The sequence below is a fragment of the Oryctolagus cuniculus genome, chromosome 14 (genome assembly GCF_051225735.1).
Source record: "Oryctolagus cuniculus isolate XC-2025 breed Fujian yellow rabbit chromosome 14, ASM5122573v1, whole genome shotgun sequence".
Classification (NCBI taxonomy): Eukaryota; Metazoa; Chordata; class Mammalia; order Lagomorpha; family Leporidae; genus Oryctolagus; species Oryctolagus cuniculus.
The window spans coordinates 78880248-79456963 of record NC_142880.1 but is presented as its reverse complement, the minus strand read 5'-3'; the positions used below and the strand labels follow the sequence as shown (position 1 = coordinate 79456963).

The following is a 576716-nucleotide window of genomic DNA, read 5'->3' as shown; positions in this document are numbered from 1 at the left end:
TCTTGAAAAGTAACACCATGATTAAAAATAACTATCTTTACTCCAAAAAAACAAAACAAAACAAAAAGAACCAAATGTTTGCCCCATGTGTACAATATTTATTCGAAAATTTTTAATTATTTTTAAAAAATAAAAGATTATCCATTTCGGTCAAATGGAATTTATCCCAGGAAGGCAAGGATGGTTCATTATTTCACAAATCAGTAAACATAATACATTATCAACAAAATGAAGGATAAAAATCTTATGGTCATATCTATAGACACAGAAAAATCATTTGATAGACTCCAATATCCAGGGGCCCTGCTGTGCCTGAGATGCTGGCATCCCATGTGAGTTCCAGTTTAAGTCCTGTCTGCTCCACTTACAACCTAGTTCCCAGCTAAAGCTGGCAGCCAAAGCTGTTGCAGCCATTTGGAGAGTGAACCAGTAATTGAAGACCTCTTTGTCTCTTCCTCTAACTCTTTCAGTTACATAATCTTTAAAAAAAAAAAAAGAATCCAATACCCATTCATGAAAAAAAAAAAAAACTCAAATTAGGTATACAAGGAACATACTTCAATATAATAAAGGCTATATATAACAAACTCACAGCCAACATCTTATTGAATGGGAAAATCTTAAAACAGTGTCTGTGAGATCTAGAACCAGACAAGGACATTTACTGTCACTACTGTTATGCAAAACAATACTGAAAGTTCTAGCCCAGTTAAGCAAGTTAAAGAAAAAGGCATATAAGTGGGCAATGTCAAAGTCTCCCTGTTTGCAGATGACATGATTCTGAAGAGGGAAATCTAACCTAAATCCTCCACCAAGAGACTATGAGAACTAAGGAATGAATTCAGTATAGTTGCAGGATACAAAATGAACACACTGCAACTCCTAGCATTTTATACACTAACTATCACTTTAAATTATAAAACCTATTCCATTTAAATAGCCACCAAAAATATCCTCTCAAATTCTTCCTATGAAACCAGCATCACTTTAATCCCAAAACCAGAAAAAGATACAACAGACCACTTTCCTTGAACAGACACAAAAATCCTCAACAAAATACTAGCCAATCAAATTCAACAACATATCAGAAAGATCATTAACCCAGACCGAATAGGATTTATTCCTGGTATTCAACATTCACAAATCAATGTGATATATCACATTAACAAACTGAAGGAAAAAAAATAACTTCATGATATCAATAGATGCAGAGAAAGCATTTTATAAAAATACAACACCTTTTCACGATGAAAACTCTAAACAAATTGGGTATAGAAGGAACATTCCTCAACACAATCAAGGCAATTTAATACAAACACATGGCCAGCATCCTATTCAATGGGGAAAAGTTGAAAACATTCCCACTGTGATTTGGAACCAGACAAGGATGCTCACTCTCACCATTGCTATTCAATATAGTCCTGGAAATTTTAGCCAGAGCCATTAGGCAAGAAAAAGAAATCAAAGCAATACAAATTGGGAAGGAGGAAGTCAAACAATACCTATTTGCAGATGATATGATCCTATATATAGGGGATCCAAAAGACTCCAGTAAGAAACTATTGAAATTCATGGAAGAGATTGGTAAAGTGACAGGACAGAAAATCAACACACAAAAGTCAATAGCCTTTGTATACACAGAAAATTCCATGGCTGTGAAAGAACTTCTAAGGTCGATCCCATTCACAATAGCTACAAAAAAATAATCAAATCTTGGAATAAATTTAACTAAGGATGCCAATGATTTCTACAATGAGCATTATAAAACTTAGAGAGAAAAAGATAAAAAAATGGAAAAATCTTCCATGTTCATGGATTGGAAGAATCAATATCATAAAATGTCCAAATAATCAGAAGCAGTTTATACATTCAATGCCATACCAATCAAAATTCAAATATTCTCCTCAAATATAGAAAAAATGATTCTGAAACTCATATGGAAACACAGGATACCCTGAATAGCTGAAACACTCTTGTTTTAAAGGTTTTATTTGAATGACAGAATTACAGAGAGAGGTAGAGACAGAGAGAAAGAGAGGTCTTCCATCTGCTGGTTCACTCCCCAGATGGCCACAATGGCTGGAGCTGCACTGATCCGAAGCCAGGAGCTTCTTCTGGGTCTCTCACATGGGTGCAGGGGCCCAAGGACTTGGGCCATCTTCTACTGCTATCCCAGGCCACAGCAGAGAGCTTTATTGGAAGAGGAGCAGCCAGGACTAGAACCAGTACCCATATGGGAAGTTGGTGCTTCAGGCCAGGGCTTTAGCCTGTAGCACCACAGCAATTTTTTTTTTTTTTTGACAGGCAGAGTGGACAGTGAGAGAGAGAGAGACAGAGAGAAAGGTCTTCCTTTGCCGTTGGTTCACCCTCCAATGGCCGCCACGGCCAGCGTGCTGTGGCCGGCGCATCATGCTGATCCGAAGGCAGGAGCCAGGTGCTTCTCCTGGTCTCCCATGTGGGTGCAGGGCCCAAGCACTTGGGCCATCCTCCACTGCACTCCCGGGCCACAGCAGAGAGCTGGCCTGGAAGAGGAGCAACCGGGACAGAATCCAGTGCCCCGACTCGGACTAGAACCCGGTGTGCTGGCGCCACAAGGTGGAGGATTAGCCTATTGAGCTCCGGCACCAGCCACCACAGCAATTTTATACAACAAAAACAAATCTGCAGGCATCACAATACCAGATTTCAAGGGATAATACAGGGCAGTTATAATCAAAACAGCCTGGTACTGCTACAAAAACAGATGGATAGAACAATTGAACAGAATAGAAATGCCAGAAATCAACTCAAGCATCTACAATCAATTTATATTTGACAAAGGAGCTAAGATCAATCCATGGATCAAGGACAGCCTCTTTAACAAATGTTGCTGGATAAAACTCGGGATCTCCACATGCCAAAGTCACACCTTACACCTCGCACAAAAATCCACTCAAAATGTTTAAAGACCTAAATCTATTTCATAATAACATCAAATTACTAGAGAACATTAGGGAAACCCTGCGAGACACTGGAATAGGCAAAAAGTTCTTGGAAAAGACCACAGAGGCACAGGCAATCAAAGCCAAAATTGACAAATGAAGTTACATCAAACTGAGAAGCTTCTGTACTGCAAAAGAAATGCAAAGAGGCAACTGACAGAATGGGAGAAATTATTTGCAAACTATGCAACTGATAAAGGGTTAATAACCAGAATATGTAAAGAAATAAAAAAAACTCAACAATGAAACAAACAACCCAGTTAAGAAAGGAGCACAGGATTTTCAAAAGAGGAAATCCAAATGGGCAGCAGACACATGAAAAAATGTTCAAGATCACTGGCTATCTGGGAAATGCCAATCAAAACCACAATGAGATTTCACCTCACCCATGTTAGAACAGCTGTCATACAGAAATCAACAAACTAATGCTGGCAAGGATGTGGGGAAAAAGGTACCCTAATCCACTGTTGGTGTGAATGTAACCTGGTAAAGCCAGTATGAAGACAGTATGGAGATACCTCAGAAATCTGAATATAAGCCTGCCATAGGACCCAACCATTCCACTCCTGGTAATTTACCCAACCAAAAGAAATCAGCTTATAAAAGAGTTATCTGTACCCCTGTGTTTATTTAGTTCAATTCATAATAGCTTAGATATGGAATCAACCCAAATGCCCATCAACTAAAGACTATATAGAGTACTTATGGGATATATACACCATTGAATACTACACAGCAGTAAAAAAAAAAAATTCAGTCATTTGCAACAAATTGGATGAAACTGGAAAACATACTTAGTGAAATAAGCCAGTCCTCAAAGAAAAAAATGCCATATGTTCTCCCTGACTTGTGATAAATATAGCACCTAAAAATTAATTCATGGAAGTGAAATTTACAGTTTGAGAAGCAATGACTTTGAACAGCCCTTGTCTTGACTTTTGAGGAATACTTTTTTAAAATCATACTGATTGTTGAACTTTTTTTAAAGAGTTATTTTAAAGTAAGTTACACAGAAAAGGAGAGGCAGAGAGAGAGAAGTCCTCCATCCACTGCAACAGCCAGAGCTGCGCTGATACAAAGCCAGGAGCCTGGAACCCCCTCTGGGTCTTCCTAGATGGGTGCAGGGGCCCAAGGACTTGGGCCATCTTCCACTGCTTTCCCAGGCTATAGCAGAGAGCTGGATTGGAAATGGAACAGCTGGAATCTGAACCGGCACTATGGGATGCTGACACCGCAGGCGACAGCTTTACATGCTATGCCACAGCACCAGCCCCTGTTGAACTCTTATCATAGAGTTAGTTGTATATATATAAAGTTAATTGAAAATATATTTTAGTAAAAAAAATAGAGTGGGAATAGGAGAGGGAGGAGGAATAGGGGTGGGAAGAATCACCATGATCCTGAAGTAGTAATTATGAATGTATAAAGCATATATTCCTTAGATGAAAGGTTTCTGGGGAAAATAAGTGAATGAAAAAATTTATTGGTTAGACACCCACACACTATTTAGGAGAGCCTGGTTTGAGTCCTGGCTACTCTGCTTCTAGATAATGCACACCCTGGCAGGGAGCAGAATAGAGTTCAGATACTTGGGTCCCTGACATTCACATGGGAGCCTTGGTACATTGAATCCCAGGCTCCTAGCTTTGCCTTGGTCCAACCTTCCTGTTGCAGAGGTTTGAGGAAGATAGAAGACCCTTCCACCTTTCTCTCTACCTTTAAACTGAAATGAAAATTTAAAGTAAGGAAATTAGGCAAGCATCTGAATAGACTTTTCTCAAAAAAAAAAAAAAAATAGAAATGGGGCCGATGCTATGGTGTAGCAGGTAAAGCCACTGCCTTCAGTGCCAGCATCCCATATGGACACCAATTCGAGTCCCAGCAGCTCCACTTCCAATCCAGCTCTCCGCTGTGGCCTGGGAAAGCAGAAGATGGCTTAAGTCCTTGTGCTCCTGCACCCATGTGGGGGTCCTGGAAGAAGCTCCTGGCTCGTAGCTTCAGACTGGCCCAGGTCCGGCCATTGCAGCCATTTGGGGAGTGAACCAGTGGATGGAAGACACCTCTCTCTCTCCCTCCCTTTCTCTCTGCCTTGGCCTCTCTAACTGTGCTTTTCGAATCAATAAATCTTAAAAGAAAATGGATCTGGGCCATTTACAAAAAACAAAAATACAAATGGGCCCAACAAATACATGAAAAGAATGTTCAAAATTACTAATCATGGGGGAAATGTGTATCAAAACCATAATGAGATAGCTCACCCTAGAAAGGATGGTTATTATCAAGAAGCCGAAACTAAAAAATGCTGGTGAAAAACTAGAGAAAGGGAGGCCTTGTATATTGCTGGTAGGAATGCGAATCAGTACAGCCACTATGGCAAATATGGAATTTCCTCCAAAAACTGAAGATATCTATCGGAGGACCCAGCTACCTCAGATCTGGGTAAATGTCTGAAGGAAGTAGAAGCACATGTGAAAGAGATGCTTGCACTGCCATGATGGCAGAACTACCCAAGTTCATGTCTCTGATCTTCAGACGGCTTTGGACTCAATAGCAAACATTCTACCAAATTAAAAAAGAAACTCCTCTTTCCCGATTCCAGAGAGCACCAACTTCAGGGAGATGTCCCTCCCATATAACGTGGTCTCAGGGCAGTTGGACTGTGCCCTCCTGCCCTTCTGATGCTGCTGTTTTCCCCCACAGCTACTCTCATCTCCAAATGCCCAGTGTCAGTTCTCAGAGGTAAAAAACCTTGGTCCATGAATATGGGAGCACAGGAAATACTTTATTTCCTTTAAATCAGTTAATGGGGATCCAGCATCCCCACTCTATCCCACTCTTGAGAATTTCCATGTGTCATTATTGGCACATCCTGTTTATTTTCCAGTATAAAAGTTCTCTTATCTCTAGTCAAACATGAGCCCAAGATCCGTATTCCAGCTCAGAAGTTCCTTCTAGTCCCATGGCTCTTTGCTTCCATATCACACACATGCTATATCAGGATTATTTGAAAGGTCCTGTTTCCCAAGGTCCAGTACAGAGTGTGTATTAAAAGAACTTGCCCTTCCAGTGTTGGGTTACTACCTGGCTTTGGTAGAAATGTTTGTCCAAAGTTTGTACGTCATCTGAGAGCTTTTTCTTTATGCCACACTTTGACCCAAAATGTGGACTAACTAAACAGTGACACAATCACTCTATGGCCAGTCTTTACAAGTGCTTGCTTTTACCACCAGAAGGCATCAATTCGAGAACCAAGCAGTCTCTCACCTTACAGCTGCTTAGCACTGTGCTCATTTTCTCCCCAGCACTATTTCCTGTTTGTTCTTTTGCAGCATCTGGAAAGAGCACAGGCCACTCTACCTGACCCACAGCGGGTCAGAGCACGGCTGGGTGCAGACACCTTTCTCAGCCCCAGCAGAAGTCAGTTGTCCCAGGGGTGGGAGGAAGCTGAGCATGGCTGATGTCCAGGCAACTGTCCATGACAGGAGACCACTTAGGAAGCCACTGCCTATGTTTCTTAAAGCCATGTTTGGTGTCCCATGGAGTTATATGCTAGCCAAAGACTATCTCTGGAAACTTGCATGCTAAAAACAATTTCTGGGATCAGTGATTGAAACAGCTAATGAGTGGAGTGGCAATGTTTAAAACCAACAGGGATGAGGGGGAAAGGGGAGAAAATGAAGGAAGGTGAACTTTGCTGCCACAGCATCCGAGAACAGTGATGAGGTCTCCTGTTATCTCACAGCTTCAACCTGTGCCTCCGAATGCACAAGGCCTTAATCCAGCTGTCACTCATCTCACCGCAGGGAGCAGATACCGCCCCACCCTGTGACTCAGCTCATGACGCTTTCACATTCTGCCTAGGATCGCTGGAAAACTGCTTACCCTGGACATTGGGTTAAATGCAAGCGTACTTCAAAGAGTTAAAGGAAAATTGGAATTAAAATATTTTTGGTGCTAAAAGTTTTGAAATCCATAGTTTTCCTTATAACATACATTTTCAATGAAGGTTTTAAAGACCCGTCACCTAGCTCTGGAAAGCCTTTCCTGCGCTAGCCCCTAGAATGGCTTGTTTCACTAATGTGTTCTAGTTCTGTCTCTTCTACCATATTCCCAGATTGAAGGCAACATACGTTTTTTGCCTGGCTAGCAAACAATTAAATCAAGATATTGATCTATTCTTTTTCTAATACTGAGACTTCTCACAATGTGATCCTTGAGTTGATACCAGCATCAAATAAGGTTGTGTTAGAAGAAAAAGTTATGTTCTTATCCCAGACCTCTTAAGAATCTCTAGGGAGGGCCTAGAATCTGTGGAATTTAAGGTTTTATTTATTTTAAATGCAGAGTTACAGAGGCAGAGAGGGGTCTTCCATTCACTGGTTCATTCCCCAGATGGCCCCAACAGCGGAAGGTGAGCCAATCTGAAGACAGAAGCCTCTTCTAGGTCTCCCACATGGGTGCAGGGGCCAAGTACTTGGGCCATCTTCCATTGCTTTCCCAGGTCATAGCAGAGAGCTGGATCAAAAAAGGAGCAACCAGGACACAAACTGGTACCCATATGGGATTCTGATACTACAGGCAGAGGCTTAGCATTCTATGCCACAGCACCGGCCCAGAATCTGCATTTTCACAGATACCCTGGTTGACTATTTTGTGCCATGAAATTCCAAACACACTACAAGGTGTTACGGAATTGTTTTTCCTGTCTTGGTTTTGCAAAGAAGTAAAAATAGGACTGCAATGATTCTTTAATGTGTTGCATTTAACCAAATGGGTAACATTACTACACAGGTGACCTGGTGAGGACCAATGGCAATCTGAGGGTCACATGACTGGCCATTTCCAAGAAGCTAGAAATAAACGATGCAGCCAACTATCTGCTCTCTTCAGCAGCAGAGAGCGCACAGGCCAATTAACTGCTTCTTTTTTCTTGCCAGACTACTCTGGGGCAAGATGTTCCTTTGAAACCCATCAGGATGATTTCCATATCTCCTCACCAGCTAAATCATCTATGAAAACACCTGCAGCGTCTCTTGGCCATTACTATCAGGCAATAATTGGCATCACAAGCTGGCATCGACAAAGGGCATACAGATTAAAAAGGAGGAGACTAACAGTATTCTGTGTTCTCCTGCAAGACCATTAGTAGAGCAGAACTAAGCACCTTCCAGTCCTTAGCTGCCCCATTCATGTTCTTTTTTTTTTTTCATCACACAGCCAGGTGCCTCTTTCATAATTGGGTGGAACCATGCAGCACAGGGCTTGGGATAAGGAATGCTGTGTCATCAAGGGGCTGCCAAAATGGCCAAATGACAGAACTCAGTAGCTTTGGGGAGGCAACTCCCCATGGGGTTAGCTTTGGCCACTTGGAATCCAGAAATTGGTCGGAGTCCAGCCAATGAACGGTTTCTTTCCTGAAGGACCACTTTGGGGGCGGGATGTCCCTTGAATCCCTTAGGATGATCTCTGCACTCCTCAGCTAGCCAAAGCGTCTACCAGGTCAACTGTTGCTCATTGAGAGGCAGCAGCCAGTGTGGAACACAGGTTGTACCACCCTTCCTCACAGCCTTCCTGCTGCCCTGCCTTTCCTTGCCCTTACTTCTTGTTGCCTTAATCCTTTTACTCCTCACCCCCACTGCTTGCTCCTCCCAAAACAAATCACTTTGCTCTTTCCCTCAAGCTGTTTCCTATGTAAGGGACCTACCCACCATCCTCTGGTTTCTGAACAGCAGACGCCAAATCTTTTGCAATTTATGTACATGAATGCTAAGTACTTAAAATATGGCCATTGGATTCTACTGGCAGGGACAGAACCTCATTCACACATTTCCCCAGGGATTGGTTCAGCATCTGCCATTCATCAGGTATTCAGTAAGCAGGTGAGAGTGACAAGCGGGCTACTGCCTCAATGTGATTGATGGTGAAAAATGGGAGAGAAGGCTATGAAGTAACCTAGAATGGGTAAAGGCTGACTTAGCAAGAGCTTCACAGATAAGGGCCAAAGGCAGCTGGAGATTGTGACAATATGGAATAGAAGTTGGCAGAACCTGGCATTCTAACTGGAAGCAGAATATGAGAAAAGGAGAGATTTCATCTGGCAAGTTTTATCCATATCCACTCTAAGATATTCTTGGATGCCTACTCCTTTTCCACGTTCTTCCAGGCTTAAGGAAAATGGATTTTATTCCTTCCCTTGGGAAATCAGGTACTTCCAGGAAATTCAGCTTCTCCTTGGTGCCCCAGGCTGACTTTGAGCCTTTAATGAGATCTTTTACCCATGCCAATCATCAGGTAGATAAAGCATATAAAAAATGGACATAAGTAACTCCATTTTGCTTTTGGCATTTTTAAGTTAATTCATTTGAAAGGCAGAGTCAAAGAAAAGGGACACATGCACACACAAACTTCTATCAGCAGGTTCATCCCTAGATGCCAGGCAGAGCCAGGAGCTCCATCAGGATCTTTCACGAGGGTGGCAGGTGCCCAAGTACTAGGAACCTCATCTGTCTCCTCCCATGCCCATTAGCAGGAAGCTAGATCCAAAGCAGGGAGTAGCTGGAACTTGAAACAGCATTCCGACATGGGTGGGACGCTGGCATCACAAGTAGAAGCTTAGTTTTTTCACCCTCTGCACCACCATGCTCAACTATGGTATTTTAGTAAGGTATTTGGAATTGTTCAATGACTTAACGTAATAGAAACAGTTTATAGACCACATCTGCAAGTACAGCTAAAACTATAAAAAACTTATACAATCTCATGTCTTCATATCCTAGTAAGACTGAAAGAGGGGGGGCCAGTGCTGTGGCGGTAGGGGTTAAGGCACATCGTTTACAGTGCCGACTTCCCATATGGGCTCTGGTTCAAGTCCTGGCTGCTCCACTTCTGATCCAGCTCCCTGCCAATGTGCTTGAGAAAGCAGCAACAGATGGCCCAATTGTTTGGGCCCCTGCACCCACAAGGGGGATCTGGATGAGGCTCCTGGCTTCAGTCTGGCCCAGCCTTGGCAATTTCAGCCCTCTGGGGATTCAATCAGTAGATGGAAGATCTCTCTCCTCTGTCTCACTGTAACTCTTTCAAATAAGTAAATATCTGAAAAGAAAAAATGAAGACTAAAATAACAATACATAACTTAAATTTTTCTCAAGAAATGCGTACATAAAGGGAACCAGTCTCAGACAATAATGTGAATGCCTTTGCCATTCCTCTTGCAAAGCTGAGCATGGTCCAAGAACCAGGCAACTCCCCCCGAAGCTCTGATGTTCAAATAGAGGCCAGACCAGAGTGCTGTGGATACTTGAACAAGTTAAGGGAGAACTCTGCCTAAAAGGAAGCCCGGCCTGCTGTGGGAGACCCACTTGCCCAGACCATTCCTCAGGTCTCTCCCCAGTTGCCACTTTGAACTGATTCACTCTATGCTTCCAGCTCCTTTATAAGATGCATTTACTTGAAAGGCTGAGTTATAGGAAGGTAGAGGCAGAGAGAGAGACAGTCTTCCATCAGTTGGTTCACTTCTCAAATGGCCACAACAGCCAGGGCTGGGCCAGACCGAAGCCAGGAGCCTGTTTCATATCTCCTATGTAGGAGCAGAGGCCCAAGTACTTGGGCTATCCTCTGCTACTTTCCCAGGCACATTAGCAGGGTGCTGGATGGGAAGTGGAGCCAGAACTCCAACTGGCGCCCATTTGGGATGCTGGAGCTGCAGGCATCTGCTACTTCACAGTGCTAACCCCACTTCTAACTCTTTAATCTATTGCCTATTCTTGATATTACTACAACTTAAATTGTTTTACTTACGGTTCATAAGAGACTGAGGTGGGGCTGGTGCTGCGGCACAGTGGGTTAACGCCCTGGCATGAAGCACAAGCATCCCATATTGGTGCCAGTTCTAATTCCAGCTTCTCCTCTTCTGATCCAGTGCTCTGCTGTGGCCTGGGAAAGCAGTAGAAGATGGCCCAAGTCCTTGGGGCCCTGCACCTGCGTGGGAGACCCTGAAGAAGCTCCTGGCTCCGGATCGGCACAGCTTCCAGCTGTTGCAGCCATCTGGGGAGTGAACCAGTGGGTCGAAGACCTCTCTCTTGTCTTTACCTCTCTCTGTAACTGTCTTTCAAATAAAATAAATCTTAAGAAGAATAAAGTGTTAAAAGCTTAAAAGACTGAGGTGTGGGAGCATGGGGTAGATATTATGGTGCAGTTGGCTAAGCCACCCTGGGGATGTCTATATCTATATGGAGTTCAGGTTGTGCCCTGACCACTTGCTGCCAATATACCTCTCTGATAATGCTTCTGGAAAGCCATAGACCATGGCTCAAGTGCTTGATCCCCTGTCATCCACCTGGGAGACTCAAATGGAGTTCCTGGATCCTGGCTTAGGCCTGGGGCAGCCTGGGCAGTCATGGCCATTTGGGGAGTAAACCATAGAAGGGACAATCTTTCTCTCTCTCCCTTTATCTCTCCTCATCTGTCACATTCTTCACAACTCTTTCAAATAAATCTTTAAAAAAAGTTCTGGCTATTGTTTGCTTGATCCAATTATAAAATTCAGTCTCTTGGATTAAGACTTTCCTTTCCTCTCCCTAAATTTGCCCTTACTTCTGATGAGGCGGCACAGTCACCTCCAAGTGCCTTGGGAGCCATGGTCCTGTGACTCCTCTTGTTGGTTTGACTGGATTAATCACTGAAGCCTAACTTTGTAGAAAGACAAATGTGAATTAGATGATACACAACCATGGTCTCTGCATGGCTCAAGAGCTTAGGACCATGAGACTCAGGTGACTTTCAGGGAAAATATCCTATATTCTTAGGAAGTGAAGAGAGAAGGGTATCATTTTCTCTTCTGGGCTTTGAAAGTTATTTCCAAGGATTCCAAGATGGTTGAGTAGGGAAAAGATGTGCCGATTTTGACCAGGGGAAAATAGAAAAAAAAAGTGTATTTCCAGGGGGAGAGTTGCAGACCAGTGTGGAGAGTGTTGAAAGGCAGCAGCAAGCGAGGACATCATCCAAGATGCCCACAGCCAGAGGTGAGGGCAGACTATGGTGATACTGCCTGAGGGAGAGCATTGCAGACAGCACCGACTGAGTCCAGCCTAGAGACCCAGCGGGGCAGGGGGAGTGCTTCCCTAATCCAGTGAAGGAAAAGTAAGTTTCTTTCTCTGCATCCACAAAGAGCAAGCACAACCAGAAGGGAGAAGGGGCTGTCTTGAAACAAGCAGAGGCTACAGTGGCTCTGCATACATGAGCAGGAGGTTTGAGCAGAGGGAGGAGTCTTCTTTTCCCACTGCTTTTGAGTCCGATTGGCAGAGCTTACAGGGGGCTGGGCACCCACTAAGGATTTTGAGGTGGCCCCATCTTCACAATCTGTCACAGTCACCAGGGCTAAAACTGCCAAGGCATGACACCCACAGGCAGGTGGCTCTGGAAATGACTTTGCTCTCTCCATGGATGGGTCAAGTTCACAGGGTAGAGTGGATCCTCCACACCCTGTAACTGTGAGAGCCTTGTGTGCTATGACTGTGGGAACCCTGTGACTGCATGATAGGGTGTGGGGTGTAGCTGGGTCTCCGAGCAGCCACTGTGTCTGGAGTCAGAGGCTCAGAGCTTCCTGACAGCCTGGGGCAAGTCATTGCACAGTGTTCCGTGCTCACACTGAGAACTGCACAGATCCTTTGTATGGTGCATGTGCCAGTGTGGCTGAGGGTTGTAGCCACCGTGGCTAACCTCGGTCATTGATCACCTTGGAAGAGAGGGGATGAAGTTGTGATTACACCATCAGGCATGATAGTGCCCTCACCCTCTGCTGACAACAGAGATCTACCATGCCCAACTTGGGCATTCTTACCTCCCCACCCTTGAGCACTGACAGGAGCTCCCTGGCCACACCTAGCACATGCTTATAAATATTCAAAGGAGCAGGCACTCTACAAAGCCACAGAGGCATAGTCAAATAGAAAACCTATTAGTGGAGAAAACCAACAAATGTTTCTACAAATGCTTAAAAATAAGTGAAGAAATGTAAGAAGGAAGACCACATGACTCCTCCAAAAGAACACAACATCACTTCAATATTAGAATGTTCATTGATGAACTATCTGAAAAGAAATCCAAAAGAATTGGCCGGCACCGCGGCTCACTTGGCTAATCCTCCGCCTGCAGCACGGGCACCCCGGGTTCTAGTCCTGGTTGGGGCGCCGGATTCTGTCCCAGTTGCTCCTCTTCCAGTCTAGCTCTCTGCTGTGGTCCGGGGGGGAGGGGATGGAGGATGGCCCAAGTCCTTGGGCCCTGCACCCGCATGGGAGACCAGGGGGAAGCACCTGGCTCCTGGCTTCAGATCAGTGCAACGCGCCGGCCACAGTGGCCATTGTGGGGGGGGAACCAATGGAAAAAGGAAGACCTTTCTCTCACTGTCTAACTCTGCCTGTCAAAAAATAAAAATAAAAAAAAAGAATGATCATAGGATTACTCAGAAGCAATGAGAAGCACATTCATGAGTTAGAGAAATCCATGCATGACACAGATGTAAAGTTTCCCCATGAGACTGAGATTTTGGAGAAGTAAAACTGAAATATCAGAAATGAAGAATTCAATACATCAAATAAAAAATACAGTGGAAAACCTTAACAATGGACTTAGTGAGGCAGAAGCAAGAATATCCAAGCTAGAAGTCAAATCTTTGGAAATAGAACAAAGGAGTGAACCATTGGTTGGAAGACCCCTCTTTCTCTCTCTCTCCCTCTCTCTACCTATGCCTCTCTATAACTCTGCCTTTCAAATAGATAAATCTTTAAAAATAATAAAGTATGTACAACTCCTAAGAGACAAGACCAGAGAAGATCTTCAAATTTTCGTCAAGCTTTCATAACACAAGTAAGAGTTTCTAAAATGTGCCTGAGAGAAACCCCATATTACTTTCAGAGGAGTTCCAGTTAGACTTACAGCTGACATCTCATCAGGAGGAGGACTAGAGAGACATAGTCCTAGTCTTAAGAGAAAAAAACTGTCTTCCCAGAATACTGTACCCTGCAAAGTTCTCATTTATGAATGAAGGTGAAATAAAACAGAAATTGAAATAATTTGTTAGTACTTGTACAGCTTTACAAATGATGCTTCATGTGCTACACAGAGAAACACAGATAGTCATAATTATGAAAGAATGAGGAAGTAGAAAATCTCCCAGTTAAAGTACAAAGGAAATAGAAAGCAATCAATTAGAATATTTCTGGAAAAATGGCAGGGCAGTTTTTACTTATCAGTAGTAACCTTTGATGTAAATGGTCTAAGTTCTCCAATTAAAAATACAGACTGGATGAATGTATTAAAAAATGTATTAAAAAACAAGACGCATCTATTTGCTGCCTACAAGCACACACCTCAAAGATACATGCAGTCTTAAAGCACAAAGATGGAAAAAGATATTCTATAAGAGAAAAAAGCATGTGTAGCCATCTTAACATCAGAAGAAATAGACTAAAATACTGATGAGACAAGGACATTATGTAATGATTAAGGTATCAATTCAACAGGATGATGTGACCTTAATAAATGTGTATGGACCCAATGATAAGAGCCTGACTATTTAAAGCAAATGTTAATGGAACTAAAAAGAACTACAGACTCCAAAACAATAGTATCAGGTGACTTCAACACTCCACTTTTATCAATGAACAGATCAACTAGACAGAACAAAATCAACGTTATTCTACCCTATGGACCTAACGAGTATCTACAGACCATCTCACTCTACAGTTGAAAATACACATTGTTGCCAGCAGTGCATGGAAATTTCTCTAAGATAGCCTAGCTTTATTCCTAGCATATGGTCTAACTAAATTTTTAAAAGTTGAAATCCTACCATGTAACTTTTCTGACCATAATGAAATGAAGCTGGAAATCAACTCTATGATCTCTACAAAATGTGCAAACACATGGAGATTGAACATATCTTGAATGAACAGTGGGACATAGAGGAAATCAAAAGGGAACTAAAAAATCCTTGGAAATGAATGAAGATGAGAATACAACATATCAAACCTTGTGGGAAACAGCAAAAGCAGTGTTAAGAGTGAACTATATAGCAATTAGTGCCTACATCAAGAAATTGGAAGATCAAATAAACGAGCTATAAATGCATCTCAAGTACCTAGAAAAACAAGCAAACCCAAAATTAGGAGGAAAAAATATTTAAAATTAGAGAACAAAATTGAAACAAAAAAATACAAAGGATTGATGAAATGAAGAGGTTTTTTAAAAAAAAAACAGAACTGATACACCATTGGCTTAACAAAAAGAGAGAGAAGGTTGAAATCAATAAAATAAGATGAAAAGGGTTATGTAGCAACAGGTAGCACAGAAATAAAAAGAATCATCAGGAATTAATACAAACAGCCATATGCCAACATATTGGAAAATCTAGAAGAAATGGATAGATTCCTGGACATATACAATATATCAAAACTGAGCTAAGAAGACATTGAAAACCTAAACAGAAAAATAACCAAGATGGAGATTGACACAGTAATAAAGACCCTCCCAAAGAAAACCAAGATTGGATGGCTTCACTGAATTCTACCACATATTTAAAAAAGAACTAATTCTGATTCTTCTCTAGCCATTCAATACAATTGAAAGGGAGGGAATCCTTCCAAACTTCTTCTGTAAGGACAGGGTCACATTAATTCCAAAACCAGAAAAAGATACAAAGAAAAAGAACTATAGACCCATATCCCTAAAGAACATAGGTGCAAAATCCTCAAAATACTAGTTAATCAAATCCAACAACACATCAGAAAGATCATTCACCCAGAAAAAGTGGGATTTATCCCTGGTATGCAGGGTTATCAGTAAATGTGATACATTAATAAAAACCATATGGTTATCCCAATAAATGCAGAGAAATCATTTGATAAAATATAATATCCTTTCATGATAAAAACCTTAGGCAAATTGGGTATAGAAGGAACATTCCTCAAATACTCCAGGCAATATATGTCAAACCCACAGCCAGTGTCTTATTGACTAGGGAAAGGTTGGCAATACTTCCAAATTCCAGAACCAGACAAGGATGCCCACTTTCACCATTATTATTCAATATTGTCCTGGAAGTTTTAGCCAGAGCCATTAGGCAAGAAAAAGAAATCAAAGGGATACAATTTGGAAAGTAGGAAGTCAAATTGTTTACAGATGACATAATTCTATATATACAGGAACCAAGAGACTCCACTAAGAGACTGTTGAAACTGAGACTTTGGTAAAGTTGCAGGATATAAAATTAACATGCAAGAATCAACAGCCTTTGCATACACAGACAATGTCATGACTGATAAAGAACTTCTAAGATCAACCCCATTCACAATAGCTACAAAAAATTTAAATACCTTGGAATAAATTTGACCAAGGAGGTGAAAGATCACTATCTTTAATGTTTTGTAATTTTTCATGAAAGTAATAAAGACAAACACAAAAAAGAATCTTCCATGTTCATGGATTGGAAGAACTAATATCATCAAAATATCCATACTGCTGAAAGAAATTTATAGATTCAATGTGATCCCAAAACACCAACATTCTTGTCAGATCTAGAAAAAAATGCTAAAATTCATATGAGAACAGAAAAGACCCCAAAACACTAAAGCAAACTTAAAAACGAAGCCATAGGCATCATAATACCAGATTTTAAGTCACACAGGGCAGTTATAGTTCAAACAGCCCGGTACTGGCTCAAGAATAGACATGTGGACCAATGGAATATAATGGAATCCCCAGAAATCAATCCACTTTTCTACAACCAACTAATCTTTGACAAAGGATCCAAAATCAGTCCCTGGAGAAAGGACAGTTTCTTCAACAAATGGTGCTGGGAAAATCAGATATCCGAATGAAGTATGAAATATGACCCCTACTTTACACATTATACAAAAATCTACTCAAAAATGATCAAGGGTCTAAATCTGACCTGACACAATCACATTACTCGAAGAAAACATTGGGGAAACTCTGTAAAACATTGGCATAGGCAAAGACTTCTTGAAAAAGACTCCAGAAGCATAAGCAAACAAAGCAAAAATAGACAAATCGGATCTCAAGCTAAGAAGCTTCTGTACTTCAAAGGAAACAAGAAAGTCAAGACGCGACTTACAAAATGGGAAAGAATATTTGCAAATTATACAACTAAATAAAGGATGATCCCCAGAATCTGTAACGAGCTCAAACTCAACAACGAAAGTTAAGAAATAGGCAAAGGACTTAAACAAGCATTTTTCAATAGATGAAATTCCAATGACCAATAGACACATGAAAAAAATTCTGAGGATCACTAGCCAGAGAAATGCAAATAAAAACCAAAACAAGGTTTCACCTCACCCCAGTTAGCATGGCTCACATACAGAAATTAAAAAAAAAAAAAATACCGAGAAGGATGTGGAGGAAAAGGTACCCTAATCCACTGTTGTTGGAATGAAAGCTGGAATAGTCTTTGTGGAAGACAGTACGGAGATTCCTCAGAAAGCTGAAAATAGATCTAACATATGACCCAGCAGCCCCACTCCTGGAAATTTACCCAAATGAAATGAAATTGGCATATGAATGAGTTCTCTGTATCCACCTGTTTGTTGCAGCTCAATTCACAACAGCTAAGATATGCAATCGACCCAGATGCCCATCAACTGATGACTCAATTAAGAAAACATGGTATAAAAATGCTATTGAAGTAGGCAGGCATACAGGTTAAAATTGTTAGATTTGTGAACTGAAGACCATGCCTTTGCCATGCCCTTGGGTGACCTCATGCCCCTGAGTGGCCTCATTCCCCTACCTGGCCACACCTGGGTGCCCACAGCCAATCATGTTAATTAACCACTTCCCTTTGGAAGTGGGTTAAAAGCCTTGGACACGGTGTGGCCCGGCCCGCTCTTCTTCCATGGCCTCTTGTCAGGAGGGGGCTTGCTGTAGCCCCGCGCATCCAGGGTGCAAGGCCTTTGGGCCATGTGCTCTAGGCTTCCTGGCCTAGATGCTCTTCCACATGGCTGGTTCCTGGTGATGGGTATGAGCCCCTATTCACCTCTCTTAAATAAAGCTCACTCTCCTATGCATCTTTCTCACTAAATAAAAGCTTAAAACGTAGCATGCTGCCTTGTTTATCTGTGGTGGTATTTAGAATTACTCTCTAAATAGTAGGCAAGAACCCTCCTGGGCTTATTAATATTGGGGATTTAGTAATAAGCCCTTGGTGAAACTGTATGGCACCCCAAATTCTGGTAGCATATGTGGCACCCCAGATAGCATTTCTAGGGAACTTTAAGGGGCCACATTTTAGTGTAAAATTTAGGGGGTCTTCTTCAATTTCATGATGAACTACTACTCAGTTGTAGAAACAAATGAAATCCTGTCTTTCCCAACAAAACGGATACAACTGGAAACCATTATACTTTATGAAATAAGCCAGTCTCAGACAAGTATCATATGCTTTCCCTGATCTGTGGTAACAATACAAAAAATATAATGTAGGATCATTGGCATTGCAGTCTGCATTAAATTGTCCCTGTGCATCAACTGCTGAGGGGAAATGGCTTGAAGTCTAAATGAACTTACCTATTGTAACCACACAGGAAACATTTAGATGTTACGTTGTGTTTGGTTGTATTGTGAGGAGTTGAACTGGTTAGTAGGCAGTTAAGTTCGGTCCAGGTGGAAATGAGGAAAGGAGAAATCTGAGGTGTTGCAAAACACTCGTTTCTTCAAAAGTTATCTTCAGCAAGACCAAGGAAGCAAATCCCACTGCATGTTTCTACCCCCAAAACTGCCTTTAGCAAGACAAGAGTGCCTATCCCATTCTTCGGGAGCTTCCAGTTTTATCATGATACTAGCAAAGGAGTGGTGACTCCACCTTTCTGAGTTCCCAGTTTATTGTGAAAACAGAAGTCATCAGTCCCACTTTCTGATGGTTTTTGTCTTATGAGCAAGCTAGACAGGACAGGACAGGCAAGATTACAAATCCTGCCTCTTGATGGGTTTTGTCCCTGCCTTCTAACTGATTGTTACCCACTGTTCTGGTCCCTCCCACCCCCACCTGGACCCTCAGAGTTCAGGAGGTCTGCCTCTCTTGGAACCTCCCTCCTGATCACTATGACAGGAGGTTTCTAGTATACATAAATCTTGCTTTTCTGTCTTTTCTGCATGGAAATTCTTGAGACTAACAACCGAAGTCATCTTTCTCTGCTGTTGTTACACCATAACAGTAATTCATGGAAAGAAATTATGCGCCATTGACCAAAAAATCTGTTATATGGGGGAAACAGTTCTTTATACATTCAATTGTTTGTAGCCATTGTCTATATCCCCACTAGAGTCTTTTTGCTTTTTACTTGTTAAACTTATTTGGTGAAGTGTTAAAATTTTAAATTTACATTACAGTAAATAGACTTATCTTAAAAACTAAAAAAAGTGAGGCTAATGCTGTGGTGTAGTAGGTAAAGCTGCCACCTGCAATGCCAACATCCCATATGGGTGCCAGTTCGAGTCCCAGCTTCTCCACTTCCAATTCAGCTCTCTGCTGTGGCCTGGGAAAGCAGTAGAAGATGGCCCAAGTCCTTGGTCCCCTGCACCCACGTGGGAGATCCGGAAGCAGCTCCTGGTTCGGCTCAGTGCAGCTCCGGCCATTGCGGCCATCTGGAGAGTAAACCAGTGGAAGATACCTCTCTGCCAGCGGATGGAAGACCTCTTTCTGCCTCCCTTCTGTGTCACTCTGACTTTCAAATAGATTTAAAAATAGGTAAAAGGAAGAAGGGTGGGATGGAAAGAAAATAGGAAATAGCTTTTGTTCTTAGACATGTATCTACAAATCATATTGAATCTGTTAAAATATTTTAAAGATTTGAGAGGCAGAGTTACAGGCAGAGAAAGGTGTTCCCTCACTGGTTCACTCCCCAGATGGCCACAGTGGCTGCAGCTGGGCCAGACTAAAGCCAGGAACTTCCGCAGGGTCTTCCACATGGGTGCAGAGACCCAAGAACTTAGGCTGAAGTGAGCTATGCAGGCCATAGGCACCCGAGTCACTCTATTTTGTCTCTGAATGACCTCTAGCCACTGTTTGTCCTGTTTTTCTAACCAGTTGCACAACTACTATGTTCTCAAAAACCAGACTTCTAAGGTTATCTGTGAAGATTGTATACAGTAAGTGCTGGGAGAATGATTTCAATGCCCTCCAAGATAAGGCAAGTGTAACCTTGCTAGTTTTGGCTTTTGTAAGGAATGGTTGGCGTTGTAATTAACTCCCAACAGGATGTGGTCTTTGCCTTTATAAGCTTACCCCTGAGCTCAACTGGGGCTGCATGATTTGGAGAGCACATGCCCCCGGGCAGCTGCTGGCTTTCAGAAATAAAGATTCCGTAATTTGGCCATGAGACTTCAGCGCCTTCTGTAACTCACTGCTCAGAACGTAATATGGCCGTATTCCAGCTGCTTTCCCAGGCCATTAGCAGGGAACTGGATCAGAGGTCCAACAGCCGGGACTTGAACCGGCACCCATATGGGATGCAGGCATGGCAGGTGGAGGCTTACCCTACTACACCACAGCGCCAGCCCCTAAAAATTTAAAATTAAAATAAAATGAAGAACTTAACTTAAAAATAAATCCCTTAAGATGTCATGTTTGGAATGTTATCTTGTGACCATGAGAAGAACCATCTGAAAACACAGTGTTGTAATGAGGAGGCAAAGACAGAAAGAAGCTGAATTTAAGATTTTTATTTATTTGAAATGCAGGAAGAGAGAGACTGCTGGTTCACTCCCCACCCAAATGCCCACAGCCTCCAGGGTTGAGCTAAGCCAGAAGGGGAGCAGCACAGCTTGAATGAACTTGAACTAGCACTCCGCTATGGGATTGCCGGCTGTGGTTAACCTGCTCTGCCACATTTCCTGCCCCAGAAGCTGAGCCTTTGAAAATGAATTTATGCTGCTGTAATAATCAGCCCTACTTCTAACCTAAGGTAATGACCAGTCTTCTTTCAGCCACTTTAGTTGGAATTTGTATACCTTGCCCCTGAAACAGTCCTAACCAATGCACCCAATCCCCTATTCCAACAATGAACCTGAGAGTCTGGCCAGGGTTTGGGGATGAAGTATCTGGCACAGCAGAAAATTGGGACTTCAGCCTCAGATTAGCCAAGTCATTTTACACATTCATCCATCTCTTAATTTTGCTTTTTAAAGACATTTGAAGTCTGAATTATGACATTAGAGCCTTCTCTCCATTCTTCAGTGTTCCAAACAAATTTATCAATGTTAAGTTCATTGGAACCTTTAGACACAATTTCTCAAACTATAGCTTTTGATTAGTGGATTGTGAATCCAAAAGATAATTTCAATGACCACAAAAAATTAAAGAGCACAAAATAGAAAATATCATTGTGTACTCAAAACAAGATAGGTTTTGGAATTATTGTCTCATTTACATGTGAGAATGAATTGCTTCTAAAAAGCTTGCAAGGAATTCAAGAGCATTACTGAGACTTATCTGAGGAGTGGGCAGACAGAGCTATTATTCTTATCAAGTCAATTTGACCTGGGTCATGTGCACAAAGGGCCTGCTTCATTTTAGCCACTTGGAACAACCTTGAACCATCATTTGCATCTTCCTATCCATTCCCAGAAGTTCCCTCCCTAAGTTAATCAGTAGCCTTCCTTTGCAGACCCTCCCTATTTCTAAAGGTGTGTTCAAATTACCCAAAGCCAGGTCACCAAGCCAGTGTAGGCTCACCGTGTGAGCCATGACTTCTAAGTAGAATTTTACCACTTTGGAACCCTTCCCACGACTCACTCAGTGGGATCATATCTCCAGGGCCTATGTCATCGAGTAAGCCTTCTATTAACTATATTACAAGTCCTATTTCTTTCCATCAACACAGGCATGCATGAGAGCATTTGTGCTCTTGCCTGCATATATATGTGTGTTCCTTGTTACCAGGTAAGATAATTTCCTACTTAGGTCATGCACAAAAAAAAAAAAAAAATGTAAGCAACATTTATTTAAAAGAATCACCACCAGAGACTGCTACAGGGACCCAGGTCTCTCCCCTTTCTGGGTCTCCATCGCAGCTCCGTTCTCATGCTTCACCAGTCCATCGGGGCTCCTTGCAGGTGTAAGCCTGCCTGGCCTCCCAGGCTTTCCCCCGAAGCTTCAGTAGAGGCTACCAAGACCCTGTAACTCTTGAAGTATGCACACCTGCAAAGCCAGCCCTATGCAGACACCACAGCCAAGGTCTGCAGCTAGCAAAGCCACACCTGGGCCCACTGCAACCACGGCTGCATCAGGGGGAAGCTTTGCCGGCTGAATGTGGGCAAATGAATCCCAGTGGGGCTTGGGAGAGCTCTTGGAAAGTACCCTCTGGGCCTGGAAGATGGGGGGCGGGGAACAACCTCAAAGATCTCAGAAATGCCTTCTGTATCTTTCTCCCATTCTCTTGCCTCGGTGGATGTGGCTCCTTTTTTGCTGGTCTCTTTAGCAAGTGGTTTCTCCACCTCACTTTCCTGTCTGGAACAAACAGCTTCTTCCTTACGTCTCCGGCGAGGCTGCACTTTTCCAAGTCTTCCCATTGCATTCCCTTTTACTCCTGATTCCCAACATCAATCTTCCTAAAAGCAACCAATGATGCCCAAATGCCTTTTTGCCTTGAAATCTCCAAGGAAAAGTTTTAAGTTCAGCCTCCCAGAGAGTTCCAGGGCAGGAACGCACCTAGTTCTTTGCTCCAGTGTAACAAGGGTAGCCTTCAGTCCAGTTCCCAGTGGAATTCTCATCTTCATCTGAAGCGTCACCAGCATGGCATGCACCCTCCATATATTTTTTTTTTGACAGGCAGAGTTAGACAGTGAGAGAGACAAAGGTCTTCCTTCCGTTGGTTCACCCCGAAAAAGGCCGCTATGGCTGGTGCGCTGCGCCAATCCGAAGCCAGGAGCCAGGTGCTTCCGCCTGGTCTCCCATGTGGGTGCAGGGCCCAAGCACTTGGGCCATCCCCCACTGCACTCCCAGGCCACAGCAGAGAGATGGACTGGAAGAGGAGCAACTGGGAGAGGACCGGCACCCCAACCGGGACTAGAACCCAGAGTACCAGCACCACAGGTGGAGGATTAGCCTAGTGAGCCACGGCGCCGGCCAACACTCTCCATATTTCCACCAGCACTGTGATCATGACTGTTAGCTAACTTCTACAATGTCCCACCCCTTTCTTATTTCCTCATCTTCTGAGCCTTCATCAGTCACCCAGGTAATGCTCTTAACAGTTTTCTCTGGGCTGCTCCTACAAACTTTTCCAATCTTTTCTGGCAAATCCATTCCAAAGGGTCTGTAACATCTTCAGATATACTTAACAGTCAGGAACTCACTCTCTAAGTACCAATTTCCAGTATTAGCTTTTCATCACCATAGCAAACACCGAGAAGACCTGGGCAAGTAAGGTTTATCTTGACTCATCACTTTGGAGGTTTACAGTTCAAGATGTGGTTGGCCTCCTTGGTTCAGCCATCTGGTAAGGGCAGAGACCGACACAGAAGAATACATGGCAGAGGAGAAAATCACACTGCAGCAGGGAACAGGAGTGGAGGGGAACAACTCAAGCTTATATAACCAACACTTTCAGGCATACTACCTTCTGAGGGCACGCCCCCAATGAGCTAAGGACCTCCTACTAGGCAAACCCACATCTTACACACTATAATTGGATTAGATTTCCAACCTTAATCCAGTAACCATTAACATTAGTCCGTTAGCCATTAATATAAGACTTTGGGACCCAGACACCCAAATTAATATCCAAACCCCAGCACTAACCCGTGTCCACCCCTTCCAACTTTCCTCCCTCTGCATCTCAAACTGTTTTCAAAAAAGAAGCAAAAATTGATTCTGAAGGGAGGCCTGATAAGGACTATAATAAAGAACAGCTGATCACTCAGTTTAGCATGCTGGGGCAGGGTTTAAGTGAATAGCTTAACATTGATGTTTCACATGGCCTAGAGAGTGATTCCAGGTCTCTTTAGAACCTGTGGGTTCTAGAGCCTTCTTCTAAAAGTAGCTTGAAAGTGTAGCATGCCTGCTGATCTAGGTTAGTAGACAAGCAATACCAGCACTTGGGAATGCTACTTGGAAAACTTGGCTGAAAATTAACTGGGTTAGAAACACTTCGGGGATTAGAAATCTATTTTAGACTTGCTTGTGTCTTGAACTGTGCCTTGTCCTGTGCTGGATAGAAACTGGAGCCATCCATTTTTGTGCAATCACCCATTGCAAACTTTTCGGACTGATATACAATTGTATTTCCTTTCTTGAGTTTTGATCCTTTGCCAGACCATTATTACAACAGTTCCCAGGTGAATTGTGGTGATGTGTTGTGTCTCGTGGGAAGAAAGTGAGACCAGGTTACACCAAAGAACCCCTCGGCTACATGAGCCTCTTTCCCTTCTACATCCCACCCTGCTGGAAAGTCGGCTTCTCCAAGGGACAGGTAGCTCTGTTTGGTGGGCACAAGTTCCTGCCTTGTTTGCATACTTCTCTGATACCAACTTATATCCTAGAAGGATGTAAGAGAAGAAGAAAATGAATTTTGCAATGGTACGTACTGCTTCAAGACGGGGAGGAGACATCTGAGTACAAGTGGGGCTGGTTCAGCATCACTTGTTATCATCAAGGGGCCCACGTGTGTCTAGAAGGCGAGGAAAACAAGAATTCCTCTGGTGGGGCAGAGAACCTTTTTTCTGCCAAGGGCCATTTGGATATTTATAACATTATTTGTGGGCCATACAAAATGATCAACTTAAAAATTAGACTGCTCTGGATTTATTGAAACTCACAAATTGACAAACAACTCAGTCCCGTCTGCAGCTGCCTTGGCAGGACGAGGCCGAATGATTTCTACAGACTGGATGTTCTCCACACCCCTGACTTAACCACCTTTATCAAGAGGAACCCACCTGCAATGTTTTCACCACCTACTTCTCCTCTCTGTATCCTCCATCCAAACGACTAAACCCATTGGCATTTCCCTCCTGCTCACGGAAAAGAATACAATGGAATGCTTTTAAACATGCAGATCCTTCTCTAGATTTTTTTGTCCTTTTAATTGATAAAGTTATTTTTCAAAACTTATTCAGATAACTCATACCCTTTCTGTAGGGGTTAAGGACTTGAAGCATGTAGAGCCAATGGTAAACTCAAAACTCAATCAAACCGTAACTCTACCCTCCTGAGCACTGTGCAAGATGTCTCAAGACATAGGACTTGATTCTTTTTTGGGAGGAGCTTTCAATTAGGTTGGAAGAGGAATGGGGCTGGAGGTAGGAAAAACCTGGAAGTAGTATAGGGATCATTAAGATTACATCACAGATCCTGTTTTCTGATTGTAACTTTATGCCAACACAATATTCCCTTCATTTGACAGAGAAGTCAAATGAGTTTGAAAAGGACTAGGTCACTTGCTAAATGTGTCAGAGTGGATTTTGAATCTAAGCCAGTCTTTCTTTAGAGTGCCCTGCATCCCTGGGCGAGACGAATGTGCCACCAGGTTGGGTCTTCAGCTCTTTATTTCACGCCAGCTATCAGTATCCTAGATATTACTTAAGGAATTTTTTATTTTCTTTTTAAAATCTCAAATCTCTCTCTCCTTTATTAGTTACCAGTTGAGTGCCCAACATGTTGGACAAAATATTTACCACATATTATTAGCAGATCTCACTCACTAGGTAGGATGTCATTTTGTCCCCTAACAGGTTAGAAACACAAGTACAGAGAAATTAAAAAACAAAACCAGCCAGCCTATGGGCTCACTGGGGACAATGCTGAGATTGTGGTTTATGTTGACTGACTTCTGAATGAAATTTTAACATGCCCACATATATGTACCTGTGCATGTGTCTGTGTTTGGAATATTTTATTTCCATGTTTGAGGTAAGTCAAAAAAGGTTGAACACAGAAAATCCTAGCAATTCACTTTTGTTACTCCTAACCATTCTCTAACGCTTTGCAGATGTCTTTCTGTTACAGCCAGTCTGACTGCTTTTCTTGAGACTGATGAAGATCACATGTGTTCAGCACTCATGAAATGATTCTCACAATGGTATTTTTCTTTTTACCAAAAATTAAAGTGTATATTATTAAAGTATATCCCAGCCCTAGAATATATCAGCCCTAGAAGATATAATGAGTAAAAGAAAGACAGAACAAGTTTAGATTCCTGTGAACATTTTCCATTTTCTATCATTGAGACATAAGCTAACCACTAGCAATATTCATAACAAAGCCTCACCTTGCCCCTGTTGAGTGTGTAGTCTATTCTCTTCCTCCAGATAGCCTTGGGCTTACTCAGCCTGAGAGAGGGGGAAATGTCACCCAAGAGCTCTTAGTAATTCTATGCCTCCCTCTTGTTTTGCTAAGGTTACTAGCACCATGACCTATGTGAACTCTTTTTCTTTAATAAGAGAAATGAAAGTGTTCTTTCCATCAATGCAGACCCCAGGAGAACTTCTGGGTTCAGGTCTCGTGGTGTAATGGGTGAGTGTTTCTGCCAAGATCATTTACAGACCTGCCTTTGACCTGGGCAGAGCCATTCAAAGGAATGCTGATGACACTGTCGCTACAGTTGACATTCTTTACACACAGCTGTAGCCTGAATGCTTCTGAAGGGAGATTCGTAGTAGGAATAGGTGAAAGGTGGCATTAACTGTAAGGGTAAGAGGACAGAGCGCTTTTTCCCCAGAGCAATCCATGTTGTCCTAAGTGCCTGGGATCCACTGTGGTGCCCACTTGGACCCCAGGAGAAACCCAGAAATCTCTGAGCTTGCAGTGACACATGCCTGACTTCAGATGTGCCACTCTGGGCATATTCTTCAACCGAACTCAGCTCCAGTTTTCTTTCTCTAAGAGCTACTACCACTTTATTGATCACTTCTCTTTTTTAAAAATTTTATGGCAGTAGCACGTTATTTAAAAAGTGAAATTCTTACAACAGTCACAAAATAGATGGCAAAGTTCTGTGTATCTCCTGATTGTCATTATAGGCGGCTTTCAGTTTTCTTTTGCTCATTTTATGTTCATGTTTCATTTTGGTTTCCTGTTGGTTTGCCTTTCATGCCGGAGATTTTTTTCACATTGTCTGATGAGCCTCACAGTCAGTTATTGTTGAAGAGCTCAACTCTAGAAAGCCAACAGGGTTTGTCCAGTAGAGAACTTCATGGAATATTCTTGTTTAACCATTTTGCTGGGGGACGTCCAAAACCCATTGATCTCTTCTTGTGTTTTTCTCTTGGGTTGTTGGTTTTTCCAGGGGTCATCTCTAGTCTCTTTGTTGCTGTCATTCTACAGTTGAGTGGGGGAATGTGCTGGGCCTTCTTGGTTCAGAGCTTTGTATTTGCACATCGGTTCCCTGGTTCTAACATGGGAGCTCATTTCTCAGCAGTGGCTGCCACTGCTGACTCTAGACTTCCTCTGGAATCAAACTTACTAGTGAGGAACTTTGGAGAATCAATGTGAGAAAAAGGGAGTCATCCAATTAGGTGAGATGGATGAGGAGGTTTTAATGGCTTTGTTTGCAGATTTTCAACTGATCCTCCCATTTGAAACCAGCCAGTGCCTCCATTTTCGGGCATCCCTGGATCCTTTCTGGGACTCTGCAGATGAACTCCCTTTACCCTGGGGCTAGGTTCTTCCCTAAGGTCAGTCCTAGCTGTCAGCATCCGGCTTCTACAGTGTGGTTGCATTGCCTCATTTCCTATCACCTACGCCTTGGGAGATTTATACCTTTGAAGAAAATTATTTTGCTATCATTTTTATGGAATAATATAAATATGTTTTCCACACACATATTTAAATGGAAGCACCTCAGAAAATTATCACAAGATTAAAGATATTTTTATGTACACAATTTATTCGCACACTGTTATATTCACTTAGCACACACAGTGCCTCTTATACAGCAGGTACTCAAAATATAGTATGACAAATATTTATCTAGCAGACCGATAACAGGAATTTAAACACACTCAGGAATACGTGACGCCTTGGAAGAGTGAGTTTACAAACAACTGTTGCGTGAGGATTTATGATTCAGTAATTAAGCCTGGGTCAGAAAAGAAGGACTGCTGGATCTAACATGGTATCTTCTGTTGCTAGGCTGCTCTGCCCAGGCCATGTATTATTGATAAAGAAAAGTCTATGATTAAAAATGTACCAGACCATGGCTGGTGCCATGGCTCACTAGGCTAATCCTCCGCCTGTGGTGCCGGCACCCTGGGTTCTAGTCCCAGTTGGGGCACCGGATTCTGTCCCGGTTGCCCCTCTTCCAGTCCAGCTCTCTGCTGTGGCCCGGGAGGGCAGTGGATGATGGCCCGCCCAAGTGCTTGGGCCCTGCACCCACATGGGAGACCAGGAGGAAGCACCTGGCTCCTGGCTTCAGATCGGCGCAGCACGCCAGCCGTAGTGGCCATTTGGGGGGTGAATCAGAGGAAGGAAGACCTTTCTCTCTGTCTCTCTCTCTCTAACTCTGCCTGTCAAAAAAAAAAAAAATGTACCAGACCTGGATTCTGATTAGTATTTGGTCATTGTCTGTTACTCTGCTTTAGACTTTATATTATATTTGTGTGTGTGTGTGTGTGTGTGAATAATTTATTTGAAAGGCAGAGTGACAGAGAGGGAAAAATAAAGAGATCTTCCATCCACTGAGTCTCTCCCCAGATGGCCACAACAGCCTGGGGGCTGGTCCAGGACAAAGCCAGGAGCCTGGAACTACATCCAGGTGCAAGTCCTTGGGCCTTTCCCAGGCGCATTAGCAGGGAGCTGGATTGGAATTGCAGCAGCCAGGATTCAAGCATGAAAGGATTATCCTAGAGAGAAAAAACACTTGGGGCTGGTGCTGTGGGTTTAGCTACCGCCTGCAATGCTGGCATCTCATATGGGTGTGGGTTAGCATTCCTGCTGCTCCACTTCCAAACCAGATCCTCGCCAACAGCCTGAGAAAAGCCGTGTAATATGGCCCAAGTGTTTGGGCCCCAGCCACCCACTTAGGAGACCCAGAAGATCCTGGCTCCTGGTTTTGGCCTGCCCTGGCCCCAGCCATTGCAGCCATCTAGGAAGTGAACCAGAAGATGGAAGATCCCTCTCTGTAAATCTGACTTTCAAATCCATCAATCAGTCATTTAAAAATAAAAATTTTCAAATCTGTTAAACAACTAAAGTTATTATAAAAAGTTTAACTACCCGCAGTAAGTTAAAGAGAGGAAAAAGTAAAGATCAGGGTGGAGATCAACCAAATAGAAGTAAAATGTAACAGAAAAAAAGAAATGAAACAAAATTTTTAATATTTAGGTGGTTTTTTTTTTTTTTTTTTTGAGAAGATCAGCAAAATTGATAGTCCTTTAAACAGACTAAGCAGGAAGAAAGAAGACACAAGTTACCACTACCACAAATGAGAGAGGTGACCCATGATAGATCAGGGTTAGGGTTTCGCAGACTTTTTCCCTAAAGGGAAGATAATAAAATTTTAGACTTTGTGGACCATTTGACATCCCAATTGCATATTTTTGTTGTCTTTTTTTACAGCCCTTCAAAAATATCAACACCATTGTAAACTTGCACAAATAAAAATGGGCCACGTTTATCCACGCCTCCCACCCCACCCAGCTGTAGTTTGTAGATTCTTTTTCTCTTTTTAAAGATTTATTTATTTATTTGAAAGGCAGAGTTACAGAGAGCAGAAGCAGAGAGAGAAAGAGATCTTCCATCCACTGGTTCACTCTCCAGATGTCCAAAATGGTCGGAGCTGTGCCAATCCGAACCAGGAGCTTCTTCCAGGTCTCCCACGTGTGTGCAGGGGCCCAAGGACTTGGGCCATCTTCTACTGCTTCCTCAGGCCATAGCAGAGAGCTGCTGGCTCAGCAGTGGAGCAGCCAGGACTCAAATTGGTGTCTATATGGGATGCTGGCACAGCAGACCAAAGTTTTACCAGCTATCCCACAGCGCCGGTCCCAGTTTGTAGATTCTTGATGCAGATGACTGTGTGAAGTAGACAACTTCCATCCAAGACACACAGAATAAGATCTGATTGAACTCTGTATTGTCACACTTTAATCTACAAGTTTTGGTTCTCTGTTTTCCTAGCTATCTTCTTTCATTTTTTGCTGGTCTAGGGCTCTGGGTCATCAAACACCAATTATAATATTTCAAAAATTACCATTGCTTTTTGTATTGCCATGACAAAATTACAGCAATTTAAAGATCTCAATTGCCTTTATTATTAATTCTGAAATGTGTATCATTTCACTCAATAAATAGATTGTGTGTTCTAATGAGCTGAGCAGAAGAGGTTGGCTTTATAGACAGAAAAGAGTGAAAGAATGTTGTCATTACTCCTCAATTAAAATGTGATTGCTGGGCCTGGAGTAGTAGCATAGCAGATAAAGCTGCCACCTGCAACACCTCCATCCCATATGAGCACTGGTTCCACTCCTGGCTGCTCCACTTCCTATCCAGCTTCCTATTAATGTGCCTGAGAAAGCAGCAGAAGATGGTCCAAGTGTTTGGGCTCCTGCCACCAACGTGGGTGACCTGGATGAAGCTCCTGGTCCTTGGCCCAGCCCTGGCTGTTGAGGCCATGTGGAAAGTGAGTATGTGGAAGATTCTGTCTCTCTCTCTCTTCTCTCCTTTCTCTCTCTGTAACTGAGTTTCTAATAAATAAACATCTTTAAAAATGTAATTCCTTTATATTAAACCTGTAAATATATGTTGAGTCCAATGTCTTGCCCCTCTAAAGTAACACGTGTACATTCATATGAGGCCAGTTCTTTCTGTGAGAAGCCAGGTAGTAAGCATTTTAGGCCCTTTGGAAGAGGCTGGATGCTTAAAACGGGGTGGACTGATAACCACTGGGGTCAAAGGGTGTGAATAGCAGGGGCCCAGTGCGGAGCAGAATTGTCAAGATTTGAGCAGGTACGGTCTTATAACTTCTTCCGTGGTATCTTGCTTAAAATATATGTCCACTGAAAGAACAGGATTAAGGAGGACTACAGAGAGCTTTTACTTATGAGCTCAGTTTATAGAAAGTATGTTCAGGCTGGCGCCGCGGCTCACTAGGCTAATCCTCCGCCTTGCGGCGCAGGCACACCGGCTTCTAGTCCCGGTCAGGGTGCCGGATTCTGTCCCGGTTGCCCCTCTTCCAGGCCAGCTCTCTGCTGTGGCCAGGGAGTGCAGTGGAGGATGGCCCAAAGTGCTTGGGCCCTGCACCCCATGGGAGACCAGGAGAAGCACCTGGCTCCTGCCTTCAGATCAGCGCGGTGCGCCGGCCGCAGCATGCCAGCCGCGACGGCCATTGGAGGGTGAATCAATGGTAAAGGAAGACCTTTCTCTCTGTCTCTCTCTCTCTCACTGTCCACTCTGCCTGTCAAAAAAAGAAAAAAAAAAAAAGAAAGTATGTTCAAGGAATGTGCCATTGGAGCTCGGAGGGACTGCATGAAGATCAAAATTCAAGGCTTAGGTCAACCAATTAACCAATTTGCTGTCTGTATCCATAAGAATTGATAATTAAAACAGAGTTCTATAATATTTAGGACTTGTTGTACTGAGTAAAAGTAAGGAATTAAGGAAAAGATGCCAAAAGTTATTGGGAAAAGAATTAACTAAATGGCACTTTTCAATTAATCAGCCCATAGTATTTCCTCAGTATCTTTTATGGGAAAGCCCTAAAAAACTGACCCAAGAATAGTAGCAAAAACAAGGAAGGAAACATATTCTAGATCCCATGTTGGTTGGGTAATGAGATAGTTTTATGGACGACAAATCTAGGCAGAAACAGAAATGAGCAACATTGGGGAAATGGGGTATGGATTTGGTCATTGTCAAGAATGCGGGTAAACTCAATGGCTCTGGAATGGAATCAGATGTCTCCAAAATCTGTTAGAAATGTGTGCATTTGTAATAACAGGAATACTTGGAATCTAATAGCAGAAGTAACAGCAATGGTGACCTAAGCATCACACGTGAACTGGGTTTCCTGCATAGATGAGCAAGCCGATTCCATTTGGAGAAAAGGCCAGATAGGTGTGAATGGTGGAATTCTCTTTTCCTCTTCCTGAGAAAATTCTCCTTAGAAAATGAAGTTATTGCTTTTAACTTCTTGCAAGGAAAAACTAAAGGATCCTAATAGAGTTATACTTTTGAGTTTCCAAATGAGTTGTCCAAATATGGACAGCCCATTTGCAGAGAGATGTATTTATCTGACAATGTCCCTCTCTCTCTCTCTCTCCCCTCCTCTCTCCCCTCCTCCCTCAGTCTCCTCCTCTCCCCCTACCTCTCTCATTTGCTCATCAACTCCAGTTTTTCTCAAATGCCAGCTGACAGCATTTATTTTCCTCGGTTGGTTCCTCATACCCTTTAATTTGCAGCTCCATTTGCTTTTGCTTCGCGTTTGTTGTCCTTGGTGACTGTCTCCTCAATGACAATTGTGTGAATTGTTGGGTGACGGCGTTCCTCGGAGGAGGCTTGGGGAGTGCTGTTATCGTCAGAACTCAGTGGCCTTTAAGTCTAGTTTAGTGCCAGTGCACTGGGGACGTCTGAGGCTATGTAGGGACTCGTGGGCGTACTTCATTTGTACACACAGGAACATTCTGAGATACCCGCCCCAATGCACCCTCCACAACAGAGCCTGGCTTCTTAAGAGCTTTTCATTTGATTTGAAAAGAAAAGAAGAGTTTCCCACACACTTTTGTGAATGCATGGAAAACCCCTATCATTTTCTTGTCTCTGCACCCTCCTCACATGCAGCCCACACAGATCCTTGCTCTACATGAAACAGAGGAATGAAGGGAGGAAAGGAGAGGGGTAGAGGGAGAAATACAAAGAGAAACAGAGAGATATTGGATCACACTTTGTGATCTTAACTGTTCTGTGTAGAGGGACACTCCTTAGCCTAGTAGGCAAAAAGGAAAAATGGGTGGGTGAAAGCTTTAGACTACGCTAATGTCACCACCCTCACCACCCACACTGCCATATAACTGTCACACAATGGCTTCCTTTTGTTTCTGTGAGACCTGCTGATTAAAATAGGAATTGTAAAAGGAATACTTGCTCATTGTTGACAGTGTGGAACCAAAAGGCATAAAATGACAGAAAAGACAGAAAAAAAAAAGATTCAGATTAGAATATCCAGAGCCAACCTCTGTTAACACTTCAGTGTGTGACCAATCAAGCAGTGATTTAACAGTTCATATTTACTGAGTGCTTATGAGATGCCAGGCTTTGTTTTACTTGCTACAGCTATAGAGGTGACCGTAAGTCTTGCCCCTGTGAAAATATGTACCCTTTGGTTGGTGTGTCTGCATGTCCACCGTCACCCTAACACTCTCCCCGTTCTGTGTTGAGAAGACCTTGGCTAAGATGCCTCCTCACATTCTCTCTCCTACACAAAGTGTTTATGAGGCCAGTTTAATTGACCTTTTGTTAAGGCCTGGGCCAGCTTGACACTGGGCAATCAATACACAAGGGATGAGGATCCATATAACGAGACAGTAAGTTTCTGACACAGTGGTCACCCAGAGGAAGGCAGACTCCGTGGTCCCAAACAGGCTGGTCCTCCCCCATGAAAGTCAGCTACAGGGCCTTCTAAAGGGAACACAGGGAACAGGAAAGGTGGTTAAACCAGTTTCTGGGTGGTCAGAGACTTCGTTGATAATAAATCAGGTGGAAATTCAGTGGTCACAAATTCTACTCTTATCTTCCATCTCCTGTCTGGTCATCTTCCTATAGTTTAGGTTTGCTAGTTAATTAGAAACTGAAAAGAAAAGGAGATGTATTTTTTTTTCCACAATTGCAACTGTGCAGCTAGCTAGTCCCAAGGTTAGCAATGACGTAAGGAAAGTATCGTACAGTTACAATTTCCCCATCATTTTACAAAGTTCTCTTTGCCTTGTCTTGCAAGCTGACGGGAACCTGCTGTGAAGCAGAGGTCTACACATGGAGTTGGTGTGAATGACTCTCCGGCTGCACGTATGATCAACCACCACATCCTTGGGGACTCACTTGGATTTATGATAGAGTCCAAGTTTGACTAGTGGAGGGCTTAGCATTTGTGTATGTGTATGGTTAGCTATCTTTTAAGCCAGCAAATTACCAGACTAGTTCTTAGGTTAATACAAACACCATAGCCTATGTCCTGTTGGTATCAGTGCAGCCTTTACTTGATAACTTATTGATTTATTGGTTTATCCATTATTTCATTTCACAAACTTTTTAAAAAAATATTTACTTTATTTATTTGAAAGACAGAATTACAGAGAGGTAGAGACAGAGAGAGAGAGAGAGAGAGAGAGACCTTCCATCCGCTGATACACCCCCTAGATGGCCGAAACAGCCAGAGGTGTGCTGATCCAAAACCAGGAGCCAGGAGCTTCTTCCAGGTCTCACATGTGGGTGCAGGGGCTCAAGGACTTGGGCCATCTTCTATTGCTTTCCCAGGCCATAGTAGAGAGCTGGATCGGAAGAGGAGCAGCCAGGACTAGAACCGGCACCCATGTGGGATGATGCTGACACTTCAGGCCAGGGCTTTAACCCACTGCACCACAGCGCCGGCCCACACAAACTTTTTTAAAAAGATTTTTATTTGAAAGACATGAGTTATGAGGGGTGAGGGGAGGCAGAGAGAGACATACACAGAGAGAGAGAGAGGATTCTTCCACCTCCTGGTTTACTCCCTAAATGGCTGCAATGGTCAGTGCTGGACCAGATTGAATCCAAGAGCCGGGAGCTTCTTCTAAGTCTCCCATATAGGTGCAGGGGCCCAAACACTTGGGCCATCCTCTGCTACCTTGCCTTCCTAGGTGCATTAACAGGGAACTAGATAGAAAGTGGAGCAGCTTAGACCCCAACTGGTGCCCATATGGGATACCGGCATCATGGGCAGCTTTCCCTGTTACGCCACAGCACCAGACCCACAAACTTTCATTTGGCACCAGTCACTGAGCTAGATGTTGAAACTACTGAAGTAAACATCCTAGCAACTCCTCTCTAGTAGAAGGGAGATGTCACTTAAGCAATTGGAACACAGTGCGCTAAGTGCTCTGACAGAAGAGTGTAAAGGAATCAAAGGACAGTCACTAGATCTTGCTGCAGTTTGAGGACAGACGTTCAATTTTTTTCTGGAGTAGAGGGTGTGTATTCAAGCTACATCTCGAAGCTTCAATAGAAGAAGCAGATGCAAGGTAAAGTAGCACTCTAAGAAGAAACAGCATGTACAAATGCCAGGGAGTGTTAGAGAGCCTGGTGCATTGGAGAGAGGACCTGTGGCTGGGCAAGTTTTCCAGAGAGTAATTGTGAGCAGTGAGGCTGGACACAGGTGGGTGATGGCAGATTTTAAAGGGCTTGCTTCTACTATGCTCCAAGTTTTAGATTTTGTCCTGAAGTGATCAAATGGCTAGTCCAAGTTGTCTCAAAGTGACAAGATCAATGCATAGTATGGAGTCAAAGTGAAGAAGAGAAGATGTTTTTATAGAACTCTAGGTGAGATATAGACTGGCACAGCTGGAAAATAGAGAAAAGCATTAAGTTATTAAGGTTAAAAGCAATAGAAGTTCGTGACTCACTGAGAGCTGGGAAATGCGGGTCAGGACGATTTCCTGGGTTCTCACTGGACAACTGGGTGGGCATCACCATCTACTGAGACAGCTGATATCCATGGAGGTGTTCACTGAAGGTATAGGCAAAGAAGAGCTGTGGGGGGAGATAAAAACAAATAAAACGGAAACAAAGCAACCAACCAGAAAGAAGGGAAACCAGAAACTAGGAAATCACAAGGAATTTAGTCAAAAACAACCTCATTAACATGATAGGGACCAAAGAAAGCTAACAGTGGGTTAGGAAGTGGATGGAGGCAAAGGGACAGGTGGATGGCAGTGCTGTTTAGCTGAGAAGCCAAGGGGGAAAGAGGGCACGCCCCAGAGGAGGATCTAGTGTTAGGGGATCAAGGTGTTTTGTTTTGATTTTGCTCTGGGTCAGAACTGAGGACAAAGAGCAAGTAGAGAAGAAAAGACTCAAGGTTAAAATCAAGGGGTAACTGCTGAAATAAGTCCCTGGGGAGAGCTCCAGAACACAGACCAGCGCGTCTCTGCACAAGGACTGCAGCTCTCCCTGGAGGCGTTTTGGAAATGTGTAGGGCAGTTTGCATTGTCACAGCGACTGGAAGATATTAAGGCATTGGGTGGGCAGAGTCCAGGAAACGTGCTGTCCTGCAACAGGCAGCAAAATGAAGTGTCCACAACCTGAACACCTCTCAAATGACCTAGCAGATGGCCACCTATTTTAAATGATCTGAATCTAAAACTTAACTGTTTTGTATTTAAACAAGAAGCAGTTTTACACAGCTAACATACACTAAGTTTTCCAAGGGTGCAACCACCGTGTAAATCAAAGGAAAACCGTACCATGTCATGTTAGGAATTTAGGATTGTTTATCATTTGGAGATGGCATTTTTGCTCCTATTATTTCAGTTTCTATGTTGAACACCTGTCTCAGTCTACACATTCAAAATTATCACACAGTGATTCTACACTAGGTGAGACTTTTGTGTACTTAATTACGCATTCTAGTACAGTGGGGCCTAAGTATTTACATATGGAGATGTATATTACTTTCCTTCCATTTCCCCTTATTTGATAATTGCAGTATTACATGAAGTAAGTAATTATGTGTCTAGTCTTAGTCCATTCTGTGTTGCTATAACAGAATACCACAGACTGGGTACTAGGTAATTTATTAAAAATGTAAATTACTCTCTTACAGTTCTGAAGACAGAGAAGCCTAAGGTTGAGGGTCCTGTATTGAGGGGGGGCCTTCTTGCTGTGCCATCCTATAGAGCAGAAGTGCATGAGTGTGTGAGAGACAGACAGACAGACACACACACACACAGAGAGCGAGCGAGAGAGAGCGCGTGAGAGAGGAAAGGACCCAACTCATTCTTTTATCAGTGATTGATTCCTGCAATACCTAACCTGCTCCCAGGATGATGGCATTGATCCATCCATGAGAGCTGGTAACAGTCCCAGCTCGCAACATTGTTGCCTTCCAGATTGCTTGTCAACACATGAACTTGGAAGCCACCTTCAAATCACAGCAGCAGGTTGTAATCTCTCAGCCGTGAAGAAGAGGAGGAACCTTGACTATTTTTTATACCAAGAAGTCACTGGGTCTGATCCAGTGGAGAATCACCAGAAAGGTACAGGCAGTTAGTAGGAGAAGCCAGAGGACGCTGCTGTAGAGAGGTGGTAAAGATGAATGGGATACAAAGAAGTGTGTGGGACACACGTGCTTGAATGGGTTATCCTGTCCCCCATTCCCTGTCTAATAGCATATTAAAATGTGTTTAGACTGAAGGAAGAAGTACATCTGAAGAAACCAACATAAAAGGGGAGGAGGAATTCTGAAAAAGCCATCCTGGCTGGTGGACAATGTCTCCAGACCATTGGAAGATTGCTGCCTAGTGTTGGAAACACAGCTGAGCTTAGAGACCGCGACTGCCTCAGGATCCTCAATCAGCACCATGGTTTGTTACTAAGCGGAGCTATTGCAAGAATTTCCTCTTTTGAAATGCATGACATTTTTTCACTGACTCTCAGCGGTTGACATTCTCCAGGACCCAATCTAAAGAAAATCTAAGAAGATAATAAATGATATAGCCAACATTACAATAGAAACCTCCTTTAAAAACAAAAAAGCTCTGTAAATTTCCATACATACCCTAAAGAGTCTTTTTAGAATCAAGAAGGACATTAAGAGATTCTCATCTGAATTTCTATTTCCAAGTATTGAAGTCCTGAGGGTTAGCCCCTGGCTACCTGGTCCCAAACTCATGCTGTTTTCCTCTGCTCCCTCACTGCAAAGGAAGCAAAGGAAGACACAGGAAAGAAATGGGGTCGAAATCTTTTGAGTGCTTTCAAAGTTGAGAACCAATATACGGAGAGGAGGGGAATGGTCACACATCAGTGGAGAAGTTGCAAAGTAAGGATGTAAGTAAGGCAGCTCCGTGGTGTAGGGGAATGTCAGAGCCGTGACTGGTCTTGGGCTGGGGTGCACACTCATGTGGGCATGGGATATGGGTTGCATGCTAGTGTGGGAATCATGATCAAATGGCTACAACATCTCAATGTGTAAGATGCAAACAGTATCTGCCTTGAATGATGAGAAGTGACCAAGTAAATAGGAATTAATATTAAGAGCATACCAGCAACTAGGAAAAGGGTAGAAAGAGCTAACTCATGAGGAAAACCCAAATAGCCAATAAGGACATCAACACTAATCATTACAAAACTTCAAATAAAAATGAGTCACTTGAGATTGGCACAAGTTAGCAATTTGTATAATACAAGCATTCACAGAGTTTTGAGAAGTAGGGGTACTCAGCTGTTGCTAATGGAGGGATAGATTGGTACAACCATTCTGGAAAGTGATTTGACTGACCTTAATGGCTTTAAACTTGAGAATACTCTATGACAAGCAATGGTTCTCTTATACACATACCCAAGATAAATTCCACTCAAGGTTCATAAAGGAGACGCCAAGGATGCCATCAGGTGCTGTTTGTGGCAGTGGGAAGTTAGAAGCATAGGTGCTTATGGCCAGGTGACTGTGTAAGAGAAGTGTAGGCCATGCACACAGGGCTCTCCTTGCTGGCACTTACAAGCAAGTACCGGATGTGCTCATTACAACAAGAATACATTAATTTTCATAATAACGTTGACTGAAAACCCCAAGAAACATAACAATAGTGTTTAAAATTTGAAACACATGCAGACACATTAAATGTCCCTACATGTTGTGCAAGACTACTGTATTTATTTAGGAAACTTGGATCAATGACTATAACAGAAGCATTTGAAGCAAACATGGACTACACTGGATAGATTTGTTTTTCCTCCAGCAAACATTCAAGTAGGCAATGCAGAGGCATATGGTGGTTCAGAATCATCAGGGACTTTGTTGCTTCTGTCATTTTCCTTTGCCAACCTCAACTCATGGTTTTTATCCCAGCTGCTTGATCTCCTACCATTAGAATCAGAACTGTGCCAAGAGAAGGGCAAAGAGGAAAATGAAGGACATGTTTCTGCCTTATAAAGGCACAATCTAGAAGTCTCTCACATCCCCTTTGCTCCTATTCCACTGGCCAAAATGAAGTAATGTAGGCAGGCCTAGTGCGCAGCTACAAATTCTACACCTATGTGAGGAGGAGGTCAAGAAGAGTGCCTGCCACAAACAGATGCACAGGCAAGGAACGCAACTGAAACACATTAGGATTGGGAGCTGAGGAAGAGGAATGAGTGGGATCAGGATGAAAGATGAAGAATTACAGATTGACAAAGCGGGGAAGTATCCTGTGTGGGTTCACGGCAACCATGTCTCATGAAGTGTTTTAGAAACTGCCACATGTGATGAAAACGGTTCTCTGCACCTGAGGTTCACTAAAAAGGAAGAAAAACAAAGAGAAGGGAAAGTAGGGAGTTAAGAAGGAAAGGAGTAAGGAAGGCAGGAGATTGTGTTGTGGTAACAAGGGTGTTCTCCAGAGAGTAGTGTGGGGCAGGGATAGCTACATGGAAGCGAGTTTCTAGGTGCTCCAGGACTAGAGTGTAACAGTCTCAATATCCCCCTGAAGCCACCAGAAAGAAGCTGGGTTGGCTTGTGAAGTCACAGATTATCTTGACTACTGGGGTTCCCTTCTGGTCACTAACTGGCCAATGAGGGAGTCCGATTTCTTGAAAACAATTGTAGGGACAATTACAGGGCAGAGTTTTCCGAGGCTGAGCATTTTGCGGGTTGGTGAGCCATCCAAATCCTCATTTACAAATGCCAGGAAAAGAGAGGTGGGCGGTAAATCAAGCCTTGAAGCTCCCAGGTTCTGGGGAAGAGAGGAAGAAGCAGCAGCAGGAGACTCACCACTTGGAAGACTGCCTGCTGGAAAATGCTGACTTGGCTGAAGAGATTAGAAAGTTTTCCTTGACTGCAAAGAACAGAGAACTCAATTATGAATCGACTGTAGTTAATTTTAAATTGGCTGGGATGAATATAATTAATTTGCTGTCTAACACATATGTATTATGGAACTGAGTTATTTGTATTTGACTGAGTGCTGTCAACATCCATGGTGGAATACAAACAGCTTAAGAGAAGAGCTTAGCTTCGATACAGATGCCAAGTTAACCTTGCTTCAGTACAAACTTTAGGAGAAGTTCAGACTTGAATGAGTCACTTAACCTTGTACAGCCTCCCTTTGCCCACTGGTAAAATGAACACAATAGTAGTTGCCTAGAATTATTTAATACTATATGTAACTTGTATAAGGTGTCTGCAATGCCAGCTTACAGAGGTTACCAAATGTTAACTTATCCACTGAACATTAGAACAAGTCTTTTCTCATATTCATTTTCCGTTGGCTGTTTGGTAAATATAGAAGTTTTCTATATTTCTAGCCAGTAAGTGTGTGTGGATAGAGAGTAATAGAGAAAGAATTTACGTATTTCATTTACATCTAAAATTCTCATGTTTTATTCTTTTGGTCTTTTGGACTTTGCAGGTTAGTCATAGTGGATTCTGGGAAACATGACAACACATCCCACAAAGAGCCTACCAGGAACCCATGAAATCAAATACATGACAAGGAGGCTTTTTGGGGGGGCATAAGAGTTTAAGAGACAAGACAAGAGGGTTGTCTTTTAATTGGCAGCATTGTAATCAATGGCTATGACATTAAGAACGAAGTGCTGCTGGAAACTTGGAGTCTGTTGAAGAAAAAAGTCGCCAGAGCCTGGAAGTGAGAGCATCCCAGCAGTCCCCGAGAACAGTCCCGCTGTGTTCTGGGAACACACAGAGAAGTGGACGAGGGAGCCAGGTGCCAGGCCACTCAGAATCAAGGGGGAGCCGAAGGGAAGCCTCACCTCGCTCACAGACCAAATTAGTCACCAGCGAGCTCAGCTTTCAGATGCACGGCTCGAGAAGCCAGTCATCATCAGGGAATGACGTTCGGCACATCCTTACAGCCTCGACGGAAGGAAATCTAGTCATAGGAAGGAGACCGCTCTGCTTGCTGGAATGCTCACGGGACAATCACACTGTCGCAGGATTAAAGGCATCACCCTGTAAGACCAGGGAAACACGTGTCTGCCAATGTCCACCCATTGCTGACTCTCTGACTCAGATATGACAGAGGGAAGGGAGAAGATATTTACATTTAAAATGCAGGCTTTAGCTGGCTCCTTATCATATACTTTGTTTTTCCTAAGGGTAATCCACAGAAATCAGGAAATCCATTCACAACTTTAGACTGAGCCTCCTTTCAGCACGGGAAGTTTTGAAGAAGCGTCATATTTGTAGATATAAGTATACTATAACAGGGTGCTTCAAAGATTCAGGGACAAAATAAGTTATAGGTCAGTTTATTTTGCTGTCAAACAATTTGAAATCATGCATGGTTTTATATTTATATTGTATTTATATTGTTTATATTGTAGCATTTTGTTTATATATTTTTATATTTTGTTTTATATTTATATTGTAGCATTTTTAATGAACTTTTTGAAGTCCCCACAGAGGCATGGTTTTCAAATTTTTGTACCAAAATAAATTAATTCCACTTTCCATGAACATTTTGATGTACTCTCCTATATACACACCTATGCATGTATGCATACATTTATAAAACATTCACATATACACATACCTAAGGGAAGACATAAAACTCACACTTTTCATAAAAAGAATCTTCATAGGTTAATGGAGTGAAGATTTAACTGGCTCACTTCCATGAAGCAGTTTGTTCGTGTGTACAGAGTGAAAACCAGAGTAGATTATTTCTCTTCTTGCCTTAGCTTCCAGTGGTAACACTTTCTTTTCTACTGGAGCCTCATAACCTCTACCCCTTTGTTTCTTTTATAAAATCTCTGTTCTATACTTTAACCTTTTATGTCCTATTTTACATAAAGTTTGTTATGAGATATCTAAAGAGTTCTGGATATCTATTTTAAAATGTTTGTGCAAAATATTTGAAATATTTCTTTACCAGACCCAGAATTTTGCCACAGTCAGTAGAAGCTCCCTTTTGCTCCTTCTCTTCAACTTGCTGTTTCTCTATGAGCCACTCTGTCCCTTTAACCTTTGCCACATTGGCCTGACTCAAGTGATGACTTCATGCCTGATGACACAGTCTCTCCCCTACCTCTATCTCCAGCCAATTTCCCCTCCATTTAATCCCCTAAGTGGCTCCACATTGACTTTCTTCCTAGATAACTCAAGGTCTCCTGGGTCGATCACCGCTGTGGCTAACGCTGAGGTTATGTGCAATCAACACAAAATTTGCAGCCAGAAGGCAGGGTGATAGCACCCAGGGGTGATGGGACTCGTGTCCCAGGACCTAATGCCTCCCCAAGTTTTTCTTTCTGGGATGACTAGGACTTTTCCTCTTGAAACCAAATAGAAATTATTCAGTTTTCGCTCCCAAGGCTTGTTTTCTTATCCTATAAATCTAAGTCCTGGGGCTGCATCTCAAAGAATTAACACGTTTATTATTGGCCTAGGTGACAAAACACTGACACTCTGGTCTGTTTGAGATGACAGAGGGTTACAATCCCCCAAGGACCAATGAAGAAAAGGCACACTCAGCTTGAAAGCCACAGAGCTGTTCTGTAGCACCTGCTTTCTGCTGGGGCTCCCGAGGCACATTCCACAGGTCCCTGCTGGCTTACCTCCGCCCTCCCACGAGCATGAGGTGAACAAAACCAAGCCAGCATTGACTGGTATATTTGTTTCCAAGTGGTGCGGGGACAAAAACAAACTCTTTTATAAAATTTTTCTCTCAGGGTTCTGAATCTAGAATTCTCAAATCAAGGTGCACGTCCTCCTGCAGGCTTGAGAGGAGAGAGGCTTCCTTGCCTCTTTCCAGCTGTCAGCGGTTCTTGGCACTCCTTGGTGTATGGCTGCATCCCTGCTACCCCCGCCTCCACCTGACACATGGCCATCTTCTCTCTTATAAGGACATGCGTCAGACTAATGACCCACCCTCCTCTACTAAACTTTGCCTTGATGAATGACAGCAGCAATATTTCCCAATATAAGGTCATATTCTGGGATACTGTGAATTAGCACTTCAGCATGTCTTCTGGTGGGGCACAACTCAACCCATGCTGTTTGGGATCAGTTATCTGAATGTCTCCCGCTTCCCCTTAGATTCGGAGGGAAAGCAGCTCACCTTTAAGGTGGGTGGTCTCAGAGTGTTGTAGAGAATCCACAACCACAATACCCACTGCCCCTGGACAGGGGCAGAGGAGAGAATCACCGTTTGCTGATCCCTGTGAGGTTTGTCTGCCAGTTGGCACACACCGCAGCCAGTGCCCTGACAAAGGTTCTGTCTGTGTTTGCAGAGAGGGCAGTCAGAGCTACGTGTGTGCTATGCAGATACTTGCAAATCTGCCAGGAACATGAATGACAGGCATTTTCCACAAAAGTTTTTCTGGCTCTGTCAAACCAGGAACTGTTGTCTGATTGCACTGCGGAGGCAGTGAATGCCCTGGTTGTGAATCTTTTTGTAGGGAACCATATTTGTTATTCAGTGCCAACTGTCTCTACCCACAGTTCTTCTGTCTGTGCCTCACAGACTTGGCCTAGAAGAGCCATGTGGAGCACATGGCCCCAGGCTAGCTCAAGGGAAAAGCTGGCAACGTGCTTCTCCTTCGGAGCCATACTGTGAGGTCAGCCCTGGGACACTAGTGGGACTGCAGAGGATGTTGGCAGGGGAGAGGGTTGGGGGGGGTGGTTATGCCCTTGACGTCCTAGTAGGCTTGGAGGATGGGCAGGGCCTGGAGTGTTGGCAGCTGAGAGCAGTTGGACTTGAGCCCAGTTCATGGCTGCTGCTGCTTTACTCCCTGGTGGCAGCTGCCTGGGCACTCCTTTGATGCAACAAGGGCACTCAGAAGGCCAAAGCAAGCACACCAGTAGAGCTAGCACAGGGCAGACCTGCAGAGAGGCGAAGTGTGTCAGGGGTGCCTTGCCACACACACTGCCTTCTGGATCCCTCCGCTCCCTTCATGCCCCAGCCCATTTCTGCAAAACTCTGCTCTTACTTGGCTGATTCTCAGTTTACACTAAGAAGTAGATAGATCAAAGAAAATCAAACATTTTTGTTCCAACCTATTGAAAGACAAAATATAAACCAATTTTCTTATGGATCTCATCGGCTTTTATGTGCACACAAGAATGTGTGTTCCCATGAGCCAGGCAGAGCAGAAGAGTTTGGCTTCATAGACACAAAGGACCAAGGGAAGCAGGAATAGAGAATGAAAAGCTGGTTGATCACTTCAACATTACTTTTGATAAAAGCAAGTTTTGGACATGTCCTAGATTTAATTAGCTGATAAAGCAATCAACCAGCTGTGGGCTCAAACCAACAAGACTGTTGCAAACTCAAAGTTTGTTAAAAACCCATGGTAGCAAGGTCTCGGTGCCACTATCTCCAGCTCACAGACTTTCTGGAATACTAACCCCAAAACAATCCAGAAGCAACAGCACTTTTCTTTGTGGATTGTCCTAATTCCAAAATTTTCTCACTTTACTTTTCCCACCTCTGCCATCTACAGTCAATGTAGGTTCAAAATAAACAACATATGCCGGTGCCGCGGCTCACTAGGCTAATCCTCCGCCTAGCGGCGCAGGCACACCGGGTTCTAGTCCCGGTCGGGGCGCCGGATTCTGTCCCGGTTGCCCCTCTTCCAGGCCAGCCCTCTGCTGTGGCCAGGGAGTGCAGTGGAGGATGGCCCAGGTGCTTGGGCCCTGCACCCCATGGGAGACCAGGAAAAGCACCTGGATCCTGGCTCCTGCCATCGGATCAGCGCGGTGCGCCGGCCGCAGCGCGCCGGCCGCGGCGGCCATTGGAGGGTGAACCAACGGCAAAGGAAGACCTTTCTCTCTGTCTCTCTCTCTCACTGTCCACTCTGCCTGTCAAAAAAAAAAATAAATAAACAACATATGCTTTCCTTCTCCAAGTTTCAGAAATGCTCTTGGCTCTTAGTCCCAGTAGACATATATTTCCAGCTATGTAGCCTTGCTCCTGGTAGTGTGGAACTTGTCCCAGGACAATGTGTCTAGCATCTGTAGCCTTTATGACAGAGAATCTCTGTCCCAGGAATTTTGGTTTGAGAGCTGATGTTTAGTGCAGCGGTTAAGATTTCACTTGGGACACTGACATTGCATATAACAGTCGCTGATTGGAATCCTGCTTCTGCTTCTGATCCAGCTACCTGTGCACCCTGGGAGGCAGCAGGTGATGGCACAAATGCTTGTGTCCTTGTCACTCACAACAGAGACTAGATGGACTTCTAGCTCCTGGCGTGGCCTGGCCCAGCCCTGGCTGTTTGCATGTAGAGAGTGAACCAGCAGATGGAAGATTCTCTCTCTCTCTCCCTCTGTGTGTGTGTGTGTGTGTGTGTGTATTTGTATACATATATTTGTGTATATGTATGAATCTTTTACAAGTAAAATGAAAATAAGAAATTTTAAAATAAAGAATTTTGGTTTAACACTGTCCTAATTGGGTTCAAACAGCAGGGAATTCCATATGATGCCAGGAAAACGGAGTCCCCTTTGAAGGTTGTTGTGTGTACTCTCCAGTTTTTTAGAAAACTGGCCTGTTTCAGAGTTCAGTATGATTACAGAGTACCTAGCAGGAGTGACGACAGTCTGGTTTGGTGTGGTCTGCTGGGCCTCGTGTAGGAGCTCAGCCCAAGTCAATGGCCTCCTTTAAATTTTATTTAGCAACCCTTAACATTTATCCCTAAATAAAAATCCAACAAGAAAGCCTTGAGAAACAGTCTTTCCTGAAACCTTAGATAGGTGGTAGGAGACATTTTGTCACAAAACAGCAAAATATCTCAGAAATGATCCCAAAGGATTGTCTTTTAGCTGATTCCCTTGGCTCCCTTCTCTCTCCCCTGCAGCTGTTCTAATCCACAAGCTTTAGCTCCACATTTTCATTTATCAACTCTTCTAGACGTCTGCTTACAGGATTCTGCTTCAAGACCCTTGTCCTTTTTATCATCAGAATAAAATGACGCCCGAGCAGAGCACACAGGAGATCTCCCTGTAGAAGGGAAGGGGTGGGGAGGAAGGACATCTAACCACTAACCTCTAATGACTTTGGTCCTTGTTATCCTCCCAAAGAAAACTTAAAGTGTTTATTCCTCAACATTAAAAGAATACATCTTGAATATTAGAATTCCAGCACTAACACAGGCTATGAGGAGGCACAGAGGCCAAGGGAAGGGTTGGTAGATGAAGAGGGGAGAGCAAGGGGAGGCTTTGGTGGAGAAGAGCTTGCCCATCCCTTCCAGGACAGCTGTGGTGCCTGGTGATGGCTTTGTCCCCTGCCTGTCTATCATTGTGTTTTCTGATGGAATGTCCTAACTTCCTGCCCTCTCAGGCCTTGGGCCCAGGGCTGACACAAAAGAACCCAGCTGTGGGCTGGATTTCATCCCAGTAGAGGTCTGAATTGTTGGTGCCAGTATCACAAATTCCTAAAAGCCTGGGTCCATTCGCTCAATAGGTAGGAAGCAAATGGCTGACACTGGGGTAGCTAAAAAAAGTTTTTGTTTATTTTGCAAAGTGCAGAGTAAGAGTGCAGGCAGCTATGGCTCAAATCTCAGAGTCCCTGAGGGATTAAGGATGGTGAACATCATAGATTAAAGTTGGGCTTGGGGGCTGGCGCTGTGGTATAGCAGGTAAAGCTACCACCTACAGTGCTGGCTTCCTGTATGAGCACCGTTTCTAGTCCTGGCTGCTCCACTTCCGATCCAGCTCTCTGCTATGGCCTGGGAAAGCAGTAGAAGATGGCCCAACTCCTTGGGACCCTGCACTTGTCTGGGAGACCAGGAAGAAGTTCCTGGCTTCAGATCAGCGCAGCTCCAGCCGTTGTGGCCATCTGGGTAGTGAACCAGTGGATGGAAGACCTCCTTCTCTCTCTTTCTCTCTCTCTCTTCATCTCTGACTTTCAAATAAATAAATCTTTTTTTTTTTTAAAAAAAAAAAAGGGATTGAGCAGCACGTAATCAGCTCATGTGTTCATGTCTGATTGGTCCTTAGTGCCTGTGGCCTTCCTTTGATCGGCCAGCAATAGGACAGCCCACATGCTCTTCCGAGAAGGCAGTGATGGCAAAGTGGGCTCTGGTCTATCTGGAGTCTATGGGTAGAAGTTATTATTTTGTTTGCTCAAGACCTACAACTCCTGTGAAATTTTTCTGAATAGAGTCTAGCATTATGGTGTGAACTACACAGGTGATAATTGCACTGAGTCTTTGTGATTCCAGGTCTTGCAGACTGGCATTGTGTTCCCTTTATTTGGTGAATTAATTTTTGCAGGAGTTGATTTGTAATCACCAAAGGGAAGACAGAAGAGTTGCAAACTGAGTGAGTGAGAAAGTATAATCAAAGCGTTACAGGTAGGGTCTCCATTTCATTATCTGTGGCTGTAGGCATTGTTGCTGACAGGCTGGGCTGTAACCATGGATAACTCCCCCAAACAGCCTATTTTCATTTTATTTTCTTCTATCTTATCTGCAGACAATAGTACCAAATCCCCGAGAAGTCCTGCCTTCCGCTCATTTTTAAATCCCCAAAGAGGTAAGTTCCCTCAAGTGAATTATTTCTTCCATTTTTTTCCAAAGAAGGCAAATGTACCTCAGAGTTCAAGCCTGCCCCACTCCCACACATCCTGCCATAAGCTTGTAAACCCTTAAGTTATTTAACAGGTTCTATTCTGCCTTGAGACAGCGGAGGAGCGAGGGGAAGGGGTGCAGTGGGGAGGGTGGGGTGAACAAGAACGCTGCAGTCGGGTCATTGTATCACCGACTTCAGAACTCAGCCAGGTGAGCCCTGCAAGTAAATGCGCACACACACACACACACACACACACGAGTTCATACCCAAGAAACGGAGACTTGCTCCGAAACACACTAAGGAGCTCCCGCCTGGGTATCGGGGCTCAGAGAACCACGCCCCAGAGTGGGTCGCTTTGACGAGCCGAGCTGGAGAACAGCAGCACCAAGGTCTGTCTGGCCTTCCCCTTGCTTACCTCTCATTCCCTTTGACCCTTCCCTTCTGAAGGGAGAGATTTTCTCCAAAATGTCCTCACTGGCCTGAAGACCGGATCTGCCTAAGAGGGACGCAAGTGCTTTCGAATCTTCTTACTGCGATTTCCTAACCAACAGAGATGAAACTGCCATCACAGAGGCAGAGGCGGAAGATCAAACCTCAGGCCCAGAGTCCAGAGGAGCGGTGTTCCCGGCCATTGTGTGTGCTCCGGGCTCATTCATTTCCCCAAAGATCATTTACACTCAGCCCTCTCCATTCCCTTCTAACCCAATGAAGAGGGTGGAAAAACCGCAAGTGTCTAGGCTTCTCTTTGAGTTTTGTATTTTTTTCTGGCTCCTGTGTACACATGCACATTAATACATTTGTTATACTCTTCTCTTGTTAACCTATCTCTTGATACATGGGAGTTGGTCACGACCTTTTATTATTAGCAAGGTCAGGGGCTTAGGTCCAGTGGAGAAAGTGCAAGGTAGAGAAAATGGGTTTATCCCAGGGTAAATAAGGAGTCTTGCTGGTGGTTCTTTAAAATAAATACATAAATCTTTTAAAAAGTCAGAGTTCTCATATATATATATTAGAACTTATATAATATATATATATATTATACATATATAATATATATATAAAAGAGAGAGAGAGAGAGAGAGAATTGTCCATCCACTCCTAGTGGCTGCAACGGTCATGGATAAGCCAGTCTGACATGCCAGGAGCCAGAAGCTTCATCTGGGTCTCCCAAGTGAGTGTCAGGGGCCCAACACTTGGACCATCTTCTGCTGCTTTCCCTAGGCCATTAGCAGGGAGTTGAATTGTAAATGAAGCAGCCACGACCTGAACCAGCGCCCATATGGAATACCAGCATTGCAGGTGACAGCTTTACCTGCTACACCACAATGCCAGCCCCGTTCTTCCTATCTGTAGTAGTTATTTTGGTTTTGTGTAATTTTCCTCTCATCCTAAACCATTTTAGTTGTTGAAGTTTATCGTTCTCAGTGGCTAGATAGCAAAGGACAATTTTGTCCTCAGTTATTCATTTTTAACATCATCTACAACCTTCAGTCACCTTCACTTGTCTAGGAAAGGCTTTCCTAGAAGCAGGTGCTAACACTGAAGTGAACTAACAAGTGACTGGTCACAGAGACCTCACAGCCAAGCGGGCTGGTAAGCAAGGGAATGTCTGGGTGAGCAGTTCCAGTAGTGTGGAAGCAACGTCAGCCACAGACTCTTCAGGTCCCTGAGACCACGGTCAATCAAGGGCTTCTGGACACCCCTCCAGACACACAGCCAAAGCTACCTCTGCTCTACTCCCTGGCTTCCAAGTGGACACGCCATGCACCCACCCACAGCATGGGTGGCTGAGACACCTTCCCTGGGGACACCTTCAGAATACTGTGGCTGGGACACCTCCCCTGAGGCTTAGCACAGCTCTAACCTTCCCTGGTTTACTGTCAGATCCACACAGGGAAGACCAGTCATTTTGAAAGTGTAGAGCCAATATGGTATGATTGACAACACAAACCTTTTGCTCCAAATACACCTTTCTTGTGTTGTATTTTGGAACAAGCAAAACTACCCACATGGTTCCTTTTACAGCATATATAAAATATAATTTTTCTAGGAAGATTTGTGCTAATACAGACAACATTGCATTGATTACAATTCCCTTTGTCAATTTTAAATACTACTGGAGAAACCAATTCATGGTCTTTTCACAGTCAATTATAAAATTAAAGGTGAGCTATCAATAAGCATGGCAAGTTAAATCTCTGTATTAGTCCACTTTTCATTACTTTAACTAAAATACCTGAGAAGAGCCTCTTGGGAAAGAAAACTATTTTAGCTTATAGTTTGGAGGTGACAATTCAGGAGCAGGTGGCCCCAGAATCCCGTGCCTGGTGGATGCCCATCATGGTAGGTATGGAACAACCACCACATGATAAGACAGGAAGCAGAGAGAGAGAGAGAGAAATAAGCTGAACTTGAACTCAAATAATTATCAGGCCTCTTCAAAGAACTACCCTCTGAGAGCTTGCCCCCAATAACTTCAACACCTACCACCAGAGTCATCGCCCAGAGGCCATCATTAAATGAAGTCTCCACCCTTAATTCATCAACCATTCACATTAAGGCATCAGAGTTTAAACATTTGAGTTTGGGGAGACAATTCCTACTCAACCCATACTGGTCCTTGTGATATACATAGCAAGTTAAGTCTCTGCATAAGTTAGATCATTGATGATATTTATGCCAAAATTATGAGAAAAATCAGTTAAAGTGGTCCAACTTCACTCAGAGAAACCCTGTTCTAGATTATACCTTGACTTCAGCAAGTCATTTTATGAACTACTACTAGTCAGGAGAAGATGCAAATCAGAAATGTGACAGACTCAAGCAATACATTATCAGGGGGACAGGATCAACTTGGGAAGAGTTGGGGGGAACTGTTTCTGACTAGGGATATACATATTCAGATGTGTGCACTTGCACATTTAAATATGTGTTTATGTCTTATGTAGGTATTCCAGCTTCAAGTCTAGCTCTAACTGCTATATAATGAGCCAGTTGAACATCTACCACTAAATTTCCTTTTATGGGAATGACACATCATTTGTTTAACATTAGACATCTTAAATTAAAAGCAATTTTTTAAAAAATGTTTCCCAATGCCTGACTCAGGGAAAAAGAATGGAAAACTAAAAATGAGACAGGACTTCAGCTGCCATAAATCTGAATACTCACCATGCTCTTTATTCTTGACTCTCTCATCTAAAAACAGGCCAAAAGATCTTGATTGCTCAATAAACTCAGCAGTATTTTGCTGTTTAAATGACACATGTCCTTAGCAAGATAAAGATAAAAACAATGTACTTCAGTGTTTCATGAAAATAAAAGTGTCCACCTGGTTGGGAAGATGTACATCCTGTATTTCATTCCAGAAAATTCTGTGACCTTGCAGATCTATCTGTGGTTCTTGTCCTGAATTGTGTCCAGGAAAACATGACGGTGGCTTCCCATCCCTTCTAGTCAGGCCAATGCCTTGGGCACCTAGAGCAAGCTACCTACCACTTGGATCACAGGCCAGACGCACAGCAGCTTCTGTGAAAGGTGTTGACCCGAGCTTGGCAAAGATGGTTTACCATGTTTACCCTTGGTACTTCCGGGATCGAAACTTTGGACTCTTTTGACTTCGTTAATAATGAAGAGGGAAAGAGAGGCTGATCGTGTGTGAAGTTTAATGAGGTTGATGAGGTTGATTTTTATACCTCAGGATTTTTGTTACCCTGCCATTTAGCAAAGCTATCTGATAACACTGGAAGATGTCAATGTAAACCTACCTTCTGCCTCTGGATACTAAGCATATGCAGTTTGAAATATTTTCTGAGGGTTCAGCTTGAGACAAGGAGCCGGGTTTCTACCTATCCTTCCCCAGTGGCATGGCTGGCCGAGTCAAGGCACAGAGGGGAGGAAGGGCGGCCGTGTGCCAGGAGGCAGGAAGGAGATGCCAGGAGCTGGCCTGCAAACTCCCAGTTGGGAATCTTTCTTAGTAGCTCCCAGGTCAAGAATCTGCAAGAAGTAAAAAAAAAAAAAAAATCCCATCTCAGATATAATTGAAGATACCCTATTAAAGCCAGTTCAATTCAATCTAGATTTGGGGGTTTGAAACCTTTATGATATACAGCCAAATATCCCCTAAAATCAGTATGGGAAAATAGCACATTGGGAGGGTAATGAAAACTAGGTGACTGAGTGGTCTGACATTTGGAACTGCTTTGATAAGATGGGTCGAAATATCTCAGGCATCAAAATAGGCTATTTTTAACACCCAGTGCCTTGTCAGCACACATAGGCACTCACCTTAGCCTGGGGAATTTCAACATCAGCTTTGTGAAGAAGGTCGGCGTGTCCTGAGGGTATGCGAGTGACGTCTGTTTCGGTGCTATTATTCCAGATTTTGTCACAGTGGCCCACATTTACCGTGGCTGGAACCACAAATGTTTCTTAATGACATTGGACTTCGCTGATAAATATAAAGAAAGGCATGCAACAACAGAAATCACTCTTGCTATATAGCTTTATTTTCCTATCCAGGATCATCGAAGGTGTTTCTCGGCCATCACACCCTGCTGACAGAAACAAAACACCAGAGCACTCAATCCAGTGACCCACAGAGCTCGCACTCAGCCATTCAGGCTTCTGCAGGAAGCACACTGTTTCGGCCTCTCCAGGTAATCTTATTGGCAGTGGGGGAGCCTTGAAGTGGGATCAGGCAATTCATTGAATAGGGCTGTTCTTTGCAATGGGCAATGATTAGCATAGCTCGTCCCAATTCATACACATTTGCAAATGCACCCTTGGGAATAAGAAGTACAGGTAAGAAACTGGATATAAAACAGAAGTCATGGAGTGCTAAAAACTCAAGCTTCCAGCATTGCTGACCATGAGGACTTGAAGAATTAGGGCACCATCTGGCCAGCAGGCAGAGGGCATCTTCTGAGGAAGCATTATTTCGAATCTAGGAGTTTTGCACCCCACAGTTTCCCACAAATTCCGTTATTTGTGGTCTCGGAGAAAATACTCAAGTAGATGAGCAGAGAGAATACACAGACCACAGGCTGGTCAATATCCTTGGTTTCCAATGATTTCCGTGCCCCCAGCCCCACAAGGGTCTCAGGAGACACTGTGTTCTATGCTCTCGGATTCCATAGGGGAGCTCCCAGCCTTTCAGTAAATCTCCTTTGCCCATTCATTTTCTGGTTTTGGTTTTATCTTTTCAAGTTGTTTCAGTTTATTTCAACCAGAAAACTTGTCTTAGGACTTAACACTTGAAAGGAAAAATAACAATTCATGATGCTTTTAAAATCAGCTCTAGACACGGCAAGGCCACTGAGGAAATGCCGTGTACAAGATGACCATGTTTACCTGGAAGCCTGGATTCACACTCAGTTAACAGATGCTATGGTCACTCCAACCTAAGGTCCGAGGATGGACAACCAAGAAAGTCATGTTATATTATGTTTGCTTCACTGGAAAAGTCATATGTTAAATTTGTTATTGTGATCCAGAGAAGTAGGTAATCCTGGTTTGACAGAAAGGCCAATGTATTAGATTTTATCATCTATGAAGAGGAATGTCTAATCACAGTGCTTGCATGACCTCACTCCCACTCCCCATGTAATTGGATTCCCTTCTCTGTTGCAGGAGGATAAAGTAACAAAGGGATTCTCCCCTTTATGTGCTCAATGGTGATTTACACGGTTGAGAGACATTCAAAAAGAAGGTCTACAGGACAGTCTATGTCCACATGAAACCAGATTGTGACAAAAGCCACTCTACCTCTGCCACCAACCCTCCATTTAGGTTGTTTCCTATTGAGGTTCCTGAATCACTTTAAAAAATTCACTCCAAATAAATACTTAAAAATATTCTTAATTTTTGTTGCATGGATTGTGTTTGGAATGCTTTTTTTTTAAAGATTTATTTATTTACTTGAATGTCAGAGAGAGAGACAGAGAAATGGTTGCAAGGACCAGAGCTGAGCCAAGCTAAAGCCAGGAGCCAGGAAATCCATCCAAGTCTCCCATGTGTATACAGGGGACCAAGCACTTGGACCATCCTCTATTGCTTTCCCAGGCCATGGCAGAGAGCTGTCTTGGAAGAGGAGTGGCTGGGACTCAAACTGGCACCCATATGGGATGCCAGAACTGCAGGCAGAGGCTTAGCCTATGAAGCCACAGCACCAGCCCCAGTTCTTTTTTGTACTTGTCACCAGGCTTAAGGTACTTTCCACGAGGAAGCCTTCTGACTTGCAGTTTGTCTCCACTGCCTGTAGCAGGAAAGTCTTTGCTGTGTTCCATTGCATCATTGATTTTATTTCTGTCTATATGGGAAGAGGGAAAAGAAAATGAAAAAGATTGTATTGCTTTCTTGCATTTCAGTCTTGAAGGAAAGACAGTGTATACATAAAGTAATTAAATAGTAGAAATAAAGTTGACAGAACTTTGGCCATAAACTGCATACTGTGAATCTGAACAGACCTCTAGGAGACCCACTCCCTTTATTTTTCTTTTTCTGTTTAGGTTTTGCATCTTCACCACTAATAATATTTCCATCTTTGAATGTTGTTCATGCTGTCCGTTACTTGTGAATTCCAGCTTGTTGTCTTTTTGTTTGAACCCAAGCATTTCAGTTGTTTTGTTATGTTTAGCACCTCCTCTACTCTTTTCTCTCATCTCATTCCTTTTTTTTAAGACTTTATTTATTTATTTATTTGAGAGGTAGAGTTACAGACAGTGAGAGGAAGAGACAGAGAGAAAGGTCTTCCTTCCATTGGTTCAATCCCCAGATGGCCACAACGGCCAGAGCTGTGCAGATCCAAAGCCAGGAGCCAGAAGCTTCTTCCCAGTCTCCCACACAGGTGCAGGGGCCCAAGTACTTGGGCCATCTCCCACTGCTTTCCCAGGCCATAGCAGAGAGCTGGATTGGAAGAGGAACAGCCGGGACTCTAACTGGTGCCCATATGGGATGCCAGCACTGCAGGCGGAGGATTAACCTACTGCGCCACGACGCCGGCCCCCATCTCACTCTTCTCTCTAGTCCAGCCCTTCCCCCCGATTTGGCCTTAGTTCACTGTATTTTCAGATACACTGTATTGAATATCAACTCGATTACTTTGAATAGTGTACTAGTTTCCTACTGCAATGTAGCACATTGAACACAAACTTCAAACAGCAAACCTTTATTTTCCTGAATTTCTGGAAGTCAGAAGTCAGAAATGTGTTTCACTGGGCTGCTATCAAGGTGTGTGCAGGTGTGTGCTCTTTCTAGAAACCATAGAGGGAATTCTATCTGCTTCATCTTTCTGACATCTAGGATTATGTGCCAGGGACGACACTGTGGCAGGTTAGGCATCCCCTGGTGCTACTGGCATCCCAAATGGGTGCCAGTTCAAATCTCCACTGCTCCACATCTGATCCAGTCCCCTGCTAATGGTCTGGGAAAGCAGCGGAAGACGAACCAAGTGCTTGGGCCCCTGCATCCACTTAGGCAACCCAGAAGAGGCTTCTGGCTCCTGGCTTTGGATTGGCCCTGCTCTGGGAGTTGTGGCCATTTGGGGAGTGAACCAGCAGATGGAAGACCTCTCTCTCAGTTTCTCCCTCTCTCTGTATGTAACTCTGCTCCTCAAGTAAATAAATCTTTAAAAATATAAAATAAAAATATAACTATGTTCCTTGCATGCCTTGGCTCATGGCCCCTTCTTCTATCTTCAAAGCCAGTGGTGTAGCACTTTTCTCTCTGGCTCTGCCTCTATCTTTTCTATGGTGAAATCTCCACTACCTGTCTCTGTCCTATAAGGATGCTTGTGATTGCATTTAGGCCTATGCCAGTAATCCAGTCATGTCCCCATCTCAAGACCCTTAATTCAATCACAACTATGAAGGTGCTGTTTCTCTATAGGGTAACATTCACAAATTTCATGTATTAGAACCTGGGTATCTTTGGAGGCTGTTAGTAGCCCACCACAAACAGTTAATGCAAATCAGTGTTTTCCCCCTTTGTCATAAGATAGTTTGAATTCGTAGTTTCCCAGTAAAGTCCAGAGTCTGGAATCAGGATCCCACCTCCACGTGTAAATAAGCTGCAGGGTTAGGGGACAGCAAACAGGGCACAGAAGGAGCAAACTTTAAGTAGATCCGTTCAGAGCACACAAAGGCAGAGTTGGCAGTTGCTGGCCCTTGAGAGAATACTTCCTTAAATGTTGCACCCCACCTGCCTTCTTTCTTCACCGCCATTTGACTCTGATGTGAACCAAAGTAAAGCACCCAGTTCTTTCCTGCCTTTGGTCCTGCTGTCATCTCAACCCCCAAATCCCTTATTTGTACTCTGAGCTTCAAAGCCCAGTTCCTCCCCAAAGCCTTAAAACATGGAAATGGAACGTCTTTGATCATTCTGGTTGGGGTCTCTGTGGGATCTCCCAAAAAGATAAATTCTGAACAAATTGAAACCAGACACATCAATCGTTGTAGGAGGCTTCCCTGGGTAAGATTTACAATCTGCATGACTACGGTCAAACTGTGGTCAGCTCGCTCCCATGAAGAAGCCTGGTGGACTGAAGGGAACCCAGTTATTCTTCCCACATTTGCCACTCAAGTTACTCCATCTTTTCAGGAAGGAACAGTGTTTTTAACTTACTGGACTTAATCGCAGCCTATGACGATCTCAGCAGACGCTGGTGATCAGGGGTAGAGCAAGACAGTCCTTTCCAAGCCTTTTCAGGGTTGGCCCTTATAACCAGCACTGTTCATTTTTGGAGTTTTTCTGGGCCTGCTCATGGCAGTGTGGAATTTGCCTTTAAAAGGATCTACACCAGGTACACCACCACTGAAAGTCACCTGCTCTCTTCTTGTGTCTGGCTGCTTTGGCCACCATAGCATCAGAGGACCTGCCAAGCAAGTAAATAGAAATATTGATATAAAATGAATAATACAACTGTAACACTGGAGGTAGCCATGAAGACAGATTTCAAATTGAAATGTAAGTCCCACCAGATTGTCAAATTCTTGAGAACTTGAAATCCAAAAACTACTTGGCAGTATCCAACTCAATGCAATCTTAATTCAAACCCAAATCTCCTTTTATGAGTTAAAGTTTAAAGCCCAGGGGTCCCCCACTGTGGTGCAGCAGGTTAAAAGAACCAACCTGAAGGCTGGCGCCGCAGCTTACTAGGCTAATCCTCCGCCTTGCGGCGCTGACACACCGGGTTCTAGTCCCGGTCGGGGCGCTGGATCTGTCCCGGTTGCCCCTCTTCCAGGTCAGCTCTCTGCTGTGGCCAGGGAGTACAGTGGAGGATGGCCCAAGTGCTTGGGCCCTGCACCCCATGGGAGACCAGGAGAAACACCTGGCTCTTGCCTTTGGATCAGCGCCGTGCGCCGGCCGCAACATGCCAGCAGTGACGGCCATTGGAGGGTGAACCAACGGCAAAAGGAAGACCTTCCTCTCTGCCTCTCTCTCTCTCACTGTCCACTCTGCCTGTCAAAAAACAAACAAACAAACAAACAAACAAACAAACAAAAAAACCGACCTGCAGGCTGGCATCCCATTTGGATGCCAATTCAAGTCCCAGCTGCTCCCTCCCAATCCAGCTCTCTGCTGTGGCCTGGGAAAGCAGTAGAAGATGGCCCAAGTCCATGGGCCCCTGCACCCATGTGGGAGGCCCGAAAGAAGCTCCTGACTGCTGGCTTCAGATCAACTCAGCTTAGCTCTGGTCGTTGCGGTCATTTGGGGAGTGAGTGAACCAGTGGATGGAAGACCTCTCGCTCTCTCCCTGGCTCTACCTCTCTGTAACTCTTTCAAATAAAAAGTCTTTAAAAAAAGATTAAAGTCAAACATTTTAAGCTAAACTAAAGTTCAAAAAATCCTCACAAATATCTTTTTCTGCTTAGTTTCAATCTAAACCAGACTGGCCCCCTGAGTGATACAAAAGAGAAAGGCTTTTCAGATATTAGTTTTATTGGGATGCTGGTCAGCCAGAGTCACTTTTTAGGAGTGCGTGACCTGCAAACTGAAATTCACTAGGGAGAAATATTGGGGGCCCTATCCATAGCCTTGTGTTACAGAGAAAATCCATCTGTGTACCTCTTTGCTCTGAAAGCAACTTTTGAAATATTGCTGCCTCCTTTCAGAGTTCAGGAACTTTTGCTGGAGGCAGCCCTCTTATGTGAGTGGCTCTTCTTTCTTCCCCAGTGCAATCAAAATCTCTCCATTTCCATTTCCTTTTTGAGTGGGTGTCCCTGTCCTCCGATTCCTCTTCTCCTGTCCCATGCTGAGTAAGGATGGGAATCTGTCACCTTTCTTTACCTGCATTATCTCTTATAAAGCACATATTTTCTACTTCACCAGAAGGTCTTTTCTCCATGGCTTCATGCTATGAAATTTCTTAGACTTGGCCCAGCTTCCAGGATGACCACCGCTGCTGAGGGGATGGCCAGGTGGGAGTCAGTCACATTGCAGGCAGAACTGTAAATTTCCTGTTAGAGATGCCCCCTGCCTTTACCTGGCCAGCTCTCCTCCCAGGCCAGCTAGGGAATGGAAGTCAATAGGGTGCCTTCCCCTGGGAGGTTCACACCTCCCTTAGGGTGTACCCCATGTGAAGAGATAGCTAGATCTGGGCCTTATAACTGACAAAGGCCTAAAGCCCACCTGATTATTATCAGGCTCCTTCTGCCAGGTTCTATTTTCCTCTCAGAGAGATTATTTGTGGCTTAGATAGTACCTTTCTTAGGTCCTCTAATAATGACCCTGTCCTTTGTTCTAGACCCTGTCTAGCCCACTTGGGGCCTCGTTCCTTTGTAATCATAGCCTCTACTCTAACAGCAATGGCTCCACTCCCAGCCTGTGTGTATTGATGGTCCTCTCCCCCACTCGGTATTGTATGATTGTTCAGTATTTTCTCCATAGACAAACCTCACTACTCACAAAAAGATGAGTGGCTTTCTCCCAGTCTTGGTTGAGATCAGCTTTTTTTTTTTTTTTTTTAAGATTGTTTTAAATTTATTTATTTGACAGAGTTACAGACAGTGATAGAGAGAGAGAGTGGTAGAGGGAAAGGTCCTCCCTCCATTGTGGCTGCAACGGCCGGAGCTGCGCCAATCCGAAGCCAGGAGCCAGGTGCCTCCTCCCGGTCTCCCATGTGGGCGCAGGGGCCCAAGCACTTGGGCCATCCTCCACTGCCCTCCCAGGCCACAGCAGAGAGCTGGACCGGAAGAGGAGCAACCAGGACAGAACCAGCACCCATATGGGATGCTGGCGCCGCAGGCAGAGGATTAACCTAGTGCTCCACCGCACCAGCCCCGAGATCAGCTTTAAACCACGTCCACCAAACAGTCTTCACAAGGGCCCAGAGACCCCCCTCATTTCCTCTATGAAATCCTCTCATTACCTGGTTAATGCCACTCTCAGGATCATTGGTTGCTATTCTCACCCTGTCTTTTATACTACATTACAGTGCCTGCTTAAGTGTTTACAGCAGGTGATAATGGAACGAACCAAGGCCTTCGCCAGCCAGGCAGTCAACCAGATGCTGCTACAGGGATCCACGTGGCTCCCCACCCAGGAGGCAACGGCTTGAGACATCGCCCCATGCCAGCAGGAAGTAGCTCTAATGACAGATCATCGTCCTTTTACCCCTCCTGGACTTTTGGGGCTAATGTAATCCCACACAACTCATGGTTTATAAAAAACAAAAGGGGGGAATGATAGCAAAATGGTGCAGTTTTATATATGACACAATCTACACCCTGGACACCATCCTAGGTTCTAGCCCTTGCTACCGTGGCTGGAAGCCAGGTGACCCCATGGCCCATCCACTGGTGTCAGATCCACCCCAACCCTAATGGCATTCATTGCTCCTGCTTCTCTGCCCACCCTCCACCCCTGGAAAAGGTGTAAGAGGAACTGTTCCTGAACACGTGACTCTCAATCTCTCTCTCTGTCTCTTGATCTCTCTCTCTTACACTCTCCTTCTCTTGTCCTTCTTTGCCCCTTCCCTCTGGTCTATCAGGTTTCCCCCCAATAAACCCTTTCCCTTAAAAAAAAAAAAGTTGTCTCTCATACTTGTTGTATTTGGAGGATCTAGGTCAACAGATCCCTGAACCAAAGCTTCTATTGATTCTCCTGAAACTTGTGTCCTTGGGGTTTAGAGACCAGCAATGCTTCTGCCAGATGCCCCTCCAGACCCTGCCTCTCTCTGCTGTTGGAGATTCCAGAGCACAAGTAGCATTGTCTGTGCACTCTGGTTGGCTACCGTCCTCACTTACGCCTCTAGTGTTTTATTCTCCTCTGTTGCTGTTCCCCTGCTACTATGGGGAAGATTCGATTGATCTCTAGCAACTTCCTCTCTTTCTCAAATCAATCCCCTTCTTCCTCAGTGACATTTGCTGAAAGAAATACTTGCCCTCCCTTCACAATTATCTATTTAATTTATTTACTCATCTGTTTATTTATCCATCCACATACTTGTGGGAGTCACATTGCTCCCACATGGATTTTCCCACATGCTCCCCTGGATTTTCTATCCTTAGTGAAAACTACAAAATCAGTAAGTTCTGAGCCTGTCAAAAGTATCCTTTATGTTTAAATAAATATTGTCGATCTTCTCCTGCTTGAGTTGGAAAATCCCTCCTGGGAGAAATTCTCCCATCAGATCAGATACATCTAGGCCTGGTCTCCATCGGTATCTGTTCTTCATGGTTCCCCTTTCATATTTTCCATGATTTCTTTTAGACTCTTAATTCTACAGGTTTCTTAAGCATACTCCATTGGTCCAGTGGTTGGCAATTTTTTTTTTTTTTTTGACAGGCAGAGTTAGACAGTGAGAGAGAGAGACAGAGAAAAAGGTCTTCCTTCCGTTGGTTCACCCCTAATGGCTGCTGCAGCCGGTGCGCTGCGGCTGGCGCACCGTGCTGATCTGAAGCCAGGAGCCAGGTGCCTCTCCTGGTCTCCCATGCGGGTACAGGGCCCAAGGACCTAGGCCATCGTCCACTGCCTTCCCGGGCCACAGCAGAGAGCTGGACTGGAAGAGGAGCAACTGGAACTGAATCCGGCGCCCCAACTGGGACTAGAACCCAGGGTACAGGCGCTGCAGGCAGAGGATTAGCCTAGTGAGCTGCGGCGCTGGCCTTGGCTGGCAGTTTTTAATCCATCCAGTTGTGCTTTGTGCTCCTTAAGTGGCTCTCTCTGGCCTTCTCTTATTTATTCAGATATATCATCTAGAGATTGCCAAGTTTTTAAAGCATTCCCGTACCATGGAATTTCTATTTGTGTTGTTAGAGATCCTTTTAAATGGGTTTTATTTATGTAATAACAGCCATAGTGGATATCTTATTGCTTTTAAACATTCTTTAAAAGTTTTCAATGCTGAGGCCATCCTTGTGGCACAGGGAATTAGCTGGCGTCCCATGTTGGAGCGCTGATTCAAATCCTGGCTGCTCTGCCTCCTGTTCAGATCCCTGTTGATGTGCTTGGGGAAGGAAGAGAAGATGGTCCAAGTATCTGGGCCCCTGCCACCCATGTGGAAGACCTGGACGGAGTTCCTGGCTTCAACCTGACCCACAGATGCAGTCATTTGGGGAGTGGACCAGTGGATGGAAGATTTCTTACTCTCGCTCTGTCACTCTGCCTTTCAAATAAATAAAAACATTTTTTTTTTAAAAAAAGTCTACAGTGGCTTCTCATTTTCTCTCCACTCCTTATTTACATTATACTGGTCAGGAAAATCCAAAGAGCTATTTTGTAAATCCACACCCACCCGTTAAGAACGAGCTGAGGGTGTTGTGTGCTGGCGTCACTGGACAGTGGGCATCACACTCTGTGGCCATGGCTTCCATTCTCCGCTGTCCCCCAGTTCTGCTCGGGTTTTGCTCCCGACTGACATCAGCAAATTCATCCATCTAGAGTGTTTCAGGCTGGCACCGTGGCTCACTAGGCTAATCCTCCGCCTTGTGCGCCGGCACACCGGGTTCTAGTCCCGGTCGGGGTGCCGGATTCTGTCCCGGTTGCCCCTCTTCCAGGCCAGCTCTCTGCTGTGGCCAGGGAGTGCAGTGGAGGATGGCCCAAGTCCTTGGGCCCTGCACCCGCATGGGAGACCAGGGAAGGCACCTGGCTCCTGGCTTCGGATCAGCACGGTGCGCCGGCCGCAGTGGCCAGTGGAGGTTGAACCAACAGCAAAGGAAGACCTTTCTCTCTGTCTCTCTCTCTCACTGTCCACTCTGCCTGTCAAAAAAATAAATAAATAAAAAATAAAAAAATAGAGTGTTTCAGAAATGTTTTGAAAATTCACCAGGCATTTTCTAAGTTTCAAGGATTTACTCAGAAGTGTTGGTTTTAAATGATCAAAAATCTAGGTTTTGAAGGTGACACATTTCTTCCACATAAACAGCGGAATTCACACCTCCTTGGAGGCTTTGCTGGTTCACTCTGCAGGAAAAACAAACAGTCCCAGTTCCATCTAGGCCATGCCTTCAACCCTAGCTGAAGCAAGGATTTCTTTTTAAAAAATATTTATTTTTATTTGAAAGCTAGAGTTATAGAGGCAGAGAGGGAGAGACAGAGAGATCTTCCATCTGCTGGTTCACTCCCCATGTGGCTGCAATGGCTGGGGCTGGACCAAGCCAAAACCAGGGTACTAGAATTCCATCTGGGTCTCCCACATGGGTGGCAGAGACCCAAGTACTTGGGGCTTCTTTGGATGCTTTCCCAGGTGCATTAGTAGGGAGCTGGGTTGGAAGTGGAACATCCAGGACTCAACTGGTGCTCCTGTCAGATGCCAGTGTCACAGGCTGTGTCACAAAACTGGCTCCTTAAAGAAGGATTTTGAAGTCACAAACACCTATAGATGCTACTTGGCTTGTAGACTTCACCTCTTGTGGAGGGAACCCTCTGTGGGCTTAAAGATTGGACATCTGGGAAAATGAGATATGGTCACAGATTTGTTCATGCACATATGGTGTGTTTTTTCTTTTAAGATTTATTTATTTGAAAGGCAGAGTTACAGAGATAGAGGGAGAGACAGAGATATCTTTCATCCACTGGTTCACTCCCCAACTGGCTAGGAGCTTCTTCTGCATCTCACACATGTGTGCAGAGGTCCAAGAACGTGAGCCATCTTCCTTTGTTTTCCTAGATGCATTAGCTGGGAGCTAGATTGAGAGTGGACAGCCAGGTCTCTAACTGGCACTGATATGGGACGCTGACATCCTAGGCATTGGCTTTACCAACTAAGCCACAGTGCCAATACCCATAGGGTGAGCTCTTGATAATACAGTAGTTACAACCCAGTTCTCCCAGCTAAAGACATTAGTAACTTGATTAAGGTTTCCCAGGTCTCCTGACTTGGTGAATTATTGACTTAACCATAATGGTTACCCAGGAAGGTGTAAACAGTCCCACACTACTAACACAGAAATTTGAATATCTATGCTAGCTAAATTTGCCAATTTAGGAATTTTTGCTTTTTCTGAGGCAAAAAGGAGAATATAATTCTCATCAAGCAAGCAAACCATGTTAGTTTTTCCAGATTTCTCATCAAGAGGTAGGCATTGTTCTCTACCACCTAATCACAGTTCATTTGTTATTGGTAACAAGAAGTAATAAATTTTTATTTATTTGAAAGGCAGAGAGCTAGCATTGAGAATTTTGATAATGATGTGAAAAAGCACTGAAATGTATTAAGAGCATCAGGAAATATCACAAAAAATCTCAGCCCTTGCTACATTTTACTGATTTTAGCGATTGGAAGATCAGCATTTGGAGAAACAACTTAAATTCTTGGATTCCCTTTTCATCCCAAGGCTCTCTTCTGGTCAAATAGAGCATTTTTGTACTGCTCAGATGTGTAGCTGGTGAATTACTGATGTCTATTTTCTTTTTTAAAATAGTTTTTTTTTTTTTAAGCCAGTGCTGTGGTGCAGTGGGTTAAAGCCCCAGCCCGCAGTGCCAGCAACCCATATGGGCACTGAGTCCCGACTGCCCCACTTCTGATCCAGCTGAGGACTGGGAGAGTAGTGGAAGATGGCTCAAGTCCTTGGGGCTCCTGAACCCATGTGGGAGACGCAGAGGAAGCTCCTGACTCCTGACTTCAGATTGGAACAGTTTCGGCTGTTGCAACCATCTAGGGAGTAAATCAGCAGATGGAAGACCTTTCTATCTCTCTACCTCTGCATCGCTGTAACTCTGCTTTTCAAATAAATCTTTAAAAAAATAGTTACTCATTTTTATTTACTTGAAAGGCATAGTGACAGAGAGAGAGACACAGACACACACACACACACACAGGGGAGAGAGAGAGAGAGAGAGAGAGAGAATCTTCCACCCACTGGTTTACTCCCCCAGATGCCTACAATGACTGCGGCTGGGACAGGGTGGAGTCAGGAGCCAGGAACTGCATACCAATCTCCCATGTGGCTGGCAGGGACTCAGTACTTGAGCCGTCATAGGCTGCCTCCCTGGTGTATTAACAGGAAGCTGGATCAGGAGCAGAGGCTGAGGAGGGACTCAATCCCCAGGCACACTGATAAGGGATGCAGGCATCCCAAACAGAGGCTTAATCCACTGTGCCACAATGCCTACTCCTAATACGCCTATTTTCTCTAAGGCAGTTCCCAGTGTGTTGAGTGCTGTCTAAATAGTAGGGGGGAGAAGGTAGTTCCAGCAGTAGGAGGTGGCAAGAGGCTTAGCAAGATGCCCAAGATGAGTTTGAGAGCTCAAGGCCCTTTGTAATAGCATCACTCCATGAGAGACAATAGCTCCATCCTCTTCAGTCCTGCCTGTGTTGCCATGGTGATTGCCACCCGTGTTGTCATGGCGATCTCTATGCTCAGATAGTTGGAGACAAGCATGCTGACTCTAGGGAGGAACCACTCTCCCTGACAGCCCATCAGAGTTTTCAGGTGCTGCTGTCCCCGGTGACGCAGGCTGCATCCCAGATGATGGCTCAGAGTCTCTGAATAACAGGAGCAGCTGTCAAGGTGTGACCAGAAAGGAAGAAAGGAGAAGAATTTTGAAAAGTTGTTTTTTCCTTTGAGCTAGGAATGAGCCTGGGGAAGCTTTTACCCTCACTGCTGTCTTATCTCTGAGATCCTGAAAATGTCTGCCTGGAGTTCCCAGTTTGGTGATGGCTTCAGCAGGAAACAGGGGTAAGGCATGAAACAGATGCATATTACTTTTTCTGTTTTCCACAATTTGGTTAAAATTCTGAAAAACAATGTTTTTTTCTGAAAGAAGGTTAATTTTCTCTAGAGGACTAGACTCAGAAAGTTAGAATAAAATTTATCTGTGGGTTCCATAAAGGAGATGCAGAAGGAGAAAAAGAAGAATTTTGCATATATTAAAATCAACGTTGACGGGGCCGGCGCCTTGGTGCAGTAGGTTAATCCTCAGCCTGTGGCGCCGGCATCCCATATGAGCGCCGGTTCTAGTCCCTGCTGCTCCTCTTCCAATCCAGCTCTCTGCTATGGCCTGGGAAAGCAGTAGAAGAAGGCCCAAGTCCTTGGGCCCCTGCACCCATGTGGGAGACCCAGATGAAGCTCCTGGTTCCTGGCTTCAGTTCAGCACAGCTCCGGCCGTTGCAGCCATTTGGGGAGTGAACCAATGGAAGGAAGACCTCTCTCTCTCTCTCTCTCTCTCTCTCACTGTCTGTAACTCTACCTCTCAAATAAATAAATAAATAAATAATATTTAAAAAATCAACATTGCATTTATTTTAAAATACAATGGCTATTTTGGAAAGCTTGTTGTTGTTTTAAATAGCATACCTTACCTTTTGTATTCTCCAACTCCAATTACTCCTGGTCACTTTTAGTAAGGGGTCTCTAGTTCAAGGTCCTGCCTGACATAGGTACTGTTAGACCTGATGGCCAAGTTCTGGAAGCCACTCTAGTTTTCCTTTCAGGGCCTGTACGCCTGTCTGTTTTCTTTCTTGCCTTGCTCTGGTCTTTTTCCCTTTCTCCCAGGTTCCCTTTAGCCAAGCATGAGATTGATTGCTCTCATTCATATGGGCTGAGGAATGGAGACCCACATGCTGCCCGTGGGCATCTCAGCCTGCAAGTGGGATCAGCTGATTACTAGAGGCTCAGGGGTGGAAGGGATCAAAGGAGTTAGGCTTAAAAAAAGAGGTGGAGCTGGGTGTGATCCATTAATTGTGACAAATTTACAGACATGAGAGGTTATTAATAGGGTGAGGGGCATATGGGAGCTCTTTGTATAACTACCTCCCAGTGCTTGTTTTGTAAATTTAAACAATTATGAAATAAAATGTTTTGAGCATTTATTTTCTTCTTGTGATCAGGTGGGATAGGCAACATTTTTAAAATTTATTTTTATTTGAAAGGCAGAGGTGGGGGATGGGGAGAGAGAGAGACACAAAGAGAGGTCTTCCATCTACTGGTTCACTTTCCAAATGCCCACAACTGCCAAGGCTGGGCCAGGGCTAAAATCAGAAGCCTAGAACTCAGTCCTAGTTTCCTTTGTGTGTAGCAGGTACCTAAGTACTTGCGCCGTCACCTGCTGCTTCCCAGGGAATGCGTTAGCAGGAAGCTGGTTGGGAATTGGAGGTGGGACCCAATCCCAGGCAATATAGGATGTTCCAAGTCATGGCCCAACTCACTGTGCCACAATGTCTACTCCCCAAAGTTATGTCTCTACTCACAAAGGAACACTGTTACAAGAAGAGAAGGCTTGGGGCTGGCGCTGTGGTGCATCAGGTTAAGCCACTGTGTGCAGAGCTGGCATCCCATATGGGAGCTGGTTTGAGTCCCAGCTCTCCACTTCCAATCCAGCTCCCTGTTTATGTGCCTGGGAAAGCAGAAGGTGATGGCCCAAGTCCTCGGGCTCCTGCACCCACGTGGGAAACCCAGATGGAGTTGAAGGCTCTTGGATTCAACCTGGCCCAGCCCCGGTCATTGCAGCCATTTGGGGAGTAAACAGCAGATGGAAGATTCTCTCTCCTCCTCCATCTGTAACTCTGCCTCTCAAATAAATAAATAAATCTTTAAAAAGAAGACTCATGGGCTTTAGGAAGTGTAAATGAAACTTCTTTTAAGCTGGCTGTAGCTTGCCAATGGCACTTAGCTAATCACTTCCTTGGTGTGGAGTAGGCACCAGCATGACACTCATAGGCACTTTGGCATGGGCACAACCAGCATGCGCTCAGGGTAACCAGAAAGCCCATCCAAATGGATGGGAATATAGTGACACCAAACTGAATTAATCTGTTTCCTATGGCTGATTCTCCTTCCGGTCACTTGGTTCACCAGAAGACACATAACATGGAAGAGGCAGGAATGACAGGTTGGATATTAGAGGTAAAGCGAAGTTGGAATTTATTCCTATAGCTCTTAACGCATAATTTCTTGTGTAGCTGGTTTTAGGGAAAACACACTTTCCCTTTGAAGTAGACTAAGCTGAAGGACTACAATGTTTGAAAATTCAGTCATTTCATAAAGTGTCCTAGAGTCTCCTCCTTGACCCAGTTTGAAGTCTTGTGTTGTGTTTCCTACTGTGGCCTTTAAGATTTAGATTGATATTAAATGCCTTCAGTTTGTATTTGCTCCAGAGGCCAAAGCCCTAGCCTCTGGTCTGTAACAAGTGACAAAAACATCTAAATTGCTCAAGTTCTCCTCAGTAGAACCAGAATCCCAATTCTCACCAAGGCAACCAGCGTTGAGCCCTGCACTGAAATGTGAGCTCATCCTTATACAGTGAGAGAATCCATGGCTGTGAACTGTGTCCCACACCTCTATTTATACATTCACATGTTTTCTGCTTCCCTCTAAGGTAACAAAAACCTGCAGCTGAAATCACAAATTGCTTAAATGACCTCATTTCAGCTGTTTGCTTCTTCCTAGGCTTTAAGATTATGTTTAAAGAATTTTAAAAATGGGGAGGGCGGGCAGGAGGAGATGCAGGTGGGGATTTCAGATTTGCAGTTGAAATGCAAAATAATAGAAAGATATTTGTACTGAGAACTGACTTGGACTGATAAACTGCAGCAAAGTCCATAAGGATGTCTTTTGAACCATTTCCTATTGACTCACATTTTTGAATTCTGGCTTAAAAGTAAGGAAGTTTTAGAGGAAATTTATTTTATGAAGTTTTAAAAAATTGTAATAATTTGAGCTTTTGCAGTTCCCTTAGGTGAGTCATCCCTTGCTGTTCCGGGTGGTCTGTGGATCAGAAGCCACCGCCCACAGGCCAGCTCGTCACGGATGGCTCCGTATTTATTTTTAAAGATTTATTTATTTATTCGAAAGTCAGAGTTACACAGAGAGAGGAGAGGCAGAGAGAGAAAGTGGTCTTCCATCCAATCCAAAGCCAGCAGCTAGGAGCTTCTTCCTGGTCTCTCACACAGGTGCAGGGACCCAAGCACTTGGGCCATCTGCTACTGCTTTCCCAGACCATAGCAGAGAGCTGGATCAGAAGAGGAGTAGCTGGGACTAGAACTGGTGCCCATATGGGATGCCGGCACCTCAGGCCAGGGCATTAACCCGCTGAACCACAGCGCTGGCCCTGACAGATGGCTCCATCTTAAAACTACCGCATCCAAATTTGTATTTTCACAAATGCCCACCTGACTTGGGCATTTTAAAGTTGGAGAAGCACCAACATCAGTACTTTATTAGTTGTTCTAATTTGGTCACATCTGTCCCAGTGGAACTAGGTATTTTTTTTAAAAAGATTTATTTATTTATTCAAAAGTCAGAGTTACACAGAGAGAGGAGAGGCAGAGAGAGAAAGAGGTCTTCCATCCGATGGTTCACCCCTTATGTGGCCACAATGGCCGGAGCTGGGCCCATCCAAAGCCAGGAGCTTCTTCCGGGTCTCCCACGTGGGTATAGGGGCCCAAGGACCTCGGCCATCTTCTACTGCTTTCCCAGGCCATAGCAGAGAGCTGGATGGGAAGTGGAGAAGCTGGGTCTCAAACTGGCGCCCATCTGGGATGCCAGTGCTTCAGGCCAGGACATTAACCCACTGCACCACAGTGCCGACCCCAGAACTAGGTGTTTTTTTATCCAGTCTAAGTGCTCCCTGATCAACAGTCTGCCTGTAAGCCATGCCCACCTCTCAGCTTGGCCAGAAGGTCAAGCACAGTGTGTGGCCTTGACCCTCACTTCTCAGTCCCCTGCACCCCCACCACACACCTTCATCTCCAACCAGACGGGCTATTTCATTCCCTACATGAGTATGTGTGTGCCCGACCACTCGTAGATGTTGTAGCTCTAACAGTGGTTAGCACAGGATGGAGAGGCAAGGAGGGAGGGAAGGAAGAAGGAAAGGATGAATAATGGGTACTAAGTTATAGCTAATTAGGAGCAAGAAGTTCCAGGGTTCCATTGCACAGTAGAGTGGCGATAGATAATGCTAATCATCTCTCTACTTCTCTCTCTCTTTCAAAACACACACAGCAGAAGAATGGATTTTGAAAGTTTTCACCATAAAGAAATGATAATATTTGAGGAGATAGATATGTTACCCCAGTTGGACCTTACAGGAGGTATGCATATATGGAAACATCACATGGTGTACATATACACCATAGACATGTGATTTTAGGTGTCTATTTAAAACTTAAAAATTACAGATAAAAGGGAAACAACAGCAACAAAAGCCAATAGCATGAGGTCCTTGTCCTTCTCTTGTCTGCTGTGTCCTCTTTCGCTTTCCTCTGTGCAGGCTGCTGTCCTGTGCATTCGACCAGGACTGTGCCAAATGGTATACACAGGGGGATGGAGTTCCTGTCCTCCTAGCTCCCCATGGTATTCTTCTCACTATGGCTGGTTTCGCTCACCGAATGCAGGTGGAGCTTCTCACCCCCTCCTACTCCTGTTCCGTATTGTAAGTTCTTTGAAGCATGGCTCTGCTTAACCCATCTTGTTGTTCCCAAAGTTACTGGCTCAGTTCCCTGCCCACAGTGAGAAGTCAATAAATGAAATTCCCAGGCAATATATTTGAGTGAATGTAACCACGCACTAGGCTGCACATATAAGGAAGGTAACGCTGATTATCACAGGAATACATTGTGAACTGGACTTTTAGGGCTGAGGGCCCTGCTGCTGCTCAGCTTCCTCTTTAAGTTTTGCCTCAGTAGCAAATGACAAGAATGACTATGGCCTTAAAACACCATGCGGCTAATTGGCCCCGGTATGCATTTAACCCACGGTTTGCCTCCATTAACAACAGTTGCCCAACAGCATAACTGGCTCAATGCAGGAATCTTGATTCTGCTACTTCCTAGATTCACCCATGTGAGCAAATCATTTGAGTTCCCTAAACCTCAGTTTTACACTTAGAAAAATGCATTTTGCATAGTGCCTGGCCATGGAACACTCTTAATAAACAGGATTTATGATTTCAAAGATAATGAGAATCATTGTGATTGAATTAATGTGACCATCTGTTTTATTATTCTAAAACAGTTTAAACTCAAATCCTAAGAGACGCTGAACCTGCAGTGTTCCTTGCTCATCTTCTGTGCTGGACAGTAGTGCATAGATGTGACCCCCAATAGATACTTCCCACATGTGGTTGGAGGGTAGAATGACCTACAAATAATAAAGTGTCATTGGGGTACACACTTGTTGCAGTGGTTAAGACACTGCATGGGCACCCCTACTTCCCAAAGTGGAGTGCCTGGATTTAAGTCCTGGCTCTAGTTCCAATTCCAGCTTCCTGCTAATGCACACCCTGAGAGCCAGCAAGATCTGCGTCTGTCTCCATTTGTGTCTCTGTGTTCCTGCTTTTAAAATAAAATATTTGAAGTATTAATAATTCAAACACAGGAAAGTCATTAGCTTTCTTTCATCCCATTAAAATATTCCTTTGGATAGTTTATTATAGTTCATTATAAGTACCACCATCTGCAGCTTCTAGAAACTTTATAAAGCTAGGAAAATCTACAGGAAATAAAAAGTAAGGAAGGAAGTTTATGGGTCTCATCCTGAACACTGAAAAATAGTGTAAGTGGAGGAGAAAAAGATTTAGATTATAATGTTATCCGCACCACTATTTTCTTTCTGGGATGTTGTCTCGATGGTGGAGAGATTAGTATAGCGGCAGCTTTGTCTTGCTTGCTTAGCTTATTCTGTTGGCTGTCCTGTTGGAAAGGGCAGCACGCCTGTTTGGCAATTTTAGCACAGAGATCTTGATTAAGAGGTTGAATCCCTGCTTTCCTGAAACATCCATTCTTGCCTGGCTCTTCCTTGTCTCAAGTCTCAATTTATTTTTTAAGATTTATTTATTTATTCAAAAGTCAGAGTTACACAGAGAGAGGAGAGGCAGAGAGAGAGAGAGGAACAGAGAGACAGAGAGAGGTCTTCCATCCATTGGTTCACTCCCCAGATGGCCGCAACGGCCAGAGCTGTGCTGATCCGAAGCCAGGAGATTCTTCTGGGTCTCTCACACAGGTACAGGGGCCCAAGGACTTGGGTCATCTTCTACTGCTTTCCCAGGCCATAGCAGAGAGCTAGATCGGAAGAGGAGCAGCTGGGACTAGAACCGGTGCCCACATGGGATGCTGGCGCTTCAGGCCAGGGCGTTAACCTGCTGCACCACAGTGCCAGCCCCTCAAGTCTCAATTTTAAAAATCATTTTTCTTTCCTCCAAATTTAATATTTGTCTTCGGCCCCATATTTGGGGTAAACGAAATAATCTAATTTTCACTTTTTTTTCTATTAAATTTACAACTGCTGAAGTACATTATTTAATACAAGCAGTCCCCAAGAAATTGAAGATCCTTTCCCTTTCAGGCATTTTTCAATTGGTTTCTTATGGGAAAGTGTACAAACCCGAAAAAGGAATTCAATTATTTCTGCTGGCAGTTCTCACTGAGCAGGATCTCAAATCATCCCTGCTACTGGGGAGGCCCAGAAGGTTGTGGGGGGAAGGAAGCCAGGGTGTTCTTACTGGGCCCAGGCAGCAAGGGTGAGGCAATTCTGTGGGGTTCTGGAGACCCATCTCTCCTGCCTTCTTCCACATACATCATTTGAAGACAGCATCTCATTTTCCTCACTCCTCCCGTCTTGGACCATGTGAGCAAGTGGGATTGACCTTACCCCCTCTGGAGGGCTGGCGCATGGCCCAGACCTGGCTAATGGGGTCGCTGGCCAGGACAAAGAGTCCTTTTCCCTGGATCCAGTATGGAAGTCACTGACGTGACTAGCCAGGTAGGATGTGAGCTGGACGCACTGTTGTCTGGCCTTGTGATATTGTCTATCGTTGCTAGTAGGGCGGAGCTTGCCTGTAGATGCAGTCACACAGAGAGAAGCAAAACCCAGATGGCGTGAGGGTGACCAAGGCCTTAAGACCTAATGGGTTCAAAGTCAGACTTCCAAGTTTCACAAGCCATTTGGCTTCCTGGCTTCAGCTGTTTGAGGTGAGAGCAGAGCTTGTGCTGACGGACTCACTCACAGCTACCTGTGGCATAGGGTAAGGGGTGGACTGAGTGCTTCTTAATTCTCCATGTGAGTTTAATACAGGGACCCCAGACAAGTCTGATTTTACATTTTTTATATACATAGACATGGAGGCAATTAAGTACAGTGGCAAGAGAGAGAGAGCTTTGGGGGGAAAAATACCTATTTTCGAATTCCGCATCTGTGTGGCCATGGGCACGTGGCTTAACCTCTCTGACCCTCAGTTTCCTTCTCTGTAAACGCAGTTATAAAGATTACATGTGCTGCTGGGATGCTGTGTTAAGGACTTAGCCTGTGGAAAAGCTGGGAGCTGAGGTAAGTAGGGGAGGGGTGACATTCTCAAAGTATATGAGTAAAACTCAGTGTCCTAACGGGCAGGAAAGGATTCGCAATTCGTAGGAGGAGCCATAGTGGTGACCCCAATACAGAATCCCATTGATGTTCCTTGTGATCACAAGAGCAAGCTCTGCAGAAATCTGCCACTGACCTAGCCAGAGTGATCCCTGAAACACTGGGCTGACCATGTTGCTTCCCTTGTAAAATCTTGTAACTGCTATCCAGTGTCCACTTTTCTCAATGTGGGCATCAATAAAGTCCTTCCAGGTCTGGCCCTGGCCACTGCTGGCCCCTATGATGTCTGTGCAAATTGCATAAGGGTAAGGGGGGATTGTGGACTTGTGTGGGGAGCAACTCGGACTAGACTAAGTTACTGGAATTAAGACTTATTCTATGCATCTGATCTCCCACAATATGGCGCTGGGAGAGGAGGAAACAACTTTTACACAGCTGCCTCCAGTTCAACCAATAACCTGCAGGAGCTGATCCTGCTCCTGATTGGAGGAGAGCAGTGTACTCGGTGTGTGGGTAGCAGAGTTGGGATTGGTGGAAGAGAACTATAAAGGAGGAGAGAGACAACATGCACCAGGAACATCCGGATAACATCTGAGCAGCCCCCGAGAGAGCCGGGCGGCGGTGTGCCGCTCCCCCGCGGAAGTGGGGAAAGTAGCAGGGGGAACCGCCCTTCCATGGTGGTGGAAGGGTCGGCAGCCAACCTGGGAAGAACCAGCAGCCAACCCGGGAAGGGCCGAGCAGACGAAAGGACAACTCAGGGTCCTGTGTTGTTCCTCCACGAATGGGGGAGCGACAGACTTGCAAGCGGGCCCTTTCCTAGGAGAGCACAGAGGCATCATGTGGTGCACACGATGCATGGGCTTAAGCCTGAGGCCTGCAGCCGCCTTCCCGGATCACTCTGCCTCTTGTTGGAGCAGGGACCGCTACCTTCCTACTGTCTTGCCAGAGTGGATTTTATCTACCTCTTCAAGTGGCTAGTGGTTCTCTTTGCTTTGGTCTTGCTACTCAAATCTTTGTCTGGAACTTTCTCTCTTCCTAGGTAGCTGGTGGATGCCCACCTGTGCAGCAGGTGTAAGCATTCCCCTAGGATGCCCTTCTTGACCACATCTGAGGTCAGCATTTCCTTGGCTTGCTGTACTTTTCCCTTGTATGATACGTGCCACGTGTTATTTTAATTGCCTATTGCATTGTCTGGCTTCATCCCTTAACATGTTAGTTATTGTTATTCATGATGCCTTTTACACAGGTGGTAGCCAGACCACATCTTGAGATGCATCACAGTAGATGGTGTCTGTGTCAAGACCAGGAATCAGGTCTGTCTTGCTCGCTTGTATCCCCAGACTGTAGCACTGGGCCTGGCACATGGTCATCACTCAATCAGTTCTTCTCTGCCTCTGAACGTTACCATGTCCACCGGTCATTTGGCACCTCTCTCCATATTGTTGTGTAGTACATGTCACTCACTGCTCCAAGCCCTCGATCTTGTGTGCCATCCCAACCTGAAGCATCGCAAGAGTGGAGAGTGTGTTCTCTTCTCCAGATGGTGTCTCCACCCAGTAGGGCTTTCCCCAGCTCTGCAGGGAGACAGCTGAGCTCAACACTAGGCCTGGAGTCATCACACACATGACCATTTTAGAGAACAGACTTTGCAGCACCCAGCATCCTCCTCCACGTTGCATCCTCAATCTTTTCCCATCCCAAACATGCCAGGAGGCAGAGACAAAAGCAGTACATTATCCTTCCTATCACGAGTCATCAGTGAGAATCAGTGATCTTCCATGGGTGGTAATGACCTGCTGATAAATGTTTAAAAAGAAATTATTTGGAGAGGGGTGGGAGAACTGGATTGTACTGTTGCCAATTTCCATGACAAAAGTGTCCCGTGAATGATTTCAGGCTATCAAAAGGATGGCACTAAACACGGTGTTAGAAAGAGACATATATAATTCAGTCTTAATAACTAGTAGGAAGTGGTTCCAGCATGCCATTAGTGATTAGGAAAGTGGGGATTACAATTGCCAGGCAATGGGTGTAGTGCAGAGGTGAAAATCTCCCCTGGTTGTTCTGAGAAATTCCTTGGAGAGAACTCTGCCCTCCTCCCCTACTACTGAGACTTACTGTTGTAGATAGTCAACAAATGCAGTAAGTGTTGGGATTTGGTGGAAGGGAACAGGGACACAGATGCTGTTGGTTTCAAGGTTTTATCCAGACACTCTGAATTAGGAAATGGCCATGTGAGCTGGGTTACTAAGAGCAGTGTGGGTGTTAGTGTAGGTTTATTGATGATGCTCCTGGTGATGCTGTTTGCAACCGTTATACCAAGCATTTCCACTGCCACCAGCAGAACTCAGATTATTTCTCAGGTGGGTTTTAAACAAATGGAGAGTTCCATAGATAGCTTCAGACTTTATCAATATTCAATTGTTGTTTTCAATTACTTTTCAACATGCATATATCTTAAGTCACTTAATCCTCAGAACAACTTATGATGCAGACACTATTACTCTCTTTTATAGATGAGGAAATGGAAGTGAGGGAGGAGGGGTACAACTGCTCAAGGGCACCCTTGGTGGTTAACGGAGAGCTGGTATTTGACCCTAGACCTGTGAGACCAGATACAGAGCTCAGAAGGGCTCCCCGAGGTTCTCACCCCTGGCAGACTGGGGATTGGCCTGGAGAATGGTGGTGCAATGGCACCTTGTATTCTCTCGTCTACCTTTACCCAATTCCATGAGGAACAGTGGATATTAGCTACTATGATTCAGTCTATGAAGACTGTGGCTTTCAGTTAGCTCAAAGAAGATCCTCTTGGTCAGTCTCAGCCTATGAGACAGTAGCAATCTTTCCCTGAGAATGGCTCTTGTAGTCTAGTCGCATCAGATGAAGTGTGAAGGAGTGGGGCTCAGGGAATTGGGTTAGATGGAGCATTGGAAGAACACTGCCAGTGGGTTCAGCTGAGGGCAGGCTTGCACTGCAGCTGGCCTGGAAGGAAGGGAGGTTATAGTTGTCCTGCTATATTTATGCTTTCTTTTGACACAGTAACAGACATTCTAGCTGAGAACATGGCTAGCCAAAGCCATTTTCCCCAGCTTCCCTTGCAACTTGGCATGGCCAGATGACTACTTTCTGGCTAACTGGATATGAGAAGTGAGGTGTGCAGTCTCTGTGTTGTGCCTCTGGGGGCGCAGTGCACCCTTCCTTTCCATCCCCTTCTTCCTGTTGGACCAGATGCTAGACGTAACGAATTAGGAGACCTGCACTGAAGCCTGGACTCCTCTAACTTTGAGGAGCAGAGTTACAATAGCAGCTTGGATTTTTTATGAGAAAGAAATAAGCTTTGAGCAGTTTAAACCACTTTCATTTTGGTGCTCTATGTTTCAACACTCAATTCAAACTAAGATATCAAGGAGACACTCCCTGTGGGTAAATTATAGCATCTTTCATCTCCCTTAGAAAATTCCTTCCTTTTCCTTAAATAGGCTTATTCATGCTGCTGTTACTAGCTGTTCCCCCTTCCTTCCAAGCCAGCCACAGGGCAAGCCTGCCCTCAATTGAACCCACTGGCAGTGTCCTTCTTCCAATGCTCCATCTAACCCAATTCCCTGAGCCCCACTCCTGTTGGTCTCTGGCTGAAAGGAGGAGGAGTCAGCTGAGACCCACACCAAGTCTTGGAATGATGCTGGACAGGAGAGGGATAGGATGAGAGCCACGTGTCAGGAGAAGCAGTGAACTAAGCAATTTTTTCTCCAGGGTAGAGCCAGGGACAGGAAAAAATGCAGGACAATAGAAAATTGAACTCACAAGTCAGGCAGATAAGTGAAAATAGAGACAGAGAAGAATCTAGAGGTTAAAATGCAGCAGGTGTTGGGGTCAGCATTGTGGTGCAGCAGGATAAAGCTGCTGCCTGACATCAGCATCCTATACAAGAATCCTGGCTGCTCTACTTCCGGTCCAGCTTCCTGCTAATGTGCCTGGGAAAGCAGAAGATGGCCCAAGTGCTTGGTCCCCTGCTACCCAGATGGGAGAGTTGGTGGACTTCCTGGCTCCTGGCTTCATCCTGGCCCAGCTCTGGCCATTATGGCCACTTGGAGAGTGAACCAGCAGATGTGAAGATCTCTAACTTTGCCTTTCAAATGAATCTTTTAAAAAATGCAGCAGGTGGTGAATATCAGATATGCAACTGAGAGGGGAAAAGAGAAAAAAATGAAAAAAATGCAGGACCCTTTGGAACTTGGGGAAATCTGCCTGAGATCGGGGACCACCTCAGCACTTACCAGGTGTAGGAACCCATGCTGACTCAGGCTAGGGTCCAGTGGAGCCCGGAGTGCCAGCTGATGAGTGCTGGACCTGGACTTCTCCATGGGAGAGCTCAGAGCGGGCACTGCACTCTCCTGAAAGGGGCAGTGTTGTAACTCACTAGGTCCTGTGCACTGGGTCCTTAGTGCCCCTTCCAATCTCCTGTTCCTTCCTCCACAGCAACGGCAAGAGAGCCAGAGAGCAGCTCCTGTGAAGGAGGAGGTGACCCCGGCAAGCCTGTGGCTTGCTGCAGGGAGCTCAGCTTTCTTTGCAAACAGGGTGGCTGCAGTGTTTGTCCTGGGCATCTGCTTTGCCATTGTTTGCACCTTGTTTGCTGAGATCCCTGGTGCTGAGTGACAGGCAACTGAACCATTGACTGCCCTGCAACAACCCTTGGGTGGTTAAGTCTCCCACTGCTGTTGTCCCTCCAGCTCTTTGGTCCTGCAAGGAATGCTCTAAGCCACCCTGGCAGTTCCTTTTTGCTTAAAATGTCCACATTGGATCATACTTTTTGCAGTGAAGTGTCCTGACTGATATAAGCTTACCATTTCACGGTCTTTAAATCTTTTACGTTTATTAACAGTTGTATCTTGCCTACACTGCAAGAGTATCAAATACTTCTAAGCCGGCGCCGTGGCTCAATAGGCTAATCCTCCACCTTGCGGCGCCGGCACACCGGGTTCTAGTCCCGGTTGGGGCGCCGGATTCTGTCCCGGTTGCCCCTCTTCCAGGCCAGCCCTCTGCTATGGCCAGGGAGTGCAGTGGAGGATGGCCCAGGTGCTTGGGCCCTGCACCCCACGGGAGACCAGGAAAAGCACCTGGCTCCTGGCTCCTGCCAGGATCAGCGCGGTGCGCCGGCTGCAGCGGCGGCCATTGGAGGGTGAACCAACGGCAAAGGAAGACCTTTCTCTCTCTGTCTCTCTCTCTCACTGTCCACTCTGCCTGTCAAAAAAAAAAAAAAAAAAAAAAAAAAACTTCTATATAGAGAACATGCTTTGTTTCTTTTTTTTTTTTTGGGGGGGGAGGAAAGGATCTTTTTCCACCCCTTCCAGGGTTGAGCATATAGTAGGCACTTAAAATAATATTGTTGTTTTAATAAAAAGGTAATTCTTTTGAAGAAGGGAAATAAGAGTTAGATGAATGATCTCTCTGGGAAGTGTATAAAATAAGCTATTGTGGTGCAAGAAGACAAGAGTAGAAAATCTATGGAAGTAAAAACCAGAACCTTTTCCCTAACATTTTCCATTACATTTTGCTAATGTGTAAATACAGATTGGTAGTAGTTCGTATATATTTTAACAAATGTGAGTGCGCATGATCAAAATGTTTTACCCAAATGGGTAAGAAATTAAAGATACTTGGAAGTGTCTGGGCTGAATGACCTCTCAATGTGTTTTTCAGATTTTTTAAGAAAGGGGAAAAAGAGAAAATCATTTAACCACATTTCTGAGCCGTTATCTACAGAGAGCTGGGTAGAGTGCCATCTTGTGGCGACTCCTCCTACCTGCAGCGTTTGAGCCTTTGTTCTCAGCTCGGTATCTGTCAGTCTGGGGCCGGGACTTGGGGGCTTAGCACTGGGCTGAGGGCATCTCAGGGAGGAGAGCAAGGTAAGACTAGTGAGTGGCACTGGACGAATGAGAGTGAACGCCAGCGGCCCCAGGAAACAGGTGCCGGGAGGAGAGTGAGGCACGTGGGTAGGAGGAGCGTGAAATCAGCATGTCTGCTCAGAGCGCCCACTGCAAAGATCGCTGTGCCGCCGGAGGCTCCACCGACCCAAGATCGCCACTTAACGACGACAACAACAACAAAAAAAACGGAATTAGGCAGGGTCCTGAGCATGGCCCCCTCTCTGCCGGCCTCCTGTATCCCCGGGGGCTGCAGTTCATCGCAGAACAACCAGACCTAAGGCTACATTGCTCCCCAGGAAGAAAGACCTTGAATACAGAAATTTGCTTCCTGACCACATAAAACAGCGCTGCAGCCCTCCGCGTCAGCCGGACGAGGGCTGGGACTCTGGCTGCCGCTGGTCGTGCTGAATGAGGCTGCTCCTCGGGTCGGGGACGCGCTCTGGGCGCCAGGACCCTGCAACGCTGTTGCGCAGCGTTTCCCCAGGGTGGCTCCAGGGCACCTGCTGTGACGTCAGCAGCGCGGCTCCCTGGGAGGAGCGTGACCTTTGCGCCCCGCCCCCTGCCGATGCCTGCTGAAGGGGTGAGGGCCAGCCTGTCCCTGCTCGATGGGGGAGTGGGGGTGGAGCGACCGCATCCTCGCAGGAAAGCGTGTCCCCTCTCCCGGAGAACACAGAGGGCGAAGAAGCAGTGAAGAGGAACAGGCAAAGCCATGCAGGCAGGGACAGAGTGATGCTGCGAGGGGGTGGGAGGGAGGAGACCGTGCCCGGCAGCTCGGGATGAGACGCAGCATTGCACCAGGATAGCAAGGGAGTGGGCAGAGAGGCGGCTGCGAGGGGGCCCTGCAGCGCCAGCCACCTTCAGAACAAAGAGCTGACGCAGAGCGTGGGAGCGAGCGCAGGAGGGCGCCCACAGGAGGTCATGGCTGCCCTGCTGACCGACCGTGGGGTCTTAGCAAGGAGACGCGGGTCTCCTATGTGGGGAAGACTCCATGGAATCCCCGGGCGGCAGGGGCGGTGGAGCCTGGATCAAGCCGACACTCTGAAGACAAAGTCTCCTCTTGGAAGCAGTGAGGCGCGCCACAGCGACCTCTGCCTGGGTCACTGGCAACAGGAGACAGTGTGGAAGGGGAAGGGGCCCGGGTCTGCATTTGGGCCCCCACATCCCTTCTCCTTAGGTTTCTAACATTGTCTGTGTCCCATCACTTCTTCACCTGCCAGGTGGGGACGTCCGGCTGTACATTTAATTACTCGTTCATGATCTGCTGACTGAGTGGCCAGCCCCAGACCCAGCAGTGTAAACGCATCACCCCACTTGAACAACCCCACAGGGGAGAGGCCATCGCGCTCTCTGGGCTACAAGCAGGGAAGTTGAGCACCGAAGCCAGGAACTGGAGGGGCTGGTGGCACAGCTGGGCAGCCCAGCGTCCGAGCCCCGCCCTCTGCTCTGCTTATGAATGACCACAGGTTTGCCCTGCTCCGAACGAGTTTGCTCCCATCCCGAAGGCTTTATGAGTCCACCCCACAGTGTCTCACGTTTTAGGAAGAGCTGCTGCCCTGGGCTGGGTGTGGGGGTGGGGGGGCGCGTCTCCCTCATAGCTGTGTCTGGGTGGTGTGTGCACGCAGCCCGTAGGAGTGGAGACACTGGCCGGCTCCCCAGTCCTGCTGTGGTTGTCCATCATCTGTTGGCACCAGAAGTGGGCACCCAGCTGGTGTGTATCTGAGCAGGGGCAGGTCACTGAGGCTCAGAGAAGGAAGAGAGGACAGTGGGTTTGGGAGCTGCCTAGCAGAGATGTGTGCTGCAATGGTTTAATTTGCTCACATTTATCCCATTGACTGAAACTCTGGAGAGACTACAGAATGATACACTCCGAGGTCCCCACATCACTGACAGCAATCATTGGAGGCCAAAGGCAATAACTGCAATCTACTGCCCTGTGTGTGTGTGTGTTTCAGTTAAACGTGCTGTCAAAGGACCATTTGCCTTCTACCCCAGCCCTGCTGCTCCCCTGGTGTCTGTGGATAGATGGGAGAGTGGCCAGGAAGGAGGACAGAATGGAGAGGGGCTGATGGCAGGTTTGTAGGCGTGCAAGATCCACCATCAGGGAGGTGCGAACAAGACCGCGTGGCCTATGTGGCTTTGTGTCTGCATGTGTGTGTGGGGGTGGGGTGGGGGGGGATGGCTCTTGAAGGAGAGAAAAGGGATTTGCGGTTGGAAAATAAACACACAGCCAACAAGACCCCCACCTCCCAAAGCAATAGCAGGCTACAGTGCTCCTAACAGGAAGGGAGCCCCAGAGAGAGAGAGAGAGATGTGGGGGGAGGGCTGTGGGACTTAGAGGTGGGGTGGGGGATACCCCGTAATCAGGGAAGCTAGTGACTTGGGAGGAATTCTTGTCAGGGCATGAATGGGCTTAAAAAAAAGCCATGATTTTTCTGATGCAAAGAGATGCTGACCAGGTGTGTGGGTGCAGCGAGAGGGGCTGCAGCTGCCTGGCGTCAGATCCAGGACAGGCCGAGGGGAGAAGGTAGGGAGCAAGCAGGAAGGGTGTAGCCCCAGCCAGCGAGGCCGGCTTCCCGTGGGCAGAGCCCAGGGCAGCGCCAGGCCGAGAAGGCCAGCCCTGTACAGAAATCCCCTGCACTTGGAGTTCAAAGAGCATGCACACGAGGCCAACAGAAGTGATCCAGCCGTTCCCAAGGCAAGGAGGCCAGAGCAAAGGCCTGGCCGGGCATTAAGATGGAAAACCACAGTGCACTGCGGGGTGACCCCTGACTCCCATTGCACGGCCTGGACCCTCGGGGAGAGAAGTGGCCACACGTGACCTGCAGCTGCTGGAGGCCGTGAGTCCTGAGCTGGAAGTCTGCTCCTGATCTGACCCTGCCTTGCCAGTCTCACGGTTCCCTCTCGCCCCCGAGTCCCAGGTACTCACTGCCGTGAGCATAAAGTTCCCTGACAGAGTGTGCAGGAGACGCAAGTCAGGGCCAGTCCCCCGTGAAGACGCTCCCCACGTGCTTGCCCATGGAAGCCATGCGTGAGCCACCTGCAGTCTTTAGAAGCGACAAGCAGCCCTTCAGTGCAGGCCGTTCTGGGACCACGGTGACAGCAACATCACTGTAAGATGCAGGAAGGTGGGGAGCAAAGGGGAACAGGAAAAAGAAAACCTGTCAGTAAACGCGAGGGTTCACAGGTGCTTCTGGAAGACTTACTGACGTCCTGAAGTCAAACTGAGGAGCAAACAGTGAAGTCAGAAGCTTTGGACTTGGCCAGGGGAGGGGGTGGGGTAAAGGCAGGGGCTGTGCCTGAGGGGCTGGCAGGTGGCTGTGGCACTGCGGGGCAGAGAACACCACAGAGCGCCTCCTTCTTTCTCGGCCCTGGGCCGTCTCTTGCCTCACCCACAAGGGAACACGGATTTTGCCTGAAGTGAACCCAAACAGACAGCGCCTTCCTCACGTTTGGAGCTGTGGCCTCCATTTCTGTCCTACTGGGAAACGCACAGGGGTGCCTGTGACTCGAGTGCGATCTACCTTCCTATCTAGCCGTTTATCTCTTTTACTATCTGTGAGGATGCTCCAACAAGCTCCCAGAGTTAAAAGACAAGTTTATTTTGGTGCAAGAATTTTGAAATCTACAGTTTTTTTCCTAATACAGTTAATCCATGGCGATCCCTCGCACGCACCTGTAGCCGAGTGTTGGATGTAGTCCCGAGAAGGGTACTGGAGGCAGGGCCGGAGGAATTGGAAGCAGGCTACTTGCTCCACAAGCTTATCTTGCAACATTGAACTCCCAAGGGGCCAGATCATCTTAAAGGAGGTTGCCAGAAACTAGTTTTGGGGGCAGGTGCTGTGACACAGCAGACAACGTTGGCAGCTTATTTTGGGCCATGGCTCCTGTCCTGGCTGCCCCACTTCCGATCCAGCTCCCTGCTAACGTGCCTGAAAAAGCATCGGGAGATGGCCTACATTCCTGGCCCCCTGGATCCATGTGGGCGAGCCAGAAGAAGCTCCTGGGCCCTGGCTTTAGCCTGGCCCAGCGCTGGCCATGTGGCTATGTGGAGGCTGAACCAGTGGATGGAAGATCTCTGTTTCTTTGTCTCTAACTCTAGCTTTTAAATAAATAAATCTGGGGGGAAAAAAAACCCAAAGCCAGTTTTGAAGATAGAATGCCTAAGATGTAGAACACCAGCAGGAAAGGCCCTCCTGCCCACGTGACAATGGCCTGTCCTTAAGCCTGCTCCAAAACCTGGCAAGCTGCTGCCCAGGGACATGGTATCTTAAAAAAAAAAAAAAAAAAAAAAAGACAAACTCTCTAAAGACTTATATATTTGAAAGTCAGAGTTACACAACAAGAAGGAGAGGCAGATAGATACACAGCAAGAAGGAGAGGCAGATACACAGCGAGAAGGAGAGGCAGAGAGAGAGAGAGAGAGAGAGAGGTCTTCCATCCATTGGTTCACTTCCCAATTGGCCACAACGGCCAGAGCTGCGCTGATCCAAAGCCAGGAGCCAGGAGCTTCTCCCACACAGGTGCAGGGGCCCAAGGACTTGGGCCATCCTCCACTGCTTTCCCAGGCCATAGCAGAGAGCTGGACTGGAAGTGGAGCAGCCGGGTCTGGAACCGGCGCCCGTATGTGAGGGTGTCACTGCAGGCTGCGGCTTTACCCACTGCACCACAGCGCCAGCCCTGGGAGCTTGTCTTCTCACTGAGGCTGTTACTTGTCCCGAGTAGACAGAGCTTTCATCTGAGCAGCTTCCACTTGCTGGGTCTGCTAACATGTGGATTTCAAAATGTCTTGTGCCAGAATAAATTTTTTAAATTTTTATTTATTTGAGAGGCAGAGTTACAGACAGAGAGATGGAGAGAAAGGTCTTCCGCCTGCTGGTTCACTCCCCAAATGGCTGCGACGGCCGGAGCTGTGCCGATCCGAAGCCAGGAGCCTGGTGCTTCCTCCTGGTCTCCCATGCGGGTGCAGGGCCCAAGCACTTGGGCCGTCCTCCACTGCACTCCTGGGCCACAGCAGAGAGCTGGCCTGGAAGAGGGGCAGCCGGGACTAGCACCAGCGCTCATATGGGATGCCGGCGCCACAGGTGGAGGACTAACCAAGTGAGCCACGGCGCCGGCCCCTAAACTGACTTTTTAATTCCATTTTCCATGAAGGTTTTGAGGTGCCCTTGAACCACCTTCCCGGTGGCTCAGGGTACTTTCCTGGCAGACGCTTGACCACAGCGGAGAGCCCTAGCTCCAGGCTGCTGGAACTGACAAGGGAGACAACGCAGAGACAAGTGTTAATCGCCTTCCCGCAGAAACTGATCTCAGGGAGGTCGCATCTACAAAATCCCGAAGGCCTCTCGGCCAGTTGGCCAGGCTCCGCCGTTCCAGTCTGGCGGGAGAGCTCCCTCTAGTGGCTCTTTGGAGCACATATCGTGCATTTCAATATACATAATGCTGAAGACAAGCTCTGTGTGATCTTAGACCTCTGCTTAGATTCTCATGTTGATGATGATAACTGCTCACTTTATTAAACACCTATTGCATGCAACACCCCAATGTATTAATGCACATCTGGCAGGGATGACTGTTTTCTCGTTTTACAAGTGAGCAAATGAAGTTCCCTAAGGTACCAGCATCTCGCAACTGGTGGATCAGGCAGCAGAGTGTGATGGACAGCTGTGCCATAGCTTCTCTGCTCCTCTGCTCCCTTCCTGAGCCGTGTCAGACCCTAGATCTGCTGGTGTCACTGCGTCAGCCCCTTAGCCTGAAACAGATCCCGGCGATGGAGACCAGCCAAGCTCCTGAAGTTTGCATTTTATTCCCACCCCGGGGGTTTATTGTTAGGCTCAGTCACTAGGGGTAAGGGAAAAGTGCAATTCAGGGAATGAGTGGTGTCAAGCGTGGGTGGCCGAGGACATTGCTGCTGCGGAGAGAAGCGGTGAAAGTCTGGAGAAAGAACGGACACAAAAGGGGAGCTTAGCGGTACCCAAGAAGGGTGCAGGTGGCCGTCGGAGGAGCAGCTGCTTGGGGGTTAACGCCGCTGCGCGAGGCGAGGGCGCCTTGGCTTTATGGAGGACACGGAGGAAGAAAAGCAAGAGGCAGGAAGCACTCGAAACTGTAAAGATAGAAGCGGTTTTGGAAACGCGGGCATTAAATATTGAGGAGGCTTCTACTTCAGCGGGCTGCTTCCTCCCGCCTCAGGGTCGCGGCAGCCAGCCTCGCCCTCTCGCAGCCACGGCCGCCGCAGCTGGCAGGAGCGCACCTGGGCCTGGGCGGGCTTTAGTTGGAGGACCCAGCATACCTCCGAGGAAGTGTGTGTCTGCGATATTGACTTGATTCCTCCCAGCGATTTGCCCTTGATTGAAAGAGAACTATGTTCCCTCGCTTGGCACCATTTTTATCTTTTGCTAACTATGCCTACTTTCAAGTGAGATAACAAACCAGAGTTGAAATAGCTAAAAAGTTTAGGATGTTGCAGGCAGAACATTGTTGACTTTTGATTTTTCAAAACTATCTTTGACTTGGGATTAAAGCGGAGGCTTGAAATGCTCGTTTCTTCTCTCCCTTCCGAAAGGAGGCAGAGGGGAGGGGCGGGTGACTTCTGTTGTATAGGCGCTTAAGTCTGAGTGCCGCCTGGAATCCATTTTAAAACACGCGGAGGAATGAACATCTTTTAAAGAAATGTATTTGTGGAAGACGCGCCCCGACTCCTCCACCCCCCCCCCCCCCCACAGAGTGAATCTTCCTCTGTCGGTTCACTTTCCAAATGGCCTCCATAGGCAGGCTGGACCAGGCTGCAGGCTGGAGCCAGGCCCCCGCGCAGCTCTCCCGTGTGGATGGCGGGGACCCAGGTGTTTGAGCTGTCATCTGTTGTCTCCCTACGTGTACACTTCCAGGAAGCCAGAAGTGGAAGTGGAGACGGGACTCAAATCCCGGAGCTCCAATATGGGCTGTGAGAGTCCCAAGTGGCATCTTAACTGCTGCGCCAGATGCTTGCCCTGAGCTTTTCTTAAACTCAAAAATATTTCACTGCAAAGTGGCAAATCCATGGATATCACAATGCATCAGGTTATGGTAAAACATGAAATTTCTTTTTAAATATTTTTTGAAATGCAGTATACATACCAAGAAATGCACATAAGAGTACAGATAAATATGTGGTTTTTTGACAGGCAGAGTTAGATAGTGAGAGAGAGAGAGAGAACGCGTGCAGAAAGAAAGGTCTTCCTTCCATTGGTTCACCCCCAAAATGGCCGCTACGGCTGGCGCTGCACCGATCCGAAGGCAGGAGCCAGGTGCTTCCTCCTGGTCTCCCATGCAGGTGCAGGGCCCAAACACCTGGGCCATCCTTCACTGCTTTCCCGGGCCACAGCAGAGAGCTGGCCTGGAAGAGCGGCAACTGGGACAGAACAGGCGCCCCAACCAGGACAAGAACCCCAAGTACCGGTGCCACAGGCGGAGGATTAGCCAAGTGAGCCGCAGCGCCGGCCCAGATAAATGTTTTGTCCTCTGATCCCACTCATAACCAATACCCAAATTAAGAACAGAACATTACTAGTACCCCAAGAGTCCTCAATCATTCCCCTTATTCCCTCCTGTTTTAATGTGGGAAAGGATGCATTTTAAAAAGATTTATTTATTTATTTGAAAGGCAGAGTTACAGAGGGGCAGAGGCAGAGAGAGAGGTCTTCCATCCACTGGTTCACTCCTCAAATGGATACAACAGCTGGAGCTGAGCCGATCCGAAGCCAGGAGCTTCTTCTGGGTCTCCCACACATGGCCTCGGACCATCTTCTACTGCTTTCCCAGGCCATAGCAGAGAGCTGGATCGGCAGTAGAGCAGCCGAGATTCAAACCAGCGCCCATATGGGCTGCTCGCACTGCAGAAGGCAGCTTTACCTGCTGTGCCACTGCGCCAGCCCCGGGTGTACTGTCTTTCATATGGTGTGACCCAGTGAAGCAATATTTATAATCATATTCCACATGATGTAATATCCACATAGTTTTATGATTGGTATATTAACTCCCACAAATAAGATAGAACATAAGATATTTGTCTTTTTGGGTGTGGCTTATTTCAGTTAGCACTATTATCTCCAGTTCCATCCATTTTGGCACACATGTCAGGATTTCATTCTTTTATAGCTAATTGACAGTCCATCAGAAATAAACTTTCTACTTGGTGTAAAAGACGCATTTATATCAAGAAGTTGTCAAGTGCTCAGTCAATAGTGGTCCTTTTCAGTGATTTCTGAAGAAATCTATGAAGAAAAGTTGAGAGAGAAATGTGACACACAAGTGGACCTTCCTGTTGTTCTCGTGGGAGATTTGTAGGTTAAGCTAATTCATCAAATTAGTTTACACATTAATTGCATAGGAGGGGTTGGCATTGTGGTGCAGTGGGTTAAGCCACCGTCTACATGGCCAGTATACCATATGGGCTCTGGTTTGGGTCCTGGCTGCTGCACTTCTGATCCAGCTCCCTGCTAATGCACCTGGGAAAACAGCAGAGGACAGCCCAAATACTTGGACCCCTACTACACATGTGGGAGACTTAGATTGAGTTCTGGGTTTTTGGTTTTAGCCTGGCACAGCCCTGGACATTGTGGCCACATGGAGAGTGAACCAGCAGATGGAAGACCTCTCTCTCTCTCTCCCATCTCTCTGTAACTCTGTCTTTCAAATAAGATAAATAAATCTTAAAAAAAAAAAGAATTGCTTGGGAGAAGAGAGGAACTCAGTAGTGAAAGGAATATTGAATTAGCGGGTCAAGGAACTTGGTTCTGTCCCTAACTTGCTCTAATGCTGGACAAACCAGAAACACCTGCCCTCACCCATGGAGATTCCGTTATGGTTACTAGAATATTAATTATATTAATTGATATCAAGCCTTGGCTTAATATTGTTGAAAAACACTGCCCAGGTGATTCTGCTGGGTGCTCTGGGTTGAGTGCCATTGCACAGAACAATACTTTTAAAACTTTTATTTAATAAATATAAGTTTCCAAAGTACAGCTTTTGGATTACAGTGGCTTCCCCCCTCCATAACTTCCCTCCCACCCGCAACCCTCCCATCTCCCACTCCCTCTCCCATCCCATTCACATCAAGATTCATTTTCAATTCTCTTTATATACAGAAGATCGATTTAGTATATACTAAGTAAAGATTTCAACAGTTTGCACCCACACAGAAACACAAAGTGTAAAGTACTGTTTGAGTACTAGTCATACCATTAATTAACATAGCACAACACATTAAGGACAGAGATCCTACATGGGGAGTAAGTGCACAGTGACTCCTGTTGTTGATTTAACAATTGACACTCTTGTTTATGGCGTCAGTAATCACCCAAGGCTCTTGTCATGGCTTGACAAGACTATGGAAGCCTTTTGAGTTCGCCAACTCCGATCATATTTAGACAAGGTCATAGTCAAAGTGGAAGTTCTCTCCTCCCTTCAGAGAAAGGTACTTCCTTCTTTGATGGCCCGCAGAACAACACTTTGGTATCAGCTACCAGCTGCTGTTTGATAGCAGAGGCACGGCAGGGCCACCACTGCTCACACAGGAGATTCAGGCAGGGCTGGAGCAGGCAGACCCTCAAACTTCCTTCACTTGCAGGCTGGTCTAAGCCAGCCAGGGAGCTCTCATTCTCCTGGCCAGGGGTGGGTTCAAAGAGGAGCATGCAGTTAAATTGTAGTCAACAAGACACGAGCAGTCTGATGCAGGGGCTACTGGGTGCAGGCCAGCAGGTGCTGTTCCAGAAAAGGGCTCCCACCTGAAAGAGGCTCCCAGAAGGAAATATTCTCCTTTCTCCCTTGTGCCACTTTGTCTGGGTGTTCTGCTGAAGCTACCTGGCTAGCACTGAGTAAAATCAAAGCTCTGAAGATCCTGGGGCAGTTAAACCACTAGTATCCACCAACCCGGAGACCATCCAACTTCTGGGATTTTTGTTATATCACATTAAGAAAGCCTATATTTAAAGCCACTTTGACTTAAAGATTGTTATTTGCAGTTAAAAACACTCAGAGTATATTTAGCATAAATCAAAAGAGTTTTCTCATGTGATCCTCCCTTCTTCCTGGATCCTTTGATGTTTCTTAATGCTTTGGCGAAGGCCAAATCTGCGCCCTGGAATCAATCACAGGTCATTACACTTATAGGACCAGAGGGCTTAAACTTCCTTTTTAAAATGTTTATTCATTTGAAAGGAAGGAAGGGAGGGAGGGAGGGAGAGAGGGAGGGAGGAAGAGAGGGAGGGAGGGAGGGAGGAAGAGAGGGAGGGAGGGAGAGAGGGAGGGAGGGAGAGAGGGAGGGAGAGAGGGAGGGAGGGAGAGAGGGAGGGAGAGAGGGACTGACTCTCCCATCTGCGGGTTAACTGCCCAAATTTCCTCAACAACTAGGGCTGAGCCAGGCCAAAGCCAAGAGCTGCAAATTCAATCTGGGTCTCTCATATGGGTTGCAGGGGTGGACCAGACCACGTGAGCCACCACATTCTGCCACTCTGCCTCCCAGGGTGCACATGAGCTGGCACTTGAACCAGGCATTGGTATGGGATGTGGATGTTCCAAGTGGCAACTTAACTGTTGTACCAAATGCTGCCCCCCACACTCCTTATTTTTTGTGAGTAGATAAGACCTGGGGAGTAATATGACAATCCTAAGGTCCCATAGCAAGTTGGTGATATGGCTATGTCGAGAAAACCCAGAACATATTATAGTAAAACTCAGTTGCAACAAACACATCCCACCATATTTTTGATAGTTGGTTTATAGCTTTTGTATATACAGTAATACTGTACTAATTTTCATTCTGTACTTTCCAGATTTTATAAAATCAAAATAAATTAGATTATTGCTCCAATGCTTTTGCTCCATACTTGAAGCCATGGGGCCCAGTGGAACCTGTACTTCAGTGCTGGAGAAAGTGGGTGGCAGCCTCCTTGCATACTTTCAGAAACATGTTAACAATTCAGCTGTCCTTCGGAATGTTTCGGCCTCTCTAGCAACACCTGCAGTCAGAGGTTCAGGTAGAGGCGCCCCCTTCTGGTGCAAGACTCGGTCTGATCCGGAAACACCAACCCCTCCTAATGGGACAGAGCTCAAATCCAGGCTTATCTCACTGAGGTCATCATTTTCAGCGAGGAAAATGATACTCTTTCCTGGACAACAGACTTAATGTGATATAAAAAATTATGCAGGACAAAATGCGAAATCATATGGATTGTAAAGATGAAGTCAGATTTAGTGTTACTTGTACATTTTTGTTCATTTAATTTTGCTTATGGGTCCTTCGGGTGGAAAAGTTTACTGAGCACCAAATCACCGTGGCTCAGTTTAGATGATTTTTTCTTTAGAATATTCACTAAATTTTGGCTGAGTCAAAATGGGGGGGGGGCAGTGTAGTCCCACTTACTGGGAGTTCCACTTACCTTGAAAGTGCAAATTACACCAACACTTGGTGATATGCTCATGGATTCCTCAAGGCCAGAATGTGCCCAGGACACCTGTGGACCGGCAAGTCTCTCTCCCAGGAAGGCTGTGCCTCATCAAAACTAGAGTCCATGAAGACCTGAGCATTTACACATCTGGGGGTTAATTCTGGCTATTGGCTGAGAGTATTGGTTCCTTTCCATGTGGACCAATTTGGGCTTTCTCACTATGCCCACAGCAAGTACCCCTGAGAAACCCAGGTAGAACTATCTCTGTTTTATTACCCAGCCTTGGAAGTCACATAGAATTCCTTCTGTTCCATTCTTAATTATAGAACTCCAAATCCTGCTGAGATGAAGATGTGGGGTCCTAGAAAAGAAACAGGGGCTGGGAATATTACTGAGGATTTTTTTTTTTTTTGAAAATAAAGTCTGCTACTGTGGTCAAGGGAATTGCATTTTAAGGAGCATCACTCTTCTTTGGCTATGGAGAATTTCCTCAGGTTACCACCTACAACTCATTCAGTGGAAAGGTGGTTTCAAGAAAACCTAAAGAATATGGACCAGTCAATCCAATTCTACTTTCAGTACCCAAAAAGTTATTTGAAATGCAAGTATCTCATGAATAGCCTTCAAAATAATGGCAGGAATATTCAACCTGCCTCTAAAGGAGATAGCTGTTAAGGTAATTAAGCATAGAAAGATAAAAGGAGGCGTTTTTCAGGGGATGAAATACAAATGGCCAATGGACACATGAAAAGTTGCTCAGGCTCACTAGCCATCATGGAAATGCAAATAAAAACCACGATGAGAGATCTACTCACCCCAGTTAGAATGGCTGTCAACAAAAATCCAAGAACAACTGATGATGAAGATATGGAGAAAAATACACTAATATTCTGTTGGTAGGAATGGAAACTAGTAAAACCATTATGGAAGACAGTGTGGGGATTACTTAGAGATCTGAAAAATAGATCAGCCATATGATGCAGGCATCCCACTCCTGGAAATTTACCCAAACAAATGAAATCAGCATATGAAAGTGTTATCTGCATCCCTATGTTTATAGCAGCTCAATTCACAACAGCAAAGACATGGAATCAACCCAAATGTCCATCAACTGATGACTGCATGAAGAAAATGTGGGATATATACAAGATGGAATACTATTCAGCCATAAAAAATGAATTCCTATCTTCAACAAAATGGATGCAATTGGAGACCATTATGCTTAATGAAATGGACCAGTCCCCAAAAGACAAGTAACATGTTTTCTGATTTATTGTAACTAATAGAGAGTACAAAAAAAGTAATGTATGTGAGTTAAATTGACATCAAGATGTTTATTATTCTTTACTATTCTGCTGAAGAACAGTGATCTTTGTACTTACTACTTGTTAAATTCTTTATTTAGTGGAGGATTAAACTTGTGATTATAAAGTAAATTGAAAGTATATCCTCACCAATTACTCTAAATAGTACTCTGACCTCAGAGTCAGCTCTTAAGGTATTCTGGTTTGGCTGAAAAGCCCATGAGAATATTTCAGGCATGGAAAGCCAAGATATTGTGGCAAAAAAATGTCCTACATGAAGGATCTCTGTGAGTGAGACCCCAATGGAAATAAGTGGTCACCAAAGAAGGATGTATTTTTCTCTGAAGGGAGGAGAGAACTTCTACTTTGCTTATGGCCTTGTCTAAATACTGACAGAGATTATGGACTCAAAAGGCTTCCATAGCCATGGCAGCTCATGTCAAGAGTCTCAGGTGATAACTGACGTCATATATAAGAGTGTTAATTGTTAAATTAGCCACAGGAGTCACTGTGCACTAACTTCCCATATAGGACCTCTGTCCTCAAAGAGTTATGAGAATTAACGTGAAACTTTTTCTCAGTTTGTGTGTGTGTGTGCTCGCATGTGCAAATTATTAAATCTCAGTATAGAGTTGGTCTTCTGTGTATAAAGTTAATTGAAAATTAATAATGGAGAATGAGACCGGGAATTGGAGAGAGGAGGTGGGGTAGGAATGGGGGCAGGAGGACAGGTATGGTGGGAAGAATTGCTATATTCCTAAAGTTATACTTAGGAAATTTGTACTTATTAAATAAATATTTTTTTGGAAAAAATAAAGTATGTCATCACAAAAATTAAAAATAAGAATTGAAGGAAGAGGGAGGATAGGAGTGAGAGAGGGATAGAGGGAGGGAGGGAGGGAAGGAGGGTTGGAAGTATCATTATGTTCTTAAAACTGTATATATTAAATACATGAAATCTGTTCCCTTTATATAAATAAGTTTTTAAAAAAATTTTAAATAGCATCAAAAAGTTCATTAAGCATCACATACTCAGAAATGAGCTGGGCCCTCTGTTGTTTCAGAACTTCTGGATCTAAATATCCTCCCTCTCCAAGGTAAGGACTCATTCTATTCCCCTTAGAAACTAACAAAGACAGTGATGTATGGAGAAAAGACCAGGATTTTGGGTGGTAGAGAATGTGGATTCAAACCTTGACTCACTACATATAGTCATATATTTCTTCAAATCCATGGTTCTTTGGCATCTGCAGTACAAATCCTAACAGAACCTATGCTAACAGATGCTACAGGACAATGCACACAAGGGAAGCAATACAAGCAGGCTCTTGACATTATGTGTATCTGATAGGCCAGCTGCAATAGTTCAGCAGAAACACACACATCAAGCCACTTTACAGACAGAAAATCCTTTGGAGAATTTGGTAGATTGTTGTTATCATATCCAATTTGCCAGTTCTCATCTAGCTCAGCAATTCTGAAATCTGGTGCTTATGAGATTCATCTAACAGTTAAAAATAAGTATTCCTGACATTCACTTAGGGAGATCCTACTCAGCAAGTCTGAGGTGGGTCTTGGAATGTGTAATCAGCTCCATCACCCCTCCCTCCCTCACTCCCACACACACACACACACACACGTGACTGATGCAGTGATTCACAGGTGAACATTGGAGATCCACTGAGATGATTCCTAGGAGGTAGAAGTTCTCAGTTGAGTTGGGGGAGCTCCTCCTGCAAAGCCTGCAGGTGTCAGTGGGTGTCAGTATCTGCACATCCAACAGCGGTCCTGGCACAAGCAAGGGCAGACCACCTGATGGAGGCTGTGTCTCCGTGGCAGTTTCCCTAGGAGTCTATTAGCCTCATCACTGCCCTCACTTTAGCAGGTGTAAGGATTTGTCTATTGCATTGACTAAGAAAGTCATTCTTAGCTAATAAAGTAGGAAAATTACCCAGGACTTAATTTTTGCTTGGAAGTAATTAAGGAGCAAAATCCACTTTGCAAAGGACCAATTTATGTGTCAAGCATCACGAAAACAAGTTGCCTCAACAACAACTAGCCACTGGCTCGCTTCCACCAATGACGGATTTGACATTTCTGGAAGAGATCGAATAGCACTAGGCTGGACACTGATATGTCTGACCTGCTGTGACTCTGCCTTTCCTAGAGGGAATGTACACATTAATGTTAAGTGATTGCCATTCAGTGAGACAGCGACAAGAAGTCTGAAATGATTGATCTTATTGTCTTTGGCAAGCATATTCCCTGGGCGGTCTTTGATAACCCAGGAATAGCTGTATTTAAAGAATCATTGCAATCTGGAGCACAGTTATGCCTGCCTCAATCCCTCCAGCCTGCTCTTGCTTCTATGATTTTTAATGTATTTTAAAAAATATTTTATTTGAAAGGCAAAATAGCACAAAGACACAGGAAGAGAAGGGGCACTATGGAAGGAAGGAAGGAGGAAGGAAGGCAGGGAGGGAGGGAGGAAGGAAGGAAGAGAGAGAGAGAGAGAGAGAGAGAATCTACTATCTGCTTGTTCACTCCCCAAATGCTCAGAACATCCAGTGATGGGATAGGCCAATGCTAGGAGCCTGGATCTCCGTTGGGATATCCCACATGATTGGCAAGAATGGAAGTACTTGGGCTGTCACCTGCTGATTCTGAGGACTATTAGTAGGGAGATGGATCGGGATCAGAAGCAGAGGTGGGACATGGTCCTAGGCACTTTGATATGGAATGTGTGTGTCCAAGTGGTGACTTAACTTGCTGTGCCACACCACCACCCTGAGTTTAAATTTTTGCACTTGGTTTCTGAAAAACCTCTTCCCACCTGCACTGCTCAACAGGGAGAGCTGATTAGTTTTGTAATGCTTCCATCTCCTTATACATTTTTTTCCCTAATGATAGCCTAGAATAATATTTCTGATTATTTTTCAAACTTTAAAGATTGCCACTTTATATTGTTCCTTGCTGTCAAAATGTACTGATTCAGTAAGATTACACAGTTGAATATATCAAGTTTATACTGCATACAAGTGTAATATCAAGCATATATTGAATTTATACAGTACTGATATTTAGATCATTTTTCATGTATTTTTGTATATTTCATTTCCCCTCTCCTCAAGATTGAGGGATTAGTAAGTGGTATTTAAATGTTAGACTATCATATCCTGATTTTCCTTACCAAAATTGCCATAGAAAAAGGTGAGATTAATTCTTAATGCTGCCCTCTGGTGGTGGCAACTGGGTACAAATACTTCCTTTCCAGCCTTAGCTGCGTGGCTCATAAACAACTCAGATACAGATAGTAACATACTAAGCATGGCATTGAGCACTGTCTTGGGCATTGGGAAGCTGTTATAAAGAAAGATCATAGGTGTATCATAGGTGTTTGAATCTTAACCAACAGAGACACGATTCAAATCCAAGGCTGTCCAAACCCCAAATCTATTGTCACCTACTATGGGACACTGCCTCCAATACAGCCTTTTCAACAAAGGAAATGGTCTAAGCAGACAGCCCCCTCAGTCTATCTATGTGGACTTTGTCAGGAAGCCTGGTTTTACAGCCTATCCCTGTCACCGTGTCTGTCACTTTGGGCAAGGGATTTACCATCCCTGGGCCTCCCCGTTCTCTCATCCACTTCAGCCTTTGAGGAGTTTGATGGGAATTGAATGAAATAATTCATCTAAAGTACAATGTAAGTAACTCGTTTAATTAACTGTGGAAGTTCTGATGAGCACAACTTGTTATAAAATTTTGTGTATTCCCAAATTCAAGTTTGCTGGTCATGATTTCTTTTGATTTCTGCCTTTTTTTGTGTGTGTGTGACTTCTTAAATTTTAAATGCGGTTTTCCCAGTGGAAAGGAGCTTACAGTCTTTTGGCATGTTATAGAACTAGCCCTGGAAAACAGATCTAGTTTATGAAAGTTATTTAAAAAAAAAAGATTTGAAAGTCAGTTACTCAGAGAGGAGAGGCAGAGAGAGAGAGAGAGAGAGAGAGAGAGGTCTTCCATCCACTGGTTCACTCCCCAGTTGACTGCAATGGCTGGATCTGCGCCAATCTGAAGCCAGGAGCCAGGAGCTTCTTCCAGGTCTCCCAGGTGGGTGCAGGGGCCCAAGGACTTGGGCCATCTTCTACTGCTTTCCCAGGCCATAGCAGAGAGCTGAATGGGAAGTGGAGCAGTCAGGTTTCGAACCAGCGCCCATATGGGATGCTGGTATTCAGGCCAGGGTGTTAACCTGCTGTGCCACAGCGCTGGCCCCTCATGTTCATATTTTCCTTTTAGCTTATCCTGGGTCGTGGAGCTGAGTATTTCATAACCAACCGGGGTCTGGCTCCAGAAATGATGGATGAGTGTTTATACTAACGTGTAGCTAATAGAATACCATCATTCTTTCCCGAATTTTAATTGCCTGTTTTACAGCGATCCAGTCCCACATGCAACTATTATTCACACAGCGCCAATTTATAAAAACCCAACTACTCCTTGAACAAACCTATACATTGGGTACCCCTGTCCAAAATGCTTGGCTTTTGGCTTTTTAAAATCATACCATAAATACAGTAAAAATATTGTGTTCAAGTTAACTGAGCAGCCCCAGGACACCTGTATTGGCTGTTAAATGACAGAAAACTGCAGCACCTGCCCTTCACCCACGGTGACTCCCATGAAGCCAGGTGAGACGTCCCACTGTGGTAGCACATGGACACTCAAAAAGCTTCAGATTTTAGAGCATTTCAGATTTCAGATTCCGAATGCTCAACCTGTGTTTTCATTCTGTGACACATTTTTTGCATTTTCAGTTTTGAATTATAACTGACAAACTGCACAGATTGGCTATAGCTTTATATATATACACACACCTGTTGTCTTAGTTACCTACTGCTGTGTAACAAATTATCCCCCAAACTAGTAGTTTAAACCAATAAGCATGTGCAATTTTACAGTTTCTATAGATTAGAAGTTTGGGAGTGGCTTAGCTGGGTGGCTCAGGCTCAGGCCTTCTCATGGGGTTTCAGCCAGTTGTTAGGTTGCAAACCTCTGAAGGGTCAAGAAGTTCTGCTTCCAAGATGGCTCACTTGTGGCTATTGGTAAGAGGCCCGAGGTGGTCCTTTGTTGATGGCAGGAGGACTTGAGTTGCTTCAGTGTCCTGTGACCTGGTCGTCATTCCCCGCCCCACCAGCGTGAGTGACTCGAGAGAGAACAAGTGGAAATGGCACTTTTTTTGCAGCCTAGTTCCTGAAAGCTATCGCCGCTTCCTCCTCCTTCTATTAGAAGCAAGACATCGAATTCAGCTGGCCATGAAGGGAAGAGGAATTTGTGCTTTGTGAAAGGAGGACGTTTAAAGAACTTTAGGGCATGTTTTAAAATCACCTCACTCAGGAATTCAGCAATATGATCAGAATAATAAAGGTATCTTTGCTAATTAAGTTCCAAGCCCAGTGAGAAGCTACTGTCTGATATTACAGTTCTAGAAGTCATTACATTGCACAAAGCACTTTTCCAAACGTCGCTGCTACCTTGCAATTAGAGTACTTCTCAGTCTGAAAATTATTCGAAAATTGAGTATTTTCAAAATTGTTACTAGTTGGCACATTTGTATGCCTGAAGGAAGCCAGTCAACATCCAGAAATGAGAATAAAGGAGAAAAAGATGGGGCAGAGGCTCAAGAACATACTCACACTGCTTGTGCTCATCTCAGCCCTTCAACGCACGAGTAGCCTGACTTGGAAAGCAGATTACCTGGATCTTCTAAAGACAAACGCTTTTCTGATAAATTCTGAAAATACGCTCTCACTCCTCGCGTGCTCACCCATCACCTCTTCAGCAAGCACATATGGGGTACACTTTTCTAGCTCTTGAGTTATTCTTGGAGCAACGAGTTGTTTTCTCTGTTACTGCTGCTGCTGGAAGTGACACCAGTGCCCACAGCCCACGGGCCACTCTGCCATCTGCTGTAAACTTCCAAGCCCTTGGTTCTTACACTAGCCCTGACATACAGGGGTTACCCCCCTCATTGTTTCTTCTCTGCCAAGGACATGGGTGAAATTAAAGCAATTATTCTTGGTCAGTTCATTCTACAAATATTCTTTTAAGTGACCAATGTGCCAGACACCATTTCAGTGCTGAGGATTCTGCAAACAGAAACGCCTCGCCCCGCCTCGCCCCGCCTCGCCCCGCCTCGCCCCGCCTCGCCCCGCCTCGCCCCGCCTCGCCCCGCCTCGCCCCGCCTCGCCCCGCCTCGCCCCGCCTCGCCCCGCCTCGCCCCACCTCGCCCCGCCTCCAGAAACAAATAGAGGAGGTGATTTGATTATATATGGTTTGAAGTCTTCAATCCAAGCAGCTGTGTCAGTGATGCTCAGACTTTCATAGGAATAAACTTCACCTGAGGAGCTTTTTGGGTAAATTCGTGAGGATTCTAATTCAGAAGGTTCAGGAATCTGCAATTTAGATAACCATCACAGGTGATTCTGAAAGCTATGGTCTGTGCGCCACACTCTGAGTAACACTACTCCAGGCTCACTGCCCTCACTTCCTTGTTGTGCCCAAACACACTTCTTCCTCTATTTTCTCCCTCAGTCTACCTTGACTCTACTTTCTTCCCTGTTTTGGAACTATAGCAGATGAGAACTCCTTGCGTGAGCCCCTGTAGGCTTACAAGAGGAACGGGCAAACTCACCTCCATGGGCCACCAGTGGAAACTGCAAATGGCCTGAAAGAAAAGTGAGACAACTAAGGAGATAACTTTTTGGAGCTGTATAATGCCATCTCGAGAGTTTTCATTCCATCACTGGTTGTCTGTGGGTTTGTTTGGTGGGTGTTTCTCATGGCGTTGTCAAGGCCTAACAAATTCTCTTCTGGCTGAATTTGCACACTCAGATGTTAAGCCCAATGTAAACCAAGCAGCTGCTGCTTTGGGGTTTGATAATTCCTTGTTGGATCAAGAATAAGGAACAGGTGGACAGACAACTGGAAGGACCTGTGTGACCCTAGATGGCAAAAGCAGCTCTGATTTGCTCTGTATTTGGGAAAGCTGTGCTAAACTGTGCTCGATCTTTTTTTTTTTTTTTCAGTGCCTCAAAAAATTGGACTACATCAGAGACACCTGAGAAGCTTTTAAAACATACTGATTCTGGGGCAGGCATTTGGTGCAGCGGTTAAAACCTTACTTGAAATGCCTGCATTCCACATCAGAGGGCCTGGGTTTGAGCTACGGTCGTGGTTCCAATTCCATCTTCCTGACACTGCATATCCTGGGAGGTAATGATGATGGTTAAATAGTTGTGTACCTGTCACCCATGTGGGTGACCTGGATTGAATTCTGGGCTTCTATCCAATCTGGTCCAGCCCTGCTGTTGCAAGAATTTGAAGGGGTGAAACAGCAGATGGAAGATCTTTCTGCCTGTGCCTCTCTGCCTTTGAAAAATAAAATACTTATTCTCACCCTGATTGGTCAAGGTGGAGACAGAGGATCGAGTTTAAAAACTTAGGTTTCTGGGATATTTCCTCCAGGATTGGTTTGGGGCTGAATAATTCTGATTTTTCAGATTTATTTAATTTTTTGAAAGAGACGGGGAGGGAGAGAGAGGAGGGGGGGCAGAAATCTTCCATCCATTGGTTCATGCCCCAAAGGGCTGCAATGGCCAGGGCTGGACCATGCCAAAGCCAGGAGCCTTCTCCAGGTTGCCCACATGGCAGGCAGGGACCCAAACACTTGAGCTACCCTCTGCTGCCTTTCTAGGAGCATTAGGGAGCTGGATCTGGGAAAGTGCAGCAGCTGGTACACCAACTGGCACTATTTGGGATGCCAGTGGCACAGGCAGGGACTGTACCTGCTATGCCACAATGCTAGCCCCCAGTTTGTTCTTATTATTGACCAAGCTGACCACTGGCCAACCTGATCTTACCATGAAAAAGAGCTTCGGAGGATGATGGAGAACTCGTCTTGCATGGCTGACACATGAAGGCTTTCAAATTCTATTTCTCACTTTGTAAGTATTGAGTGAAATAATATACACTGACTGCCCCCTCCTGCCGCTAGAAGACAGGAAATACCATAAAACTGTACTTCGTTTTAATGATCAGATCATGGAGTGACTGCAGGGTGGTTTTAATATATAACGCTTCACATTTTTCTTCTGAAGGTAGATTCTTTCAGGCTAAAATCATTATATTCATGGGGTGGGCCTGGAGACCATGAAAATGATAAAGAAGAAATCCCAGTGATTTTAATGAAGCTCTCTAGACCACATTGCTCTTTAAAGAGTCTTGTCTTTCCTATTGACAATGCAAGAACAACCATCCAGATTTTACTATTTCAGTGCAGACAGGTTTGTAAGACAAACTTGGAAATTTGGTCTACAGTGAGCTATAGTAACCTTAAGAGGTTTTTAAGAAAAGGTCTCATATGGGGCCGGTGCTGTGGCACAGCAGGTTGACTCCCTGGTCTGAAGCACCAGCATCTCATGTGGGCGCAAGTTCAAGATCCGGCTGCTCCACTTCCAATCCAGTTCTCTGCTGTGGCCTGGGAAAGCAGTAGAAGGTGGCCCAAGTCCTTGGGCTCCTGCACCTGTGTGGGAGATCTGAAGACGCTCCTGGTTTGGATCAGCACAGCTCTGGGCGTTGTGGCCAGTTGGGGAGTGGGCCAGTGGATGTAAGACCTCTCTCTCTCTCTGTCTCTCCTCTCTCTGTGTAACTCTGACTCTCAAATAAATATTTTTTTTTAAAGAAAGAAAAGGTTTTGTATGCCTCATGAGTAGATTTGCTTTGAACTAGAGAAGGAAGAGGGAGGTACTGAATGTCTTCAGGTTCTGTTCAGTGTTTGATAACATATAAGAACGTTTTGGGAGTAATTCTGTCAATACTCTATTTGAAGCTCTAGGATTTGAACTTACAGCACCTGAGAATATAATTTAGTTTTTTTAAAAATTTTTTTCTTTTATTTATAAAAAGGGAACAAACATCACATATTTCATATGTACAGTTTTTGAGAGCATAATAACACTTCTCACCTTCCCTTCTCTCTCCCCCTCACCTACTATCACTCTCCCTCTTTCATTATTTTTCATTTAATTTTTAAAATGACATACTTTGCTTTCTTTATAATTACAAGCAAAGACCAGCCTTTATTCTGTCTTTTTAAACTAACTTTGACTTCTTGTTCTTCCTCTCAAATCTCTATCAGTAAGAAATACCCTAACTCCCCTCTCACCTCTCATTGCAAAGCCTGATTTCCCTTTTAGCTCAAATATCAACAGGTGTTCTCTCGTGAATGCTATCTTTTCACTTGTTAAGCCTATAGTTGTATGTTGGTTTGTAGAATTTCCATTACCACACCGTCCTTCCTTCCACAGCTCTATTTTAAACATCCTTTTAGTTGGCCTTGCAGTCCATTAGGCGACCCCCATCTTTTGATTTTATGATCTATGAATAGAGGCAAGGGCAAAAAGATGATGAGGGCTATTCTAATTATAGTTGCTCTAAAGTGATGTTGAATGCATCATACCTGGTGCATCCCAAGACAGGGGAGTATAAAGGAGCAGGTGCCAAATTTTCACACTGTCTCCTTCTGTCCTCTGCAAACAGCTTTGTGGTTTGGTGAGCAATTAAAGCCTCAGCTCAGTTAACCTTGCCCCCCACTTAACTGATTGATTACCTTCTAGTCTCTGTTACATTAACTGTTTCCATCACTGTTGAGTTGAGGTACTCCTTCCCTTGCTTGGTTATTTTGCAACTTGCAAGAAAACAAAATAGTTGGATCATCACCTGCTGCTTTCCAGAGTGTGCCTAAGAAGGAAGCTGGAATTGGAAGTGGGGCCAGGCACTCAGGAATGTGGGCATCCCAAGTGGCACGTTAATTGCTGTGCCAAATGCCTACCCCAATAAGAAAATAATTTTAAATCTGTTAAAGAATGAACCTCAAAATAGACAGCTCTTCCCAATTTCACGATTAGTAGTTGTTGGAATCTCTGTGCTCTACAGATTAATAAAAATGTTAGGAGAGGGCAGAATCAATGAACTTGAGATAGTTGCAAAGAAAATCTTGATGAGGTGTACAAGGATGGAGTAAAAATATATAAAGAGGAATAAAATTGGGAGAGTGAATGGAAGTCAGTCTGGAGATTCCTCAGAAACCTGAATATAACCCTACCATACAACCCAGCTATACCACTCCTTGGAATTTACCCAAAGGAAATGAAATTGGCAAACAAAAAAGCTGTCTGCACATTAATGTTTATTGCAGCTCAATTCACAATAGCTAAGACCTGGAACCAACCCAAATGCCCATCAACAGTAGACTGGATAAAGAAATTATGGGACATGTACTCTATAGAATACTATACAGCAGTCAAAAACAATGAAATCCGGTCATTTGCAACAAGATGGAGGAATCTGGAAAACATTACGCTGAGTGAATTAAGCCAGTCCCAAAGGGACAAATATCATATGTTCTCCCTGATTGGCGACAACTAACTGAGCACCAAAGGGGAAACCTGTTGAAGTGAAGTGGACACTATGAGAAACAGTGACTAGGTCAGCCCTTGTTTTGACTGTTGATGTACAATGTAATACTTTATCCCTTTTAGTATTTTTTTTTGTTCTAGTACTATTGGTTGAACTCTGTAATTAACACACAATTATTCTTAGGTGTTTAAATTTTAACTGAAAAGTGATCCCTGTTAAATATAAGAGTGGGAATAAGAAAGGGAGGAGATGTACAATTTGGGACATGCTCAATAGGACTTGCCCCAAATGGAGGAGATAGAAACGTGCCAGGGGATTCCAATACAATCCCATCAAGATGGCATGTACCAATGCCATCTCATTAGTCCAAGTGATCAATTTCAGTTCACAACTGATCACACTGATAGGTCTAAGAGTCAAAGGGATCACACAAACAAGACTAGTGTCTGCTAATACTAATGGATAGAATAAAAAAGGGAGAGAATGATCCAACATGGGAAGCAGGATACACAGCAGACTCCTAGAATGGCAGATGTCCTAAATAGCACTCTGTCCTCAGAATCAGCTCTTAAGTCATTCGGTACTGGCTGAAGAGCCCATGAGAGTATTTTAGGCATGGAAAGCCAAGACACTCTGGAAAAAAAAAAAAAAAGAAGACCTAAATGAAAGATCTCTGTAAGTGAGATCCCAGTGGAAAGAATGGGGCCATCAAAGAAGGAGGTACCTTTCTCTGAAGGGAGGAGAGAATTTCCACTTTAACTATGACCCTGTCGGAATAAGATCAAAGTCAGCGAACTCAAAAGGCTTCCATAGCCTTGGTAACTCATGACTAGAGCCTAGGGAGATTACTGACACCATAAACAAGAGTGTCAAATTGTTAAGTCAACAATAGGAGTCACTGTGTACTTACTTCTCATGTGGGATCTGTCCTTAATGTGTTGTCCAATGTGAAATAATGCTATAACTAGTACTACAACAGTATTTTACACTTTGTGTTTCTGTGTGGGTGCAAAGTGATGAAATCTTTACTTAGTATATACTAAATCGATCTTCTGTATATAAAGAGAATTGAAAATGAATCTTGATGTGAATGGAATGGGCGAGGGAGTGGGAGATGGGAGGGGTGCAAGTGGGAGGGAAATTTTGGGGGGGAAAGCCATTGTAATCCATAAACTGTACTTTGGAAATTTATATTTACTAAATAAAAGTTAAAAAAATTGGGAGAGTGAGTCTAGGATTAAATATGATTGAGAGAATATCACTTTTTGCTTGTATCTTCACACCCTACTTTTGTGGGCTTTTTTACAAAACATACAATAATGTACACGTCTCTCACTTGAAACTATAACCTATGACTATCCTCATTCAATAACCCTCTCTTTTACCTTCCTTTAAAACTACTTGAAAGAAGTGTCTTTTCTCCACCACCATCATTTACTTCCATGCAATGCAATCTTTCCTGCCCATAACTATTCTAACTGTACCTATCCAGTAGAGTGGCAATCTTTGCTTTCTTTACAGCATTTGAAAATATGGATCATTCATTCATTTTTTCCCTCAAAACTTCTTCCTTTTTTGGCTTTTTGTGTCTCATGCTCACTTCATTCTCCATCCATTTCTTTAATCATGTCTTTTCCAAGTTTCCTTTGTGAGTCTACCATCCTTGGCTGCCTATAGACACAACATACCTTAGTTGCCAATCTCCTCTTCTTTTACTTGAAACATTCTCCTGCATGTCATTTTCTCCATTTACCCAGGGTTTGGGGTGTCATCATCAATACAGTAGCTTGTTCTGAATCTCTTTATTGGCACTAATCCAATTATACTATAATTGTATTATCTTGAAATATTAATCCATATTTTCTCCAACATCCACCTTTCACATCTTTTCTACACCTTTTGCTTTTCTTTCATTTAGTCAGAATTATTTTGAGGGATGGTGAGATATTAAAACAGAGAATAGAGTTTTTAGTTAAAATGTCTTGGGATTTATAACTTACAAATAACAAGAAACTCTGACTTCACAGAACTCAGGAGATGAGCAGATTGAGAGTCTCTGGACTGGCTGAATGAGTGCAGTGATGTGAAGTTAGAAGAAATGAACACCAGGAGGCACAGTGTCCCTGAGAAATGTGTGTGCTTGTCTGTGGCCTTTTATTTAAAAAAGTCTTTTTTCAAGTCCAACAGAAAGTTAAGGAGAGAATGAGTTACATCTTCAGAGGGGGCCAGATATATTCTGTTTTCGGTCTACTGCCTCAATGTTGGTGAGAAAAAAAGAACACTGCAAAGTGACTTCATTTTTGAAATTAATCAAAAGTCAAGGGGGTATTAAGGAGGTGTGAGGGTAGAAGGGAATCCCTCATAGACTCAGATGATCTGGTACAGACACAGGAACCTCAGGATGACCAGGAAAGTTGGCTAATCCTTCCTGGCTCTTGTTCCTGGCAAGATTGCTATCAGTTTATTTGGGAGTAGGATACCATACTCTAACACATTTATTTAGAACACTTCAAAGAAGATTTTTGTGAGTTATTTTGAAATGAAACAAGTTTTGGGGCCAGCACTGAGGCGCAGCAGGTTAAAGCCCTGGCCTGAAGCGCCAGCATCCCATATGGGCGCTGGTTCTAGTCTCGGCTGCTTCTCTTCCAATCCAGCTCTCTACTATTGCCTGGGAAAGCAGAAGAAGATGGTCCAAGTGCTTGAGACCCTGCACCCGTGTGGGAGACCTGGAAGAAGCTCCTGGCTCCTGGCTTTAGATCAGCACAGCTCCGGCCATTGCGGCCATCTCGGAAGTGAACCAGTGGATGGAAGACCTCTCTCTCTGTGTCTACCTCGCTCTGTAACACTGTCTTTCAAATAAATAAATAAAATAAATCTTAAAAAAAATTAAACAGGTTTCTAATGTTCATATAAATTATTTAGTAGACATGCATTAGGAAATGTTAAGTTCATGAACTGTGGTAATTTATTAATCAACTTACTTGCTTTCTTTCATAACAGCTGCAGGAGTTCAGTGAGGATCAGGATTCTACTGTGTGTATTTTCATGTATACCAGAAATTAAACTATAGAAGACATTGTAGAAAAGTTTATTGACATTATAACTGGAAATTCCTTAGTTTATTGTTTTTTTCTTATTTTTGATTTCTTGCAGGTTATCTGTTTTGTCTACCAAACAGGTGAGCCTCCTGCCACTGAGTTTGGCATAGAAAGCTAATTTGGCTCATCTGGCACTCCCTGGGACATTCTTTCTTGGCTTATTTTCAGCACAGATTCCTAGAAATGACCCCAAGAGGCATATTTGAAAGAAATGCTACAGATTTAGACTCATTGACACAATAACCCTGAGAGTCTCAAAATTACTAGTGGGTCTTTTGTGATGCTGGATTGGCACCAGGCTGTTTCTCTATGCCCTGGGACCCATGACCAAGGAGAGCTGGCATTGCATCCTACTGATTTCACGAAGCACAGTGTATTAAATCACACATACACACACACACACACAGTTGTCTTAGTTGATGGTTTTTTTCCCTAAATGTGCCATTAAGGTGGTAACAAAATGATCATTAGACTTTTGCTATAGAGACTCATGGACTATAAGTAGTAAAGATGTCTAAAAAAGTAACAGCTACTTTTGAGTTTATAATGAAGGTTTCTGTAACTTTAGCGTATGGTTAGTTCAGATAAAATGTTACCTACCTTAAAATACTGTAATAATTGAAGGTCACTTCTAAGCCTAAGCCCAAACTCACATGCTAGATATTCATAGCCCTAAATAAAACATATTTACTCTCTGTTTCCAGTCTAAGCTCAATGCTGTATGCAGGGTTGTTGCAGAGGAAGATAGCAAGAAGTGAAGATAGGCATCCTAGGATCACAAATAATGCACACTGAAAGAAGATGAAAAAACTCAACTAAGGCTGAGAAATTCAGGAATATAGCCTCTTAGATATTTATTGTAATTTTCAAAAAATAAAACAAGATAAAGTCAAAGAACAAGAAACCACTTTCCATACAGAATTCACATACAAACTGAATACCTAATAGAGCACATAACATTTTTACACAATTAGTTTCAATAAAGATAATTAAAACTTCACAATGTGAATACATTTCATAGCTTTAAACCCGGACAAGAGCTCCTGTGGACACATGAAGAGTCACAAATTTGCTATGCATCAGTTTTCAACTAAATGTCACAATCAATCACTATATGAAAGCAGTAAGCTGTTTTCAGTATTTTCGAAAGAAGAGCTCCACTGAGAAAGAGATAAAAGTGCCAGGTACAGAGGGAAGTCTTCTTCTGTGTATTCGTGTCCCAGTGCCCTTTGTGGGAAACAGGGAGCTACAGAGCATCTCTGGGTACACATCTGCCTTGGTGACACGAGATCAGACAACATCTTGTGGCTTAATGCAGTGGTCAATGTCTACAGTAACCGCCCTAATGCGGCTTTAGTGAAATTTGCATTTTGTGACTGAGTGAGGCTGCTATGCATGGAGAAATATGCTGATGCAGCAGCTTGTCTTCCTCATGGAAACCAAAATGTGGGGAGCTAAATGAGAGTAATTAGAGAGGTGTCTGAGGCCCAGCTTGGCTGTTTTGAGGAAAGCAATCATATGGAGATGCCAGCGCTGGCCCTCTTCCATTCACAGGGAGCATGCTGTGGCCTTGCCCACTGACTTGCATGGTACAAGGTCATGTCTGACCTTCATCAGGGCAGGTCACCCATTCTCTGTGCTCCTACATCCCAACATAACTTAGTATTCAGATTCCATCTGGCATTTCTTCCTCATTCCCCTTAGGAGTAGGCACCACACTTCCATGTTTGAGTCCCACAGGACTGAGCGCTTGGTGTCCAGTAACTATGTGACAACTAACTAGACATTTAACCATTCTCTTCAATTATCCTTCTCATATTAGCCACTTGCTTCAATTTTTCTTTTTAAAAAATTTGGCACAAAGTCATCACTAATCTCTATGTTACCCACCTCCATTGACTTCTTCAGTGGGTTTTGAGAGCATAGTACAAGTTTCAGTCTATCACAGTTCAGTATGGGTCACAAATTGCCCACATAGCCCAGTGCCATTTAATATGATTGGCACACCCTCACATGTCAATTTCTGGCCAAATGCTATAGAAAGAACTGAAGGCTTTATGTGATGGGCAGATGACCACTGCCCTCCATCATTTTCAGTGAATAAGTTTGAACTTATTTTTCTTCCTAAAGGTGTCATGGCTTACTCTGCTAACAAAACAAAAAGGCAAATCATGTTAAAATGAGGCTTTACCTTAAAAACTGAAATGTCAAAAAGGCATTTAAGGTGGTTGACTTCCCTCAAACGTCATAAACACCTGTAGCTTTTGACAAGCCAGCAACTAGGCCCGAAGTTTTGATTTTGCATCTCAGTGAAGTTCCAGGCCAGTAATGGTGGGGTGAACCAAGGGGGTTGGAGGATGAATGGATGAGTTTATGATGCCATTTCAAAGTGATTTAAGGACTCTGACTTTTGTTTCTTCTACATCACCAGTGTGGACAGTTGAGAATTGAAAGTGAATATAATGTAAGCCTGAACCACAAAAGACACTGATATTTTAGGGTTCCCAGGGTTGGCAATGTTAAATTTCCAAATAAAAGACAAGGTTGAGTAACAATAAAATTTACATATAAATACAAGAGTGAAGATTTTTAGTATACAGAATGTGTGATCAATTTTTTTGAGAATAAAACAAGTGGCTTTTTTTATTCACATTTTTTCCCTTAGGCCCCCATATTAGTTCCTTGGAAGTAAAATGTACAATCACATAAGACGCCTAAGGAAAATTCCAAATTGAAGCAGGGAATGCTTTTATAAAACAAGACAACAGTCACCTTGTTTTGAAAATAAAATCCATAATCCTAAAAGGTAAAATTGACATGTATTTGCAGATACTAAACATTTGGTCTTGTAGGAAAAAGTACTTTGAAGTAGGCACAGAGGAATTTCACATGACACCAATAAGATATTTACTGTATAAATTGCACCACTAGACAAATACTGCTACAAGAAATTATTTGAATAAGTCATACAGCCATCAAAGCATCTTGCACATTCATTATAATTCACTCTTTCACACTAGTTTATATACACTGAGTAAGTCATTAAATATTGCACTTATTGGCCCATGAACCCTCAATTCTGAGGTGTTGAAAAATAGAAAACAAATATATTTTTATAACATATTTCATGCAACATTTAAGACATTTCAGTTCTACAAATACCATTAAATAGTTGTACAACTGGACAGTCCAACGGTATCACATCACGTCTGACATTAACAATATATTAACAGGAATTACAGGACAGTGCATTCGGCACGTAACCTAGGGATGAGGAAACAATGCATGGAAAACCATCATACGTCTAAAGCAAATGATGACCCCCCAGACTTCATGTTTACAAGGAGTATGGAACCACTAGACAGATACAGGTCATGCTCACATCCCTGAAAGGCCAGGTGTACCATCTGTGTCTGCAAGAACAGCATTCATGAACCTAAGTCATCCCCAGCCCAAACAACATGAATACAGAAATACTTCCATTAAGAATTAAAGTCAGTGCCAACTCTTCATTGTCCATGATGAAGGAAAGTATGAATACAGGTGAATGAATTACACAGGTAACCCCCAACCTCATCTCAGTAAGTAATAACTGGTTGAAACTGCACCAGTGATAGTTGCTGATGGGAGATAAATGGTAAAACTTGAGTCTCATGCCCTTCTCCTGATCCTGTTTTTCTATGAGGATAGTGTTTTAAAAGTCTTAAATGATGCAAAATTAGAAGGCAGAATGGAGAAAAGCAAATAGGAAGGCCTGAAGGTCCACTGGATAGATGGTCTGATCTAAGCACTTGAGCTAGGATTGAGGTTTTGTAATAATTCACTTATGTTTTCTAGAATGTTTGCAAACTGCATTTTCCCCCATCCTCTCTTTTAATGGGAATTAATTATGTGAACAGACACATAGACTAATCCAATCAAATCAGCGTGAAGAACCTATTTTATGGGCCTTTAAAAACAAGATGTGAGTTATAGCTGGCACATAGCAAAAGCTCCTTTTCCCAAGAACCAAGAAAGCCCCCCATTAATAAAATTTCCTCCAACCTACAAAAAAGTATCAGTGTTTGCGAGTGTGTGTCAGAAGGGGCAGGACTATGTGCGTTGCTCAAGAGTAAGTATTTACTTCAATCTACCAAAGGGAAATATTATTTGACTGCAGTACCATGCATTTTATAAATGTTTTTAAGAAAAATATATTTATTTATGAAATCCCAATAACAATAGGTAGATACATTTTAGATAAATCTTTCCCCTGACACCTGTTGTGGCTGACGTAGGGCCTACTGTGTGACTGTGACTAGAACCTGGAGCCCTTTACAGTCAGTGTATGAGTAAAGATGCTTCAGTTTTTGCTTTTCTTCTGGCTATAGATTTCTCTTTTACCCAATTTGTCCAAACTAATTATAGGGTATAAAACAGATTTATGTCTTTAAAAATAAAAATTTGTCAAAAATTCACCTAAAATATAAAGAATTCCGAAGAAGTTGACCTTAACACCAAGAGGTTTAGTACATCAGACTCCGTTTTGTGAGCAAACCAGTGTAGGGAATATTCACCAACCAGCATAGCTGCGGAGACTGCGTTTTCTAGGGAGTGATTAGAAAGGCCACAGAGTTGCTGGGCGAGTGTGCCTGCTAAGGAAGTTTCAGGGTCCGAACATGCAACTGTTTTAGAAAGAAAGGGTTCTTGAATCAGACAGGCCAGCTTGCATGCAGGCTGCACCAAAACTGCGTATTTGATAATACTATGAAGGTTATTAACAAACACTGAGTAACTTTTTGGCTTAAGAGGTTTTTGGAACACAGTTTTTCACATGCAGCTGCTACCTCATCTTTTTATAGCTGGTGGAGTGTGCATATTTGTTTAATAGTCTCACAGATGCCATGTGGCTAACTGAAAGGATGCCTGCTGGTTAGGACACGTCACATGGACCACTCATTATGGATTAGCACAGTCCAAAATTAATGCTACCTTATGGGAGTTTAGTTAACAAAATAATGTATTTTAATTTTAAAAAAGAATACCGTATACCCACAAGTCTATTGTTAGCATAATTGTAGTTAAAATTAGAATAGATTTCTGAAAAATAATCAATGTGCTTAAAACAAAAGGTTTGTAATTCATGTGGGTTGAGAGTTCAGCAGGTAAAATATTTTGTTTATTGAGTATATCGATGTCCTTTATAATTTGAGTTTTACTTATGTGGAATTTATGATTTCACATTTATCATCTCAATGTTTTAGCTTTTCTACAACCAAGGCATCATTATGGTTCCCTCCCCAAATAAAAATTTTAGCACTTACTTACTGGGCAGCAAAAGGATACTGACTTCAAGTTGTAAGAACCTCCCAGTTCTCATAGTCATGAGAATTTCATCAAGGCAGTAGAAGCTGTTCATTAGATGGCAAGAGCAATGAACTGATTCATTGTCCTGATGCAATTCTTCTTATGAGCCTATAGATGGGATATTAATGTTTAAACTGCACATCTTAGGACTTACGACACTTCATGCACCTTCTATATCCATTCACATACCAAAAAGCTGAAAAGCTGATTCATTCTGAGGACAGCTATTGAGAAGAAATAATTTTCGGTCCAATTTTTTCAATTGCATTGGGAAAATAAAGGAATGCACCAGCACCAAAGCCCTTGGACGCACCTGCATGGAACACTCAGAGATTCACTCCTGAAAGTATTTGGAGGGGGGAAACTGGCCTGGTGATGAGTAGCAGAGGAAGAGAAATTCATATTTGGCACACTAGTTTAATTGCATCAACGACAACTAGAGATGGTGTCTAAGAATTACAAATCAACATAATTATACATTTTTTACTATGTCTTGTTTTTTTTTACATATATTTGCTAGACCATTGGTAAAAATGACCTGTGGATATTTAGGCTGTTGGTAGATGGAGGTTCAGTGTGTGTTTATGTGTGTGTGTGTGTGTGTGTGTGTAGTGGCCAAGAGGTTGAAAAAGCTTGAAATCATAGTGCTGTAAATTATAAGTAACATAGCTTGAAGAAGCATACTCAGTTAACCCCAGGCTGGTTCCTTCATTTCCCATATTTGAGTAAAACCAGGTTCCCTTGAAGAGATGAGGACTACAGAATAGTCTCTCCTTCCATGTACTTTGCAACAGAAACATAGGTGTTCCTTCTCTTGAGCTCTGTGACAACCATCTGGAAGTATTCAGAATGAAATTCACGCAAGGTGAGAGTTTCAGACCTGATAATCAATTTAGGAATACTCCACTTGTATTGGGGCTAGGAAAATAAGAAGTCTTAAATATTCCTTGGCAATGTAGGCAGGCTATTGCTTCATCATTCTTTCCTGACTGGCATACGGTGGTTCAACTTTGGGATGCTTGACACTGTGTAAGTGGGCATTTGGCTAAGACCCCGTGCTCTAAAAGCCACTTAATTTCAATAGGGAGGGGTTTTCAAGAGAGCGAAAACCAGCTCTTTCCTTTCACTTTTATACTCTGTCTCATTTTTTTCTTGCCAACAATACACATATTAAGGTCCTTCTGCAAATACCATCTGAAATATCCCAGTTAGCATTCTGATCTATATGCACGTGTGAGATGGGGACAGTGATGGAGGATGGGAAGGATTTTCTGAGGTTACTGCTCCATGTTAGACTGTGAAAGTGAACTTTAGCTTTGCCATTTAACATGGCTACATTCTGGCCCAGGTTTTAGATTATGACAATGTCATGCAAACAGGCTACTATCACAGACCTGTTTTTGTGAGTCCCCTCCCCACTTCTTTCCTTTCTCTTGAATTTCTGTGATTTTGAAGCTAGTTGCCATATCAAAACCTCATAAAACATTAATGCTTTCTTATCTTTACTAAGCTAAGACTTGTCTCATAGGGCGCCAAAGTGTAAATTTACCATCAATTAGCAGATCTTAAACTAAGAAGGTGAGAAATTACATGAATATGCTAAAAACCTCCCAAGTTCTCTCTCTTCCAATTTCATCTTTGCGCTAACACTATGTGTGACTTAATTCCCTGACTTGTAGGGATTTACTCTCCAGAGACATTCTTATATGTATGAATATTTTCCTTTCAATATCCTTGCTCAATAAACTTGTACCCAATACTTTCACAAGAACTTTCTCTATTTTTGAAAAGAGGAAAAAAATCTTCAACACAACCACCACAAAGGGGAATGTCCATCTAATAGGAGTGTCCTTTCTTACGTGCCAAACATTTGTGCTTGATGTTTCTCAAAATCCTACCCATGAATAGTACTACACAGTGGTGACACCAACTCCAAGTTTCCCTCTAGTGTTTAGCAAAACTGGTAGGATTGGTTGCTTACTCGCTATTCATATAGTCTTCAGGAAGTCTGAGATAATGTTTAAATGGTTACCTCTCTTTCTGAAATTGCTGTGGATTCTCAATGTTTCTTTCACTCTCAGCTACAAAGTGCTTTCTGTGTAACTTAAACATGTTTAGAGACATACCTAAGTGGGAATATTTTTAAAGAACTATGAACATCTCAGTTGAAAAATATTAAAGATGAAAATTGTCTTTTCTTTAACTTAGGACTCACTGAGCTAGTATTTGAATATCTCCTAATTAAGCAGAACTTAGCTGGAATTGGAGCAGAAGTCAATGGCTGGGGAAGTAAGTCTAAATACTATGGGAAGAGGAGCTCTCATGCTTTTCAACCTAACTTTTACTCCAAGAGTTGGTGAATGGTTTCAGAAAGTGATGGCAATGGTGCTGTGTGCATTATATGGGGGTAGCAAGTCATTAAGAAAAAGGGGAGTTCAGGTCTTGGGATCCGTCAGTTATATTCTTGGTTAAAGTGCTTGTTGCATAACTGGCATTCAGTAGCTACATCTCAGTCTGTTCAATGCTCTCAGATATTTCAAGAATTGGGTACAATCAGGAGAAAGAGTGGTCTTGGGGGTAGGGTATTTGCTTATTTAAAATGTGAACTAAGTACTGTTTCCATCTAGTTCTAATCAATTATTATATTCAAAGACAACATTTCCATTTCTTTATAGTCAGTGGTCTCCTTGGTTATTAGTTACAGTGAAAAATAGATTTCCTCAAGGAAAACTGACTAAACCCATGAGAGCGTCACTAATCAAGAGCAAAATTTTCATGTGATTTTCAGTTAAGAGTAAAGAAAATGAAATATCCTGGCATTTTCCATATTCTCTCTTTGTTGTACACACAAGCAATTCCTTTGCATCCATCTCGACAACTGAAGAACATAATTTGAATCCATGGCACAAAAGTTAGCTGTAGTGAAATTACAGTGTGATGCCCCAGCAGTAGCTTAACTGTGAAGAAATTTGAAAAAGAAATATATAAATAAAGAGCGCCTAGAAGACAAATAAATAACAAGTCACATGCAAGTACCAGATGTTTATAGATGAATAGTCCTTACAAATTTAAGATCACATATTTGCCACATATTAACACAGGAAACCTCCCAAGATTTGAATGCATGTACGGGCCATTGACATCAAAGACTTCCTTCAAATAATTATTAGGCAGTATAAATGAAGGCTAACAGACCATTTATAAACGCTGTTTGTTGGCAACTGGAGCCCCTTGGAGCTGCCTATGTGTGTGTGGAGGGGAGGGGGACATTAACAGCCACAGGTGGACTGCGGTGGAGGAGGGGTTTCCTTGAGTCTCGTGTTCTGCTTTGCGGCAGTGACGGCCGGGTCTGTCTCCAAGCTCTCTGACATTTTGTCACAGATGATATCCACAAGGCGCTCAAAGGTCTGCTTGACATTAATGTTATCCTTGGCACTTGCTTCAAAAAACTCAAACCCTAGAAGAACACACAGAAACAGGGGGTGGTCATTTCACTTTTCTAAAATGAAATGGGACTCGATTATGGTTTTGAATGGTGATGAGGTGACAGCAGCGGGCGTGGGGTTTGGTTTGGGTAAGAGATGGGCGTGAGGAGCCATTCGAGCAGACGCTGCCATCTTGATCCCTTAATCATGAATGAAAGAATTATGAAATGGAATCGATGATGTTCACATTTTATTCTTACCTTTCAATTCACTTATACTACCAGCACGGTTGCCTGAATTTTAGCAAAACTACACCTTTGCAAGAGTTAGTAGTGGCAACTTAAGAAGCATTAACACCAAGTCAATCTTTGCCATCCTTTCTTTCCTCCTATCCTTAGTCCACCCATGGAACCTCTTGCAATCTTTTCTAGGACTGCCATTTTATTCTTTTCCCATTTCTGGAGTCTATCAAAAAATTATAATTCTAATTTTTCTTATTAACTTAAGGCTTAGGAGATTTCATGTGCATTTTCTGCTGCCAAGAGAACTACTAAACTCTGCTTTACTCCAGCTCTCACTTTTTCCATCTACCCTGCTGCTGCCTTCATGGATCTGAGGTAGGCCTCTAGTGAATTTTCAGTAACTGCTAGGACACAAGGTGGCAGTGAAGAGTTACAGGAATTCCTTAAACCCATGTCAACCAGCTTTAGGAAAATTCTGAATAGTGATAGTCTAATAGCCCTAGGGGCTTTTTCTAACACTGCACCTATCTACTGGGTGCTGCTTTTTCCATAGTTTCTATTATCTAGCAGTAGCAATGTTCTTTTTGGTTTGTTTGTTTTCACCAATATGTGGGAAGGACACTTGACAAATTTCCAATGAGCTGCCAGAATTATGAAAAGATACAAAATACAGGGACAATTTCACCCTTCTCCTGATGTGCCACTGTACCTGGGAAGAAGCAACCTTACTACGCTTCTCTAGACACAATCACATCACTCTATTGTTTGCATTCACATTCCACTGCCAGTCAGTTGCCATGACAACCTCCCCACTAGGCCAGCCAGAGATTGCTCTGGTCCATTCAGGGGATGTTGATTTAGGATGTATTGGGCTGCACACAGAAACGCTTTTCTAATCCATTCTGAATTTTACACCCTATAAATCCTTCTGGTTACATCTGGCCCTATCTCAGAGGAGCCACATGGACTCAGAATGATTAAATCAGGCAATTTCATTCCAGCTCCTGGGGCAAAGGAGAAAGAACGAACTAATATTTTGCAGCATGTCAAAATCCCTCTGATAACCTAGAAGTACTTATTTCCTTAAACAGTACTGAGGGGTAGACAACAAAAAGCAACTGCCATGAGTTAGTATTTCTAATTTAATTATGATATTATTTGGTTGGATGACTATATCTGAGATTGAATTTCACTAGCAACTCTATTGTTAAAATCTAAGTGAACAACTGCAGAATTTGGGTTAAAAACACATCAATAGAGCCAAGTGCTATAAAATTGAGGTGGATATTTCAAACCATGTTTAGCTTGTAGCTCACTTTAATTTTGTCTCTTTGGATAATGCTTATGTAGCTATTTTACAATCTGTCTTTTTTAAGTCTATAGATAAGTATATCTGGTATTAACAAAGCTCTCTTTCTAAATGTTTGTACAGGCTATGGGGATATAGCATTCATCTTCCAATAATCTGATCCGTATTTGGGGGAGGGCAAGTTAAAAAGGTATCAGAACTACTTGCATGCTAGTGGGAATTTTCTCAGTGCTAATGGGAGGGTGCTTTACATCAAGAGGTACCAAGAACCTACTGTGGAAGTCAAGATCCCTGGATGAGTCTTCGGAGGTGGAAATGTCCAGAAATTGGTATAAAAGTTTCATTTAGCGGTTCAATCCTCTCATTTCTTCTGCTAACATCTCTTTTTACTTATTAGTGTGACTTTTGGAAGGCAATGAACTTGAAAGAGATCACATCACTGTGAAAAGGAGGTAACCTACATGAGTCCTTGTCAAATGCAGCTACTTAGTCTGGGGATTTGAGATGCTCTGTGATACTGGTGTACAACCTGAAGTCACTAACATATTTGGTCTCAAGAGCCAGAATATCCCCAGCTTCTTGACATTCACTTAGACCCCTAAGAATTCATGGCCACTAAGGAGACATTGTCTCGGAGGAAAATATATTCTTTTTTTTTTTTTTTTTTTGACAGGCAGAGTGGACAGTGAGAGAGAGAGACAGAGAGAAAGGTCTTCCTTTGCCATTGGTTCACCCTCCAATGGCTGCCGCGGCCGGCACGCTGCAACCAGCGCACCGTGCCAATCCGATGGCAGGAGCCAGGTACTTATCCTTGTCTCCCATGGGGTGCAGGGTGCAAGCACTTGGGCCATCCTCCACTGCACTCCCTGGCCACAGCAGAGAGCTGGCCTGGAAGAGGGGCAACCAGGACAGAATCTGGCGCCGCCCCGACTGGGACTAGAACCCGGTGTGCTGGCGCCGCAAGGTGGAGGATTAGCCTAGTGAGCTGCGGCGCCGGCCGGGAGGAAAATATATTCTAATAGCACCCATTTATTCAGTATGCCTGTGAAGGAGACATCATAGTGTGGTGGAGAGGAATGAACCATGAAAAGATGTGGGATATAGGCCCATTATCAACATTTGACAGCTTTCATCAAAAAGTAAGTCACTTTTTATTTTCTCATTTTCCTTATTTAGGCTTATAGAGTTGTCATGAAGCTCAGAGAAAATGTAGATAAAACAGGTAAAAGTGCCAAGCCACCTGGGAAATGTGATGACGACAACAACAGCAACGGTAACTCTATAATAGGTTCTAATCAAAGCACTTTATTCATTTTAACTCATTTTATCCATAAGTAGGTGCTGTTATTTCCTCCAACTTATTGCTAAAGAAATGGAGGCACAAAATGACAGACTGATTTGCTGAATTTCTTCCCTGTTGGACCAGTACATGGCAAAGCTGGAATGTGAATATTGACTTGTGTATTTTTCTGTCTTTCCAGGTACCTGCAGAAGCAAGCTACTATTTTGTTCCAGGTGAATTATAAGTTCCATGTAAATCAATAATCATAATATATTTCATCAAATTGAATCAAATTGATTAATTAGTATGCAATTAATTAGATGCTACACTGTCAATAAACTAAATGGAACAAAATTCTTAATTATTGCAAAGGTTCTTTGATATCTTGTGCTGCTTCAGAGTCAAGATGGTTATCTAACAGCTTAATCTCTATATTTAATTACAGAATTATATATATAAAAGATTCTAGAGATTCAACTCCTTCTCATTGACCAGTATGTACTCTAGTCATAGTTTGTCATAAAATGAGACATTAAGAATCAAAATCAGTGGTACCTTTCTCTGAAGGGAGGAGAGAACTTCCACACTGACTACGACCTTGTCTAAATATGATCAGAGTCGGTGAACTCAAAAGGCTTCCATAGCCCTGGCAACTCATGACAAGAGCCTAGGGTGATTATTGAGGCCATAAACAAGAGTGTCAATTTGTTAAGTCAACAACAGGAGTCACTGTGCACTTACTCCTCACGTAGGATCTCTGTCCTTAATGTGCTGTACATTGTGATTTAATGCTATAACTAGTACTCAAACAGTATTTTTCACTTTGTGTTTCTGTGTGGGTGCACACTGTTGAAATCTTTACTTAATATATGCTGAACTGATCTTCTGTATATAAAGAGAATCGAAAATGAATCTTGATGTGAATGGAAGGGGAGAGGGAGTGGGAAAGGGGAGGGTTGCGGGTGGGAGGGAAGTTATGGGAGGGGGTGGTGGTGAAGCCATTGTACTCCATAAGCTGTACTTTGGAAATTTATATTCATTAAATAAAAGTTAAAAAAAGAATCAAAATCAGTAATATTTCAGCAGTTAGTTCTTTAGTCAGGGCAGATGGGAGCTCCCTGCACAACCCACGATTCTTCTATCATAGTGAATCAGTACTTCCATTCAGCTGTGTAGACCTGTGGGTGTTCAAAGCTCATCATCTAACTCATAGCCACAAATCCAAACGTGATAGCCTTTACTCTTCCACTAACTTCCTAGATTTTATGGTGCTCACCTCTTAATATCTCAGTATTTTTCTTTCCTTCAAGAGGAAGAGACAGAGACAGAGACAGAGGGAAAGAATATCTCCTGCCTACCACTTTATTCCCCCAAATGCTGGCAGCAACTAGGGTTGGGGCAGGCTGAAGCCAAGAGATGGAAACTTGACCCAAGTCTCCCACGTGGGTGGCAAGGACTTAACTACTTGAACCATCACCTGATGCCTCAGAGGGTATGCATTAGCAGGAAGCTAGACTCAGGAATAAAGCCAGGTAAGTTCAAGTCAGGACTTGAACTTAGGTAGTTCAATAAGGGATGCTAGCTGTTTCAACAGCTAGGTGAATGCCTGCCCTAATATATCTGCATTTTAATCACAACCATAGCAACATGAACTTGCTCTCTGGAATCTTTAACCTTGCATCCATATACACCAACATCAACAGGGGCCCAGAACTTCAGTCAGTGATATTGCAGAAACAATCTTTCTTCTCAAATGCTGCAGATCACTTCTAATGTACTGGATAGGAAAGGGTGATTTAGCAAGAGAAAATAAGTAGTCCAAGGTCACACAGCAAGCCAACTGTGAAGCTTGACAAAGATCTCCTGATAAATAGGTTACTGACGTAGCTTCCAGCCTCAGACACCTGTCCTTCCAACTTCACTGGGTATTAATAATTTTAGCACACATATGTGTCTTCATCAGTGAACGTGTTAAACTAAGCACAGACAATAATCATCCTTTCTCATTCTTCTCTGCTCAGTGCCTTTCTAGCTGCATTCTGGCAGAGGCAATGCTGTTCCAGGGTTGGATGAGCCATGCACTGTGTCCCAGTACTTCTCTCCTTTAGGCTTTCTTATGTCTGATCCTGGAAACATCACTCCTACCCTTTCCAAAAGCTATTGTAGGCACAGATGGACTCTAATTGTATATGACCTCTTGCTTTGGGTTCACTTGGCATTAAGGACTGGACCAAAGCTTTTCCCAAGATTTTCTTTGGAAGAATGTGTTAGCTTGTTGAGGAAATAAAGGAAGGAGCACAAAAGCCAGTTTGCATCCTTTGTGATGAGTATGTTACCCACAGAGGCGGCAGAGAGGAGGGGGGCAAACCAGATTTCATTCCAGTACTCAAGGAGTGGGATCAGACATCCCAACTCCACAAGACTGGAGGTGCACCTCCACTAGAATCACCTGAAAACCCACTCTAGACATACTGAGCTGGAATCAAAGTGGGAAGGATGGGTCCCCAGAATACGCATCTTACTTAACAGGAGGTTTTCCATGCACACAGAAAGTTAGCCTTTACTCGCCTCTGTGCACCTAATGTTCTTAGCAGTTATTCACAGTAGCCAAAACGTAGAACCAACCCAAGTGCCCACTGACCTCCAAGGAATAAACAAAATATGGTGTATGTATACAATGAAGTATTAGCCTTAAAAGGAAGGTGATTTTGATGCATGCTATTGGGGAAGCCATTCCAGTGACAGACAGAATCCTCCATCAGAAGAGGTCTCCTCAGCCCAGTGTGAAACCTTCATCCAGCTGTTTACAACCACTCCCCTTTGGTCTGACCCCTGTGGAGAAGACAGAGCAGCTGCCTGTCTAGGAGGGAGTCCTCCTGCATTCTGGTAGACTTGAAGAAGGTGAGCTGCACACTGCTTGACATGCAGCATGGGCCTGGGCCTTGCCTGCTGTGACTGTTTTCTCCCCGTTGCTCCCTGGAGGTCCTCACAGCAAGAGAAAATTCAGGGAAGTCTGGCACCTTTTTTCTGACTGATACATGCTGAGGGCAGAAAACAGGGCTTGTAGGTCAGAAGCCTGCTGCTCACTGAGGTGGCAGGCTTCAAGCTGTCACTCAGAAATGTCCTAGCACCCTACAGAGCATCTGTTCCACTTGGGAGCACACTGTGTTAATAGTAATAATCACAATTCCAACAGGGAGCATTTAACTGCCACTTTCTACAGTCCATTAAAACAATCTCACAGTGAACTCATTCCCATACATCAACTGCTCTATCAACAAATGCCTTTTGTTTTCCAGAGTTCTATGGGACTGCTGCTCTGTTTCTTACCCAAGAAATTCCACTGGGGGCACTCTAATCTCACAAACTTGACTTTTTTTTTTTTTTTTTTTTTTTTGACAGGCAGAGTTAGAGAGAGAGAGAGACAGAGAGAAAGGTCTTCCTTCTGTTGGTTCACTCCCCAAATGGCCCCTACAGCCAGGGCTCTGCGCTGATCCAAAGCCAGGAGCCAGGTGCTTCCTCCTGGTCTCCTATGTGGGTGCAGAGCCCAAGCACTTGGGCCATCCTTCACTGCCTTTCCAGGCCACAGCAGAGAGCTGGACTGGAAGAGGAGTAACCGGGTCAGAATCCGGCGCCCCAACCAGGACTTGAACCCGGAGTGGTGGCGCTGCAGGCGGAGGATTAGCCTCAAACTTGACTTTGAGAGACAAGTAACAATTGCTATTTTTTTCTTTGAAGAAGGCAAGTAGCCACAGAAATCTTAGTGCATAAATCATTTCACCACTAATTGTTAAAAATTTATAATCTGTGCTTAAGCTTCTATTCCAAACCTTCCAAACTAGAAGGTTATCTATACCCAGGATCTACTTGCAGTTCCATTTCAATGTCTTGGTTCACCTTTCCTGTGGAACTGGATGAACCAGAGCTGCAAGGAAAGGTCATTCTGCTGGGTGGCTGGCACTGGGACAGGAGAAGGGATGGCTGAGCTGCTGGACAAACTGTCATATTAGCTTGTTCTGCTGCAGTCCAGCCTGCAGGTAGACTTTGGGAGGAGGACTAGGGTATGTGACCCACTTCCCTGAAAAAGGGCCAAAAAAAAAAAACATACAAAAGCCAGAGAGAAGCAAGATCAGGAGCTCAGGAAAGGCTAATGCTGATTTTAAAAAATTAGCCAAGTATTTCAGGCCCCCGAGTTCTGGTCCTCAATCAGGCCTGACCACATGGGAGCTTTCTCTTGCTTCTGTCAGGATTCTGAAACTAACCAAGGGACATTCCATGGCTTTGACAAACCCTAATCCATGCAGAGAATGTTTCTTCTGTCCCCTTCCCCTTTGAGACATGAGCTTAACTCTCTTCATGATTGGGGAAAGCTCAAGTTTGGCACTAACAACACAGAAAGGAGCTGCTGGAGCCAGCTGGAGTAGAGGTTGCACGTGGTCCTGCTCATCATTCACAGCTGAAAAAAACCCAGTGCCACAGCCTGCCATTTGCTTGACACCTTTATTTACTCCCTCCAGCCCAATATGCTCCCTACAAAAATACACCCACGTATCTCAAACCCTCCAGTGCAGCCAGGCTCGCCCCCTCCCCACATGGTGAATGGACTCCACACAAGCCCATTGCAGCCCTGACCATGTGGGTCTTCTCTTGAAACACTCTACCTCCACTTTTCCCCATTTCCAGTTGAACTTCACCTTCAAGGGAGTTTCCTAGATGCTACATCTGACCGCTAGACAATCAAATTTTTAAAAATTGCTTTTTTAAATATTTAAATTCAGATGTCTGGCTTCTTTTTGAACATGGACTACTCAGTGGGTGTGTGAGAGCCTCCCCTGGTTAGGCGGCTGGTGTCCTACTGATGGCACTCCCCCCCCACCCCCCCGTTGGCCACAGTCCCTGTCACCCGACTTTCTTTGACATGAAATCCAAGTTCCAATGGGAAGTTTTCTTTTTTTCTTTTTTATTTTTTTTAAATTTTTATTTAATGAATATAAATTTCCAAAGTACAGCTTATGGAGTACAATGGCTTCACCACCACCACCCCCCCATAACTTCCCTCCCACCCGCAACCCTCCCCTTTCCCTCTCCCTCCCCCCTTCCATTCACATCAAGATTCATTTTCGATTCTCTTTATATACAGAAGATCAGTTTAGCATATATTAAGTAAAGATTTCAACAGTTTGCACCCATACAGAAACACAAAGTGAAAAATACTGTTTGAGTACTAGTTATAGCATTAAATCACAATGTACAGCACATTAAGGACAGAGATCCTACATGAGGAGTAAGTGCACAGTGACTCCTGTTGTTGACTTAACAAATTAACATTCTTGTTTATGGCATCAGCAATCACCCTAGGCTCTTGTCATGAGTTGCCAAGGCTATGGAAGCCTTTTGAGTTCACCGACTCTGATCATATTTAGACAAGGTCGTAGTCAGAGTGGAGGTTCTCTCCTCCCTTCAGAGAAAGGTACCTCCTTCTTTGATGAGCTGTTCTTTCCACTGGGATCTCACTCACAGAGATCTTTCATGTAGGGTTTTTTTTTTTTTTTTTTTTTTTGCCAGAGTGTTTTGGCTTTCCAATGGGAAGTTTTCTTTGCACTAGTACATCTATTTCTTAACCCGCATGTGTCTAGTAGCAGCAGGAAATTGGAAGCTACATAGAAAAGGGCTTCTTGCTTCAAGAGAAAGGAGAAAGCATTCCATTACTTTTATGAGAATTTTTTTATTTATTTCTATAAATTTAATCTGCAAACAAATGGTGTTTGCATCTTATACCTGGCTGCTTTACTCATTGAACATTTTATACCACCTGCTTGCCCCCTGCTGATATTTGAGTTCAAAACCTTCTGAAGCTGCCTGAGCTCCCACTCAGTTCTACTGAGCATCAAGTGCTCCCTAGCAATTCCTTTTTCACCCTAGTTTTGGAATTCAGTTGCCATTTGGTACTAGGTATGAAATCCACAGAATCTAAAATTCACCACCTTAGTCATTTTAGAGTCTCCGATTCAGTGACTTGTAACACATGCATGTTGAGCTGTTGACGCCATGATCTAAATGCAGAGCAACCTCGCCGCCTCCAAAAGAAGCTGCATCCATAAACATGCCTTCCCCATCCCCTGCCCATGCCCCACGTTAGGTGCATTTTTCTTCCCTATTAGACTGCACATACCCAAAAGGGCTTCTCCATATCTCTTGAAATATTGAACACAGTGCCTGGCACGAGCAGGTGTCCAGCAGATGTTGGCTAATTAAAGGACTGATTGCTGTTAACTGGCTGGGAAAAATGGGTGGAATGGGAATGGAGAACTGGAAGGGAAGAAAATCATTTTTTTCCTTTGTTCGTGATTCTGAAATGACTACACCTGTGAGCAATTTTCTCAGCTACTTTATTTCTACATGGGTTTTGCCAAGCATGGAACGCCACATATTATTTGGGTCTTGCCCTGTGGGGAATTTACGATATAAAACAAATTAAGCCAGCTCTATTCACCCTGGAGGAAAGACACATTTCTGAAAAATATGAAGAACTGTAGAATTGTTACACTTCAGCTCTAAACTAACAACTGCTAAAGTGTTGAGAAGTCAAAGTTCTGGCAGGTTGGTTTTAATAAAGAGATAAGGATCACTTATGATTGGCAGAGTGGCTATTTATATGCAAATAGGTGCTAGGAACTTGAAAAGTGTTTGCTCTCTTAAATCAGTTAAATATTCACTTTGTAACTTCTTAACATTTCAACAGGCTTTCAATGATAAAAGAAGCAATTTCCAGTCAGCCTATTTATGAATTATCAACAAAAAACATCTTATTTGTATAGGATTTCAGTTTACAGCACCACTTACATGCATCATCAGTTAGCAGGTTATTTTGACTGGTGGAGATACATATGAAATTGAGCAAATAATGGAATACAGTGTTAATTGCAGGGACCAAACTAATGAGATTTCATTGTAATACTCAGGATATGGAATTTTTTTTAATTGAGCACATACTATGTACAGATATACAGGTACTCTGCTAAGCATTTTGCATTTATTTCGTAATCCTGGGACCCAGTCCCACAAAGTAGGTTCCTTTTCAAATGTTCCTTTTATGGCTGAAAGAAGTGGTTGAGTTACACATTTGGTAAACCAGGACAAGAACTAAAGTCTGGTTTGAAAGCCCATACTCTCAATCTCTGCACCTCCCTAAGGTCTACCTTCCTATATTCTGCCTATGCACCACTCAAAAATCACAGAAAAAAAAAGCTGTTGGATTCATTAAAGTAGTTCTTAGGGATTCTGATCCACTCCGAGTAATGCATTTCAATGTTTACCAGTTAGGAAATTTACTATTAGGAAATTCTTCTCCTTTAGCTCCTTTTAACAGTAGCTCAGCACAATCCTTCTGTCCGGAGAAGACACAGAAATCTATGTGCAGCTTCACACAAATGATGCTTCTTTATGTAGTGATCAAATCCGAAAGTTGTAATAAAGTCATCCCTTCTGTAGATACGGCTTGTAAGTGGAAAAGGAACTCTTTCTCCAGGAGCAGCCGAATTGTTCACTGAAATCCCGGTGTTCACAAGATGAGATGATGATAGATCCTAAACTATCTAAACCTCGTTCCTTTCTTGAAAACCCACTTCCTCAACAAATAAGGCCAATCTAGAGTAACGTCAATGAAGTAAAGGAAGAGGCATCAGAGCAACAGCATGGGGTGCGGCATCCAGACAGAATGGAGTAAATCCCTCTTGGTTTTCAAGAGCGAAAAATGATGGTTTAGTCTGTACATGGATGAGGGTCAAGTGCCTACAGTCGCCAAAAAGAGCGCATCTCCGGAATTTTGGATTAGGATATGAAAACAGATACCTACTGAGAACAAAGTTACTAAGTGCACTTCTGTGGTTAGCCAGCTGCAGAGCAAATTTTAAGATTAACTACTCCACACATGACTTTCTGGTGAGAATGGGACACTTCCAAAAATATCAAGGGATGTGGATGTCTCCCAAATCTCCAACACACAGGGCAAGATCTCTCTTTCAACTGTGGTCTGACGGGTTATAAAATTTCCAAAGCGAGACCAGCAGAGTGGAGGTGGCCTGCACGGAGTGAGGGTTTGAGGATATTTACTGTTCAGTGTGGTCAGAGGAAGAGGAGGAGGTGCCTGTATGGAGCTGAAAGAGTACGCAGGGCTGCCTGCCTGCCCAGATTCACCAGGAGAAGGGAGCACTGTCCTCATTCAGTGCTAGCACATAGGAAGCATAGACCTAGCACATAGGAAGCACTTGATAAAATATGCAATAAATGGGGCCTGCGCTATGGCACAGCTGGTGAAGCCTCTGCCTGTAATGCCAGCAACCCGTAAGTGCCAGTTCGAGTTTCGGCTGCTCCACTTCCCATCCAACTCCCTGCTAATGCATCTGGGAAAGCAGAGGAAGAATGGCCAAAGTCATTGGGCCCCTGCACCCATGTCAGAGACCTGGAAGAAGCCCCTGGCTTTGGATTGGCCCAGCTCCAGCTGTTTCAGTCATTTGGGGGGTAAACCAGTTGATGGATGATCTCTCTCTCTCTCTCTCTCTCTCTCTCTGCCTCTTTGCAACTCTGCCTTTCAAATAAATAACTAAATCTTTTAAAAAATGTAATCAATGAATGGACATTATCATCAGTTTACATGGATCCTCGGTTACATGCAACTGAATTCATTTGCAAACATTTCACAAAATAGGTTTGCAAGTTCATGTGAATGAGAAGAGGACACAGTTTGGAAGATCATCCTGAGAAGAAGCCAAAGTTCTGAGCCAAATCCAGTGAGATAAAGTAGGGGTGGGAACTTTTGTGAGATAGGGGAGAAGTAATGTGAGGTTGGTTAGCAGATAAGCTTTGATCCACAAGGGAATGGGACCAGAAGAAGGAGCTTTGCATGTTAGTGGTAACATTAGAGCAGCTGGGGGCATGGCAATGGGCCTATCCCAGGGATCAGACGTTAGCAGAGATTTGGGTTAGTAAGATGGTATATAGGAAAGAAGACCAAGAGGAGTGGACTTGACTGGAGGCAGCAATGTATAAAATAGGGGTTGGAGAATTCATCCAATGGGGAGTGTTCAGAAGCAGCACAGTGTGCAGAACTCCGAGGTCAAAGAGTGTACTGCTCAAAGATGCTGCACAGATCAATACACTCTTTTTTTTTTTTTTTTGACAGGCAGAGTGGACAGTGAGAGAGAGAGAGAGAGAGAGAGAGAGAGAAAGGTCTTCCTTTTGCCGTTGGTTCACCCTCCAATGGCCGCTGCGGCCAGTGCGCTGCGGCCGGCGCACTGCACTGATCCGATGGCAGGAGCCAGGTGCTTCTCCTGGTCTCCTATGGGGTGCAGGGCCCAAGTACTTGGGCCATCCTCTACTGTACTCCCTGGCCACAGCAGAGAGCTGGCCTGGAAGAGGGGCAACCGGGACAGAATCCGGCGCCCCGACTGGGACTAGAACCCGGTGTGCCAGCGCCGCAAGGTGGAGGATTAGCCTAGTGAGCCGCGGCGCCGGCCTAACTCTTTATATATGTACTTAAGTATCACATTGTACCCCATGAAAATATACAATTAAAAACACACTGGGAAATGAGCATAAATTGGGACTGTCTTGGATGAAATAAGATGCATGGTCTCTTAATTCATAAGGAACAGACCCATTCCAAGGAATTTCAGCTCCCAGTAAGGAAGGTGGAGGATTAGAACACTGTTAATTATCCACACTTATGTTGAGTTTCTTTGCTTTTTGTATAACTTGTATTTATTGTATAAATAATTAGCCATGTATTGGTAATAAAAAATACAATGTAAGAAAAGGGTGCAGGATGGAGATTCACAAGGTTTTGAGGACTGGAAGTTAACAGGACTTGGGGAGTTCCAAGGAGGCAAGGACCAGGATGAAGTGGGAGGCCCTTCCCCTCCTAACCTATGGATTAACCATACTTAAACAAAACCAAACACATGTCAGTGTGCCTTCTTGGTTTCTTTTATACCTCCTGGGAATACCTAGCCAAAAGGACCATGAACCAGGGAAAATAATTGTAGTGTGGCAAAGCTTCTCTGTAGAGACTGTGTGCAGCCAGGTACTTACAACGTTTAAATAGCACTGCTGAGACTCCCTCCTGAAACTGGAAGTTGGCAATCTCCCATCTTTCATAAACACTACAATTAAGACTTAAATAAATCTCTGAAAGCTGCTAAGGAACAGAGCCGATGCTTCAGGGCAATGCTATCCTCATTAAAGTTTCTGGCTCTTCAATCTGCTTTATGATGGAATTGTTTTTGCAGGGGCAAAGGGGAGGCGATCAAACAACTATCACCCTCCATTCAAGTGGGGTGCTGGAGGCAATGTTGCAAGACTGACCTCGAGAGGAAAACTTGAAAATGGACAAGGTGGGAGCAAGTCCACTACCAGAGCTGTTTGTGATTCTTGGGCTTTAGTGTCCCAGCTAACTCGATGGCCTGTGGCAAGCTGAGAGCCCACACTCACAACAGGCTGAACCCTATGAAATAAGACTACTATAAAGGTATGTGTGCCACCAAACCACTAAGTCAGCTGTGGTCTTCTGCTAAAGAGGAGAGAAGGTTAATGATGCAGACACAGATACCTGGATGGCCAGCCTCCACATCTGCTTTACTTTTTCATACCAATTTCATGTTTTACACAAATATGACTTCAATGGAGGCAACTCTTAAGAACCTAATTTAATTTCATAGGAAAGGATGGCTTCTTATTCTGTTACAGATCCCCTCCAGGTGCCATTAAGGAGCCAGGTTGAAGGAATGCTACAACCTCCCTCCCGCTTATCAAAGGGCCAGCTGGGTCTAAGCAAACCAACACTTAGAAACTGGTTCCCAACCTGCCATAGTCAGTGGCATACCTAAGGCCTAGCCTCATACCTAAGATATAATAGTTGTGTGCCTCCTGAAATTGGCTTTAAGTTATAATTTACTCATGCCTGTGTGTAAAACTGCCTTGCCTTACAGCTGTGATTTGTTAGTCCCTGAGGGTCAACAATTACAGTGTGCTCCCCAAAACTGCCCCCTAATGGCCCCAGACTGTCTTAAAACTGGCTTGTTACTGCCTTGCTGAGTTTAAGGTATAAAAGTAGGAAATGCCAGAGGACTGGGGCTTGGCTCATGAGACACGAGTCTAGTCAAGCCCGCAAGCACAAACAAACCACGTGCCTTTCCTCCTGAAGCGCTGAGTGCTGTTTGGTTTCTTTGGTCATTGTCCGTAACAATACTGTGTGAAGTCCTTGCTAAATGAACCTCCAGCCTCTCACTGCCCTCCCATCCTCTGTGGACCACAGCTTGTGGAAGCATTTGCACAGCACTGCGGTCCCATTTTTAAGGGCATGCATTTCAGGATGTCTGTGGTAAGGTGTAAGGCTAATTCTATCCACTTGTTTCATAGATCGTGTCCCATTTACCCTTTGGGTCTCCATCAAGAATCTCCCATTCCCCCCACTATCCATGTTCTGCCATTTCTGGGTGTCTTTTCCATGATAATAGGCTGGTTCTCTCCCCCAGGTCTCCTTCCATGATGACTTCAATCAGTTATGTGAGCCAGAAACATGGGGTCATCTTTTATGCTTCAATTCCCTCAGCCCTCATGAACCTGACATTATTATTATTTCTGCCTAAAAAATATCTTTCCATCGCAATTTGCACTGCCAATGCTTGGCTTATTTAGGTCTGTGGTCCTCCACTTTAACATAATCAATAAAAACATAGCAAGGCCTAGCTCAGGCATTCTCAATGCTGGCTGTACACTAGAAACACACATGTTTATGCCAGCTTCAGAGATTCTGATTTTCCTGATGTGGGTGTGTATGTGTGCACACATGGGATGGAATGCTGATCATGGCTTTTTAAATGCTTCCCTTGGTGGCTCTAGTGCCCAGGCAGGGTTGAGAACCCCTGATTAGGGCTCTGGCCACATTTTACCTGATTCCATTAGACTCCTACACTGGATTCTTTGCTTTGTGTCCTCTCCCACCATCCATTCCTTAACTCAGGGTCTTCAAACATTTTTGGTTGTACATCTCTACAGTCTATAATAAAGATTCATCACTGCTCTAATGCATGCATATTTGTTATGAATTATATAATGTACTGTTGGACTATTATGCAATAAAAGTACATAACTAAAAAATTTTGTTTAGTTTGATATACAAATAAGTAGACCTTATACTTTCTTTCTGTGCTCCAGTTGATGTTCTTAAACAGCCCATTTTTTTGGGAACACTGCCAGAGTAATTGGTCTAAATGAAATCCAACACTGAAACTCAGTACGGGTTCTTCAAGATGTGTAGGACAAAGACTGTTTTTTTGGCCCTGCAAACAAGGCTACTGAAGATGTGCAAACTTCCCCAGGCTGAGATATCCCCAGAATTCTTTTTATTTCGCCTAGAGGGACTACCACATGTTTGTCCACCTTTCACAGTCCTACTCATGCTTTGAGACTGGACTCAAACATCGTGCAACCTTCCTCAGGGCCTCCAGATGGGGGTATTCACCTCAGGAACTTCTCTAACACTGCGTCTGTGTTCCAACTGTGGCACTTAGATACTGTCTTCTAAGGGTCTTTGTTTCTGTGTCCCACAAATTACACTAGAATCTCCTTGAGGCATAGCAATTTGGTCTCATTGTATCTTTACTCCTGAGGGCTGGTCAATAATTGGTGCTCAATGATATTGAATAAATGAATATATAAATAAGTGAATGAGTAAAATCATGTAATGTATTCCTGAACTTTGTTTTGAAGTATCTATCTCCTGTTGTTAAAAAGTAATAAATTCCTAGTGCCGGGCCGGCGCCGCAGCTCACTAGGCTAATCCTCCGCCTTGCGGTGCTGGCACACCGGGTTCTAGTCCCGGTCGGGGCGCCAGATTCTGTCCCGGTTGCCCCTCTTCCAGGCCAGCTCTCTGCTGTGGCCCGGGAGTGCAGTGGAGGATGGCCCAAGTGCTTGGGCCCTGCACCCCATGGGAGACCAGGATAAGTACCTGGCTCCTGCCTTCGGATCAGCGCGGTGCACCGGCCGCAGCACGCCGGCCGCGGTGGCCATTGGAGGGTGAACCAACGGCAAAAGAAAGACCTTTCTCTCTGTCTCTCTCTCTCACTGTCCACTCTGCCTGTCAAAAAATAAAAAAAAAAAAAAATTCCTAGTGTGACCCAACTACAGTTGGGTCTTTGGCCCATTTGTTTCAGTTTGGTGAATTATACACTTCCAAGCAGATATTTCTAATCTCATCAGACTCACTAACGGTGCTTATTACATAATCTCATATTCTTTTATGATCTCCAAAAGCACTCTTAAAAATGTGTATACCCTCTGACCACATGGGGATCCAATTAGGGTGCATGAAAGGTCAGCAAGATTCCATCCTGGAAGACCAGCTCCCTGTGGCTAAACAGCAAGAGCGCTGCCCAGCAGGACAACATTCATGGTGGTTTCTTTCTGCTAGCACTCTGCGCTATTCTGTCCTTTTCCCCCACTATAGATCAATGTTCTTTATCACGTTTAAATGTTGGAATAACCTGGGACTTAAAAATTACTGTCTTCTGGATCTCATCTCATAGACTGTAATTTAATTGCCTAAGATATAGCTCTGGCTTTTAGATTTTACAAAGCTTCCCAAGTTGTTAAAATGTGCAGCCAAGGTTGAGAACCCTTACTCAATCTTCCTTCCATTTGTTTCTAAACCACTGCCTTGGTCTTGACTGACTTGAATTTTCTGAGAAAGAAGTGAGGTGCCCTCAATGTTCTGAGTCTTAATGACGACTCCTACATCTCTACTATTCTCTGGCACAGGAATGGCCTCTCTCAAAGCAATAAACAAGAAGCACATTCCACAATACCATGATTTTCAGTTATTTAGGAAGAACTTCCTTAAGTAGTCCTGATTACAACTTCCCCAAGATGATGTTCTAAAGATACTGAGAAACTGCTGTACAGATCAATAGGAACTATCTCAGTGTAAATTTTCAAGGTCCATAGTATCAATAACTCCCAGGGCATTTTGTCTTGCTTTCAAAGAAGGCAAGGGGGTGGCGGGATGGCCAAGTGGTCTAAGGCGCCAGACTCAATCAAAGAAGGCAAAGGATGGGTGGCTAAGGAGTTCTCCAGTTTATTAGTTGGGGAAATTCCAGAAAGCTGAGAACATTTTGAAGAGAGAAATTACATGTTTGCATAAGATTCCATTTAATAGAACTTATCCTTATTAATATGCTGGTCATTTTCTGGCATTTCTTATTGGATCATGTAGATCACTGGAAGATTGTGGTGTTCAAAGCAGAGTATAAATAGTTTACTACTACATATGCCCCAATGTCCTCTTGGACATTAAGAATGACAATTACATTCATTAAGGTCTGATGACTGAAGTGCAATCTAGTGGTCAAAGAAGGTGTGAAGCTATTACATTTTACCTTGGTGGAAAAATTAAGTACAAAGACAATCTGTTGGCTTAGGTCAGCATTCCATGACCACATGATTTTCCTAAATGTTGCCGTGTTTCTCTTATTTCTCAGGTGGACAATGAGAGAAAGAGTGATTTATACTAGAAGATTCATAGGAACAAATGAGATAATCTCAGAGTCCGTGTTCCCAAATCAGGTACCCTAGGGGCCCTTAGGCTCAGAAGAAATCCTAAGCATGGCCACCAAATTTAAGGAAGGAGATTTTCCAGCCCTAGTTATAATGGTATTTGATTTACTTCAGTTTTCTTGTCTCCAAGAGTGGTACCAAAGCATATGAGGCAGCATGGACAGTGTGCCCCACTCTTATGACTGGTGGAATAGAAACACCCACAGAATCCAAACTCCCTCCATTAACCATGGGAGATTACCTCCTTTGATTTATCTTGACCTTTTGCAAAGTAATTAAATATCCTGTCTATACCACCTCCCACCTCCAGAGATAATTGGTTCTATCAATGTATTCTTTGCAATGTGAAAGGAAATACTATTCCTTGCAGGTATTTTTAAATTAAGCAACCATTTATCAAATCAATATGTTTCAGAATTCATAAACATGTCTTTTTATCAGTGTCTGTATTTCCAAAACAGAAGCAACTATTTATTCACAGAACTTCATGCCCCTTCCTCACTCTTCATTACACTGTTATCAGTGCTTTCCAGCCCTGTTTCATTCATGTATTCATGGCATTTGAGAGTATGTCTGACACACAGACAACACCTTAAACTCCATGAGAGAGAAGATCAATATTTCACAACTCCCTCAAAATCATTATAGGTATTTAATAAGTGCTTACCAGATGAATAATCAACACACAAAAGTTATTACATGGAAACAGAAAAGGAAGAAAATTGTACAATGTGGAAAGATGGCAACGTGTATGTCTGTTCTCTGGTTGACAGAAATGCTCATGGGGTTTCTCTGTTGGACAAGTGGGAAGGATGCAGGGGTTGTGTGTGGAATTGAGCAATAAATCTGCACGATATTATGACAGTTGTTTGAGTGGAGAGGAATTGGGAATATTGTCTGTTATTTGATCTAGGAAGAAATGTTAATGAAAACTAGAAACACTTCAAAAATGGCTCTTACCAATTATTCATAATAATCACTTACTACCAGAAGCTATTTTAATTTTCCTGCAGTCTTTGTTTCTCTGACTATATCTGCACTTCCTATCCTTTCAGAGCTTATAAAAAGGTTTCAAGTATTTTTCTACTTAGGACTTCAAGTCAATACAAATCCCCTCTCCATAAATTTCTTTCTTTGTTCTTATTTCTAGGTAAATTACTTCTATTTTAAGAAACATTATCTCTCTAATTATATCTCCCATGTTCTCATTTAACATTTAATAGCTTTACATTTACAACTTAAATTATGAGACTATACATACATATTTGCCTTATTATATATTTTATATAAAACAAAAGCAAACTCTTCTATATATTAAAATAGGCACATTCAAAGAGACTAAATATCAAAAACATGCAAGAGAAGGATACCAGCTATAGGACAATGTTCAACCCTGGCTGAACTCTGGCACAGTTCCTCCTCTTCTCCAAACACTCTTTACCAAGGAAGTTAGTGTTTTAAAATATAGTATTACTTGAAAGTCACATATTTTTAAAAAATACATATTCCCAGCTTCAACTTAAAAAACTGTTGCAGCAGGTCAAAGTTGGGTTTCATGAATGTGCATTTGAAACCACAGCTGATATATCTGAAGATCACTAGCCAACCACCCTCAATCAGAAATACTGAATATGCAGAGCTGGCAGGTAGAGAGAGATGTTGGAAGTTGAAGTCAGGGCTGGGATGTGATTTGGCAGTCATTTGTCTGTAGGTGAATTAAAACCATGAATTGGATGGGAATATTCAAAGGAGGGTGCAAAGAGAGAAGAGTGGTGGGCCAAGTACACAAGGTCAAGGAGCAAGAGACCTTCTATAGAAGGAGACTACCAAGGATGTGGCTATAGGTGGACAAGGAAAATGGACAGCACCATTTTATAGAAGCCAAGGTGGTAAAGTTAACAAGGAGAGGTGCTCAATAGGACCAAATGAAACAAATGGCCAAGAACAGGAAGTCCAGTGAGAACAATGCTTATCACCAGCATAGTCTGTCTCAGGCTCTATGTTGTTTCTAGAAGGTAGGGTTATTTGTGACTGCATTCCCAGAACTTGGCATAGCATAAGCATCTAATAAATGTTTGCAAACTAAATTGGATGGGCAAGGCCTTTTGCCATACAAGAATTTTAAAGACCTCAGCTACAACTAGATTCCATCAGATACCCTCATTAGGATGAGCAAACATTATATGGATATAACAACCTGCAATGGAAAATTGGTTATAACCAGACTGATAAAGCAGTTATATGAGCCATCTGCTGAAACATGGTAATGATCTTTAAAAAAACTCCTACCCTGTTTGTATAGGACTGTATTTTTTACTAGTAATTAAAAAAAATAAAGCAAAGATCTATAAAACCTTTAATTTAGATTATGAATTTTTTTCATGCAAATGATTTCTCCTGATCATTTGTAGAAGTGTGTGTAGTCATGAGAACAGGGCACATTAAAGGAGGTAAATGACTCTCCAAGAATGCACATGTGTTAGTTGCTATGACGACAGCTGAGTTTTATTGGAGAGAGAGCAAAAAATCAATTAGAACCCATTGGAAGAACTTGCACAGGGGCATAAACTATTTCTGCCTCACAGTCTCAGGGACCTTCATCTGTAGCAGAATGGAAAGCATTTGTAGTGGCTGTTAGTGGGGTTGGTTCTATGGAAAGTCACCCTTTTGTTGTGTTTCCTCGGTTCTAATGAACCCTTCCATAACCTGATCTTCTCAATACCCAAGTAATTAGTTGCTGTGCTGAAAAAAAAATTAGCCAGTTTCCTGGCTCTTTTGTGCCAATCACATTGCACAGTTCTTGGCTTTGACCTATTTTTCTTTGAACAGTTTTCAGGTTTATTTATAGAGACAGATGACAAGTGTGCAGCAGTTTCTGCCCCCTTGTGGCATAAGTCTGGCTTCAAGAAAATGCAGGAAAGGAAGAGACAGTTTCAGGAAGCCACTCTGTCAACCTACTTCCCCTTTCCTTTCTCTCTTCCCTTGCGGATACACTATTTTCCATTCCTATCTTCCTAAAATACTAAGAGGACTAAGGAAAGGTAGTCAAGTTTTTCAGATTCTTCTCAACACTGTTAGAGTAATAGAATGGGGAGATGCCCAATGACAGAGGAGATAAAGGCTTAAGAGTAGCCACAGTGAGACTAGGCAACAGCTGCAGGTTTTTTCATGAGTGGCTTTAAGAATGTTTGGTGGAGGGGCTGGTGTTGTGATGTAGCAGGCAAAGTCACTGCCTACGATGCTGGCATCCTATATGGGCCCAGCTGCCCCATTTCCAATCTAGCTCCCTACTAATGGCCTAGGAAAAGCAGCAGAAAATGCTCAAGTGTCTGAGCTTCTGCCACGCATGCAGGAGACCCAGATGAAGCTCCTGGCTCCTGGCTTCAGCCTTGCCCAGCCCTGATTGTTGCAGGCATTTGGGAAGTGAACCAGTGGAAGAACTCTGTTTCTCCTTGTAACTTTCAAATAAGTAAAGCTTTTGCTCTCTCTCTCTCTTAAAGAAAGTTTTGTGAAAAGGTTCCTGTAGTCATCTAGTAACAGCTTTCAATGTAATGAGCTCACAGACTTTGTGGAGAAATGGCCAAGTTCATCATCTCAAAGTAGACTGCATAGTTCAGCTATGAGTTTACTCAGGGAGAGACTGAACCACTGATAGAGCCTCTGCCTTGCTATTCTGCAGCACACCACCAGCTGATCAATCCCAAAGCACCCTCAATTCATCAAAATATTTTTCAAGCTGTAGGTTGAGGCTCATTGGGTCTCAGCTTAGTGGATTGAGTTAGCAGGGAGAAACTTAGTGGATTGAGACCATAATTACAAGAAAATAAGATAGAAAATGGAGTGAATCTCATTTAGTAAAGGTCAAAGTGTTTCGTGAGACTTCTGTATTATTCTTTCTCTCTATATATGCGTATGCATGGGTTGCTAGATTGAGCGTATTTCTTACTGCAGGTCTTGGCCTAAAATTTGGAAGGTAAGACTGCTCAATGCTAAGAATTCCTCAACATTTTATGTAGTCTACAGAAAACAAGGAAGAAAAAAAAAAAGAAAAAATGGAAGAGGCAAACAAAAAAGAATTCTGGTGTCTTCACCTCCAGGTTTGGAACTGTTCTTCAAACCCACAATTGACTTCCGCAACTTTAAGTTAGGTTCTAACTTTTCTACTCACTGACTTTCAGTTTACAGTCCTTTCAGTGTCTGCATGTCACTGTACCTTAACTTGTAATGCCTCTCTACTCTTAGTAGTTTTTCATTTCTGCTCTTCTTTAAACACTACTCAAAGCCATATCTTTCCATTTAGCCTATATGATCTCCATCTCTTTTTATCACCCACCTCTTCCTAGCGGTACTACTCATTTCTACACATTCTGTCTCCAGGAATCATCTCCATGTTGCTCTGTATCTGTCTTCCATCCCATAGCTCTTGATGGTGATGTTATGTATACTTGTGTCTGCCTCTTTTTGTTTCTTTCCTCTTGGCATCTGCCTTCTAGCTCACCAATTCTTCACTGACCTGTTTTTGTTATTTTGTTATTCTGCTTTTCTGTGTATATTTCTAGTCCCACCACTTGATTTAGAGTAACTTGATTCTTGGGATTACTGACCATATTTTATGTATACCCCATGATGTCAGGCATAATGGAGGACATATAATAGATGCTCAACAAAAATGTATTGAATCAATCAATCATCCACTGCCCCTTTGTACTAAAATTCTTCCCTGGTCACTGTAGCATTTTCTCTTTAGAAGGGGGTGGTTAAAAAACTGGAATCAACCAATTCAATCCCATCAAGGTGGCATGTACCAATGCCATCTCACTAGTCCAAGTGATCAATTTCTGTTCACAATTGATCATAATGATAGGACTAAGAGTCAAAGGGATCACATAAACAAGACTAGTGTCTGCAAATACTAACTGATAGAATAAAAAAGGGAGAGAACGATCCAACATGGGAAGTGGGATACACAGCAGACTCATAGAATGGTGGATGTCCTAAACAGCACTCTGGCCTCAGAATCAGCCCTTAAGGCATGCGGATCCAGCTGAAAAGCCCATGAGAGTATTTAAGGCATGGGAAGCTAAGACACTCTGGGAAAAAAAAAAAAAAAAAAAAAGACCTAAATGAAAGATCTCTGTGAGTGAGATCCCAGTGGAAAGAACAGGTCTTCAAAGAAGGAGGTACCTTTCTCTGAAGGGAGGAGAGAACTTCCACTCTGACTATGACCTTGTCTAAATATGATCAGAGTCAGTGAACTCAAAAGGCTTCCATAGCCTTGGCAACTCATGACAAGAGCCTAGGGTGATTACTGATGCCATAAACAAGAGTGTCAATTGGTTAAGTCAACAACAGGAGTCACTGTGCACTTACTCCTCATGTAGGATCTCTGTCCTTAATGTGCTGTACATTGTGATTTAATGCAATAATGAGTACTCAAACAGTATATTTCGCTTTGTGTTTCTATGTGGGTGCAAACTGTTGAAATCTTTACTTAATATATGCTAAACTGATCTTCTGTATATAAAGAGAATTGAAAATGAATCTTGATGTGAATGGAAGGGGGGAGGGAGAGGGAAAGGGGAGGGTTGCGGGTGGGAGGGACGTTATGGGGGGGAAGCCATTGTAATCCATAAGCTGTACTTTGGAAATTTATATTCATTAAATAAAAGTTAAAAAAAACTGGAATCAAAAGATAAGCTTATTTTGGTGTAAAAATTTGAAGTCCATGCAACATTTTTTTTTCATAACATGCATTTCCATGAACTCTTTGAAGACTCCCTAATATAACAGTTTGAAAAGGCTTCAAAACTTCTGAAATCTTTTCAAATCTTTTATCTACAAGGACCTAGCTATGTTGGCATAGATATGATACTCTTTCTTGAAGTATGAGGTGATTGAATTTCAAAGAATTTGTAACAGTAATATGGCTTATTAATGATATCCCTAGACCAGGAAATAAAATGTGACCCACCCTGAGCCATTACCCTCTTGCAGTGGAATCTTGAGAACAACAATTATCAACTAATAAAGTGCTCACTTAATATTCAATTTTATGTATGGAGGAAAGAGCAAGGAGGTAACAGACAAGGCATAACTTGTGTTTCTCATGCAATAAGAATTTGAACACCTTGTACTAAGAACAAGATCCTGGGTAACACTTTGTTTCTGTAACTGTGCTGGAATTCTAATGATGCCAGAGGAAGTAGGAGGAAGTACACTGACCATTTATAGAGAATATGTTGTCTTCCACTGTCAAGTTGAAAAGCTTTTCATTAAACTCCACTCTGACAACTGGCAGGGACTCTTTGTGATGTCACAAATAATTACCCAGATCTTTTTCTTATTAATTCATTAATTTCGTTCTTACCAAGCTGTTCTCCTAAACGCTGGCCTCTCTCGGTTGAGATGACACGCTCATCTTCCATGTCACACTTGTTTCCAACCAGAATAACCTGGGCATTATCCCAAGAGTATGTTTTGATTTGAGTTGACCTAAAAGAAAAAGAACAAACACAGAATGGTCAGAGGAAAGCAGAGCCGCACAAAGAGAGGAAGAAATAGATCCCACAGATGACAAAAACAGCAAAGAAGGAAGCCCAAATGCTTGACATTTAGAATTAATTAGTTCAGTGCAATTTTACCCTTTAGATACACAACAGGGATTGCATGAGTCAAAAACCAGGGAACAGTGGTGTATCAAGAATTCTTTCATATCATGAGATTGATACTGCTATGGCTTCTTCCTTTTCCTAGTTCTACCCCCTCCTTATAGAATGCCTTTGCAACTAGCATGTCCAACCATCCTGGATTGCCCAAGCCTTTCCTAGTTTTAGCAGTAAAAGTCTGATGTCCTGAGTAGTCCCTCACTTGCAGGCAAATAGATCTGTTTGGTCACTCTATGTACAACCTATCACAGAAAAACATCATTTTCCCTTATCACAATAACAACCTAAAGAACTTATACAATTGGGTTTTAGAAAATTTAGGGGCAATGATAGATTTTAAAAAGAGATAATAAGAAGTAGTATATTCATGTCTTACATTTTTAAGAGAAAAATGCCAGGTTGATGAATATAAAAATTATACTACAATGGGCTTTTTTTTTTTTTTAAGATTTCTTTATTTTTTTGAAAGGCAGAATTAGAGAGAGAGAGAGAGAGAGAAAGAGAGAGAGAGAAGTCAATCTTCCATCCATAGGTTCATTCCCCAAATGGCTGCAACTGTCAGAGCTGGGCCAATCCAAAGCCAGGAGCTTCTTCTGGGTCTCCCACGTGGGTGCAGGGACTCAAGTGCTTGGGCCATCTTCCACTGCTTTTTCGAGGCCATTAATAGGGAGCTGGATTGGAAGTGGAGCAGCTGGGACAAGAACCTGCACCCATGTGGGATGTTGGTGCCATAGGTGGTAGCTTTATCCATTATACCACAGTGCAAGCCTTGACATTTCTTTTTTTAAAGATTTCTTTTTTTAAGATTTCTTTATTTGAAAGGCAGAGTTACAGAGAGGTTAGGGGGAAGAGAGAGATAAAGAGATCTTCCATCCGCTGGTTCACTTCACAAATGACCGCAACAGCTGAAGCTGAGCCAATCCAAAGCCAGGAGCCAGGAGCTTCTTCCGGGTCTCTCACGCAGATTCAGGGGCCCAAGGACTTGGGCCATCCTCTACTGCTTTCCCAAGTCATAGCAAAGAGCTGGATTGGAAGTGGAGTAGGCGGGACTCAAACCGGTGCCCATATTGGATGCCGGCACTGCAGGCAGTGGCTTTACCCACTACACCACAGAACCAGACCTTAAAGATTTCTTTGAAAGTCAAGGTTACAGAGAGGGAAGGAGAGATAGAAAGAGAAAGAGAGAAAGAGAGAAAGAGAGAGAGAGAGAGAGAGAGAGAGAGAGAGATATCTTCCATCCATTTGTTTACTCCCTAGATGGCCACAATAGCCAGGGCTGGGCCAGGCCAAAGTCAGGAGCCAGGAGCTTCTTTGGGGTCTTCCACGTGGGTGATAGGGGCCCAAGCACTTGGGCCTTTCCCACTGCTTTTATCAGGCCATTAGCAGGGAGCTGGATTGGAAGTGGAGCAGCTGGGATTAAAAGTGGCGCCTACAAGGGATGCCGGTGTTGCAGGCAGCAGCTTTCCCTGCGATGCCAGAATGCTGTCCCAGGCCCGACATTTTAAGTTACTATAAATACAATGCTTAGGATTAAAAATAAACCTTCAGTATGGATCATGATGCAAATAACCAACTTTTGATTTTGAAATCCAATGAGATAATAATTAAAATAGCTATCATTTATAGGTATTATTCTAGTTGCTTTGTGTATGTTATATTAATTTAACCCCTAGAATAACTCCAGGGACTATTATTATCCCCTCTGTACAGCTGAGGAAAATGAGGATTAGAGAGGTGAAGTAATTTGATCACTCAGCTAGTAAAGTGACAGACCTGGCTATTACACCCAGGAGATGTGAGTCAAGCCTGCGCTCCTGTCCATGCTTCCATTCTATTCATTAGAAGCTTGAGAAGTAGAGAGCAGGCATCTAGCCTTCTAGTTCAGAAGTCCATGTCCCCTCTTGGAGTGCCTGGGTTTGATTCCCGGCTCTGGCTCCTGACTCCAGCTTCCTCCTGAAGTGGACGTTGGGAAACAGGGGTAATGGCTCAAGTACTTGGGTTCCTCCCACCCAGGTGGGAGACTTGGATTGTGCTCCTGCTCCAACCTCAGCCCACTCCAGCCATTGTAGGCATTTGGGCAGTGAAACAGAAGACGGGATTTCTGTCTTTCTCTCTCCGTGTCTTTCAAATAAATAACATAAAGGAAAAAAGTTTGAAAAGTAAAGTTCTAATGTATGTATTGTCATCCAGAGAGAGAGCTGAGCAGAAGCCCTGTTACATTCTACTCTCCTTTTATATTATTTGAGAATGACAGCTTAATATAGGGGTGGAGAAACACATTGCCTAGTGGGCGATCAGGACGGAGACAGGGAAATACCGAAGAGCTAAGCAAATGATTAAAGTCTGAAGCAACAGATCTGTAATATGTGGAAAAGAGGAGCTTGGGAACGGTCTCGCTGGCAATTGTGAAGTCTTCTAGGATTATTGAAAGAAAAGCCATGATGAGCTGTTCTGCACTTGATGAGAGAATGAGGAGCAAATAGCTCTCAACTGCAGCAGGAGGGCTTTCAGTGTGATGCCAGGCTTGTTTGTTCCTCCAAAGGACAAGGAGAAAGAGAGAGAGGAAGAGGGAAAGAGCTAAGAGGCAGACGGTTTTATTTCAGAGTGTTCCCCCGAACAAAGTACAAGTTTGCAGATAAGATTAAAGTAGCTGGTGAACTAAAACCTTGGCTCCACCTGGACATCTCAGTGGCACAGAGTATTTTATCTGGAAAATCTGGGGAGGTGACCATTCTAAATCCTGATATCCAAGTTACTAATATATTCCTTTAGGAACTCTGAAATTTAACTTTCCTGGACTCCATACTTTTTCCTTACACATCTAAGTGTTAGAGGAGGAAGTGGAGGGGCCAGAAGGTGAGAGACCTGGGTTCCTGAGTTAGCTGAGGTCAAGAGCTTGCCTGAGGGCTGGCGCCGCGGCTCAATAGGCTAATCCTCCGCCTTGCGGCGCCGGCACACTGGGTTCTAGTCCCGGTTGAGGCGCCGGATTCTGTCCCGGTTGCCCCTCTTCCAGGCCAGCTCTCTGCTGTGGCCAGGGAGTGCAGTGGAGGATGGCCCAAGTGCTTGGGCCCTGCACCCCATGGGAGACCAGGAGAAGCACCTGGCTCCTGCCTTTGGGTCAGCGCGGTGCGCCGGCTGCAGCGCGCCAGCCGCGGCGGCCATTGGAGGGTGAACCAACTGTCTTTCTCTTTCTCACTGTCCACTCTGCCTGTCAAAAAAAAAAAAAAAAAAAAAGAAAAGAAAAGAAAAAGAAAAGAAAAGAAAAGAGCTTGCCTGAGGACATTTAGCACCGCTCTGACGTGGGCAAACTCAGTGTATTGCACCCCTGACTATATATGCAGCCCAGAGCATACCTTTGTGACAGCCAGGAAGGGACACAATTCGGCATCTCTGGCTGACTTGTGTTCTTTCACATTGCGGTTGGAATGCTGACGTGGTAACTTGTGAGGCTTTAGGCTATCACAATAGGTTATTCATTTATGTATATTCAACACTCCCTGTTCCCTAGCACTCCATAAAAACATATGAAAATGATACTTTTTAACTATGAACCATATCAGAACTATTCTTCCTGTTTTCTTTCTTTTTAGAAAAAAAATTTTTAGTTTACATGAAAGTCAGAGTTACAGAGAGAGAGGGAAAGAGAGACAGAGGCGAGTTCTTCCATCTGCTGGTTCTCCTCGACCTCACCCCAGATGGCCACAATAGCCAGTGCTGAACCAGGAGCCAGGAGCTTCTTCCAGGTCTCCTACATGGCTAGCAGGGGCCCCAGCACTTAGGCCATCCTCTGCAGCTTTTCCCAGGTCATTAGCAGAGAGTTAGATTGGAAGTGGAGAGGCTGGGCCATAAACCGGCAGCATATGGGATGCTGGCATTGCAAGCGGTGGCTTTTATACACTTCGTCACAATGCAGGACCCTGTTCTTTTTTTTCATTATTACTTGTAATGACCTATTTTTCCAATTTTAAGAATTTTAATGTATTTTCGTTTTTTAATACTTGAAAGACAGGGATATTTCATCTGCTGGTTCACAATAACAGTCAGGGCTGGGCCTGGCTGAAGCCAGGAAACAGGAGCTTTTCACATGAATTTCCCATGTGGGGGCAGAGGTTCAATTACTTGAGCCATCATCTGCCATCTGCTAGGGTACACATTAGCAGGAAGCTGGATCAGAAGCAGAGCTGGGACTTGAATCCAGGCACTCTAACATGGGATGTGGGTGTCCCAAGCGATATCTAAAACACTGCACCAAATACTTTCCCCCATATGTTCTTATATAAAAAATATGTCAATGTAACCACTTCAAATATTCTAAATTGCCAAGGAAATCATGTAAAAATGAACTACAAGGGAATTATAAGGTCCTTATCTTGAAAGCTTAGAGAGGGAGTAGCAAACAGTTTTCTTTATAATGAAATAAAAATGTGGTCTGGAGCATTGGTGATGAGGTGAACAAAAGATCGATTTGCCATCTCAGTTGATTAATTTTATAACTGAAACTAGGGTTGCAAATGCTCAATGCTTGGCTTCAGTTTTGATGACCCTGGACTTCCTGATGTTGTTCTCTAATAACGGAGCAGGGAAGGCACAGTGGCCACAGTGCCACCACGAGCAGGAGGGGATCAGAACACTGCTGGTTGCTTCATGAATCACCACATATGAGCATCACAAATCCTAAGAAGCCATAAGTTATAAGATAAAAATTATTTTATGATGGCCAAGAATTAAAAGATGTAGCAAATTAAACTGTGGCATAATACTTTAACCTTGGTCCTATTTGATGCATTTGTCAGTCATTTCAGCTTCTTGTTGCTTCGAAATTTTTTTCTTGGATTCTAAAGGATTTAGCATTTTTTTGGCCTTTAGTTGTTTTGCTTAGTGCATAACTGATTATCATGCCATGTATATCTCCATAGTAGAAGTTTACAGACTTTATCTGCTTGTGGCTATCTTCTCTTCTACAGGTTCTCTAGAGTAATAGGTTGCTGCTTTCCAAATTAAAAAAAATGAAGTGATGATCATCACCCCAAATAAGTCTCCATATCACTAATTTCAAATGTATGCTCCATTCAGTATGTACAATAACTTGCTACCCGTGTACTGATACTTGCATAACTCAATCAAGATAATGTCAGCATAAGCAGTGATGGCCAGGTTAGTGCATACAGACAATGGATGTATGTTTGGCAGTGTTGTATCATGATTCTAATACGCCACTTTTGTGGAGATGCGTCTGAGTGCTGTGTATGTTAAGGTATGAAAGCTTGTGCATTGCCGACTGTAAAATGCTAATGTGCTCTGGGTATTTCTTCTGTATATGAAGACCTGGGTTGAAAGATAAACTCAGGTTATTCCCTTTACTCAGGAAAACTTGGAGAGGAGGGTGTATAAGCCTTATGAATTGTGAAAGACACAGATTTTTACGTATTTCACATATACTATAATATGAATTAAGGTTACAAGGATATTGGGAAAGTAATCCAGTTTCCATCCTTTCCAACTCGGAATCATAATACTTTACACAGTCAGTTTAAGAGTACACCCTGAGTATGGGGAAGGCATTCTGAATTGCTTAATGCCCATATATTCACCCTGTATAACGAGGCTACCATGTTTTCTCCTTACTTTGTGGATTTTGTAGGACAGACATGGTTTCAGTCAGGACCACACTTTCTTGCAGATAACTCTTGACAAATAGAACACATTATTAGTCCTAGCTTGGGCAGCCAGCTGTTTCTCTTTCCAATTCCAGCTTAATTCATCTTTTCTAATTCCTATAATCTAAATGGTAATTGGAAATTTTTCCACCAAACAATTTCAAATTTTGCCGCCAGTTGCTATCTCCAGGCCTTTCTGTGGTATTTCTATTAGGGACATAACATATTTGCTGAATACATTCTCTTTTCATGTTGCAGTTAGATGTATTTGGTTTTTTGGTCATTTTCTGTATTTTGTAAAATTTCCTATTTGCGTAGAGGGTCTGTCATTTCTTGGTTGAGTAAAGACATACATTTAAAGAGAGTGGCTGTCACCAAATAATATAAGTACATGTGAAAAGATGATTTATTTCTGAGTCACTGCAGAAGACCCTTTGGGACTTATTGCTAATCTGAACAAGATTAATGGATCAGAAGCCATGTGCTGGTCACCATGGTTACCCTGCAAATGGCAAGCAACTCAGACCTCACCAGGTCCTGAACATAGTTCCTAAAAAGAACTGTTATTGAATTGATATTTAGCTAAAGCAAAAAAACAAAGCCCCCAAACCTCTCAAAATTTATATATTATCTCAAAAAGGAGAGAGGAAACATAATTTACCCTCATTTCAGCTCCTGTTAAAAATAAACAAAAGCTGGGATGGGGTAAAGGAGATGAAAGGTTTGTGATATTTCTTAATATTTTATACACAAGTAACTGAACTGTATACAGAATAAACTAACTTTAGCCTGGAGAGCTGTAAACACACCAACCAAAGACTCCAATCTTGCTCTCAATTCCTTTCCTCCTATGCTGGTATGGTATGGATATACTTTCTTAAGAGCTGAACTTATTCTTAGAGAGAACGATGGACTCCTGCTAGTTAGTCATACTATTCTGAAAAACAGTCCAGAAAAAGTGCCTCAGTGAACCAAAATAGCTATTGTCTCCTAGTGTCTGACTGGGCTGTACAGGGGGAAAATGAGGCTTCAGAGAGAAGACCACTTGCTCTGCCTCACCCAGTGCTCAGACAGACGCTACCAGCAGCCCCTTTGTTCATTCTGGAAGCTGATCTCTCATCCGTGCACCCACTCCCCAGGTTCTCTCCAACACCTAGGAGTCTTGGCTTCTCAGTATGGCAGTGAACTTTCAGTCTGCAAGGAAGCTTCGCAACCTGCTATTGTTCAGAACACAGGATTGGCCCTTTTGCTATTTTCTAACTTGTTTATTCAATTTTTTCAACCTCCAGAGAATTTTAAAACTTATCTCATTGCAGAACAATTAAATATACCCTCTAGAGACTCTATCAGAAATATTGAAAATACATTTCTCTGTAAAGCATACATGTGCAATCAACACTGAGCATTACTGGGATAATTCTCTTTACCACTTCTTTTGTTTTCTCTCTTTTTTTTTGACAGGCAGAGTGGACAGTGAGAGAGAGTGAGACAGAGAGAAAGGTCTTCCTTTGCTGTTGGTTCACCCCCCAATGGTCGATGCAGCCGGCGCACTGTGGCCGGCACACTGCGCTGATCCGAAGGGAGGAGCCAGGTGCTTCTCCTGGTCTCCCATGCGGGTGCAGGGCCCAAGCACTTGGGCCATCCTCCACTGCACTCCTGGGCCACAGCAGAGAGCTGGACTGGAAGAGGAGCAACCGGGACAGAATCCGGCACCCCGACCGGGACTAGAACCTGGTGTGCCGGCGCTGCAAGGCGGAGGATTAGCCTATTGAGCTGCGACGCTGGCCACCACCTCTTTATTGTTTACAAAAACTGGAAAAAAGTTGTGTGTGAGAGCGAGAGAGAGAGAGAGAGCGAGAGCGATCCCATAACACTTCCCAAATGACCACAATGGCTGGGACTGAGCTAGGGCCAAAGTTGAGAACCAGAAACTCAATCCAGGTTTCTCAGGTGGGTGGTAAGAACCCAATTACTTGAGCCATCACCATTGCCTCTCAGGGTCTGTGTTAGCAGGAAGCTGGAGTTAGGAGCTGGAACTAGGACTTGAACTTAGGTACTCCATATTTGTGAGATGTGGGCATGTTAGCTGGTTGGTTAAATGCTCACTCCTACTTTTCAGTTTTTACATAATCTACTTCATTGTATCCTGTATACACCAGTATTTGCAAGTGGTTTGCAAAGGTACATATAAAATAAACTTTAAAATGAAATAATATTAAGGAAACAGAAATAGAAACGTAATAAAAAACTTGATGGTTTAAATACATATGCTATAAATGCAGGTTTAGGAAGTTGAGGAGTTAAGTTTTTGATATGTATATTAACTCATTTAATAAACAAGTTAACAGAGAAAATTTTAAAATTATCCTCAAATAAATGTCCTGTAATGTTTGATAATCATCTTTTAGTATTGAAAGGAATAGGGTCACAATTGTTGCTAAAATTGCCAATCCTCATAAAAAATTCCAGCAGTAGAGAGAAATCAAAGAGGAAAATTTAAATGATCAGAAATCCCACCATGCCCTTTACTGATATTTTGGTCAAAATCTGGTAGTAGATTGAATGACTGTCCTCTCTTCTTCGTATTTCCCTGCCCTACAGACTTTGGACTTAGCCAAGGCAATTACTTTGGCCAACAGAATACAGGCATCAGAGGCATAATGAGTTTCCATCAGACCTCTGCATTCTTGTTCTTCATCATGGAAAGAGCCCACGGAAGAACAGTCTAAGAAATGTGTTGCTCTGTCGGCTTGTCTCAGAGATGAGAAGCAATGAGGAGCTCACCTGAGTTCTGCAGAGATCAGCAAACCTCAAGGGACTCTAGAAAAGCCCAGTATTTACATAGCACCTTCCCATGACCTTGGCTTCCCTTCTGACCTTCATCTCTTTCTACCTTCCTTTCCCTAACTCTGATATGGCTGATTTCTTTGAATTTCTCATATATGCTGCATTTTCAATAAGTAAGGGCTATCCACAGAAAATAGGTTTTTTTTTTAAAGGAGTATGCTTTTTTAAAAATATTTATTTACTTATTTGAAAGGCAGAGTTACAGAGAGGCAGAAGTAGAGAGAGAGAGAGAGAGAGAGAGAGAGAGAGAGAGAGAGAGTATCTTTCATCTGCTGGTTCACTCCCCAAATGGCCACCATGGCCAGAGCTGGGCCGATCCAAAGCTAAAAGCCAGGATCTTCTTCCAGGTCACTCAGGTGGGCGCAGAGGCCCAAGTACTTCAGCAATTTTCCACTGCTTTCACCAGGCCATAGCAGAGAGCTGGATCAGGAGAGGAGCGGCCGGCACTCAAACCGGTGCCATATGGGATGCCTGCACTGCAGGCGGCGGCTTTACCCAGTACACCACAGCACTGGCCCCAGAAATAGTTTCAGGTTTTGTGAGGTGGAAAATATTATACAAAATTGGGGACTCAAGAACAAATGCAAATTACCCAGATGGAATTAGGTGAGGGGCATTTTGCGACAGATGCTCTTGGTGCTCTGTCCACAAGCCCCAGGCCTTACCACTTCTGTGCTTGCTGGCTGACTCCCAGCTGCCAGTATCTGCAACTCTTTGCTTTACAGCTTTCTCCAAAGCCACAGAGGGCCACTCTGCCCACCCGGGAAGGGCACATTTAACAGGAAAATAACATACGCAGGAAAAGACCCCCGCCAGTGACTGACAGGAATTGGTATATAAGTATCCCAACTCCCTTGCTCCTCAGTTTTAAAGCTCTAGTTACCCATAATGGCGGCTGGCTTGGAAAACATTCCTTTAATTGGCTATCTTCCCTTTCACAGCTCACTTCCCAGTTCCATGTGAGTATTTCTTGTACTTCCGAAATGAACCACTTTCATGCAAATTCCTGTCTCTGAGCCTGCCTCCGGGAAAATCTACTGAGATCTTTGAGTAGGTTCATCTCAATAAAGGGCATAGAGCTTAGCAGTATTCTGGAGCTGGTAGCATCGGCTCCAAGACACTGATTGTTATTTTTTCAAGCAGCCAGTTTACGAGTATACTACTAGACATAAGCTTCATTAGCTTGGCAAGACATCCAGGCGTATTATCACATATGCCATCTGTCTGGAGCACATTTTGTGCTTCTGTGACAGGCTCTCTCACTCCCTTCCCTCTAGTCTCAGCAAACCTATTCCTCTTGATGAGGTGCTCCTCCATGGGCCTCCATGTGGGCCCATGTCATGTGCCATTCACTTGTTTACACCCCTCCTAGACTACAGGAACAATGGCAGCAAGGACCTTAACTGTTTGCTTATCCTTGTGTCTCTGGTGAAATATCTGCACATAGAAGGTGCTCAGACAGTAACAACAATGTGTTGAGGATAGAATGAATGAGAGAATGATTGACTGACTGTGGTAAAAATGGCTAAGAAGTTCCGGTGACTCAGAACATAAGCATGCACAAAAAAAAAAAAATCAATACAGGAGAACCTGTGTGTGGGACTTCATTTCAGGCACTGTCAATTCCCCCCTCTATTCCCTTCAGGTCTCATTGCTGGCAGAGAATCCTTCCATGGTCTTCCATACCTTGGCAGTGTCCATGGTGAGGAAGGAAAGTGGGGGGCCCTCCACATCCTGCACAAGCCATCTGTGTGACTAAGCAGCTATTCATTCCCATCTAGAGGAGTCATGTTTTCCTTTCTGATCCAGCACCAACAATCAGGATGAACAGCCAGCAGGGGCCCTCGTGTAACTCCCTCACTTCTAGGTAATAAAGCTGAAATCAGGGGTCAAGTGACTAAACTCAGATGACGTAACTACCGACTGGCAGACATGGGTCTAACATTCTCAGGCTCCCCATGAAGACTCCTCCACAACATGCTGGGAAAGGAAACTTGATAAGAAATTCATATACTAACTTATTATATTTTTAAGATTAAAAAAAAACTCTTGAAGAAGCCAAGCATGCCTGAATCTCCATGTCTACAGGAGTGTCGATAGGTGGTTTGTGGTGTGTGTGGGAATGAGCAGCACTGGATGAGCCTAGAGAACCTGCCTGATCGGCCTCTCTGCAGAGCCTCTTGCTCAGAGCCCACACTGAGGTTTACTTCAGGAACTCCAGTTCTGTGAGGCCCTGGAACTACCAGGGACCACATCTGACTCAGGGGTGTTAGCCCAAATCCAACCTTCAGTCTATTTCCTTTGTGCCTGTCTTAGAACTTCTGACCTCATTTTGGTTCCCTAAATTTTTTTTCATTCCCTAAAATAAATTTTCATTCCCTAAAATAAAAACAACAGCCAGGTGAAGTAAGGATCACCTTTCTGGACAATAAAAAGAGTAGAATGGAATCCTGACCCAGGACAAGGGCCAGTGTTCCTCAGCTCGAGAATGCCTGTGTTATTCTTTCACAAGCGACAAGGCCAACGTCATATTAATGGAACTTCCCTTTCTTAAATTTCACAAGGTTGTGCTGGGCTCAGGAGAATCAATGGTCTTTGGCAAGATGTGTTTTCCTGTCAGGTTAACGGCAAGGCAATCGGGCTTGAAGAAAGGGATGCAGAGCTTAGAGTGCAGCACTTGCTCTGCTCTCACCAGGTACCAGGACCTCCTCCTTCCTATTGGTCCCCTGAGCACCTGAGCTGAGGAGAAGCTCTCTACGCACTCAGCCTAAGCTTGAGCATGGAGTTTGCAAGATACCAAGCTCAGACCATGGGAAGAAAAGAGGCGGCGCCGCGGCTCAATAGGCTAATCCTCCACCTAGTGGCATCGGCACACCGGGTTCTAGTCCCGGTAGGGGCCGGATTCTGTCCCAGTTGCCCCTCTTCCAGGCCAGCTCTCTGCTGTGGCCCGGGAAGGCAGTGGAGGATGGCCCAAGTCCTTGGGCCCTGCATCCGCATGGGAGACCAGGAGAAGCACTTGGCTCCTGCCTTCGGATCAGCGCAGTGCGCCGGCTGCAGCACTCCAGCTATGGCGGCCATTGGGGGTGAACCAACGGCAAAGGAAGACCTTTCTCTCAGTCTCTCTCTCTCACTATCCACTCTGCCTGCCAAAAAGAAAAAAAAAAAAAAAAAAAAAGAACTCCTCCTCTATATGGGGGACGTAGGGTTTTCCAGGAGTAGCACTATAAGTCTGTGGAGGGTGTGGGACTTTGGAATGGGGGCTGCAGGAAAAGGAGAAAATAGCAAGAGGACATTAAGAGAAGGAAAGGTGAGATTCCACCCAGGCCCCATTGACTGACTGAAAAATAACAGATTTCATATATGCAGTTTTAAGAACATAGCAGTTCTTCCTTCCCTCCCCCTCCTTCCTTTCTTATTTTTCTTCTAGTTTGATAGTAACATATTTTCAACCTACTTTATAATCAAAGCTTAATCAAGTTCACTAAATAAAGAAGTCAACAAGTAGAAAGCAGAAAGGCCACTGTTCCTCAGGGGTATATGCAAGGGCTACATCCAATAATCAAATCCCAAGATGTCACTCTCTCATATACGTTACATTTGGACCGTGGAGCCTCCTTCACAGGCTGGGGATGAGGTGAGTAAAGTTGCAGTATCTGTTCCTTCCATTTCAGACTAATACCAGGAATGACTGTGAAAGACTTTGAAATAGGCCACAGAAATGGCTGGAAGTCCTGTGTAACACAACTTTCTTAGTCATTTCAGCTTTTAATTGTCTTTGAGCTATTTTACAAGTCTGTAGATGGCAGAAAACTGGTAATAATACAAATGAGTTCTTGCCCATAGAAAGAATTAGAAATGAGCTGTGTCTTGGAAAATGCAATCAGTTACTGCCCAGTGGCTGTGAACCTGTTTTGCAATTCTTGGTGAATCTGTGTCAGCGTTCCTGATTGCTTCCATGTGTGCAGCTGTTGACTTCCCGTGTACCTGTATAACACCACACTGCTTCCATTTCTCAAGTCACTACTTGAGTAATATCTTTGCATGTGTTTATTCTACATTTAGATGAAAGTTCTGAGTCTACTCAATATTTACAAACTTAACTGGAACAACTGAAGGAGGGGAAGCCTGACTTTGGAGTGACAAGACAATCTGCACATGAGAAAGGGTGGTACCATGACCACAAAAGATAGCAATCAATCAGTCAATCAACTATTCAAGCTTCCACTCTGGTAGAGAGACACTGGAAAACATCGAGGAAACTCCTGGTCATGAAATTCAGACTGCATGTCTTCATTGTCCCTTCAAATTAGCAAGGAGCACCTTTTGAGATTGGAAAGACCATGACCCTTGCTAACTCACATTGAAAGGACTGGTCACTCTGGTGAGAGTCAGTGTGGTACAATGGCCATAAGTATATAAGATTTATATATTTATATAAGTACAAAAATATATGAACAAATAAATAATAACAAAAACTATCTTTAGAGCTGACCTGGCAAGTAAGTTAAGCCACTGCCTGCAATACCAGCATCTCTTATGGATGCTTGTTCAGGTCCCAGCTGCTGCACTTCTGATCCAGCTCCCTGTTAACACACCTCTAGAAAGTAGTAGATGATGGGGCTGGCGCTGTGGCGCAGCTGGTTAAAGCCTTGGCCTGAATGGGGCCGGCACCGCGGCTCACTTGGTTAATCCTTTGCCTGCAGCGCCAGCAGCCCGTATGGGCACCGGGTTCTAGTCCCAGTTGCTCCTCTTCCAGTCCAGTTCTCTGCTGTGGCCCGGGAAGGCAGTGGAGGATGGCCCAAGTGCTTGGGTCCCTGTACCCGCGTGGGAGACTGAGAAGAAGCACCTGGCTCCTGGCTTTGGATCGATGCAGCTCCGGCCATTGAGGCCAATTGGGGAGTGAACCAAAGGACGGAAGACCTCTCGCTGCCTTTCTTCTCTCTGTGTAACTCTGACTTTCAAATAAATAAATAAAATCTTTTAAAAAAAAGAAAAAAAGCTTGGCCTGAAGCGCCAGCATCCCATATGGGCGCCAGTTCTAGTCCTGGCTGCTCCTCTTCCGATCCAGCTCTCTGCTATGGCCTGGGAAAGCAGTAGAAGATGGCCCAAGTCCTTGGGTCCCTGTATGCATGTGGGAGACGTGGAAGAAACTCCTGGCTCCTGGCTTCGGATCGGCACAGCTCCGGCCATTGTGGCCATCTGGATAGTGAACCAGCGGATAGAAGACCTCTCTCTCTGTCTCTGCTTCTCTCTGTAACTCTGTCTTTCAAAGAAATAAATCTTTTTTTAAAAAAGAAAGATCTTCTGTATATAAAGAGAATCGAAAATGAATCTTGATGTGAATGGAAGGGGAGAGGGAGTGGGAAAGGGGAGGGTTGCGGGTGGGAGGGACGTTATGGGGGGGAAGCCATTGTAATCCATAAGCTGTACTTTGGAAATTTATATTCATTAAATAAAAGTTAAAAAAAAAAGAAAGAAAGTAGATGATCACACAAGTGATTGGGCCCCTGCTACCCATCTGGAGTCCCAGATGAAGCTCCTGGACCCTGGCATTGGCCTGCCACAGCCCCATCCATTGCAGCCATCTGTGCATTGCACCAGCGTATGGAAGGTCTCTCTCTCAGTCTCTCTCTCTCACTCTTTCTCTCTGTCTCCCCCCTCTCTGTAACTCTGACTTTCAAATAAACAAATAAACCTTAAAAAAAGAACTATCTTCATTTATTAAACCTTTCGTTATGCTAGATACTTCGCATGTATTATTATTTCATTTAATTCTTAAAATAACCCTCTAAGGTAGACTGTGTTTTTCCCATTTTATAAGTGAAGAAACTGTAAAATGAAGGGTTATTTAAGGTAACTTTTTAGAAGCACTCAGATAATATATAATGGAATTCAAATACAAACTTTCCCACTGGACTATGAGCTCAAAGTCCTGGGCTCTGGTTTTTGTATGTAATTAAGAGAAATGACTATTATTTTAGTTTTTTTGCATCTCTGCTTCTTCTTCTATGAGAGGAAAGAACAAAGCCTAGATTTCTCCCTGCCAAATTTTTATTATGAGGACAAAATGAAAATGTTCATGAAGAGTTTTGAAAACCAGAGAGTGCTATAAAAATATAGTGCTGGTAGACTGATGTCATTAACTACTCACATGGCATTGACCTAGCATCTTAAAATCACTGTGTACACAATCCTCAGTGTAATTTTCCTTGTTGTTTCATAATCTCTAATTAAGAAAGATTAAAGCAGGCAGGAGAAAAACAAAAATAAAACATTGTCTGGTTCTTTTCCAACTCACCATGCACTGTTGGGCAATTATGCAAAGAGACTGGGACATGGCAGAAAAGATCAAAGATGTGGGCTCTGCTCTCACAGAACTTGTAATCTGGTCACACACAGGGATTCCTCAAATATACTCAAATCAGCAACTATTTAATATTTGTTAATATATTATAAACAACTACTGTGTGCAGGAAAGTGGGCTCTACAGCATATGGTGTTGCTTTTCCAACTTAAAGGAGCACTAGAATCATGGGGAAGGTTTGGTAACAGATAATGCACTTCACTCTTAGGTATGTTGATTCAGGAGGGGTGGGGCCTGGGATTCTGCATCTCTAAGGAGCAGGGATGCTAGTGCTGCCAATCTGCAGACTACACGTTGAGCAGCATTGTTGTGGGGTACAGAAATAGGCAGGACAGGACCCCTGTCTTCAGGCTGCTATGTTCACTACAGAGGGAAAGCCTGGCTTGCATGATTAATGGAAAACGGGCAGGGAGAGAGAGAGGTCTTCTGTCCCAAGTTTATGGTGATTGTTCCAAAGGCCTGGGGAATTAGATGGGGAAGGAATGAGGGGAAGGAACTGAGCTTCTGTGAAATAAGAGGGCCAGGGCTAGACTCCTGTAACTGTTTCCTCCCTCGTTTATGACCACCCCAGGCTGAATCCTCATTCATCCAGCCTCCTTTTCATGTTGCCTGAACACCTCAGGATATCCAGTTTCATAAGAGGTTTGTTTGCTTTCTGTTTTTCCTATTTGCCAGAAAAAAAGAACAAAGAAGGAGTGAAGCTTCTACGATCCACTCTGCCTACTTTTGCTTATTGTTGTTGGTCCCAGAAAGTCAGTATTATTTTTAAATGATTATTTTTAAACCTGTACTATTTATTTATTTGAAAGGCAGAGAGACAAAGAGAGAAAGGCAGAGAGTTTTTCCATTTGCTGGTTCACTCCCCAAATGCACACAATAGCTGGGACTGGACTAGGCTGAAGGTGGGAGCTGATAATTCAATCCAGGCTTTCCACGTTGCTGGCAGGGACCTAAGTACTTGAGCCATCACCTGCTGCCTCACAGGCTGAGCATCAGTCAGAAACCAGAATCCATGCACAGTCAGTACTGGAACCCGGGTCCTCTACTATAGGATAGGAGTGTCCTAAGTGGTTTCTTAACTGCAGTGCCAAAGGCACACCCCTAGTAACTTTTAACAGAAAAACTAATCACGGGTATTGAAGGATTTGTAAGCCTAAAGTGAGATTTCATATCAGGGAAATGCGTGAACTAAAGCAGAGGATCACAGGTGCTCGAATGGGCAGGAGTCCCTGTGTGAAGAGCTGGGCGAGGCCCTAACAGGGTTTGAGGCTGGTTGAGGACACTGTGCCAGGCAAAGTTGGTGACAGCCTGAGGGACAGTGGACAGGGGAAGTCTAGAGATCAATGCAGGGCTGCCATCCCCATCAAAGGTTCACTTTTGTGAGTTCAGTTCAGATTGCCCAGGGTGAAGTAAGAGAAAAGGGGTCAACCCAGATGGCTTTGTGTCCTGGGCAAATGGCGAGGGAAGTGAGGAAGAAAGGAATGCAATGGGCAGTGAGGTAGGAAAGGTTATCCTAAGAGCTAACTAATGGGCTTAACTGGGGTTGTTGTCCCTTTCCTAGGTCTTAGGTTGTGGTAAAACAGATTTGTAAGAGCTGGAACTATCTGCTATCTTCCAACACTATGTTGGCTTTTGTAAACCACACCCCCCCCACCATTAAACGTTCCTGAAGCATTTTTCCATTGCTTATCATAAGCCCTATAAAATCATCTCTCTCTCTCTCTCTTGCTCTCTCTCCTACACACACACACACACACACACGATTTGACTTTTAAAACGACAGTGTTTTTCAAATGAACCACAGCAAAAAGCTTTTGTCATTGTAGAGGGAACTCTGGCCTCAGGAAAGTAGAAAATATGAGAAGGCCAAGCCCGACAGTTGCCATTTGCCCTGGCTGTAGACAGTAATTGCTATCTGGTCCTTCAGATCTCACTTGAATTAATGCAGCAAGTAATGGGTCCTGCTGCAGCCTTGCATACAAATACAGCTTTCTTGCTGATGCCCTTTGTCACGCAGTGAAGTGGTTCACTGAAACTCGCGCTCCATTCAGATGTTCACATTATGTCCAGGTATCATTGTGCCTCTCCATGATCCTCCTTGAGGGAGGATAAGGCCATGGTTGTACTATTTTGGTGGGAGCAAATTCTAGAAGCGCACATTAAAACAAGTGTGGAAGTCAAGCCACTACTGATGTGTAAGAGCAATATACCCACTAAAGGATGTTTCTTGTGCACATATTAACATCCATTCTTAAGGATACACATTCCCTTTTATGACAACTTTATAAGAAATTGTCCAAAATCATCATGCTATTAAAGCAAACCTAACCAGAGTAGCTTGTAAGAAAATACACACACATACACACACACACACAAAGAAAGAGAGAAAGAGAGAGAGAGCGCGCGCGCACAAAGAGAACATTTGTACCAATAGAGGCACTTTTGTTCTTGACCAGAATTTTCTAGGCATGCCAGGCATTTGTCTGAATGTGTCCTTGAATACATTTCTTAATCAACCTGGACTGTGCTCCATTTAGCAGAAGGTTGACCCTGTAGTCCATGTTTCCCAGCATGCCTTGCCAGCTGGTTTCCAACGGGAGAAACTGGCAGGAGACTGGAGGAAAGGTGGTGGTGTGGGAGGGGGGAGCTGAGGGTTTACCCCTGCTCAGTTTTTAGTGTTCTCTCCAGGAGGAATAGCAGGTCTATTGTTCCAGCTCTAGGTGGCTTCCCCAGCTTGTGGGCTTCAGGAAGGCCTTAAAAGTGTGGGCTAGAGGTGGGTATTTGGCATAACTGTTGCCACTTGGGATACCCACACTCCATATCAGGGTGCCTAATTCAAATCCCTGCTTCTGATCAAGTTTTCTGCTAATAAGTACTCTGGGAGGCAACAGATGTTGGCTCAGGTAATTGGGTCACTGCCATGCATGTGTGAGGTCTTGACTGAGTTTTGGAATCCTGGCTTCAGCCTGGTCCAGCCCTGCATATTGGGAACATTTCTTACTCCATGTTTCAAATAAAAAAATGAAAATAAAATACATTTTAAAGTCTAGGTTACTTCATTTCTCCAACTACTGAGGAGACTCATCTGCTGCAGCAAGTAGAAATGGGAGAACAATAAATAATGAAGTTAATATAGCTAGATGTCCTCCTATCATAATCTGTCAACTCCAGAGAGATCAATTTTAGTTAAATGGATATATGTTGTCAGCTAGGAGGAGAACACTAAAGGCTGTTTGCACAGCAGTGGTAGTGACTATGCAATATGTCTTAGTCAGCTCTGGGTGCTATAACAAAATCCTAGGGACTGGGTGTCTTGAGTGCCAGAGTTTAGTCCTCTCAGTTTGGAGCCTGGGTAGTCCAAGACAAAGTGCCTACTGACTCCATTCCTGATGAGGGTGCCCTTCCTGGTTCGTATTCTCACATGGAGATCTCTTCTGTGTCACTTCTTATAAAAGCACCAATCCCATAATGGTGGGAGCTTCTCACGTAAGTTATTCTAAACCTGATTGGTGTCCCAAAGTGCCACTCCCCACATGCCATCAAACTCAGCTTTCACTTAGAACTTTGAGAGTATACAACTTGTACTCATTTTCAAGTCTCAGGGTCAGTAAAGGTGAAATATGTATGCTGGAGCTTTCCAGAGTGCTGAACTCCTCTGTCTCTCTGGGTTACCACTACTTTTATTTTTTTAGTTTGTGTTTCTACTAAGCTTTCTTTTTTTCCTGAGAAAATCACTTTCAGAACTAGAAATCTCTTTTGTTTTTCATCAAAGATCTGCCTCCAAGGAGGCTTCAGGTACAAATTCTGCAGTGATATTTTGAAGTCAAAAGTACCTTTTCTGAGGAGAGCCATAGATATCCAGGGAATGACCTTCTTATCTAAGAAGAAACAATTTTTGTTCAAAATTATATATTTAACTCAGAATAACGTCATTTCACCTCCACGGAATTCTAATATTGCCTTCCATTTGGACACAGTGTACCAGCTACACTGAGCACAAGCATTCCCTGGCTACGGTGCCTGCCTTCATTTTGCTGGGCTTGTGCCCTAGTTGTTCCTTACAACAGAATGTCTTTTGCGAGGGAAGCTACTTAAATTATTTTCTCATATTAAAGCAAGGTTGAAGAGGGTAAGAGAAAGCCATAAGCATCAAATTCAGTATAAGGAATTTGTCAGATGTGTGGTTAGAAAATAGAATTCTTATGACCCTCATTGTTGAAAGGCTAAATCAAGAAAAGTAAATTATGTTGCTAATAATAGGGGAAGTGATAAATCCTTTGTGGCTGTGGTGAGACTTATTTTAAATATTATAATAGTGCCAGTAAAATCAAACATCAGTGAACAAATAAGAAAACATAGTCAACATGTAGCAGAAAATGATTCAGGGAACAAAAAGCTTTTCAGAATAGCTAGGTGTTAAGTTTGAATCAAGTACAAATTAAATATGAGTAGCTTCCCTTCAAAATAATTCCATTATTCACCTCATTAAAAATTACTTGTGTTATAAGTGAAAGAAATGGAAATTAAAAAGAACTCTTGGGTCACTTTATCTAGCTATCTGTCAGAACAGAATCTGTCCTGTGGGTTTACTTATCAGATTGACAAAAAAATAATGAGGTGGTAAGGACATTCCAATAATCAGATTGAAAATGTTAATTTTATATTCCTGAGACAAATATATAATTTTCTGGCTTTTAATTTCACCTTTGAGCACGTGGTTTTTTTCTTTGAGTCAGTCAAAAGCATTTATTATTTCCATAGCTTTCCTGTGTGCATTGTGTCAAATTCTTAAGAAATACTGCATCATGTTTTGTCATTTCACAATTCAATTGTTTTGCCAAAAGCCAAAAAAGTTATTTAAAACATATCTATAAATATACTTTTTTAAAATTTTGAGTATATTGATTTTGCTTACTCTAAGTCTGTATTTTTTTACATTTACTATTATTTATTCTTTCTGATTTTTTTTTCTCATTTTACTGAAAAGTACCCCCTGTACTATCGACTGAACGTTACACACCCACAAATTCTATGAGGAAGCCCTAATCCCCAGTGTGGAGGTGCCTTTGGGAGGTAATTAGAGTTAGACAAACTCATGTGGGAGTGCCACATATTGTTATGAGACTAGTGACCTAGAAAGAAGAGGCACTAGGTCTAGCATTCTGGGGCAGATGGTTAAGCTGCTGACTATTAGGCCAGCATCCCTTATGAGTGCCAGTTCAAGTCCTGGCTACTCCACTTCTGATACAGCTCCCTGCTAATGAGCCTGGGAAAAGCAGCAGCAGATGGCCCAAATGCCTGGGCTCCTGCCACCCATGTGGGAGACCCAGATGGAGTTCCAGGATCCTGGATTCAGCTCAGCACACTCCTGATCATTTTGGCCAAATGAGTGAACCAGACGATGGGAGATAGTTTTCTCTTTTTCTCTTTCTCTCTCTGTGCTTCTAACTCTGCCATTCAAATTAATTAATTAATTATTTTAAAAAATGAAGAACACCAGAGAGATCTTTCTCTTTCCACCATGATCATGTGAAGATGCAAGAAGCCGTCCCTCTGCAAATCAGGAAGAGGAGCTTCACCAGGAACTGAGTCAGCCATGTAACTTGATCTTGGACTTCCCAGACTCAAAACTGAGAGCAATAAATGTTTGTTGTTTAAGCTACCTAGTCTATGGTATTTTGTTATAGAAACCTGAGTTGACTAAGACATAGTAGCTACAACTTCATTGCAGCCTTCAATAGTCTCATAGCCAACAACGTTTATTTACCTAGCTTAAACCAATCCGTCTGCAGCTGATAAATCACAAAGTGAGAACCTCTAGTAAATATTCTGTCTGGGCCGAGAGATCACCATCAGTCAGAACGGTCCTGTTTCGCACCAGTGGAACCATCTAGGCCATGCTGCTCCTTGCCTGACATGCTGTTTGCTGCCTTAAAAGGTGCATCACAGCAAAACAAAACAAATAAACAAACAAACAAAAAAGCAAGTAGCAGGAAGTATCTCATGCGTAAAGGAAAAGTGGCAACTCTAGCAGTCAATTATTCCTTTATTTTTTCATTCTGCCTAAGAAAAGAGGTGATGCTATTACTCCTGGGCTACTCTGTTGGTTGGAAAATGCCACTATTGAACTCTAAGTCATCAATGCATCTTGTAATTCCTACTTTCTGTTGTTGCCTTTTCATGCCATCACTCAGGTGCCATTGATACTAGCACATGAGAAGATTGGTTTCTGCTCAATGAATCCATTTTAACAGATGCTTTGGTTTACTGGAATAGGTGTGAGCTCAAAGTACCAGTATTGACTTTGGTCATACTCTCTATTTGGAAAAGACAAGAAGTGGTTTGCTATCAAATGATTTTATCACAGGGGTCTTGACTGGGGGTGATTTTGTTCCCCAAGTGACATTTGGCATTGTCTGGAGACACTTTTGATCGTCATGACTGGGGAAAAAAGAGCAAATGGCATAGAGTAGACAGAGACCAGAAATGTTCTTGAGTAGCCTTCAATGCACAAGCCATTTATCCCCTTGTCCTACAAAGAAATACATGACTGAAAATGGGAATAGTGCCACCGTTGAGAAACCCAGTTCTAATAAAACTAAGTGATTTCTTTTCTAAAATAATCAGCTTGTGCTTCACCTCAATAGGAAGTAAGGATGGTACTTTGATTAGTTAAAACACTCTTAAGATAACCACTTAGGTTGCTTTGAAGAAGTCCACAGAAATAAGCAACACATGGACACTTATGGTTATTGCTTCATCAGCAAAGTAAAAAAGATTTATATTCAAACTGTCATAGAATATACTTTTTTTTAAGGTAGGATGATGAGGGAGGACAGCAACATTTTTCAGGTTAAATAAGAAAAGCAATTAGCAGCTGGCCTTCTGTTTTCCTGGAGTCACACAGTCCAAGCCTTAGGTGGAATAGATAATTATTTTCCTGTGGTTTATCAGAGTTTTCAATATCATTTTACGACTAACTGTATCCAAACTCTCACACTTTCACTCAGTCCCTTCCCCCTCTTACCACAGAACTGAATCATCATTTATCTTAATTTTCTTCCTTCTTAGAATTACCACAATTGCTAGCATTTATTGAGCACCTCATATGTTCTGGGAGCTTTGCAAGATTTTCTCATGTTTGATCTTATTTAATACTCAAAATAACCCTGTGAGATGAAACTAATGTTATCCTCATTTTACTGTTGAGTCAAATGATGTGCAGAGAGTGTAAGCATCTTACCTAGCATGACATGGCCAACACATGGAGGTATGGGGTACAACCTCAGGGTTCTGGCTCCAGAGGCAACAGCCTTTCTTCTGCACTACCATTTGGTCCAGAGGATTAGATGTTCCCCCTCTCACACTGGTACATTTTGCTTCCTTCCATTCCACACTTTTTTATTGAATACTAGCAATCTATCTACTGTCAGGATGCTTAAAGGGATAGGAAAAAATAAAGGAACTGCATAACCCATTTACTAAACATTCAAACACTTCAGTGTTTGCAGTTCAATTGAAAAGGTTAGGTCCTGGTAATATATGAACTTTATGTCACTTCTCAGGGTGATAGGCTTTGTCATGGTGTCACAGATGCCTTCTTCACTTTTGCCTATCCAGGTTAAGCACTCATGTTACTTTCCCAAGAACTTCTTCCTACTCTCCTGCTTTCCATTATTACTTGCGATTCCTCAAACAAGCCCAGCTCATCATCTGGGTACCTTTGCCCATAGTCTCCATTTCGCAGACCGTATCTTTTTTCACAAACCCAAAATCGGCTCCCTTTCAACTCCCAGTGCAGGTTCCATCTTGTTCTAGTGATATTTCCCATCCTCCTGGTTCTTAGAGTACTTGCTATCTACACTGTTCATTTGGCTCTTAGACAAAGTTTCTATGTATTTATTTGAGAGAGAGGGGAGGAGCAGAGGGAAAGGGAGAGGAAGAGGGAGGCAGAGACAGAGAGAGTGAGTTCCCAGCCTCTGGTTCACTTCCTAAATACCCGCAACAACCAAGGCCCAAGTCAGGAACTGGGAACTCAGTCCAGGTCTCCCATGTAGGTGGAAGGAACCTAAATACTTGAGCCATCACCACTGCCTCTCAGAGTCTGCATTAGTGTGAAGCTGTAGACAGGAGCCTGTATTGAACCCAAGTGGTCCGAATGTGGGACATGAGGATCTTAATTATAGGCAAAATCCTAGGTCCTCACTTGGTTCCTAATTCTAAATATTAATTTTGTATTTCTATAAAAGCATTATGCATGAATATTTATGAGGTATGAAGTTGGATTCTTAAAGACAGAAAGATTATTTGACTTCCTTGAGTCTTTCAAAAATATTTAGTAGTTCTTCAATAAACATTTAGTGAACAATCAAAATTAGTACAGTTTGCTGAAAATGGAATAATATAACTCTGAAACAGAATCTTGATACCTCTTAGAGAAATCAGTAATACCTTTACCCTTCCCTAATTTTGACCCTTTTACTATTGTGATCTCTTAAATAAATAACATGAAACAATTGGTGTAGGTCAACAGACACTGTGATAAAGAATAGGGAAATGACCAAGCAGAAATACTGTTGTAAGGCACCTAGGAGATTAGCACCCAAAAGCAAGAAAATGTATTTGTACAATGTTTTTACTTGTTTATTTTTACTGTATTTGAAAAGAGGAGAGAAAGAGAGAGAAAGAGAGAGAAAGAGAGAGAGAGAAAGAGAGAGAGAGAGAGAGAGAGAGAGACAAGAGTGAGGAATCTTTCATTTGGTTGCTCATTTCCCAAAAGCCATCAACACCTAGGGCTGTGCCAGGCTGAAACCAGGAGCCTGGGACTCAGTCCAGGCCTCTCACTTGGGTGGCAGGGATCCAAGAACTTGTGCCATCACTGCTGCCTTCCCTAGGTAGCAGGAAGCTGGATTGGAAATAGAGTAGCCAGCACTGAAACTAGGACTCCAATGTGGAATGCAAGTGTCCCAAGAAGCTTCTTACATGCTGAACCAGACATTTTTAGTTTATTTTTGAGGGGCTGTAGAATCATAGCTTATATATTGTACATATTCTTCTTACTGCTTATAAATAAATGCGAACATTACTCTGAAAAAAAGGTGTGTCAAAATTTTGTTGATTTGTATAAACACACACATACACAGTTGTGTAGAGTGATTTTTTTTTTGGCATGCAGGCCAAATCATCTCTAGAGTAATATTCTTTCCTAAATTTGCTATTATTGTAAATAAAGTGGTAGTGATATGTTAGCAACAGTTCCAATGATGACAAAAACCTTCTTGGAGGTAGGAAATAGTGAACTCATGTGATTTGATGTTCAATTCTGAGCAGCCTGCTCACCCTCTTCTGTGATTGTGGACAAAGAAATCTGAGTGCAACAGCACATCCTAACGACTCTACAAGATCAGAGGCTGGGGTGGGGTGGGATGGGGCAGTGGGTGATAGGAATGCAAAACACACAAGAATGTTCTGCTTTAAAACTCTGATTAAAATCCATGGGATTCCTGGCACTTGCATGAGAAAGAACACAAGAAAAAATGGCTGCACATTGCTTTTTGCCAATCTTGAAATGAAAACTAAAGCTGATCATTTTAAGGTATGTCCCAATACTTTCCAGTAAAGAAATCCCTGACAGATACCCAGATTCAGAGACAGAACAATTAGCTAAAGATCCTAGTAGTTTATCACAACATCATCTTCTTGAGAAGCCCATAGGGCTTGGGATGCCCCACACCATATCCCAGAGCGCCTGAGATGTCATCCTGCTAACGTGCATTCTGGGATGTGGCAGGCAATGGCTCAGCTCCTCGGGTCCCTGCCACCCTACTGGGAGACCTGGAGTGAGTTCTGGGCTCTGGGCTTCCACCTGGCCCAGTCTTTGCTGTTGCAGGCATTTGGTGTGTGAATTAGCAGATGGAAGATCTCTGCCTGTCTGTCTCTTTCTCTATTCATTTTTATTTATTTGAAAGAGTGACAAACACTTAACTAATCCCAGAGGACGTGCTGGATTCTTTTAAAGCTCGTTGTTATAGATGCCATTATTTTCCTGTTCCCCTCGCTATCTTCTTTCAGGGATTTATGCTGTTTAATCTGACCACAAAATAACTCAGCCCACCTAAGGCTGTGCAGCAACACGATACTAATAAAGTTCTGGATCATTTGCAGAAGGCAGCTGGCCATGAGAAAATGGCCTGACACAGACGATCAGAATCTCTTTTTATTTTTATAGATACAGAAATGGTTTTGTAAGAAAATGAATGAATTCCCTACAGTGAACAGCAAAGATTTCTCAGGTAAGTCTGTTACACACTTCATTGGCCTTCCAATGGCTTCTAGGATGCTAAAGCCACCTTTTGCTTTTTTGGCAGTTTAAGCCATAAAAATAAAAAGGCACTTAAAATCTCATTAGAGAAAACCAGAAACCTAAACTCAGCCTAATGTAGTAAATCTGTTTTACTTCATTAACAACTTTTCCCAGAAATGGAATTTGTCTGCTTACTGCTTCTGGCATTGGAAGCCCAGCTGGAAGTACTACTAAAGAATAAGATTTAACAGTGAGAACTGAAAGTCAGACACTGGACTGCTATCTGTCTCTTCCAAATCAGTTGTCTTCCTCTTTTGCCTGGAAGATGGCCAGCAACCAGAACCACTGTTTCAGTCTCCTCACAGCTGTATAAGGCTAAATGATCAAGCTGTGGTCAATGAAATGAGAGCAAACGGAGGGTACAACTAAGGTCTCACTTGCCTAGAAGGAAGGCGCCTGCCCCCAGTGGCCTCCTGCATTCCATTTTGCAGGAGGGTGGCAGAAGGCCCAACTATCACCATGCAGATGAGGTCAGTACCCTGTGGAGACTGTGGCAACAAGTTGGAAGGAAGCTGCGCCCCTGAAATGACCTGAGGAGGCCTCCTAGCTTAGTCCAGTTGTGTTAGTAACTAAGACAGAAGTCAGTGTCTTGTGTCACTTAGCCTTGTATTTTAGGGTCTTTTTATCACAGCAATTTAGCCTATATATTACCTATGCAGGATTCTCGACTCCAGTTGCATTAATTCAGTACGTGTCCCTATGAACACCATCTTTTCCTACATCAGTCTTTTTGTGCGGATTCTTAGCCCACCACAGAAGGCTGGAAAATGCTTCTCAGGGGCCATTTTTCAGCTGCAGATAGAATCAAGTCATTCATTCATTACTTAGCCAGTTGTGATTCCTCAAATGTACCAATGCAGTTATCATCATTCCAATGTTGGCGGCTAAGGCCCTTGGGTATGAGCTGACATTTCTTCTGGCAAACTAAGCACAGGAGGGTTATGCATGATTTGTTTGTCATTTGGGAATAGGCATAGACAGTAACTGTGCTATAAATGTATTTTCTAAGTATAAACAATAAAGAAACCTGGCAGTGGGCCTATTTATCATTCCTTTTAACTTGGAACTAATGTGTGCTGGCTCATTAGGAAGGAATACGGTCCCATTACAAATAAGGAAAAAGCAGCTGCCTAATTCATGCTACCGAGGCTGAAATGCGTTGGGTAACAGTCACATTGCTTTAGTATAACTAACTGCAGCTTTCTTTTTTTCTTTTCAAATATAACATTTTTTTCATGCCTTAGATTTGAAAAATGTTCTAAATATATACAAGGACGTTCTAAAAAGCTCATGGAAAGTGGAATTAAAATGTTTATTTTTGTGCAAAAGATTTTGAAATCCACAGTCTCAATTATAATTTTCTAATGACTTACAGATAAAAATTTTATCTAGTGCTTTACTCAAAAGGAACCACATACCTCAGGGTTAAACTTTCACATATTTCAGATTAATGCAGTTTGGCTGTTGGTTTACAGAGAACAGAAAAGAACACTGCTCCGTGTTTTCTTTGCTATGGTATCATGTCAGTACAGTCGGTAAAGAAGTGATAGCTAGAAAGTCAAGAGCTAGGAGCCCATTACATTTTTCAGCATTTACTTGATGAGTACTTTCACCATATCCCCAGCCAGTCATTGCTGGCTCTTGACAAAGTGACCCTGGTACCTTACATTATATCCTTTCAAGACCTTGGCTTTGGGAAAAGCAACACCGGTCCCATGATCCACCTGTTTTATTACATTTCCAGAGAAATGGCCTTTGGCCAGAAAGTACAAGATTCCCTTTCTGGTCCTGAGATATTAATTTCAAATATTACAATTTTCATGATTACCCATACTATAAGTATGAGATGGTGCCATGCTGGAATAAAACAGGAAAAGAATTTTGAAGTCCTCATAGGAACTTAGTGTCTAGTGATTGGCTGGACTTCAACTTTCACCTTGTTCCCGAGGCTTCCCAGATGCTCAAGTGATCTGACTGCTACTGGTTTAATGTCATGGTGAAATTGGACATGACCCCCTAAAATTTACACAAATATGTGGCCCCTTAAAGTTCCCCAGAAGTGCTATCTGGGGTGCCACATATGCTACCGGAATTTGGGGTGCCATACGATTTCACCATGGGCTTATTATTAAATCCCCAATATTAATAGGCCTGAGAGGGTTCTTGCCTAATATTTAGAGAAGAATTCTAAATACTAGCACAGATAAATGAGGCAGCATGGTACATTTTAAGCTTTTATTTAGTGAGAAAGGGTAAAGTGAGGGCTTTAGTTCAGTGTGGAGAGAGGGGAAAGTCTTGAAACTAGGGTAGCATCCATACCAAGCAGAGAGCAGGCCAGAAGCCACGTGCAGCCAGCACCTTGAGCTGCTATCCACCGCTTATCACCAGCAGCAAAGCAGAGGCAGAGAGCCTTTTGGGACTCTCCTTGCCTTTTTATGTATTTCCCACAGGGGAGTGGCTTGTGGGCAGGTGGGCGCTCAGGTGTGGTCAGGTCAAGCCTGATGTCACATGGGGGCGTGGCAAGGGTATCAGGGAGGGTGTGAGGTCACACAGGGGCATGGCGAAGGCATGGTCTTTCAGCTCACAAATCTAATCATTTTTAGCATGTATGCCTGCCTACTCATTCTGCCCTCAGAGACTCCAGACCTTAATCTTAAGGGGATGTTGATGGACGTCGAGTCACCATCTTCTGTAGCTGCTTCCTGCTTATTAGGGGCACACTTCACAGCCTGTTGCAGGCTCATGTGTCATTCTGTCATGTGTCTAATTTCTTAGCCCATCTTTCACCAGTTCACAAAAACTTGGCCTTGTGCCTACTGTAGAGGTGTTCCCTTGAGCCTAATCCAGACTTGTGGTCCTATCCTTGCTACCTCTTTTCCAGCAGGTGTTTGTATCCTTTTGTTTGTTTTGCTACAAACTCTAACACAGGAGAAATATCCCAGTTCCAGAGAAGGCAGAGCTCAAATTCCTCGTGGGGGCACTACATTCTCCAGCCTCTGTCGGGGGTTTTGCAGCCCTATTGACAACAAGTTGACTCACTTGACTCTGGAATGAGGGATTAAGTTGCTAAATAAACTGACTGTGAAAAGAATGAGAATCATTCCAGGCAGGAAGCAAGTGACTTGATGTGGTCAGCTCATAATTTCACCAAGAATGACAAGAAAAAGCTGCAACCATCATTTAGTTGCATGTAGTTCCATAGGGAGATGAAGGAATTCTTCAAAGGTCACTCACAGCTCCCCTTAGTGCCTGGGGGACTCTCACATTCTCTTCGTTTTCCTTTTCCTTTTCCTCAAGCTTCACCCGCCACGTGTGGCAACTGAGAGGCAGCACAGCGCTGTGCCCCTGCCCTGTTGTGCAGTCTACAGGCAGCTCTGCAGCCCAGCATCCCCATTATACTCACAGAGACAAAGGCACAGCAGGGATTTGCTTAAACATTAAAAAACACCCATCTTCAGGCATAGGGAAAATAAGCATTTCCTAGTGGGAGGGAAGTCCTACCCTACAGAATTCATAGCTTAAAAAACTCTGATTTATTTCCCTTCTCTATAAAGAACAAAATTGCTAATGACACGACTAGCCTACTGCGAGCTTTTCTCTCCTTCTGCATAAAACTCTTTCCAAAAAGGATCTGGCTCCTGTCAGCAATTTACAGACTCCAAAAACTAAATGTAGGGTACAGAGGGGCACCCTACAGGCGGGAAATGAGGGTGCTGCCCTTAAATCACAGAATGAATTTCCCTCCTACCTCCTTACAGGGACTGAGAACATTTAAATAAGAATCTTACTCAAATGCCATAATAGTATGTTATTATGACACATAAAGAAAATCTAACCTTCTAAACACCATGCACGTGGGAGTCTAGGCTGCTTTATCTAAATTCATGAGCATGGAATAGGCCATTATCTGAGATGGATACTTTCTCCAATTCTACTGAGTACATTGTTGTATGATTATCATCTCATATATACCAGATAAATTGCTGTTTTAAAATAATTAATAATCTCCTTAAAGAAGGGGGCCAACTTGAAGAAAGGCCTTTTCCTCATTCTGTTTCCATTTAGGGGTGGTACTGTAAAACTAGTTGATAATGGATTATATTATGTTGACCACTATTAAAACTGCCTTCAAAGTTCTCTGCTAGGTTTTGTATTCTAAGATGATAAATACTCAGGATGAATTTAGATTCCAGAATTCCACATGAATTTATATTGGGCCTTAAGAGTTGAGATTGAAGGAATGGATTCGTAACTACTCTCTACAGCACTCACAGAAGGAAGTACCTGCCTACTTACTGGGTATGAGGGTTTGTGGGGAGGAGGCTGGGTCCACCTGCAAACCAAGCCCAAGTGCTTCTCTCTCACAGAAGGGCTCTTGTCCTTTCCAGTCATGGGGAACTGAGAGAAATCAATGATGCTCTTTTTAAAGACCATGCCACATTAATCATGTTCACACTCATTATTTTAGAGCCAACATGTACTGGAGGAGTAGATAGAGTCAGAAAGACCTGGGTTTGATGGCCATCAGATAGGAAGAACAACTTATAATGTTACAGGGTAACTGTTTAATGTGCAAGGTAAATTTGGTTGACAATAATTTTTTAAAATATTTATTTATTTGAAAGGCAGAGTTACAGAGAGACAGAGGGAAAGATACAGAGAGAGAGATCTTCCAACTGCTGGTTTCACTCCCCAAATGGCTGCAACAGTGGGGGCTGGGCCAGGCCAAAACTAGGAGGAGCCATTATTCAAGGTCTCCTACATGGGTGCAGGGACCCAAGCACTTGGGACATCTTCTGCTGCTTTCCCAGGCACATTAGCAGGCAGCTGGATTGAAATTGGAGCAGCCAATCTCAAACCAGGGCCTATATGATGCTGGAATCCTAGGCGACAGCTTAACTCACTAGACCACAATGCAGGTACCAGTTGATAACAATTCAAAACCCAGTGGAGAAGATTTTGAATGTTCCTAACATGAAGAAATTATGTTTCTTCGTGAGGTGAAGGATATTCCAATTACCCTGATTTGACCATGATACATTACACAGATGTATTGAAATTACTATACCCATAAATATGTACAATTATGTGTTTTATATATAAAACAGACCTGGATTTCAATGAATATGAACTTGTTGACCTCAAACTAAGTTTCATTTATGAAAAAAGTAGGACCACCACTATTCTTCTTTTCCCTCCCAGTTCCTTATTTTTAAAAAAAGTCAAGCCTTCAGACAAGTGGAAGCTGTCACACATCTAATTTTCAGCTGGGTTCATCAATTGCTTTATTTCATGTCATGGTGGAACTGTTGAGAGTAAGCTGCAGACCTGCTCACACTTCTATCACAGATAAATCTCAAGAGCAGAGGAGAGTCTCCTCCATAAGCAAAGTGAAACCAAGCCCTTAAGTGCACCTCGAATACAAAGAATCTGGATACCTGATGGTCCTAGTAAGTCTTCTTACCCTGCAAATCAACCACTTGTTAAAACTGACTCACTGAATGGAGGGGTGGTGTAGCCAGCCCCACAAGGTCCCTAATCACCAGACTCATGGAGTCATTTGTTTCTCCTGTAGATAGCATCTTGATGTTTGCCACGTCTGGAGGAATTTTTTCCTGGGAACTCTAGGCCAGGAGTAAAAAGTAACTATCACCCACACATAGCACCCAGACTGACTGAAGCTCCTTTGCCGTCATTGAAATTCCCTAAAGAACATGGTATGGTTGACCAATCAAAGTAAGGCCAAGAGTTCTGCCAACCAACCAGGGACCTGAACAGGCAGGACCTGAACCTGTGCCTCTCAATCCCAACCTCAGCCTACAGAGGTGGGCGACGCCTACCCATCAGGCTACAGAAGACCTGAGAATCCATGGAGTCTGGTGCTACCTAGGCAACTACAGGTGAGTCTTGAAATTCAATAATGTCATGCAGGCTAATTTTTAAGTTGATAATTTTGTGTGGCCCACAAATTATGTTATACATATCCAAACGGTCCTTGGCAGAAAAGTTTCCCCACCCTAAGAACCTTCAACCCTAAACCCTGAGGAAGCCTGGGAATTAAGCCATGGTTGTGTGTCTCCTTGCTCTACAATAAACACTTCTTTTCTTGTACCTCCCTGATGTCAGTGATGGGCAGTTTGTTGGGTGAGCAGATCCAGTTTTGGGAATTCTATGGTAACTCCAACTAGTTTTGGGGGTGTTCTATATCAACAGTTCGATTAAATCAAGCATGAAAAATCCAACCCCAATACTATGATACAAATATGTACTTCCAATTACTCCAGAAGTATCTTTATATCTGATATTGTTTCCAATCCAGGATCTATTTGGAAATTGTACATTAAACCTGTCACCTCTGTGGTCTGTTTTAGTTTGGAGAGCTCTCCTTGTTAATGACTTTGCCATTTTTAAATTGTCTAGGCTAGTTTTGCCCAGCTGTAGAATGTGCCCAAATCTAAATTTATTTCCTCTTGACTAAATTCAGGTTAAACATTTCAACAAGAAATATAGATAAGTATGATCTGAGTACTTCCTATTGTACACACCACAAGGTACATAATGTCAGTTTCTCTCATGGGTGATGCTAATTTTGCTCTCTTGGTTAATGTATTGTTAGTCAGATGTTTCTATTGTAAAGATACTTTTTCCTCCTTTGAAAAACTAGGTTGTGGCATGATGATTTTAGTCTGGGCAAATATCCTATCCTCTAACAATATCTTAATTTATGTAATTCATCAATGACCTTTGCCTAAGTCAGTTACTACATGTATGGACCAAAAATTGTGACTTTTCTCATTTTATTCTTTCTTTCCCCTGTATTAGCTGACATTCTTATTTTAAAAACAGCCCCCTGAATATCATTATGAACTTTTATTTTCAAATTGAACATGCACGAATCTAAAAATATCTACCATAAGAGCTGTGAGGATTAGAACAGAAGTATCTAAAACTTTGGGCACATGCCTGGAACACACTATGTATCTGACAAGCAGTAGCTATCATTTCTAATGGCTATCATTTTATCCTATGTTCCAGAAACTAAAATATCACTTTAAATTTGTTGTAGAAAAGCACAAACTAATTGCTAAATCTTAAACTTCCCATAGAAGGAACAATAAGGGGATGACATGGTCAACACATTTCTGGAAGAGCCTGTGGTTGAGATTTCCCTTTCTTGCAGACTGGATAAAAGACTCACAGCTGCTAGTTTTCCAGTCACACCTCTGCTTTCATCTCAAGGCCCACAGCATGCACACCTCTCTTGCTGGTCCCTGCTACAAGCCCAGCCATCTCCACCTTCCTAACAACTATGCTCTACCTCTATGAATGGAGTGAGGGGATTCATCCTTTGGAATGAGAGGCAGTTCCAGTTTGCCGAGGATCTATTATCTAAATGAGCAGTGCTTGGGAAGAACAGTAATTGGGAGGTTAAGGCAGCGGTGGTATCCAATGAATTATTCATTCTCTAATTTCTAGTGTTTTTTTTTTTTTTGCTTTTGCATTATTGGTTTTCATTACTACAATGGAATACTCAATAAAAGTTATTTATGAAGGAAATAGGCTTGTTTTGACCCATGATTTTGGAGGTTCGTAGTATAAGACTGGGTGGACCTCTGGTTTAGCCCTCAGGTGAGGCCAGAGCATGGTAATGGAGAAGTGTGCACAGAGAAATGATCACATGGGGAGTGGAAAGCAGAGAGAGTGGCTAGACCCAAGTCATTCTCTAACCGGCCTCCTGCAGGAATACCCACCACCACCACCACCACCACCAAGAAGCACGCCCCCAGGAACCTTCTGCCATTCATACTACCTGAACACCATGCTTGTATTGATTCTAACCACCTAACACCACCAGCTACAACTCTGGGGATCAAATATCTGCATGAGTCTGGGAGCCAAAATCAGTTAAAACCGTAATAGTTTTTGAGGTAGTAAGATATCTTTGGTGAATTTGCTCAGTGGCAGTGAATTAGTAAAGTTTTTAGGGAAGCACAGTAACCCTCTCTGGGAGTTAAAGGCTATTTATATATCTTAGGGACAGGATTTGGACCCAAGAGCTAATATGTCTTGTCAAGCACATAACCACAAATGGCCCTGAAATTTGAGAGAAGAAAGGGCACTGTTTAGCCTGAATTCATTCCTGGACTTGGCAAATGATCACTAATGGGATTATTTCTAAAGACAAGCTGCTTCTCCCAACCCAACACATGCAATTTTGTTTGGTGTGTTTGTGTGTGTGTGTGTGTGTGTGTGTGTGTGTTTAGAGAGGTAGAAATGAATTTGGTGAGTAACTCAAGGACGCTGACTCCTGAGAACCGTATTATCTACACTTCCTTCCCATGTAGCTTCCAGTCACATTTGGCAATGGGAATCTCCTGCAGGTGCTCAGATGGCAGAGGAGAGTGGCCACAACCCCTTGATTCTCTGGTGCTAACTGGGTTTCTCCATACTACAGTTCTAACGAGACTCTCCTCCACCACTTCTGCTCAGACTGGAGACAGGTGATACAATTCCCATCTCCTTTTCCTTCAGCTCTGAGGGTAGTAATGGTTTCCTATAGAGAAACCCCTAGGTGGCTCACTGTCCCATTTTCTTATTTCTGACAACATTCTTTTAAAGATTGATTAAGAGAGAGAGAGATCCATATTTCATCTGCTGGTTCTGTCTCCAAATGCTCACAACAACCAGGGCTGGACCAGCAGAAGTCAGGAGCAAGGAACCCCATTCGGGTCTCCTATGAGAGTGGCAGGGACTTATCATCTGCTACTTTCCCACGTGCCAATAATCTTGCAAATAATCTCCTTACAAAAATCGCTTTCTTTGAGCCATCTGGGATGGGCTCTGTTTCCTGCTAGGTCCCCGCTACACCTTGACATACTTGCTTTCCATCAGGCTCTATTATGGGTGACTATTCACTTGGTCCTCCCCACCACTCTGTCCAGTGAATCATAACCATCACATTATACCTGGGTCAACTGAAGCCCAGAGAAATCACATGACATGCCAAGTGTCAGACCTCTACCAGATATTAGAGCTCATGTCAGCATTTCTCTAATTCATGAGGTATTTCAAAAGTTTGTTGAAAAATGGAATTAAAAACTAAGTTTGGGGAATGAAATATTTTGAAATTCACACATAGTTTTTTTTAATAATCTGCATTTCCCAAGAACTTTTTAAAATATATTTATTTATTTATTTTTTTGCCAGGCAGAGTTAAACAGTGAGAGACAGAGAGAGAGTTATAGACAGTGAGAGAGACACAGAGAGAAAGGTCTTCCTTCTGTTAGTTAGTTCACTCCCCTAATGGCCACCATGGCCGGCACTTTGCCGATTGAAGCCAGGAGCCGGGTACTTCCTCCCGGTCTCCCATGTGGGTGCAGGGCCCAAGCACTTGGGCCATCCTCCACTGCCTTCCCGGGCCACAGCAGAGAGCTGGACTGGAAGAGGAGCAACCAGGACAGAACCAGTGCCCCAGCTGGGACTAAAACCCGGTGTGCCAGTGCCGCAGGCAGAGGATTAGCCAAGTGAGCCACGGCGCCAGCGCCCATGAACTTTTAAAAGACCTTCCATATGGTGCCCCAATACTCAGTGTTCCTGTACCTGCACAGTGCCTTCTTCAAAGATGACCCAAGGAAGGCTTGAATTTTTTTTTAATTTTATTTTTTAATTTATTTTTTATTTTTTGACAGGCAGAGTTAGACAGTGAGAGAGACAGAGAGAAAGAGAGAAAGGTCTTCCTTTTTCCGTTGGTTCACCCCCCAAGTGGCCGCTAATGCTGGCACATTGCGGCCAGCGTGCTGTGCCGATCCGAAGCCAGGAGCCAGGTGCTTCCTCCTGGTCTCCCATGCGGGTGCAGGGCCCAAGGACCTGGACCATCCTCCACTGCCCTCCTGGGCCACAGCAGAGAGCTGGACTGGAAGAGGAGCAACCGGGACAGAATCCGGCGCCCCAACCGGGACTAGAACCTGGGGTGCTGGCACCGCAGGCAGAGGATTAACCTAGTGAGCCACAGCGCCGGCAGAAGGCTTGAATTTTATAGGTGAGACGTTGCCTAAAGGTATTTATGCCATTTGGAGCAAACACCATAGAATCTAACGCTAAAGGTATGGAATTCTCTACACTGTTAGGTTTTTATTTTTCTTTCTAATCACTTTATCTCAAATTCACAGGAAAGGTCATCTACTGGGCAAAGCTATTATATCTGTGAATCTGATTGGAGGAGCTGCAGCTGTGAGAGAAGTAATTTTCCTGTAGCTAGTAATTTGCAGTCACCCTAGGAATTACAAAGAGAAGGCAGCCAAGTGTTTAGTGGGGAGCACTGATGTGCAGTTAAGCTTAACCATGGTCAGCTGTATTTGCAAGAGCCAGCCATCTCCACTCCACTGCCAAGACCTTTTTTTTCTTACTCTTTTAAAAAGTTTATTTTTAAATTTATTTATTTGTGTCAAAGACAGAATCTCAGTCCCTCTCCCTCTCCCTCTCTCTCCCTCACACACACACACACAGAGAGAGAGAGAGAGAGAGAGACAGACAGACAGAGAATGACTTTTGCTCACTGGTTCCCTTCACAAATGCTCATAACAGCCAGGACTAGGCCACAAAAGCCTGGAGCCAGGAACTCCATCTGGGTACCCCACATGGATGGTAGGGACTCAAGCACTTGAGATATCATCTGCTGCCTCCCAGGGTGCACATCAGCAGGAAGCTGGATTGGAAGTGGCAAGGGGACTTAACCCCAGCATTCCATTATGGGATACAAACATCGCAAGCAGGGACTTCACCACTGAGTCACAACGCCCAACTGTTTCCCCACTTTCTTTATATTTATATCTTAGGCCATGCTTCTGCTCTTCCTCCTATCTATCACTATTATGGCATTTTTATTTTCTCAAAGCTGCCCCAGCTCTGGTGTGTGCGCTTCCCTTTAGTGGAAATCACCTTTGGTATGTATTGAAGGCCTGTAATTGAGAGACCCAGTGAGACTGATAAAGCTATACCTGGTTTCCTTCCTTCTTCTTTTTCAAAAACTTTGCACAATGCTCTCTTTGTCCTTAATCCTAAATGAACTCAATATACATTTTCAGGACTCCTTTTTTAAGTTGACACATTATTATAAGGAAAATTTTTGGTGAAAGTTACCCAAACTAGGGTAAGTAGGTTGGAATATGGCTACCTACGGCCTGGGTTCTGAAGGGACACGTGGCAAGAGCCAGATGACATAGTCGAAATAGCAAGGGTGAACTCTGGCCTATCTTTCGGAGTTGGAAACCCTTTTCTAAAGGTAGTCTGAGAATCACCTGCATCAGGCTCACCCTGTTGCTTGTTAAAAATGCAGATTCCTGGGCTTTGTTAGCTCCCCTGAAAGGGAATCCCTGGGGCCAGATTGGGGATCAGTATTTTAAACAAGTTCTCAGAGAAGATTCTTACATACACTGAATTGCAAGAACCACGTTTATGAGCAGACTAATTTGAGAAAGTTACTGCATGTTTCTGAGCCTTACTACATCTGTAAAATGAGGAGAAAACCTCTTCCATAGCAAGACAATAAAAATTATTATTCCTTTATCTGGAAGTCTGTTAATATATGGTCATTTTGAAATAAACAATTAAAAGCAATGATTCTGGAGAGGTGTTTGGCCTTGCAGATAAGAGGCCTGCATCCCATATCAGAATGCCTTGCTTCAACACCCTGTTCTGGCTCCTGACTTCAGCTTCCTGCCAATGCAGACCCTGGGAGGCAGCAGCAATAGCTCAAGTATTTGGGTCTCTGGCACCCATGTAGAAGAGCTAGATTGAGTCTCTGTCACCCAGCTTCAGCCCTAATCATCATAGAAGGCATGTGGAAAGTGAACCAATGGATGGGCACTTTCTCTCTCTCACACACACACACACAAACCAAATTAATAATTTAAAAACCCAGTGACTCTTCCATGATAAAACTGATTAGTTAATATTTGCATTTATAGGCATTTGGTATTTAGTAAGCATTAGGACAACAAAAGGATGATTTTAAGAGCACAATTAATTTGATAATTTGGACCATAAGTTGGACCATACCTACATCTATAGAGAAACCAGGAGAAACACACTGTATTGCTATTTTCTCTTTTCACACAAATTTGCAGCTAGAAAAATCAAGTAATAAGTTACTATTTTCAGAAGTGTCTGTGTTTTGTTTTACCTCTTTTTCTATTTCCTCTGGAATTTTGTTTGAAGGACCAAAGCAAACAAAATGAAACAATAGAGCAGGGTGTTATTTAAGCAGAGCAAACCAATCTATACACTTCTAAGGGAGAATCTAGCAATTACACACGAGGGTCTGAAAGCCATGGTAATTTTTCACTGCATGGCTGGTATGGAAAGTTTTGAGTGATCTCACATTTTAATATACACCCTGCTGAGGAACTTGCGGCTGATTTATGGCCTCTCAAACCGATGGCTTCGCACTCTGCATGCACACTTAGGAGAAAATCATGGATTCAAGAAAGGAAAAGGAGGATTTTTCCTCTTCTAAGACTTAAACTCCAATTCTCTATTAATGTGAATTCTAAGGTGAAATAAGAACCTATACAATAAGAGGAAAACAGAAATGTAAAATCAGGATCAGAAATTTAATTGAAGCAGAATATTCTGACCACAGAGCTAGAAAAATGCAAATGATGATTTCTCTACTTGGATGAACATCAGAAATACATGGATGCTTTTAATTTTGTGGATTCTTGGGCCTCATCCAAGACATACTAACTCAGTCTTTTCAAAGGTGAAGGTCAGAAATTGGACTTTATGTAAAAGCTCCCCACACTTGAGAATAACTAACAGACTATAAATGTAAGCCTATTTTTGAGTTTCTGAAGGAAGATGTGTACTTGTATGTAGTACTTTATTCTGAACTCTATAAACAAAGGCAAAAGTGAAGTCCATAACTCTCATGGTAGGAAACACAAGAGAAGCAATCCTCTCCTTGAGAGTGAATTCTGAAAGAGCTCTTTGGTGTCAAATATAGATAATGTGAGGGATGTAATAACAGGACCATCTGTGAGTGTTCATTTCTGTATGGCACTAGGGTCTAACAAAGCCCTCAAGTGCACTGCCAGGTTGGAGGCTCTGTTGTTCCTTCTGCAGTGTGATTCAAATATTTCCCTATTTGGGCTGCAGACTCTCCTTCAGTGAGGGATGGGGAGAGGGTCTCTCTCAGATGCAAGCAATAAGATTGATTTTAAATTCCACATAATGCAAAATAAAACACTAAACATTTTCTATTACCGTGATGTTATCAAGCATAACAAAAAAATCAATGATTGAATACCCCTCCCTCAAAAACCACTCATTAGTCTGAATTCTAATCACTGTTGAATTTCCATATCCCATAATCCATACAGAAACACAGACATACATGTATAGACTTCAAGGTGCAGCACTTAAAAAAGAATGTGAATTTGAGTTTTTTTTTTTTGTTTTTTTGTTTTTGTTTTTTTTTTTTTTTTGACAGACAGAGTGGATAGTGAAAGAGAGAGACAGAGAGAAATGTCTTCGTTTTGCCATTGGTTCACCCTCCAATGGCCGCCACGGCTGGTGCGCTGCAGCCGGCGCACCATGCTGATCCAAAGGCAGGAGCCAGGTGCTTCTCCTGGTCTCCCATGGGGTGCAGGGCCCAAGCACCTGGGCCATCCTCCACTGCACTCCCTGGCCACAGCAGAGAGCTGGCCTGGAAGAGGGGCAACCGGGACAGAATCCAGCGCCCCGACCAGGACTAGAATCCGGTGTGCCGGCGCCGCAAGTCGGAGGATTAGCCTAGTGAGCCGTGGCGCCGGCCTGAACTTGAGTTCTTTCAATCTGTCATTCTTTATGGAGTTTCTCATCTGTATTTAAATTTTAAAAGCAGTGTTTATTAGAGTTTTTATGAGTGTTTCAATTAGAAACAGTGAAACAAGGTGAACTACAGAGTGCAATATATGTTTGCTAAACTTTAACTTATACATAAACTATTTTGCGGAATTTAAAAATATGTTGAAAAATTAAAGTTTTTTCATTTTAAATTGTTTAAAATTCAAATCAAGAAAGTGTTATTTAGTCTACAACTTAGTAGTTATCAAAATTGTTTCATTGAGGACGTTTCACTTACAACTACTGGCATGGTGTGTGTGTGTGTGTGTGTACGTATGTATATCTTCAGAAAGAAAACCTTACTATGTTCATTTCTGGCTATTATTTTTCATTTTACATCATAATTATTTAAAAATAATTATTTGTTTTAATTATTTGAAAGGCAAAGAGACAGAAAGAAAGAGAGACAGAGACAGAGATCTTCCATGCATTGTTTCACTCCCTCAAATGCCCACAGCAGCCACGGCTGGGCCAGGTTAAAGCCAGGAGCTGAAAACTCCATCCAAATCTCCCACATGGGGGGCAGGGACCCAACCACTCCAGAGCCATCACCATCAGTGCTGCTTCCCACGTGTGCATTAGCAAGAAACAGAAATCAGGAGTGGAAACAGGACTTGAATTCAAGCATTCCAGTGTGGGATGTGGGCTTCCCAAGCAGCTTCTTAATCCCACGTCATAATTAATAACCAAAATACTTTTGTTGTTAAGATTCAGTCAGCCCTAGTGTCACATATACAGGTGTCCCTGGGTATCCACTTTCAAGGGGAATTTTTTGAGGACAATCCTCCTTCCCTCAAGGTACCATGACCCAAGGATACTAAAAGTCTCCCACATAAAATGGCATAGTATTACCTGTATCCCAAATATATCCTGCCATAGACCTTAAACCATCTCTAGAGGACTTGGAAAATTCAATACATGTAAATGCTATCTGGTTTTATACTGTATTATTCAGAGAACAATGACAAAAATTTGAACACGTTAAGGATAGGTGGACATTTTTTCTTTCTCTTGTTTAAAAGAATTGATCTAATTGAAAGGCAGAGTTAAAGAGAGAGAGAGGGGAGAGATATCTTCCATCCGCTGGTTCACTTCCCCAGATGACTGCAACCGCAGGGATTAGGCCAGGCTGAAGCCAGGAGCTTCACCCCAGTCTGCCACGTGGGTGGCAGGTGTCCAAACACTCAGGCCATTTTCTGCTGCCTTCCCAGGTGCATTAGCAGGCAGCTGGATCGGGAATGGAGCAGCTGGAACTTGTTTATTGGTGCTCATTTGAAGTGCCAGCATCACAGGTGATAGCTTAACTCCACTATGCCACAATGCTGGCCCCCAAATTTTCTTCCCCAAATATTTTCAATCCAAGATTGCTTGAATCTACAGATAGAGAAGTCACACAGATGTGAAACATCAACTGTACTAAAGTTGCTGCTTTCCAGTCCCTGCTCACCAAAAATCAGTGTTTCTGTGGTTTGCAGCTTCCACCTCTGGGACCAACCTCCATGCCACCCCAGAGCTCCTTACATTTTTATTTGTTATTAGCTTTTCTCTTCATTTCCCCTTGCATAAAATTTCTTGTTTTATTCCATGTATTTAGATTCTCCACCAGTTGTTTGGTTTTGACCATTGCTGCTAGGCAGTGAGGATGCCCTTTTCCCTCTGCTGGGCATACCCACAACCACAGGGGAAGGACCTTTTGCCCTTTCTGGTTGTAGAAATGCTAATGTTAGTTGCCTGGAAGCTGACTGTCGATTTTTCCCCATAATTTCCAGCAATATTCCAGATGCAGAATTCACTAGGTTCACATAGGAACAAGGTCAACAGTAATGGAACTTTACCCTTAATGCTAAATAATTATAATAAGCTGCGGTGGTGAATTTAATGAAAATAGAGGTAGATTGTGATAAAAACGCAAACATTCCCATTATCATCTAATTTCCTCTTGTAAACTTAATTTCAAAACTGTACAATAACACTGTCTCATGCAGTTATTTGCATAGTACTTGCTATTTACAAAGCTGTTTTATTTACGTTGTTCTATTTGCTATTTATAACAACCTTCTTACTGGCCATTGTTATTACTGGCTAATACTGTCCACATTTTGGACAAGACTAAACTGCTATAAATTACTTTCCTAACAGTGGCAGAAAGAAGAATTTTCTCTACACCAAACTGTTTCTAGTAAATCGTCTTTTCTAATGTGAACAGCTCTGGCTCTTTGGTTAGCAAAATTTAGTGGCTATCCATTTGCATTTTGATTTTGTAGTTGGAGAAAGATACAAAGAAAATCACAGGACAGGGCTGGTCTCTAAACTGGAGCAGTTTATAATCTAGTAGAAGGCACACATAAAACGTTAAACATTAAGTTTTCACTTTTTATAGTTTCATGAAAACATTTCAGTACTCATGTAAAATACTCAAATTTGAGAGGCCCTCACTTTGAACGACATTGTAAGATCTGGTGGTACAGTCTTGATTATCCAAATACTGGTATGATGAAATCTGTCTGATTACAAACTTTTATTTAAGAAACCCAAACATTCTGATGTAAGCATAAGACAACCCAATGGCTTCTTAAAGTCGTAACAGTAGAGGAAGTTGTAGGTGATGTGAATTATGTCTCAATGAAAGTATTATCACTTAAAATTGAATACTTAAATGTCCTCCATAGCCCCTTCTCTCCTGCCCATCCTCTAAGATCCATCCCAATTCGTACTTTCTTGAACATCCTCCTAACTTCTCACATGGACGATGTGTCTTCCTCTCTGCACCTGCGGAGACTGCACTGGGGATTTCTTACTTTGTCCCACCTAGTATGTAACTCTTTTGGTAAGTTCACATTTTCTGTAAATTCACCATTTTTCCTCGGCAGAGTCCCCTATGGTGTGGATGGGCCACCTCTCCCTTGATTCTAGGGGCAAGTCTGTGGTAAAACTTAGTCAAACAAATCCACTCTAGTTCAAGGATGGGTCCAATGAACCCCAACTGCAAAGTTTCTGTAAGACAGAAAATGACTCTAGTGTACTAACAGCTGAGAAGCCAGGAATCTAGACCTGTGACTAAGAGTTGAAACCAACACTGAGGAAGAACAGAACCACAAGGAAGGGAAGGAAAAGCACTGATCCAGGAAGATACACTTTTGTTGTCACCACTGACCTTCTGAATTTAGTCATATCTGATGATACATGAATCAATGGTGTTTTGATTTTTTTTCTTCCAGAAAATTGAGTTCAGTCTTAATCAAGTATAATACAAATAGTCCTAGTTACTATGGAGACATCCAGTTCATCTTCTTTTAGGTCAGATCACCTCTGAAACAGTTGAATCACTAGATCCAAGGGGGAGCTTTTGCAGGCAGAGAGGGTTGTATGGGTTTTTGCTTCCCCTGGAACCTGAAATTTCTTAGATGTGCTTAAATATTCTATAAGTCAGGTTTCCAAAAGTGGAAAAATAGAATTAAAATTTTACTGGTGCAAAAACATTGAACTCTGTGCATAGTTTTTTTTTTTTTTCATTTAATATGCATGTTCTATGAACTTCTGAAGCCCCCTTGGAAAAGTAAACAATCCATGGTCATTTAAAATTTATGGTTGAATCACTTTTTAAAAAACTATTATTAGGGGCTTGTGCTGTGGCATACAAGGTTAGGCCTCTGCCTGCAGAGTCAACATCCCATATGGGCACCCCTTCGAGTCCCGGCTGCTCCACTTCCAATCCAACTCCCTGCAAATGAGCCTGAAGGGCAGCAGAGGATGGCCCAGGTGCTTGGGCCCCTGAACCCATGTAAGAGATCAGGAAGAAGCTCCCTCCTGGCTCCTGGCTTCAGCCTGGTCAAGCCCCAGCCACTGCAGCCATCTGGGGAGTAAACCAGCAGATGGAAAAATTCATTCATTTCTCTCTCTCTCTCTCTCTCTCTCACTCTGTGTGTGTGTGCATGTGTGTACACACACACATACATACACACACATATCCCCCTGTATCTCTGCCTTTCAAATGAATATGTAAACCTTAAAAAAAAACTATTATTAGGTTTATTTGAGAGCTGAGAGAAAGAGACAAAGACATTGCATATATGCTGATTCACATCCCAAGTGCTTGAAACAGCCATATATGAACTGGTTGTGGGAACTTAACCCAGGACTCCCAGCGGGTAGCAGAAACCAGGCTACCTGAGCCACCACCACTGCTTCCCAGGATCCGCATTAGGAGAAAGCTGGAGTCAGGAACAATGCTAGGTAAGGAACTCAGGTATCCTGAAATAGGATGCTAGCATCTTAACAGCTAGGCTAAAAAAACCCATTTCACTTTTTACTGACAATAAGACCCACGTGTTCATTCCAGTTAACCTTCTGATGTAGATCATTTAATTTGAGCATAATCTTTCTTTGGAATTCAAGAGGGAGCTCTCATTTTTCCAACACAGTGGGTGCTTCAATTTGCTAGGTGCTTGAAAGTCCCACAGGATTTCAAATTTGTACAGCGGCAGTTCATTGGCCTATTTTGATTTCAGGATTGAGATAAAAGATAAGTAATGCAATAATCAGTCCTCATCAATCCCAAAACAAATGTGTTATATATAAATATATATTTTAAAAAGACATTAGGAAAAAGAGGGTCAGATTTAAGGAAAAAGACAGAAGTTCTATTTTGGACATGTTTTTTGAGATGTGTGTGGGATATGAAGAAGAATCAGTTGAATTAATAAATACAGGCTTTAGGAGAGGCTATAAGGGGGATTAGCTATTTGGCTAATTAGGACTACAGTCACCTGGGGAGTATGTAAAACCCATGATGTCCAGGCCACATCTCAGACTAATTTAACCTGAAGCTCTGGGAGTGCAGACCAGCCATCTATTGTTTTTAAAGCTCCTCAGGTTAGTACAATGTGTAACCAATATTGAGAAATAATGCCCTGGCTAATTCTTTAATGGCTAGAAAATTCAGGCAACAATTAAGAACACCTCGGGATTTAATGATGAACTTGAAGAATAGTTCTTATTTTACCAAAATAAATAAATAAATAAATAATATGGTTTTGTGTGTATGTCCTTTTCTTCATTTTTTCCTATCTTATCATTCTATGGACTTTAAAAACTAAATAGGGGGGCCGGCACTGTGGCTTAGTGGGTAAAGTTGCTGCCTTCGGTGCCAGCATCCCATATGGCGCTAGTCCGATCCAGCTCTCTGCTATGGCCTGGGAAAGCAGTAGAAGATGGCACAAGTTCTTGGGCCCCTGCACCTGCATAGGAGACCTGGAGGAAGCTCCTGGCTTCAGATCAGCACAGCTCCGGCACTTGCAGCCATTTAGGGAATGAACCACTGGATGAAAGACTTTCTCTCTCTCTCTCTCTCTCTCACTCTGCCTCTGCCTCTCTGTAACTCTGACTTTCAAATAAATAAATAAATAAATATTTTAAAAACAACAATGAAAACCCCTAAATAGGCTACATAAATGCAGGAAGAACATCAGGTTTCCCAGGTAGGAAGATCTGAATATCTCACCCACTGTGATACTCCCTGAGGTAGTACCTAACCTCTCTGAGCCTTAACTTGTCTTACTGCCGAAAATGGGAATGGTCCTTTCAGAGGACTGTGGGCTAGAAATGGGGTAGTTCAAACAACCACCCCAAGTGGGCCAGCTCCTTTTCAGCTGGTCACTCGGTTGACAATGGTTCAGATAAGGTGTACTGTTCCTGTAGATAACAGCAGGAGCGCATTTCTGTTCCTCTGCACATGGCAGCTGTACGGGCGGCTGGTTTAGCATCAACAGCCAGCCCGAGTAGACAGACACACTACACGTGTCTCAAGCTTCCTGCATTCACCAACAGGGCTGAGTTATGTTCTCACCTTGGTTAGTGTTATGAGAAGAACACATCCTAAATGAGGCAGCTGGACCCAAAGCTCAGCAGCAGCAACAAGATAAGGCAAAAATCAAGTAAGATGGTGCTTCATTGCCTTTTACCCACCAAGCCCTGGCTTAACATCTAAATTTCATTTTCCAGATTCTGTGTTTATTATACATTTTCCTTCTCTCCTGTCTTTTTAAATGACTTCTCCCCTAGGCTGCGTGCTTTCATGCGCCACCCCACCCCCACCCAGCCTGTGTCTGTATCCTCAGCACAGACCTCTGAAACGAGCCTCTGTTTTTTAATCTCCTAACTGTTCCCTTCACTCCAGTGGCATCATCTGGTTTTGCAGATATTTCACACAACCTTGACAGGCATTCAACCATAGAAACCACTTAGGGGAAAGGGACCGTGATACATTTACATGCCATTATCCAAAATGTGAGCTCTCTAGAGTTTATTTGTGATAATATCAACATGCAACCATCTATTTCACTTCTTGGCATCTTTCAATAAAATCACGATGATACTGACTTTGATAGTGGTTATTTAGAAAAGAAAATTGTATAAAGTGAGCAAATGTCCCTCCTTCCCTCACCACACAATATTCAGTCCTATGCACCTTACTGATGCATTCAAAGTGCATATTGCACCAAAAAGTATGCCAAAAGCCCTTTACCAGATCTGTCTTAAGGCACACTAAGGCAGAGTCCAGCAACATTTTCACAAACAGGAAATTATATCCACATAAATGCATCTGTTCCTGATATAACCTGATAGACAAGCAAAATTAAAATCGATTTTCTTTCCATTCATTCACATCCAATAACAAGGCAAAAAAAAAAAAAAACCAAACACCTAAATAATAGAATTCAGCAGGTTCTCATTTGAGGGAGAAACAATGTACAGGACTCACCTGGCAGATGAGGGGGGTGAGGAGGTAGCAGCGCTGCTGGGGTGTGTGGCCTACAGCATGTGCATGAAACACAAAGCCATCTTTGGCTGTTTTTTCAAGATAGAGGCAGGAGTGCAGCAGAAAGATACTGTGAACTCCTTATATGGAAAGCAGCCAGACTGGAGCAGCATCCAAGGGAGCCGAATTAAATGTGCAGATTAAATGAACAGCTTGCTTTATGTACATCAGTTAAGTTCAAAGCTTTCTGGCCTACCGCTAATAGCAGGCTTGGCTAAGCAATAAACAGTGACCTGGTGACATGGGGCCTGGCAGAAGGCAGGTGAGAGTGGCCTTTGTCCTCACATTGATTTCTGTTGTACTGTTCTCTGTTCACTTGGGGATTTACCTACAAACACTTATGCTTGTGTGTCGATGAAGTGGCCTGAGTCCCACATTGGGACAGAGTCCCTAATCAACAGCGCAGCAGGGTGTTCGGCACCCTGGAAAAGGGGTGACAGCAACTGAGAACTTACTAGCACTGACTCTGACCAATGTAACTTAGAGAATGAGAATTCCCCATGACCTATGCCTGGGGCTGTCAACGTCCTTAAATGCGGACATAGTTACCCAAGAGCACAAACAGCACCTGGCCTCACTGCTGTTAATGTGTTTATTATCAGTATCTACAGGTGTTTCCAGTCCCAGCCCAGTGAGGTTGCCAGACACTTGTATATCCCTTCAAATTCTATTCATATGGGTACAGGATTGTCTCAATCATTGCCCACTTTGGTCTAGCCCAAGAAACTGGACCCTCCACAATTTTTCTTCCAACTTAAACATTATATAAACAAAGCATTCTACTAGAAAATACAGACAAAAGAAGAAGAAAATCAACTACCCACAATTCTACTGCCTAATATTTTTCTGTACATCCTCCTAAGACTTCTTATGCTGGGTCTTTGAGTCTCATTCTCATCCAAATAAAACTAGGTTGTGTTATAATCTACTGGGTAGTCATCTGCAAAGACACTATACCTGGCCTGAGTAGAGAAACTGTACAATAGACTGTGACTCTGATGTGGGTTTTGTAAAGGAGTCCACTGCAAGGCACAGAAAAGTGCAGCAGCTCCATAGGAAAACATTTTTAACTCCGAGCCCCAGGGCTTCTGGGTGGGCAGATGAACAGAACCCAGGTCTGCTGACAGATGTGTGCTGCACTGGGGCTTGCTGTAGCGGCAAGCCCTTAAAGGAGTCTAGTTTCTGAGACACTGAACTTTGGAGCCCTTTCCATTTTCTCTCTAAACTGACCTCCTGCCTCTGGGGTTTCTTAATTTCCTTTCAGCTCTCTGCCAACATCCTCACAAAGCGCAGATGCTTCTCTGCTTCTGCATGTGTGTGCCAGGCAGATGTAGCACACTAAGAGCACTGGGATCTTTCCTGTGGGGCAGAGTGCATGAGATAAAGCTAACTGTGCTTTCTTCTCACGCAGAAGTAGGTGGGTAATTGTGACAAGCGGTCTCACGTTCTTTTCTTCCCAGATTGGGTCTGTTCCCTTTTCTTCCCTTATCACCCGCCCTCCTTTCCTGCATTGCAGCTGGGCTCCCGGCTTCAGGGAAGCTGTGTGGTCCGGAGGAAAATAAAAATAACCTGTGTGTTTTTCTGAACTTTGTTTTTCAAGCTAAATCTTTGGGGAGAATTTGGGGAATTCATAGATAGATAGATAGATAGATAGATAGATAGATAAAGATTGATGGTGGGAGGGCTTGAAGATTCATGGAGGGGAAGAGTTGAGACAAACATGAATCTTCTGTTTCTGGGCTTGTTATAGGAAGGGTAGGAATGGGAAGGGAAGAGAGGGAGTGGATTGAGCTCTCCTCCTCTCAGACTGGGAGTTACCTATTCTACTCTACCACAGGTAGCTCTGCAAAGATTCCACCTACAAATGGGCCACTGGGGAACAGGATGACAGATGGGCCAGCCAGCTTCTACCAATGCATCTCTGGAGGCAAACTCAAAGGTGAGGTTACACAGTGGGGTGCCGGGGACTCAGCATGAGATTGACTTCATGAAAAATGAAATAGGGTTCACTGCCCACTCAAGTTGTAGATTACAATCATGCTTGTATGACTCTCCCATTCTGCTGTAACAAATTGCCACAAAGGTTTTAAATGACGGAAGCTGTTATTTCACCCGTCTGTAGGTCAGAAGTTGACATAAGCTTTGCTGGACTAAAGTCAACGTGTCCTCAGCAGGGCCAAGTTCTTTCCTGGAGGCTCTAGGAGAGAATCTGTTTTCTTGCAATTTCCAGCATCTAGAAGCTGCCAAAGTTCCTTCCCTCCTGGCCTCCTTCCCTCTTCAAGGCCAGCAACGGCCAACTTTATCACATCACAGCACTCTGCTTCTTCTACCCCCTCCTTCCACTTTTAAGGACTTTCGTGTTCCTTATTAAGGTCACCTGGATAATTCAAGGTCACCCATTTTGAAGTCAGCTGATTAGCAACCTTACTTACATCTTCAACTTTCATGTCCCTTTATGCTATAACAGCATTTTCATAGGTTCCAAGGATTAGGATGTGGACTTGTTGGTGACAGGGTATCACTGTGCCTATCCCACATTTAATATGTACACCTAAGTCTCTACCCATCATGTCTCCTCAGACAACCCTGTTTCCCTTAGTCACACCTTGATGACTTCATTACTCTTCACAGAAAAGAAGTTATTTTGAGTAATCTTTTCATCCTTTGACATTCTGTGTCCTGCTACTCAAACAATGGCCCGTGGTCAAGCACCAAGAGCAGTGGCAGCAGCAGTGTCACCTGGGAGGTTGTGAGAAATAAAAATTCTCTGATCTCCTCCCAGACTTTGTGAATCAGAATCTTCACTTTAACAAGATCCTTAGTATACTGATTCTGATGCAGCAGTTTAGAACATTCCAGCCCATCAAAGCTTCAGTATTTGTACATGAGTGTTAATAACAGGCAAGAAAACTGGGCACATTTTACCAAAGGAAAACCTGAAAGTTCAGCAAGGTTAAATAATTTGGCAAAATCACTTAGTGCAGGCCCACTGGGGAGACCTAAGGAAGCTCCTGGTTCCTTGCTTTGGCCTGGCCCAGCCCCAGCCACTGGGGCCATTTGGTGGGAGAACCAGTGGTTGAAACCTCTCTCTCTCTCCCAGTCTTTGTGTGTGTGTGTGTGTGTGTGTGTGTGTGTGTGTGTCTCCTCCTCTCTGTAACTCTGCCTTTTAAGTACATTTTAAAAATCTGAAAAAAAAATCACTTAGTGGAGGGGCTGCCAAACGATTCTGCACACTAGAATCACCTGGAGATCCTGGGCAGCTTTGAGAAGTCACAGTGGACAGGCTGCATCCCAGAGGAATGAAATCAGATTCTCTGGAGTTGGGACACCACCATCAGCTGCTTTTGAAATTCCTGATATTTATAATGTGCAGTCAACTTTAAATGTGGGCCTGGGATTTAGAAGACTTCCATGGTACAGAAAGTCTAAATTCTGGGTTTTCAGGATGATCAATTGCCTGGGTTTGCCTTGGATTGCTGTACAGTTTTTAAGTTTGTGTCCCTGAGATCCCTCTCAGTCTTGTGCAAACTAGAACAGTTAACCACCTGCATTTTGGAAGCAAAATCCAGTCTACCTCACATTGGTTGCAAGAGTTGAATCTAGCATTTCACCCTTACCTTTTCCACTGGTTCCCTGTGAGATATGCACTGGCTGTGGATAAGCCGTGGGGAAGCAACGCCTTGACTGTGTGAGCTCTCCTTTAGAGCTAAGGAGCACTCAGACTTGTTCATCTGCATCTCCACAGCATACAAAATCTTATTAATGGTTCTTATAATGCTCAATATCACTAGCCATCAGGGAAATGCAAATCAAAACCACAATGAGATATTGCCTCACTCCTGTCAGAATAGCTATGATCAAAAGGACAGTGAGGATGCGGACAAAGAGGAACACTTATATACTCTTGGTGGGAATGTAAATTGGTGTAGTCATTGTGGAGAATAGTATAGAGATTCCTTAAAAGAAGCTAGAGATGAAACTGCCATATGACCCAGCAATCCCACTTATGGGCTATATACCCAAAGACATGAACTCATTGTTTCAAAGAGATGTCTGCATGACCATGTTTACAGCAGCACCATTCACAACAGCCAAAATCAGATTAATGGATAAAGCAACTGTGGTACATATACACAATAGAAAACTATTCGGCTATAAAAATGAATGAAATCTTGTTATTTGCAGCTAAATGGTTAGAACTACAAGATATCATATTGAATAAAATAAGCCAGACATGGAAAACAAATACTGCATATTCTCCCTTATATATGTGAGCTAAAATTAAAAGAAAAAAACCCACTCAGTGGGAACATAGAATGTTGATTACTAGATGGTGGGAGGAATAAAAGGAGTTTGGATAAAAAAAATTAGGGGAAACTGGATGTGGTTCATTAATTGGTACAAATATACTAATATGAGATATTAGGGGGGAATGGGGTGAGGTGTACATGGGAATTCTTTGTATTACTGCTCCACAAACTCTGTTTTGTAAACAGAAAATTAATGATAATAAAAAAATCACTATAAAGACATTGCTAGGAACAAACACACTCATGAACTCTCTACAAGCACTCTAGTATGAGATCTGGGTGTCCGAAGTGGCGGCTTTAACCAGTGCCACACTACGCCCACTCTGACAAATTTTTTTTTTTTTTTGAGAAGGAAAAATGGACTTCCACCCAATCAAGCTGATAGGTCAGATCTAGTTGTCCCTTTGGACCCTGTGCTACCCTCATCTTTCACTGTGGAATGAGAACCAGGCTCAACATCCCTGGGCTACTAATGAAAGTGCCTTCTCACTGTCCACCCACCAACTCCTGACTCATAACAATATAGTTTCCACTTTTACTCTTGGATCTCCCAAAAGACTTTTATTTGGTTTACAGTGTTTTCTTTACTGTGAAAGGATTGAAGTCAGCCAATGTTAAAATATAAGACAAAACAAAACAAAACAAGACAGGAGCCTTTCAGGGTGCCTGGTTTGCACAGGAAATCTAAAGCAAATTGTTGTTGGAGGATACAGGGGGCACAGAGAACAGGATATTCAGATAGGCCTGGCCATGTGCACAAACATGCCCAGAGGATACACAGCTTTACGGGACTGTAGCACCTCATTAATCCATTTACTTTCAAAGTATTTTGTCCAAAAGGAGTGCCAGATGGAAAATATTTTACCCTTGCTCCCTTTGTACCTTATATGACAGGATGACTAAAATGCAATAATTTTGGATGTGTGTGTATTCTCATGTCACCTTCAGTAGAAACATAAATTATTTACTTGGAACATATCCTAATAAAAAGATTATGATTCACTGGAAGAATATACAAGTTCATTTTTGGTGTAGCAGCTATAGGGAAAAATGTTTTTATGTTCTAAATGATTCCTGTCTTGTCTTTACTCTTGCACTTCAGATATTCATTATTCTAAAGGACTGAAATGTCGATTTGAATTTTCTCACTATCCAAAAATAAGGTCGCATACTTTTTACTCTGCTGAGCTGGAAGTAAAGATATTTTTTAACCTTTAATCTGAAAAATATTCCCTGGGAAAACATCTCATAAGACATTCTCTTGAAAATCTTATCTCTGTGATAGATATGGTTTGGGGAATATTTATGCTTTATAAACATATATACACGTATGTTGCTTTCAAAGAGAGGATGTAATAAAGGTGGGAAGACACACTGAGACATGCCAGTGCTACACTGATGTTAAAAAAAAACCAGAAGCAAAAAGGAATCAAGTTGAATATGGATGTACAGATCCACATTCTACATCTCTAGGAAATCAAGAGGGATGATGTGATGATCTCCCACCAGGAAAGAATGAAGCAACATTGAAATAAATAGCATTATAGAACATAATAAAATCAAGGGCTAGCACAAAGAACGAGCCTTCACATTTTAAATTTGAAAGTCAAAGGTGGTCTTAGAACCTTCTCTTGAGAAATAATGCTTACCCTTCTTTCTATGTTCTGTTCAGGTGCTGAAGGTTATGCATATATGCATATATTTAAAATATATGCATATATGCATATATTTAAAATATATTGAGATGGCGGGCCGGCGCCACGGCTCACTAGGCTAATCCTCCGCCTAGTGGCGCCGGCACACCGGGTTCTAGTCCCGGTTGGGGTGCCGGATTCTGTCCCGGTTGCCCCTCTTCCAGGCCAGCTCTCTGCTGTGGCCAGGGAGTGCAGTGGAGGACGGCCCAGGTGCTTGGGCCCTGCACCCCATGGGAGACCAGGAAAAGCACCTGGCTCCTGGCTCCTGCCATCGGATCAGCGCGGTGCGCCGGCCACAGCGTGCTGACCGCGGCGGCCATTGGAGGGTGAACCAACGGCAAAGGAAGACCTTTCTCTCTGTCTCTCTCTCTCACTGTCCACTCTGCCTGTCAAAAAAATAAAATAAAATAAAATATATTGAGATGGCCAGCGCCGTGGCTCACTTGGCTAATCCTCTGCCTGTGGCACCAGCACCCCGGGTTCTAGTCCCGGTTGGGGTGCCAGGCACTAATCCCGGTTGCTCCTCTTCCAGTCCAGCTCTCTGTTGTGGCCCGGGAGGCAGCGGAGTATGGCCCAAGTGCTTGGGTCCCTGTACCCACATGGGAGACAAGGAAGAAGCACCCGGCTCCTGGCTTCGGATCGGTGCAGTGCCGGCTGTAGTGGCCATTTGGGGAGTGAACCAATGGAAGGAAGACCTTTCTCTCTCTCTCTCTCTCTCTCTCTCCCTCTCTCACTGTCTAACTCTTCCTGGCAAATATATATATATATATATATATATAGAGAGAGAGAGAGAGAGAGAGAGATGAGGAACCCTGGTTAAGATAGGCAGGAATTGGAAATGTAGAAATCAATTAGGAGTCTCTTGCAGCACAATAAGAAGGAATAAACTAAAGCGACTGTAGAGAAAACTAAGTATGTGTTGACTTCCATCTGTCAAATCTACCCAGATTAGTCTCCTGGCCAGAAGATATGTGAGAAGAGTATGCTCCAGAGGGCCACTCTGGAGTGAGACCTGATATTCATGAGCAGCTGTGAATATTTTTGCAGATGGTTTAAAAATTTTTAATTTGGGACTGGTATTGTGGCTTAGTGGATAAAGCTGTCACCTGCAATGCTGGCATCCCACATGAGCACCAGTTTGTGTCCTGGCTGCTCTGCTTCTGATCCAGTTCCCTGCTAATGGCCTGAGAAAAGCAGCACAGGAGGGCCCAGGTTCTTGGGTCCCTGCCACCACGTGGGAGACATGGACAAAGCTCCTGGCTTCGGCCTGGCCAGCCCCAGCCATTGCTCTCTGGGAAGTGAACCAATGGATGGAAAATCAAATCTCTCTCTCTTTCTCTCTCTCTCTCTGTAACTGATTTTCAAATAAAAAATAAATCTTAAAAAATAAACACAATTTGATTTAACTTTTAAATGAGTTTCTCCTTAGGTGGAAAAAATGTGCAGATTTAGTTATTATTTAAAGATAGGGCTGCAGTGTAATGTAGGAAAAGGCATTCACAATACTAGACAGAAGTCAAGCATTTGGCTTTGTGGTTAAGTTGCTGCATCCCACATTGGAGTACCTGGGCTTAAGTCACAGCTGCACTCCTGATCCAGTTTCCTGCTTAGGCATGCTCCTGGAGGCACCAGTTGACAGTTCAAGTAGTTGTATTCATGATATTCATGTGGAAGATCCAGATTAAGTTTCCAACTCCCAGCTTCAACTTGGCCCAGCCATGGCTGTTGGGAGCATTTGGGGGCAGGGGGAATCAGTAGGTGGGAACTCTCTCTTTTTGTCTCTCTGCCCCTCTAATAATAATAACAGACTATCACAGGGAAATGGATCTAAATGAACTCATAGTTAGAATATAGTTGAAGATTACAGGATAGGTTATATAGATGCTAGATATATCATGCTAGTCATGATTTCTTTGTAATAGATATTCATTTTTAGCCTCTTCATTAAGCAAGAAACAATTCTTCCTTTTAAAGGAGAGTGTAAATAATTCCACTTCAGACAGCAGGAGATTCCAGAATATTTACTTTACCATTGACAACGGCCACCAAAAAGATCTGAAAGAGACACAGGCCCTTCTGACTGTGTAGGAAGATGGCTGCAGTGTCACAGAGCCAGTCTGTAAGCTGCTAAATACACTGGAAGCACTCAGTTCATAAAGGCAATACTCCAACCAAGTACATAGCAAAGAACAAAACTTAGATACTAAAGACTCTGAAGGGGAGACAAGATATCCAGGGGCAGAGACTGCATGTAAGTGACAAAGAACAATATAGACCCAAGCATGTTATTTCCCTAGAGAGGAAGACTTTGAGGGGTATTGATATACAAAGAGTGTTTTTCATCATTTGTTATACTTAAATACATTAATCATTAAGCCCCAGGCCTCTTCCATCAATGACTACAAGTGCACTGTCTTAGAGTGCTCTTCCAAATTATAATGTTTTGATTCTCAGGAAACCAAATTTTGAAGCTCTGTCTAAATAATTTATTCTAGAAATCCATTCGCCCTCTGGGAGAGAGGCCTATCTCATCTCATCAGAGCTCCTCGTTCTACCTCTGCAGTCTCATCTTTGGAGTCCATTGGCTTAACCATCATTCGGCCATTTGGTCACTGTTGCTTGGTTACACACAGTTTGCTGTCAGTGACAAGCCCATGACACTATGACCTATTTCTCTGCCCTTCAATGCTCTTCAGCCGTAGGACAACAGGAATACTTTTCTGAAGTTCATGACCACCTATTTGAGAGGAGGTTCCAACACTGGAATTTTAGAGTCCTGAATTTCACAGTCTTTTCCTTTTGTCCATAGCAGCCCCCTTCCTCTGTGCAAAGTGCTCCCAGTTGGTTCTCCCTAGATATCTGATACTAACCATGGGTTAAGTTCAAGTTATTGTATACATTGCTTCTTTGTACTACGTACCTTCAGAAATGTGGCTAAGAACATTTTTAAAAAATGTTTCCCAAACATTTCGTACCCCTTCACATTTTGCCAAACACATTGTAATAATTAGGAAGCTTGCTATGTCATTATACAATCTACCAATGATTCAGTTTTGGTTCCTCTAAATACACTTCAAATCTTATATAACTACCATTTATAGTGAGTTAATTGTTGATGAGTTTACAAATTTCTTATTTGTAGCTGTTGTTGACTTCACAAGTTCCTGAGTTAAAGCTTGCCTTCCAGAGTTGGTCATATAAATACTTGGACCTGATTGTGAAACCCTCAGGGGGCAAGAGCTGGGAGGTCAGTTTGCCTTTGCACTCTGCTTCGTTAGCACTGACTAGGAAGCTCCTCTTTGAGGCTACCTTATGAGAGTTCCACTCTGATCTGCCCATATCTGAAGAACAGTCCCCAGAAAGAGTATCATGGCATTTCACCTTAAATGGTTTAGCAGAGAGAGAAAGAACAGGGCTTTGTAAATGACTGTTGATGGGATATATGAGCTGTCAAAGATGATCCTGTGTTTTTAATCTTACCTGACTGGGAGAATGATGGTATTATTCACTGAGCAAGAGCAGAGAGGAGTTGCAGCAAGCTTGGCAGTGAGGGTGATTACTCCAGTTTCTGACATGCTAAATTAGAGATTCTTCAGGTCACTGAGTGGAAATGCCAAGAGTCAATCAGATACTGGAAACTTAGAAGAGAATTCTAGACTTAAGTCTTATATTTGAGAGTCATTTACATAGATGAGACCATGGATACAAATGCTTTTAATTTACTAACTTATCCGTCTGATTGGGTATGAGAGGAAGGAAAGTTGTCAACAGGATAGTGTTCTTGTTTTATTTTAATGATTTATTTATTTGAAAGACAGAGTTACAGGAAGGGAGGAAGAGAGGGAGGCAGGGGGAGAGGAAAGGAGGGAGTAAGGGAGGGGGGAAGAGAGAGAGAGGGAGAGAGAGAGAGAGAGAGAGAGAGAGAATCTTCCATCTGTTAGTTCATTCTCCAAATGACCACAACAGTCTGGGCTGTGCCAGGCCAAAGCCAAGACACTGCATTTGAGTCTCCCATGTGGTTTGCAGCGGTCTAAGTACTTAGGCCATATTCTTCTGCTTTCCCAGGCACATCAGAAGGGAGTTAGATAGGAAGTGGGCAGCAGGGACTCTAACCCGTGGTCATAGGGGATGCTGGTGTCTCAGGCCACAGGTTAACCCAGTGTACCACAATGCCAGCCACAAGATAGTATTCTTGGAATATCTCATTTAATGATATGACTCATTGCCAACTATTTATGATGAGTAGGACAAGAAAAGCAAGCAAACCTGTAACTACCAGGCAGTGCCAGAGTCCATCCTAGCCTTTCTCTAGGCTTCAAACTCAGGGAGAATTGGATTGAGATTGGATTGAGATTCACAGGTTTGCCTTTACACCAGTCTGTTTTTAATTGGGTGTAACTCTATTTAAAAGGTAGAAGAAATAACTTGCTCCCAGATAATCAACAAATGACTGATCTACTTTAGCAGCCTTTAATGATCTGAATGATTACCTTTTGTAAAATTGATAGGCCAAGAGGTTAAAATCCTGGACAGTCCCACTTCTTGTTAGGATATAGCTAAGAACTTGTTTCAGGGATCCATAAAATCTTCAGAGACAAAAATTGGCTAACTGGGCTAATGAAGAATGCTGTCATTAATAATTGTGCCTACTAAACCCCATGAGATTTGCAGTTAATAGTTTCTAGAGTATAAATAATAAAACTTTTAAGTGTAGAGCAATGATAGGCTTAGTTTTTCCAAAAATAGAAATAGATTTTATTTGCATTATAGTGGTTCATGTATTCATAAAAAATCAAATAAGCAGCCACAATATATAAGCTTTGAAAAAGATTTAGGGATTATAAATCTGGCCAATGGAATTATGAACAAATCTTGATGTTTCCCCTCAAGAAATTCCCAGTCTTATGGGAGACATAGGCATAAAAATGTGGTTATAACTAAAGTTGCTTAACTGCCATAGCGTTATGTGAATTGCTATGGACAGATAGTCATTAATGTGACTCAAGGATTTGGTTCAGACAAGGCTAGGCATTCAAGAATAAAGGAACATCTCTGGAACAGACACAGAGCTGACAGTGAATTTTTTGAAGAAAAAAGGAAGTTTGATGTAAGATATTTAATGAGTTACAGAAGGGATTGAAGGAGAGAACTGAAAAGGTCTGAGCTAGCTTTGGCAAAACTGGCCTTTTCCCTGGAAGAAAGCAGGAAGAAGCCAAAGGGGCTGTGTCAAAAGTACCAGTGAGAGGCCAGCACTGTGGCGTAGTGGGTAAAACCTCTGCCTGCAATGCCAACATCCCATATGGGTGCCAATTTAAGTCCTGGCTGCTCCATTTCCCTTCCAGCTCCCTGCTAGCAGCCTGGGAAAAGCAGCCTAAGGTGGCTCAAGTGCTTGGGCCCCTGCCACCCACATGGGAAACCCGGAAAAAGCTCCTGGTTCCTGGCTTCTGCCTGGCCCAGCCCTAGTTGTTGCAGCCATCTGGGGAGTGAACCAGCAGGTGGAAGATCTTTCTCTCTAACTCTCCCTCTCTCTCTGTAACTATGACTTTCAAATAAATAAATCAATCTTTTCTTTTTTTAAGTATCAGTGAGAAGTGATGAGGGTAGGGACAACAAAGGGGAGATACTGAACTTTTCTGAAGTAGAACTTCTAAGATTCAATACACCAAGTGGAGGGTGATTCTCAGACTTTTATCTTGGATGAATAGAGAGCATGGCTGAAAATCCCACAAGGGTACAATATTCTTATTTCTTTCTTTCAGAATACAGAACAGAAAGAAGAGGGAGATCCATCAAACGAATTTGGAAAGTCTGGTGGAGGTGGGTGGAGGAGAAAGGAAAAGGAATAGCTTTCTCTTGAAGTCAGTTACTTCTTGTCATGTATATACCATATTAGGTGCTTTTACACAAATCCACCAGAAATGGCCTTTAAAGGGCCAGTGAAGTTGATACTTCCAAACTTATGAATTAAAAATATGGCATAGAGAGGATGTATAACATTTGGAAGCTTGTGTATCTCATAAGCTAGGAAGCAGGGATTTGAATCTAGACCTATCTGCTCCAGCAGTGGCTGAGGCAGTCCTTTGCTATAGAGAAAACCAGGAAACCAAAGCAGGAAACCAAACCTTTATGCAAAAGAACATAAAGGTCAAGTGGTATCAGAAACTCAGAGACAGCAAGATTTGAATGAGAGAAGTGTCAAAACCTGGAGTTGCATGTAGGAGTTCAGGGCTGGGAGTTGGGGAAACAATGACTAACACTTGCAATCAGCACTTTTTAGCACTGAGAGTGACAGGTGGAGGCCATGCCAAAGCCTGGAAGCTTCATCCTTACACTTAGTAATTCTGCCACGATAATCTGAAATATGGTGGGCTGCTGATCATGTACACATGACTCAGATATGCTCTGGTGGTCTATAGTTATTTTTAAAAATTTAAGTTAGTTACTAACATTTAAAAATGGAGACACTTCACATAAAACTTCAGATTTCACAGCTGTTTTGAAAAATCAGATGCCCTGGCAGCTTTGAACCACTTTTCTATGAAGTATCTATCATGTGGAGGTGGGAACAGTTTCCCATCTCATTGGCAGGGAATGATCATTTCATTTCCAGTTTCTTCATCCACTCCCATTACCTGGCAGCCTTTGGTGGATTTTCGTCTGCAAACCCAGCTCAGAGGAATTTAGAAGGCAACTCAAGTCTCTGTGGTTGTCATGGTTTTGCCCAACTTGCCCAGTGAGATCATCTTACTTTCACTAAGGCAAGACACAGCTGGCCTTGCTTTAACTCTAGGGGTTCTTAATGCAGCCTCAGATACCTACCAGAAGTGCCTGGGCATGGCATTTGGTACCCAGGTCATCTGTGACCTTAGCCCGGAATGTTTTCAGAAGAGCAGTGAAGACATAAGCCAGGTGGTACTAAGGGATGACAGAGCATGGAGGCATGTCTGAACCTGCTGTTGGGAAATGAAGCTAATGGCAGAGACTTAAGTACAGAAGTGGGTAGCACAGTAGAGACGGAAAGAGAGGTACAACATATGGAGCATACATAGAAATGACAGAGCCTGTTCCTGACAGGAGCAGATCAAATCAAGAGCTTAGGTGGAGGAGCTGGCCTGCAAGAGGCACAAACAGACTTCTCTCTCTCAGGTAGAAGGTGTGAAGGAAGCACAGATAGGTCCTGATATCACTGAAGAAGGAAGAGAAGCTGGCACTTCCCAATTACATTCACTAATGGGTTCACTACTGCATCCCTGCCATGGCCTGGGTACTAGGTGCACAGAAGCAATGCCCTCTGTCTGCTCTGTGAGGTAGCAGCAAGGCAGGCAGCTGAAAGTGAAAGGAGAGGAAGGCTCTGAGAGCAGGAGGAGTGTGGAACAGCTGCTCTGGACACTGTAAATGGAAGGTGGGTAGGACCCATCAAAAGACTGCCAAGCAGTCTGCAGGGCCCAGCTGAGGCCATCACGGTGCCAGTTGGCACAGAGATCCGATTTTCTCCAGCAGCATCTGCAGCCTGGTAGCAGCAGCAGAGAAAAGCAGCTGGCTGGAATAAATTGGTCCTGGGGATTGCTAGCAGAGGATGCTGCGGGTAGGCCAGGGAGGGCGGCCACTGGATTGACGGGCCCCTTGGCCTGATGGTCCACAGCCGCTGCACCTTGGTCCTGCTCCCTGATCGGGAGAAAAGCCACTGCATAGCAGCTGTGCCTCCTGCCCTCACAGCGCTCGTGACTCAGTATTGGTCTCAATCACGTGTAGCCAGCAGGAACTGCTCCACACACTCTGGAGAAGAGCAATGTTGATATGTACTCCTTGGGATTCCTCACTCCCCACGAATTTTCCAAAAGGGGCATCCACCAACTTTCACATGATGACGTCTGAGAGCTGATCCCCCATTATCCAGTGGACATTTCCAGTCCACTCTGGGATGAATCCTTATTTGTTTTACTGTGGGAACAGGCAGTGGCCATCCGTCAACTAATGGAGGTGACTTTCTCATTCCAAGTTTATTTATAACATTTCCTTATTGGGGTTCCCCAGAATATGCTTCAACTAATGGAGGTGACTTTCTCTCATCCCTTTCTCTTTAAACGTCTCAGCTGCTGTAACTCTGGGTGCTAACCATGGCCAGTATGTTATCTGTTCTGGCTGAGATCTAAAGCTGGTCCTAGGTTTACCCTACAAAATGCCATTAAGCTGATACAGCTTGGCTATTGTGCTGCTGGCTTGACTGCCTTTGAACTTTATCTGTGATCTTTCTGACCACTCCCCAGGTGCACAGTGTGAGGCTGCAGTTTTCTAGAAAGACTTTTTTTCATGTTAATTTTAATAGATTCAATGTGCTTTGTAGATATGGTTCTAAGAACATAATGATATTCCCTTCCTCTTTTTCTCCCTCCCCCCCTCCCTTCCTTGCTTCCTTCCTTCTCCTTCCTTCTCCTTCCTCCCTTCCTCCCTTCTTTCTTCCTTCCTTCCCTTCCCTTCCCTTCCCTTCCCTTCCCTTTCCTTTCCTTTCCTTTCCTTTCCTTTTTTTGGCTTTTGAGATAACATTTTAAATTTACATAACAGTAAAAACATTTAATAATTTACCAAATAAGAAATTTAACAAGTAAAAACAAAAAGACCCTAGTTAGTGGGATATAGACAATGGCTATAAACAATAATTTAATGGAAAAATGACCATTTCACCCACATACAGTAAATTTTAAAGTAATTACAGATCATTAGAACTATAGTAGTGTAACATTCTTGACCACTGGTTTCGTAAAGGTATGAAACAAAGAGGGGCAGCAGCAACATTCTGGAAGTTGAAGCTCTAGCAGGGAAATCTTGTGATCTTTTTTCTCAGAAGTATAGAGATTGTTTCTGTCCTCAGGAGAGAGGTCTTGGTAGAAGTCTCTGCAAAATTCAAAATATCTTGTGTACTTTGGGATCTTGTATCAACACTCTCCCTGTTGAGAAACTTGTGGCTCTTTTTAGAATATGAGGAACATTGGCTATATGTTGTGGTACTGCAGTGTCTCACACATAATATTCCCTGCCAACTACCTGCTGTCCCAGGAGCACTCTCCAAATTGCCAAGTATTCTGTGCGCTAGGCACAGGACTAGCTCCCAGTGTCCTTGCTTCCTTTCATTGTTGCGATGTTACCATGCCATTGCTTGCATTTGCTAGCTAGATGCTTCCATAGACACAAGCAAGAAGGTGCTCACAGATTTCTGATCACTGTGGATGCCACGCAGAAAGCTAGTTTTCCAGGGACCAAATAGTTGGACAATCACTCCAAAGACATCAGCTTGATCTGTCACAAGTATGTAGGATTTAAATCTTACATCAAGTATCTCCATCAGGGCTGCACACAGATGGAGGAAATACCATGCAAGCACACAGCAAGATGGTGTCTAACTGAAAGCCAGAGAGAGAAGAATCAGAGGAAATCAAGCTTGCAAACACCTTAATCTTCCACTTCCAACATGCAAAACTGTGAGAAATAAATCTTTTGGTAAGATTTCTAGGTCAGGATTGTTTGGGTAATACCTGAAAAGCATAAGATGCTTGCTCCTGTGCACTGTCCTTCCTTCCCTTCTAGAACCTGACTGTTACACCTAGTTACATGGGCCTGTGAATAGCATCGTGATTTTTCTTTGTCACTTAAAAATGTTTTAATTCTCCATTCTATTTATGACTACCCATATAATAGACCTATGATTTCCCTACCTCATTTGTAAAATTAAAGCAATTTAGGACTTTTGATATATGAATGTGGGAATTGAAAAGGCAAAGATTTAGATCACTATGTTGGGAATGAGCTATCAGAAGAATTGGGAGTTTGTGGAGTCCAAGGAAATAACTTGAGTGTGCTTTCATTTGATGTCAGCAAGTGAGACAAAACCAAAAGACAAACCCCATGAGCTTGTACTCTAGTCTTCCTTGATCTCATAACTCAGGAATGTTCCTTAGGGGCTAACCTAGGGCTGCCCCCAGTGGTGACAGGGAGTCATTCATCATTGTGCACAACCCTCCCTTTCTTCTTGGAATCTTTTCTTTCTTTTTTTTTTTTTTTTTTTTTTTATTTATTTTTTTTTTTGACAGGCAGAGTGGACAGTGAGAGAGAGAAACAGAGAGAAAGGTCTTCCTTTGCCGCTGGTTCACCCTCCAATGGCCGCCGTGGCCGGCGCGCTGCGGCCGGCGCACCGCGCTGATCCGATGGCAGGAGCCAGGAGCCAGGTGCTTATCCTGGTCTCCCATGGGGTGCAGGGCCCAAGCACCTGGGCCATCCTCCACTGCACTCCCTGGCCACAGCAGAGGGCTGGCCTGGAAGAGGGGCAACCGGGACAGAATCCGGCGCCCCGACCGGGACTAGAACCCGGTGTGCCGGCGCCGCTAGGCGGAGGATTAGCCTATTGAGCCGCGGCGCCGGCCGGAATCTTTTCTTAATACACAATGACTATTTCTAGCATTGATTTTCTGCTCTTCTAATGGAGGGCCCCATTTACATGACAATAACCTCTCCAGTGCTCTCCCTGCCCAGATCTCCAACGACCCTTACCTATGTGATTCTACTTTTTTTTTTTGACAGGCAGAGTGGACAGTGAGAGAGAGAGACAGAGAGAAAGGTCTTCCTTTGCCGCTGGTTCACCCTCCAATGGCCGCCGCGGCTGGCGCACCACGCTGACCCGATGGCAGGAGCCAGGTACTTATCCTGGTCTCCCATGCGGGTGCAGGACCCAAGCACTTGGGCCATCCTCCACTGCACTCCCTGGCCACAGCAGAGAGCTGGCCTGGAAGAGGGGCAACCGGGACAGAATCCGGCGCCCTGACCGGGACTAGAACCCGGTGTGTGGGCGCCGCAAGGCGGAGGATTAGCCTAGTGAGCCGCGGCGCCGGCCGTGATTCTACTTTACATGTCATACATTCACAGTTTTGCAGGACTACTTTGACATTGCCAATCCATTGCTTAAGAACATTTCCTAGTTCCCTACTGCTAACAAGAGACAGCAACACGCCTGATCCTGCCATTCAAGACTTCACTTACCAAGCCTCCGCTTACATACTACATGGTAGTGTCCTGTAGAGTGTTTCATATAGCTAAGTCTAGATGCAGCACAGAGGACATTAGAATGGTGTAAATCCAGAATGCACTGTTCACTGGAGGACATCACTGAAAACATCCACCGCACTTCTCTTGCTTTACTCAGGTAGTTTTTCATTATTGCTCTCTTCTGTTTTTAAGTATTGGGTTTCCCAAGCCTTCTCTTTTGTCTTGTTGCTAGCAAATGGAATTGCAAAGCCTAGCTTTGAGAGGGTGACTCTCCCATTAATATCTGCCAGAAAAAATAAAAATAAAACAATGTTTCCACTTTTCCTGACACAGACATCCAAACACTATTCTGCCTCATTAAAGGAGGATTCTGAACTTGAGACATTCACATGAGTCAAACTCATTCTTTGGTTCCAGAAGGTGATGTGCACAACTTTAAACATCCTTTACTATTTTCTTCTGCTTTAAAATCTGTCCTTGCAAGACTTATTTACAAAAACTAAGTTATTGAGAACACTCAAGAAATTTAGATGTCCTGAAAATTCTAACCTTTAACTTCTGAAACTCTGAATGGTTAATTACTTCCCATGAGTATTACTTTGTTGCCAAGTGATATTTAAATACTTAAAATTTTAATCAACCAAGAAAAAGAACTACTTGAGTTTTCCAGCTCTTTCACTCAATAAGTTATAATAACCCCATGATTTTGATGGATCTTTTATTCAAGAGTTTTGTCCATTTGAATTACTAATATTTAATTAACTATTTATTCCTGGACAAAATGGAACTTTGTTAAAGCAGGACTTATGATATATGCATATTTATATCTTTATTTATACAATTTACTAAATATACTTGCATACTTCATCATAATTACTCATCCAATATCTAGCATGATCCAACAAGAAATTGCTGAGTAATTTTTCTAGTAGCTTACTCATGACTTTTGTGCATAGGAAGACACACATGCACATTTTCTGAGTGATCTTGCTAGAGCAGGAGCCCATGACCTGAATTTGGGAATGTGGCCTCTCTATATTCAGATAGAATACAGAAAAACTTATTGCTTTAGGGGTCAGGGTGCATAGATAGTTGTCGCTCCCCGTCTTCGTGGAGGAACGACACAGGACCCTGCGCTGTTCTTTCGTCTGCTCGGCCCTCCCCGGGTTTGCTGCTGGTTCTTCCCGGGTTGGCTACCGTCCCTTCCACCTCCGTGGAAGGGCGGTTCCCCCTAGCCACTTTCCCCACTTCCGCGGGGGAGCGGCATACCGCTGGCCGGCTCTCTCGGGGGCTGCACAGGTGTTCCTTCAGATAGATGTTCCTGGTGCATGTTGTCTCTCTCCTCCTTTATAGTCCTCTTCCGCCAATCCCAACTCGGCTGCCCACACGCGGAGTACGCTGCTCTCCTCCAATCAGGAGCAGGATCAGCTCCTGGAGGTCATCACTCAAGTTGGCAAGAGGCAGCTGTGTAGAAGCTGTTTTCTCCTCTCCCAGCGCCATATTGTGGGAGAGCAGATGCATAGAATAAGTCTTAATTCCAGTAACTTAGTCTAGTCCGAGTTGCTCCCAGTTGCTCCCCACAGATAGTGAAACACTTTTAGTCTTTTCTAAAACACATAGAGTATTTAAAATTTTTTTAAAGCTACTTTTAATCCCAAAGTGTGAATTTATTAATTATTATTTGGGTATGTTTTTCTGTGTATAAGTGTATGTAAGTGTGTATTTCAGAATGCAATATAATCCTCAGCCATAAAGCTGTCTTTTATTGCTTCCTATGAATTTCATATGAATACTAAAAAGGTATAATATGACACACTTAAGAGTAAAAATAATTATGGCTTATTATGATACTTAATATTGTTTATAGAACATATTTGGATTGGACTATGGAAGATGGCAAAATTTGTTGTAGCTTTTTCAATTTTACTTCTTCCTGATGAAAAACTGAAGAAATCCTGTGATCTTTAAAGAACTATAACAAAACTGATTGATTATAATAGTTCAGGACACTTTATCTCTTAGGGATGCTCAAAAGTACAGAATATATGAGGGAAATAAATCAACCATTTGAAAGAAAACCTGAACTGGATTGCGCCTGCCATCAAACCCCACAAAGCCATAGTTTTCCTTCATGTATTGTCAATCATCCAGAGTGAACACTATTTCAAGCTGTTCCACTGATTATTCTATTTCTTTGCCATTATCATCTCCGAATTGTAGACAGTGACTTCTTTTCCACTCTAAGTGAGAACATGATTTGGATAAATCCATTAGGAGGAAACAATACCTAACATTCTTGGTATGCCACACACATCTTTATCAATGAATTATCCATAGAGTAAGACAGAGGCTGGTTCACTAATTAAACATCCTACTCGTACCCCAGGGTAGAACACAATAATAATTACCATCCATTTTCTTTAGTTATATTATTCTGTGTTGAAGTGAATAATTAAATTACACAGAAACAACCCAGCAACGATAATTACAATTTTCATGATGGAAAGAATACTAGCAGCAGTATCGCCATACACAATGTTTTTCTTTCTTCTTCTTTTTTTTTTTTTAAAAGGTTTATTTATTTATTCAAAAGGCAGAATGACAAAGTGATGGAGGGGAGAGGGAGAGAGAGAGAGAGAGGGAAAGAGAGAGAGAGTTGTTTCAATACCCAAATGCCTGCAACAGCTGGGTTTGGGCCAGGCTGAAGTCAGGAGCCAGGAACTCCATCTGGTTTCCCACATGAGTGGCAGAGACCAAGTACTTGAGCCATCAATTGCTGCTTTCCTAGGCTCATTAGCAGAGATGCTGGATCAGAAGTAGAGAAGCAGGAGTCCAGCCAGTGTTTGGCTATGGAACTCTGGTATTGCAAGCTGTGCCATAATGTTTGTCCCTGCACTTACATTTTTCTAAACTTCCTGCATATAGATTTATTTTCATGGAATGTACTGTTCAGGTATGAGAACATTCTTTTTCCTGTCATTTAGCTACTGTTTTGCATTGACACTCTTCAGTGATTCACATTTGATCAGAAATAATCTGATCAAAACACTGTGTATTACTGGTATTCCCTAGTGGAGAATATTAAATGTAAATTCATATCCTGAAGAATTTAGAAGATGAATAAATTTTTCTTGCAGGAACATGTATAAACTATTTCATACCTCCTGGTAAAAGTTATACATGAGGATGAAGTTGAACAAAGGCCCAAATCTAATAAAATTAAGCACTGAAGGATTAAATCAGAATTTCACAAGTTGTCTTAGATCATGTCAAACTTGAGCAATGCTTTTTTTCTTTTGCTAAATATGTAGCTGTCAAGATTCTCTCTCTGTTTTTTTTTTTTTAAGCAGTTTTCCAAGTGTGGTCTCCTCTCTGAGAGAAGAATGAACAAGAGGAAAGAAGAGCAAAAGCCAGCTTTCCCTGCCCCACACCATGCCAAGGAAGCTCCAGGGTGCACATATTCTAGAACTTTTAACACTGGTGACTCTTTGAATTTATCTCTAACCTTGATCTTTTTCCTGAACTACACACTTAAATATCTGCCAACTCAATACTCTGCTTGGATATCCAGTAAAAACTGCAAAGGTAAACTATCCCAGACATCCTGCAAGCTGCTCCCTCGACCCTACAGCCAACCAAAATTGCTCTTCTTTTGGTTTTCCCCACAGCTACTGCTGCCATCATCTACCCAGGAGCTGAGGACCCCAACCCAGGAGCCATCCTAGGGTCTTCTTGCTCTCTCCTGCCATCATCAAACCCTACCTGGTTTACTTTTGATGTGCAGTCTGAATCTGAATATGTATCCCTTCCTCCCTTGCTATGCTTTGGCCAAAGCACTATCACTTCTTACACAGATTAGAGTCACAGCCTCTTAACTGGACTACTGCTCTCCTTTCTTGGACTCCCAAAGCCTAATCTCCACACAGCATTGGGAGTGACCCTATTAAAGCACAATATTATGACTCCCTCAGCGTTATGGTTTGAGTGTGTCCCTAGAATTCATGCATTGGACACTAAATCTCTCATGGGATTGTGTTGACAGGTGGAGCCTTGTGGGAGGTGTTTAGGTTGTAAGTGCTCCACACTCATGAGTAAACTGTCGCTACAAAAAGGGCTCATGAGAATGAGTGTGTTGTCTCACACCCTTACTTATCTGCTTTTCATCAGGTGATGATTCAGAAGAAGGTCCTGGCCAGATGCTGGTGCCTTGATCTTGGACTCCCCAGCCTCTAGAACTGTGAGCCAATACATTTCTGTTCATTAAAAATTACTGAGTCTTGAGTATTCTGTTATAGCTGCAGAAAATGGACTGAGGTACTTTTTCCCATCACACAGAAAAACTGAGGCCCAAATGGCAGCCTTGTTGCCTCTGACACTCTTGCCCTTGCTCTCTGTGCCCCAACCACTCATCTTCTTGCCTTTCCTTGGACCCAGCAAGATTCTTACTTCAGTTCTTACCCTTACCACCTCCCCTCTGGGAATGCTCCTCCCACTCTGCATTCCCCATAACCTTCACACAGTTGGCTCCTTTTCATTATTCACCTCTCAGCTCAGGTGTCACTCCTCTGACCACCTGATCTAAAATTATTGCCTGGATCACATCCCTTTTTAGTCTTATGTTCTTCACAGCATATATCATCATCTGATAGTGTATTTTTTGTTTCTATGTGTCCTTAACTGCCATCTGTCTCTCCTGTTACATCTGTTTGTGCTCTGGCCATAGTAGCCACTCAGAAATCTTTGCTAAATGAATAACTAACAGATACATCCAGTACATAGAAACATAGCAAACACATTCATAAAATACAGCTTAGAGAAAGCAGAATTTGATCTTTTTCAGTGGTACCATTCTATTATAGGGAAACTAATACGGGGATAAGAAGTCATTCTTCCCTTTGTTTTGAGACTCTAGGTAAATGGAGGTGCCTTTTGATTACTTCCTAACTTGGTCCTGCATGTCTTGAAGGAATTTCAAAGTCAGCGATGTCATGGCAAGCTCCTGCCTTCCCCTCTGATCTGTCTCTTCCCACCCAGCCCCTTGCCATTTTGCTCCAGCCACACTCCTCTCATTGCTATTCTGCAAATTCCTTGTATATGGTCTAGCCCTGGGAGTCTGGCACAAACTGATCTGGAGTCCCAGACAGTGGCTCCTTCTTGCCATTCAGAGTTCAGCTTAAATATCAATCCCTCAGAGAGGCATCCATGAGCACTCAATCTACAGTAGCCTTCCAGGCACTCAATCAAATCATTATCATTTATTTTATGCATATTTTCTTGTCTGTATTCTCGTCCTACCACTAGCCTACAAGTTTTGAAGTCCCTCTTGTTCCCTTCTGTATCCCCAAGGGCCTGGAAAATTCCTGACCTACACTAGGTGATTAATAAACACCTGGTAAATATGAATATGACCCTTATCTAGCTTAATGTTTTGAGTCCACTGAGTACATAAGAATTTCTAGATGATGGTCGGTGCCGCCGGCACCCTGGGTTCTAGTCCCAGTTGGGACACCAGATTCTGTCCCGGTTGCTCCTCTGCTGTGGCCCGGGAAGGCAATGGAGGATGGCCCAAGTACTTAGGTCCCTGTACCCACATGGGAGACCAGGAGGAAGCACCTGGCTCCTGGATTTGGATCAGCGCAGCGTACCGGCCGTAGCAGCCATTTGGGGGGTGAGCCAATGGAAGGAAGACCTTTCTCTCTGTCTCTCTCTCACTGTCTAACTCTGTCAAAAAAAAAAAAAAAAGAATTTCTAGATGAAATGTCATGGTGACACTTATTTACCTTTGTCCTCAATTTTTCTCTTGATTTGAAAATTGACGTTGATCTTTCTTTGCAAAAAATAAGAGGAAATAGTTCTCTTTGAATCCAAATATCTCTATAAACCCTTTTCTCTTGCAGTTACGTCATAGTATTATTTCTCTTTCTGTGTCAAAAGAGCAAGGACTGTGTTGTATTCACCCTTTCACAGCATAGTGCCTGACATATAGCAGGTACTCAAGAAATACTTATCAAAGGAATGAATGAATGAAGTAACGTTCTAGAATAAAGCTAAGGATCTTCTGGCTCGGTGCCTGCCAAAACTGTACTATGGGATAAAACTAGAGTGCTTGGCAAAATCTCAGCCCACCTTTCGAGCTCAGAATTATCAATGAATTCCTCTGGCCTAATTTCCAAGGCTTGCCTGCCTGCACTACAGCTCACTAAATAACTGCAGACTTCTTGACAAAGTTTTGACCCGTTGTGGAACTGTCAACACTCCACAGATAATGTGGTTTTCTTTTAAATTAGCAGCACCAGCAGAATGTGGCTTGCCCTGGCATTTGTCTGTCCACTACTAGATGACGTCCACGGCAGGGATATGTTAGCCCCTGCCCTGATCTCCCTGGACACATGACTTTGTAGGTCTACATTTGGGCTTTGGACTCAAGATGCCATCCTCAGTCTTTTCATTTCTACCTCCCACTTATTTCTTCAAACTCAATGGGACCTAGACTTGTCCTCTGGGTGTATGGAGTCAGACCCTGCCTGATGTCTTTGGTGTGATGTGACCAAAGGCTCTCAACCAGGAGCTGACTGTACACATTGCACATCCTAGGCTCTATTTACCTGCACACCCCATCAAGTATGTTTTGTTGCCTTTGTTTCCGGGCACCAAGTCTTTATCTAGTCCAAAGGCTCTGACTATTCCTTTAGCTGAGTCCTGTCTGCCTCTCTGACTCTGAACCCCACCAGTGTCCTCTGGTTCACAGCTGGGCTCCACTATCATATTTGTGGCCACATACTCCTTCTGGGAGTGTCAGGAGCTCTGGGCATCCCACCACCTTATCTGGAAACTTTGCTTCCTTGAAATCAGTTTTGGTATTATAAGACAGTTTTGTGTGCCGACTCCTCTTTTAGATCTGCAGTCTCACTTCTGCACTTTATTTCCCTTCCTTCCTTCCTTCCTTCCTTCCTTCCTTCCTTCCTTCCTTCCGAGAGAAAAGCAAGATTTATTTAAATCAGAGACTTCCTGGTGGAGCGGCCAGGAGGGGGACTCCAAGAGAGGCAAAACCCTGTACTTTATTTCAGTATTATCTCTTGATATCATGTCACGAATGTGTGACTAATTAATGGTAAAAAGTAGTGGGTCTGCATGATAGACTATTGTGTAGCCATTATGGGAGCTGGTTCAAGCACCAGCTGCTCCACTTCTGATTAAGCTCCCTGCTAATGTTCCTTGGAAAGCAGTAGAAGTCCTTGGGCCAATGTAACCATGTGGAGACCTGGATGGAGCTCCAGGCTCCTGGCTTTGGCTCCTGGGTGTTGCAGCACTTTGGGAAGTGAATCAGCAGATGGAAGATCTCTCTGTGCCCCTTTCTCCCCCTCTGTAACTCTGACTTTCAAACAAATAAATAAGCCTTAAAAATAAAATGATGTATGTCTATATTGACATGAAACCAAATTTATGATTTATTCTACAAATAAGGTTACAAAACAATAGGACTCCATTCACATCTGATTGTACACCTACATATAAAAAGATGTATGGAAGGTAGTTCAATAAATATTCATGATGGTGAAATTAGGAGTATTTGCACTTTTTTAAGGTATGATACATTTCATATGAGTAAGTACATTGTTATAAATAGGCAACACAATTAATAAGAAGAAAGTGTTTTAGTAAAGACACATTACATGACCATTTCTTCTCACACCTGTTTTAAAACAAGTTCAAAGAAAATATAAGCTGAAGGAAGTAGAAATTAAGAAATCCAGGCCAGTAATAGCTTAACTTTAACAGGTTCAGGCTTTAAAAGCATACTGGAGTTGGTCCTTTCTCTCCTTAAAGCAGAAGATCCTGCTTAGAAAGCTACTGATCTATTCTCTACCAACCATACTTTGCCAGAGCAGCACAACATCCTCAATTGTTTGATCAATTCTGCTTGCAAATTGTTCCTGCAAAATGTTTCTTGCTATCCAATTGATTTTCTTGACAGTTTTGAAGACAGCCAATGAATTTCAAAGCAAAATACTTCACAATTTTGTTTTAAAGAAGGAAATGTTTGAAAATAATATCGGCCGGCGCCGCGGCTCACTAGGCTAATCCTCCACCTTGCGGCACCGGCACACCGGGTTCTAGTCCCGGTCGGGGCGCCGGATTCTGTCCCGGTTGCCCCTCTTCCAGGCCAGCTCTCTGCTGTGGCCCGGGAGTGCAGTGGAGGATGGCCCAAGTGCTTGGGCCCTGCACCCCATGGGAGACCAGGATAAGTACCTGGCTCCTGCCATCGGATCAGTACAGTGCGCCGGCCGTGGCAGCCATTGGAGGGTGAACCAACGGCAAAGGAAGACCTCTGTCTCTCACTGTCCACTCTGCCTGTCAAAAAAATAAAAAAAAAAGAAAAGAAAATAATAGCTACACTCTGCATGGCAAAAAAAAAAAAAAGTCTCAAAGCTGCAAAGCTTGTATTCTCTTTGTATTCTCTTTAATATTTACTTCTGGGAAGAAAAAGATGACAGATCATAGGTGGTGACAATACAGAGTAGAAAAATAGCTCATCAAATCAGTCCCCTGAAGGAGTTCATTTTGAAAGTCTCCAAATTGATAATTCTAAGAAGTACAACTGTGCCAAATTATAATGAGTAGGATTTTTTTTTTAACCAAGAGAACAAACAGTCCAGTAGAATGGAGGAGGGTCATCAAGATTGACAAACTAAACTGCATTTATTTAAAGTCTGGATGTTCACGGCACTATGGTGCAGCAGGTTAAGCTGCTGCCTGTGATGCCAGCATCCTGTATGAGCACTGGTTCAAGTCTCAGATGCTCCACCTCTGATCCAGCTTCCTGCTACTGTGTTTGGGAAAGCAGCAGGTAGCCCAAGTACTTAGACCGCTGCCACTGACCTTGGAGACCCAGATGAAGCTTCAGGATCCTGGCTTCAGCCTGGCCTATCTCCGGCTGTTGTGGACATTCGGGGTGTGAACCAGTGGATCGAAGATCTTTCTCTCTCTCTCTGTCTCTCCCTCTCTGTCTGTAACTCTACCTTTCAAATAAATAAATAAATCTTACAGGAAAAAGAAAGACTGGAAATTTATGCCACTTTGCTCTGATGATCTTTCTAGTTCAAGTGAATCTTTAATATTAAATTGCAGGGAGTCTTCTGGATACCACTTAAACCACTTTTTAAATTGAAAATAGCTTGGGGCTGGCTGTGGTGTGCCTCTCAGTGAGTGAGACCTCCTCACTATGCAGAAAACAAGCCCCTGTGTGCCTTCTACTAGAGGCATCTCCCACATGGAGGGTTGGGCGTTCCCGCAAGCACAAGGCTCTGGCTACACAGGCAGGTGCTTTCCACATGTTAAGGCCAGCTGAGCGTTAGGAACTAAAGGCTGTAATCATACGCACATGGGATGGAGGCTAGAGCCACAGAAAGTGAGCTCACAGTCCTCAGCATGAAGAAATGAGGGGAGGAAATGGTCTCCCTCTCCAAGGGTCGATGCTGCATTTCTGCATCCTTGAAGTGCAGATTTGTGAGTTGGGTTCTACAAAGCCATTCCAAAGTTTGATGCATGTCCGCTAAATCAGGATTACTTTAATATTGCCTGAATTCTTTTCTTCTTATTTTTACAGGAAATAATTGAAAATTAAGCTTATCCAGTCAGAGGGACATGACTTCATTTAGGGCAAACCAAGAGGTTTCCACGGAAGAGTTAACAGCAGATCTGGGTGCAGACCCTGAGGCTCCTGACTTCAAATTCGTATCTCTATCACTCTGACCTACAAGGAATCTCCCGACACTCCCATGTCATCAGCTATTTCTGCATTAGGATATTGTCTTGCTCTCTGACCTTTTCTACTTGCTAGATGAAAGAAAATGGCTTTCTTACTTTAAGTCACTGTGATGTTCTTTTCTGTGTAGTGGGGATGGCAAGTTTTCTTATCCCATGTTTATCTTGCAAACTAGGGATGTGAGAATTGCTTCTTTACTGGGAGTGGGGACAGAGTGCTCTTGTTCTCTGGTGATGGCCTGCAAACTCTTACATGTGTTTGATGGCACCATCAGAGAGTGAGGACACTGCTTGAAAAGAACCAGATCTCACAAAACAAAGGAATACTGGTTTCCCGATGGGGCCTGCTCAGCTTCCCCCTATTATTGTATCCATGGGGGTGGGGTGTTCAGGTGAATATTTACTTTTAGAAATCTTCCATTCAAAGAGTCACATTGTTGGGGCCTGTGCTGTGGCGCAGTAGGTTAATCCTCCACCTGCCTCACTGGCATCCCATATGGGTGCGGGTTCTAGTTCCGGCTGGCCCTCTTCCAATCCAGCTCTCTGCTGTGGCCTGGGAAAGCAGTAGAAAACGGCCCAAGTGCTTGGGCCCCTGCACCCACATGGGAGACCAGAAAGAAGCACCTGGCTCCTGGCTTCAGATCATCCCAGCTCCAGCCACTGCGGCCATTTGGGGAGTGAACCAGTGGATGGAAGACCTTTCTCTCTGTCTCTCCCTCTCACTGTCTGTAACTCTGCCTCTCAAATAAATAAAAAAAATCTTAAAAAAAAAAAAAAAAAGAGTTACGGGCTGGCGCCGCAGCTCAATAGGCTAATCCTCTGCCTGCGCCGCCAGCATACCAGGTTCTAGTCCCGGTCGGGGCGCCGGATTCTGTCCCAGTTGCCCCTCTTCCAGGCCAGCTCTCTGCTGTGGCCAGGGAGTGCAGTGGAGGATGGCCCAAGTGCTTGGGCCCTGCACCCCATGGGAGACCAGGAGAAGCACCTGGCTCCTGGCTTCGGATCAGCATGGTGCATCGGCCGCAGTGGCCATTGGAGGGTGAACCAACGGCAAAAGGAAGACCTTTCTCTCTGTCTCTCTCTCTCACTGTCCACTCTGCCTGTCAAAAAAAAAAAAAAAAAAAGGAGTCACATTGTTGGAAATAGATTTAGATATCATATAATGTCACTGATTTTATTTATACAGCAAATTGAAGTATACTCTTTCTGACTTGCTTAATACTACTGTATAATTTTGATACAAAGCAAAATTACAGTATGAGGTAGTATTAAATGGATTATCAAGTTAATATTTTGTGCTTCAAGGGAAACCTTTGTACCATCTGAAGCATCCATAGTACAACCTTTTAGGTTAGGGGTTGCCAGCCTTGATCACTGTTTTTGAGCTATTTTGCAACCCTGTGTGAGATGTAGGTAACTGATAGTTATGCAAGTTCTAAACAATCTGGTTGTGATTTAATGGACTTCACCTCTCCTGTAGAAAAAAACAGTTTTGTCCCTATTTGCAATTCATCTTAACATTTTACTACTCTACTCCATATAAAAACATACTGTTTTGACTTCTCTTTTAAATTGATGATAACAGCTGCCTGGTTCTCTCCTGTCATACAAAGAAAGTGAATTTGAAAATGTGTATTCACTTTATTAATTGTTTTCACTTTATTTGAAGGGCAGAGAGAGAAAGAGCAATATATGGACACATACACATACACACAGGCACACAGATATCTTCCATCTGCTGGTTCACTTCCTCAAATGCCTCTGAAGCAGGGAGCCTGAAACTCAATCTGGGTCTGCTACAAGGGTGGCAGAGACCCTAGTACTTGAGGCGTCATCTGTTGCCTCCCAGAGTGTGTATTATCAGGAAGCTGGACCTGAAGCAGAGCCAATACTCCAATCATGCATGCAGTATGAGATGCAGGCATCCTAAGCCTACACCAAACACCCACCCTGTATATTCACTTTGTATGAGAGTTATGTTTGCACCTTTTCCTGAAAATTATCTTTTAAAAATACTAAGTAAGAAATTTGTATATATTAGTTTTCTTCCATGGTTAGCTGTTTAGTAGGCAAAATACTTCAAAGGGTAGCTGAACATCTATGGAAAGTGAAAATAAAACATTATTTGTTAAGGGAGTCAGTTTGCCTTGCTGCTGCTAAACTAAATTTTAGGAAGGAAAGAAAATTCTACAAAATGACACCTTTCATCCTTCAGTAACCCAGTGATCAATGAAAATGACAGTTCTAAGGAAACAACCACCATTGTCTACATCCCTACTGCCAATGTGCTCACCTGCAGCTATTCCTATGACGACTGCGGCTCCCTACTGGGGCCAGTCTAAATTGAGATGTGCTGAGCATAGAAAGGGCACACTAGATTTTGAAAACTTAGTTCAAAAATATCAACTATTCCTTGAAAAATTCTATCTTGATTATATGCTGAAATGAAAATATTTTAGATCCATTGGATTAAATAAAATACATTGAAAATTAATTTTTTCTGATTCTTTTGACTATTAAATGTGACTACTAGAGAATGAAAAAATACATATTTGGCCACATTATATTTCTGTTGGGCAGCACTGCTCTAGTAAGCCAAGCAAAAAATATTATTTTACTAAACATCACTGACATATTCTTGGACTTTAATACCTATCTTTGGAAAAAACAACACAAATAAAAACAGAGATCATAAACTAAAGAGCAGTTACTGGAGAGTTCATACAAACTAATATAGTTTCTCTTACAAAGAATGAGGTAACATTTGGTTGTCATCACTTATAGTATATAAAAACAAAAGATGAAAAAAAAACAGCTGCATTAAATAGCATATATTTGGTTTTATTGTATATTTTGTCCTTGATGGAAAGCAAGCAAACTCAGGGGTGTGTGTGTGTGTGTGTGTGTGTGTGCGTCTTTTAAGTTCAAGATTTCAATATGAACTGCAAAGAGCTGAGCACTCAAATTGAAGAATTGCGGTATAAGCTTAGCTAAGCTCTCAAGAGAGACTATTGGTTCCCTTGGAAACAGTTAAAACTCTTATATCAAACATGATCTTGGAATTCAACCTATTTTTTTTCTAAGTAAAATATGGATTTAATGTATTTATCACCCTAAAATTAAATAAAAAGTATTTATGGGTATAGGAAATGCTTATCTTAATTAATTGTATAATTTTTATTTTAATGAAAGGAAAAATTATGTAACTGTTGGGTTAAAATTCACTAATATGAAATAAATTGAGTTTTTTCAGTTAATTACCTATAATATACTTCTACTAAAATAAATTATTGCATTGGACTTTCTGTAATGTAAAATGCCTATTTTAAAATTTAACTGGTGCAAAAGTCTGAAGAATAAAAAGTGAATAGTTTTCTGCACAGTTCCAATTTCTCTGTTGAAAATGTCCATGGTAAGTATGTGTGATTGTGTGTGTGTGTGTGTCTGTGAGAGAGAGTGAGAGAGAGAGAGAGAGAGAGAGAGAGAGAGAAATAAGGAAGGAGAGAGGGAGGGGTGAGAGAGGAAGAGAGAGGAGAAGTAAAGAGGAGAGGAGAGGAGAGGAGAGCAGAGGAGAGGAGAGGAGAGGGGAGGGGAGGGGAGGGTAGGGGAGGGGAATGGGATCACATAACTCATCTGTTCTATAAACCACTTTTAAAAAGCATGAATACTGTCTTGCTTTGAAAAATCAAAATGTTTAAGTAACACTCATATCTAACTGGGGGCCCTGACAGGTAGCCTCCACTGCCTATCATGCTAATTTTTTGACTGTATAGATGTATGTACATGTCTCCACTAACTATGCTGTAAGTAGCACTGGCAGAAATTTCACGGTAAAAATGAAGTCATATTGAAGTGCATCGCAGCATCTAGGACAGAGACATGACCATGGTAAGCTTTCAAAAATATTTTCTCAACAATAGGTATTTGTGTTTTCATTAGCATATATGAATAGATTATATAAGGTATTCTAGTTCCTAAACACCAAATAAGAAGACAAAACCATCTAATTAATTAAAAAAACAACTCTTCACATATATGGACACTTCCTATCAGGGATGCTTGGACAATCTCACTTTTGAGATTCATAATGCTTCAGTGAGTTTAACAGTTTCATTGAGACACCATTACGAATCGTGTACATACACGATCCTCACAGCAATCCTATGACAGGCATTTTTTCAATGACGAAAACAACATGCTCGCAGTCAGCGCTGTAGCACAGCAGGTTAAGCTGCTGTCTGTAGTGCCAGCATACCATATGGGCCCTACTTTGGGGCCCAGCTGCTCCACTTATGATCCAGCTCCTTGCTAATGCGCTTGGGAAAGCAGCAGAAGATGGCCAAGTGCTTGGGCCCCTGCAGCTAAATGGGAGACCCAGATGAAGTCCCTGGCACCTGACATCAGCCTGGGCTCAGCTCTAACAGTTGCAACCTTTGGGGAGTGAACCAGCAGGTGGCAGAACTCTCTCTCTCACTCTCTCTCACTCTCTTGCACTCTCTCCTCCTGTATATCTGCCTTTCAAATAAATAAAAAAGTATTTTTTACAGAAAACAGTGTGCTCAATGCACTGGCACTGGGAACTGAACACAAGCACCTGATTTCAGAACTTAAATTCTCAAGTGATACTGGAGAGCTTATATTTGAAAACCTTCATGACTTTTTCATCTAGCCATGGTATATAAGGAACAGGCTACATTTTTCATAAAAATAAACACCTGAAGCCTATTGCCATAAAAATCCATGACATATTTATCCTATTCATCAGGATGCCATTCCCTAGGTCACACTCTCCCAATCTAGTGAATGGCAATGGTCCCTAAGTGGGAGGATCCCAAAGAAGGGAGGGGAGCCAGGGTTAGGTTTGGATAAGGTCCCTTATTTAAGGCAGAGAGGCAGAAGAGCAAGGACGGAACACTTGCCTTGGAGTCCCACTGCTACTTCCATTAGTTCCACTCTGGCACCAACATTTCTAATAACAGCACTGAATCCATTGCCTCCCTGTGACCTAATTTTCATCCTCTAAATTTGTCATCATGTAGTTTACGCTCTTATAAGTTAAATGACTCATCACTAATTAATCAATACCCATGATGCTAAATTTTGACCATAGGAGTGAACCAAAGTCAACTCAACCTGGCTTTCAGTTAATTGGAAAAATTAGATGGGTGAGAGAAGCCAGTTCTTCCTGGTATAAATAATGTGCTTTATAAATCATCTATTTAAAGGCACCAGCAAAAACAGTTTAATACCAGCAGACTGTAAAACAACTCCATCCTCCTCTTCAATATGTAATTAAAGCTACAGAATGGATTTGAAGTTGATAATATAGAAAGTAGAATTTCACACTCCAAGTATTATAAAGAATTTTAAGAGCAAGCTTGTGGTGCAACAGGTTAAGCTGCCTCTTAAAACTCTGGCATCCCATAAGGACCCTGGTTTGAGTCCTGGCTGTTCCACTTCTGATCCAGGTCCCTGCTAATGTGCCTAAGTAAGCAGTGGAAGTTGACCCAATGCTTGGGCCCCTACCACCCACACAGTGACCCAGATGGTGTTCCTGGATCCTGGTTTTGGCCTGGCCCAGCCTAGGCTTTTGTAGCCAACCAGGGAGTGAACCAGTGGATCTCTCTCTCTCTGTCTCTGTCTCTCACTCTCTCTCTCTCTGTAACTCTGCCTTTCGATTAAACAAATAAAGCTTTTTAAAAATTTATATTAAATTTTATCACTATTATCTTGTCTTTTAATGCCCCTTAGTCATGTACCTATTTGTTCTTTCCAAAAGACTTTCTGTCAACTATGCGCCAGACACTGAGGCTATGGTGGTGAAGTACAGAAGAATGGCACAAGTGCCCACTTTCTCTGTGACTTCACACGTTCTGTACCTGAATACAGAGGAGAGTGTTGTATCCTTCTAAAGTATTGGGTTCATTTTTCTGGAATGCTTTTTTCCCTAACTTTCCCTACCCTCATCACATCTGGCTCTTTGTACTGTGTAGAACCTCCCCCAGACCCTGTACCAAGCACTGCGGTTAACACACATGACGGTACCTTTCCTAATTACTTGTTCATAGCCTTCAATGAAGTCTGTGACTCAGTGAAAAGAGGTACTATCGTGTCCACCACTCTTTTCCATGTCCTGGCACATAATACATTCTTTTCTCTCCTTTTTTTAAAGATTTATTTATTTATTTGAAAGTCAGAGCTACAGAGAAGGAGAGGAAGAGGCAGAGACAGAGAGAGAGAGAGAGAGAGAGAGAGAGAGAGAGAGAATCTTCCATCAACCGGCTCACTCCCCAAATGGCTGCAATGGCCAGGGCTGGGCCAGGACAAAGCCAGGAGCCAGGAGCTTCCTTCAGGTCTCCCACAAGGGTGCAAGGACTTGGGCCGTGCTGCACTGATTTCCCAGGTGCATTGGCAGGAAGCAGAATTGGAAGTGGAGCAGCCAGGACTGGTACTGGCTCCCATATGGGATGCCAGTGTTGCAGGCGGCAGCTTTACCCACTACGCCACAGCACTTGCCCCATCATTCTTATTAAATATTTGTTGAATAATTGCTGGAGGTATTATTTAGTATAAAGTGTCCTAATGTGTATTTTATCATTTCTATTCCCGTTTAAAAGTAGTATACAGTTGTTAGCTTGAAAATGTGAAATCTAAAGGCTGAACCCATGAGGGTGACAGCACTCATAGTTGTATCTCTAACATGTTGTAGGAACTCAATAAATAGTCACTGATTTGGTGAGTAAATAAAGCATTCAATTAAAATTTTATAGCTAATTATAAACTATGGGCAAAATGTTAATTTGTAAATCGATACTTACTCCTCATGTAGGATTTCTGTCCTTAATGTGCTGTACATTGTGATTTAATGCTATAACTAGTACTCAAACAGTATTTTTCACTTCGTGTTTCTGTGTGGGTGCAAACTGTTGAAATCTTTACTTAATATATACTAAACTGATCTTCTGTATATAAAGAGAATTGAAAATGAATCTTGATGTGAATGGAAGGGGAGAGAGCACGGGGCGGTGGGGGTGGGAGGGAAGCTATGGTGGGGGGAAAGCCATTGTAATCCAAAAGCTGTACTTTGGAAATTATATTCATTAAATAAAAGTTAAAAAATAAAATAATTTATTTTGTGTACATATATACATGTTTGCATTATATATATATGTGTGTGTGTGTATATATATATATAGGTAAAGGGTATAGAGTGGTTTTATTTTTTTTAGTTTGACAGAGTCAGACAGTGAGAGAGACAGAAAGGTCTTCCTTCTGTTGGTTCACCCCGCAAATGGCTGCCTATGCGATCCAAAGCCAGGATCCAGGTGCCTCCTCCTGGTCTCCCATGCGGGTGCAGGGCCCAAGCACTTGGCTATCCTCCACTGTCCTCCCAGGCCACAGCAGAGCTGGACTGGAAGAGGAGCAACTGGGACTAGAACCTGACGCTCACATGGGATGCTGGCGCCGCAGGCAGAGGATTAACCAAGTGAGCCACAGCGCTGGCCCCAGGGTATAGAGTATTATTTAAACTATTTTCATATTTGTAACTTACTCGCAAAATCAAAATATTTCCAAATAAAAAATAGATGAGGCCGGCGCCGTGGCTCACTAGGCTAATCCTCCGCCTTGCGGCGCCGGCACACCGGGTTCTAGTCCTGGTCAGGGCGCCGGATTCTGTCCCGGTTACCCCTCTTCCAGGCCAGCTCTCTGCTGTGGCCAGGGAGTGCAGTGGAGGATGGCCCAGGTGCTTGGGCCCTGCACCCCATGGGAGACCAGGATAAGTACCTGGCTCCTGCCATCAGAAAAAAAATAAAAATAAAAAATAAATGAGAGTACAAATAAGTCAAAATGTGTCCAGTCACAATAAATACAAATAATTTCATTCAAGATTACTTGTGTGAGTTTTAATAGTTCATGAATTTAAGACTGTCATTTTCTTTTGCACTATCATTTTTTATACTATTTTATTTTACATAAACCAAATCAGTTTAAATTCAAAAATGAGAGCACAATCAGGTTATGGCAGAGTATCCAGCACTCTCTACACTTTGCAGTTCTTTGGGTTCCAAATGCTGCCCAGTGGGAATTTTTAGAATGAGAAACTCCTGCTGTGCCTGCCTGGACACAGCCATCTCCCAGGAGAAACACCTTAGTTCCTGCAGCACTGCCCTGGAAACAGGCAGTCTCCTCCCCAGAGGCTGCAGTCTTCCAGATGCCCTCAGCTGCTCCCGCCCAGGTCGGCTGCCCCCAGTCCTGACGTCCAGCCTGATCCCACCTGGAACACCCTTGCAGCAGCCCACACAGACACAGTCACTACAGTATTCAGACATGCAGTTATTAGGAGCGACTTACCATTACAATCGTGCCAAAAACACAAACATCATTTCACAATACAGAATACACACAGTGCATCCTGCCCTAAGGAACAGCAATCTGCATCAGATGAAAACAAACCACAAGATTAAAGAGAAATGGTAATTGTAAGCAGTCAATCAAGCTTTTGTTATGTCAGATTAGTTCAGATTTACAAGCACATTAAATCAGGACATTGAAGCACATTGCTCTGGAATGAGAAGTCAATGACCAGTACCATCACTTAGTTTCTTGTGGAAAATTCCCCGTGCGTGCCCCTCTGCTTTCCTCCTGGGGATGTGGCCCTCTTTGTCATAAGGCTGTGTAACTGCCATTCTTTTGAGGCTGCTGTGCAAGTGATCACAGAATGACTTCCAGTCCATAATATGTCAGCTGTCAGCTCCAATTACATGTCTGAAATTCAGCATCTTAAAGCCAACCTGAATTATTTTTTCCTCATTTTCTATCTTTTTGGTTTCTCTGTCCATGTAGTCTGGAATTTAACTTAATCTAACAGAAAAGGTTTTATCGACTTTTGCAGAAGCCAAAAAGAAAAAAAAAAAAAAAGGAGGAGGAGTGTTAGGGCAGGACTCTAGGCAATTTTTTATTCTGTTTTTGTTTGTTTGTTTGTTTGTTTGTGCCAACTCTAGAGTCTTCTTGAAATACAAGAAACCAAGATACAAAAAGCAGAATAATAGATTGTACAAATAATGGAAATGCTAATTGTCTATTTGATCAATTTATGCTACTTACATGCAGTGACATATTGTATTGTACCCCTAAAATACACACGTATTACATGTTAATTTAAAAAATAAAAATCGAAAAGAAGGAAAATGATGTTAATACATTGAACATGATATTAACATCTATTTATGGTTCCTCCTTGCTACTGTGGCTCTTCATGACGGATTCATTTGTGTGAATTTTAGTCCAGGCTATACCTGGTCTGGGGTAATTACTACTTTCAGTGTGTGGGGGAGTGGATGTTGTGTCACTAAGGCAAAATTTGCCTCTATCTTCCTTACTAAATTATCCCTGGCAATACACATGTTCATACCTAGTGTGATATGGATACTGACCTCTTTTAACTTTGGCAAGCATTTATCTAACACCTAATATGGGTGACATACCTGGGCTAGGAAACACTAAACTAGAAATAAAAAGGATACTGAGCCCCTTGATTAAGGAGCTTGCTCTTCTGAGTGTGCTACTTCAATCACAACCATTATATTGATTTGGTTACATAAATTATGAAGCAACAGTTTCTATATGTCATTAATAAATGACATGGACAGTATAATAACTGTGTTGTAAAGTGCAAGTCTCAACCAGGAAGAAATAAAAGTACATGGTACAGTATACTTTTTATAACATGGAGAAAAGGAATAATTCTGTAACAATCAGAATTTAAACCTTTTCTGATGGAAAACTTCTTCTTTTTTTTTTTAACTTTTATTTAATGAACATAAATTTCCAAAGTACATCTTATGGATTACAATGGCTTTTTCCCCCCATAACTTCCCTCCCACCCGCAACCCTCCCCTCTCCCGCTCCCTCTCCAGAGTCGGAAAGCTTCTTGAAATGTCCTCTGCAGGTCCCTGTCTCCTCTCTCGAATAGAACCATTTCTCACCTCTCCCAAAACCCATCCCCAACCTGCCCTGCTAAGCAGAGTGACAAGTCTTAGCCACTACTGTTGACAAGCAACCATTCTTCCTCTCCCTCCAGCAAAGAAAATAAATCCTTTCAATGTGGAAATATTTACAGGGAAAGAGTTTGGAGATGTGGGAAGTGGAGTCTTGCCTTGGAGCTGGGAACAATATGCACTTAGTCTTCTGCACAGCTGTCTCAGCTGCAGGACAGCCACTTCCTCCCTGGCACCAGCAACAGAGTTGCTGCCTGACTGCTGCTGCACCTGCTTTGTTCTGTTCTTGTCAATTTGCTGGTGCTTCTTGCCTTCGTGCCTTTCCTGGACAGGGCCAGTCAGTGAGGGCTCTCCTCTCTCCTCCTCCTGCAGACCCAGCTATTGCTTCCACTACAGAGCACCTCTTTGGACACATCTTTCTGTAATACTGAGCTTTCCAGATTCTCGGGAACTTCTTGAATTGACAGACTCTTAAGGGTGAGGCAGGGAAGGATGAGAAGATGGTGGTGCATGATGACTTTTGGATCAGAACAATTTTAGGGAACCCGGAGAACAAGAGTTTAGTTAGCTGCAGGTTAACTCTACTTATATTTATCTCTAAGACTCTATTTCTATGGCTGCTTTTAAAATTCAGTATTCAAGAATCAGAAGATAGTATGTGTCTCATTGCGATCTCTATCTTGCGGTTTTTTTTACAAAAATCTTTTTTTTGGGGGGAGAGGAGGGTCAAAGAAAGCTAATCCTCTAGTTCAAAAAGATGCCTCTACATAAAGAAAGATCTGATAACCCCCACTAATTTCTTTCACATATTTCACAATAAATAGAGGCTTCTGACAGGACACCCACCTTAGCAGTTAATTATTTTTGTTTAGCAGCAAAACATTAAGCTTCAAATAACTAATTGATTCAATGAATATTTATGAATCTTGGAGGAAGTTTAAATAGGCTCAAAACATCCCATTAGCCAGTTTTCCGATAACCATGTAGAATTTTTTTTTCTGATCCCTTTTCATTACAAAGATTCCTGTTAATATTGCCCCTGCCTGGGATGCTGCAACTGTCATTCTCATCGCAACTGTCATAAAGCATTTAGTCTAATTCCCTACAAGCAGTTAGATCACCAATAACTATTTTCAGATTGGTAGTGAATTTCCATAATTTAATCTTTTGGCAAGCTGGTATATGATTACATTATTCAAATAGCAGACTATATTTTAAACTGATGAATAAATCTGCATTTTAGGTAGTATATGAAGAGTAATAACATTGAGCAAGTGAGTCTAGGAATTTTAGAACTCTATACTTTCCCACAAAGCTGTAAAATCTCTAGCTTATTTGGTATTTCACTTAAAAGTTGCAGAAAGTCTGTCAGTAAACAGATTATCATTTATAATCAAGCTAAAAGGACATTACTGAGAATTTCCATTGACTGGATTCACTGGTACTCAATCACAAAACCTTAAAGATAAGAGTTCAAGGTGAATATTTGCAAATATTCAGCACAGAATGTCTTCTTGTTTGCAAATGTCTGTTTCTGTAGTTGACTGTGAATTTTCTGTGCTTATTCTTGACCTCTTCTGCCCAAAGCAATCCCAGAACTGCTTTTCAAGGATATTCCTTTGGGACACAATCCTGCTGGGAGTTTTCATGGTTGGCTATGTTCCCAAATCCCCTGTATATCATTAGCGGCTGGTATTTTTGTCTTTTCTAAGCACTGAACTGCAGCTTTATTATTAAGGTATAGCAGTAGTATTTCGTGAGTTGCAGCCCATATTTCTCTAGTAGAGGATAGTGCTTAGCTGACAGATTAACTGCCAAACATTTACAAATTTCAGGAAATTGAAAGTTACTAGGTAGGAACTTCATTTTTTAAAAAAGTTATCCAGCATGAAGCCACCTGAATTTAGCTTTAATGTACCAGAGTTTGAGCTAAAAGAAAGTTTTTGTATCTCTACAATAATTTTATTACCAGTGTAAGAAATGTCTAAGTACTTTTAATACCTTTCTGAGTTAAAAATAAAAGGCGCACTGGGTTTGAAAGCGGATTTCTATATCTATTTTCACACTTTATTGGCTTAACTCTGCCCTTTTGTTTTGAAGTAGAGCTGAAAGACAATGTTTGAGAGGCTTCAAATTAAGGAAAACCAACAATTACATCTCTGACCTATATTTATATCATTAATTTGAAGCTTTATCTAAAAAAGACTGAAGCAGCAGGTTTAAGTTAGCTTCCTAAAAAACAACTAACCACTTTATTTCATGAAATATCAGGTCAAGCTAGGCACAATAAGCTCTTCATTTACAGAATATAACCAACATGGCTGCAGTCATTAGTACTGATATGAAATAAGCAGTTAATTTATGACTTCCGTGGACTGTGGCAAATTGAAGAAATGATGGAATCTCAAATATACTTTGTGTTTGATAAGCAAGTGTTATCTTAGCATACTTTTAAAGCCAGGATGTCTATCTCCCTCTTCTGCACACGACACAGTCCATGGCTCTGTCCAAAACTCTCACCTTCATCTGTCTTAGGTTCTGCTCCCTGACCTCTCCCAGTCTCCTTGAATTAGACCCAGGATTACTGCTTGATTGAACCACTTTGCTGATTGTGAGCCATGCTGGAAACCACTTCTAGCACTCCACAACTGTTTATTAAGTGCCTAGTGTTTGTCTTCAACCACTGCTCTAGTACTAAAACCAGGGCAGTGAACAAAGCCAACACTACTCATTTCTTTTTTACATTCTTGTCTCATTATGATTTTCATTTGTTGTTGTTTTGCATAGTTCTAATGCAGATGCACAAAGATCTATACAAGATGGCACAATTAAAAAACCTAACTTCAGCACCCTCTGCAAATTTAACCTAAATTAAATCTTTTTTTTTTTTTTAGATTAAGACATATAAACTACATAATGTAAAAAGTGAAAGATTTGCAACCTGATTAAGAAGACTCTACTGACTGCAGGAATAATTTCCATACATATTAAAAGAATCCACAGTTAAATTTTATATTCAATTATTTCAAGAATCAGAGTTCTATTTATTATTTTCCTTTTCAAAGCCCTTTTAACCTAAGAGTTCCAATGTTTTCTAGTAAATATTTCTTAGAGTTTCTAGATCTATTGCAGTTGCTGAATGCAATTCTTCCCTAACTGATTCTTGGAGTTACTGAGCTGCAAAGAAATGGGCCAAGGCCAGCCAGTGATTCAATTCAAGACATATATCAAGCACCTATTTTTAAGGCTTAAATAGACTTACAAAGAATAATGGGATTGGTACCCCTGAAGCATTCACACTAGCTAGTAGAAAGTAGCACCGACTACACATCATACTATTTCTTTTTTTAAAAAACCTCTCAATTCCTTCTTATTCCTCTTATTAGCTTTTATATTTCTGACTTTTGGGAATCCATCCCTTGCCAGAGAGCACATTGTACTGAACTGCAAAGAGTAAGAGGGAGGACTAAAACTGTGGAGCTTACCCTGTCATGTATAAAAATATATTATAAAGCACAGTTGTCAAAATGGGGTGATGCAAGTTAAAAATAGAGGACTAGAAAGGATGAGACCAAATAGAGATCCTTGGATTGTAAGTAAGCCAATCAGTTCAAAAAATTATAATACAGTGTAAAATAAAATAATGGACAAATAAACAATTAGTAAACATAGACTAATAAGGGATGAAATAACTTACTTGTGGTTATCACATACAGCCAAAAATCCCAGATAAAAGATATATTTTAAAGAATAACTCGAGGCCGGCGCTGTGGCTCAATAGGCTAATCCTCCACCTGCGGTGCCGGCACACCGGGTTCTAGTCCCGGTCGGGGCGCCAGATTCTGTCCCGGTTGCCCCTCTTCCAGGCCAGCTCTCTGTTGTGGCCAGGGAGTGCAGTGGAGGATGGCCCAAGTCCTTGGGTCCTGCACTGGCATGGGAGACCAGGATAAGCACCTGGCTCCTGGTTTCGGATCAGCGCGGTGCACCAGTTGCGGCGCGCCGGCCGCAGTGGCCATTGGAGGGTGAACCAACGGCAAAAGGAAGACATTTCTCTCTGTCTCTCTCTCTCACTGTCCACTCTGCCTGTCAAAAATAAAATAAAATAAAATAAAAAGAATAACTCGAACTTAAAAAATTTTGTGAATAAGAATACAATTATTGAAGTAAAAGAATAAGTTACTAATGGCAAAGTGAATAACTGAAAACTCTTCACCACAAATCTAAAAGTAAAATCATGAAAGTCATTCCTGATGAATATGGCCACCTTTCTATGACCAACCAATATAGTATATCAAATGTAATATCCCATCTCCATTGTACAAATGGTAAGAAGTTGTAGACAGTGGTTTAGTCCTTTGACAGACCTCACATTCATCCTATAAGACCTAATCCAATGTCACCTTTTCTAGGATGTCTTTTTCCTCTGCTCCATGTAAAGAAACTACTTCTCCTACAGTCTTACTCATATTGCTGTAACACTTTTTTATCACACTTCCTTGTAATATATCCCATATATGTCTATTTCCCTTGCAAATCTATCAACTATTCTTTTTTTTTATTCCCAATGCCTGGCAGGATGTGTGATTCACACAATGGATGCTAGAAAAATGTTTGCTCTGTGAGAAGAAAATTCACACAAAATCAACCACTTTGAAATTTTTCAAGAATGACAGCTCTTCAACACAAGAACACTTCTAAAATGTGACAGAAAGATGGTGAAGGAGAATTATAACAGTACATTGTTTGAGGGGCCAGTGTTGTAGCACAGTGAGTAAAGCTGCCACTTGCAATGCCTATATCCATTGAAGTGGGGGTTCTAGTCCTGGCTATTCTGCTTCTGAACCAGCTTCCTGCTAATTTGCCTGGGAAGGCCTTGGAAGATGACCCAAGTCCTTGGGGCCCTGCCACCCATATGGGCTACCCAGATGGAATTCCTGGCTCATTACTTCAGCTTGGCCCAGCCATAGCTTCTGGGGCCATTTGGGGAGTGAACCAGTGGGTGGAGGATCTCTCTTTCTCTCTCTCCTTAACTCTGCCACCCTGTCTTTCAAATTAATCAATCTTTTTAAAAAAAGAAAGACCATATCATCTGAATGATAGTTTCCATAGAGAAAAAAAAAAAAGGAAGAAAATTGAATAGGTGCAACGTGCAATTCTACATACAAAGTAGGCTATTTTTAAACAACCCTATGGCTTAGACATGATAGAAGTTTACTCTTTGTGGAAATAATGAACCAAATAAATGTTTCTGACTGATGGGCTGGGAAAGGCTCTCTTTCCAGGGGTTGTTCTAGAAATCTAGTCCTTCCATTTTCTGGCTCTACTATCTTCAACCAAGATCCTGCACCAAGCCAACTGAAAAAGGAAAACAGGGGCAGGTATTTGGCCTACCAATTAAGATATCAGTTAATATGCCCACATGCCATATTAGAGTACCTGAACTCAAGTCCTGGCTCTGATTCCAATTCCAGGTAACGCCAAACCTAGGAAGCAGCAGGAGATGGCTCAAGTAATTTGGTCCTGCCACTCATGTGGGAAACCTGGATTGAATTCCTGGCTCTTGGTTTCATCCTGGCCTAGCCCTGGTTGTTGTAGGTTTGAGGGAGTAAACCAGAATGTGGGAGATGTCTATTTTTCTGTCTGTCTGTCTCTTTCTCTCTCTTTCTCTGTCTCTCTACCTTTCAAATAATAAATAAATACATAATTATTTTTCAAAGGAGGAAATCTGCGCTGAAGAAAACAAATTCACTTCATAACCACCATGGTATACACACATTCCTCGGACTCCCATTCTAGGGATGAGAATTAATCCCATGCTCACCCACTAGGAAATGTAGTCCCTGGTGGCAACCACTTCCCAGTAACTCATTTATAGAAGGAGGAACATCAATTGGAAAGAGTTAGATATCTCTACTTCATAATGATTTCCTATACCTTCTCAATTCTTTCTAAATGGGTTTCTAGGACATATTATTTCATATATACTTTATATCTAAATATATATTTACACATGTATGTATTTAAGTTCTGAAAGACAAATACACACACACATAACTTACAGATCTTTCAGAAATATAAGTTTGGGGCTACAAGCAAGGCAACAAAATGAGAGGTATGATTTTCCCCAAAACTATTGAGTTGAGCAATTTTACTTGCCTCCAAATTTTAATAGATTCTATTTTATAGCAATGGTGCTCAGAGTTTTTGAAATAATTACTGTATGTACTATGAATCAGGGAGTATGCTAGACAATAGGGGCTAATGCTGTGGCGCAGTACGTTAATCCTCCGCCTGTGGCGCTGGCATCCTATTTGAGTGCCGGTTCTAGTCCCGGATGCCCCTCTTCCAATCCAGCTCTCTGCTTTGGCCTGGGAAAGCAGTGGAAGATGGCCCAAGTCCTTGGGGCCCTGCACCCATGTGGGAGACCAGGAAGAAGCATCTGGCTCCTGGCTTCGGATCGGCATAGCTCTGGCAGTTGCAGCCATTTGGGGAGTGAACCAACGGAAGGAAGACCCTTCTCTCTGTCTCTCCCTCTCACTGTCTGTAACTCTAACTCTCAAATAAAATACATAAAAATCTTTAAAAAAAAAAAGTATGCTAGACAACAGCAACAAACAAAAACAAGACAGAGTTCTTATGACCCATGGACATTATCAGCCTAGTAGAGAGACACAAAAGCAAGTAATTATAATATCAAGGATAAACACAATGACAAAGCCTGCACAAATTTTAATGCTTATAAGGGTTAATTATCTTTCCTATTCTTAGTGTTTCCCCAGCACTCTCTCTGCATTGATAGATATTTCCCCTTGAAATTCCTTCTGGATCAGGAGGAACAACCTCTGTGTCTTTTAAAAAATTCTCTTGTCCCCACTGTTTTAGCAAATGTGTGGGCTGGGGTAGCAAAGATAGCAGAACTCCACTACTTCACTAATACAATACATATTTTGCTCTAATTCCTTTCTGTAATTCATATGACAGTTATCTTTATGGCCATATGTCGGAACAGGACAGGCTTTTATTTTTCATCCTAAAAATGACACTAAATATATTATTTAAATGCCTGGATGATTTGAGGGTTTTATTTGATAAGGAGGAAGGTTGGAGCTAGGTAAAATCAAATCTCATTTAGAGTCATTTAAGCCCTTGGACCTTTTTTTATTTAGGTTTTGATGGTAATACTTGCTGTTATCTAAAATAAATATTGGCTGAATATTTATAAAGCAAATGATTTAGTGCTGAGAATTGTTATAGAGTTTTACTTTATATTCTTGCAAGCTAAAGGATTTTGTAATTCCATGGGTAAAAAAGGATTTTTAGAGAAATAGTTAACAAGTATATATACATATATACTTATATCCATACACATATGAGAAAGAGAGAGGGAGAGAGAGGAGAAATAGCAAGAGTTGGTACTCTTGTATGGATACCAATAAACCCCACACTTTGCCATTTTCTTTGTGCTAGTTTCTGACATGCTTTCACTAGAAATAAAAATATTTTGACTAAATAATAGTATGCTTTTGGTTACCAGCTGTGACCTCCAGAAAATGGGATAGGCAGATGGCAGGAAAAAAAAAAAATGGAAAGAAAATTTAACTGAGAAGTGCTAGAATGTGAGTTTCCAAAAATTGTCTGAAGTACTCAAATTGCCCATAGGTCTCTAAAAAGTAGGGTTAGTGTATAAAATTCAGGACATCCAATTATATGTGAATTTCAAATGAATAATAAATGACTTCTTAGCATAAAAAAGCCCCAAATACAGTGTGGGAATACTATACTAAACATTTATGCATTGTTTCTCTGAAATTCACATGCAAATGGATAGCTCATAGTTTTATTTGCTACCTATGGAAATTTTACTGAAAGTTTTGTCAAAGACCCTCCAAACATTATCATAATCTAGTTTATTGCCTAAAATTTGCATCGAGAATAGATTTGATCAGAAATAATGTTAAGGAAAAAGGTAGGTTTTTTTTTAGATTTATTTATGTATATATTTGAAAGGCAGAGTGACAGAGAGAGACAGCAAGACAGAGAAAGAGAGAGAGAGAGAGAGAGAACGAGATCTTCCCCCAGCTGGTTTACTACCAAATGGCCACAATGGCCATGACTGGGCCAGGAACTCCATCCTGATCTTCCCATGTGTGTGGCAAGGGCCCAAAGCACATTAGCCTAGATGGGAAGCAGAGCAGTGAGGACACAAATTGGTGCTCTGATATGGATGCCAGCATGCTTGTGGCAGCTGTGACACAATACTGGCACCTGTAGAGGGCTTTGTCATTGGTGTTGGATCAGTGAGAGCTGAATCTACTCGGAGTATGTTTTAATTCCCAAAAGGGGGAAGGGGACTTGACATTTCTGCCAGAACTATGAGGACATCAAAAGTCTCCGGCTTCAGCCCTCCTCCCCACTGTCATCATGGTCAATGTCTCCTGATGGACAACTTAGCTATCAAGTTCAAGCTACCAATCAAGCAGTTTTCTGATCCAGAAACAGAACTGATAAAATCAGTTTCAACAGTAATTATTCAAATGATAAATATCTTTACATGTGCAGAGTGCTGCAGTCCTCAAATCTCTTTAGAATCTGTTAGCACATTTGATTCACAAAACAACTTTGTGAAATACTCCTCTATTTCAGGAAGATACACAAGAGAGTCTTGATTTCAGAAAAATTCTATGAAATCCCTCAGCAACTGCAGAGGTAGCATGAACAAATATTGCTTCCCATTTTAGCTGTCAAACATGTGCTTTATGGATGAGTTAATTATTATGCAAGATGCTACTGAATCTCATCGACCTGTACTGGCTGCTAATGAGAAGTCATAAATCAAATCCTTCATGTCAAGCTCCAGCTACCACAGTAGTGCTGTTGAAATATCAGGAGGGCCACATGCGTGAGCACCCATGAGCAGTGACCCTCTGCACTGGCTGCTTCGTAATTCCCAGTTAAAATATTCAAAAGGTGACCTACCCTCTCTTTCTTAGCCATGACTTTGCTTTCCTTAAGTCGCTTGTACTGTCGTTGGAAAAGGGGATTCTATAAAACGATTCAGCTCCACGTATTTACTCCCTAACAGGCTAGTCACAGGGACAATGGCCACTTGCCTAAAATGAAAGATTTTGTTTTGTTTTATCCTAGCCTCAGAAACAAACAAAAAATACCCTTTTGCTTTACTTACAAACTCTTTAGAAATTGGAGATTAGTTTGGGATATAAAACTCTCCCTTTGAAGTGCCAATGCTCCCATTTACCTTATCAAATCAATTATCAAATTACACATTCTGTGAATTGTTTTAATTTGATTAGTTCCTGGAAATTATCAAAGCAATCAGCCAAAGGTAGTTAGAAAACCCTGCAGAACTAGGGAGTTATGTAGGGTGATTTTGGACATGGGCATTTATTTTCTCATATATTCATTTATTCATTCACTGATGAACTGAAAGTTAATTGAGGTTGAAAATAAGGTTCTTTGAGAGATCCTTCAGAAGGAATGGACAACTGAACAATGATAACAGGAGTGAAACAAGTGATTCTGAGATATCTAAGAGACAGTGCTGTGGGAGCCCTAAGGAGACAAGTGATCCTGAGATATCTAAGAGACAGTGTTGTGGGAGCCCTAAGGAGACAAGTGATCCTGAGGAGGAGATTGGGAGACAGGGACAATAGCAGCTAACATTCCGGGAATACCGGCCTCTTGACCAGCCACAGCTGGAAACTCTCTCACCTCTCACTCTGGGGGGAAAGGGATGCAGTTGGATGAGCCCTGGAAGAGGAGGACTGCAAAGGTCAGCAGCAAGGAGAGGAGCCCTCATTCTGGTACACAACAGGGGTAGCACATTTCAGTACCAGCTCAGGAGCTGGTGCGACTGCAGTGAAGAAAAGTACACAGGGTTATTACGTCCCATCTACTTCCGAAATGCTGGGCCTCAGAAAACGGAGGCTTTAAAAATCATAGGGTGGCATGAGAGCTCTGGCCACATGGAGGACAGAGAAGGAAGCCCAGGGTTGAGAGATGTGCCAGAAAGGCAATCCTTGGGAAAAGGTTGTGCAATAGTGGCCTAGATACCAGGGCACTACAATGTCTGATTTCCTCTGGAGGATTCTGAAGGCCAAGAGAGCAGGCTCTGATACACTTTGGTATCCTCAGCGATTGCTTTGCTAAGGCCTCTCAACTGCAAAACAAAACAAAACAAACGCTTGTTGGTTGAATGGAATCTCAAGTGCTCTAGTCAGCACACTGTGAGCCTCATATCCAACTTTCAAAACAATTGTAATATTTGGAAAGCAACAAATGTGACTATCCCTCTATCATACCAATTCAGAAGCTTCCAAAACTCTAAGTCTCTAGTATTGCATTTTTTTCTTTGCAATTATCTCATTAAAGACAAAAAAGAAGCCACGAGGAGGCATAATCTGCACCCGTCTGCTCAGTTCATATGAGTTGCCCAGGTACTGCCCATGCTCGTGAGAACCTTGTCCCACACTGAGCTGGCTGGAGCTGCCCTACACTGTTTATAAACCATGTGACTACTGCATGTTTGATGGCATATTTGATGTTTGCTGACATACTTATGTTAGGTCCACAGAAGCCTTTTCTATATCAGTTCTTCTTTGTCCGTTTTCATTAATAAAACAGTCACTGGGGCCTGAAAACTCTGCAGAAGTAGCACTGATAAAAAATCTTTGATAGAAATTACTTCTCCTCATTGCATCTCTTACCTTTTCCAAACTACTTGTTTCAATCCATGGATTCAAACCTATCTTTCTCATGCAGGGACAAAGTGTAGAGTAACCCCTGCCTCTGAGGGCAGCTGGTTCCACTGCAGATCCTGTCCTTGCTAAGGATGAACAGACCTTCTATTCAGAATCCTGCTGGTCCAAACACTTCAGTTTGAGTTCCTGGTCCAGGTCCAGACTCTATGCCATTTGTCTATCTGAATCGTAGCATTTCTGAAAAAACACTGGCAAACAAAGAACACTGCGATATATTTCAAATTTTAATATATTGGTTACAGAGGTGGGAGCATAAAATCATTTTGCAAAACCTAGCTATTGAAAAGCTGAGGAAACTTATATTTGTATATTTTCCCAGAACGTTACTAATATACAAGAGTCCAATTACAATAATATGCAGTGCAAAAATTGCCTTAAGAAAAGCTCTTATTTTTCTTTTTTTTATTTATTTGGCAGATAGAGTTATAGACAGTGAGAGAGAAAGACAGACAGAAAGGTCTTCCTTCCATTGGTTCACCCCACAAACAGCCGCCACGGCCGGCACTGCGCCCATCCGAAACCAGGAGCCAGGTGCTTCTTCCTGGTCTCCCGTGCGGTGCAGGGGCCCAAGGACCTGGGCCATCCTCCACTGCACTCCCAGGCCACAGCAGAGAGCTGGAGTGGAAGAGGAGCAACCGGGACAGAATCCGGTGCCCAAATAGGATGCCGGCACCGCAGGTGGAGGATTAACCAAGTGAGCCAAGGCACCAGCCCCAGCTCTCATTTTTCAATGTGACCTCACGTTACAACTAGATTTGGAAATCTTTTAAAAATCTTGATGTTAGAGCCGGCGCCGCGGCTCACTAGGCTAATCCTCCGCCTAGCGGCGCCGGCACACCGGGTTCTAGTCCCGGTCGGGGCGCCGGATTCTGTCCCGGTTGCCCCTCTTCCAGGCCAGCCCTCTGCTGTGGCCAGGGAGTGCAGTGGAGGATGGCCCAGGTGCTTGGGCCCTGCACCCCATGGGAGACCAGGAAAAGCACCTGGCTCCTGGCTCCTGCCATCGGATCAGCGCGGTGCGCCGGCCGCAGCGCGCCAGCCGCGGCGGCCATTGGAGGGTGAACCAACGGCAAAAGGAAGACCTTTCTCTCTGTCTCTCTCTCTCACTGTCCACTCTGCCTGTCAAAAAAAAAAAAAAAAAAAAAAAAAAATCTTGATGTTAGAGCTGCAATGGCCGAGATCATGATCAAATGGACAGACGATTAATATGTCTTTAAAAGATCTCCAGGCAATTCTAATGTGCAGTCTGGACTGAGAACTACTGTCTGATATAAACTGAAAGGCAAAAAATCCTTTAGTGCCTACTCTACACCAGGTACATTAGAGTTTTCTCCTCTGTTCCTCACAGCCAGCAGTTAGGATTTCTGTCCTTATTTCCGAGATAGTCAAGTGAGGCTGAGAAAGGTTAAGGACTGTCACATTTGGAAGGTTACGCCGTATTTACTTCTGCTGGATTTCTCTAACTCTGAGACAAGGGACTGCAATGAAGGGTCTGAAGAGCTTTCACAGCTCTCCTTACCAGCCTCAGAATTCCCAGCCTGCTTGCTGTTTGCTTCTTTCCCTTCTCTAAACAGAGCTTTAATAACCCTGCTCTTATGTGACTTCCTTCTTTCTGCCTTTCTCATTGCTTTCCCGGCTTCCTATTCCTGTTGGTTTTAAATGGAATGGATTTAAAAATAAAATGAAACTTTTCCTTCCAGCTTAAGAAAAATTTTCCTTTGATAAATGAAGTCACATTTGGTACTTTTCTATAGATATTGTAAAGCCAAAGGATGTAAAATTCAGTGCTCTGTCAATTCAGAAAGGGCTCCAGAATATAAAATATGAAGGGAGAGATTTACATAAATTACCATATTAATATACATATTTAAATTCAGTTTATGAAAAATGGAATGATAAGGAAATAATTTCAATTGTAGCTAAGTGTCTATGCTTTCAAGTTGCTTCAGTATTTGATATGAAATTAGGAGATGCTAGGTTTGTGATGTGGGACAGAGGTATAGCTAATTTTTATTACATTTAACTCCTTGAATGCCAGGTAGCAAATCTATTATACATTTCATGTTTAGATCAGACCTTGTGGGGAGTCAGAAAGGGTGTGCAGCTGAGGGAAGGGGTGAGATTAGAGACAGGATTATAGATAGAACAGGGGGTGAAAATAGCTATTTCACTATTTGCTAATAAAAAGAGAACGTTTTGACAATTCAATGCAGGGATTTAGATGAGGGCAAGGAAGGTTACGTAAAAATGGTCTTGTCACACTGTCCTTATCACTATGTTTAATTTCAACGGCAATCAGTCCACTTACTTGAATAGTAAAATTTAGGCAGCCGACAAGGTCAAGAAAGAGAAGGGTGTCACAGGGAGAGTGAGATGCAAGCAGAAGCTTTGAGAAGGTCAGGATAACAGCTGGGCGGCTGCAGCTGCTGTGCGCCACTTTTGTAAGCTCCCTTAGGGGACTATTTAGGGCAGTTTTGCAAAAAGTGGTTTTCCATTAGGCTGCTGAAGAACATCCTTTAAAAAATTTGGAGAGGCAGAGAGACAGAGACAGCATCATCTTCTAGTTTACTCCAAATGCCCACAAAGAAAGGGACTGGGTTAAGCTGAAGCTGGGAACTGAAAACTCAATTCAGGTCTTCCATATAGAGGGCAGGGATCCAATTATTTGAGCCATTATTGTAGATACAGTCAGCAGCCAGAGATGAGTATCAAATACAGGTGCCCCAGAGGCCAGCAATGTGGCATAGCAGGTGAAGCCACTGCCTGAGGCACTGGCATCCCATATGGGCACCAGTTCGAGTTCCCACTGTTCCACTTCCTATCCAGCTTCCTGCTAATGCAATTGGGAAAGTGGCAGCAGATGTCCCAAATAACTGGGGCCCTGGGAGATCTGGATGAAACTCCTGTCTCCTGGCTTTAGACCAGCCCAACTTTGTCCATTGCAACCACTTGGGGAGTGAACAAATGGATGGGAAATTCTCTCTCTCTCTGCCTATTCCTCTCCCTCTCTCTGTAACTCAGCCTTTCAAATAAATAAATAAATCTTTAAAAAAAAATGCAGGTACTCCAATATACTCCAATACGGGACACTGGCATCTTAACTGCTAGGCTAAATGCCTGCCCCTAACTCATCTCTTGTAATATCTGTTTTTCTTGTGAGTGTTTTATAATGTGTCATACAGATTGGGAAAGTAGTACATGATTATCATTCATGAACAAGCAACTGGACATGTGTAATAAACAATTTGCTAGCCTTTGTTCCTGTTACCTGATATAACTGCTAAATCTTTGCAAGTTCCCAAGTGCTTGTCTCATTTTCATGGTGAGATCCTTAGGGCACACCTGATAGTTTACAAGAGGACTCAGGTAGAGTCTGACTGTATCAGGGAGATCTACATGATTAGATGGTTGGAACTTTGAAAGTCATATGATATCAGGTCCACCTCACATACAAATTACAAGCAGTCAAAGGGAGAGCTGCATGGGGTAAGATCTTGAAAGATTCCAAACACAAAGCTACTAACATCCTTAGGGACGTATTATCCTCCTGGCACATTTGTGTGTGATAGTACACATAGTATTTGTCACCTAAACTTTGGTGTCCAGAAGTTTTATTGGAGTTTCATTATTACATAGATATGGGTGAATCACTGGACTCAATTTCTATCCCACCTGCCTCAGAGGTGGACTTGGTCAGGAGTGAAGGTGGCCCTGGAGACTCTAAAACTTAAAACTCTTCAGTGAGGTCAGTCTTGTAGAGTACTTTGCCCTTAACCTTGAGTTTGATTGACTCTAGGTAGACATACATAGTGATGAATACTCAAAAAATCGTAATTTTTTAGGGTATTTGTTTAAAAAAAGGCTGGAACCACCTTGGAAACCACTCAAACTTGTGATATCTCTTCCTCTTGCCATTCATTATTTGTTTCTTTCAGTACACTATGGGAAGGAAAATTATAAAAAATCATTGATATTTATAATAAAAATAGGTTATAGGATACAATAGACTTTAAATGAGACTTAAATGCTATTCTGTGAGTAGAGAACATGAGACAGAAGTAGCATGTGGGTGAGCTGCTTTTAAGTTCTTTTGTTTACATCATAATTCTTGCCTTTGCTTTGGAAATTGATGCTGCAGAAGACAAAGGTTTGTCAGCAAATTTAATTGTCAGCTTGATCTCAAAGTAATAGAATCAGACGTCAGACACCCTTACTTATCCCATGACAGACACTGTACTATTTTTTCTAATATTTTCTTTGAAAAGTTTCCTTTAATGCCTCTTTATTAATTGTTTTTAAGCAGTGGGATATAGGTCTATTGGCTTAATTTTAGAATAATTATCTTAATTACTTGAAGTGCAAAGATAAATGGCCACCCCCAGTCCAATGGTAAAAGAATAACCAGGGCTCTAGAAACCTTCAGCTAGTGGAAGGAACCCTACACTCAGCATGGTATAGGTTTGGAAGTAGGTAGAGAGTAGATTGTAGTTGTACCAATTTTATTTAACTCTGCCTTTATACTCATTTCAAAATTCAGTGATTTCTTACTTGCTATTGGGTAAATGGAAAATAAGGGCCAGGAGTATGTATCATGAAGTATGAAACATATTCCTTGGGGGTAGAAAACAGACTTAATCGAGAACATAATGGCAAAGTTCAGTCACAAGAGTGAATTCATATTTGAAGCCTAGAACTTTGTTTGTTAAATAAGATGGTCAACAAACTCACAGATATGTTTTTAAATAATAATCATTAAAAATATCATCCAGAAACTAAGCTGAATATCTAGTACTGAAAATGGGTTTTTATCATAACTCCATCTCTACGGAGTGACCTGGCAGTGTAATTATTATCCCTCAAGACAAATCCATCCCCCAAAGGTAAGTAATTGATTTCAAATGAAAAGAAGGCATATTGCATTAGATGGAGTTCAAAGAAATTCTGTTAAAAATACTAGTATTCAGAATAAGTATTTTGACACAAAATTACATGTTAAGAGCTGCTAGGTAGTGTATTTTCAGAGTGCAAGTGAAGCAGAACAAATAGTAATCATATTTATGTAATATCTTCTATTCAAGAGTCTGAGTCTCTTATTTAGTCTCTAAATTCCCTAAATGCCTGACAGGAGGAAGACTGTATTTACTGGCATTTAGCTTCTGGCCTTCACTTTAGTGTCAACATTTATAGAATATTAATACTTTCAAAGAGTAGCTGAGGTTAGTTAGCCACAAAAACACAAAGTCACAAAGGACAGGTGTCTCTATCCCCTTATCTACTTTTCTACATAAAACTGCACATTAATTGTGAATATGTCCTTCAATTTTCAAGCCATTTGGTATTTACCAAGTTACAGTATTTCCTGAGTCACATACATACATACATACAGATTCACACACACACACACACACACACACACACAAATTCTTTGTAGCCACTATATCAACCTAGGATTGCCTCTTTGGTCTAGGCAGATACTGGGTGAAATGAAATGTTCAATTAAGAGCTCTTTAATTCAAAGATTTGCATTTTAACCTATCTGCATTATTCATGGAGCTAACTTTTATCTCAGTATCCAGCCTAGGGAATTCATTGGGGGAAGCCAGAACCAAGTGCCATACCTGAAGGAGCTAATGAGGAAAATGCAGGAGAATCCAGAGGCAGAAATTTGGTTGATTGGAAACAGAAACAGGAAGACAAATTCTGAACGGAGGCCATGAGAGACAAGCAGATACTTCCCACTGGGCTAGATGAGATTTATTGTCTTTTTAGGTACCTGGACTATCTGCTGCACTTATATTTTTACTAACCCATTCTGCAAATATAACTACCTAAAAATATTGTTTTAGGGATGATGCAATATTATAACTGAGCAGGTATCTTCAAGTCACATTGTGTAATACGTCAAATGAGATGTTTTGGTTTCTCTTTATCAATCCCTAATATCTTCTTCATCTTACTGGGAAGAAAAGGAGTCTCATCATATAGGAAATATTTTGGCAAAATAAGTGCTACCTCCTTACACAATTCAAATGGAAACCACTAACTTTTTATTTTTAAGATTTATTTATTTATTTGAAAGACAGAGTTACAGATAGCAGAGGCAGAGAGAGAGGTCTTCCATCCACTGGTTCACTCCCTAGATGGCCACAATGGCTAGAGCTGTGCTGATCCGAAGCCAGGAGCTTCTTCTGACTCTCCCAGCAGGTGCAGGGACACAAGGACTTGGGCCATCTTCCACTGCTTTCCCAGGCCATAGCAGAGAGCTGGATCAAAAGTGGAGCCGCCAGGATTCGAAAGGTGCCCATATGGGACCTGGCACTGCAGACGGCAGCTTACTCCCTATGCCACAGCGCCAGCCCCATTTACTTGTTTTTATTATAATGTTCTGGTACTATTCCATCAATTTTTTATTGAAAATATGATTGATGTGAGCCTGGGCCCATTCTGGATTACCAACACAAAGTGAATACAAGTCAGTTTTATATATTTCTTTTCCTCTCATGCACACAATCACTAATTTCAAACATTTATCAAATACCTCATGTATGCCATGGACCATTCTAGGTACAGAGGATACACTAGTCATAAAAGAGACAGAGATCCTTGGCCCATGATGCTTGCATTCTTATTGGTCAACAGCCAATAAACACAATGGAAATGGGAGGAGGTGTTAGGAATATGAACATACAGTTGATCCTCTTTGCTCTTAGATGCCATATTTACAAATTCACCTACTTGCTAAACTGTTTTTGTAACCTCAAATCCAATCCTCCTGGTGCTTTCCTAGGATTCTCAGACTTGCTCAGAATGGTGGAAAGTCAGTTGCCTGAAGCACATGTTCCCAGCTCTTGTTTCAGCTCTCACGTCACAAACAAGTGCTCTTTTCTGTTTATCTGGTGCCCTGCTTTTTGTGCTTTTTGTTGGTGATTTTGCTGATTAAAATGACTCTCAGACATCATGCTAAAGTGCTTTCTAAAGTCTGTGAGCACAAGCACACTGTGATGTGCTTCATAGAGTATGTTAGGTAAGCTTCTTTCTAGTGTCAGTCATAGCACTGTTGGCCATGAGTTTAGTGTTAATGAATCAATAATGGATATTAAATAGGGTGTGTTTCAACAGAAACACATACACAGCATAGTTATGTCTTAATCAGTTGACAAATGTAGGGATCACAGTCTCATAGGAACCCTGTCATAGATTTTCTTTATCAGCAATGGGTCAGTATTTGCTAATTCAGTGTTTATAGAAATATAGGGTATAACTACTATGAACTGAAATGTACTGTATTTTGAAATTGAATCCAAGGTATACCAGTATGTTTTGAAGGACTGGATGTGGTAAGTGAGAAAATGAGAAGTTAAGATTAACTCCAAGATTTTAGGTACCTTTCTCTGAAGGGAGGAGAGAACTTCCACTTTGACTATGACCCTGTTGGAATAAGATCGAAGTCAGCGAACTCAAAAGGCTTCCATAGCCTTGGCAACACATGACTAGAGCCTAGGGAGATTACTGATGCCATAAACAAGACTGTCAAATTATTAAGTCAACAACAGGAGTCACTGTGTACTTACTTCTCATGTGGGATCTGTCCTTAATGTGTTGTCCAATGTGAAGTAATGCTATAACTAGTACTGAAACAGTATTTTACACTTTGTGTTTCTGTGTGGGTGCAAACTGATGAAATCTTTACTTAATATATACTAAATCAATCTTCTGTATATAAAGAGAATTGAAATGAATCTTGATGTGAATGGAATGGGAGAGGGAGTGGGAGATGGGAGGGGTGCGAGTGGGAGGGAAATAATGGGGGGGGCATTGTAATCCATAAACTGTACTTTGGATATTTATATTTACTAAATAAAAAAATAAAAAGATTAACTCCAAAATTTTTGGCCTGATAAACTAAAAAGATGGAAGTACCATCTATTGAGATGGAAAAGGCAACAGAGGAAATGGGATGGTTTTAGGTTTCAATTTTGGAAGGGGCAGTGGATTAGGAATAATCTATCTTCTAATATAAACCTGAGATTAAGTTGGATTATCTGTACAAGAAAGTGTTTTATGGCTGGGTGAGACCAGCAATAGGGAATGCAATCATTACCTGCCAAGGAGTGGGAAAAAACTCGATGGAGTCCAGTGGGGAGCAGTGGTCAAAGTCTAGGGTCAGACACTCGTGCTCTCATCATACCACTGTCCCCTCTTAACTCTGACAGCTCTAACTTTGCAGCGAAAATAGCCATGGGTGAGTTGAGGCAGCTATGAAAAAAAAAAAACCTAGCAACTGCTTTTCATATTTCAGCTGTTCTTATCAGGCTAAAATTCTTCCACATTTAACATGAGGTAACTTCAATTTAAGATTACCCAGTGGAGGCTGGCGCCGTAGCTCACTAGGCTAATTCTCCGCCTTGCGGCGCCGGCACACAGGGTTCTAGTCCCGGTCGGGACGCCGGATTCTGTCCCGGTTGCCCCTCTTCCAGGCCAGCTCTCTGCTGTGGCCAGGGAGTGCAGTGGAGGATGGCCCAAGTGCTTGGGCCCTGCACCCCATGGGAGACCAGGATAAGTACCTGGCTCCTGCCATCGGATCAGCGCGGTGCGCAGTCCGCAGCGTGCCGGCCGCTGCAGCCATTGGAGGGTGAACCAACGGCAAAAGGAAGACCTTCCTCTCTGTCTCTCTCTCTCACTGTCCACTCTGCCTGTCAAAAAAAAAAAAAAAAAAAGATTACCCAGTGGGACCACCGTTAAGGCATAGGAGGTTAAGCTGCCCTTGCAATGCCAGCATCCCATATGGGTCCCAGTTTGAGTTCTGGCTGCTCCACCTCCTATCTGGCTCCCTGATGATGGCCTGGGAAATGCAGAAGAAGATGGCCCGAGTGTTTGGTGCCCTCCCACCCATGTGGGAGACCCACATGAAGCTTCTGACTCCTGGCTTGAGCCTGGCCCAGTCCTGAACATTGCGGCCACTTGGGGAGTGAACCAGTGGGTGGGAAGATTCTCTCTGTAATCTGTCCTTCAAATAAGTAAAATAAATCTTAAAAAAAATTTACCCTGCATTATTGAAGGGGAAAGAAAAAGAGCAAATTGCAGAGAAAAGGAATATTGGAAGGTGAAATTTCATTTTAATTGCAGCATATGTGTGATGATATCCTGAACATCCTAGACATGAATTATTTAAAAGTGGTGGGAAGACAGTGTTAGACTTTTATCCTCAGTCTGCTGTTGTTTTTTTTTTTTTTAATTTCAATCTGCTCACCAGATTTCCTGCTTTTAAAACACACTTGTATTTTTAGTTCTTCATTGTGTCATAAAAAAGCAGAATGTAAATAAATAATATGGAGGGAGACAGCCCAGTAATATTCTCCTACAGAAAATACAGCAGCCCATGGCCATGCCACACTTAGAACAGGAGACATAAAGTGTAAATGCACTGCAAGATACACAGACATTCTGAGTCCCAGTACAAGGTGTCGGAAAGAGCTCAAAAAACTGACCTGAATTTAGTACACTTAAGGTCTTGTTCCAATCAAGACCCAGTACATTCTCTAATTAATAATGTGAGGGGCTGGTGCTGTGGTGTAGCAGGTAAAGCCGCCGCCTGCAGTGACAGCATCCCATTTGGGTACCAGTTTGAGTCCCAGTTGCTCCACTTCCAATCCAGCTCTCTGCTATGGCCTGGGAAAGCAGTGGAAGATGGCCCAGTCTTGGGGTCCCTGCACACTCAAGGGAGACCCAGAAGAAGCTCCTGGTTCCTGACTTCAGATCAGTGCAGATCCAGCTGTTGTGGCCAATTGGGGAGAGTCAACCAGCAGATTGAAGACCTTGCCCTCTCTCTGGCTCTACCTCTCTCTGTAACTCTCTTTCAAATAAATAAAATAAATCTTTTTAAAAAATCTGTAGAAAATATACAATCACATGGAGACTGAAAAACAAACTCCTGAATGAACCGTGGGTCATAGAAGAAACCAAAAAATTCCTGAAAATGAATGAAGATGACAGAGCAACATATCAAAACTTAGGTAATACAGCAATAGCAATGTTAAGAGGAAAGTTTACAGCAATTGGTGCCTACATCAAGAAATTGGAAATAAATGAGCTATCAATGCATCTCAAGTATCTAGAAAAACAACAACAAACCAAACCCAAAATTAGTAGGAGGAAAGAAATAATTAAAATTAGAGGACAAATAAACAAAATTGAAATGAAACCAATATAAAACATCAGTGAAATGAAGAGTTGTTTTTTTTTAAAAAAAATAAGCAAAATTAATAAACCATTGGCCCAGCTAACAAAAAAGAAAAAGAAGAGTCAAATTAATGAAATCAGAGATGGAAAAGGAAAGGAAATTTAACAACAGATACCAGAAAAATAAAAAGAATTATCAGGAATTACTACAAACAGCTATAAGCTAACAAATTGGAAAATAGAAAAAAAGGATAGATTTCTGAATACAATCTACCAAAATTGAGTCATAAAAACATAGAAAATCTAAACATACAAATAACCAAGAGATAGATTGAATCAGTAATAAAGACCCTGCCAACATAAAAAGCCCAGAACTGCTAAATTCTATTAGACTTTTATTTTTTTTTATTTATTTTTTTTTTTTTATTTTTGACAGGCAGAGTGGACAGTGAGAGAGAGAGAGACAGAGAGAGAAAGGTCTTCCTTTGCTGTTGGTTCACCCTCCAATGGCCGCCGCTGCAGCCGGCGCACCGCGCTGATCCGATGGCAGGAGCCAGGATCCAGGTGCTTTTCCTGGTCTCCCATGGGGTGCAGGGCCCAAGCACCTGGGCCATCCTCCACTGCACTCCCTGGCCATAGCAGAGAGCTGGCCTGGAAGAGGGGCAACCGGGACAGAATCCGGCGCCCCGACCGGGACTAGAACCCGGTGTGCCGGCGCCGCAAGGTGGAGGATTAGCCTATTGAGCCACGGCGCCGGCCTAAATTCTATTAGACTTTTAAAGAATAACTAATTTAATTCTTCTCAAGAAAAAAAGAGGGAATTTCCCCAAACTCCTTCTATGAGGTCAGCATCAACTTAATTCCAAAACCAGAAAAAGATACAACAAAGAAAGAGACCTATGGACCAACAGTTCTGAGAAACATAGATGTAAAAATCTTTGAAAAAAAAAAAAACAAAAAACAAACTACCTAATCAAATCCAAAAACACATCAGAAAGATCATTCACCCGGGTCAAGTGGGATTTATCCCTGGTACACATGGATGGTTCAACATACACAAATCAATAAATGTGATACATCACATTAACAAACTGAAGAAAAAACCATATGATTACCTCAACAGATGCAGAGAAAACATATGATAAAATACAACATCCTTTACCCTAAAAGCCTTAAGCAAATTGGGTATACAAGGAACATTCCTCAACATAATCAAGGCAAATTATGACAAATCCACAGCCAAAATCTTATTGAACGGGAAAAAGTTGGAAGCATTTCCACTAAGATTTGGAACCAGACAAGGATGCCCATTTTCACTATTGCTATTCAATACAGTTCTGGAATTTTTATTCAGAGCCACTAGGCAAGACAAAGAAATCCATGGTATACAAATTGTATTATCCCTGTTTGCAAATGACATGATCCTTTATAGTGGAACCAAAAGACTCCACTAACAGAATATTGGAATACATTAGAGATCTTGGTAAAGTGGCAGGATAGAAAATTAACACACCAAAATCAATATCCTTTGTATACACAGAAAATGCCATGGCTGAGAAAGAATTTCTAAAATCAATCTCATTCAAAATAGCAACAAAAATAATTAAATACCTTGGAATAAATTTAACCAAGGAGGTGAAAAATCTCTATGATGAAAATTACAAAACCACTAAAGAAATAAACAGAAATACAAAAAAAAAAAGGAAAAAAACTTCCATCTTCCATGTTCATGGAATGGACAAATTAATATCAAAATGTCCATACTACCAAAGGCAATTTACAGATTCAATGTGATTCCAATAAAAATACCCAATGACATTCTTCTCAGATCTAGAAAACTGATGCTAAAATTTGTATAAAAAATGAGATCTGGAATAGTTGAAGCAATCTTAAACACCAAAAACAAAGCTAGAGATATCACAATACCAGATTTTTTTTTTTTTTTTTTTTGACAGGCAGAGTTAGCCAGTGAGAGAGACAGAAACAGAGAGAAAGGTCTTCCTTCCATTGGTTCACCCCCCAAATGGCTGCTGCAGCCAGTGCGCTGTGCCGATCCGAACCAGGAGCCAGGTGCTTCCTCCTGGTCTCCCATGCGGGTGCAGGGCCCAAGTACTTGGGCCATCCTCCACTGCCTTTCCAGGCCACAGCAGAGAGCTGGACTGAAAGAGGAGCAACCGGGAAAGAACCAGCGCCCCAACCAGGACTAGAACCCAGTGCGCCGGCACTGCAGGCGGAGGATTAGCCAAATGAGCCACAGCGCCGGCCACAATACTAGATTTCAAGACATACCACAGGGCAGTTATAGTCAAAACAAAGCATCTTAACTTGTAGGTTGAACTTCATGCTATGGCTATGTGTCACTTCACACAAGTATATGTTCTGAGAAATGTGTTCAACAATTTTGTCATTGAGTGAACATCATAGAATGTATTTACATAAACCTTGATGGTATAGTCTAGTACCATATAGGCTGTATGGTATATATTATGTCACCTAGGCAGTCTGTCATTAACTTGAAACATCACTGCAGTATGACTGCATTAAAAACACAAAGTTGGAAGAATCACAACACCAGATTTCAAGGCATACTACAGAGCAGTTAGAATCAAAACAGCCTGGTGCTGGCAGAAAAATAGACATGTAGACAAATAGAACAGAATAGAAACTCCAAAAATCAAGCCATACATCTATAACTAGCTAATCTTTGATAAAGGAGCTAAAATCAATCCCAGGAAATAAACAGTCTCTTCAACAAATGGTGCTGGGAAAATTAGATCTCCATGTGCAGAAGTAAGAAATAGGACCCATACCTTACACCTATACAAATATCAACTCAAAATGGATCAAGGATCTAAATCTATGATCTGATACCATCAAATTACTAGACAAGAACACTGTGGGGCTTGGCTCCATGGCTCACTTGGATAATCCTCTGCCTGCAGCACCAGCATCCCATATGGGCACTGGGTTCTAGTCCCAGTTGCTCCTCTCTCAGTCCAGTTCTCTGCGGTGGCCCGGGAGGGCAGTGGAGGATGGCCTAGGTGCTTGGGCCCCTGCACCCCCATGGGAGACCAGGAGGAAGCGCCTGGATCCTAGCTTCAGATCGGCACAGCACCAGCCATGGCAGCCATTTGGGGGTTGAACCAATGGAAGGAAGACCTTTCTGTCTGTCTCACTGTCTGTAACTCTGTCAAATAAATAAAAATAAATAAATAAAAATAAATTAAAAAAGAACACTGGGGAAACTCTGCAAGACATTGCCAAAGGCAGGGATTTCTTAAGACTCTAGAAGTATAGACAATCGATGCCCAAATAGACAAATAGGATTACATAAAGCTGAGAAGCATCTGCACTGCAAAGGAAACACTCAAAATAGTAAAGAGGTAAATAACAGAATGTGACAAAGTATTTGCAAACTATGCAACTGAAAAAGGATTAATATCTAGAATCTATAAAGAGCTGAAGAAATTCATCAACAACAAAACAAACAATCCAGTTAAGAAATGGACAAAGGACTTGAACAGGAATTTTTCAAAAGAGGAAATTCAAATGGCCAACAGGCACAGGAAAAATGCTCAGGATCATTAGCCATCAGGGAAAAAAACAAATCAAAACCACAACAATTAGGTTTCACCTCACCCAAGTTAGAATGGCTCTCATACAGAAATCTACAAACAATAAATGCTGGCAAGGATGTGGAGGAAAAGGATACTCTAAATCCACTGTTGATGAAAATGTAAACCAGTATAGCCATTATGGAAGACAGTGTGGAGATACCTCAGAATGCTTAAAGTACATCTACCATATACCCACCCATTCCACTCCTGGGAATTTAGCCAAAGGAAATGAAGTCAGCATTTGAGAGTTATCTGTACTTCCATGTTTATTACATCTCAATTTACAATAGCTAAGATATGGAATCAACTCAGATGTCCATCAACTGATGACTGGATAAGGAAATTGTGATATATATGTATATATATATATATATATATAAAATAAATGTTTATGTATATGTATATAGATACACATATAGTATGTAATACTACTCAGACATAAAAAATGAAATGCTTTGTTTTGCAACAAAATGGATGCAACTGGAAACCATTATACTTAGTGAAATAGGCCAGTCCCAAAAAGACAAACGCCATATGTTTTCCATGATCTGAGGTAACTAATATAGTACCAAAAATGAAATGTGTAAGAGTGAAATTGACATTTGAGATTCCATGATTGTTTACAGCCCTTGACTCTACTATTGAAGAACAGCATTTTTTCCTTGATACTATTTGTTGAACTCTTCACTTAAAGAGTAAGTAAAGTTAATCTTATATGTATAAAGTAAACTGAAAGTAGATCATTGTAAAAAATAAGAGAGGAACTATGAGAGGAAGGGCAGGAGCATGGGTGGAAGGGTGGTAGGGTGGGAGTATCACTATATTCCTAAGTCTGTATATATGAAATACATGAAATTTGTTTACCTTAAATAAAAAAATTAAAAAATCCCAAAAAGTTCAGGAAAATTATGCATTATGAGCAAAAAAACATTGGGGAAACTCTGCAAGACACTGGCATAGGCAGAGACTTCTTGGAAAAGACTCCAAAATTCCAGATAATCAAAGCTAAAATAGACAAACAGGATTACAGCAATGTATCAATTTAATGAAACTTTTAATAAATGTGTCAATTTAAACTTTAAAACTTTTTAATAAATGCATCAATTTAAAAAAACTTTTGTACCAAAATAAATTTATTTTTCATTGCATTTTCCATGAACTTTTTGAAGTACCCATGTATTAGTATAAATAAAAGGAGAAATGCTGTTGATTTTGCTTGTGTATAGGCAGTGCTTCCTCATGACCACGACTGTATTTGGTATCGGTTCAGTCAGTCCTAGTCACCACCAGTGGGAACTCCACTTCCTTTGCAATATCACACAAAGCTTTGGCTAGATTCTGGCTCTTTCCAAAGCATACCTGCCCTCTTCACAGCTCTGCTGCTGGAATTCATGACCGCTGTCCTTGGTTCTTCATGTCTCCCAGCAAGATGCTGGCAGAACAGGATGAAGGGGTCTGCAGTCTTAGCACAAATCTGTTGGAAATCACACTCACCATGGACAAAGGTATTTTCAGATGATTTCATGTGTCTATGAGTCAGAAAGGGCTTTGCAATTTATCTCTTGCTTCACCTAGTCCTTTGAAACTCTTGTGCTTGAATAAGCTATTTAACAAATCCTCTAGACAAGGCATGGACAAATTTTTTTTCTGTAAATGGCCAGACATAAAATATTTTAGGCTTTGTAAGCCATATGGCTTTTGTTGCAACTCCTTAACTCTGCTGTTATAGTGCAAAAACAGCCACATACAATAAACAAGTGCATCTGGCTGCACTCAATAAAACTTTATTTACAAAACAACTTTATCTAAAGGCTAGATTTGGTACTGGGCAATAGTTTCTACATCCCCCTTTTACATCAGCAAACTTCCAACCTGTTCATTATTTATATTTTAAAAAATCAAAAACATTGCACCATTCTTCACAGAAGCAAGGAGAAGAGGATGCCAAGCACTGGAATGTGTAAAATGTAGAAAAATTATCAAAATGACTTCTTACCAATCCCTAAGAAAATGGTTCTGTGCATGACTTAGCATTTCTTTGTTTTATGAAGCATGGGTGGGATTGCATTCTATAATAAGAAAACATAAGACAATACAGTACGCTCATTGCTTTGGGGAAGAAGAGAGAATTGAATGGAAAACCATCATTGTTAGTAATGGGAGTATTTGGAATAACTTACCAGTCTTGTACTGCATTGAAGGATTCTTCATTTGTGATGTCGTACATTAAAATAAAGCCCATGGCCCCACGATAATAGGCTGTGGTGATAGTCCTGTATCTTTCCTGGCCTGCTGTATCCTAAAAAATAACAATGATAATTTTAGAAATAAAGCAATCCATTCTGTGGGAAATTAAAAATTCTGGTAACAGTCCAAACACAGTCTGGAATCTGCAATGTATAGCTATCTTTTCTAATCTTGTTTTTCCTAAAGATTTCCATATGGCAGCACCACAAGATTCTCAAAGTTCTTTCTTGGTAAAGATCTAGCTCTAAGTATTTTCTGCATATCTTCACTCCTATTAAGCAGCATCTGCATATAGAAAATAAAGCAAAAGGAAAGATTATACCTATCTAAAAATCTGTGCCTTTCTGTGTAGCTTAAAACCAGAGGATATATTAGCTCCATCATTTTGTGTCTATCATCCATCTACTAAGTACAAGATTGTGAAGGGAAAAACAGAGTTTATGAAAAGGTGCCTGTTTTCACAGGGCTTACAGTTCAGTCTTGGTATATTCCACTACAAAAATGAGAACTAAACTACGTGTTTTCTGTGGATGTCTGAGTCAGATAGATCTGGGTTTCAGCTTCTGCTCTGCTGTCAGACAGCTGGGGGGACATGGACAAGCTCCTGAATCCCTGTAAACTAAACTCCTCTATGATTCAGAGTTGCAGGAAATAATTCATGTAAAGGGCTTCACCCAAAGCATAATATACAAAAAGTGGTCAAGTAGGGGCCGGCGTCATGGCACACTAGGTTAATCCTCCACTTGTGGCAATGGCATTCCATATGGGCGCCGGTTCTAGTCCCGGCTGCTCCTCTTCCAATCCAGCTCTCTGCTATGGCCTGGGAAAGCAGTGGAAGATGGTCCAAGTCCTTGGGATCCTACGCCCGCGTGGGAGACCAGGAAGAAGCTCCTGGCTCCTGGCTTTGGATCGGTGCAGCTCTGGCCGTTGCGGCCATTTGGGGAGTGAACCAATGGACAGAAGACCTTTCTCTCTGTCTCTCCATCTCACTGTCTGTAACTCTTCCTCTCAAATAAATAAATAAAATCTTAAAAAAAAAGTGGTCAATTAACATTGACTGTTGTTTGTGAAATGTGGAGAGGCAGTCTACATGAGGTGGGAGATGGCAGATTACAAGAATAATGTCCTATGCCTAGAGAAGAGATGACATGCAATAGTAAAACTGTAATTAGGGGCAGATACCTCGCTGAAATGGCTCATATTCATCACATCCACTGTACACTACAGCTGAAGAAATTGTTCTTAATTCAACCAACTCTTGCCCCTTTGTTTTCTCAGGATCTAGGGTATCACTTATAATCCAAACGCTGTGCCATTTTCCCCAGAGATGGGAGTCTAGCATTCCTTTCCTAGTACACTTCAGGTGCATTTTGGACTGACACATAAACCTTCTCTGCAATTGCAGTCTGGATCTCTTTTCTCTCTTATTCTAGAGATGCCTCCTTGTTACCTATTATGCACCTCTGCTCCCCTTATGGCTGAATATTCAGCCCTTGAAGGGCACACTTTCAAGTGTTGGATGGCCATGAAAAAACTTGTCACTACCTGGACAGGCTCATGTACACACAGATATCCTCTTGTTTGAATGTTTGTACTCTATGATGGACAACAAGGAGAGACAGGATTGCTCACAACTCTCCTAATTTGTGTGGCATTTCTTATTTGGTTCCTATAAGTTCATATAAGTGTGATCAAAGGAAACTGAGGATTAGTGAATGATTCTGAGAGGATGTTGGGGTGTGAAATGGAATTAACTAAGGCTGTGGCTTTTCCTAAACCAGCACCAATTATATTCTGCCCTTTTAAAAATTATTGACGGGGCCGGAGATGTGGTGCAGCGGGTTAACTCCCTGGCTGGAAGCATTGGCATCCCATACGGGCACCAGTTCGTGAGACCTGGCTGCTCCACTTCCGATCCAGCTCTCTGCTATGGTGCGAAAAAGCAGTAGAATATGGCCCAAGGCCTTGGGATCCTGCGCCCGCGTGGGAGACCCGGAAGAAGCTCCTGGCTTCTGGCTTCAGATTGGCACAGCTTCGGCAGTTGCAGCCAATTGGGTAGTGAACCATTGGATGGAAGACCTCTCTCTCTCTCTCTCACTCTCTCTGCCTCTCCTCTGTGTAACTCTGACTTTCAGATAAATAAATCTTTAAAAAATAAATCTTTTTAAAAATTATTGAGTTATTTGAAAAACAGGGAAAAAGAGACAGAGCAAGAGAAACTCCCATCTGCTAGTGCACTCCCCAAATGCTTGCAACTGGTCCAGGCCAAAGCCAGGAGTCCAAAACCCAATATGGGCCTTCAGGTGCCAGGAACCCAAATACTTGAGTTATCACTTACAGTCTCCCTGAGTGTGCATTAGCAGGAAGCAGGATCGGAAACAGAACTGACTCAAATCCAGGCACTCTGATATTGAGTGCAATCATCACACATGATGTCTTAACTGCTATGCCTGTTCCCATATTCTCTGAAGCAGGGATAAGGCTTGCCTGGTTAGAATGTGTTTATTGGGTAGAATTAGAGAAAATACAGTGTCAACTTAAGGTAAAAACATATTATAGTACCCAATATAGCAGACATAAACAAATATGGCGAGAAAAACCTTTCAGAATATACTACCAATGACAAAAAACAGGAAAAGGTAGAAATAGATTTTTTATCACATGAAAACTTGACAATTCCTTGAATACAGAAAAGTATAATAAATAAAATTGCAATGTCAGAAAATAAGATGATAAAATATCAAAAAATAAGACACCAAAGCCTAATATCTTTAATATTGTAGGTGACGTTAGAAACCATCAGGAAAGGGGCCAGCACTGTGGCGAAGAAGGTTAAACCAGCACCTGCAGTGCTGGCATCCCATATGGGCACCGATTTGAGTCCTGGCTGCTCTACTTCTGAGCCAGCTCTCTGCTATGGCCTGGAAAGGCACTGGAAGATGTCCGAAGTCCCTGGGCCCCTGCACCCACATGGGAGATGGGGAAGAAACTCCTGGCTCCTGGCTCCTGGCTTTGGATCAGCCCAGCTCTGGCCATTGCAGCCGTTTGGGGAGTGAACCACAGATGGAAGATCTCTCTCGCTCCACCTCTGCCTTTGCCTTTCTGTAATCTGCCAAATAAATAAATAAATCTTTTAAAACACATCAGAAAAAATATTAAAAATTCCAATTGTAAAAATTATTTATAAATATCACCTAAATGTTACTTAATTTATAAAACCATAGTAATAGAAATGCAATGCTCCTAATTGCATTCATATATGACATTACCTGATAATTATCTGAAAGTTTTATTGTATTTTAATTACTATTCTTTTATAAATATTAAAAATAAAGTATATATGCTAGATATAAACATAGATATAACAAAATGAATATCATTGGGATACACACACAAATCTGTTAGGCAGAACGAAGCCAATCTTGAACTTATTTTGACATTCTTAGGTAGTCATTGGATTTAATTCAGTTTATTGTTTGTCCAATTGTGATAAAAAGAAAGTTAGAGGACATAGATAAAAGTACCAGAAAGAAATTCCCAAAGACTGTGCTTAAAAAAACAAGGAGAGTTTGTAATGTGTTTAATTCTCTAAATTATAGAATTCCTTATAATTAGTCTGTCTCTTTAGAAAAAATTTCCCATTTTGGCTTGGGTTCTTCTAGAATATATTATCAGTAAATGTAGCTCGCTCGCTCTCTCTCTCTCTCTCTCTTTTGCCTATTTTAAGTCACTTTATATGGCTTGCTTTCTTTGCTGGCATTGACTGAGTATCATTCTCACAGGCTGGGGACCCCATGCCCACCGTCTTTTCTCCACAACAGACAGCTGCACCCTCGTTTCTCAGTAGGGGACCAATATACCACAGACACTGCTGAAAGGTGACCTAGACCTTTCCTGTCAGGCGTGTTTTCAACACAGACACTGAATAACATCGTGTTGAAAACTGTGACTTTTACCTCTTTCTTCTTGACCTCTTCCAGTGTTGGCATCTCCTTTTCAAAAGATGTTAATTTTATTTTGACAGTAAAGAAACTAGTTCCATTTCACACTGTGGGTGTATTTAATCTTTGAGAGAGCAGAAATCAAAGCTCCATTATATTATGATTAAAATGTTACAGGAAACTGCTAGAAACCACAGAATTGGAGAGCCATTAAATACTGACATTTTAAAAAAGAGATCAGGGTGGAATGAGAGAACAGCTTTCAAGAAAAAAAAAATAGAAGCTTTCAAATAATACTGATAATACTTAAGTTTCAACATGGAGCAGATCTTCAACACCATTCTGACTCAAATCCAGAAACACAATCGAACTGGAGGGATTTGTCACCCAGAAGCTCTTAGGGAGAGAAAGAAACTGAACCAAGTAGCAGAAGTGTAGTATGAAATACAAAGTGGAAATACCTTCTCCAAATGCAAAGAAAATAAAATGAATAAAACTAAGCTTATAAACAGACACTGAATTGATTCTATTGATTTTGGATTGAAAATCATTTCAGGATTCCATACTCATTAGTGTTTTCTTCCATTATATCAGGAAGAAAGTAAGTCAGAAAAACACTTCATTGCATTTGACATTTACTAATGATAGAAGGTTACATTTGAAAGAAAAGAACACTTTATAATGTCAAGTGCCACTAATGTAATTAAACATGAACAGTCTCAGAAGACAACTGACTAAAATGAGGCCTCTTCTCAATTTGCTCAGGAAACTGGCACTGAATCTTGGCTCTGCATGGCTCCAGTCCCTAGTTGACGCTAATAACTGGGCACACCTGCTGATTTTCTAGAACTGTAGGCTTTCAGTGCCTGAAACCCTCAACTGGAGATCTCCTACAGAGAAAATGAGGGGTGAAAAAATGTGATTGAAATATGAAAGCATTCTTCCATGAGCGATAGCTTTCATTTTTTTTCTTTTCAAAGAAAAATAAAATCATTTTAGTTGGTTTAAATATTTTGACTTCTCAATCATGGTTTCAGAGCAAATTTTTTACTTTAATGGTAGGTTTGGTTAGCAAATGCTGGAATATCTGTCATGAAAAGTTGTAAAATGGGAAACATTGGCAGCTTGATAAATAGTAGCTAAGATCATTTTCAGTTTGAATTTCAGAATATTTGTCTTTGTTTTTGCCTTGGAATATTTTCTCTAATTGAAATTTAAAAAAAAAACTGTATGTGCTACATTCTCAATCTCTTCAAGGTCGTGCAGAGATAATATACAGTTTTAAAATTGAGGAAATAGCTTCCATGTGGAAGGCACATATTATATTGCATTTTGTTTTTGTTTTGATAGTTACTCTTCTTTGTGTTGAGTTAAAGGGGAATAGAGGGAATCATTAGTAAAGGAACATAACTCAAATAATATCACCACAATCACAATATATTTGTCAAACATCTAGACAGAGAAAAATAGATTGAAAAACAATCTTGGTACATGATAAAGTAGATAATTTTATAAGCGGAAAAATCAAAAAGACATCAGTGCTAATAGATCAACACAAACAATGTAATTAAGGCAAAGGAAATAATATGTAGTAACTTAAAGAATACGTCAACAAAAATGGAGCTGGGAACACCATAAACCAAGACATAAAAGATATTTTGACCAGTGAGTTTCTAAATGAACAATCTGGCTTTTAAGCAAGTAGAAATCTCTTACCTGTAATTTGCTATCTTTATCTAAATGAATTGTTATGAATCATCAAAAGGAGATCAAACTCTGCTCAGGATAGTTTACCATGAGTATTAACACTGAGACATTCATTCATTCACTTAATAAATATTTAGGGAATGACATTGCAGGTTTGGGCCCATGGTAGGTAATGTAATATATTTATTGGAGTTATTTCAGGCATGTTTTGCTTATTTAAAAATTTCATAAATTAAGGCCATTTCATTCATCAAAACACCTATTCTCTACATTTCTACAAAAGATTGAAGTTGCAAAAACAAAGAAAATGATTCTAAAAAGTCAGACAAACTAGCAATTTAAAATTAAAATTGTACTGGAGACTTCCTGCTCAGTGAAGTCTTCCAACTCACAGGTACTATTATGGGTCATACTGTATATCTCACAAAGGTATGTTGAAGTCCTCATCCTAGAACTTAGAAAATGACCTTTTTAAGAAATAGAGTATTTACAGATGGAGTAAGATTGACACAAGCTCATGTTGGATTAAGATGGACCCTAATCCAATGACTGTTGTCTTTCTAAAAGGAGAAAACAGAGAACACACAAAGCAGAAGGCTATGTAAGACAGAGGCAGAGACTCTACAATAAGATGAGAAACATCAGGGATTGCCAGTAACCACGAGGCACTAGGAAAGAAGAATACAACAGGTTCTCCACCAGAGCCTTCAGAGAGAATATGGCCCTGCTGATACCACCTTAAATAAGCAGTTAGCCTTCAAAAGTGCAAAAATGCATTTCTATTGTGCTAAGACACTTCCCTGTGTGGCACTTCATTTGGGCAACACTAGGAATCTGATAGTCACTGATTCCAGTTTGCAACCCTCAGGATCAGGCTGAAAGCAATGTGAACTTCACAATGACCCTCACATTCCTTTATTGCTTTCCAAAAGAAAAATTAAGAAAATTAGACAGTCTTATAGAGAAGACTAGCAGAGTCTCACTAGGCAAATGCAGAAAAGATGTTCTGCTAAGATGCATTATCATATTCCACTTGTGGCAAATTAATGTTGCTCAAAAAAAGGTTATTTGATATATTGTATTACTTTAGAAGCTATCCATTCATCCTAGTGTATGTTTTATCAGAAGGGCAGAGCAATATTGTTTGACATGACAAAATTATTTATTGCTTCATGTCGGAAATGTCATCCCCAAATGACTGGGATACTGTTACAGAAAAATTTAAAGTCGCAACTTCCCCAAACAAGAAAAACAGCAAAATGCTGATGATTAAGCATCTGTTCTTTTGAATGATGCTATTTTCCCCCAAGTTATATTTATTTTTTCATTCCCATAAATAGGCATAATACAGCATTGAACTTAGTTTCATAAAAATAGTAGGCAACATAGGAAGCTTAAATATTTTATGCTTTCTTGCCTCATATTTATTTTTGGAATAAAATAAGAACTTTTTTTCCTTAGAGCAGCTAATCCTCCATTAAAATGAAATTTACAAACCTACTTTCCCCTACTGATCTTGTGCAAACAATCAGTTTGAATTCATTTACTCGCACTGAGTTCTAAAAACATCTGCAAAAGGAGCTCACATTTTCTAAAGAAAGTATTAAGAAGCCACATTCTAACTAGCTATTCAATCAATTTAAATGTTCTCCCTACCTATTGTTTTATCCATTTTCACACCAGTGGATTTTATTGATCAAGCTTTTTCTTGCAATGTTTCGCTTTGAAACACCAAAACCTTCATTTTACAATGGCATCTACTTCTAAGTAAAACCTAATAAAATAAGCCTGAGGCAGAAGGATAAAACTTGACCTATTATTTCACAGCAGTGTTACCATGGCAATTCATCTTTCCTGGAAGAGAGGACCAGGCATATGTAGCTTTTTACAGGGATCTTTGACTCCATTGTCAGAATACTCTGACAGATCCACCACTTGTATATTTCTGCTCATGAGAGTTGGAGACACTTTCCAGTAAACACTATTTAAACACTCAGATGACCCTGTTTAAAACCTTAATAAAATATATAACCAAATGGGTACAAACATCTTTATTCATTTTGTTTGACCTTGTTTTCTAAGAATGTTTAACACAAAGGCAGGGAAGACACCATTTTTTATTTCTTTCTAATTAATCTTTTTGACACATTTCTTCCCAGTGGAATTTTGGTTATGCCCAGTTTTTTTTTTTTTTTTTCAAAACCTGGGGCATAAATACTTACATGCAGGCAACTTAGAGCTTTCAGTCAACGTTGAGAACTACTTTGTTTACAAAACACAATACAACACAGTTGCATCAGAGCAACTATGTTAGGTTTTAAAAGATTAAAAAAAAAAAGAAAACAGTTTTTGCGTAAGACTTTTACTAGTGCCCTAAAATTGATAACTGAGACTCAAACCAAACTCTTCACAAAGGAGTGGTAAATTTCATACAAGCCAAACATGAAGTTAACTGGTTTACCAGTACCTGCTTAACCAATGGAATTATTGATCTGTGTTTGTGCACTGGTATTTGATACCAGGACAAAGATAGCATAGTGAGGTGTTGGAGAGGGAGTCGCAGTGGGAAAGCTCTAATTCCCACAGGTTGCTATGGCTAAGCTATGTGAGTTTCTCACAGGTCAGTAAATACCACAGCAGGTAGCTGCCCTTGGCCATTAACCCACCCCCAAGACGGCTGTGTCTCAGATGATGTATGGGAAGCTACAGGGTATAACACAGGGGCAGGAGGGAGCTGAAGGAATGTTAACAAAGAAGGCACCTGAGCCAATCTCCATGCCAGGACACCGCTCAGTGGGAGAGTCCTCTAGAGCTCCCTGAAGATGCTGCATAAAGGAATTGGTATCCAGATGGCAGTCACACAGAAGGTATGGGCATCAACACAGATTCCAGTGAAGAGAGAATTGTAATTGCAAGTTCAGTTAAACAGTCATACACCTCCCTTCATCTCTCAGCTCATCTTCCATCCATGTTATTGAAGTAGCAAGATCAGAAGGCCAGGAAGATTAAAAGGGTGGGTTAAATCTCTCTTCTTTTCCATGTTTTACTTATATGAAAGTCAGTTACAGAGAGAGATCTTCCACGTGCTGTTTGACTCCCCAAATGGAGGCAACTGCCGGGGCCAGGCCAGGCCAAAGCTAGGAGCCATTTAAGTCTCCCATATAGATGACAGAGGCACAACTATTTGGGTCATCTTCCACTGCTTTCCCAGGCACATTAGCAAGAAGCTGGATTGGAAGTGGAGCAGCTGAGACTTGAAGCAGTGCCCATATAGGATATTGGCATTGCAAGTAAAAGCTTAACTTCCTGTACCACATCCCTGCCCCACTTAGAAGTTTTTCGATTGCAGTATTTTTATTCTCATCAACAATGACAGCTTTCTTTCTTTCTTTCTTTCTTTCTTTCTTTCTTTCTTTCTTTTTTTGACAGGCAAAGTGGACAGTGAGAGAGAGAGAGACAGAGAGAAAGGTCTTCCTTTACCATTGGTTCACCCTCCAATGGCCGCTGTGGCCCGCGCTGCAGCCAGCACACCGCGCCGATCAAAGCCAGGAGCCAGGTGCTTCTCCTGGTCTCCCATGGGGTGCAGGGCCCAAGCACTTGGGCCATCCTCCACTGCACTCCCTGGCCACAGCAGAGAGCTGGCCTGGAAGAGGAGCAACCTGGACAGAACCGGCGCCCCAACCAGGACTAGAAGCTGGAGTGCTAGCGCCGCAGGCGGAGGATTAGCCTAGTGAGCTGCGGCGCCAGCCAACAATGACAGCTTTCTAGAAGAAAATGTCTTTAGTATGTAGAACTAATATTTTCAGGAAGGAAATTAGATGCATAGAAACAGCTGGTAAAGTGAAACACATTTGTGGGAAAGAAGACAGGTATAATTTAATAGCTTGCAGCATTAGAAGTCAGTACATGCACTCCTGTTGAACTAATGGCACATTTTAGGTATAGGAATTTGGGTATCTCATTGGGCTCTCTAAGCTTTGACGATCCCATTTATAAATAAAACTAATTTTTATGCACTTTTCAGCTTTAAATTGACATTGTATCTTAAAATACATGTTTCCCTTTCATAGTACATTTGATTTAGTGCATCAGAACCTTTGTACCAGTGAAATGGGTCAACTAATATTTATGCAATTACCACTATATTTGCTTTAATGTGTATTACTTGTTTTCTATGATATTTGGTATCATTTTTCTGTTTCTTTTTATTCTTTTCCTACTTTCTGTTTGATTGGATGAGTGCTTTCTTTTTTTCCAATCTAATCCTTCTCTTTATTAGTTAGGAAATTATACTTGTTATATATAAAGTGATTGTGAAAATGTTAAAATAAAAATGCATTTTTTTACTTTTTAAAAACTTTATTTTTATTTATATAAAGGGAAAAAATTTCATGTATTCAGAATGTCGTTTGTTCATTATATTACATTTTTTGTATTTAATATCTTTAATTTCATTTTCCAAAATTGAAATACTTAGAATAACTTCCAGTCATCCTTCCCCACCTTAAATAATAATGTTTTCCAATGTACCATATTTAATCCTACCTTAAATTTTTACCCCTTAAGTTAGACATTATTCTTTTTTACAAAGACACTATTATTTATATTTATATTTATATTTATCCATATGTTTCCCAGCTGCATTGGTCACAATTTCTTTTTGAATTTCAAACTATGTCTCCATGTTTTTGAAGATCATACTTTATAAATCCCACTGGTGAAGTCGACTAGAAGGACAAGCACTCTCATGTGCATGTCTGAATACATTTTTATTTAACCTTTATTCATGAATAATGTTTGGTTTGGTATACAATTCCACTTATATCGTGCATTCACTTTATGGTAATTATTCCATTGTCATCAGACTTCAATTAATATCACTGACAATCTGCTGTCAATCTAATTGCTCTACCACTTTAGTAATTATGTTTCTTTCTGAAGCTGGTTTTACAAGTGTTTCTTCATCTTTGGCGTGCTTTAGTTGTACTATGATGTGGTTATATTGATGTCAGTCCTTTTATGTGCACTGCTGAGGGATCATGATGCTTTTCAGTTTTGAGGATTATTATCTTTCAACAATTCTAGAACAATTTCAGTCAGTAGTCCTTGAAACTATGTTTATCTTATTAACTTTATTTATTTTGGAATTCCTATTATATATCAGGTACATAGGATGATCACACATGCTGCTTTGCTCAGGAATGCCCTGGTATATACCTATAGTTTATCTATACCTATAGTTTATGAACACTTAGTTAATGATCATCTCAAGAGTCTTCTAGAACCTATGCAATCAAATTCAAACCCAGGTCTAGGTATATAAAAAAGTCCAGAGTTCCTGACATGGTTTATAGAACCTTGTAATATTACCACTGTCAGTTCTAAGGAACTGAAACATATTTGAAAAAGTTCTAAAGGTTAACTTAATCACACACTGCAAAACTTACTAGTTTTAAAATGAAATCCGAAACAAATATAAAGTAAATGGCTCTTGCATAATTTTGCCTCTAGAACAGAAGGGTTTCTGTGTCCTGTGAGGTCACTGATCTGCTTAATCATCAGGTTAGCTATCCAGTTCCTCTGTTTCTGATCAGCTCTAATTTTGGTACTTATGCTGAAAAATGATCATGTCACTCAGGTAGGTTAAGGTCACAGGCTAGTATCTGACTCACAGAAGTGTTTTGTTTGATTAACATAGTGTTTAAAATTAATCTAACACTGAAAACTGGATATTTTTACACAGAAATCCAGATTTCTATTTGTTTTAAATAATTCAAAGAGATGGTAAAATGGTGGCTGTACTGTTGTGTGCCCACTGAGGACTATAGCTGGCAGAAGTTGCTGTTTTATAAAGTTGTCTGGCCACTTTTTCTCCTTTAAGATGTTGACTGGGCCCTGATGTGGTGAAGTTTGAGATCATGCTATCACCACCACCATTCATACCACTTCTTACCCCTAATTCAAAATCATCCATTTCTTCCTATTGGCCAGGGAACAATGTCTAACTTCCTTAGAATCTTTTTTGTTTGGTCCAACATTCTTTCCCAATTTCACTACATTTACATTTATTATATGTTTTTATTCTTCTTTCTGATACTTTTGTGTCAGAATTTGGCCATGTTTCCAAACTCACCTCTATGTTTTCTGATTTTTGTATCTTCTTCATATGGGCACCCTCCTGTTATACACTCATGCCTTTGGCTCTGTATTTTCATGCTTATGAGAATTCATGTAAATCTTTAAAAATATAAAAAGCCTATCAAATGGCTCTTCTTTTATTATTCTGAATCATCCTAATGAAGAGTAAAATTAGTTCTTAACTTAGTTAAATCAATTTAGTGCCTAGGTGAAATTTAGATTTGGGCTCAAAATTGGGTCTAAGGCAGAAGTTTATTTTAACCAACCTTCTATCATGGCTAACTTCTTGTTAAAAATCAACCAAACTTGGCCGGTGCCGCGGCTCAATAGGCTAATACTCCGCCTGCGGCGCTGGCACAGCGGGTTCTAGTCCTGGTGGTGCCGGATTCTGTCCCGGTTGCTTCTCTTCCAGGCCAGCTCTCTGCTGTGGCCAGGGAGTGCAGTGGAGGATGGCCCAAGTGCTTGGGCCCTGCATCCGCATGGGAGACCAGGAGAAGCACCCGGCTCCTGCCTTCGGATCAGCACGATGCGCTGGCTGCCGCGCACCAGCCGCGGCGGCCATTGGAGGGTGAACCAATGGCAAAAGGAAGACCTTTCTCTCTGTCTCTCTCTCACTGCCCACTCTGCCTATCCCCCCCCCCCCAAAAAAATCAACCAAACTTTGAAAATCTAATCCTAGCATTATGTGAGGGACTGAGAAAAACGCAAAATAAATGTCTATGAGCTGAGATATGTAAGTTAAGGAATTTTTATTGGTCATAAATTGGCAACATATAACATGTAAAGCAATCTGAGAACCTGTGGGTGAAGTGTACGGTATTAGCACTGGAGGAATGCAAGAAGGAGCAGATTGATGTCAGCTGGCATCCGGAAAAAATAAGGCTATTACAGGCTCCAGGGATGGGCTGGAGGGAGTTGGTTAGCAGACTTTACTGGTATCAGGAAGAGGAGAAAGATCATTTCTATACCACTTTTTCTTTGCAGGCAACAAATCAATATTTATATTTAAGTATTGCAGAGGCTACCCTTTAGCAGTTGAAATTTAACTAGGTATTTCAAAATGGGCGGATGATCACATACACATTTTTTTTCTTAAACTACATGATCTGGGGAAGGGAAGGAGTGGAGCACTGAGAACAAATTTTTGTTTATTCTAGAGCAGACTCCATAATCTGGAATGGAAGAGAGAAAATGTAATGTGTGGCCTGGTATCAGCTGTACTACCATGGGCAAATAAACACCTCTGAGTTTTCACTTAAAACAGTGATAATATTATTTTCCTTCTTAAGGTTGTCATCAGAACTAAATAACATATATAAAGACATTGCACATACTAGGTGCTCAATAAATCACCTCCTTTTTTTTTTCTTAAAGTCGGAGCAAAGTGTGGAGGAAAGAACAAGAGCTTTGTTCAGAACACAAGCAGCTTTAGAGGTACCACCTAACCTCCGAACATATGTTTCCTGATTTCCAAAATGAAATCAATGCCTAATACTCAGTTGAATTGGAATCCACAAGCAAGAAAAATTTTCTGTAAATTATAAAATGCTATAGGTAGCATTATTATTATTGGTTGCATTAATGAGAGTAAGGAATTGAAGCTAACTTGTCAGATCTAAATACAAAGCATCTGTTAAGAAGAAACCAGATTGCTCACTGGAACATTGTTTGTTCCCTATCTCACCCCAGGGAAGGAGAGAAAATAAATATTTATCCTTTGGGATCAGTCAAAATCCACAAGTCCTCATGTTCTATCTTCATGTCCCCTTACCAAAAAAGGGAACAAATTCAAGGAAGTACACAATTAAATCTCTATCATAACTATTTCTTGATTATGCTTAATGATTTATTTAAGATCTCCTGCATGTTCTTATTTTTATTATTGCTTCAATCCTCAATGAAACAAAAGTTCCAATGAATTCCAAGGATGTTTTAAGATGTGGTTATCTTTTCTCAACTACTTGAGTTAATAAAATTATTTAAAATAAGTATTATGTCCAATAAATGAAGTCTCTAAAACAAATAGAAAGACAATGGGAAACGGGAATGTAGAGACCAGACACAGGGGAAATACAAGCCTCTGTAGCATCTCATTACACATCCCGTTGAGCGGAGAGAGTGAGCACACAGCTGGCAGTGCAGCAGACACGGGCAACCAGAGGATAACATGACTGATTGTGGGCAGAGCACAGCATATCAGGGAGAAGAGCCAGCAGTACGGTGGGTCTGCTTGGGAAAGGCTTCTTGACCTGACCTGAATTAGTACAATTGTCCCCTAGTATATGTGGATCCCCTACCAATACCAAAATCTTTGAATGTTCAACTCCCTTACATAAAATACTGTATTTACATTAATCTACACATATCTTTCCATATACTTTAAACCATGTCTAGATTACTTATATTGTGATATCCAGTACACTGCAGGTGTTATGTGAATAGTGAACAGTTGTACTGTTTAGGGAAAAATAACCAAGAAAGGAGTCTATACATGTTCAGTACAGACACATGGTTTTTAAAAATATTTTCAATCCATGGCTGGAAATGGGAGATCTACAGATACAAAAGCAGTAGATACAAAAGATCAATGAATCTACTATTAATAATGACACATATTTCTTTCTCTTTTAGATGGTGTCTAATTCATCTATTTGTTTATTTTAAAATAAGCTTTCATTTTAAATCATTTCAAAGCATATAGTAAGATGATATCACATTCCAATGGAGGATCTATACATCAAGAGAATTCTGAGTTGTTCAGTACTGACTCATAAACTGTGAAGTCATTGGACAAGATTAAGCCATTCTGTTGGCTTTCTGGAAACAGCAACATTCAGAATGAGGCCTTGGACAGTCTGAAGCACTTTCATGTATGACTTTTGTGACCCTACATTTCCATAGAGATTATACAGCATCAAACTTTACATGACAGAAAGTCACCCTGGCCTCCTAAGATCAATGGTAACTGCAAATGAGTCTTCAAGATCACAAAGCTAATTAGATGACAAATTCTGACTTTTTGCTACGTTTTTTGGTTATGTTGAAATCATTTAGAGATGGCTTCAATGACTATTGAATTAATTCTTTCTTTTCTGTTTAATTGTAATCAGATACCAGTTCAGGGCTGAGACTGGTGCTCAACCCCATCATTGTAGGAAGAGAAATCAGAGGCAGGGGTCAGAGGACAGCTACAAAGACTAAAGGGCTGAGAGATGTGCTCATGGAAGACAATTCCAGGAGGCTTCACTAAGCCTTTGAAGTCTGAAAAGCGACTTCCTACCAACCTTGAGGATATAAAAGTCTTCCTGGTAAAGTGGCAGCTTTTCTTTTTATACATCTTCATTCAGGATAGGACTTGACTTTGCTGGAGGAAAATGGGGACCTTTCATTGGCTGTAAGGACTGGGGATTTAGAAAGGCAGACTTCCTGGCTTGAGGACTGGACTCTCCCTGGTAGAGGGGGTGCCCCCCACAGCAGAGGTAGAAGAACAAGGGTAAGGAGAGAGTGAGCCCAGTGGGCACTCAAGGACCCTTCTGTATTGTTATTGTGGGCACCAACCACAAAGGGATTAAAAACCTGGTCATAAAACTAAAATAGAGTCCAGATACATATGGAAATGAAACAAACTAAATTCAGAATAACATCTATCGAATTTATTTAATCTGTGTTCTATTTAGGGATTAAATTCTCTGCTAAGTTAGAAAAAGCAAATTTTCAGGAGTTGTTATAAGTGAACTAATCACATTTTTCCAGAGCAACAGAAAATAAGAGTAAAAAGTGACAAATGAGGAGGCTTGCATTGTGGTGCAGCGGGTTAACGCCCTGGCCTAAAGCGCCTGCATCCCATGTGGACGCCAGTTCAAGACCCAGCTGCTCTACTTCCAATCCAGCTCTCTGCTAATGGCCTGGAAAAGCAGTAGAAGATGGCCCAAGTGCTTGGGCCCCTGCACCCACGTGGGAGACTGGGAGGAAGCTCCTGGCTCCTGGCTTTGGATCAGTGCAGCTCTGGCTGTTGTGGCCAATTGGGGAGTGAACCATTGGATGGAAGACCTCTCTCTCTCTCTCTCTCTCTGTGTGTGTGTAACTCTGACTTTCAAATAAATAAATAAATAAATCTTTTAAAAATGTCACAAATGAGAGAGAACCTTTATTGATCTAAGTTTACAAGAGAAAGCAGACAGGCAGATATATGCTTGTGTAGTATGAAAAGCATTCATACACTAATATTTTCAGTTTAGGAAAGGTTAGCTAGAACTGAGAAAATCATTACTGATGGGGAAATAAAACCCATGTATAAGGCAAGATTTAGTTTTTTATTTTTCATAATAATATGCTACAAAAATTCCTGCATTACAAATAGATCCAAATCATTTGCCAAACAATCTGGCAGCCCATGAAAGCATTTTTTTTCCATATTTAAATTTCACTGACAACATGGTTGCTGGCATGAGAAGCCTGAATGTGTGTTATTCTGACTACATCCCAAATTCCTACTTTCAATGCAAAAAGTTCTGTTGGGCTTGTGTGCCAGACAAATGTATTTTTCTTCCCATGTAGCAGACTCTAATGCTTGAATGACTTGATAGCAGTCAGAGAGCAGATGCACTGGCATCCACTGATCCTTTTCCTACAGGAAAGACAGAAACTTCTCCAGCTGGGCACCACCCTGGCTGGATTATGCCAGGCCTGATGATCATGCTGTGCTAATAAGGTCAGGGTCTGATCCCAGTGTGTTCTTCCCTCTGCTCGACTACACGCTCAACCTGGTCAGGTATTTCACAAATGGGAGGATGGGCAAGGGTGTGAATAAGCCTGGATCTGCACACGTCCATCGTTCTTTAAGGGATGATTCCTGGTACCCAAAGACTACTGCAAACTGCCAGGGAACATGATGAGGTGGGGCAGAAGTTCTTCCCTTTAGAAAGCAAGCAAGGAATTCTGATGCAGCATAGAAGTCGCCCGGAGAGACAAATAGTGCAGAGACTCCATATCCCTCTTTTTCAGGGACATTTATGAGACCTATACCTTTCAACTGGTTATTTATAAATTACATTGAGCAATTTAACACAGTGCCACACTCTCAGAAGTTCTCCCTTAGTAGACCTGGCAGTGGGATATTAAAGCTTATAGTTCAAGATGGCCAGCATAAGCTACTCCTAAATACTAAATAAACAAACAAATAAATAAAAGGTTTCTATACTCAAACTCTCTTTTTACTTACTTTTAGATGACCTGGTGGTTGGTAGCATTGTTTTGTGTTTAAAAATTTGTCCCAAGTATCCACCAAACCATAAGAGAAATATCCTGAGTCATAATAATTGCCGTTTTATATCAGAGTCATTGAAGATGTAATATCCAGTATATGCTAGATTAAAATGAACCCCAAATCTACCATGAGCAACGTGAGAGAAAGAAGAGTTGGACTGCACAACACACGATCAATGCAACCCAATCTCCCTGTCACAGAGAGATGGATATTTCAGACATAAGCATATTAATATGTAAAATTTAATTTGCTGCATTTCCAGAAACAAGTTAAATTAGGTTAAGAATCACAGAGCCCCTTCCCAAAGAGAGAGAAACAGAGGGAGCAGTGAAGGGAGGGAGAGGGAGAGTGTTCCGGGAGGAGTGGGGAGAGCAGTACTTGGGAACAAGTCCTTTTGCTCAGGATGCCCTGCCAGTGGTAAGTTGCGCATCGTCTAGTTCTAATTTATCAACCCGGTTCCAAGAGACATTCTCTTCCAACAGAGAACTCGTCTTTAACCTTATCGATAGTCACTGAGCTATTGATAGTCACATGGTTATTTTATCTCTGATTCTGAGTTCAAGTACTTCTTACCTCCTTTCTTAAAAATAAAAAAACTGAATGCCATAATGCAAAGTTAATCAATTTTTAAGAGTCCTAAAAGGAAGCTATTTCTTTATAGATTTCCAGTGATTCTACCTAACAGCAATACTGCAAAAACTATTGACTATCTACAGACTGAAAAACCTAGTTCACATTTCAGCTGGACTCTTTCTCTCCTGGAGGGAAAGGTGACTTTGCCTACTTGTTATATAGGAACTTCAGAAATACCTTGGAGTTGCAGAGTTATTCTATTAGTTGTTTATTCTGGATGGAAAGTGTAGCAAGCAGGTCTTTAACTGGTACCCACATGGGTTTCTAGTACCATAGGTAGCAACCTTATCTGCTATGCCACAACACTGGCCCCTCATTTTTATTCTAAAAGTACTTAGGGAGCAGAGATTCTCTGAAGAAATACTTATCTTACTTTGGAATAATGTACAATGTGATTCCATAAGTACCATATGGTTAGAGAAGCATTATCAAAGATCTAGGAAAAAGGTCAAGGATCATAGTGATTATTATTATTATTATTATTATTTTTTTTTGACAGGCAGAGTGGACAGTGAGAGAGAGAGACAGAGAAAGGTCTTCCTTTGCCGTTGGTTCACCCTCCAATGGCTGCCGTGGCCGGCATGCTGCGGCTGGCGCACCGCGCTGATCCGATGGCAGGAACCAGGTACTTATCCTGGTCTCCCATGGGGTGCAGGGCCCAAGCACTTGGGCCATCCTCCACTGCACTCCCGGGCCACAGCAGAGAGCTGGCCTGGAAGAGGGGCAACTGGGACAGAATCCGGCGCCCTGACCGGGACTAGAAGCCGGTGTGCCGGCGCCGCAAGGCGGAGGATTAGCCTAGTGAGCCGTGGCGCCGGCTTTATGTTTGTTTTTAAAGATTTATTTATTTGAAAGGAATGGTGACAGGGAAAAACAGAGATAGGGAGAGAGAGAGCACACGTGTGAAATTAATCTTCCATCTGCTGGTTCATTTCTCAAATGGCCGCAACAGTCAGGGCTGGGCCAGGCTGAAGCTGGGAACTCCATCTGGGTCTCCCACATAAATGTCAGGGGCCAAAGTACTTGGGCTCTGATCTACTGCCTTCCCAGGTACATTATCAGGGAGCAGGATTGGAAGTGCAACAACCTGGACTTGAAACAGCACTCCTATATGGGAGACTGGTGTCACAAGTGGTGGCTTATCCTGCTTTGCCACAACATTGGCCATTGACAGTGATTGTTAAAATAACAAATCACAGGGGCTGGAGTGGTGGCATATTGGGTTAAGCTGCCCACTGTGATGCTGGTATCCCATATGGGAGCACTGGTTCAAATCCTGGCTGCTCTTTTTCAGATCCAGCTCCTTGCTAAGGTGCTTGCGATAGAAGCAGAAGATGGATCAAGAACTTGGGCCTCCGCCACTTGGGTAAGAGACTGGATGCAGTTCCAAGTTTCTGGCTTCAGCCATTGCAGCTATTTGGGGGGTGAACCAGAAAACAAAAGATATATCTTTATCTCTCAAATAAATAAATGAATATTTTAAATAATAAATTATTACCTCCTTTACTTTAATAAAATTTGTTCTGAATACAACTAGGCACTATCACTTGCTTTGAGTTTACCATACATGAAATGAAGTAAAATTTCTATAGTCATTTGTTGGAAATTCTGATTGGTAACTTATGTTTCTTATGGGGTTAATTAATGGTGAGCACAGCATTGCCCAAGAATCAGTCTTCGTGGTATTTAGCAATGGGATCACCACTCTTTTTTTTTTTTAAAGAATTATTTTATTTTATTTTATTTGAAAGACAGAGATACAGAGAGAGGTAGAGTCAGAGAGAGGTTTTCCATTCCTCTGGTTCACTCCCCAAATGACTGCAAAGCCATAGCAGAGAGCTGGATTGGAAGAGAAGCAGCCAGGACACGAACTGGTGCCCATATGGGATGTCGGTGCTGCAGGCTAGGGCTTTAATCCACCACACCACAGCGCCGGCCCCGGATCACCACTCTTAATTCAAACTGGAGCTAAATGGCCAACCAGAGAGTAAACGAAAACTATAATGATCAAAAAGAGGGGAAATAGCTCCCTTTTAGACATTTGAAAACACAGAAAACAAAATGAGTCAGATAAAAGCCATTCTGCCTGCTCACCACTTTTTTGTGGCTTTTTTCATGACTGTTCGTCTGGAATAGAAAAGAACCTCATCACCTGGTCCACTCAACACAGGCCATTGTACAGCATTGTTTCTATACATCTTTACCGCGAGGTTCTCAGGGCTTTCAAGAATGTTGTACTTAAAATTATAGACAGGGCTTTAGAGTACTTTCACTGCACTAAAATAGCAGAATTCTTTTCCTTTCTGGAAATAGAGCTATTCTTGCAATTTATTCTATCAGAGTCCTTTCTTTTGGAGGTCTTGCAGCTTCCTCTTATCTGAGTACACCAGCAGGCAAACTTAAGCATTATGGACCACAAATTACATGCAAACTCTAAGCAGTATGCCCTTAACAAAGGCGATTTCATGGCTCTGCAGTTTGCATAATTACATTAAAGTCAGGCATGTTTCTCTTTAAACACTAAAATGTGTTTTTATAACATTAATTTCAGGATTTGTCATTAGAAAGTAAATAAGTGAGGATTAAAATGGCATTTACTGTGATGAAACAGAAGCTTGAAATAGGCAATCCAGCAGATAGAATAAAACCTGCTCCATTCTGGAAGAGATGAGGGGACCCCAGACCTAGGTAAAAGGCTTAGTTCCTCTGTTACTCAGCCGGTGATTCAAAGGAACTCTCTTTATCTTTTCAGTTTCCTTATTTGCACAAAGATATGGTTAAATTACATATTTTGAATGTCTTTTTCAGTTCTAAAGAGATTTATTAAGATGAAACCCTTTTAAAGTAACTGATTGTCATGGAGAATTTTCATCAACAATCACTGTAGGCCCCCTAAAGTTGCTAATGCACTAATTTTTAAAGGGTTTACTAGTGTCAGTGCAGTGATTTTCCCAAACTTTATTATCTATCAAAATGTGTTAAAAGTGGAAATTCCTGGTCTCCAATATTAAAGAGTAATTCAGTTGCACAGTGGAAGGGTGGGGATATGTGCATTTGGTAGCCTTCCCCGAAATTCTGATGTAGGTGCCCCAAGGACCTCATTCTGAGACTGAATGAGTGGCTTAAAGGGAAGAAGCAATTTCTGCAAATCCTGGTTTAAACCCTGAAAAACCACAAGAGAATATTATAACAAAATAATAATTATAAAAAAAGCCCCTTCTTTTCCCTCAGAGATATGATTAGGAAAGAAAATATTTGATGCCACTCATCAGGAAGAGCTTAAGTTTATCTGCCGCAATTCCTGAATCATTCCTTTCTTCTTTTATTAAAAAAGGTTCTTTATATTTCTCTTCTTCAGAGAAGTCATCTTTAATTACCATATATTCTGAGTATTCATTAAACCAGTATGTAGGTTGCCCTGGATTTTTCTGTCAAAAATTTCCAGTTATGTTCACTATCCAGGCCAATGCCAACTCTATTCCCAGTAGGTTACAAAATTCTATGATGTGATTTTATTATTTTTAATAATGTATATGTATCTAGGCATCATAAATATATGAAAGTATGTAAATATTAGTAGTTATCTCTGGATAGTTCATTTAGAAGTGGGTTAATTCTCTGCTTATTCTTCTGCATTTGTGAATTTTTATGTGAAGCCCACTATATCTGTTCTTTTCCTTTAGAATGAAAAGAATAAAGGAGAAGGGGAGGAAAGATGGGAAGGGAAGAGGGAGGCAGAAGGAGAAGGAAGAGGAAGGAGAGATGGTATGCATATGCAGATCTGAAAGTGAGAGAGGGAGAGACAGAGACAGAGAGGGAGAAAGAGACACTATCTGGCAAGTGCCATAACAGAGATACCATGGGAGGCTGGGAAGACACAGGGGTCTATGTGTGGTCTTCTAACAGCTGGATTTCCTGAAAAATATCCAGGAAGGCTTCCTGAAGGAGATGATGCTTAAGAGTCGAGTCTGTGAGCTGATGATGGTGTGAAGCTCTGCAGGACCTGGGGTGGCCTAAAGTACAAAGGGGCATAGGAGAAAATGACCCATTTGGGATTACAGGTAGTTCACACGGAAGGCACACACACACAGCCTATATGGCAGTGATGTTTAGACTGTGGCAGGCAACCTGCTGCAGGGCAGAAAGTCAGTGAAGTGGGTCCTGGTCAGCATTTAAAAATTAACAGACTATCACAGAAAACAGCAGAGCATATCACACATAGGAATAAGAGTCTTTTTGTGAAGATTTCTGCATATGTCTGAGTATATGTAAGTTGGATCTTTATGTAAAATATACATGTGTGTATATATATATATATATTATTGTGGGTTGAGGTGAGGAAAGTTTTGAAGCTGCTGCTGGGGCCTAAGAAGTCATCAGTGTACTGTGCAGGACAACAGCAGGGTCAGATCTGCACCTTTTCTTAAAGATGTACTTATTTTATTTGAAAGTCAGTGTTACAGAGAGGGGGAGAGGGAGAGAGCGAGCGAGCGAGTGAGCTTCCACCTGGTGGTTCACTCCCCAGATGGCTGCAATGGACAGGGCTAGCCAAGGTTGTCAGGAGCTTATTCCAGGTTTGCCATGTGGAGTGCAGGGGCCCAAGCATTCGAATCATCTTCCGCTGCTTTCCCAGGCCATTAGCAAGGAGCTGGATCAGAAGTGGGGCAGCCAGGACTCTAACTGGTACTCTCACAGGCGGTGGCTTTACTTGCTGCGCCCCAGATCTGCATCGTAAGTAAAGAGCTCGCTCTGGTTGTGTGATAGTCATCCTCTCTGAGGTGGCCGATCTGCAAACTTGTGAGCGTCTGAACTTCTGTAGTCAAATCACACTTTCACAGCTGTGATTAAGTTATCGATCTCATGCTGGGGAGCTTACTCTGGATTTTCTGAGTGGGTAAATGTCAGCACAGAAGTCCTTCTAAGGGAAAGAGGGAAACATGAGAGCAAGAGAAGATGTGACAGCATAAAGGTGAGAGAGAGAGATTTGAAGATGCGATGCAGCTGGCTTTGAAGATGGGTGCAGGCCATGAACCTGGAACAAAAGAAGCCCCCAAATGCTAGGGGAGGCAAGGCGGGACTTCTACCCTGGGGCCTCCAGAGGAGCACAGCCCTTCAGACCTGTTTTACATGGCTGATCTGCAGAACCGTATGACAGCTATTTGTGTGGTTGCTGGCCACTAAATATGAAGTAACTTGTTACATCTGTAGGAAACTAATACAAGTTCCTTGAGAATGGATTTGCAAGCAGGAATCTGGGAGCCAAAACATGGTAAGAAGAGGAAGAGGTGATTGCAATATCTTAGGAAGAAATGATGAGTAAGCTAAAGTATAATTGGAAAGCAAACTCATCTTTATAATGTGAGATGTATCTCTTTTTAAAAAGTTTGTTTCTTTTCCAAAATGCATTTATTTATTTATTTATTATTTATTTACTTATTTGAAAGGCAGAGTCACAGAGAGACACAGGGAAGGAGATAGAGAGTAAGAAGGTGAGCGATGTAAAGAGAAAGAGAAGGAGAGATAGATTTAGAAGATAGATAGATAGATAGGGAGAAAACACAGAACCCCGATCCTCCAGCTCACTCCCAAATGCCTGCAACAGCCACTGGGCAAGGGTGGACTTTGGAGCTAGGAATGCAATCCTGTGCTCCCATATAGGTAGCTGGGACTGAAATACTTGAGCCATCACGGCTGCCTCCCAGGGTGAGCACTGGCAGGAAGCTGCAGTCAGGTCAGCCAGGACTCAATCCCAGGCACTCTAATATGTGGGCACATTAACGGCTAGGTCAAATGCTCATCCCTGCCAGGCATTTCAAAGGTAGAATTAATAAGACCTGAAGAATAACTGAATTTGGAATGAGATGAAAAAGAACTAAAAGCTTTAAGCCGGGTTACTGTGACAGCTCTCTTTGCACCCGTTTGAAAGTCTATCCACGGAGGAGAGCTTAACTATCATGTCACCGTGCCCTTTCTTATTACAGGCTCACTAAACTAAGTGTCCTAACCTTTCCTTGGTGGCATGGTTGTGAAATGTGTCATGGTTTGAAATGTCTCACCACATCAAGCTGATTCTCTAACCAACTGGGACAGACCACAGTGTCTACTTTCTACATATACATTAAATATTACATATAAACATACAGGTATATGCATACATTATCCGCATAAAAACTTTACAAGAAAATAACAATGCTTTGCAAAGGAGGAAGCTCTTTAGTGTTCATAAAGTACAATCACAGATAACATCTCGCTTGATCTTAAACCAGCTTGGCAAGGGGATGCACAATGAACAGCATCTCCATTTTACAGATATCAGATTAAGGCTCAGAGAGTTGGGTGAGACTTTTTTTTCCAGGATTTCTCATAGGAACTCCATGTTAATTCTCTGATTCTAAAGTCCTCTATTCCTAGTGTTTATGTCACAGGCATACATAATGCATTCTTTGCTTCTTTCTATCCCCTATACCACAGAACTCAAGCATGTGAAAAATCAGGATGCTTTGGACTTTAATATTTCCTGGAAGTTTCAGAAAACCAAAGTACATGAAATATATGTAAAGACACTGTTTCTGTCTTCTAAGGTAATTCCATTATTCTGTAAGATATAGTGACAAAGTGTTCCCTGGGCACTTATCAAGCACCGTGCACTATGCTGACTCTTAGAATAAAAATGATGAACAGATGAAGTCCTTCCTTCAAGGAGCATATTTGTGAGGGAGTCTGGGGTGTTGTGCTCACTTAGAAAGCCCCCCGATGTCTGTGACTCTGCTTTCCCTCAAGAGCTCTACCCTGGGTATAATCTAGAACCCATGTACCATCACTTGTCACAGGACTGCACACTGGGGTTAGAAAGACACAGATAAGATCCTGCACTGTCTAGCAGAGAACTGTCAGGGTACCTGAAGCTGGACCATTTGGGGTCACTTTTGCTGAGGAGAAGTGGGCTTTGATTCGCTTACCAATGCCTTGGCTCTACCACTTTGCAGTACCACTAATCGAAGACCAGTGAACCGAACACTGAAGCCTTTTGATACATTTGGATAAAGAGAAGAAAAACTTGATGATTTGTATTAAGCAAGATATATTATACCTTATCTTTTAGAGTTGGAAACCAAAAATGTGTATTCACAGGTTACATTATAATTAAATTTCTAGTACAAGTAGATTGATGGTTTTAAGAAATTGTATTTTGAGTTTCTAAAGGGTTGCAGTAATACAAGTGATTTAATTAATTATAGCCATCATTTAAGTACTTTATTTTTGGAAAAAGTAGTTAAAAATGAATAGAAATGAAAAAGCAATTTCAGAAAAGTTAACTCAAAGAGAATCTCCCAAAACACATGATGACAATAAGGGGACTGTGCAGGCTTGTTTGTCCTGACATTTGAGCACAATGACAATGTCACCTCCATGTTTACTATAATAAAATTTACACATAGGGTACAAAATCCAGGAGCCAATGTAACATTTCCCTACTTATATATACATATATATATGTGTGTGTGTGTGTGTGTATATATATATACACAACCTTATTCTCTTATTGCTGTACTGCACATTTAAATATCCAACCATTTGGACCTATTTTCATGCAGCTATAACAGATGTGTCTATTATATGGGAATTGTGTGGCAGGCTTACTCCTTCTTGTTTGTTCTGACCTTGAAAAAAAAGCATTGTTTTATAGCTTTAGCTGAAGTCTAGACTGTGATTTCCTAGTCCAAACTGTGCTTGGGTCCATGAGCCTTCAGAACACAATCACATTTTGTGGAGAGAAGAGTGGAATGAGTCATTTATGATTAAAGAACAACAACAACAACAAAAGCCCAAACAAATCAAATCATGGTGAAAATGGAATTTACCTATTTTATTTTTTCAGTGACATCATAGGTGAGCAGAAAAATGAACTCTTAACCAGAAGGTCATTATGTCCAAAAAAAAAAAAAATCTGTGTTTTGAGACAAATAGCCACTTAATATTCACGACACCTCCTGGTTCTAGGAGTAGTGTGTGATGAAGAAAGTATAATTAATGCTCCCTGCCTCGCAGAAGCTTCCAGAAATAGGACACTAGGCACACTCATGGAAAAGACACTTATTGCCAACACAGCTCCTTCTGAAAGCCATTCAAGGTCCTCAGACAGAATATTATGTTTGGTAACCACTTATATTTTCCCCTTCCAGCTAGATCTTTAAATTAGTGCGTCAATGGGCTGTAAATGGGTTTTGGCTATTTCCCCACACATCTGTGTCAAGTCTGAGAGAGGAGCATCTCTTCCCATCTCCCTTACTTTTTCCCTTGACTTTCCATATCCTGCAAACTTTACCAAAATTCATCGAGCTAATGCCCCATCTGCTTGTCTCCAACACTCTCTGATTGTTAAGATCTTCTCTGTTTGGAAGAAGAAATCTCAGTCCATTTGTGAACTGATACAGATCAAATTGCACTATATGTTTACCCACAAGAGACAAGCTTCTAAAAGCCTTCCAGCACCTTGCCATTGAACTTAAGTACAATCCAAACTCTTTAGCATGCTCTACAAGGACACAGACCATGTTCTTTACCCACCACTTCCATCATCTGTCCTCCCCCTTTATCCTTCTTTCTGCCACATGCACATTCTTTCTTCCTCTGAACAACCTTATCACAGCGTCTCCTTATCTAGATCCCAAGGGCAGCTCTAACTGCTTCCTATGCCTAGTGAACTCTTCTCCTGGAATCTCACAAGGCTGGTTCCCCCTCATAAATTGGATTTCACCTTATAACTTCTTCAAGGATAACTCCTCTGAACTCCCATCTCAAGCTCATTCACTATCATTATAGAAACTGAATTTGCATATGTGTGTGTTTGCAAGGCAAATTCAGTGAGGGCAGGGACCCAGAGTGTCCTATGCACCACTGACTATGTCACCAGTTCCATCACTGAAGGGTGCCTGGCACATAGAAAGTCTTTAGTAAATACTTTTAAACTACTGACTGAATGAACTGAAACTCCTACTGGACCTGTGGTGACCATATTAAGACATACTCAGAGGCAACTGTTTAAAAAGGAGGGGTGGAGTGGGGTAGGTTGGGGAAGAGAAGGGGAGAATAAAAAAGGTTTTGTGACCATTCAGCTTCCGGGTGGGTGTGGGAAGAATAAATTCAACTGTAACAAATGAAATGTGATAAAGCTATGAAAACCAAATACATAATGAATGTAAATATTAAACCAAACTATAAAAGCAACTCTATTGACTTTGAGCAGTATAAAATCACAAGTACTTTGTTAAAATGGAAAAATTACCTCACCCAGGGTGACTTTGAACAATATAAAAATCACATGTACTTTATTAAAATAGAAAAATTACCTCATCCAGGTCATTTGTGCCCCAGTCACTTTAGCAATCATTTTGATCATGCCAGACTTACTCACCATCAGTTGTGGTAGCCATACACTGGCTTGCCAGAGAAGGCACTAGGCTGACAGATGATGGGGACTATGTAATAGCTAAAATAGGGAGCTAGCCCTAGAGCCTTGAAATCAGCACAGCCAGAGGAGAAGGCTGCAACAGCTCACCCATCCCCCTTGCTCATGTCTCACCCTCACGTCGTTCAGCACAACAGAAATAGATACCACACTTCACCACTGAAGCCAAGATCATCAAAACAGATTTTCCCCAGTGAATCCACTTTCATTTGCATGCAGATCTCCTGAAACAAAGGTTTCGACCAAGACATATCACACACGTGTGTTGTTATTCCAGAATCTGTCACTGGAAAAGCTAAGCTGAGGACAGTGTGAGTATTCCACATTCCCTGCATGGGTAGGTCAATCCAGAAACCAGAAGATGGTGCCTTACTATATGAAGTCACTGAATATATTTCTGCTTCTATGTCCATTCCAGACCATAAGATCCAAGTGTTGTCTAAGTTATCTCTTCCCAGTTTTATTACAAAGGGGATCAATCTTAAACAAGCCTGATGATCTATGATCTTAGTATAAACACAGTTCAGGAAAGAATCCAAGGGGCCAATGTTGTAGCCCATAGGTTAACCTGTAGCCTGCAACACTGGCATCCCATATCAGAGTGCCAGTTCGAGTCTGGGCTTCTCAGCTTTCCAACCAGCTCCTTGTCACTTGAGAAGGCAGTGGATGATGTCCCAAGTGCTTGGTCCCTTGTCACTCACATGGGAACCTGGATTGAGTTGTAAGGCTTCTGGCTTCAGTCTGACCCAGCCACAGCCTTTGCAGCCCTTCGGCGAGTGAATAAACAAAAGGAGAATATCTCACTCTCTCTCTCTGCTTCTCCCTTCCTCTCTGTCACTTTGCCTTTCAAATAAACAAGTAAATATTTTTTAAGAAAAAGGTTACAAACCGACATGGAAAAATAGTACTAGGAAAGAACACAGTAATTTAACTCAATTTACTCCTTCAGCTTTAGTGCCATTTTCATGATCTTAAAATTCCATTATAAAACATATATGTAAGTTAGATAATAAGGAATAGCCATATACTAAAAGATTTATGAGTCACAAATGTGCTCAGCATATTATAGAAAATTGCAAAATAGACTATAATTTGGTTTATAGAGCAAGCATATAAATACCATTTATGAAGAGACTCCATTTAGATTCCCACCTTATTATTAGACACCTTACCATGAATTGTTTAAGCCAAAGACTAGTTCTTTAAAAACATAGAATTTGCTGTGTTTATCATACAAAATATTCTCAATCAATATTTTAATTGACTTTAAAAGATCAATAGTTACTAGGTCTGTATCTCAGGGGAAGTTACAGAGTCTTTAAACTTGATAATCTTTTAAAAATTTAATAGCCATGTCTCAGATGTGCTTTGGATATCTGGGGCATTTCTCTTCCTACTGCCCAGGGGTAGGACAAAAATGATTTCCCAATGGACCTCATGCTAGCCTTCCATCCTACTTCTCATTCTATTAACTCTACTACTGGGTATCAAGGAGTAGAGGAGGAAACACAGATGTTTGTGACCATTTGTTTTACAAGTTATCCCTATTGAATACAGCTGCAGTCTTCTTGGAATATGGAGGAGAGAAAAGAAAGTAAACTAGTAGGCTAAGAGTTGTGATACCTTAACATCTCTATGCTTCAAGCTCAGTGTGAATGTTGTTTCTTTCATAAATCTTTTTTAAAGACTAATTTAATAATTTATTTGAAAGGCAGAGTTACAGTGGGGGAGGGAGAGAGAGAGAGCGAACGAGCAAGCGGTATCTTCCATCCACCGGTTCACTCCCCAAATGGCCACAATTACTGGGGCTGTGCCAGGCCAAAGCCAGGAGCCAGGAACTCCACCCTGATCTCCCACTTGGGTAGCATGGGCCCAAGCACTTGAACCATCTTCTGTTTCTTTACCAGGCACAATAACAGGGAGCTGGATAGGAAGTGGAGCAACAGGGATATGAATAGGTGGTTATATGGGATGGTGGTGTTACAGGTGACAGATTAACCCACTGGGCCAAACTGTTGGCCCCAATATATCTTCTCTGACATTGTCTACCCTTTGCTACTCCTAGTAATGGGGAATTCACCACCTCACTCCTTTTGCTGTCTTTCCAGGCAGTTAGTTTACTATAATAATGAGGTGAGTCTTATATGTTTATTATCACTCCACTGAGTAGGTTCACAATATTTCTTCCAAATTGCCCACAGAAATGGCAAAGTAAAGGGTCACCTCCGGCTAGCAAAGAACTGTGGACACTTTTGTAAAACAGATTCTGCCACAATGCTCAAGTGGCAAATAACAATACTTTCTCTTCTATGATTTTCCTGGTTTCATTCTCTCTTATTTTACTAAGAATTATTTTTTCATTTATAATATAAATTGGATTTTCCAAGCTCCTATAGGAATGGCACCACAAAAAGGTTTTCGATAGGCTCAGAGCCATTCCATGCATGGTTAGTTCTCCCTTTCCTCTAATACTCTTTAAAATAATAAATAAATAATAATAAAATAATAAATAAATAAAATAATGACCTTTACTGCCTATCCAAGTAATTGTTAGTCGTAATGTTAATTTTCCAAGATAAAAAGATAGTATGCCTCATCATCCAAAATAATGACATTCCACAAAACTTACCACAGAAATTAAGCATACCACAGCATAAAGCATCTTCTGTCTTTCTTCACTGCCTACCCAACATCTACAGCCTTCCAAGATAATATCTTGATGATTTTTCACTTTTTACCGGAATGGTATTAACCATCACAGTTTGTGGGTTCTTTGTGACTTAAATATAGAGCTGTTCTTAAAAAGATAGGTAGGGGGGGTGGTGCCGTGGCACACTAGGTTAATCCTCCACCTGTGATGCTTGCATCCCATATGGGTGCCAGTTCTAGTCCCAGTTGCTCCTCTTCCAATTCAGCTCTCTGCTGTGGCCCAGGAAGGCAGGGAGGATGGTCCAAGTGCTTGGGCCCCTGCGCCTGCATGGGAGAACAGGAGGAAGCACCTAGCTCCTGGCTTCAGATCGGTGTAGCTCCAGTCATAGCGGCCATTTCGGGGTTGAACCAACGGAAGGAAGACCTTTCTCTCTGTCTTTCTCTCTCACTAACTCTATCTGTCAAATAAAAAAAAAAAAAAAAAGAAGAAGAAAAATAGGTAAAGGTGGCAGCACTGTGACACAGTGGGTTGATGCTCTGTCCTGAAGCTCTGGCATCCCATATGGGCACTGGTTCAAGACCTGGCTGCTCCACTTCTTTTTTTTTTTTCCCCGACAGGCAGAGTTAGACAGTGAGAGAGAGAGAGACAGAGAGAAAGGTCTTCCTTCCGTTGGTTCACCCCTCAAATGGCCGCCACGGCCAGCACGCTGTGCCGATCTGAAACCAGAAGCCAGGTGCTTCCTCCTGGTTTCCCATGCGAGTGCAGGGCCCAAGCACTTGGGCCATCCTCCACTGCCTTCCCGGGCCACAGCAGAGAGCTGAATTGGAAGAGGAGCAAGTGGGACAGAACCGGCACTCCAACCAGGACTAGAAACTCATCTTAGGGCAAGTGTTTGGCATAGCCACTTAGTATGTCTGCGTTCTATGACTGGATTTGACTCCCAACTCTGCTTCCAATTCTACCTTGGGAGGTAGCAAGTGATGGCTCAAATGCTTGGGAGACCCAGATTGAGTTCCTGGCTTCTAACTTAGGCTTGAACCAAACCTTTTATTGCAGAAATTTGGGGAATGAACTAGCACATGAGCAACCTCTGTCTGTCCATATCTGTATGTTTTTCTCTGTTTTTCAAATAAATAAGTCAATAAAATTAACTTTGAGCAATATTACTTCATGGAGTGGCCTCCAAATGAGCTGGTTACAAAATAGACATCTATGTAACTAGAAGTTGCTTTGGGATTTCAACTCAAAGCTGGTTAAATGTTAGGAATCAGTTGCCAAATTACCTTTAGCCTTATTTTGTGTTGTGAAACACAGGGCACTAGAGAACAGGATGAGTTTCCCACACCAAATTTGAATTAGGGCATGAATACTAGCCTCAGGAAAGAGGCAGTATATGTTTCAGTGTTCAGGTTCTGGGGGGACTTGAATTCTGGTCACGCCTAATAATAGTTATGTCATCTTGGAAAAGTTACTTGAGTATTTTTATTTGTAAAAATTGAAATAAAAGTAGCATCAAGTAAAGCACAGAACTTCTGTAGAAGATTAATGTGACTAAACTACATAGAATGCTTAGCATAATGCCTGGAACACATTGAACGGTCAATAAATGTCAATTCTTTCTACTCTCCATTTCAGATGAGATATATCTAATTCATTCACAAGTGCTAAAAGGTATTAAATTAAGGTACATATTACAAAAAAGATGAACTGCAATACATCTTTTATTTACTGAAATAACTACTGGGCCCATCAGAGACCATTTCTACTGATTTTCTGAGTAGTACTGTCAGCATTAATAACCAAAGATATAAAATATGTTCATAAAAATTAATCCATAATCAATTTCTGTTAAGGAAATATCAATAGAACACATAAAGTAATTAGAATGGATTGCAAAATGATAAAGAACATAAATGTTTCCTGATCTTTCCATAGAAACTTTGGCCTGAGAGGACAGTAATACTGACATGTTCTTAAAAGAATCGAGGAGCTAAACTTTTTAAGTAAAATATTTTATTAGTAAAGAACTTCTGAATAATAGTGACACAAAACACTGCCTTTAAAAAATAGAACTATATATTCTGAATACAATCTGGTAAAATCATATCTAGAGATCTCATAGAAGTCAACTCACTGCCAAAGACTGAAACGTGTAAATGACAGCAGTTCTTGGTTCTGAAAATCCTATTTGGCTTAAAGAGTAAGGCAGGGGAGAAAGAGTTGCTCCAAGGAACACACAGCTACCATAAACATGTTACTTGTGTAAGGAATCTTAGGTTCAGAGCTATAAGGCGCATCTCATGTTTATATGTAGAAGACAGAGAAGAAATGAATGGGAAAAAGCCAACAAAGCTGGTAGCATCTTTATGAGATTCCTTTTTTGTGGGCGATCTAGAGAAAGCATTCACGAATTGTGAGTCATAGGCAGGAAACTCCAAGTTCTTCCCAATTACAAACAGGTATTAAAAACCTACAGCTATTAGCACCAGCAAAACTGATTTTTGGTATCTGCTTAGAAACATACATTCTGGCCTTTCTAAAGCATCTACTAGAATTAATTAAAGTAGTTGATATGTTGGGAACAGCACATTCCACCAAGATATCAAAGATGATTGACACATGAGGAAATGTGAAATAAATTAATGTTATCAACCACATATAACCTTAGCAATTCTATTCAGGAACTTAGATCACATAAGTTTTTTTTTTTTTAAGATTGTGAAAGTCCAAGATTTCTTAAACAGTACAAAATTATGTATTAGAGACTAGAAAGCATATCAGGATATCTAAATGCCAAGTCATATTATTTCTTCAGTAAATTTTGAGTGCATCTTACTGTAGGATCAAATGCACTAACATTTGGAGTAAGCTCATTATAGCAAAGATAATTTGTACCAATATTAAGCTTTTTTCTCTCTAGATAGATGAGGTCTTCTTATTTTTCCCCTATATCTCTATTTACATTCACATACACGACAATTTATTATGTGGGGTTTGCTAACATTCACAGCATCAATATTTTATATGCAGGAAAGAATGTTAACTGCTCCACCAACCATGTTATTGCTGAAAGGTTTACTGAGTTTTATTTACTTGCAATTAGTTTTGTTGCTGCTGTTGTTTTTAATTCAGAATTAGTAAACTTCATTTTTAACACTCTTGTAGCTAATTCATATCTGAGAAGAAACAATGTTAAGGAAGAAATCAACTTAAATGAAACTACCCTCCAGCTGTCTACCATGCACTAGCACTAGAAATAGAAAACAGAACTTGTTTCAAATGAATTCTGGCATGGTGGCATAAAATATGATTTGGGAAGTGAATGCACATTTTGCGAAGACAGCAGGTTATTTTAGTAACTAGTGGGTGGACAAAATGAATGACAATCATTTGTAGAAGGGCGCCAACTCATGAAGGCTGACAGAATGATCATGTTCCCAATTAACCACCAAAGAAAACAAAGATTATACTGTCATTATCATCCAAGGGGGAGCTGGGTGGTTGAATTTGGTAGCAAAGAACAAAGTCTTGGCTTGGGCTTTAGGTCACTGAGTTGGAAGTCACATTGAGATTTAAAACTGAAAGTTTTCCTTCCAACTGTATTTAAAGAATTATTAGACTTGCATCCAAATTAGTAGTGTCACTGGGGAGATCTTGTTAAACAGGTGAAGGCTCTATCCTCTGCCAATTAATTATGCTTGTGGTCCTTGGGTTGAATAAATAAATGGTCAAGAGTTAACTTGCTATTCGTACATTTATTTCAAGACAAAGGTATTGATAAAAGTCCTTCTGTGTCTGAGTAGAAGAGCTGAATCTAGGAATGAAATTCACGTGCATGAATGAGAGAAAGAGGAAGTCAGACATAGAACAAAGAAATGAGAGACCAGGAAAGCAACAGGACTCCTAGTCATAACAGAAATAGTTGTTGATATTTTTGTTAATTATACCTAAAATGGGAGACATTTAGGAGCAACTATTATTAATTATTGCGTTTGGTGTTTGGATGTTTGTCTTTGCAATTGTATACACTTTTCTATAGGTAATTTGTATAACATACATAGACAATTTTTTCATTAAAATTGTACAGATAATCGATACAGTTTCCCCTATAGCTTTCATCATTAGACAACATTCTATTAAATAAATCATTATGTTTGAGAAGTGATAAAATTGAGAAGAAAAGCAATATTTAATTCTGTTCAGTTCAATCAACACTGATTGGTAGTCTGCAACCTTCTAAGCACTGTGCAACAGAAGATGGTAGAGAAAGGCATAAAATATATTCCTGCCCCTGTGGACTCCATAGATGTGGGAATTCACAGAGAAGCGACTATTACCCGAATGAAATAGAAATCTAACTAGCTGGTAGGAAGCTGGTAAATTCTAATTTCTTTAAGCTCCTCTTTGTCTTTGTGAGGACTGTTCTTTAAAAAAAAAAAAAAAAAAAAAAAAAAAAAAAAAAAAAAAACCTTTGAAAAAACCGTTATTTTGTTCATAGTCATTTAATTTTTAAATTTTTTTTTAATTTTTGACAGGCAGAGTGGACAGTGAGAGAGAGAGAGACAAAGGTCTTCCTTTTGCCGTTGGTTCACCCTCCAATGGCCGCCGCGGCCGGCGTGCTGCGGCCGGCGCACCGCGCTGATCTGATGGCAGGAGCCAGGTGCTTTTTCTGGTTTCCCATGCGGGTGCAGGGCCCAAGCACTTGGGCCATCCTCCACTGCACTCCCTGGCCACAGGAGAGAGCTGGCCTGGAAGAGGGGCAACCGGGACAGAATCCGGCGCCCCGACCGGGACTAGAACCCGTTGTGCCGGCGCTGCAAGGTGGAGGATTAGCCTATTGAGCCACGGCGCCAGCCTTGTTCATAGACATTTAAGTTCTCTGGTTCCCTCATTCCCCACCTGCCTGTGGGGGATTTAACTTTTGTATTACAATAAAAGGTTTATATTAAGATCTTTTCATTTTATCAGAAAATTTGTATTTGGCTGATTATATCAGCAATATAACAAAGATGCTGACCAAGCCATCTCCCACTCCCCCTTTTTAAAAATGCACTCCCCTTATTTCTCCATTGTTTATATAATTACTCAGGTCTCTTTCTTCTTTCTTTGTCATTTCATCCCACAACTTTCCATTTCCTGATCCCTTTTCCATCTTCCTCTTATCTTGAAAGGATATTTCACTTAGCTCACAAAGAAACTGTGATACAGTCAGGTAAAAACTGAAAAGTGAAATATTTTATTTGTAGTCTCCGCACTACCAGGAACTTCATGTGGTCCTGTGCACCTGAGCCCTCTAACCCTGCACACTGGACTCTTATTCACTTCAAAGGACAAGGCAGTGTTCTGTCCTTAGGAGTGGATTGTGTTGAATGAAACCAAGTTCCCTCCCACAAGAAAAACAATGCCTGATCACTGGGACTGGATGGCAACGCTGGCATCCCCTGACACCTTGATCTGCTGTGTCAAAATCAGTATACTCTACTCCACCAAGTCCAGGCTCTTGTGCACCCCTCTCTCCATCCCTTGCAGTTGCTCCCAGTGATTCACTAAAGTTTTCTGAACACTGGGACACAATGTCCTCTAATCTAACTTATAGTCCTTGTAAAAATATCAATGTCCCCAGAGACGGGTCATCTAACTTGCTAACCCCCTATGTCTTTGACAACTGTATAACCATTGACTTTCACTTCCCAGGCCATCATCTGACCACTCCCATAGTCAGGTACTGTGTGCATCTCCTTTGAATTCTTAAAATAAGACCCCCCTTCTCTGATCACAACCACTTATTCTTCTTACTATCTCATGAGGGCATCCACTGCATCTGTTTTACTACTTTATCCACATCTCTAATTCTTCATTCCTGTTGTTTTTCCTGCTGAGGCCACTTTTTCTGTTCTATTCATCCCGTTTTAGCTCTGAGTCCATCAGTCACTCTGTGATTATCTTGGTCCTCCTTTGAGTTATTCTATTTCCTGCTTTCCTTATACAATGTTGTAATTGTCATTCAGACTTTCATTATTTCCCACCTGGATTAAAGCAGCATCTCCTAATGGGTATTCCTGTCTCTGGTATAGCTTCCCTCCAATTCATATTTCAACCACATTAATCCTCACAACTTATGTATCTAATCATGCCACCTACCTTCCTTTTGAAATTATTTCCTGTAAACTAAACACAAACTTTGTAGTATGCTCACAAGAATATCTTTGTACTGTATATGTCTTTGTACTGTATACGACTGCCATATATGACTGCCATATGTACTGCATATGAATATCATATGTTCATATGTCTGCATGGTCCCTACCTTCTTCTATGTCTGTCTTCTCACATGTCTGGGATCATTTATGCATAGAACTTAAATCCTCAGAGAATGGGGAATGAAGTGTATTTATTTTTTGGTATTCTCATTTCTCCAGTTCCTAGAAGAATGCCTAGCTCTTAGTAGACAATAAAAGTATGATAAATATATTAACTAAATGAATGAATGATCAATTAATTGTCTTAGCTACTATTACATTGACCCAGTTTTCCTCAATTCTTGTCTGGGGTGGTCTAAATAATACTCCAACACTGTCAATGTCCTAATCATTACAACCTAGATTATGTTGCCTTATTTAGCAGAAAAGAATTTGTAGATATAATTAGGTTAAGAAATTGAAGATGGATTTTCTGGGTGGATCCAATGTAATCACACGTCTTTTTTTTTTAAAGATTTTTAAATTTTTATTTGAAAGTCAAAGTTACACAGAGAGAGAAGGAGATGGAGAGAGAGAGAGAGAGAGGTCTTCCATCCACTGGTTCTCCCCAAATAGCTGCAATGGCCGGAGCTGCGCCGATCCGAAGTCAGCAGCCAGGAGCTTCTTCCAGATCTCCCACAGAGTGCAGGGGTCCAAGGATCTGGGCCATCTTCTACTGCTTTCCCAGGCCATAGCTGAGAGCTGGATCGGAAGAGGAGCAGCTGGGACTTGAACCAGCGTGCATATGGGATGCTGGCTCTGCACGTGGCAGCTTTACCAGCTACGCCACAGCAATGGCCCCCACAGGTCTTTATATAAGGAAGAAAGGAAATCACAGAAGGGAGAAAATTATATGCTCCTGGCCTTAAGGATGAAAGAAGAAGGCTATGAATTAAAGGACGTAGGTACCCTATGCAAGTGTGAAAGTACAAGGAAAGGAACTCCTCCAGGAGTCTCCAAAAGGAATGCATCACCACATATCCATTTTAAACATCGGACTTCCAGAACAGTAGAGTACTATATTTCTATTTTGTAAGTCACAAATTTCATGGTAATCTGTTACAGCAGCAATAGGAAACTAATACATCATCCTAGTAAGGTGACAAAGTATGTTCATTCATGTGCCTATCTGACAGAACCAAAGAGTACACATGCATAATTTGTTCCAAAAATAATTCTCAGTGGCTTACAAAATTGTATTGGTATCTGGAGGGAATTGATTCCAGACCACTCACCCCCAGCCCAGCCAAAGCCAAGGATGAGCAAATCCCTTACATAAAATGGCATAGCAGTTGCATATAACCTGTATATCCTCCTAAATATATTAAGTCATGTCCCAAGTACTTAAATCATAAATATCACATTGAATGAGTTTTCTCAGAGAATAAGTTATTGTCAATGGTAGGCTGAAAAACGTAAAAGGACATTCATGTCCCATTCTCTGGAAACTCCAATAAATCATCTTTAGTTTACTTATAAGACTAATGCAATGTAAATGGTTGCTATGTTGCATTGTTTAGGGGAAAATGACAAGAAAGAAAGTCTGTACATATTCCATACATATGTACTTTTCTCAAATATTTTCTGTCTCAGTTTTTTTTAAAATATTTTTCCAGGTTAATTGTATCTGTGGATGCAGGGAGTTGACTGTATACTAATTTTACATGTATTGCTGAATAGGAAAGTAACACAAATGCAGACCAGGAGAGAAAAATGGGAAAAAAATCATGGAGCCAGGAACGAAAAATTAAATTTTTACATACTACATGTTTTAGGATTTTTTTTTTTTTTGACAGGCAGAGTGGACAGTGAGAGAGAGCGACAGAGAGAAAGGTCTTCCTTTGCCGTTGGTTCACCCTCCAATGGCCGCCGCAGCCGGCGCACTGCGGCCAGCGCACCGCGCTGATCCGATGGCAGGAACCAGGTGCTTATCCTGGTCTCCCATGGGGTGCAGGGCCCAAGGACTTGGGCCATCCTCCACTGCACTCCCCGGCCACAGCAGAGAGCTGGCCTGGAAGAGGGGCAACCGGGACAGAATTCGGCGCCCCGACCGGGACTAGAACCCGGTGTGCCGGCGCTGCAAAGTAGAGGATTAGCCTAGTGAGCCACGGCGCCGGCCCATGTTTTAGGATTTAAAATATGTCAAAGTGGGCATAAATTTGTCTTCATGATTTTCTGCTGCCAATACAAAGAGACATATGGTGCAAAGAGATATGAGATTCATTGTTTGGTTCATAAAATAATAAACAATGCTCATTAAAATCGCATATATTCCTGACCCTCAACCATACAGGAATCCTCTAGTGGATCATCTTAGAGAGATCACTGTGTAATGTAATAAACATTGTCCTCTACACATATATATCAATCATGCACTATATAATATCATTTTGGTTAATGATAGACATGCATGACAATGCTCTCATAAGATCATATTATTTTATGACATCATAGCTGCGTTAGTATAAGTGCACTCTATGATGTTCACACAATGACAAAATTGGCTAATGGTTCACTTCTCAAAGTGTAGACCCATCGTTAAGCAAGGCACAAATGTATATACATATACGTGTGTGTGTCTGTGTTTGTGTGTGTATGAAACAATGAGTACCAGGACCTGCGCTGTGTTGTAGCAGGTAAAACCACTGTCTGCAGTGCCAGCATCTCACATGGGCACCAGTTCAAGACCCGGCTGGCTCCACTTCTGATCCAACTCTCTGCTATGGCCTGGGAAAGCAGTAGAAGATGGCCCAAGTGCTTGAGCCCCTGTATCCATGTGAGAGACCCAGAAGAAGCTCCTGGCTTCTGGCTTTGGATTGGCTCAGATCTGCTGTTGCAGCTATTTCGGGAGTGAACCAGTGGATGGAAGACCTCTCTCTCTCTCTTTCTCTCTCTCTCTGCCTCTGCCTCTCTGTAACTCTTGCAAATAAATAAGTAAATCTTTAAAAAATTAAAAAAGAAACAATGAGGCCGGCGCCGTGGCTCACTTGACTAATCTTCCTCCTGCGGCGCCAAAACCCCGGGTTCTAGTCCTGGTTGGGGCGCCGGATTCTGTCCTGGTTGTTCCTCTTCCAGTCCAGCTCTCTGCTGTGGCCCAGGAAGGCAGTGGAGGATGGCCCAAGTGCTTGGGCCCTGCACCTGCGTGGGCCCTGCACCTGCGTGGGAGACCAGGAGGAAGCACCTGGCTCCTGGCTTTGATCGGCGCAGTGCACCGGCCGCAGCACACCAGCCGTGGCGGCCATTTTGGGGGTGAACCATCGGAAAAGGAAGACCTTCTGTCTGTCTCTCACTGTCTAACTCTGCCTGTCAAAAAATAAATAAATAAATAAATAAATAAAAAAGAAAAAAAAGAAAGAATAGAAACAATGAGTACCAAACAGCTGTTAAATACAGTATTTCTTAAAACAGAGTAAGACATAACAATGAAGCTAATCCGTGGGTGGACACTTAGCACAGCAGTTAAGACACTACTTGGCATGCCTGTATACTGTATCAGATCCCCTGGGTTCCAGTCCTAGGTATACTTCCAGTTCCAGCTTCTGCTACTTCCAGTTCCAGCTTCCTGCTAACGTGCATCATGGAAGGCAGCTCAAGTACTTGGGTCCCTCGCCACCCATGTGGGAGACCTGGATTGAGTTCCTAGCTCCTGGCTTCAGAGAAACCCGTCCCAGATATTGAAGACATTTGAGGAACTAACAAATAACAAGTCTCTCTCTCTTTACTTTTCAAATCAACAAGTTAAAAAATGAAAAATTAAATTCAGAAGAGCAAAGAGAAAAACTGTGTACTTTAGGCAAGGAAGGAATAATTTGTTTCATGTGCAATGTAGTGATAGGAACACTGTAGGGTAAAGGGAATTATTAGCTGATAATGTTATAACACTGTGCTATAACTTTATTAACTTGTAAAATGTCAGGAACATGGTGAGAATGTCCCCAAATCATATTTGCTTTTGTACTTGCAGAAAGATAGGATAGTCCTGAAATGATCTCAAATAGTTCTACTGGGGGCTGGCACTGTGGGGTAGTATTAAGCCTCCACCTGTGCTGCCAGCATTCCATATGGGTGCTGGGTCCAGTCCTGGCTGCCCCTCTTCCAATACAGCTTTCTTGCTGTGGCCTGAGAAAGCAGTGGAAGATGGCTCAAGTGCTCGGGCCCCTGCACCTGCATGGGAGACCTAGAAGAAATTAAGCTCCTGGCTCCTAGCTTCGGATCAGCCCCACTCCAGCTGTTACAACCATTTGGGGAGTGAACCAGTGGATGGAAGACCTTTCTCTCTGTCTCTCCCTCTCTCTGTCTGTGGCTCTAACTTCAAATAAATAAATCAAAATCTTAACAAAAAATACTTCGGATCAGCGCGGTGCGCCGGCTGCAGCGCGCCGGCCGCGGTGGCCATTGGAGGGTGAACCAACGGCAAAGGAAGACCTTTCTCTCTGTCTCTCTCTCTCACTGTCCACTCTGCCTGTCAAAAAAAAAAAGCTTCTACTCACTTAACTCTCTCCCAACCTCCCCCCTTCCACACACACACACCTTGTTTCATTATAATAATGCATGATACAGGATGCAGCTTGATCAACTAAGAATTAAATTTCATCAGTGTTTAGGCTTTCTTTATATTTCTGAAATAGTGTTAAAATTATCTTTAAGTGATAATTCCTCAAGAAAGTCATTTCACTCTATTTTAACTTGGAGGCAGTAGCAAAAATTACTAAATCCAAAACAACTATTTGATCAAAAAATGAATAACAGAGGTTACCTTGTGGCCACTCTCACATTTAGTAATGAAGCACACATTCTCTAAGTAGGGGTCCCATTGTCTCTTTCTGACTTGGACTGCTCTTCCTGCAGTTGTTCTGTCCAGCTCACTTGACGTCTCGATTGGCTTGTCTGCAGACACCTTAAATTCAACATCTTCCAAAATGAACTTCCACAGTCCCCAGCTCCTCTCACTGACAACTGTTCCTCCCTTCTGATTAATGCCATAATCAGTCACCAAAGTTTGACCTCACAGACATTGTTCTCCTCTTTGAGTCTTCCTCTTCCCTTGGACAGACAGCTAATGTGCTGCTAAACCAGCAGATCCCTCCTCCGCATGACTTAAGATTTGTTAATTTCCCTCGATGCCTCAGCCACAGTTTGTTCAGCTCCTTATTACCTTATTTTCCTAATTAACTCAACCTACATCTAAGACACAGTCAGATTAATCTTCCCCAAACATCCCAAATACTCCCCATTTCCTACTGAACTAAGCACCAGTTTCTAGTCTAGTACTTAATGATCCCATGCTATGGTTTCAAAAATTTCATCTCTAACTTTTTCTTCCACATATTCACAACTCTAACCATTATTCCCAAATGTGTAAGATCTCTCTCTCTCTCCCCAGCAGGGCTCATGGCAGCTCATGCAAACATTCATCCTGACAGTCCATAACCTCGTTCTTGCAGAAAATAGGGAAGAAAATCCAAAAGTACTTATCTCTCAGGTGTCCTTCAGCTATTTCATCTTAATTTACAAGGAGACAGCTTAATTGTAAACATTTAAATGGGAAATTCTGTCATGGAAAATAAAAGTGCCCTTGCCCAAAATTTCCTCTGGTCCCACTGGCTGCTCAATCTTCCAAAATGGTCTTCTACTTTAGTACCAGTGTTGCTTCCTTTGTTTCAAGAATAAAGCAGATTTTTACAGTGACAAGACTTTGACATTCATGCTGTAATAGTTGCAAATGTTCTTAATTCATTAGGCTGTATATCTTGGCTGTATACAATTTTTGTCTGCTAAATTTTTTTTTTAAATAACGAAATAAAGTAAACATGGAAGGCCATGCCACACTACTCCATCTCTTTGAATCTATTTTGTAGACTGGAAACAAGCAAATCTTGATATAAGAAATGTCTACATCAACAGCATATATTTCCCCTAGTAATACAAGTTCTTTTTTTTGTTTTGTTTTGTTTTGTTTTTTGGACAAGCAGAGTGGACAGTGAGAGAGAGAGACAGAGAGAAAGGTCTTCCTTTGCTGTTGGTTCACCCCCAAAATGGCCGCCACGGCCAGTGTGCTGTGGCCGGCGCACTGCACCGATCAAAGCCAGGAGCCAGGTGCTTCCTCCTGGTCTCCCACGCAGGTGCAGGGCCTAAGCACTTGGGCCATCCTCCACTGCCTTCCTGGGCCACAGCAGAGAGCTGGCCTGGAAGAGGGGCAACCGGGACAGAATCCGGCACCCCGACCGGGACTAGAACCCGGTGTGCCGGCGCCGCAAGGCAGAGGATTAGCCTAGTGAGCCGCGGCGCCGGCAATACAAGTTCTTTATTTACTGGTCTGTGAATATTAAAAAAAGGTAGTTTTTGTTCCTTTAAGATTTATGTAATTGTTTTTTGAACATTGCAGTGAAGCAAAGGGGATATAAATGATAAACCTCCAATGATTGTCACATCCAAATTCCCTGAATCTGTGATAATGTTCATTCAAAAGGCAAAAGGGACTTAGAAAATGTGATGGAGCAAGTGCTGTGGCATAGTAGGCTAAGCCTCCACCTGCAGCATCCCATATGGGTCCCAATTTATGTCCCAGGTACTCCTCTTCTGATCTAACTACTTGCTAATGTGCCTGGGAAAGCAGTAGAACATGGCCTAAGTGCTTGGGCCCCTGCACCCATGTGGGAGACATGGAAGAAGCTCCTGGCTTCGGATTGGCCCAACTCTAGCCATTAAGGCCATTTGGGGAGTGAACCAGCAGATGGAAGACCTTCCTCTTTGTCTCTCCGCTCTCTCTCTCTCTCTCTGTAACTCTACCTTTCAAATAAATGAATAAATAGAAAATGTGATTAAGTTAAAGTGGGGAAATCATTCTGAATTATGTGGTAACCACAACAGTCTTCATAAGAGGGACACAAGAAGGTCGGGGAAGAGAGGTGATGATACAGGAAGGTGACATGACCTTGAGAGTGCAGGAGTCACCACAGCTGGGAAGAGCAATCCAAGGGTTCCCCAGAGCCTCCAGAAGCAGGGAAGCCCTGCCGACACCCATCTCTAGTGCAGGCAGACTGTCTCCAACTTCTGACCCTTAAAACTGTAAGATTCCAAACTAGTATGGCTGTAAGTTATAGGTTTGTGGTTATTTGTTACAATGCCAATAGGAAACAAACACCAGGATGACTGGGGTTTTTTCTCCTAACTAGTTACTTAGTAGTGTGTTTGCTTTTTCTGTATGTTTTGGTGCAACATACAGGCATCCAAGTCATTTTTTCCTTTCACAATTCAATAATGCACATGCAAAAAGCACATTTTCTCTGAATCATTCGTGTTCTGGGTTCTAAGAGCTGTAAATTTTTCTCCTTGGTTAAATGGCTTGGCAAAGGTAATTACTTTTTTCATGTTTTAGGATCTCAAAGGGAAGTTCAATGACCGAACTAACAGGTAACTACGTTGCTGGTACTGTTTCTGGGGGAATCCCCTTTCCTTCAAAACAGAAACTTCTGAACCCCTTATCCAAAATCAAATAAGTCCTTTTCTTTCATTTGTTCTTTCACTTACTATGAATTAGTGTCACACTTCCCTTACTACTATTTGTAAACAAGGCGAATTTTCCTGATTCTATAGGTTTGTAGGATGGTGGCCATTTAAAATGTTCATAAGGAAGAATTTTAGATTATCAAAGACATAAGCAAAAATTTGAAAGGCACAAAAAATCTGCTGACAAACTGAACTCGGAGAGAGCAAGCTCAGCACACGTTACTGTACCAACTGTCAAACGTTCCATTTCCCAAGGATGCTTTCTGCTCACTGACTCTGCAGAAACCTTGCCTCTGCAGATTACACCGTGCAAAGAGCCTGTGTGAGCTTGCTGACTAACCCACATTCAGATTCTCTGACTCCGATTCTGATTTTTGCACCAAAGACCGACATTAATTTTTATTCAGTTTAGAATATACCTCTTAAACTGGATTAGGAAGATAATAATTGCTGGTAATAAAATAAGTTATTGGTTTCTAAAAGCTTAGTGCATTTTTTTTCTCTAAGACACACCAAGAAGCTTGTCTTAGTATACAAAAAAGAAGAAAATACTTTGTTGGCTAAGAAAGGACCTTTTGATGTATTTTTTTCCAAGTCACTTTCCTGAAGTCAGTGACTTATCTTGTCATTTTGCCACATGAAGTTCACCAATTGTCTGACTCCATGTACTTACTGCCTTTAAAATACAAATAACTGGAGGTGAGCTTTTGGCACAATGGTTAAGACGTTGCCTAGGATGCCCACATCCCATACCAGAGTGCTGGGATCAAGTCCTGGCTCCACTTCTGAATCCAGCTTCCCACTAACATATAACCTGGGAGGGCAGGTGATAGCTCAAGTACTTCAAGTTTTGCCACTTGTGTTTGAGACCGACTGAGTTCTAGATTCTTGGCTTCAGCCTGGTCTGCTCCTGGCTGTTGTAGGCACTTCAACTAGCAGATAGAAAATTTGTATATAGCTCTCTCCTTCTCTGCCTTTCAAATAAATAAATATAAAATAAAAATATGCAAATTATCTAATCACCTTGAATGTGATTTTGTGATGTAAAAATTTTAGTATTTGCAGAATATTTCAAGGTCATATATATTATCAAACATGACCTACGCAACTTTCATTACTAGCCATTAAAAGTTTTTAATGTTTTCTAGAACGTTCATGTCTTTTGCAAAAAGATAAGTATCTATGAATGAGCACTGTAAAAAAGGACATTCTCTCCGACTTAAAATCTAGAATGGATTCAAAACAATGACTTTCAGGTTACTCTAAATCATCGCTTATAAATATTTTCAGGAGGTTTGATGGCTGCTACGAGGCCTCCCTTACTTACCTACTCCCTAAACTTTACAAACACCAAATAACCTAGCTACCACCTCCCTATGAAAGCAGAGACAGGTTCTAAAAATCAATCAATTCTAGGGTACTATCCTGTCCTCTAAACTAGTAGTGCCATTGCCTTCAATATCAGTATTTCTTTAATCCTATATTCCTTTGGATCACTGTAGCTATAGGCATGGTCATTTCTCTAGAATTTCTTCACAACCTGGGATCAAATTTCTAGATAATTCCTTATCAGTTCAAATATATAAGCTATTATCCACTTATAAAGTTAAAAGTTAACAATTTAGTTCTCTGGTAACTGATTATGTGAAGTGCAATACACCAAGCAGAGAAAGACAAGTAACACAGGCTCTCACCCATGTGGAGTTAAAGAAAAAAAAATAAAGAAAAAGAGAAAGCAACCTCATAGAAGTTAAAAGAGTGTAATGGCCGCTAAAAGAGGCTGAGGAGGGAAGGGAGGCAGAAACAATGGGGAAAGGCTGGCTAATGAACACTAACTTATAACTTGATATTCCATTTTATACACTTTTATCAAGTTCTTGGTTACATTTCAAGTATTCTGTAAGGCTCTGCCGAGAATAATAATCAAGGTGCAGTCTCACCCCATTTTACTTTGTTATACAAAAATAAATTTCAGTTGGACCACTGATGAGGAAAACAAGCAAATAAACAAAAATAATAGAACCTACATCTCCACTGAAATTCGTATAAGAAAGTTGGTGCAGTGTTTGCATGAGGGAACTTTACAAAGTTCATGGAAAATGCACATGACCTGTTTCTTTTGTTTTCACTTTTTATTCATTCACTTGAAGGGCACAGAGACAGAGACAGATACACTGAGAGGTCTGATGGACTGCTGGCTCATTCCCCAAAAGCCTGCAACAGGCAGAAACTGGGAACTCAGTCTGGGCCTCCCACATGCGTGGCAAGAACCTGCCTCTTTGAGCCATCACTGCTGCCTCTCAGAATCTGCATCAGCTGGAAGCTGGAGTCAAGATCCGGAGGTGGGTATCCAGCCCAGGAATTCTGACACAGGATGTGTGCATCTCAACTGACAATGGTAAGAGCAAATATCTTCTCCCGACATGATCTTTGAATTCCATTTTCTTCTAAAAGTATCTTTCTATATTGGAGTTTATTACAGGTTGAATTGCATGCTTATGTCTTCAAATGCCCATGTTTAAACATCCTAATCCCCAATGCCTCAGAGTTGGACACAGATTCTTTAATGTTTACAGAGAAGGTTATCTGATTGCAATGAAATTGCCTGGGTCCCTGATAGAGTTTGGATGAGGGAGGCCTCAGAGAATGCCTTAGGAAGAGTGACCTAGATATGTTCTCTGGATCTTGAGAAATGTGGAGACTTTTCCTCCGAACTGAGCCTAAAGGCAACAAGCTGGTGGGAGGAAGCTGCCTGAAGGAGCAGAGCTCAGGCTATGTCCAGAAGAACTTTTCTCTACAGCTCCACATGATGAGGACACACAAGGAATTCTATAGGCCAGATGGGGATGGCTGAAAGAGCCAGGCTTAAGCTGAGTGGGAAGGAACCCCACCCAAAGAACCAGCTGGAGGGCAAGCTGATGCCAATGGAAGAGGAGTTATGGAAAGCAGACAGAAGAGCCTGGGTAAAAATCAAAACAAGCACAAAAGATGTCACATCTCAGATTGACCGTGAAAAAAATCTATTAATAGAAATCCTGAACCTAAAACCTATAAATGACCAAATCCCATGACTGTGCAGCACTAGCAGCTGCTGCTACTGACTTGGGTTTTGATAGTTTCTTCTAGCAGTCATTGGCTTATAAAATAAAGAAAAATGATGAAAAGGCACATGGCCTATGGTGGGAGACACTGACAGTGTGTGGGAAGCACATTTCCTTTGCAAGCCAGTGTCACTCTGACTCCCATTTGCTGTGCTTGAATGCCTGCCATGTGTGGAAACCAAGCAATGGTGAGGCTCTCTGCTGAGAAAAAAATTTCAATGGCAGATGGGAGAAAGAAACAGAAAACTTAAAAAATGAGATACTGAAGGTTTGAAATGTAATCTTAAAGGTGTTTACCCAAAATTTGCTATTGCAGAGATGGGAGTTAAGTAACAGTTAAACCATGGAAGTTTTTACAGGGATGAAGAAAATAGGTTTGAAACATAAAATGTTTCTCTTTATAGGAGATTTTATTTAATGTCATTTTAAATTTGGCCTCCAAAGAGCCTAAATGGATATGGGATGGACACAAAAGCCATTTTCATAAAGAAGTCTTGCAGAAAGGTAGATCTGGAGCTTGAGATGGGTTTGCAGTTCAAACAACCATTACTTGTGGAAAGCATGAGAAAGCCACTCAGTGAGAGACATATACAAGCAGGGGGGATGAAGTTTTAGGCTCAACTTGGAGACTTCCTTATGGAATGTATCCACAGGGATGCTCTGAGCCCCATGGAAGTAAAGGGAGGCACCAAAGGTCATAGTGCTTCCCATTGTTTTATCACAGGACTCAGGAGTAAGTTCAACCTCAGGGTTTTTTTTTTTTTAAGAATTATTTTATTTCTTTGAAAGACAGTTAGAGAGAGAGGCAGAGCCAGAGAGAGAGAGAGAGAGGTCTTCCATTCCACCTGTTCACTACCCAAATGACTGCAATGGCCAGAGTTGAGCTGATCTGAAGCCAGGAGCTTCTTCCAGGTCTCCCACATGGATGCAGGGGCCCAAGAACTTGGGCCATCTGCCACTGCTTTCCCAGGCCATAGCAGAGAGCTGGATCAGAAGAGGAGCAGCCAGGACTCAAACCAGCACCCATTTGGGATGCCGGTACTGCAGGCTTGGACTTTTACCAGCTACACCACAGCGCTGACCCCCAACCTCAGGTTTGTCATGAGTTTTATACTCTGTGTAGATGTTCCATCTTAGTACTTGCCCTAATTTGAAAGAGAACCCAAATTTCTAAAGACGACCACAAGATAAATTTTATGCTTTTTATCTTTAACATCTTTAATATCTTAAATTTTCAAAGTACATTCATATCTAACACATTGTATGCGGTAATAAAGACATCTATATATTTAAAACACAGTGTATTCATCAGTAAAAAGCATCTTTTTTGGTTTTTTGACAGGCAGAGTTAGACAGTGAGAGAGAGAGAGAGAGACAGACAGAGAGAAAGGTCTTCCTTCCGTTGGTTCACCCCCTAAGTGGCTGGTACGGCCGGTACGGCCGGTACGGCCGGCGCATTACACCGATCTGAAGCCAGGAGCCAGGTGCCCCCTCCTGGTCTCCTATGCAGGTGCAGGGCCCAAGCACTTGGGCCATCCTCCACTGCACTCCCTGGCCACAGCAGAGAGCTGGACTGGAAGAGAAGCAACCAGGACAGAATCCAGTGCCCCAACCAGGACTAGAACCCGGGGTACTGGCGCCGCAGGCAGAGGATTAACCAAGTGAGCCACGGTGCCGGCAAAAAGCATCTTAACTTGTAGGTTGAACTTCATGCTATGGCCATGTGTCATTTCACATGAGTATGTATGTTCTGAGAAATGTGTTTGACAATTTTATCATTGAGTGTCATTGAGAATGTATTTACATAAACCTTGATGGTATAGTTTAGTACCCATATAGGCTGTATGGTATACATTATGTCATCTATGCAGTCTGTCATTAACCTGAAGCATCACTGCAGTATGACTGCATTAGAAAAACAAAGCTGGAGGCATCACAATACCAGATTTCAAGACATACTACAGAGTAGTTAGAATCAAAACAGCCTGGTGCTGGCACAAAAATAGACATGTAGACAAACAGAACAGAATAGAAACTCTAAAAATCAAACCACACATGAAATTTGTTAACCATATATAAATAAAAAAATTTAAAAAGAAATGGTTTATAGTATAAATATCACATTGATCACACAGATTCCTCTACTATCTCCATGTGTAGCTCGACAGATCTCTTTGACTCATTTATAAATTTTTTACATGAGTTGAGCAGCAAACATGACTTCCTGGCATTATGCACCATATCCCACTGCTTTATATCCTGCATAGGAGAAAGGAAAGAGATTCCCAAGCAGTACCCTTCAGACATTGGTTGGTTTATATCCAACCACATTACTTTGCTTTCAATTAAAAACTCAATAGTCAATGGACTTATGGAAAAACACAATAATATAAACTTTAAAAAGAAAATGCAACAACTTTAGTTCTAAAGTTACTTATTGAAGAGTAACAAAAATTATGCCTTGAGGTCTAAATCTGTGTAATCACAGGGATGATTCACCCAGACCATTTGAACAGATAGTCACCACTCTCACTGATTAACACACATCACATCACATGAAATTACCTCATCTTCAATTCTGATTTTAATATACTATTGATTTTTTAAAAAGAATTTATTTATTTATTTGATAAGCAATTACACACACACACACACACACACACACAGAGACAGACAGACAGACAGAGAGAAAGATTTTCCATCCATCCATTGGTTCATTCCCCAAATGGCCACAATGGCCAGGGCTGGGCCAGAGGGCAGCCAGGAGCCAGGAGGTTATTCCTGGTCTCCCACGTGGGTTCAGGGGCCCAAACACTTGAGCCACCTTCTGCTGGTTTCCCAGGTGCATTGGCAGAGAGCTGAATCAGAAGCAGAGCAATCAGGACATGAACCAGCACCCAATTGGGGTCCCAGTGTCACAGGCAGTGGCTTAACCCATCATGCTAAAATGTCAACCCCTTAATATACTATTTCTATATTCCCTGTCTAGACTCCCTCAGATATTTAGCACAAGATTTTATTCTGAAAGATTTCCAACACTCTGTGTCTTCCCAGACTCACTGTTCTGTTACCTATTCTGCAACTTTCCTGTGCCATCACTGGCCTATGCTCTAACGAGCAAGATGTACTTTGGTCATTCACTCACTTATGTCATTTACACAATGATTTCTATATGTACTTTTTATTTCCGTGATTATACGTCTCTCTCTGTGTATGTAGCAGTGTTAAAAAAAGTTCCTATATTCTACAGCAGGGATCATGATCTCCCTTTTGCTTTAATCCTAAAGATCTCTGAGTTATGAAAGACATGTTCAGGATACAACATCCTTGCACCTCACCAAACAGATGCAGACAAACAAAATGTACCTGTGAACAAGTAATCCTATTTCATTTGAAAATAGAATTTAAGAGAGTCAAATCCAATCACACACACACACACACACACACACACAAAATCATAAGAGTAACTGACATTATGAGCGGCAACATAGGGCAATGGAAAGAATCTGGTTTGAAATTAGGCATCAGTTTAAGCTACTGCTTGGAATGCCTACACCTCACATGAGTGCTTGGGATCCCAAGTTCTATCTCCACCTTTCAATCCAGCTTCTTGCTAATGCACTTGGGAGGCAACAGATGATAGCTCAAGTATTTGAGTCCCTGCCACCCACATGGGAGACCCTAGTAGAGTTCCAGGCTCCTGGCTTTGGCCTGGCTGTCGTGGAGGTGAACCAGTAGATGGAAGATATCTTTCTCTCTACTCTGCTTCTCAAATAAATCGAAATGAACATATAAGCCCTGTTAGGAAAAAATAATAACATTAGGCTTCCTTGAGGCAAACCTTATGTAATGTATGACTCTGGAGTTTTAGTTTCAATAAAATGGAAATAGTCATGCCTACTCTGAAGAACTGGTATGAGTACTGCAAATAATTATATAAATAAATATATGTACATATATAAATAATTTGCTTGTAGAAAAGAAATAAAAAATCCACTCTTACTTCCCTAGTACAATTTGCTAAATTGGATTAGCTTTGATGAAGAGGGGAGAAGAAACTCTGAACTGGGCCTTTAACCATTTTAATTTTAATTTTGAATCAGACTAGGTTTTCTAATACCTGAAAATGATATCTCTAATATCTTAAACTAATTGGAGAATCCATGAGAACTGCCAAAATGTCACACAAGAGCAGGGCAAGGGTCACCAATAAAACATATTTAAAGGTTAACATGTATCTTGGTATATCCTTAGGGAGAAAAGTAAAGACTCTAACTGACAAACTCATAAGGTCAGGGTCCAACAAACGACAGTGATTATCCATAGTTTAACCTTTTCCTAGTATATAAATGTGGCTGGTGAGAGAAGAGAGACCACAGGGCTTTACCAGAAGCTAAATGGGTCATGTTTTCTCCAAGTACCCATTGGCTTAAAAGAGAACTACTGGCCAAAATAGTGGTTGTCACAAATTGAAGAATTTCCATCATTTTACAATGTGTACTTACATACACACACACCACACATACACACACTCACACAGACACCCACACATAATGTTATGTATCTTGAATGTATAAAACTGGCATAACAAATTTAATCTCAATAAAGCTGAAAAAATAAACAACAACAAAAATCAACAGGGGTTCTCCAAAAAAAGAAGGAGAATAATATATGCCAGGGGCAAATTCTGTAAAATTCCCCAGAACTTGCTTGATTCCTTACATATCTTCAACACCAAGAATTTAGAGTGTTTGAGAACCACACATACTGGGGGCTCCAACCGAAAAGCAAACAAAGTTGCTAAGCCTTCAATCGACAAGGCCTCTAAGCCTTTGCTCGAGTTTGCCACACTTCCGCATCTCAGAGACTCAGTGTTCCCAACAATCTAAGATGGCCCCCGGGGGAGGTACCTAGCCTGACAGGAGACTTCTGTATTCGTGGACAGTATGTGTCCTCGGCTGTGACTGGCCCTTGAGGGCGTGCCCGGCTCGTGTCCTGCCTTACCTTTCAGCTGGTTGGCTCAGTTCCCTTGTGCCCTGGACAGCCCCCTTTCTGTGTCTATAAAAGCTCTTCCCCTCCCAATAAAGTTGAGAACCTGGCTGTGCCCTGGGCGTTGACTGATCTCCCGGCTCTGGTGTGGTTCCTTTGCCGCCGACACTCATCATCCCGCTCGGCCCCTGAGCTCCCCAGGCTGGCCCTGAGGAGCTCTATCGGACCTGCTGCCCTGTGACGAGCGGCACACACACCCCAATATCTTCATTGGCAAGGAAACAGACTCAAGGAATAATTTGGTCAGTTAACAGTGCACTTTAAAGAATTCAGGACTCCTGACCCCTTCATACAAATATTGTTTTTACTTTACCCTATTATCATGAAATGGAAAACAGGGTAAAGTAATGGGAACACTTTACTTCTTATATATTTCGTTTTAATTAGTAACCTCATATTTTTTGTTTTAATTAGCAAACTCTATAGTGAGACATACTAAAAGCATCTATCAAGAAATTCAGGAACTTAGTAGCTAGTTTATGATACACCAGCTGGAGAGGAATAAAAAGCATCTTGTGGGTATATAAGTAATTCTTAGTTAACAGTGAAGTGAAGTTATTTCTAAAATTTTTCTTACTTGCAGAAGCTCATTTTTAAAGTATATTTTTAATTTTTCAATATTTCTCTTACTGGAGAAATTTCTCTATTGGGGAATAACATTGTTATTTCACTAGTAGTTTATTTCTTATGCAATTGAACTTGCAAAGAGTATTGGATATCAACACAGTACAAGCAGGTGAAAAGTATAACTTCAATGAAATTTCAGTTTAATTTACAACCAAAATTCTTCAGTTTAAATTATATTTTAGTATGAAACCCTAAAGCTAGTGATCTATATATCTGTAGCCAGGGGGCTGATATGGAGACATGGGGAGGACTCAGTTAAAAGGAAATATGCTTCAGAGGAGAATAAATTATATCAAGTGCTTTAAGGCCACATTTTTTTTAATGGTTCCAATTCCAAAGTATGTAACTTTTGGTAAAATGGCCCAAAACTAAGAAAACACAATGGAAAATAAACAACTTTTTATGGATTCCTATCTAGAAACACTACCTTACTCCAACAGTAGAGTTATTTTTTTGTGTTGGTCCTGGACTTAGCCAATGTTTTGATGACTTGCTTTATCTCTGGTGTAATGTTGAGCAAGCTACTGAACTTTCTTGCTGCGTAGTTTCTTCATCCTTCAAAAGGGTCAGTAAGAGGACCTATGACATTAAGTTGTTTTCAAAATTTAAAAAAAAAAAATCAAAGTATCTAGAACACTGCCTGACACTGACAGATCTCAGGCTTTTATCAATCATCATGATCAGGAAAAAAAGCAACAGCCCTAGTAGGCCACTGATGATGAACTATGAGGAAGAACAGAATGAGTATCAAATAGGATTCAATCTGTACAGTAAGCACATTCAGTACTGTAGGTACAACTTGGTAGAGGAATAAATAAACTGGGGCCCAGAGAGGTGGTGACTTGATCAACTGGAAACAAGAATTCAGTTATCCTCTGCTCTAGAGGAGCCTACTTGGAAATGTTTGATGGTCAGGGCCTTGACATGAGTTTGATTTCATACACGTTTTCAATATTGACTAGCAAAGGCTCAAAGAATGTGCTCTATGCATCATTAGGAGCAGGACTAAGTGAGTAGTGACAGTGAGACCACGACTTCCAACGTTGATGGGGAAATTGGTCATGTTCTACAATGTACTTGATGAAATAAAAATGGCACAAGGCCTCTGCTTAACTTTAACATTTATGTCTCAGGCAAACAGTTTAATCAAGTAAGAATTGCAATTTTATATTTTCCATATTTTGGTCCATTATTTAAGTTTGATAACAATTTCACATTTTTTTCACATGTACCTTTTTCTGATGTTGGAAAAGCACAATTACATAACTTTACTTTGAGATTTGGCAGATCCTTTTGAGAGATTTGGCTAACTTAAAATATTATCACATTCAGCATAGCTCAGAAGCCCAAAATCACCAAAAAGGGAAAAACTGTTCAAGAAAAATGTGTCTTTTTCTTACATGGTGGGCACAATCACTTATGTTGTTTAGAAAAATTTTTCTTAAATTATATCTGAGCCAAGGTTTAAAAACACTTTTAACCCAGCATTTGGAAAATGTTCTTATCTTATGTGGCATATATAGGTTTAGTAGAGAGCTTTGCCACTGCTGAACTTCCCAGAAAATACAGGATCAGGCATAGGTGGTGCTGGGCTTCTGAAACTGTATATAACTTATTTTGATATGTATGTGGCGGTAGTGCTGGGGGAGAGGTAATGAGTATAGTTATTTTCAGCTTTTCAATAGTTCCAATGGCCATCTCTTTCTACAAAATACAACCAGTTTTAAGTATATGGAAAGAGGCATAAAACAGTTTATGGACATGGGCATTAGTGGAGGAATATTCACGCAGGTGTTGTAGATGGCTGACTTTGCCTCCTGTTTAAAATTTCCAAACAAAAGTAAGTGGGTGAGGGCAAAAAAAGATTGAGTCATTCAGAACTTTCTAAATGAACCCATGGCAGAGAGGGGAACTTTGGTTAAATAAAGGAAATGTGAAGAGTTGTCTTTGATGAGAACAGGGCTTTGAGTTTTTTGTTCACCTGGGCCCTGGTCTTGCCATAGGAAAAGTATTTAGGATTACAACAGACTCTAGAATTAGGATTAAGCATGAATCACATTTGCACATCATTCACTTGATCCTTTTAACTCCATGAAGTTAATGTTGTTAGATCCCTTTCCTAGATGGAAGGCACAAAGAGGATAAATGATCTGCTAAAGATCAGATGAAAAACTATTATCAAAGGAGATGGCTACAGCTGTGCTCCTGACGCCTGAGATAGTGCACCTGACTCCCAGGTCTACTGGCTCTAGGGAGGCACTGAGTGAGCTCAGACTGGGATTGATACCATCACAGTTGTACCTTGGATTTGGTGCTGAGGAAGTTGTTGGAAGTGGGCTAGATGTAATCTAAACCTACCCACTATGCTGACTTTTCTACACATATTATAGAAGCTTCAGGTGTGGTCCAGCATGACCTGGACAGCAGGTTCTTTAGACATGTATGGGATTGCATCTCAACAGGATAATTTCTTTGTTTTTGTTAAGGGAAAATGATAGCATATGCAGACATATTTGGATTGTGATTTGATTTCAACAAAGGATAGACCTGAAGGTTGTCAGTTGCTTGAGCCTATAGTTTAAAAATTACACAATTCAAATAAGACTTAGAATGTGAAAAATATACTAGGGAAATTTCTAGGGACAGAATTGGGTTTCCCCAAATTCATGTGTTGTTGAAGCCTTCACTCCTGATGTAATAGTATTTAGAGGTGGGGCTTTAGGAGGTGATTAGGTCATAAAGGTGGAGCCCTCTTGATGTGATTAGTGCCCACATGGAAAAGACATGAGCTCTCTCTCTGTCATCTCATCTCCTTTCTCCTCTCTCCCTCTTTCCCTGTGCTATGTGAGAACACAGCAAGAAGACAACCATTTGAGAGCCAGGAAGAGATCCTTCTTAGAAACTTCATCTGGAGACATCTTTTTCTTGGCCATCTCAGCCTCCAGAATCATGAGAAATAAATGTCTATTGTTCAAACCACCTGGTCTATGATACTTTGTGATAGCAGCTCAAGCTAAGACAAGAATCTTACTTAGTCTTTTTCAAGAATCTTAAGTCTCTTTCAAGATAGACTATGTGAGAACAGAAATAACAAATTAAGGTAGAATTAGGTGCTCTTTGGGTGATTTCCATCCTTAGTTATATTGGTTTCCTTTGCAAACTATTAAATTGCACTAGATACTCTAAGGTCTTTAAATTTTGATGATTCTATGATTTGATCCTAATTTTGCCTCCTAACTATACATATGAACTTGGAAGAAATGATTTTGTAAACCCATGTGGTCTTATTCATATAGAAGATTTAGCTGTGAGATTCATTAAAACTATTAGTTGAGTTTTAGTAGTGATTTTGTGGAACATTCACTACCAAAGAAATTTTCAGTAATCTTGAGGGTAATTAACTAGAATTCTGGACTGATATGAAAATCTAATTTAAAATTAGAATCTCAATTTGTCAGCCAGGATCTTAACCTCCCACCCCCATATCCAAGCTGCAAATAAATTCTAAATAGTGTGAATCATTCCTTTGTAAGCTAATTTCTCCCTTATTTATCTCCAGGTTCAGGTCAATTTGCTATAATTAATGTCCCAAACACTTTTCTCTAAAAAGGAGAGGAAAAGACATGATTTAACATAGAAAGGCTTTTAAGGTAGGTAATTGCAATAAGAAATAACTACACAGTTTGCCCCACTAGAATATAATATTAATTTTGGGACATGCAAGGGTAAACTATGTTATCTATTGACAGCCCCATTGGGGTCATTTATACTCAAGCCAGTCTCTTTCCATAGTGCATATCCATATTACAAGAATCTAATATGTTTCTTTATAAGAAATTTCACCTGTTTTTGAACCCAATGGGAGATAGAGACTGATCACTACAAGACAATATAACACATATAGAATAACATCACCATGTAAGTAAGTATGTGTCAAGAAACTATCTTGGGAGTTAAGCTAGGTTAAAAATAGTAAGACTGAAATTTCCCCAATAAAATTTACCCTGGTATTATTAAAGGGGTATTTTTAAAACACTATGGATTCTCCCTAGAAGACTTTTGTAAAAAGCTAAATTATACTTCATGGAGCTATTGTCAGAATTAAATTATATTTATATATATATACAATATTTAGAAACATATTTGGCATATATTAAGTTCTTAATAAAGGATACATATTTCACCTGCTAGGAACTTTTTTTGGCTCCATATAATAGACATATGAAAGCAGCCACTTAACCAAATAAATATGCTGGGATAGGGAGCCCAAGGCTGGTATGGAAACTGCACAATGCCAGCAGAGCCCCAGTTTCCCTCTCTGTTTCCATTTGGCTTTTCTTCCTATTTTTTTTTTTTAATAGGAGAAATATGGAGAGAAAAGGAGAAAGAGAATCTTCCACCCACTGGTTCACTCCCCAAATAGCCACAACAGCCAGGGCTGGGCCAAGCTGAAGCCAGGAGCTTTAGCCGGATCTCTCAAATGGGTGCAGGGGCCGAGGCACATAGCCCATCTTCTCCTGCTTTCCCAAGTGTATTAGCAGGGACATGAACTGGTGCCCATGTGGGATGCTGACACTGTAGGCAGAGCCTTAACCTTTTATACCACAACACCAGTCCCTCTATTTTTTTTAAAGGATGGCTCCTATACACCCAGGTCTAACAATCAGTTCCCAGAAAAAGAGGAAGAAATTAGGAAAAGGCATTATGCATCCAAGTCTGTTCTCCCATTTTCTTAAATGGGGAAAACAACAGGATTTCTAGAAGCCAATTAAGTTTAATAGAAATCTAGGCTTGTTTAGTAGATATCTCTCTACAGCTTACTAGCCAGAATTTGATCACTTGAGTCCAGAGACATGTAAAGGTGGCCAAATCAAATTTTACAACAGAACACACTGCAACCCTTGTTAAAATCTGGCCCCACAGAGCTGGCATTGGGGCAAAGCAGCTAAAGCTGCCATCTGCAACACCAGCATCCTGTATGGGGGTCAGTTGGTATTCCGGATGCTCCACTTCTAAGCCAGCTTCCTGCTAATGGCTTGGGAAAAGCATTATTTGAGCAGCTGCACCCATGTGGGAGAAGTGGAAGAAGCTCCTGGTTTCAGCCTGACCCAATCCTGACCTTTCTGACCACCTGGAGAGTGAAGCACTGGATGGAAGATCTCTCTTTGTCTCTCTCTCCCTTTCTCTGTTACTCTAACTTTCATACAAATAAATATTCTTTTAATCTGCCCTCTTTGATGTATCAAATCAATTCTATTTTTCCCCAATTAATATAATATTGTGGTTCTGTTGATAAGGAAGGCATGAAAGAGTATTGGGAAAGCAACCAGAAGAGTCTGCCAGCACTATGCCTACACTGTATTTACACATCATGTGGTTGATCTAAAGGCATCAAATAACTTTGTTTTCTAATACTAATGGCAATTGTCTCCCTAGGACATAATGCTCAAAGGTTCAGATGCAATAAAAGACCTATCTTTGGCTTTGGTCTGACGTTCCACCCACGTCACCACTTCACTTCTGTTTCCATGTCTTTGCTCAAATTTGCAGTACCACTTTCCATGAATCATCTCCATTATCCTCTGAGTCATCGCACACATAATTAGTTTCACGTTCATCATCTGTCTTCAGAGAAGTTGCAATCTCTTTTCCGAGACAATACAGATCTTCTTGCTCCTATCTAGTTCAAGGGCCCCATGGATTGCTGCCTCACTCTCAGCCAGCAGTGCCTTTCTCTATATGGCTGACTCTGGTTGGCCTCATGGAGTGAAGACTGGGCTATGCCAATTTCCTAAAGGATAATGTCACCCTATACAACTCCTAACCAAATAAGCTTAACTGCCTATTGTTTCACCCTCTCACCCCTATATGTTGGAATCTGCCAGGATCAATGAATTAAAATATAGCATAGCCCATCACTTGTTCATAAAAATCTACTGCAGCAAATACAGAGGAATCTGCAATGCTACAGTAAAAAGGTTGCTTTGTGTCTCTCAAGAATTTGATGGCCCTTAGTGGGTATGCAGATTTCTCATTAACTTCTTCATTAAAGAAGTGCTAGTTATTCCATGACTTCATGGGGTTTCAGGAAAAATAAGCTTATCAACTTTCCCAATTCCTAGAGATATGAAATAGCATTAAACATACTTTGTTTATTCATTCCTTTATTATAGGATACATTTATGAAAAACCTAGGAAAAGCACTATGATGATAATATGGATATACAAACATACACTTATTTAGATTTATAAGGAATTGCCAAACTGTTTGCCAGAGTGGCTGTATGTACCATTCATGTCACAGCCTTCATGGTGATATAATATTTTCAGTTGCTCTTTCATCTTGCTACCACTTGCTATTTCCAGCTTGTGGATTTTTTTTTGTTTGCTTATTTTTGTTTTCATTTTCTTTTGTTTTGCTACTTTGGCATTCTAATAAGTGTGTGCTGGTTATCCCATTAGAGTTTTAATTTGAATTTCCCTAATTAGAATGGATGATATGCATTATTTCATACCATTATTGGCCATCTGAATACCATCTCTGGTGCAGGTTGTGTTCAGATCTGTTGCCCAAGTAGCTGGCACTTTTAGCTAATGGTTAAACTTGCATAGATCTTTCCCTTCTATTTCATGTGAATAAATTTAGTTATATCTTACTATATTAAATTGAAATTCTTAGGAGAAAGATGAGCAATCTGAAAGTTAATTTTTCAACAAACAATTAAGAGACTTTATGAAATTTCTTTGTGAAATGTGTTCATAGTATACAATATGAGGGCCAAGGAAGGTGTACAAATTCTATGTCTTTAATCAGAACTGATTAATTTCGACTCACACTTCCTACTGAAATCAAGCTAGGCAGTGGTCAACATTGCTTTACCTTACATAAACAATATCTATAAATCTATGTAAAAATTAAAAGTTATCTGACTTTTAATTCTCTAAAGCATATTTTCTTCTTAAGAAATGAAATAAGCCAAGAATGTTTGGGTTCTTCACTTTGCATATTCTGTATGTGTAACCATAACTTCAGTCTTAATACAGTAAAACACTCAGTAGTTAGAAAAAAGCAAAAGCACTATTTGATGATGCAGACAAAAGAAACACACACTGCTCAGTCTTCAACAGTGAGCAATGCTAGGATTACATTCTCTATCCCATCTTCCTTCATGTGGATGCACACAGCTACTCTCTTGGTGGAAACACCTTGAGGAAAGAATATTCTATATTGATAGAAACATGAATTTTTTAAAAATTAACTTCATTGTGTTAAGAACTTATATAAAACAAAATACATGCATTTCACAGAGAATTCAATGTTTCGGTAAGCATATAGTTGTCTAGTTACATCCACAATTAAGACACAACATACCCATCATCTCAAAAGTGCCCATTTATCTCTTGGAAGTCAATCCCCTTCCAGTCCCCACTCAGTCAAGCACTGGTTTGATGTCTATCACTCTAGCTTTCATTTTGTCTGTTCTAGAATTTCCTGTAAGTGGAACCGCTATCCAGTATGTTTTTTCCTTTATCTGACTTTGTTTACTCTGCATCATGTTTGTGAGATTCATCTAGTGCAACGGACTTGAATTCCAGATCCTCCTCATAAGCCATATGGCATTTGTGCCAATTACTTAACTTATGTTTTCTCAGCTGAAAAGTGGTCCTGGTAATACCTTCCCCATGGGTTTGCTGTGAGTATTAATATAAAGGTGTCTTGGCATGGTGCACAATAATTATATCAGTATGGCAGTAAATAATATAATTTCCATCACTATGGATTTTCCCTCAGCCCTTCCTCCTATAAAAGGAAGAAGAAAATGATTCTGAAGCTGCTGCAAGCCTTATTCAAGTTCAACAAGTTCTAGAAGTGGCTGCAGCACAAAGAAAATTCTACAATAATGATTTTTTTTATGATTGAATAATTGAATTTCTGCTCCTTCTTCCCCATCACCTTTGGGGTTGGAATAAATTGGCAGTAGTCAACTGTTTTCTCTGCTCCTCAGTGTCAAATGATTTCCAAGAAAAGGGCATAATACCCATATATGGAAAAACAGAGTACAAGAACAGTATAAAGTCTCTGTAAGTCTGTCACGAGGGTCAGTGTAGAAAACTAAACACAGACGAAAAGGATTCCATAAAAAAGGATCTCATCATTCTGGATCTGATCCCACCACGTAAGGGAGGGCCAGGGCAGCTGTGAAAGTGGGTTCTTCCTCCCCGATTGTTCACCTCTGCCAAATCTCTTCCTGCTCACACAGGAAGTGATTGACACCCTAGCTTCTTTTTGCTTTTACTGCTGCTCATCTTATTTGGCATGAACTGTTTTCTTACTCCTCTGTCCATCCATGATATGCTATGAACACCTTTTAGAGGAAGTTTGAGTGAGGGAAGATAAGACAGGGGCAGACAGTTCTAGCAATCAACAGCTCTCAGGAACAGAGCTAATGGATTCAGTAAACTAGAGATGCTTTAATCTTGTAATACCATTTCTCCATTCACTGCCACCACTTTGGATATGGGCAAGTCACTAATTGAATCAAAGATCTTGGGTATTCAGATCCCTCTCTTCTGCTTCTTAAATTAAGGGGCTGCAAGAATCTCTGGAAACAAGGACAGGGTGGTGTGCTTGCTGATCAAATATACACGACCCTTTAGCTCACTGCTGCATTGCCAGATGACAACCAGTCAATTCTCAGAAGTAGAGGCACCCAACTGCTGATCACAGTTGCATCATGATCAAGACCATAAAAGTCACCCAGCTGAGCTCTGTTCAGACTGCTGACCCACAGAAGAGTTAACAGACTAAGTAAACAGTTTATGTTTTAAATTACTAAGCTTTAGAATGGTTTGTTAGGCAGCACATGATAACTGATGCAAACAACAAGAACCACTTAACCTTTGTATTAACTATGGCATGATTTTTAGTAGGCTGTCAAATACATTCTACTTGTTTTTGAAAAGTAAAGTTCTCCTTCCTCATATGTGAACCACAATCCTCCTTCACTCCAGTACTCATTTTGGTGAATACAGAAACAAGCCTGGGTTTAAACCCAAATATCTCACTATTCAACAGATGGGCCTTGGGAAACACACCATGCTCCAGTATAAGATGGGGAAACAATATCTCATAAGCTGATACAGGCAAATTTACCAATACTATATTTGCACATGTATAAAGCAATTATTTTTTAAGATTTTTATTTATTTATTTTAGAGGTAGAATTACAGACAGTGAGAGGGACAGACAGAGAGAAAGGTCTTCTATCCACTGGTTCACTCCCCAGATGGCCACAATGACCAGAGCTGTGCCGATCCGAAGCTAGGAGCCAGGTGCTTCTTCCCAATCTCCATGCGGGTGCAGGGGCCCAAACACTTGGGCCATCTTCTACTGCTTTCCCAGGCCATAGCAGAGAGCTGGGTTGGAAGAGGAGCAGCTGGGACTAGAACTGGCGTCCATATGGGATGCCGGAGCAGCAGGTGGAGGATTAACCTACTGAGCCACGGAGCTGGCCCCTAAAGCAATTATTTTTATTCCAAGATTTTCTTGTATTTTCTCTTGATTTTTAACTGTTCAATGATACCTACTGCCCACCTCTGCCATTAAAGATTTAGCTAATTTTCTTCCCAGAGTATTTTTTCTTGCCTTTTTATTTTTGAAATTTTCTTGGGGATTATAAAATAGCTATAATATATTGAATTATTTCTATAATTTGTTAGGATTCAAGCTAGCAATTAAAAGAAAAGCATATAATGAATAAGTAACAATAACAATAATTTTTCTTTTGGATTAATTGAAAAGCAGGATTAAATGCCTTTATCTTATGTTAAGGAAAATTCTTCAGGTGATATCATGACATCCTTTTCTCTGAAACCCTCTGGATGCTTCCTTTATTGCTTAGAATAACACACAAAGTCCTCACCACAGCCTACTTCCTAGACACACTGTGGTCTGGCCCCTGCCCACCACTGCTTCTTATCAGCTACCATTTCCCTCTTCCGACCTTGGCCTGAATGTGCGTGAACTTCCTGCTGCTCTGTGGGAACTCCAGACTTTTCTTGCCTGAGAGCTGTCATCCTGGCTCTGTTCTCCACGTCTGAATGCTCCTCTCCCAAGCCATACAGTGCACACACCATCATCATATCTCTTTACATGTCACCTCCTAGGAAGACCCTCCCTGACCACACTTTCCAAAGTCTTTCCCTCAGGCAATCCCAATGCCCTCTCTCCACATTGCTGACATTATTTACTTTTCTCATGCACTTGTTTACTTCATTTCTGTACACTTAAGCTATCTTAGCCTAAGAATATTACAGTGTATTTCTGCCCATTTCTACAAATATAAAAGGAGTTGTGTTATTTGAAGCAGAGACATTAAAAAGTATTCTAACTTAATGGTGAATTGTAGTCCTTAGCTTTGTATTTAAAATTTTCTTTTGAGATTTTTATTTTTAGTTAACAAATAAAAATTATATGTATTTGTGGGGTACAATGTGATAAATGGATATTTGGGTACATTGTAGAATTCCAGATAACTAACATATGAATCACTTCACATGCTTATCTTTTTTGTTCTGAGAACACTTAAAATCTACTCTCAGCAATTTTTTTTTTTTTTTGACAGGCAGAGTTAGACAGTGAGAGAGAGAGAGAGAGACAGAGAGAAAGGTCTTCCTTTTCTGTTGATTCACCCCCTAGATGGCCGCCACGGCCGGTGCGCTGCGGCTGGCACATTGCGCCGATCCGAAGCCAGGAGGCAGGTGCTTCCTCCTGGTCTCCCATGCGGATACAGGCAAATTAACCAATACTATATCTGCACATGTATAAAGCAATTATTTTTTAAGATTTTTATTTATTTATTTTAGAGGTAGAGTTACAGACAGTGAGAGGGACAGACAGAGAGAAAGGTCTTCTATCCACTGGTTCACTCCCCAGATGGCCAAGCACCTGGGCCATCCTCCACTGCCTTCCCAGGCCACAGCTGAAAGCTGGACTGGAAGAGGAGCAACCAGTACAGAACCCGGCGCCCCAACCAGGACTAGAATCTGGAGTGCCAGTGCCACAGGCAGAGGATTAGCCAAGTGAGCCGTGGCACCTGCTCTCAGCAATTTTCAAAACTACGGTAACTTATGTAATAACTATAGTCACCATGTTTACAATAGAGGTATTTGGTATCGGGAAATATTTTCTTTATATCATGCTTTTGGCTTGGGTCTGAATCCTGTTGTCTATGGACTAGATCAAAGCCCCTATTTCCCTTCTGTCATTTCCTTATATACCTCTGCTGAGCCCCTTGTTAGCCTTTCCAAATCTCTTTGTTTGGTGCCATTTCTTATGAACCATGTAAGGGTTAGCTTTTATTTTTCCAGCCATTCCAAAGCTCATTTCTCTCTATTAGGTGCTGTGACTATATAGTATTGAGATGATGGTTATACTTGATCTCAAATCTGTCACAATATTTCAGGTTACTTTTATTGTGGTGTTTTATTTACTGTGTTTTAGTCTCTACATAAGTCCGCCTGCCTGCCTTCCTTCCTTCCTTCCTTCCTTCTTTTTAGAAAACAAATGTTGGTAATTAGAAAGGCTTGCAGTTTTGCTCTGGACATCAGTTTTATTCTTTACCTTTCACAATGACCTGAGTTCTCCTTTCTCTTGACATAGTCATCCTTAAACTCTATCTTTCCCTTCCAACTATGACCTATGCATCAATCAGAGGACTTATTCTAGTTTAATCCTCCTTTATCTCTTCTTCATTTCTCAAGCTTATTTCACTTTTGGTAAACACTTTACTTTTATTTGCAGTTCTTATATCTGTATCCCACATTTGGTTTTTGGCTTATTTGGATGGTTGGCACAAATCCTTTTCTAAAGATGCCCCACACATTTCTTGTTTGGAGGAGGCCCATCTTTAGTCTGTGATGGGAAGAAACTTGACTATAGTGTTAAGAGAGACTTTGTATCTCTATAACCTTATTACAATGTAAGAATGAGCTGTAGGTGGTTTTATTTGTTCTTATTGTTCTACAGACCTTGGGAAGCATGAGAGAAAAATTGAGGATTTAGAAAGGAAACCTGATCTTATTTCCATTATTCACTTTATCTTGGAATCACTACATATATTGAATACGTACATACATATACATAAGCAAATGATATATATGTATATATAGAATACATAGAGTATGTAAATTGTTTAAAACTCTACTGTGTGTATTTATATGCAATCAAATACAGTGGTAAGTAATTTAACTCATTATTATTTGTCTCACCCATAAACAATAAGCTCTGAGACATTTTATGTCATATCCCTTGCACCTGAGAAACAATTGACATTAAGTATCGAAATCAAAAGAAATGAAGAAATGCCTGTCAATCATTACTATAAAACAGTTCTAAGCAAATTTGAAATGACAATCAAGTATTCAAAGATTTACAAATGCAATTTTGGGATACACTACAGAATGACAAAGTATGATAGGAAAGGGCTTCATTTCTAATTGCTTTTGCATAACTTACTTTTAAATGATTTTTCATCATGATAAGACTTTCTTGAAACAATTTCTCATCTAAGTTTGAAGATTTTGTTTAAAATTTGGAAAATGAACTGTGAGATCAATTATATAAGTATCCTTTCTGTAGAACTCATTCTTGTGATTTAAAACATTTAAATTATAAGCAGCATAATCAGATGTATACTCTGGAACTTGTAGGGTAAAATAAAACTGGGGAAATTTTTCTTAGTTCTTAATTTAAGATGTATTTCAGCTTGGTGAGCTCATAAATCCTTGACTATTTTCAAAGACCTTTTATTATCTGCCTTTAAAAATGATTTCCTTTGGGTAAATTGCAATCTCATAGCAATATTTCATTACGGACACGGCACATTAGAGTCTACTAGCAGATCTAAGAATGCTTTGGAAACTCTGAAATTGTTTTGAGCTTTAAAATCAATGCACAGACTAAGCCAGCTAATCTAACTAAAAGAGCAGCATCACAAAATCAGGCCAGAAACATGATGGCAAGGGAGAAACAAATGCGCAAAACACAAATTAGTCAGAAAGTTAGAAAATATGCATTTTCATAGTTTTGGTTTCATTTCTCAGATTATTTCATCTAAAATGCTTTTTCTTTCCTTCATGGTGACATTCTGATATGAATAATGGGTACTCTAAGTATATTACATGTAAATGGAAGATTATGGGACTTATTATATATGCACAATCTACATAACTGCTTTCATTTAGGATATAACTTGTCTCTCCATGGCTTCAACTACCACCTAAAGGCTAATGATGTCCAAATTAACAGTTCCTGTCTCTCTTATGTCCAACAATGGGCATCACCAGTTAAATATATTAGCAACATTATATCATAATGTTATGAAACTATCAATTTTTCCTAAATTGCTTTACAAATTCAATGTGATGAAAATAAAATGTCAATAGATTTTTCTTTTGGAAATCATTTTTCTAAATTTCTCCTGAGAGAGAGTAATAGAGGAAAATTTTTAACAATAAACAAAAGGAAGAGAGAAAGCATCCTCCGAGCATTATGTCCCATATGAAACATATGATTAATCTGGAGGGATCAGAGCCAAGGTCCTGGCACAGAATTAGACAGAGATCAATGGAAGCAGTAGGCAGAAATTTTGACACATAAAATGGAAAAATAAATATGGCATTCCAAAACAATAGGGTGGAAATGATTATTCAAGCAATGCTCTTAGACCACAAGGCGTAACTTACAAAAAATAAATATGGATCCATATAATTTTTCCTAGAATAGTTTCTATATGAATCAAGTATTTAAATGCAAAAAGTAAAAATACAATTATTAGATGGGAGACATGAATGAGTATACATAGATATGTAGCACTTTCTAAATGTTTTTAACTATTTATAGAAAATTGATTGATGCAGGAGTTATTGGAAAAAAAACTTACAAAACAATTCAAACAACTAAAATCCTTAGTTTATATGAAAGAGCTATAGGAGACATGAAATATTTTTAATAAAATGACAGATTCAACTGAATTTTATAGCATAATATCATTTTATGTAATGGTATACCTATTTCTATAAGTTTAAAGCACATATGATTAGGTATCAAATATTATGCAACAAAATCACCATAATAATATTCTCAAAGGCATGAGATAATATTTTGACAATTTTTGTTGTCTTCTTTGAATATATCTGTATTATTTTAACCTTTTTTAAATAAACATCCATAATAAGTATAAAAGCAATAAAGTTATTTAAACCCAAGTAAAATTTACTTGGAAGAATAAACATAGGAATCAACCAAGAGAGCATCACAAGATAAATATAAAAATAAAAATTATTATTCTGCATATTTTTAAAGAACATATATCATGTGGGTGTGCATGTGTGTTTATGTGTGGTGACCCTAAGTGGATTAGTGTTCAGGAAAAAGTTCTAAATTTATTATTTATTGTATTTCATTCTCAACTCATCCTCTGATTTTCTATGAAAATAATCACTTAGATATTTATGTCTCAATTTATTAATGAAATTGATAACATATAAGGAATTCTAGTTTAGGTACAGTGCAATGATTAAGAATACTTTTATTAGAGTAATTTTAAACTTAAAAAATAACTTCATTTGTTGAAAGACATATATTTTATTCTAAGTTGGTTTCATTTAAAATTTTAGTTTTTTCTAACTTAGATGTTTAATATTCAGAAGCTCATAGAAATTGTCATCAATAGATTTATCTCATCATTATCTTTTTGTTTTTCTTTTCTTTATCAAGGAAGCTACTTAGTTATTTATTAATGTGTCTGTCATGTAAGCCTGTACCAGAGTTTTGGAATTGCCAGTTGCAATGGATTGTTAAAAGAATCTCCTCTGTTATTTCCCAGCGGAAAAATGGCAACCTCGGGGCTATGCTGTAACCTTAGATATAACAATACTTCCAGCTATACAGTTCATATAATAATGATTCCATCTTTTTAGTGTACAAAGGAAGAAAAGAAATCTCTAAGTCATCAAATTTTATGGGGAAAAAAAATCACTTTCCTTACCTTAGTATAAACCAATTGTGGAAGTTAGTTTATAGAGCAGTTCATTAAATAACATTAAAAAATACATTACAATTTCAAAGTAAAACTGTAAAACAAGGCAAAAATCTTCCATCACAGCTCCCACCCCCAAACTAAGCCAGCCACCCCTGCCCACTATGATAAGCTTGCATGGCATTCATAACCCTCAGAATTACTATCCACATCAGCGGCTATCTTAGATGTAAGGCTTTCAATTTATCTTGTTTACTACCATATCTTCAGTGTCTAACACAATGTCAGCACAAAATCAGTGTGAAAAATGACTGTTAAAATAAATAAATAAATCTTTAAAATGACTTCAATCAATGATAATTAAATAAATACTGGGACTGAAACTAACAGTCTTCACAATGCATGGTCTTATTTGGTTCACACACATAATAAATTATATACATCTCTATACATATGGAAACAGAAACATACAAAAAAGATTCTAAAAGCATAAATATTTTTCTAATATTTATTGTTAATTTGTTGTTTTATAAACTTCTTGGAGTGGACATCACCCCTACCATTTCCATTACTCACACCACCCCTCTCACTTTGAGATATCTGATCTATAGTCTCACAAATTGATTCACTTTATGGGGACAAAGAACATGCAAGAGAGATGGAAGCTAGAAAAATGCCTTGTCCATCCTGATCAAGCAAATAGTCAGAGTTCCTTGACTACAGCTTGTGGAGACCAACATTTCCAACTCACACCTCTGTGATGTGACAGTTTATGTGAGATCACTGAGGCTGCCACTACCATTGCTCACATTGCAGGTTACATGGGAAATGGAAACAATCTGCTTCGGGGGGGAAAAAGCCGCTATAATCCAAAAGTTGTACTTTGGAAATTTATATTTATTAAATAAAAGTTAATAAAAAAATAAAATTTAAAAAAAAAATCTGATTCAAAGTACAGACTTATTTGCCCAAGTTCAACATTCCAACATCAGAGACAAACTATAGATGGAGTGTTGATGCCAGCCACACAGCAAACAGTGCCCAGCTCCTATGGAACTAAATGCCCAGTTCAATGCAGGCAGGCTGAGAGAAGGCGACTCCTGTGGATCGTGAGTGATTCTGCATAAGGCGAAGATTCAAAGCTGTTCCACATTTCAGTTCTGAGATTTCCCCTTTTCTTTATCTTCAAGATTAGTATCTTTCAAAGTGAAATATGCCAGAATATTGTGGAAGTTATTTTCAAAATGGGCACTGAGGATTTCTTAGTCAATTCTTAGTAATTCATAGGGGAATCATGGATGTTAATGCCTGAACTCAAACCATCGGCAGAAACATAGCTATGAGAGATTCAGAGACAATAATAAATAGAAGCCTAGCAAATAGAACCATATTTATTTTCCCAGGAGCAGCTTTCCTAGTTGTAATATACAACCATAATTAGGAAGTCTAATTGATTGCAATAAGAAAGGACTCTGCTCTGCCAAGCTAATAAATGTTTAGCACATATATGCCAATGATAACATGCATCAGAAACTCTCAGGGTTTCTCCCCACTCAACTAGAGCTACTAGTGCATGTGCTAAATCCATTCTTCATTATTCTTCATTCTTTATTCAAAATCCAGAATTTTACATTTAGTTATTTTCACCTTTCAGGGCTATTCTGTACTCTAGCTATACCAATCTTCTCTCCCCTTTCTCTCCCCCACTCCTTACTTTATTTCCCTCATTTTCTTTGTTTCCAGATTTCTACTCTCTTTTCTGATATTACTAAATCACTAGACTAAGATGTATCTTGCATGTTAAACTGAATGAAGACCAGAGTTGGAAATGCCCGTGTCACATTTAGGAAGTTGTGAATCAGTACAAAGCCAGTTTAATGATTGTTCATTTTTTTTTAACTTTTATTTAATGAATATAAATTTCCAAAGTACGACTTATGGATTACAATGGCTTCCCCCCCATACCGTCCCTCCCACCCACAACCCTCCCCTTTCCCACTCCCTCTCCCCTTCCATTCACAATGATTGTTCATTTAAAATGTCCCTGGCTACATGCAGCTGAGATTTTAAATCCATGTAATTAGTATTCCAAGAATAACATTATGCTTTTTTCCCCAGTTTGTAATGGTCAGATGCTGAAAATTCTTTGCATATAAATTGTAAATTACAAACACACTGGCAGGAAGTTAGGAATTCGGAAAAGAAAGAAGAAATCTGAGGCTGTCATAGGGTAGGAATAGTGCAGTTGGATGCTGCTGTAGTGCCTAAAAGAACACAGTGCTGTTTTGAGCTATGCTTTTGTCTTCAGCATCTAAAGTTGTCAGGCAAACGTGTTGTCTGGGATGGGCAAACCATTAAAACATTAGCACAGATGTGTTCATTACTTCAGCTAATAGAGTTTGGAGCTCCCGGGAAATGTAATATTGGCCAGACAGATTTTGATGAAAACATCCTTCTGTTGGAAAGAGGCTGAGAGAGACATTGTAAGGGAGCAGAGGTGAGGAGTACAGGGCCAGCATGGTGAAGAATGGCAGTGAGGGCTCAGAAACTAAGGAGGTGATGCAGATGCTGTGTGCCTTGGAAGGAATATCAGACACCTCTTGAGCGATTAGGAGCCTCGGGGGGAAAGAGGCATATGGTAAGATATGGAAGATGGAGCACGGATGCTAAGGGAGGGTCCAAGAGGAGTATGTGTCCAAGGCAACAGGAGAGGGAGAATACCAAGAAAATACAAATCATTGGGGCCGGCGCTGTGGCGCAGCGGGTTGAAGCCCTGGCCTGAAGCGCCAGCATCCCATATGGCGCCAGTTCTAGTCCCGGCTGCTCCTCTTCTAATCCAGCTCTCTGCTGTGGCCTGGGAAGGCAGTGGAGGATGGCTCAAGTTCTTGGGCCCCCGCACCCGTGTGGGAGACCCAGAGGAAGCTCCTGGCTCCTGGCTCCTGGCTTCAGATTGGCACAGCTCTGGCTGTTGCAGCCATCTGGGGAGTGAGCCAGTGGATGGAAGACCTCTCTCTCTCTCTGTCTCTACCTCTCACTGTGGCACTGTCTTTCAAATAAATTTAAAAAAAAAATCATTTGTTTTTAAAAAAAGAAAGTACAAATCATTAAGTCCAAAGGAGCTCCAATGAGGAAAATGAGATCTGAAATTAGAGGGCAGTGGCTACAACAAGCAAGCTAGAGTCTGTAAATTTGGGAAAAGGAGCTTGGAAAGACAGTTGGCACAGATGTAATATGCAAATCATTTAACAACTGGTATCAAATGGGCACTAGCCAATCAGAAGAGGTGACAAGCAGAGTTCTGAAGCAATGTCCTAGGGACTGTTTCCTTGCAGGCACTTAGAACTGGACTGTAGGGAGGTTCAGGAGCACCCAGTGGGCCAGTTGGTGGCAGAGCATTTGGGAACTGGAGACACGAACAATTTATCATATCAATGTGGCTGAAGGACTAAGATGTGTGCTGGGAAGCGGTGGCCTAGTAAGGACATTTCTAGACATTCCCCTTTCAGCAAGGTGGGGCCAGGCGACAAGTTCTTGCAAAAGAATGCAAATGAGAGTGATGCTCTGTTCACAGCCAAGATGACTGCTCACTGAATGTAAGATCACTTTCCCCAGGATGACAAAAGGATGAGAAAGAAAGTGGTGTTTGCTCACAGCCAAGATGACTGCTTGCTGAACGCAAGATCACTTGACAGGGATGACAGGGAAATCTTGAAGCAAACTATAGGATGACAAGATCAGAGGACAGAAGTACCCTGGGGCCTTTGGGTGTTACTTAAAGGAGGGCCGCTTGGGAGAATTCCAGCCAGGAAAATCAGAATTGGACTTTGTATGACCAAGAAATTAAGTTTCATTGCATTCTGCTGTGGGAATTTTTATACCAGTTATCTGATTCTGATAGAGCATGACAAACAGATACTTGAGAATTTTAGTGCATCCATTCCATTTAGGTGATTATGAGCAGATTCCAGATTCACTTGTACCCTTGAGAGGCTGTGAAACATTCTACAAAGACTTTCAGGTAATGATTTAAACAAACAAGTTTCTACATTTTGTGGCAGTCTTTGTTAGAAATAGGAGAGCATTTTGTTTGTTTCTGTTTTATATTTTGGAGCATGAATATCCTTTTAGGCTACAGAAAGTGATGAGGCTTCCATTTATATGATAAGCTCAATTTATAAGTGTAAAACCCACACAACCACATATTAGGCTTGCAAGGGGAGGGAGTAGAGAGAGTCTCGCTCATCTTTGCATCCAAAGCACAGAGTCTATAGGACTTACTCAATAAGTGTTGAATGAGTGAATGATTGAATGAATGAATGAATGAAATTACAGCTACAAGAAAAGCAATGTGGGGCTGGTGTTGTGGTATAGCAGATTAAGCCACCACCTGCAACACCGGCATCCCAGATGGGTGCTGTTTCAAGTCCTGGCTGTTCCATTTCCAATCCAACTCCCTGCTAATGTGCCTGCAAAGGCAGCAGAGGATGGTCCAAGTTGTTGGACCTCTGCATCCAAGTGGAAGACCTGGAAGAACCTCATGGTTCCTGGCTTTGGCCTGGCCCAGGCTTGGCCATTGTGGCCATTTGGGAAGGAAATCAGTGGATGGAAGAACTCTGTCTCCCTCTCCCTCCCTGAAATTTCGCCTTTCAAATAAATGCTACAAATACTAAAAAAAAAAAAAAAAAGGAAAGCAATGTATTGAGGAAAAGTAAATTGAAAGGCAATTATGGAGACCAATGTAGGGTCTCCTGCTAATTAAAATTATGTAGAATTCTCAATGATACAGTGGATGTTGGAGCTCTCTATTTTCTGGTGAGGGAACTGTGGCCCTGGGCAGTAAGTAATCAGTTCATACCCAAGAAACTATTTTACATCAATACTCAGATGAAAAACCTGGTTTTCATAATCTGAGAAGGATATTATTTTCCCAATTCTGTGTTCCTTGTTTTTGACTCTCAGTCGCTTTTCATCAGCAAAAGATAAATAACATTTGTTTAACCTGAAACAGTTGCTGTAAAAAGAACATGAAAAAGGCCTTAAGTGCTATATTGCATTCAATATCAAAGGCATGTAGCAACCTTCGATCTGTACCTATTTAGTCAATTCAGGTACCTATAAGGCTGTGTACATGATTAAATCTGAGTTGGGATTATCATTAATTTCAGTGTATCATCAAAAATATTCAACAATACTTATTTATCCTGGACTTACCACAATACCATCTGCTCTCAGATATTCTTGTGAGGTTGCCTGAAAGCATAAATTGTCAACTAAAGTAAGAAACTCAAAGTTTTAAGGGGAAGAAGCTATTAATCTATTCATCATAAAAATAGCTGAAGCATCTTAGCTAAAAAGCTGGTACAGTGATTTTTATCATCCTGGGGGCTGACTTTTAATTGGCTTACATGACTTTTCTAATAGCTCTTTGAAGCAGAGAATCTGGATTGGATTTGAGAATACTGTATTTAAAGAGAAACATTGGATTGAGCAACACATTGCTGCTTGATACTTGGACTATTTTTGGGTGGACCAAGAGCTAATAATCAGAGCCTACACTATAAGAAGAGCAATGGAGAGCATGATCATTATTTCCCTTGGCTGATTCTGCACACTTTAAAATGATACAGTGGAAGGTGCCAAAGGGCAGCTTGGGGAGAATTATTTGCAGGACTCCTAATTGAATGTGTCAGCCATGACTGATCACTGGTCTCACTGCTTAATGAATGCACTGAAACCCAGGCTAGTGATGCATGGGACCAACATTCCCTGCCCCCACATTGGTGAGGGCAAAGACCAGAGAAGGCTGGAGGCAAAACTGGGAACCAGGCAAAATTGATTTTAATGCCTTCTCTTCCCACAGCAGGACCTACCCCCAAATGCAGCACTCCCATCCCCATCTGAATGAGCTCGGTACACACCAGTAAAAGGTTTGCTCCTGTTTCCTACTATAAACCCACAGAAGGTCTGGAAGTTGGCCAAGCACCCATGAGAGAATGCTTTATCTGCTTTGCTCGATGTGTTACTGATGTAAAGTTTGCTCCATTAATGGTGACTGCTCCTAGGAAATTTCATGGATAACAGTTTTTCTTAAAATTCATCAGGACAGGGCCGGCGCTATGGCACAGCAGATTAATGCCCTAGCCTGAAGCACCGGCATCCCATACGGGTGCTGGTTCTGTCCTGGCTGCTCCTCTTCTGATCCAGGTCTCTGCTATGGCCTTAAAAGCAGTGGAAGATGGCCCAAGTCCTTGGGCCCCTGCACCTGTGTGGGAAACCTGGAAGAAGCTCCTGGCTCATGGCTTTGGATCAGCGCAGCTCTGGCCATTGCAGCCATCTGAGGAGTGAACCATTGGATGGAATCTCTCTCTCTCTCCCTCTCCCTCTCCCTCTCTCCCTCCCCCTCCCTCTCCCTCTCCTCTCTCTGTGTGTATGACTCTGACTTTCAAATAAATAAATCTTTAAAAAAATTTATCAGAACAGCTATCACCCACGAATTCATAGATTAATTCTTTCACTGAACCTCTATCAAGTGCAGATACTAAAGTAGGAAGATACTGAATAAATACATTGTTTCATGTCTCTCAAGAAAGTGAGCCAACAGAAGGCCTTTTCCAATGTCATTTACAATGCTCTATCCCACGTGCAGAGGGAGAGGGTGCTGAGGGAATAGAGAGGGAGCCCAAACCTAGGCTTGGAACAGGGACAGGTGGTGCCCCAGAGGCTTTCTATCACTCAAAGAAAAAACAAAAACACAACAGTGATTAGGCATAGCCCAGGCAGGGGATTCACTAGCCTTTACCTTGCTTGTGAAGCCCTGAACAAAAGATCAGGAGCTTCTGTGCTGACAGAAAATCCTTTAGTTTCCAGTCTCTAGAATGGCCTACCCAAATCATGATAGGCAAAAGGAAAATGGGTGAGGTTTGCTTCTGGAATCAATCTCTCCTCTGCAGTAGAGGGCAGCAGCCTCAGTTACTGGCCTGCAGACCCTGCCTGACCAGTCCCTGCTCCTGGAACCCTTCACTCCTCTTGACCTCATTCTGCTTCCTCTGCCTAGAAGGACCCATCTAACCAAGCAATCCCTCTGGGCTCAAAGAACTATCAGTTTCTCCAGAAAATAGCTTAGCTATATCCAGCCTTTTACAAATTTATAGAAATGACACTGTCTCATATTATTGATATAGGCAGGCATGTAGGATAAAATTCAATCAGGTTTGTGAGTTGGAAGACCACCTGTGTGATTTCATGCCCCTACCTGACCACACCTGTACACCCACCTGCCAGTCAGACTAATCAACCACTCCCCTTTGAAAGTGGATTAAAGGTCTGGAGCATGGTGGGCCCCCCTCTTTCTTCCCTCCCTGCCTTTGTTCTCCTTGCTGTCCCACACCTTCAGGGCATGTGGCTTTTGGGCCAGTGCTCCATGCTTTCCGGCCTGCATGGTCCTCCAAGTGGCTGGCTCCTGGCCTGCTATCAGCCCAGTATGAATCTAGATTTCCCTTTCTCTCTTAGATATGGCCCTCACTCTCTTATGCATTTCTCTCATTAAATAAAAAGCTTAAACTCTTACCATGCTGTCTGGTTTATTTGAGCCAGAATTCAGAATTCTTCTCTGAATTCATGGCAGGAGTCCACACAGCATATTAATTTCAGAAATATAAATAAGCAAATCAGTATCATTATTACACAGTTTAAGAAGACTGATCTGGGGGGCTGGCGTCATGGCTCACTTAGTTAATCCTCCGCCTGCGGTGCTGGCATCCCATATGGGCACCGGGTTCTAGTTCCGGTTGCTCCTCTTCCAGTTCAGCTCTCTGCTGTGGCCTGGGAGGGCAGTGGAGGATGGCCCAAGTGCTTGGGCCCCTGTACCCATGTGGGAGACCAGGAGGAAGCACCTGGCTCCTGGCTTCGGATTGGCGCAGTTTCAGCCGTAGCGGCCATTTGGGGAGTGAACCAATGGAAAGAATACCTTTCTCTGTCTCTCTCTCTCTCACTTTTGAACATGATCCACTATTTTCCAGACACCGTGTACAAAAAAAGAAGATACAAATCAGTCTTCTTTTTATTTATTTATTTATTTATTTGACAGGTAGGGTTATAGACATTTTAATTGGGGTGAAGTAAAACCACATTGTGGTTTTTATCTGCATTTCCCATTGACATCTTGAATTTGGATTACTGTTTATAGCACTTGTCAACACTCCTGAGAAACAGTGGCCTTCCAACTTCCTACTTGTTGAATTCCTTGTTTAGAGGAGGTTAAAGCTTGTGGTTAAAAAGTAAATTGAAAGTATGCTATCATAAATTAAAAGAATAAGAAGAAAGTAAAAAACAGAGAGGGAGATGTACGCATATTTGTGTATTTGAAATACATGAAATCTGTTCTGTTTATATAAATAAATAAATTTAATAAAAAGAGGAAAAAGCACGTTTGTAAAGTAGATGAGTAATTACATGGCTAGGTAAGTGGGAAATGGAAGAATCAAAGAATGTTGTGCCTTTATTATTTTTTTTTTTTTGCCATGTTTAAAGAGCTCCCCACCAGTTCTCCCAACAGATGACCTACTCAAAGAGTAAATGGTGCTAACTTCTCCTTCCATATTTCCAGCTAGTGGTGAAACATTTTTTCTATTAGAAGCGAGACACATGATTGGTCATGGAAATATATGCTCTACACATTCAATTAGAAGAGCTACAAGATGAAATTGAAATTCAATGATCTCTCAATTTATATTCTGTAGCATTAATAAGTAGTTCATACACTTGCTGACACACCACAGTCTAATACAGTTTGTACAGAGAGACATATTCCATGCTGTCTCAGCCTGCATGAGCCCCACATATCTCCTGGCTGCCCCTGCAGTCTTATGTAAGAAACTTCATTTAATTCAGTCATCTCCTTTCCTTTCCTTATGTCTCCACTGCCTTCACCACTCTTTTGGAAATTAAGTTACTGAAATGACAGCAGCTTCTGATCATAAAATCACTTCCTCATGAATATTACTTCATTCTCAAGCTACTTGGTGTGGTTATTGGCCAACAAAGAGCTGCATCAGCACTTCATTTGTGCTCCTTACAGCAAAGTGTTCAATGGAGAGGCTTTCCTCAAGGTGTGCACCTGTTTAGCATTTTGAACCTGCCTGTCATGGCCCACTTAGGAATGTGGGGGACATAGAAAACACAGATGCCTACAATGATTTTTTTTTTTTTTTTGACATGCAGAGTGGACAGTGAGAGAGAGAGAGACAGAGAGAAAGGTCTTCCTTTGCCGTTGGTTCACCCTCCAATGGCCGCCGCAGCCGGCGCGCTGCGGCCGGCGCACCGCGCTGATCCGATGGCAGGAGCCAGGTACTTATCCTGGTCTCCCATGGGGTGCAGGGCCCAAGCACTTGGGCCATCCTCCACTGCATTCCCTCGCCATAGCAGAGAGCTGGCCTGGAAGAGGGGCAACCGGGACAGAATCCGGTGCCCCGACCAGGACTAGAACCTGGTGTGCCGGCGCCGCAAGGCGGAGGATTAGCCTAGTGAGCCGTGGCACCGGCTACAATGATTTTTAACACCAGAAGTTGTGTGAAAATGAACCAATGAATCATAAACTATTAACCAGGAGAAATGGTTAAAATGAAGACATTTCTTCTGAATTGCTAATTTTTCTTTCTAACTAGAGGTCCATGGATAAGTGGGACACATCTGGCATCTCCCTATTAGTCACTCACACTATACAGAATGACTTACCTGAGTTGGGATGGGGGTGTGCACTCTGCTGTGTTCTCAGGGTTGTACATTTCACAAGGACCTGTCTCTTCTGGGTGGCCAAGGTAGGGAAGTACCCTCTGTGTCTGTCTAACTCTAGAGCTTTCACACATAAGCTCTCATCTCCAATATCAGCCTTACAATTAATAAAGGTGAGTTTTGGAACTCCTTCTATTAATTGTTTCTAATTTTTCAAAACTCACAGAGGAAAAAGAATCAATGTTATTAACATTGTAAAATATCTGTTATATATCTGACCAATGATGGCTTGTGGGATATGTGGCAATGAAGAACACAGGTTCCCCACGTTCATATCCTGGCTCTCCCATTGATCAGCTGTGTGTCCTTGGGCATATAATTCCTCGGTACCTCAGTTCTTTACACAAAATCGGGACAATAGCAATAGTGCATGCTCATGGGATTATTATGAGTGCACTGCACCTGGCTTACCCTAATGCTCCTTTCTATGAGCCATTTATTTCTGCTACTAATACCCAACAATTGCATGATACTTTGTGTGCTTTCGTCATTGGCCTAATGTGGATTCTAGACATGGTGAGTTGTTTAGCTTGAGCCACTACTGAATCCTAGAATACCAGAACCAAAAGGGACTTGAGAAATAGTAAATTTAGGTGCTCGTTTAATGGAAGATGAAACTGAGACCCAAAGAATTAAAGCAATTCACACAAGATCATAAATGGTGGCATCAAGGATGGACATTCCATTTGGCCAGACGCTGAATCTACTGATTTCTCTGTAATTTAACTATTTGCTCTTCTCACATTCACTCCAACTGGCCATTTACTGCACCTATTAAGTTCAGTCACCAACCACACTGTACCTACCTGGAGTCAATAACAGGACTCAAAATTTAAGCATTATAACAACAAAAACCACAACATATTGCTACCTGAGCGTGGCAATGCATTTGACCTGCCAGAGAAAGCTAAAGCAAGACTTCTTGGAATAATTACCTAAGCTTACCAGAAAATGGTGCTGTTGATTTACTAGCATCCCTTGTATTACTTTGTATTTTACAACCAGGAACATTTTTAAAGCCAGATATTTTTTCTTGATTGTTCTTCTAACCCCATTGCTTCCACCATGGGAAACTCTCTCTTCTGTTTGCAACATCCCAGGGAGAACAAAGTAAATATAGTATTGAAGTAAAATCCCTGCAAAGCTAATGAACTATCTCATGGAAAGTGAGGCAGGCGACCTTTTCAGGAGTAGTATCATAATTAATTGGTGTGACCACACAAAGGCATGATTCCAGAAACAGATAATTTACAACAGGGAAGGTAGAAGGTCACATGTGATGGCTTGAAAGGTAAAAAACATTACTTTCCAATCATGCATCAACCCGGAAGCTAAATCAGACATTCTAATGTATGTTTTCAACTGAATGCAATTTGCCTAAATTTCCAAAGGGAAAATATGGTACATTTGTCAACTGTTTGTCTGCACAGCTAATTACCAATGCCTATCACTAAGAATCTGATATCCATCATGCTGTAACCTTGGATTTCTTAAGTATGGGGCATGTGGTTGAGCACTCTAGAAGATATTCATAACAACTAAAAGACTGCTGTCTTTTAAAAACCTCCAATTTTACTTCAATAAGGAATAATCTTTACAGTGAATGTAGTATAAATAACAGCTATCATTTGGCAAGTTTTCTTTTACATATGGTCAGCTATTCTGCTTTTGTTGATACTGTAGCTATTTTTATGAGCTAAGTAAAGGATACCCCTTCCATTTGAATATATATCTTTAGGAATTATTTTTTTCTATTTATTTATTTATAGAATCTATAATCCAAGTTAAATTTGTCATGTTACCAAGACATAAAGCTAACTGAATGCAGATTGCAAAAGTACTTAGAACAAATGTCACCAACATTTATGTATATAAAAATCTGTTAAACTGCCAAAGCAGTCCCATTTTTATTTTACTGACACTACTGGTCTTCCATGACATAATATGTGAAATAACAGGACAACAAAAGACCCTATTAATATGAGTTCTGTGAATAGGATCCAAATCCATGGGAATTTTGAATCTAAAGATGCCTGCAGTGCCTGATTTGCAGGCAGAAGATACTCAGTAGGTCATTATTATTATACCTAAGGGCATCAACAGCAGGAAGACAAAGCCATGTTTAAAGAAACCTAGTTCTGTTTTGGACTATTAAGGTTTGAGTGTTTACACAATGGAGTTGTCTAGTGGGACTGATATATAGTAGAGTCAAGATCAGAGATTAAGATTTTGGAGATACAATTAGATCAAGTTGATAATCTAGGAAAATTTAGTAGAAGCAGGAAAAAAAAAACCAGAAAACCAAAAAACAAACAAACAAAAAAAAACAAAAAACAAAACAAAAAAAAAACTCCCTAAAGTCTAAATATTTATGGGAAGAGCTGAAAAGAATACCCAATAAAGGAGAACCAGAAGAATGATCAGAGACCTGAAAGAAGAACCAGGAAATGCTAATACCATGGAAGCCAAAGGAGATACAGGGAGAAGGTGAGTGACAGCAGATGTGGCCTGAATAGGTCTTCAGATGATGATTACGAAGCCATGTTCAACCTCAGCGCAGTTTCCCAGGCCTGTGGAGCTGGAAGCCAATCTGAATGGATAAGAATACTGGCAAACCCAGAAAGAGGAAACAGTGGTTGTTTTCAAGAAATCTGGCCAGAAGGGTAAGAAAGAAGCAAGAGCAGTTAGCTTGTGAAGGGAACAAACACAGTCTGCTAGCCATTGACCAAATCTACATTTTTCCCCTAAGTGCACTGTTTCCCAATTATTATCAGGTATGTTAATTTTGCTAATTATTATCAAAAGAATGTGAGTTGAAAATATACAATGAATTGAGGGCCAACATGTTTAAGAAGTGGATGTACCAGTTCCTAGACCTTCATTAGAGGCACCTCCCTCCAGTGTTCCCTTTAGAATCTGCCTCCATGCCTTGTGATTTTCTTTGTCCTTGAAGCTCCATGGTATTATCTGAGGCTAGCTACTGGGGACAATGACCTACTCAGGGAGCAGGAAGCGTGCAGCATTTGCCATTATGGCCACTCACTTTTTTGTTAGTATCAAAGACTGTTAAAAACTCACAGGCATTTTGGTGGCGGGGCAGGGAGCAGGGTTCTGATTTCTATGGCAATATAATATCCTCAAAAATCCACATATACGTATATATAATGAGTTATATAGGTGTTTGTAGCACTACTAGGAAATTAATTATTTTTGTAGCATCTTAAAACAGGAAGAGGTGCTCTAAATTCCCAATGACAATATGAAAATTAACATCTGGAAGTCCATAACTGTTTAAAACTGGTTGATTTTTAAAAACTGTGCAAGATATGTTTTGAAAATCATGGTATATGGTATGGTGAGGATATTGGTAGATTTTGTTTACCTGTGGTTTTGAGAATAATAGATGCAGATATTGAGGTGGAGAGTAAATAGGGCTCAACTCATAATCTCTTCTATTGCTACATGCAGAGGGATCTCTGTTCTCCTAATTATTTCCTTTCCTGGGCTTGTTTGTTCTGTAAGTGGCAGGGCTGAATCTCATTTCTGTCGGCTAAGGGAGTCAGGAGGCGACAATGCCGGATGAACAGAAAGGTGTTCACCTAGCCCTCCAACTCTGCATCCTGTTTACTAAGTATAGCCTGCATCAGCAACACCCCACCCCTCCATTATTTTTTATTGGTCAATTCATCTTCTGCTCATACATCAACCTTGCTCTGATAAAAACTGGATGAAGTACATCCAGTTCTGTAATACGAAGTTGACCGTATGTGATGACAGTCCACCTGGAGAGGAGATCAAAGGCAGCAGATGCAGTTTATCTGTGAACATGATTCCAGACCACCTGGTTTAACTGGATAGGATAAGTCACAAGAAGGAAGATCAGATGAAGAAGATATGTATTTCCTTGTTCTAAAAACAAGAGTGCAAAATATCAACAATGTAACTCAACTACAGTTGTCTCTTGGAAGGCTCCTATCAATGATGAGAAAGCCCCATAATTATATTGCACTAGGGTCTCATTTTTCAGAAAAAAAAATTGCTGTCCTCATTTTCTAGCATCCTGTAGGAAAAGACACCTTCTCTGTGGTCCCTGGAGGACAGGAGCTTTCTTGTTCAATTCTTCCATCTCAGCACCGTTTGGTCATGTTTATGGGACTATTTTTAGAGTCGGATATTTCAGCTGCAGCTTATACACCACGTGAAGCAAGGCAGCCTCAAATAAAAACAGCACTGAGCATCATGGAAGTAATTATTATTTATAATTACTTCTTCACAGTATGTTAGCTCATACATTTTAATGGAGCGCTCTCTGGAATGGTGATTGCCAACCATCCTGGCATTTGTGGGATAAATGTTTATCCAAACAGAAATAATATAGTCTGAAGTAATTTCATGGTCAGCTTATCCATTCCTTATCCCATGCTCAAGGTTATTTTAAAGGCATACGGCTTGTGGAAAAGGGAGTAGTGGTGGCCAGCCAACTTAGGAAGTTCTGATGTGTACACAGCAACTTCTGATAGCCATCTTCCTGGAAGAGATAAAGGTCAGTGCAAAACAGCTCCAGGCCAGGCAGGCAAATTTACTTTCAACAGCTGGAACTGAGTTCATTCATTCAAAAAGCCAGGAATAAGCTGGACTTCAGGAAAGGAATCAGGAGAGGCTGCTCCCCTCTCCCCTCTTCCTTCACTGTTGGCTGGGAACCCAGTGGGAAAAAAATCAAGCACGGTTAAAGAAGGCACTAGGAATGGACTGTGCTTTTGTGATAAGAACACACAGTGTGAGCAAATGTTTACATTATATTCATTTGCATAGTGGATTCCCTGTAGTGAGCTCCTCTAGCATCATTGATTTTGGAAGAATTAGATGACACAGATTGGAAATGTTATGAATCCCCAACAATGAGACACCATTGCTGAAAGAAGAGGTAACATTTTTACAATTAAAAAAAAACCACATCTTTGAGAAAATATGAGTTTATATCCTCAAACATGAAGAAAACACATAGTTGTTTTTTTTTTTTTTTTAATTTGACAGGTAGAGTTACAGACAGTGAGAGAGAGAGAGACAGAGAGAAAGGTATTCCTTCCGTTGGTTCATTCCCCAAATGGCGGCCACGGCTGGCACTGCACTGATCCGAAGCCAGGAGCCAGATGCTTCCTCCTGGTCTCCCACACGGATGCAGGGGCCCAAGCACTTGGGCCATCCTCCACTGCCCTCCCAGGCCACAGCAGAGAGCTGAACTGGAAGAGGAGCAGCCGGGACTAGAACCCAGTGCCCATATGGGATGCCGGCGCCGCAGACGGAAGATTAACCAAGTGAGCCACGGCGTCGGCCCCAAAAATACATAGTTTTAAGAACATTGTTTGAATCTGAGCTCCTCCAATAGTGGAGCCTGAGAGAGGAACTTGAAGGTAGGTGACTTATTTGGTGGGTGAGCCCATAAAATAAGAGTAAAATAACAGGGGTGCATGGATTGACTGCTCGCATTCCCCTGAAGTTCGTGCACTGAAACCCTATTCCCCAGTGTGATTGTGTTTGGTGATGGGACCCTTGAGAAGGATTAGGTTTAGAAGAGGAGGTGGCCTCTGTGATGAGATTAAGAAGAAAAGGGCAATGTAAATATATTATCTTTGACCTTGATGATATTTATTTATGAAAAAATATAGAGGTAATTGTTAATATATCTTTACTGGTCTCGGTGAACAAGACCCCAGCAGAAAGAATGGGCCATCAAAGCAGGAGGCACCTTTCTCTGAAGAGAGGAAGGAACCTCCACTGTGATATGGTCTTGACTAAAGAAGTTCAGAGCTGGTGAACTCAAGGGCCTCCATAGCCTCGACAGCTCATGGCAAGAGCCTCGGGTGATTACTGACGTCATAAATAAGAGTGTCAGTTGTTAAATCAACAATGGGAGTCACTGTGCACCTACTGCCCACGTAGGATCTCTGTCCTTAATGTGTTTTACTATGAGAGTTAACGATAACACTACTAGTCGAATAGTACTCTATATCTTGTGCGGTTGTGTGGGTGCAGTCTGTCGAAAACTTTGCTTAGTATATACTAAGTTGATCTTCTGTATATAAAGATAATTGAAAATGAAACTTGATGAAGAGTGGGATGGGAGAGGGAGTGGGAGATGGGAGGGCTGCGGGAGGGAGGGAGGTTGGGGGGGAAGCCACAACAATGCAAAAATTGCACTTTGTAAATAAAAAAACAAAAATAAGAAATATATATCTTTACTTTGTCTTTTTTCCTGTCTCACTCATTTTGGTGGGCAAGGATATCTCATTACTTTGAAAAGTATACAGGAAGCCTCCCACATAACAGACCCAAGTCTGGAGATTTCTCCACTTGGTCCCATTCTCCACATATTAACTGCATGCTATTATGGGCATGGGAGTGGGCTTCATGACAGCACATTTCCAGGACATGCTTGTAAGTACAGACCTAGTGAGCTCCTTTGTCAGAGGAAGCCTAAAAGGAGGAGAAGGGCAAGTGTGGTATGAAAGCGGGTTGCCAAGCATGAGCAAACTGGCCCACTGCAGCTGGGCTAAATCCCAGAAGCAGGCCTAGGAGTTTCCTGCCATACGCATGAACTCTATAAGCAAGACCATTTTTGATGATAATGTCAACTGCTTTCAGAGCTTCTAACAGGGTCCCATATTCCTCTTTTTAAAGATATGTACACATTTGATGCCCTAAGAAACATATAATATCTGTTTCCTGCTATCTTCAATGCTGAACTATTTGTTTCTGTTTTTACATTGTTGTTCTACAGGTTTTTATCCCTTGCTGAAGTTTCCATTATACTTACATTTAACACTTCTAGGTGAGTTGCAAAGTGGGTTATAACTTCAAAATAAATTTATACACACACACATTTATACACACACACACACACACATACATATTATCTATATGAAAGGCAGAATGACAGAAATGAATGACAGAGAAAGAGATCTTCCATCTGTTAGTTCACTCCAAATGACTGCAATGGCTAGGGTAGGGCTAGGTTGATGCCAGGAGTCTAGAATTCCATTCAGGTCTCCCCTGTGGGTAGCAAGGGTCCAGGTACTTGGGCCATCTTGCATTGCACTCCCAGGAACAATAGCAGGGAGCTGGATTGAAAATGGAGCAGTAGGAACTTCAGCCAGTATTCTGATATGGAATGCCAATGTTACAGTTGGGGGCTTAACACACTGCAACAAAATGTCAGTCCCTAAATATATGTTATAGATATTTAAATATAAATAAATAGTTAATGATGGCTTTGACATATATTTCATGATTTTTTGGCATTAGTATGGCTTGCCATTTGGAAACATTTATTTTTAAGCAAGTAAGTAATAGATTTGACCCCATAAAAATGGAGAAAAAGTATGCCTGAAACATGCCGTGAATAAGATTAAAGTCAAACAATCAGTAAAAACTTATTTGCAAGAAATACAGTGTATCTGCAGTAAGAAAAAATGTCAGAAATCAGTAAGAATAAACACACAAGGGACAATAGAAAAGGTAAATGTTTTCTCTGATACGTAGTAGTTAATACAGAATACCAACAAAGTATAGGAACAAAATGAAATCTTGTGATTTGATGTTTGTTTTTAGCCCTTGGTTGTACTCCTGTGGAACTGTGGTCTTCCTACTTTTCACTTGTTGACTATGATTATAGAGTGGATTTAAATTATATTTTTGTAAAAATTAAAGAAAAGAAAAAAAGGGAGATGGGGTGGGTGTAAGGGAGGGAAGTATGGTTGTCTTCTTAGAATTGTATCTAGAAAATACAATTTTCTAGAAATTTGTTCTCTTTATACTAATTGTAACCTATGTGGGAAAAAAATGAAAATGGGAAATAAATATTTGAAAAGGATACCCCAAAAGATAGCGGGAAAGTAAAATGAATTTGAAACTTGCAATCAGGATCTGGCATTAGAATGTACCAGGTAAAGTCACTACCTGCAACACCCACATCAGAGTGCCATTTAGGTTCCCAGCTGTTCTGTTTGTGATCCAGGTTCTTGCCAATGCACCTGGGAAGGCAGGAGAAGATGGTGCAAGTAGCTGGGCCTGTGTCACCCACATGGGAAATGCAGGTAACGCTCCTGGCTCCTGGCTTTGGCTTGGCTGAGCCCTGGCCATTGCAGCCATTTGGAAGTGAACCAATGCATGGAGGATCTCTCTCTCACTCTCCTCTCTCCCTCTCTCTCTCTCTCTCTCTCTCTCTGCCTCTCCCTTTCTCTCTGTCACTCTACCTTCCAAATAAATAAACAAATAAATCAAAAAATAGATTGGCAATCAAGAGAAGATCATGCCATGTGCTGCAGGTTCCATGAAATGAGCATCACATCCCCTCTAGCTGGAAGTGTGAAATCATAGTACTCTGGATGCCAGCTTGGCAGCACAACAGTTAGAAGCCCCAAAATTCCATTTCCTGGATTAATCCACACAAAGAGGCACTCATTCCATCAAAACGTCTCATTATTTATAATGGCAAAAATAATCACCAAAATATACAGTAACAAAAGATTGGTTAAATATATTATCTCTATATTACTAAATATATCCAGCCTTTCAAAGTATCTTTAAATATTTTAGAGCAGATTCATAACATATAAGTGAAAACACAATGGGTAATGTAATATAAACTTTGTCTTTAAAATATAAAAAAAAATTCTTTGCCAAACCATCAGAAATTTTACAATGCTAATAAATGCTAGTTATTTTCCCAAAAAAATCTAATCAAGTATTAAAGTTAACTATGACTAAGACTTTTTTTTTTTTTTTTTGAGCATGCAGAGTTAGACAGTGAGAGACAGACAGAGAGAAAGGTCTTCCTTTTCCATTGGTTCACCCCCTAAATGGTCGCTACAGCCAGCCTGTTGCGACCTGCGCACTGCGCCGATCTGAAGCCAGGAGCCAGGTGCTTCCTCCTGGTCTCCCATGAGGGTACAGGGCCCAAGTACCTGGGCCATCCTCCACTGCCTTCCCGGGCCACAGCAGAGAGCTGGACTGGAAGAGGAGCAACCGGGACAGAATCTGGCACCCCGACCAGGACTAGAACCCAGGGTGCCGGCGCCGCAGGCAGAGGATTAGCCTAGTGAGCCGCAGCACCAGCCATGACTAAGTCTTGAGAGGGTTGATCCAACTGTTTTTTCTGTCTTCCCTCCTTTTCCTGTGGAGATTTTTATTTTTTTATGAAGGGATATGTTAATTTTGAAATTCATAGCATATCCAAAAAGTAGAGTCTATTCCTCACTTAAGTTCTTTTATACAGGAAATCCAAAAGGAATTTGGAGGCCTTAGGGATAGAAATCTCAGAACTTTTATGGTTCTAATATCAGAATATACAGAGATAATGAACAGTCAGAAGGAAAGAGAGAAAAAGAAAAAAATAGAAGCACAGAGTAAGACAAAGAATGGCAGGTGAGAATACAGTCTACGGTGTGCATTTTCTTTTTTAATCTTTTTTTTTTTTTTGGACAGGCAGAGTTAGACAGTGAGAGAGAGAGAAAAAAGTTTTCCTTCTGTTGCTTCACACCCCAAATGGCCGCTACAGCTGAAACTGTGCCGATCCGAGGCCAGGAGCCAGGTGCTTCCTCCTGGTCTCCCACGCGGGTACAGGGGCCCAAGCACTTGGGCCATCCTCCACCGCACTCCCGGGCCACAGCAGAGAGCTGGACTGGAAGAGGAGCAACTGGGACAGAACCCAGGGTGCTGGCACCACAGGCGGAGGATTAGCCAAGTGAGCCGCGGCGCCGGCCAACATTTTCAACTCCTGTATTGTCTTGTGTTCCTTCTTGAGTCCTAGAAATCAGTAAGGCTATTAAAAGAATAACAAATCTTTTTGTTTTCCAAATGTGACATTTTTATACCTAAGAAAATACCAGGAGTGGAAGAACTGGAAGACCGTATTAAAATCCATTCAAATTAAAAGGGGAAATTAGAAGAAAAAAATGTTCTTTGAGTAACAAAACAAAAGCATGGTAATGCTTTCTCAACATGCCCAACTTCTTTCCTTAGTCACTATCTGTGTTCATCAGCTTTTCCTTACTACAACGTCCAAACTACATGATGCAGGCTTTGGCTTAGGCAAAGGTCCCAAGGTGGATGAAAGAACAAGAACAGGAGCTGGCATTGTGGCTTAGTAGGCTAACCTCTGTCTGCAGCAATGGCATTCCATTTGGGCACCGGTTCAAGTCCCAGCTGCTCCTCTTCCAATCCAGCTCTCTGCTAATGGCCTGCTTGGGCCTCGACACTTGCTTTGGAGACCTGGAAGAAGCTCTTGGCTCCTGACTTAGGATTGGCCCAGTTCCAGCCACTGCAGCCATTTGGGGAATGAATCAGCAGATGGAAAACCTTTCTCTCTGCCTCTCCCTGTCTGTCCCTGTAACTCTGCCTCTCAAATAAGTAAAATCTTGGGTGGTGGGGAGAAAGGAAGGAATGGAGGGAGGGAGGGAGGGAGGGGCGGAGGGAGGGGAAGGAAGGAAGGAAGGAAGGAAGGAAGGAAGGAAGGAAGGAAGGAAGGAAGGAAGGAAGGAAGGAAGGAAGGAAAAGAACAGAGCGGCCGGTGCCGCGGCTCACTAGGCTAATCCTCCACCTAGCGTCGCCGGCACACCGGGTTCTAGTTCCGGTCGGGGCGCCAGATTCTGTCCCGGTTGCCCCTCTTCCAGGCCAGCTCTCTGCTGTGGCCCAGGAAGGCAGTGGAGGATGGCCCAAGTGCTTGGGCCCTGCACTCCATGGGAGACCAGGAGAAGCACCTGGCTCCTGCCTTCGGATCAGCGCGGTGCGCTGGCCGCAGTGCGCCAGCCGCGGCAGCCATTGGAGGGTGAACCAACGGCAAAGGAAGACCTTTCTCTCTGTCTCTCTCTCTCACTGTCCACTCTGCCTGTCAAAAAATAAAAAAGAAATAAATAAAAAAGTAAAAAAAAAAAAAAAAAGAACAGAGCAAAGACTGCATTGTGAGGCAGGAAGCAGAGAGTGCTGGGGCCAACCTCAGTCTTTTATAACAAACCTCTAATGAAAACTGACAAGGTCACACTAGAAATACCTTCCAAGGGCTACACCTCTTAAATACTATAATTGGATTAAGTTTCTACCCTTTTAGTATCATTAATTTATGACTCTAGGGCTTAAAGTCCTGCATGAGCTTATGGCCCAAATCAGTTAAACTACAGGATTTTCCACTCATTGTGAATCTGAGCAAAGAAAGTAACTTGAAATATCACCAAAAAGTCCTTTTCTTTGTATTTATCAGTTTTCTCAACATTTTAAGTTCATTTTTGCCCTCCTGGAACACCATTTTCCCTTCCTTCCTTCCTTCTCCCTTCCTTTCTTCCCTCCCTTTCTTCCTCCCTCCGTCTCTCCATTCCTTTCTTCTTTCCTTCCTTTAGTTTGAGAGGGAGATAGACAGAAAGTAAGAGAGTGTCCCCCCGCCAAACACACACAATTTGTTCATTGCCTAAATTCCTGCAATGACTGGGCCTGGGCCAAGCCCAGTTAGAAACAGGGAACTTACTCCAAGTCTCCCACATGAGTGGTGAGTACCCAACTACTTGAGCCATCACCTGCTGCGTCCCCGGGTGCACATTAGCAAGAAGCTAGAATTGGGAAGGGAGCTGGGACTCAAACCTAGGCACTCAATATGGATGCAGACATCACAACCAGCATCTTTACAGCCATACCAAATGCCTTATCATAGCTGATTTATTGAATTCACAAAAAATTAGACAAAGGCATGAACTTAAAAAGAACATATATGAAAGGTTTTGATACACCCAGAAGTAAAAAGTCTTCTTTTCTCACAGTCCTTGCCTTTTTTCTGATAGACTGTCTCAGCTTCTCATTGCAATAGTGTTCCCTAGGAACTGACAAATATGACTCACCATTTCATGGGTGCTTCATTTTTCATCCTGGTCTGGCACATTTTTTTCTTTAATCTTTTCACCTTAGATCAGGCTGACAAAATGAACTTAATAGAATAGAGTAGAGGAGGCACTTGATGACTGTAGAGCCCAAATAATGGATTAGGATCTGGGAGTCCAATCAGAAAACTCAAGAGCATGAGAGCAGGCAGATCAATCAGGTGAGGCAAAAGAAAGAAGTGGAAAAGAGCAAGTGCAAGGAAGGTGATAGTTAACCAAAAGGCATAAACAGCAAGACATGAGCCAATAGATCGGATTCAAAATTCAAGGTCTGATGGATACTTGACTAGAAACCAAACTACATTCAGAGATTACTATCCAGGGGAAGGAGTGTTGTTTTTGAAAGGACCGACAGTGACTTATCTACTAGAGAACTTGGATACAGGATAAAGAAACTCAGTTTCTAGGAAACTGGAATACCAGGAAGAACAGGTAGGAGGTGAAATCAAGCAGGTAAACAATATAGTTTGATTCCATGCATTCCTCCCATTTAAGGACTGGTCTCCATGTTGGGGGTGGGGGTAAGAGAGAGGGAGGATTCCAAAATAATAAGTCACTATTTCTGCCGTGCTGAGTTTACAGGCTGGAGAACACAGAGCCTAACAGATAATTAACATAAGGCTCCATTCTCTTTGCTCCTCAAACTTTAATGACATGACATCATTTCAGTTTTCATTTATTAGACTTCCAACATCTTTTTTAATGTGCTCTCCAAATGCAACAATAAATGAGATACCCAGAATTAAATAGCATGCTAATGTAAGTGTAAATACATGTCCCTTCCTGCTATGTCTTCCTTCTCTCATTACCAAACCAGACACACCATCTCCCAGGTAGTAAACAGCTCCTTCCTGAGCACCCATCGCTTGCTCTTCCGTCTCTAACAGAAAGGTTATTTATTTTACTTTCTGAGTCAGAAAACAGAATAAACATGGAGGGATAATGGTTGGAGAGATAAAGAATATTCTAGAGTACAGCCCCAGGGGCTACAGGAGGAAGACAGGAAGAATATAAGGATGTGCAAACGTGATCCTGTTAGGCACTTGTACCAGCAAAGTCCCAGGAGGTTTCTAGGTCCAGACACAATCAGTCAGACTTCAATTCCCATGATGACAATTTTCTGTCTGGCTTAAACATATCCAATTCTGCACAGCTCACGGATCTATTCTGCACACCAGATGGCACAACTTTAATTTTTTTTTTTACTCTTGGAAGCAGGGCCTTTGTAAGTCATCAATTCACTATTCTGCTTTTCAAAAACTATTGCACTCAGATCAAGATGCTTTCGTTTGTAAAGCTCCCATTAAAGATGCATGGCAACCTTCTCATATAACTGCCCATGTTTGGCAAAACAAGAAACTCTTCCCAAGGTTTGACCATGAACTTATATCCAAATACTTTTATTATACCTCTTCCAATCTTGTTCTCAGAGAAAATAAAGACTTAATTGCCTTTATATATAGAGGACAATTCCAATGTTATGTGTACAGTAAAAGACAGCTCAGATATCCATCCCTTCAACACATACTGAATATGGGGACAACGAATTTCCCTGCCACTTCTTGGATTATTCTTAGATCTGACATCTGCTTTACTGTGCATTCATTCTGAACTGAATTCAACAATGCACTTTTACCAGAAAGTGTGTATATTTTGCATAAACTATCTCACATTCAGTCTCTTCCTCATTGTCACTATCATTGTTATTTTAGTCCATTTATAAGTATTTATCTTGAATAACTATTTCTTCTGCAATGAGGATCAAGTCTCCAGCACACTGCTACTATACTGCCCAAGCATTTTTGCCACTGCCCTAGAAGCAGGGGTGGATCCAAGTATTGTGAGCCAGAAGTTTACATAACAAGGAAGCCCTGGCATCTTGTAGAACCTCCAGTTTTCCTGAAGAAGGGAGTTAGAGAAGTGTGCTCCTCGGTGGAGATGGTGGACACTCTGGCTTAGTGTCCTTACACTAGTGACAATGCACTCAGATAGGAGAGGTTGAGCTTTCACTTGATTCCAGTCACAAATAGTAACAAGGACAAATATTTCTTGAGTTTTACTAACTTTGAGATTTTGTGTTAAGTAAAGTCCAGGTTTTACCTCAATTCTTCCTTATAACCATGTTATGAGGTAGATATTTTAAGTGTACCCATTTTATGGATGAAGAATCTGGAGTTGAGGGAGATTAAGAAGCCTGTCTAAGGGGGCCAGCACTGTGCGTAGCGGGTAAAGCCACCAACTACAGCACCAGCATCCCATATGGTCGCCAGTTCAAGTGCTGGCTGCTCCACTACTGATCCAGCTCTCTACTATGGCCTGGGAAAGCAGTAGAAGAAATGGCCCAAGCCCTTGGGCCCCTGCACCTATGTGGGAGACCTGGAAGAAGCTCCTGGCTCCTGACTTCAGATCTGCGCAGCTCCGCCCATTGCAGCCAATTGGGGAGTGAACTCAATAACTGATATAATGAGAAGGAAGAATAATGGTGATTATAAGAACTGAACATATATAAGTAAAATTTAGAAGTAAAATGAAGCAAACTTCACAGCTAAATATTTTGTAGAGTAAATGTGGAAGGTCATAATTGTTCATAACACAACTACACTCATTCATGTATTCGACATGTACTGGTATCCCCCATGGGCCAATCACAACAGGTGATAAAACTCCTGAGTCAGGTGACGCACAAACCATGACCTATGGGAGCTCATAACTTAGTGGAAGAAGCAGGCAAGAACATCAAAATCTAACCACTTGTTAATACATCTGTTATAATATGACTTTCCTACAGATGTGACAAGTTTTAATTGTTGCATTTATCTTGATTTGTTTTTCTTCTCTATCTGGAAAGTGTGTCCATAGTAAATGTTTCTCATGGCATTATTTACTTTTGAGTTTGCATCACAAAACTACACAAGTTATATTAGGGTAATAGCAGATTCCCCTGGGGGTAAGATGTCTTACGTCTATGCCTCCCCATCCACCTTGCTTCTGATCATCTAGTTTTAAGTGATCCTGAGCTCCTTCCATAAGATCTGCCATCTCCCACATGACTGGCCACATGAATGGGGTCTGTGAGACATGTGCCTGCATGTTTCCAACCCCCATCCTAAACAGTTCTGGAAAGCAACAGTTTTGCAGGCTGAGTTCTCCTTGCCTTTGTTCAGGTAAGGGGTTGGGAACTTGCAGGAGTGAGACTCTGGGCTCTCTATCCTGTTTACAACAGGTCAATTCCATCTGGTTGTTGGGATTTTGCATATGCCTTTCTTTGAAGATATGACTCCATGACTTAAATTAGAAAATCACTATAACAAATGCCAAGGAACTTGAGGAAATAAACTCTCTTTGCTTGAGATAAAAGTAGAAAAGAAATAGAGACAGAGATGGAGATAGAGATACAGCATTGGAATCTCCCCACTTTGGTTTACAGCATATTTAGAGACAGAAAATGGAAAACTGAGACGAAGGAGAATAGAGAGAAAATACATCTAGCCCTTAGGATCTAAGAATATAGAGAATAGGGATGAAAAAGAAGAAATTAAAAGTAAAGTTGGCAACTATATTTGGTCTTGAAGAGATGAAAGAATGAGAGCTGGTAGGGGTGAAGGAGCAAGCAGAGAGTATGTGTCGGGGCGTGTGCTGGAGCCCCTTGAGCTTGGTGCTGTTCTTCCTGGCACACACCTTTTGTCTCCAGGTATACTAAAAATCCAGCCTCCAGACCATATCACTTTTCCCCTCGCTTCTACAGCCCTCTTGTCTGGTTGCTTTCACAGGTGAAATTCTCTCATGCTCTGAGATTAATCCATCTGCAAACTTGAGAGCCGCCAGTCACCTTCACATTGCTCAAGTCATTTGTCAGGCTAAAAGTTCTCAGTAGGTCATCATTTCACCACTGTGAGCAAGGAGCCTCTTTCCTTTAATCCCTGTGATCAACCTTCAATAACTTTATTATTACAAAACTCAATTTGGAAGTTCACTCTCAGATCCATACTACCGACCTCATTACAACATTTGAAGAAGCTAGCCATGCAGCAGAGTGCAAAAAAATGCTTTCAATTCTCACTCTCTTGTCTTCAACTGATTATAAACTTGTGACAAATAAAACAGTAGACCTGAAATCTTCTGAGCTTTGTCTTGACCTGAACGTTGACTGCTTCGCTGAATCAGAATGCAGAAAAATTCCCAAAACTACTGTACTTTTCGCTATCTTAAAAGAGGACATCGTATTGGTGTGGTAAAATTAAATTATTTATATCAGCCCATTTTCTCCCTTCAATTACAGTGTCAACAATATGCCTCAGGAGTCTAGGTGGGCCTTCTACACAGGTGGTTGGTCTACCATGAAGAGTCCAGGACAGCTTCACAGAGCTGCAACTCAACTTGCTGATAAAAGCTCATTTGTCCCTTTGGTTGAAAACTACATTTAGAAAATTCAAAGACCTTACAATATTGGCCTACTTGTCATGCATAACTTCACAAGCTGATGTTTAACTTCTGATATGCCTTGAAGACCAGAATTTCCAAATCTAAATAAAAAAATTTCCCCTAGTTAATGCTTCCTCTCTCAGAGTTTTGCTAGGTGCCCAATGACATCTCTACTCAGCTGTCCACTTTGTAACTAGGCAGGGATTAGAGGAAGGGGGATTCATCATACTCATTACCTGCCATCCTTCCCAGAACTGGAGAGATGATCACTCTAGGGATCCAGATGTGAGAGGTGATGGTGGGGACTTGGCACCTACTTCTGAGATCTTTGCACTTGCCACTACCATACTGTTAAAGCTAGGCAAAAGGGGAGCATGCTTCTGCTTCCGTTTAGTCATTCTCTCAGTCAGATGCTTCTAAAAGACAAAACCTTCCCTCTAGTTCAGTCTCAACTGGCTAAATGTGCAGTCTTTGCCCTAACCCTAAAACCTGGCTTCAAGCAAAGCTTCATTATTAGAAGATCTCTCATCTTTGATCTGCCAGCTTATGAGAGCTTTCTAATCATTGCCAAAAAGGCCTCTTTATGGAGATGGATCTCTCTATAAAGAAGTGTCTCTTATGTTACATCCCAACTTTGCTATAATGCTCTGCTAATATTATTAATAATCTATTTATGTGCATTCTATGGCTTAGAGCAATTGTATCCAAAAGTCTGGAGGACTCTATGCCCTTATCAGAGGATCTTTGAGGTTAAAATATTTTTACAATAATAGTAAATTGTCATTTGCTTTTTTTTGATTCTCATTCTCTTATGAGTGTATTTTTTTTTTTTTATTTGACAGGCAGAGTTACAGACAGTGAGAGAGAGAGAGACAGAGAGAAAGGTCTTCCTTTCATTGGTTCACTCCCCAAATGGCTGCTACAGCCAGCGCTGCGCCGATCCGAAGCCAGGAGCCAGGTGCTTCTTCCTGGTCTCCCATGCGGTGCAGGGGCCCAAGCACTTGGGCCATCCTCCACTGTCCTCCCAGGCCACATCAGAGAGCTGGACTGGAAGAGGAGCAACCGGGACTAGAACCCAACACTCATATGGGATGCAGACGCCGCAGGCAGAGGATTAACCAACTGAGCCATGGCACTGGCCCCTGTAGAATATTTTTTAAAGATTTATTTTATTTATTTGAAAGGCAGAGTTATATATATATATATATATATATAGAGAGAGAGAGAGAGAGAGAGAGAGAGATCTTCCGTCTTCAGGTTCACTCCCCAAATGGCCACAATAGCCAGGGCTGGGCCAGGCTGAAGCCAGGAGTCAGGAGCTTCATCCAGGTCTCCCATGTGGGTGCAGGGACCCAAGCACTTGGGCCATCCTTCACTGCTTTCTAGGCCATTAGCAGGGAGCTGGATTGGAAGTGAGCAGCCAGGACTCAAACCAGCACCCACGTGGCATGAGGTGTTGCTGGCTGCAGCTTAACCTGCTGCACCACAGCACTGGCCCTACAGTAAAATTTTCCAGAGGTTGTATGACATGTGATATAGCAACAGGTTGAATGAGGAAGCAGATAAGAAAACATGGCTGTTCCCTACTTAGTCATATACTAAAGATTTACAAAAGTGCAAAGCCATGCCATTATTTTTACAAGTTTTACTGTTTTTCAAAATGTATACATTTTCATTAAAACATATTATATGCAATGTTTATCATTTTAAGTATTTAAATATTTTCAATTTTTCTAATACAGAAGATACCAATATACATCAACCATATACACAAAATGTTTTCAGAAACCTCAATAATCTGTATAAGTATAAATGGGTCTAAAAAATCTGAAAACACTTTAAGAGGCAGATCACACATATTATGTTCTCTTTCAAAAGAACCCTATCAGGCAGATATTATTATGCTTATTTCCTAGAAAACAGAAATCAAGGCACAACAGAGGCACATCATTTGCCCAGAGTCAAACTATCAGACACTCAAAACCCAGTCATTATTCTCATGTTGCTGCTCTCACTGTTGTTACTAAGTTGGCCTTTTGTTTGGTGTACTTATGAGAGACTGGGTATATGAATAGACAATTGCTAGCCCATACATAAAAACAAAACTTTGACCCACAACTCACAGCAACCGGCCCTGGAAACCAATCTCCTTATCTACAATAAATAACCCAGGAAGTCAGCCTGCTAACAGTCAGATTTGCAGGAAGCCAGCAAGCTCTCTCTAGTGACAGTCCAAAAAGCAAACAAAAACTCTCTGACAACCAGACCCAAAGGGACAGAACCTGATTTAATAACTGACAGTTCCCCTGTGTTTATCCCTGCTTCCACCTTAGCACAATTGGAGAAAGTGCCCCTAACTAGTAACACAGGGCACACCATTTTACTCAGCAAGCCTACAGTTCACCCAAGTCAACAGCCCCCGATCAGGGCATATCTGAAAGTCCCTCTGTTTTCCACTATTACACTCTCCTATGTCTCTGTTTCTGCCAAAATCCAAGTGATGGTGGCCAACTTCCTTGCTATATCCAACCTTGTGTTTGGTTGATGTCTGTTTATCTCCACATATCTCCACTGGAAGATATGAAACTTAAAAACCATTGCCTTCCATGCCTCCACAGTGTAACTCTTTGCCCAACATATATATTTGGTGCTTTAAGAAAAAACTGTACTGGGGGTTGTTTGACCAACACAGCCACTGCCTGGTTGTCACTATTTTCTCCATACTGTCAAGCCCAGAGGAATCTGTATCACTACACCCTCCATGTCACTGGTTCCCAGACACTTGGGATTCCAAAACCAAAATAATGTTGATAATCAATAAGTACAAATGGGTGATCAACAGATGATTGCCACTTTCCCCCTAAATAAGGGTTTTAAAAAATCTATCATCGGGCCGGCGCCGTGGCTCACTTGGTTAATCCTCCACCTGCAGCGCCTGCATCCCATATGGGCGCCGAGTTCTAGTCCCGGTTGCTCCTCCTCCAGTCCAGCTCTCTGATGTGGCCCAGGAGGGCAGTGGAGGATGGCCCAAGTGCTTAGGCCTCTGTACCACATGGGAGACCAGGAAGAAGCACCTAGCTCCTGGCTTCGGATCGGCGCAGTGCCGGCCGTAGCAACCATTTGGGGAGTGAACCAACGGAAGGAAGACCTTTCTCCCTGTCTCTCTCTCTGTCTACGACTCTACCTGTCAAATTAACAAAAAAAAAATTTACTATCTCTACCAGATTGGCTTTTAGTGGAAATGAATTAATCATAATCAAGAACATTTTAATTTAAAATGTTTCTTAACATCAAATAAGGTTAATTTTATGAAAAACACATTGCTTACTCTTCCTTTGGGAACCCATTCGTTGGAGGCCAGTGTGGGTCAGAGGCTGGTGTTTGGGATCACTGCTTCTACAGCAAGGAAAGCGTTCAACTCACAGAAGCAGTAGAAGGTCAACTTGAATGCCTGTCACTGCATAGCAATGGCAGGAAGGAGGTCAGGGCATCTATTCCCATAGCCCCTTTCCTGAAGAGCCATTGACAGGCAGTGGGCGTGCTCTGAAAGGCCAAGGCTCCAATCCAATGCCCTTCTCCTATAGCTACGACCACTGTTCTCTCTTGCCCCAGTAACTAACTGCTCCTTCCTGGTTCCCTTTAGTATAAGGCGGGTGGATATCCTTCTCTGAAGACTCTCTGGGGATTTGCACCATCCTTTAATACTTCTCCATTTCCTGCATATCCCTTTGTAAAAGCATCCACCCTATATAACCCTCTTTATTTCTCTATAGACCCTATGTAACACTTTACCCACTTCAATTCTTTTTAACTTTATGTCTACTTTGTATTTTTTTTTGTTTGATTTATACCATGTTGTTTTGTATGCAATGCTTTAAAAACATTATAAAATCAATTCAGTTGCTTTCAAAGATTATAAATCCCTTGAAAATGGATTGGCCTTCAATTTCTTCATATCCATCATAAGCTTGAGCAAAGAGACTCAGACCAATTAACGCTTACATTTGCCATCTCTCTTATCTTGCTGTTCAGCTGCCACAGGGGCCATGAGGACCAACAAAATTAGTATTAAGACAACAAAAGCAGAAGAGAAAAAGGGAATATTACTACCACTGAAAATAAGCATTATCCAATTAGTAAATGTTATGCTGTGGTTGCCTTTAAATCTGACCTGAGAAATAAATGCATGAAATAATTAAATGTTTAAATTAAGTTGTATTTATATAATGCTGGGACTATATAAACTATCAGCTGTGTAACTTTACATAAATCAATAGAAAGGTAACAACAGATGATATGACACCATTCATGCAGCTCATATCTTAGGCCAGAAGCTACCAGCCTCACCAGGCAATATCCAGAGGAAGTCATACTCAAGCATTTTAATAATAGCTCTCTATGAATAAAATGAGTTATAACTATTTTGTTTTTAGACAGGACATCAATTTCATAAACATTTAATAAAATAAACTATATGGATTTGCTTTCCCTATGCAATAGATGACTTTGTTTATATACACAGATGACTCCAAACACCAAGAAAAGCCTCTGCAGTACAACTGACTGCACTTGGTTGATCATAGTAGAAGTTACCAGAGGCTGATGAGAGGAGGCCAGGGGTCCAAAAGATGATTCACCTTGTGGGTAGGCTTCTGTATTCCATTACCATATCAAATGTCAAAATAAAGGGCTTCATATAAATGGCTGTCCACTCTAGAATTGGCAATTTATGGCCCCAAAATCCATTTGCAGTTCTAGGAATTATATTGCCTAGTGTTAAAAAAATAAAGTTCAGGGCTGGTATTGTAGCATCGTAGGGTAAGCCTCTGCCTGTAGTTTCAGCATCTCATATGGACACTGGTTCATGTCCTGGCTGCTCCTGTTCCAATCCAGCTCTTAGCTATGGCCTAGGAAAGCAGTGGAAGATGGCTCAAGTGCTTGTGCCCTTGCACCAGTGTGGGAGACCTGGAAGAAGCTCCTGGCTCCTGGCTCTGATTCAGCTCAGCTCTGGCCATTATAGCCATTTGAGGAGTGAACAAGCAGATGGAAGACCTTTTTCCTCTGTCTCTCCTCCGTCTGTAACTATACCTCTCAAATAAAAATAAATAAAATCTTTTTTAAAAAGTGAAGTTCATATTGGTAAAATAAAGGGTGGGAGAGAAATAATAATGGTTTATTTATAGAGACCTTACTATGTGCCTGATACTATATTGTGAAAAGACCTCCTAAAGATCTTTTGATTTAATCTTTACAATTATACTGTAAGCAAAGAAGCAGCATCGTCTCCAGTTTACAGATGGAAACACGGAGGCATGGAGAAGTTAAATAATTTGCCAAAGATCACAGCGTTCATAGGTCTTGGAACAAAGATTTGAACTCAGAGCATCTGACTTTGGAGCCCATTCTTAATCACAAAGCCACTATGTAATAATGCTATTTTGGGAAAATTTAGAACCAAGTTGAATCTAGCAAAGATCTGACATCATACACCGCTGTGTTCAAGTGTTTAAACATTTTGGCTGGTAAGTACATGGAGACTGCAGTACAAAAGTAAAGGGAGGCTTCTGTAAGTTCGAATTAGACTTCCTAGGAACCACACATAGATGCTTATGCATTAATAAAAGATCATCATACGGACACTCTGAGACACTTTGACTAACAATGACAAGGGGCTTGATGTACCAGAAAATGATATAACAAAAGTTGCATGACCCAAGAAAAATGATGTGATTGCCAATATTCAGGATCTAATCCAACTATATCTCCTGTCTTTGGCTGCTTAACACCTGGGATTTAGGAGATGGAAGGAGCCTTACTGATCCCCCCAATCAATTCCTCTTTCAAATAAAGCAGTTGAATGATGCTCAAAGTTATGATCTGACTTGCTCAACTGGAAAGTAATTGTTTTTAGTGTTTAGGGGTAATGAAATCAAAAGCATAATCTAGATATTACTATTGACTTCATGACCTTTGATAGAGAAATATTGTTGTCTTCATTGACTCTTTTGGAAAGAAAAACAAAGACTTGAGAGCCTGAGAACATGATCCTCAGCTTAAAATTAAGAAGAAAATCCTTGTAAGTGTTTATGTATGTGCACGTGTGTGCGTGTGTTAGTGGCGGGAGGTTGTAAGTGGGTGAATTTGTCTGTGTACACGTGTGTGGAAGGGTGCATGTGATACATATTTGCTTTCTTCTTTTTGTGTTTTATTATCAGGATATGAGAAATATAATCTTTGCCATTCCTTTCCCTCATTTCTTGTCTAGAAATATTTTTATTCATTTAAGGGGAGCAAATTTCATGTGTTTCATATATACATATTTAAAAGCATAATGACACGTCTCACCTACCCTTCTTCCCTCCCTTAGGACTACTCTCCTTTCTTCACTTCTTATTTTTCTTTTAATTTTTACAATAACATACTTTCTATTTTCTTTATAATCACAAGCTTAACCCTCCCACTAAGTACAGAATTCAACAAGTGGTCAGTAGAAAAACCAGTTCCTCAAGAGTATAGACAAGGGCTTTAAACAATGATCAAATCTCAAAATGTTAATTTCACTCACATACATTACATTTTTTGTACTCTATACATAGTTAATACAAATTAGGAAAGATATGATATTTGTATTTTGGGGGACTGTTTTATTTCACTAAAAATAATGGCTTCCAATTGCATCCATTTTGTGGCAAAATACAGGATTTCATTTTTTATGGCTGTGTAGTATTCCATCGTGTGTGTGTGTGTGTGTGTGTGTGTGTATACCACAATTTCTTTATCCAGTCATCAGTTAATAGACATCTGGTTTGATTCCTTGTCTCAGCTATTATGAGTTGAGCTGCTATAAACATGGGGTTACAGATAACTCTTTCAAGGTAAGTACAACTCTGTCTGGCACATTGGTGACTGATGATTTTTAAAAACTGTTTCCATTTACTTAAATCAATCCTCTCCATTTTAAAGGTCAAAAGACTGGAGCTGGTGCTGTGGTGTAGTAGGTTAAGCCTCTATCTGCAGTGCCAGCATCCCATATGGGCACTGGTTCATGTCCCAGCTGTTCCTCTTCCAATCCAGCTCTCTGCTATGGCTGGGAAAGCAGTGGAAGATGGCCCAAGTGCTTGGGTCCCTGCACCTATGTGGGAGACTCGGAAGAAGCTCCTGGTTCTTGGCTTCAGATTGGTTTAACTCTGGCTGTTGTGGCCATTTGGTGAATGAACCAGTGGATGGAAGACCTCTCTCTCTGTCTCTCCCTCTCTGTTTGTAACTCTACCTTTCAAATAAATAAAATCATTAAAGAAAAAAAAAAAAAGATTATGGCCGGCGCTGCGGCTCGCTTGGCTAATCCTCCACCTGCGGCGCCGGCACCCCAGGTTCTAGTCCCTGTTGTTCCTCTTCCAGTCCAGCTCTCTGCTGTGGCCCAGGAGGGCAGTGGAGGATGGCCCAAGTGCTTGGGCCCTGCACCACATGGGAGACCAGGAGGAAACACCTGGCTCCTGGCTTTGGATCAGCACAGTGCGCCAGCTGTGGCAGCCATTTGGAGGGTGAACCAACGGCAAAGGAAGACCTTTCTCTCTCTGTCTCTTTCTCTCACTGTCTAACTCTGCCTGTCAAAAAAAAAAAAAAAAATCAGAAGGCTGATGTCTAGAGAGGTTAAGTCATTTGGCCCAAGGCCGCACAGGGAGGCCTGGAATCCAGGCTCCTGCCCCAAAGCCACTTCTTTGGCTACTGCCTTGGTACACCTTTGCCTGCAAGTTCCCATTGTATACTGCTCTGTTCTACTAATTGTAACTATTTCTCCCCATTCATACAGCCTTCAGTCTAGGCAGACATACAGGTTAACTCTCTACTGAAGTAGAGGTGAATTATCATGAAGATGACTGAAGATTGAGTTCCTTCCAAGTGGGTCCCAGAAAAGTGTTCATATGTTCATCTGCTTTCTGTTTCTTTTGTAAAACATAAGATATTTTTGTGTTTTATCCCTTAAAGAGGATTAGCTAACTATAAAAGCTGCAGGTCCCAATAGTCCAAATCTTCCCCAGTTCAAATGGAGAGAAAAATGGGAGAAAAATCAGATCTGATCAATAGACTGCAATAAGTAAATGTTTTATAGGAAGTTATGGTGGAAAGAATTTAAAAAATGAAATTTCTCACCTCTCAAAAGTGAAAGCTTCCCTTATTCTTCAAAAAGCTGCTTCTGTTCTCCGGGTCTCCTTGATCATTTAACTAAAATAGGCCTCCCCTTTCCTAGCTATTTTTCATTTGTCAAAGTGTTCTGCTGACTCTAACAATCAGTATGCTTTTGCATAATTTATTTTCAATCTCAAATTCCTTCATGCTGTCTGACAATGGTAGAAACTCAATAAATGCTGATTGAGTGAGTGAGTGAATGAATGAACAAATAATTCCTTTTCACTGCTGAGTTCTCAGCTCAGATACAGATACCCCACCCACTCCCGGAAATATTTCGAGAGTCACCAGACTGGGTTAGGCATCTTTCTGGTGTATCCCCTGCTCAGATCTTCTGGATCGTTTACCATGGCAGATGGAGTTCTACCTCCTCAGCAGATGGTTGGCTTCTTATTGAAGACCCCATGCTTCCTGCATGCTTGTATCCCCAACACCTAGCACAGTACCTAGTACATAGTAGGTACCCAACAAACATTAAATCTGATTAAAATACTGAGTTCAAAAGTACAAACATTGGCACACTATTTTTGAAAAAGAAAAAAAAAACAAACTTTACTGTATGCTGCTTTGGGGTTCAGTATTAAAGTATAAATATTCCTAATAGCAAATACATCTCAGTTAAGGGGTAGGTTTTATTTTCTCCCATTTCACAAACAAGTAAACAAAGGGGCAGAGAAGTCAGGATTTGAGGTCACAGAGCTAGTGAGAAGCAGGAGAAAATTTGGACTGTGGACCACCAGTCTCCAAAGACCATGCTTAAACCATGCTTAAACTGGGCCACCCTGCCTTTGCTAGAATACAGTCACCAAGCCACAGGACAACTGTTCTGCTGTGTTTGTGCTCCTGTCTTCCCCTGCAACTCATCAGCTCTATTAGGCCAGCAAAAAGATTTACCCTCCCATGAGTTTTGTCAGTGCTGGAAAGAGTAGCTTGAACACTATAGTATTGCAAGAGCTGCTGCTGTCAGCAGTCTGACACAGTCAATGTTTTCATGCATCCTGACATTTTGCACACAGTTATCAGCTTTCTCTCAGGACTGAGACTAAATCTTGCCTTTCTCCATCTCTCAGGAAAAGCAGATGCTAAGTTAAAGGCATGTGATAGGAGAAAAGAGCATACCAATGACAACACCAAAAATGGTCTTGGCAGCTGCCACTGGCTTCCGTGGTTCTCTTAGAGCATTTGCCTGGGTAGAGCATGCCAGTCCCTTTTAAATAGACTATAGGATATTAACACTTCCTGTCCATCCTGAAACCAAAGGGCAGGCTAAAAGATGACCAAATGCAAAGATGGTGGCAGAAATATTTTCTGCAAGTATTGATTCCATTTCACGCAGCGCCTTCCCCCACACACTCTCCTGTATGAGCACATTCCCCAACAGTGGGGACAGGCATTCCAGAACTGCGCAGGAAGAGTTAGTCGAAGGTGTTCCACTCCTTCTTACCGTGCACAGCTATGTGTTTTAAATGCAAAACAGGCAATGTGCTAAGTGCTTGCGCTGGCAGACAGTTCCAAGCAAAACAACTGATTCCTTTCTGTAACTATAAATACTTTCTTAGAACAGCTATTAAGGAAGCACTGAAAGATAATGAGTAATTATATATTATGGGAAAATCACTTGCCAGGGATTAAGATATATTGGATTTAATATCAGATGCCATGAAAATTCAACAAATCTGTCTTCTGTGGCCCTCATTTATACTGTGTGGTTAACTAATGGGCCTTAGTCTTGGTGCCTCAGTGGGAATCCTGTTTCTGACACATCCTTACTGTGGTCTTGGGCAAATCACATTGTCTTGCAGATTCCCTATTTCCTCATTTATAAAGCAGGACAACTAATACCTTAACGTTACTAGGTTGTGACAAAATATAAATTCTAAAATGTATGTAAACACAAAATGCTTACTTTATGGGTTAGTACTGGGCTTGATAAATTATTATTATTAACACTACCCATGAGAGATTTGGCCAGAAAATTCATGAGCTCTGTTTCTGACCTAATGTTCTAGGTTTCCAAATACTGAGATCCAGAAATGTACTGAGCCTGTGGCAAGAGTATTTGGAATCACAGCATTTGTCAGAGTAAATCAGTGACCCAGGCTGCCCTTGGGGCTCTGAGAACCTACCCTCTGTGTTAATGATGTCGTTTATTTATTTATTCTGATGCTTTGACATCTGCAGCATTGCTTACCCTAAAGGGACTGCCCCTCTATGGGTTATTCAGTTTCTAAAGATAGTCAACAACTTACTGAAGCATGCTTTTCAAATCTGCTCCCTTTATATAAATGAAAATTTAAAAATAAATAAGACAGAAACAAAGCAAACCAACCCATCCAGAGGCCACATCCCCAACCACCTCCCTTATGGGCCTCTCACCATCCCTACCCCTCTCACACTGAACCACTATCCATCTGTCCCATCACCACAAGTCCAGGTACCACACAACCAGGGGCAACCCCTAGACCCCAGGGCTTTCAGAAATTGTTCAAATTATGGGAGAGGGAGCGGGAGATGGGAGGGGTGCGAGTGGGAGGGAAGTTACGGGGTGGGGGGGAGCCATTGTAATCCATAAAGTGTACTTTGGAAATTTATATTTACTAAATAAAAGTTAAAAAAAAAAAGAAATTGTTCAAACTAGCCTAAACCTCTCTACCTGCCTCTCCAGTCCTTTCCTATAGAAAAGACAAGTGAGGCTTGTTGCCCTCTGGTCTGAACCCTCTCTCTTCATGGTCATTTCAGTGATTCTCCCAATTCCCTGTGTGCCACAACCCCACTCTCCCCCAACACCACCAACCCATGCACCCTTCCCATGGGATCCAGAATACGAAAGACTATCATTTCAATGGCAGTCATCTCCTGATCTGTTAGCCTGGCCATACTTGCATAATAGTAAGTCTCATATTTTTTAAAACATTCTCTTCCTCGAGACCCCTGCTAGGGAAGCAAAGATTTTTATCCTTCTCTGAGTTTCCCCCATCTCCTTCTTTATATTCTGACAAAGTCACTGTCCACATACATGGTTGCTACATGGGAATTCAAATCCCCTTTGGTTGCATGCAAAATGGTAGACACATAATTGATGAGCAGCTAGTACCTTTGTGGAAAGGCAATACCCCCACCCCTTCATAGATACAGATGTATCTCCGAGCAAGAGCACAGGCTTGGACCCCTTCACAGATACAGATGTATCTCCGAGCAAGAGCACAGGCTTGGACCCCTTCACAGATACAGATGTATCTCCAAGCAAGAGCACAGGCTTGGCAACTGGAGCTGTGGCTGCAGGGCAGCCCCACTTGACCCATTGGCTGGCACCTTTGTCCAGTGCACATGTGCACATGTCTGAGTGGCTGATCAGTGCCCTGATAATGAGTCTCCTGAGAAATCAGCCAAGCCAAAGCTCGGAAAAGAAGGGGAGAGTGGAAAGGAGGAATGGAGAGAGAAGAAAGGCAAGGAATGGGGATGGGTGAAAGTCGAAAAACAGGAAGCAAAAATGATTTATGAAAAAAACAACTTGATCTAATTTTTTAGGAAAAAAAGGAGTGTCAAAGGGGAAGGGTTCCCAAGCAGAGGCCCCTGAAGGGAGTATGGGTGTCCACAGAACAGGAGAATGGAAACTCTGGGAAGATGTATGCGGCTGGTCTAGATGTAAAAAGACTTGGAGTTTTTAGAAAAAAAAAATGGTAGATTATGGAAGATTAAAGAAAAATCTGAACAGAACAATACGCCAAAGCTTTTTCATGAAGCTATGGAAACTGGAAAACGAGAGAGGCAAAAGAGCAGCGGGAATCGAACAATCTGTGTTGGGCTTAGCGGGGCTCAGGGAGGAGCAACATTCATCCAGGGCTCAGACAGAGAAGTAACTTTAATGCCCAAGAAAAGAGAGTGAATTAGCTATAATTTAGTATCAGCAGCTAGTGCTTAAAAGAAAACACTTTTTAAGTATGAGAAATAATGTACATTATGTATGTGAAACATGGTTATATCTGCTTTGTATAAGTATAGATGGTTTTATATCTCAACAAAGAATTTCTATATAAAAAGCAAGGTTGAAATTGCTAATGATGATACATTTGACTTAACATACCAGGCTGGTATTTTATTTAAATAATTACGTCAACCATTTTTAATATCTCTATAAAACAAAGAAGAAAGGAGAAACGAGGAGCTCTCAGCCAGAAAAATGACAGTTCTTTAATACTAGCAAAAAGAACTACCATGGATTTAAGATATATGCAGTTACCTACTTAATTTAACTTTTAATTCATCTAAGTTAAGGGAATTTCGTAATCCTGAATATAAAATTTAACCTATGATAACTGGTTGCTTGAAGTTCATAAGGAGGGAACTGAACTGGGGCACAAATAAGAGAAAGGATATGGCTCTTTCTGTCTCCATACATAGGAAGTCAAGTTCCTAACCAGGATCCCTCCCAACAAAAATGGCTTTGGGGAACAGGAGAACAGAGTACATGCTTACCCTCAAGTCTACTTATCCAAGTTCTTATGTAAGTTCTGAATAGACTTAGAATACTCCAGAGTTAGAATAAGCAAAAACAAAATAGAACACTTGTCTGTAACATTAACTTCATCTTTAAATTTTACTCCTTTGGATAGTATGGGCATTTTGTTGATACTAATTCTTTCAATACATGAATGTGGAAAATTTTTACATTTTTTGTGTCTTCTATTTCTTCGATGTTTTGTAATTTTCATTGTAAAGATATTTCACATCCTTGGTTAAATATATTCCAAGGTATTTAAAATTTTTTGTAGCTATTGTGAATGTTACTGACCTTATAGGACCAATGGAACAGAACAGTAACCCCAGAAATTAATCCACACATCTACAACCAACTACTCTTTGACAGACGAGCTAAAATCAATCTCTGGAGAAAGGAAATTCTCTTCAACAAATGCTGCTGGGAAAATTCTATCTATGCATGCAGAAGTAACAAACAAGACTCTTACCTTATACAAAAATCAATTTGAAATGGATCAAGGATCTAAACCTACGACCCGATACCATTACATTACTAGAGGAAATATCAGGAAACTGCAAGACATTGGCAGAAGCAAAGACTTCTTGGAAAAGACCTCAGAAGCACAAGCAATGAAGGCAAAAATAGTCAAATGAGATTAATCAAACTAAGAAGCTTCTGTACTGCAAAGGAAACACTCAACAAAGGGAAGAGGCAACTGACAGATGGGAAAAAATACTTGAAAATTAAGCAACTGATAAAGAATTAATATCCAGGATCTATAAAGAGCTCAAGAAACTCAGCAACAACAAAACAATCAATTCAATCAAGAAATGGACAAAAGACATGAATAGGCATTTTTCAAAGGATGAAATTCAAATGTCCAACAGACATGTGAAAAAAAGCTCAGGATCACTAGCTATCAGGGAAATGGAAAGAAAAACCACAAGGAGATTTCACCTCACCCCATTAAAATGGCTATCATCCAAAAATCAAAACACAATAAATTCTGGTGAGGAGGTGAGGGAAGAGGTACCCTAATATACTGTTGGTGGTGATGTAAAATAGTACAACTATCATGGAAGAAAGTATGGAGATTGCTCAGGAATCTGAAAATAGATCTACCATATGACCCAGCCATCCCATTCCTGGGAATTTACACACAGGAAATGAAATAAGCATATTAAAGGGTTATGTATACCCCCATGTTTATTGCAACTTAATATACAATAGCTAAGATATAGAATCAACCCAGATGTCCATCAATTGATGACTGAATAAAAAAACGGGGTGTGTATATATGTATAATGTTCCACACACTATGGAACATTAGCCATAAAAAAGAGTGAAGTTCTATAATATGGAACAAAATGGATGCAAACTAGAAACCATTATGCTTAGTAAAATAAGCCAGTCTCAAAAAAGACAAGTATCACACATTTTTTCTGATATGCTAATATAGAATACAAAAATATATAGGAATGAAATGGAAATCTTGTGATATTATTGTTGTTTTTAGCCTTTGTTTATACTCCTGTGAAACTGTTTATACTCCTGCCCTACTTTTTAGTTGTGGAATATTACAGTTAGTGGTGAATAAAGCCTGTGATTATAGAGTGAGTTAAAATTATGTCCTTGCAAAAATTAAAGAAAAATAAATAAAGGAAGGAAGGAGGTAGACTGGAGGAGGGTATGAGAGAAGCAGGGAAGTTTGGTTAACTTCTTAGAACTGCACCTATGAAATACAGGAAATCTGTTCTCTTTATATTAATAAAACACAAATTTTACTTTTAACACATTTTAAGATGTTTAGAGGCCAGGCCATTCCATTTTTATCAAATGTTTTAATACAGGGTTCTTGTATTTAAAAAAAAGTTTAAATATCTTATTCTGGATTGTTTTCTTGTTTAAAAAATCTTATTGGGGCTGGCCTCATGGCGCAGTAGGTTAATCCTCTGCCTGAGGCACTGGCATCCCATATGGGCACCGGTTCTAGTCCCAGCTGCCCCTCTTCCAATCCAGCTCTCTGCTGTGGCCTGGGAAAGTAGTAGAAGATGGCCCAAGTGCTTGGGTCCCTGCACCTGCATGGGAGACCAGGATGAAGCTCCTGGCTCCTGCTTTGGATAGGCGCAGCTCCAGTCATTGCAGCTATCTGGAGAGTGAACCAACAGAAGGAAGACCTTTCTCTCTGTCTCTCCCTCTCACTGTCTGTAACTCTACCTCTCAAATAAATAAATAAAATCTTTTAAAAATCTTATTTATATATGTATTTATTTATTTGAAAGAGAGACAAGGGAGGGAGGGAGGGAGAGAGAGAGAAACCTTCTAACCACTGGCTCACTTCCCAATTGCTCACAAGAGTTACGGCTTAGCCAGGCTGAAGACAGGATCCTAGGGATCCATCTGGGTCTACATGAATTGTAAGATCCAACTACTTGAGCAATCATCCACCACTTACTAGGGTATTCACTGGCAGGAAGCTGTATCCAAAGCAAAGCTGGAACTCAAACAAAGGACTTGGATATGAGATATGGGAAGCCCAGGCAGCATCGTAACTGCTGAGCAAAATGACTGTCCCCTGAAATTTTTCTTTCCTTCAATTTGCCATATTTCAGAAGGCAAGATTTTAAGCAGGCATTTAGACTAGCAGTGAATATACCATGTTCCACATCGAAATATCGGAATGTTATTCCAGCTCCAGCTCCTGACTCTGCCCTTCTGCCAATATAGATTCAAGGGTACAGTAATACTGGCTCAAGTGCTTCGATTCCTATCACCCACCTGAAGAGCTCTCAATCGCATCCTTGGCTCATGGCTTATACTATTATCTTGGTCTAGCCCTAGCCTTCATGGGAACTTGGGGAGTGAACCAGTTTTTTCTGTTTTTCTGCCATTCAAATAAAATAAAATTTCTAAAAATTTAAAATGAGTACCCTGTTTCAAACACATTTTTATTTTATTTGAATGTATAAATAGATATGGTTATGAGAGATAAAAACACAAAGTCTGTGAAATGGTATTTTAAAAAGTCCATGAAAAAGGGGAAATAAATATATATTTATTCAGGTACAAAAAGAATTTGAAATCCATGCATACTTTTTTCAACTAATATGCATTTTTCATGAACTTTCTGAAATTTCCTCATATGCATGGATTTAAGATTCTTCTGCAGGGTCAGCGCTGTGGTGCAGTGGGTTAACACCCTGTCCTGAAGCGCTGGCATTCCATATGGCCGCCAGTTCGAGACCTGGCTGCCCTACTTCCAATCCAGCTCTCTGCTATGGCCAGAGAAAGCAGTAGAAGATGGTCCACGTCCTTGGGCCCCTGCATCCACACGGGAGACCCGGAAGAAGCTCCTGGCTCCTAGCTTCAGATCAGTGCAGCTCCGGCCGTTGCGGCCAATTGGGGAGTGAACCACCAGATGGAAGACCTCTCTTTCTCTCTCTCTGTGTAACTCTGACTTTCAAATAAATAAATAAATCTTTAAAAAAATATTTTTCTGCATCAAAATCAATGTATCATCTAATTCAACTCTCCATGAACTTTTTGAAGTACCCTTAATGACCATGTTCAAAGTTACATGTGGGGTTTTTGTTCAAGGCATTCAACCTTAAACTTTTCCTACATTTGCTTGTTTATATTCTCCTTTAAAATGCCATGGCAGGTTGCTTCCTGTGACTTAAAGGACCAGATTTATTTCTCGTATTTTATAGATCACCAAAGTGGCCCCGAAGTATTCTGAGACTTGTTCAAAGTCATACCAATTATGAAAAAGAGCTAGACTTCTCATGGAGTGTTCCTTACACTACTAACATGACAGAAGTGTGGGTGTTTCCCTCTTGAAGACCCTTGTGGCACATAAGTTGTCCACAAGACATAATTCAGTGCTTAGACCTTCAAAAGGCATTACCCCACTGTGTTACAGAAAGTTGTGCAGCAAGAGGGCTTGTTAATTAAGGCTTGTTGACCCAAGGGACAGAATGAGGGGGAATGTTTTTCTCTTACACACTTACATGCTCAATGCCATAGACCAAAGAGCATCAATTCAAAGTCACTTACCCAAATCTGAAGTTTGATTCTCTTTTCATTTTTGAATACAGTTTTTACTTTAAAATCGATGCCAACTGTGCTGACAAATGCAGATGTAAAGGAGTCATCCGCATAACGGAACAGAAAAGATGTTTTCCCCACACTGCTGTTGCCAATGATGAGCAATTTGAACATGTAGTCGAAATTCTGATCAGAGGAGTCTTTCTGGCCATATCTGGCATCTTGGGTAGAGGCCATCTGTAATAACAACAGAAAAAAAGAGCTTTGGATCAGCCTCCCATTGCATATGAAGCTAGCAGCACACTCATTATTGGTCTTGCCAGAAACAGATGTCAGACACTCAGGAGGCAAGTGGAGAGTGATCCCCAGTCTTCCTCTGATGCTGGTATCCATGGCAATAATTCCCTGCTGGAAGACAGAACAGCAAATCTTACAGCTCCTTCCAGCTGTGTTGGTGCTTGTCACTGCTCAGCATTCAGAACCAATCAAAGACACCAAAGGAGACGCCTATGAGGGTAACATGAAAAGCAAAGATAGGAGGAATTGGCTAGGAATGCAGGCTCTGAAACTTTGTAATCCCGGTGATGGAGACACCAAAGTGTCTGAACAGCAGGGTGTTTCTTTTTGAATTATCGAAATTATTACAGTCTCTCTTATTTACTCAGGAAGTACACCCAAACCATATCTCCATTTTATTTATTAAACATCAAATCAATTAACATTATATTAACATAAATATGCTATTAATGCAAATAGCAGTCTCTCTCAAAAATAATGACCATGGCAAATACGTATCATCCAAACAATGTGGCAGGTACTGATAATTTATTTAACCCTCACAACAACATGAAGAGTTGATACCTTTATTATTTCCATATTAAACTGATGATGAGAGATATTAAGTCATTTGCTCAAGTCCATATACATGCTCGGTAGTAGAGGGAGGATTCAAATTAGACATGTGGTGCCAAGGCTCAAGTTCTTGATCCCTGTTCTATTCCCCAGAAATGACTATGGAAGCATACACAAGTGCTGTAGAAGCCCATATGGGAAGTATTCATTGTGAGAGAAATGAAGAAGAACCCTACCTGGATTCAAAGCTTCACTCCACTGCTTACTGACTCTGTGACTGCGGGTTCTACTTTAAATGGGTGTGCAACAGTTTCCTTTCTTACACAGAAAGGACAAGCAGTATCTCGGAAAATAATAGATGAAATAATAGCAAAGAAAGTAGGTAAACCACATAGCATAAAATAGAGAGCAATCTCTTTTTAATTACAAATGTCTTAGGCAGTTGACGTCTTCTCATATTTTTTATGATCATCTTAACATCTAACAAAAAAGATCCTGCATTACTTCTGAGTACCATTTGGTTCAATATAGAAAATAGGCATTTAAATGGTGAATCCCATTGAGAAATTGTTTTTTACTCAATATCTATTTTGATTTTAGGAATTCTTTGGCAATTGCTAAACTGTCCAATACAGTAGCCAATGGCTGTATATGGCTATTTAAACTATACTAAAAATAAATATAATTTAAAATTTAGTTCTTCAATCTCACTAGCCACATTTCAGGTACATATTTCAAGTGCACAGTATTGTATGGGAAAAAAATACAAGTAATGGAATACTGCCATAATTGCAGAAAGTTCTATTGGAGAGTGTGAGGCAAGACTCTATTTTTCATTTCCCATTAAAGCTGACTGATAATTAGAGCTTTCTCTTGAGTAGTGTTGTGGATTAGGCATGGTTTGAGTGTCCTCCAAAGGTCCACAGTGTGGTGGTGTTGAGGTGGTGAACCTTTAAGAGGTTGTTAGGTCATTGGGAGAACTACTGTCGGAAGATGTTAACCTAGTTCACCCAGTTAGTTCCTGCAAGTGAAGGCTATCATAAAAAGAAAAAGCTTAGCTCTTAAATCTCTGGCTTCCTGTCTGACCACATGCTCAGTCCTTCTGATACATGCTCCCATGATGTCACCTTCCGTGCCATGATGTAGCCAGAAGGCCTTCACCTGAGCAGAGAAGGTGTTGCTGCCAACCTCTTGGACTTCCAGAGGTGAACTACATAAGCCTCTCTTTTTAAAAAGAATCCAGCTTCAGATATCCTCTTGTAGCAATAGCAAATATATTAATGCATGAGGGTGAGCAAAAAGAAACTCCAGCAGACAGGAGGATGGAGAAATGGTAAATACAGCTCAGCCTTATCTAAGACAGTATCAGTTGCCTGAAGTCAGGTGTATGTGTGTGTGTGTGTGTGTGCATTTACAGAAAATTGATGGAGGAAAAGAGAGATAGTGACATACCTATTCCCCTTCTACAAATATTTATTGCCACCAAAGGAATGCAATTGGGTATACAAAAATAAAGACAAAAGGAAAATCTGTGCATAACAAAAGTGAAGGACAATAAAGATTTTTGATTGAATCTCACATTTTCTTAAGAAAAAAAAAAAGATTTATTTGTCTGAAAGGCAGAGCTGTTGTACAGAGAGGCAGAGAGAGAGAGAGTCTTCCTTCCATCCGCTGGTTCACTGCTCAGAAGCCACAACGGCCAGAGCTGTGCCATTCCCAACACAGGAGCCAGGAGCTTCTTCCAGGTCTCCCACAAGGATACAGGTGCTCAAGGACTTGGGCCATCTTCTACTGCTTTCCCAGGCCATAGCAGAGAGCTGGATCAGAAGCAGAGCAACCAAGACTTGAATTGGCACCCATATGGGATGCCAACACTGCAGGTGGCAGATTTACCCACTATGCCACAGCACCAGCCCCTCACATTTTCTTATTAAATGTAAGCTTAAGCATCTCTCTAAGTCTATGTAATCAGATGAAAATATTCAGTAAGTCTGACAACTTTTAAGGAGCATTTGCTAATAGGCAAAACAAGGACTCTAACACACAAAGAGATTATCACCTTCCATTATAGCTGCGTAATTAACCTAACCCCACACAAGCAGCCTGTGGAGAACAATGTAGGACCACAAATAATGGCTATGAACCTGAACAATGATTTTTACTCTGATGACCTTTGGTGCCCTAGAAAGCCAGGTAACTGCTACATTGTGTTCTGACATTACTACAAACATAGCTCTTCACCAACTAGTAGTTCCCTCTTGTTTTTTGAATAATATTTCATTGTACCACAGTTCTCCTATTTTTTAAAAAAGATTCTATTTGCCTTTCTCTCTGTCTCTCTCTCTCACTATCCACTCTGCCTGTCCTTGCTTATTTGAAAGAGTAACAGAGATAAAGAGAGAGAGAGGAAAGAGAGAGAAAGCTTCCATCTGCTGGTTCACTCCCCAGATGCCCACATTAGCTAGGGCTAAGCCAGTCAGAAGCCAGGAGACAGGAACTCCTTCTGAGTTTCCTCCATGGGTGGTGGGAACCTCAGTATTTGGGTAATTACCTGCTGCCTCCAAGGCACATTAACAGGAAGCTAGATGGGAAGCACAGAGTAGCCAGTTCTTGAACTAGGCACTCCGAGGTGGGTTGCTGGCATCCTAAGCAGTGGCTTAATCCACTGAGTGACAGTGACAGCCCCTTCCCCTCTTATAAAATGATAAATTCAAATAGGCCTGTAAATAGTCTTCATTAAGAAGGTCTTTTTACCCTCATTTTTTATCTTACTAACCAGCCTAAATTTTGTGTCTGGAATAAGAATGTTCAACTAAGCCACAGCCAGGACAAAGACCCTATGAGTTTCCTAGGGTTGTACATTTACTGGGCCTGATAACCTGCCAGGTGTTGCACCCATGAGCCTCAGGTGGTATTTTAACTGGGTTCTGAGGATCTCCAGGTTGCCTCAAAATAAAACATGATGAGGACAACTGCCCTTATTCCAAGGCCCTATTCCAAAATGAAACTGGTTCCAAAACCTGAAGAAAAACAGAAACTATATATATATTGGAGTACACTACCATGGAGCAGCAAAATTTAAAATTGAAAGACCTAATATACCTTTTTTTGTTGGCAGCAAAGAAGCAAAGAAAGTAATGGGGGGCACAAAAGTGTGTCTAGGAGAAAGGCAATAGAGCAGGTGGACAAGTGTATCCAAAGGAATTCTCTTCACCACAGGACTGCTGAAAGATAATTAGAAAATTTACTATCTATTCTTCATGACTGTTGTTTTGTGTGGTTTTTGTTTAGTTATTTTACTATTTCCTAATTCATATTTCTAATAAGATTCACTGCATATGAGTGAAATTGTCATCTTTCCACTTGATTGTTTATGGCCCTTACCCATATTCCTGCTGAACTAGGGTCTTTTTACTTGTTGAACCCTTTTTTTTTTTATGCAGCATTAAGCCTTCAACTGTAAATTAAAAATATGTTACCTCAAAAACTAAAACAGTGGGGGAGAGAGTAGGAGGGAAGGGATGGAAGGGTATATCATTATATTTTTATAATTTTATCTATGAACTACAGTAAATCTATTCTGTTTGTATTAATACCACATCCACTTGAAAGATAAAATATCAGATGGTAAGAAAATGCTTCAAAAACAAAGAACCAAAATTTGTGCATTGGGCATGTATGTGCATTTTGTAAAATTTTTAGGATAATCAGATAAATTCTGGCTTAGAATCTTGCTGAAATCAGAAAAGAATCAAGTAGACAGCATATGAATGTTTAAGGGGCTTATCAATAGTCACTATGCAAACCTACTGATATTTAAACACTAAGTCATGTGAACAGTCTCAAAATTATCATGGAAAAACATTACTGAAATTTGAAAACATAAATAGTCATAACGTAACCTCACAGAGAACAAACCAGATTATACAATAGATATACTACAGTAACTCTTCACATGGCATTAGCTTTGAATTTCAAAATGAAAAGAATCACAGTTGCAAAAATACAACAGGATGTGCAACTTTCTACCCATTTCAAGCGCCCCTTTCAGGGCATCTCAGTCTCTCCATTAGGTGTTTTAACCGACCCCTTCCCACTGAGTGACAGGAGGGTCACTATGCTATGAAGCAGCCTGTTTCATTGTACCATTCAAATAAATAAAAACAGCTTTTAAAAGTATACCGCAATTCAGCCTCTGTCTATGTGTTCTAGATTCACCTTCTGAATCAAGAGTGAGCCAATTCTTCTCTAACCTGAGAGACCTTCAGATCTCTGAAGGAATCCATCATGGCTCCTAAACCTCTCTCCTACTGTGGATGATCCCAACTGCTTTGACTTTTCTCCTATATAGCACATGTCTAAAAAAAATGCCAACACATCCTGCTACGTTAAAACTGAATCTCACCAGATTGTCAAGTCCTGTGTTTGACTCTGCCAATTGGTAACAATATTCTAAAATATTCCAAAATTGGTAACAATATTCCAAATAATTATCTTGTTAATATAGACAAAATGAAATTGCTACATCTGAAAATACCTAATAGTAAAGTCTGCGAAAATGCTCAGTACTTTTTTTCACACTAACTGAGATGAACACAGATCTTCCTCTTCCAATTCTTTTTTTTTTTTTTTTTTTTTTTGACAGGCAGAGTGGACAGTGAGAGAGAGAGACAGAGAGAAAGGTCTTCCTTTGCCATTGGTTCACCCTCCAATGGCCGCCGCGGCCGGCGCGCTGCGGCCGGCGCACCGCGCTGATCCGATGGCAGGAGCCAGGAGCCAGGTGCTTTTCCTGGTCTCCCATGGGGTGCAGGGCCCAAGCACCTGGGCCATCCTCCACTGCACTCCCTGGCCACAGCAGAGGGCTGGCCTGGAAGAGGGGCGACCGGGACAGAATCCGGCGCCCCGACCGGGACTAGAACCCGGTGTGCCGGCGCCGCAAGGCGGAGGATTAGCCTAGTGAGCCGCGGCACCGGCCCCTCTTCCCATTCTATACATGACAATTTATGCTTTTAGTGGAAAGGTCAACATTTCTATGAAGTCTACTAAATTTCCTCATGTTTATTTTAATTTACTATCCAATTCTTATTTGATAATTTGTCCTTTAATAAAAAACATTAGCCATCCCTTTCAGATTTATGTCATGCCTAGATTTGATCAGTTTGCAACTTACATATATATATATACACACACACACATATATATATATGACTGTCAGAATGTTAATTGGTTTGTAGACAAATAACATTTAACTTCTTGATCTGGTGAGTATATAAATCTACAGATAAGAACTCCACAATCTGAGTGTGGCATTCAGAATGTCTGAAGTAATCTTTAACCCTTGGGAGATAGTGTCTTGGAAACCCACTGTGCTGTTACCCGAGGTATGCCTTGGTCAACGGCAGGTAAACAGATGATAGATTTAGTTGATGTGCCACCTTAAATTTCAATTTCAATTTTCCCAGAAGCTCTACTCACCAGAGACAAAACAGATTACTTCTGACTAACAGCTGTGGCCACAGCCTACTCCAGAATTTTTGACATTTAATTTTCAAACTAAATGGTAAAAATAAATTACTTCCAAGGATTCACGTGGGCACTAAAGAATCTAAACTATAATAAGCCTTTTTCTAATGAGATAAACAAAAATGTCATTTTAAAGTTATTATGTTCCAGCAGCTATTGATAACACCCTGAAAGTCAGTGGGAAGAGGAAGCAGAGTAATTTATCAAAAAAATGCAATTCTTCTTTGAAATTAGAAGGGTGAAAGTAAGGATGGAACATATGCAGTGGAAGCAGAGAAATGAAGTAGTTTCACATCTCAATCATTTGTTTCCTGGGACAAAGACAAGAAAAACAAAAGTAATTATTCTTGAGAGTTTTGAAGAAGATGAAAATTTTAAAGCCAAGAAGGAAAATATTGGAAGATAGGACTTGCAAACATTTGTCATCTGGCCCCCGGACTGGTTCTCTCTAGAGGAAGTGCTCATTTATGCACAGGTTTGCCTGTCTTCCTGCTGTTTCTCAGCATGGGCTGGAACTGTGATGCTCTCTGCAGTCCCTGGCCTGCAATTTCTCCATGTGTCTGCTACTGTTCACTCTGGCATGAGCCAGATGAGAAGCACCAAGGTACTGTTTGTGTCACTGTTGAGAACTTGGCGTTGAGCTGACAGGATCCTGTCTAGGGAATGGGAAGTGGTCAGGCCATTGAGGGTTTCAACTCTAGTCCTGTCTTCTGAAATAAAGAACTTGCAAAAAGTAGGGCAGCATTCAGGAACTTTTCAGTTGCTTTACTCTAGCGGGGAACGAATGGCAATCTCACAGGACTCACAGAATGTAAATGATCGTACGCCAAATTATGGTAACATTTCCAAGACACAAATCACTCTATATTATACAGGTCTTCTTCAGTTTTCCTTTCAGTCTCTCTCTGCTCTCTATCTCATGCACATCTTATTTAGGATCTGTGATTAACTCTCCACATATGTACAGGAAAATGGTTGAAAACTAACAGCAACAAAGCTGTCACAGGCATTGTCCTAGGTGTTCTACATATACTATTGCACCTAGCCCTTTCATTACCCCTAGGTCTAACTAATTGTACCCCCGTATTAGAGGAACAGAATACACTGGTGTGTTTCAAAAGTGGGTACTTATTCCCTCTCCCTGCAGAAAGCTTAAGAATGTTTTCCCCTGAATTTCACTTTAAGGAACTAACCGATAGGGCTCTCAAAAGTAAAATTCACATAAATGTACAGGATCCCTGTCAAAAAAGCTGTCCCCCAAAATGGGTTTCTCTCTCTCTGAGAGATTGTCTACACTGAGCCTTCAGTAATTCATCAGTTATAATCTAGGTTTTCCCACCCAGTACTGGTTTATATAGAAGTTTTTTGCTCTGTATACTATTGTCTCTGTAATTTAGGGGAGTCATGGTATGCCCTGTGACCTTGATTCTCTCACAAATCTAAGAAGAGTTGTTGATTTTCTGTTTGCTCAGCTTGTTCCTTGTGTGAAATTGAGAGTGACAGCTTCCAAGATCCTTACATGCAGAACTGGAAGTCATCATCCTCATTTGAAAAATGAAATTAAAGAAATCTGAAAGGAAGCTAACAGTTCTTGTTATCTTGATTTCTCTTGGCCTTTGCACTGAGCCCTCATTATCTGGACCAAATATGTTCTTCATGGCTTAGTAACATGTAGACTCAGTGAGTGAACTTGCCCTTCACTGGATTAACAAGTCTGAAACCTCAATCACAGAAGAAACTAATAGAAGAGGTGAGGGAATTTCTTTTCTTTGCTTCTAGAAGATTCATTCCTTTGATGAAGAGAGACATGATTTAAACTTGAATAATACACTCTCTGAGGCACACAAGGGAACTTAAACATTTGTGGAAAAATGAAATCAAAAGGCAAATTTATTTTGGTGCTAAAGTTTTTGAACTCCATGTAGTTTTTTCATAATATGCATTTTCATGAACTTCATGAAGACCTCTTATACACATGGATTTCAAAAAATTTTTGCACCAAAATAAACTTATCTCCTAATCCCATTTTCCACAAACTATTTGAACTACCCATGTATATAAACAGATGCTTCTCAATCTATCATGGGGTTACAACCTGATAAACCCTTTGTAAATTGGAACTATCGCAAGTTGAAAATGCATATAGTGCACTTTACCTACTGAACATTATAGATTAGCAACACAGTATACTGCACAATTTCAGTTGTTTTCCCTCAGGATTATATGACTGACAGAGCTGAGGCTCCCTGCTGCTGCCCAGCACAATGACCAGGTAGCATACCATATATCTGCAGCCTGCCAAGAGAGTAAAATTCAAAACTTAAAGTGTGATTTCTAAAGAATGCATACTACATTTGCATCATTGTAAATTTAAAAACTCCTAAGTGCCAGAGAGACCAAAGGAACAGAACAGAGGTTCCAGAAATGAACTTCTGCATCTAAAGCCCGCTGATCTTTGACAAGGTTGCCAAAATCATGCACTAAAGAAGAAAGTCTCTTCAATAAGTGGTGCTGGTAAAACTGGATATCAAATTGCAGAAAAGATGGAAAGACAAATACCACGTGTTCTCCCTCACATGTGAGAACTAAAACAGAAACCCCCCCAAACAACGCCTCAACCTGACATGGAATACTGACTAACAGAGGCTCAGAGGGATGCAAGATATTTGGCTAAAAAAGAAAAGGGGGGATCCAAGGATGTGGCAGAGGATATCACTTGTGACAACAACATCCTACATTAGAGTGCCAATTCAAGTCCTGGCTACTCTGCTTTGGATCCAGCCTCCTACCAGTATACCTGGGAAAGCAAAGGATTATGGCCAGGTACTTATGTACCTGCCACCCATGTCAGAGACCAGGATGGAGTTCCTGGCTCGTGGTTCCTGGCTTCAGCCTGGCTCAAACTTGGCTATTGTGACCATTTGGGGAGGGAACCAGAAGATGAAAGATTCTCTCTCTCTCTCTGCCTTTCAAATAAGTAAATACTTAAATCTTTTTAAAAATAACAGTAAGCTTGGTATGGTTCATAATTGTAAAAAATATATTAATTATGAAATTATTTCTTGAGACTAAATATTACAACTTGTAAGGCATAATTGTACTCATCACTTGTAATTATTCAGTATTATGTTAATTAATACAAAATAGTTGTGGTTCCTTTTCATATTTTATAAAATAAAGTCGCTATAACTACACCAAAAAATGATAAAATGTAAGAATAGCGTAAGTAGAACCAACATGAATTTGGGACTATGCTGTATGGACAAGCATGGGAATGAAAGTATATTAATATATCTAATAATTTCTGAATCTGCTTTGAAATCTGTAGATGTATTTTGCTAGGCTGACAGGAAAAATGAAATGGAACTTATCAAACCATGTATAAACTGTTCCTGTTAGTATCAAAGACTAGTGTTCCCATTTTGGCTCATACTATAATTCACTCCTGCTCTGGTTCTAGAAGGTCCCCATAGGGGAGACAGTCTTTCTTGGAACTTGGTAACAGAAAGGCAAAGGAGACACCCAGACCGGAGAGAAGAGACCGTAAGCAGGGCATGCTGGGAAGAGAACCACAAAGGCTATGAGAGGCCTGGACTCTGACAATGCAATCCAGGCCAGTGCAGTGATGCAGGACTCTGATCCCCTCAGTTCCCAAGCACAGATTCACTAACAGTGATGCCAAAGTGTCAATAGTTCCATCGTGGGATGCTACTGAGTACCCAGCAACTGTCATCCAGCACCTATAAATCACAACATGTAGAGAGGTAGAAAAACACCATCACACCTGTTGTCTAACAGCTCTGAGATGATGTGTATGCAAAACACACCTAAGAAAAAGAGCACTCCACACTTCTGGTGTGACGAGTGTGTCTCAAATGCACATACTCTATGGTAGGCTCCTGAGAAGGAATCCCAGGTCTGCCATATCACATACTTTCCTACTTGTATAAACATGAGCAATGCTTGTTTTGTTTTGAACTATTCTAATTTTTAAGGACTTGTTCATCTATTTTTTTAGAAGGGAGAGAGAGAGGGAGAGAAAGATACCTTCCATTCACTGGCTCATCCTACAAATGCCTACAATAGCCATGACTTGGCCAGGCTAAAGCCAGGAGCCAAGAACGCCATCCTAATTCCTCATGTGGTGTCAGCAACCCAAGTACTTGATACATTATCTACTGCCTTCCCAGACACATAAGCATGGAGCTGGATGGAAATGGAACACTTGGGACTAACAAGGGCATTCCAATAAGGGATTCCTGCATTACTAGCAGCAGCTTAACCCACTGCACAACAACACTGACCCCTGATATTACCTATGCTAAGCACCAGTTTCATCATTGGTAGGTATTAAGTGTTTGGCTAAAACTTCGATTATGGAGACTAGAGTTGTGGCATAGCAGGTAAAGCCACCACTTATGATGCCAGCATCTCATATGGGTGTCAGTTTGTGTCCTGTCTGCTCCATTTTCAACCCAGCTCCCTGCTAATGGCCTGGGAAAAGCAGTGGAAAATGGCCCAGGTTCTCGGGCCTCTGCCTCTTATGTGAGAGACCAAATGAAGCTCCTGGCTCCTGGCTTTGGTTTAGCTCAGCACTGACTGTTGTGGCCATCTGGGGAGTGAACCAGCAGAGAGAAGGTATCTCTCTCTCTCTCTCCAACACTGACTTTTGAAATACAGAAATAAATCTTTTTTTAAAAACTTCCATTATGGTCTTTTATATTCCTCTTGTTGCACTGAAATGATAAACAGACCATTCAATTTCATTACCAACTTTCACCAACACTACTTTCTAAGATGGAATTGGTCAGTTTTAAAGAATTTGCTTCAGGGCTGGCACCTGCAGTGTCGGCATCCCACGTGGGCGCCGGTTCAAGTCCCAGCTGCTCTACTTCTGATCCAGCTCTCCGCTATGGCCTGGGAGATGGCCCAAGTCCTTGCACCCCTGCACCCGCATGAGAGACCCAGAGGAAACTCCCGGCTCTGGATCAGCACAGCTCCGGCCATTGCAGCCAACTGGGGAGTGAACCAGAGGATGGAAGACCTCTCTCTTTCTCTGCCTCTCCTTCTTTCTCTGTGTAACTCTGACTTTCAAATAAAAAAAAAAAACAAATCTTTTTTTAAAAAAAGAATTTGCTTCTTCTTCTTTCCTAAATTCAAAGGGAAACAGGTTTTGACACTTTTGACAGTGCTCTTACTCTATAGACTTTTATAATTGCCAAAATGAACACGTTACATTTTCTCCCTAATTTCAAGTATAATGACATGGAGCAGGCCAAGGCTGAAACACTACGGATAAGTGTGCAGAGGGTGGTTTTCTGTGCTCCAGAGGAGCTTTGTGGAGGACAACATGGCCATCATATATGCTGTGATGTGATCTGTCCTACAACTCTGCCTGCTTCCCAGTGACTTCTACAAAGCTACCACTCATGAAATCCTTGAGCATGAATGGAATTTTATACAAATTGAGTTTCATGTATGGACTAATAAGGGACAGAATTCAAGCAATGCATGGTGAGCAAAGGATGAGATAGGAAGAACTCACAGGACTATGGGGTAATTTCTTTTCATATGATCTTGGAGTTGGCTTTGGGTGAAGTTCAACCTAACCTCATACTGAATTAGACAAATCAGCAACATCCATGATAGTCATCTCCATCCTTTCCCCAACCCCTTTAAAATAATTCTAAAGCATTTTTCACAAAAGAAAAATAATCTTTATAAACAAAGAAAAGTAGGGGACAACAGAAGGAAAGAGAGGGGCAGGCATTTGGTGCAGCAGTTAACACGTTGCTTGGGATGCCCTTGCCCTATATCAAAGTGCCTGGTGTCAAGCCCAGGTACCACTTCTGATTCCAGTCTCCAGATGTGTGCCCTGGGAGGCAGCAGGTGATAGCTAAAGTACACAAAAGTCATGCAGACTGTTTTCCAGGCTCCTGGCTTTGGCTTGGGCTACTTAGGCTATTTCATCATTTGGAGGAGAATCAGTTGGTAGAAGATCTCTCTCTCTCTCTCTCTCTCTCTCTCTCTCTCTCTCTCTCCCCTCCCATCCCTCTCACCACCTCAAATAAATAAATTAAAGGAAGAAAAAAGAGGTCAACAGAAATTTGGGATCTGAAAGTGAATGGACCACAGAAAGCAGAATCTTCAGCCTGGTAGGGAAGCTCCCAAGAACCACTATCTTGCAGAAATCGGAACGGTTTGAGGGTTGCAGAATCCCAGTATCTTGATTGCAGAGTGTGGTTAGAGTGAACAGTCCTGGTTTTTCTGGGACTGAGGAATTTCATAGCACAAAACATGACTTTCAGTGCTAAAACTAGCCAGCTGGACGGATGGTTAGTTACCATAAATGGGACAGGGAAATACGAAATTGGTTGAAATCTGAAGCCCCACATCCCTCCCAATAGCCAAGTAACCATATTCCCCATATGCAGCATTAATAAAACTAAATTAAGATTAAAATATAAAAATTCAGGGCTCATGTTGTGGAGTAGCAGGTAAAGTCCTGCAACACTAGCATCCATATATGCAGGCACTGGTTCAAGTCCTGGCTTCTCCACTTCCAATCCAGCTCCCTGCTAATGTGCCTGAGAAAGTAGCATCAGAAGATGCCCCAAGACAGATGTCTCTTTCTCTCCCTCTCTCTCTCTAACTCTGCCTTTCAAATAAACAAATCATTTTTTAAAGAAAATCACCATTTTTGACATTCATCCTTCCTATATGCAGATGTCAACTTATAAAAACATAAGGAACTCTTTCCTAATAACAAAATATAAAGAATATTTCAAACTTTTCTCATAGATAACCATAAAATACATGTAAGCTTTCTCATCAATTTTTGGAGTAAGAAATACCAAACGTCATGTTCTCAATACCTGTCCTCTCTAGTTGGACACGATTTTACTCAGGGATATAAAACTAAATCCTCATAGGGTATACTAGATCCAAGATTTCCAGACATGGGGAATTCCCCTCAAATTCTGCAGAATGAGGATATTCAGGGTGGAGGCAAGAATCTCTCCTTTTTAAAGGTCTTTTTATGGTTCCTTCAGTCAGTCAGGTTCGTAACTTATTTAACAAACGTCCACATGGAAGCTAGGGCAGGTGTGCAATGTTAGGGCCTCTGGAATCTCATCTAGTACCAGAAGAGACTGAGCCATCCGACATTTGGGCTGAGATCCCTGGGGTCATGGACGTGTTATCCTAGAGCTCTTCACCAGCTGCCATCTTCAGCAGACACAGCCCATGACAGATCTCACCAGGATAATGTTGACTCTCACAAAGAAAGCTCTACACACTAATGCTCAGCCGGCCCAGAGAAGCTGAATCCTGAGAAATGTGCTTCATACTACCTCCCCACAGGTAAACGCTAGAGCCTTCTGAGAAGCAATGATATAAGTTAACTGGGAGAATCTTTGCAGACTCACCAGGAGGCACCACCTGTTAAGAAGCAAGGATCCATGTTCTCAGAGCATAAGCAAATCTGCTCTGCCCAACTGAATGGGAGGTGACCTCGACCTCCTCCATCAGTCGTTTCAGAAATAACACCTATTGGACTCTATTCCTCATTCCATGAGAAACCACCAACAGCCAAAGGAGGCCAGTGTACAAACTGATACCATAAAATGAAGAGTACTTCTCATAATATCTTTTTTTTTTTTTTTTGACAGGCAGAGTGGGCAGTGAGAGAGAGACAGAGAGAAAGGTCTTCCTTTGCTGTTGGTTCACCCCCCAGTGGCCGCTGCGGCCGGCACACCGCACTGATCCAAAGCCAGGAGCCAAGTGCTTCCCCTGGTCTCCCATGCGGGTGCAGGACCCAAGGGCTTGGACCATCCTCCACTGCACTCCCTGGCCACAGCAGAGAGCTGGACTGGAAGAGGAGCAACCGGGACCTAATCCGGTGCCCCAACCAGGACTAGAACCCAGGGTGCTGGCGCCGCAGGTGGAGGATTAGCCTATTGAGCCACGGCGCCAGCTCATAATATCTCTTCTTAAGAAGAAAGAAACAGCAAACAGAATGAATGCATCCAATACTGCAATGTGTAAGGACAATCTCAAAAAAATATCTAGTAGGGGCCTGCACTGTAGCGTAATGGGTAAAGCTGCCATCTACAACACCAGCATCCCAGGCAGGCACCAGTTTGTGTCCCAGTTACTCCATTTCTGGTCCAGCTCCCTGCTGATGGCCTGGGAAAAACAGTGGAAGATGCCCTAGTGTTTGGGGCCTTGCCAGCTATGTAGGAGACCCAGGTGAAGCTCCAGGTTTCAGTCTGGTCCATCTCTGGCTGACACAGCCATCTGGGGAGTGAACCAGTGGATCCAAGATCTATTTCTCCTCTTTCTAACTCTGAATTTCAAATAAATAAATAAATCTTTCAAAAAAATGTTTAAGTAAAAAATATTTAGTAAAAGATTCTAAAAATTCCCAGGGTAGTTAGGCAGAGAGTCTAAATTTTAATAATGACAATTTGTTTCACATTATCTTTTTATCATTAAACTTTTTTTATAACATTGAGACATTTTAAAAATATGTGAATCTTTAAAACATACCTCCAGAGTTTTGCGAGGCAAAGTCCTGGATCTTAACATGTCTCTTGCTTTACTCAGAATAGGTCAATTACCCTGCTTTTCATGAACTTAGAAGACCAAGTGATTACCTGGGCCATTCATAAGGAACTTGGTGTTTTAGCAATCGACCTATTTGCATTTCCAGACTGTAGAATTCTAGTTAGAATGGATTTTAGAACCACTTTTCTAATTATAATCATCCCTGCTTTTCATGCAAGAGCTACTGCTGCTACTATTTACTACAAAGAACAAGCCCACACACATTTATAGAACATTCATATCCACAGGTGTGCCGCGTTTCTATTATCTCTTTTCATCTGCCCTGCCACTCAGACAGGTGTTTAGTGAATTAAATATTCAAGAGAAAAGCTGTCTTTTATCTCGAACACCTTAGATGAGTGCCATGTGAGAGTCATCATTTGCCTATTTGTACTTAACAGGCCCTTCCTTCAGGCTCTTGGAAGCTCAGGAGCTATGGCAATTTCAACAGAAATTATTCATCAGTGCCAGCTTCCAAGGCTCTCTAGTTTTTGAGCCTCGATCATATATTCAAGCCACTGGGCAGCTAACAAGTGACTTCCATTTATCTTTGCTGGGCCAGAGTTAAACTAGAAGCAGCAGAAAAATAATGAGAGGCTTCACGGCCTCATCTCTTAAGTTAGGCTATGATTTGAGTTTCCAGACATAAAAAGCTGACAGTGTGGCAGCTAACTGTGTATGGTCCCAGATTTTTCTCATTTCAAAAGCCAACTAGACACAGAATGTGAGTAACACTGGATTCAGGAACCACTGATCCTGTCTTAAACTATTCACTAGAGGCTGGAATACCAGTGGGGCTGGGAGTCTGTGGGCCCCTTCAGACATAGGTAGAATCGCCGGCTGCCAACTGTGGCTGGAAAGCCTGTCTCCAGACCAACTGGCACCTGGCATATCCTCCCCACCCCCACCCCCCTCTCCACCCCACCCACCCCCACCCCCACCCCCACCCCCTGCCTCGCTAATAGCTTCTCTAGCTTCTCATGCTGCATGTGTGACCCTGCAACTTTTTTTGTTTGTTTTGACAGGCAGAGTGGACAGTGAGAGAGAGACATTGGTTCACCCTCCAATGGCCGCTGCGGCCCACGCTGCAGCCAGCGCACCGCGATGATCTGATGGCAGGAGCCAGGTGCTTCTCCTGGTCTCCCATGGGGTGCAGGGCCCAAGCACTTGGGCCTTCCTCCACTGCACTCCCTGGCTAGAGCAGAGAGCTGGCCTGGAAGAGGGGCAACCAGAACAGAATCCGGTGCCCTGACCGGGACTAGATCACGCCTTCAGGGTGGGTGCAATCTTTCACTCAGAGCTAGCAGAGGAAGCAGCTGAGCCCGTGGGGAGACTCAGAATGGTTCCAGGAGATCAAGGCTATCTTGTATGACCTTATGGCTTTAAATCACAGCTCCAGGGTGGCTGCAATCTTTCACCCTTAGCTATCAGAGGAGGGGGTGCTGAGCCCCTAAGGAGACAGACCATACTCCCCCTCCCCGCCCTCCACCCGCCACCCCCCACCATCTCCTTGAGCCCCAAGCCAATCTACATACATATGTGAAACCCTTTGTCCAATGGGCTCCCCCAATAGGAAAACCCAATGAACAGATAGTAATGTCTTAAAAACCTGGGACACTTCCTCATAGCCGGTGTCCCACTTAGGCACTCCACCTGGTCTCCTCTCAGACCAGATGCTTTCTCTGTCGCTTGCCAATCAAATAAAATTTTCCAACTCTTTGCAAATTGTTTCCTGGCTTTTTATTTCTATACTAAGCTGAGGAAAAGAACCCACGAGACTCGCTCCAGCAACCGCGCTCCCCTCAACTTATAACAGGTTTCATTATTTAGTGGATAGAAAAATCTTTCACGAACTCAAGAAAACTGACAAGATACTTCAAACCAGTCAGAAGCAAGCTGACACTGAAAAAGATATTTTGTTTCTGCAGAGTTGAAGCTACTAGAGAATATTTAAGTTGACAAACACAAGCAGTTATTAAGATTAATTTATTTTTACAGTTTGGTACTATGTACAAATTTTAAAGAGTCTTGAAACCTACAATTCTATTTTAAACACACAAAGAAATAGTATCAAGAAACAATGATCAATAAAAATAACTAAACATTTTCTCCCAAAATCTATAAGGAAACATTTTCTCCCCAATATCCATAAGGAAAAAAAATCAAAGCACTGTCGCTCCCCCTCTTCGTGGAGGAGCAACACAGGACCCTGCGCTGTTCTTTCGTCTGCTCGGCCCTCCCCGGGTTTGCTGCTGGTTCTTCCCGGGTTGGCTACTATCCCTTCCACCTCCGTGGAAGGGCAGTTCCCCCTGGCCGCATTCCCCACTTCCGCAGGGGAGCGGCACACCGCCGGCCAGTTCTCTCGGGGGCTGCACGGGTTCCCTTAGATGTTCCCCATAGATGTTCCTGGTGCATGCCGTCTCTCTCCTCCTTTATAGTCCTCCTCCGCCAATCCCAACTCGGCTGCCCACACGCCGAGTACGCTGCTCTCCAATCAGGAGCAGGTCCTACAGTTTATTGGTTGAACTGGAGGCAGCTGTGCGGAAGCTGTTTACTTCTCTCCCAGCGCCATATTGTGGGAGAGCAGATGCATAGAATAAGTCTTAATTCCAGTAACTTAGTCTAGTCCGAGCTGCTCCCCACAGAGGAGAGCAGATGCATAGAATAAGTCTTAATTCCAGTAACTTAGTCTAGTCCGAGCTGCTCCCCACAGATCCCCCTTTCTTTTTATTTTTTTGGCGTTGATACGCGCCTGTCTTCGGTGTCCCGCAGCACACACTCTGCTCTACTTGCTAGAGTTGCCACAGGCTCTTACAAGTCCTATCCATCAGGCAAACCGAATCCGGGTCCTCTCTTCGCCATGTTGTGAGGAGGTTTTTAGGCGCTGATGCGTGCCTGTGTTCGGTGCCCTGCAGCGCATGCTTTGCTCTGCCTGCAGGGGCTTACAAGCTCTATCAGGCAAACCGAATCCAAGCCTTCTCATTGCCTTATTGTGGGGGAGACTTATTAGTGTTGGTTCGTGCCTATCTTCGGTGACCTGCAGCTCATACTCTGGTCGAGCTGCTTGCTGGCGCTTACCGCCTTAAATCAGGCAGACCGAATCCAAGCTTAATATTGTTGTATTGTGGGGAAGCCTTACTGATGTTAATTCGTGCCTGTCTTCGGTGACCTGCGGCGCATAAGCTGCTAGCTGCCCGCAGGTGCTCATCGCCTCACTTGATTAGGCAGACCGAATCCAAGCTCTCACATTGCAGTGTTGTAGGGAGGCCTTTTTATTTCTCTATTTCTCTATCTCCGGGCATTCCTATTTCTCCCATTTTACTTCTATCTTCCAGCATTCCTATTTTTCTCACTTTACTTCTAAACTTCTGTTTCTCTTATCCCTGCGGCTTTCCAGCACCTCGCCCCGCCGGCGGGTTCCCGGCTCTGCGCCGCTTCAGCCCGCGCGCCTCTCTCATCTGCGCAGCTTCCCGGCTTTGCGCGGCTCGGCTTCGCGCGCTCCGCGGTCTCCACGCTTAACCCTTTCGCGTCTGAACCACGGCCTACGCCAGCCCCGTTCCCTATCTATTCACGCCCCGTGCTCTCTCTGCACGCGGCGGCTTCCGCGAGTAACACAGCGTAGCTTACGTGTCCGCCACTAGCATTCAATCTAAGTTCCCCGGGCTAGCCTGGCGAATTCAACCCAGCGTACGTCTCCGCCCCACAGTTTGGCTTCCCGTCCTTTGCTCCCCGGGCTAATCAGACGGATCCCAACCAGGCTCACGTTTCAGCTTCTGGTTTCAACTTTTCGCCCCCTATTCCCGGGCTAACTTGAGAATCCCAAAGTGGCTTTCGTTTCAGCCTCGGCCTGCCCCCCGTGGCTTCAATTTCCCTAACATTTTTCTCTACCCGGTATGTTTCCCTAAGTTTTCCTCCAACGATATTCCTCCCTCATTTCTCCTGGCCTCTCCCCACAGTCCGCATCCGAGTCTGTTTGTTCTAGCTTTCACTTTCGCTTTCGACCTTAGAGATTTCTCCCAGCTTCCCCCCGTAGTCCGTAGTCCGTATCTGAGTCTATGCCTAGGCTTTCAATAGCTTCTTCCAGCACCCTTTTCGTCTGGCTTTTCCCTAGGCTGTTTGCTAGTCTCTCTCTCCGGTAATTTCCCAGTTCTTCCCGTTTCTTCCCTCTTAAGTTTCCTATCCGAGTCAGGTTTCCTATCCGAGTCATGTTTCCTATCCGCCCTAGGTTTCCTATCCGAGTCACGGCACCATTATGTCGCTCCCCCTCTTCGTGGAGGAGCAACACAGGACCCTGCGCTGTTCTTTCGTCTGCTCGGCCCTCCCCGGGTTTGCTGCTGGTTCTTCCCGGGTTGGCTACTATCCCTTCCACCTCCGTGGAAGGGCAGTTCCCCCTGGCCGCATTCCCCACTTCCGCAGGGGAGCGGCACACCGCCGGCCAGTTCTCTCGGGGGCTGCACGGGTTCCCTTAGATGTTCCCCATAGATGTTCCTGGTGCATGCCGTCTCTCTCCTCCTTTATAGTCCTCCTCCGCCAATCCCAACTCGGCTGCCCACACGCCGAGTACGCTGCTCTCCAATCAGGAGCAGGTCCTACAGTTTATTGGTTGAACTGGAGGCAGCTGTGCGGAAGCTGTTTACTTCTCTCCCAGCGCCATATTGTGGGAGAGCAGATGCATAGAATAAGTCTTAATTCCAGTAACTTAGTCTAGTCCGAGCTGCTCCCCACAGAGGAGAGCAGATGCATAGAATAAGTCTTAATTCCAGTAACTTAGTCTAGTCCGAGCTGCTCCCCACAAAGCACTAATATTACTTACATGTTATATCATCTTTTTATAAGAAGCTCATTTAATTATTGTGTTTTATTATTTTCTAAACAATTCTATAGATGAATTGTATTAAACTCCTGAAAAACTCAAACCTGTCATCTCAAGAGTTTATATATCTTTATATACTTGGTAGCATGTCTCTAATGTTAAATGAGGCAATATTGAGCTTAAAAGGAAAAGTACAAAGTACAGTAACTGAAATGAACAATTCCTGGGTGGGCTTAACCAAAGTTTGAAGATGATGAAAGAAAGACTTACTGAACTGGAAGATAAATCAATAGATATCGCACAAGTTGACAAACAGAAAAAAAGAAAGAGAATCCCAATATCCTGTAGGACAATGTCAGAATGCTAACCTCAGGAAATTCATGGAAAATGCATATTATGAACAAACTATGCATGGTTTTCAAAATATTTTTGTGCAAAGCTTATGGTTTTTTGAAGATTTATTTATTTATTTGAAAGGCATAGTTACAGAGAGGCAGAGAGGGAGAGACACAGAGAGAGAAAGAGGTCTTCCATCCGCTGGTTCACTCCCCAAATGGCTGCAACAGCCAGAGCTGGGCTAATCCGAAGGCAGGGGCCAGGAGTTTCTTCCCAGTCTCTACGTGGTTGCAGGGACCCAAGGACTTGGGCCATGTTCCATTGCCTTCCCAGGCCACATCAGAGAGCTGGACTGCAAATGGAGCAGCCAGGATGAACCGACATCCATATGGAATGCTTTACCCACTATGCCACAGCACCGGCCCTACAAAAACTTATTTTTAAATTCTATTTTCACAAGCATTTTGAAGTACCATCCTATATGTAACTATTGTCTCAGAAAGACAAAGAGAATGATAAGATGGAAACATTAAAGTTATAACTAAATATTTCTCAAATCTAGTTAAAAAGGCATAAGCTTACATATCTGAAAAGTTCATTCAACCTTCCAAGCTGATAAATATAAAGAAAACTACATGTAGGTATATCACAGTCAAACTACTGAAGTCTTAGAGAAAACATTTTACATATGTGGGTACAATAACATGAGTAACAGCTAAAAATCAGCAGATAATGAAACAGCATATTTACAATGCTAGAGAAAAAAATCAAGAAAAAAATTTATGTACATCAAAACTCAGAAAAGAAGGCAAATGTTTAGCATAGCGGTGATGCTGCTGCTCCTTTCAGCCAAGCCCAGATCCAGCCACAGCAGCTATTCAGGGAGTGAACTAGATGAGCACAGATCTGCCTGTCTTGGTCTCTCTGCCTTTCAAATTAATTTTCAAAATAAATGAATAAGTAAATAAATAAACTTAGAGAAATGAAGCCAAAATTCAAAAACATATTATTAAATAAACAAAATCTGGGTGTATTTGTTGCCAGCAGACCCATAATACAGGAAATGCTATAGGAAGTTGTTCTGGCTGAAGGAAAATGGCACCGGACTGAAACTGGAAGGAAAAATGCCAGAAAGGGTCATTAGATGGCAGGCAAACATCTATCTATCTATATATTTCTTCTCTTAATTAAAAAAAAACACATGGGAGTATTGGGGATTTATAATAATTGCAAGGCTAATAAAATACAACAAATTAACAAAGCATGAGGTAAATTTCATTTACCTCATAGCAAACTCACTATGTTTTATGTGAGGCTATACAATATTAAGTATAAGTAGATTATGCAATAAATTGAAGATGCATATTATAATCCTTGGAATAAGCAATAAAATCATGCAAAGCTATACATTTAAAACATCAATAAAGGGATTGAAATACTTAAAATATTTAATTAAGGGCTGGCACTGTGGCACAGTGGGCTAAGCCTCCACCTGAGGCTTCGGCATCCCAAATAGGCACCTGTTCAAGTCCCGGCTTCTCCTCTTCTGACCCAGTTCTCGGCTATGGCCCAGGAAAGCAGTAGAAGATGGCCCAAGTGCTTGGGCCCAAGCACCGGTGTAGGAGACCTGGAAGAAGCTCCTGGCTCCTGGCTTCAGACTGGCCCAGCTGTGGCCACTGCAGCTATTTGGGGAGTGAACCAGCAGATGAAAGACCTTTCTTGCTGTCTCTCCCGCTCTCTGTCCATAACTCTACCTCTCAAATAAATAATAAATCTTTAAAAAGTATTTGATTAAGCAATAAGAAGGCAAGGAAGAAGAAATAGAGGAAGAAAAAACAGAATAAATATAAAACAAATAGAAAATGGTAGATTTAAATCCAACCACAGAGATAATTGCAGCATATGAAAATTCCAATTAAAAGGCAGAAATTTTTCCGATTTGGGTCAAAATGCAGGCTCCTACTATACACTGACCGCAAGATTCACACTTTAATTATAAAGACAAATAGGAAAATTATAAAGTCAAATAGGGAAATATACACACATCATGAAAACATTAATAATTAAGAGTGTTTCTAGTAGTACCAGACTAAGATAGAGATAAAATGAGAATTTCATAATGATAAAAAAAATTCTTCAGAAAAATAGTCATTACAAATGTAAGGGTACCAATAAAAAAGCCTCAAAATATATGGTACAAAATCCAAAAGAACTAAAAGGAGAAACAGGAAAATCGATAATCAGAGTTAGAGACTTGAAAACTTCTTTCTCAGTAATTGATAGAGTAAATAGACCAGAAATCAATAAAGATTCAGAAGATCTTAGCAATACTGCAGCATGCTATGGCCTAATTGATATTTATGGAGCTAGTTGATATTTATGTACAAGTATACATGGATGTTCATTACATTAGATCATGGCTCTCCAGAAAACAAGTCTAAAGTACATTCTTCAGTACTAACAGAATTAATTAGATATCAATAAAGAAAATATACAGAAAATTAAATATATCTATAAACTTATGAGTTAAACAAAAACCTCACAAGGAAATGAGCAAACAGTTCAAAATGAAATGTAATGCAAATACTATATTAGAAAACTGTGAGTCAACTAAAGCAATACTTAGCAGGATATTTGTCAGTTTAAATGCTTATACTTATTAGAATAAAAGAAATATTTAAAATCAATGATCTAAAATCTACCTTAAGAAGCCAAATAGATAAAACTTTCCACTAAAATAAGCACACGGAACAGAATTGTTTAAAAAAAAACTAAAATCAATAAAATACAAACTAACAACAGGGAAGTTAACAAAGGGAAAACTGGGTTGTCTGAAAATATTAACAGTATTGGTAAATATCTAGTAAAATAGACAAGAGAAACAAGGAGAAACTGATTCTCTGTAACAAAACTGTGAGAGAGGATATATTTACAGACCCAGAAAAATTAAAATATTAAAATACTTGAACAACTTTATATTAATATATTGGAAAACTTAGGTGAAAAACATAATTTACCAGAACTGACTCACATGAAGAACATTATATATAATAAATATATACACACATATACATATAGTTTTCTATTGCTGCCATAAGGATTTTTAAAATTTCACTAATTTATTATTTATTGATCCAGAAGTCTGGACTGAGCATGACTCAACTGGGTGCTCTGCTCACTCTGTGAGGACCACAGTGAATGCACTGGCTGCACTGGGTTCTCCTTGGGGTGTGTTACAGGGAAGATTCTACTTCCAAACTCATTCAGGTTGTGAGTATTCTTCAGATGTGGCTATTATGCAGTTGTACGACTAAGGACCCTGTTTCCTTAACACTTAGCTTTCTTCATCTTCAAGCCAACAACCCGTCTCAAGGTTTGACACTCTGACTTCTTCTGCCATATTTCACTGACTCCAACCAGAGAAAGTTCTCTGTTTTCAAGGGTACATGTGATCAAACTGGACCCACCTGATAATACAAGTTAATCTTCCTATTTTAAAGTCCATAATACTAATTACATTTACAAAGTCCCCCTTGTTATAATCAAGTGACAATTTATTAACATGTCCCATGGCTAGGCAATGGAAATCTGCAGGGAACCATTCTTATTACAATATTCTACACAGAAATAGATAGGTAGGTAGGTAGGTAGGTAGAATATCCAAAAAAATTGAATTTATTTTAAGAAATCCTCAAAGAAAATTCCAGGTTCTAATGGCATCTTTGGTGAACTCAATCATGCTAAGAATCAAAATATGCTAATCTTACATAACAAAATCATTCAGAAAGCAGAAAGGAAAAGTAGCACTTTTCAGCTTATCTTAGAAGGTGAGCAAAACTCCAATATTTATAATCTCATAATCATAGCTCAATATCCATTTGAACTTAAGTGCAGTAATATTTAACAAAATATAATCAAACAATCCAGTAGTATATAGAACAAGTAATATATTATGACCAACTGAAATCTATCTAAGAAATGCAAGGTTAACTTAAAAAATCAATCAATGTAATACAAAAGAGAAAGCTGATAAATCACCCAATCACATTGGTATATGCAGAAAAAGGCATTTGAAAAAATTTGATACCAATTATGTTAAAAACAAACACTCTCAGGTCTTTAGGAATCAAATCAAGTTTTTAATATGACAAACGGTATCCACATAAAAACAAACAACCCACAAACACAGCTAAATCCACACTTTAATAGTGAGAGTCTGAAAACTTTCCCCCTAATACTCAGAACAGTGGAAGATAACTGGTGTCATCACTTCTATTCAGCATGCTGCTGGTTGTTCTATCCTATGCAATACAAAAGCATTGGAAGAAAAGGGAGGGGGTCATTAAAAAGGAAGAAGTAGCCAGTGCCGCAGCTCACTAGGCTAATCCTCCGCCTTGCGGCGCCGGCACACCGGGTTCTAGTCCTGGTCGGGGCGCCAGATTCTGTCCCGGTTGCCCCTCTTCCAGGCCAGCTCTCTGCTGTGGCCAGGGAGTGCAGTGGAGGATGGCCCAAGTGCTTGGGCCCTGCACCCCATGGGAGACCAGGAGAAGCACCTGGCTCCTGCCATCGGATCAGTGTGGTGCGCCGGCCGCAGTGCGCCGGCCGCGGCGGCCATTGGAGGGTGAACCAACGGCAAAGGAAGACCTTTCTCTCTGTCTCTCTCTCTCACTGTCCACTCTGCCTGTCAAAAAATAAAAAATAAAAAAAAAAAGGAAGAAGTAAACTACTCTATTTGTTAATGATATGGTTGTTTATGTAGAAATTTCTAAGGAATCTGAAAAAAATCTAGGAATAACAAATAAATGTAACATGGTCTCAGGATACAAAATGAAGAAAAACATCAAAGGAAATACAAAGGCCAGATACAGACCATGTCTATAGGTAATAACATAGGTTTCATCAAAATAAAAAAATCATCAAAAGGCACTATTTAGACCATGAATATGCAAGTCAAAAACTGAGAGAAAATTATATATATATAGTGTAATTACATTTTTAATATGGTTTAACTATAGTACAGCATATATAACATAACACACTACATTAAAATTTATGACAAAGGGCTAGTTTGAAAGTTAAAGATCTCCTGCAACTAAACTATAAAAAGAAAAACAAGCCTCCTAGATGGACAAAAGTTAGAGCAGACTCTTCATAAATGAAGATACAGAAATGGCCAATAAACCAGCAAGCATATAAAACCATGCTCAACACCATTCACCATTAGAAAACCGCATGTTGGAATCACAGTGCAGTATCACAAAGCACTCATTAAAGTAGCTAAAACTAAAAAGACCATTGACACCATATGTTGTTGAGCATGTGGAGTCACTGGAATTCTCTTACACTGCTGGCAAGAATGCAAAATGGAACTATCACTTTGGCAAAAGATCTGTTCTTATAAAATTAAGTATACCCTTTATCCATAAAATTCTATTTTTAAGTGTTTACTCAAGAAAAATGAAAATACAGCATTATAAAAAAGACCAGAATATGTATAGTCTGATTCATAACAACCTCAAAGAAGAAATTATCTCAAAGTCCAGCAACAGAAGAATAGATTTAAAAATTATAGTAGATTGACAAAACAGCATAACATTCAGCAATTGAATTGTTGATATGTGCAACAACTTGGATGGATCTCATACATAGTATGTGAACAAAATAAGCCAGACTCAAAATTGAGTACATACTGTGTGTTCTAGAACAAACAGAACTGTTTCATGTGAAAAAAAAAAATGTTTATAGTATAGGTAGATTAAATAGGAAAAAAACACAAAAGGACTGATTGGGGTGATTGGAAATAGTCATATCTTAATGTGCTGTGTGTTACACAGGTGAATCCATTTGTCAGAATGCACCAAATTGTTCACTTAAGATCTGTGCATTCTGTGCATTTCAATGTATATGAATACTATCTCAGAATAACTGTCAAACAACAAGTGAAAAATGCTAAAGATTTACACAATTCCAAAGAACTCTGAACACTTTCATCCTAATAGGCTATAGTATCCTTGATCCTAGGCAGACCTACCAAGATGGCTCCTTCAGACTCTCTGATCCAAAGCAATTAATGAAAAAAAGGGGGAAATGTTTGGACAATCTTTAATCTATATAAGAACCTTTTTGTTTTCTGCTGGCCAGCTGTTTGTATTAAATCAGCAGAGTGTCTAACAGCAGTCTCAAGACACATTCCTCAGCATAAAAATGTATTTTCTTCTTGGAATATGATGGTGAAAAAAGGAATTATCAATACAAGTTTAGAATGGCAGCAGAAAAGCATGCTATAAATCCATAAACTCTTGGTCTGAAAATATTGAAACTGGAAAACCATTCTTTTATGACATAAATTAGTTTTTAATATAATTCCTTTTTCTATCTTCCATGTCTCTTTATAGAAGAGGACTAAAATTCCTGTTATAACAGATAGAAACACAGTCATTAAAGATGGATATGTTCAGGGATTCAGCAATAATGAAATGCAAGAATTTCATTACTTTCCATAGCCAAATGAAACAGTGGCATTTAGATTTTAATTATTTGTAATTTTGTTCCACATAGCATTATTTAATATCCATCTAATGGTTTTTCCCCACAGCTTCACCATCAATCTAACTATGTTCTGTCTTCAGTCCTCTTATCTTTTTTTTTTTTTAAGATTTTATTTATTTATTTGAGAGGTAGAGTTACAACAGTGAGAAGGACAGAGAGAAAGGTCTTCCTTCCATTGGTTCACTCCCCAAATAGCCACCAATCTGAAGCCAGGAGCCAGGTGCTTCTTCCTGGTCTCCCAAGCGAGTATAGGGGCCCAAGCAGTTGACCCATCTTCTACTGCTTTCCCAGGCCATAGCAGAGAACTGGATTGGAAGTGGACAGCCGGGATTAGAACTGGTGCCCATATGGGATACCAGCGCCACAGGCGAAGGATTAACCTACTGCGCCACGGTGCAGGCCCCCAGTCCTCTTATCTTTAGCCAATCTGTTTTTGCACTTTATTAAATGCTTTGGGTAGGAATTTTTTTTTTGAATTTTCCAAAATAGAAGGTTCTATATTTATTAGATGACCCAGAAAGCTTGAGATAACAAAGCTGAAGAGCAGACATTTACTTAAAGACAATGATTTTCGCTTTGGTCCTATAAGGGTACAAGTATACCTACAAGAAATTACAAATCCAGGAGACAGAAAGCAAGCCATTTCTAAAACACTGGTCCTCCTTGGATAGTTGTTTTAGTTTACACAAGTTTATTTTATAAATAGAAGATGCAGTTAATTTTTCTTTGTTCTAAACCATATAAATAAATCAAATTATATCACTAATAATATCATTCTTCACACTACCCGCTTATGTCTTCTTGGGGATACCAAAATAACTGAGAGAAAAAATAGACTTTCTAGACAGAATTTTGAATGTACCATGTTGGGGAAGTTATTTAATCTTAATAAACTTCAATTATCTTGCCTGCAATTAGGGTAATGGTGACCTCCGTGACGTTAAAGATATATTTGTAAACAGTTTTGTCATATATGTTCATTATTAATATATAATTACAGGCCGGCGCCGCGGCTCACTAGGCTAATCCTCTGCCTAGTGGCGCCGGCACACCGGGTTCTAGTCCCGGTTGGGGCGCCGGATTCTGTCCCGGTTGCCCCTCTTCCAGGCCAGCCCTCTGCTGTGGCCAGGGAGTGCAGTGGAGGATGGCCCAGGTGCTTGGGCCCTGCACCCCATGGGAGACCAGGAAAAGCACCTGGCTCCTGGCTCCTGCCATCGGATCAGCGCGGTGCGCCGGCCGCAGCGCGCCGGCGGCGGCGGCCATTGGAGGGTGAACCAACGGCAAAGGAAGACCTTTCTCTCTGTCTCTCTCTCTCACTGTCCACTCTGCCTGTCAAAAAAAAAATATATATATATATATATATATAATTACATATGATATGTAATTATAGACATCCACATACAAATATGATATCTTAAATGCAAGGCACAGTGCTTGGCACACACAAGGTACCAGATAAACCAGGATTTGTTCAATCTGACTCCCGTATCACATGACTACCTGTTCACCAGAGTCTTGCCCTCCAGCCATGAGTACTGCTATTCACCATTTCATTTGGCTCTCAGGATTTTTTTTTTTTTTTATTTGACAGGTAGAATTACAGACAGTGAGAGAGAGAGACAGAGAGAGAGCTCTTCCTTCCGTTGGTTCACTCCCCAAATGGCCGCAACAGCCGGAGTTGCGCCGATCCAAAGCAGGAGCCAGGTGCTTCCTCCCGGTCTCCCATGCGGGTGCAGGGCCCAAGCACTTGGGCCATCCTCCACTGCCTTCCCAGGCCACAGCAGAGAGCTGGACTGGAAGAGGAGAAACCGAGACAGAATCCGGCACCCATAGAGGATGTTGGCGCCACAGGCGGAGGATTAATCTAGTGCGCCATGGCGCCGGCCCCTCTCAGGATTTATGTAGACACCAAATGAGAAGACACAAACATCATCTTCTGAAGAAAATTCAGCATATCACTTGGAGCACTTACCAAATGCTCTTCTTGGTTATTCAGTTACAAAGGAAACACAAATGTCAAAGGTTATCATTCTATATTATTCTAGTAGTCACTACAAAAGCAATTACTATCCCTAGTTTCTCCCAATTCAGAGAGAAACAGTCCTCAGAACATATGCAGATATCAAAGCAACTACCTTGAAAAAGGATATCAAACTATTTATATTGACACATCGAATGCTGTTTAAAGGATATCATGTAACTTTTTTGTTTGTTTGTTTGTTTGTTTGTTTGACAGGCAGAGTGGACAGTGAGAGAGAGAGACAGAGAGAAAGGTCTTCCTTTTGCCGTTGGTTCACCCTCCAATGGCTGCCGCGGCCAGCGCACCGCGCTGATCCGATGGCAGGAGCCAGGTGCTTCTCCTGGTCTCCCATGGGGTGCAGGGCCCAAGCACTTGGGCCATCCTCCACTGCACTCCCGGGCCACAGCAGAGAGCTGGCCTGGAAGAGGGGCAACCGGGACAGAATCCGGCGCCCCGACCAGGACTAGAACCCGGTGTGCCGGCACCACAAGGCGGAGGATTAGCCTAGTGAGCCGCGGCGCCAGCCTAAAGGATATCATGTAACTTTTAAAAGGCTTCTTTGATTTAAGAAAATATAATAAGTGAATTAGAAAATCAGCAAATAAATTAAAAAGTTCATTTTGTTTCACATCAATAAATGAACTCTTTTTAAAAGGCAAAAAACTCTTTTAGGATAATGAAACTATATTGTATTGTTTTGTTTGTAACTCATGTTCTAGAAATCTAAGTAAAAATTAGTTGGGCATATATTTAAAATGATGCAGCTATGTCTTTAAAAGAAAAGGAATGGCCAGTGCCGCGGCTCACTATGCTAACCCTCTGCCTGCGGCACTGGTACCCTGGGTTCTAGTCCCGGTTGGGCGCCGAATTCTGTCCCAGTTGCTCCTCTTCCAGTCCAGCTCTCTGCTGTGGCCTGGGAAGGCAGTGGAGGATGGCCCAAGTGCTTGGGCCCTGCACCCACATGGGAGACCAGGAGAAGCACCTGGCTTCTGGCTTCAGATCGGCGCAGCGCGCAGGCCGTACCAACCATTTGGGGGGTGAACCAATGGAAAAAGAAAGACCTTTCTCTCTGTCTCTCTCTCTCTCACTAACTCCGCCTGTCAAAAAAAAAAAAAAGGAATGTCTTCTAGCTTGTTGAATTTTCATCTACTAAAACACCTGTACTGTGTTTATAATTTGGAAATATGTGTGATGAAACATAAGCATGTTTATAGTTTTTATTCTCCTTATCATTATATATTTCTTAAACATGAAAGTATTGGAAACTTGTCATCAAAACAACAATTTACTAATTAAATTGAATCAATGCATGTGTGCTATAGCTAAATATCTTAAAAAATAGTTTGATTCCTTAAAATGCATGTTATTTATGATCGCACTTGGGAATTTAAACCTTTCAATTTTGACTATCTACTCCAACCAGTAAAATACAATATAAAAAATAACTCCATTCACAAGCAGATTAATTTCATTTTACCTAATTTTTACATTAACCCTTCATTAAAGTTCTGACTAAAATAGGGAACTATGGTGCTGACTACACAGTTGGTGAACATATGAAATAATTTAAAATATTTCCCAAAGCTTTTATATCATACAGTTCTTTAACATTTTAATGACTTTTCTGAATATGTGAAGCAACTCCTATAAGAAAATTAACATGATTATATAGTGTGGCTAAGTTTTAAGCAATTTACCTTGGCAGATTTCAATGTATGTATGAAGTTGACTTTAAATATTAACAATTACAGCATGATGTTTTGATATACATATAGATAGTGAACTTAGCAATCTACTTTTAAAGTGTACTTTCAATATTTACTTATAATCAAATATGATTAATTTAGCCAGTTGGTTCCTGGCACTACTTTCAGTAATGGAAAATTATCAGAAGCCACTCTATCTTGATTGCAATAGCCTGTACCTTTATTGTTTGTTCAGATTCTTTTTGCATCAAGTTTATAATGAAAACATAACTCATAAACAGAGGTATTGGAAAACACACAATGAGGCCACTGTTCTCAGGAACAAATGAAATTTTCAATAACTCATAAGGTAATTTGAGGGCTCCTATTATATGATCCTTAAACAAACGATAAAATTCTATAGATTTTTCATTTAACAGTCAGGGTATCTCAATATACATAACCTATAAAATAAATTAAAAGTGAATCGAAGCATGTTTAAAGTTCTTGATTCATGAAGAAACCAGTTGGGAAACGTGTAGGCTCAAATGAATGTCAAATATTTATAACCTTTGGGCCTGGCAGCAGAGGCGCGTTCTCGGGAGAGACAACACGTTCTAAATGGTGTGTTCCATTCTCCTCTCCATCCCATTCATAAAACGCAGTGGGATCGCTCTGCGCGGTTAATGCACACAGGCTGATGTTTAGCGTTAATTGGCTGGACATAGAAACCAGAAACATCACTCATCTTTACTTAAAATCAAAACTTAAGCAAGAAGCACAGGCAGAGGCACCTTTGCGTAGGAGTCGCCTGCGTTTTTCGAAGGAAGCAAGTCTAAGAATGTGTCCGACCTGGGGAAAGCGAACGCACAACAAATGGGCACCTCACTCTGGAAAGCTAAAGGGGAGGCTGGGGAGAAACCAAGTAAGCCACCGGTGTGGACAGCGACAGGAGGCTGGGACGGCGCTGGGATACGTCCAGACCCGTTTGCTATTTTTCGGGGATACTGGGACCATAGTCTTGATTGAAGAAAGGGGACTTTGGGGACCCCGGCACTGGCTTTGCCTTTCTTCTTGTGCCCTTAACCAAGCAGAATTCCCTCCGTCCCGACTCCAGCGGAGCGCTACAGACCCCCAACCTGACCGATCCGCCTTAAATCCGCGAGTCTGCATCGCGGTCACAACCCGGGAAAGCCAGAGGATCAATGGCAACACAAGATTGCACGTTCCTCCTACTTTTGTTCGCCCGGGTTTGCATTTTCATCAGACACTCTTCACCCTCCTTACAGAGACCGGAAAAATAATGAACACCCTCAACCCTCCTCAAGACAGCCCCCACCGCCGCCACACGGAGTGCTCGGCCCCAGGACCACAGCATCTCCGCGGGTGACCGCCTGAACCTCCCCGGGGGTCAGGCACAGTTCCTGCCCTGAGGGAGGGGAACAGCCGCTCTCCCTTCCTCCCAGGGCCACGCTTTCTCTATAGACCCACCTGCATGGGAGCTTCGTGTCTCATACTTGGCAGGTGTCCTTTCTCTCAGGCTAGGACAGCGCTGGCCGGGGCGCCTGGTCGAGCGTGCGTGCACAACCCGCGAGCCGCACGCTCCACACTCCGCGCTCCCGGGGTTCGCTCACCGGCTCCAACATCAGCACCGGAGCTGTCCTCTCCCGGCTCTGCACACGCGTACTAGCCGGGCGCCCCGCGCGCTCCTGGGAGTTGTAGTCCAGGGCCGCCAGGCTTCCTGGTAAGCCGGCGAGCCGAGAACTACATCTCCCGGCAAGCAAGCAAATAAAACAGGCTCGCTCCACGGCCGCGCTCGGCCGCGGAGCCTCCCTTCTCCTCCCTTCCTAGCGCTCCTGCCTCTCACCGCTCTCTGCCACCGCTGCCCGTTTCCTCAGAGCACACAGGAAAAAGTGGCCCCGGTTTCTCTCAGCTGGACATTTTTTCTTTGCTAACCATCGCCTTCAGAAGTCAGATTGTGATTTTGCTGCTTAGGAAACGGACTACCTGGTGCGCATTCCCGACACACACGAAGCCCAAGCTGCGCTCTGGGACTCCCTGCCTCACCCCTCTCCATGCCGAATCTGGAAAGTTTATACATTTCCATCGGCCGAGTCAAGTAGTCTTTCAGTCTTATTCAACAGACGTAGGAGAGAAAGACGACGAATGGCACAGGCACACACGGAAAGTGGATTATCCGCATAATTGCACTGAGAAGGTGCGCGCCCTCACACACACGCGCGCGCGTACACACAACTCCACACAGCGAAGTCCACGGCAGCGAGACGACTCGCCGAGCACTCTGAGGGGCTCGCTTCTCTCGCTTACCTTTCCGTACAGCTCCATTGTAACTCAAGCAAGTCCCCTTGCTACAAGTGAGATGAGGCTTCGACGCAGGAAGGGGGCTAAACTGCAAGGACAACACAATAGAAGGGGTAGGGGTGGCGGCTGGCAGAGAGAGACGACGGAGTGGAGAAGACAGCCAGTGTAGATGACGGCTTCTTCCTCTGGAGGGGAGGCGTGGAGTCTGCAGGTGGCAGCTGCAGAGCAGGAGCCGGGAGTCGCTCAGGAAGTGCCGGGGGCGCGATCGCGCCGAGCCGCCCCTCCCCGGCCCTCCCCGCAGGCCCCTTCCACCGTCAGCAGCGCGCGCACGGCCGCCGACCGGGCTGGGGAGCTGATAGGACACCGCGTTACTTACCCACAGCAAGTCGCGTGAAGCGGACACGCTCGTCACCCGAGCCCAGAAGCCCCGTCAGAGAACGAGACGGGAGACCTCCGCGAAGTTACCCTGCCCTTGCACACAAAGCCGTTCCTCCTCTTACAATCGTACTCCTTCCAGACTCTCAAAAAATGCTCTTCAAACCTTTGCGCTTTACTTTTGTTGCCTTAGTCCCTCCTGTCTGTTGACCGCTATGTGTGACGACCCCTGTCCTCTCCACCCAGGTAGACACGGCCCTCTCCTCTTAAGCGCGCAGCATCGGACGAGGATCCCTGCCTTGGCCTGAGATCAAAATTATTATGTAGGAGGCAGAGTAGAAAGCGAATGTTCTAGTCCGTATTCTGTTACTAATAACACAATAGCACAGCCTGGATACATTTGGAAGAAAAGAGGTTTATTTCGGCTCACAGTTCTGGTTGGAGGGCAGGGAAGAGGGAGACAGCATCAGAGGATGGCGTTCTTGCAGGTGTAGGACATCAGGTGGACAGAAACAACTCTGTCTCTTCTGGCCTCTCTCTCTCTCTTGCTCTTGTAAAGCCCCATTCACTGTTGAGGGCTCTACCCTAATGACCTAATCTTAATCCTCTCTTTTAGGCCCCACATCTAAACACTGAAGGCAGGTTGTTTTGTACCCTGTTAACAACACTAGATGGAGATTCAGTTTCAATAACTGACACCAGGGGGGACACACTCTACCCTTATCCAAACGACAGCAAAGAACCATGGCAATAGTGGCATGGAAGCCAACTAAACTCCACCACAGTCTACAAGGCATTAGAATAGACATTCAGAAATTTTCTTGGAAATTTGCTTTTTGGGAGTGGGTTTAAATTATGTTTTCAAGCCATGTGTAAGGAATGAGATTCGTTAGATTTGATGAGGGGTTCAGGAATTAGTATTTTAAATAAAAACTTCAGGGACCAGCAAGCTTTTTGTTCAGCAGGTTAAGCCTCTGCCATCCAAGCTGCTGTTCCACTTCAGATCCAGCTCCCTGCTAATGCACCAGAGAAGGCCGTGGTTGGTGGCCCAAGTACTTGAACCCCTGTCACCCACGTGGGAGACCCAGGGAGAATTCCTGGCTCCTAGCTTCAGCCTGGCCCAGTCCCAGCCATTGTGACCATGTGGGAAGTTAATCAGCAGATGGAAGATCTCTTTCTGTCTCTCCCTATTTCTCTCTCTGTTACCCTGCCTTTCAAATGAATAAAATAAATCTTAATCTCCAGCAATTCTGATGTAAATGGTTCCTTTGCCGTAATTTGAAAATTGCCTTGAAAGAATTTATGTTTTAGATGTTTTCAATCATATAAACTTCAAAATTTTTACAATATGGACTCAGTAATGCCAGTAGCCGTGTATAGGGAATCTGCCATATTCAAAGCATCCCATTAATTGTTATTTTATAAACATCGAGAAAATGTCTTCCTTTATTACCACAAGTAAGAATGTAATGTGGGTCCAGCATCATGGTGCAGCAGGCTAAGCCTTTATTTGCCACACCAGCATCCCATACAAATACTGGTTCAAATCCCAGTGCACCTGGGAAAGCAGAAGATGGCCCAAGAACTTGGACTCCTGCCACCTACATGGGAGATTTAGATAGATTTTCAGGCTCCTGGGTTCAGCCTGGCCCAGCCCCAGTTATTGTGATCAGCTGAGGAGTGAACTGGTGGGTAGATGATTTCTGTCTGTCTCACTCTGTCTCTCTGTAACTCTGCGTTTCAAATAAACAAATAATTTTTGGAAAAAAAGAATGTAATGCAACATCATCTATGTAACATATTTTTTAACAACAACTCAGAAAATAAATTTTAAAATGTTTACTTCATGGTTGAACAGCATATTATGGTTAGAGAAATTTAACTTAAATTAGCTAAGAACAAATTAAATTTAAAAATAAAAGCAAATTGAATATCCATGTGTTTTATGATAGTAGCTTATTGGAAGTAAAGCTTCCGTAATTTTTAAAATAAAACATATCTAAAGGTGATTGTATAAATCTTGAGAAATACTAAAAAATTTAAGAATTTTTTATTTATATAAGGTGAACAAATTTTATGTGTTCCATATGTACATTTAAGAGTATAATGATACTTCCCACCCTACCCTCCTGCCTGCCTATGCTCCCACCCTCCCTGCTCCTTCCTTTCTTATTTCTTCTCTTAATTTTCACAATGACATACTTTTCATTTATATTATGATCACAAGCTTACCCCCCCCCACTAAATGACACATTCAACAAATAGTAAGTAGAAGCACCACTGTTCCTCAACAGCATAAACAAGGGCTGTAAACAACAAATTTCAAAATGTTAATTTCACTCATATACATTACATTTTTGTATTCTGTATATTGGCTATCACAAATGAGGGAAAACATGATATTTGTCTTTTGGGAACTGGCTTATTTCACTAAGCATCTAAGCATAATGGTTTCCAGTTGCGTTCATTTTGTTGAAAAAGACAGGCTTGCATTCTTTTTTTTGGCTGAGTAGTATTCCATAGTGTATCCATACCACACTTTCTTTATATAGAAGTATTTGGCATTTAATATTTGCCCAGCCACTTAGAGCCTGCCTTTCTTCTAAAAACTTCATATAATATAGATACTATCATCATCTTCTAATACTCTTAGAATTCAGAGTCTGATATAGAATATATTTAAATAATACGTATGTTAATTATAGTTCTCTGAGAAGCCTATTCCTTCTTATAACTTTTCTTTTTTTTTAAACATATATTTTATTTTATTTTGAAAGACAGAGTTACAGAGAGAGGAGAGGCAGAGATAGAGAGGTCTTCCATCCGCTAGTTCACCCCCTAGATGGCCACCCCAGATGGCCACAATGGCCGGAGCTGCGCTGATCCGAAGCCAGGAGCCAGGAGCTTCTTCAGGGTCTCCCACACAGGTGCAGGGGCCCAAGGACTTGGACCATCTTCTACTGCTTTTCCAGGCCATAGCAGAGAGCTGGATTGGAAGAGGAGCAGCTGGGTCTCGAACCGGCGTCCATATGGAATGTAGGCGCTTCAGGCCAGGGCGTTAACCCACTGTGCCACAACATCAGCCCCTCATCTTATAACTTTTCTAAAAGTATACATATTCTTGGGTTTTTTTAGTGTGTCTTTTGTTGGTGAAGAACTAGTAAGTACTGATTTCAAAAAGCTAGCGTTGTGGAAGATTTTGAGGAGCTGAGTTCTGTCTGCTCATAGTTTCTTAGTTGAGTATTTGAGTGGAGGGAGAAAAAAATATTGTTAGAAATCAGAGAAACAAGTAAAATTTGACTGGAGCTATCTCTCTGTAGAGCAGAAGCAAGTTAGCTTTGCTCAAAATTGGGCTACCATCTACGAATTGTATTCCCAGCGCCACTAAATGGCTGCTGGAACTCTAGTTCTTACATCCACATTCCAGGCAGTAGGAAGAAAAAAAGGCTGAAAAAGAACATTCCTTCATGCCTTTATGTACTCCCATGCTCCAGTATTCCAGCGCCTAGAACTCCATCCCATGGCCGTAACCACTGCCAGGGAGGCTGGGACTTGTCATCTTTATTGGAGTGTACAAATGCCAAGCTGAAAAGCAAGAGCTCTGTTACAAAGGAAGAAAGGAAGAAAAGATATTGGGAGACAGTCGTAGCTTCCCACAGGACTTTGGAGGGTGTTGAAATAGAGCTTGCTGCTTTTCCCTCTTTGCAATTTTACTGAAATGTCAGTGTCTGGTTTTATAATGTACGTATTCCCAGAGACCTCTGGAAATTAACATCAACCAAAACCTTAAGATCAAGGAGTTACCCAAAAGTTAGAATATTACAGCTATTATTGATAAAACAGGGAAAGAGGGGAGCCTTCTCCACTGGAATTTAAATTTTAGGTTCAAAGTTTATATGAAAGCAATCTAAAAGGCAAGGCAAATGCAGTTAAAAGAAGGAAGAGGGACCTGCAGTAAATGCCATGGAACGTCACCAAGTTGGAATGTAAAGCAGGCCCAAAAAGGGTGAGTTACCTCCCCAAGGTCACCTAGTCACACAGACCATTAGTGGGAAAGCTGGGATGAGAACTCTTAACTCTGGCCTTCAGGTTCACTTTCTTTTCATTACCCCACATTGCTTTCATTATTGATTGGCTTTTGCTACCTTGTGTTTGTCTAATATTTAATAATATTCATTTTGTTGTTTATATATCGAGTGTTTGTCTATTATAATGTATTGCTGTCTGTCTGAGTCTGTGTCACCTCTGGTGTTTTATTTGGCTATTTGGCTTAAACAGAGTCAAGAACAAGAATCATTCATTATTAATTAACGTTGATGATGTTGGTTAAATTTTTAAAATAGCAATGCATATTTATTTCCACCAATGTCATTATGTGTCTGTTATTGCATGCTGACAAGCAAACTTGCTGAGATTTGGTGAGGGTTAATAATAGCTAGGAGATTCTCCTCCTTTTTTATACAAGTCTTACCAAAATCTACAGTTCAAGGATGTGGCTGAGTATCAAATCTTAGCAATCTCTGGGACTATCTCCAGGATGTTTTTCTGGTCTGAGCCTATTACCTTTGTCTGACTCAGTATATTGTGGTTGGCTTTGATTTCAAATTTGTGAAGCATCTATACTAAGAAATGCTATTGATTGTCTCAGTTTCCCTTATAAAGGAGCTAAATATTCCCATGGCAGTATTGATTTTTTAATTAAAAGAAAAAATATTTTAACTCATTCCTGTTCGTGATGTTCCAAATATATTACAAATAAACAATATAAATGAGGTCCTTTGTAAAAAATAAGTAAACGTACTCAAACTGAATGTACACAAAATGATGCTTTCATTCTATAATATAAATATGATACTATTACCATAGTTACCTTTTAAAAACAACTATTCTCTGATGGGCATTTTGTTTATATTATTGTTTTTAATCCTCAATAACATAGCCAGGTAATATTAAACTTAATTTTAAAAGAAGAAATCTAATGGGTCCAAGAGAAGTTAAGTGTTTTGTCATGGGATCTTAGTAACATGCTGTTCTAGGATTTAAAGCTCAGAGTTTTCTGATTCCAAAGCTCAGACTTGTACTCTCAGATTTTCCATGAATAGTAATTGTTTCAAAACAATATATTTAAAAGTTAAATGAAAATAGATCTTAATAAGAAACAAGATTGGGAACAGGAGAGGAAAGAGGAAGTGGGGTAGGAGTGTGGGTGAGAGGGTAGGTATTGTGGCAAGAATTTATGTTCCTAAAGTTGTATTTATGAAATGCATGCAAGTAAATAAAAACAAATTTAAAAATAATATATTTAATAATCTTATGGAGAAGTATTACTGAACCTTTTCTTTATTGTTGACCTTGTTTAGGAGCCTTATTAATTATAGGGTTACTTGTATATTAATGGAGCATTTTTAAATTTGAAAATTGTTGACATTTTCAGATAAATAATAATTCATTTTATTCACTAAAAATATCATCAAGGAGATCTGTATCAAATTCATCTTTTTTGGTGAAGCATATGCATTACATTTCTGGCTATAAGAGGCAGTTTTAGAATAAACAAATTGAGGGCTAGTGCTGTGGCACAGCAGGTTAATGCCCCAGACTGCAACATCAGCATCACATATGGGCGCTGGTTCCTTTCCCAGCTGCTCCATTTCTGATCCAGCTCCCTGCTGTGGCCTGGGAAAGCACTAGAAGATGGCCCAAGTCCTCGGGCCCCTGCACCTACATGGGAGACCCAGAAGAAGCTCCTGGCTCCTGGCTTCAGATCAGCACAGCTCCAGCCGTTGCAGCCATTTGGGGAGTGAACCAGGGGATAGAAGACTTTCTCTCTCTCTCTCTCTCTCTCCCTCTCTGTAACTCTGCCTTTCAAATAAATACATAAATCTTTTTTAAAAAGAATAAACAGATTGTAAGTATGCTAATTACTAGAACAATAATCCCCACATTTCATACAAAGTACTTAATCAGCTATACATTTCAGATTGATATCCTTAGGTAAGGGCAATGTGTCCTACATCTTTATCAAATCTTCAGGTTCCTCTAAAGTGACAGCTGTCCTTATTTTTTTAAAGTCATGGCTCATAAATCTATTACAAATCCTAAAACAATTTTTCATCAAGACCTAACTTAACTCTGTGAAATGTAGATATTAAGCTTCCCAACTCTAGGCCTCTGTTCTGTCAAAACAGAAGCAATTCAACAAAGTGATTCTGAGAATGGAGAGTGGCCTTAGGTAGGGCATCTCAGAAGTCTGGCAACAGTATTGAGTTGGTGTGAAAAGATGGGAGGGCATGCAGGTGACACTCGGGCAGAGTGCCAGTAACAGCCTGCATGCCTTCCACAGATATGTCCCTGGAGTTACCTGTCCGTGTATTCATAACTCTAAGCTAAGCTTGTATCTGAAAGTCAAGGCCAGCTAACAAGACTGAGGATCATAATAAATAAATATCTATGTCCTGAACTTCCACAGCATAAATTAAAAAAAGACAAATTAGTATCCCAAGAAGGGTTCTTACAGATAATTCTATGGGTAAGAAAGAGATCCTAGAAAAGTGAAATCACCTTATTAATGCCCTACAGGTCAGTTGATAGTTCTGTAAATATTGGGGGTGGGGATGGAGACAACTATTCTGAAATTATATTATGATTTATTAATATAATTAAGTTTTATATGTACAAATAATTCCATTAAATTGTTGTAGACTTGCCTAATATACTATAAAATGGAAGGTCTTAAAAGATACCATTCTAATCCTCAAGGGGGCGCCAAACTAACTGGGGAGACCAGATGAAGAAACAGGTTAACAGATGACAATGACAGAGGTAACACAAACAGTGTCTGATTAGTTGCCTGTTTGATCTTATCCTTGGTAACTGCTTTAAAAATTTATAGAGAAAATATTAATTCAGTTATATTCTATGGAGAAGTAATTTATCCACCAGGTAGATTTAAGATCATCAGATTATAAATGTAGAATGAGGCTGGCGCCGTGGCTCACTAGGCTAATCCTCTACCTTGCAGCACAGGCACATCAGGTTCTAGTCCTGTTCTGGGCGCCGGATTCTGTCCCCTTTGCCCCTCTTCCAGGCCAGCTCTCTGCTGTGGCCCGGGAGTGCAGTGGAGGATGGCCCAAGTGCTTGGGCCCTGCACCCCATGGGAGACCAGGAGAAGCACCGGGCTCCTGCCATCGGATCAGCGCGGTGCGCGGGCCACAGCACGCCGGCCACAGTAGCCATTGGAGGGTGAACCAATGGCAAAAAGGAAGACCTTTCTCTCTGTCTCTCTCTCTCACTGTCCACTCTGCCTGTCAAAAAAAAAATGCAGAATGAGAGACACAGACTAAGAAATGTCAGAGATATAAATTAGAAGGACTTAAACATCATTGGTTCTTCTTTCCTACTTTATAGATAAATAAATCAAGATTCGCAGACAAATGATGACTTACCTAACATCATACTAGTATCAGAGCCAGAGCTAATATATTATTGATGTGACTTCAAGTAGAATGTTCTTAATAAATGTACAATATTTCAACAATTGTTACTTTGTGTTTGAGTGTTTCTTGTCTCCCTAATACTTTGCCCATACTTTAGCTCAGAAATCATGAAGTTATCACATTAAATCAAAGGACAAAACTTCATCTGTAAATATATGCAATCTGATGCTTATAGGCAGGGGATAAATCTAAGGAGAACTGAAGTATAACACATCTTAATTCAACTAAGAGTTAAAAAATACTTGAGTTTATTATTTTGAAACTGACATATTAATTAAGTTATAGGACTGAAGTTTTTATTTGCTAATTAAAATTGAATTTTATCTCAGTATTTACATATTAAGATGGTAATAATGTCCAGTATCAAATGATTTGGCAGAAGCAAGGGGAGGAGCTACTTCTGTCCTTTTTTGGATTACACAAGAAGCCAGGGATACAAGTTGGACAGGAACATAGTAGGTGCTTGGTGTCTTCTTCATCTTGAGGAGTTGCTGATGATGGTCTTTTCCAAGTATACATGACCCATTTGCAGGCAGGTGGCTCCATTCTCTGTATGCCAAGCTAACCAAGGTCATGGGCACAGTGTATCAGTTTTTCTTTGTAATGAGCAAACAAAATTAAAACTTAATGTTTGAGGTGATGACGTCCATTTTAGCTTCATGATTATGTAGGTCATGATTCCCAGTTTAGACTGAGCTTTGCTGATCAGATCTTTCTGTCTTGATTGGGGTCATATAATGCATGTGCAGTCAATTAAAAGTCAGCAAAGCTACACTACTTTTGCATGTTGCCTGGATCTTGGCTCAGAGGCAGAACAGGAAGGTCACCTGCTTCTGATTTTACAATAAGCTATCTCAAGTTTGTATACCTGATGGTTTTGGAGGATTCCAAGAGAAAAAATTAGGAACATACAAGGCCCCTTGAGGTCTCAATTTAGAACTGACCTAACATCATTTCTGTTGTAGTCAGAAGTTGTAATTCAACTAGGGTTCAAACGGTGGAGCAATAGACTCCACTTCTTGATGGGTGAAGCTGCAAAGTCATCTGTCACACTTCAAAAGGACTCAGATACAGGAGGTATAGAGAATGTGACTATTGCAGCAACTCTCCAGACCAAGGTAAGCACCCCCATGGAAGCCCTGCATTCCCGTGAACCCTTGCCTCTGCTGTCCTGGAAACCATAAATCCCACCACTTTCTTATTTCAGGAGCTCTACCAACCATATATGTCCTTGGTTCAATCCTCAATCACAGGACTCTGCTGATTCATTTCCTCTTTGAGAAATCCAATTTAATTATTTGCATGGACTTAAGTCTTTAATAACAAAGAGTTGTTCAGGAAGTTCCCTCCAATGCACCCTCAAACACTGATTTCCCTGCCTTCACTCTGGTAACAAACCTAAGAATGTAAGGAAGGAAGGATTCCTGGAAAGAAGGACTCACAGGCTTAGTTATCCTTATGGCAAAGAGAGAATATCTTTTATTCTTCCATGATTACCCTACAAGAAAAAAAAAATGAGACTCAGTCATTTCTCAATATCTATTCTATCATGTTAATTTCTTGTGTAATCTGCCTGCCACAAAATGTCTAAGAAACATGAGCTAAAGTATTATCCAACATTTGTAAAGCAAAATTTTCTAAGAAATATTTTAAGCACAGAGACATTACCTATGGCAAATAAATCTGACCTTTCATAGTTAATTTTTCCTTCTGTTGCTTAGCTCTTCATAGTCTGAATATACATGTGTTCCTGGGAGAAAAAAATCACATGTCATTATAAAGTACACATTTAGCTCTAGTTGAAATCATTGTGGTTGCACTATACTTTTCTTACGTTGCTATGACTTCTTGAAAGATACATTTTCTTAATTTTATTTATTGATGATCCTTACATAAATAACCTTTCCTTTATAATAATAAAGGCTCCTTCAAGGAAAAGCTTATTAAGCTATTTAAAGTCATATTAAGTACAGATTACATCACAGCATAGACTAATATTATGTCTTTAAGAAGGCCAGGATAGAGAGAGAGTTGTGTTTTCTAATACTCACTTTATATTAGGGACTGTGCTAGACACTTCACATAGGTTAACTGAATGTCAACATTAGCAAGAAGTAGATGTAATTGTCTTCTTTATTGACAGGAAAAGATGGCATGGAAAACTGGGTCATTCATGGAGAATGTAATAAAGGCAACATTGCAGAGCCATGGGCACAGGAACCAGCAGAGGAAGAGGGCAGTACCCTGGGATGGGATACACAACGAGGAGGGATCAAAGCCCAGGAAAAGAGCCTTTACTGACAATAGGATGGATGATGGACTCTGCAGTGAAAGGAAAGAAGCACCCCTTCCACTCTCTGTTTCCTGCTAGTTTCCTAGTGGCTGAACCCAGTCACAATCCAGAACCATGGAGCTTGTTGGCACAGTCCAGAGACTCAGCCTTATAAGACACAGCAGTGTGGAACAGGGTGGAGAAAGAAGAAAACCAGGAGGTATCAACTTAGTCCCCCATTTTAAGGATGAGCAAATTGAGAGTCAAAGGAAATAATAACTGTTAAATCTAAGAGGTAAAAAGAACATAGCCTTATATTTTCCTAGTTCTCTTTGCATCATATCTACTCATTACCCTAATGAGTTTGGTAGAGAGAAAAATACATATACATTTTCACCATACGGAATTTTGTCTAACCACCCCTCATTGAACTTTCACTTCTATATCATCCTGGGACTACACAGAGAAGAGAGGTTGCATGTGTCTTCTTGACATTTTAACCAGATTTCTATATACCATCTCTATATACCATCTCTCTATCATCTTCTGTGATTTTTGTTTGCTAATAGGAACAATTGAATGGCCAAGTATTTAAATTAATCAACAAATACTTATTAATTACCTAATATGCACCACAACCATATTTGACACTGTAAAAGATGCAGCAGGTATATGATATAGTTAGTGTATACCTTTAAGTGCTTGCAGTCTTATTTTTTTTTACAAGGCACTGCATTTGTGGCCTAAAATATGTAAGGAATGTGTTGCTCTCCAAATGTCTGTTAGGTTCATTTGCTCTATAATATGGTTCAATTCTGATGCGGCTTCATTGATTGTCTGTTTGGATGGTCTGTCCATTGATGACACCGTGGTGTTGAAGTTTCCAATTATTGTTGTATTAGAGTCTATATCTTCCTTGAGATCTAATAATGCTTGCTTTACATATTTTGGTGACTTGATATTGGGTGCACATATATTTATAATAGCTACATTTTCTTGCTGAATTAATTCTTTTATCAATCCATAATGTCCTTCTTTGTCTTTTTACACTTTTTGATATAAATTCTGTTTCATATGATTATAGCTACTTCTGCTCAGTTTTGGTTTCCATTGCATGGGATGTCTTTTTCCAATCTACTTCAGTCTGTGTGTATCTTTACATGTAAAGTGAGTTTCTTTCAGTTCAGATGGAACTGGAAAATACTCTGTTAAGTGAAAAAAAGCCAGACACAGAAAGACAAATACTGCATGTTCTGTTTCATGTAAGAAAGATAAAAAACAAAACAAAACAAAACAAAACAAAACAAAACAAAACAAAACTTCTCAATTTGAGCACAGAATAGTAATTACTAGATTCTGGGAAGGGAGTGAGGGGGATAAAGACATTTTGGATAACAGACACCAAATCAGTTATAACTGGGTCAAAGGAATAAATTCCTAATTTTACACAGCATCATTGGGTGACTATAGTTCATAATAATCTATTATGAACAAAGAGAAAAAAGGAGTTATGAGGCTCCAATATAAAATAATATCAAAAACAGGCAATGCTGATCGTTCTGATTTGATCAGTACACATCATATGGATGTATTGAAAATATAGCTGATAGATACGTACAATTATTGTTGATTTTAAAAATTTTGAGGTGCTTTATGATCCAGGATACCAAAGTCCTGTCTACTTTGTTCACTACATTTAATTTCTTTACATTTATTTGTTTATTTTTATCTATTTGAAACACAGGGTGACAGAGGACAGAGACAGACAGACAAACAGAGGTCTTCCATCTGCAGGTTCATCCTCAAATGCCCTCAACAGCCATGACCAGCCAGCTGGTCCTAGCCAAAGCTGGGAGCCAGGAACTCCATCTGAATCTCACCTATGAGTTGTAGGGACCCAAGTACTGGAGCCATTATCTGCTGCCTACAAGGTGCATTAGCAGGAAGCTGGATCAGAAGTGAAGGTGAAAATAAATCCCAGGCACTCTAATATAGGATGTGGGTATCCCAAGAAATAGATTAGACAGCTGCACCACAATACTTGCCCAATGAGTGGGGTTTAATAGCTAAAAATCAGAACAACATTTGGATACCATAGGCTGGAGAGGGAAAATGTCTCCAAAGAGTAGATTTTTCCCACAGGCAATCAAGGTAAATCTGATAAAGCAAGTGACTTCTGGAGGAACCAACCACGCTCTTGCTGGTGTCTTCACCAGTTTCCTTCCTTTCCTCTCCTCCCCTCACTCCCAAGTGTCTCCTTTCCCCAGCAGTGTCTACCATCAGGTCATATGATGTTCAGGAAAAGCAACTTGTCTAGCCCCTTTCTGAACATAAGGCTTTGCTTATTGGCTTCTAGCACTAAACTAAGAATTTGTTTGTTTTAAGATCTTGACTTAGATGGTATTCCTTCGAGAAATTTTTCTCAGCATTTCCTGGCTCCAAGTATATTGTGCTCGGTGCTGCTATCATTCTCAGGGCTTGTGCCACGACAACATATATTGTGGTGCACTGAAGTGGTTCGTATTTAAGCCTATCTTCTCAAGTGGCAAGAAGTCTGGGACTATCATACTATTGTCAAATGATAGGTGAATGATAATGTGTTACCAAAAAGTCCTAAGGAGGATTTTAAGCCACTTTGAGTGGGATTGTTCTTATTTCTTTTAAAGTGTTGTAGTTGAAGCTGAGTTTGAAGTCTTTGGGGTGAGGGGGTTATGGAACCCTGAAAATTACATTGTAGTTGTAGCTAGACGTAGGGCTAACTTGGTTTGGGAAATAGAGGTTAAGCAATCACTTTGAAGGCTAAATCTGAGAAAGTTCCAGGTAAACCAGGATGAGCTGGTATCACCCACTAGGAAATGCAAAACAACAGCAAGCTTCCTCTAAATGCTGTCCTATGCCCATAAATCCAAGCTGAGGTTGTATTAGTGCTGCCAAACGTAATCGCTTATTTCACTTTTTTATTCTTTGGCTAATGGAAAATTATGTCTTAGTGTAAAAGCACTCACCCTGTGAATAGCAGCTAATCGAGGCTAGGGATTCCCAGACTCTGCCAATTTATGTTGCTTTTAGCATACCACAGTAATTGGTTCTCTGAAACTCACCCTTTATGCCTTGTGATGTAACTGAAAGTAAGAAATTTCAAGGAGGGACTTTTCCCTTTGGATGTTTTGTTACAGATCCAAGTGCTTTTGTGGTTGTTTGTTGTTCTTAACTCTCAGAAGCTACTTGAGGGAGAATTACTTTCATCCCTCAAGAGGAGATATTGGGATGGAACATAACATTCACACCCAACACTTCAGCACTATTTGAATTACACCAAAGTGAATTGAAATTTAATTCAACTCACTCCGTTATTTCTTTATTGAACTCCTTGTTTTCGCTCGTAGAAGATGTAGTTGGTGAGTGATAGAACAAAGATAAAAGATTATACAAGATTTTGAGGGTTTCATCTTCTTATTCAGGACATGAAATGGAAGAAATATATAATGTAGCTGGAAGTGCTTACCAGGCGCATTTAAAGTCAAGAGAGTAGCACCTACTTAGCTTATTCATTGGCTTGGAATCTTTGAAATCATTACAAATTTCACCCATTCAGCTCAAATTATTTCCTTGACCATCAAGGATAAAAAGTGTCCTATGTAATTGTGGGGACAGGCTACACACATATGGAATCTGCAGAGCTGACCATGTGGATAAGCAGGCTGGTAATGTTGGACATGAACTCCACTCCAGCCTGCAGTCAGCATTTCTTCACGAAAGCCTCAGCTTTGCTCCTGGCGTCTTTCAAGTGATTGAATCAGGCTGACTCAGGTTATTTAGGATAATATTCTTTCCTTATTTGGGATAATCTTCCTTCCTCAACTGATTATGGACTTTAATCACATCTACCAAGTTCCTTTATAGAAACACACAGATTAAGGTTTGATTGAAAACGAGGAAGTAGAGGCCAATCAAGCTGACAAATAGAACTGACCATCAGAGCTCATTATTTTATAAAAGTTAGGGACTCAATAGATGCCACAAATGCCATAAACTTACTCATAATCCTAAAGGTGCCTTTTGTTTCAGAGTGACTGACAGGCATCTTTATCTCCTGGAATGCTGAGAAGAGTGGTGGCTAGAGTCTAACTCCTATATCCAGATCAGCAAAGCTTCCCCTGCCAGTTCCAAATTAACTAAACTTTCCTGCCTTAGTTTCCTCATCTGAAAAAATGGGAAAATAATAATATGACCCATGTCTCACAATGATTCAATGCATATACACAATATGCTTAGAACATATCTGATTGCTCATTAAATGCCAGTTTTTATTCCATTATCAATGAGTCTCAAAGAAATAGAAGAAATTTAAGAAAAATATTTTTAACTTTAATTTTGTTGAAAAAGATAACATCCAAATACACAGACTAATGAAGAAAACTGGCTTCTTCATCCTGGACCAGAAAGAACTATTCCTACTACAGCTGCGTGATCCTGTGCCATTTCCTGCTAGAAAAGTGAGATCAGTTGACCGAGCCATTACAATAATAGCAGACATGTTTGCCTACTTCACTTGTAGAAATGTTGGTGTTTTTGTGGCATTTCTCCTATGGTAGCCACACTGCTTTCTCCAGGATGGTTGTGGGAACGATCTACAGCATTATTTTTGCTGTTTTCTTTCTGAAGGTGAAATTGGAGGCACAGAGCCAGGCTGTTGGACTTAGAGTGTGGAGCAGCAGGTTTTTGTGGAAAGGATCTGATGTTGGCAGTCACACCTCTCAAATCTGGAATTCTGAGTCTTTCCATGTACTAGATTGTGACCTTGGGCAAGCTACTCCCTTGAAGCCTCATTTTGAGAGTAACTTTTTTATTTGGTATAATTTCAAACCTACAGAAAAGTTGCAAGGAGAAAACAAAGACATCTTTCTCAATCCATTGATTGTTGAAACTTTCACATTTGCTGTATCATTCTTTATGTGACTGCATGTATATATTTATAGATCTGTGGTTTTTCTCAATCATTTACAAGTAAGTAAGAATATTTGCTTGCATAAACAGAGTACAGTTATTAAATTTAAGAAATTTAGCATTAGTGTAATCCTATTACCTAATGGAAGGTCGTATTCAAAATTCACCAGCTGTCTGCAAAATGTCCTTTACTGCTCTTTTTTTCTAGTCTTGAATGCAATCAGAAAGATCACACATTTTATTTAGTTGTCATGTCTCTTTTATCTTCTTGAATCAGATTTTCATTAACTTTCTTGAACTTGACAATTTTTGAAGAGTACAGCAAGTTATTTTGTAAAATGTCTTTCAGTTTGGGTTTGTCTGAGGTTTTTTCATAATTATATTCAAGTTATACTTTTTAGAAAGAATAGTACCTAACAATATGTACTTATGATGTCACATCAGGGGACTTGCAAAGTCAGTCAGTCTCAATATTGGCAATATTGACTTTGATCACTGGTTAAGATTTTTGAATTGTACAGTTACAATTGTATCTTTTTAATTAGTAAGAAATATGTGGCAATATATCTTTGGAGCATATATGGAGATATGCTGTTTCTCATCAAACATTCACCAGCTATGTTTAAAAATCCACTGAGGCCAGCGCTGCGGCTCAATAGGCTAATCCTCCACCTAGTGGCGCCCGCACACCAGGGTCTAGTCCCAGTCGGGGTGCCAGATTCTTTCCCGGTTGCCCCTCTTCCAGGCCAGCTCTCTGCTGTGGCCCGGGAAGGCAGTGGAGGATGGCCCAAGTGCTTGGCCCTGTACCCCATGGGAGACCAGGAGAAGCACCTGGCTCCTGCCTTCAGATCAGCGTGGTGCGCTGGCCGCAGCGCGCCAGCCGAGGTGGCCATTGGAGGGTGAACCAACAGCAAAAGGAAGACCTTTCTCTCTGTCTCTCTCTCTCACTATCCACTCTGCCTGTCCAAAAAAAAAAAAAAAAAAAAAAAAATCCACTAATTATTCTTGCTGGATCCATTATAACTATGGTAGAAACAAAATGGTAATTTTTTTTCAAAATGATAATTTTTAAACACTTTTTCATTATGCCCAGAGTTTTAGAGTCTTAGTTGACATCTGCTGTAAGGAAGAGATTTCTTGCCCCTTCCCCTCTCCATAGATATTTATTTAATATATATTTATTTACTCTGGATTTAGTATTTAATTTAATGGATTATAATCTGTTGTTTACTTTGATATTCCTTAACCTAGAAAGAATTTTGAAGGGCATAATTTCCAAAATAAATTTCCGGCAAACCCAATGTCAAGCCAAAAAAACCGTTATGCCATTGTATCTCATAAACAGGACTGTGTTCATGGGGTGCATGAAGCATCTAAGCTAAGTGATTACTGAAAACCAAATGAGTGAAGCAGTGTTTTTGTAGGTGTTCTGGTGTTGTGGGTGTTGTATGATTTTAAAAACAAAAAATAGAATTTGGATACAGGTAGTACATCCTTCTTTGCTTACACTTCTGGGAGTTTGGACAAGTGTGTAGTGCTTCATTGCCTCCTGCCAAAATTTCCAGATATCCTGGGCAAACAGTGTTCTCCATCTCTAAGATTTTTTCTTTGTCCAGAATGTCATAGAAATTGTATTATATCAAATGCAGGTGTTTGTGTCTGGCTTCTATCACTTATCTGGATGCTTTTGATATTTCATGCACTGCAATGTCAGGGTCATTTTTCTTGCTATGTGGTATTCCTTTGCCTGGATGTATTAGTTTATTCCTCTGTTATATGCTTTACTTTCAATAACTCAGTATTGCATTACTCTCTTCAAATCCTTCCTCAGCCTTTTCTTATTTTCTTTTTCTGTTCATCTCCATATACACTATTAAGAAGGTGAAGTACTGTTTTATTTGGCCAGACCTGAGAATAATTATTTGATCCTATCTTGTGGTTGGAGTCTGTGAATCACAATAATTTTGTATTATGCCAAAAAGCTCTGCTATTTACTAACTGTATGATCTTGATCACATCACCTCATCTCTTTGTGCCTGTATTTCCTTATTTGTGGAGTGGAGATGACAAACAGTATCTACAGACTTGAGTTACAAGCATTAAATAAATTCTCAACTTTAAGTGACTTAGAACAGTGCCTGGCATGTTTTCAACTTTCAGTGTATGGGCTGTTACTATCTGGAGCCACTGGGACACATGGAAGTGTTCTTATTTTGAATAAATACGTAGCATATGGGTAGGTGGACTACAAGTTTGGTCTTGCATAGGAGGAGAGTGGTCCCATCGTCTGGGAAAGGTGGATTTCAGCTGAGGGACAGAAATATTCAGCTGTAAGCTATGTGCTCACCCCATAGGTGGTCACAAACAGTTTCTGTATTTCTTCACCTCATTTTGCCAGTGGAAAGCTGCCTAATATGTCCTCATACATTCCCTCCATTGTTCCTGCCCTGAGATAATTGGATTGACCTGGCTGGTGTAAAAGCTGTGTCTGTGTGAATTACGAGTTTGGCATTTATCTGATTCACACAGTACCCTTAGCAATAGAAGCACAAGATTGCTGGAAAATATTGCATCTTAACCCTTGTGTGGGCTCTCAGGTCAGGTCAGGCTGCTGATGTGGACACCTTACTCTGCTTCAGTGTTACTCTGTGCTCATTTTCAATTCTGTCCATAGCTCCGGAAAAGGACAGAAAGAACTATACCAAAACCCATTTTATTTCCACTTTATTCTGACCTCTTTGAGCCTCAAATGTTGAGCAATTAGTTCTTACCATCTAATTTGTAGCTCTCACACCTCCATAAAATTTTCTGTGTCACCCATTGCATCCACTGTACTGGAAGATAATTCCTTTGTCTATATTATTCTTTAAACTACACCTTACTTCATTTATATAAACAACTTTTGAGATTTTAGGGACCCCCCCCCTTTTTTTTTTTTGACAGGCAGAGTGGATAGTGAGAGAGACAGAGAGAAAGGTCTTCCTTTTGCTGTTGGTTCACCCTCCAATGGCCGCCACGGCTGGCGCGCTGTGGCCAGCGCACCATGCTGATCTGAAGGCAGGAGCCAGGTACCTATCCTGGTCTCCCATGGGGTGCAAGGGCCAAGCACTTGGGCCATCCTCCACTGCCTTCCCGGGCCACAGCAGAGAGCTGGCCTGGAAGAGGGGCAACCGAGAAAGAATCCGACGCCTCGACCAGGACTAGAACCCGGTGTACCGGCACTGCTAGGTGGAGGATTAGCCTATTGAGCCGCGGCGCCAGCCTTAGGGACCCACTTTTTTATAGATGTGGATTATTTTTCTTGAGCTTCCTATTTTTCCAAGAAGTCTAATTTCCTACAAACCCTGAAGTAATTATAAAATAGTATCAGAATAAGTTATCACTGTGTTATCAGCATCTGATAGGAAAACAAAATCGTTCCAGTTTGAGCCTTTTTAAAATAATAACGTATTTTATTCAAATTATACAAAAGTTAGATTTTTTTGAATATTCTATTTCCTCAGAAACCTGAATATAACCCTACCATTCAACCCAGCCATACCACTCCTTGGAATTTACCCAAAGGAAATGAAATTGGCAAACAAAAAAGCTGTCTGCACATTAATGTTTATTGCATCTCAATTCACAATAGTTAAGACCTGGAACCAACCCAAATGCCCATCAACAGTAGACTGGATAAAGAAATTATGGGACATGTACTCTAAAGAATACTATACAGCAGTCAAAATCAATGAAATCCGGTCATTTGCAACAAGATGGAGGAATCTGGAAAACATCATGCTGAGTGAATTAAGCCAGTCCCAAAGGGACAAATATTATATACGCTCCCTGATCGGTGACAACTAACTGAGCACCAAAGGGGAAACCTGTTGAAGTGAAATGGACACCATGAGAAACAGTGACTTGATCAGCTCTTGTCCTGACTGTTGATGTGCAATGTAATACTTTAACCATTTTAGTATTTTCTCTTTGTTTTGTTCTGGTACTATTGGTTGAACTTTGTGATTAACACACAATTATTCTTAGGTGTTTAAATTTTAACTGAAAAGTGATCCCTGTTAAATATAAGAGTGGGAATAAGTGAGGGAGGAGATGTACAATTTGGGACATGTTCAATCGGACTTGCCCCAAAAGGTGGAGTTAGAATCATGCCAGGGGATCCCAATACAATCCCATCAAGGTGGCATGTACCAATGCCATCTCACTAGTCCAAGTGATCAATTTCAGTTCACAATTGATCACACTGATAGGTCTAAAAGTCAAAGGGATCAAACAAGATTAGTGTCTGCTAATACTAGCTGATAGAATCAAAAAGAGAGAGAATGATTCAACATGGGAAGCAGGATACACAGCAGACTCCTAGAATGGCAGATGTCCTAAATAGCACTCTGGCCTCAGAATCAGCTCTTAAGGCATTCGGATCTGGCTGAAGAGCCCATGAGAGTATTTTAGGCATGGAAAGCCAAGACACCCTGGAAAAAAAAAAGACCTAAATGGAAGATCTCTGCAAGTGAGATCCCAGTGGAAAGAACAGGTCATCAAAGAAGGAGGTACCTTTCTCTGAAGGGAGGAGAGAACTTCCACTTTGACTATGACCCTGTCGGAGTAAGATTGAAGTCGGCGAACTCAAAAGGTTTCCACAGCCTTGGCAACTCATGACAAGAGCCTAGGGAGATTACTGACACCATAAACAAGAGTGTCAAATTGTTAAGTCAACAACAGGAGTCACCGTGTACTTACTTCTCATGTGGGATCTGTCCTTAGTGTGTTGTCCAATGTTAAGTAATGCTATAACTAGTACTGAAACAGTCTTTCACACTTTCTGTTTCTGTGTGGGTGCAAACTGATGAAATCTTTACTTAATATATACTAAATCGATCTTCTGTATATAAAGATAATTGAAAATGAATCTTGATGTGAATGGAATGGGAGAGGGAGCGGGAGATGGGAGGGGTGTGAGTGGGAGGGAAATTATGGGGGGGGAAGCCATTGTAATCCATTAACTGTACTTTGGAAATGTATTATTACTAAATAAAAAATAAATAAAAAAAAACATAAAAATTTGCCTAGAGTGCTGCTACCTGGGGAAAAAATTCTTTTATCCACTGTTTATTTTCCAGTTAATCTACACGTCTATCCATAAACAAAACAAGAGCCTCGTATTTCACTCCCTATGGGAATGAGTATGCTTCTACATGCTTTTATGTGGCTCATGATTTTATCATTTTTTGTTACCCACTAAATAACATACACATATATATACATACTTACATGTCTACATACTTGAATCTATTTATATAGTATTTTCTCAACAGTTCTATGCAGAGTTCATGAAAGCACACATACACACATACACACTCCTCAAAGAAGAAATATTGTGGGAAAACAGTGGCCAGTGTTGTAGCACAGCAGGTTAAGCTGCTGCCTCTGATGCTGGCATCCCACATGAGCCCCAGTTCAACGCTTGGCCACTCCACTTCCAATGCAGCTCCCTGCTAGTCTGCTTGGCAAAGCAGCAGAAGGTGGCCCGAGTAACTTGAGCCACCGCCACCCATATGGGAGACCTGGACAGAGTCCTGGGCTCTTGGCTTTGGCCTGGCCCAGCTTTGGTTGTTGCTGTTATTTGGAGAGTGAACCAGTGGATAATAGAACTTTCTCCTTTTCTCTCAGTAACTCTATATTTAAAAAAAGAATAAGTCACTGTTTAAAAAAGGCAAATAATGAAGGAGAGTTGGCTTTCAACATTCCCACTCTTTCCACCACATGGTTTCTTCTTGTTCTGTAAGTCTCTAGAGACGTGCAGCTTTCTTGAGTCTGCCAATCCCGCATCAAGTCTTCCTTTCAGTTGGTGGGCCAGCAAGAAATGGAAAAAAGTTCCATGTCAGACCTTATCCTTACAAATACTTGCATTTTAATATTATCCACTTCTCTCACCCAAAGAAATGAACCACCAAGTAAGAAGTTTTTATTGCACATATGCAACTACATGTTTCATAAACTGTGAACCCTGGAAACTCAGACTTATATATCATGCTGTGTAGCAGTTTTTAAGATTAGTTTTTAATAAGCTTTTAAGACTTTTCCAGAATTAAAATTAACACTGAATGGTGACTGTTGTGCACCCTGGAATCATATTTATGGACGTTACTGCTTTAACAGTTGGTAATTGTCCAGTAGCAAGCAGCAAGTGTAGGAATTGGAACGGGTGAATGGTGTGCTGGAACAGTGTTTGGGATATTAATACGACATTCGTGTTGGGGGTAACCTGCAAGAGCAAGTGGATGGCAGAGAAAGGAATCATCTGGATCAGAGTTTAGTGATCCTGGAGGCAAATAAGAATCATCTGTAGAGTGAGAAAGGCACCCCTATGGCTTGCAGACAGGAACAAGTGAGTCATATTATCTGGAGGTTTGTCCAGGGTGCTTTTGTTTTGTTTGTTTTCATGCTTTCCAGATTTTTAAAATTATTTACCTGTTATTGTGGTGAAATATGTATAATATAACATTTACCATTCTAACCATTCTGAAGTGTGCAATAGCCAAGAGATTTTCATTTGGGCCCCATTTGAATTGTAGTTAATGGGAGGGGAAAGGTCTGTGCACTGGGGAGGCAGAAAGCTTTCAGAACAATGCAACTTGTCATTAAATGTAAATTAGTCGGCCGGCGCCGCGGCTCACTAGGCTAATCCTCCGCCTTGCAGTGCCGGCACACCTGGTTCTAGTCCCGGTCGGGGCGCCGGATTCTGTCCCGGTTGCCCCTCTTCCAGGCCAGCTCTCTGCTGTGGCCAGGGAGTGCAGTGGAGGATGGCCCAAGTGCTCGGGCCCTGCACCCCATGGGAGACCAGGAGAAGTACCTGGCTCCTGGCTTCGGATCAGAACGATGCGCGGATCAGCAGCGCGCCAGCCACGCTGGTGAACCAACGGCAAAGGAAGACCTTTCTCTCTGTCTCTCTCTCTCACTGTCCACTCTGCCTGTCAAAAAAAAAAAAAAATGTAAATTAGTCTATGACACCTGTGACTTTTAGCTAATTACTTAATGAAGTAATAAACTAAACAATAAAACATTTGAGCTTTGAGGCCTAAAGAGGCAATGAATGACAGAAAATTACCAATATTGAGAAAAACAAAATTTTCATAAATTATTTGTCTACTTCAGGGCTTCTTTTGATTTATAAGTATATTCCAGCTTTATAACACAAACCTTTCATGATAGTTAGCTAATGTTTGGAGCTCACATTGTTACTGGTTTTCTTATTAATAATTTGAAATTAATAAGCTGTATGGGTTCTTGTCTCATATTCAGAGAAGAATTCTGAATACTGGCAAAAATAAACCAGGCAGCATGGTAAGTTTTTAAGCTTTTTATTTAGTGAGAGAAATGCATAGGAGAATGAAGACTCTATCTAAAAGAGAGAGGGAAATCTGGAATCATACTGAGCACCAGGAGCCAGGCATGTGGAGGGGTATGCAGGCCAGGAAGCATGGAACAGGTCGCCCGAGGGCCACGCGCCACGGAGGTACAGGACAGCAAGGGAATTCAGGGCAGCCAGGAAGAAGAAGGGCAGAGGAAAAGAGGGCAAAAAGGGCCGGGCCCACTGTGTTTCAGGCCTTTAATCCACTTGCAAAGGGGAGCGGTTAATTACCTTCATTGGCAGGTGGGCACACAGGTAGTGGATGAGAACACACAGGGGGCGTGGTGAAGGCATGGTCTTCCAGCTCACAAACCTGATCAATTTTATCCTGTATGACTGCCTACATCAACATGATATATATAAATCTTCACCTAAAATATCACCAAGTGTTGCTATCATTGTTAAAACTAGTTTGTAGATGCCTTATCTCAGAATGTTCTGAACTTAAATCAAGCTAAACAGAATAAAACAATTGAAATCAATCTTCTCTGTGCATATGCTAAATCAGCAAATGTAAAAGATTTAGTTTTTTCTCATTCTCTTCCACTTACTTTTCCCAGCAATGGCAGCTACCACCTCACCAAGACAACAAAGCTTGTTAATAATCATATATTTTACTCTCAGCTTCTTTTCAGTGGTCATTAAATGCATAGCACTGGAGTTTGTACAACAGAAACAAACTACTCTACCCTGTTGAAATCACCATGTTGGAATGTGACAATACCTCCAGAATAAAAATAAAGGAATATTTTCATAAAGCCACCGAATTACAAGGAGCAGTTCATCAAAGTTGATGTACAACACATTTTCTTTCAGATTTGAAAAGTCATGGTTAGGACAATTCTATACAAATCAAGGTCCAAAATCCTGATGACAACTGCTTTTCTTCCTTCCTTTTCCTTTTTTTTTTTTTTTTTTTTTTTAAGAGAGATCTTCATTTCACTGGTTCATTCCCCAAATAAAGTCAGGAGCTCAGTCCAGGTGGGAGCACATGTGTGGCATGGGCCAGAGCAGTTGGGCCATCTTCCCAGGTGTTTTCCTGGATGCAGTAGCAGGGAGTTAGAGCTGGATCCAAAGTGGAGCAGCAGGAACTCCGGAGCCATTGCTCCAAAATGGGATGCTGGTGTCACAGGTCGCTTGACCTGCTGGGTCACAATGCCAGCTCCTGATTTCCTTTGAACTTAAAATGCATCATACCAGAAACAGATTTAAGAAAAGATGAATCAGGTTCTACAAAATTCTTTCCTTAGAACAAAGTAGAAAGGCCATTTGTTTATGCTCAGAATCTTACATTGACTAAATCCTTTATGGATTAGACTAAACTGATCAAAAATCTGAAAAAAAAAAACCAAAAAATAAAAAATTATTCTCTGGAAGAGCTTTGGATATATTATTTTAGGCAATTTAGATAAAGGGGCAAATTGAAAACACAGCATGAACAATGTGTTTAATCAAGAATCAATATCTCTAATTAAAGGCAAAGAAGCAGATAGCTACCACTATTCTACTTTCTTGAGATAACATTGTACGACTTTTCAGGGAAATTAAAATAAACTGCTAATAATGGAACTTCTAAACAATAAAATTTGCATGATACTCCTCAGTTCCACTGTGATTAGGAAAGGTGAAATGTCTCCTGCTCTGGGGTATCTTGGAAGGGACAAATAACCTTAACAAAGTGAGGCAGCCTAGATCCCTGGAGGGCAAATGAATTTGACAAGTTCTGGAGACTTTAGAGCTTCATAATAGAAGCAGTTTTAGGTTTAGGATGGAGTCACTCTAAAAAACTAGAAGTTACATCCCTTTGCTTTGGTTTACTTGAACTCCAAGACAGATGCATACAACTTGTCTTACATCAAATTCCTGATAACTGAGTCCTTATTCCTAAAACCTGTTAGAGAACATCAAATAGGTGTCACACCAGCAAAGATGAGATTTAGATAGAAAGGCTGATGAAAATAAGTTTTGATTGGAGGAATAACAATGGGATGATACAGGTGATTAAGGGTAGACTTATCCAGTGGTAACTGAGGGTCATTTAAGTACTTGGACAGAGGAGGGAAATAAAAAAGCTGTCTCAAGAGGATACTAAGATGTCAGGGTGCATAGTGATTAAAAGGGGAGTTGCCCATCACCAGAGAGATCTTGCTCTAAACATCCTTGAAATGGGCTGAATGTTAGTGGGGAATGAATTACCATTACATTCAATGCTGGCCTGATGTATTGGAGGGGGAAGTCTTAGCTTTCTTAAACCCTGGCCACAAAAATATGCATTGAAGGAGTTCCGCTGGCTCACGGTGTGCTGAACTGGCATATTTAGCTAGTTGTTTGCCTCCCAACATTGGTAGGATCAAGCTTGTGCAAATTGTCTTCTTCTCCTTGCTACAGTGTGAAAGTGTGTTCCTGAACTCAGAAAATGGTCCCTAAAGTATGTGGGCACTAAGATGGTGGAAACTTAATCCAATCATGATGTTTGGAGTTGGGTCTTTGAGAGCAGATTGATTGGATCTTTATGGTCAAGACATTGATTGCATCCGGTGGCTTTATAAGAGCTTACATAGACATAGACATGCACTGTTCCCTGTCTCACCATGTGATGCCCTGTGCCACCCCAGGACCCTGCCAACAAGATCATGATCACCAGAGGTTGAACCAGAGGGGATCACCCAGTTGTAGACTGTGAACCTCCAGAGCTGTGAGCAAAATAATCCTTTTTATATGTCTTATACCTTAGATATGTCAATATAGTAAGGAAAAACTGATGAGTGCACTGCTATTGGAGCCTATATGGAATTCAAGACAGACTGTTAAGTTTTGCCCTTGAGTATCCCATAACTAAGTCTCTGAGGACCCAGACACCCACAAGATAGGCTGTGTAGCTATGACTCAGGCTGCTCAACCCCAGACCACTCATCTGACAAAGTGAATAAAAGACCTGGCATTGCTATTCATAGGATAGAATGAAGAATCTTCTGCCAGTCCTATGTGGAATCGCGATGAGTATTATCAGCATGGGAAAAGCAGCTATCTTTGCCTGTATGCGATCTCCCTTGCAAGAGACAGTAAACACTGAGAGTTTGTTTTGAAGCAGAAAAATATTAAGGAAAAAAAATTTAGGAATGGAATAAAAAGTGAACAGATGAATCCAGACAAGACTGGTGGCTTTACATAGCACTCTACAGGAAAAAAAAGAAAAAAGCTGATATATATTATATAAAAGATTGCAGGTGTTTAACGTGCCAGTTGTGGACATGACTAGCAAATATATGCCTTCAAAATGATGAATCACTCCCTCATGTACCTCTGGACTGATTGCTGCTGAGAGCTGTTTAGCATTCCAGTTTCATTGCTGAGTTCTGGACTTGGAGGGCCTCTAGTGGCTGTCACACTCATTAGGAAACAAGGGAACAATTGCTATGTCATCTGAAAAGTTTTATGCCCAGCATTTAAAATCTCACAGTTCTAAGATAGGTCTCCTTTTATGATAGTTACAGAATTTTCGAGTGACCAAAAAGTGGATGAAGTTTGTAATGGAGAAACAGCAATGTCAGTACTTCTTGACTTTATTGCGTGTGTTATTGAATTAGTACAAGAGGTTCCTTAATGAATACAACAGAGATGATCAGTGTACATATCTCAGAAAATGTAATTCTACCTTCCTCCCATGCCCAACTTAAAATGACAAGTGGGTGTTTAAAAAGCTTTTAAGTACTTTTGGTTTGTTGCTTGTATACCCCATTTACTTCTCATCAACCACCCAACCAGGCTGCTCTTCGAACATAAAGGAAAGCAAAAACACAGCCTTTTGTGGGAACAACCAAATGCACCACAGCTTTCTCCTTTTCGGTTCTTACTGGATCATCTCCTTGCAATAGATGGTGGGATTGGAAATACATTCTACTGAAAGGTGTAAGAACTAAGTAGGCCTCGATCAACAAGAATCCTGTGGAACAAAGTATATAATGAGAGGGGCCATGTGCATGTGTATCCTGCCCTGTACTCTACCTTTTTGCCTCCCACTTAAAAATGTCCAAAAAATCATTTTCTCATAAGAAAATTTTAAAAAATATATTAAGTGAGCTTCTTAGGGCTAGCTCTTTTCCCCAATGTATGGGAAGTTCTGCATTAAATAGCCCATATCAGAATAAGAGACTATCTGGGTAAGGACTATAGAGGGCTTTTGGTGAAGGGGAGGATAAGTGTAGGTTAACAGAAACTTGAACATTACTGATATCAATGGAATGATATCTTCTTGGGAAAACCACAATATTCAAAAAGGTACCAGATAAGGTGTGAAGCCAACGCCGGTAAGTTTCCTGACTCCCATGCTCCTTAGCATTTACAAACAGAATAGATGCCATTGCAGCTGGACATTCCTCTTTATCAGACTTTGTACCTGAGAATAATATGGGACTAACTCCTGAAAACCAAAGTTTGCCAAAATGAGACTGCGGTATGCCAAAGGGTCCTTTTAAAATTCATCTCCAACAATGCTCAATAAAGACAACAGAATGGATGTCTGTGTTGATCTCCCCTCCCCCTCCCAAACTCCAATTGAATCAGTATGGGAAAAAAATGTACTCACCTGTAACAGCAGAATGTAAGACAGGCTGTCAGTTGAGAAGAGATTTTGATGAGTTCTTGGAAAGCAGCAAGATTGAGGTGATGTGGACTAAGAAGGCTGAGTGGGAGGAAGCCACAGCCTAGAATTCATGCTGTCTAGGCTGTCCAAAGAAACGGACAACCTGCACTGTGGAGTGTTGGCGAGGCCTTAAACTCAAGGCCTGATGGAAGAAGTGAAAAAAGGGAAATTCCTTGGGATTTTGGATAGCTGATCCCCATTCCTCACCAATCCTGACAGCTCAAAATAGACACTTGTCCTGGAAAAGAGATGTGAGGATTCCTTACTAAAGAAACATTTCTGGAAGAACCAGGCAGCACCTGTGAATATTTTGATACCAGAACAAAACCTGCTGCTTCCTGGCATTTGGGAGCTCTCAAACATAATATCCAGTTTTTTGTCTATGCCCTCTAAAGCAATAGTGACCATTAACAAGCACCATTACAGTTCACAGATCCCCAAGGAGAGTTTGTACGACCTTGTTCTGAAATACAAAGTGACCCATAGAAGGTTACCAGGCATTTTAGGAAGAACCTTGCAATGAAAGCAGAAGTAGGCAATAAACAAATTTTAGGAATCATTCAGAAAGCAATTAAGATTATTGTGGGATTATAATGTCAAATTAGTATCTTAAAACAAATGTGAGCAGATACTATATCCACAAAGCGTGAACAGGATGCTATGAGAAAGAAACCACCAAAGGAGATATAAGAGAACTGGGAAATTAAAAAATATGACTTAAAAAATAGAAGTTATTGGCCGGCGCCGCGGCTCACTAGGCTAATCCTCCGCCTAGCGGCGCCGGCACACCGGGTTCTAGTCCCGGTTGGGGCGCCGGATTCTGTCCCGGTTGCCCCTCTTCCAGGCCAGCCCTCTGCTGTGGCCAGGGAGTGCAGTGGAGGATGGCCCAGGTGCTTGGGCCCTGCACCCCATGGGAGACCAGGAAAAGCACCTGGCTCCTGGCTCCTGCCATCGGATCAGCGCGGTGCGCCGGCAGCAGCGCGCCGGCCATGGCGGCCATTGGAGGGTGAACCAACGGCAAAGGAAGACCTTTCTCTCTGTCTCTCTCTCTCTCACTGTCCACTCTGCCTGTCAAAAAAATAAAAAAAAATAAAAAAAAAAAATAGAAGTTACTCTCAGGTTGTAAAAACAAACTCAATAAACCTTTTCTAAATGTTTTACATTTCACAGTTAGCTAGGAACTATTGTTCCTAGCGCTTTATTGTTAGTGATGATAATATATGTATTTTTACATCTGAGGTTTAGAGATTAAGTCACTTGCCCAAGATCATTTAGCCAAGGAGTCAAGACTAAAACCCATTTAGTATGGCACAGTTCTGACACCATCCTAGGCTCTAGCCCCCGCTGCCATTGCTGGAAACCAGGAAGCCACATGACCCAACCACCAGTGTCAGCCCCACCCCCATCCTAATGGGATTTGCTGCTCCTACTTCCCTGCTTGCCCCCCAGGAAAGCTTTTTTTTTTTTTTTTTAAGATTTATTTATTTATTTGAAAATCAAAGTTACACAGAGAGAAGAGGAGAGGCAGAGAGAGAGAGAGAGAGAGAGAGGGAGAGAGAGAGAGAGAGATCTTCCATCTGCTGGTTCACTCCCCAATTGGCCACAACGGCCAGAGCTGCGCCGATCCGAAGCCCCTATGAGATGACAGTGCTAAGGCCAGAGCGTTAACCTACTGCGCCAGAGCGCTTCTCCCCACCCCTCACCCTGAGAAAGTTTTAAAAGGACCTGTTCCTCAACACATCTCTTTCTCTCCGTCTCCTGATCTCTGTCTCTTCCTGTCTCTGGATCTCTCTTACGCTCTCCTTCTCTTTCTTTTTTCCCTCTTTACCCTTTCCCTCCAGTCTGTTGGGTTTCCCCCAATAAACTCCCTTAAAAAAATTTAGTCTTGCTTTAATGTCCATGAACTTAACTCTTATACTATTTTCTGTAATAGCTAACATTTGGTAAGTGCTCACTTGAAGATATGTACTATGATAAATGTATTAACTCATTTAGTTCTCAAAACAATCCTAGGAGTGGACCGCACCACTAGTCTATGATTAGTTTCTAGATGCAATCAAGGTTAAGAAACTCCTATGAATCTCACAGATGAACAAGACAGGAAGAAAATCACATAAATGAGATTTGACGGAGAAGAAATATCTCATCTACTGTACTGGCACTGGAAGACAGTGGGTCAATGACTTAAAATATTTCAAAGAGTAGTGCTCAATCTAGAATTCTATTCTTAGCAAAATTATCAAAGGAATTTAAAGGCAGAAGAGGAGACAATTTAGAAGCATAAGAAATAAGAAACTTTATCTCCTGTAAGTGGTCTGTTCCAACCTGACAAACCCAGATAGTAAATTAAAAAACAAAAAGAGGACATTGGGTATAGAAAATAATGGCTCAGACCCAAAGAAACAATTAGGGGGAAAAAAAAACCATATACAGCAGGTGCCAAGATCAATTAGTCTAGCCTGAAGCAAGGCCTGGAGGGCTCCAGGGAAGTAGAGCAAGAGAATAAAAATGAAAATGACAATTTTGGGGAAACAGAATGCTATATTGAACAGAAAGGAAATGTGTTTATAATTTTTCTACAGTGATTTGTGTGTAATGTAAATGCTCTATATTAATAGTCAATCTATATATAAAACACAGACAATTCTGGTTTCAAAATAGAACATAAAGATTAAAAAAGAAGAGTACACTGGGTAACAGTGGGAACTGGAAGGGGAGATGGGGAAAGGAGGGCAGAGTATACAGGGTATAGAGTATACAGTGTCTACACTGCCAAAGATATGTAGCTGGTGGTGCGGTGAGGGCCAAAAGCTAACACCTGGCAGAAGAGACATATGTTCTTTTTACATATCAGTTATGCCTATGTGCATCCACATGGGAGAGCGTATTTTCCTAATGGACACAAATGTGCTCTGTGTACTCATGAGAAGGCTTGTGTAAGTAATGATAGGGATAATTAAAAATGTTAGGCGATACTACTTTTATGTGATAGAATAAAAGGTTAAAGCATGTTATTTAATGTTACAATAGTAATCAATAAAAATGCATCCACTAGTATATGGGAGGAGGTGGAGGAAGAATTATGGGTGGTAATCCAAGTGTGTCAGCATATTATTGATCAAATGAAGAGCAATAGATGTGGGATAAGTATATTGCATATAAATATGATAGCTTGTATTGAGTAATTTGAAAACTATTCAGTTGTTACAAGCAGAAAGAGAAAATAGGGCTGGTGATATATGCAACCAATTATTTCTGTCTTTTTCTTCCATACAATTTGTTTTAAGATACTATTTTTTTCAAATAGTATTATGCTAAAGCAGGTGTTTTAAAGCAATACAAAAAGAGCACTTTTAACTCATTCTATTTTCTCTGGTCTCCTTGCCTCTTTGTTGCTATATGCTAAGCCTAGAAAATCTGGAGATTAGTAGCTATAGAAATAGGTGGAGCAGGAGCACTTACTAGTCAGCAAAGATTATGTCACAAAAATAGCAAAAGCAGAGAACCTTTGGTAGCACAGGTATTTGGATATGAAATAATAATAAGTGAAAAACACAGCAAACAGTCTAGATGAAAAAAAGATGGGGAATTCAGTTTGTTTTTTGTCACATGAATATTCACATTCAATAATATTTATTGAGTCCTGTGTGGTAGGCTCAATGATGATAAAGACTTCATCTGCATATGGTCTCAGCTCTATAGGAACTCACAATTTGGCAAAATTGGTAAGATTAGATCCCTGTATGCAAAGACAGGCCATGGAATAAATATCATGAGAGGTACAAATGTAGTGCCCTAAGAATTCAAAGAAAAGTAATTTCACTTCCTGTGACAAGTTATCACCATGGCTGATGCTCTAAATGCAAGGAGCTATCACAGGACAAGCCAGGCATGTAATGGCCAAGCATCTCAGCTAAAAAGTATATTTATCAAATGTTAACCCTGGCTGTAGAATATCTGAAGGAATCTTAAAGGCAAATATCAAAATGATCAATCATTCTGAAAATATATACCCAAATAATGATAAATGGTAAAAGCTCCCATGCCAGGAATATCTGTTGGAATTATAAACACTCTTCAAAAAACCACGATCAATAAAATAGAAACAATTTTCCTCTAAATCTTCAACTGGATCTTCCTAGACCAAATACTATATCTGGTTTCTAACCAGGCCCAAGGAAAATGTATTTCTGTGGCAGCTTCTCTTTTTAAGGCAAACAGTTTCTGCAGGCTTCAGAGTACATTTTTTATATTAAGCAAAACCTTAAGATTCAAGGTGTTGTTAATGAAGAGGCGAATCTTCATTGGAATCAAGAAATGAGTCTTCAAAAATAGCTATAATAAACACAATGTCTAACAAAATGTTAATGACGCAAATTTTTATAATTACTTTTTAGACTTCCTTATGAAAAGCTGCTATTGACGACATAACTGGGTACTCATATCCTTCTCATGCTTCCTTCCATGTGAATAGACATTCTTTAGCTCCTCCAAACCAATCTTTCACTCTCTCCTCCAGAGATACTGATGTATGAGAAAAGAGAAACTAGGCATGGAGTTCCCAGGCCTCTCTTTCTCTTTACTCTTTCAAGATTCTTGTGTTCACTAACACATTTACTTTGCTCCAAGATCAGTGTTTATAGGGGCAAACTCCCACGAGAAAGGGTGGTGAATATGAAATTGGTTGTGCTCATGACTTGGTATATAAATCTTCTAATTTGTGAGTGCAATATTTGTAAGCTCACTTGCCTAGGAGACTGAAAACCACTTCTCTAAACGGATCAATATCACTTATAAATGATTGCTTTGCTCTCCATCTTACTTATTCTTTTGACTTACTCAAAATCAATCCAGAACATGGACAATGAAGGGTGTTGACATTCACTAAGTTCCCTCAAAACTCAACAACAATCTGTCAACCAATGTATACAAGATGAAGTAGTATGATTGACATCATCAGGCATCTAAGTGCCTGATGCACTAATTGCAGAATTAGCTACAAGACTGGTTATACATTAAGAGATGATTCGATTTGTCCTACTTCTCTCCAACTCTATTGATGTGTGCACATAATCCACATACACCCGTGTAGACACATGGTATAAATGTTTCTGTGCATACACACATGTGCACACACACATGTTATTTTGTTGTCTATGTGAGGTGTTCCATTGTGTGTAGACACATATACACACACAACAGAGCACCTAAAAAATACACCAAAAGAAAAAAAAAACTAGGAAAATGAAGTCTATATCATTCAGCTACCACAATTAACAAAATTTAAACAAATAGCCATCCTTGTTTAATTCACCTTTTGGTCCCAAATCTCCCTCCCATTCACACCACACACCCATTTTCTTTACACCATGTGTGGTTTTTTTTTGTTTGTTTGGTTTTGTTTTTTTTTTGGGGGGGCCATTTGTGGCCTCCAGAATCCTTGCAAGAAAATAGAGAAGTCATAAATATGAGAAGGATGAGTCGGGTGATTTAGAGACAACTGGGCACTAACTGAACCACACATGCCTCCTGCCCTCAGGAAGCTTATACCATAGAATGAAAATGTACAGAGAGATTTGAAGGAAATTACACAGAATCTTTTTATACAGTATTTTTTTCTTGAACTTCTATACAGGATTTTTTCATGAACAATTGTTCATCCTGCAATCTTTTAGTAGATTTTTGTTAGTGATTTGGAATTGTCTTGGAGTTCGTGTAAAACTGTTATAGCCAACATTATGTCCTTGTGAGAGTGAAAGTAATACCTGTAGAGATGAGAAAATGGAGGCTTAGTAAAGATAAAAAATAGGTTCAAAATCACACAGTTAAGAAGCAGCAGGGCTAAGACTTCAATTCAGGTCTGTTTGAATTCAAAATTCACACTTTTCTATCATTGTGTAAAAAGGAGTTTAATTTGTTTTTCAAAAAAAGATTTATTTATCTATTATTTGAAAGGCAGAGCAACAAAGAGAGAAGGAGAAAGAGAGAGAGAGAGAGAGAGAGAGAGAATCTTCCATCCTCTGGTTCACTCTACAAATAGCCGCAACAGCCATGGATTGATCATGCCGAAGCCAGGAGCCCAGATCTCCATCTGGGCCCCCCACATGGGTGGCCAAGTATTGAGCCATTCTTCACCGCTTTCCCAAGCATTACCAGGGTGCTGGATTCAAAGAAGAGCCGGTAGGATTTGAATAGGTGTTCATACGGATGCTCATGAACTGGATGTTCCTACGGCAGCAGCTTAACCTGCTGTGTCACAACGCTGGCCCCAAGTTTAATTTCTTATTTTAACATGAGCTTAATTTCTTATTCTAAAGGTTGAGTAAAAACAACATGGATTAGAAAAGACAGATGGAGGACATGAAGGTACTTCAGAAAGTTTATAGAAAAGGAATGAAGAGTTATATTTATTTTGGTGTAAGGACATTTTAAATTGATTTTTAAATTGATTTTTTTTCACAATATGAATTTCTACAAACTTTTTGAAGATGCCTTCTATGCATGACTTTTAAACATTTTTTGCACAAAAATACACTTACTTTTTTTTTTTTTATGGGATGCCGGCATTGCAGGCGGTGGCTTTACCCGCTACACCACAGCACCAACCCCTACAATTACTTTTTAATTCCATCTTTCCATAAGCCTTTTTAAAGTATATGATCTCCTTCTAATAGAAACTTGTAGATGTGGAAAAAGAAGAAACACAGCGGAGGTGGTAAAGAGAGAAATCTTGAATCTGAGTTTATTTTGAGAAGTCAAAGAAATCATGATAATAGCACAGTGTCATCAGTTTTTCCAAGGATTATTTTTGGCATTATATAAATTAAATGATGGGCTTTTACATTAAACATTTCAACAATCTGCTCTAGCAACAGTTTCATACATTAACAACCTCAGTGGCTTCTCTGGTGAATCTAGCAAGGCCTAAGTCCAGCCAACTGCATTGGTGAATTAGTCGATCTATAAATTTTAGCTGGGAAGAAAACAGAAAACTCTTGTTCCTGTTCTCACCCTTTTTTTTTTTTTTTTTTTTTTTTTTTTTGACAGGCAGAGTGGATAGTGAGAGAGAGAGACAGAGAGAAAGGTCTTGCTTTTGCCGTTGGTTCACCCTCCAATGGCCGCTGCGGCTGGCGCATCCTGCTGATCCGAAGGCAGGAGCCAGGTACTTCTCCTGGTCTCCCGTGGGGTGCAGGGCCCAAGCACATGGGCCATCCTCCACCGCACTCCCTGGCCACAGCAGAGAGCTGGCCTGGAAGAGGGGCAACCGGGACAGAATCCGGCGCCTCGACGGGACTAGAACCCGGTGTGCCGGCGCCACAAGGTGGAGGATTAGCCTAGTGAGCCACGGCGCCGACCCTGTTCTCACCCTTTTCTTTCTTCCTTCCCTTATGATCTCCTTATAGAGTCACCAAAGATGTTCAAATTCTGTAATTAACTGCCAGTTTCCTCTCAAATGCAGATTCTCTCTCTTGATGGTAAACAAACAGATGAACTTAGAAGGCAGGAGCTGGTAGTTGGGCCAAAGTGTTAAAGTATAAAAGAAATGGGAGAAGGCACCAACAAAGGGGATGAGGGAAGGAGAATATGAGCAGTGTTGAAGGAAGATGAGCAACGCCAGATAGGAAATTCCTTGCTCCTTTTCACGATTTTGCCTGGTGTATTGATTGATTGATTGATTTTTGATGCCTGGTGTATTTGGATGTGGCTGCAAAGAGCACATTCTCCCCCTTTTTGCTCACCTTTAGAGTCCCGAGGGCAACTTTTTTGAGGCAGGAAATAGGAAATGTTAACCAGAATAGAGCTGGGCAGGAGAAACACACAACACACAGTGGGGAGAAAAAAGGCATTAACACTGGGCTGCAAGAAAAAAAAAAAAAAAAAGACCTAAATGAAAGATCTCTGTGAGCGAGGTGAGTGAGAGCCCAACAGAAAGAATGGGCCATCAAAGAAGGAGGTACCTTTCTCTGAAGGGAGGAGAGAACTTCTACTTTGACTATGACCTTGTCAATAAGGTCAGAGTTGGTGAACTCAAGAGCCTTTCATGGCCTTGGCAGCTCATGACAAGAGCCTCAGGCGATCACTGACATCATAAATAAGAGTGTCAATTGTTAAATCAACAGTGGGAGTCACTGTGCACCTGCCCCCCATGTAGGATCTCTGTCTTTAATGTGTTGTACTATGCGAATTAATGGTAATACTACTCAAACAGTACTCTATACTTTGTGTGTCTGTGTGGGTGCAGTCTGTTGAAATCTTTACTTAGTATATACTAAGTTGATCTTTTGTATAGAAAGATAATTGAAAATGAATCGTGATGAAGAATGGGATGGGAGAGGGAGTGGGAGATGGGATGGTTGCTGGTGGGAGGAAGGTGTGGGAGAAAAAGCCACTATAATTCAAAAGCTGTACTTTGGAAATTTATATTTATTAAATAAAAGTTAAAAACGCTGGGCTGCAAACTTACACAGATGTATGGTGGATCCATTAAAATTTCTAGCAGAATAGCAAGCAACTTTCATAACTAAATGATGCCACTATCTCACGACAAAGAAATGCAAAAGAATGTTAAGAGTACCTCCCAAAGGAACTGTGAAAATATCTACTTCCAGCAGAGGATGCAGAAAGCAGAAAATAGGAGTGTGTAACAAATGATTTGACAGTTCCACCCTGGGAAAATACTAACAGGGAATCTCTACACGTGAAGTTTGAAAAATTCCTGTTAGAAAAATGCCTCCTAAGGGCTTTCCACTATCTTGGTGTTTGAAGTATAAAAAGAAAATAGTCTGAGATTGGGTAGCCAGAAATCCATTATTCCTTAACAGTATAAAACATTTGTATAAAACATTTGTAATGGCCGGCACCACAGCTCACTAGGCTAGTCCTCTGCCTTGCGGCACCGGCATGCCGGGTTCTAGTCCCGGTCGGGGCGCCGGATTCTGTCCCGGTTGCCCCTCTTCCAGGCCAGCTCTCTGCTGTGGCCAGGGTGTGCAGTGGAAGATGGCCCAAGTGCTTGGGCCCTGCACCCCATGGGAGACCAGGAGAAGCACCTGGCTCCTGCCATCGGATCAGCGCGGTGCGCCGGCCACAGTGCGCCAGCCGCGGCGGCCATTGGAGGGTGAACCAACGGCAAAAAGGAAGACCTTTCTCTCTGTCTCTCTCTCTCACTGTCCACTCTGCCTGTCAAAAAAAAAAAAAAAAAAAAGACTGTAATGGAAAAAAAGACAGGGAAACAAAGAGAATTCCCAACTACCGGTTTGCTCTCCAAATGCCTGTCACAGCTTAGGCTAGGTCAAGGCTGAAGCTGGGAGCTGGTAACACAATCCAGGTCTTGCACATGATTGGCAGGAACCCAAGTACTTGAGCCTAGACCACTGCCTCCCAGGGTGTGCATTAGCAGGAAGCTGGAGCTGGGTGTCCAACCCAGGCACTTTGGTATGAGACATGGGCATCTTAACCAGTAGGCTAAATGCCTGAAGTCCCTTTAATTATGTCAGTGCTGGTTGTCATGTGATGGTGCTTGTTTTAACTTGCATTTCCTTAGTGACTGATAAAGCTGACAAACTTCTCTCGGGCCTATTCATTGTCCTTACATCTTCTCTGGTAAAGTATTCATGCATCTTTTGTCACTTTACAGTTGAGAATTTTATCTTCTTACTGAGTTGTAAGGATTCATTATAAATTCTGAATACTATTCTGTATCAAGTAGATGCATTCCAATTATTTTCTCCAGCTCTGTGGCTTGCATTTAAAGGTATAGCTTTTCTCTCTGTATCAAGAAGTTACACACTGGGGCCGGCACTGTGGCACAGTAGGTTAATCCTCCATCTGTGGAGCTGGCATCCCATATTGCACCAGTTCAAGTCCCAGCTGCTCCTCTTCCCATCTAGCTTCTGCTACGGCCTGGGAAAGCAGTAGAAGATGGTCCAAGTCCTTGGGCCTCTAAACCCATGTTGGAGACCTGGAAGAAGTTCCTGGCTTCGGATTGGCCCAACTCTAGCCATTGAGGCCATTTGGGGAGTGAACCAGTGGACGGAAGACCTTTCTCTCTGACTCTCCCTCTCACTGTCTGTAATTTTACCTCTCAAATAAATAAATAAATAAATCTTTAAAAAAAAAAAAAGAAAGAAATTGCATACTAAGTTCCGGTGAGCATCAGAGTTTGGAAAAGCTGCCTAGATCTGCAGAGGTGGGTAAAGGATGGAGCAGTTCTGCTTTCTACTCTCTCTCCCCCCTCTTCTTCTGTCTCCTCCCCCCCACCCCTCCTCTCTCTCTTTTGTTTCCTTCCTCCCTCCCTCCTCTCCTTCTTTCCTTCCTTCCTTGTTGCTTCTTCCTTTCTATCTGTTGATCTATCTGTCCATTTACATGTATTTAATATTGAGGTCCTGCATGTGAATTTATTTTAGTAAAAATTTGAAATTGCCACTAGAACATATTGAAGTATGCTGATTATTTTTGAGGACACCTGCAATCCAAATTTCCAAACATTTATCAAGGCATTTATAAGAAGCTATAGGCAATTGCACCTAATGCACATGTTTTCAGATCTTTTGGATTTCTAGCAGTGTTAAGTGTGATCATAATCATGTGTTATACTAAACACATTAAAATTAACCACATCTCACATGAAATACATTTTTAAGTTTTTAACCTAATGACATTTATTTCAGTATAGACTTGTGGATATTTATTTTATACTTTAGGTTATAATATAAGCCTATTTAAAGTTTTTTCTCAAATTCTTCTAATTTTGGCCATTGGAAGTTCTTTCAGTTAGCACTTGTGTCCCTAAATATATTTTCTGCATTAAAAAGATTCAAAGAGTAGGTGCCAGCACTGTGGTATAGTAGGTTAAGCCTCAACCTGTGGTGACGGCATCCCATATGGGCTCTGTTTCGAGTCCTGGCTGCTCCACTTCCGATCCAGCTCCCTGCTAACGTCCTGGGAAAAGCAGCAGAATATTGCCCAACTCCTTGGGCCTCTGTACTCTCATGGGAGACCCAGAAGAAGCTCCTGACTTTGGAATGGCCCAATCCCAGATGTTGCAGTCATTTGGGGAGTGAACCAGCTGATGGAAGACCTCTCTCTCTGTAGCTATGCCTCTCAAGTAAATAAATACAATTAATTTTATAATTTTGTTTCTGAAATTATTTGTGGGTAATGTATTTAATTGAAATTTCATAATGATTTCTCAGTAATCATCATGCATATTCAGAAATTCTTGCAAAGTGAGGAAAAGTTAACTTACAAATCATTTTCAAATGCAATGAAGTTTTTGTGATTGTTAATAATAATTAACTGTAATACAAGTGAGAACTTACTAATTTTGGTTTTGCAGTCTCATTTTGTGCATTTTGGAGTTACTACTTCTTTTCTTGTGTGTTTGTTTTGGTTCCTTAAAAGCTCTCTAGGCCTAGGCTCAGTATATAAATAAAAGTGCAATAGGGAAATAACACACCCCTTGTGTGGTGAGGACGCATAGCAAATGTCTGCAGAGCCCCAGGAACCTCACAGGTTTTGACGTGACAGTGACACATCTGCTTCTGATTTGCGTCTGTCTGCTGTTCTCTTCCTGCAGAAATGCCCAGACTGAGCGGACAAAAGCACCAGCTGTCATTAAGATCCAATTCAGGAAAGAGAAAGAGGAATAAGTTATAAGAAAGAGAGCCCTTGTAGTTACCACAGGACATGCAGAAACAAATGGAGCTGGGCAGTGGGTGATAAAACAAGCAATGAGAAAAAGACGTATCCCGCCAACATTTTCCTAGAAGTGCTAGCTGAGCATGATTGTAAGAGCTGAGAGAGTAGCGGCTGTTAGTTCCCTCCCAGGAGGTACACTGCTAGTGAATTTCAAACAGGCAGAAACCACGTTGGGTTAATACGTAGTAGGCACTGAGTGTGATCATGCAAACCTATTCATAAATTTCAAACAGCCCCATGGAGCCATTTGCTTCATATTCTAAATCAGTTACAAACAAACAAAATTAGAACTTTTTAAAAATCCATGTTTTTCTGTTCTGTTCTAGCCCCAAACATTTGGATTTAGTCTGAGAAGGAGCCCAGAAATCCATGGTTCAAGGTTTCCTAGTGACTTTAAGTGATTTGATCTGTCCTTTCTTTGGAGTATTCATTATGGTGTCCCTCAGTCTGCAACATGACATTTTGTATAGGATTTGAATCTCAAATGGGAAATTGTGAGTCTGTGAGAATTAATATACTGTGTTATTCCTTGAAAGAGTAACATATGCTAAGAATCTGCCCCTTAGCAAATTGGGATGAATAAAAGGATACAGGAAACAGGACCTTAAATTTTAATATAACAGCTCAGGTGTCATGGGCAAAACTGGGTACATGTTATGTGGAGCCACTTGTTCAAAGATGATTAAGGCTTTCAGATCAGTGACAGTGTGCATTAAACCAAGTACAGGGCTCTTTGGAGCTTAACACCTGGTGCAATTGCACAAGGGGCACCCATGAGCTCCCAGAGGATGAGATGCATTCTGTCAATGAAGCTGTCAGTTTCAAAAATTAAACTGCTTGAAGGATTTAGGTCAGACTTAATCACTTAGTGGATACAGTGTAAAATATTGAACATTATCATTAGCCTAAGCATTTGCTTCTCTAATTACATAGTATCTATCAGGGTAGGAACATGAAAATCTCCTTTCTGTGTATGTAGAAATTATTGGTTGTTGATAAAACATATGTTTAAATTAGAAAAACCAGCATGAACTTGAAAATACATGTGTGTACATACAATATGCACATACATATGTCACCTGTGTCACTAATGAAAGTGAATCGAACGAAGAAGAAACACTTCCTCCACCACCAACCTCCTTAGGCAACACCGCTCTGAAGTGAGAGGCATAGGCTGCTATCACAAGGCCACAGATTTCATGTTGTAGAGAAGAGAAATGCCCAGATAGGTCCAATTCTGACCACAAAACAGGGCAGTGTAGAAAGGACAAAGAACCTGCATAAAGGGATTTCATTGATGAAGTGGTGACCAGTTGAACTTTAAATGATAGTATAATAGTTGCTGTTGTGTTAACGTGAACAAGGCTTGCTTGGAAATTCAATGAGTTACTAATGCCATTCCAAAGAGAATAGTCTGCATAAATGATAAAAAAAAGATTTATAGAGTTAAAAGAAAGGTGAATATTATTAGTTCTGTTTCAGTTTCTTATTGGTTTAAAAGTACAGAAAAGGTAATATTATATGTAAAGATGCTAAGTATCTCCACTATCTTTAGACTGGCTTGATCTGGCTTTCGTCCATGCAAGTAGAAAGAACAAAAAACAGCCCTGTAATATCTACATATGAAGTGAATACAGCAAATGTTAAAAATTCTTAAATCCTAAGAAAAATGTGTGAATCCTTGGGAAAAATCAGGAAAAAATAGAATCTTTATCAACACCACAAGGGAATGAACAATGCATGTGAACCAACACAATATCAGGCAGAAAGAAAATTAAATAGGTAGTCAGAATCAGTGGCACAAACAAATCCAGGTAGAAAGAGCTATTAACCTTGTTCCAGGTTAATAAATAATCCAAAATACTTAATGAGGAGAGCTAATTACCTAGAGTTAATCCCTCATTTCCTAGAAAGTGAATCTTCTGTATAGGATCAATAAAATTCTAACAAAGATTATGTCAGTTTTAGTAATACTAACAGACTAGGTATATATACCATCACAACAAGACAGTGGGCTATGTAATGTAACCTAAATGAATATTGAAAAATATAGTCTGTGTTAGAGAAAGACACCAGGAAACAAAATAATGACAATAATAACATCCATAGGAGAAGTGAAACCTAAAAAAGAGGTACTGAGAAAACAAATAAAATGTATCCACTAAAAGGAAGTTCACTTTTGGAAAAAGTAGCCCAATTCTTTGTCTCAACTTTTGATAATCAGAATCCTTGGTTAATTGGAGAATATATTTTTATTTTGGATCTGGGAAGATTATTGACATTTCAAAAATATATCGGCCGGCGCCGCGGCTCACTAGGCTAATCCTCCGCCTAGCGGCGCCGGCACACCGGGTTCTAGTCCCGGTCGGGGCGCCGGATTCTGTCCCGGTTGCCCCTCTTCCAGGCCAGCTCTCTGCTGTGGCCAGGGAGTGCAGTGGAGGATGGCCCAAGTGCTTGGGCCCTGCACCCCATGGGAGACCAGGAAAAGCACCTGGCTCCTGGCTCCTGCCATCGGATCAGTGCGGTACGCCGGCCGCAGCGCGTCAGCCGCGCGGCCATTGGAGGGTGAACCAATGGCAAAGGAAGACCTTTCTCTCTGTCTCTCTCTCTCTCTCACTGTCCACTCTGCCTGTCAAAAAAAAATATATCAAAACAATATCACCATTTCTCTGCTTATTTAATAATATTCATTAAAAAAAAAAAAACAAACGCAGGGGTGGGGAGAGCAGGATGGCACGAGGGTAAAGCCACCGCTGGAGACACTGACCTCTCATATGAGTGTCAGATCCAGACCCAGCAGGTCCACTTCTGATCAAGCTGCCTGCTAATGCATCTGGGAAGGCAGTGGAAGATGGCTCAAGGCTGGGACCCCTGCACCCACGTCGGGGACTCAGATGGAGTTCCAGGCTCCTGACTTTGGCCTCAGCCAGTCCTGGCCATGGTGGCCATTTGGGAAGTGAACCAGAGGATGGAAGAGCTCTCTCTGTCTCTTCCTCTCTTACTTTAACTCTGCCTTTCAAATCAATCAATAAGTCTTTAAAAAATTACTGTAGCTATACCTCTAGATATTAACATTAATAAAGGAATGAATTAAACCTATGAAACTGTGACATAGGCTTAAAATTAGAATAATGTTCAGTTTGTATGTGTGTGAATTTTATCTTTTTTAGGCGATTGAAGTACAATAATCACAGTAAATTTGTATTTTCCATGTGACAGAAGGCAATTTATATTTAAATATTTATGAAAATTATTTTCAAAGTTTTGTTTATTAATTATATAAATGTCATGAACTTATTGTTAAACTGCATACAAACAGTCATTAGTATTCCTTTCTGTGGGGTGCTCCCTTCAGGTATTAAAAAACTGATCAGGAGTGAGGGGTGGGAGAGCACATTTGGCTTAGCGGTGAAGACCTTGATTCGCATGCCTGCAGCCCACATCAAAGTTCCTGGATTCAAGTCCTGGCTCTGGTCCCTAATTCTAAGCTTCCTGCTAATGTGTACCACGGAAGGCAGCAGTGATGATTCCAGTAATCGCGTCCATGCCACCCATATGGGAGACTTAGATTGAGTTCTTGGCTCTTGGCTTTGGCCTGGCCATTGTGGGCATTTGGGGAGTGAATCAGAGGGAAGCTCTGTTTGTCAGACTCTCTCCCTCTTTCTTTCAGAAAACAATAATAAGCCTGCACAGTGGCTCACTAGGCTAATCCTCCGCCTTGCGGTGCCGGCACACCGGGTTCTAGTCCCGGTTGGGGTGCCGGATTCTGTCCCGGTTGCACCTCTTCCAGGGCAGCTCTCTGCTGTGGCCAGGGAGTGCAGTGGAGGATGGCCCAAGTGCTTGGGCCCTGCACCCCATGGGAGACCAGGAGAAGTACCTGGCTCCTGCCATCGGATCAGCGCGGTGCGCAGTCCGCAGCGTGCCGGCCGCTGCAGCTATTGGAGGGTGAACCAATGCAAAGGAAGACCTTTCTCTCTGTCTCTCTCTCTCTCTCACTGTCCACTCTGCCTGTCAAAAAAAAAAAAAAAAAAAAACCAATAATAATAATAAAAAGAATTGATCACTGTTTCCCAAAGAAACAATGCTTATGCCACATCATCTTGGTGCTCCCGAGATGTCTTTTAAATAATTATACATATGAGATAGAAAATGAAATATCACTTTCCATTAATTTGTGTAACATTTCACAGGAGCACAAACTAGTATAAACCCTCCATATTTCTGTAAAGGAGAAATGACCTGAGACCTTCATCCTCCCTTCATGTTTTCTTCCATTAGCGTGAATGCTACGTTCTCTGGGTTCACAGCCTTTGCTGATGCCTAGAGGTGAGAGCGGAGAGTGTGAGATGGGTTTAGAGGGAACTCGACTATGCATTCTTTTCTAACTTTTTAATTTTGAACCATATAAATATGTAACAGTTAAATTTTTAAATGTATCTATTAAAATCTCACCTTTTAGTCAACTGGTGCTTTATGGCTCCTTTGTGTTATATAAGTCAGTTAGTATTAAAAAACGAGTTATGGGGGCTGGCGCTGTGGCTTAGAGGGTAAAGCCACCACCTGCAGTGTCGGCATCCCATATGGGAACCAGTTTGAGTTCCAGCTGCTCCACATCCAATCCAATTCTCTGTTATGGCCTGGGAGTGCAGTAAATGATGGCCGGAGTTCTTATGCCCCTGCACTTGTACAGGAGACCCAGAGAAAGTTCCTGGCTCCTGGCTTCCTATAGGCACAGCTCTGACCATTGTAGCCCTTTGGGGAGTGAACCAGTGGATGGAAGACCTCTGTCTCTCTCTGCCTCTGCTTCTCTGTAACTCTGCCTTTCAAATAAAAAATAAATAAATCTTTTATTTTTTAAAACAATATGCCTCTTTGTATCCACTTCCTTTCAAACTATTTGTGTTTTACTTTTTTTTAAAAGAGATTTATTTTATTTATTTGAAAGACAGAGTTACAGAGAGAGGTAGAGACAGAGAGAGAAGTCTTCCATCCTCTGGTTCACTCCCCAGGTGGCCGCAACGGCCGGAGCTGTGCTAATCCAAAGCCAGGAGCCAGGAGCCTCCTCCAGGTCTGCCACGTGGGTGCAGGGGCCCAAGGACTTGAGCCATCTTCCACTGCTTTCCCAGGCCATAGCAGAGAGCTGGATCAGAAGAGGAGCAGCTGGGATTAGAACCGGCGCCCTTATGGGATGCCAGTGCTTCAGTTCAGGGCTTTAACCTGCTGTGCCACAGTGCCGGCCCCGAAAAGAAATAAATCTTTAAAAAAATGAGTTAGGTAGTACAACCAATTGGTCACTGGCGTTGAAAGTGATGGAATACTCTACAGGAAAGAGCTAAAAAGCAAGGCAGAAAGGCATGATTTTTGGGGTGTGAAATCACAATTACAACTATCAAATCACATGTAGAGATAATGGTGATGTTCTTAGCACTGCTTAAATGTGGCTGTTTTACAAACTACCACCCAAACATCCAGTAGTTGTAGGATGCTTTTATAACATTGCAAAGTAATTGTAAGGAAGAGAACTGTGCTTTATACTCTGAATCCTTTCATCGCCTGACATTTCAAAACAAACTTTTCATTGAGTGGCACCAATTATCATTTAAAATGTATCCTAAAGAATACTGTATAGTTGTCCACTACCAATATGCTGTGCCTGTAAACATTAAAGGCCCAAGTAGTATGGGTTCTTGTCACCCATATAGGAGACCTAGATTGGATTCCTGGCTCATGGGTTTGGCCTGGCTCATCACTGGTTATTATAGGCATTCGGAGAGTAAAGCAGAAAATCAGAGATTTCTCTCCCTGTCTATTTCCTTTTTTGTCTGCATTTCAATAAAAATGAATGAATAAATAAACAAATAATGCTATAACAAGGAAATAGAAGCATAAAAATAAAAAGCACAAATTATTTTATTCTTTAACTTATTTTACCTTTTTTATCTTTTAAAGAGAAGCAAATGCAATTATTTCTTCTTAAAACAGAACTCCCTCATAAATTAAATTGAAAACTGCAACTTTTTTCATTGACTATATAACTACTTTTGTTTTCCGACTGAGTTTCCAGTTATTATTGTTAGCTAATCTTTAGCCATTTAATCTTCCTTTGAAACAGACACAATTTCATTTTTCTACCCAATTATGCATAATACAGCCTATTTGAACATCCTGCACAGGTGATCATTAGATTTAGGTTTGTCATATTTCATTAGCAGAGACCGTTTGTTCAGAAAAATACAACTCATTTTCTACTCAAACATCTAGTGTTCATATATATATATATATATTCATATATACAATGACTTAAAAATTAAAAACAGAGCATACCTTTATGAGTGAACACTTTTTATTTGTGTAGATGGGAGACGGAAGAGATTATTTTTCTGAGATAATTATTAATAGCCTTCTCTACCTGTTTTTAGGGATTTACTCATTAACCTGTATTTCTCCTATACGTTCAAATTTTCCCTCATTTATTCCAGTATGTACTTAAACCAATTTCCCATTTCTCACCAGTAAATGTGACTAAGTAGGTAGGTCATAACAAGAATAGAAACAAACATGTGTGCCCTTGATCTTGTTCTTTGTTGGCGGAGTTCTGGAGGAGGAAGAACAGGAAGAGGAGGAGGAAGGGGAGAGGAGAGTAAGGGCAAGAGATCCTCAAGTCAGGATATGTGTTTCTTATCTCTCAGGGGCACTGAGGGTCCACTGGGGATCTGAAACCCCTTGCCAGTTGGCTTTTTGTTAGATTAGAAGGTGGGATGAAGTAGGAAGCCATTAGTTCTGCTTTCTTTTGGTACTTCCTGCCGTGGCGGCAGCGATCGCGGTGGCTGAGTGTGGTTTTCTGGGTTTGTGTTCACACAGCTTGATTCCATGAGCGGCAGTCTGAGAATCATGCTGTTGTGGGCTCTAGGGAGTTCTGTTCTGTCTGCGCTCTCCCTGCTGTACAGAAGGGACCATGTTCCTCCACTTGCTGGTCTTTTGAGTCAGTGTTCCTTCTCCTTTTTGTTTCCTCCCTCAGGTTTCCAACACCTGTGTAATGATTCCTTAATGAATTCCACTCTATTTAAAATGCCCGTGTCTACTCACAGGTATGTTTTCTACAAAATACTAAGGAAAAGTGTGATTTCTATCTGTTTTATTATCTTCCCACTTCTGGAGCCTTTCGTTCACTTTCAATGCTCTGCGAACATCAAAACCTCCTCCAACCTCTGGTTGATCAGAACTTACTATAAAGCTCCTTATTTTCACATGATGCCGTGCTCAGATTCTTTCTCATACCAAAACATTTATCCTGCGTCTAACACTTCCAGGGACTTCCAGAGTAGCACAGTCTTGCACTGACCTCTAAAGCCAATGCAACATGACGTTCTTTCTAGGACGCATTTGACCCTGGCCGTCAGAATTGGACTTCCTCATCTTTGCTCACATAGCTACAAATCTGTACTTCTGCTAAAGATAGCATCTGTTTAGGGTCCACAGACTAAAAGCCCTCAAGACAGAGCCTTGTCTTTGTCACATCTTTATTCTCAGCTTAATATTGCATGGAGGAATATCAAGGGCTAGTACCTGAAATGGCCACAATGGATGCTATAAACTAAGTAGACATGGCTAGAGATTAAAAAGGACAATCAGGGAATAGCAGGTAGGAATATAAAAACAGTATGAGGAAATTTGGTTAATTCTCTCAATAGAGTCTTTTTACACAAAACGGTTTGAACTGACCTGAGCTTCTTCCACCATGGCTCCTGGGATCTTTACAGGAAGTTATAACTTATCTTTGAAGAAAGCGCTTAATAAGTTACTCAGATGTGTGGTGCTTCTGATGCAAAACCCCATAACTTAACTGGAACATTAACTCTTTGTTAAAGTTCTTAAAATTTTTTGTTTATTTAAAAGGCAGAGAGAGAGAGAGAGAGAGAGAGAGAGAGAGAGAAATCTCCCTTCTACTGGTTCACTCCCCAAATGCCCATAATAACCAGGGCTCTGCCAAGCTGAAGTTGGGTGCTAGGAACCTAATCCAGGTCTTCCATCTGGGTGGCAGGGACCCAACTACTTGAAGCAATCACCTGCTGTCTCCCAGAGTGCACACTAGCAGGAAGCTGGAATTGGCAGTTGAGCCATGACTCAAACCCAGGCACTCCAGTATGGGATATGGTCATCCAAAGGTGTGTCTTAACTGCTATGCCAGACACTTGCTCCTGAAACATTAATTCTTAAAATAATTAAGTAGCGGATAATGGCTCAAGAGCATATCATTTAAGGACATGTATATTTAAACAAAGGAATCCTAAAAACTCATAGCAGTATGGGGCAGTTCTGTAGTGATGTGAATTTCAGACCCTGTAACAAGCGGGAGGGATGGGTTAGTGGGCTTTTTGACATCATTCAATTATCCAGACTCAGGCAACATCCTGCTCTGACAAACTTATCCACAGGCAAGTGAACACACTAGCAAGCCAGTGTGAGGGAAAATAACCCCAGGGCCAATCACCAATCTTAGTAATCAAAAAGCTGTCGTTTCATATCACCATGTCCTGGCCAAAATGAGGGCAAGCAATTTTTAAGTTCATTTTCTCTTTAGATATTACTTCAGCATCCATCATGCAAATGTGAGACACCCTGTAGAGCTTCAAGGAGGACAGTTTACAAAATGCGTTAGCCCAGGAAAGGCAGCAAGGAACACAAAGCGTCAGGGGCATTTGAGCAGAAATGTGTGTTGAAGTGTTCAGATTTTCAAGACTTTTTGTATTAGAACTCATTAAGTAACAGGCAACAACTTTCAGAAGGTGAAATCTCACTGTTAAAATGGACAGGTTTGGGGACCGGCACTGTGGTGCAGCGGGTTAAAGCCCCAGCCTGCAGTGCCAGTATCCCATATGGGTGCCAGTTCAAGTCCTGGCTGCTCCACTTCTGATCCAGCTCCTTGTTGATGTGCCTGAGAAAACTTCAGAGGATGGCCCAAGTCCTTGGGCCGCTGCACCCTGTGGGAGTCCCAGAAGAAGCTTCTGGCTTCTGGCTTCTGGCTTCAGGTCAGCTCAGCCACTTAGGGAGTGAATCAGCAGATGGAAGACATCTCTCTCTCTCTCTCTCTCTCTCTCTCTCTCTCTTTCTCTCTCTCTCCCTCTCTCTCTCTCTCTGTCTCCACCTCTCTCTGTAACTCTTTCAAATAAATAAAATAAATCTTTAAAAAAAAGACAGGTTTAATCAATGTCCCAAGTGTAGAAACAACAGAAATATTAGAAATAACAAACAATACGGTTTTGAGTTCATATGTTCACACATGTTGAATCTAGGGATCTTACTATGTCCTTTTCATGTGTTCTAGAATCCAACAGAGGCTCCAGAAGCTGTTGTATAGGCACACGGCTCCTCTACTTGTAGACTAACAACCCTTAACTTTGCTCTGGGCCCTGATTTTTCTGGAAAGAAATTTGAACAAGAGCTGCTTTGAAGGGATGCTTCACACAATGGAAACAGTGCAGGTAGTTATTTGTATTTTTAATTTGAAAGAATGTAAAGCATGTTGATCAAAGTTCTGATTTTTAGTTACAGGTAGCTTACTGTAGAAATTTCTAAGGGAATTATTATACAATAAATTAAGTTTGCTTTATTGAGCAAAATATTTGAAGTCAGAAGGTCTTTGATGAATAAAATCGTAAAAGATAGGAATCGGGGAAAATCCAACAATAGTATCTAATGCAATGGAGACAAGTAATACAGATGATTAAATACTTCACATATATCTGTTACTGAATAACTTTAATGTCAGAGGCATTTTCAAACATTATCTCATTCAGTTTTCACAGTAACCTTTCAGGTTACTATTTCTCAATTGTGGATTTCCAGGTTCAAAAAGAATAAATAACTTTTGTAAGGCCACGTGGCTAATATTCAAGTGCTGTGATTCAAATATATGTCTGCTTTATTAGGTGTAGCGCTTATTTTTTCCACTCTATTGAACTGCCTAGAAATGTTTAATTTAATGCAAAACTTTTCTGTAAAAAACTATTCTCTATGAAATTTTCTCAACCAATATTTTCTTGTTTCAAAATTATTTCTAGTAGCAGTTTATAAACTCTTCAAAGTAATTCAACATTTTGACCTTTCTTTTAGACAAACAAGCAATACAAATGATAATGGTCTACAATAATGAGGCTCTTTTGTAGCAAGGCGATCACTAATTCTTGTTTTCTTTCAAGGTAAATTCTGCTTACGTAATTAGTACTTCAGTAATTCAGTTTAGGTAGCCTTCCCTGACTGCTGGAATAACTCAAGTTCAAATTCTGTTATGAGCTCTCATACCACCATACTCTCATGCTGCTGAGTATGCATTTATTTGTGTGGGTCTTTTTTTTTTTTTTTTTGGTATTCCATCTAAATTGCAGGCATGGTTTTGCATGTTTTTATTCTACATTGAGTCCTGAGTCCCCACTATCACACCCAACGGTTAATAGGTCCTCAATAAGTATTTATTAGTTGAGTAGCTGGTTAGACAGATAGATGGTTACAAAGTTAAAGGTAAGAGACCCTGATTGCTAGTACTGAAAAAGTCTTCATAAATGACCTGGGATTTAATGCAGGCTTTGAAAAGGAGGCAAGAATGAGATTTAAATTCACATGTAGAAAATATATAGCCTTGATTACAGTTTCTATTTTTTCCCAAGTGCAATCAAGAAGGTACATCTTACATTTAGTCTCACAGTCTCTCTCAACACATTTGGGAGAAGATGGTCTTGGTACATTAAGCAACGTGGCTAATTAAGAGGAAATGAAAATCGTTCTTAAGTGAACCATTTCCCACTTCCCCTCTAGTTTCCTTTCATACTATTTATCCTTGAACATCTATCTCCTTGAGTGTAAATAATACTACATATTCGTGTTTCATTAGAAATGACCTTTAGTAAAAAGTAAAATTAAGGCCATATTCTCCTTTTTTGCACACTTGTATAATGCACTGGACACATTTTGGATTAGAGCTAAGGGACACATTTGTTTCATTATTTTTTGGCCCTGATGTCTGAAAAGATAATAAAATCCAGAAAGCTGTTTTGTTTTCTCAGCATACAAGACTTAACACCTCTGCCTTTCCATGGACTTTATTCACCATTACATCCCCTGCCTAGTCCTTGTAGACATCTGAGTTTTCCACTTTAACTCCCTCAAACCCTTCTTGGTGCATCTCTTCATTTCTCCTTTTTCTAAATTTCCTCTCTCCCATGCATTTTTCTGACTCTTTCTCAAACTTTCAACTTTTTAAAGATTTATTTATTTATTTAAAAGAGTTACAGAGAGAGGGGGATATATGGAGAGAGAGAGAGAGAGAGAGGGAGGGAGAGAGAGAGCGAGAGTCTTAGATTCAGTGGTTCACTCCCCAAATGGCACAATGGCAATGGCTGAGCCAGACAAAGCCAGGAACAGGGAGCTTTATCCATGTCTCCCACTTAGATGGCAGGGATCCAAGCACCTGGACCATCTTCTACTGCTTTCCCAGGCCATTAGCAGGGAGTTAGATAGGAAACGGAGCAACTGGGACATGAATCAGCATCATGTATGATGCCACTGTTGCAGGTGGAGCCTTTACCTGCTCTGCCAGTCCCTCCTTTCTCAAACTTTCGCTACATGCCTTAATTGGCTGCTCTAGCAAATTAAAAAGCCATTATTATTTTGCTATTGCCTTTGCATATTTTGATTTAAAGGAGATTCTCCCTTAATTGTCAGGTTTTTTCTCATCTGGGAGCTTCACAATATTCTCCCAGACCTCGTCCTGCAACACAAAGACCAAAGACAGCCCCGAGCCCTCTTTCCATACACACCCAGAGTGGATATTTATTTTGTCATTAGGTATTAATTCAAATGTGTTCTTGGACTGCTTGTTGCAATGCAATCACAGGAATACCCATGATTCTCCCTTCCTCTCACCCACAAAGATTTTCCTCTGTTGGTTATGTTTTTCTCTTGCCAGATAATTGAGTTAAAAGTGTATGTAGTCTAGGCAAATTCTGCCAGATGAGACGAGATGACAAAAGAGTCTATTTTAAGAAATAATGACCAGAAGGGGACATCTTGTGCACCATGCCACTCCTGACTGATTGCCTTCATTACGCTGCTCTGGCTACACAAGAGACACATACATTAAGAAGTCTGTATCCTCCGCTCTCCTCGGACTGTTGGGGAAACCAGCTTCATTTCTAGACACAGAGAAGAGAATGTCAGGCTAAAATAGAATACAGACAAGCAAAGTTTCTAAAAGACTCAAAGGCATATTATGAGGAAGACTTGGATTAAAAATCAAACAAAAATACATTTTACAGTCAATAGACAGGAAGATATGCTAAAAACCACCTGGGAGCCAGGAGCCCTGAATTTTGGTCCTGCTCACTCATTAATTCACTGTGAGACCTTGAAGAAGTCACATAAACTTTTGGGATTCCATTATTCTCATTTTAAAAATGACAAAATCGGCCTTATGATTTTCTAGATCTAAATTGCAAGATGCAAAGATGAAAGATATCATCATCTAATAGTGATGTATAAAATAATCTGAGCAAATTGTTCCCATCAAAATGACTGAATTCAAATACTATCTAGCCTCGTAAGTGTATTTTTTAACTCTATGGTCTTTGTTTAAATTGTATCTTCCCTATGTCTTAGTCATCTAATCTGTAAATGTGGCCAATCACAGCATCTGCAAGGCAGGGTTGCTGGTGAATCAAAACAGCTAATTCAGATAAAGCCTAAGCATGGTGGCGGAGGTCAGAAGGTACTCCAGCTCTAGGCATTTATGGTATCTTCTGAGAAATACCTAGAAAGAGAATCCAAACATATGCTTGTCTTTGTTGGTTTGATGCATTTCAGATCTCCTAATATGGTATTTCTACAAATCCTATGTTAACAGATCAAATCCAGTTAATGCCATTCTCCTTCCTAAATTCTGACTATCAGTAACAATTAACATAGGAGTCTAGGAAAGAACAGAGCTGCGGTAATGAGCTGAGGCAACAGCTCAACTCTGCCCTTCACCAGGCATCCGTCTTCCGCCTCTGACATTCTCCGGCCTTCTGAGTTCACCTCGGACCCAGGTAGTCATTGTCTCTTTCACTAACAAGAATGTAGAATCTACGTGGCAACAAATCATCCAACTTTTGTGCTTTGCGCTCCGAACTATTCACACAAGCCAATCTGTCCTTCAAACAGGAAAGCACTCCAGAACTGCTGAGCCTTTGTTTCTATAGCAACAGCACAGGTCAATAGCTGCTGTCGCACCTTCAACAGCCTTGATTGCGTTTGGCAATTTACCATCTTCTGTGCTTCCCTTTGTTTGAGCTGCTCTCATTTGCTTAATTCCCATCTCTATTGGGAGAAACTCAAAACGCAAAACTACAGGAGCAGAATGTAGATTAAAGGCTGAAGAGGATTTAATAAAATGCTGGTGAGCACCATTTATCTCATAACTCATCATACGCTTCTTGAAATCAAGTCCTTCATCTTCAACTTTAGAATCTTCTTTCCCATATTCTATTGCAGTTTGAAAAGTCTTTGCTCACAATTTCCTATGGTTCTGTCTTCCAAGACTATAGTCTTAGATAACAGGGGCTATCAGTTAGGGTAAATTACATATCTGTTATACAAAGCCTGGTGTATCATCGGACCTTTGTTCCGAGGTAATGCTTTCGTCTTTCGGGTTCTTGAACACACCATATGCTCTGGGCCCTCACCTGCTGTCCCCTGTTTTTGGAACTCCAGTCCCTCATTCTCTATCTCCCTGTATCCCAATTATCCTTTAGGTCTTAATTAGTGCACTTTCTGCAGGAAAGCTTTTCTACCCCCAAGCCTGGTTCTGGTCTCCCACTGCAGCTTGCCAGCCCCTATTGTACCCTTGTCACCATACACTTCAGCAGCCTCTGTGAACATCAAAGCTGCTCTGTAGTTTGCGAGCCCTGTGAATGCTGAGACAGGACCTGTTTCTCCACATTCACCCAGCAGCCCCCACTGCTGACTTCCCAGTGCCCTCTCAGTGCTTGATACATCACGGGCTTTGATAAGTATTTGTTACGTGACTGAAATCAGTTTACTCTGCTAGAGTATTGAAGCCAAAAACTGCATAAATTCGATGATCTTCATGTTCTCTCGCTGCAGGCATCTATCAGAAAGTGCTTTTCATTCGAGATACATTTGCAGTATTCCTATCTTTTAGAGTGGTATAAGCAAGTGAACAGCCATTTACTCAAAATGGACAAATACTAAAAATCCCTGGTCTGGTTCTTTTTTTGTGATATATTCCATTAACCATTGGTTTTAGGTCCTGCTCAACACAGCTATGCCAAGAACATTTAAATAAAAATGCTGAATTAAATAAGTGGTCTACTGAACCATGTGCCTATAGTTATCAAATCGGTGTACCCTAGTCTCTGTCCAGCATGCTTTGGGCCCTGCTTGCTGCTACAGAGAGTTTTGCATTGGAGAGCTCATCATTCCTAAGGCAGGGAAGAGTAGGAGGGAGTGTGACACCACCTGGATCTAAGAGGGATCACAGGGACAAATCTTGTTGGAACCAGGCATTGATGTTGAAGATGCAGCTAGTCAGTACTTGGTATACTGACATCTAGTATTTATATCAGAATTGGCCCCTCTAAAATATGATATTGGAATATGGCCCCCTTAAAGTTTCCCAGACATCCCATCTGGGTGCCATATGATATCACCGTGTGCTTATTAATAAATTCCCAATATTAATAAACCTACGTGGGTTCTTGCCTAATATTCAGAGAAGAATTCTGAATACCAGCATAGATGAACAAGGCAGCATGGTACATTTTTAAGCTTTTATTCAGTAAGAAAGATGCATAGGAGAGTGAGAGCTTTATCTACAGGAGAGAGGTAAATCTGAATTTATACGGAGTACCAGGAACCATCCACGTAGAGGAGCATCTAGGCCAGGAAGCAAGGAGGGGAGGATGTCCTAAAGGCCACGTGTCCTGGAGGCTCAGGGCTGCACAGGCCCACACTGGCAAGAGGGCAAAGAAAGGCTTTTAATCCACCTTCAGAGGGGAGTGGTTAATTAACCTGATTGGCCAATGGGTGCACAGGTGTGGCCAGGTAGGGGCATGCGGTCACACAGGGGTGTGGTGAAGGCGTGGTCTTCCAGCTTACAAACCTAATCAATTTTATTCTATATGCCTGCCTACAACAGTATTTTGAGTCTGAAATATTCTTGATAAAGGACATTTTGAACTGTCAGCTTTAAAAATGATTAGTAAGTAACTTCATCACTAATTCCATTTTCGTTTCTGAGTGATATCCCAAACTTGACCTCAATCCATTAGTTTGCCCCTTACTGAATTGTTGATGACTAAAGGACATCAGATAGGGATCAGCAGTAGGTGCTGAGTTCTATGGATCAGATGTTGCAGAAAGATATTGGAGCAGGAGAGTTCACATATCAATATCCAGATCACTGGGGAAAAAGTGACAAGAAAAGGAGCTGAGAGCCAAGGAGAGGTCACGGAGAATGACCCCACTGGTGGCTGTGCCAGAGGGAAGGAAGCTGCACAGGAGAAAGGAGAGGAAGAGGGAGCAAGAGTACAAGGAATAAGGTGATCATATAGGAAAGCAATGCAGGGTGGATGTTGGGCTCAACACCCTCTGAGTTTAAAAACCAACTAATTATTTTGGCTTAGAATAGCAGTGAAAAACGTGTCTGCTTGAGCTATTATAACAAGATATGATAGACTAGGTGGCTAAAACGACAAACACTTGTTTCCTCACACCTCTAAAGGCCGAGAATCTCAAGATCAGGGTGCTAATAGATTCACTTCTTGGTGAGAGGCCTCTTAACAGCTTGCAGATGGTCACTTTCTCAATGTCTCCTCACATGGTAGTGGTAGAGGGGGCGGTGCTGTTGCAGGAGACTCTTTAGTCTCTTTTTTTTTTGTTAAAGCTACAAATTCTATCAGAAGGAGCCCAATCTCATGATCTCCTCTAAAGCTAAGCCTCTCCCAAAGGACTCACCTCCAAATACCATCACAATGGGGCATGATCTTCCGTGGAGCCCACGTCCCAATCTCGCCACTGATCTGCTCTTTCTTTTTTTTTTTTTTTTTTTAAGATTTATTTATTTATTTGAAAGTCAGAGTTACACAGAGAGAGGAGAGGCGGAGAGAGAGAGAGTTCTTCCACCCGCTGGTTCACTCCCTAATTGGCTGCAACGGCCGGAGCTGCGCCAATCCGAAGCCAGGAGCCAGGAGCTTCTTCAGGTCTCCCATGTGGGTTCAGGGGCCCAAGGACTTGGGCCATCTTCTACTGCTTTCCCAGGCCATAACAAAGAACTGGATCAGAAGTGGAGCAGCTGGGTCTCGAACTGGCGGCATAGGGGATGCTGGCTCTTCAGGCCGGGGCGTTAACCCGCTGTGCCACAGCGCCATCCCTGCACTGATCTACTCTTACTCCACCTGGCCTGAGCAGTAATTGAGAGGTTGTAAAGCAAAGCTTCCAATGGCCTACGCCGCGAGGTTCCATTTGTAGTTGAGATCAATAATTCATTGGGAAATGAGGTACAAAGCAAATTTCAGTAAAATGTCTCAAGCTGCAGGCCGCCAGCAAAGGCCAGAACCAGGTTCTCCTTGTTGCTGGGTCCTGGCCACAGAGTGGTACAGACATGAGTTCTAAGTAACAGGATGTGAACATATCCACAAGGCTGAGAGCACAGAGCAAAATCACACTTATTATATTTGATGCTACTGTCTCCTTCCCCCCACCCACGACATCCTTCCTCTTTTAACTGTGGTGCATGTGGCTATTTTTGTTAATAATGTAACATAAATACAAACTGCTGCTCTCAGTAGATACAGAGGAAGGTTCTTGTCTTTATCTCTCACAAATCATTTTTACCTTTGAGGTTTTTAAAAGAGATGTTATAATAAAGGATGCCAATAGGAGACATAAATTTGAAGGGGAGAGAGAGAGGATGAAAGTGGAGGAGAAAGAGGAGAATTGGTGGGAAGTGGGAGGAAAAGAGAAAGAGGGAAAGAAAGAAAGTAAAGGAGAAAGGACAAAGAACACAGGGTATATAACGAAAGGAAAAGGGGGAATAATGATAATCTCTTTTCTCTCTAGCTCCTCACCACATGAACATCTAATAAAGCAAAGTGGAAAAAGGGTTTCCAACAGATAAAGAACTTACAATTAATCTTAAAATGAAATCAATGTAAGAATTAGGTGATGGGGCTGGCACTGTGGTGTAGTTAGTGAGTAAAGCCGCCTCCTGCATTGCCAGCATCCCATATGGGCACTAGTTTGAGTCCCAGCTGCTCCACTTCTGATCCAGCTCTCTGCTACGGCCTGGGAAAGCAATAGAAGATGGCCCATGTCTTTGGGCCCCTGCACCTGAGTAGGAGACCCAGAAGTTCCTGGCTCTTGGCTTTAGATCAGCGCAGCTCCAGCCCTTGCGGCCATTTGGGGAGTGAACCACTGGATGGAAGACCTCTCTCTCTCTCTCTCTCTTTCTCTCTCTGTGTAACTCTGACTTTCAAATAAATAAATATTTTTTAAAAAGTAACTAGGTGGGGGCCGGCACCGTGGCTCACTTGGCTAATCCTCCGCCTGTGGTGCCGGCATCCCACATGGGCACCAGGTTCTAGTCCTGGATGCTCCTCTTTCAGTCCAGTTCTCTGCTGTGGCCCGAGAAGGCAGTGGAGGATGGTCCAAGTGCTTGGGCCCCTGCACTCGCATGGGAGACCAGGAAGAAGCACCTGGCTCCTGGCTTTGGATTGGTGCAGCGCCGGCCGTAGCAGCCATTTGGGGAGTGAACCAGCGGAAGGAAGACCTTTCTCTCTGTCTCTCACTGTCTATAACTCTACCTGTCAAATAAAAAAAAAATAACTAGGTGATGGATCATTGACTAAATATTTCCTTTACATAGCCTTTTACTATCTCTTCTGATTAATAAGAATAAAACAAAGATATACTATTAATCAGTTGTGAACTATCAGTTGTTAACTAGTTCTTTCTGGATACAATAGATGGCATACTGTGCTCGTGCACTAGGCCTCAACAGACCAAAGAAAATGGAGTCACTCCAGCTGAGGTTGCAAATCATCAAACTGAAACTAAGATGTTCATATGACCTTCCTGGAAACCAGTAGCAAGATGAGAACAACATCTCCAAACCACCTGAATGAGAAGAAAAGTAATCTAAAGGAACTTGTCAACCACTCTTCTTCTTCTTTTTTGTATTGTATAATTTCCTTATTCCTATTCAAGCTGCTTTATAAAAACAGACTTGTACTCCCAGGCCCAGCAGAGTGCCAGTCTAAACCTTTAGAGGAGATACTTCCAGATTTATGTATTACTAATATAAGTCAATTAGATCTTTCAACTCAAGCAGTTGAAATTTTGTCTGTTGACACTTTGGATCATTGACTGTTATGGCTAAGTGTCAATATGTCATGTATGACCATCAGTCTTGGGGATCAGAGAATTTACCTCCTTCCTCTCTGGCCACTCTTTCTCAGCCTCCTTTGCCAGATCCTTTGTTCATTAATTATCCACAAACTGTTGCAATTCTGGAGAAACTTTTAGATTCCTCCCTCCCTCCTTTCTTGATTGGCTGTTTTGTTTCCAATAGTCTCTTCCCGTGTGACTACATCCATCCATGCACCTGTAAATACTACCTAAATACTTATAAACTCCAAGTTTGCACTGACAGCTATGACTTCTCCTTAAAATCTAAATGTGTATGTACATTCAACAGGGACATTTCCACCTGGGTCTCAAGACATCACAATACACATATTCCATACTGATTTTTGCACAGTGGCAAGTGTTATAGATGAGCTGATTCAAATCCTATTTCCTTCCTTATCTATGAGGCTATAAAAGGTCAAATTTTAATATTCTATACATCCCTATATCTGGTGGTATCCACATGACATAGTCTGGACTATGAGATATAAATACATAACTTCTGATTTTATTCTTTCCCATTATTCTTTCTCTATGGCTGGAACTCAAATAAAAGGCCTACAGGTTCAGCTGCTCTGTATGGCCATGAGGCAGGAATTTTGAGGAAAAAAGTTAAAACACTAAAGATGGTAGAGAGAAAATGCCATATAGAGAGAGTCTGGGTTTTTCTCATCATGGAGCTGATATGCTAGCCATTGAATGCCTAACTGCATTTTACTTGTTATGTGAAATAAATGAAACAATAAATGTCTAAGGCATTGTAGTCTGGTTTTCTGGTAGAGGCAACTCAACTGATACTTAACTGATAAAACCTCCAAACCTGTTTATTCTTTCAGTCTTCCTCCTATAAGTGAAGTAATTTACAATTGCCCCTGCTGCTCCATACAAAAATAAAGTGGCTATTCCTGAATTTTCTTTCTTACCACTCCCAGTCTTAGCCTTTCCCCATCAGGCAAAAAAATTCAGAGCAACATATAAAAGATGGGTTTAGGACTGAGATACCATAGCTTCATAATGAGTGAGGTATTCATTTGTTTATTTGTTTATTATCTTTCTTTTCCAACTATATGATGCATGACCTTTGTTTCATTATTATAACAACCCCATCTTTGTTCCCCATTTGTTGAGCATAATAGAAAGGAAATAGAAAAAATTCAACAAATACTCCTTGGATAGATGAATAATGAATGCATTTATTACCTTTTTCTCAAACTACTTAGCAAACTTAGTATAATTCAATTTTTGTCAACTGGATAAGTATTTAGTGCGTCTCATGACATTCTAGGCACTGGGGCTAAACATATGAATATGAGGCAGTTTCTTTCAATTTAGCTGAAAGTTTGAAAAATTTGCGTTTGACTTTGAGTCATAAAATGCCACAGCAAATATTCATATGTTTAAATACCTAGAGAATTGAACAGACAGCAAAACTTACAGCATATCACAAAAAGAAAAGGTACATGCAGTTTTGGAATGACTCAGAAGCCTCGTGGGAGAAGTTATGATCCGAGTTCGGCTGTAGTGAGAAGGCAAACAAGCATGGCTTTTGGGGAGAGGATGGTACAGCGGTGAGTTTGGCAGGTTTTGGAGAATTCTCATAAAATTAGAAAAGTCAAAGATTAGTAGTAAAAGTCATTGGACAAGTGAAATGGAGCAAACCGTGGAAGAGTGTGAATTTTGGAACAATGAGTATTATGTCATTTGCAATGATGGGGCATTAAATAGTTTTAAGCAAAGAGTGATGTGGCCATTGGAAATATTTCTAGATGATAAATCTGCAAGTATCATGGGCAAGTGATTGGGTGTAAACTAGAGGCAAGAAGACTGTGACAATAACCCCAAATCAGAGAAATTTGGAGAAGGGAGAAATAGAGAGATTAACACGGGATCAGTTAGCACAAATAATCAGATTTACTGCAGGACAAGGAGGTCAGACAAACCATGTAGCATTAACCCACAGCAATAAACAGAATGCGTTCCAGATGCAGATAGAAGAGAGACCATTGAATTTCATCAGAAGAACTTGATTAATACCGATATCAGTACAATAAAAGTCCCAGGGAATATTTATCTTCCAATAATGAAACTCAGTATTTTGAAATACCTAACACTCATCTGGGAGAATGTATATATCTTCCTCTTGAGGATCTCTGGAAGCAATCGGCTTCTGAAAGTTATAATACTCAGAGGCTGTCTCATTTCTATAGATATGCTCCTCAAAATCACACTGCCGTGTGTTTTCATAGAGTTCCTTGTCGGTTTCCTCCTTAGTTCTGGGACAACTTGCTTCCACATTTTCATAGTTGTCATTTAAGTTAGTTTCCCCCACAGCAGATCTGTGGTCGTGGACTTCAGCTGAGATTTTATGCCACGCGTTAATAATGTGGGGACTCAAGAACATTTTTTTACAGTCTTTTTTCTTGCTACTTCTCCTTTGCAGAAACTTTGGTAAGGTAAATCCTGTGCTATCACGGTGTTTCCAGTGCCAGAGACACCCAATTCCACAAACCACCAAGAGTAAAAAAAGGGAAATTCCTATAGAAATAGCCACTGAAGGATTTCCAGGACTTGTCAGCATTTCTGCACAGTGCTGTTCAGCAATTTGGTGTCCTTAATGAATTCACAGGAATAGACCGATGAGATTATTCTGTAGCTTGATGCCGTTCAAAGATGAGTTCCTGAGCTCTTTACAGCATTTCTTTTTCAGTTGTGAAGGAGTGTTATTTAATGAAGTCCTGACGCAGTTAGTGGAGAGACGGAGTACACTTTGTTGAATGTGATGCTCTTCCCACTACAACGCTTAATGAGTAATTGCACTGTATCAGGGAGATTTTATTCCATTCCTCTTCCTTTTCTGTCAGTGAACCACAAAATGAAGCAGAAATGAGTGAAGATAATAGCAAAGTAGAAAACTCAAGAAAAGTTGAACAATCAGCCATCCAGAAACCTGCTATAAATGAAAAATATGTCACAGATATTTATTACCTAGTATAATTAAAAACTGCCAAATTTCTACCACTATATCAAATACCAGCATCTAGAGAGTTCCTGTTTTTAACACAGAGTACAGTACTAGCTGTTGTGATGGGGCACAGAAAGGTTAGAAGAACATCTTTGCCCAAGCCTGAGGGTTTTATCATTTAGATTATAACATGTTTTTTTTTTTTTTTTTTTGACAGGCAGAGTGGACAGTGAGAGAGAGAGACAGAGAGAAAGGTCTTCCTTTGCCGTTGGTTCACCCTCCAATGGCCGCCATGGCCGGCGCGCTGCGGCGGGCGCACCGCACTGATCCGAAGGCAGGAGCCAGGTACTTCTCCTGGTCTCCCATGGGGTGCAGGGCCCAAGCACTTGGGCCATCCTCCACTGCCTTCCCGGGCCACAGCAGAGAGCTGGCCTGGAAGAGGGGCAACCGGGACAGAATCCGGCGCCCCGACCGGGACTAGAACCCGGTGTGCCGGCACCGCTAGGTGGAGGATTAGCCTATTGAGCTGCGGCGCTGGCCAACATAGGTCTTGATAGTAATGTTAACGATTTTCAAGTGAGAGGTAGTGTTCTCAAAAACCAAAGGAGGAAGGCAAGAGAACATTCTAGTGAAATCATCTCCCACTCCCTACCACCCCCTCTGTGGAGCCTGGCCCCTCACTGCAGAGTGGGCAGGGGCCATGTCTTTCCTTTATCATTCCTTCCTCTGCAGTCCCATGCTAATGAGTCTACCCTCTAGCATGATACCCCACACTGGCAAGGAATTGTGGTGGATTCCTCCCACTTGGTTAGATGATGGGCTGGGATCAGGTCTTGTTATGTCTGTGTTCCAAGAAAATGGCCTAACGCCTAGCACAGAAAAGGCATTCAATCAATATTTATTGAACGAAGGATCAAATTTCAAAGTGATTCCAACCCAACATCTAATTGCTTGAGCTGATGCTATAAAACTCATGACGTTTCTTCCAAAGGGCTCCTGCACCTGCAGTGGAGACCCAGAAGAAGCTCCTGGCTCCTGGCTTCAGATCAGCGCAGCTCTGGCCATTGCAGCAATTTGGGGAGTGAACCAGTGGATGGAAGACCTCTCTCTCTCTCTCTCTCTGTCTCTGACTCTCCTTCTCTTTCTGTGTAACTCTGACTTTCAAATAAATAAATAAATCTTTAAAAAAAAAAAAGAAAGAAAAAAGAAACAAGAAGTGATTCTATCAACAAGGCATTATTTATGCCTGTTTTCTGTCTACACAGAAGTAATTATATCCAATATTTTTAAGAGCACTTGTAGGATGATCACCATCATCTGCTGATTGCAATAATCAATAATATATATCTAAGATCTTATTTTAGGTCACATTCTAAACAATTTTGCATGTATTATTTAATCCGGCAGCTACCACTGTAAGTGGGTACTATTGTTATCCCCATTTCCTAGATGAGAAAAGCAAGGATTAAAGGACTGAGTAGCTCCTTTAATGACTAAGAATTGATTAAATCCTGATTTCAGTGTAATTTTCCTCAAGATATTATTCTTTCCAATTGTTCATACATGGCTCTCAAATGTACCCATCACTATATTTGTGTGGTTTGATTAGTTCTGAGATCCTTTAGAGGTAGAAACCAACTCTTTCATACTTATTTTTTGTATCACTAACAGTCCCACTAGCCACAGCCTAGCTAATTTATTAAATAATTATTAATGGACAGAACAACCTGCTTGTAGGATAACAGTGGTAATAGTGGACAAGAAGTAAGAAAACTGGCAAAGAAATGTTCTCATCTCAGAAAGTACCCGTGTGCTCTAGTAAACTTTTAGAAACGTCTTCAAGCTTAGACTATATCAGTGTATGCATTTTTACCTGACACTTCATGTAACAAAATTCAATATGACATGCAACTAATTTTTGAAATTTTTGGTAAAAATGTAGGGACAATACACACACACACACACACAAAAACCTCAAATCCAGATACCTTTTAATCTCTTTGGAACCTTGAGGAGTATGTTGAAGTTAAACGATGTAGTATAAGATTTACTCAAGATTTACAGTACCAAGGGTCCCCCAGTGCTTGTGTTCAAGGGTAAAAGCTTAGAAAACGACTATACCTCTTACAATCCCATTTCTTCTCTGAAACAGGTGAGAAACCAATCGTAAGGGAGATATTTTATAATGTAAATTATTACATTTTAAATAACTATTTGTCAGAATATAAATTTACAAAATAAACTTCAAATATTGATTCATATTTATCAGCTTTTAAAAATGGACTTGTTCTACAACTGCAGTGCAGTGGGGTTTCAGGAACATTAACTGCTGTGTCTTTTGCAATAAGACTATAGTAAACTGCTCTGAGTTTCTAAAAGGAGAATTTATTTTTACCATCTACGTTGTTCCATATAGAGTTGTCATCCCAGTCTAATCCAAATATTAAAATTGTTTGTCTATGGGATGTTTGCTGCAATTCAAAATGAGAAGACAACATATAAGAAAATAAATGCATGCTTTTCCTCTCTTCAAAGTAACTTCATAGGAAAGCCCCTGTGAGACATAAATGAAGACCTGCTGTGATGAAAGAGTCCTTCTAACATAGTTTAACACCTAACCTGCATAACTTTCACTTTGCCCCGCCAGAAAGAAGATGCTATTTGTCTCATTTTGGAAAGCTGTTCCAATAGGTTGCCTGATAATTATCCATTTGTCTGAAAAAAAAAGATCACAATTGTGAAAAACTTCTGGGATTTTCAGACTCCACCCTTTGCTTGGGAACCAGCCGGCAGCAAAGCAGAATCCTGTACCTGCGTGTGTGCACGTCTGCTTGCACGGCGACATGAACACGATTTTTAAATTGGGTTTCCCCCCATGGCTGCATCATTTTCCTAAGAACTGTTTGATATCATAAAAGTATTACAGAACACCTTAAATCATGTTCTTACTTACCTCCAGGCTGGGTGCCACGTTCTGCCCCTTGCTCTTCTTGGCTGTGTTTGAAACCTGCTTCAGTTTAGAACCTGTTCCTCTTTTCTGCTTCGGTCACAGCTACTTCCTTCTTTACCTCCTCCTTTCAGGTGATTTAATACTTGCAAAGTTTCCTGGTTCTAGAGGAAGTTCTTATCAGTTGCATTAGAATTAAGATAAATTGTCTACATTTTTGTATAAGGAAGTCTGGCCTTTCCTCGTTAACCAGTAATAATTTTTCAACTATATCAGAAAATGACACATAAAGCCCAATAGTTTTTTTTTAATTAAACAATAGGCACACCCTTAGTTTAGAATTAACAAAAATCATTTCACTTGCTCTACAATAATTTTTAAAACAGAAAGATTTTGACATTTTTTATTTATATAAAGGGAAGACATTTCATGATTTGCAACTTACCTGAGCACAAGTTTTATTTGTTTATATAATTCTTAGAACAGTCCTAATTTCTTTTATTTTAATTTTTAAATTTATTTATTTGAAAGAGTTACAGAAGGAGAGACAGAGGCAGAGAAAGAGAGATCTTTCATCTGCAAGTTTGCTCCCCAAATGGCCACAACAGCCAGGGCTGGACCAGGCCAAAGCCAGGAGCCAGGAGCTTCATATGGGTCTCTCACATGGGTGTGGAAGCCCAAATACTTGGGCTGTTTTCCACTGGTTTCCCAGGAGCCTTAGCAGGGAGATGGATTGCAAGTGGAACAGCCAGGACTCAAACCGGTGCCCATGTAGGAAGCCAGCACTGCAGGCAGAGATTTAACCTGCTGAACCATACTGCTGGCCCCAGAACAGTTCTAATTTCAAATATTATGTCCCAATGCCACAAGCTACATTTAATTGTCAAATCAGTGTCCCAATTTCAGTTCAGAAAGTGTTAATATTCTTTTACATTTGTTAGATCGGAATTTCCCAAAATACAAGAGTACATCAAAAAGTTTGTGGAAAAATGGAATTAAAAATAAATTTATTTGGGTGCAAAATATTTTGAAATTCATGTAATAATTTTTTTCATAGTATGAGTTTCCCATGAAATTTGTGAAGACCTATTGTATATTTTGACACACACTACTTTGGAATAAGCTAGGAGGTCTTCTATAAGTTTAAATTTGGGAAATATTACTTATCTGGAGATGCATAGGTACATCAGCATATCAAAGACCTACAAGAGTCCTACAGAAAGCAAATAAAATGAAGCCAAGTAAGAAAGAAAACTTGTTTGCTTAAGAATAGCAGCTAGCAGGTTCTCAGCACTTGCTAAGTATTCTAAATCTTTGCATAATATTCTGTAAGTCCTGACAACAGCTCTATGGGATCAACACTGTGATTGGTTCTATTTTACAGGGGGGGAAACGGAAGCACAAGAAGGCAAAACAGTCACTCACCTGATGTGGGCAGCAGTTGCTCCCCCCTCTCCAGTGCTAACCCTCCAGTACTTGCTGCCTCCTTAAGCTGAATACATGTTTTCCCCAAACCACATGCTGGGCCATAAAGCCGGCCTCAGCAAATTCAAAAAAATCAAAATCATACCATGCAACTTCTCTGAACAAAGCTGGAAATGAACACAAGATTCTTTAGAACATACGCAAACACATGGGGACTGCACAACATGCTCCTGAGTGAACAGTGGTCACAGAAGAAATCAAGAGAAATCGAAAACTGTTGAGGAACAGTTTTTGTTTTCATACGATTTGTTGAACTCTTTACTTAGTATAGACCTAATCTTATGTGTATAGGATGGGAGAGGGAGGAGGAAGGATGGGAGTGTGTGTGGGAGGGTGGGTACGGTAGGAAGAATGATTATGTCCTAAAATTGTATTTATGAACTACATGAAGTTTGTATACCTTAAATAAAAGGTTTCTGGGGAAAAAAAAGGAATCCTTATTTCACATCATCTCTCAGAACCCAGCTCCACAGAATACAAAAATGGCAAAAGGTGAATTAGACCAATTACAGACGAATTGGACAGATGAGATGAAACAGTAATGGGCATGTTGTCCTGTAAGGTATACTGGAGGGGCAAGCATTTGGCACAGTAGTTAAGGTGCTGCTTGGGACACCTGCATCCCTTGTCAGAGTGCCTGGGTTCAAGTTCTGGTTCTGCTCCCAGTTAGCACTCCCTGCTCACGCAGATCCTGGGAGATAGCAGTAATGGCGCAAGTAATCAGGCCCCTGCCACCTAGGGTGGACAGGGAAGGCAAGACCTGTGCTGCAACTGACAGAATAGGAAGGCAGCATTGGAGTGTTCTAGACTAAGACCCCAGCGTGAAGGAGGTTATGAAGCTGGGAGACCATGGCGGTTTATTTTTTTATAAAAATATTTTAATAAAAGAAAGGCTGGATATATTCAAAATTGAATTATTATAGAATTATCCTTTATATGAATTGGGTATTATGTTTTGAATTCAATTGTTTTCCTACTTCCCAGCCTTCGGCTTTGCAAGGCATATTTAAAATGTCCTTATATTCCTTCCTTTTTAAATCACGCAATGATGTCTAGATCGCTCTTGTTTTTGACAGGTCAGGGGAAGAGCCCAGGGTAAAGGGTCCCTCTCCTCCTACCCAGGGGAATCTCTGCAGGAGGGCAGAGCCCACGAACCTGCCAATACAGAGGCCGGTGGAGGTGGTGCGTTGTTGTCCTAGGCACCCTGGTCCCCCAGCAGCTGCAGCTGGTGGCGGTTTCCTGCTCCAGCCACGACCTGGAGTCCAGACGCTGCTGTGCTCCGATCCTGCTGCTCGCCGTCAGCAGGCACGAAACAGCTGGGCTGACCTCGAACTTGCTTGTTTGGATCTCCGTGTGGCTAGCAACCTCCCACCTGGGCTCCTCAGTCCACATGATGACTCTGGCTTTGGCATCCTGGTTCTCTGCTTTGACTTCATGTTGGCTTCCCAGGTTGCGAGTCTTCCTGGCTAGGTCAATACGTGGAGCAGAATACATCTCCACACTGACCTGACCACCTACCTGGCGCCTTTGGACACTGATTTCCTCTCGTGGTTCTTTCGGTAGGCCAGCACCTCCTTTGGGCTTTTGATCTGCTTTTCCAGGTTGGTTCTGGCCAGGGTCATCAAGTCCAGCCCCCTGCTGCAGGCCATTTAATCTCAACCTCCACACTCAAACAGAGCCTGCTCTGTCAGCGACTTGATTCCAAGGTCACCTGCAGCCAGATGAGCACTGATCAGCAGGACCATCCTGGGGTTCTCAATGGTGGCACCAAGAATCTGGTCCCATAGGTCCTGGATGACCTTGAAGTCAGGAGGGTGCGGGCCCCTGCTTCTGGTACCAGTCTCAGATCTTCCCCTCTAGCTCACTGGCCTTTACCTCCAACTCCAGGATACACACATTATCCAGGGAGGAGGCCAGGTGGTCCTTCAGGTTCTCCATGGTGTTCTCCTTGCCTGCAGGCAGTCCCCGGTCCCAGCCCCGGCACTCACATGGGCGCTGCCATAGCTCCCCGGGAGAGAGCGAGGACTAGAAGCAACAGGCCAAGACGTGCCATGCCCGGCTGAGCCCGTCGCCAAAGGATGAGATGGTGGCCCATTGGTGACTGGCAACAGCTGTAGGAGTTCACGGGGAGGAGGATGTGAACAACCCTGGACTGAGCTGGGCAGTCGAGTGCAGGTTTCTTGTTCTGCGGTTCCATGGCTTGGGTAGTAAAGGGCTGAGGGGTCACAGATTCCACAGTGTGATTTGGACTGAAGACTTCATCCACGTGAACCTTCTCTGAGTACCTGGTGATAGTGACCCCCTGACCTGATTATGATTTAGATTCCTAGCAATTTCTTCTGTGTCAGTACCTATGTTAACCATGAGCTTGTCTGAAGCACTTGAATTGAGTAATTTTGATGACAGTAGGCATGGACAGTTATTTGAAAACTTGCCACACTACAAGAATTTTCCTGGATATTCTGTAAGGAGCCCCCAAAACTCCACACTATGTGTCAGGGCATGATAGGAATCTACATTTTAGCATAAGGCTTATGTTCCCCAGAAAAGGTAATATATTTAATAGTTAGCAAACCCTTTAATAGACTGGTTTATGGGTTTAACCAAAAAGGAACTAGAATTTTAATGGAATTAATCACTGCCTTCCAACTAAGAAAGTTCAGTATGTGGGTTAGAAAAGAAATTAAAGCGAGAAATTGAGCAACTGTAGGTGAAGAGAGCAGGCACGAACATGAAGAGGGCGAGATAAAGCCATGGTCGCTTTAGCTCTGCTAAAGCAGGATCAGTGCTGGCAGCAGCTGGAGAATCAGAGCACAGGACACCGGGCCGCAGGGCGCGGACCTGGTGGACCGGCTCGCAGGCTTCACTCACTCCAGGGCGCCTGCAGCTTTGGCCGAGCCGCCTTTCTGTCTCGGCCCACTGCGAGCTGGAGGGGCCTCTCTCCCTCGGCAGCTATTCCCAAACCTGAAATAAAAATTCCTCAGACCTTCGGGACGCTCCTTCATTAAGTCTGGCCTGAGCCCAGAAATCTTCAAGAGTTCAGAACACCACTGAGGGGCCGGCGCTGTGGCGCAGCGGGTTAAAGCCCTGGCCTGAAGCACTAGCATCCCGTATGGGCGCCGATTCTAGTCCCAGCTGCTCCTTTTCCGATCCAGCTCTCTGCTGTGGCCTGGGAAAGCAGTGGAGGATGACCCAAGGCCTTGGGCCCCTGCACCCACGTGGGAGACCCAGAAGAAGCTCCTGGCTTCAGATCGGCACAGCTCCAGCCTTTGCGGCCAATTGGGGAGTGAACCAGCGGATGGAAGACCTCTCTCTCTGTCTCTGCCTCTCTGTAACTCTAACTTTCAAATAAATAAAATAAATCTTAAAAAAAAGAACACCACTAAGAAAACAAGAATTCTTAAGAAATTACGGATTTCTGGATAGGGGAATGGGGTATTATACAGACTGTGTGGGAAGGACTTTCACTTTTCACTTTATATTCTTCTGTATTATTTTTTTTTTCCTGTTTACATGTACCAATCTTTTTTTAATTTTTTTTTTAGTAACAAAATGAACACTAGAGGACCCCCAGACAATTGTGATTTGCAGTCAGGCTTGGATACTGTTTGTACAAAGGGAGCCTCTGCTTGGGGTGCAACACTTCCCAGGCCTAAAGGGATGAACTTTGCTATGGTTCCTTTGATAATATAGAAATATTAGATTATGGTCCAGGGCTTAAAAAGTAAGACACTGAAAGTGAACCAGAATAAAAGATTCCACTCCTGGGTATACACTTAAAAAAATGAGTGATATTTCTATTTATAAGAGAATATCCCAAGGCTGTCAAAATACCCAAAGTTCTTTTTTTCTTTTAAGATTTATTTATTTATTTGAGAGGCAGAGTAACACAGAGAGAGAAGGAGAGGCAGAGAAAGAGAGAGATTTTCCATTTGCTGGTTCACTCCCCAGTTGGCCACAATGGCCAGAGCTATGCGGATCTGAAACCAGGAGCCAGGAGCCTCCTCCAGGTCTCCCACGCGAGTGCAGCGGCCCAAGGACCTAGGCCATCCTCTACCGCTTTCTCAGGCCATAGCAGAAAGCTGGATCCGAAGAGGGGCAGCCAGGACTGGAACTGGCACCCATATTGGATGCTGGCACTACAGGCGGTGGCTTAACCCACTACGCCACAGCGCCAGCCCCTCCAAAGTTCTATCAGCAGGAAAGTGGCTCAATAAAGCATGGCAAAATAACACTAAGGAGTACTACATAGCAATGAAAGAAGACAAACGGGAAATAGACACAGTTTCATATATGAATCTCACAAAAAGAAGATGTAGAATTAAAAATTCATATACAAAAAATGCTTACTCTGTGATTCTATTTCTACAAGATCAAAGTCATGTGAAGTTTACCTATGAATCTATGATGCTAGAGAACAGAATAGTAGTGGTTCTTGCATACCTGAAGAGGCATGAGGAACTCTGCTCAGATACGAGAAATGTTTTATAGTTTGATCTTTGTGGGGGTTATAAAATGCACCTAAATATAACTACTCATTAAGTTGTACATTCATGGTATATGTCTTTAATATGAACTGTATCTTTTATTGGCTGAGATGAAACTGGGAGCTGGAAACTTAATCCAGGCCTCCCACGTGGGTGACCAGGACCCAATAACTTGAGCCATCATTGCTGACTCACAAGGTCTGCATTGGTGGCAGGCTGGGAACGGGAGCCAGAGCCAGGACTGGGAGCCAGGGTTTCAGTATGGGACACAGGCATTCTAACCAGTGTCTTAAATTGCTGAATGAAGTACCTGCCTCTGTGAACTATATCTTAATTTTTAAAAATTTTGGAATAAATAGTAAGAAGTAAAGTCATAAAATTGAGATAATTAGGTGTCCTTTTATCCATTGAGATTATCATCTTTGGTAGGCTGATCTACTTGTTTGAGTGGAGGGATACTTTGCTAAATCGTAGGTGGATTTTGAGCTTGGTGAATTTAGCTTTATCTGGAGTTTTCTGAGCTTTGTTGAGGCTGACTGTGATAAAGAAGATAGCCTTATTAACAAATCTAAAGCTTAAGTCCAAAGTGGGGGCTTACAAATTCTGAGGTTATAAATATGGTCTCACATTGATACACTTACTAGTGACACACTTACTCAAGAGACACGTTTCCAAAAATTCATGTACAAGCTGGGAATTTACATAAAGTAAGGCAATTTTACTTGAAACATTTTGATCATCTTGGACAAGTAACGCAACTCTGAATCTTGCTTCTTTCTGCTGCCAAATACGAGCCAACGCTGTGAAGATGAGCACCATCACATGCAGGAGAGGGTGCCTGAGGCTGGTCTCCATGGCCACTTTTACTTCCTTTCAGTCCCTTTCCTCATCTTTAGTCTTTCATAACTGCTATACATATCAGATAACAGGGCACGAGGCTGGCTTACTTCAACTCAAGTTGAACAACCCTCCCTCTTCTGCCCCTATTCTTCCCCATTTTATTCTTTTTGGTAAAAATAAAGAGTTTTTAGATAAAACTTTCTTTGTAAAAATTGTGCAACTGTTGAATACAGAAAAAGTCAAAACATTTTGCTTCTTTATGAATAAAACTCAATGCCATGTAATCTGGCATTCTGATGGTAGATTCACATCATACCTACCAACTATTTCAACAGATATTTTTTGTTTATTTGAGGAGAGTACTGCAAGCTGGGGTTAATGGCAGACATCAAATCCTACATTGTTTGATTCTGTAGGTTGCTTCAGTACATGTTAAAAGCGTAGTATAACATATCATAGTGGGAAAAGAGCAGATTCTGAAATCACGTGGTACTTAGGCTGGGTGTGAGAACAGCTGGATTCATGTATTCCTTTCTCCCACGATTCAGTCACTATAACCAGGTCAAATCCGGCACGAGCTAGCTCATCCAAAAGCTACTCTCAGCTTTTTTGGCAAGACCCCTGCATGATCTCGGTTGTACACCGATTCTGAGTGAGAAATTCCGGCAGCAATGGCTTTAGATCCACTGCTTGTGCAAAACAGGCTGCTGCCCCGAGTAACTATTCCCACGAGGAATAGAGCTGGATGAAGAAACAACAAAACAAGCACTAACAGGGTGGGTGGGTAGGGGACCGGTCTGAACAGGTCCTCATTAAGCGGAGTTCCCTTTTCTCTCCCTGTGAGAAACATGTTTTGGAAGCCCCTTCCCCTTCAGATGCACACTGGTGAGCATTCGACCAGAATGCAAGGGCGTTAGTGTGGACACAAACGGCTAAGGGTCTCAGGTAACGCAGCCTGATGCTCCTGCTAAACCCACGTCTGTGCTTCTGTGGACCCCACCACTTTCCCCTGAGCTGTGGGATTAGCAATAGATCAGGCTAAAGTCACACTGTCCTTTTTTCTCCTAACGGACATACCTCACACCAGGGTATGCTCCTTTCATCAGTCAGTTTATCAAAATGCCAGTAAATCTCCTTGTTGTCTTTAGAATCCATATTCCTATCTCTACATTGACTAATTTGGGCCTAGCATCTCATTTTCCTCATTTGTAAAATGGATTTTAATGGGGACAAGGATTCTTAACTCTAGTGGCTCATTAGGGTTTCCTGGGAAGCTTTTAAAAATATTGATGGTGGGGCCGGTGCTGTGGTGCAGTGGGTTAAAGCCCTGGCCTGAAGTGCCCGCATCCCATGGGGGTGATGGTTCTAGTCCCCACTGCTCCTCTTCCGATCCAGCTCTCTGCTATGGCCTGGGATAGTGGTGGAAGATGGCCCAAGTCCTTGGGCCCCTGCAGCCACATGAGAGACCCATAAGAAGCTCCTGGCTCCCGGATTCCGATCAGTGCAGCTCTGGCCATTGCAACCAATCGGGGAGTGAATCAGTGGATGGAAGGCCTCTCTCTCTCTCTCTCCCCCACCTCTCTCTGATTCTTTCAAATAAGTAAAATAAATCTTTATAAAAAATATTGATGCTTAGGTTTCAGGCCACAAAAATTAAAGTCAGCCCTGAGGGTGGCATTGGCACATTAGTGTTTTCAGAAGTTTCCCAGATATTTAATAGTCCCCCAAAAAGTGGGCATTGAACACTTGGACCTTTTCTGAACCAGTCCTCCTTGCCTCTGCGCCATACCATCTTGAGTAAACTACTTCACTTTTACCTCACTTTTCTTCATTATGAAAAGGGAACTTGAGAGACAGTGTCGCAAGAGAAAGCAAATCAGCTGGAAAGTGGCCAAAGGTCACCAGAACCATCTATGTTTCTAAAACACCCCGGGGCCTCGCATGCCGGCTGCAACTGCTGAGTGCTCGAACCTGTGTCAGACATTTCTCTAATCCCTCTAGGTGGCCTTTCTTTTTTCAGCTCCACAAGTGTAGGTACTGATGCTACTCGTTAGTTTGAAGATGAGGCTGCAGAGGCCTAGGCACGGTGGATTGCCTACCCAAGGCCACGCGCTTGGTGTCAGAGCTTGCTTTCAAGCTTAGGCCAAGTGACTTGAGTCTGCAGTTCATGCTTTTAAATTCTGCTAACACTATGACCTGTGCTCTTAAGTGCGTTCAAATACCTGTGATAACATCTTCTCTATTCTTAAGAGTGTGCAGTTGAACCCCCATCTGTTTCACAGAATCTGATCCTAGTGAAAGATCGTGGCCCTGGCTGAAGAGAGTTCATGGGTTTGCCTGTCTGTAGCTGAGCTCTTGCCTGGGTTTTAGCCAAGTATGAGGGTTTCAGTAAGCAAGCAGGGGGATACAAAAGAGAAAGACTGAGCTGGAAGATCACGAAGAAGGATATTTCTTGTGTATAGATAATAGATGCAGGCTGACATTCTTGAAATGGGGCCTGAATGTGCCAACCCTTGTTCCGTTATGGAGAAACCTGGGGGTGACCTCATGTTCTGCTCTGCCTGGAGGGAGCTGCCCATGTTCCAGCACATGGAAGGACATGTTCACACTCTAGACCATACTGTTCCCTGCCCTGAACAATGGCAGTCCTCTCATACTGGTCTTCTGGTCCTACTGGGCCATCCCATAATACTTTATCCTGAAAGCTGACAGATGATATTTCCAAAATTACAAGTCAGATCGCCTCAGCCTCTGCTTAAGAAATGGCTGGGTGGGCAGTTTGATAAGCATTGTCAGCACTCATTTTCTCCTTTTCTCTCCCTGTCTTTCAAGATTTTTTTTTGTTTCAGGGCCAGCACTGTGGTGTAGGGGATGAGGCTACCACCTGCTGTGCCAGTGTCCCTCATGGGCACCGGTTGGAGTCCCAGATGCTCCACTTCCGATCCAGTTCTCTACTATGGCCTGGGAAAGCAGTAGAAGATGGCCCCAGTGCTTAGCCCCTGCCCCCATGTGGGAGAACCAGAGGAAGCGCCTGGCTCCTGGCTTTGGACTGGCATAGCTCCGGCAGTTGCAGCCACTTATGGAGTGAACCAGCAGGTGGAAGACTCTCTGCCTCTGCTTCTCCGTAACTCTGTCTTTCAAATAAATAAGTAAATCTTTAAAAAAAATACTTAAAAAAAGATTTATTTGTTGCTTTGAAAGGCAGAGTTACAGAGAAGCAGAGAGAGAAAGATAAAGAGAAAGGTCTTTCATTCACTGGTTCACTCTCCAAATGGCTGCAACAGCAAGAGTTTGGCAGATCCGAAGCCAGGAGCTGGGAGCTTTTTTCAGATCTCCCACACAGGTGCAGGGGCCCAAAGACTTAGGACTTAGGCTGTCTTCTCCTTCCCCAAGCCATAGCAGAGAGCTGGATTGGAAGTAGAGAAGCCAGGTCTTGAACGGGTGCCCATATAGGACGCTGGTACTGCAGGTGGCAGCTTTACCCACTGTGCTACAGCGCCAGCCCCTTTTCCTTCTCTTTGTTCCCTTTCCTCCACAGGCTCTCTCCAGGCGGGAATCCCCTTTTGATCCAAGCTCCATACACTTACAGCCAGCAATATAGTAGCAAGAGTGCTTATCTTCTCCACAGTTCTAGAAGTTCCAGAATGGCCCAATGGCCAATTCAGGTTCCAAGCCCACCCTCGGAACAGCCCATGTGGCTAGAGGTGTGTGACGCTCCTGTGAGATCACCTGCTCCCTTCACCCTCCCCTAGAGTACATGGCTCACCAGTGGGCAGGAGCATGAGGTTCTGATTAGAAGAGGAGTGCATGCCGGGCAGGAGAAGCACAGGTGACCACTTTAGTCCGTGAGGATTGTCTAGAAGGGCAGGGACAAGACACAGTTCCCTCCAGATAGACAGTTCCCAGGGCCCTTCAAACAGTTTGTGGAAGATGGAGCTAAAGGATGAGTTTATTTGGGTGCCAAAAATCTTGACACCCATGTATAGTTTTTACATGCACATTTTTTGAAGCCCTCTCATCTTTTTACTTTTGTCTCCCAAATTCTGTTGAGGCCCGTAGGTGGTTCTAAGACTATCAGTAAGCCATAAAGAAGCATCAATCTTGTCCCATTGCTAGAAAGAGGCAGTGAAATTATGTTAGTCAATAAGACCAGTATAAACTTCCTCTCTTACTGTGAAGATTCTCTCTGGGACCAAAGTGTAGCCAGGCTTCCTGTGAACCCAGCATCAGTCTTGGTCTACAAGACTTGAACAAACAGTAACATGATTTCTAATAGCTTCAAAAGCCACATCACTGGGACGACTTTTTTTTTTTTTTTTTTTTTTTTTTTTTGACAGGCAGAGCTAGACAGTGAGAGAAAGGTCTTTCTTTTGCCATTGGTTCACCCTCCAATGGCCGCCGCAGCCGGCGCACTGTGCTGATCCGAAGCCAGGAGCCAGGTGCTCCTCCTGGTATCCCATGCAGGTGCAGGGCCCAAGCACTTGGGCCATCCTCCACTGCACTCCCGGGCCACAGCAGAGAGCTGGCCTGGAAGAGGGGCAACCGGGACAGAATCCGGCGCCCCGACCGGGACTAGAACCTGGTGTGCTGGGGCCGCAGGCGGAGGATTAGCCTATTGAGCCGTGGCGCCGGCCTGGGATGACTCTTACCCTCTTAAAGTGGCTGACTGCAAAGCCTCAAGGTTGCCAAAGCAGTTTAGTTTATTCAGCCAGCCCCAAAGACAGGCCCCTGTCTCCCAGCTTCTACGGGAGGTGAGAAGCAGGGTGTCAATCAGCACCAGCAGCAAACTGAGATGGTTCACGTGGAGAGTTCCATCCCTCCCACTTTCTGTAATTCTTTCTCTTCCTGGACGATACAGAGCTCTCAGCCACTCGCCTGCCTATTCCCTCATTTTTTTTTGACAGGCAGAGTTAGTGAGAGAGAGAGAGACAGAGGGAGAGTTATAGACAGTGAGAGAGATAGAGAGAAAGGTCTTCCTTCTGTTGGTTCACTCCCCTAATGGCCACCATGGCCAGTGCAGATCTGAAGCCAGGAGCCGGGTGCTTCCTCCTGGTCTCCCATGGGGTGCAGGGCCCAAGCACTTGGACCATCCTCCACTGCACTCCTGGGCCACAGCAGAGAGCTGGACTGGAAGAGGAGCAACCGGGACTAGTACCCGGTGCCCCAACTGGGACTAGGACCCGGGGTGCCGGTGCCACAGGCGGAGGATTAGCCAAGTGAGCCGTGGCACCGGCCCTCTCATTCTTTTTATTTGAAAAGGACACACACACACACACACACAAAGATTTCTCATCTATTGGTTCATTCCCCCAAAAAGCACACAGGATGGGGTTTGGCCAGGCCAAAGCCAGGAGCCAGGAACTCCATCCACGTCTCCCACGTGGGTGGCAGAGGCCCAACCACTCGTGCCATTCCCTGTCACCGTCCTGAGTGAGCACCTCCAGGAAGAAGCTGCAGTCAGGAGTGGAGCTGACACGAATTCAGGAATCTGGGATGTGGGAGTCCCAGGGCCCAGGAAGTCTCCTAGCTGCTGTCCGGGATGCCCGCCTCTCATTCTCCGTTGAAAATGCCAGTCACCTCTGTGCAGATCAAAATGGAATTCAGTTCATGCTGGACTCTTCTCCCTGTTGTGAAAGTATACTGATGATTAAAAACTGTCATCTTGTTACCACTCAACTTTATTTTTGACACTTTTGTCACCTATTGAAGGGGAAAGTACTAGAAATGAAGTGGCCGAAGCTCCAAAACCAAAAACCTAGAGACTGCTGCCCTCTAGTGGCTAAAGCTTTGTTTGGCAGTTATAAACGTAACTAGGTGACTTCTTTACAACTGTTCATTGGAAACCATCACACCCTGGACCAGCACAACTTGAACAAGGTGATGGCCCTGACCATTGTATTGCTCTCAGCTGTGGGCAGGCTGCCTGAAGTGTCTGTCTGCTATTTAGGAGAGCATCTTTGCAAGTACCGCAGGCTGACAAACTGGAGAGCCATGGAGCTATGCCAAATACAGGGCATCAGCTCCTCCTTGACATCACAGCACCAAGGGGGCTTGCTGATAATGCGTTTACCTGCACTTCCCTTGATCTTTAAAAAAAATCCTTTGAGAGAAAAAAAAAGGAAAAAAAAGCCTTCATTCATTGTTCAATATAGGGAACTTAAAAAATACACACACCTTAAATAAAGGTGATAGTATTGATACGCTCACATTTAAAAACTCCTAAGAGGGGCTGGTGTTTGACACAGCAGTTAAGGTGCTGCTTGCAAAGCCCACATCCCGCATTAGAGAGCCTGGGTTCAAATCCCAGTTCCGCCCCTCACTGAAGCTTTCTTCCTGCTGATGCTTCAGTCATTGGGTTCCTGCCAAGCACGTGGGAGACCCTGCTTTCGTTTTTGGCCCATGGCCATGGCTAGGACCAACCCAGTGCCAGCCTGGCCCCAGCCATTGCAGGCATCTGTGGAGTGAACCAGTGGATGGGAGCTCTGTTTTTGTCTCTGAAACACATGCACACACAACTCATTAGCAAGCTGGTACTGCCTTTCTCGCACTCCTGTCCTGGGGGTTTCGTGCACACTCCTGCTGCTACTCACTGTAACCTCACTGCCCTCCACCGCTGCTGCTCCTCCCAGCACGTGACTTCCCTGGGTACCCTCCTGACAGGATTGCCTTCGATGTGAGGGCTCTGGGGTCTTCCTTCCTTTCCAGCTTTCTCCACAGCTCCTTTCTCAGTCCACCAGAGCCAGAGGGAGGGCTTGCTTCCTTGTCCTGAAGGGGACTCCCCCCACCCCGTCCTACCCTCCAGATCACATGCCTTCACACGGTCTTTGCTGCCCAACATCTTGAATGACTCTTCTTGTTACAAGCAGCTTTAGCCCCAACAATCTTGCCAGGCAGTATTCTAAATAATATTCTCTACCATCACTGCACGATGCTTTGAATGATCTGAGTGAACCATTACTACCCCCCTACAGATGCGTTTGCAAGTTAACGCTCCTTTTCCTTTTAGCAGTGCTTGGGTCTTTACCTCCTGGAGCCTCTTGAGCCTTCTCTTTTGGTTCGCTCTATGCCTTTGGATCTTTCTGGTTCTCTTTTGTCTCTTCCTGTCTTCTGACACAAGGACTTGAGGTTCATGGGCTTTTCAATAAGACAATTTTGAAAATTGTGTATGACTCACGCCTGTTTAAGTTGACAGGTGTTGTTTTCAAAAACGTAAAGATCTGTAAAGACTATAACATCTGACGTGGTATCATACATGTACCTTCAGTCCATTTTTGCTAGAACTGTGGGGCTGCACTCAGTGGAAGGGAAATTTGACTATATAATTTAATTGGCAGACACAGCCTTCGTTGTCAAACCAATGGGAAAATGGTTCTTTGTGTTCCATCTCCAACAAATGTGTTAATGCCTGCTCTTGTGGCAACCATCCTGCTTCTAAATTCTGTTTTAAGGAGAAAAATAAAGGGATTAACAATGAAAATAAGACAGGAGGTCTTGCCATGGGTGGGTCACTTGGAGGAAGTAAGGCAAGTGCGTGTCAGTATTTCTTACAGAAGCTGTGAGGTCTCGGATGTTCCCAAAGGTGTTTGTATCTATGGGGATATACCAGAGTAAACCTCCGCATGAGTGCATGGGTGGACAGGCAGATGGAGGGATGAAAGGTATGCCTCCGATTGTAATGAGGGAAAATAATTGTGAAATAGACCCTGGGAGAGGAGAACAAGCAGACATAGAGTAGTGTTGGACAAATCAGTTTCAGGAGAGTCGTATAAAAGTCAAATTACTGAAGGCGGATTCCCTCAGCACTAACTGTGTGGCGCAGCACGCCCTGAATCATCCGCGGGTGTATCAGTATTGCACTTGAACTGACTTTTCTACAAAGTCAGTTATAGGTACTTTCTCTACTTTTTTTTTCTCTTGGAGAATTGACTTCTCCTCCAAAATGCAATTATCTCCACATGGATGACAGAAATCATTTGATCGCTTCTTATATTTGCAAGCACCAGATGGATGTTTCTATTTGTGGATATCACATTTAATTGGAGATTTTACCTTGCAGATAGCATGAGAATACATTCTGTAAGTTTTTTTTGGGGGGAGGCATTTGTTCAAGTCCCAGCCAGCCTGAGATACACGCAACTGTAGCACCCACAGTCTAGTAGTCTCACTGAGGGCTGCTTTGGATGAGGGTTGCTCTAGTTTGAATGTGTTCACTCGTGTTGAAACTTAGTGGTCAGGGCAGGCACTGTGGCACAGCAGGTTAAAGCCCTGGCCTGAAACGCAGGCATCCCATATGGGTGCCAGTTCTAGTCCCGGCTGCTCCTCTTCTGATCCAGCTCTCTGCTATGGCCTGAGAAAGCAGTAGAGGATGGCTCAAGGCCTTGGGCCCCTATACCCATGTGGGAGATCCGGAAGAAGCTCCTGGCTCCTGGCTTTGGATTGGCGCAGCTCCGGCCGTTGCAGCCATCTGGGGAGTGAACCAGCGGATGGAAGTCCTCTCTCTCTGTCTCTACCTCTCTCTGTAATTCTCACTTTCAAATAAATAAAGTAAATCTTTAAAATAAAAAAAAGAAACTTAGTGGCCAATGTGCTAGCATCAAGAGGTGGGGCCTGCAAGAGATGACTATACCATGAGGCATCCTCTGAGGTGATTGGGATTAAGACCCTCTTCACAGAGGCTTCAGGAAGTGTCCTTACCCTCAACCCTGTGAGGATGCAGTGTCCATGTCCGTCCTGTCTGGAGCATGCAGCAGGAGACAGAGTGACCCTCGCCAGACGCTGACCATGCTGGTGCCTCGATCAACTGCCGGCCAACCCTGCACTTTCCGGCCCCTTGGTCTTGGATTTCCAAGCCTCCAGAAATGTGAGAGATTCATCTCTACTGTTTATGATTTATGCAGCACAAATGGATAAGACAAGGGCAAAATCCCCATCTTATAGCAGGCCTTTCTGTCTGTGCCCAAACCGCATGTTTCAAAAACAAACCTTGCACGCAGGCTGAGTTAGCAGTAGGGGTCAGAAAGGTGAAGAAACAGAAGTATGTGGATATGAATAAAATATATATGCACATAGGTCAGTACGTAGTGGTAGATAAATCTCCTTATGGTTTCTGAAAATAACACTGGAAGGTACATGGGAAACGAATGAAAATATGTAATGGTTCTGTAGCACGACACCAAGGCCTCTTAACAGGAAGCAGTCTTTTATTATTTATGCATAAGGCCTTGGTGGGATTTCTTACACAAAAGCCTGAGCCTGCAACAAAGAAAGGTTTTCCTTAAATATGGTTTAGGCTTTTTGTCTCCCTTATATGGTTACACGTACACATGTGATTGGATATTCTAATGCTTCATGGCCACCACAGGAATTGATACAATACTGTGCATGCAGACATAGTTACTGAAGGTTTTTGTTGTTGTTGTTGTTTTATTTTTCCACCCATGTACTGAGCCACGTGCTATCTGGCAAGGGCTAACATCATTGCTTTGTACTAGCAAGCAGAACCTGAAATGGTTCCATATAGGCAGATAGGAACTACGGCTGAAGGTTTCACAGGCAAGCAGATAACAACCACATTCCCTTCCCAGGACAGAGGCCTCCCTTTGTCCTCTTCTGACCTTGGGAAAGCCTCTACCACCACTTTAATCGTGTCACTGAGAAACACGTCTAATTAAAAGACAAGGCCTCTGCCATAGTCAGGGATGAAGGTAGAGGTGAGAAATAGGGTAAATTCAACTTGAAAGGGAAGAAGACTTCTTAGAGTGGTCACTATATATTTTGAATCGTGGAAACATTTTATATCTTCAAAAAATTTAATCCCTAAAATTGAAAATATTTTACAAGGAAAGACACTGTATATCAAAATTGAACATAACCATAAAAGGTGAAAAACTGTTTCAGTTAACACTAGAATATAGTACTGCTGCTGAAAATCTAGGAAAGATATGTTCTAAGGATAAAAAGGAGCTTCAAATGAAGTAGTTTTAGGGGCTGATGCCGTGGCGCAGTAGGTTAATCCTCCGCTTGCGGCGCTGGCATCCCATATGGTCGCTGGTTCTAGTCCTGGCTGTTCCTCTTCCAGTCCAGCTCTCTGCTGTGGCCCGGGAAAGCAGCAGAAGATGGCCCAAGTCCTGGGGACCCTGCACCCACGTAGGAGGCCTGGAAGAAGCTCCTGGCTTCTGGCTTCGAATCAGCTGTTGTGGCCATTTGGAGAGTGAACCAACGGAAGGAAGACCTTTCTCTCTGTCTCTCTCACTTTCTGTAACTCTACCTGTCAAATAAATAAATAAATAAAATCTTTAAAAAAATTAAGTAGTTTTAAAAAATTTGTTATTGCTGGAAAGAGAACAGATTTCATAGATAAAATGCTAAGAAAGTAACCACACTTCCCTTCCTCCCTCGATACCCCTTTCCTTCTTTTCTTTCTTTTCCTTTAATTTTCACAATGATATAATTTTGACTTACTTTGTAATCACAGGCTTAAGGCACCACAATAAGTAAATTGCAAAATATTTATTTATTTGAAAGGTAGAGCAAGATAGAGAAAGAAAGTGAGAATGTGAGACAGAGACAGAGATGTCTTCCATCTGCTAGTTTACACTGCGGATGGCCACAAGGCCAGGTCTGGGCCAGAAACCAGAAGCCAGGAACTCCACCTTTGTCTCCCACGGGCTGGCAGGAGCCCAAGTCCTTGAGTCGTCTTCTGCTGTCCTCCCAGGGCCTCAGCAGGAAGCCAGATTGAAGTACAGAGTAGCTGGGAGTGAACCTGTACCCACGTATGGAGTGCCAGTGGTACAAGTGGCAGCTTAACTCACCACAGTGCTGTCCCCCATGTAGTTTTTTTGTTGTTGTTGTAGTTATTAATAGTAAAATCAGTTTTATGAGTATGAAATTTCATAAATGTATAGATATGAAGTGTGGGAGTTGGAGTCTCTAGCTTGCTAAATGCCGGTTTCGCTTCTGTACTCTTCTTGTTTGCTTGCCCGCTGTAATGCCAAGATAGGTCCTCATCCCGGACCAGCCAAGGAGGCAGGCCAGGTCCTTGAGAACAAAGAAACTGTGCTCCCCTGGGATTTAGGACCTTCTGCCCCCCCACCAGCTCCCCTGGGATTTATGGCCCAATGCTTCCCGCCAGTTCCTCCCCTCCCTGTGCCATCTCCTTTGTGTGGCCTTCTCGCCACATAACGTATATAGCCTTTACGTTTAAATGAACCAATGAACATGTTAGGTCCCAATACCTTGCCATATAGAGAATAAGAAGGTAACCTACATAGGAGATGACCTGCACCCTTATAAGTGTGAGGCTATCAAAACCTCTCTTATGCAAATGAGAGGGCCTTTTGCCTGTGCACTGCTAACTGCGGGTAGGGGGTCCCAGCTGGCTGGTAACAAATAAACCTCTGCTTTTGCATCTGCGACTGTGCCTTGTGCATTGATTGGGAAATTCGGACACAACAAAAGGAAATAAATAATCATTACTATTATAATAATTATATATAATATTCATCACTATTATAAAATGCAATTTTGTAAGTATAAAAAGTATAAAATAAAAGTATAAAAATGCAATAAAGAAATAAAGCCCTCTAAGCCAAATTTGACTGAAAATACCAATCTAAATTCCTAATTAAAGTATCTTTCTGTCTCAATGGGCCTGCATTTTTTTTTTAAAGATTTCTTTATTTTACTTGAAAGTCAGAGCTACACAGAGAAGAGGTAGAGAGAGAGAGAGAGAGTTCTTCCATCCACTGGTTTACTCCCCAATTGGCCACAACAGCTGGAGCTGCGCCAATCCAAAGCCAGGAGCCAAGAGCTTCTTCTGGGTCTCCCATGCAGGTGCAGGGGCCCAAGGACTTGGGCCATCTTTTACTGCTTTCCCAGGCCATAGCAGAGAGCTGGATCAGAAGTGGAACAGCCAGGACACAAACCAGAGCCCATATGGGATGCTAGCACTGCAGGCGGCGGCTTTACCCGCTATGCCATAGCACCGGCCCATGGGCCTGCATTTTAAAAACTGACTCAGCCGGTGCCGAGGCTCACTAGGCTAATCCTCTGCCTTGCGGCGCCGGCACACCGGGTTCTAGTCCCGGTCGGGGCGTCGGATTCTGTCCCAGTTGGCCCGCTTCCAGGCCAGCTCTCTGCTGTGGCCAGGGAGTGCAGTGGAGGATGGCCCAAGTCCTTGGGCCCTGCACCCCATGGGAGACCAGGATAAGTACCTGGCTCCTGGCTCCTGCCATCAGATCACCGCGGTGTGCCGGCCGCAACGCGCCGGCCGCAGCAGCCATTGGAGGGTGAACCAACGGCAAAAGGAAGACCTTTCTCTCTGCCTCTCTCTCTCACTGTCCACTCTGCCTATCAAAAAATAAAATTAAAAAAAATAAAAAAACTGACTCTAGGGGATGGTGCCATGGCTCACTTGGTTAATCCTCCACCTGCGGCACTGGCATCCCATATGGGTGCTGCGTTCTAGTCCTGGTTGCTCCTCTTCCAATCCAGCTCTCTGCTGTGGCCTGGGAAGGCAGTGGAGGATGGCCCAGGTGCTTGGGCCCTGCACCTGCATGGGAGACCAGGAGGAAGCACCTGCATCCTGGTTTCAGATCGGCACAGCGTGCCGGCCATGGCGGCCATTGGAGGGTGAACCAATGGAAAGAAGACCTTTCTCTTTGTCTCTCTCTCACTGTCTAACTCTGCCTGTCAAATAAAAAATAATAAAAAAAATAAATTAAATTAAATAAAAACTGACCCTAATTGGTTAAAAAACTTGAATAGCATAAAAATCCATAAGATCACAATATTTTATTTAAAAAAGTAAAAATATGATGAAAACAGTCTTTTTCCACATTGGAGATGAATATACCAAATCCTTATTATAAGAACTGGTAGATGTAACTGAATTAACCATACACCAAAAAAGTGAAGAATCCTCCATGTTCAGGATTAGAAGAATTAATATTATTAAAATGTTCACACTACCAAAAGCAATTTACAGATTAAATGTGATTCCAATCAAAATGCCAACAATATTCATCTCAAATCTAGAAAAAATGATGTTAAAATTCATATGGAAACAGAAGAGACCCTGAATAGCTAAAGCAATCTTAAACAACAAAAACACATCTGGAGACATCACAATACCAGATTTCAAGACATACTACAGGGTAATTATCAAAATAGCCTGGTACTGGCACAAAAATAGACAAGTAGACAAATAGAACGGAATAGAAACCCCAGAGATCAATGCACACATCTACAACCAATAATCTTTGAGAGGATAGCTAAAATCAACACCTGGAGCAAGGACAGTCTTTTCAGCAAATGCCGCTGGGAAAATTGGATCTCTGCATGCAGAAGTGTGAAACAAGACCCCTACCTTACACCTTATACAAAAATCAACTCAAAATGTAGAGGTCCTTCACCCCTTTGAGTCCCCTTTTCAGGCATTTCCTCAATCTCTTCCTCTTCGCCTTCTAATATTGAAGTGCTGCGGTGTTCCTTTGGTGAGGGGGAGAGCCATATTGTCTTTCTTGTTCACGTGTCTCATGTTTCCATGTTTATTTGTAGGCATTTGTGGCACTACTTGTTGGTTTTCTCCACGGATGGCTTTTTGCAATATGCCTCTGTGGCTTAGAGGAGTGTCTGCTCCTTTGGTAGAGGTGTGTGCTGGGTGCAGCCAGGGAGTTCTGGTCAGTGCTTGGGTGTGGTACAAGCGTCCAGGGTGACAACCAAGTTGGGCACGGTAGATCTCAACGGTGAGCAGGGTGGAGGGTACAATCATGTCAGCTGGTGTGATCACCGCCTCACCTCCTCTCTGCCAAGGTTCTCAACGCCCAGGGCAGTCCCACAGAGCTACACACCCTACCCACACATTCACAAGAACCACCCAAAGGATCTGTGCCATGACGCTCCCCAGGCACTCAGGGAAATCTGAGCCTCTGAAGCCAGGGGCACTACTTGCCCAGAGGCCCAGGTCCATGCCACGCCCTGTCGTGCAGTCACGGAAAACCCACAGTCACAGGGAGCAGGGGATCCACTCTCAGCCACGCTCAGCTGCTCTGGCTCTGGAGAGAGCCCAGGCAGTCCCAGAGCCAGCTGCCTCTCAGTTCTCTCGCTTGGCAGTTTGAGTGAGGGACCAATGATATAGAGGAGAGAGGAGCACCTCACAGGCTTAAGTGGGCTCCCTGCCCGCTACCAACCCCCAGACCAGACTCAAAGTCAGTAGGGACCACCGATTTATTCCCTCAGATAAAATGCCCCGTCACAGCATGTACTTGCCTTTTAAGGTGGCACTTCTTCCCTACTATTGGCTGGGAGCCCTTGGTGGGGTTTGGGGGGTGGGGGTGGGCAGCAGACCACGTGCTGTCACTTCACAGGTTTAGGTGCGTCCCCTGCTCCTCGCTAGCACTTCACTTTTATAATGGTGAGACATCCCCTTAACCCAGTGTTAAACTATGGGGACTAGTGAGACACCACGTGTCACCCAGTGGGATGCTCTGAGAACTACAGTGTTCCCTTGACATACTGGTACTACGACATGCTTAACTCAAATCTGAATCAGTGCCCTTCTAACTTACAGCCTAAAGGGTGTAGAAGAGGACAAAGAAATAGAGCAAATTAAGCCTCCAGGAAACAGTAAGACAAATGCAGAAAGCAGACATCTCTAAGACGTGTGGCCTGGTCTCTCAGAAATGTGAGTCTTGTAGATTCGTGGAGGTAGGGAGCACACAAAATGCAGCCTTCACTTGAACAAGTGAGAAATATAAATTGAACACAGTCATAGATATCAAGGAAGTATTGTTTGTTTTGCAAGCTACGACAATAGTGGTATAATTGAGAGTTTCCCCCACTAAAAGATAAATGCTGAAGTATTTAGGGATCATGTGTTATAATGTAACGTACCTTTGTGGGCATGTGGGGAAGAGAGCATCATTAAACCTGATGATTGACTTATGGATGCTCATTGTATCCATCTTTCCACCATTCCATATATGAGGAATTTAACCATTTTTGCAATGATGTGAACAAAAAGACTCCATGCTGCCAGTCTGGTACTGCTGCTCACTTTACTGTCACCTTGAGCCACAGCCCCGTTCTTTTGCTCTCTGCCAAGCTCAAGCAGTTGGGCCCTTACCACCCATGTGGGAGATTTAGGTGGAATGTCTGGCTCCTAGCTTTCCCATGGCCCAGCCCCTGCTGTTGTGGGCATTTTGAGAGTGAACCAGTGGATGGAAGATAGCCCTGTCTTTGTTTCTGTCTCTCTGCCTTTCAAATAAATGTACATAAATAAATAATGACTTAAAATATAGTTTATACATTTTTAATAGTTATTTTCTTATTCAAATATTAAAATATAAAAATGACTTCAAGAGTAAATAAAACATTTGCAAAAATATATACAAGTAATAGAAAAAAAACTATTGTAATTTGTTTCCTATTAATCTGTCCCCAAATTTTTGTTTAAAGATTTACTTTTTTATTTGAAAGGCAGAGTTACACAAACAGAGAGAGGGGGATACAGAGAAAGAGAGAGAGAGAAATCTTTCATCTACTGGTTCACTTCCCAAATGGCCTCAAGGGCCAGAGCTGGGCCAATCCAAAGCCAGGAGCCAGGAGTTTCTTCCAGGTCTCCCACGTGGGTGCAGGGGCCCAAGTAATTGGGCCATCAGTTGCTGCTTTTCCAGGTACATTAATTGGGAGCTGGATCAGAATTAGGGCATCCGGGGCTTGAACCAGCACCCATATGGTATGCCGGTGCTGCAGACAGTGTCTTTACCTGCTATGCCACAGCGCCAGCCCCACTTCCCAAAATTTTATACTTCATACATACGTAAGACCATAAAAATGCATGATTTTCCTTTTTTACTTCAAGGAAACAAGCTTTTCTGTATAACATACTGTACATATTTTGAAGATCTTTCTATATTGATACTTAAACAGCTTCTTCATTTTTTTTTACAATTATCTATATTTCCATTGTATAAATGTACCATTTATTTAACCAGTTCTCAACTGATTGGTATTTAAGTTGTTTCTAGTCTTTGGTTATGACAAACGATATTGCAGCAAATAAACTTATGCATCATAGGTGCACAAACTTTGTTTGCAAAAAACCAAATAGTAAATACCACGACCAAGAGGGGCATCTCAAGCCTGGATATTTCATCCAGCTTCTGTCTCCACATTCTGTCATGACATGCTGTCCTCTCAGATTGTGAGGAATCAGATGGGCTAACAGGTAGTCAGGAGATCCCAATGGAATTTAGGGTGTAAAATATTTGCTTCCTTCCCCAAAACAAGAACCACAGGCCACCCTCCTTGCTTTGGAATCTCCAACTTCACCATGAGAGTAGCAAGGGAGCTCTTCCTGAGCTCACAGCTTATTGTGAAAACAAGTTTCCTATCCCACCTCTGGATGGTTTTTTGTTTTAGCAGGCCAGTTAGCAAGGAGAACTGTAAATCAGGCCTTTTGATGGGTTTTTGTCCCAGCCTGGTAACTGAATGCCAATCTGATTGGCAAGTTTTTTTTTTTTTTTTTCACTTCCAAATTGCATTTAAAAAACCCCCAAAACTATGAGGACTTTTGGGTTCTTTCCTCTCTTGGAAGCCCCCTTTCATGCTGCTCCAGCTGGAGGTCCTTGGTTCAGATAAATATTTTTGAATCTTTCTACTGTCTGCTTGGAAATTCTTCTTCCCTGTGAGACAAAGAACTGCGGTTACAATAATTTCTCTGCCGCTGTTTTCCCTTAACAAGACATCACCTTCTTAATTAATCCAATTTACCCAACAAGATAAGATCTTTGATAAGATCTCTGCAATCCTTTCTTCCCTTGTCTGGCCTGGGAATTGCTCTCTGACTTCATTCTAAGACTCAGAGAATAACCCTGTTCCCTTTAAGGAGAGAGTGCAAAATTGTCTGGTTAAATACCCTTTTTATAAAGACTCCTGTGTAGCCTCCCACATTATCTCTATGGGGCTACAGGCATTGATGTCCACTGGCAATGGATATTGGTGTCTGTCTCGTCCTTACTGGTCCCAGTTGTGCCTGGGGAGGCAATGCCTCAGAAGCGGGCATATGGTCAGGACAAGGGAGTTTACTGAGAGCTCAGGAGGTCAAGGTCTTGGAAACCAGGAGGAGGCAGAGGAGCATGAACAGACATGATTGGCTCTGGCTCCCATATGCGCTGAGCTCACAGACACCCTTTTCTCAGTATCTCTTGTTTTAGACAGAGTTGGGGAACTTGGTGACAAGAGGAAGAGATCTTGTGGTGTAAACAAACTCAGTGTACCATCTGTGAGCTAGTGATTGCCCAGCCCAAAGGGCTTGAAATACGCCAAGCTGAGCCGAGGTGGAGACTGTGGGGTGCACCGTTGTCTCTGCATCCTCTTATTCCACAAGGCTACCATGCCAGCAGTTGCTTCCTGTGGTTACAGGAATCTATTTTTTTTTTTTTTTTTGGACAGGCAGAGCTAGACAGTGAGAGAAAGAGAGAGAGAGAGAGAGAAAGGTCTTCCTTTTTCCGTTGGTTCACCCCCCAAGTGGCCAGTACAGCTGGCGTGCTTTGCTGATCCGAAGCCAGGAGCCAGGTGCTTCCTTCTGGTCTCCCATGCGGGTGCAGGCCCAAGGAACTGGGCCATCCTCCACTGCACTCCCGGGCCACAGCAGAGAGCTGGACTGGAAGAGGAGCAACCGGGACAGAATCTGGCACCCCAACTGGGACTAGAACCAAGGGTGCCGGCGCTGCAGGTGAAGGATTAGCCTAGTGAGCGGTGGCGTTGGCCTACAGGAATCAATATAAGTTAGACTCCCAAATTTTTTTGAGACCCAATTTATTTGAATACTTCCTTTGATTCTCAGACCTCTAACCTTGACTTTCTCCAAAGAACCAGCCTGATAAGGACATCCCAATAACATGGGCCGCTTCCCCCCCTCCCCCCGAATCCTCTTTTTTTTTTTTCAGATCAAAGAATTCCATTTTTCTAGTTCAATTCAGAGTGAGAGAGAGAGAGAGCAAAAGTGAGAGAGAGAGAGAGAGAGAGAAAGAGAGAAAAGGAGGGAAATTTAAGCCTTGAAGGAGTTGCCCTCTAAAATGTTGAAATGACTATCTTAACTCAGAGTAAATCAAAAAGACACAGGCTAAATAAACTAATATTCTGTGTTGGTCGGCTGATTTAAGCCTCTGACAAATATAATTTGAGTATGACCTTGGAATGTCCAGTCAGATCCCTGGAACTCTCAAAAGATGAGACTCTCAATTGGGAAAAATAATCACAGGGAAGAGTTAATAGTATGCTTATACAAGGGTCTAAAAACCTCTCCCCTCTCTAAAAATGAGGCTACAGATTGATTTCTGTCTCGATTGTGCTCTTAATTAAAATTAGGGCTTTAAACTCCCTCAAGGGTCCACTCCTACAGTCCCATAAATGTACTTGTGCTTTGTAAAAATGAAAAGAGGCTCTGGGCTAAGTGTTCCATATACTCTAGGCTAGAGTTCTTTCATTGATTCTACCCCCACTTCCACTCTCCTTGTAGAATGTATGCTTCTTATGGGAAATCTAAGCCTCAAATATAGGTAACATGGGGCTCAGATGGCAGGGTCAGGGGGAAAACTAAGTGTATGAGAAAACTTGAGTTCCTCATGTGCTTGCTTGTTCTGTTCTTTGTTTCATCAATTGCCTCAATGTCCAGAGAGCCCACCACTCAAAGATTCCAGATGGTTGTGGCTTAACGGATACTTGGCCTTTGGGTTACCATAAAGGGAAGTCTTGTCTTTTGGGCTTCTCTTTCATTGTGCCCCTGAAAACAGGAACATGGGGGTTTCTTGCCTGTTTCAAGCAATGGGTACCAGGTGTTACTTGGGGTAAATGAGAGACTCACTTTGGGTTCTTTCTCCAACTCAAGCTGTCTGCTGCAGGGGTTGAAGACCTTTTTTGTTCTTTCTCTGTTGACTGCCCTATTTAAAACAATCTTGAGTGTTTGAGATTGCTATGTGAAGGGACATTTGTTTCATGCACCTTTACTCTGAGTGCCTGGAGTTGGGGTCAGGGTGCATGGGGAAAGTGTTTTGCTATATGAGATATTTCTTGATATGGAAACTTTAGAAGATCAGGTCTAAGTACAGATACAAGAGGCCACGGAGGGGGGGGGAACTGTAGCTACTGCTTCCTCATTTCTCAGTTTTGATTTGATCAGTAACTGTCACTTTTCTAGTCAGTCCCATTCTTGTTCCTGGTTCTGACTTTAAAATCATCCCATAACTTGGATGATTTCATATGCTCTTAAACCCTGATTGGAAGAGATTGGGTTTTAAAGGTATTGTAACTATGATTACATCTGGACTATGACTGGTTGACTAAATGGATGGATACTATTTCATGGTGATAAGGGATCATATTTTGACAGATATTTTAAGTCTTCTTGGCACCCTTGATAAGCTTTCTGAAAATCAGTTTTAAATTCTTCAGACTTTGATGTTTCCAGTTGACGCTCTGGAAATGTCAAAGGGTATATCTCTCATCTTACAGAAATAATAATTAATTAGGCTATTTGGATTATGTTAAAGGGATCTTAAAGATGCAAAATGAGGCTAAACTTTAAGTTAAGTAATGGTCTAGAAAAAAACTTATGAGAAGTTGATGATCCTGCTGCAACCATGGTTATTTAAAATCTTTTGCTAGCTATCATTTTGCACTTTTCCCTAAGGACACTTAGAATCATATTTACAAACAGACTCTCACAATGGCTCTTGGATGCCAATTTTCTGATGGCTCTTTTTTTTTATTTTTAACTTTTATTTAATGAATATAAATTTCCAAAGTACAGCTTATGGATTACAATGGCTTCCCCCCATAACGTCCCTCCCACCCGCAACCCTCCCCTTTCCCACTCCCTCTCCCCTTCCATTCACATCACAAATGCTGAATTAAAAAGAACGAAGGAGAATCTTGGAGACACAGTGACTCACGGTGGTTTCAATGTGCACTCACAGGTCAGTATCGATGGTCCTGAGTCAGGGGTTGGAAGCATGCTGGGAGTGAGCCCACCAACCTGAGGGATGGCAGAGCTCAGTGACTTCTTTCTAGGTTCCTGCACTCAACCATGGGGGGCAGCAGGGCCAGTGCTAAGGTTTATAGATCAAGTGTTCTTTTTGTTTCAATTGTCAGATTCCAGACTGGACCCAAAGGATTGCAGGGTTGACCAAGTAAGAGCCCTCTCTAAAATGTCTTCATTGCTAAAAGACAAAGGCGACTGCTGGAAGGGAGGGATCTGTGATTTTCCTCTTTGATCGGTTGCTGTGACACTGTCCTTCAGGTGGCTGGGAGTTGCATGTTTTCTTTAGACATCTTTGAGTGCCACGGTTCTTGCAGGATGACTTTGAAGATGTATGAATTCTGCCATTTTGCTAGTACTGATGTGGCTCTTGGGTCCAACAATCTGTTGGAACCATTGACTCCATTTATATTGATTTTGTTGTTGTTGTTGCAGATCATACAAAGTGTGCCTCTGGGTATTTGTGTCCACATTCTGTCTGGGGGCTGTATATTTGGTTTTCATAAGTTATCCAAGCCCATGCTGGCTACCACCTTGCACTGCTAAAGCTTCTCTGACTGTTTTAAGTTCAATGGACTAGACAGTAGTTTAGATAGGAGACATAAAAACTTTGCTGAGGACAACATTATCCTCTCTGCTCTCACTGAGGGGATGCAAGAAGGTAGGAAGACTCTTCTCAACTTCCTGGAAGAGAGAGGTTACCAAGTCCCAAAGTCCAAGGTCTGACTCTGCTTGACCTCAGTGAAGAAGGTCTAATTTTATCTGAAGGAACAGTAGGTGGTGAAGGAAGTTGGGAGAAAGTGATAAGCAGGAGAACATTCTTGGTCATGTATGGTTAAGGAAGAGGCTTTTGATGGAAAGAACTTTTTAGATAGAGATAGTAAAGGAAAGATGAAGAAGAGAGTTCATGGAAGTTGAATGCTGTATACAATGAGGATGGATGAGCTCAGAAGGATGAGGGAAGAAATGTAGAAGCAAGCCTTGGAGCATGGGACCTAAGGAGAGGGAAATGCAGTAATCGCCCTAGAATGGATCCTTGAGAGTCCTCTTCCCCCAGGAACAAGTGCGCATCTGGCAGAGCTGGTAGCTCTAACAAAGAGCCCTCAAGCTGGACAAAGACGAAAGTGTGACTATTTACACTGATTCTAAATGTGTCTATCTCATATGTGCCTATCTCGTCCTCCATGCCCATGTAGCCATTTGGAAGGAGAGACACTTCCTCACTGCAAAGAGGTTCCCTATCAGATATCATGACATAGATCAGTTGTTATCTTCATTGTGTGAGGGACATCAAACAGGGACTGATAAGGGAAATAGATTGGCAGCCCATGCAGCCAAATTGGTGATAAGATTGGCAGACCATGCAGCCAAATTGGTGACACAGGGAGGTCCTCTCCTGCGGGTGATAGAAGCTAGCCCCTTTAATCAGGGGGTTCCCTTTGTAAGGCAAATGGCCCTAATATACCCCTGATGAGATGAAGTGGGCACTCTCCAAGGAATACACTTTTCAGCCTTCAGGATGCAATGCAGTTTAAGTTTTCCTTAAAACTTAAAGGCTCAATTTTCAGTCATTTTATGGGTAAATGTTTTTCATCATTGGAGAGGTTTGAGATTTTTGCAGGGACAAAAAATGACGGTGAACCAAAAAGAGAAACTGCAGCTTTAGAAAAGTTAAAAGTTAAAGGTAAATTGTTCTGTGGCACAAGTGTGTTGATTGGCTCACTTCCTATACATGATAACAGACTTCAGTTTAAAATCTTTCTGGTAGAGTTTCATCATTCTGACATCATGTTTCCATAGGAACCTGCTGCTTCCAAGCAGCAGACAAGCTGAACCAGGAGAAAGATTATCCTCAATATTCTTGGAAGAATCAACTGTGAAAAGCGTCCAAAATCAGCAGTTCCAACTACAGACCCCTTCGAACAGGAAGAGGTGGGGAGAACAGATGGAATGGACATGTGGATAGGATGGTTGGCTTGATTGCAGGTTGTTGATATACACGACTCTATAACCAAGGTTCCTTTCCTTAGAACACCGTGTGTGTGTTGCAATCCTCAAACATATTATTTCTTCACAGTGAATATGCATGATCATCTCTCGTAGTTATTTTGAAGCATTTTGGAATACACTCACCCCTCTATAGAACACTAGCTTGTTTCTCCCGCCTGACTGTAATTTTGTACGCATTTGACTACCCCCACTCCCTTTCACCTTTCCTTCCTCATACTGTGGTAGCCAATATTCTACTTTCTACTGCCATGAGATCAGCTTTTTAGATTTCACAGGAGAGAGACCATGTGATATTTGTCTTTCTGTGTCTGGCTTGTTTCACTTAACCAGTTGTCCTCCAGATTCTTCCATGTTGTAGCAAATTAGAAAATCTTGTCCTTTTTATTGATTTGTGTGTATATATGCCACACTTGTTTTGTAGATCTATCCACTGACATATAAGTTGATTCCGTATCTTGGATATTATGAACAATTGTGCAATAAACATAAGAGTGTTGCTATCTCTTCTATACACTGATTTTGGTGGAGTATACACTCAGTAATGGGGTTCACTGGACCATAAGGTAGTTCTCTTTGTAATTTTTTGAGAATCTGAGTACTGTTGACATTTTGGTCTAGGTAATTTTTTGTTGTGACAAGCATTTTGCTCATTTCACAATATTTATTAGTATCCTCCATCTCTACCTACTATATGCTGATAATATTTCCCTCTTTAGTTGTGACTACCACCAATGTCTTTGTATGTTATCAAAAGTCCTCTTGGAGGAGGGAGCACCAAATTGTCTCTGCTGAAAACTGCTGCTTTAAGTTCATGCCATAAGTCTTGATAACTAGTATTTTCCCATTGTCTTTCTACATATTCTAAAGTTTAGGTTAGAATTTGCATTTTAAAATTGATTCAAATGTTATCTAAGATTGCCTTCTAGACACAAATTCTGAACTATGGTTGTATTTGACAGATTATGTAAATATTTTGGAGTATTTCTCCTTAGTTTCACTCAAAATGGAGTTTGTGTTTTATTCTTCATTTTCCTTTCTGACGATTTCCTGTATTAGAATAGTAAACACTGAATTACATAACTATTGCTATAGGAAGTTCCTCATAGTTAATACTTACAGAATACAACATATTCCAAGCACTTTCAGGCATTTTACATGTACTGTGTAATCCTTACAACAACAATCTTATCTCATATACTTTATTTTCTCCAGTTTCTAGATGGGGAAAGAGAGGCTCAAAATAACTTGCTGAAGAGCTCAGAGCTAATAAGTGGAGCATAAACGATTATACAAAATGCCTTAGTTAATCAAAGCAGCTTAGTACCCAGGGTGGAGGGGAGAAGAACGTAAGATCAGTGTCAGGTAGATGAGTAAGCACAAGGTATGACTCTGTGCTCAGTGGTTGGTCCAAAGTGGCTTGTGTCTGATGCACTTCAGCAAACTTGAGTTGTAACTCTTCCTGCCTTTTATGAGAGAGGTTTCACTTGAAGATGCAAAGAGGGATCTGACAGAAGGATATATGAAACAAAGAATAGTTTACATGTACACGTGTGAGCCTATAGCAGCCATCAAAGCGGGCAGCCATTGGGTTGAACTAGCTAAGGAAAAGCTCAGCCACTCAAAGAACTCAAGTGCATTCTGCTACGGTGTACCTGACAGCCTTGCTTATTAAGTTTTAGTTTGATACTCTATATTTGAAAGTAGAGTTATTAATCACTTTAATCCTTCTATATTAAGACCAGTGTTTTGAAATAGTTACAATGATTTTCACTTGCAACTTTGTGTTCTGTTGAAGGCTTTGTGGGGAGTTAAACTAAATTTGGCTAGATTTCTGTCACTACCTCCTACCCTCTGCCCTGATTTTTGGTATGCCATTTGATGAACCCAGGGATTTTCCAATAAAATCATTTTTCCAGGTCAATGAACAACAATTTATTGATCCTTTCAATTGTCTTTAAATGGTAAAATAGGATCTCGATAAAGTCAGTATTAAAATAGAAATAAAAGAACAATTTTAAGGTACTATAGGATGCAATGGACCTACACATAGAATTCCAGTTGAATGGGATCTCAATGTTCAGTCTCCACAATGTGAAGATTATGACTAACACTTTGAAGAGTCTAGATGCAGATGAACCACATAGTGTCAGACAAAATTTCTCCATTTTAAAGCACACGTTTGAAGAAATGATCTTAAATGAAGAAGAAACTTGGAAATATGTATGTGGAAAACAAGCAACCACAAAAATCCAAATGAAAATGAAAGGAATGAGTTTATTAAAAGGTATATCTTTAAAGATGTGAGATAGGGTTTTCATATTAATACTTAGAAAAGATTTTCACTTTCAAGAATATTGAAAAGCTGAAACATGTTTACCTTTTTTGTATTATATTAATTACTTTGTTTTTTAATTACTGAATTTAAATAAATTCAGATTTGTTGTGCCCTTTAACAGATATTCAGAAAGTGAATAACTTTTTCTAATGCTGATACAAAGCAAGATAATGGTGGTGGCTTTGACTGTAGGGAACAGCTGTGTTTAAACCACTGTAAGACTTTTATAGAATTGACTGGCATTATCATTTTGTACCAGCAGAGGGAGATCAAAGTCCACTACAATAAACTGGTAACAGCAGTTTGTTCAAAGGCAGAAAAGGGCCTTCTCAAACATTGTTACTACCAATTCTGGGAAACAGATAGATGGAAAAGTAAGATAGATGGATGAATCGATAAAAGTAATCAATAACAAAGAAGGCAGGTTTTAGTAAATATTTTCATAACTGTATTTATAATATAAGCCTTCATTGATGATTACTGGCAGGATTTGCTGCAGGGTTTTATTCTTTTATAAAATTCCAGTATATAAAAACAAACACCATATAAAATACGTTTAGCATTTAATATGTAAAACCTAAAATTAGCACTGTAGTTTATATTTACTAACCTTTTTTTTTTTTTTTTGACAGGCAGAGTGGACAGTGAGAGAGAGAGAGAGAGAGAGAGAAAGGTCTTCCTTTTTGCCGTTGGTTCACCCTCCAATGGCCGCCGCGGCCGGCGCACAGCTGGCGCACTGCGCTGATCCGATGGCAGGAGCTAGGAGCCAGGTGCTTTTCCTGGTCTCCCATGGGGTGCAGGGCCCAAGCACCTGGGCCATCCTCCACTGCACTCCCTGGCCACAGCAGAGGGCTGGCCTGGAAGAGGGGCAACCGGGACAGAATCCGGCGTCCCGACCGGGACTAGAACCCGGTGTGCCGGCGCCGCTAGGCGGAGGATTAGCCTAGTGAGCCACGGTGCCGGCCTACTAACCTATTTTTTAAAAGTTAGATATTAAACCTAAATGCCTAATGGAATACATAGTGATAACTATGTATATACATATGTATATACATAGTGATAACTATGAAGTGTAGGCTCTCCTGCTTCCACATTAAAGTCTTATATGTCCAGTGCTGTCGTCTGCATATTGTTGTCTCGCCGCAGTTCCGACATTGGAATCTAATATCCAGTGTGACAGCGTTAAGAGGCGGGCCTTTCAGGAAGTGAATAAGTCACGGAGGCTCGCCCCCTGCTGGTGGGATTAGTGCCCTTGCCAGAGAGGTGGCCCTCCCCTGCCAGGCGAAGGCTCCATGAGTAGGCACTATGAACAGACTCTGACCAGGGGCTGAATCTGCTGGTACCTTGCTTTTACTCTTCCAGCCCGGAATGGTGGGCAATCCATTTCTGTTGCTTATAAGTTACCCAGTCTAAGATCTGTCAGTATCAGGAACCGAGTCAGATACCAGGGTACATTTCAACTCAGACTGAACATGCCCAGATTTCTTCCAGAGCCTCTTGGCAATGCACCCAGAGACCATCATGTTCCTTTCATTGGACCACCTTACTCATACCATGTGCTTGCCAGAAATCATTGTTAAAAAACTTTGTTTCTATCTACTTGAAAGTGGGGGAAGGGGAGAGACAGAGAGATATTCTTCCATGCACTGGTTTCCTGGTTCACTGGTTCATTCCTGAAATGCTTGCAACAGCCAGGGCCAAAGCCAGAAGTTCAGGTCTCCATCTGGGTCTCCCACATGGGTGACAATAACTGCTTCCCAGGTGCATTAGCAAGAAGCTGGATTGGAAGTGGAGTGTGGGGAGCAACTGGGAGCAACTCGGACTAGACTGTTACTGGAATTAAGACTTATTCTATGCATCTACTTTCCCACAATATGGCGCTGAGAAGGGAGTAACAACTTCTACGCAGCTGCCTCTCGCCAATTTGATTGACTGAGCTGCAAGAGCTGATCTTGCTCCTGATTGGAGGAGAGCAGCGTACTCGGCGTGTGGGTAGCAGAGTTGGGATTGGTGGAAGAGGACTATAAAGGAGGAGAGAGACAACATGCACCAGGAACATCTATCTGAAGGAACACCTGTGCAGCCCCCGAGGGAGCCGGCCGGCGGTGTGCCGCTCCCCCGCGGAAGTGGGGAAAAGTGGCAGGGGGAACCGCCCTTCCACGGAGGTGGAAGGGACAGTAGCCAACCCGGGAAGAACCAGCAGCAAACCCGGGGAGGGCCGAGCAGACGAAAGAACAGCGCAGGGTCTTGTGTCGTTCCTCCACGAAGAGGGGGAGCGACAGTGGAGGAGCTGGGACTTGAAGTGCTGAGCCACAATGCATTTAGGAAAAAAAAGAAACCCTTAGATTTAAGGTACACATAACTGGGCTAACTATGATCCGTGGCTCATGATATAGGTGTCTCTGATCTTTGCATGCACTCCCATTTGAATGTTTGTAATTCAACCCTAAAACTAATCATTGACAATAGCATACATTAACATGTATTTTTTCCCTCTCAAATATCCCTTCCCTTATTCAAACAAGGTAACATTATCCTAAATGTTGAGATTTTAAAATATATTTTTAAATCAGACATATATGCATATTTAAACAAAAATTCAAATTTAGTTCTTAAATTTTATAAAAAGAGTAATCTTTGTCTTTTAAACTCAAGGTTATTAATATTCTCCCATATTGATGTGGATGTCTGTAATTTGTTGATTTTTACATACTATACAATTATGTGTATGTACCATCATTTTTTAGGCATTCTCCTATTGGTGGGCATCTGTATTGTGCCTCTTTGGTCTTAGTATTACTAAAATTGCTGGCATGACCTGCATGTATATTGTCTCCTGGTATACATGTGCAGGTCTTCCCCTTGCTGGGTTGTATAGTACACATATGATCAATATACACTGTATAATGTTTTAAGTCATTGATCTGTGCCTTCAACAAAACACTGGCAGGTGTTCCATTTTTCACCAATTAAATGAGTTTAAATGACCTCGATTTGCATTTCTCTTGTTATTAATGAGTTTGAGAATCTTATTGACTAAAGTACTGCCTTATGTATGAATTTCTGATTCATGTGTTTCATTTTTCTACTGAGTTGCTTTTCTCGTATCCATTGTAGAAGCCCTTTATATATTTTGGACTAATTGTTTGGTGATCATACGTAGTGTTTAAGATTTAACTGGGAGGCCATTAGGTTGAGATGGCTTCACTGCTTTGGGTTCCTACATAAGCCAAAGCTCAATGGAAACAAGAAAATGAAACTTAAGCCTAATAAGCCAGAAACTTTCAGTTAATCCCTAACTAGAGCCTTTTTCAACCGGAAACCAACTCATCTGAAACCAGCGGTGTTCACTTCAGCCTTTCAAACATCTTGTCTTGCTTCCTAAACATCTTAAAAAAGCTTCATCTGTTGCCCCTTTGGTGGAATGCTGCACTGCTTGCTGCCTAGTTCAGAGTTTTCAATTCTTGAATGTTCAAATGCAACTTCTACCAACCATGTGCCAACCTATGACCTACCTTTGTCATTTTAGCTTGTGAATTTTTAGTCCATGTATCAAAATTTTGTTACAGAACTAGTATTTTTTGCATGTTAAGAACTCTTTGTAGATTTTATATGGTGTGTGTTATGGGCTGAACTGTGTTCTCCTAAAGTTCATGTTAAAACCCTAAAGTCTGGCCGGCGTCGCGGCTCACTAGGCTAATCCTCCGCCTTGCGGCACCGGCACACCGGGTTCTAGTCCCGGTCGGGGCGCCGGATTCTGTCCCAGTTGCCCCTCTTCCAGGCCAGCTCCCTGCTGTGGCCAGGGAGTGCAGTGGAGGATGGCCCAAGTGCTTGGGCCCTGCACCCCATGGGAGACCAGGAGGAGCACCTGGCTCCTGCCTTCGGATCAGCGTGGTGCGCCGGCCGCAGCGCGCTGGCCGCGGCGGCCATTGGAGGGTGAACCAATGGCAAAAGGAAGACCTTTCTCTCTGTCTCTCTCTCTCAATGTCCATTCTGCCTGTAAAAAATTAAAAAAAAAAAAAGAAAAAACCCTGAAGTCCAGTACGTCAGAATTTAACTACTTAGATAGGGCCTTCAAGCAGATATTCAAGGTTAGATGATGTCATACACAGTGTGCTGTTCTCCAAGATGAAGTCCAGACATGAGAGGGGACACCAGTGATGTGGCCATAGCAGGCCATGTGAGGTCACTGTGAGAAGGCAGCCATGTGCCAGCCAGGAGAAAAGGCCTCAGGAGGAACCAAACATGTCTACCCCTTGAGCTTCCATTCGCAGCCTCCATAATCATGAGAAAAATGTTAAGGTACCTAAACTCTGTTATTTTTATAGACCTAGCAAACTAATAAGCTCTGAGATATGGGTTGTATTTTTTATATGAAAATATTTTAATTTCATTTACTGAATAGGCCCTTCTTTCTTTCTTTCTTTCTTTTTTTGTCAATGGCTAGTGTAAGGTTTATGGCATGGGTTAGGGTTAGCGTTAGAGTGAGTGTTAGCTTTAGGATTTCAATTAGATCTAGGGCAAGAGTTAGATTTAGTGGTTAGTGATAAGGTTAGAGCTTGAATTAGATTTAGGACTAGGGCTCAGGCAAGGGCTACTCTTAGATTTAAGGTTAGGATTAAGGTTAGTATTAAGGTAAGGGTTAGGATTAAGTTTTGAGCTAGTGTCATGTGATGGTTAGGGTTATGGCTCAGATTAGTGGTTGGGAGTTTAGGGTTAGTGATAGATTTATGGCTTGGACTAAGGCTAGACTTAATGTTACATTTAGACTGATTTTTAGGGTTAGGTTAGGGGTAGGATTTGATTTAGGATTAGGGTTAGGCCTATGCCACCATAGGGTTAGGGTTAGAGTTAATGGTTAGTGTTGGGGATAGAGCTAGAGTTATTTTAGGAATCCTGCAAATGCATAGGCTAGCCTGTGGTTTGGGTCAGAGCTAAGTTTAAGGTTAGGGTTAATGTGAGGGTTAGGTTTAGGATTAGGGTTAAGTCTATGTGACCGTTAGGATTAGGATTAGATTTATTTATTTTTTTAACTTTTATTTAATGAATATAAATTTCCAAAGTACAGCTTATGGATTACAATGGCTTTCCCCCCGCATAACTTCCCTCCCACCCACAACCCTCCCCTCTCCCGCTCCCTCTCCCCTTCCAATCACATCGATTCATTTTCAATTTTCTTTATATACAGAAGATCAGTGTCACTCCCCGTCTTCATGGAGGAACGACACTAAACCCTGCGCTGTTCTTTTGTCTGCTCGGCCCTTCCCGGGTTTGCTGCTGGTTCTTCCCGGGTTGGCTGCCGTCCCTCCACCTCCGTGGAGGGGCGGGCCCCCCTGCCACTTTCCCCACTTCTGCAGGGGAGCGGCACACCGCCGGCCGGCTCTCTCGGGGGCTGCTCAGATGTTCCTCAGGTGTTCCTCTTAGATGTTCCTGGTGCATGTTGTTTCTCTCCTCCTTTATAGTCCTCTTCCACCAATCCCAACTCTGCTACCCACACGCCGAGTACGCTGCTCTCCTCCAATCAGGAGCAGGATCAGCTCCTGCAGGTCATCACTCAAGTTGGCGAGAGGCAGCTGCGTAGAAGTTGTTTACTCCCTTCTCAGCGCCATATTGTGGGAGAGCAGATGCATAGAATAAGTCTTAATTCAAGTAACTTAGTCTAGTCCGAGCTGCTCCCCACAATCAGCTTAGTATATATTAAGATTTTAACAGTTTCACCCACATAGAAACACAAAGTGAAAAATACTGTTTGAGTACTAGTTATAGCATTAAATCACAATGTACAGCACATTTAGGACAGAGATCCTGCATGGGGAGTAAGTGCACAGTGACTCCTGTTGTTGACTTAACCAATTGACATTTTTGTTTATGGCATCAGTAATCACCCTAGGCTCTTGTCATGAGTTGCCAAGGCTATGGAAGCCTTTTGAGTTCACCGACTCTTATCATATTTAGACAAGGTCATAGTCAAAGTGGAAGTTCTTTCCTCCCTTCAGAGAAAGATACCTCCTTCATTGATGACCTATTCTTTCCACTGGGATCTCATTCGTGGAGATCTTTCATTTAGGTAATTTTTTTTTATAGAGTGTCTTGGCTTTCCATGCCTGAAATACTCTCATGGGCCCTTCTTTCCATTACCAATTATCATACTGCTATTTTATTTTTTTCTTATTTGACAGAGTTACAGAGAGAGCAAGGGAGAGACAGATCTTCCATCCTCTGGTTCTTCCCCAAATGGCTGTAGTAGCCAGGGATGGACCAGGCTGAAGCCAGGAGCCAGAAGCTTCTTCTTAGTTTTCCACGTGGGTGGCAGGGGCCCAAGTACTTGAACCATTCTCAGCTATCTTCACGGGCACATTAGCAGGAGCTGGAGTGAAGTGGAGCAGCCGGGACTCAAATAGGCACTCGTGTGCAATCCTGGCATCACAGGTGGTGGCTTTACCTGTTGTGCCGCAGCGCCAGCCCCAGTGGATCTACTTCTGAAATCTTAACACTATTCCTTGGTCAGTGTGTGACCAAACGTTCTTAATGGCTGAAGCTTTACAATAAGGCCTGACAGGTGGTATAGAAAAGCTTTCCCCCTTCAAGTCTTCTTTAAAATGACTTAGGCAATTTTTGATACCTTGTAATTTCATATAAAATTTGCAATCAGTTTATCAATTTTCACTAAAAATTCTATTGAGATTTTGATTGCTTTTGCATTAAATCCCATGCATCCACAGAGAGATATGTTGTTAAAATTTATTCATTTGAAAGGCAAAGCAATGGGGGGGGAGGAATCTTCCATTCACTGGTTCACTCCCCAAAACACCACAGCAGCCAGGGCTGGGCCAGGCTGAAGCCAGGAGCTCAGAACTCCATTCCATGTCTCTCGGGATGGCAGGGGCTCACGTATTTGAGCCATTATCTGCTGCCTTTCCAAGTGCACTAGCAGGAAGCTGAATTGGAAGCAGAGGAGCTAGGACTCCCGGGCATCCTAAATGGTGGATTATTCTCCTGTGCCACAACACCTGCTGCAAGTGAAATGGTTTACAAATATTTATCAGCAACAGAAAGCACACTTTTGAGCATATTTCAACAAGCTTGTGGAAAAATGGAATTAAAAGATAAGACTTTGGTACAAATATTTTTGAAATCTATGCATGCGTACAAGTCGTCTTCAAAAAGTTAATGGAAGGGATGGATCATGAAAAAGTTAGGCGTGGATTATAAATTTTTTGCACCAAAATAAACAGTTCCATTTTTCCAAAACTTCTAGTCCTTTTGTATTTCCCTTTTTGTTATACGGATGACGATTTTGGTTCTGTCCACACGATGGCAGCACAATCTGAAAAATCAGATTTTCACAATTAAAGAAAGAGACCTCCTGATTTACTATTAATAGTTTATTAAATGTATATTTTGAAAGATAGATTTTAATTTTATATGGAATATTCAATAGTTTATCCAATGCTGAAGTGTATTTGGTAAAAATAAGCATGGTAATATATGATAACTAAGAAATCATTAAAATGAAACAATTTCCCAACAATCTCTTCACAGTCCTTTTATCCTGGAAGGGCATAAAGAGAAACACACACACAATTTTTTTTCTTTGGCAACTAACAAAGGCATGGTCTAAAACTGGCTGTGGGCCAGTAAGGTGGTTTTTGCCAAACAGCAAGCCCTCCCTCTCTCTGCAGGGTAGTGAAGAAGTTCGCGCCAGTCTGGGGAACAAATATCACCCCTCCATTTAAGACCTTGTAATTCCGTTCCACCTCCAGTCCCACCCCTGTCTCTGGCCCTGATACTGCTGAGGGTGAAGTCCATGGTCATTAATGAGACACATGCCTGGGCATGCCTGGAAGTGAACAGTCAAAAGGGAAAGTGACAGAACGACTTTCCATTTCTACTCTGTAATGCCAAGGGTGCCTCCTTCCTACATTACCTTAGAAGTATCTGAGACAGAAGTGTATTTGTCCATGTCTCATTAATTGGTATCAGACAGAAACTTGATACCACACTGGACCAAACTCTACATTCTAAGTGTCTTCCAGGGGTTTATTGATCTGGTATTCTAAATTTATTGGGAAACTAGTAACAAAAGACTCTTTACCATAGCTGGTTAACTTAAAGAGATTTACCTGTGTTGTGAATTATTATAACTTGATCAAAAAAACAGAGACTAGTTACTGAAGTTGTCTAAGCCCATGTCCTCCTTTGTAAATGGGAATACTAATGTGAAGCCAGAATATAGCTCCTCAAAATCTGAGTGTCACCACCCCAAATATACCTCTGGGATAAAGATTTTTTTGACCCGATTATTTTGAGCAATAGCAGACACAGGAGAAACTCTGAAAATAGCACGTTCCCCTTTTGTAAGGGAAATTCAGATTTCTTAGAAAGAAATATCCAGTTGTAGGAATGTTTCCTGTGCGCCCAACGAGAAGGGTAACTCTTGAAACCCAAGAGACTGGCCCACAATGGAGAACCGACACCCCACTCCTAGGTACCGCCAGCTCCCGGGTCGCCGCCCTCACCTTGCGCTCCCCACACTCTGCTTTAGCTAAAGATCATTTGTGCGCCCCAATCGTAAGCCATTTCTCTGAGTGAGTCCTTTCCCTGGGTACCTCCCATGTACACACGTGCTAATAAAACAACCCTGTTTCTTGCTCTTGGTCCATCTCTCTCATTTCCAAGATGCCAGCCAGAGTTCTGAAGGGCAGAATTCTACAATAACCATGTTTCCCACTCAGAATTGTGCTATTAAATAAGGCATTTCAAAAATACGGAACAGTGCGCAATAAGCATTATTGTCACTGCCTCAAGGAAAAAGTAGGCTGCCAGGATACGAAAACCGAACACTGAAGTCTGGAAATAGGAAAGTCAGCCCTGTTTCAGCTCACTTGCCTTTGCACCTCCCTTTGCCTTACCAATCCCTCCACCTGCAAAGATTTGGGGGTGCAGCTACACTTGAACAAAGCGTTCTAAGTAACCCACTGAGAGTAAGAATAAGCCAGACCCAAAAAGACAAATATGTTTTCTCTGAATGGTTGTAGCTAATACATAGGGTACAGAAACAAACAAAAAACGCAGCTTAACGTATCTCGAAGTTAACTGACATCTTGTGACTTGACTGTGTTCTACACGCGGAACAGGGGTTTATCTACCTTTAACTTGTAGCGTTCTTGGTGTACAGGAGCACTGCGCCCGGCGTTATAAACTGAAGGTTTATGATCACAAAAAATGAAAGAGAAAAAGGAGGGAGGGAGGGAAGAACGTATCATTGTATTCTTGGAATCATTACCTATGAAAAATATGTCCTCTGGAATTATTAAATAAAAAAGTAACATTCACAAAAATAAATAAACCAGTCCTGAGTAATTAACACCGCCCTTCGTTGCTTTTAAAAATTTGAGCGGCAGACTGAGATGGAGAAAGGGAGGGATCACATTCCCTGGTTCCCCCTCATTCCCCCAAATACCTAGGACTCCTAGCGGAAGCCTGGAGCCTGAACTCGAGCAGGTCTCTCACGTGGGTGGAAGAGACCCAAGTCCTGAGCCATCACCTGCTGCTCCCCCAGGGTGCACACTAGCAGGAAGCAGGAGTCTGGAGCCGGGATCCAGCCCAGGCACTCGGATGTGGGACGCAAGGGTCCTGCCCGCCCCCTCCCCACCTTAACCGCAAAGCAAACGCCCGCCCCCGTAACGCTTTCGACACCACCGTCAAAAAAAATACCTTATTATTATTTTTTTGTTTAAAAAGTAAATTCCCAGGATGTGGTTAACCACGGCCGTTAACCGCACTTCTAGAAGATTCCACGGGGTGGCGCTCTTGCCCTCGTTTCTTCCTCCATCCCAGGCACGAGCCCGGCCGGAGCGCAGACCCGCTGGCTCTGCAAGGTTAAGGCCCTGACCTCGGACAGAGGTCGGAGTGGGGGCCAGAGGCCGCCGGGCCGCCGATGGGGCCCCGCGCGCATGCCCTGCCTTTAGCGTGGCCGGATCTCGCCACGCCGCCCCCAACTAGACCAGAGCCGGTGCAGAGAGCGCCTGGGGCGACGGCCCCCGGCCCGCTGCAGACGGCCGCTGAGGGCTCCGGCTACCCGCGCCTCGACCCAGGCGCTGTCGCGTCGTGGGCTTCGGGGAAGGGCTGTGCGGGGCGGGGGGCCCGCGGCCCTTAGGTTTCTGATTCACGCCGAAGCGCGGGGCATTGCAAGGGCGCGGTGGCAGCCCCGCCGACGGCTGGGGGTCGCGGCGAGCGCGCCCGAGGTCCGCGTCCGAGGAGCCGGGCTCCCCGACCCGCGCGCCCGGGCGGCCAGTGGGCGGGACGGTTCCCGTGATGTCACACATCGCCCGGAGTCTCCGCCCCGCTCCCTCGCGGCCGGTATATAAGTCTCCGCCGAGCGCTCGCACTCGCACAAGTGGAGCAGGTGACGGGCGCAGGCGGGTGGCAAGGACTGGGGTTCGAGGCACGGGGCCGGCTCGGACGTGTGTCCGGGCATCGGAGGCGGCAGCGAGGCGGTAAGGGGTGGCGAGGCAACCATGGAGCTCTTGAGGACTATCACCTACCAGCCGGCCGCCAGCACCAAGATCTGCGAGCAGGCGCTGGGCAAGGCCAGCGGCGGGGACTCGAAGAAGAAGCGGCCGCAGCAGGTCTCCGAGGAGCCGCAGGCGCAGGTGCCGCCGGCGGCCGCGCACCACCAGCACCACCATTCGCACTCGGGGCCCGAGATCTCGCGGATTATCGTGGATCCTACGACGGGGAAGCGCTACTGCCGGGGCAAAGTGCTGGGGAAGGTGATGAGCGGCGGGCGGCGGGCGGCCGGGCGGGCGGACGGGCGGGCGGTGCTGCCCGGGCTGCTCCGAGCCGAGCCAGACGCGAGCCCCGCCACCTCGCAGCCTCCCCAGGGTCCGGCCTCGCGTGACCGGGGCCCCTTGGCTGCGGCCCTCCGGGTTTGGTGCCCTGGCGGCGGCGCTGGGGCTCGGCTCTTCCATCCATAGCCGAAGCCCGGACACATTCGAAGGCAGGGCTTCCCGCACCTGTCCCCAGAGGATTTTTCTGACCTGGCTCTTCAGACACCGTTTTTTAAATTCTCCCTACCCCAGCCTCCTCCATAGAGCTCCCCCTTGGTACAGGGAGACGGTGTGAACTTGGTCTTTCCAGGAATGCGTTTCCCTTCGCGGAGGTCCTGCAACCGCTGGCTTGCACCTCCGGTCCACCCTTCCCGCCCCCGATGTTTTTTTTTTGCTTTTCTTGCGATGATTTAGTTACTTACTGTCACGCTCTGCCATCCATTTTCCTGCCACACTCAGTTCCCTCTCGGCTTTGTTCCTTTCAGGGTGGCTTTGCAAAATGTTACGAGATGACAGATTTGACAAACAACAAAGTCTACGCTGCAAAAATCATCCCGCACAGCAGAGTAGCTAAACCTCATCAAAGGGAAAAGGTGTGTATGACTGTTGAGTAAAGTATTTTCTTTGTGTGCACGGATGGCCCTACCCTGTTAGGAAAATGTCTTCTGCATGTGTAAGCACCTACCCGCTCTTCAGAGCTGATGGGAGGCTAGCCAGCCTTATCTTGCCTTATTATTATTATTATTATTATTTTAGATTGACAAAGAAATCGAGCTTCACAGGATTCTTCACCATAAGCACGTCGTGCAGTTTTACCACTACTTTGAAGACAAAGAAAACATTTACATTCTCTTGGAATACTGCAGTAGAAGGGTAAGCATTAACTGCTTCCTACTGGTCCGTTCGCTCCCTGGGATCCGGGCATGGCATTCAGATAGCACTTGATCTGGGATTCTAGCGGTGGCACTGGCTGTTGTACTACCACATGAAGCTTCCCTACGCTCCCTGTGAAGGGAATTCACTGATTTTGGTAACTTTGTTTGACAGATTCTCTTTTGCCCTTTTCCTCTTCCCAGTCGATGGCTCACATCTTGAAAGCAAGAAAGGTGTTGACAGAGCCAGAAGTCCGATACTACCTCAGGCAGATTGTGTCTGGACTCAAGTACCTTCACGAGCAAGAAATCTTACACAGAGATCTCAAACTAGGTGAGCCCTGGCCCCTCGATGCTAACACATAGACAGAGCTGTTCCTTTCTTCGCTGGCTTCCTTTTTACACATTAACGTTCTTATTTGGGATCCAGCCTCTGCAGGCTTCCTTCTGAATGGGTGACTGCCCCTAACGTGGTTGTGAGTGTAGCACTTGGACGCCTTTTCAAAGGGATTCATGTTTTGTTCTGTTTTGTTTGTCATCTAGGGAACTTTTTTATTAATGAAGCCATGGAGCTGAAAGTCGGGGACTTCGGATTGGCAGCCAGGCTGGAACCTTTGGAACACAGAAGGAGGTAAGAGTTCCAAAGCCACGTCCTGTTAGGGTTCTGTGGAATACCTCCCAGTTACTATTCTGGATATGACCACTTGCTGTCAAAATTTATAAGCCACAACAATGTTAAAGAAAGAAACAGTTATTAAGTGCTGAGACAAGGTACATTGATGAGATGAGACAAGGTACATTATGCCTCTAAGTTGATTATTAAAGCAATGAGGGAACACTTGTATTTGCCTGAGAGATATCAAAATGGTTGAAAACACTTTGTCATGTGGACTGAAAAAATTGTACATGCATCTTTAAAAAAATTGCCGGAAATCACTCGGTCAAATGTCAATTGTTCAAATACCAAAAGCCAAATGTTGCTAAATAGAAATCCAATATAATGTCAATATAATCATTATATATCCCAAGTGGCCTGCAGAGAACTTAGGTTAACTGGTGGAACAGTTCCTAATGAGATCTTGGTATTTTGTCTTTCCAGAACAATATGCGGTACCCCGAATTATCTCTCTCCTGAAGTCCTCAACAAACAAGGGCATGGCTGTGAATCAGACATTTGGGCATTAGGCTGTGTAATGTAAGTACAGGACCAGGATGATTGAAAAGCAACCTTGGCTTGGATTTTAATTATCAGAAAGAGTGGCTTACTGGCCATTCCTAAAGATGTGTTTCTTTGTACACAGGTATACAATGTTACTAGGAAGGCCCCCATTTGAAACCACAAATCTGAAAGAAACCTACAGGTGCATAAGAGAAGCTAGGTATACAATGCCATCTTCACTGCTGGCTCCTGCGAAGCACTTAATAGCTAGCATGTTGTCCAAAAACCCAGAGGATCGTCCCAGTTTGGATGACATCATACGGCATGACTTTTTTTTGCAGGTTGGTGCACTCCTTATGTCTTTCTTACTGTGTGTCATTGTTCCCAGTTACTCAACAAGTTACTGAGGGTCTTTTCTAATATTCCACAGGGCTTCACTCCGGACAAGCTTTCTTCTAGCTGTTGTCATACAGTTCCAGATTTCCACTTATCAAGCCCAGCTAAGAATTTCTTTAAGAAAGCGGCTGCTGCTCTTTTTGGTGGCAAAAAAGATAAAGCAAGATATATTGACACACACAGTAAGTTATAAGACTTTTCCTTCTTCTTCTGAATCCAATAGTATGTTTAAGGCTGATAAACTATAGGGAATTTCATGTTAGTGTAATTTAGTACATTTGCATGCAATTGACCTTTGACATTTATAGCATAATCCACACCTGAAATGGTGTTGTAAACATTAGAATGTGCTTCTTGAATAATTGCACCTGATGGTAGTGATAAGATACTGTTTTTGCCTTGATTGCTCACAAGCTAGTTAATAATGCAAAGGGAGGGAATATGGCGAGCTTGTCCCTACTTTGTTGAGAGATACTAATGCTCTTACATCTTTTTCTTGACTTGCAGATAGAGTGTCTAAAGAAGATGAAGAAATTTACAAGCTTAGGCATGACTTGAAAAAGACTTCAATAACTCAGCAACCCAGCAAACATAGGACAGATGAGGTACGTTGGGAAAGCATAAAATGGTTATAAACGCTTTAAGTCATTTCCATTCTTTGTTAAGTAGCACTTGAGCTGTAATTATCATGGCTCAAGCATGTTGTATTTTCTGAAAGATTTTGTTGCAACCCTTTGAAAGGAAAGATGTCATCTTTTAGTTTAAGAATGCATGCAGTTGGGTTACTGCAGTCTCTATTGCCTGGCATGTGTCCACTGCTTTTTGATAAACTCTCCCTAAAAGCAATTGCCACAGTCTCATCTAAAGTTGCAGTTTCAACCTTAAGTGAATGCAGATACTTCACTCATTGCTTGATTGTTCTCTCTCCTAAGGAGCTGCAGCCACCTACCACCATGGTTGCGAGAACTGGAACACCGGCGGTGGAGAACAAACAGCAGATAGGAGATGCTATCCGCATGATAGTCAGAGGGACTCTGGGCAGCTGCAGCAGCAGTAGTGAATGTAAGTGCTTGTTGGCCGCATTTTAAATAACGAAGCTGATACATAAACACATGCCATGCTGAGCACTAGATAACTGAAGTCCATTATTTTGTAGCTCATTTAGCACAAAAGAAGCAAAAACAGAGGATGGAAGAGGACAGGAATAATTCTAAAGTCTTTGTCTTTAGGATCAGTGGAGGGACCCTTAGCATCTACTGAAACCTGAGTTTTTGTTAGTAAATATTTTTGAACTTACGCTTCTCTGTGACTTTTCAGGCCTTGAAGACAGTACCATGGGAAGTGTTGCAGACACTGTGGCAAGAGTGCTTCGAGGATGTCTAGAAAACATGCCAGCAGCTGACTGCATTCCCAAAGAGCAGCTGAGCACATCCTTTCAGTGGGTCACCAAATGGGTCGATTACTCTAACAAGTATGGCTTTGGGTACCAGCTCTCAGACCACACAGTTGGAGTCCTCTTCAACAACGGTGCTCACATGAGCCTCCTTCCGGACAAAAAGTAAGTGTATTCAATGACCGAAATCCAGTTGGTTCCCTGGTTTTGCACTAAAGAAATCTAAGAACAATAACTAACTCCTATTGTTTTTTCTTTTCTCTCCCCATCATTCCTCTTTTCTAGAACAGTTCACTATTATGCAGAGCTTGGCCAGTGTTCTGTTTTCCCAGCAACAGATGCCCCTGAACAGTTCATTAGTCAAGTGACGGTGCTGAAATACTTTTCTCATTACATGGAGGAGAATCTCATGGATGTAAGTAGCACGGCTTTTGAGCACTGAATTTTTTTTTTTTTAAGGTTTATTTTATTTACTTGAAAGAGTTACAGAGAGAGGTCGAGACAGAGAGAGAGAGGTCTTCCATCTGCTGGTTCACTCCCCAGGTGGCCGCAACGGCCAGAGCTGCGTGGACCGAAAGCCAGGAGCTTCTTCTGGGTCTCCCATGGGGGTGCAGGGGCCCAAGGCCTTGGGCCGTCTTCTACTGATTTCCCAGGCCATAGCAAAGAGCTAGATCAGAAGTGGAGTAGCTGGGACTCGAACCGGCACCCATATGGGATACTGGCACCTAAGGCCAAGGCTTCAACCTGCTGTGCCACAGCGCTGACCCCAAGAGCACTGATGTTTAAAGTGTACTCCACAAACATGTGGCATCTGCATCAGTCTGAAGCTCATTGGAAGTACAGATTCTCATGTCCTACCTTAGATATACTGAGTCAGACTCTCTGGGAGGTGGGACCAGGGATGTGTAGGCCATTCTGATGCCTACTAAGTTTGAGAGGCATTTTCTTAGAGTACACACCACACAATCTTGATGGGCACCAACTCTCTCTCCTAATCCCTTGCAGGGTGGCGATCTCCCTAGTGTGACAGATATTCGAAGACCTCGGCTCTACCTCCTTCAGTGGCTAAAATCTGATAAGGCCTTAATGATGCTCTTCAATGATGGCACCTTTCAGGTAACCAAACTTTTCAGGAAAGTGCATGCTTAGGTCCTAAAAACATGCTTTTTTTTTTTTTTTTAGGCAGTATAACTACTGATCAAACTTTTCTAATTTTGGTATTTAGAGAGATCTGATGTCCATGTCTTTTTTTTAAAGGTGAATTTCTACCATGATCATACAAAAATAATCATCTGTAGTCAAAATGAAGAATACCTTCTTACTTACATCAACGAGGATAGGATATCTACAACTTTCAGACTCACGACTCTGCTGATGTCTGGCTGTTCGTTAGAACTGAAGCATCGAATGGAATATGCCCTGAACATGCTCTTACAGAGATGTAACTAGGAGACTTTGTGAATGGACCCTATGGGACTCCTCTTCCACTGTGAGATCTACAGGGAAGCCAGCAGAATGCTCTAGAGCATGTTGAAGACGGACAGGTGGTGGTACGAAAACAATTCCTCTGTGGCCTGCTGGGCTGAGTGGGACCAGATCCGGCTGAGGCATCCAGTTCTCGACTTGGGACAATCCCAGGAGTGAACAAAAATGCAGTTTCCCTCGAGACACCTGTTTTGAAAGGTTTTTCAGGCAATTTCGCAGAAAGGTGCATTGACTCAACTTCTCTCTGTTGAGAGCATTTCAGCCAGAGGACTTGGAACTGTGAATATACTTCCTGAAGAGGAGGGAGAAGGGAGGAAGCTCCCATGTTGTTTAAAGGCTGTAATCAGAGCAGCTTTTGGCTGCTTAACTGTGAACTGTGGCCATATATAATTTTTTTGTCGTTGTTCATTTTTTTGAAGACATTTGTGGCTGGAAAAGTGCATTCCTTGTTAATAAACTTTTTATTTATTACAGCCCAAAGAGCAGTATTTATTATCAAAATGTTCTTTTTTTTATGTTGACCATTTTAAACTGATGGCAATAAAAAGGATGAAAAAGCAGAAACAGTGGTCTCCTGTCTTGAATATAGCACATTGTTGATCATGACATTCTTCAGTAATGGATTCTTGGTGCTGTTGGCATGACATGAGGTAGACTAAGGAAGTTAAGTCTTCATTTTTCTAATCACAGTGTCTAGGGAGTCTTTAATATCTGAATTAAAATCACAGACTTCATGAATGGATCTAACTTGAGAAGAGTATAACAAAAAAATGTCATTCTTCTTAAAAACCAAAATGTAGCCACCTGTTCTATGGAAATAAAGTTCTCTCTGGTGTTATTTGCTCAAAACTCACGTAGCTGGGAGCTGAAAGGCAGAGTAATCTTGTGTAAACTCACTTCTGTTATTAAGTGTCAGTAGGAACAGGAAGTTTATCTTAATACGGCAAAACTCTATGGAGTATAATACATGCACCACCTTAATGTATTACTCAGCTAAAACCTGCCTAAACACTTCCAGTGCCGCTGGCAGTACTAGTGCATCATTCCAGTAGTGGGAAATACTTTGTAAATAAGTTATTTTGTTTTCCTTCTGGTGCATGGTGGTTAAGGAGTTGTATGGAAACCCAGCTATGGTTTAGAGTCCACCTTTTAAACTGTTATCCAGGAGGCAGCTCTGACAAGATTTTTCTCTTCCAGTGGGATCTACTCTCTGACAGGTGTAAAGAGAAGTTGCTCATCCTGTTATTCTGAACTCAGAGTGACCTGCAGAAGCTGTAATTTTTCTGTTTAATTATCCTACTATAAGGAAAATGGTAGTCTGTGGGAAGAATGCACTTTGGTTTGTTAAGACTATGTTAACACTTTGACCTTGTAGTGTAGAGATAGTAGCAGTAGTTTTACATGTTTCTGTAATTGTCAGAAAGTCTGCACCTGGTATACTTTATTAATAAAAACCAAATATGAGGAATTTGTTTTGGGTATTTCACTTTGACCATATGTACAAGAGGATGTTCAATCTTTGCTAAATGGATTACAGTAATAGCCGAAAAAAATAACTAACAGCTAGGTATGCAAATACAAAATATACTTTTAGTTTTATGAACAGAATGGTGAAAAATATTCTTTCATTTTGAGATTTCCAGTGTAAGATTGCATATGACTTCATGGATTCAGAATATGCACTTACCCGTGCTTGTATGTATTGTCTACTATATACCAGATCCAGGGCCCAGCTTTGGAGATGTAGAGTGCACCTGAGCCTCTCCTTGCCCTCAAGGGAATCACTGTGGAGTGGAGAAGACGGTGTATTTACCTATTAGTCTGATAAGTGCTGTGATATTATGATAAAGGTATGCACTGGGTGGTGTTGTGGGAACTGAGCACAGAAATCATGAGGAAGGAGCCCCAGGCATGGGGTGGATTCAGAGAACAGATTCCAGAGAAGGGAATTTTTGTATTGGGTTTGGAGGATGAGTGGGGGTTCAGTAGGAAGCAGTGAGAGTGACATGTAACATGCCTCGGGATGAAAAGTTCACAGCAGAAATGGGTATACAAGTCTGAGGTATGGCAGGAAATGGCTGGAAGGCACCAATGTAATGCATCCCATATGCATTCAGACTGAATCTTGAAGATTGTACATATCGATTGAAAGAGTTTAAGGAAGAAAGTGGAATAGTACTTAAGATTTGGTACATTATGGGGACCTATGTGAGATGGGTGGATGACAAGGTGGAGAAAGTGAGTCCCAAAAGTAAAGAAATTAATGCTGTGATCCAGGGGAGAAAAGCTATGGGGTTTGGTGAAATGAAGTAAATGAAGTGCTAGGGACTGCTTACTTTGATCTGTCTAGTTCATTACTGTATCCCCAACAATGGGCCATATTTGTTATGGGGCAGACAAATAACGAATGAATAAGTAAATGGGAAAGATTTGCAAGGGATTCAGGCAGTTGTTTTTATCAGGATTTGTAGCCTGACTGAATGTGGAGTTCAGGATGATGGACAGGAGCAGTCAGGTGAGAAAAGTGGTGTTAAATGGGTCATTAGCTAAGTAGGGGATATAGGTGGAAGATCCTGGTATTCAGGGAAATATAGTGAATTTGGGACTTGTTAAATCAGACTTGTGTAAAGATATTCAAATAAGTTCAGAAAAAAAGGTAGAAAGATACAAATGTGTCCATCTCAAGAGAGCAAGATTGAGGAGGAATCCAGCTTTTGGTAACATCATGGGAGAAGATGAGAGCACAGTAGATTGATTTCAATTTTCCCTTCTACCCAACAGCAGAGAACACATCCATAAAACACACCAGGAGCTGGCACTGTGGCAGAACAGGTAAAGCTGCCACCTGTAGTGCCGGCATCCCATATGGGTGCAAGTTTGAGTCCCAGCTGCTCCACTTCTGATCCAGCTCTCTGCTATGACCTGGGAAAGCAGTAGAAGATAGCCCAAGTCCTTGGGCCCCTGCACTGGTAGGGGAGACCAGGAAGAGGCTCCTGGCTCCTGGCTGGGTTGGCACAGCTCCGTCCATTGCAGTCATTTGGGGATTGAACAAGTGGATGGAAAATTCTCTCTTTCTCTCTCTCTCTCCCTCTCTCCAACTCTGCCTTTGAAACAAATAAAAAAATATTTTTTAAAAAAATTACCAGTATTGATAGATATTTGCCATGGAGAAGGAGAAGGAAAAAAATTCCCTAAGCAAGTTACCCTTAAAAACTAAGGGACTCTGAATCTCACAAAAATAACCCTCAAATAACAGATTTCTTTAATGAGCACCTTTGACACCCCAAGTATATTTCTCCATCAGCCATCACAAATCTTATCAGGGTATAGGTGGAGAAACACGGCAATAGGGGAGTTGTACAAGTTTTTGATGCATGGAAACACACGTAATGTATGCTCAGCTAAGCTTGGTGGGGCTGGCGGTAACCTGTACCTTGGGATAGCATTTACTATGTTTTTTAGAAATTTTAGTCCTTTCTGATATTTAAGAACTATTTGTGAAATGAAGCCTTATGTTTTACCTTGACTTGGAAGAGATTCTAGTCTTTCTGTGCTTAGATACATGCTTTCTTCTGGCACTTTTTTCTTAAAATTATTTCTTTTATTTGAAAGGCAGAGTTGGGGCAGGGGATGGGGGAGAAAGAGACAGAACAAGCATTTGGGTCATTTTCCACTGCTTTCTCAGGCACATTAGCAGGGAGCTGCATCAGAAGTGGAGCTGCTAGGAATCAAACCAGCACCCATATGGGATGCTGGCATCACAGGTAGCTTAATCTGCTACACTACAGCATCAGCCCCCGAGCACTTCTTTATGGTTTATTAACCTTAGTAATGGAAAAAATCTCTTGTCTGAATTGCCATAATTTAATTGCATTAGTGAACTTAAATAAAAAAGTTAAACTTCCATATGTAGTGTTGGACTATAATATCATGGTTCATCAGTATTTGAAATTCAATTGAATAGAATGTGTGGATTTTGCCTCTGGTATTTGTCCTATAATATCTTTATGTATGACACAAAACTGATTTCAATGATTGAGGCACAATGATTTCACTTGCACTTTGAGATAAAATAACAGTTACCGTGCTCTCTCTGCCATGAAATACTGAATGATTAGATATTTTGACCTAACCATGCACTTTAGATCAAATTTTCTCTTCTAAGAAATTAGTACTACAAGAATCAGGCATGAGACCTAAAGGAAATAAAATACACAACTCCTTTATTTGGTACTCCTTTGGAATCAGTGGCAGCCGAATGACCTTTAAAAACTGGTTCCACAGATGTGCCAAATGAGTTTCACTGAGGTAATCAATTTATTATATAATTTGTGTGATCCTACTACATAGAGTGTGAAAAATGCAGAATCACATGGATTTGTAAGAACTATGGAACTACATCGAGGATGTTTAAATATTTCAGGAAATACAAAAATTGGAACAAATGAGACAATAGCCTGGAGAATAGTGCAGACAGAATTAGACAGTGACATACACAGTGTACTGGGAAATGTTTAAGAACCAGCTCTTTGGGAGGTGTTAGGGACCCTGATTTGTTGTTTCGTCCACTCTGTGGTGTAGGTACTTCCCCTGTAAATGATTTCAAGTAACCAGAGTGACGTCACTGGACATGGTACTGGGAAAAGATGCATAGCAACACACCATTAGAGAGCTATACCACCATGTCAATAAAACATAGGAAGACGGCAAAAGGAAGACCTTTCTCTCTGTGTCTCTCTCTCACTGTCCACTCTGCCTGTCAAAAAAAAAAAAAAAAAACCATAGGAAGAGTCTAGAAACAGATAGTAGTAAAATGCAGTAAAACAATTAGGTGCTGATAGTTTTGAGTATTGTCTGTTTTAAATATAATTAATTATAATTTTGCATAATTTAATTTTTAATTGTGCCTATGTTTAAAAACTAAGTTGCACATTTCATGAAATTTTAACCATCAGTTCTCATGAAGTTGTATAGACCAGCTCCAACATGACAGCAGGAATGACTCAAACCTTAGGATATGGACTACATAAGTCCTCAAAGAAGGATAGTCCTTATATTCTGAGGATTTAGTATGTTCCATCAACATGTCAGATAGTAAGAAGGCTTCTTCATCCATAGTCTGATTATCTATGAAATCTCAGCCAGCCCAGGTCACAGACAAAAATAGTTTAGATAAAAATAATTTATTTAGCAGTGAAATGTCTTTTAATTTAAAGAAGAGCCCATAAATACTGACGATGATAAAATTCATGGGTTGATTTCTATTCAAGAGTTTCTATACATTAGATCTAGCATTGGAACTATTTGTTAATACTTTATATATAGTCATGTATTAGTACTATTCCCCAAAATAAAAAGCAAAGTTGCAATAACTGACACACATTTAGAATTTTAAGCTGAAGTTTTATGACATTTATGTTTAGTTTTATAATATACAACAGATTTAATTTCACATATATAAGTTTGATTTATTGAATTTATAAGAATGTTCATATATTTAGGAATATTGTTACAACAGACAATTACAACACAGTAGTTTTAAAGGAAACCAAATAACCAAATATATTTGCAAATATAGTAAAAGTATGTAAAGGGATTAAAGTTTGTAAATGGGATCACATATTAAAGCTTCCTTAACATTTTTGGCTGAAATATAAAAATAGAATATCGATTTTTAAAACTGAAGTACAAAGAAGAACTGGATTTTTAAGTACCTGAATACTAGTTTTATTTTTTTTAATGTAACACATTTCTGGGAATAAAATTCAACCAAAAGAAAACTTACTGGCAAATTGTTTTCCTAGGAATTTATGTTTGAAGATAAATATCAACTTAATATTCTGATACAAGCATGCGATTTTATTCTGCTAAAATGCTTTTGAGAACATGATATCTGCCATGAGGTAGTAGAAGTTCAAAGCAAAGGTGAAGTCCATGTAGAATATAAGGCAAACTTCTATAGCCAGGATTGGAAATTGCTAGAGAATAGATGTCTGATTGGAGTAAAGAGAGTTTTAGAGAGGATTTTAAACATTTTCACATAACCATCATCTTTTGGTCATTGGGAACTTCTTGATGAAAATTGAAATTTCCAACTTCTTTTGGAAAACTTCCTGCTCAGGCAATACCGGGTTAGTATTTCTATGCAGGGACCATCAGCTGGAGCTGAAACATGCCTGCTGCCTACCACACCCTCGCCCCTGCTCAAGAAGGGGACAGACCCTTCCATGGTGCTGTTGACCAGTTAACCCTTTAATAGAGTCAGGTGAATCTTTCACAGAACCCATTTTCAAATTCTGTTCACAGGATCTGGTTTAAGTGGCGTTAAAGTTCAGATAGTAATGAAAAGAAGTGGAAGAATGAAAATGACACAAATGAAGACCTGTTAAAGGCTTGCATAAGCCAAGGTTCAACAAAAACCCTGGCGATGTCTTCTCTTTTTTGGATCAACATAAGGTTTTTAAATGAATCTTACAGTAGTCTCTTAACTTCACGGTGAAATTGGATAAAGGCGAATTTGCAAGTTTGGAAGGCCAGAAACAAATGGTCATTGCTCACTCAATTGAACTGTTGATTCAAATATAAACTTCATTAGCCATGAATACAAGTTGTTTCCATTCCCCTGCTGATACTTGTTAATAGAGTCATTTTACTAATTCTGAAAGACCTGGACTGTGTGCGTTGGTGTGGCTCATCTCTTCACTTCTTTCACCTTATTGATAGAATAGCATACTCATCAGTGAGGAAACAACACAGACGAATGGTGAAGTGGCAGGGACAGAGCAGCGAGCTGCACCTGCCACATAGGGACATAATAATGTGACCTCTTTAATCAGTCCAATCTTCATGTTTCTATTCACTATCATGTACACAAGCCAGAGAGTTTCACTACAAAGAGACAATGATTAGTTTCCAAAGAAGATTCTCAAAATGGATTAGTCATTGAGAAGGCCTGAGAGAAGTAGGAGTCTTTTGTTTTACTTATGATATTGTACTTTGTCAAGAAGCAATTAAGGCTTCCTTTAAATATAACTTTTCTATCTAGTAATGAAACAGAATAACTTGAGTTTTGTACAATCTGTTAGAGTTCTCTCAAGTCTTCTCTCCTCCAGGACTACACACACACACACACACACACACACACACACACACTGAGTTCAAAACCTTCATGGGGGCTGGCTCCCTGGCTCACTAGGTTAATCCTCTGCCTGCAGTGCAGGCATTCCATACGGGCGCCAGGTTCTAGTCTTGGTTGCTCCTCTTCCAGTCCAGCTCTCTGCTGTGGCCCGGGAGTGCAGTGGAGGATGGCCCAAGTGCTTGGGCCCCTGCACCCGCATGGGAGACCAGGAAGAAGCACCTGGCTCCTGGCTTCGGATGGGCATAGCTCCAGCTGCAGTGGCCATTTGGGGGGTGAACCAACCAACAGAAGGAAGACCATGCTCTCTCTCTCTCTCTCTCACTGTCTAACTCTGTCAAATAAAAAAAAGCTTTATGAAAAATGGGATTAAAAGATGTTTATTTGGTACAAAAATTTTGAAATCCATGCAAACTTTTATTCATAAAATGAAACTTGAATTTTATGAAGACTCATATACATGGATTTAAATTTTTTTCATAAAAACTTATCTTTTAAATCCATTTTCCAAGAACTTTTTAATGGTCCCTTACAAATGCAAAAATATTATGTCAATCATGTTACAATTACTCTAATTAAAATAATACAGTCAATAATGGTGAATATATTTTACATTAATATAGTATTATAAATATACAATATATTAATATTGACATGTAAATATTAATATATAAATATGATATAGAATATCTTTTACATTAATATAGTAATTCAAAAACTGAATTAAAATATATTTTGAAAGGATTTTTTGAAATGTATTCAGGAACAGCAATTAAAACCAAATTGTTTAGGCAGAATATGAGTATGTAAATTAATATATTTTCAAAATAAGCATTCTATGTTTTTATTTATGTGTGTATGTGTGTAGTCCTGGAGGAGAGAAGACTTGAGAGAACTCTAACAGATTGTACAAAACTCAAGTTATTCTGTTTCATTACTAGATAGAAAAGTTATATTTAAAGGAAGCCTTAATTGCTTCATGACAAAGTACAATAATTCAGTTCCCCAAATAAAAATATTAGGTGGTCAAAACAAGAACAAAAATATAAAAATAGATGATGTAGCAGGAAAAGCCTGGAATTTTAATAAGACATATCAAGTAGGAAGCAACTGGGCCAAATGCTTGTTTTGTAATCACAAACAAGACATTGATTCTTTGTCTCTTCTGTAAAATAAGAATAACAATCAACATTAGATTGGAATCCATTAGTTTGAACAATACAATATGATATTGACAGTATTTAACTATTTTCACTTACAGCAAAGATCCTTTCTTATTCTTCAAAAGAATGGTGGAAGCAAAATGAAATTCAAGTTTTCTACCCTGAGTTTTCTTTAAAAGATTTATTTTTAATTTATTTGAAAGGCAGAGTTAGAGAGAGAGAGAGAGAGAGAGATCATCCATCTACTGGTTCACTCCCCAAATGGCTGCAATGACCAGTGCTGGGTGAGGCCAAGTCAGGATCCAGGGGCTTCATCTAAGTCCCCCATGTGGGTGCAGGGGCCCAAGCACTTGCGTCATCTTCCTTTGCTTTCCCAGGCATATTAGCAGAGAGCTGGATCAGAAGTAGAATAGCCGGGGCTTGAATGGATGCTTATATGGGATGCAGGCACTGCAGGTGGTGGCTTAACCTACTATGTCACAATGCTGGCCTCCCTTTTCTGATTCAACATTACGTCTTATTAAAATTTTCTTGTGCAGATACTTCTTTGCTTTACGTTTCCATCATTAATTACTGATATCCATGCAATTTACTATTGTCATTCAGTAAAGACTATATCTTACATTTAATAAATCAATGACTATTACAGCCTTTCAATTATATTTGCTGCTTTACTCATAATGCTCCTGGGAAAAACAAGTTAAAGAATGTCACTGAGGGGCTGGTGCTGTAGAGTAGTGGGTAAAACCTCTGCCAGCAATGCCGGCATCCTATATGGGCGTCGGTTCGAGACCCGGCTGCTCCACTTCCGATCCAGCTCTCTGCTGTGGCGTGGGAAAGCAGAAGAAGATGGCCCAAGGCCTTGGGCCTCTGTACCCACGTGGGAGATCTGGAAGAAGCTCCTGGCTCCTGGCTTCAGATCAGCACAGATCTGGCCGTTGTGGCCATTTGGGGAGTGAACCAGCGGACGGAAGACCTCTCTCTCTGTGTCTCTCTGCCTTAGCTTCTTTCTCTGTGCAACTCTTTCAAATAAATAAATAAATCTTTTAAAAAAATAACTAAAAAATAAAAAAGTCACTGAATGACAGACATTTATGCTCTTATATCTTCCAAAATCAAGAGAAGTTAAAAAAAATTTTCACATTTTGAATCTTCCTTTGTTCTTTCTCTTGTTACAATCTCTCCTCAATGATCTTTGAAAGAATTCCCCAACTTTGTTTTAAGGAATATAAAATTTCTTTCATATCATAAAATGTTCTGTGAAAGATGTATTCACTGACAAAGCTCTCTCTCTCTCTCTCTCTCTCTCTCTCTGTGTGTGTATGTGAACACTGATATAGTTAAAAGTAAATGTATTTCCTTAAGTCAAAACTCAGGAAGTTTATTATCTTAAGTCTGCTTTATGACTTCTAAGAGAGGGAAAAGAAATATGAAGTTTCTTCCAAACTATTTGCCCTGGTACGTTATTTTCCTTGGAATACTTGCATGAGAGCAAGGAATGTTCTTTGTAGCATAATTTGTCAATGTATGTAGTCCTTGTCCTCTGTAAGCCATATTGTAAGTGTCCATGACCTTCTTTTTTATGTTTCATTAAGCAAAGTGGCTGAAAAGTGAATCCAGGCTACTGAAATTTATTCAGATCCTAACACACATTATAAATTTTTACTTTATCTGATTAAGACCACCATGACTATGATAGGAAAAATTTTAATGCAGTCGATGACACAGGTACCATCTGGTAAATGAGAATGAAAGAAACGTATTTGGGCAGGATACGGTTTCTCTAACCACTAATCTGCAGCTTCTGACTCATAGTCAATTATGCGTCATTTCAACTTGGAGGTATATGGTCGTATTAAACAGCAATATTATATCATCTTGGTGTCAAAGAGGAAGCACTGAGACAGAAACACAGAGTTCATTTCAAATAAAAGTGATTTCTTTTCATTTAGGTGGGCACAACTGGGAAAATAATTTGAGAGGAAAAATGAATGAATTTGAAATGTGCTCTGGCAATAACAGCAACTCATTGATTTTAAAGTTCTTGAAATATGCTGTTGAGTGATAGTGAAACTCACATGAGATAAGGGTTTAAATATAGCCGCACTAGCTTCTTCCGTAAATATTAGCTAAAATGCCAATGATAACTGAACACACCAGAGTGTCATAGTTATTTATCTAGATGAAGTTTTAAAATAACTTTCTTTTGAGTTTCTAGATATATCAAAAGAATTTATTGATCCAGCTAGAATTACAATAGTACTGATAACTTATGGGCTTGGCTAAGAATTAAACCTAAGAATGTATTTCATGTCTGATGTATGCCAGATGGTTTGCTTTAGCAACATAGATGATACGCGGTAATGTACTATATAATCATACAAGCTTCCCAGATTTTTTCATTCAAGCTTCCCAGATTTTAAGTGGCTTCATGGAATAAGAATGTCACATCACGTTTTCGTGTTTTTTTTTTTTTTTTTATTGGAGAGAAGGACAAAAACATAAATGATGAATGGGAACTATAATAATTGAAAAATTAGACTTTATTACATGTACTTAAAATGTCTAAGAATTAATAGTTATATGTACAGCTTCACAAATCTTTGGGTTATGTCAATATGCTTATTAAGAATCTAAATGGTTGTGATTTAAAAAATACCAAATATTCCAAGTTATACACAGTAACTAATTCTGAAAAAAGAAAGTAAACCTGAGCTCTCATTCTTCCATTCCAAGAGTTCAACACCAAAATGGCTGAAATAATGGATATTTTTAAAATATAATTTATTTTTTGTACACAGACATGATCATAACTTCTTTATGTGTTTTAGTGAGTTTTTAGGGAAGCCCTATGAGCTTTTCAGCCAAAATATTAAATAGATTGATACAACTTACCTAGCATCATTGCCACAATCTCTGTCTGACATAAAAAATACACCAAATGTCTGCAGGGGCAAATTTCTGCCCATAAAGGAATTTTTGGTCCTTAATGTGAGAGAATCATGACTCTTGGTTATATTTCTATCTACTGACCCCAGTGACATTATTGTGAATTGTTTTGCGAACACTGTGTGTTTTAGTGAGTATGAGATGAGGAAAAGGGCAGTTTCCTGACAAACTAATGGAAGAACATTTCTCAACATTATAATATAAAGCAGAACAATGGAAAAGCATATCCTTTTTTAAGGTATTTGAAATATAGGGCAGGTGCCATGAGGAAGAAAAAATATTTTTGAGTACTTTGAGCTAGGACTCTTTGTGATTAAGCAAATAAGAAAGCAAAATTCTTTGAGGAATGAACTGTGTATGAGTGTGTGTGTGTGTGTGTGTGTGAGAGAGAGAGACAGAGAGAGATATTTCTTATTGGAGCTAAGTGAAGCACTATTTATTTATTTGAAAGGTAGTTACAGAGAGAGAGGCAGAGCATGGAGGGGGCTGAGGGGGGGGATGGTGGAAGTGTCTTCTATCCACTGGTTCACTCCCCAAATGGCCACATGTCTGGGGTTGGGACAGGCCGAAGCCAGGAGCCAGGGGCTTCTTCCAGGTCTCATTGACTGGAGGCAGGAGCCCAAATACTTGATCCATCTTCTGCTGTTTCCCCAGATGCATTAGCAGGGAGCTGGATGGGAAGTGGAGCAGCCATGGGATGCCAGCGCTTGCGTGGGACGTGAGTGTCAAAGGCGGCAGTTTAACCCGCCATGCCATAACCTAGCCCCTAAGTGAAGCAATCTAAAAGGTGTTAAAGAGTATTCTTTAGACGACTTTTAGTGGCCTATTAAATCATTTTCCTAAAAGCAAGGGAAAGATGGAAAAACTGAAGGATATTCAATTTAGAAAAAAAATGCTTCCTATGAGGCAGGCAATAATAATATCATTCATGAAAATCTTATGAATGTAAAGTTCTTTGAAAGCAATTCTTGTGAATCATTTCAAGGTCAACCTTGACAGCCACTAGCACCTTCACAGAAAATATTTTGTTGGTTTAGGTGCTTTAGACAACTCAAGGCAGTGTGAAATTTGCATGTCTTATCTTAAATGGCCTCTCAAGAACGAGCATTCCTTATCAAAGTCACAAACCATGGCCGTCTGTGTGGCTTGATGGCTTATTCCCTAGTAACTGGCTTGTTGAAGTGGAGTCATTCATTTGGAAGACTTCAGCTGTCTGGCTCCTGCACCTCAGGCTTTCTTTGGAGCGATTACACAACCTGTAGTTCCCCTGAGTGGGAGGTCTGCCAGGCTGACTAATGAAGACTGTCACCGTGATGCGACAGTTGCCAGCCCCAGCAACACTGTTGTTCCAGTGCTGGATTATGTAGCAAAGTGGCACTTTCAGTGTTAAAGTGAAGCCTGATTCATCATCTTGGGCTCTTTTCTGAACCTGTGTCTTAGGAACATGTTGTTATCTACATAGAGCAAAATAGGCATTGTTTATATCCTTAGCTAGTGCAGGCTGAATAAAATGAAGTCTCGTAGAGGGTACAAGATAATGGCATTGCAGTCCTCAGCAGTGGGCTGTATAATGGCTGTATAATTGGAAAGTCTATTTATTGCCTTGGCACTTAGAGTGTAACAGGAAAAAAGAGTAATGATAGTCATGCAGATGATGTTTAGTTCAGTGTGGCAAGAGCCTTTGGTGAAACCTTAGTTTCAGTTTTAAGAAGTTGCATTAAAGGCATTTCAATGTAACTCTTAGGTTTCCATTCCAGGTCATTTCTTTCACAACCTTTCAGAAGCCTTAGTTCCTTCTTTCTAGTGGTGGTAGTGGGCAGCATGCCTCACAGAAGGGAAAATTGTTCATCCCTGCCGAGTTGGTGGTCAGTAGAACCTGAAAGTAAAAGATTCAAATACAAATTTATCTATTTGTTCACTCTATCCAAATGTTTTGAAGGAAGCCATAGGGCCACTGAATTCACTGGGATAAGCAAAGCTTAAAATGAGTCTTCCTTGGCGCTTAGGTGTTATATCTTTTTTTGAAAGCTCATGCAGCAATTGGCTGTGGCAAAAGAAGTCAGCAGAAAGTCCAGGAACAGGTTTGGTCCCTCATCAGCCATTTGACCTAGACCAAGGCCTTTTCTGCATCTATGACCTGGTCTGCAAATCTAGCACAATCCCCTGTAACTCTGTATCCGTGGTATTGTGAGGCTCACACTGGAAAATGGATCTGAAATGCTTTGGTTGAATGCAAACTGCTCCACCAAAATGAGGTATGGTTACTAATCATTGTTACCAAGGTCATAGCCAAGTGCAGGTTGGCAGATGATGTTTTCATTGAAGGATTAAGAAAGGATGATATGAGGGTATCCAAATGGAGCTCGGGGTACCCAATGTTCATGCTTCTACTAGGGGCAAAGACAGGCTAGGCCAGGAGGAGCTGGACTACTCTTCAACGGCCAGGTCTCATTCAAGGGAAGCATTTGGGCAGGTGTAGCGCTTTTGAGATGAACTCCAGATCTTGACGTCCACATCCTGACATTATTCCTAGGAGCTCAGGAGATTCTCTTTTGGGTTCCTTTGTCTCTATGGCATACTAAAACAAAGATACTACTGGGTATTGACTTTGAGCATAAAAAGCTGCCTCTTCTCTTTGAAGAGACATGAAATCACACATGCACACAGATCCTCCATAACTATATTCCTTAATACATCCCATCATAATTTGCCTATAGTTTTGACCTTGAAAATAAAATCCTTCCAACCATACCTGTACTTTCTTCTCTATTAGGAATTGTTGCGAATGAGCATAATCACACACAACAGACAGGTTTCTCATTTATAGTCCCTTAGCGATAGTCAAAGGCATAAAACAAAACAAACACAAAAAAATCAGGGATAAGGTTTGGTAACAGCTGCTTTCTAGCCCCTTCCTTGTACCCACATGGCTGCTATTGTGTTGGCATGTTTTCTTTGGACTCGTTCCTAGACCTATGTATTAACTTTGAATGTAATTACAACATTAATTTACTTCTTTGGCCAGAGACAATTACATGCTGTATGAAGGAGATAAACTCAAGCTTGATAATCAAAGTATGACATAGTACTGATAATGCAGTGAGCTTTCATGTCATGAAACCCTGAAAATCAAAGACATCAAAAATAGACTGAGAAATGTTTAAAATGCAATTTATCAGAGAGTATACAGAAGACAACTGGTGACTGTCTTAGTCCACCTGTGTGGCTAAAACAAAGAACTGCAGAATGGATAATTTGTAAATAACAGCAATTTATTTCTCACAACTCTGGAGACTGGAAGTTCAAGATCAAGGTGACAGCATCTGGCAAGAGCTGCTGCAAAGAGGAAGAATGCTGTGTCTCATGTGCAGAACAGTGGACGAAAGGGAATCCTCTTCTACATGGGCATTAATCCTCATAACATAAATGCTTCCCAAAAGGCTCAGTTTCCCAACATTGCTGCGCTGAGTAGAAGGTTTCTGACACATAAATTTGGGGGGAAATGTTCACACCAGGAGAGACTTATTCCATTTTTTTTTTTTTTTTGGTCATTTGTGTTTTCTTAGGCTGTTCCAGTCTTTGGGGAAGGAAAGATAAAAAGGAGTAAGATGAACAGTTATAATGGTTTTCTAGGTTGTTTTCTACTTTTTCAAAGAACTATTTATTTATTACAAAAGCAGAGTGTTGAAGGAGAGGGAGAAGCAGACACACACACACGCACATTGTCACCCACTAGCTCATTTTCCAAATGGTCACAGTGCCCAAAGGCTGGGCCAGGCCAAGGCCAGTAGCCTGGAACTCCATCCAGGTCTCCCACATGGGTGGTAGGGGCCCCAGGTCCTTGTGCCATTATTTGTTGAATTCCCAGGTGCGTTGGCAGGAATCTGGATGGGAAGTGTAGCAGCCAGTTCTGGAACTGGCACTCTGAATTCTGGTGTTGCAAACGCTGGCTTAGCCTGCTGTGACAGTAAGCCAACTCCTCATCCCTATATTTTTGTTCTTTTTTTAAAAAAATTTTACATGAATGGACTGTGGTGGAATGAGAAGGCCATGCCAAGGTGGCCACTGGCAAGCGAGTGTCAGTTACTCAGGAATGGCTTTGAAACCCACCTGGCAATGGAGCCTGCCTGGCAACAGGCTGTGATTGGTTGGGGCATAGACCGCCCCTTGACCAGATTGGCTGGTCTTGGCTATATAAGATGTTGTTCCAACTGTAATAAATGAGTCTGTGGGCTGCTCGCCTCAAGCCTGCTTTCACCCAACTCCCGGGGTCTTTGTGGTGACTCCGCACCTCTTGCCCCCACCATGCTGCTCCTCTCGGAAACGAATCCACTGCAACATTGTTGAGAAATCAACGGCAACAAGGGACCATATTTCATATATACCATATATACCATTTTAAGACCATAATAATATTTCCAACCCCACCTTCCCTTTTTCACTCTCACTCTCCCTGCTCCTTCCTTTCTTATTTTTCTTTGAATTGCTACAACGACATGCTTTCCATTTACTCTATAATCACAAGCTTAATCCTCAGCTAAATAAAGAATTCAACAAGTAATAAGTAGAAAGACCATTGTTTCTCAGGAGTATAAACAAATGCTGTAAGAAATTATTAAATCTTGGGCCGGCGGCTTGGTGCACTAGGTTAATCCTCCACCTGCGGCGCCGGCATCCCATATGGGCACCAGTTCAAGTCCCTGTTGCTCCTCTCCCAATCTAGCTCTCTGCTGTGGCCTGGGAAAGCAGCAGAAGATGGCCCAAGTGCTTGGGCCCTGCACCCGCATGGGAGACCAGGAAGAAGCATCTGGATCCTGGCTTCAGATCGGTGCAGCTCCAGCCGTAGCGGCCATTTGGGGAGTGAACCAATGAAAGGAAGACCTTTCTCTCTGTCTCTCTCACTGTCTGTAACTCTGTCACATAAATAAATAAAATCTTCAAAAAAAAAAAAAAAGAAAGAAATTATTAATTCTCAAAATGTTAATTTCACTCTTTTTTTTATTTTTATTTAATGAGCATAAATTTCCAAAGTACAGCTTAAGGACCACAATAGCCTCCTTCCCCCCGTATCTTTTTATGTAATCTATACATTACTTACTACAAACCACAGAAAACAGATGATATTTGTCTTTGGAGGTCTGGCTTATTTCACTGATCATGATGATCTCCATTTGCATCTAGTTTGTTGTGAAAGAAAGGATTTTGTTTTATTAATGGCCCCTCTCCCCTACTTCTAGATGGAGAATTTTAAACTATCAATGAAATTTCATCTCCTCAATTATTTTTGAAGTCTATTCAGGATATCTCAGGGGCACTGGCATGTAGTTTCTTTCAGCTGATTTTGTCATGTTCTGTTTCTTTTGCGTTTCCACCCCTGGGAAGAAGTGCCCAGGCATCCCCAAGTCCCACTCACTCAGGACTGCTGCTCTCAGTTACCACAACAAGAAACATCCTGAAATCTTTCGGATGCTAAAGTGAGAGGCTATGCTCTGGAAGCTTCAGTGGCTGAAGACATGAAGTTCATGAATTTTGTATGCAGAAGGTAGAAGAATACCCATTCATCCCCACTGTGTCATGTGAATATCAAAATACTGCAGTTTTCTGAGCCTTTAGTAGAACCAATCATTTCAGGATTTACTCTTTTCTCCCTGGGACTAAGCCGTAAGTCTACACGTCTGATGAGGGCAAATCTCTCATGCTGAACTCCAGCAAAGCATGTGGAGTTCAGCAGTGGCCAGACCACTGAAGCAGTGGTCCCAGCTCAATCAGAACCATTTTCATGGGTTTGGAAGGTATCTTGACTTCTCTTTCCGGACCTTTATCATACCCTCTGTGAATGAGGCACAAAATCTGGGCTGTAGGACCAAGAACCTCCTGAGGAGTGGGTGAAACAATCCATGATAGTGGCTGCCACAGGGTCAAGACTCAGTAAAATCAGCTGTCTTATTTTTCCCAACATACTCACAACCAGGGAGAATTACATTTAATTCTCAATGTGAAAAAAATCAATACACTAATTTAAAATAAGCATAGTAAAAACTCCTCTTAAAGAAGTTTCTTCATATGAACATAATGAAACTTATTTCTTATGTATTTGAAGGAAAAGGTAGGCTTTAGAGGACTTTTTCTCCAAGAGTCACTTCATATGCTGGGCAGAGACTGGGTCTGAAGTTTCATTGTAACAAACGTTTATATTGGGTGACCATACATTCAGTCAGACCATTTCAACAACTGTGTTTGTTTTTTGCTTGATTTTCCTGAGTGGCCATATAGTGCCAGATGTCCTGATTGAGCTGTCATTTTCCCTCCATGACTGCATTAGCAGCACTGATGGAATGAAATGGAAAGTTCTGACACAGTGTAAACCACAACCTTAATATTTCTATGTGTGTTTTATGTATCGCATGAGAGCAATCATACAGCTGCAAAGGCTACCCTGAGAAATGACTAGTAAAACTCATAAAAACACTGTGAAATTCTGTAACAATGAGCATGATGATGGAAAGTACAACCCTGAAGACTCTGTTTCATTCCTAAAATATGCATTTCTAATAGACTACTTAATAATAGAGTGAATGGGAAATTACTTATGGAGAGTGATCACCAAGTCCATCTTGAAATATGACTCTTTTTCATTTCAACAACATAAACTATAAACTGTGATCAGAATGAGAATCTAGATATTTCTTTTAGCATAAATCAGTCATTTTTTATTTTCTTAATTGTATCTGCTGTATCTTCTTGAGGTGATAACTAAGAAGTAGAAAATAACTAGGTTTCAGAATTAGATTTCATCTTCTTTTCAAATAGGTACTTTGATGCATTAAGTTCAATTTCCAAAATCTGTCTTAGTGGTGGGAACTTTTGGTTGAAGAAATAAACTCTTGTGTTATGAAAATTGTCTCAGTGGATTTCATTGCATTGCCATTCTTTTATTCATGAGTAATGACTGCCAAAACTTATTTCAAAGTGTAATGATGAATATGCTAATATAAATTTTGTTTCCATCTACAAGTAATTGAATATCTTATGGAAGAGAACTAGTTCATTATCACAATGTGAATGCTGAACTAAGTGGACTCTTATGGGTTTTCTTGACCTATTTTTCAAAAACAAGACCACAAGGAATCAAGTTTTCACAAATTTCTTCATACAATATCTATTTACCTTTCATTTGGGTCAGCTGAAACTGTTAGATGACTTTTGCTAATATTAGAACTCAATACATTTTAAATTCTTCCCACTTTTTGCTGCAATAGCAAAATTTTCTAATTTTAAAATAGGATTTTAAAGTAGTAGGGAATCAGTTATCCCAAACTTATCCATATTTATAATTAAAAGTTTACTCCAAACTTATCTGTGTTTACAATTCTACAGAGAAAGAATGAAAGCAATTTTTATTTATACTTTATCCATAAGCTTCAGAGGTGTTCTGAAAACAACTAAGAAAAATGAATTTTGAACAAGAATTGTAGTGCTTAGCAAAATAACAAATAATACTTACAAAAATAAGTAACTACTTAAGGAACTACTGTTTATATGCCACTAAAAAAATCATGTCCTCATCAAAATAATACCACGTTGTTGTTAAAATGATGTAGGCCTTACATAATTTTATTTAGTTAGCTATTTTTACTTTTTTCTAAAATGTTTATTTATGTGACTGGCAGAGTGACAGAGAAAGAGATAGAGATAGAAAGAGAGAGAGGTCTGGCTGGTGCCGCGGCTCACTAGGCTAATCCTCCCCCTTGCAGCGCCGGCACACCGGGTTCTAGACCCGGTTGGGGCGCCGGATTCTGTCCCGGTTACCCCTCTTCCAGGCCAGGGAGTGCAGTGAGGATGGCCCAAGTGCTTGGGCCCTGCACCCCATGGGAGACCAGGATAAGCACCTGGCTCCTGCCATCGGATCAGCGCGGTGCACCGGCTGTGGCGGCCGTTGGAGGGTGAACCAACGGCAAAGGAAGACCTTTCTCTGTTTCTCTCTCACTGTCCACTCTGCCTGTCAAAAAAAAAAAAAAAAAAAAAAAAAAAAAAAAAAAAAAAAAGAGAGAGAGAGGTCTTCCATCCTGTAGTTCACTCCCCACATGGCCATAATGGCTAGGACTAGGCCAGACACAGGCCAGGAGCCAGAAACTTCACCTGGATCTCCCATGCCAGTGGCAAGGGCCCAAGCAGTTGACCAACTTCTGCTGTTTTCCCACACACATTAGTAGGGGGTTGGATTGGAAGCAGAGCAGCTGGGACTCGAACCAGGGCTCCAACATGGAATGTATCACAAGTGATAGCCCACCCACTGCACCACAGGGCCAGGTACCTAATTATTTGATTTTTAACCATGAATTATAATTGCCCAATATAGGCTTCTAAATGATCAAGTCTTAATATTTCAAAATGTCCTTTAAACACTGAATTCAATATTTAAATATCAAGTCATTGGAAATTATTCTGATTGTACTTTATTAGAGTCATCTGACAGTTTTGCAAGTTTAAAGAGATTTCAGAAGTTATGATTTGAGTGAAGAAAAGCTGTCTCTTGTTTGTGGGTGGTTTTAACAGTGATAACAACTTGTACTTAGATTAGTTGAGTCAGACTTAGCTTCTTGTTCTAAAATGGGTATTTACCAACTCCAAGACTGAAGGCCAAAAATATTTCTTTCTTATACATAAATGATTTTGCTTTCAGATGTTCTTATTACTTACCATACCTCCTAACACACTGATTACGGTGTTTATTGTGGAGGATTTAGTCATTCTCTGTGTTCAATATATTTAAAAGCAGTGATTTTTAAAATATATTCATTTGAAAGCCAGAATGACAGAGAGGCAGAGGCAAAGGCAGAGAGAATGAGATATGCCATCTGCTGGTTCACTCCCCAAATGGCTGCAATGGCTGGAGCTGTGCTGATCTGAGACCAGTAGCCAGGAGCTTCTTCCAAGTCTGCAATGTGGAGCAGGGGCCCAAGCATTCGGGCCATTTTCTACTGCTTTCCCAGGCCATTAGCAGAGAGGAGGATCAGAAGTGGAGCAACTAGGACTTGAACCAGAGTCCATATGGGATGCCAGCACTGTAGGCAACGGCTTTACCCACTATGTCGTGATACCAGCCCCACAGTGATACTATTTTAAAAGACAATTTCTTTTTTTTTCTTTTTCTTTCTTTCTTTTTTTTTTTTTTTTTTTTTTTTTTTTGACAGGCAGAGTGGACAGTGAGAGAGAGAGACAGAGAGAAAGGTCTTCCTTTGCCATTGGTTCACCCTCCAATGGCCGCCATGGCTGGCGCACCGTGGCCGGCACGCCGCGCTGATCCGATGGCAGGAGCCAGGTGCTTCTCCTGGTCTCCCATGGGGTGCAGGGCCCAAGGACTTGGGCCATCCTCCACTGCACTCCCTGGCCACAGCAGAGAGCTGGCCTGGAAGAGGGGCAACCGGGACAGAATCTGGCGCCCCGACCGGGACTAGAACCCGGTGTGCCGGAGCCGCAAGGCGGAGGATTAGCCTAGTGAGCCGCGGCGCCGGCCAAAAGACAATTTCAAACTATTAAGCATAAAACATTTATGTGTTTGAATTTACAGCAATCATGTTAACATTTTTGAATCATTTTTTTTTACAATCCTCAGTCTTATCCAGAGACTTGGATTGATTATCTTGACTGATTTATTTTTAATTTATATTAATTTACTTATTTTTATTTAAAAGACCAAGAGATTGATGGAGATATTCTGTATTCTGGTTTGCTCCTCAAGTGTCTGAAACAGTCAGGGTTGGGCCAGGTCAAAGACTGGAGCTTAGAACTCTACCTAGGTTTCCCATGTGAGTGACAGGAATCCGAGAACTTGGTCCTATTATCTACTGCCTCCCATGGTGCACGTTAGCAGGAAACTAGAACTGAAAATGGAGTAAAAACTAAAACCCAAGCACTTCCATATTGGATGTAGAGATCCCCAAACTAGACCAGGATATTCATTTTCTTGAGTAAGATAATTCTCTTGCTAATTGAGGTAGCATTTTTGTACATAAAACTTTAGCAAAAGAAAAATGCTTTATATTTAGACTTCTCCTTTATAAAAACTATGCTGGGAAAATGAATTGATTCTCATCATTTTTCTGGACTATCTCAGAAATAATCAGCAGTTATTCTAAAAAAATGGAGCAGGATTTCAAAATAAGAGGGGAACCTTCAAAGCCATTGGTTCCAATCTATGAGTGTGTAAGGAAGGATTTTTCCCAGAAGTTGTAATTTGATCTGGGAAGGAATCATATCTGTGCAATCATGCACAATGGAAGGTACTGCTGGGAATTATTTTACATGAGTGAAATTTTACTTCAAGTTTTGCCTAAGTTCAGAGTTAGATTCACCTCAAAATCAAGAGCTTCATTTGTAGGGGTCCCTTCCACAGGTGTGGAAGTCACAGACAGTCTTCACAAGAACACTTATATTGTATATAAAGTTTGCCAAACACTGTAGCCACTGTTAGTCAAGGGCATTCTTTCTACTACCACGTCCTCTGTATTACACCTTTCTTTTTGTCACCTGGCATTGGAATGGCAACATTTAGGTGATTTGGCAGAAAAATGCTGAGTTGGGGATTTATTTATTTATTTGTTTTTAAAGATTTCTTTATTTATTTAAAAGTCAGAGTTACACACACACACACACACACACACACCCAGATGGGGGGGGTCTTCCATTCACTGATTCATTCCCCAATTGGCTGCAATGGCTAGAGCTGTGCTGATCTGAAGCCAGGAGCCAGGAGCTTCCTCAGGGTCTCCCACGTGGGTCCAGGGACCCAAGGACTTGGGCCACCTTCTACTACTTTCATAGGCCATAGCAGAGAGCTAGATCAGAAATGGAGCAGCCGAGTCTCAAACCGGTGCCCATATGGGATGCCAGCCTTGCAGGTGGCAGCTTTACCTGCTACTCCACAGCACTGGCCCCAAGGGGATTTATTTTTATTTTTATTTTATTTTTTTTGCACGTTTAAAACTTTAATAGCGCCTCGTCGCACTTAACAACCCAAACTCCTTTCCGGGGTTAAAACGCCGTTCTGCTGAGACTCACAGTCTGCCTCTTGACTGTGCCGTAGCTACACCGGTCTGGGTCCAGTTCCCCCAGCCGGTCAAGTGCTGCTTTTGATCTGACTTGGAGCCTCTTGGCTTCTGGTTCCCTTGGCCAGGAACCCTCTCCTCCTCCCCTTGACTTACTGCACACACACACACACACACGCACGCACGCCCCTCGCTGCTTCTGTGCCAGTCATCTCGGAGCGCTCTTTCCTGGACCACCCGTTACTCTCATAACCCTCCCCGGAGTCTAATTCGTTTAGTTTACTTCATCCTGTGCTCCTCCCTTCCCGCACTAGAACGTATGTTTTGTTAAGAAAACCAGGTCCAGCCATTGTCAGGCAAATAGTCGGTCCTTAATACTTGTTGCCTTAATGAAACATGATACAATTTTGTACAGGCTAAGCAATGACTCATGGTTTTCCCTATGTCCCTAAGCATCAGTAATGTTTAGACTTTGTTTAATCTAAACTCATTGACTTTTTAAAAGGAAAGATTTTTTTTTAAAAAAATTCTATCTTCATATCTTCATCTCCCACCCCCTCGGTGTGGGACTTTGGAACAGTCACTTGACCTCTTTAGGCCTCAGTTTCCTCATCTAAAAAACGGGAATAACAGCAGGTACCTTACGGAGTTGCTGAGGTTAGGGAACAAAGAACAATGAAAACTCCCTGAATGTTATAAGTAACAAAAGCATTTGCTGTAGTCACCACTTGAAGCACTGATTAGCTACATCTACCATATAATAAATACATAATAATTGGAGGAAACTGAAAACCTTGACCCCAATTCTGCGTCTTCTTCCTTCAGATCCCTACCCCCCGTGACTGAAAATACCCTCCCCATTTTTAAAATATCAAAATAAATGTCACCAGATGAAACACTCACTGCATCCTGAAAGTCATTTTCAATCATTGTACACAACCCAAATCTTGGTGGCAACATCTTACAGGGGAAATATCAACTCTGCAAGGGTCTATCACATCCTTAAGACACAAACCTCGTGTCAAAAGTTTGTTCCCCAAACGAGCGCAAACTTCCTTAGCTTCTCCCGGAAGACATGGTGATGAACCCTCAAGGTGAGCTACTATCATTCTGACACTGATGGAGCAGGATTTGAACACTGATTCAATCCAATTCAATAAAAAAAAAAAAAAGATTTGAATGAAAGGTAGTGACAAAGAGGTCTTCCATATTTACTGGTTCACTCTGCAAATGCCTGCCACAGCCAAAGCTGACCCAGGCTGACACAAGGACAATGGAACTCCAGCCATGTTGCCCACGTGGGTGGCAGGGACCCAAGCACTGGGGTCATTGTTTGCTGCCTCCCAGGTGCATCAGCAGGAAGCAGCATCAGAAGCACAAGGTAGCCAGCACTCAACCCAGGCACTCCTTCCCTACGTGGAATGCAGTGTCCCAAGCAGCCCCTTATCCTGTTGCACCACGACATCCATTCAAGTCTCTAAACAACTACATGTCTTCCTACTTCTGCGATCCAAGACTCTTTAGAAATGAGCCCTGCAGGGCTGGCATTGTGGCATATTGGGTAAGGCCACTGCCTGCAACACGGGCATCCCATATGAGCACCTGTTTTGAGTGCCAGCTGCTCCACTTCTGATCCAGCTCTTCGCTAATGTGTCTGGGAAAGCAGCGGAGGATGGCTGGAGTGTTTGGGCTCCTGCACCCAAGGGGATTTATTTAATATAACATGTTCATATATATTCAGATAGATAGATATAGATACATCATGTTGTTCAAAGTAACATTTTCTTTTAAAAACATTCTTCTTATTTGAAAGGCAGAGAGAGAAAGAGAGAGAGAGAGAGAGAGAGAGAGAGAGAGAGAGAGAGAGATTCCATCAGCCGGTTTGCTCCCCAAATGGCTGCAATGGCTGGATATGGGTCAGGTTGAAGCCAGAAGCCTGGAAATCCATCTGGGTATCTCATTTGAGTGACTGAAGCTCAAGTACTTGGGTCATCTTCTGTTGCTTTCCCAGGTGCATTAGCAGGCAGCTGGATAAGAAAAGAGACAGCTGGGACTCAAACCAGCACCCATCTGGGATGCCAGTGCTGCTGGCCCCTGAGTTCTTTTTCTTGAACACACACACCATTTATAAAAGTTTCAGATCTGATCTTGAATTTAGTCTCTTTTTCTGTACTGTTACTGAATCAGTGTTCTAGGTTCTAGAACATAATGTATCAAAATATTTGAAAAATAATTGACCAAGTTAACAGATGAAATAATATTAAATTATAAAAAGGAGAATTTGCTGCGGGTTTAAAATCTGATAAATGCTAATCACTCTTGGATTTTTCTTTTATTTATAATTTTGATGTTTTCATCAAGGAATTTTGCACTTAAAAGTAGTACGTTTATTTATCTTGGTTGCTGAGGTTTATTGGCATCCCTTGGAATGCTCATGAGGTGAGTGCCTCACTTGTTTCATTGTTGCCATTGTTGCCACTCTGGAGTTATTGACCTCAAGAACTACCCTGTTAAAATGTTTAACAATAATTCAGGTAGGAATATAAGTGATATTTCTTTCTAGCTTACACAATGCTATGTAAGATGAGAAGGTTTATAATATCTAGAAGAATGATCAAAAGTCAAAAATGAGCTTAAACAAAATAAAGTTAAGCCTTTATTTGCATTTAGAAAACCAACTGGAAAATGCAAAGATAACTAGTTTATTAAAGGCTTAAGTGAAAAATGACTTGGGTCTAACTTACAATAAACTCAATATGAGTTAGAAGTGTGATACAGTCAGGAAGAAATTGTGCTTCCAACAGTCATGTTATTCTAGGTTCCCCTCCTTGCTTTTCCCTGCCTCTGCTCTGTATTTCAAGAACTATATTTCCTATTCCCCTGGAGCTTGGTTTCCTGTTATGTTCAACCAATGTTGTGTTCCAGCTGATTACCAGAGGGTGAGAAGGGAGGAGAAACAATAGTACTTCTATGCCTAGCTCCCTTTGTCTTAGAAGGAGCTCTCATTCCAAGGGCAGTCTGTGCTAGGTCTGAATTTCAAATTTCTGTTGTGTAGATCTGGCTTCTGTGTTCTCATTCTGTGTCTTAGGGGTGGTGAATGAATTTCTGCTTTTGTTAATCATTGGTAACCTCTGCCTTCCTTTTTAGTTTCTCAACTCTTCCATCATGTATGTAACTACATTTTTTTGTTTGTTTGCTTTATAGTCTCCAGGTTTGGAAGTTGTAGAGTAATATTTATTTTCCTGGTGGGATTGTGAATGATAATAAACTTATGTTCCAGTAGAAAAAGCATGCAACTTTAAGCATGGGGATTCTTTCTATGTGCAAATGGAATATTACACTTCATCTATTTAATTCTCAGATCCACCGTGTACTAGCCACCATGTAATTATTGACTATTGTATGAGTCAATAAATTATCCACACCAGAATTTACTGGCCTAGAACATGGTGACAGTGGTAGTATTTATCCTATGTACTCAGAAGCTCAAATGGCCTCATGTGTGTGGTAGAACTTTATAAAATATAAGGCAAGTGTTACTGCTGTTATTGTTATGCCATTTGAAGAACTATTTACCCCATGCAGGAGAGATGCAAGATAAGAAATGATTGTAGTCTGCAACATAATGCTTTCGTAGACAGAAGAATGTCCAATGGATGGAAATTCCAAAGAAATAGTATAAAGCAGAACTAGTCCATAAGTAAAGCTATTCAATAATCTAAAAAGTTATCATAGAAAGCAAGGAGCTCCTGATATTTAATCATATTCCAGAAGAGCCCCATAACTTACAAAAGAGGTCAGATAAAAATTCCTTAGAGAATAACACTACAATTACTAACATCTATTTAAGCACAGAGATACAGTAATTCGTCAAACATCACAAATCTAGCAAGTAGAAGATCTACAGGCTATAGTTTTAGGAAATTCAGTCTATACAGAAGATGTTTAGTAAATATATGTTGGATCAATGTATTTTCCATAATTGACTTTTATGAATATTTTTAATTTTTCTTATAGAATCTACCTTAGCTTTGTTTGTAATATTTTTCTCTGGTCACAAAAATGATTCCTATTTATTATCAATAATTTGGAAAGTATGGAAAAATAGACTTAATAAGTAATCACAAAACCCAGAGATAAAATTTTCTTGCATTCTCCAGGTACTTTTTCTATTCATAGCGTTCATACACGAATGTGAGCATACTTCAAAAATTTGTGGAAACCCAGAATGAAAAGATATGTTTATTTAGGGCAAACAACATTGAAAATCCCTGCATAGTTCTCACACAGGCACTTTCCATGAACTTCTTTAAAGTATCTTAGTATTTTTATTTTTTATAATTTAGAGTCTCTCTCTCTCTCTCTCACGCGCACACACACACACACACACACACACGACAAAGATAGAGAGAACGATCATCCTCTGATTCACTCTCCAAATGCCTGAAATGGCGGGGACTGGCCAAGCCAAAGCCAGAAGCAGGGCACTGAATTCAGGTCTCTCAAACAGGTAGCAGGAGTCCAATTACCTGAGTCACCACCTGCTGCCTCCCAAGGTGGGCATTCATAGGAAACCATGAGCCAGAGGTGGACATTGAACCCAGGCAATCCAAGGTGGGACACAAGTATCTTAACCAGGGTCTTAGCTGCTACACCAGATTTTCATTCCAAGAAGAGCATTCTTTTTTTTTTTCCTTTTAAAGGAATTTATTAATGTATTAGATTCTCAGAATCACAGCAAATGCATAATAATTACTACAACACAATTGTCATTAATCCTAGTGTTAATGTGATATTAATACAAAGAGAACAAATTCAATGTAGTTCAAAGATACAATTATAAGAATATAACAATTCTCTCTCTCTCTCTCTCTCTCTCTCTCTCGGTAAGTGAGGGCGGTGGTATAGGATGCAGTTGGAGTAAACCAGGATTCAGATCATATAGAGCTTTGTAAGTTAGAGTCAGTATGGTAGAAATCATGAATTCATCAAAATCCAATTTTTTTTTCTTTCTAAGTATCAAATTTGACCACATTTTTTCAGACTTCCTTTCTGTTAATGGGAAACTGTTTGCGTTCTGGACAGTAAAATCTAAGTAAAAATACTGATATCCACTTGCCAGTTAAGATTGTGAAGAAATAGATATGCTTCATCCCTAGTTTTTCACACTTAGAAGACTAAGGACCCAGATGAGGGTATAGATGCAAAGATGAATATAACCTAGGTCCATGAGACAAGGGTAGAAACTGGGTGATGAGGCATGAAATATTTCAGTGATTCACTAAAGAGATGGCTATGATACTAATGGAGATGGAGGTTAGTGAAAAGATCATGGATTTGTTTTGGAGAAGGCCTGACCTGATACCAGTTTATAAGGAAGGGTATTAGAAACCTCAACCTCAACCCTCTCAGTGCAAGGTATTGATGTGATGTGATGAGTACAGAGAAAGTCTATTGAAGCTTCCCCTAAAAGTAAGAGAACAACACTATGGCAAAGCGATTCCCCAGTTCCTTGCATCAAATAAGCTATTCTTGGTGTAATTGACCAATTCTGGGTTTTGTGCTTGCAAATAGAGATTAAGAAACAACAACTCACACATAAGATGCTGCAGAATGATATAGAGAAATATTCATTATGATAGATTAGAGCTTCCTTAAGAAACTAAAAATAGAACAACTGTAGGATCTAGCTGTCCCACTTCTGAGTGTGTATTCAAAGGAAACAAGATCAGAATCTTAGGGATATATTTGTACTCCCATACTGCAGTATTATTCACAATAGGCAAGATATACCCATAGAAATAACCTAAGTGTACATCAATGAATGAATGGGTAAAGAAAATAATACACACATACATACATACACACACACACAAACATGTATTGGGATATTATTCAGTTTTAAAAAGTAGGAAATTCTCTCACTTGTGAAAACATCTATGAATCCGAAGGACATTATGTTAAATAAGATAAGCTAGGCACTCATTTGTGGAATCTAAAAACATATTAAATCATAAGACATAACAAAAATGTGGAATAGAATTTATCTAACATCAAAGGGCTAACATCAAATGGAGGACTACTGGTCAATGAGTGCCAGCTTTCAAATACAGGATAATAAATTCTGAAGACTTAATAAAACATGATGGCTATAGTTAATAATAATAAATTATATACTTGAAATTTGTTAGCAGACTAGATTTTAAGTGTTGTAACAACCAAGACGTGTGTGATGTCATAGGTTAATTAGCTTGAATAGAGGAATAATTTTACAATGTATTCACATATCAAAACATTACATTATATACTATATATGTGTATGTATATATCAATATACACTCAATGTTTGCCAATCATACTTCAGTTTAAAAAAGAATAGCAGTGTAGGGGAATGGCAGAGTAGAAATATGACACAGAAATATTAAGGGGACTGGTGACAGACATTAAGTCTATGGAAGAGAACATATACACATAACTTAGTGGCTAACAGAAAATCTTTGGAAAAAATTCAGTCCTCACGAATTCTCATTACCTGAAGTTTCAGAAATTTTGCTGAGTTCCTAGAGTCACAATTAAAAGTTCTTTCCACCTACTCTCTTCATTAGGAAAATGGTCAGTGAGGAAATCTGATCTCTAAGATGAAGTAAGAATTAAAATGAATGCACTGAATTGATACATGTATCCACAAGATACAGAAAATTAAATTTTGAGAAATGAAAAAAACATATTTGGCAATTGTATTTTTTGCTCTAATGAATAATAGTAATTAAGCAGATATCTAGTTCTAACATTATAATCTCATTTTTAATGTATGTCCTTTGGTAAAAAATTACGTCAGGCTTGCATCATTGACAGAAAATTTTAAATTATTTTCTCTTACTAGACAAAGATTTGTTGTTTTTTCTATATCAGTGTAGATTTGTTTATTCCGGAGAGGCAGGGATTCATTATACAGCTCACAACTGAGTAATGAGAGAGGTTCCATGGAAAGCGTGGCTGGATTTGTTGGTGTAGTATTGATTTTTCAACGTGTGAGTGTGAGACAGGGACATCAACAAAGGCTGTGAGCCTTCAGATTAGGACGGCTGGTGGGATGCGGAGAAAGAGTGAGTCATGAGAAACAGAACACCGAAATCAGCTCAGAGGTTAGGTAAGACTAAGTTCAGTCTGGGGTGTTTTGAACTTAATCTAATTTAAGACCTCCAAGATGACTTTTTAAACAGATAATAAATGGGTATAAAACTCAGAGAAGAGATCAGAGCTAGAGATAATTGCTGGGAGTGATCTGCATACATGTAACCACTGAAGCAGGCGTGGAGATGAGTGGATCACAGAGTGTCCTGAAAAGAACTTGGACATTTGAAGATGAAACAGAGGGAAAAGTGGTGTAGGCAACAGTTAAAAAAAAAAAAAAAGAAAGAAAGAAAGAAATTTTGTCATTTGCAGCAGAATGGAGGCAACTGGAAACCATTATACTTAGTGAAAAAAACTGGTCCCAGGAAGACAAATACCACATGTTCTCTTTGATCCATGGTAACTAATAGAGTTATATAAAAGTTAATCTATAGCAGTAAAATCGACACTTTGAGATGTGGTGATTTTGAACAGCCCTTGTCTTGACTGTTGAGAAATAGTTTTGCTTTTTTTTTTTTCCTTCATTCTATTTGTTGAACTCTTTACTTGGTGTAGGGTTACACTTATGAGTATAAAGTTAACTGAAAATAGATCTTTGTAAAAAATGAGAATGAGAATAGGAGAGCAAGGAGGAAGAAGTGTGAGAGTGTGGTCAGGAGGGAAGGTAGGGTGGAAAGTATCACTGTGTTCCTGAATCTGTATATATGAGTCTATATACCTTTAATAATTTTTTTTGAAAAAGAAGAAAAGTGGTGTAAGGAAGATGGAGGAGTAGCCAAGCAGAGAGGTGAGAAACCAGGACCCAGTGTTGGGGTTTGAAAGTCAAGAAAAAAGATTGTTGTGAGGATGAAGTTGCCATTGTGGCAAGTGACCACTGGTGAGCAAGAAGAGAATATGAAGAATGGATTCTTCTGTGCAAAATAAAAAGACATTTAAAAGCTTCATTTCCAGAGAAAATTGGTTTTACTCTATTGATTTTCTATATATCAAATTATGGGAAGGACTAACCATCTTGGGATCATCATGAAATGTTGATCAATGATAAGTATCCAAATTAAGAAAGAGGCATAGCACTGTTTTACCAAATGTCAAAAGTGGTACTTTTGAGTTATATATTTAATAACCAGTTACTTAAATTAGGTTTAAGTGGCCCCCATAGTCATGATGTTGATAATCTATGACAATAAGATAGAGAGATAAAATCTCATTGGACATCTGAGAGGGACAGGGGACACAACATGGAATAGAGGAAGAAGAAGAGTATTAACCCCCAAGATAATTCCTCATAGCTTAGCCTTCAGCTGACACTGTCAGAGTCACTGTGTTGTTGATGAAACATTCCTTCCACCTGGAACAATTAGAAAGTTGGTGCTAATATATTTTTTACCTTACATAGTCTCAAAAATATTTTTCTCTATTTCTGAAGCTATAACTTTCTTTTTTCATTTTTTGAAGCTATAACTTTCATCTAAGAAATAATAAGACCTCCTGAATAAATGGCTATTGCAAAGAGCACAAATTATACAGATAGAATGATCTAGTGCACCGTCCATTGATTAAACTACATTGCTTTTTCCAGGATCACAATAAAAAACAGAAAAAGAGCAGGAAAAGTTCATGGCCAGAGAATTTAGTTCTAGCACGTCCCTTTGTCAGAATTTTTCAAATAGAACCTCTATGAATAGTCACCCTCTACCCAGCAGAATTTGATTTGGAAATTAACAGTCGCCTCAGTGAAGACTTTTAGCCCCACAGGAAAAACAAATCTGCAAACTATACTACCACAGTCCTCAAATGTGTTATTTCTTTCAAACTATAATATACCGTTCTTGTAGCTAGTGTAGCTATTCTAAAAGTAGAACACGTTATCCTTAAAGTGACTTCAATGAAGTAATATATAGTAAATTAACATTATCTATTTTCACCCTCCTTGTGAGGTAGAACCCCAGATCTTCTCACTCTTATCTAGCCAAACCTTACTACACATCAGTCAGTCTTTCCCCATCCCTCCTTTTCTACTTCTTATTCCAGCCTCTGGTAAGCAGCATTAAGTTTTTCACTTCTATGACATCTGTTTTTCAGACTCCAGGCATATCTGCAATCATGCGATATTTGTTCTGTGCTTCGCTCATTTCACTTAACACAATGGCCTCCAGTTTCGTCCATGTTGTTACAAACAAGATTTCAGTCTTTATTTATTTATTTTACAGGCAGAGTGGACAGTGAGAGAGAGAGACAGAGAGAAAGGTCCTCCTTTGCCGTTGGTTTACCCTCCAATGGCCGCCACGGCCAGCGCTCTGCAGCCGGCGCGCCGCGCTGATCCGATGGCAGGAGCCAGGTACTTATCCTGGTCTCCCATGGGGTGCAGGGGCCAAGCACTTGGGCCATCCTCCACTGCACTCCCTGGCCACAGCAGAGGGCTGGCCTGGAAGAGGGGCAACCGGGACAGACTCCGGCGCCCCGACCAGGACTAGAACCCGGTGTGCCGGCGCCGCTAGGCGGAGGATTAGCCTAGTGAGCCGTGGCACCGGCCCAGATTTCAGTCTTTTTATGACTGAGTAATATTCCATGGTGTATATGCATCACATTTTCTTCATCCATGCACTGGTGCATGGACAATTAGATCATTTAATTTCTAGGCTGTTGTGAATACTGCTGAAAAAGCAGGAGTACAGATATCTCTTCAATATCTCTTCTATATTCCTTGCTGTGGGCTCACTGGACCATGTGTTAGTTCTATTTTTTAGTTTTTGAGGAATTGCCAAACCATTTTCCACAATGATTTCAGTGACTTATGTCCCAACGAACAATATGTAGGGATTTCCTTTTCTCTACATCCTTGGCAGAATTTGTTACCTTTTATCTTTTTTGATAAATGCCAATCTTATTAATGAGGTGATAAGTCATTATGATTTTGATTTCTATTCCCCTGGCAATTCATGAGGTTGAGCATTTTTCATGTACCTGTTGGTCATTTGTATGTTTGTATGTCTTTGAGAAATGTCTCTTTAGATCTATTGGCCATTTTAAAATTGGATTTTATTTTGCCATTGAGTTGTTTGATTTCCTTACACATTCTGGGTATTCTTTGCAGCTTGCAAATATTTTCTCCCATTCTGTAGGTTTTTTTTTAATTTGTTGACTTATTCTTGCACCCTGAATGTGCCAGCTCTGGTCAGTGGTGGTTTAAAATGTTATCTTACCATGTCAGTCAGTAAAGCTATGAGGCCTGATACCTAATTTAATGACAGATCTTCAATACTTTCAGAATGGTAGCCCTAGGCTGGTTTTACAACTAAACATGAATTCAGCACTATATTTTCCCTTCCTGCAGCCTCGCTGTGCACATAGTGAGTCATGGAGACTAGAGAGCACGCGAGCAATTTTTAAGCTATTACAGAGGCCAGAGGAAGAGGCTGTCATTTCTCTGTGTGACAGAGGCTATTACAAAGCTGTAACTACAATGTTGCTCTTCAGTCTCTGGAGAGACCTCAACATTTGCTTTAAATGTTTTGATTCTATTGAAACATTTTAAGTATTTTTTGGAAGTCAGTAAGTATATCATTCCAATTTTCTTTATTTGAATAAGCTCTTTTTACTCTCACTTGGAGTTTAGGTTTTACTTTATTGTAGTTTCCTATAACATCAAGTAATAAAGGACAAATAAAATCAGGATATGTTAATGTGCTGATTTAGTTAATAAATATGTAGTGAGAATCTATTATATGTAGGGTATGTTCTAAATTTCTAGAACCTTATGTTTGGGAAGAAAAGAGGTAATCCACATTCACAAATGCCTACAATATAAGGTTGCATAAGAAGTTCCAAAAAGCCAGATGTACAAAAGATATAATACTATTTCTGTAAAGTGGCTGCACTGATGATCAGACTATTCAAGAGAAGCAGAATGTCTATTGTCTATTGACAAGCTATAACACTCTCCTCCCCTCCCCTCCCCTCTCCCCTCCTCTCTTCTCCCCTCCCCTCCCCTCTACTCCCCTCCCCTCTTCTTTCCTCCCCTCTTCTCCCCTCCCTTCCCCTCTACTCCCCTCCCCTCTCCTCCCCTCCCCTCTCCTCTCCTCCCCTCCCCTCTTCTCCCTCTCCTCTCCTCTCCCCTCCCCTCCCCTCCTCTCCTCTCCTCTCTTCTCCCCTCCCCTCCTCTTCTCTCTTTTCTCCTCTCTTCTTTGATTCTATCTATACATCACAGAGCTTAAAAAATTACTAGCTATATTCCACTGAAATAATTGCCACAAAAGTTCTGGGTTAGATTCCTACAACTTAAGGCACTTCCACAAAATTTAGAAACAAAAGAAACACAAAGCCATGCTATTTTTCTTTTGATAGTAGCAGGCCAGTGGGTGAGCTGCAGTATATTTGAAGGTTTTAAGTGACTTTCCATTTCCCTGAGAATTACCCATTTTCATGCTCCAGGCAGCTATGAACTTCAATGGTAATTTCCTGTGGTTGTTTAAATTGCCTGATTTTATGAATGTTAGTGGCAAATTTAAGAATTAGTGGTAGCTTTTCCTGGCCTCTGCTTCCTGAAGTCCTTTCAAACACCTCTACCCTTCTATGTCCCTTCCTATCCAAAGCATTCTAGGTGAGTATGTTGCAAGGAAAGAGCATGCAGGTATGGGTGGCAGGGTGTGGGGTATCTGTCTAGTGACGGACAAGAGCACAAGAACATCATCTCATCATTCTTTGCTATCCCCATCAGCATTGTCAGTGTTTGTAGCATGCTTACTATGGATCAGGTACTATGCTAGTGAAATATGAACTCATTTAATCCTTCACAAGACCAAATAGGTGCCATGCTATTATTGTAAAAAATGATGAATGAGTGCCAAGAAGGGCTAAGTAAACTTGCCTGCAATCACACAACTAGCAAATTTTGGAACCAGCATTGATGATATTTGGGCATTTGGGGTGTGAATCAGCAGATGGGAGCTCTCTCCATCTCTATTTTTTTTTTTTTTTTTTGCCTCGAAAGAAAGAAAGAAGAAAGAAAGAAAGAAAGAAAGGTTCTTTTCCATGATCTAAACATGCCTAGTCTCTTGAAGACTATCCACTCGAAAGTAATTATCACTTGGGACCAACATTGTGGTGTAGCAGGTAAAGCTGCCACCTGAAATGCCAGCATCTAATATGGGCACTGGATTGAATACCAGCTGCTCCACTTCCAATCCAGCTCCTTGTTCTGGTCTGGGAAAAGCAAAAATAATTAGTAGATTGAATTTACAAAACCCAATGGAAGAATGAAATTTTTTCATTTTTAAGAATGCCATCTTATGCTTTTCCTATTTCTTTTTCTCAATGAAAAGAATCCCTGTAGAAACTAAAGATGTTTGAAAACTTTGATATTTGATAATTATCTAGATGGCAGCTCTCAAAGTTCATAATTGTGCTAAACATTTCACTTGTATTATGGCATGAAACCTTTACAACAACTTTCTAAAGCATATATTATTGTTAGAATTACATTTCTGTAGGTAAAAAAATTGAGTCTCAGAAAAGGAAAATTAACTTATGCAAAATTACATGGCCAAAATTGACAGCACAAGACTCAAACTCTGGCCTATAGAATCTAAAACCAAAGTAGCTCATCTTTATTTTCAGTGCCTCTAGTGAAGTGATTTCTCCTGCTATCAACTCAGAAATGAACCAAGAAAACTGGGGTTGTGTCTGCATCTGCTGTGGTGTCTGAATCTAGGAGAAGGCTAGCACATCAGATGGGACATGTCTACAGGGAACCTGAAAACAGTTTGGCTCCTTAGTTTTCTTCTTGAGTGATTTCACCTATTCTGTAAGATGATTTTAATCTTCACTTGCTCTCTGTAACCCTCATTGACCCACCCCATGGGCTACTGACACTCCTCTATCTTTAATTGGCAGTCCACATGCTAGGGTAGACTGCTTGTGGGTAATCACAGTCATCTGTTCCCACTCCCTTCCTTCCCTCATGTAATCAGCAGTGCAACTGAGAGAGGTTAGGGCTATGGTAAAAATAAAAGGCAGATTTGTGTTGGCCTGAAATAGTCAACTGTAGCACATCATCATGCCCTTGCCAATATCTTCCTCACCTTCACACACACTTTAAGGTCAAGGATTGTCTTTTCTCCATGTTCCCACCACACAGGATAGGGTCTAACTCATCCAGGGTATTTAGTAAATATTGTTGCTACAAATGAGTCTAGAATAGAATGTGACAATGGTTTTAAATAGGTCTTGGGTCTTATAAAAGAGAAAATTCATTGGATACCATTGATTAAGACTTCTCATGAGCACTGAAGTAAATCTGCAGTTGATTGTTCCTGGAACAGATGGTATAGTGTAGGGAGGTAGACCAAACTGCCTGGATCTAAATCCTACCTCTGGTACCCACTGTCTGTATGAACCATAAGAATATTCATAATTTTTTAAATTCAGTTGTATGATTTATGAAATGAAGGGGAGTAAAAGTAAGTTCTCTACTATGTAAGCTCTTTGAAATAGTGACTAGCACATGCTAAATGACAAATATATAAATACAACTTAATATAAATATTAAGTAACATTGGCTGCATGTCACTCACTACTAAACAGTAAGCACTGTGACAGCAGGAACTAGAGTTCTATTAGTTCTCACTAGTATTTTTTGCTACCACCTAGAAAAGATACTTAACATGTATTGGTTGGATAAAAATGTCTTTAAAAATTTTCTTTCAGGAATAATACAAGGGTTCTTGGTATCCAACCTTATATATATTTTATTGTGTAAATTCTCTAGCAGATTCTCAATTATGCCACTATCCACCCAATATATCTTGAATTATTCTTTTATTTAGCAACCATGAACACTAGTTACCAAAAAGCAGTCCTAATTAAACTGTTCTATTTGTTTTTTCAAGTTAGAGATATATTCCTTTATTTCTTTCTGACTTTGGTATTTTAAAGACTTCTACATCATTTTCTTTCTTTTTGTGATTTTTCTGTTTTTTAGATTTCATAATAAGAAATATATTTACATTCATCCCTGAACTATCAAAATCATCACAAACAGTAATGTCCTCAGAGCTCTGAGCTAAAACATGCCAATGCCTTTATTTATTTATTTATTTGATGGATAGAGTTAGACAGTGAGAGAGAGAGACAGAGAGAAAGGTCTTCCTTCTGTTGGTTCACTCGGCAAATAGCTGCTACAGCCAGCACATTGCGCCGATCCGAAGCCTGGAGCCAGGTGCCTCTTCCTGGTCTCCATGCAGGTGCAGGAGCCCAAGCACCTGGGCCATCCTCCACTGCCCTCCAGGGCCACAGCAGAGAGCTGGACTGGAGGAGGAGCAACCGGGACTAGAACCCAGCGCCCATATGGGATGCCAGCGCTGCAGGCAGAGGATTAACCAAGTGAGCCACGGCACCGATCCTGCCAATGCCTTTTGAAACTCAGTCACTCAGTTTGCTTCACAAAAAGCTTTTCACTATGAGCAGGACAACATCTTTTTCTGGTCTCCTGCCTTCTTTTAAAAATTATTTTGTTCTTTTAAATGATTAGTTCTTTGAACTAAGTGCCTACATTTTTTTCTGCAGTGATGCACATTCAAGGTGCTAATAGGGAGGAAATGGCAGGAGAACAAGAAAAGGCCACTAAAATCTTATAGGGATTTTGACAGATTTTTGTACTGGCTACCAGAACAAGGTGAGTATGGTGGGGTAGACTAGAATCAGTTAAGAGGAAGGGAGAAGCTGAAGGTTCAAGAATCGTCTTATGAGAAAATAACTCTTGATTGAGTCCTCCGATATTTCATACATCTTTAATAGCTTGCCCGGATGAGCCAGGGGGATTTTGAAGTGGAAGGAGCAACTTAAATGTAGATAGGGAGGTGTTATGAGTTCTGGGTTGTTGTTTTCTAAGGAGTTCAGCATGGTTGCTGCTCAAAGCGATAAGGGTGGAGAGGTGGGCAGAGGCACAAAGGGCTAATTAGCATATGAGGCTGCCTGTGGTCTCTGCAAGCAAGGTGAGGCAGGGTGAAAGAATGAGGCCAGGACAAGGGCCTTTCTGAGAGAGAACATGAGCTTCACTGGAAAGGGAAAGAATGGGACCCCCTTTGGGAACTCCAGTGATAGGAAGAAGTAGAAGCAAGCAAACGGCCTACTCGAAGGTTTAACTCAAGAGTCTAGTGATTGACCACCACTCCAGGCACAGGTGTGAGCTGAGCTGGATGATGAAGCTGTCAGGAAAAGGCAACAAAGGAAAAACCTATTACCACCTGGGTTAAGTGTAGCACAAAGTGTATTGGGTCTCCAGAGAGATGGAGAGCTAGATGTGTGAAAGTGGGATCAACTGACTCAAAAGGTGAGTCACACTCCTAGGTGAGCACCAGAATCCGACAAAGCGAAGGGGAGCTGTGACGGGGTGGGTTTGGGTTTGGAATCAATTGTACTTTTTCTCTTTTACCTCCTGTCTTCTCATCTCCCATTGGTGAAACTCAACCAGAGGACAAGAGGACCTGTGTCATAATCAGTAAAGATCAGTTCCTTAGAGCCCAGGGCAGAGCAGACAAAGGTGGAAGGTGGGTGTGGAGGTACCAGGGGATTGACTAGCCCAGGATGTGCAAGCATTGGTGGGTGAGGTGAGACAAGCAGAGCTGGAGTTTAGGGTGATGTCAGTGTCAGTAACTATAGTGGGAAACAAGTGGTTTGCTCCAGGCTCCTGAAATGTAGAAAATATAAAAATTTTAAGTAATGATTTTAAAAGATTGATCCAACTGTGGAGCCATCACCCTCAGCAAATTTTCTGTCTTTTTGATGACAGCTTTACTGCGCCTCACAGAAGGGTGGGTTTGTGCTCTGCACGGAGGCAAGGACTGAAATCCTGCCCTCAGTCTGCTGTAATTCACTCTTCCCGAGCTACAAATCTTGTACTTTGTACACAGATGTCATAGAACAAGTTGCAGAAAATGGGAATTTGCCCTTGACCCCAAAGAAGATGAATAAAACCAAAGACTCAAAGTCAAAACAAATCTGAATGAATAAAGGCATCAGCGTGGCCTTCCCTACCTGTAGAAATCTTTATATGGAACAGGGTAACTGAAATAGAATGCTTAATTCAGTGACAGATTCACTTATGTTTTCACAGATCAGGGCCTAATATGGACTTGGGAATTTTGTAAAATGTCTGTTATTTTGACTGTCACCTCTCTCCAGCCTAGAGAAATTCTTTATCGAAATTTATCTTACTTTTTCTCCCTAAATGCTTTTTGATGTATGCAACAGTCTATTTCTCAACTTCAAAATTATTTGGTTCAAGAGATCTTCAAAGCTGTTGCGCTTGGTACATGTCCTGAGGACAGATTAGTTTTCCAAATTTCCAGTTGATTTTAAAATTGAACTCATGAGAGAGAAGGAACACTTTCAGCAGTATTTTTTCTTTCTGGTTTTCTTGTCCATTACATTTTTGAAAAGGAGAGGAGAAAGAGATGAATGGACAGGAGCCCTTGTTCTATTCATCCAAGTCACAACTTTAAGATCATAAAAAAAAAAAAGAGAAAAAGGAAAGCTGTTACTTTGACTTATTATAAATTATAAGACTAACGTTTTTGTCATAGTTGTTGAAATGTTAGCCTTTCAATAGGACATAGCCTTTCCTTCTAAGCTGTCAGAACTGGTTGGAATTTGGAGTCAGGAGCAGGATACTGAACAACATTTTCTCTTTGAGTTCCTTCTATATAGTTCACAAAAATTAGCTGAGCACATGTGTGTCTGTACTTGGCTTAGTTGATATAATCAAAAGGTCATTGAGAGAAATGCCATTTGGGCTTGCTTGTCTCTCTAAATGGCATTATGTCTTACTGAAATGTCTACTACAGGCCTACAATCCTTTCTTTATAATGCTAAGATTCAAAAGATCTGACAAAATAATAAAAAAGAGTTTTGTAATTCATTTGGAGACAAAATACTTGGCTTGAATCATTCAGCAGCAAAAGTTGACATGAATTGACAGAAGTCTAATTCTTAAAACTTATTTGTTCCTCAGAGAGTGACTATTAATCTTTCTATTGTGATAGTATGCTAAGTATGACATTACTGACATGGATCATTGCTGAGAATGCTGTATAATATATCATATATACAATGAACCAGCATTCCAAAACTCCACAAAATCATGTTATGAACATATTTGGAGACAGGCTTTTGATGAAGCAGTTTAGATGTCTCTTGGGATGCCCATATCCCATATTGAAGAGCCTGAGCTCAGATTCTGGCTCTGCTTCCCATTTCAGCTTCCTGCTTATGCATACCTTCCCACTAAAGCACAGGTAATGGCTCAAGTATGTATGCCTCTGCTATCCACATTGGAGACCTGAATTGAGTTCCTGGCTTCAGCCTAGCCCAGCCCTGGATGTTGAGGTCATTAGAGGAGTGAACCAGTGATGGAAGCTATCTTTCTGTCTGTCTGTCTTCATCTGTCTTTTGTTCTCTCTCCCTCTCTGTCTCTCTGACTTTCAAATTAATAAAGAATAATAAAAAATCTGGCTTCCAAATTGTCACATTCTCAGAATGGCAACTGTTAGTTTATAGACCTGTGTTGACAGGAGACAAATACCTATTGAACTTGAAATGCTTCTGATTTTACTTTTTTTTGTTATCTCTTTCTGTGCTGAAAATGATAAATGTTCAATGTATTTTGTTGACTTAATGATTTATGGTTATAGCTGAAGGCAGAGAAGAGGGTACATAAATGGATAAATCGAAAAGTAGGGAAATAAAGATCTATTTCCATGGGGTGGGAAGCACAACCACTTCTTCAGGTCAGTTCGGAGAATGTGAGAATGTAGAATTTCATAAACTAAGGCTTCCAAATATAATATCTTTCAAATGTATCCTTTCTTTCATAGAAAAGTAAAATTAATTTCTTTCTTCCTGTGTATAATATTAGTCTAGGATACCTGTAACTTCTTAAACATGCTGTTTTCCTTATCAATGAAAGAATTGAGACAACTAAAATAATTAGTTTATTAATCAGATAGCAAAATTTAGGTCCTTCCAGCTGAGTGCTATATAGTCACAATTTAATTTAACTCTCACACAAATCCTATGGGATAGTAATATTGCTTTTCCCCTCTTACAGATAAGAACATTCTAGGTAAGTCAAGAAACTTGTTCAAAGTCATATGTTAGAAACATAATGCTCAACTATAAGAGCCCAAATTTCTTGTACTTAAACCACTGTACTGTACTTGGATTTAGAATACAATGAAATTTATTTTTAAAAAGAAAAAGATGGCAGTACTTTGAAAAGCCATACAATATTTTTATAATATGCACTGGATTTTATTCTCTCATGAGAATTTAGTTGGGAGTTATCAGAAAGGCTATTCTGGACATAAACTGTATTATTAGGGAAGTTTTGAGCTGCAAAAACAGAAAGTCCAACAACACAGTGTTTACACAAATGAGGATTTGTGTTTCTTACAGAATAGGAGGTTTCAAGATAGAAGGTACTCAGCATGGATATGTGAATTAAGGACATTGGGTGCCAAGTCTTTGGGGTTTTTGGTTTATCTCCCAAGGTCTTGAGTTGTCTGTTACAGTGTCAGATTTTATGTCCACATTCAGGGCAGGAGGAAGGAGGAAGGGAAATAGAGTGGTTATGACTGCCTTTTCAATAGAAAAAATTTTTCCTAAGTATCTGGTAGTTGTCTAGTTTTGTGTTCTCATGGCCACGCCTGGGTGCAAAGAAGAGTGGGAAAGTGAAGAATGATGCTGTGAAAATTTGGTACATCTAAACATGGTCTCTAATCTTGGACAGGGGTCAGCCAACTTTAATGTAAAGGACCGCATAATAAATATTTCAGACTTTGCAGTACAGATGGTCTTGTAGCAGCTACTCATCTGTGCTGATAGAAGCAGCCCATAGATAATATGTAAATGAATGGACTCATCTGCATTCCAAAACTTTATTTACAAAAATAGGCAAAGGGACAGATGTGGCATGTGGCTGTACCTTATGGACCCCTAACTTGGAATTTAGTACATTTCTTCCAAGTCAAATTTTGTTTAACTTTTAGCAAGGAACAGGGGAGGGGCCCATTAACTGAGGACAGAAACGTTCTCCTGACTACCCTTCTTACCTGTCATTTCACAAGTTTGCAGCTGCAGGGTTTATGCTCTTGCACTATGCAGATCAAGATAATAGTACTGGACTTAGCAGGCCTTCATGAAGGAAGCTTTCAGGGAGTTGGTTACACAGGCTTGAAGCTACCTGATAGCCCACACAAACCAAACAGTCTGCTTTTGGTAATGACTGTCTTTGGGTACCAGGGTATGGTAGATGGCATTTACTACTTGCCCATGATCTATTCCCTTCCTACTTCTGTGCTAGTCAGCAAAGAGAGAAGCAATATGTTTCAATAAAAGGGAAATATATTTCCAGTCTCCTATGCAGCAACAGTGGCCATTCTCCCAAAGAGATGATATGCATGGAAGTCTCTGGATGAGAAAGCTCTTTATAGTGGCAGCCTCACCTGATTTTTTTTTAGAGATTTATTTATTTATTTGGGAGGCAGAGTTACAGACAGAGAGAGGAAGAGACAGAGAGAAAGGTCTTCCATCCACTGGTTCACTTCCAAATGATTGCAACAGCCAGAGGTGAGCCTACTCAAAGCTAGGTGCCAGGTTCCTCCAGGTCGCTCATGTGGGCACAGGGACCCAAGCACAGGGCCATCTTTCACTGCTTTCCCTGGCCACCAGCAGAGAGCTGGATTGGAAGAGGGGCAACTGGGACACGAACCGGAGTCCATATGGGATGCTGGCGCTGCAGGCTTAGCCCACTACTCCACAGTGCTGGCCCCATTAGGTTGAGATCTTGCCCTTCTCCTGTTTCCTTTTGCTCTTTAAGCTTAGACAGAGCCATCTGCAACAACAGCACAACAGGTGTGAGGAAGAAATCCATCTGCTAAAATGACCAAACAAGAGAAGAAGGCACCTAGGTAAACAAATGACATTGTGAAGTATTCTATCACTCCTGGGCTGCCTACCTCTGGCCATGTTCTTTTATGAAGAAAATAAATCCCCTAGACTATTGAAACTATTGCTTGATTGACGTTTTGTCTCTTGAAATAGGATGAATTCATGACAAATGTGTTGGGAGTCTTGTACTCAAATGGAGAGAAAGACATGACTCTCCTTTCTCCCAAAATCAGGAAAGACAGGACTCCTCATTTTCTACTGACTCTGTGGTGAGACATTAGTGATCTTCTTAGACAGGCTTAGTCTCCCATGCTTTTGACTGCCTTTTGGTTGACACTGGCTCTGTGTGTTCCAACTGCAGAGAACATGATGCTGGGTGGTGGCTGGGATCCTGATTTTCCACTTCAGTTCCCACCACACCTTATTTATTTATTAGGTCATAGAGGATTCTTGAAACACATTCACGTACTTTAGAGTTATTGTAACTTCACTTTCTCTGCTCAAGTGTTGGATGTATTTTGAGACGCTGAACAAACAAATTCATTACAGAAGTAGGAATAGTTTATTTTGTTTCAATTGGATTACAGACTGGCCACACATTTTCTTCGTATGTTTTTCTTAAGTTCCATGGGCACTGTGAACAGAACCTTGACAAATCTCTCTCTTTCTTTGATATACGCTTTACTTGTCCTTCAATTGTGCCTTTTATTCCCTCAATGATTTCTGTCAGAATTCTTGACTCAGTGTAATTTGAATTGAATTTTTAATTCACTTTTTTGAAACTAAAATACTTGTATCTCTTTTCTTAAAGTGGTAAAATTTATCTCAAAATGTTTGTAAATAATAGGCATTAAGCCTTTCTTTAATCCTATTGATGACTATTCAGTTTCCTTGAAGCTAACACAAAGTCTTGCATGGGAATGTAACATTATGCATTTTTATTATAATCGCATATAACAAATTAGATAGCTCTTAAATACCTTGCTTTTCTTAAACATACCACTTTACTTACCTTTTTGTTTCCATAAAAATATTCTAGAACACTTGCAATATTTATTTCAAAGAGGTACGCCTTAAAAAGTAATAGCTCTGCAGTTTTAGTTTTTTAAATGCCAAAATAGCTGCTTTTTTGGATGCTAGTTTCATCTGCACTTCATTCTCCTCTGATTAGCTCTATAGACCTAGACTTCATTGCGAAACCAGAAACTGATGATGTCATTTCTGTGAATTTCATTGTGCAGCATTTACAGTGGGAAGGAAAGTATTTTCCCCACTCTTGTTTTGTTTGTACAACACACCATATTATTTCACATTCTTGCCTACAATAAATGTCTTCGATGCCTGACTGTTACTCCATGAGTTGTCTTTAGGACTACCCTGAACTGATTCTCTAGCTGAGCAGATAGCTAAGTCAGATATATGATGTTTCAAAGTTAAAATAAGGAGGTAGTTTCTCTTTTAAAGGGATATTCCTGTTTTAAAAGCTTGGATATTGAAGTAGGCATTTGGTGCAGCAGCTAAGACGTTGTTTGGGATGCCCATATCCCATATTGGATTGCCTGGGTTCAAGACCAGCTATATTCTCATTTCCAGTCTTCCTGCTAATGCATGCCCAGGAGGGTACTAGGTGATGGCTCAAGTAGTTGGATTGCTACCACCTATGTGGAAGACCTGCACTGGGTCCTAGGCTCCTGACTTTGGTCTGGCCAAGTCCTGTTACAATATTTTGGGGAGTGAACCACGATGGGAGTTTCTCTCTCTCTCTCTCTCTCATACTATTTCTCTCTCCTTTTCAAATTAAAAAAACTTAAATTATGATAATAATATTAAGGACTTATTTCTGGCTGCTATATGAGCAATCAAAAGAAATTCAATGAAAGATTATTTGGTTGGATTACAATGTATGCCTTCTTGGTTATGTGCTCTGTTCCCATCAACTTAAAGTCCTTAATTCTTGGTTTCTCTGAAAGAGTCTCTTAGAAGCAACTGATGTTTGGACTGAGTAATGATAGTTAATGATAAATATAATTTGCCAAATTCCTATGATGTCATAGATGGCCTGAACTGCCCTACAGTGTTTTAATGTAACTTAGAAGAAAATCCCCTATTGGTGAGTAGAGAGATTGACAAGCAATAGAATCTTTATGAAGATGTTAAAAAGGTGGCTCACCTTCTGGGAAGATCCAGTCACATACCCACGCCCAGGCTGGAGATGAGTGTAGGTTGGAATTGATTCCTCACTTGCTCCCTCAGCTAGGTACCTAAACCTCCATATGTAGTGTGAAGTGCTTCATGTGGATTTACCTGCTAATTGGGAGAATGGGACCTCTACAACTTGAGAACTATTATTGGAAGTGCAGTTAGTTACCTATGGTTGAGAGAATGAGAAGGAAGAGCAAAAGAGACTACTCAGCTTTCTGGAGAGTGCCCCAGCTGAGCTGAGAGCTTACTCTGCAGAAAAGGAAGGAAACTGTCTTCTATCCATTCCCAACCTTGATATAGGAAAGAGAAATTTAGCAGTCATTAGAAGTGCATCACAGCTGAGGTCCAGATTTCACAAGTATGGGAGGGAAGGAGCAGGTATTGTGACAAAACGGGAAGGCAAACCTAATAAAAGAGGAGTAACAGCAGTTACCATGAGCCTCAGAAAGAGGATGGTGAAACGTCTATAGATTATTCAGTATTGTTATCTTCCTCTGTAGTTAAATTGATATACCTAGAAATGATAAGATGAGATCTAAGGAACATGCAATGATATTTTCAAGTCATCTATAGACTCCAAAGTTCCTCAGGATTATTTAGTGTCATTTTATATGACAGTGAGCAATTGGAAAGTATGTTGGACCCAAGTTGCAGAGAAATATGAATTCCAGGAAGGGAATTTACATATTTTGAACATCTTTTATTAACAGACAATTTAATATATATGAGATCATTCCATCCTTACTTTAATCACCATCAATTTTTGAAAGATTTATTTTTTTATTTATTTGAGGGTTAAAGTGACAGAGAGCAAGATGAGCGAGCGAGAGAGAAACAGAGACACAGAGAGAGAGATCATTCGTTTGGTGATTCACTCTCCAGATGGCCTCAATAGCCAGGTCTGCGCCAGACCAAAGAAAGGAGCCTGGAACTCCATCCATGTCTCCCAGCTGGGCGACAGGGGCCTAAGAACTTGAGCCATTTTCAGCTGCCTTCCCTGGTGCATTAGCGTGGAGCTGGATCAGAAGTGAAGCACCCAGGACTAGAACTGGTACTCTGATATGGTATGACAGCATCACAGGCAGTAACCTAATCCACTGTGCCATGATGCCAGCCTCACAATTTTAATTTTATGTTTATTATCATAATTCCCATTTTACCTATAAGGAAAATGAATTCTAAGGAAGTTAAATAACACACTCATTTAGAGTCAGATAAGGGATTTGCAGTCAAGTTTTATCTTATTTAAAAACCAAATACTTGGGGGCCGGTGCTGTGGCTCATTTGGCTAATCCTCTGCCTGTGGCATCAGAATCCCATATGGGCTCCGGGTTCTAGTCCCGGCTGCTCCTCTTCCAGTCCAGCTCTCTGCTGTGGCCCGGAAGGGCAGTGGAGGATGGCCCAAGTGCTTGGGTGCCTGCACCTGCATGGGAGACCAGGAGGAAGCACCTGGCTCCTGGCTTCAGATCTGTGCAGCGCGCTGGCCGTAGTGGCCATTTGGGGGGGTGAACCAACGGAAGGAAGACCTTTCTCTCTGTCTCTCCCTCTCACTGTCTTTTACTCTGCCTGTCAAATAAAAAAAATACTTTTATTATCCCATGCCATTAGAATTTAACAAAGATGATCTTGAAAAATTAATGCCTAAGTAAGATTAATGTAAATATAGTGAGGCCGGCGCCGTGGCTCACTAAGCTAGTCCTCCGCCTGTGGCGCCGGCACACCGGGTTCTAGTCCTGGTCGGGGTGCCGGATTCTGTCCAGTCGCTCCTCTTCCAGTCCAGCTCTCTGCTATGGCCCGGGAGTGCAGTGGAGGATGGCCCAAGTGCTTGGGCCCTGCACCCCATGGGAGACCAGGAGAAGCACCTGGCTCCTGGCTTCGGATCAGCGCGGTGCACCAGCGGCAGCACGTCAGTCGCAGCCGCCATTGGAGGGTGAACCAACGGAAAAAGGAAGACCTTTCTCTTCTCTCTGTCTCTCTCTCTTACTGTTCACTCTGCCTGTCAAAAAAAAAAAAAAATGTAAATATAGTGAACTGGGACTGGGATCCCAGTGGTATGGACCATTTTCAGGAATAATTTTAGAGCAAAACCTAGATTAAAGTTAAAGAAAGAAATAGATATGAGAGTCCTTCCTAGGAAGAGACCATGGGAATGGTACCAGACTTAATAACAGTAAAGGAATGGGAAGAACCAGCTAGGGCAGAGAAATGAGCACTCAGGAGGGATTTAAGAGACTGAGGGTCAGGCCTGGCTCTATTGCTTGTAACGTGAACTTGCAAAAAGCAGGATTTCTTGAAACTGTGCATTCTTGTTTGTAAAGTAAAGGGATTGGATTAGGTGTCTTTTAGGACTTTATGCAACTCTAAATTCCTGTACATCTCTGAGTCAAAGATGACTCAGAGATTGTAAGCCTTGAAGGTCGGAAGAACATCCTTTCATTGACGGAAATACACTAATAATTAAGGGGGTGGTTAGTTTTTGGATGAATATAAAATAGCCTTACACTTGGCCTCTGTACAGATGCACCCGCTCCCCTCACCTGATTCTTTGCCATGAAGATCCTTCCAACTGCTTCCTCCATTTACCATCCCTCTGTCTTCCAGCCACAGCCCAACATTCCAATCTCCAGTTTCCTCTGCCTTTTGCCAATACCAGTGAGTAATCACTCTTCGTTTGCAAAGTGTCTGGTTACACTATAGTCTGTGGTTACCAATCTACCTATCTTTCTCCTTAAGAGGAGATAAAGGCAAGACCCCCTCCTCAAAATCATTTTATATGAATTATTCATTGCAGAAATTCTTCTCTTTTGACATAAAAACTGTGCACATTGGAGCCATCTTACAATAAGATCTGAGGTGTAGAAACTCTCAAAATATTTGTAATCCTTTTAACAAAAACACAACATAAAGAAACATAAATTGGCAAAAAAGATGAATTAAGGAGCTATTCTCTTCTTGGAGAAAGTTTTTCAATAGATATTCTATTATTGAAATTACTTGAAACATTTCAAACATAACTCAGATGTTAAAAATACTATTACCGGGGGCGGGCGCCATGGCTCACTCGGTTAATCTTCCACCTGCGGCGCCGGCATCCCATATGGGCACTGGGTTCTAGTGCCAGCTGCTCCTCTTCCAGTCCAGCTTTCTGCTGTGGCCTGGGAAGGCAGTGGAGGATGGCCAAGTGCTTGGGTGCCTGCACCTGCATGGCAGACCAGGAAGAGGCACCTGGCTCCTGGCTTCAGATTGGCACAGCGCTGGCTGTAGCGGCCATTTGGGGAGTGAACCAACGGAAGGAAGACCTTCTTGGGCTCCGCAGGTTGGGGGTGTTCTCTGAGTGGGTTTGGGTAATGTGCATAATAGTCAAATTAACTTATTTGCTTGCAGATTAAAGCAGATACCAAATTCTTTTAGTGGAAGTAGAAGTAGCAAGATCCAAAGACAGCAGTATCGTACAACTCTTTTCTCTGACATAGCCACACCCACAACTGCCATTCTCAACTCAGTCATTGAGTTGCTTTATTGTTGCCTCATGCACAGTGCTTTTCTTGGCAGCAGAGAAAGTTGAGAAAGGAGAAGGGAGTGGAAATGGAGGAAGAAGGGAGAAAGACTGAACAGCTGGTTCTTCCCCTGCTGCAGGCGTTATCTGTTTGCTCACTGAAGCAGCCTGCACAGGCAGGCAAAGATGAAGCTCCCTGACAAGCTAGAGCGCCAAAGCTTGCCAACATCATTCTTTGAAGATGCTAACCAATGTCCCCTTCCTTGTTAAAGAGCCCCAGAAACTTTTATTTCTAAGAACTTTCAAGAGCTGCTCTCGGCGGGCGCCATGGCTCAATAGGCTAATCCCCCACCTTGTGGCGCCGGCACACCAGGTTCTAGTCCCGGTCGGGGCGCCGGATTCTGTCCCGGTTGCCCCTCTTCCAGGCCAGCTCTCTGCTGTGGCCCGGGAGTGCACTGGAGGATGGCCCAAGTGCTTGGGCCCTGCACCCCATGGGAGACCAGGAGAAGCACCTGGCTCCTGCCATCGGATCAGTGTGGTGCACCGGCCGTGGCGGCCATTGGAGGGTGAACCAACGGCAAAAGGAAGACCTTTCTCTCTCTCTCTCTCTCTCTCTTTCTCTCTCACTGTCCACTCTGCCTGTCAAAAAAAAAAAAAAAAAAAAAAGCTGCTCTCTCAGATTTTGTATTTTCTAGTATGGATTGGGGAAACAATTTCTATAGCAATTTCCTCCCTGTAAGTTGATAGCAAATTTTCTTTCAGAATTACAGTAGTCACACTGGAAATGCCCGTTTATCTTCTCTCCCTGTTCCCCAAACGCTAACTACTACATTCTATGGTACACTTGGCTTAATAGCTTCACCTGACTTCTTTGAGAATCATATGCTGTTAGAACTGTTGAACTTTTGTTCATAAAACCATGCGGAATTCACATTTTAAAAAGGCTATTATCTGAAGAAGATAATCATCTTTCCAGTAAAACACTGTGTCAAGCTACAAAGTGATGATTACCCTTGGGCAGGGCTTTGGTTTTTCTACTTGGCAGATAGTTTGTTTTCTCAGTCAAAATGACAGCTCATAAGACTGGTTTTCACCAACAAACTTGAATTTCTTCAAGTAATTAAAATTTAAACAAAAAGGGAGTAAACTATGGCATTTCATAGATCACGCTGAATTTACAGTTCTTGTATAAACACAGGTAGCCACATGTTTGCAATCTGACAATAACTGCACTCATTTCTATGTGAGCTGTGATGTCTTGGAAACATCATTACCTGAAGGTCATAGAAAAGAATATACATATGTATATATATATTACTACATTTAAGTTTTGGTGTTGAATTAATTGCAAATTAATGGTATATATCAAATCAATGAAAACTTTGAAGAAATGACATATGTAAGAAACATTTTGATGCAAGTAAAAGCACAAATCTATAGGAGGTTTCTTTGTGTGTGATGGGGAGTGGGGAGAACTATTTTTCATTCTTATGCACTTAAAAGGCTTCAGTTGGTGAATGTATTTTTTAACAACATCTATTGTTAAGTGTTTTGTACTTTATACAATAGAGTTGAATCTATCACATGCATCCTTTTCACTGGAGATTTGGGCTCTTTGACATTTGAATTGTTTCCTAATAGTTAATGTCCTGGCATGTCTCACTACATGGGTATAGTTTCACACTGAGAATCTACTCGGTATGCATAAAACTTTATGATTTTAAAATGTGTAAATTTCAAGTAGATAGGTAAATTAGACTGTATCAATCTCATTCTCTACAGTCACAAAAATTACAATGAACTTCCTTTCCTCTTTGTACCAGCCCTTAAGAATCCAGATGTCTGCCTGGGGCCTTGACCGAGCTGCCGTTCTTCTAGGTTAGTGGGTCAGATAAACTCAAGACAACCAAATGCAGAATCTTAATGAAAGGATGCCCCATTTGGGGACAATCTGTCAAAGGCTTCTTCCTAGACACTGTTCCTAGAACAGTGGGAATGTTTTTGTAGCTCTCATAGAATGTATTATTCCTTCTACAAATAGTCAGTGCTCATTGTATTAGTCAACATTTTAGGAGACCCAAAAGAAACCTCCAACACTAAGTATTTTCTTTATTTGTAGGCAAAGGAAGATTTAGTATGGTAACATTTTCTTTTTTTTTTTTTTTTTTTTGAGATTTATTTATTTATTTGAAAGTCAGAGTTACAGAGAAGGAAAACAGAGAAAGAGAGAGAAGTCCTCCCTATTCTGGTTCACTCCCCAAAGTGGCTGCAACGGTCAGGACTGGACCAGGCTGAAGCCAGGAACCAGGAGCTTCATCTTGGTCTCCCATGTGGGTACAGGGTCCCAAAGACTTAGGCCGTCTTCCACTGCTTTTCCAGGCACACTAATGAAGTTGGATCAGAAGTAGAGCAGCTGGGACTGAAGCCAGTGCCCATATGGGATGCTGGTGCTGCAGGTGCCACAGCACCAACCCCTGTGGTGACAGTTTCTGGCAGGTGTTTACACTGGTTGTTCAATGACCCATGTTCCAAATGAAGACTTTGAAGAGAGGGATCTTATATCAATTTGGGACCCCTTTGTGGAGAGTTGCATATAACAATAAAAAGCCCATTGACTCCATGGCTTGGAGACCTGGAATCTTCAGGTGTGTGGTGTCTACAGTTGTGCAATTTTGTGGTCTTAAATCTATGAGAGTCTTTTATCCTGAGCAAACAGGTCTTGAAAATAATCTAATGGAATTAGCTAAATTATCCTGAGTATAAACATAAAAAGCTACTAGGTTATTGCCAAAGAGTCCATGAAATAGTGTTGCTTATATCATGTTTTCTTTTGGATGGAATATAGATTTTAGGAATAGTCAGCAAGATTAGCATGTATTTGAAGTAGGCAGCTCATGCCACAGAAACTTGAATTTTCTCTAAATCTTGAACAGAGGGACTAGCAAAGCAACAGGGTTTGAAAATAAAAGCAAGATGTGCCTTACTGAGGACTGTTGATATATCTGGCTTAGTGGTCTAATAAGAGTAAGAATGTTTACCTCCAATGTTTTCTACTCCTATCTTTTCATTAAAGGCAACTTCAGGTCACTTCTGTCATTCCAGCTGGCACAAAGGTAAGGGGCAAGAGGCACTTTTAATTACTCACCACATATAAGTAGTTTATTTTCTATGACAACTATATACATATAAAATAAAACAGCTTGAGAAAACATCGACAAAAATGCATTCCATTGCCAACACTCATCAAAAGACAAAACTTTCCCTTTTCTTTCTTCAGTTTCTAAGTCCTTTTTCCTGTAATTTCCACATGTGTACCCATTGCTCTCATTCTTTCCTACCTCCTCACCTGTACTCTGAATTCCTGTAAATGACTCCCCCATTAGCCATGCAATTATGGAGGTGCTATGGTTTTTCAAATTCATTATGACTATGAATCTGGGACTACTGAATGCAAGCAAAGAGTGGGTGTGAGGGAGAACTTTGTAAAGATATTTTATAGACTGGTGCAACCCATGGGTTAAATATCATGTCATATTAAGGCAAGAGAAAAATGATGAGGAACTAGGGGGGATGGAATCAAATCAAATCATAATCTGGTCTCTTCTTCTTCCTCTATCTGCTCAACCAATTTATCTGTTAACAAATGTCTAAAACCTGAGAGCACATTGACACTCAGTATTTGTTGATGCGATTCAAAAATTTGGTAAATTTTTATCAATTTATCTTCGAGGCAAAGTGAAAAATAAATATCTCTCATCTGTTGGTTCATTTCCCAAGTGCTCTCAACAGTTGGGGCTAGGCCAGGCCAAAGCAAAGAGAGCAGACTCATTGTAGATCTCTCACATGAATGGAAGGGGCCCAAGTATGTGATCCATTACCTGCTGCCTCCCAGGGTGTACATCATCAGGGAGCTGGAATTGGGACTTGAATCCAGGCACTCCAATGTGGGATATATGCGTCTGAACTAGACTTCACAGCCGCACCAAAGACTACCCTTCCAGATTTTTAATTTGCAGGAAAGGAAACATGATAAATTAGGAACTTTGCCTGCCAGGACCCTCCTGGGAAGTTTGACCATAAAACCTCTTTATCCCCAGTCTTGAGCTCAATATTCATGACTCAGAATCTGGGGGAGGTGATGTTATAGGGCAGGTATCCTGGATCTGGGGAAAAAAAAAAAAAAACCAAAAACCAACTATTCTTCACCTTTATACCTTCCAAGGCAGGACTTGGGCCCAGGTAAACTGGAAATTCGCAGCTGCTACCTGTGAGTTCTTCTCAGGCACATCTTGAACAGGAATGGGGCTTGCTGAGCTGTGTTTGAGGGAGAGCCTTCAGTCTGAGATCCTGTTCAAGAAGGCCAGTGAGAGGAGACGGGTCTTGACCCTCTAAAGCCAGATGAGAACAAGAGGCCTGTGGAGCTCCAGAACCACAGCACAAGCAGGGACTGGTCCCCTCTTTCAGTGAGAAACACACTGGGGTGCTCCCTTTTACAGAGACTCCTACTCGCCCATTAGCACCTCTGTAATACCTGCTGTCAGGCCTCCAGCTCACCCACTAAGAATGCTTCCTACTGTATGTGTCTGTGAGAGAATGACAGCTAAGGTCAAATGAAGGATAGATATGGCTAAGCCAGATCCAAAGCCTGGAGTGCCAACCTTGGATCTCTCTTTAAAGCAATGTGCAAATGGGGCCTACCACTTGTGGCTGTTTCTGAAAGTTAATTTACTTTGGGGGATAATATGAATATGCTTTGTGAATGTACCTGACACAGAGAACACATGCAGCATGTATCAGTTTTGAACTAAGGGATCACTGGATAGAAACCAAATCCAGCCTATAGCTGGAGTGGGGAAGCTGCCTCTGGGCTTTGCTATAAGATCCTGTGATTCTTGTGAGTTCAGCAAGTGGCCTGGCCACCAAGCAAGGACCATGGGTACACAGAAGGCTTAGGGTGGTAGGAGGCCACCCCCGAACACATGGTGAATTCACCGGTTTTAAGCTTCTTTGAATCAGGATTTTTCTTTACTAACCTGGGATAAATAGAGTTATAAAAGAGACAGAATATTCTGTTATACTTCTCCTCAGTTTCCATTCCTCCTTAAGGAAAATGTGAGAATTCTGATATGTACTTCTCAGGCACAGTTCAATAGCAGTCTTCTAAGGAAATTGTGGTAGGGCATTAGCCAAACAAATTTACAAATTCACAAAACTTGCAGTTGAAACACTGGCACAACCCAAATGGAAAAAGTAGGGGTCATGACCTGGATTATTATTTGTTTTTCCACAATCTGATCTAAGTACGTATCAGGGAATCCATGCTTCTCTTCAGAACAAATAGTTCTGTTGGAATGATCAATTCCTGGCAGAAGTTACAGTGTACAATCTTAACACTCTGGAAATAGTTCATTTTAATCTAATTGTTGGCCCAGGTAGATTTTCCCTGAGGTTGCACAAAGTGTGTTGGTCATTTGGTTGAAAACTGTGCAGATGACCTGAGATCTGAACAGCCTTTCAACTGTTAAAGCTTTGTTTTTTATGACACCTCTTGCTTCATTAGCAATAACTTGACCATTATTTGTAAAATTAAAACTCAAAGACCCCTTTGATCTTTCAGTGAAAATACCAGATAACAGACATTCTTCTGTCTCTTCTCAAGTTTGTATAAAATACAAGTATAGTTACAATTGACCAATTAACTCAGTAAATATTAAGCACCAACTGTTGCCTTGAGGCCCCAAAACAGAGCTGCAAACAAGACCAAAATGGGTTCTGGCTTCTTGGCCCTTACGGTCTTGTTAGGAAATCAAACACTGAATAACTAACTACCAGTGTAATAAAAGTCATCAGCTAAGGTGAAAAGTAGGCTGCTTTGAGAATGCCTGGTGGGGATTTGATGGTCAGAGTACAGAAAAGACTTGCCCCAGGAAATGTGAGATCTGAAAGGTACATAAAGAAGAACCAACAGACAATTTTTTCCCATTTTTCCCCCTAAGGGTTTTATCCACTTTAAGCATGAAGATTACAATCACTCTTTTATAAAACTATTACCTTTCTCTGATATTGAAAATGGATTAGGGATAATGCCAAAGTAATTATAGGAAGAACAATTAGAAAGATATTACTATAACCTAAGATGGAGGATTGAGTCGGTGAAAACCAGAGTATATTTTCCATACATATATGAAAGTAAAATAGATATGACTTGGTGCTTAATTGGATGTAAGAAATGAACAATGCCAGGTGGGGTCCCGGGAAGGGAATCAGGGAATGTGCCCAGCAGGCTGCGCATCACAAAGTGAAATGGCAGGTTCATGGTTATTTAGGTAATTTGATTAATGTGCTAGATAGTAAAGTAGCTTGAAAAAAGAGTCAGCAAAAATTTCCCCATGATTTAGGGCAAGAATTACCTGACTTGGATGTTTGCTTTGATATGATTAGGTAGGTGCTGATTCTGAACTATACTTAACACTGCACACATAGTTTCAATTAGTGAATATAATGAAACAAAGTTTTTCAAACATCTAGTTCTAAAGTTTCAAAGCAGATACAAAACAAATTATTTATACTTTGAAGGATTAAAGTAAATATAAACTATTTTCAAGATTTCTTTTTTCTAATAATTCTGAACAAACTAGGCATTTTATGTCTCTTTCCTTTATTTCTTTTTAATTTCAATATTTAGCTAATTTAAGAGGCAGTAGATTATAGTGCTAAGTACCAGGCTTGGAACTCATGGTGTCAATCTTGGCAGGTTAACTTTCTCTGAAGCTCACCTTCCTTTAACAAACAGGCTCTATTGTTATTATGAAAGTGTATCTGTATCGCTTCTTGGCCTTTTGGCTAAGATCAAGTGTAGTATCAGAAAGCGTATCTGTGGGGCCGGTACCTTGTGGCGCAGTAGGTTAATCCTCATATGGGCGCCGGATCTAGTCTCGGCTGCCCCTCTTCCAATCCAGCTCTCTGCTGTGGCCTGGGAAAGCAGTACAAGATGGGCCAAGCCCTTGGGCCCCTACACCCACATGGGAGACCGGGAAGAAGCTCCTGGCTCCTGGCTTTGGATTGGCACAGCTCCAGCCATTGTGGCCACCTGGGGAGTGAACCAACGGAAGGAAGACCTTTCTCTCTGTCTCTCCCTCTCACTGTCTGTAACTCTACCTCTCAAATAAATAAAATTAAAAAAAAAAGTGTACCTATTTTCCTTCCTCTCCACTCCTAATTCTCTTTGTCTTCACTTTTAACCTTGTCTATAGGTGAAATAGAGTGCCAATTTAATGTTCCTGTTCTTCAGAATGAATGTTGCTTGCTTCTGAACTCTGGTTAGGTTGCTTGTTAACAACAGGGAATCTCTCAAAGGGCTAGGAAACATCTGGCTCATGGGCTGTATGAGACCCACACAATCACTTGATCTGTCCCTCCCAAGGCGACAACTGGTGAGATTCTAAATGTAAGCAATCTATAGCAGGCTAAATTTTAAGAATTTTGCATGGCCCACAACTAATGTAATAAATATCCAATGGCCTCTGGTAGCAGGAAGGTTCCCCACCCCTGGAAGGATAACACTGAAAGTGGTAGCACCTGCTGCCCAGTGGACCATTTAAGATGCCTCAAGACTTTTTTTACTAGAAATATTTCACTCTTTTTAATCAGCTATTGATGGTATAATAAAATAAAGTAGCACCTAATTTAAACATGTAAAAAGTTCATTGGAAAGTAATCTAACAATACAATATGTGAAGCCTAATTGTCAAAATAACACTTTTTTTTTTTTCAAGAAAAAGCGAAATGAACACATGATCAAAATTATGGCCAATAGTTTAGATTCATGTGGACAGATACAGATGATTTAGAAGGCATATTGACAGGCTCAAAATGTTGAAAAATCAATCTATCAGATTTAGGAATAATGGTATGATAAAAAAAGAAAGATATACACTTCAGAGTTAATGTCTGAAATTAAAGAAAAATATGTACCAATTATCATAACAGATCTTTTAATAACTGTATTTAACATTAACATTGTTGTTTGTGGGAACATCTTTTCTCTTTGGACAATTAACTAGATGTTCAATGTATTATATAACTTAAGACAAAAATAAGTTCTGGGTCTGTACAAATTAAAGTACCCATGGATACAACTCCCTCTTCTCCCACCAAAGCTCAATTTTGCAATGGTCTCAGCAGAAAATAAACAGTAGACAGTTTAAACAGATTTGTAGGATTACAAAAGTTTATAGAAACCCTACCTTTCATCATTTTTCTAACAGCAAAGAATACAATGACAAAATTGAATGATCAGAATGTAAAAATATTTGTGCAAAACTGCATTAATTGTCCTTACTACCTAGTAGGGGTCAAATTTAAGAACACACAATGACAATAATGAAGAAAAACCATACTGAAAACCATACCACTTTTTTTATTCCAAATAGCATGTATTATACTATCACTAAACAGTTAAAAAAAATGGCACCTTGAGCAGCAGGTGCAACAGATGAATGGCAGTTATGCCAGCTAAGGAAAGCTGACATCAGAATATGCCAACATGTATATCCCCAACAGCTATGCATCTTAAAAGACTGGAAGCCATGGTAGGTCTTACAACTCACTTCAGTGCAGCCAGTAGAGAAATATTAGTCTTTTCCTTCCCTCTCACTGAGTGTTTCTTGCATTACTGGCAATCCTTAAAAAAGCAGAATCATAGATTCTCTGGATTTACCTATACTAACCCATTTAACTGAAATTTGAAGCTCATCTCCAATAAATCAGACATAGTTTTCTACATTACTGGGTAGTTCTCTAAATGCCCTTGCATTTGATATGTCTGTGTTCCATCCTGAGAGAGAGACTTGTATTGAACTTCAACCTTATTTACGACTTCTTGGTTTGCTGGGAAGTGAGGTATGATTGCACCATCTAACTTGTAAGTAACTCCAACTTTGATTTCCGTAAACACATCCAAAATATCCAGTTTGGTAAGTGCCAGTGCAGTAAATCCATTAATCATATGTGCATATTTGAATAAAACAAGGGCCAACCAGCCACATCTTGCTTTCCTTATGGTGTTACGGCAAACCCTCTTCCTCATGTTTGCAATAATTCTCCAATTTCATTGTCTTGCTCTGTAGGAAATACACCAATACCAAATGTAGTTGTGTAAGCTTTCACAACTCTACACACCTTCCCAAAATTCTGGGAGGCCATACCCAAACCTGTACAAACACCTCCTACCATATGGTTTGAAGAGATTACAAAAGGGCAAGTCCCCAAATCAGTATCTCAGAGTGAGGCGTTTGCACCTCCAGCCAAGATTTTCTTTGGTGGTCTATGTAGGGTCTCATAAAAGGAAATAAATTCCATCTCTCATCATTGGTTTAATCCTTTCCATATAACCCTTTAATTTTGGTAGCTCACCTTCAATGACCATTTCCAAAGAGGGCTGTCTAGACCTGTTCCCGTTAGTTGGAACTTTGAACTTCTCAGAGAGGCCAGCAAAGTCAGAAACAAGATTGCACAGCCTCTACCCGCTCTCAGCAGCTTTCGAAGAATAAGCTGGGCTAACGCCCTTTTACACGGCTCCCCCGATTTTTTCCTGCTTGTTCTTGTCTCTGAGGTTCCTGGACACCAAGCGACTGCTTGATGGAAATCAAATACCATAGGAGCTCTGCCAGGTATGCTAAGCCCTCTTCCAAGAGCCTTTCAGACCTTTTCCTTGTTTGAACATTTTTCTCTGCCCCTTCAAACAATCCTGGTCGATGAAGTACTACACCTTTCCCAAAGAACGCAGTAACGTCTGGGTTAATTACGCCACCGGGTAAAAGATGAACCGCGTATTCCACAGCATCCACAACTGTGCGGCCGGCAGGACGATGCCACCGCCCCGCGCCAGCAGATCCGTCGCCTCCCCTTTGCCTCCGTCGCCCCACTGCGCCTCGAGCACCCAGACGCCGGGCTCGAGCACCCAGACGCCGGGCTTTCTCCCAGTCGCGCGCTGGGCCCCGCCGCCTGCGCAGGGAGGATCCGCGGGATTGGCCTCCGGGACGCCGGCGCCGCAGGGAGGCCTCCGAGAGCGCCAGGGCTGACCGGCTGCCCTCAGGACGCACGGGGAAGCGAACTAGATTTGATTTGGGGTCAAGGTGCAAGGGAAGAATATGGCGTATCGCCTAGGTTTGGAGTTTGTTCAGTGTCCGTGTGCCGACAGAAACTCGGAACTCCAATGGGTTATGTTATACCCGCAGTCTCTGACTTATATAACAAGCGAGACACAGAAAGGAGTGACAGGGGAGAGTTCTTGTTCTGACAGCACGTGTTTGAGCTGGATGAAAAGTAAGTTTTCATGAAAAGCATACGTATAATGTAGGTGTTCAACATTCTTACTTTCTTTGTATGCTATCCCAAGTTGGCTACTTGACATCACTCCCATTTCAGCAAGTTATGTAAAGAATAACTGATAAACTTTCAAAATACTTGAACTTTTTATGCCTTGCCAATTAATGGTAAATTGTAACTAAGCACATCTTTTATAGTAATTACACAGTATGCTTTAACAGTTCATGCTTCTGGTTTGAAGCTTCGTGCTGAAATTTATTCCTGCTCTGGGAAAAGCTATCTTCCAGAAGGCAAATTCGAAGAAGTCAATCATGCTTTTCCCCACCAAAGAAAGAATTACCGATACCATCCCCCGCTCACCCTCGGTATGATCTTCATGTAACTGACTCATCTGAATGACTCCAAGTCTCAGTGCCAAGAATGAAACCTGACGGGGCAGGATGAGGAAATTAACGAACTTGAACATCTCTCCCCTACGTGTTTACCTCCCAGTTTTGGCTATTATAAACTCCTGAGCGTTTCTTCCAATTAATTATCATTACACGTGTATACATTTTAAATTATACACCTTTTCCTGCAATTCAAATATGTGAGTGCATTCTCCTTACAACCTTATTTTTAGAGTGATTTACATATTTTGTGCTCACCAGTTATGCCACTTATGAGCTCTCAATTTTATTCATTTTGGGAGCTGAGTTTGTGTGCTGAATTTTGGAGGTATCTTCTGGGGTCTTTGAAAGTACAGAAATGTCTTCCTGTGGTTTGTGCACATGAATTGTGCCTTGAATGGAAACAAAATTTTAAGATCTTAATCTTCTCAGAGCTCTACTTGTTGGTCCCTTGTCTTTTGGTATTTGATATTCTGCATGAGATATCAGTTGTTTTCCCTTTGATGATACCTTGTTTTCCTTTTTTAAATTTGAGTGTTTGTGTGGATCTTTTTTGCCTTGATTCAATAGGTTCACTAATTTTCTAACTTGTTTAGATATTAGCTGCTTATAAAATTTGTCTGATATGGAGAGTCTTTTCAATCAAAGTATTTTTTAAAATCAGATTGGGAGATGTGATGGGATTCTACTATAATTACAAAGGTTATTTTCATATAGTTTAACTCTAATAACCTTTTTTGGAAAAATGGATATTTCTATATTTTATTTTTTTCTAAGTCTGTTATCTCTCTGTCCTCATCTCTGTATCTGCTTTCCTTTGAAGCCCCAAAGTGTTCATTTTCAAGATGGGTTCACCAGCAACTCAGTTCTCTACAATGTAAATTGTATGTTTTATTTATGCTGTTAAAATTTTTGCATTGGTTTTGCTCCTTAAAACTTTTCTCAGCCCTGCCAGCTATCTCACTTTACCATCTTCTTTTCATTGTATCATATATTCATTAATTTCTTGAAAGTAAAGCATTTTCTACTAAAAATTAATTCTGTTTCCTGGAATAAGTCTTCAGAAGTATGATTTTCTGTGGGTTCTTTTGTGTTATATCTCCTCTCATGTGGCAGAATATCTTTATAGACTCAATGGTAGTGTTTTCTGTTCTTCTGGTATCTCATTCTTGAAAGATGACAAGCTGATCTGGGCTTGAGCTATGCCTCCAAAATCTGTAATGATTTTCCTTGGTATCTTCCAGCTCCATCAAGATCTTTCTTTTATAAATTAATTTGGAATCCCGAATTAAAATTAAGAAAGAATATCTTTGTATTATAAGTCCAAAACTTGAATGCCTATAGCTGGTGGGAGAGGGAGAGGTAAGTGGAAATGGTGTGTAAGCTCTCATAAGGAGTTTTTCTTTGCAGGGATTTTTTTTTTTCATTGGTTGGGTCTATTGTATGGAGGAGCAACTTGTGGTCTCTGACTTTCAATTGGCCTAATCTCTGCTCCAAATACGAATTATCATGATGTCCTCATGGATCCCCTTTGTGGAAGTGTAATCTGCCAGTGCGGGGCATTCTGTTTCATACCAGGGATACCTCTGTGTTTTAGAGTGTTCCTCCTACGTCGTGGTGTAGAAGTCCAGTGCGAAGGAAGACTGGCCTTACTCTCCCTCCAGTACAGCTGCTGTAGCACGTGAGAAAATGGTGTCGATCTCTCTATAGCCCAGCATCGTCTTTAGCTGTCCCTCCTTTAAATTAGAGGATTCCTCTCCATTTCGAAGAGTGTTGAGTCACATCTATACTCCACTGAGAAACTGGATCACAAAAATCGATTCAGTTCCCAAGGAGTCTTTTGGGCGTAGTTGCCACCATTTCCAAAATGTCTATTGGTGTAGTTGCCAGGTTCTCACAAAGCTCTGCTCCTGAGACTCAGGTGCTCCCAGTCCGTGCAGGTGGTTGACTCTCTGGTGGCCTTCAGGATTCAGGAAAACTCTCAAAGATCAGATTTTCTGGAGTATTCTGACAGTTTCCACCTCCAGTGTTGCTTTTTTTTTAAAAAAAGATTTACTTATTTACCTGAGTCTCCCACATGGGTACAGGCGCCCAAGGGCTTGAGCCATCTTCTACTGCTTACCCAGGCCATAGAAGAGAGCTGAATTGGAAGTGGAGCAGCCAGGACTAGAACCAGCACCCATATGGGATGCTGGCATGGCAAGCAGCAGCTTTACCTGCTATGCCACAGCGCTGGCCCCTCCAGTGTTGCTCTTACTTAATCTCTTTAATATCGCTCCGTTCTCTTAGGAAGAGGAATTGTGACCCATTCTTTGATCCGGTTTTATATCAACTATATCTAAACAAAATTCTCAAATATTGTGGTGAGAAGTTCTAAGGGTGAACATTTTTCATTTTCAAAATTTTTCTTTGGTCTTTGTTGTTGTTGATTTATTATTGAAAGATTCCTCATATCACAATCTTGCTAGGGTCATACTCTCTGATGTTATGATTTTTAAAGAATTTCTACAATTCTGTGTAATACACAGAGTTCAGTGCTATTTTTTAGCGATTTGTTTAATTTTAGAGTAGGAAGTCAGCTTTGTAAGTAATTCAGGTTAGAAGCAACTACTATGATTTGTTCTCTTCTTTTACAAATGGAACCTCTGACGAGAGTAAGATTAGGGAAAGTACTGGTGAATAGCATGGTCAACACTCAAATGCAGGTGTCTCCATGTTCCTTCTGGCCTTTTCTGTGTTGTAATCTTGCTTCGCAGCCTTTGGCTAAGTGCAAACGTATTCCTAATGGATAAAATAGGAAATTATCAACTTTGGCAGTATCTTATATTATGAAAAGTTTCTTTAAGAATTATACAAATTATAATAAATTCAAAACTACCATTATAATGTTATGTCTAATAAATGACCATCTAACCAAAAAGCATAGAGTTGTAAGACCTAAGCTGCCTGATTATGTTTATGCTTTGTTTTCTGGGGTGTAAACAAATGCATGAAATGTGGATTTTCTGGGAAGCAGCATTAATGCACAGCAGAATGACTTGTGTCTGATTTCCACCTGATAGCACTTAGCTACCTCCCCTCAGGCTTCTTTGCTTCCTCACAGCAGTAGAGCTGGAGTTCACAGCCGCGCTGAATGTGTGCTGTACTTGGCGGCCACAGTATCCCATCTGCCAGTTGTCTAAGTGGAGTTTCTTTCTGGAGACATCTGCTTGTGTGTCACGGTGACTATTGGTGTGTGAAACTTTCATGCTTTCTGCTTGCCCGTGGGTTGGCTGAGGCACCACACTGTAATTCAAACCTATTTGCAGAGAAAAATGCTATGAAATGCTTCCATGTATACTTATTTAATTTTGCAGCATTTTGTCATGATGGCTTATATTTTCTTTCTTAAAATTCAACTCTTCTGATATCTCTGATGTTTTTCAAATATGAGACGAATGCAGGATTCCGTATTGCCTAGGTTCATTTCTGCATCGGTTAGCTATTGTAACAATAATGCTGCATAATAAACATTACACACGTCATGCAATTCACTAAGAAGCAGTCTGAGGTTTTTTCGTATGTCAAGTTATCCGTTGGGATGGTTCTTCTTATCCCAGCTGGATTATTCACGTATCTGTGGATCAGCTGGGATGCTTCCAGTCTAGCATAGGTTTGCTACCTGAGTGTACCCCAAACTGCAAGGCCAGCTAGTTGCAGGTGGAACTAAGTAAGTTCCTTGCAACATCATTTTGGGAACCAGGCTAGGGAAGCAGCAGGCTGGGACTCGTGCCAGAAACAAAAGAGAGTAAATAGTAGAATAGCAGGCCTCTTACATCCCATGGACATTGTTGTTTCTGCCTATCTTTCTCATAATGCTCCAATGACAAAGCTCAGAGTAAGGGGTAGAAAAGTACGTTGTGTGGGGCTGGCACTGTGGCGTAGGCCGGTATCCCATATGGGCGCCAATTTGATTCCTGGCTGCTCCACTTCTGATCCAGCTCTCTGCTATGGCCTGGAAAAGCCGTAGAAGGTAGCCCAAATCCTTGGGCCCCTGCACCTGCATGGAAGACCTGGAAGAAGCTCCTGGATCCTGGATTCAGATTTGTGTAGTTCTGGCCATTATGGCCATCTGGGGAGTGAACCAGCAGATGGAAGACTTTATCTCTCTCTCTCTCTCTCTGCCTCTCTGTAACTCTATCTTTCAAATAAACAAAAATAAATATTTTTTAAAAAGTATTTTGTGCATCCAGTGGGAAGGACTACAAGGTCATATGGAAAAAGGCATGGATCCAGGTAATTTTTAAGTGGAGTCAAAAGTTTAATCCGTAGAATCTCAGCAGGAATGTTCTGATTAATGTGGATTATGGAAATTATTTACTTATTCTAAATGTTGTGTGTGTTATTGGAAATTATAGCAGTTTTGATCTCATAGGGTTGTTGTGATGGTTAGGAATAAAAAATGAATGTGAAGAGATTCGCATATGTTCTGGCAAATAAGAAGTGCCAAGCAGCAGGTGACAATGAGAGTGGCATTATTGCCTGGTTTTCATTCTTTCTTTCCTTTTTATTTTTTAAGATTTTGTTTTTACTTATTTGAGAGGTAGAGTTACAGTCAGACAGAGGGAGAGACAGAGAGAAAGGTTTTCCACCCACTGGTTCATTCCCCAAATTGCTGCAACGGCTGGAGCTGGACCAATGCAAAGACAGGATCCAGGAGCTTCTTTCAGGTCTCACATGCAGGTGCAGGGGCCCAAGCGCTTGGTCCATCTTCTACTGCTTTACTGCTTTCCCAGGCCATAGCAGAGAAATGCTTGGGAAGAAGAGCAGCTGGGACATGAACCGGCACCCATATGGGAGCCACGCCATAGGCAGAGACCCCCTATTGCTTGATTTTCTTCCCTTCTCTCTGAATACTCCATTAGCAGGATACTCTTCCCAGGTCTGATTCTTTAATATGTTGCTTTCTAGGATTCAAGCCCAAAGTATCTTCTTCTTTTTTTTAAAAAATTTTATTTATTTATTTGAAAGCAGAGTTACAAAGAGAGAGAGAGAGAAAGAGAGAGAGAAAGAGTGAGAGAGAGAGAAGGAAAGAAAGAGAATCTGCCATCTGCTGATTCACTCCCCAAATAGCTGCAATGACCTGTGCTGGGGCAGGCCGAAGAGAGAAGCCTAGAGCTTCTTGCAGGTCTGCCACACGGGTGCAGCGGCCCAAGCACTTGGGCAGTTCTCCGCTGCTTTCCCATGTGCATTACTAGGGAGCTGGATCTGAAATGGAGCATCCAGGACTCAAACTGTCACCCATATAGGATGCTGGCACTGCAGTTCATGGCTTAACCTGCTATGCTACAGTGCCAGCCACACTTCTTCCCTTTTCAGTCTACATTTGCTGCCTGGGTGATCATTTTGTATATCCATAGTAATCCATGGTACAAAGCTGTGCTGATCGTCTGAAAACTCTTCCCCACACTTACGTTTAAGGACTGTTTGCCTATACACCTTGTGTTCCATCTCCCCTCCTGATTTTGACTTTCCTACTATCATGGTTTTCCCAGAATTAAAATAGCACTTGTGTCCCCAGCTCCCTGTACCTACAGAAGGCAGCACCTAACTAATGTGCCTTGAAGTATATAAAAGAAGTTGGAACAAATAGCTCCTTTCTTTGCTTGCTTGCCAGTGACAGAAATAAAAATGATCCTCTTTAGATCTGCCTCGTGCTTTATTTTTTGCAAACTTTTCACATGCATGATCATACTTTAGCCTCCCCACAACTGTTCTGCAGGAGATATTTTATCCCCATAATCCACATTCAAATTAGTTATTTGTATTAGGACTGATTAAAATTCCTCCTCAGTGCATACCTATTAAGGGGAAGGAGCAAGACAGAACCCGTGTCTATCCACTCATCATGCAGATTAATTTATCAGGGTAGCTTAGCTAAGTGATTCAGGCTGCAGGAACAGGAAACAGCACAGATACATTTGGGGAGAAAGTGCAGGCTGGGAGTTGTGCCTTGGGTAATTTTGGGAGGAGAAAGCAGTGTGAGTGAGTAGCATTAGGAAAGAAAACAAAGGTAAGATCAACAATTTTCCTCATGTGTTGCTCAGAATGAGTTCTGCCAATCAGTGTTCCTAGAGAGGAGCTTAGGGAAAAAAATACATAACACACACATATGTATCAAGAGAGGAACAATTATTTAAATGAGGATGGGGGCTGGTGCTGTGGCATAGTGGGTAAAGCTACCGCCTGCAGTGAGGGCATCCCATAAGGGCGCCGTTTCAAGTTCCAGCTGCTCCACTTCTGAACCAGCTCTCTGCTATGGCCTGGGAAAGCGGTAGAAGATGGCCCAAGTCCTTGGGCTTCTGCACCCATGTGGGAGACTCGGAAGAAGCTCCTGGCTCCTGGCCTCGGATCAGCGCAGCTCCGGCCATTGGGGCCAATTGCGGGGTGAACCATAGAATGGAAGACCTTTCTCTCTCCCTCTCTCTCTGCCTCTCCTTCTCTCCCTGTAACTCTTTCAAGTAAATAAATAAAAATCTTAAAAAAAATGAAAAGAAGGATGGAAATTTGAGAAATATTAAGGGGTTAAGAAGAAAAAAAAAGTTTGTGGGTCCTAAAGATAATGAGAATATTAGTTAAAAATTAAAATGGCCATAAAAGAGAAATGAAATCCTGACATTTGCAGCAAAATGGATGAAACAAGACACAGAAGGCAAACTCTGCATGCCCTCTGATAAATAGATTTTAAAAGTTATTCAGTCTGGACCTGGAATACTGATTACTAGAGGTTGGAAACATTGTGGAGAAGAGATGTAGAAGGTGGTTTGATAACAGGTAAAAATAGTGAGACAGAAGTAACAAGTTCTAGTGTTGTGTTGTAGCACAGCGGGGTGAGAATGGTTCACAATGACATATTATATGCTGTATGAAGAACTGGAAGGAAGGGATTGGTTGGCTCCAAATGCAAAGAAAAGAAAGGAAAATAGAAAGGCTAATTGGTTTAATCATTTTACTTTGTGTACATGTAGTGAAGTATTGTACTGTGTCCCATAAAAATATAAAAGTATTACATGTGAATTGAAAATTAAAATTGGAGCTGATATAGGATATCTCCAACTCAGAAATACTTTGCAGCAAATACAGAGTTCCAAAGGAGGTTCAGAGGGAGCTGGAAGAGCTGCCCTTGTGTATCCTGTGGGCTCAAGCTTTCTGTCCAGTGAAAAAACAACATGATATTTTCCTATTGCTCTAGCATAGGCTGCTGTTGGCTGCCTGAACTAAGTAAACATCTTGCTTGAGATCCTGGCTATAAATGGCTTGTATTTTGTTCTAGCTGTAAGATCTTGAAGAGGAGTTAGTAGTCATGTCCCATCGATGTGCTCTATAGAATTCTATCTTGTAGCCTAAACTCTATTCACCAAGTTCCATGAAGTCATGATTCATACTGAAAGGAAAGTCCTTCTATAAAGGAAGTAGACACGATCTTTCTGACTTCAGGATATGGAAGGATATATTATACAACATAGAAATTCCAAACCAGAGATAACAAAGATGGTAGATTTGACTATCATAAAATCAGTAACATTGTTAAAATAGAATAGATCATAAAATTCAATTTTATGATTGGCATTGGTAGGAAATTCTTCAAGAATATTTTGTTTCAGGAAATTTACAAATTAACTTGGAATCAGCATGGCAACAATATTGACTCTTTACATCCATGAACATCATACAGCTTTTCAACTATACAGGTATTTGTTTACATTTTTGTAGGTTTACATGATTCTCCATAAGCTCTTGTATTTTGCATTAGATTTATTTAGTCCTTGATATAAAATATGTTTTGTTGCTATTGTAGTTATCCTTATTACATGTTATCAAATTGCCACTGATATAAAGGAATTTTTATGTATATTTGTGTCTACATTGATATCTAATCTACATCTGTCAACAATTTCCTTTAGTTCTATTGGTTTATTTAGTGCTTCTGTTGGATTTATATTTTACAAATACCTTGTCTTTGAATAATCTTTCCATGGTAGGTAGAAGGGCTAGTGGTTTTTTAGGAACAATTCATGCTATACATGTATGTTGAAATATTGTGGATAATGAGGCTGGCTTCCTCCATATCCATTCTCACCATCCTTATAATGATGGTTTCTGTTTTCGTTCACTGGATATACATATATGTAACTGAATTTTTAAAAGTTCTTTGCAGAAGGAGGTACCTTTCTCTGAAGGGAGGAGAGAACTTCCACTTTGACTATGACCCTGTCAGAATAAGATCGAAGTCAGCGAACTCAAAAGGCTTCCATAGCCTTGGCAACTCATGACTAGAGCCTAGGGAGATTACTAATGCCATAAACAAGAGTGTCAAATTGTTAAGTCAACAACATGAGTCACTGTGTACTTACTCCTCATGTAGGATCTCTGTCCTTAATGTGTTGTCCAATGTGAAGTAATGCTATAACTAGTACTCAAACAGTATTTTACACTTTGTGTTTCTGTGTGGGTGCAAACTGATGAAATCTTTACTTAATATATACTGAATTGATCTTCTGTATATGAAGATAATTGAAAATGAATTTTGATGTGAGTGGAATGGGAAAAGAAGCGGGAGATGGGAGGGGTGTGAGTGGGAGGGAAATTATGGGGGGGGAAGCCATTGTAATCCATTAACTGTACTTTGAAAATTTATATTTACTAAATAAAAAAGAAAAAAAAAGTTCTTTGCAGGTAGAGGTGCTAAGGAAACATCATTATGACCAATTTGTCATGAATAGAAAACTTCTGGAGGTCTCTGAATATTTTGAAAGAGGCATATTCATTTGGTAGGCTTCCTTCTATTTTTTGCACTTTCTCTTTTTCTTGCCTGTCACATACACTTGACGACTAGGAGAGCAACCGATGTGGTGTGAACATAAAGATGGATGTGTTACATGGAGACTAGCAGAATGGAAAAGGAGAGATGCCTAATGAAATTCCATACCGCTGTAAAGCCTGGGACTATCTACTTCTTTTGTTATAAAAATAAACCCATATTTGCGGCAGGCATTATGGTGCAGCAGGTTAAGCTATGGTTATGGACGCCTGCATCCCATATTAGAGTGCCAGTTACAGTTCCAGCTGCTTCTAATTCCACTTTGTGCTAATGTGGTTGGAAAGCAGTAGATGATGGCTCAACTGTTTGAGTCTCTGCCACCCACACGGAATACCTGGATGGGATTCCTGGCTCCGGCTTTTGGCCTTGTCCAGCCCCAGCTGCTGTGGCTGTTTAGGGAATATCTCTTTTTCTCTTCCATTCTTTATGTCATTCTGCCTTTCAAATAAATAAGTCTTTAAAAATCTCATATTTTGTTAAATCTATATATGAGTTTCAAAACAGGATATTGAACAAATACATCTTTAATTTGTTGGCTTTTACTTATTTTATTCTATCCTGTTATATTTTGTTGGTCTATTAATTTTTTCTTGTGGCTTGTTCTCAGTTACTTTTTTAATTGAACTGTTATTATTATTATTTACTTGAAAGTTAGAGTTATACAGAGGGAAGGAGAGACAGAGAGAGAGAGGTCTTCCATCTGCTGGTCTGCCCCCCAAATGGCTGCCACGGCAGTGCCAGGCCTTTCCAAACCCAGGAGCCAAGAGCTTCCCCCAGACCCCCAACGTGGGCACAGGGGCGCAAGGACTTGGGCCATCCTTTACTGCTTTCCCAAGCCACAGCAGAGATCTGGATCAGAAGTGGAGCAGCCGGGACTTGAACCAGCACCTACATGGGATGCTGGCACTGCAGGCGGCAGCTTTACCCTCCACGCCACAGTGCCAGCCCCTCTCAGTTACTTCTTAAGGTCAATAATGATTACCATGTTTTAAAATTATGTTTTTATCAACTTTGAAAGGCAAATAGAAAGCAATCTATTTCATATACAGGTTAAGTATCCCTAACTGAAAAAATCTGAAATCCAAAAGCCTCTAAAATCTGAAACTTTTTGAATAACAACGTGATGCCACATCTGATCTGACTTCGTATGAAGGGTTGCAGTCAGAATGGAGGTGCATGTAAAATTATTGTATACAATTCCCTTCAGTTTGTATATATAAGATATATGTGAAACATAAATTAGTTTTGTGTTTAGATATCTCATAATGTATATGCAAATTTACCAAAATTTGAAAATAGTCTGAAACACATCTGGTCCAAAGTATTTTTAATAAAAGATACTCAGCCTTTATGAGTGCATATATAGATTAAGAATTTAAGATGCTGTATATATTTGCTTAACATTTGTTAAAGAGGTCAGTAGAGACATATTTTATGCAGGAATCAGTATGAGAAAGGTCACATTCTTTTATTCCCCATCATGTACATGTACAAATTGTCTTGGATTATTGATTAACACATAAAACACTCCTAGTATTTGAGGAGTATAGTTTATATTCTTTCAGCTTATAGCTTCAAATCCCCATGCTGGCATGGATAAACCACTTGGCCTTGAATATGACACTTAGCCATTCCTTCCACAATCTCAGGGTCTGGCGTGGGAGAACGTCACAGATACACCAAAGCATGGTCAAAATATCATAAGTGATTTGAACAGCGAAACTAAGTGCTAATATTATGATGCTAAGTTTGGTCAGGGTCCTGTGGAGTCAATGGAGCTAGGCTTTGGAGCCAAACCAGAGTAAAACAGCTGCATTAAAATTATCCCATTTCCAACAATATTTTGCCTAGATTTTTTTCTCTTATTCTTCTGTTACTTGTGTCTCAATCTTGGGAGCTAAACTAACACATGGAATCATTCCTTAAGGTTAATCCTAGACTTGCCTCAGGACACAGGATATTCTATGGAGAAAAGAACAGAATATTAGAAGTCCCTATACCACCACTTACTGATGCTGGAACCTCTGAGCTTTATTTATTCATTTGTGGTCAGGACTGTCTAATTCTATTTGCTTTAACTACTTTACAGGATGTCCATGAAGATAAATGATTTACATAAAAGCTTTTGTAGTGGTACACAAACATCATATTTCAGATAGCATTTTACCCCATGATAGCTTTATAGAACACTCTCGATAAAATTATATTCATTGGAATATTGAGTTCTGGGCCTTTTATTATTTTTATGTTACAGTTAGTTGTTAAAATAAAGTATTTTGAAAATATAAATTTACAGCAACCTGGAATACTCAATGAGGTTGATCGCTATGGTCTCTGTTGGTGCAGGCTTCTTAAAATGCTCTGTTATACTTCAAGTTTTAGATTTGAAACATGGAAAAAGGAAACAACTCAAATACCAACTCCTCAGAGAGAGAAAAATGCCTTTACCATCTTTTGCTTGCTGTGTTTCAGTTCCTTGGCAATGAATCCTATTTCTCATGCAGGCTCAACCAACAATTAAAATATCCAGTTGATACCTGTCTTGTCAACACTCCAGCTGACAGCCACCTGCGCTCAGTAGTTTTGAGCTTGTAAAGTACTCTCAGCTCTTAGTTTTCCCATATAATTCTTTTAGGACTCTTTTACAGTGCATCCATTAGAGATCATCATTATTACCCCACCCAACGTTAACCAATGCTGTTTGTTCATAACAATTATTTAGTTCTCATGAAAGCTGCAGTTCTGAATGCATGGAATTCCCTCCCCATGTGAATTATTTGCATATGAAATTATCTTCAAAGTGAAATATTAGTGCCTTTGAAGCTTATATTCCATAAACCAGCTGGGACTGTTTCCAGCCACTCACTGCAGGAAATAATAAGGGCTAGATCTCAGAAAGTGAGAACAAAAATGATACTCCTGCTTTTTACTTCTCCTATCCTTTGGAGTAGTGTACAGACATGGAATCTTTAAGTTATTTTAGATATGAATTTGTAACACAGGGGAATAGAATGTTAAAATTGCTAATGGCAAGATCTTCAATACAAGACTCTTCACTCTGTTTTGAAGCCAGCATATTAAGTTTACATCATTCCTTTATTTATCATCATTTTGAGTCATCTTATTGCTTTCTTTGATTTCCCACATGTGTATCAGGGATGCAAGTATTTGAGACATCAACTGCTGCCTATAGGAAACTGAACTAGGGAAGCATAACTGGAGACATTGATAGGGAACGTGAGCATCCCAAACAGTGATGTAACTGCTGTGTTGAACAGCCACCCCTGCTTGTTTATATCTTCTTACATGTCCATTTATATTTTTATTTCCAAGAATATTATCTAAATACTGATTTAGTTTTATATTATTACCTGCAAATCCTGCTTTCTCTCTGCTTTCTTTCTGTTGATTACATCAACCCCAACATAGATGATATAGCTTTACTATTTTTTTCTTAAGCAATCAGTTTTATTATGCTACTGAAGTATATAAAAATCATAATGGCTCTCTGTTTTTGTCATGGAGTGAGAGATGAGGAATGAAAGATGACTCTGGGGTTTGAGCAACTAAGTAGGTGAAGGTTTTACCAACACAAGAGACTCAAGGGAGACTGGTTTTGGATCAGAGGGAAATGATACAGGCATTTCAGACTGAGGGACCTTTGAGACATTGAGATAGAAACTAATGGATGCATCTACTGCTTAAGCAAGAGAGCTGAGCTACAGGGAAACATTTGGGAATCATGACTAAGGCCACAAGATAGATGATAGTACCCTGGGAAAGTGTGTGGAGTGAGGAGAAACAATCTAGAAACCCAGCCCTGATATTTGTAGAAAACTGTCAAGCCATATTTGAGAAACTCCTGTGCAGAAGAATTAACTCAGCATAACTAGGACCAGTTGGAAAAAGTATAGAAAATTTTTTTTTTTCATCATTTGAGAGAAATATGTAATAACTACATCTGCCAATGGTGGTGATTCTAGGATTCACGGAAGCACGCTGGACCATCGTTTACCAGCATGTTAGATTCATGTTGTCAGTGTGTTGCAGAAACGACACCACTGTGGAGTCAGAAGATAGCTCCTCAGGTTCGTTCAACTCTTGAGATTTTGTGATTCAGCATATGCTGTGTTTTTCTCCCCAGTCAATAAACATCTTGAGAACAAGGATTTTCCCTGAACAACGTGGGATTTCAGGAAATGCTATTGATGGATAAGACTTTGGGGAGTTCTGTAAGATTAGATGCACAAATGCCTTTTAACCATGCATATTTCAAAAGAATTGAATAGGCTGGCGCCGCGGCTCACTAGGCTAATCCTCCGCCTTGTGGCGCCGGCACACCGGGTTCTAGTCCCGGTCGGGGCGCCGGATTCTGTCCCGGTTGCCCCTCTTCCAGGCCAGCTCTCTGCTGTGGCCAGGGAGTGCAGTGGAGGATGGCCCAAGTGCTTGGGCCCTGCACCCCATGGGAGACCAGGAAAAGCACCTGGCTCCTGCCTTCAGATCAGCGCGGTGCACCGGCCGCAGCGCGCCAGCCACGGCGGCCATTGGAGGGTGAACAAAGACCTTTCTCTCTGTCTCTCTCTCACTGTCCACTCTGCCTGTCAAAAAAAAGAATTGAATAAAAGAGGTAGAAGTAGAATGAAAGAATTAGGAGAGGCAATGGAAGAGAAAGGAAAAGGAAGAAAAAGGGGACAGGTGATTGAAGGCAAGAGATGAGCTCAACTGGAGAGGAAATTTGCAGGTTTGATTTAGAATAAGCACTTCCATGCTGAAATAGTGTTATAAAATAAGTATTGAGAGATACTCTGTATTAATTGCCTTTGTTGTGATGGTCTGTGAGAGTCTCTAACATCCCATTGGGAGCAAACAGTCCATACACACACACACACACACAAACATACGTATTCATAAATGAGTGAGTTACCCCTTTCTTGGCCTGTGATAATTTCCCTAGCTAAAAGGCAGTCATATTAAAACGAGGCATCCCGCATGCTTCTACATTAAGTTAAATACAAATCAAGCCACACATGCACACATACCCAAAAGCTTTAGTGGGATTTAGAAGCCCATTGTTTATTACAGTGAGCTATGGCACACTCTTGGGCTTTCTGCAACTTAAAGCACCATAGTTGACAAGTACTTGGGAGAAAGGGAGAGCAGGATCCGTAGAAAATGGCATCTTCCCTCAGTATCTGTAAACACCAACGCGTGCCACTGTTTCTTTGTGTGAAGCCTCATTATTTACAGGTGATCCTCTGGTTGCATTAATTGAAGCATGCACCAGCTAAGACAAATGCAGTTGAAAATGTGTGTTCTCCTGTTTTTCTTATATATAAAATGTCTGTTAGATGGAAAGTATAGTTTCCTTGTGCTGTGGATTGTAACTGCTGCAAAATAGCTGCCTCTCTTCACTGCCATTGCTTCATTTAAGACAATTCCATTCACTAAAGCAAACATGACTGTTCTTGATCTTTCAGTGCTAAAATAATTACAATGAATTGGGTAGTTTGCATGTATTTAGCAGCCATTTCCAGGGCTCATTTAAAAGGCAAATGATAATATGCAGAATCTACCCAATAGCATTAAAATTAGTCCTGTATTTCCTAATATTTTGTGCCATATCTGCAGCTGCCAAAAATGATGTTTTTTTGACACTAAGATAAATTGGACTAAATCCAATGCCACAAAACCGTAGTGATTGCATTTTGATAGATTGGAGGAATACCACAAATATCTTTTCAATCATTTAAGACAATATCTACAGACGTTGACTCCTAACCTTCTCTCCTGTAGCTGAAGCTGTAAAATGACTGGCAAGGAAGTAGATTTCCTATGGAGGAACAGGTAGCTTCCCTTGCATCATGGACCATGCTGTGAGCAAACAACATTCCTAGTGCATTGCCCAGTCACTTCAAAATAGCTGCACCTTGTGACCGGAGGTGATGGGTAAGCTGGTCCAGTGACTTTGCTTAGAAATCCTTAGACCCATAGAGCCCTCAGAGCCAATATCTTGGTCCCAAAGAAGAACTGGAATCTATTTGCAATCATATCTCCTGAGAAAAAAACCAACCAGTAAGCAATAACATCAATAAAAATGCTGTCATCTTCAACTTATGCCAGTTCTAATCACATTAACAACAGCCAGCATTAAATAATAATTGCTTTGAACTAGGTAGTACTCTAAGCATTTTATATGTATAAACTCATTTAATTCTCACAAAGCCCAGTTATGTGGATATTATCCCAATTTTTTTTCCCATTCTACATTTGGAGAATTTATAGCTCAGAGTGGTTAAAGGAGTTGCCCAAATTCACAGAGCTACTGACAAAGGGGAATAGAATTCTAATCTAGGGTTCCAGAATCCTAGCTCTTGATCATTTTCCTGAAGTGACACTCACTTTTCAGTATCTGATCATCTCCATTAGTGAGGAAAGTTTGTTTAAACCTTCCTTCAATTCTGTTGCTAAACATGTCTTCATCTCCTGAAATTTTCTTTTTTTTTCTCTGTTTTTACACTTTCCACTTGATCTTTTACCAATGAGGGTGTATTAAGCACTGTTTTATGTACAGTTCTTTAATAGGCACATGACTTTTTCATATAAACCCAGACAAGTTTTGCATTCATACTTCACGTTTACTTATTTAGTAATTTTTATACAAATGATATTTATATGACTGTGAACTTATTTATAAAACACTTAGTTTATTCTTTTGAAGCCTATAATTTCATAATTTCTTTTTTTTCCTCCCAATTTGTCATTACCCTCATCTCCTACCTCTAAGTAAATTTACCTCCTGGTTGTTGGATCCAGTGCTTATCATGGATTATTGTCTTTCAGGTGCAATAATTAGAACAACTTCAATTAGAAGTCTATTTTCTAATATTCACCTTAGTAGCACACTAAAAATTTTAAGTTCACCCAGTCACCAAGCCATTTGCTGCCTAATTGTTCCTCCACGCTGTTCCTTCTATCCCATTGCAACCTTGTGAGTCCAGACTCATGTCATCCCTCACCAGAACAACTACAGCAAACTAAATAATTTTCTTAATTCTAGTTGTATCACTTTTAAACACATTTTCCCATCCAACCGCTTAGGTGATTTCTCAACCAATCTGTTATCACATATGTGATGGAAACCCCTCAGCAGTTCCTGATATCTTTGGAATAAAGCCCCCATTGTATGTTAGGGGTCCTGTAGCATCAATCTCAGCCCCACATGGCTTCTTGCACCCTCTGCACATAGCCTGTAGTTGCCCATTGCTATCTGCTTGTGTTCTTCTTTCCCTCAGAGCTACCTTCACCCATTTAACTATCTTGTTATCTTGGCAGAATCAGCTCCCAGAGTATTTCTTTTAAGAGGTCTTTCTTTTCTAGAGATTCTGCACAGCAAACTACTGGCCTACCTAGGCATTTTTCCTGTCCCTCCCAAGCAAGCTTGTACTAAAATGATTCAAAATGACCTGTTTATTTATATCTTCACCTTTATTAGGTCTTAGTCAACTTCCCACCTAACAGAGCCTATTCATATTCAATGCTTAACTTAGAACAGATGTAATAAATATTTGGGAAACTGAAGTTTTCTCTATCTTTCCACACAGGAGGAGACCAGGAGTTGACACCACACTTTTGTCTATCAAGGGCTTGAATTTTATGGAGAAAAAAAAAAAGTAATCTCAGTCTGATAGACTCCATGTCTCCCTGTAAATTTTGAAATCATGTTTGCTGTAACAATACTGCTACAGGACTAACTCAGCCAAGAAAAGATAACTACATGATGATGTTGGAGTTCCAGTCTATTTAAATGTAAGTCTATTTTTTAAAACCAGGAAATGTCAGTGCTGATGCTGTTAGAATCAGAGGGCCCAGCTCCTGCAATTCTCCTGCTGGGCCTAAGTAGGTCAAGTGTGTCTCTCTCTCTCTCTGAATCAATGGCTCGCCTGAAATAGAACGCCAATGGATAAAGCACTTCTCTCAAGCACTGCTTAGACAAAGCCGACATTTTGATGTAATATAAAGCATAGCTAAAAAGCAACAAAGATACTAATCTACCTGTTGAAGAAAAACTGTTTTGGCAAGGATTTATGATAAAGTAAGGATATTAGTGTATTTTAAGTCAATTTCAAAAAAAAAAAACCCCAATGTATTATTAATATTAGGAAAAATAATTTAACTAAATATGTTTGGGCAAAGGAATAATATGGTCTATAAATACAGCTTAATTCACTTCTACAAAGATGTGCCTGGAATCCTGTTCTTCGTATTTAAAAATATTCTTTTATGTGATGCTTTTAAGATACCATGACTAAAGTGAAGGTGTGAGGCAAATTCAGTTCTCAAGCAGTGAGCAGAAGACATTGACCTTTCATGACCCAACGTTCGTCTGTCTACCTTATCTATTACCACTCATGGCCATGATCTTTTGATGGCCGCTCACTGAACACATTTGTTCATATCATACTCTTTCTTACCTCTATGCCTTAGCTAATCTTGTTCCCCTTAATTTTGTCTGTCCTCATCTATTGTCT

General features: G+C 41.6%; 3 protein-coding genes, 3 long non-coding RNA genes and 3 pseudogenes across 8 annotated transcripts; 4 read left to right on the top strand and 5 right to left on the bottom strand.

Annotated features, from left to right (window-relative positions):
* Window positions 1–53352: 53352 nt before the first annotated feature.
* LOC149122399 (uncharacterized) lies at window positions 53353–65667 on the bottom strand. The gene is made up of 3 exons (XR_016220283.1): window positions 65421–65667; window positions 56300–56549; window positions 53353–53987 (listed from the first exon to the last, which is right to left on the bottom strand). It is a non-coding gene; the product is annotated as an uncharacterized LOC149122399 (long non-coding RNA).
* Window positions 64312–65346, top strand: LOC149122400 (uncharacterized). Its single transcript, XR_016220282.1, has 2 exons — window positions 64312–64797; window positions 65106–65346. It is a non-coding gene; the product is annotated as an uncharacterized LOC149122400 (long non-coding RNA).
* Window positions 65668–98182: 32515 nt separating the features above from the next.
* Window positions 98183–104407, top strand: LOC149122398 (uncharacterized). Its single transcript, XR_016220281.1, has 3 exons — window positions 98183–98343; window positions 98965–99074; window positions 104202–104407. It is a non-coding gene; the product is annotated as an uncharacterized LOC149122398 (long non-coding RNA).
* Window positions 104408–110484: 6077 nt separating this feature from the next.
* On the bottom strand, window positions 110485–390584 carry RAB3C (RAB3C, member RAS oncogene family). Of its 3 annotated transcripts, none has more exons than XM_089313184.1 (5): window positions 390372–390584; window positions 357298–357525; window positions 247006–247124; window positions 137227–137351; window positions 110485–113448 (listed from the first exon to the last, which is right to left on the bottom strand). In XM_089313184.1, the coding sequence occupies exons 2-5, from the start codon at window positions 357523–357525 to the stop codon at window positions 113261–113263; spliced, it is 660 nt and encodes a 219-aa protein (XP_089169310.1). In that variant the 5' UTR covers window positions 390372–390584; the 3' UTR covers window positions 110485–113260. The 3 variants fall into 3 exon arrangements, with proteins under 3 accessions (XP_089169310.1, XP_017200221.1, XP_002714096.2); XM_017344732.4 differs by lacking the exon at window positions 390372–390584 and adding an exon at window positions 390002–390293; XM_002714050.6 differs by lacking the exon at window positions 390372–390584 and adding an exon at window positions 389165–389371.
* A 58681-nt stretch (window positions 390585–449265) lies between these two features.
* GAPT (GRB2 binding adaptor protein, transmembrane) lies at window positions 449266–450006 on the bottom strand. Its single transcript, XM_008262237.5, has one exon. The coding sequence runs from the start codon at window positions 449870–449872 to the stop codon at window positions 449399–449401; it is 474 nt and encodes a 157-aa protein (XP_008260459.4). The 5' UTR covers window positions 449873–450006; the 3' UTR covers window positions 449266–449398.
* A 30231-nt stretch (window positions 450007–480237) lies between these two features.
* LOC103349665 (ubiquitin-conjugating enzyme E2 variant 1 pseudogene) lies at window positions 480238–494359 on the bottom strand (annotated as a pseudogene).
* A 435-nt stretch (window positions 494360–494794) lies between these two features.
* Window positions 494795–501102, top strand: PLK2 (polo like kinase 2). The gene is made up of 14 exons (XM_002714049.6): window positions 494795–495176; window positions 495719–495826; window positions 495990–496106; window positions 496310–496439; window positions 496649–496736; window positions 497205–497300; window positions 497407–497605; window positions 497695–497842; window positions 498168–498265; window positions 498593–498722; window positions 498978–499218; window positions 499339–499468; window positions 500059–500169; window positions 500311–501102. The coding sequence occupies exons 1-14, from the start codon at window positions 494922–494924 to the stop codon at window positions 500500–500502; spliced, it is 2043 nt and encodes a 680-aa protein (XP_002714095.1). The 5' UTR covers window positions 494795–494921; the 3' UTR covers window positions 500503–501102.
* Window positions 501103–555433: 54331 nt separating this feature from the next.
* On the top strand, window positions 555434–555504 carry LOC127492902 (U2 spliceosomal RNA; annotated as a pseudogene).
* A 1790-nt stretch (window positions 555505–557294) lies between these two features.
* On the bottom strand, window positions 557295–559405 carry LOC100350254 (adenylosuccinate synthetase isozyme 2 pseudogene; annotated as a pseudogene).
* Window positions 559406–576716: the final 17311 nt, after the last annotated feature.

Coding starts and splice junctions, on each gene's coding strand:
- RAB3C (XM_002714050.6), bottom strand. CDS start 389,188: ATGAGACACGAAGCTCCCATGCAG. Junction 247,125..357,297: donor GAATCAAACTTCAGATTTGG/GTAAGTGACTTT, acceptor GTTATTTTTTAG/GATACAGCAGGCCAGGAAAG. Junction 137,352..247,005: donor TTCAATGCAGTACAAGACTG/GTAAGTTATTCC, acceptor TTTTTCTTTTAG/GTCAACTCAAATCAAAACAT.
- GAPT (XM_008262237.5), bottom strand. CDS start 449,872: ATGCTGACAAGTCCTGGAAATCCTTCAGTGGCTATTTCTATAGGAATT.
- PLK2 (XM_002714049.6), top strand. CDS start 494,922: ATGGAGCTCTTGAGGACTATCACCTACCAGCCGGCCGCCAGCACCAAG. Junction 498,266..498,592: donor GCAAACATAGGACAGATGAG/GTACGTTGGGAA, acceptor CTCTCTCCTAAG/GAGCTGCAGCCACCTACCAC. Junction 499,469..500,058: donor TGGAGGAGAATCTCATGGAT/GTAAGTAGCACG, acceptor AATCCCTTGCAG/GGTGGCGATCTCCCTAGTGT.